Genomic DNA, 576716 nt, shown 5'->3' on the forward strand with positions numbered 1-576716 from the left:
TGAGATGAAAAGAAAAGATAAAAATATATAAAGTGTTGATGGACTTAAATTTTATAACTGTATGAAGTACTTACATATATTATTATTATTATTCATTTTTTTTTCTTTATTAGATTATTTAAATAAAATTTAAAAATTTATCGGTATTTAATTTTCGTAGCCAAAGATTTATGGATGTTAATTTTATTTTAATTATTTATTTATTTAACTTTATTGGAATTCTTATTAGTAATTAAAATTTTAATGGACGATAATTCTTTAAAAAGAAAATTTAAAATGTGAGGTGACATTCATAATGTAAATATGTCCGTATTAATTATTTAAATTATTTATTTGAATTTAAATATTTTTAAAAATAAAAACTTAAATCTCTGACCCAGATTATTTTTATTAAAAATATAAATAGCGGGATAATTTATGATGATTAAAAAAAGGGTAAAAGTACCATTTGTGGCCACTGTTATATTTTTAGACTTGATACTTTATTTTAATTAATGAAAAAGTATAAAAAAAATGTCCTATTGTAATTAAAAAATTAATTGTCATCGTATATGTTACGAATTATTTTATTTTAATTTTTCTAGTGTCCAAAACTGACCCTAAAGTGGACAAAACGGTATCTCTTCCCTATCATAAGAATCTTTAAGTCGTTAGTTTTAATGACGAACAAAAATTATTTCATAATTTTGGTACAGCCTCAGATATTTTCAGAGCGAATTTAAAAAATTCCCGCCATTACTAAAGAAAAAAATTATGATACTGAAGTTCATCGACGTCTGATAGTTTTTTTATTTTTTTAAATATGAGAAATTATAAAAAAAAATATTAAAAAAATTATGATACTGAAGTTAGCCGACGTTTAATAATTTTTGGATTTTTTAAAAAACGATAAAAGAAAAAAAATATTTGAAAAAATTGCACTTATAGTCTGTTAAATTTTCTACATGTGCATAATTTTTTTTTTCTTTCATTCAAATTTACTTGTCGAAAAAAAATCCAAAAATTTTTAATTGTCTGCTGACTTCAGAATCATAAAAAATTCCACTTATAGTTTTTTTCATTTTCTATTTTTTTTTCTTTTTTTAATTGATTCGTTAAAAAAACATTTCAAAATTTGTTAATTGTTATGACTGTCAATGCAGTTGACATTTGGCAATAATTACAATTTTGAAATAAATGAAAAACAAAAAAAATGCATATTTAGAAAATTTGAAAATCATTACGTGAATTTTTTTTCATTATTAAATTTTTTAATTTTGAATTTAAAAATTGTCTCATATCTGCCACAATTATTAATTGTCTAGTAACTTAAGAATCATGAAAAATAAGTAAAGTTATTCCCAACAAGTTTAAATCAATAAGTATCATGTGGGTTGACATACTAATCCAGAACAGTTGATATATTAAAATTCCTAGGATCCTTAAATATATATAAAGTTTCGAATCTCTATCCCAATTAGTTTCCGGAACAAAAAAATATTTCTTCATAGTTCCCTAGCGAGTTCAAAGAACAGTTAACGTCAGTCTTTTAAAAAAAAATTATTAAAAATTGTTTTTTTTTTATCTACGTCCTCTTAAAGTTAACAACCCATTCATTTTTAAAATGTGACTTCCCTTTCAAGGACTTGAAGAGTAAAATAAAGAAAATTTATAAATAAAAAAGCTATTTAAATTATTAAATAATCTTTGTTTGAACTATAACTTAAACTGTAACAATGACAAATTCCATCTGGTGGCAATGGTACCAAGAAATAAAATAAATCCAAGTCCCGTTAAAGAAATAAAATATTAAAATATTGCTACGAAATTAATTGAAATTAAAGTTGACACATTTCAGAGTCACATCATTTTAATTTAATTTTTTTTATTATTTATTGTTTGACATAAAAATATATATTCAATATATATTCCATGCATTTGAATCAATACAGAATAAATAAATTAAAATAAGACGAGAATCATAAATCTTTAAGTGACTGGTACACGGAAAGAAAATTATGGAAAATGTTCCCATAATTTTGTGAAATTTTTTCCTATACCATCATAGGAATTACGACCATAAATTATGGGAGCAGTTCCTACAATTATAGGAATGTTTCCCATAATTATAGGAGTAGATCCTCTAATTCTAGGAATGGTCCCTATTATTTATAGGAATACTCTCTATAATATTATGGGAGTCATTCCCATAATATATTGGAACTATTCCTATAAATTATAGGAACCATTCCCATAAGTTATAGGAACCATTCTCATAACAGTATAGGAATGGTTCCCATAATGGTAAAGGAATAGTTCCTATACCATTGTGGGAATCATTCCCACAATATTATGGGAATAGTTCCCATACTATTATAGGAACCATTACTATAATATTATGGGAATGGTTCTCATACTATCATAAAAAAATAAATGTAAAGAAAAGTATGGTAATCACTTTTACAATACACAGAAATATTATCAAATATAAAAACAAAAACTCAAACATTGAAAAAAAATTTTTATTCATTAAAAACATCAAAATTTTTAAGAAAATTCTTGTTTTTTTAAACAAATTTAGCGTCGAAGAAGCTTCATTTGAATCTCTTCATATCATGAAATTTCTACACTATTTTGCAAAAAAAATTTTTATGATATTATGGGAATGGTTCCCATAACATTATGGGAATGGTTCCCATAACATTATGGGAAAAGTTCCCATAATATTATAGGAATAGTTTCCATACCATTATGGGAATAGTTCCCATGCCATTATGGGAATGGTTCCCATAATATTATGGGATTGGTTCCCGTATTGGTATAGAAACTATTCCCATACCATTACGGGAATGGTTCCCATAATGGTATAGAAATTGTACCCATACTATTATAGGGATGGTTCCCATAATATATGGGAACCATCCCTATAGTAGTATGGGTACAATCCCCATATCATTATGGGAACTATTCCCATAATGCATAGCAAAACTTCCCATAATTTTCTTTTCGTGTACACAAAAAATTTTTACTTGCCAATAAAAATTTTCTTGAGGTCAGAAAAAATTTTTTGGGGTAAAAAAAAATTTCTTGTGCCAAGAAATTTTTTTTTTCCGTGTAGGAAACACTTTAAAACAGTAATTACTTAATAATAAAGCATTAAAGTGTTTTTTTTATTTTTATTTCTCACTCAGAAGACGACGTTTAGTTTGTACTCAAAAGCAGAGGACTGGTAGTATTGTCAAATAAAAAATCTTTTTGTTTCTTAAATAATAATAGCAGTAGTTTTCTCTTGACAGTGAGTAATATCTGATTATCAAAAAGTCTTTGTCTGTTATTTTATATCCACATAAATTAAATAACAACACCAAACTAAAAGTATAGTAGATGTACATACACCAAAGTCCTATATAATATTCTTCCTGACATGCCGTAGTTCTTTTAAATAAAAATAAACCGTTAAGTTTTAAAAGTTGTGAAAGACAAATTAAAGTTGAGGACACGAATCATCTAATGACTTGTAATCATAGTCGAATAATCTTTCATATTATTTTTTATTTTTCATTCAACTGAACTTAAATTTAAAGTTAACTCAGATCTTTACTCACCTCAACCCAACTCAATTTAACTCTTCTCTTCTTTTTATTAAAATAAAAAAAATATATAGATGTATATATGTATATATAATATAATAATATCAAGTATGAGGACATTGTACGATTCAGTGTACCGAAAATACCGTACGTTTCCGTCTTCAAGAGGTCATTAGCGATTTACCAATTTATATTAACTCGAGACAACGTAAACGTACTGAGTCTGTACCAGCCAAAGGATAAATAGATTTTATCATAAATGTATTCAAAAATTCATAAAAAAATTAAATTTCTTTTAATGTTATACAATTACGTATGGATACTTGCTAATTTTAATATTATTTTATTATAAATTAATATATATATGCTTGCATTTATACTTACAAATGTATCTTATAAGTTAGATAAACACGCATGGATGTGGCTGGATGACCTGTTAGCCTGAATTTCATATCATTCTGGAATCATTTGCATGATATAATTCCCCAGAGGCATCTCAGCATCCGCGGCACTTAAAAACCCAATGTCATTTGCATTAAAACCTAATGATGACCATTTTTATTTTATTTCTTTCCTTTATTTTATCTTTGCGGTAATAAAAATTATTTAATTTCTTATTACTTTTTTTTTTTTTTTTTTTTTATTCATCCAAAACTGTCAAACTCGACCTGTAAATTAAAGGAAAATAAATTTAGTACTCGTGAAAAAATTTCAGTAAAAAAAAAATTTATATAAATGCGTGAGTATAAATTTATTTATTTATTTATAAATTTTATTGAGAGTTTATTCTGACGTTTAAATTTATTTTTATTAATTTAATTTATTGAAATTAAAACAAATAATATTTAGTATAATGATGATAATAATAATAATTACTGTGAGCTTTAGTCTTGAGCAGGAGATTCCCTTTTTTTGACGTTTCCAATCGTCGGTCGGATTTCCCGTACCGATCGGCGGTCGCTGAAGAAACACAAAGTCCGATCCGGTGATCCGACGAATGTCGGTCTCTTCTCTTCCTTACGAAAGAGAAACTCGTGCCAATTAAAAACGTCACCATGCGTCAACATCTCGCTGAGCCAGAAGCCAAACCCAGTAGCTGCAGAAGCATCAGTCTGCCTTTAACTGTCTCGTATTTTATTTACTGCACGCACATAAACACACATATATTTATACATACATACATGTAGTGTACTCTTATTACTTATTCGTAACAATCCATTATTTTTTAACATTTATAGTTTAATGATCTTGTCTCTTACTCCTCATTTTAAAACTAGAAATGATCCTGAAGTTAACGATTTTCGGATTTTTTTTTCTAACAAATCAATTACAAAAAAACAAAACTGAAAATATGCACATGTAGAAAATTTTAAAAACTACAGGTGCATTTCTTCCAAATATTTTTTTTTTTATTTATTGTTTGAAAAAAAATTCAAAAATTATCAGACGTCGGCTAACTCCAGTGTCATACTTAAAAAATATATTTCTTATATTTTCTAACAAATTAATTAAAAAAAAAAAATAAAAATATGCACATGTAGAAAATTTTAAAAACTGCAAGTGCAATTTAAAAAAAATTTTTTTTTTCATAATTTATTGTTTGAAAAACAATCCCAAAGTTATCAGACGTCTGCTAACTTTAGTATCATACTTAAAAAATATATTTCTTATATTTTCTAACAAATCAATTACAAAAAAAAAAAAAATAAAAGTATGCACATATAGAAAATTTAAAAAACTACAGGTGCATTTTTTTTAAATATTTTTTTTTTTAACTTCAGTGTCATACTTTAAAAATATATTTCTTATATATATATAAAAAAAAAAACTCCGTATCATTGGCAATACAAGTAGGCGTACTCCAAATCCAGTAATTATACATTTACTTTGAGGAATAAATAATAATATTTATAAAAGACCAGTACGTGGTTGTAAAAGTGCCGCGAAAAAGTTAATCATGCGCGAGTATGGCTCCGCCCGACTGACCATTATTTTTACGCTTTTATAATTCAACTTGAGTAAAGTCTAACATGATAATATTATCTCTATAAATTCATTAATTTATATATACATACACACGTTATACATTATCCATATATTTATTATATATGCTTACATATAAATATGATGCGTTATATACAACAAACTATATACATAAATATTTAAATATATAACTAGCTGCTTATACTAATTCGTCATGGTTATTTCGTAATTGATTTGCATACTTGCACCAGGACCCAACGCCGCTAACATATGTGCACTCTGATAGCCATATACTATATATCATTTAATTAATTTTTAAATTACCAAGTTATTATGTATATAAAATATAACGTAATTGTAAGGTGATTCACCTTGGTACTTTTTTTTAAACCTGCACCGAGAAAAAGTTACTTTTTAAAATATTGTCTTCCTACAATAAATTTAATTATCATTTTAAATTTTAAATCTCATATATTTTTATAAAAACTTCATCTCATTTAAAATTTTCTTAATCGAAAAAACTACATTTAAGACATTTTTTTTTAAATGTGTAAATAAATTATGATATGATCCTGAAGTTAGCAGACATTTAAAAATTTTTGAATTTTCGTATTTCAACAAATTAATTGCGAAAAAATAAAATAAAAATATGCACATGTAGAAAATTTAAAAAACTACAGGTGCAATTTTTTCAAATATTTTATTTTTATGTTTTATCGTCTTAAAATAAAATCCAAAAATTATTAGACGTCTGCTAACTTCAGTATCATAATTATGATTCTGATGTTAGCCGACGTCCAATAATTTTTGGATTGTTTTTTTTACAATAAATTATAAAAAAAAAATACTTGAAAAAATTGCACCTATAGTTTATTAAATTTTCTACATGTGCATATTTTTATTTTTTTGTTAAATTAAGTCGTTGAAAAAAAAATTCAAAAATTTGTAACTGTCTGCTAACTTCAGGATCATAAATAAATTTCGATTTTCTTTGTCGAGAAAAATATTCTTCTTTTTTTTGAGTGTGAAACTAAAAAAAAAATTGTAACTTATAATTATAATCATAATAATATACATTTTCGAATCTTGTTACACTCAGAGAAGGTCAGTGACCTTTTTGAGGTAAAAAAAAATTCATGTCACGTGTATGGGGTTTAGGTTTTTTTTAGTTAACGCGGCTACTTGTTGCATTAACGAAACGCATGACACCACAACTTTATTGTATGTAAGTAAGTAAGTATATGTATAATATATATATATATATATATTTGTAATGTAGTAAAACTTGGCTCATGATTAAATCTAGACGGCCTTCAAAGGATCGAGGGATATTTTACACTGCTTTTGCATACTTCTTGTGGCCAGAAAATGTTCTTGTAATGTTTCATATATATATATTATGGTTTATAGTGAAGCGTGTAGTAATATATCGAAACTTAGCGAATGCGAAAGTATTTGCTTATATATACGTACATATATTTTCAACCGTTACTTGATAATCGTAAATATAATAACCCGCAATTACATGCAACCTATAATTGCTCATCAGCTATATTTTCTTATATATGTTTATAAATTTATAGACATGTGAGAAAACGTTTTGATGAAAATGTTTGGGAAATAAAAGCTTGATAAAATGAGTTAAAAATATTTTATAAAATATGTAACTTTTTGTTACATAAAAAAAATTACGCAACCTTTAGAAACTTCTTAAATAAATTTTATCTAATATAAATTTTTAAATTATTTAAATGCATTTTCTATTCTGACCTACTAAATATTTAAAACTTAAATATTTTTATACTGCATGCTATTCTTTAATGTCACTTTATTAATTGCTACATCGAATAATTAATTATTGGTATTACTTAAATTACTACTGTACAATATTATTTCGAAAAATATGTACTCAATGTAATCGAAACAACGTAAGGTATTCAAATGTCAAAAGTTATTTTATTTAAATAGTCATGAAAATAAACTTGTTTTTAGTGTGCAAGTAATGGACACACAAAATCACTCGGATGTTTATTATTTCAAGTATATATATATACTATATATACAAATATAAATTTTGCCAGATTAATAAAATTTATTTTTCAAAAGTCGGGAAGTTTAATTTTTATAGATCAATTTTTTTTTTTAAATTGCAGATCGAGTTTTCAAATCGAAAATTACGATCGATAAATTTTCAAATGAATTTTTAATAAAAAAAATCTATACTTTGAATCTGAACGATATTGAAGTTAGCAAACAATTAAAAATTTTAGGATTTTATTTTGAACAATTAAATTTGAAGAAAAAAAGAAACTAAAAAAATGCACATGTAGAAAATTACAGAGACTATAAGTGCAATTTTTTTAAATATTTTTTTTTTTATAATTTTTCACTTAAAAAAAAATCAAAAAATTATTAGACGTCGGCTAACCAGTATCATGAATCTTGCGGGTCGAAAAATTAGAAAAATTCAAGATTTTGTAAAAATGATAAAAATAAAAATTTTTATCTAAACGACTGAAGATATTGATGACTCATGATTATTACAAGTGACGAAAGGTTAAATAAAATAAATTGATAAATAAATAAATAAATATAGTCACACTTGGATTATGTCAGCTCATATTTCACGACTTTATAAAATAAATAAAAATAATATAGAAGGTAATAAAATTAAAACAGTGGGTTCGAAAATATAATTTAAGATAGTAGATAGTTAATTTAAATAATTCATATTATTAAAAAAAGATAGGGTAGAAAAAAGGAGTTAATAAAAGTCGTAACGGTACAATGCCCAGAATCTCTTGGCAAAGTAGCTCGAACGCAAGAGAACCCGCAAGTCCCGTGTGCTAAAGATAAGAAAGAAGAGTATACACTATACCATACATACAAAAATACCACATATATGTATATGTACATATAAGAAAAGTGGGGAAAAGATGTACTCATCTGGACACTGATGATGCACTTAGATAGCAATAAATAAATGGACTTTCGAGTATGGGGTGTAGTGCGCGCGTGTACAATCAATTATAGTCAGCAACGTCAGCAAACTAAAGAGAGATAGTAATAAATAAATATAAAAAAAACTAAATAAAAAAAAGGATAAAGACTAAAGACCACGAGAAGATACCAACACGTATCGCGGAGCAGGTACAAGGGAGTTGTGGTCCTTTCTGTACTCTTCATACTCAACGGATATATATGTATATATATATACAATATAATATATCTATATAGAGAGGCAAAGGCTTCCCAACAAGAGGAGCGGCACTCGGATCAAGCCGATCTCAAAAGTAGGTCTCGGGAACGACGGGAAAAAAAAATACCACACCCGTACGCGCAAAGGTGAGTCGGGCTCGGATACTCAGGTAGAGACATACACGTGCTCGACACCCTCAAGCACCAACCACTCTCTTGTCCTCCAGTTCTATTCATTATTATTAACCTGTATTAATTTCAATTTACAATAACTCAAGTTACAGGACCCGGTAACGAGTTGCCAGTAGACTAAAACGTCAAAACCCCGGGAAAATATTTTTTAAAATTCGGAGACACCGAACCGTGACGAAGGCTCCATGCTCAATGCACTAATATTATTTTAAATTAATGTTTCTTGTCTGCTCGGTTAATGGACTGGAGTATTTTATACATAAACTTGTAGGCTAACTATATATATATGTATAAGCTTATGAATGTTATCTCGCTAATAGCAATATAAAGGTATCTAAGCAAAATGACGATGCAAAGCTGTCTGACTGCATTCAATTTACAATAGGTTATCGGTACATCTGCTGAATGATCGAGGAAAACGATTGTCATTAAAGAAAAGATGTAGACAAGCCTTGATAAAAATAAATAAAATATATATCTATAGATATATTTACAATATAAAAAATTTATATTTACAGGCTTTAAGAATGAAACGTTGATTACAATTGGAGTTAAAAGACATCGATTGCATGGATCACTAGTCAATGGGCTAATTCTCAGATGCCTTTATGATATCCGGCGATCAATCTCCTGAAGCCATTGTCCGTATACTTTTAAATAAAACTCTTATTCAGCTCTCTTCACCTGCAATTCAATCGCTCCGTAAAGTGTCTTCTGTATGCTCATTTGAACATTAATTAACCAACAAATACCCAGTTAGAATTACTGCGGCATTGTGAAATGTTATAATATATTTTAAATGATTTTTGTTATTGCCGAGCACTCGCTGGGATTTTTACAATAAAAAGGACTAAATTTCCTGGTTCGTTTTAGCAGATATCCTTTCTAGTGGAGCGAGAGAATGGTAACCACACCTGAAAGTACCTGAAAGTACCAGCACTGGCAGCATCCAACAGTTTTATCTCACTATTATATAGACTACGGAGTGCATGCACTAGGCGAATAACGAATAGAACTAAACTTAGAGACTAATAACGATCTAGGGTATTATAGCGAGTCCTGAGTTGTAGAGATACTCTCTGTTCCAATGCGCTTCTAATTGTGTCGAGCGATGGGGTCGTGATCGTCGTATAACGTGTTCTCAACGGCATGACGATAGACTTAAATGGTAAACTGCCGGTCATAGATTACAACAATAGCAAAAAACCACTCGACGATAGCGAGAAATCTACTATAATACAACTTGCATTGTATTAGCTGTAGCTATTTAGTATTTAGTACTCAGTATTTAGCTGTTGCCTTTTTAGTTATTTCAAATTAATATTTTTTCCCGCGGTTTTTATTGTACACAGAAAAAAAGGATTTCTTGGCATAAGAAAAATTAATGATCCTGAAATTAGCAGACATTTAAAAATTTTTGAATTTTCGTATTTCAACAAATCAATTGTAAAAAAATAAAATAAAAATATGCACATGTAGAAAATTTAAAAAACAACAGGTGCAATTTTTTCAAATATTTTTTTTTTTATGTTTTATCGTCTAAAAAAAAATCAAAAAATTATTAGACGTTTGCTAACTTCAGTATCATGAAAAATTAAGATGAAGTTAACAGACGATTTATAATTTTCGGATTTTTTTTCAAAGAATTGATTAAAAAAAAAAAAAAACTAAAAATATGCACATGTGGAAAATTCAAAAAACTGGAGGTGCAATTTTTCAAAATATTTTTTTTTGTTATAATTTATTGATTTGAAAAAACTTAAAAACTGTTTAGATGTTGGTAACTTCAAAAATTTTATGATCCTGAAGTTAGCAAACAATTTCAAATTTTCGGATTTTTTTTCAAAGAATTGATTGAAAAAAAAAAAATCTGTCTATCGGTTGACCCTGCGGGCCAGCCCTAAAACTTCCCGCTGGTTCCGAGCTCCTTGAGCTCGAAAATTTAGTAGTAGATACATTATCGAGCTCTTCGAAAGATATAATATCGCCAGTAAAATTCTCTGGAAATCCCAGAGAAATTCCATAGAAAATATAGACCCAGCACTCGGTGTTGTAAGAAAAAAATAGAATTATCGCCAGTTGAATTCTCTGGAAATCCCAGAGAAATCCCAGAGAAATCCCATAGAAAATATAGACCCAGCACTCAGTGTTGTAAGAAAAAAATAGAATTATCGTCAGTTGAATTCTCTGGAAATCCCAGAGAAATCCCATAGAAAATATAGACCCAGCACTCGGTGTTGAAAGAAAAAAATAGAATTATCGCCAGTTGAATTCTCTGGAAATCCCAGAGAAATCCCATAGAAATCCCATAGAAAATATAGACCCAGCACTCGGTGTTGAAAGAAAAAAATAGAATTATCGCCAGTTGAATTCTCTGGAAATCCCAGAGAAATCCCATAGAAAATATAGACCCAGCACTCGGTGTTGTAAGAAAAAAATAGAATTATCGCCAGTTGAATTCTCTGGAAATCCCAGAGAAATCCCATAGAAAATATAGACCCAGCACTCGGTGTTGAAAGAAAAAAATAGAATTATCGTCAGTTGAATTCTCTGGAAATCCCAGAGAAATCCCATAGAAAATATAGACCCAGCACTCGGTGTTGTAAGAAAAAAATAGAATTATCGTCAGTTGAATTCTCTGGAAATCCCAGAGAAATCCCATAGAAAATATAGACCCAGCACTCGGTGTTGTAAGAAAAAAATAGAATTATCGCCAGTTGAATTCTCTGGAAATCCCGGAGAAATCCCATAGAAAATATAGACCCAGCACTCGGTGTTGAAAGAAAAAAATAGAATTATCGCCAGTTGAATTCTCTGGAAATCCCAGAGAAATCCCATAGAAATCCCATAGAAATCCCATAGAAAATATAGACCCAGCACTCGGTGTTTAAAGAAAAAAATAGAATTATCGCCAGTTGAATTCTCTGAAAATCCCAGAGAAATCCTATAGAAATCCCATAGAAAATATAGACCCAGCACTCGGTGTTGAAAGAAAAAAATAGAATTATCGCCAGTTGAATTCTCTGGAAATCCCAGAGAAATCCCATAGAAAATATAGACCCAGCACTCGGTGTTTAAAGAAAAAAATAGAATTATCGTCAGTTGAATTCTCTGGAAATCCCAGAGAAATCCCATAGAAAATATAGACCTAGCACTCGGTGTTGAAAGAAAAAAATAGAATTATCGCCAGTTGAATTCTCTGGAAATCCCAGAGAAATCCCATAGAAAATATAGACCCAGCACTCGGTGTTGTAAGAAAAAAATAGAATTATCGCCAGTTGAATTCTCTGGAAATCCCGGAGAAATCCCATAGAAAATATAGACCCAGCACTCGGTGTTGAAAGAAAAAAATAGAATTATCGCCAGTTGAATTCTCTGGAAATCCCAGAGAAATCCCATAGAAAATATAGACCCAGCACTCGGTGTTGAAAGAAAAAAATAGAATTATCGCCAGTTGAATTCTCTGGAAATCCCGGAGAAATCCCATAGAAAATATAGACCCAGCACTCGGTGTTGAAAGAAAAAAATAGAATTATCGCCAGTTGAATTCTCTGGAAATCCCAGAGAAATCCCATAGAAATCCCATAGAAAATATAGACCCAGCACTCGGTGTTGAAAGAAAAAAATAGAATTATCGTCAGTTGAATTCTCTGGAAATCCCAGAGAAATCCCAGAGAAATCCCAGAGAAATCCCATAGAAAATATAGACCCAGCACTCGGTGTTGTAAGAAAAAAATAGAATTATCGTCAGTTGAATTCTCTGGAAATCCCAGAGAAATCCCATAGAAAATATAGACCCAGCACTCGGTGTCGTAAGAAAAAAATATAATTATCGCCAGTTGAATTCTCTGGAAATCCCAGAGAAATCCCATAGAAATCCCATAGAAAATATAGACCCAGCACTCGGTGTTGTAAGAAAAAAATAGAATTATCGCCAGTTGAATTCTCTGGAAATCCCGGAGAAATCCCATAGAAAATATAGACCCAGCACTCGGTGTTGTAAGAAAAAAATAGAATTATCGCCAGTTGAATTCTCTGGAAATCCCGGAGAAATCCCATAGAAAATATAGACCCAGCACTCGGTGTTGAAAGAAAAAAATAGAATTATCGCCAGTTGAATTCTCTGAAAATCCCAGAGAAATCCCATAGAAATCCCATAGAAAATATAGACCCAGCACTCGGTGTTGAAAGAAAAAAATAGAATTATCGCCAGTTGAATTCTCTGGAAATCCCAGAGAAATCCCATAGAAAATATAGACCCAGCACTCGGTGTTGAAAGAAAAAAATAGAATTATCGTCAGTTGAATTCTCTGGAAATCCCAGAGAAATCCCATAGAAAATATAGACCCAGCACTCGGTGTTGTAAGAAAAAAATAGAATTATCGTCAGTTGAATTCTCTGGAAATCCCAGAGAAATCCCATAGAGAATATAGACCCAGTACTCGGTGTTGTAAGAAAAAAATAGAATTATCGCCAGTTGAATTCTCTGGAAATCCCAGAGAAATCCCATAGAAAATATAGACCCAGCACTCGGTGTTGTAAGAAAAAAATAGAATTATCGTCAGTTGAATTCTCTGGAAATCCCAGAGAAATCCCATAGAAAATATAGACCCAGCACTCGGTGTTGTAAGAAAAAAATAGAATTATCGTCAGTTGAATTCTCTGGAAATCCCAGAGAAATTCCATAGAAAATATAGACCCAGCACTCGGTGTTGTAAGAAAAAAATAGAATTATCGCCAGTTGAATTCTCTGGAAATCCCGGAGAAATCCCATAGAAAATATAGACCCAGCACTCGGTGTTGAAAGAAAAAAATAGAATTATCGTCAGTTGAATTCTCTGGAAATCCCAGAGAAATCCCATAGAAAATATAGACCCAGCACTCGGTGTTGTAAGAAAAAAATAGAATTATCGTCAGTTGAATTCTCTGGAAATCCCAGAGAAATCCCATAGAGAATATAGACCCAGTACTCGGTGTTGTAAGAAAAAAATAGAATTATCGCCAGTTGAATTCTCTGGAAATCCCAGAGAAATCCCATAGAAATCCCATAGAAATCCCATAGAAAATATAGACCCAGCACTCGGTGTTGTAAGAAAAAAATAGAATTATCGTCAGTTGAATTCTCTGGAAATCCCAGAGAAATCCCATAGAAAATATAGACCCAGCACTCGGTGTTGTAAGAAAAAAATAGATTTATCGTCAGTTGAATTCTCTGGAAATCCCAGAGAAATCCCATAGAAAATATAGACCCAGCACTCGGTGTTGTAAGAAAAAAATAGAATTATCGCCAGTTGAATTCTCTGGAAATCCCGGAGAAATCCCATAGAAAATATAGACCCAGCACTCGGTGTTGAAAGAAAAAAATAGAATTATCGCCAGTTGAATTCTCTGGAAATCCCAGAGAAATCCCATAGAAATCCCATAGAAATCCCATAGAAATCCCATAGAAAATATAGACCCAGCACTCGGTGTTTAAAGAAAAAAATAGAATTATCGCCAGTTGAATTCTCTGAAAATCCCAGAGAAATCCTATAGAAATCCCATAGAAAATATAGACCCAGCACTCGGTGTTGAAAGAAAAAAATAGAATTATCGCCAGTTGAATTCTCTGGAAATCCCAGAGAAATCCCATAGAAAATATAGACCCAGCACTCGGTGTTTAAAGAAAAAAATAGAATTATCGTCAGTTGAATTCTCTGGAAATCCCAGAGAAATCCCATAGAAAATATAGACCTAGCACTCGGTGTTGAAAGAAAAAAATAGAATTATCGCCAGTTGAATTCTCTGGAAATCCCAGAGAAATCCCATAGAAAATATAGACCCAGCACTCGGTGTTGTAAGAAAAAAATAGAATTATCGCCAGTTGAATTCTCTGGAAATCCCGGAGAAATCCCATAGAAAATATAGACCCAGCACTCGGTGTTGAAAGAAAAAAATAGAATTATCGCCAGTTGAATTCTCTGGAAATCCCAGAGAAATCCCATAGAAAATATAGACCCAGCACTCGGTGTTGAAAGAAAAAAATAGAATTATCGCCAGTTGAATTCTCTGGAAATCCCGGAGAAATCCCATAGAAAATATAGACCCAGCACTCGGTGTTGAAAGAAAAAAATAGAATTATCGCCAGTTGAATTCTCTGGAAATCCCAGAGAAATCCCATAGAAATCCCATAGAAAATATAGACCCAGCACTCGGTGTTGAAAGAAAAAAATAGAATTATCGTCAGTTGAATTCTCTGGAAATCCCAGAGAAATCCCAGAGAAATCCCAGAGAAATCCCATAGAAAATATAGACCCAGCACTCGGTGTTGTAAGAAAAAAATAGAATTATCGTCAGTTGAATTCTCTGGAAATCCCAGAGAAATCCCATAGAAAATATAGACCCAGCACTCGGTGTCGTAAGAAAAAAATATAATTATCGCCAGTTGAATTCTCTGGAAATCCCAGAGAAATCCCATAGAAATCCCATAGAAAATATAGACCCAGCACTCGGTGTTGTAAGAAAAAAATAGAATTATCGCCAGTTGAATTCTCTGGAAATCCCGGAGAAATCCCATAGAAAATATAGACCTAGCACTCGGTGTTGTAAGAAAAAAATAGAATTATCGCCAGTTGAATTCTCTGGAAATCCCGGAGAAATCCCATAGAAAATATAGACCCAGCACTCGGTGTTGAAAGAAAAAAATAGAATTATCGCCAGTTGAATTCTCTGAAAATCCCAGAGAAATCCCATAGAAATCCCATAGAAAATATAGACCCAGCACTCGGTGTTGAAAGAAAAAAATAGAATTATCGTCAGTTGAATTCTCTGGAAATCCCAGAGAAATCCCAGAGAAATCCCATAGAAAATATAGACCCAGCACTCGGTGTTGTAAGAAAAAAATAGAATTATCGTCAGTTGAATTCTCTGGAAATCCCAGAGAAATCCCATAGAAAATATAGACCCAGCACTCGGTGTTGTAAGAAAAAAATATAATTATCGCCAGTTGAATTCTCTGGAAATCCCAGAGAAATCCCATAGAAATCCCATAGAAAATATAGACCCAGCACTCGGTGTTGTAAGAAAAAAATAGAATTATCGCCAGTTGAATTCTCTGGAAATCCCGGAGAAATCCCATAGAAAATATAGACCCAGCACTCGGTGTTGTAAGAAAAAAATAGAATTATCGCCAGTTGAATTCTCTGGAAATCCCGGAGAAATCCCATAGAAAATATAGACCCAGCACTCGGTGTTGAAAGAAAAAAATAGAATTATCGCCAGTTGAATTCTCTGAAAATCCCAGAGAAATCCCATAGAAATCCCATAGAAAATATAGACCCAGCACTCGGTGTTGAAAGAAAAAAATAGAATTATCGTCAGTTGAATTCTCTGGAAATCCCAGAGAAATCCCATAGAAAATATAGACCCAGCACTCGGTGTTGTAAGAAAAAAATAGAATTATCGTCAGTTGAATTCTCTGGAAATCCCAGAGAAATCCTATAGAAAATATAGACCCAGCACTCGGTGTTGTAAGAAAAAAATAGAATTATCGTCAGTTGAATTCTCTGGAAATCCCAGAGAAATCCCATAGAAAATATAGACCCAGCACTCGGTGTCGTAAGAAAAAAATATAATTATCGCCAGTTGAATTCTCTGGAAATCCCAGAGAAATCCCATAGAAATCCCATAGAAAATATAGACCCAGCACTCGGTGTTGTAAGAAAAAAATAGAATTATCGCCAGTTGAATTCTCTGGAAATCCCGGAGAAATCCCATAGAAAATATAGACCCAGCACTCGGTGTTGTAAGAAAAAAATAGAATTATCGCCAGTTGAATTCTCTGGAAATCCCGGAGAAATCCCATAGAAAATATAGACCCAGCACTCGGTGTTGAAAGAAAAAAATAGAATTATCGCCAGTTGAATTCTCTGAAAATCCCAGAGAAATCCCATAGAAATCCCATAGAAAATATAGACCCAGCACTCGGTGTTGAAAGAAAAAAATAGAATTATCGTCAGTTGAATTCTCTGGAAATCCCAGAGAAATCCCAGAGAAATCCCATAGAAAATATAGACCCAGCACTCGGTGTTGTAAGAAAAAAATAGAATTATCGTCAGTTGAATTCTCTGGAAATCCCAGAGAAATCCCATAGAAAATATAGACCCAGCACTCGGTGTTGTAAGAAAAAAATATAATTATCGCCAGTTGAATTCTCTGGAAATCCCAGAGAAATCCCATAGAAATCCCATAGAAAATATAGACCCAGCACTCGGTGTTGTAAGAAAAAAATAGAATTATCGCCAGTTGAATTCTCTGGAAATCCCGGAGAAATCCCATAGAAAATATAGACCCAGCACTCGGTGTTGTAAGAAAAAAATAGAATTATCGCCAGTTGAATTCTCTGGAAATCCCGGAGAAATCCCATAGAAAATATAGACCCAGCACTCGGTGTTGAAAGAAAAAAATAGAATTATCGCCAGTTGAATTCTCTGAAAATCCCAGAGAAATCCCATAGAAATCCCATAGAAAATATAGACCCAGCACTCGGTGTTGAAAGAAAAAAATAGAATTATCGTCAGTTGAATTCTCTGGAAATCCCAGAGAAATCCCATAGAAAATATAGACCCAGCACTCGGTGTTGTAAGAAAAAAATAGAATTATCGTCAGTTGAATTCTCTGGAAATCCGAGAGAAATCCTATAGAAAATATAGACCCAGCACTCGGTGTTGAAAGAAAAAAATAGAATTATCGCCAGTTGAATTCTCTGAAAATCCCAGAGAAATCCTATAGAAATCCCATAGAAAATATAGACCCAGCACTCGGTGTTGAAAGAAAAAAATAGAATTATCGTCAGTTGAATTCTCTGGAAATCCCAGAGAAATCCCAGAGAAATCCCATAGAAAATATAGACCCAGCACTCGGTGTTGTAAGAAAAAAATAGAATTATCGTCAGTTGAATTCTCTGGAAATCCCAGAGAAATCCCATAGAAAATATAGACCCAGCACTCGGTGTTGAAAGAAAAAAATAGAATTATCGCCAGTTGAATTCTCTGAAAATCCCAGAGAAATCCCATAGAAATCCCATAGAAAATATAGACCCAGCACTCGGTGTTGAAAGAAAAAAATAGAATTATCGTCAGTTGAATTCTCTGGAAATCCCAGAGAAATCCCATAGAAAATATAGACCCAGCACTCGGTGTTGAAAGAAAAAAATAGAATTATCGTCAGTTGAATTCTCTGGAAATCCCAGAGAAATCCCAGAGAAATCCCATAGAAAATATAGACCCAGCACTCGGTGTTGTAAGAAAAAAATAGAATTATCGTCAGTTGAATTCTCTGGAAATCCCAGAGAAATCCCATAGAAAATATAGACCCAGCACTCGGTGTCGTAAGAAAAAAATATAATTATCGCCAGTTGAATTCTCTGGAAATCCCAGAGAAATCCCATAGAAATCCCATAGAAAATATAGACCCAGCACTCGGTGTTGTAAGAAAAAAATAGAATTATCGCCAGTTGAATTCTCTGGAAATCCCGGAGAAATCCCATAGAAAATATAGACCCAGCACTCGGTGTTGTAAGAAAAAAATAGAATTATCGCCAGTTGAATTCTCTGGAAATCCCGGAGAAATCCCATAGAAAATATAGACCCAGCACTCGGTGTTGAAAGAAAAAAATAGAATTATCGCCAGTTGAATTCTCTGAAAATCCCAGAGAAATCCCATAGAAATCCCATAGAAAATATAGACCCAGCACTCGGTGTTGAAAGAAAAAAATAGAATTATCGTCAGTTGAATTCTCTGGAAATCCCAGAGAAATCCCAGAGAAATCCCATAGAAAATATAGACCCAGCACTCGGTGTTGTAAGAAAAAAATAGAATTATCGTCAGTTGAATTCTCTGGAAATCCCAGAGAAATCCCATAGAAAATATAGACCCAGCACTCGGTGTTGTAAGAAAAAAATATAATTATCGCCAGTTGAATTCTCTGGAAATCCCAGAGAAATCCCATAGAAATCCCATAGAAAATATAGACCCAGCACTCGGTGTTGTAAGAAAAAAATAGAATTATCGCCAGTTGAATTCTCTGGAAATCCCGGAGAAATCCCATAGAAAATATAGACCCAGCACTCGGTGTTGTAAGAAAAAAATAGAATTATCGCCAGTTGAATTCTCTGGAAATCCCGGAGAAATCCCATAGAAAATATAGACCCAGCACTCGGTGTTGAAAGAAAAAAATAGAATTATCGCCAGTTGAATTCTCTGAAAATCCCAGAGAAATCCCATAGAAATCCCATAGAAAATATAGACCCAGCACTCGGTGTTGAAAGAAAAAAATAGAATTATCGTCAGTTGAATTCTCTGGAAATCCCAGAGAAATCCCATAGAAAATATAGACCCAGCACTCGGTGTTGTAAGAAAAAAATAGAATTATCGTCAGTTGAATTCTCTGGAAATCCCAGAGAAATCCTATAGAAAATATAGACCCAGCACTCGGTGTTGTAAGAAAAAAATAGAATTATCGTCAGTTGAATTCTCTGGAAATCCCAGAGAAATCCCATAGAAAATATAGACCCAGCACTCGGTGTCGTAAGAAAAAAATATAATTATCGCCAGTTGAATTCTCTGGAAATCCCAGAGAAATCCCATAGAAATCCCATAGAAAATATAGACCCAGCACTCGGTGTTGTAAGAAAAAAATAGAATTATCGCCAGTTGAATTCTCTGGAAATCCCGGAGAAATCCCATAGAAAATATAGACCCAGCACTCGGTGTTGTAAGATAAAAATAGAATTATCGCCAGTTGAATTCTCTGGAAATCCCGGAGAAATCCCATAGAAAATATAGACCCAGCACTCGGTGTTGAAAGAAAAAAATAGAATTATCGCCAGTTGAATTCTCTGAAAATCCCAGAGAAATCCCATAGAAATCCCATAGAAAATATAGACCCAGCACTCGGTGTTGAAAGAAAAAAATAGAATTATCGTCAGTTGAATTCTCTGGAAATCCCAGAGAAATCCCAGAGAAATCCCATAGAAAATATAGACCCAGCACTCGGTGTTGTAAGAAAAAAATAGAATTATCGTCAGTTGAATTCTCTGGAAATCCCAGAGAAATCCCATAGAAAATATAGACCCAGCACTCGGTGTTGTAAGAAAAAAATATAATTATCGCCAGTTGAATTCTCTGGAAATCCCAGAGAAATCCCATAGAAATCCCATAGAAAATATAGACCCAGCACTCGGTGTTGTAAGAAAAAAATAGAATTATCGCCAGTTGAATTCTCTGGAAATCCCGGAGAAATCCCATAGAAAATATAGACCCAGCACTCGGTGTTGTAAGAAAAAAATAGAATTATCGCCAGTTGAATTCTCTGGAAATCCCGGAGAAATCCCATAGAAAATATAGACCCAGCACTCGGTGTTGAAAGAAAAAAATAGAATTATCGCCAGTTGAATTCTCTGAAAATCCCAGAGAAATCCCATAGAAATCCCATAGAAAATATAGACCCAGCACTCGGTGTTGAAAGAAAAAAATAGAATTATCGTCAGTTGAATTCTCTGGAAATCCCAGAGAAATCCCATAGAAAATATAGACCCAGCACTCGGTGTTGTAAGAAAAAAATAGAATTATCGTCAGTTGAATTCTCTGGAAATCCCAGAGAAATCCTATAGAAAATATAGACCCAGCACTCGGTGTTGAAAGAAAAAAATAGAATTATCGCCAGTTGAATTCTCTGAAAATCCCAGAGAAATCCTATAGAAATCCCATAGAAAATATAGACCCAGCACTCGGTGTTGAAAGAAAAAAATAGAATTATCGTCAGTTGAATTCTCTGGAAATCCCAGAGAAATCCCAGAGAAATCCCATAGAAAATATAGACCCAGCACTCGGTGTTGTAAGAAAAAAATAGAATTATCGTCAGTTGAATTCTCTGGAAATCCCAGAGAAATCCCATAGAAAATATAGACCCAGCACTCGGTGTTGAAAGAAAAAAATAGAATTATCGCCAGTTGAATTCTCTGAAAATCCCAGAGAAATCCCATAGAAATCCCATAGAAAATATAGACCCAGCACTCGGTGTTGAAAGAAAAAAATAGAATTATCGTCAGTTGAATTCTCTGGAAATCCCAGAGAAATCCCAGAGAAATCCCATAGAAAATATAGACCCAGCACTCGGTGTTGTAAGAAAAAAATAGAATTATCGTCAGTTGAATTCTCTGGAAATCCCAGAGAAATCCCGTAGAAAATATAGACCCAGCACTCGGTGTTGTAAGAAAAAAATAGAATTATCGCCAGATGAATTCTCTGGAAATCCCAATTTCAGTATTATAAAATTTTCCATTATAAATTTATAAATGAAAAAAAAAATTTTATTCGGACTAGAAAAAATTTATTGGAGTGAGTAAAAATTTTTTCCACCAAGAAATATTTTTTTTCTGTGTATGACGTGGTCCAGAAACCCAGGATAGCACCATCATCATCATTATCATTGTTTTTACGGAATGACGTTAAAGTAATTGTCTGCCGTTGGTTAGTTTGTTAACTGAACATCGATGAAAACTCGATCAAGATTTATTAAAAGATGAAGTTGTTATTAAAAGCCTCGCCTATTGTCATTAAAAGTAACTATACTCTCTATCTACAGTTAGTATTTTTTATTTTAATCAGATATTAATCTCCTGACGGGCTATATAGATGATTCTCACTATACACTGGCTTTCTCGTTAGAGTTTGCTTTACTAATACTCCAGTTATGCACATCCAAGTGCTCTGATGATCTGGTAAAAGCTGGCTACGCGTCTTTATGACCATCTCAGACGGGATATATATTTAAAAGTCTCCTTGCTATCTACCCATTTATAAATATATCTGTCTATACATTCAACCATACATACATATATACACGACATTCCACGTTATGTTCCACTACCTTCTTCTTATTAGATTACAATGTACAACTTGGCTGCGTTTCCTCATTGAATCCAGCTGCACCAACGCTCCAATAACCATATCGTCATGGTCTTAACTGCTTTCGTAAGAGAAATACTATTCAATATATATGTTGTCTTAAAACAATGATGCTTTTTTTTATCATCGTTAAATGTATGGATTATTTTAACAATCAGCAGTAAAAAAATCTAAATATTTCGAATAACTGTCGGTAGATAAAAATTTTTTAATACCAAATACCAAATGTCGCTTAGACAATTTAATCCTCTAGAGTATAGTATAAATAATAATAATAATAATAATAATAATAATAATAATATTACCCGAGTCGAAATATTAGACGTAAATTAAACGTTTTGAACGTAAATTGAACGTTTTGGAAATTAAAAACTCAATTTGACAGCGTAACTTATTCAAAACGTAGATTGGAGTATCATAAATCGAAAACGTAATTAAAACCTATTCAGACTTACAATAAGAAAACATACACAGAAAAAAAAAAATTCTCGACTGAAATATTCTTGATTCAAGAAAATTTTTTTGGAGACCTAGATTTTCTCGTATAAAGTAGAAATCTTCTCCGACCAAGACGAATTTTTTTTAACTAAGACAAATTCTCTTGGCTCAAGAAAATCTTGACTTGGTTCTCAAAAACGTTTGTCTTCAAAAATATTTTCTTAACTTAAGGTAACTTTTTTTTCTGTGTAAGCATACCAAAAAATTTTTTTTATCGATTTTGTACTCCTGGATTATAATCACGCAAATTCCCTAAAATTTTGTCCTCCGCCTTTCTGGCTCTTAAATAAAAAAATTCGTATTTTGAAAAGAACATTTTTTCAGTTTCATACTTCTATCTAACACTATTATATCTTTTCATATATTATGATATCAAGGTTATGAAAATTGTGATTACAAATATTGAAATAAATTAATTAGTGTTATCATTAAACTAAAATTATAACTCATGAAATTACCAATTTTTTACGAACCAAAATACAAAAAAATCGTTCTATTTACTTTCAAAATTTTCAATTTACGTTTAATATTTTGACTCGAATACTATTTAATATTTAAATAAATATACAGACAATGGTTTGTTTTTCTCAAATAAATAAATCTATGTATGTATTTTTTAAAATATTTATCAGAAGAAAGTTTGCTAAGCGGGTACTGGGTAAATCTAAATATACAGAGAAGAATATATGTAAATATATAAATAGTTGAATAAAAAGGAAGTAAAAAAATAAAGATAGGCAGACACTTTCGTGCATGATCTTCGGCGAAGCGTGTCTCCGGTGCATTTGTCCAGCTGTCGAGCCCGGCTGGCCAGGAATCTAGCAAGTGAAGCTCCATGTATGCATGCGTGAATTGTCTACGGTATGAGTATCCCGAGCTGGAGTTTAAACAGAATCGGCGACAGCATACGGTACCCGCGGGGACAGTTAAAAGTTGAATAAGTGATGGAAATTGAATTTATACCAACTCCAGTGGCACAGTGAGAGTCAGAGCTGTTGTTTATGTGGATGCATTTTTAGATAAGAAATAAGATGAGGTGATTGTAGAAACGGCAATGTGTCAGTTGTAGTTAACTCTGGAGAGCAAGAACGAGAGTTGTTGGGTCGCCCACGCTCTATAAAACGCGATCTTGCGATCATCTTGTCTCCTGCAGTTCTCAGTGTCAGAGATATGAAGAAGGTGCGATTATGATACTCTGTGTTATGTTGCCTGGTGCTGTCGTACTGGTTAGTCCGCTCGTTGATGTTCTCTCGTGTTTTCTTATGATCGTAAGAACCATCGCAGCCAGATCTCTCCGGCTGATGGATCTTTAGTGTCAGAATTATTGTGGTCGTTGTCGAGTTTGCAGCTTTTATATATATTTGGAAAACTGTTATATTTGTCGTGATGGGAGCCTGTAGCGTCAGTGACATTTAAAATGATATTTTTCATACGGCCATTTAAGACACAAGACGCATCTTTAAAAGTTTTATTCGCTTATATGGTACCGCTGTGTGGTAACCGGGTTCTAGGTTAATGTGGGCTTGGAATTAGATACAGATTAACTTGAGTTGCTGCTGCTGATGCTCGAGATGATGATAATGATGGTGATGATGATGAACATTCCGTATGTAAAGACCGAAAGAGAGCAAATCATTTGCGGTTCATCTCCGGCACGTGCCTCACACTCTTCCTACTTTGTACTTTATTATTTAAAATAACGTTTTTTTTTATTTATTTTAAACCGTCTACTTGTAATGACGACATTAAATAAACTTCATCAAATATTTTTATCTTTATTTTTAAAACTCTCTATAAATTATTAGCATCATTGCAATTTTAAATTACGTATCAAGTTTTATATTGAGAAGATTGAATATGAAACCTGATCTAGCATTTTTATTAACTTCAAAACTCTCTACAGATTATGAGAACCTTTTTTAGTAATATTATTTTATGGTTTTATTTAATTTATTCATGTGAAAATCTGCGCGTTTTTTTTAAATCCACAGTCAAAAAAAAGTGGATAAAAAAAAAATGAGCTTTAGAATTTTTTTTCATTTGAGGGTCGAATTTTTCTTCAAAATTTTTATGACTTTTTTACGCGGTCCATTTTGGCCAAATTTTTTTACGGTTATATTAAAATTGAATAATTATTTAATGCGTTAACGGAAGTAAAAAAAGTGAAAAAAATAAAAATGACGGAATTTTTTCTCAGATCATTTTGCCCCTTTATCTTTATTTTTCGAGTACGTGATTTGTTAATTAAATAAATAAATATTTTTACCGTCAAAAATTAAACAGCCGCAATATTTTTATAACTTTCTAGCCGTTAATTATAATTCCTAAAAAAAAATGTAGTAAAGTAATTTTATTATTTTAAAAATTACAATAGAAAGTAAAATTCTAAAAACAACAATTTACGTCTGTATACATTACAATTGATGGTTTTATTTACCCACATTAACTTAATATAGAACACACTGTCCATTTAATAACAGCAATAATTATAATAATAATAATAATAAAGTAAAAAATTTTGATCATAAGAATTTTAAATTGGTAATTTTTAGTGATTTATAACCAAAATGATTGGATTTAGCTGACCAATAAATCCTATGAATTGCTTTATTAAGAAATAAAGACTGCGGAGAATAAGAAGAGGAGCAGATAAGAGAGTAAAATACAAACCACCGTAGGTCAGAGTAAATATAATTGATGAACGACCAAACAGACATATATTTTGCTTCATCACCATGATATTTATGTTGGCACTGGGTTTAAATAAAAAAGTTATTTAACGAACGGTAGCGTGAGGTCATGAAGAAACTTTAAACTACATACCCATACAGGCCCATACCCATACAAATATATATAAATAAATATGTATATATAAAATGCTGAAGAAAGTTTACAAGTAATTTTTATCTTTGAAGAATATCGCAACCAGTTACATGACAGCTATTAGACCAAGCCAAAGAACCATTACCATTACCTGCTTCAAGATATTTATATATATTTGCTTTTTATATTTTTTACAATATATTAAACGAATACCGTCACTTGTACTGGGTATAGTGATCCAGTAGATAAAACTCAAACGACCTTGCCGCACCCTTGAAACAATGTCAACTCTGTCCAATCAACATCCATTAATCCCGCCATTAATCGTCACGCATATTTTAATTTACAATCTCGATAAACGTGAAAGTAAATTTTATTATCCCGCAAGACATTAAGACAAAGAAGAAAAAATTTAATCATTTAATTATAAAAACTATTAACGTTAATTTTCTCGCACTTATGATTTATTTATTTTTCCTGACAAACTTGCGCACACTATCAATTAGATGATATATCGAAAATATATAAATATATAGACGTGTGTGTATGTGTGTAAGTATATGTAGGATAGGATATATAAGAAGTTGGACATTTATTACGTAGTCAAGCTAGAAGCGTTTCGCAATTGCTGTATAGACCGACGTCGCTCTCAATTTATGGGCTTGAACACGCGGATCGAGTTCTCGAACATGGAATTATCCATTGACCATCTCGAATTGCAAATGATTAAGATGCAACTATTATATTTATCTATATATATACAGATAAATTTATTAAGCAAAAAGTAATTAATCAGCAAACAAATAAAATTAGACCCGATTTCTTTACCAGGAAGAAGAGGAAGAAGAAAACGAGATATTGGCCGTAATAATTTCATACTTTGGGTTTGATTAATTAAAATACAGTGGTAAAAAAATCAGTAGTATAAATGGCTACAAATTTCACACGTGTAAAAGCACGTGTCCCGTTTTGCTATCCGGGGTTTAGTGAGCTCTGGTATATATATGGATGGACGAGGTCTGGTATAATATTATAATGATGATAAAATGTTGCGAATGGCCCCCGGCAAAATAAACTCAGCTCTTTTACATACGCCCTCGCAACGAAACAGAGTGCCAATAAATCTAAGCATCGAGACTAAGCTACACGAAGGTGTGTAAACCCCGATGTCGTGTTATTACCACACACGTATCTCGTATACTTGAATACTAGTAAACTCCGTGCATCAGCATCAGTCGATCCATGCTAGGCAACTCCATCACACACCAATAATAACTATAATATAATATAATATAATATTAAGAGCCTGCGTAGGCTCTAAACCAAGGAGTGTTGATGCACATAAAAAAAGTAACGTACTATTAAATACATAATAACAATAATAATAATAGTGTCTAAAAAACGTTAAATAAAAAATACATTAAATAGTTAAAAAAAGCCAGTCATTTTAATCGATGGCTAAGACAAAGGTAGAGGTGAAAAAAATGTTTGGTAGAAAAAGACGTCGATAGCCAGCCAACGAAACGATTATTCTGGGATAGCAACCCACCTATCTACTGCCTACTCTTATGATGTCTTGGGTCGTATCGAGTTGCTCCTGCGAGCGCTGCCGCGTGTGCATACACCAGCAGCAGTCACCAGCAACCGTCAGACAGCCTTAGTATAGCGTAGCCTTAACTCGCCCCGAGTTCCTAGCGCGAGGGAATTGAGTGCAGACTAACGGTACTGGAACTCTGATGGTGAGTTAGTAACTTACATAGACCTCTATGTACTTGTACTCATGTGATAATGTATTAAATATATATATATGTATGTATGTATAAATGTATCTATATGATGATGGTAGTGGGGTGCATTAAGAAGAGAGCCCAGGGTGTATGTAGGTCTCGCATGCTCATTGGCTATGGTACCCGGGCTGTGGTTCCAGTGTTGTACGTATTCACTGTACCGATGATACTGTACATATATATATATATATATATATATATATATGTAGCATAGCGGACTGACTACTCTCTTACTCTCTTTACTTGTAAGTTCTCTTACATACTCAGTTCACAACATGAAACTACACCATACCAGTACAGCAAGAAGTATAAGTAACGAGACTTTGAGTTAAGTTAACTTCACCTGTTATATTAATGTTAGTACGGACGAATGCGCGCGCGCATATTATATATGTATGTATGTACAACCGCGAGTACCGGAACCCCATTCGTCCGTCTCGCCCCTCTGGTGTACCAGACCACTAAGCTCCCCTACTAAGAGGGGCACCCACGGAATTTCTCGCTTCGCTGACCCCCGACGAGTTTTGGCTACCACAAGTGTCGATGGACTCGCTTAGCTCGACTCACCCTCCGAAATCTCCATCACACCGGTACAACTTTAATACGCCTTTTTCCTTTTCCTTTTTCTTTTTCTTCTCCTTTTATTTTTATTATACTTTTATCATCACGCTAATGTAACGTCAACTTGAACGGTTCACACTTTCCACTTGAAATAAAATATTTCCCAAGGATTCATTATTGTTATTACTATATATATATATTGTTTCATTATTGTATATTATAATATAGTTTTTAAGGAAACAAGTAATTAGAGTCTTGAGTGAGTTCAGTTACCTAGAGAAAATACAATATATATGTATATATATATTAGATTGCCGTAAAAAAATAATATTACCAATTTAGCGGCTGTTGGAGCTATTAATTTACCAGAGGAATGTTGACAAAAGAAATCTATGCAAGTGCACACCCAATCCTGCTCTTCTTAATAACCTCAGCCAGGCCATTTAGCTCGATGGTGAATTTCTTTATACCGCGTGCTGCTCCCTACATCCACGTGATTTTTATACTAGTGCAGTGCAGAAATTTCGCTGTCTCGTTTGCACTCGGTTACCCGTACAGTACCCGTACAACTTTACTGCAACTGCTAGTGGAAAAAGAAAGCGAAGTTGGCCAAGTAGTTACGGCCGCGCTATTCCAGATTCGCGATACGTTTTAAATTTTCCATTTTTTAAATTTATACCCGCCATATTTCAATGGATATTTTCTTATTCTTTTACATGCATACATATATATAACTCCATTAATCATATGATAATTTCCCTCGCATTCAAAGTTTAGCGCTTAGTTTGCCGATCACGTCGTTGTCTGTCTCCTCGTCGATGTCTCCGCTTGCTCACCGTATGTTTAGATAAATTGAAACCAACTCCGGCATCGAATTCTCTCATTTTCAATATTATATTTTTCTCTCTTACTCTCAACGTCCTTGATGTATCCTGCAGCTCCACAGACCCGTTGAAAATAATATCCCCTGCATATCAATGTGTGTTTACTACCACCACTGTACCATACAAAATCAAATATTATTACCTGTACAGTCAAGTGTGTGTGTGTGTGTGTGTGTGTATTTTCACTGGCTTTGTCAGAAGTAGCAGCAGCAGCAGCAACAGTCATGGTACCAAAGTAGTGGGTGGTGGGGCTACAGGCTTATTGCCATCACCATCATCAGAACATTTATATATATTATCCACATCACAGTGGGGCGAATGCTGGAGAAGGAGCCACGGCGCTAGAGAGTGGGGAATAGAAGTACCGCTATGCTAAAAGTTGCCTGAGGCAAAATACATACCTACCTACCTACCTACCTAGCCGATACGATGTGATGCCGGACTTGTCGTTCTGACTCTCACCAACACACAGGTAATACCCGGCATCCACACAAATACCCTCAGAATATTCACCCACACATGCGAGCACACGCTCACCGACACTGACATCTACAGTACACGTTTAAAGCCAAGTCGTGTGCTGCCATCCTACCACCTTGGTACCCGGCTATACCGTAATCGAGGCGGCCGGTGCACGCCATAGGCCGGCACTCTAGGCAGCTCCTCGGGGACCATTGCGGCAGTGGCCTGGGCCGCCTCCTCACGAGCAGACTCTTGCGCTCAGGCTCGGCGATATTTTATTATTTAATGCTTAACTATATTCTGTGTGTTGACGTTAAAATTACCAAGCAACTTGCTCTACCATGTATATTATTGTTATTTTTAAGTGAAAAATACTTGAGCTGACTGGATTTTAGCATAAGCTTGGATTTAAAACCGATTGTGAAAATATATAACGTGGATTTTTAAACGCAAACGCGGTTTCGCAGTCAATGATACGGATCGTTGCGTCTTTATCCCACTACTACCAGAGGCATATACGGGTTGCGTGAAAACCCGAGTCTGGAAACGAGTTGAGAGCAAGCACGTTGGAGAACTTGGTGTCGTTTGCCTCGGCTAAATGTCAAGCGGATTGAAGAAGGTGAAGTGAGGTGGACAGTGAATTCAGCTGTTTAGTCTCATGTTTACAGTGATACAGACACAGTGAAGTAGTACCAGTACCAGTACCACTACCGGTACCAGTTGTTACAGTTCATTTTAAAATAGTAAATCATAAAATTATGATTAATTGATTGTTTTTAAAATAATTTATTGTGCAGAAAATATTGTGAGCTGAGTCGCTGAACTGTTTAACAGCACAAGTCAGCAGTTAACTTGATATTTGACACATGAGAGTCAGCGGTGGACAGTCGCGAGTGCCTCGATCGCGTCAACATCTGGTAGCGATCGAGCGCGTGTGCGCATTCTCGGTACCGAGTACGTGGCGCCTCGATTTCTTCCTGGAGTACACGAAGATCATGTGTCTGGTTTAGAGTTCGTTGTATCCCTGACGTTTTTTTTTTCTGGATTTTTTTACTTATCCTCATTCTTATTTTTCTCCGTCATCTTTATTCTTGTTCTTATTCTCATTCCTCGGTCTCTTATTCATTTTAAATTTACCTTTTTAGTAACTCGCTCGTCTTTCTTTTGGTTCCGCGTCGTGCTTTCCGGGTTCAACGGTGTGCATCCTACTGGACAAGTCTGTATACAGATGTGACGACGATTATCAAGAAGAAACAGCACCGAAACCAAAACTTAAAGTTAAACTTTTGAATCAGGAACGAGGAGAGACGAGGATGACAATCATAAGGATAATAATGATACAGATTGTGTTTCCACTGGATGATAACTGTTATGGTGGCAATAGTGATGATCAGTGTCGACGCGAAAACCCATCGATAAACCTTTGATATTTAATAAATATATATATAGATATTTAATACATATATATATACTTACACCCATACTTATTATACAAGTGCGTGTATTACCACTTTCCCTTCGATGATTTTACTTGTTTACTCGTTAACTACCATTTTTACTTTTTACAACAACTTGTAACGCGAGTTAGTTTTTTTTTTATAAATTAATCATCAATTAAACTAATGCGTTTGTGATTACTCAAGTGATTGTTTATGAAACGATCTAATAAATTTAAACAACTGTGGACACTAGTGACTCTGGGCTTAAGAACTCGTCTTCATCCGTACAAGCACAGGTTTGTATATATGTCTATTCATATATATGTATATTTTTTTTTACCTTACATACGTTTCTTTTATGTGCAAAATACAATCGAATGTTGGAACCAAACACCAGATTTATGCCTGGTATTATTTAAAGAAGGGCGTAAACTCGTATGTGCTCGGCGTAACAACATTAACCGTTAGAGAAACGTGACACACGTGGCATTACTCTAGTACTCTCAGTAACCCCTTGTATTATTACTTTTTTACTCCAGATTGAGTGTCTAAAAATAAAGTTTTAAAAAAACGGTTTTTTTACACACAGTAAAAAGAGATTTTTTGATAAACGAAATTTCTTGGGGTAGAAAAAAATTTGATGATCCTGAAGTTAGCCGACGATTAATCATTTTTTTTAAAACTGTAAATTATAAAAAAAAAAAAAAAACAATCTTTAGAAAATTGCACTTATAGTTTTTTTAATTTTTTACATGCGCATTTTTTGTTTTTTTTTTTAATTGATTTGTTGAAAAAAACTTCAGAAAATTTTTAATTGCTTGCTAACTTAAAGATCATCAAATTTTTTGAACACAGAAAAAAAAGATTTCTTGACTCAAAAAATATTTTGCACAACGAATTGAAGAGAAAAATTTTCTTGAGGAGTAAAACTTTTTGCGCCAAGAAATCATTTTTTTCTGTGTAGTCCTAAGAACATTTTCGTTTAATTTCATAGTGAAAAATATTTCTTGCGCCAAGAAATGAAATTAAAAGAAAATTTTCTTAGGACTACACAGAAAAAAAAGGATTTCTTGTCGCAAAAAGTTTTACTCCTCAAGAAAATTTTTCTCTTCAATTCGTTGTGCAAAATATTTCTTGAGTCAAGAAATCTTTTTTTTCTGTGTTCAAAAAAGTGAAAAATATTTCTTGCGCCAAGAAATAATTTTTTTCTGCGCACAATAAAATATAGAAAAATAACTTGGACGGATAGATGTGGGTATACTATATATATATATGAGTATGTAGATGTGTATATAGCTTTAGCAATATTACAACATGGTACGATGAACACCGTAGATCTCAGATCGTTAGTTTTGATTTTTCCCTTATGAAAACGCACGAGCACTGTGCCACTTTCACGATCTTTGCTCCTCTACTTGTAGATAATCTACGTGTACATTAACGTTAGCACAGTGCAAGTATATATGTATATAAAATCCTGAGCCGCAATTTCTTTGAGGATAAATCACAAGCGTGATATAATGTATCAACAATGTAAAAAATATATATATTTATATATGCAGCTTTATTACAATATATTATAAGTTTCGAATTTAAAAAATGGATACAACTAAATCTATGATAATTAATCGTCTCGATGTATTTACTTGGCATTAATTAATGTTATTTATAATGAATAAGATAAGCGACTAGTTGTGTGCAGGACATTATAGAGAGACAGGTGCACGTCTATTTATCGAAGACTAAACACGACTTAGTATCGGGGATCGCGGATCTAGGAAACTGTTTTATTCTATTCTACTTTATTTTTTCGCTCTTATTTTAATTATTGTTGTGTAACAGCAAGGACCCGTGGCCGTAATAAATAACAATAGGAGGCTGGTTAAATTCTCTCGAGTTTATTTTACTTGGAATATATATCCATATAAATTTTTTATATATTTAATAGTATAAAAAATATATATATATTTATTATCTTGTGAAAAGTTTTGAGAAAATATCTGATTGTGGAACATGGGTCGTGATTAAGATGTGGTTTGTTTCACAGCATGGGTTTTAAAAAGATTAATTTAATATAAAAAAATATATGTGTGTATGTGGATATAAAAGATACGTGGCCATTATGGACGTATACAAAAATAACACAAAGCTATTTAATGAATAAATAATTCTCGGAGAGAAAGATTTATAAATAGGTAGCTGGCATAAAGAATTTACCAGTTGGATTCATCAACATCAACATCATCATCATTATCATTATCATCATCAAGCCCCTTAAGAGATCTGGTTTCTCTGATGATTGCACAATGTATCCAGCGATATAAAACAACATCTAAACGTGAGATCGATCCGCCGATCGATAATTGACACAGTTGATTTCACTGGAAGTATCTAAAATTTTAATTCTGTTTTTTTATTATTATTTAAATTTTATTTTTATGTTAACAGATTTATTAAGGACACTGTAAAAAATTAGCGGAGTAAATCCGGAGTGGATTACTTTTTATTTATTTAATCCCCTGAGAGTGAAATTTACACTAAAAAATCGGGAGTAAATTCGGAGTGATTACGGATTTTATTTCAATCCGAATTCACTCCATCATTCGGAGTTTCGGAGTTTTTTTTTTAAATTACTCCGCACACAGAGTAAATAGAGAGTTTGTATTTTCAGCGAAGTGATTTCGGAGTGATCTAGTTTTTAATTCAATCGGAGTAAATTTTACTCTGCGGGGATTAAGTAAATAAACAGTCATCTACTCCTTATTAACTGCGGATTTAATTCGCGTTTACTCCCCAAATTTTTTATAGTTTACTCCGAAGAGAAGTTAATTTTAACATTAAAACTCCGAATCGAAGTGAATGCGAATTTAAATAAAATCCAGTTCATTCCGAATTCACTCCGAATTTTTTACAGTGCAACAATAAATAAATAAATATAAATAATACGTATAAAATATAACCAGTATTAATTGCGTGAGCTTTCGCAGGTAAAAAAAAATGTAATTAGTTAAAAATTCCTTGTGTCCACAATCCGCGACCGCGTGATACTGAATTAATTATAATCGGCACCAGTGTATAGAGAATAATAAAATTAAAAAAAAATAAAATAAACCAATGAGAGCCCAGGATGGCGTTACACTTTATTGTTATCGACATACAGATATAATACAGAGCACGCGGGCACGATTTTTGTGAGCAATAACACGGCAACACTCATCTCTGTACACATTACACCAGGTATGAGTGTAATTATTATTATCCTATGGCTCTGCACGTAACAGGGTCACTCAGGCCCGCATCCAGCTCTCTTATTTCTTACCAATATACACCTAGAGTGCATTCTGTATATAATGCAGATATATATATAAAATAGATGTGGACGTAATCCTCATTATTATTATTATTCCGAGTACGTGAATCTCACCAGCACTTACGGAGATTAGAAAATCGGCGCATCAAAAGACTCTATACATAAAAAAACTAAAACCGGCATCAGGAAATTGGCTTAACCTTCCTGAAATATATAATAAAATATATATACCGTTATAGCTTTTATGGTGGTGTAAAAATCTTTTCCATCATATACTTTTTAGGATAAATCGAATTTCAAGTATAAATACTTGGTAGTTTTTGCTGGTGATGGTGGGGATGATGGTGGTGCTGGTGCATGGACTGGTCTATCTGAAACTCAAGGAAACAATACAATAGAAATGATAAAGACTCTATGGATTGTATTAGTGTCAGGGTTGGCCGACTGCACCGATCCCACGGTTACAAGATGGGTATCTCCGTCGTTTGGTAGTTTCCTTTGTTTTGGCCACGGTATCGGTCGACTTCCTGCTATTTTATACTTCCCTGGGCGACGTTTTGTGCCGGGAGTATAAAAAAAAATTTTAAAAACAAGAAGCGAGGATCCCATCGGTTTCTTGTTGTCTCGTTACAAGTACTGATGTAGTATTTACTCGGTTGTTCTATGGTGTACTGAGTACTCGTGCCGCCACGCTCTTGTCCGCTATTCAAAAGACCGGCTGAAGACACACATCCAGACAGACGTACATGAGTTAACGCTGGAATGAGTTAAAATAAAATAAAAATAATAAAATTGATGAGGAAAAAAGGCAGATTGAAAAAGTATAAAAAAAATAAACAAAGAGATAAAGAATGAGTTAACCGTTAAACTCTAGTTTTAAAGCTAAAGAGAATTCCATGAACGTCGAAACACTAAACCCGCGAGGCGATTTCGTGTGCGATCTAGTTCACGATTCACGACACTCCCATTTACTTATTTAAATCCATTGATCACGGACGCGATTTTTTCACTCCCACTTCCTTCTATCGCTACCTCTTGCTAAATCCTTCAAATCACGTTTTTTTTTAGTCATTTTTCAGTCCGTATTAGTTTTAAATATTAATTATTTACGTCTGTTGCGCAAAATAATAACCCTGGGCCGTTAAATATTATTAAATAAATTGAAATAATAAAAAAAAAAATATAAAACGCGTTGCTTTCGAAATACTGGTGACTATTTAAAGTGACCTATACTTGTGTACCGATACTTTGTGTCAGTAACTTAAATTATTGATGTTAATCTTTTTTTTCTGCTTCATTGCCCCAAGATAACATTTCATTTGCCTCACAACAGACGCTGAAAAATAATTCTAAACAATTTCCCTTTCTGCTCCACAGCTTACTGTAATTTCGTACACGTCTATAATACTCCAAAGAAGTACTTAAAAAAAAATATATTAATAAAAAAAGATAAAAAAAAATTCAATTGCAACTCTCAGGCTGTTTATAAAAGTCAAAGTATAATTTCCCAGTACACCAACACCACAATACTCTACAGTACACTACACCAGAGAAATTGGCTAAGCTAAGGCATATAATGTAATGGAACATGTTGATCATATTGAGAACGTTGAATATAAGTTAACTATAAAAATTTAATGCCTCTAAAGAGTATAGATGAGTTGGCAAAGGGAAAACGTGGTCGTGGTTCATGGGGTTAGCTCTTTCGACCATCAACTCTCGTGTACCGGTGGTATGGCTTAAAATGCGTTGGCGGCAAAGAGAAATTTTGCGGTTTTATCTACACTACATAGACAGTACGCACAGTCATCAAGACATGATATGATACCAGTGTGTATGTTTAGCTCTTGTGCGTTTACTATACAAGGGGTTGTAATATACGAGTACTTGTCTCTGTTACAACGCAACTTATCCTATCTCCTATTTAATTTCTCTGTATACACAATATTGTATCTTATATAAATATTTTATAATGTCTAAGGTCTTGCAGATGGTTTAAGGCCGCGTGCCTTTTTCCTAACACGTTACACGCACCTTTTATATATAAATAATATATGCAGACCAAAATTTATATACATACATTTAGCCATTAAAACGGGATTTATCATTTATGATAACGCATACTGAATGATATATATTCCAGGTTATTGCTACATCCTTTAAATCTACTTAACTCAAAGTTATATTCTTAAGAATGAGAAGACTACGACCTAGTGTAGTAATCCGTGTTTTTAAACCTACGCTTTTAACAGTATTATACTTTAATAGCTGTCTTATATAATTTAGTTTTTTTTACAGTGTGCATTTAATGTTATGTAGATGATTTAACATTTAAATTTTGTTTATTGTTTATTATTGTTGTTATTTAATTTAGAAACACTAATGACAATGGCTAAGCTAATAAATAATAAATGTATATATATATGTGTGCAAGTACATTGTTCGGTAAATTTAATTGACTTATTTGAGAATTTAAATGACGATGACGATGACGAATGTGATAGGTAGAGAGGAGGAAGAATAGAATAACGAGACATGAGCAACGAGCGTGACTCGAACCGATGCATGCTCGTTGTCATCGGTATGTCAATTTCGCAAGCTCTTGGTTGTTTCTGTTGCTGTTGTTGTTGTTGTTGCTGGGTATACAGAACAGCCTCTGACGCCAATTGTACTGATACACTCGTGCTGTCGGTTTTATTATTATATGTATATATATTGTAGCTGCACAGAAAAAAAGGCTTTCTCGGCGCGAGAAATATTTTGCATTATGAAATGAAAACGAACGTTTTCGGGAATCAAGTCATATCAAGATTTTTTTGAGCCAAGAGAACTTGTCGTGGTCAGAGGAGATTTCTACTTCATCCGAGAAAATTGAGGTTTTCAAAAATACTTTCTTGATCGAATCGATAATATTTACTTTCAGTTGAGAATTTTTTAATTTCCCGCTGAGAAAATTTAAAATTTAAAAAAAAAGGGAAGTTATTGGATGTACTTAAAGATCAGAACGTTTTTTCGCAGGACGAAATTTAAAAAACGCAATGAAAAGTAAAAAATCTACTGGATCTAAATTTCTGAAATATTTCGTATAGGTGCTTGGATGTCAGCCGAAATTTGCAGCCTCCCCCAATTACCCCCTAAGTCTTTTAAGAAGTCAAATTACACTGTTAAAAAAAATTTGAAAATTACACAGAAAATAAAAATTCTCGACTGAAGGTAAATATTCTTGATTCAAGAAAATTTTTTTGGAAACTTAAATTTTCTCAGATAAAGTAGGAATCTTCTCCGACCAAGACAAATTCTCTTGGCTCAAGAAAATCTTGACTTGGTTCCCGAAAACGTTCGTTTTCCAAAATATTTTCTTGACTCAAGATAACTTTATTTTCTGTATACAATACAAAAGGAATTGAATTTTCATAACTAGATATTTGAATTGAATTTTCAATGAAAAAAGCTTTGAATTTAATATTCAAGCCGGTATTCAAAATTGAGAAAAAAATATGAATTTTAATAAACGTACTTAAAATTTATACTTGATTTTTAAATTTTCAAAGCAAGTATTGAAAATTCTATAACATTGAATTTTAAAAATTCTATTTGAAATTTCATAAGACTTATTTGAAAATCCAAAGTGTTAATTTGAAAATTCAAAAACGTGTATTTTAAATTCTATATGAAATTATTAATGAAATTTCAAGCTATGTGTTTATTGCGTTATATACAATCTTTGAAAATTCAAACAATTTTTTTTACAGTGTACATCAATTTTCCATTTTCGTGGCGTAAAAAACGTTCCGATCGTTAGGTACATGTTAGTGGTTTCAATCCGATTTTCGAAAATCGTTTTTTGAGCTCGAAGAGAAGAAATTTTTTTTCATTCACTTCAATGTGCCAGTGTTCTTCCAGAAGACTTGTCTGATACTCCCGAGGCCTCGAAACATCTCATAGACGCTTTCATTTTGATCAGGATCGCCGCCTAAGAAAATTGTATAGAAAATCTAGACCCAGCTCTTTGAGTTCGAAAACATCGGGAAGTTTTAGGGTTTTCCCGCAGGGTTAACCGTTTTTCTGTGTAGTAAAAAATTATTTTCTCGTGCCAAGAAAAATTTTTTGTGCAAAGAAATCCTCTTTTTCTGTGCGAGTAAAGTCAGTCAGAGTTTAGATCCATGCAAGTATACAAGAGAATTTACTGGTGATTTGAATGGAGACACAAGCGAGATCGCTGGCTACTGAGTGTACCAATGTTGAGTTACATCAATCAGTAGTGTGGTTTTTAAATTATTTATGTTTATTAATCATTATATATTAGTAATAATACGATGAATATGCTCGGCGTTTATTCATAAATGCTAAACAGCTAACGAGGATTTTATGAATTGCGCAACGACAGACATGATTGAGAGTCATAAAAGTGGAGTAGAAAATACCCGGACGCGAAATATTGTATGTGTTTAGATTTATATGTATGTGTGTGTATGTGGATGTGGATAGTAATAATAATAATGGTAATAATAAAAATAGTAATTTCTACTTATTATATTAACACAAAGACTAACGTGAGTGGTTATAATTCTTAACATCATATTATACAATATACTTTTCAATGCTTATTAACTATTGCATTAATAAATTTTAATCTATTTTTGGGCCGTAAAAAATTTTATTTTCAGTTTTTTTTTAAATCAACGTAGTTAAATATTAATGAAAAAAATTATTAGCTAAACTCGTAATTTACTCGAAAAATAATGAGGTTTATTTAAAAATTATTGCTTAAAATAAAATTTTTTTTACAATAATTACTTATTAAGTAAATTTTCTACTCCGTATACTGTTGAAAAAAATTATTAGAAACCTATTTAACAAATTATCAAATAATTAAAAATATTTAAATGAGCGGGAAATTTAAGTTTCAATTTTTTAGAGTAAAAAAAAAATTATTGTTTCATTATTTTTTACACGATAATTAACAACAGTAAATTCCGTAAATATGAAATAAATTTTATTTATTCATGTAAAAAATTGAAAAACATAATTTTTTTTTTTTCAATTTGTTCTTGAAAAGAATCGTAATTATTCCTAATAATTTTTCATTAAAGTTGATAACATTTTCACGGCTAAAATAATTTTCTTTCTATAATCCATCGTAAAATAAAACATAAAAAAAAGACTAATACCTCAATTAAAAAATTTTTTACATTTAAAAATAAATAAAGCCATACTTGTGCCTAATTACCTGAATTCCAATAATTTTTTCATTAATCTACTTATGAGTAATCAACAAACTCATGCTTCCAAACCCATTACATATTTTTTCTCTAAATATCCGAATGACAACCAAGCAAATAAACAAATAAATATTCATATTAAATATCTATTGTTCCCGTACTTAACCCAAGCCAACAAGAATTATTTTCCACAAATTTTTGAATCACAAAAATTGATCAGCTTAGCTATGGAATTTAAAAACTCTGAACATAATCTACCATAACAAAATAAATATTTTAAAAGGGATTACGATATAAAACGGATTATATAGAAGTGTTTGTAGTTGATAAATTACACAAGACAGGATTTGTGCACGTTCATGCTCTTATAGATAAAACCCAAGAACGATCATTGGGCCACAACATATATATATTATTATATTCCACAGCATTGTTGCAGGGAAACTATATATAATAATATAAGTATGGCATCTAGCAAGTACTGGTGCCGTGCTAGAACAAACGTAGCCTGGTGTATTTACCAGTACTGGATAGAAGTACAGACATCTCGAGGCAACATTGTATTGCTGGTACTGGTACTGGTACTGGCGCTGGTGATGCTGGATTGCGCAACCCTCTAGATCTAACTCTTGTCCCTACATACAACACGCATAGAGCCACATAGCTCGAGACTGGACTTGTTTAACGGATGTATCATATATAGTTACATTAGGCTATATAAATATACACGTATATATATATAGGTAAACCCGCAATCACAGATCCCACGTCAACAAATGTCAGACTCAAAGTCTTGTCGTTAAACCGTTCGTACAATGATTGACGATCCCACTGTTATTGTACATTGTATGTAGCATATAACATATATATACGATATACCTCCAGTACAAACTCAGTAACTGTAAAAATTTATGAAAATATATATACAAATAAGTCCTTATTTATTTAACGTCAATCAAAAAATTCTTATAACACTTATCGATTAATATAACGTTTAAAAATATTTGAATAAAAAAGTCATTAAAGAAATAAAAAAAATAATAATAATAATAAATTATAAAAAATATGATATTAAATTGTCTGTAGATTACGATACAGCTTGTGTCTGAGCGCATTGCATAATAACTACTTTGAGAAAATAAATCGGTCGACGAGGCGTGGTCGATCCCAAAAGACTGCGTACTGCCCCGGATTTCCTTTTTTACTTTATGTGTCTCATACATTTACAAATTCATTTTTTTTTATTTTATTATTACACATATTTTTTAATTCATATCCAAACCCCGCGGTGAATTTATACCTTGTTAATTGTCAATTAGTTGATTAAACGATTATTATTGAAAGAGATATACGTGGTATGATGATATATATCGGCAGTGTGATATTAAATCAAGGTGTGAGTGAAAAAATTTATGAATTATAATATAGAGAATTTAAGATGAGAGAAGGAGAGACAGAAGGGAAGAAAGAAAGTTTTATATCATAAGTATATACGCGATAAATAATTCTCATGTGAAAATAGAAAAGAGAACGGCCTTCACGTGGGCGTTCGATACATATGCACATGTATATGTATATATATTTATTTATATATATATGTACATATGTAAGGCTGCTGACCGAGTAGTATTATAGATATACAGCCGGGAATAAGTATATAACGACAAAGAAGAACATACACACAACTCACACAGCAAGTAGTCTCGGTACTCTTGTACGTCCTACTTGTGGGACAAATAAACCATTTTAAATACCCACCGTTATAGCGTTCCGTTAATTCGTTAATTAATTAATGAATAACAAGTCAAGTACTTTTAAAGAATTACATCCTTGATCCTCATCCTCTTCATCTTATTTTTTTTCTTCTCATTTTAATTCTTATTCATCTGCATTCATACATTCATGTGCGCATATATTTATAGTATATGTGCACATTAATGTATGTAGTGGGGCTGTTTCCGCAACAGTATTTCCACGTCAAAGATTCACCGGTGAATGAGTCATTGGCGGTGACAGCGGGTAAAAAAAAGTAATGACGATAAATCTCCCCACTTAAAAATGTAAACACGCAAAGTAAAGATAAAAAGAAGAGAAGTATAGACGCGTCTCGGATCTCGCGATATTTGTTTCCTCGGTCTCGTGGATTGGTCGTGGTAGCCAGCATCTACACGCACACTTATAATAAACTTATATTAAATTTATAAGTCAAATTTTTTTTTCGTGATTGTCTGTTGTGTGACACGAGCGTTAAACTCTCGATTCAAAGGCCACGTACTTTTTATTTTATATTTTATATAAAAGATACGGCTATAAATTGTTATACATTATGTACCGTATCTGAGGAAAATAACTGAGAAAGTATTGAAAAAAAAACTAAATAACAAGAGAGAAAATAAAAACACTAATCGACTTTATATATCCCGATACAACTGACGTTTTTTTTTTCCGTGTGTACATGAACGTGTCGAATGTGTAACACTTTCCACACACATCGCATTAGTTCGCGCACTTTTATTTTCACAGACGTCTCTTTTGTGGTCGATACGCGTTATTATTATCATTATCATCACCATCATCATCATCATCATTTTATTATTATTATTATTATTATTATTAATATTATTATTATAATGTTGGTCGTGATTTAGCCCACTCGCTTCTTGCCAATTAACGAGCATGACTCTGCGACTCTCACTCTTTTATTTATTAAATATCAGCTTCTTCTAATACTTTTTCTACTCCTCCTCCTTTTCCTTTTCCTCTTTTTCCTTCTTATTCCCCTCATTTTCTTATTAATATATTTCAAATCCAATATCGATGTTTTACAGCCTCCGTTCTCATACCCACTAACCGTTAAATATTTAATTTAACAAAAAAAAATAACATAGACCTTTATTATTTAACGGTGAGCTCGAAATTATAATTAAAATATACCGGGATGGCTTTAAGTGTTCGTGACTGATTTAAGTTTATTATAATCACGACACATGTAATTACATCCACCGGTAATTAAACCTTCAATAATATTTTGATGCAAAAAATAAGTTTATTTTTTTTAGTAAATAATTCGTGTTAACGTACGTGGAAACAATGACCATGCTCCTTGACTATTAGAGGTTTATAACAAGGATATAAATTATATATATATGTATATATGTATCTAGCGATCGACAGGTAGGGTATACTAGAGTAAGATAAGCTGCACTTGCTGCAGTGGATAAAATTGCATAATAATTCTTGTTAATGTCGCAAGTACCGCGGCAAGATTTTCTGCGGGTAATATATATACATATATATATAAACATAATCATAAATATATGCAAAAAATATGTGTACACATCCTGCCTTGAAAAAAAAGGTATTCCGCAATAATTTAAAAAGTTTAAATCTGGAGTACACATATACTTATTCATTAACTCGTTATTCTGACGCGTTCCCGTATATTAATTGTAGAGTACGTATGGTAACCAAATAAACTTGTACGGAGTCAGATATAATGCCTGAGGTGAATCGTCGACGACCGCAGAGTTTCTGCGGAGCCGAGTACGTCAGAAAAGACGTTTAATTACCCGTAGCAAGTGGGTTAGGGGGACTATGTTGCTCGGGCGTGCTTCAATTACGATCCCAAGAATTTCATAATTTTTTAATTGTACCTCCTTCTTCTTCTTCTTCATCATCATCATCTCGGCTCTTTGTTCGGCCTCCTTTAATTCTTTACCCAGCTACCGCTACTCCAACTGTAGCATTTTAAGTTAACTTTTTTTTGGTTTTCTTATTTCATTAAACTACAAAGAAATGATCGCATTTAACTCTGTAGCCTTTTTTATTATTATTATATTCTTTCAATGAGTCACGTTCATTATAAATATCTATACACTTAAAAAAAATAATTATAATTTGTGTAATTAAAGGCCTATCTGACCCATATAAAAAAATTTGTTTATTGGTAATATTTTTTCACAAATTGGACTAATTTTTATTTTTTAGAAATTATAGAAATTTTTTTTTTCAATTTAAAAATTTTAAGTAAAATGTCTAGAAGGTAGAAGCTCCTATATCCGCTCACTTTTCATTGGAGAGATTTAATTACTCAATATAAATTATTAAATAAAATGAAAAACCATATTTTTTTTTTTTAGTTATTTTTTGTAGTTTCGAGTATTAGAATAAAATTTAAGTTTGAAGAATAATGTTGATAATTAATTATTATTAATTTTTTCAATAAGATCCTTGAAAAACCCATAGTCGCTCACTAAAAGTTGTCATGTCCCATTACTCGACCAACACATGGCCCTATAGTCGCTCAAAGACAATATCAGTTAAACTATGATAAGTTTATTGATTTGGACAAATAATTTATAAATTATACTACTTTATTCTTTCATAATATAAAATTTCATGAATTTTAAAAATGTATTTAATAAGATATAGTTATCACAATTCTTAAAAAATTTGACGTCTAAATTTAATCTAACGAATGAACGTCAAAGTAAAAAATGCCCGGCTGAGCGCGATTTTGAAAATAGTCACTTAATTTAAATTTATAATCTATTATAAAAGAATTTGATACATCATATTTTAATATATTTAGATGCACAAATAATTATTTATCAATAATAATTTTTTTAGTTGAAATTTGTCTTTATAAAAATTACAAAAAATGCATTAAACAGTTAAAGTAAGCGACTAATGGTACTGAGCAGGTATAGGGGCTTTCAATCTGAATTCACTTTGATTCGAAGTTTTAATATCAAAATAAACTCCCCTTCGGAGTGAATTTTACTCCGAAATTAAATAAATAAACAGTCATCCATTTTGCAATCACTCCGGATTTAATCCACGTTCACTCCGCAAATTTTTTACAGTGTAACTGTCATTACAACCAATTAATTGGGATTAATTTTAAAAGATGCTGGTGTATGAAACCAGTGAAATATTACCAATAAATTAATTTTATTTCATATAAACCGGATATGTTTTTGACTGTAAAAAATTTGCGGAATGAATTCGGAGCGGATGGCTATTTATTTAGTCCTTCGGAGTGAAATTTACTCTGAAGAGAACTTTATTGTGACAAACTGCACGGAAAGAAAAAAATAGTTCTGATTCCTATGCTAGAATGGTAACCATTACTATTTACATTGTAACGAAGATTTTTGTAAAAATCCTGTGTGAATTTCTTATAAAAAATCTTTAGAAAGATCTTCAAAGAGGAGAAAATTTCTGAAAAAAAGTCTCGACTCTCCGAACTTTAGCTCCATAAACAATAATTTTTAGTTAATGTTGAAAATTGCATTCCGCGAGGCTGCTGTCACATTGGCGCGTTGAGGTCAGAGTAAGACAGCAGCCTCGCGGAATGCAATTTTCAACATTAAATAAAAATTATTGTTTATGGAGCTAAAGTTCAGAGACTCGATACTTTTTTTCAGAAATTTCCTCCTCTTTAAAGATCTTTTTTTAGATTTTCAATATCGCTTACAGTTATTGAGTTATTAACAACAATCTAAGATTCTTTATTTTATTTATATTTTTTGTTAATAAAAAATTGAAATTTTGATAAATAAAAAAAATAAAAAACACATCTTGCTCAAAATTTGATTCCGCATCGAATGAGCTATCACTCATATTTTTGTTACAATTCTATAAAGATTTTTTACAGCAAATTCACACAGGATTTTCACAAAAATCTTCGTTACAATGTAACATAGTAATGGATACCATTCTAACATTGGAATTAGAACTATTTTTTTCTCTCCGTGTGTATTTACTCCGTATGCGGAGTGATTTTTTTTTAAGCTCCGAAACTCCGAGTGAATTCGGATTGAAATAAAATCCGTAATCACTCCGAACTCACTCGATATTTTTTACAGTGCATATATATCGAAACTATTAACAATAAAAAAATAATAATAATAATCAGTGTGCTGGTAAAGTTTGATTGAGATAAACCAATCGAGCGTCTCGCGTGCAATGTCTCTATGGAGAAAGTATAACGCCGCAGTGTTCTACGTTGATTCCATTGGGTCAAGGCAAGGTCGTAGTCAGCACGATCGATTGTTTCCCATCGATATTACTATTGATAATAAATCCTATCATGATAATAAACTTTATTTCATTAAGTATTAACTATTATTTATTACTTATTATTGTTGTTTAATGTCCGTTTAGAAAAATATCTAAAAAAAAAATTAAAATTATTATTATTTAAGAGATCTGTCTTTACTATACCATTTTTTGTTGACCTATTGATACGATAAATCACTTTACAATTTAAATTAGCATTTAAATGTATATATATAAATAATATATATGTGTAATTAATTATTGGACATTTAGTATGTAAAGAAAATTTATAATTAATTGAGAAATAATTTAAACTTCAGAGCATGAGTTGATGCTTTTTTTTGTTTATTATTTTTATTGATAATAAGGTCAGCTTTTACTTAAAATATTTTTATGATGAAGATGTATCTCTGCAATAATTTTTTCTTGGACATTATTTTTTACGGTAATATTTATTTTTTTTCATTAAATTGGTGTGTACAAGCTGCCAACGAGGTTTATACGAAAGAGACATCGCGTGCGCGGTAGCTCGAGGGCAAAAGAAGAGATCTTCCAGAAAACAACAAGAGTGGCAAAAAAATAATCCCCGAGAAAAATATTTATAAAAATGAAATAAAAGAGAGACGGAAAACGTGATTGTAAATAAGAAAAAAAAAAACGTAAATAAGCGGTTGATATTCGTGCAAATGAAGCGATAATACTGCGCGCAACTCATCATTAAGGTTTATAAAGACGATCGTAAAAGTTTGCCAATTTTCGTTTTGAGATGAACATTTTTAATGCCCTTGCTCTTTCACTCTGAAAGTAAACCACTGACGGTGAATTTTATTCATTTCCTCTCTTCATCTTTCTTACTCTCGGTCTTTTGTTTGAATAATTCATCACTTCCATAGCAACATTAACATCAATCATTAAATATATCAACAATCAATAAATGTAGTAACAGAAATTTAAATTTACAGTATAAAAATTCGTTGTACCGATCCATAAATCACCATCTCTTGTTTAATATTTTATTTTATTAAACTCTTTATTATTATTAACGTTCTTAAAGGTCCAGAGTACAAGACTTAAAAGCACACGTGTGTGACCTTTTCATCATACCGTACCCATATATATAAATATATTTTATTTTTTAAAACATAAACATCACAGATCACCATAATGTTTTTCTCCTTTTCTTGTTCTTGTCCTCCTCCTCCTTCTTCTTCTTCTTCTTCTTCTTCTTAAAGTATTTTCTTTATCTTCTTGTCGGCCGAAAAAACCAATTTTCATAAATATTTCGATCCGCGTGTTTTTGTAAAACCCGTGAAAAATAGTTACATTAGTTATCGTCTTATATGTATACATATAATAAAATATATACGTTTTAAAAGATACATATATATGTATAAGTTTTTCTCATGATGGTTTATATACCTGGGGAACGGAGATCTCATTAAATTTCGACTGACCGTAACCGGACGTGAGTATTTTAGTACGTTGGCAAGGTTTTTTTAGTGAGTACGGACGTTCATTAAATGATACCCCAGGCCAATAAGTCTGATGGTTATTCTGTTGTGTACAGTACAAACCCAAAGTTAAGTGAGTAAGTAACCATCTCCGATGATTATTTTTCGACAAGACCATTTCTTCATGTCATGCCGATCAAGCCTTCATACGTAAGCTTTCATACGTATTTATTTATACACATCTATATTCATACATACATATATACATATATATACAAGTAGTATTTCAACCGGTAGTCTTATTAACAATGCCAATCACACATAACTTTTTGCTCCAATATCCATCCCATTCAAGACACCATACAAGTAATTGACCAGCCTCATTAATGTTTATCTCCTCGACGTTTTTACTTCCTCTCCTTTTTAAAAAAATTAAATTTGTTATATAAATATACATCGAGTGATAATAATGGGGAGCATATGTCCCGTTAATTCTATCATCCTTCAGCACCTCAGCCGAAACCGTATAAAAAAATAAAACCCTATTGCCAAGGCATTGCATTGAGAAACCGGGCTCGGACATCCGGGTATCCGGGCGGGGGCTTGCTTACACTTACACTCATGCTCAATACGAGCAAAGAGATCTCTTGGCAATACAGGTAAGACAAGACAAGACAAGAACCAAGAGCCAATACACGCCAAGAAATAACCAGGTAGGCAAGGCTGTGGCATTTACCGTCGTCCTCTACCTTTCTCTCTTTTCCTCGTGTTAAAACCTACCTTACCAATACTTAAGCTCATACTCACACTTACATTCATGCCTACATTATATTATATTATATTATATTATATTATATATTGCAGCTCGGTATACTCTCATACTTACCTGAGAAAATGAGTGTGGGACATTTACATGTACACATAAATACCTACGCTGCCACAGGTTAATACAGTGTATGTACCTCGGTGTTTAAATATGCTACAGTAAGTTATAGAGAATCGGTTGTTTAGTTGTTGTATCTTGTAGGAAACAAAAGTTGCGCAAGTAAACTCTATGCAGCGGCAATACACCACGAGAGATCGAAAGATCTGTTGAGCCACCAGGCATTGCTCGGTAAACTGATACAGCGGGTGTCCTATTTTTACCGACACTTTTAAATCATCCTCGATATTTTTACCTGTCGAAAAAACACATCTCGTATTAGTTGGTCAATTGGAGCATAAATAGCTGACAGTTCCTGGGTGAGTTAAAGGCACATGGGGAATAGATACTCTAGTTTATTGTTTATTGTTGTGCTCCAAGTGTAAAGTAGAAATGGAAAGCATATTTCTCATTAGTTAATAGACACCCAGTATAGATATAGACACATATATTTATATTTATATATATACAACTCCATGGTACATAGTGCACCGTAGTTGTAGTCGTTGCGAATTTATACGCGGATACAGTGCGTTCCCACGAGTTAACTGCGTCAGCACTCGGTGGCATAGCGTTAAAATGTATGCGAATCTGGTCCTCGAGGTCTCCATTTAGTTTGTACATTTATATTTATATATAATATGGTATTTTCGCATTATGTACTACAAGCTACGAGAAACAACAGCAACGTGTATCGTGAATATAAAATATAGAACGAGAGCTAAGTCCAGCAGACAACAAAACCAATCCACAGGCTACTAGCAAAGCCTTACACACGTGCTTTCTACATTGCTGGAAGCATCGCACGTTGTATAAATAATGTACAAGATATTACTGAGAGTGACGAGGCACATTAAAAAAAAATATGTATATATATAAGATGCCGGAATAATTATAAATAATAGTCGAAAAAGCATAGCACACTACATATATACAGTGTCTGCATATCAGACAGCAGTGGACCAATAACGGTTTCACGAGGTTATACTCCAAACCGGTTTTTTTTTCTTATATATATATATATATATATATATATATATATATATATATATATATATATACCTTCTTGTGATGTTGAGAAGAAATGCCGAAGCATTTCACAATGTATATAACCCACTATTGCTATTGGCTCCTACAATTTTGTTCTATAAATCTTTCTGACATGACGGATCAAAGTTTTCTCAATTTCAAAAAATTATAATAAATCTATGTACCCTAGAGCTGTTGTATTATCGTAGATATTAAATATTGTAGAGTAACTGTATGGATAAATTTATTTGATCCTTGAAAAATAATATAATATATGAGTGATGGAAGTATAATTTCCTTCTTTTGTTAATTTATTTAAAAATAATTATTTATTTATAATTGTAATTGTAATGATTCACCGAACGTTTCGTCTGGTTGCAGATAAAGTAATAACAGCGCTGGCGATTCAAGGATGCCGTGGGCGATCGGCCGCGAAGATTCCCGACACGGTTGAGGGCCCAGGACCTGCGATCACTGGACTAGTACAAGGAAGCAAACACCAGTCCGATAACAATAACAGTAACGGTTATAAAAAAAATAATAATAAGAGTAAAAATAAGAAAGAAGAGAGGTGACGTTACGCCAGGTGCGACGATCGACAAAGGCAAGGCCGGTCCCAAGGATATGGACCTTACGGAGGCGTTTCCAGGCGGAAGCGACACCGCCGATGAACTCGGTAAGACCGACTTCTTCGACTTTGTCGTTTCTCCACTCTCAGCAGCTCCTTCCCACTGCAGTTCGGCGACCATTGATGACGACACTGTTAATTACCTGCAGCAGCATCGTACGACACGTCGCGGTTTATATCTACAAGATACGAGACGTGACGATCACGATGGACGGGAAATTCACACAACCTCAACTTCCTTCATAAAACAGGAGACAAATAATAATACTCTCACTGCCCTACCTCCAGTATCAACGATAACTGGCTCGCTAAATCATCATGTACGTAATCACTGCATCCAGAGCAACGATCAGATCCCCATGGAGGCTGATTGTGATTACTGGGGCACCACCGATGACGGCAAAGATGGACAACAAACGTGTAATATTTTACTAGAGGATCTTAATAAATATTGCTGGTCTACGCATTCAAATCCTCAGTGTCGTGATGATGTTACGGAAAATGATCCTCATCACCACAATCCACATCATCGGGTCAGTGGAGGCAATGATCGGCATCAGAATACGGATGGCGCCATTTACACGCTCACCGTACTAAATAATGAAACAAATTCAATGGATGGTTTAGATTGTTGCAAGAGTCCTGTCGCACCGACAAATGATTCTTGGACATTACGACCAAATTTAGATTTAGACGCGATATTAAATCTTGAATCAAGTCATAACGACGCTGATTCAGTACACGATGTACAAAATTCTGCTGAAATTGCGAGGAATAACGATAGGTATCATATTATATCGAGTACGCCATCATCACAGTACGCTACTGATGACAGTGGTTTTGTCGAGAGCAAAGAACTATGTCGGCAAAATAATAATAATAATAACAATAATAATAATAATAACAATAATAATAACAATAACAATAATAATAACAATAACAATAATAATAACAACAACAACGCGGGAGATAATAACAACGATTGGAAATTATCGGATCAAAATCATTTGCAAGAAGTGAGCGGTGATTCAGCAGAGAGTCTATTGAGAAATGCGCTACAGGGTAAATTGTACACAGGACCGACACAAATAACACTGCCATCATCGACCAAGTCTACTGGTATATCAGTATCACTATCAACAGCCGGTTGTACAGCAACTGGGGCAGTTGCTCAAATAAAACAAGAGCCGCAAGATGAGTCGATGCACGGGTGTACCGAGGAAGATTTATTGCTATCACAATTGGATACCACGACATATCGTCCTGGTGATTATGAAAAACTTAAAAGTATTGCCAATGAAGTTGTTGAGTCTTACTGCAATTTAGAACCCGTTTGCAATGTGTCGGGTACTACAACGCTCATGTACACATTGGATCCAACAAGCGGTAGTCTTGGTACAATAACATTACCCGCAGAACTTGGTCAAGTGGGAACAGTTACTGTCGTGACAGCAGCTCCCCAGGATTTAATCGACCAGACTTCTGTCAGACAAGAAGATTCTGGTAATCAGATCCAAGTCGTCACTGCCAGGGCTATTGTTAGCAACACCACCGGCACTCCAGGTACGACGACGACGGCCAAGCCGGCAAAGAAATATTCGAGGAAAAATAACCGCAACAACACGAGCAATGCGAATGGTGCGAGTGCGGGTGCTGCCAATGGTAATGCTGATGGTGGGAATCAAAATGCGTCTGGTAGTTCACCTAGTGCCACGGTGCAGCGTAAGGAACGTTCTCTTCACTACTGCAACATTTGCCATAAGGGTTTCAAAGATAAATACAGCGTCAATGTCCACATCAGAACTCACACTGGAGAGAAACCGTTTGCTTGCTCACTCTGCGGCAAAAGCTTCAGACAAAAAGCTCATTTGGCAAAACATTACCAGACACACGTGACACAGAAGCCGAATGTTGGTAACGGAAGTTGCAGCTCTTCAGCTTCTGCATCTAATTCTTCAAATTCAACGAGAGGAAGTCATGCTACGGATACTGCAGTATGCAGCCCTTCTAGCTAGTTATATTTTTTTTTAAATAATTCATAAAATTAATTATATTTGCGACTTAATAGACGAATTTTGTTGTTAAGAATTTTAAAAAAAATTTACTTTAAAATAAACTGTCATGACTCAGTGTCAATGCTCTCTACTTTGTGATGATCGAGATTTACTTTTATCATTTTTCTCTCTCAATTGTATAAAACGCACACGTTCATCAAACACACTAGTGGTCTCAAATATGTATTTTTTTTTTCAGTACTTTATTACTTTAAATTATCATTATTATTAATATTATTAATTATTTTGTTTAAGATAAGAATTAAATTTAAGAAATTTTTATTTCGCTTGTTATCTACTAGAAAATTTTTTTTTATTATTATAAATGTCTAATCACAGGTTTGGAGTGTAAATTTAGTTTAAAAAAAATTGTTACCGGGACTTGAAATTTGATCATGTTTTTTGTTTTTCTTGTTTTTTTTTTAATTATATAAACGAATGATTTATATTGTTATTTAAGTAATTAGTAGCATGATCTGTGATTTAGTTACATACTCACGAATAGTTTGATTGTAAAAATACGTATAATTTCCCGCTCATTTTTGCAACACGGATTTTATAGGGTATTATTGGCCACTTAAAATTCCTTAAAAAATTTGAATTTTCCGAGCTACAAATTTATCAAAATTTCGTTCAATTTTTTTCTATTTACGGAAAGTTTACAGTAATTTTTTTCCAAACTTTTCATTGTGTTACGTTTTGAAGTTTAAAAGTTAGCACTTTTTTTGCGCGGTCTTTGAATATTTAATTATTTAAAAATTAACTTCTAATTTCCAATAAAAATTAGATATAAAATCTTGAATTTCGCCATTTTCTTCTGGATTTTTTTCAAAACGATAAATTATAAAAAAAAAAGTTTGAAAAAATTACACCTATAATTTATTTGATTCTCTACATGTGCATTTTTTTAGTTTTTGAATTTTTAGTAAATAAATTGTCAAAAAAAAAAATTCGAAAATTGTCAATTCTAGAAAATTAAAATCCATTCAAAGCTTTTGGATGTAAATATTTGAAAAACAATAACTTCCCGAATTTTTTGAAAATCATCGATTTTCTTAGCGGGAAGTTTAAAAATGTCTCAATTGTACACTGTAAAAAGAGCGGTGTTAAAAATGGACTCGTTTTAACTCCGCCCGGTGTAAAAATAAAATTACACCGTTGTAAGAGGAGTAATACACCGCTGTTAAAAATACCAGTGTTATTTTAACACCGGTCTAGAATATTTACACCGGTGGCGGCGTTAATTTCACACCGCTTTCGGGGGTAAATTTAACACCGATAATTTTAACACTTACACCGCTTGGACTTACCCCGGTGATTTTTTACAGTGTATTTAAATAAATTTCTATCGCTCAATCTGTGTACGTATGTGAATAAAAATAGTAATAGTAAGAAGATATAAATAATTGAATGTAAAATGTTAAATTGAATATTTAAATCCTGAGATAATATTCAATTTTTCAATGTTCTTTGTAAAATGTCCTTGGAGATCCACAATACTCATTGCATCTTATGTTAATAAGGTCACACAACCGTGAACAAAATTAGACCCTAACACAATTATCTGCTTCTTCAATAATAAATAAAATAATAATTACAACTTTATTTCTTACTTTATAAGCATACTTGTATTTTATTATTACTATTATTATTATTACTTTTAATTACCTGAAGTGTGTGTTTGTAAACGTGTGTAATTGTTCATATGTCATGCGAACAACAATTAATCGGATCTCGAAATTGTTTTATTTATTTCATTAATTTTATCTTTAATACTTCTATTATTATTATTATTATTATTATTATTATTATTATTAACTATTAATTATTAGTAATAAATTAAATTTAAATAAGCATTTAAACGATTGACGTGGAAATTCCAAAAGAATTCGACCAATTAAAAATACTCATTATGGCTTTTTATATTTTTTTATATCATGTATTAAATATAAATAATTTACCCTTTGATTTTAAAAGTATATTTATAAATAAATATATATATTAAATATTATAAATATATAAAAATAAATAACTAATGAAAAAAAAATATAAGTGATAATTATATTGAAATGTACATTTGATAGGAAATTTTTTTTTTTTATACAAGTTACCATACACGATTTCGTTTTGTTTTATTTTTTATTAAAGTATAAATTAATTAACTAATTACGATTAATTATTAATTATTAATATACGTATATAATATTTTTTTTTTTGTTTCAATTACAAAAGACAATAATACTCAAAGGCCCGAACAAAACCAGTATGGAATGATATTAACAAAACAATTAAACGAATTAATTATTAATGACTGAATGATGATATTAATGTTAATTAACTAAATAAATTATATGAAATTAAAATTTTTTACTTTACTGTATTGCGTCGGCCGATTACAGTACAAAAAATACTGGAATTATTTTAAATTATTTTTAAAAAATATTTGAATTAATTAATTATTATATTAAATAAAATTTATACTGTTGTGAATACGCAATGTTGCTTAACGAGTTCGTAATATATATATATATATATATTTATATAAATGATTAAATGTATTAGTTATATAAATCAATGGTTGAACAAACGAATTAACGTACGTGCACAAATAATAAATTATTTAAAAAATTATAAATTTAATAAAGTAGACAAGTAGTAAGTAGTTTTTTTTTTTAATTAACAAGTAGCTCGGGTGTACAGTGTTCATGATAATTATAATTACGATAATTAATCATTTTTTTTCAAATTGCCCTGGTTAAGAAAAGCGATTGGAAAAAATTAAGAAAAAAATTTTTAATACTTTTTAATTCTTCCATATCCTCATAATTTTTTAGCATTAAATTTAAATCATTTTAGAAAGTTCAAAATCACCCGCTAGTTAATAATTTTGAGAAATTTTAAGTTATTTAATTTTCTAGATACTTCACAATAATTAATCACTAAATAATAGGGAAATTTTCTATGATACTGAAGTTAGGCGACGTCTAATAATTTTTGGAGTTTATTTTAGACAGTAAATTATAAAAAAAAAAAATGAAAAAATTGCACTTGTAGTTTTTTGAATTATCTACAATTGCATATTTTTATTTTTATTTTTTTTTGTAATTTATTTGTTGAAAAAAAAATCCGAAAATTTTTAATTGTCTGCTAACGTCAGGGTCATAATTTTCTAATTGTTGAAAGACGGGACAATTTGAAAATATATAATTTTTTGAATCCTCTTAGATACTTTTCAATGATTGAATTCATTTTATACAGAGATTCAGAATTTAAAAATAATAAAATTTTAAAATACTTCAAAATTTTTTCAACAGCTAAATGATAACAAAATTTTGATTCTTAAAAAGATTTAGAGAAATTTAAAAATTTTTGAATGCTTCCAAATTCTTTCCAATCACAAAAATTTTATCCCTTCAAATACTTTTTAATTTTTATTGAGAATTAAGAAAAATTAAAAAACATTCAAATTTTTTAAATCACTTTTCTTAATCAGGGTTTTAATTTTAAAATTTAAGTTGCACATTTTGTGCACAATTGTTATTAAAGCCATCGCTTTATTTACTAACGTATATATGTAATTTGTTTTAATTATAATTATTTTTTTTTCTCAGTTACTATTATTATTATGTTAGTTATTATTATTATTACGATTGATATTGAAATAGTTATTTTGTAGATAGCTGAAAAAAAAAGTATTTATGTGTAAAGTCGTTATGGTGAGCACGTCGAAAGTTCATCGGATTGTGATTCGTATTACGAGACGATATCAAATATGATCGTGAAGCCATTGGTGAGAGTTTACTGTTTTTTTCTTTTTTTTTATTAATATATTATTATTATTATTACTTTTATTATTATTAATTACCATTTTTAATACTTTTTAATCAGTAATTTAAACTTAATCACTATTAAATTTTTATTGAGAGTTTTTTTAAATAAACAATTTATCATTTTTTATTTTTTAGTTGTAATCGCATATCTATTTATTATATAGAAAATGTGATATTTCTCTGTAATGTTTAAAAAAAAAAAAATAAATGTGTAATTATGATTTTTGAGCTTTTAGTTGACGAAAAAATAAATAAATGATTTGTTGGAATTTTTCTTTATTAAATAGTAGATCATAATAATTTTTATTACCACGCAAACTTTCGGCAAAATACAAAAATTTAATATTTTAAAGCAAAAATACTCAAAATTATTTAAAAAAAAAAATTAATTTTATTATTTTTCACTCAATAATTTATGATCTATAAATTTTAATATTTTTTTTATCATTCCAGTCACGTGCGTTATTAAAAAGAAAAAAAATTAGAGACTAATTTTTGTAACCAAAAGTAGTCTGACAAGTAATTATTTAAAAATTCAAATAAATTAAATATTTTATCACCTTTTTAAAATAAACCGCGAAATTTTTCTTACTATCAAATTTATGACTCACAAGTCACAATAAAACTCAATGATTATTAAATAAAAAAATAAAATTCTAACAAATCATTTATTTATTTTTAAATTCAGACAAAGCTCTAAAGCCTTTTTAAACAGTAGGTAAATTTTTTTTCATAAAATAATTTCCACGTCGATGTCTTTCGACGTGATCATCAGTAGTAAAAAAAAGTAATTTATAATTAAAGAAAATGTACCTACTATTTTTGTACTTAGAATTAATAAAAGTTTGTATGCTTTTAAAAATAAAAAACGTCATTATTCAATGAAATAATTTATTTAACCATTTTTTCCACATAGGTTTAATGACAAAGCAAACAATATCAGAATATACAGTTATATATAAATTTTAAATATAATTTAATTATATATCATTTTTTTTTTCATTCATATATTCACGCAAAAAATAAATCAATCAACATTTCCACAATTTTTAATATTTCTTTGTCGTATACCAGCAGCAAAGGATCAAAATCTGGTGCAAAAAAAATTACAGATATAGTACACTGTCGCGAGTAGTCGCATATATAAATATCTATTTTGTTTTAAATGTTTAGATTTTTTTAAAAGGCTCAACAGTGCAAGAAGTGTATGATCATCCTTGCTAAGTTAAATAGACAGCAGATTATTGTGTATATATAGTATATAAGTCTCGTGTAAGAAGAATATTGTCAGAGGACGAGCTGATTTATATTTCATTTATTTATTTATTATTAAAATGTATCATTTGTTCCCTAATTTATGCTTACGATAAAATGCATTGATACATTTTCTATTTGTTGTAAGTTATAACACAACATTTAATTACCATTTGTTTGTCATATTTAATTTATAACACGCTTGTTCATTTTTACTCCAATAACTTTATTCGTTCGACCTTTGTCTTGTTTCTGATGCGTGCATTTACGTGCAGTGTAACAGTGAGGACACTGATACTGATTTATTGTAGGACAAGTGATCCAATCTCCCAAGATCATCGATGATAAATAAGAATAAGAGGAACTATTATTGTTATTATTATTATTGTTTATATCACACTGCTGATTGAAAGGCCGACGATAATTTGAGCTCTATGATAAAAGTTTTTCCTCGGGAATAGTCGGGCTGGTAGCGACCGATGGTATTCCTGATGCTCGTCTTGCCTCGGATTCTCGTAAGGCTTCATCAAAGCTTTGAGTGGAATTTGATCTTGATGGTGTTACTTTAGTCTATTTATTTAAAATTTAATTAATATATGTTATATATTTTTTATGATACTGAAGTCAGCCGATATCTAATAATTTTTTGAGCAATAAATTATGAAAAAAAAAATATTTCAAAAAATTACACTTGTAGTTTTCAAAATTTTCTGCATGTGCATTTTTTTTTTCAAATTTAATTATTAAAAAAAAAGTCCAAAAAATTTTAGTTGTCTGCTGACTTCAGTATCATATATTTTTTTGACCCTGAAATTAGCAGACAACAATTTTCCGATTTTTTTTTTGATACTTTAATTTTGGAAAAATGCATATGTAGAAAATTTAAAAAACTATAAGTGCAATTTTTCTAAATATTTTTTTTTTAATTTGTCGTTTTTAAAAAAATTCAAAAATTATTAGACGTCAGCTATCTTCAGTATCATAATTGTTTGTTTATTATTTAAAATAAAAATACCTTGACATTTTCATATGCGCTACCGACACGTTCTTCAAGTGAACGAAAACTATCAGAATTACGCATCTGTCCCAATTTCATGGAAATTCCGCTGCCGAAACCTCCCAAGAAACTTTGGGTCATACCAGCAGCTTGTTTGCATACTGATTCCGTTTTCTGAAATCTAATTTTAATTGTAAATATTAATTATTTATTTATTTTTAATTAATACACAGATCCATTTATATAAAATTTATTTTTTTTTTCTCAATAAAATCGTAATAACATAAAGTACAAGTTAGTGATTAAGACGCGAATAATTCTTCTCTTGTACTTACAAACTGTTCTCGGAGACGGCCCTCTTGACATGACCAAGTTTCTCACCAATGTTCTGATAACTAAATGACACCCAACCAAAAGTGATAGAAAATAAAAAAAAATACCAACAAAACATATTTGTTTATGAATGTGACAGTGGTTATTACAGTTACAATGACTTTCTAATGAATTACCAAATAAATATAAATAATACTTATCATGTATTTAGTATGTAGTTAAATAAAAAGTATGTACATATGAATAAAAAAATAAATCAATAGAACCTTTGGACCCAACTAAGTAACTAGCTGACCAGATTACTCTGGACAATAATTATTAACAATATTTAAATTTATACATACACATTACTCTCCTTGACATTACGGAGACCTTGATTAACATCTTCAGTAATGTCTTTCCATACGCTGATACCGAGTTTGCGTTTTAATTCTTGGGATACTCGTACTTTACTTGCTAATACATGTCTTAAGGTCTGGATCTCTTCTTCAACCTGTAAACGAAAAATTAAATAACTAATACTCTATATTTAATTTTTTTTCGCCATACCCGCCGCGGAAGTTTAAATTCCTGCCCTATTTAGAGGGAAGAAAGTCGTACTTTTTTATTATGGGAACCCAAGTTGCACACTTGGCTTAACATCTATAAGATTGAAGGCACCGGATGTTGACAGCGACAGTTAAAAGACGCGACGACAAAAATTAAATTACAAATAATTGTCAAATAAGTCCTGATTGACTTGTCAATTGAAATTAATTTTTTGGGACGGAAAAAGAAAACAAATTTCCTATGACTCCAAGAACCAACATCTGTATGTTTTCTTTATATACACGGAAAAAAATGAACTATATAAATTGAGAACGACAAGTAATATAATGATAAAGTGATCAGTAAAAACTATCATCCTAAATAGTAATTTTTTCATTTATGATTAAAATGTTAATAATTACAGAATAATCATGAAAATTTATTGTTTGTGCAAGAAAATTATTATTTGCACTTTAGAAATCGTAACTGATACTTAGAAAATTGACGACACGTATTTTAACATTTATTATTTTGAATCCCTCGCAGATTTGAATCACGGTGGAAACACGGTGGGTTTGTTCCATTTTACCACTGTGATTACGCGGTGTATCCACCGTGATTCCACGGTGGCTTGACCACTGTGTATTCACGGTGTTTCCACTGTGATTACGCGGTGGACACACCATGGAACCACAGTGGTGAAATAGCACAAAGCCACCGTGGAATCACGGTGGATACACCGTGATTCAAATTTGCGAGGGACGTTAATATTCCCCATATTGACACCCGGGTTCCGGGTTATAATTTCAAACACTAATTTTTAAAGTTTATTTTTTTCCGTCTAAAAAAACTTGGCTTTGACAAAAAAATTGATTTATTGTACTTTTAGAAGACATTTTAAAATTGTCTCTGCGCCATTTTTCCCGTGATCAGAAGCAAAATTTAAAACTTTCAGGTACAGGTCTAGAGAAAAATTTTATACACGTCACGGAGGAAGGCAGGACTTCCAATCCACGTGTTTGCCACCCTCGCCTCTGACTGGGGTAAGCAATTCCCCATGCGTGTTGTAATGTCCTACTTTTCTCCCTTAGTATGTAATTTACTATTAATTATTATTGATCAGATTTAGCTCGATGATAAATACGTCAGCTAATATTAATAAAAAAAAAATTTAATTGGATCGGGACTTGGTCTAATTTTCTACTTGAATTATTACTACGGTTATTATTATTATATACCTTAGCTAATTCAGTTCTCCACTCTTCCTTCTGACGTTCTTGTTCCTCAAATGATAGTCCAGCTAACTCATTTGCCACATTGTCAGCCGATGGAGAAAGAGAACCAGAATGTAGGGCATCCTCACCTAAAAAATACAAAAGGAAATAATTAAAACTCGTATTCTCAACAAAAGGTCATTAAAACCTAAAAAATAATAAACAAAAGATGAGAGATAAATAAAACAATAGATAATTATAAATATTAATTAATAATAGTGATTAAATTCACCGAAACACCTCGACCTTTTAAACGATTAAACAACTGTCCTTTTCCCTGGAATTTTTCAATATAAGACTTAGTCATCTCTTTGAATATAACTCGTACTGATCTCAATTTACGTAACTTATTTCTAGTCACTCCACTATTATCACTATTGTCATAATTAACGTCAAGGTCTTGCGACAAATCAATATCATTAACTAGTATTTCGTCTAAATAAATATTGTCATCCTTCCAGCAGTGGACGACTATTTCTTCATTCCCATCGTTAAATAAATCGTTATCGATGTCATCAAAGCTCGGAGTCTCGGCAATACTTGAATAATAAACGTCTTCTTCGTATTCTAATGAATCAAACTCACGTTCATTTTCACTCGGACAATCATCTCCATGTTCATTGCATACTTTACTTCTCCGCTGCTGCTGCTGCTGATGATGATGACTATCTTTAGCACCAGAATTTATTAATCCAGAATCCGATTCGCGATTTTTATCACCTTCTTTAGTATCGTCTTTCATTGTCTATTCTAACGGGTTATTAAATGCTTGTTAACGCTCATTAAATTTTTAAAAACCGAGTACAGTTATCTTATTCCTTATACTAACAGTATCACATTAATCATAATTTCATTGCTACCATTACAAATAATAAATAATTTTAAATTAACAATTAATTATTTTTAAATGAAAAACCAACTACCGATTATTTAAACTACCGCGCTATTGGTATTTATTGTCCGCAGTAATAGTTTGAATCGGTATCGATATTTTGAATCGGTGGTGGTATTTTAAATAAATTAACACTCACGATAGATTCACAACATGCAACAGCTGTACACGATTGTCGATTTCTCTTTTGTACTGGCGATGTTGCGATCGTATTTAGTTTCCGATTTAAAATAACGATGGCGTAAGATTCGTTTACCTGCGGATACCTGCTCGCTACCTGTATAACTTCAGTATAAAATAAAAAAAAATAAAAAATAATAATAATAATAACAATGAAAAATACGATATACAAAACGGTAAAATTATACTCTGTAAAATAAGAGCGGATAAAATTAATGAAATAAAAAAAAAAAAAAGTGAAAGGCGTAAACGACAATATATAAAAAAAATGTATATAATTTAAAAAAAATATTTGCGGTTTATGATTCATCAGCACTAAAAGTCAAAGCGTAATTTTTTATAACGATTTCTCTGTATTATAATATAATTTATCCATAAATATTTATGATTATAATTATAATTATAATTATAAATGTAATTATAATTAAGATAAAATAATAAATTACTGAGAGTAAATTTTCTAGATTAAAAAAAACACTGATACGATCCCGGAAACTGCAGATAAAATAAAATATTAAATTTTTTGAATTAAAAATAATTGTAATTTATTATGTAAATAAATATATGTTGATATGAGCAATAAAGATTTTAAAAAATAATTGAATGTGATAAGAGATGTGAATAAATAGTACAGGTTATATAGAGCATACGTTGAAGAGTATTAGTGTAATTTAAATTGTAGTTTAATTGTTATTGACAATTAGATGTTTTAAAATTTTTAGCGGTTTGTAAATAAGAGTTTGTAAAAAAATATTTACTCAAGCAATCATTAATATATTAAATGTTATCTCACCTGTTGGTACAGTGTTCATTTTGCTGGTTTATTTTTCAGCTGGTGCGCTGGTAATTTTTAATTATCAAATAAAATATCGTTGAGTTGTTGATGCTATAATTTATAATTCAATTGCACGTTATTTTCTTGACCATACACTACTATTTTTTGACGGTATTATCAATAAACACGAGTGAGAAATGACGTGTTCTTTACAAACTGTCAACTCTAGGTACTTTACTACTGAATTTAATCGATGTCTATACTCTTTGTATATATATAGTTATAGGTATATATTATATCTTGCTCTTGAGCTTAGAGTACTTGAAATTATAATATGTATGTATGTATATTAATAAATATGTGTGTGTGTGAGTGTATTTTAGTGTAACGTGTGCTATCTCACAGTTTAATTCAAACCTTTGGCGCCATCTTATAGCTAAGCGTGGAATTCAAAAGCGGCGCGAATGTATGAATTTTTAAAATTTCAAATTGGATATTAATTATTTATAAGTTGTTAGTATTTATTAATAATTCATGGGATAAATAATTTAGGAATAATCGATCGCAAACTTTATATGGAACGAATTAACACGGATTTAAATATTTAATTGCTGGATTAATTTTCTAATATTTTTCTACTCGTACTAAGTATAAATAAATTAAAAATAGTTTGCTTAACTTTTATAAATAGGTTACAAAATTAATATTAGTAGGAGATTTAATTTTTTTAATTGCCTTTTAATTAAAGTTCATTACTAATTAAATGAATATTTTAAAAATATGAGTGTTAATGTAGCAGTCATTAGACAAATTTAAAATTATAAATAAATAGAGTAAATAATTTTTAAAAAAATATTTATAAAAAATGCACTTATTAATTTTTAAATTTTTTAAATGCGCATTCTTTTATCAATTGTTTACTCTATTTTTTAATAATTTTAAATTTGTCTGATACCTGCTACATTCATGAAACTGAAATTAGCCGACGTCTAATAATTATTGGATTTTTTAAAAAACGATAAATTATAAAAAAAATATTTTAAAAAATTGCACCGGTAGTTTTTTAAATATTCTACATGTGCATATTTTTAGTTATATTTTTTTTTTGTAATTCTCCGGTGAAAAAAAAATCCGAAAATTTTCGATTGTCTGCCAACTTCTGGATCATGCTCACTTCAGGATCGTCTACATCCACACATAAAAAAATCATAGAGAAATTTAAACGACTGATAATTTTTTAAGGATCTTTGGATTTAATAAAAAAAATTAAAAAATGCATGAATTAATTTTTTATTGCGATGTACAAGCTGTTGTTTTTGTTGATTTATTTTCTATTACAGGACATTTATTTATCAACTATTTTCATTTTTATTTCAACTAATGTTGCATTATTACTACATATTGCTACTGTTTATTTTTAGTTTCCAGTTTGCTTAGAATGGTAATGAAGCCCAGGAACACACAATGGCTAATTTTTATCTAAACTGGGTCAAGCTTTTTTTTATATTTATTCAGTTTTTTCTACTCCAGCTAATGGTGAATTGATAAATAAAAAAAAAAGACTATATTAAATAATAGCTCTATTTAAATTTACTCGTTTATTAAACAAGCTTTGTTCTAAAAATAATCCATTGAAAAGCGATAAAAACTTTACATTTTTTCCGCTATCCAAAATCGATTCAAATTAATCATTTACGCCTCTCATAAATCAAATTCAAAGTTATAAACAAACTTCTATATAATCACCTCTACATTTTCGCGCTTAAAATTCAAATAAATATTTAAACTTAAACTTTAAATTCACAAAATCTTTTTCTTTTGCATTCTGACTCTAAACAGTCGGTTGGCACATTAAGCATCGAATACAAATTTGTTTTTTATAAGAAATAAATGTCATTTTTTTTTTAATTTTTATTTGGAAGCTGTCTAGTATAAATAGTCAAAAAATTCATCAGACTAAACATCGCATCTATTAATTTTTATAATAATCACACACATTACTGCAAATATTTAATTGTATACTTTTGTTTTAAATATTCATCGTTAAATAAAATATACAATTTTTAAATATATTTTTTTTCATCAGTTTTATAATTTTTTAAATACTTTGTTTGTTTTTAGATACAATTTTTACGTATAGACACCATTTTTACGTATCTAAATATAGCGCTTTAAGTGTACAAGAAAAAAATTATTGTTGTATATATATATTATATTTATATATGTATATATTTTTTTTTATTTTTAGATTAATCATATATTTGAGTGTCAGGTATCATATATAGGCATCACAACTATACATCGCGTGTGGACGAATATATATATATATATATATTTATATATATATTATCAATCTAATGACACTACGATTGTGATACCGCAGTGATCAAAATCACGCAATAAACAGTCAATGACTTAACTTAAATATCCAATATAATTTATCATAATAAATAATATATATTATTATCATTTATCATTTACTCTTCACTCTTTCTTATCGCCCGTACTTGTTTATTAATACTCATTACTCAACATAAATAGAGTACTCTGCAACAATAATTACTCATTTCATAAAAATGTACATTTAGTTTAATTAATTAATTAATTAAATCACTTCTCACATAAATTTACACAATTTAATTTCATTGAAATATACTTTCTACATATAGATATACATATACATATACATATACATATACATTTATGTAATAACTTTTTTTTTTTTAAACTAATTGAATACAAGTCTCCTAATGATACGACAGTTTGAAGGTACAAGTCACACACAAGCGAATTTATTTGACAAATAATCATCTTTAGAATCGTGTGTGGAAATATCTAAAAAATATCTTCGATGTCTGAAAAATTTCTGTCCCAGTATCCGCCGCGATACAGCCAATCTTCCAATCCAGTGTATGGGTTCTCACCTGATTGGAACCATCGAGGTAAAGTTTCTACAGTTTTTTTGTGCTTTTTAGATCGTCGGCTGTCACGTTGTTTTTCTTCTAATCTTATTTTTTCAGCAGCCGCACCGTCCTGGTCGCCGTTCTCGAGTTTACGGATGTCCGGCCTCAATCTTGAATCAGTTGGACATATCTTTTGACTTATACTCGCGTCCATTTCATTTAAAGCCATGGCGAATTGTGTAAACTGATAATACTGCAATTAATAAATAACAATAATTAAAATTTTTCTAATTAAATTATATATCAATAGAAACATAATTACGTCTGCACTGTTGGCAGGTCTGGGAGCAACTTCCCACAATGTTGTAGAACCGGGAATTTCTTCTACTGGAAGACAGTCTTCGCCGTCGGTTGACTCGTCAATAGCGTCTTGATGTGACGGCTTGAAAGCGCCTATTGTCAAACTATTGAGCTTCGCAAGTACTTTTTTATGACCTGGACTACCTATTGGACTTTTGGCATCACGCTTTATCCTTTCAAGTGTCTCGTCGTACAAACCCGGTTCACATGCGAGTAATTTTTCTGTCCACTTTCCATACAAAAAAATTAGACGTTTTTTCCTAAAGAAAATTATATTTCATTATTGAAAATTTTATTACAATTAATTACTGAAATTTTTTTTTTTTGTAAGTAAATTTACTCGGAATCGGTAATAAAACCCTCGACGCGATGCAAATCTTTTCCACTAGACCCGGCGCTCTTGAATGACAATGTCGCTCTAAGATTAGCACCCCCGTGTTGCTTTATCTCCAATGCACCCAATTGCTCCATCCACAATTGTCCAACAAGTACATTGTGTAATATGCAGTTGACATTCTGCCAAGTGTAAGCCTCCTTCCATTTAGGCAATTCAACGGTCACAGTACCCTTTGGATGAACTTCTATATTTTTACCCCAAAATTTAAGTTTCGGGTGTATGCTGCCATGAAAAATAAAATCTTCACTGTCGGCATGAAATGCCGATACCGGTGGATGGTGTGATACTTGTTCACATAAAATTCTATAAACCAATAATTTAATTAAATCAATAAATACTGCAAAGTTTAATTTAAATATGAGAAAAAAATTTTTGAATTTTAAAACTTTTTTTTCTGTAAATGTTTGACGTCATATCGGATATATATTAAAAGTTATAATGATTATAAAAGATATAAATATTTTGAAATTAAAGAAATCCAAAATATTACTGCTCGTTATTTTAAAAATAAATTTAAAAAAAAAAGTGATAATAATTATTTTTTTATTCATTCTGCCAAAAAAATCGGTGACCGTAAAATAAGTAAACAATTACCCTAATTAGATAAACAAATTGAAATTGAGTTAATTCTAGTAATCACTTAATTTGATAACAAGCACACTCGTGTTCAATTGATTAGATAATTAAAACCCAGTGATTGAAATTAACTAAGAGGAAAATATCAAATTAATTTTATGAAAGATTAGAAGCAGCGAATATCCAATTAAAATTATTTAGTTCATTTAAACGGATTTAATTTCATTTTAAATTTAAAGTTTATATTTTCATTCACTAGTAAATCCTTCGGATTTTCATACTGATTATAATTTTATGCTTTTTAAACTTTAAAAAAAAAATGTCACTTTATAAATAATTTGTCTTCTGAATTGAAATAAAAAATAAAAAAGTGTCACTTGATTAAATAAATTGTCATCAAGTGTTCATTCTAAATAAAACTAAAAAAAAAACTATTAAATATTTACCGGAAATCTTGACGTTCTAGTTCATAAGTTTCGCCGAGCAGTGGATTAAAAGGTTTTCCAAGACGTTCCCAATTAGACGCAAGTGCACTCACAGCAAAAGCAGCAACGTACTTGTAAAAAATAATAAAATTATTAAGTATACACCTAACAGCAAAATATAAGATGAAAGACCTAGTATACCCGATCAGGAAACTAGTACACGATCAGGGAACTAGTACCCAATCACTCTTTATATATAAATATACAAATATATGAAATGATCGGGTACTAGTTCCCTGATCAGGTACTGGATCTTTTGCCTTAATTTCATTACTTTTCTAAAATTGAATCATAATTTCTAAGGTAAAAGACCTAGTGCCCGATCAGGGAACTAGTACCTGATCACTCATGTATTTTCATATCTATATTTTATTATATATAAATATACAAATAAATAAAGTGATCGGGTACTAGTTCTCTAATCGGGTACTGGGTCTTTTATCTTAATTTCATTTTTTTTTCTAAAATTGAATCATAATTTATAAGGTAAAAGACCTAGTACCCGATCAGGGAACTAGTACCCAATCACTCTTTATATATAGATATACAAATATATGAAGTGATCGGGTACTCGTTCCCTGATCAGGTACTGGATCTTTTACCTTAATTTCATTACTTTTTCTAAAATTGAATCATATTTTATAAAATAAAAGACCTAGTACCCGATCAGGGAACTAGTATCTGATCACTCATGTATTTATATATCTATATTTTACTATATATAGATATACAAACATACAAAGTGATCGGGTACTGGGTCTTTTACCTTAATTTCATTATTGTTTCTAAAATTGTATCATAATTTATAAGGTAAGAGACCTAGTACCCGATCACTTTATATATTTGAATATCTATATTTAATATACAAATATATGAGTAATCGGGTACAAGTTCCCTGATCGGGTATTGAGTCCCTTGCCTTAACAGTATAAATATATTTAAAATTTTCAGTAATTAATCTCTTACTTGAAGTCTTTTAACCGGAGTCTCTTCAGCAGCAGCTAATTTAAGAAGCTTAGCGTACTCCATATACTCAGCAACTCGTTGAAGAAATGAAAGCGGCTCATTGAAGGTGACTGGCATCACGATCTTGCTGAGATCCTTGCCCAGCGATAATACCGAGCAAAGATTCACCTCCGCGTGTCCACGCACTGGCAGCGTTGTTCTTCAGATTTCACATTGTTACGCATTGTTTGTTATTTTTTAACGCATTGTTTGTTCATTTATTTTGTTTATCGATACCACAGTCAATTCAAGTTAATAACAATCATATTAATTATTCATTAATTTAATTAATATTAATAATAACAATAATAATAAATCAGTCTAGTGAAGGTGATTTGCAACGACCTACGTGTGCAAATTAATTGCATAAGAAAAAATACATACGTGGCCCCGATAATATATATACATACACATCTATATATTTCTAAGCTGACTCTTATGCAGTCTCCAAAGTCGTGAACAAATTTAATTTTCACAGCAATACTTTTATTTATTCATGCACACACTTCAATAAACTAAATATCTATACATATTTATACACTTATATATACACATACATGTATGCATATATATATATATATATATATATAAAATCTTTTTTAAGCTTTTTTTTATACTCTCAATAAATTCAAATTCTAGCATCAGCGATTAAATAAAATAACTTTTTTTTTCTGTTCTTTTTTTCAAAAATAAATAATAATAAATAAACATTCCAACTATATATAAAAAGCAGCTAAATAAATAATCTAATTAGTGGGACCAACCTGTACGAATGATTTTCTTTGGCCATGATTTATTGAAATAATTAATATTCTTAATTACCACCGCTTCAGATCTGTTTAAAATATCATCAATATCATTATCATTATTAATATAATTTATAATATAAACTATTTTTAAAACAAACTCTTCAACATCAATACAAACGATCCAATTCACTCTTTTGAATCCTTTATCATAAATATTTATTTCAGATGCTCCAATACCGGGCAACATTTAAAAATCGATTCCAATTCACCATTTCGTAAATTATTTATTTATTACTCGTAAAACTTTTTTTTACAATAAAATTAATAATTTGAATGAAGAATTAAAAATAGACACTATCACCGTGCCACGTAAATCACCATGTTGCAAAAAAACGCTTAAAAAAAATGAAATAAAAAAAAATTAATTAATCAAATATCAGTACCACTTCATAATTAGAATGATTTCATGTCAGCTGTCAGTGAACGTTGAACTTTTATTGAATGAAATAGGTACCACGTCATTTTTATTTTTGAAAATAATTGATGATGATAATGGCAATAATGAAATTTTTAGTCAATCTGTAGGCGGCAACTGAGTGATGACTAGTTCTGTTTACGGAATCAGCTCTGTTACCCTGCGTCTCATCGATCTTCGACATTAAATTCTAGATCTCGCGCACATTTGAACGCGAGCTTTCCATCAGTTCGAGGTAGAGCTTTGTTGCCTTGATTTCCGCTCAACTAGTACCCAAAGAATATCAATAAATTCGAGCATGGGTATAAGACTGAACCATCCACTAGAATCAGAAACATTTGCTGGAGATGCGCGTTAATCGTTACCTAGATCAAGCATGCGCGAGTCAAAAAATATAAACATACATATGCAAAAACATATATATTGTTATTTAATATACTACCAGACTCTCGATAGTTGCTCACTTTTATTTCAAATTATATTGTATTAATGTACACACAGATAATTCTACTGTCTACATTCTATATAAATATATATGTATATGTGTATATACTTATATATATATGAAAATACATATAGAACAAGGGATGTCACGACTTGGAAAATATTATTCTTATTATACTTGAAATCAATGTAACGACAGATGTTGAACATTAAATGTATGCACGCGAAGAATACGTTTGGTCGATGACCAAAAATCGTTTTTTAAATTTTTTATAATTTTATTTTACATGAAAAAGTTGTAAAATAAAATGTTATTATGATTGTTGAGTTGATTGACGGTAAAATGATTTTTTTTAGATTGTTTGTAAAGTTGGGCAGCAGCAATTTGAATTTGGGGATTGGGTTGGATATAATTTTTCGGTAGCTAGGTCAAATAAGAAATAAAGTCAATAATTGTACGTGACATAGCAGCTTACTTCGTTTTATAATATCGTAAAACTTTTTGTTGTATTAAAGGGTAGACATAGATCGAAAAACAGTAGACAGTAGATGGTTGACGTGGTACCATGAATCCGATTCGCGAGCGCGGTACCACGAGCATTTCAAATTAACCGCTTTTAGTTACGCGCTTCTTGCTGTACTTCCTCGTCGATCTATCACTTTGTGACACTCAAAGATGATTTTATATTATTTTCTTCTTTACTTTCGTCTATTTTTTAATCACAATCAGTAAATTTATATGTAAGTTATTTTTGAATTTTTATCTGACAAATTTATTTTTTTTCAATTTTTTTGGTTCATAGTCTGCGCGGTTTTCGATGGCGAGGAAAAATGGCAAAGGGAAATTGTCGACAGATGCTGAGGAATTTTGTTTGAGAAGTAATTCGAAAGGGGGTATAATTAATGAGGGTAAAGACAGAGATGTAAATGATAAATTAAATAAGAGATATATGAATAATTTTATGAAGCAATTTCCGGAATTATATCGAAGCGATGTGTCAATTAATCCGAGTTATAGTGCTCTCAATAATTTACCATAGTAAGTATATTAAGTTTAATTGAATACATAATTAATTATATATATTTACATTTAATTAATTAATTAATTTTTTAGTTACATCAAATGTAGAAGACGCGTTCAAAAAACAAAAAAACAAATTACTAGACAAATAAACCGTGAAATTCATCATATTGCGATGATGCAACCATACGCATTAGCAAGTGTTAGAATTGACCGAGTATTTAGCGTCGGATTTCATCCAGAAGCTTTAATTGTACCAGATTTCGCGACTGATAAAGAAAGAAGACGAATTAATAAACTTATGAGTGAAAAATGACATTTTTTTTTATTTCATTACATTGAGGGCCAGTTTTTCAAACCGAGTTTAGTTTTAATCAGGGTTTTAATTATTATTACTGGTATATCTTTATATTATAAACGTATAGATATACTAGCAATAAACTAAAACCCCGGATAAAAATAAACCTGGTTTGAAAAACTGGGCCTTAATTTTTTTAAATTATACAATGAAGTATACAATGTATTTATATGTAAAAAATAATAAATAAAACAATTGAAAATATTTAATTAACCTTTTTATTGATAACATATTTCATTTAAATAATTAATCAATAATGTTTCGTAATAAATATCAAAAAGGACCTTTATCTATTTTATACAGTTGTGGAAAATCGCCACTCGAACTGTGGGATATGCATGTCAGATATTTTTTAAACTCATTATTTATAATTTAAAATAAAAAATAAATAAATCAATTAACTGTCAAAAAATTAATTAATTAGGTAAGAAATGGATTTATCAGAAGAGTTATGGATAACGAAATAAATTCACTGGTATTAGAAATCGCAGGGACAAATGTATCAACTGCGTATATATTTACTCCAAAAAATCAATCAGCCTCTTTAGGAATAACGCTTCCATTTATTGTAATAATTATGAAGAATATGAAAAAATATTTTACAATGGAAATAACAGTAAAATAAATAAATAAAATTGTTTAATATATTTATTTATTCAAATATTTAATACTTTATTTAGATTTTAGATGAAGATGGCATGCACAGAAGATTAAAACTGAGTAATTTTCAAAGTAAAACCAAAATAAGACCATTTAGCACGACAATGCCAATGGGATTAGGGTGTGGGTGGAATCAAATTCAACTAAATATTGTTGAATTAGTGAGGATAGCCTACGGGACAATTTACAAAGAAACAACGAGAATGCAAATCCATGCCAATTGTAGAATTCGTCGTATATATTTTGCTGATAGGTCGTTTTATTGTTTTATTTTATCAAGTTTAGTTTATTGTTACTTGTAATGAAAATTTTAAATGATAGATTGTATATGGAGGATGAATTGCCAGAGGAATATAGAATATCTTTTGTGAAGGGGAAGCCAATGAATAAAGAAGACAAAAAGGAACGTGGGAGCATAAATTCAAGGACTTCAGTAAATCGATCGTCGAATCTGTCACAAGCTTCTCAGGAAGGGTCTTCGTTTATTGGGTCAAATGAATCAATGGAAGAAAACCCACGGTTGGAAATTCGACTTCCTGTTACGGAGTATGACGAAGATATGAGCGAGCAAACTAATCAGGATGAGGAAATTAATGAAGAATTAACGGAGACGGAATTAAGTGAAGCTGGGTTTGAAGATAAAATAGAGGAAGTAGAAATGGATAAAGATGAAATTGAAGAAGTATTAGATCAAGGGAAAAAAGAAACTGATCAGGCGGAAGTGGATCAAGAGAAAGAAGAAACTGATCAGGTCGAAGTGAATCAAAAATTAGATCAAGAGAAAGAAGAAACTGATCAGGTGGAAGTGGATAAAAAATTAGAAGAAATAGATCCGAGGAAAGAAATGGATCAAAGATTAGAAGAAATAGATCCGAGTAAAGAAATAGATCAAAGATTCGAAGAAATAGATCGAGAAGAAAATAAAATAGATAAAGAAGAAACTGCCCGAAAAGAAAATTTGAATGAAGAGAAAGATGATTCAAAAGAAGAAAAGGAAGAGATGAATGAACAGATGGATGAAAATAAATCAATGAGAAAAACAGAATCAAGTGAAGAAGAAAAAAAATCCGATGAAGAAGAAGAGGAAGAAAAAAAACGATCAAGTGAATCAGAAAATGAAAATGAATTTGAAAAGTTGGATAAAAATGAATTAAATAAAAATTATGAATATCAACAAACGTATTAATAAAAACTGAAGTTTATATTATAAATTTTATTATTTATTCCTTAACATTACAAATATATATATATAAGTATTATCTTTAATAGAACAAAGAATACTTTTAAAAAATGTAACCAAACCCTGTTTATGATGTACATTTTTTACATTATTTATTTAATTATAACGAAAAGATTTTATTAATTATACATCTACTTTTTAAATAATTCATTCCTTATTGCTACACCACCCAATAATTTACATATGCATAGAAAAATGTCTATATTAATTGAATAATTTATTTTAACAGTCAAAATTATATTTATTAACAAAACAATTTCCCGTAAAATTCAAAATTATTAATTAAGATTAATTAATTTACCTTAAGAATAAATTTATTGAATTTCGTGCTCATCATCTTCTCGTTTTCTTTTCAAACTCTCATCAACGTCCATTGAAGAGGAAGACAGAGGTTGGCTGGTAGCGTTTTGGATTTTAGGTTTTACTGTCGAACTTTGTCCACTTGGTAAACTCGTACCAGCTGTAAATATTTAAATGTTATTATTAATATTTTTAAAAAATAATTATTAACAACAATAATTCACTGATGTAATCTTACAAATACGGATTATAGGAGTGTAGGAATGAGGAACAATTTTTATCTTTGGAGTAGTCGGAAAATCTGAATGGAAAAGAACAAGGTGGCAATTAAAAATTATAAAATGATATTAAATAAATACTTACGTGTCGAAAATTTGAAAACAGGCTTTGGAACTGATATAGTCTGGGTTCTAGATATCGTAGAAAGTGTTCCCGGCCTCTTGACAACCGACAGTCCCGATTTATTGGCATCAACTCTCACCCGGGATTGACCACCGAGCAAATTATTACCAACTATCGTGTGAATTGGTTTACTAGCGGGTTTTTTAATCACAGGCTTCAATTTATAATTAGCCGCAATCAAGCAGTAACGATCTGGCGGCAATCTTAGCCCGTTGTTAGGCTTAACAAACGGTAGAGCGATATTATTCTTAGCTCTGGCGACTTCCAGCAAAACGTCTCTTGGAGGTGGGTTGGTAAATGTCTTCTCCAGCTGCATTTTTACTGCCAATCTTACATCATCTAGATCAATGAACTTCTTTTTTGCATGGCTCGCGTAAATTCTACTGTCATCTAGGGTACAAGTGATGTAACCTAAAAACCAAAACAACTTATTTTATATACCATGGAAAAAAAATATAAAAGTATGATCCTGATAATTGCGGACAATTGATAACTTTCAGATGTTTTTTTTTTTTTCAATAATTCAATTTGAAGGAAAAAAATTAAACTGTGGACATGTAGAAAATTTAAAAAATGATAGGTGCAATTTTATGAAAATTATTAGATGTCGGGTAATTTCAGTATCATAATAAAAGTAATATAAGTTGAATAAATAAATACATACGATAAGTAAATTCCAGTAGTTGATTAATAACTTTTGGCTCATATTGTTCAATTCCCATGTCTTTGATTATTGACATTATAACCTGTGCATCCTTAGGAACATGCTTGACATGACTAGATGTCTTTACTTTTTCGGCCATTTTATAACTTACTTTTACTTATAGTAATAAATAACTTTATTATTAAATAATAAACGATACTTGTAATAATTAATTGTTATACCAAAAACTACTTTTAAATTATACTTATTATTTACTTGATTATTTATTTACGCGTCTGTATGTTGTCTTCATCTATGTCTAACCCTAACCCTAAGCTCTACCAACACTGAGAGAAGTCTTCTCTCTGACTGTCTCTGACCAACGAAACGAAAACGAAAAACGAACGAATGGGTGCCGGTGCCAATCACTTCCCGCCAGGCTGTCATTGGTTCAAATTTGTTCGAGTTTCAATAGGCCAGTAAAAATAGACAATATGACCAGACCAATAGCTAATTTTTTTTACGTCGTACTCCAAACTGTTCTAAAAGTAATTAGGTAATTATAAAATAATTAAGTAATTATACAAGTTTTATAATTATAAAGTAATTATAAAACAATAAAGTAATTGGTTCTTTTGTACTGAATTTTACTGCTTTTATGAGAATTCAAATTTTAATGATTTGAATGTAGCAGACATTAGAGAAATTTAAATTATTAATAAATAGAATAAATAATTAATAAAACAAAATTTAAAAAAATGCGCATTTAGAAAATTTTGAAATTTATAAATGCATTTTTTATGAATTTGATTTTATTTGTTTATAATTTAAAAATTGTCTAGTCTGCTACACTCTTATTCAAAATTTTTATTGTTTTTAGAGAACTCTAATTTTTTCCCGCCAGTATTTTCTAATAATTTAAACTATGACAGGTCTGGAGATATCCGGCAATAATCAAACAAAATTTTAACAAATTAACAATCGACATACACCAAAATACCCATCGACTTTACACCGAGACAATAAATAAAAACTTTTTTCAAAAACATCCCACACTTTTTATGATTTCAAAACACGATACTGAAGTTAGCCGACGTCTAATAATTTTTTGACTTCTTTTTAAAAAAATATACTTCAAAAAATTGCACATCTAGTTTTGTAAATTTTCTACACATGCATATTTTTAGTTTTTTTTTTTTTTGTATTTTATCTGTAGAAAAAAAATCCGAAAATTTTTCAATAGTCTGTTAACTTCAGGATCATTTTCAAAACTTCTATTTTTGGTTATCGACTGAGCAATTTCAGTTGAAATGAAACTGTGTTTTACATATGTTCAAAATAACAACAAATATTTAAAATTTTACATCATCTTGCAGTTTAATGACAAGAAACGATATCCAATAAGACTAAAAAATTTTTAATAAATTTACGAAATAAAATTTTAGTTAATTTTTAATTTAATTAAATTAAACTGATATAATTTGACTTCCGGTGGCACGACAAGCCCATGTGGTCGCAGCTCAGGCGCAGCCATCTTTACTTGTGTCTCTCACATTCTCAAGTTAATTCATCGTTAAAATTTCATCCGTATTTATTTATTTAAACAAATAATTTACTGTATTATATTTTAAAATAATAAACAAATAATCTAGTGTAAAGTGTGACAGTTAAAATGGCGGACCTTGATGATTTTTTTGCAAAGAAAGACCGTAAGAAATCCAAAGGAAAAAAATTCACGACCACTGACGAGATTGCCAAGAAACTTGAGGAAACAGGAAAACGTATGGAAAAGTTAAAACTCAAAGAAAAACCATCAAATATTGAAGAAGAGGATCCATTGGCACCCGAGGTAATTTTTTTTCACGTATTTTTTTTCCTTTCAATTTTATTATTACAATTTTTTTTATTTTATTTTCCTTATTTTTTTTTTTAAATTCTTGGAGATGAAAAAAAATTTAGGCTATGGCAAATAAATGGTGCCATGTTACATCTCTTCATAAACGTCATAAATTTAGAGTAAAAAATAAATTAACCATCGCAACTAGCAGATGATGACAAATCATCAGTATTTACAATAATTGTTATTGTAATTTCTGTAACTATATTGAGTCATCGACATATTATATAATCAATAAGATCAATTATTTTCTCATTAATGCAACTAATTAATTACTTCATTGATATTCAATAACTTTATTTTTAATTACTGGCATAATATTGATAAGTTATTGACAGTTTAATTTAAATGACTCGAACATTCTAGTAGACTTGTAAAAAAAAAAAAAATTTGATGATAATAATAATAATAATTATCACGACGATTGATTTGTCAGTTTAAATTAATTTATTTATTTAAAATTACAGCAAGAAGATGAAGAATGGCGTGAATTTACGGAAGAAAGGAAAGATTACACGGGTTTGAAGCTAGGTAATTTACAAGCTAGTGACAAATTATCAAATGGCAGTGATGATGAGAGAGGCGGTGGCGATAATAGCTCCGATGGAGAATCTGGCGAGGCTAGCTCAAAACAAAGTGGTCCTTGGAAAAAAGCCGACGCCGCACCAGTCAAAGAGGTCGTTGAGAGTACGCCGGCACCTGCTGTACAACCAGCTAGTAATAATGTCGTGGGTATGGTCTACAGATCTCCACATCTTAGAAATCAATCAACAACTGCGCCACAGAGTAATAGATCGCGTATGAAAAACGTTGCTCCTGATATACGTAGTGAAGAATATTTCCCAACATTGAATGCTAAACAACCACAAAGTGGTGGTGATTCTACTGGTGTTTGGGGCAGACGGTAAATTTATTATTCATTAAACTTAACTCTGCGTATGTATACTGAGTCTTTGGACAAACAGTCAATTTAAAAAAAATTTTTTTAATTTTTTATGACAATAATTTTAAACTTTTGACTTTGGCAACTTCTGGGCCAGGTATTAGACACTTCAAGAAGTGACCCAGAATTTTTTTCGAAAGTCTAGAAACTTTGAAAACTTGACTGTTCCCTAAAGGACCTAGATCCTGAAGTTTGAAGACAATTCAAAATTTTCAGATTTTTTTTTCAACAAGTAAATTACAAAAATAGAAAAACTAAAAATATGTACATGTTGGAAATTAAATAAACTATAGGTGCAATTTTTTTAAATATTTTTTTTTTTTATAATTTATCGTTTTGAAAAAATTATTAGACGTCGGCTGACTTCAGTATCATTAAACACGCAGGGTAAAATATAAATAATTTATTATCTATTATTATAAATTACAGGAAACGAGACGAAGGTACATTTGAAGAAGTACGTAATCGTGGCGGTAATAGATCATACGGTGTACCAGACTCACAAGCACAAGCACCAAAATTATCACTCGACAACAAATACGGTGCATTACCGCAAGACCAGAGCTGAAACCTTGATTACAAATCAGACATTAAATCATCATCAGTTAATCGTCGCTTAGCTCTGTTTCGTAGCCCAGTCACGCTGTTATTATCATTATCAAATATTATTATAATTATTACAGTAATAACAATTAATTGCAGACTAGAACACTCGGTGCGTATTGTTCTTAAACTTATAATAATTAAATTTAATAAACTAAATAATTATCGACACAATAATAGTGTCTTAGAAAAAAATTTAAGTAACGTACTTCAATCAATTATTTTATTTTCATTGCATTTACTAAAGACAGACATATAATCTACGATATGCTTTCAATGTTTTATTAAAAAAAAAAAAATAAAAAAAGTAAAATACACGAACAATATGATCATTCTGTCGTGATACGACGATTCTTTCATCTCTAGGATCTCATGAACTTGATGTGTAATAAAAATTAATATAACATAACGTTTATAATAATTAATAAATAATAAATAATAATAATAATTAAAAAATTAATAATAGTAGTAATTGTACACAAATTGCAATTGGGAAATGAGAGATAAACAGTCATGCGTTAGTTACATGATATAATTAATTAAAAGTTTAAGTAATTAAATAAAAAAGTAAAAATTTTTAGGTAAATTATTGTTATTACGCGTTATAGAAAAAAGAGATTGTAGAGAATGAGAAGCGAGTCACCGGGGCTGGGCTTCGGGACGATTGAACGATTTTAAACTAAAAAAAAATTATTATTTGTAAATGGTGCGCGATATACGATGAATGCAATTACTCTTAATGAGTTAACATATATCATTTAGGTGTGCTGAGATGTTTAAAACTATAAATAATAATATGATAAATGATAATTATAAATTTGAGCGAGAGTTTAATCAATGCGACAGACAACCGTGATTTTTAGTCACGACTTTTTTTTTAATTATGCAATTCTTATGTCTGTTATTATTATTTTTGTTGACGTATCTTTTACTATTTTCGTTAGGTTAATAATTTTTTAAAATCGTAAATTAGGGACATTTGTGTGACCATAGGAAATTTTCTCGAGAGATGAACGATAAAATTAATAAATAATTTAATATTATAATCGTAATTTTTTTTTTAATTTTTATATAAATATAAAATGATAACAGGAAGTGAGCAAATAATCTTGGGCTTTAAATTTTTTTTGTAAATCTAATAATCTGCTAAAAATGCATTTAATTTTATTTATGTAATGCTGCAAACAATAAATTTATTTATTAACAACAGAGGCTTTGATACCAATATTTTTTTTACATCTTTATTAAAGAATAAGTGTATAAATATATGTGAACTTTAGACACATATTTATACATTACGATATTAAATATATGTTATAGTATATCTACAAGACGGCATTAATTTAAAAAATATTTAAAAGCCCAAGATAAATAGCCGAGAATAAATCTGATAAATTGTATTTATTATTAATAGAAAAAAAATAATTATCATTTTATATTTTTATTCTTATTCTTGTATGTAATAAATATTTAAAAACGTTCATGAACTCTTGGTTATTTTTTTTAAACAATTAAAAATTAAAATAATTATAAATTAAACCGTAAAATTTCATCAGACATTTGTTAATATCTTCACAGCTACTGCCTAAATAATTTTTATTTTAAACTATAAAAGTTATTGTTCCTGTGGTCTTATTTTTTAATTACATCACATTGTAATCAATTGACTATTTTGTTAATTACCATACATGCAGATTTATTTGTACAGAAAAAAGGTATACTATTTAATAACTTTTATTATCATGCATTTTTTTTTCTCAACGAAAATATAAACGACGTCTCTAATTATAACTTTTATTATTAATTATAAAATTAATTAAGTAAAAATTATGTTTTAGTAATTTGTAAACAAGTTTTTTTTACAGTTTGTAAGCCATTTAAATAAATATTATTATTGTTGCGCCAGGGAAAAAAACATTAATTGCAAATACGGTACATGTGTGGCGGAAAATTGAATAATAAATAAAATAAAATAAAATACTGTTCATAAATTAAGTTCCTAAATTAATTTTTTAAAATAATCTATGATAAATATATATTTATTAAATAAGTGATGATTATAATTTATATAAATTCAAGTGCTTCGATTATTTTTTATCTACAATAAATAAAGTTGGGATTAAAAGTCCCGACTATCCATTTCTTCAGTGACGTTTATTGTACTTTACTTAGGATTAATTATACATTTTATTTGGATTCTTGTTCTTACGTTTAATCTTGCGACAGTCCATAAGTTAAGCGTTTATTAATTTTTTTAAATATTCAATTGTTCCTCCTCGCTTCTTACCCACGTCAGTAATAAACGGCCAAGGCGCAACGAAGTTGACTCTGCATTATTGCGTATACAAAAAAAAAAAAAAACACGGACAAAAAATATATGTACATTAACAAACTTCATGACGATAATCATCAGATTTATCTCGATCTATTCTTTCAGTATACTTAAGTCCGTGATTTCCCTCGTTGCTGTAACTTGAGTACATCGGTTTGTCAAGTAATGAACTTTTAAATTTAGGAAGGAAATATATGTTCGCTCTTGTTGCACATGAAATACCCTAATAACAAAAAAAAGTAAATTATTGTGATGACTCAATTATTTTTATTAATTTTAATTTATATCTCTATTTATACCCTAATAGCCATTTTATCCGAACCTTGATGGCAACTTGAAAATTTATTTTACCCGAAATCTGTTGCTGGAATTTTATGACAAATTTACAGCAAAAGTTGTAAAGAAAAATTTTCGGTTAATTTTTCGACAATTAGTACAGTATTTTACCTTTACATTGTAGTCAAAAAAAATATTTACAAAAGTTAACGAATGCTTGCTGTCAAATTTAATGGCAATTTGTTCAGCAATTTGGAATTTCATTTGCTTGAAACTTACTTGCGGAATTTGACGGAAAATTGAAAAGCAACTTTTGCCAAGCACCCTGACTATTAGGGTAATTATAATTCAAGTCATTCATGATGATTAATTTGTTGATAAATAATTAACATTAATTACGGGAGATAGTTATTAAGAGATCAATAAAGACATCTGATTGATACTATTATTACTTTTATGGAGAATAGATAATCATTAGGGTGGTCGTTAAAAATTAAATTTTCTCAGGCGCCCCATAAAATGCTCAATTGATAAGATCTAAAAAATTATTTTTAAAATATCTTCATAAATACACATTTTATTAAAAAAACGAATACGACCTTTTTTGTTAAAAATTTAATTTTCTATAAAATTCTTTCTATAATTTTTTCCTTTAAACTGCATATTTCATGAGATATTTAAAAAAAACCGCGATTGTATCGAAAAATAAACTTTGATCGTCCTGCGACACGTGTTCTTTTTACTTAAAAAGAAACAAACAAATTCCCCACGTATTTTTTCACTAAAAAGAAACTTTTTATGGGGCGCCTGAGAAAATTTAATTTTTAAGGACCACCCTAATAATCATTAGTACAAATTGCTTGTCTATGTATTAAATTATAAAAATCTTGAAATAATTATAAATTATTATATATAATTACTTGATCAAAATTAAAATCTGGTTTATCTGGAGCCAATAGAACATCATCTTCTATCCGTGTATAAAAAGTTGGATGATCTTCCAATTGATCCATTTTTTCCAGCATTTTTGTGTCAACATCATAAACTTCTCCAAGGACTTGCTGCAGTAGAAAATTTTTTAAAAAATCAATACTCCTAACAAATATATAAAAAGTTAAAATTCAAAAGTATACAGGATCGAAATTACATTTTTTTCAGGTCTATGACACACAGAAAAAATAATACTTTTGCAGATAAATATTTTTTGATTGAAGTTAATTTTTAAATAATTATAGAGAATACTCTTGTCAATAATTTGTCGTCAATTCTTGTCTCAGTGAAGTCAACAAAAGTCAATTATAAAAATTCATGGCATCAATACAATTCTTATACATTTATCTACTCTAATAAATCTGCGCAATTTATTCACAGTTAGGAGTTTAATCCTTCAAGCTTAGAATTCTTTTATATTTAAAAAAATAAATAAAAATCATTTCCTCATTTTTAAATCAATCAATCCAGTCTCTGACATGAAATTTTGATCCTGTACCTCCAGAACTTTAAATTGATTACTGTAATTAAATTAAAAATATTAAAAACAAATAAATATTTTAAAACCTTTATCTAAAAGATTAGATAATAAAAATTTTAAAACTTTTATCTTTCAAGGTCACATAATATTTAAATATCAAACGGACTGTAAACATATCAGACGAGTGTGAATGTAGCAGACATGCGACAATTTATAAATTTCAAATAAATAAATTAAAAATTTGTAAGCCTGTACCCTGTCATCAATTGGAGCTCGGTCAATATTTTATTTATTTATTCAAAAATTAAAAAATTTCCAATTGTCAGTTACACTCACACTCATACAAGTTTATTTAAAAAATAAAATATGAATTATGACAACAATATAAATAAATTACTTACATGTCCAACACCAGGTTTATGCAACAAAAACGGAATGTTAAAACGTGTAGCAATAACCAGAGGATATTTATTTTTAGTTTTACCGATTCCTAAAAACTTTGCATAACCATTAGCAGTATCACGAATCAATTCATGATTTGGCTCACCACGTTTCAATGTACCATAGAGAAATACACGGTGCAGTGGACTCTTGAATAAGTTCTCATACATTTTACTATTACTTATTTATATTAATAAATATTTATATATTTTTATTCATCTATCACATCCAAATTAACACCCAGTTCTACATGTATATAAATGGAATTATAAATATAGATTTAGATTAAAAAATATTATGTCTACGACTCAGTATCACTAGACATAGACACTAATTATTTGTAATGTAACTATAGTTTTAATTTGAAATTTTTTACCTTATCATTTTTATGAAGATACTGTATTTATTATTGTTATTTATATTAATAATAATAATAATAATTATTATTATTAATTAATTGTTATTACAGAGAATTCGTGAAAATGATTTTTTTTAATTTGTACTTCGCACTTGTATTTATTTTTATTTAATTGAGGGCGCTATCGTTTCTTAAAAATACACATGACTAAAATATATGTAACCAACAAAATAACAAATATATTTATTTATTTGTAATGTAATTATTAAACGTCTACACTAGAAATTAGAGTAAAGTGACAGGACAAAGTTTATCAAATTTAAATTATGAAATTTAATTTTCTAAAATTCAAATAAAAAATCGCGCCAATTTAATGCATAATTATTTATTTAAATTTAAATAAAATATAAATATTTAATTTATAAATTATTTATTACATTTATAACTTATATAAATAAATATATTTATGTATAAGTATCAGTGCACATATAGTCATATATTTATATAAATATTTTTATTGTGTTGGTATAAGACAGCGGTTTTTTATTGGTCGTTGGTTGGAAAATTTGGTTATCCAGTTTACATTTAGGCAACAAAAATTTTCTTGACCGTTTGAAAAGAGATAAAAAAAAAACGTGGTTTGTAAAGATTAAAATCTCGGTAAACTCAATACACTACAGACTACAATAGACAATTATTTGTGTTCATATTTATTGTGTGCGCAGTTTTGCCAGTACCATAAATGATAGTAAATAATATTTCATTTTATGGGGATCGAATTTATGGATAACAATAAAGCAATGAACTGTAAAAATAAATTTAATGCATTAGGTAAATAATTACGTTTTTTTTTTTTATATAAATATATAACCTTATTTTATTTACGCTGTAATTTATTTAATTGATAGATTAATTACTTTGTTTGTTTAGATGGAATAGAACACTTTTCAGACCTGCCAAGTTCATCAGAAGAAAAAAAACCAATCAGAAAATTATATATCAGTAATTTTTGGGGAAAGGTTGTTATAAATAATGTTCATATTTGTTCTTTTATAGAATTTAAACATTATTTTATTTTTATATTACAATTACTAATATAATTACAGTATTATGAGCGAGAATTCGACTGACAATTGACAGTTTTTTAAATTTTTTAATTAATAAATAAAATTTACGAACCCAAGTAGCACAGAGACAACTTTAAAATGTCTTTTAAAAGGATAAGGCAAATTTTTTTTTTGTCTCAGTCACCTTTTTTGGTATAAATACGACATGCAAATGTTGGTTCCGGAGACAGAGACGAGTTGTGTTGTTTTTCTTGTCTTATTTCAATTAGGGAGTCATTTAGATGACTGATTTTACCACTATTTGTAATTTACTTTTTGTCTTTACTTGTGTTAAGTCTTTTCAGTAGATATTTTTTCGGTGACATAAATTTCTCATCGTTTTGTCAACATATTGGTGCCTTATCTCAAAAAGTAGCCTAAAAACTGATATCTTATAGATGTCTCAAAGGCAAGTGTGCTACTTGGGAAGAATGAAAATTAAAAAATGCGTACCTAGAGTCAATTTTTCAAACCGGGTTTAAATTATTATTGCTGGTATATCTATATGTATACTAGCAATATTAATTAAAACTCGGTTTGAAAAACCTCTTAGATAATTGAAATACCAGTACGCGCATTGTTTCCAATAATAAGTGTGAATGTAGCAGACATCAGACAAATTTAAAATTGTAAATAAATAGAGTAAATAATTAAAAAAATAAAATTTAAAAAAAATGCACTTATTAATTTCAAAATTTTTTTAATGAGCATTTTTTTAAATTTTTGTTTTTTTAATTACTTACTCTATTTATTAATAATTGTAAATTTGTCTGATGTCTGCTACTTTCACACTCATTTCCAATATTATTGTTTTAATTAATTTATTTGTTTATTTAAAATTTAAAAATTGTCTCATGTATGCCACATTGAGACTCATTACAGTATTTATTAAATTTAGTTATTTATTTATTTTAATTGTTTTAGGTTAATCCAACAATTCTGAAAGACCTATTTTCACAGTACGGTGAAATAATTGAATGTCGAGGTCCATTTGTCAATATCAGAGGACATCATTTTGCTTTCATTACATTTAGTAAACCCGAGGAAGCTCACAAGTAATTAATATTCCATATAATTATTACTTTAATTATGCAAATTTATCTGATATTGCCTAAGACTCACTCCGACTCCACGTCGTTACAAAACTTATTTTTGATAGTCGATATTAAATCTAAGGCTAAATAAAATATGATACTAAATTCAGCCGTTTGATAAATTATTGATTTTTTTAAAAACGAGTAATTAAAAAAAAATATTTCAATTAATTGCACCTACAGTTTTAATTTTCTACATGTGCATATTTTTTTTTGTAATTAATTATTTAAAAAAAATTCAAAAATTGTTAATTGTCTGCTAACTTCAGGATCAAAAAATAATTAATCAAAAATAAATCAAGCGGATTTTATTGAAGCCTTGGGACGGGTTCAGAAATACACTCTGGAGGTGAAAAATTAACTATCCAGGTGTGATTAGTACCTTTGTAATGTTAAATCTCACCTCTGGTTTGACTAGAGGATATTTCTGAACGCAGGAGTTGAATATTTCTCTTTCAGAGTGTGTTTCTGAACATGCCCTTGATAGTGTAATAAATAATAATTAATAAAATTTAAATATTTGCAGAGCTTTAGAGGCTGGCCGTCGTAAAGAAGTTATTTTATTCAAGAACAAACCATTAAATATAATGCCTTCATTTCCACATACGCAACCTACTGAAAGTCAGATTAAAAAATTATTATCAAAAAAAACTAAGAAGAAACGTAAGAAGACTAAGCCAGAAAATCAAAATAAAAATAAAAATAAGAAAAAGACTAAGAATATAAAAACACCTAAAATTGATTACATCAACAAGATTGATGATGACTGTTTAATTAATATTTTTGTTCTGTTACCAATGAATGACCGTATGAGAATTGAACGAGGTAATTAACTAATTTATTGATTATTTTATTAATTAATTTATTTAACAATTAAAAAAAATTATTACAGTTTGTAAACGGTGGCAAGATGTCAGTGCACGTGCCTGGCATGACATCAAAGAACTCGACTTAACACAACCCTTCCAGTTTTCAAATTCAAATAGTAAAGCTCAGATTAAAAATCGTACTGTAGAAAAAATTCTTGAGAGATGCGGACGTTTTTTATCAACTTTACAATTTTCTACATGTAATTTAGGCTATAATGCTGAAACATTGCCAGTAATTGGCGAGCATTGTAAAAATCTCACTAGGCTAACTCTTCAATTACGTAAACACCCAAACAAAGAGTTGAACAAACTATTTGCACAATTTAAAAAAATTCAGTATCTAGAAATCAAAGACATAGGGAAAGATTTTAAATGTAATAGTTTGGCATCTTTACCTCATGATACTATTGAGGAAATACATTTGTCAACAAAAGTAACTTACGAATCATTCGACCCTCACTTGAGAAGCTTTGGACGTTCTGGGCCAAATGTAAGTATTTTAAAATTTATAATTATTTTATTTAAGCAATTAGATCAATTTTTTATTAATTATTTACAATTATTAATAGACGTTCCGTAAATTTAGTAACATACGGTCGCTAACTATGACTGGATTTATCTTAAAACCAGATCTAATTAAAGTTATTGCTGAAAAAACACATTTAACGTACCTGTCGCTTGCAAACTGCAGCATCAAACAAAAAAATATTATTAAATTAGCGTGCTTGCGAAAATTGGAGTACTTGAATCTTTCTAAGGTTTTAGAAGTAACGAGTGATTTTCTTATCGCTCTGGCATCGAATTGTACTGAACTCAAATACTTAAATATTACTGGTGAGTAATCATTTTTATTTTATTTTATTTTATTTTATTACTATATAGTAATTTTGTACTTCTTAAATTATTTATTTTTAACAAAAAAAATTCTTCAGTATTTTTTTAAAATCGAATTACTTGAAAAATTACTGAGCTTATAAATATATATGCACTGCAAAAAATCGGAGTGATTACGGATTTTATTTAAATCTGAATTCACTCGGAATTTTGGAGTTTGAAAAAAAAAATTACTCCGCATACGGAGTTAATAGAGAGTTAGTCTTTTCAGTGGAGTAATTTTGGAGTAATCTGGATTTTATTTCACTCCATTCGAAGTTTTAATATTAAAATAAACTCCCCTTTGGATTAAATTTTGGGGATTGCATGCGCGTTCACTCCGTAAACTTTTTACAGATTAATTTCCATATTAATAATATAAAATAAATTTTACAGATTGTTCATCAGTATCAAACTCCGGGATAGCAGCACTGTCAATGTTACCTCAGTTAGAAACATTAATAATTAATGAACTGTATGATATAACAGATGTGACTGTCAGTAATTTTGTTAGTCTACAAGAATTACACTGCGAAAATTGTGAACAAATTCAAGACGCAGGAATTATGATATTACTTCAGACTGCCCCTAATTTAAAGATTCTTAATTTATTTAACACTTCTATATCAACAGCAGTGCTGGATACTGCCGAAGTTATTACGAGAAAACGTACCAACAATTTACTACTCCGTATTAAAGTAAATACAATGGTACTGGACGAGTGGGAAGATAGAACTAATCCATCACCACTTCTGGACGTCGAAGGCAAAGACGAGACTGTCTCAGACGTATCTGATGAGTTTCTGTATGACCATGACGATGATGACGATTTATGGGACCTCGGCATCGATGATGAATTCGATGATTACGACGCCGATGAGTACGATTTCGATGAATTCGATTACAATGGCGTCAATCCTTTCTTTCTATTCTAAATGCTGTTAATATTATTATTATTATTATTTAATAATAATATATTTCATATATAAGACCATTAAAATAATTTAACTTTTCATTTTCCAATAAATTTGAATTGTTTTTTATTTATAAAGCAAATTCCATTTAATATTAATTAATTTTAATGTATTATTTATTACTATTAAAATAATAAACCTTAAATTGAAAAAAACTAAAAATATGCACTTATAGAAAATGAAAAAAACTATAAGTGCAATTTTAAAAAAATTTTTTTTTTACAATTTATCGTTTTTGAAAAAATTCAAAAATTATTAGACGGCTAATTTATGATACTGAAGTTAACCGACGTCTAATAATTTTTTGACTTCTTTTTAAAACGATAAATTATTAAAAAAAAAATATTTTAAAAAATTGTACTTATAGTTTTTTTAATTCTCTACATGTGCATATTTTTAGTTTTTTTATTTTTGTAATTGATGTATTGAAAAAAAATCTGAAAATTGTTAATTGTCCATTAACTTAAGGACCATGGCTAATTTCAGTATCATCTGACACGTGGCCCAATTGGGACGATAGTCAAAAGAATAAAAAAAAAATTTCAGTATCATATAAACCCTAGATTGAGTTTGATAGTGAATTTAATTATGAGCGCAAATGTAGCAGACATACGACAATTTTTTAATTACATATAAAAACATGTAAATAATTAAAACAATAACATTTAAAAAAATGCATGTACTGAATTTCAAATTTTCTAAACATGCATTTTTTTATTTTTACTTTATAACCATTTTTATTTATTATTTCAAAGTTTTAAAAATTGTCAGATCACCGCTAACTTTACTATCATAATTTAATTTATAGTTTTAAGTTTTAGTATAAAACGGAAGTTGCCCGACATCGGATAATTTTTGGATTTTTTACAAAACGATAAAATATAAAAAAAAAATATTTTAAAAAATTACACCTGTAGTTTTTTAAATTTTTTACATGTGCATATTTATAGTTTTTTTTTTTTTTTGTAATTCATTTGGTGAAAAAGAAATCAAAAATTTTCGATAGTCTGCCAACTTCTGGATCATGTTTTAGTCTACAATTTAAATATTCCCGCCATTTAAATAAGAGCGCGCCACAAGCGCTCACTAGAGGGTGGGGTGGACTGACGCGGCCATTTTGTTCAGTTGGAAAGTCGGTTCTCGTCAAAGACGCATCATCGTACAGTTAATTTAATAATCAGACGCTAGAAAAGTTATATTCCCTGAAATATATACCCGTATATATATATTAATTATATTTTCATATTTAAAAAAAATTATATTTTTAGTAATACGTGTATTTGTCAGCGTTGATGATTGGGATTCCGCGTGACGACCGGCACAAAATAACGGTTAAGATTCACAACACAATGAAGCGAAGCTCTAGTCGCGATACTCCGCCTCGCGTCAAGAGAAGTAGATCCTCCATGGGACGGTATGTACATCATTTTCATTATTTTACACCATTCATATTCTCCATCTTTATATTTATCTCGAAAATCCACTACAATTAAACAATACTCGCAATTTATTAACAATAAATTCAACAATTTGTTTTATTTTATTTAAATCAATAGATTTCAAGTGCTTTCATGCTCCCTTAGTCATAAGCATTTATCGGGTGTCATTTAAACGCTTCACCAGTTACCAATAAACGGAGCCATGGATAATTATTTTATTTAAATTATCATTTCTCAAACTCATTGTTATTAAAATTACTTTCATGTGTTAGCATTTTTTAATTATTGATAAAACAATTTTTTGTTTACAAATTTTAAATTTAAATTCTCATATTCAAAGAAGGTTTAAATATTTACACAATTATATAATGAAAGAACAATTTGTATGTAATTACTTAATTTACTTGAAGTAATTACTGATACTTGGATCAGATAAAAATTTAAAAAAAAAATGGAGCAAGTGTTTTTACAGTAAAATAAATTTAAATAAATTGTTTGACATGAAATTATAAATTTATTAGGTACGACGAATCGAGTGACGAGCGTATCACGCCCGAAAGAATCCGTCGACGCAGCAGAGGAGCACGGAGTCCAAGTCCACCACCACGAGCATCATCGCACGCTCGATTTGTGGAATCTGGTTCACATCGTGATGAGTATCTACGAGCACCACCACCACGTGAATTACCACCAGAGCGTCCTTACAGCAGCTACAAAGCTCTCTGTGTCAGTGCTATCCATCCTAAAGCCAGCGATGAAATAATAAAAGACACTTTGTACCGTGAGTTTAAAAAGTTTGGTGAATTTTCAATCAGGATAGCCCACGAGTTGGACGAACGAGTGGCGTTTATTTGCTTCAGGAGCTCTGAGGATGCACGAGATGCAAAACACGCGAAGCCACGGATAATAATATACGACAAAGTGGCTATTGTTGAACCGGTATATGAAAGACCGGAGACTTATCGTCGTCCACGTTCAATTACACCACCAGAGTATGATCGTTACTATGCACGTTCACCAGGTCCCGAGAGACACCGGCCAATAGAACGCTATGAAAGAGTCTATGTTCCACCAGTTGGGATACCACCGCACCGTGAAATGCGACGTGAAGCAATACCTCCTCCTCATCATGAGTTTGTACGGCCACCACTTCATCACGGTCCGCCGCATGTTCATCATCCAGGGCCGCCACATCATTACGGGCCACCTAGACACATGATGATCCGTCATCCAGTTCATGGTTTCGAGCGCGTGGAAAATAAAAAAGACAAATTTCCAAACTATCTTCATCATGTTTCACCTGAAGATGACCCACTGGCTACACGGACACTGTTCGCTGGTAATCTTGAGATAAATATAACTGAAGAAGAGTTACGGCGCATATTCAGCAAGTATGGAATTGTCGATGACATTGACATCAAACGACCACCACCTGGTACTGGTAATGCATACGCGTTTGTACGTTTCCAGACTCTGGATATGGCCCATCGTTGCAAAGTTGAGTTGTCTGGTCAGTACATTGGTAAGTTCCAATGTAAAATAGGGTACGGTAAAGCAACACCAACAACACGTATTTGGGTCGGCGGTCTAGGGCCCTGGACATCGGTACCACAGCTGGAACGTGAATTTGACAGATTTGGTGCAATTAAAAAAATTGATTACATAAAAGGTGACAGCAATGGTTACATTTTGTATGATTCAATAGACGCAGCTCAAGCGGCAGTAAAAGAAATGCGAGGATTTCCACTAGGTGGACCTGACAGACGACTCCGGGTTGACTTTGCCGATGTGACTCCCGGCTTTGGTTTTAAACCACGGCCATATCCGGAAGAGGGTGGAGAATTTAGACCGCGTGTACCTGTCGAGTATGATCCACCTTACGAAGCATACGGTCCTGAGGGAGAATTTACTTATCCACCACGAGGATTCCGTGGTCGAGGAGGCGCACACTGGCACGATCGTCGAGGCGGCGCAAGTCGTGGAGGTGGCGCTTACCGCGGAACTTATCCAGAAGGTTACATACGGGATGAACCTGATTGGCCAACCAGAAGACCACCACCTGAAATGGAATACGAACCACCTCGTGGTATCCGAAGATCAATTTCCAGAGAACCAGGAGTTGATCGTTCACGCTCAAGATCACCACGAAGAAGACCCATGGACTCAGACTCGGATTCCGAGAATGCACGAACTGGAATGCTTTCTACCTCACGCACTCTTGCTGAAGTTGCACGAAAATCAATAGCTGTCTGGCAGGGCGCTCTTATTTTAAAGAATTCACTATTTCCAGCAAAGTTCCATCTTACTGACGGTGACACAGAAATTATTGACGCTCTTATGAAAGACGAAGAAGGCAAACACATGTTGCGAATCACCCAAAGATTGCGTCTCGATCAACCTAAACTCGATGATGTGTCAAAACGTATCCAAACCTCAAGTTCTCATGCTATTTTCTTGGGTCTCGCTGGATCCAGCACCGCTGTAACTAACGATGACGCAAATGTACAGACACGGCCACTGAGAAATCTAGTGTCTTATCTTAAGCAAAAAGAAGCCGCGGGTGTTATATCTCTCCTTAACAAGGACACTGAGGGCACTGGAGTGCTCTACGCTTTTCCACCTTGTGCATTCTCCACAGAATTACTAAAACGAACGTGTCCTAGTCTCAGCGAAGAAGGACTCAAGGAAGATCATTTGGTAATCGTTGTTGTCAAAGGCGGCAGTGCCTAGACAACAATTCATTATATTTTATCATTAATATCAATACCTTCTTTTTTAATATTAATTCTAAAAAAAAATATTCAACTACTCGGATTTAATTTTTAATGATCAATATTAATTATTAATCATTACTATTATATACATGCATATATAAATATTTTTTTTTTTATATTTAGTATTCGAGTCGGGATTTTCTTTTAATCCATTTTCTTACTCAAATTAAATTATACATATATATTTTTTTTTATTCGTTTTTACGAGTAAAAAAAATTTTTTAATTTTATTACGAGTAAGAGATAATTATTTTTTGTATTATATATAACTAATGGATTTATACGAAGTAACTGCCTCGAGTTTTTAAGATTTTTTTTTCTTTTCATTAAAGAATTTAAAAATAATAATTATAATCCAAATCCGTGACAAGGCAGACAATTTTTTTTTTAGACCAACGGACAAATTAATATCTCGACGTGACTGATAAATTTTTTCTTCCATTATATATTCATTAATAATTTTACAAAAAAAAAAATGATTAACTAATGAAGTAAAGTAATTAATTATAGAATTAATATCATGTAAGTGTAAAAAAAAATGTTTAAAATCTGCAGATCATGTTAACACTTTTTGTCTCGGCACAAATCATACACATACATCTTCATACATCTATATATATATTTAAATATATATAAATATTAAAACTATTATTATTACACTTATAAAAAAAAATTTATACATGTATATTATCAATTAACTCGCTAAGGAATTAATTAACATTTTAATTGTTAAAAGAAAAAAAAATATCTGCAGAGTCTGGCACTCATCGATCTCGAGAAAACGGATGTCCATGAAAAAATAATTCATTTGTGTAGTAAATTTAAAAAAATGTCAATGATTTACCAGAGCGATGAGCGAGTGAGAGGGTAATTAATTAATTAAGACAACAGGAAACAAAAATTCACCGTAAATATTTAATTAATTAATCACTTGTATCAATGGTTTAGAAAAAAAAAACAAATGTTTTACTGTGCAAGTGGTTGTGTTGAAAAGTAAAAAAAAAAAGAAAGAAAGAAAAAAAACAGAGTAATTGTTACAAAAAAAACTAGAAGAAACTCGTGATTAAATTAATGTTAGCAACATTGTGGCCGTAGTGCTGGTGTTTTAAATGTTAGTTTAAAAAAAACAACGAAATAATTATTGTTTAAATTCATTAAAAGATATGATAAATATTGTGACGATCAAGCGATACGTTAAACACCTAGTGACAGTTATTACTTTTATTTAAATTGTTTTTTTTTCTTTTGGTTGCGTCCATTGGATATTTTGTACGTTTTAATAATTTGAATATCATCATAGTTTTAATGATAATACGTAATAAGATATTGACAAAACAAAATAATGACAAAAACAATAGATGATTATCAAAATTATCAATTAATTGATGATAATAACAACAACAATAATTAACTTTAATAATAATAATTAAATTACAGTTCTGAAAAATTTTATATTGTGAACAAAATATTTTGTTTTGGTGGCTAAAGTGCAGCTTGATGATGATAATATGCGATATGTTTTGTGTAAATTAATTATTTATTTTTTTTTTTTTTATCAATTACTACTGACAGATATAAACAATAATGGTATTAAGTATTTACAAAAAAAAAAATTAATTAATGAGTCAAAAAAAAAAAATGAAAGAAAAAATAATTGTGTACAGTGATGTAAAAAAAAAAAGAAATGTTTAAATAACCAAAAGTGATTGTTAGTGTGTACTCGTCGATGTCTCTTATTAATTAACGATCATATTATGTTTAATTATTTTATTTTATTTTTTTTATCGATTAATTATTAAATTACTTTGAGGCTTGTGTATTTATTAACGCGGTAAAAAATAATAATTTGAATTGGTAATAAAGTATACTAAATTTTTAATAAAAAGTAATGATAATTAAACAGAATAATGATTAAAGAGAATCGACGAGAAGAGGTGCAGTGGATCAAGTGTATTAGGTGTGTTTGAAAAAAAAAAAAATTATTATTGATAAAATAGATGCCGATATGCAGATAAAAAAATAAAAATGTGTGTTTATTATAAAACCGAGGCCCAAGTTCCTACTGTTGATGTTTTAATGTTTAATGCTGATGATGTTGATAAGTTAATGATAAGTTCTATAAGTTCATTAATATATTGATTGAGTTATTATGAAAATTGGTTTTAAAGTTAAAGTTAACGATTGAGTTTAAAGTTTTTTCGTTTGTTCGTGACTTGAGTGTTTAAAAAATTTTAAATTATTAACTTTTAAATATCGTTTTATTACAAATCGAGTCATTGATTTGAACTATCAATTATGGATTTATAAAATCATTTATTATTTTATTTAAATTCATTATTTTATGGTAAAATTTTTTTTAGTTAAAGTTTGTTCGTTTTAAGTGAGAAAATTTTAAATAATTATTTTTAAAAATCAAGAAAAGTGATTTTAAAAAATGGTGCTGTGTCAATGCATTTGTTTTTACAAATTTATTATTATTTTGCTCAATTAATTTATTTATTTTATTAATTAATTAATTAACTATTAGTTTATCGATGTCAATTGTGCACCAGTGATTTTTTATTAGCAACGCGTGATTTAAAATAAACTGTTAGTGTATTTATTTTTCTTTTATCAAAATAGTTATCAATTGCTCGTGAATGGGTGATTAAGTGAGTCGGTGTTCTTTAGATCTTTAAAAAATTATTATTTTAATTACAGATATATTATTATTACAATAATAAGTATCTTGTTTATTAATGGGTAAGTTAATAAACGGAAACGGAAATAGAGACTGAGGATTAGACCGGAGAATAGACTTTCTGTTTCAGATTTCCTGTTCATTTTCCAGTGAGTCCATCAAGAATTAATATTTTAATTGCAGGCAATTATTTTCAATTATTTCTATTTACTTTAATTTTTTCATATTTCAAAAATAAATATCAAGAAAAAATTTTAAATATTCAAATAAATTTAATTCAAAATAATAAATTCAAACGTCAAGAATGAGGATCAAGATAAAAATTTAAATTCAAAAATTGTACCTGACAAAAATGAATAAAATATAAAACAAGTATATATTCATATATCATTATTGTTTTTTTTAATTAAAAATTAATTAATTTTAAGATGTTAATATTTTTACTCGAGCGCGCAGTGGAATGCACAGCACCTAGAATTAATTAACAAGTATTAGTTGCACTTGTAATTATTATTATTATTTATATTAGACATCTCAAAACAAATAATAATAATTTAAACCAACAGCGCGGTTAAAATGAGTTGTTTTGCGCATGCGTTAAATATTTAATGCTCGAGTCACCTTCGCGGGCGTTAACCCATGATTTTCCAAGAAATAACGCCGTAATACCGACAATCAATCGTACGCCCATCATTATCTTCAATAATACTATCGATTTAATTAGTAATACAGCTGCCTTAAATAACCATCAGCTAAATCCTCCTTGAAGCCATAAAATTTCATGAAATGTCAAATTAATTAAAACAAATTGTCCATAAAAACTGATCGCCAGTCAATATGCTGAGGGATAATGTAAGTGTGAGTAAGTACGGATTTAAAAGCCTTGTACTGAGTATTGATAATAATAATAAATAATAAAAAAAAAATATCACAGCATGTTGGAGTAGAAGTCCAAAGTCACGGCGCAGGTCTGGTGAAAACATCACACGGCCACCAGGTCTGTTAGTATCTGGTGGTTCTGATGTATGGATGTATAAATATATATATAAATAGCGGTGTCTACAGTCAACATAAGTGTGCAGAAGACAACACAGGCAAGAGAGAGCATGAGTGAGCATGAGCACTCGTAGAGAGTGTGTATCATCATCATCATCACACAGAACGGGCGGTGTCCAATAGCCAAGAGTAAGACAGAAAATTATCAAAGAGAAATAGTATAGTAGGTATAGATATAGATGTGTTTTATATCTAGTGATCTCAATGTCTACTCCGTACTCTACTCGGCAGTCAACGGCATCGTCTCGTTAAAGGAGTATCAAGTTTAAGAGCACCACTACACGGTAAAAATAATAATAAAAAAAAATTTTTATAGTATAGTTTCGTAACTGAGTACTGGAGTGGGTTTTAAAATTAAACAGGATCCTTTTGTGTTGTTTTTTATTGTTTAGTGTTGGGTAGCCAGGAGCACAAGCACCTGGCACACCTGATTTGACGGCTAAAAAGCGAGGGAAAAAGTGTACACCTTGAGGCAGTTGTGCTGGAGACGAGGTTTTGTATTTATTTTGTGGTGTACAACAGTGCGGTCATGAGCTTGATGATTTTTAGGTCTAGAGGCCAGATAAGTACTTGATTGTTTAGGTTTTTAGTTTGGAGCTGGAGTTGGGAGGTATTTTTATTTGAATGGGTTGAGCTGGAGATTGTCGAGAGTGTGGAGTTTAAAAAGTGAATTCCAGTGAGGAAGATACAGTTTTTTAATTGTAAATGAGTTAAGAGTGAAAAATATAATTAAAATATGCTTCAGACCGAGTACGGTCTTATAAATAGAGTCACTTGGGTCGTGTCGACGACGAGGATCTTCGTGCGGAAGCGGAAACATTTTTATGAGACACTACATTTTTATTAAGTACGTTTTGATTTTGATTTTTTTTTTCTATTAATCAGCGGCTGTATCAATAATTAGTTTTTATATTGGTGTTGATTGTAGCTTCTGTGGGTCCGCTTTGTTGAAATTTTTTATGCTAGTGATGATGATGATGATGATGATGATGACCTGTAGGATTTAACTCGACGTAGGTGTTTGATCTATAAAGTTTAATTGAATATTTTAAAAAATGTCAAGAGAGTAAAATAAGGTCTCTGGCTTTTGTCAAGCAAGTAATCAACTCAAGTGCATCTTTATTATTTTTCTTTTGTCTAAATTTTCTTTCTTTGGGGTAAAAAACTTTTAGCAGAATTCAAGAGGCAAAATAAAAATGTATATATTTTTTTTTTGAACGTGGAAATTTAAATTAGAAGATATGAGACAACACGAGCCCGTAAAACGGGCCGTATTTATCAGGTAGTTTATTTAATATTGTAGTAAACGATCCGTAATAAATTAATTATCTGATGGAAAAATTTTATTTTTATATGTAGGATAAAGGTGATGACAAAGCTGATGAATGAACGGTTGAAATAATTTATCGACAAACAAAATACCGGTCACTAGGTTTTTTCTTTCATCTTTTATTTATTATTCGGGTACCGGGTAGTTGACACAATTTAACTTTCTAATTTTAATTAAATCAATAACTTTCCAATTATAATTAAACATTTAACTAGACTCAAGTATAATTAAACTTTAAATATTTAAAAAAATTATCCAGCATAAATGTTCATGCATTGACCAGGTCAACCCACATTCAATGCAAATTCTCATTGCTGCAGCTCGTATTCATACTCAGCAATGCATTATTTTTCCATCAGGTACTTTAGTAAGAATAGAAAACATCGCGTCAAAGCTTTAAACTTCACAGCAGAGCCTAGCAAACAAAAAATACAAAGGAATAATTAAAAAAAAAAAAAATGCAGCTTATTGTTTTGTCGCCGCGAGCTTCGCAACCAGGCTTCGCATAAAAGCATTGAAATGCAGCAGCATAAAAAATAAGGACACAAAATAATGTCATATGTAACAACAATAATTTAGGAGGCCATAACTCCTAGTGCTAGTGCGCTTCATATGCAATTAAAAATTAGTGCAGTAGACCCGTTACGTGGTAACGTGAGCTGTAAAAAATGTCATTTTAAATACTCACACACGTTACTGTGTTATTGTATCATAAAGTGTATCATGATCATGAATGAGACACAACACTACACTAATATAGTCTTCAATGCTCACGCAATCCAAGTATCTCATACATTTAATACACATATATATAATACTAATTGTATAGTTGGCAAGGACGCATATTATATCAAGACTTAGACTTTCATGTGTCGCAATAATTCTGAGATACGACCTAAAAATACTCCTCATAAGTCTTTAATCGCAATAATTATTTAACTCTATTTTTGTATATATTATCATCATTATATTTAATATTCATTGATATAAATAATTAAGATAATAAATCAATCATCTATTGATTTGACTAATTATGATAAATTCAAACGCTGGTATTAATATTGCTATTGAATAATAGTGTAGACAAATCGTAAGGTCATGATAAAAACATGTAATAGTATTTATAATTATTATATCTATATTCACACATATATATAAGCAATCTTATCGGAGAGTATTTATACAATATACAACTTAAATATATCAGTAAATATTTATCTTAGTTTGTGACACTTGAGTGTGTATTGACGGGAGATTACATATATTAGACGTTATATGTCGAGCACGTGTTACAGAACCAAAGGTCTGGGGCTTGTATATATTATACATACTTTATATTTATGTATATATATATATATATATACATATATTTTTTTATGTACTGCATATAATAGTTAAAGCTGTACGGTGCTCGTCGAAGCGTAACATCACAAAGCCATCACTCGAGCACACGCTTAATTATAAATTATTTTTTCTTTGCTACTATTTACGATAAAATCCTCTAGCTCTTACGATCTTTTGTTCTTTTTATTTATTATTATTTATAAAAGTCAATATTTTATCAATTTATCTATAAATCTGTCCATTATATTTATCATCAATCCCCGACTTTTGCCGCTCTATAAATTTATTGACGTGTTATTTATTATGAATGATAAAAAAAAAAGTAAGCTCTTTATCTGGTGTATCTATACCTGGACAATTAAATATTTGACGTGTCTATTGTGGGTCGTATTTACACGGGAGTGAAAATTATTGAGTTTGATTTTTCATCACAAATAATAGGTGTCGATAATTGGTCGCGTGTTTTCTGTCCGTTTACTCTGGAGGATCTAATCTGATTACGTTTAAATTTTATCGATGATATTTTAATTTATTTATTTATTTGTTTTTTTACTGTTATTATTTTTTAGTTTGTTGTTTTTTATTATTTAAGGAGGATGGCCTCACACGCTTTGGCAAACTTGTATTGATATTTACACTGTTGCAATAATTTGTTGTTATTAAACCAATTGATGAGTAATGCATGAGTAAATAAGTTGATAAATGAAAAGTAGTATGAGAGAAAGAGAGGAGATAAATTAATTTGAGAATGGAAAATCGTCCGAAGATTGAAATAGTACGAGTGTCATCTACGGAACGTGGAAATTTTCGTCCTCTTGATGGTGTCCAACTGAGGGCTGCTTATAGTCACGTGAGAATTGGTACATACTGTCCGGAACCGGAAATTGAAATGACCTCTTGTGAAAATAAACCACCGAGTCATGCTAAAAAATTTAAAAAGTTAGTAGTATTATTAGTCAAAATTTAAATTACAGTTTTTTATATTTTATTTATATTATTTTTTTTTTTAGAAATTTGGGACCAGTATCAAGACTGCTGAGGCGTCGTCAAGGAACGTGCCTTGCCACTAAATCCTGTGATAACATTTATAATGTCAATAGAAATAGTTCATCTCTAGATTGGAGAATGGGTCAACGTCCTTCAGATCCACGTAATTAAATTAATTATTTTTTATTATTATCAATTAATATTATCATAGTTTATTAAATCAATCTATTAATAAATAACATAAATAAATTATTTTATTTTATTTAATTAAAGTCAACCCAGGTCGCCAAAGTAGTAGCCTTGATTGGCGAATGGGCAGAAGGGTCAACTCTGACTGGCAAGACACGAGTCGTAGTGCTGAGCATTTATTATCACGTAGTCCAAGATTTGGTGGTCATCGTACGCCCACAGCAAAGTTATTATTATTATTATTATTGATATATGACATAGAAAAATAAATAATTAACGGAGTAATTTATCTGCAGATCAAAATTAGTTTCGTTACTTCGACGATTGTCCCCAAGACTTCCCCGACCGGGAAGTAAAAATTCTTTACCCTCATCGCCGATGGTATGCCCATGGATCCGGGTCGAGTATTCAACAGAGTCCGTGGACGATCCACGTCACGCGGAATCCCAAGACAGTGACGTCAGTTACCAGCAGGAGTTACAGTTGAACGAGCTCAGAAAGAGAATGCTCAGTGCCTCACCCTCGTCCTCGGCTTCTCAGGTGCGTCTTAAATTATCAAATCGTCCCTCGTTCCTCATCATCTGGCTATCTAACGTTATTATCGTCATCATCATCACAAATAACAGCAACATAAACAACTCCATCTTCATCTCCACCTTCCTTTGATCCTATACTCGATCTTGATCAACTGGAACGATTGTCTCCTACACGATATAAATCCATGGGCGAGGCTCTGTCCAATCAATTGACTTAATATTAACTTAGTACACACACTTAACTTCAACTCAATCGATTTTTATAAATTACTCAGTATATTTTATATAAATAAAACCTTCATCTATAATCTGACGGTACTTAATTATTGCAGATGCCAAATAATGAAATTATTATCAGCATTACCAGTGACGAAAATCAAAATATTCAAGGAAATGATATTAAATTGGCGGAAGATCCGCTAGATAAATCGTAAGCTCTATTATCTATATTTATATATTTTAATTAATTTTTTTTCACTACTAACAGTATTCAATTTATGATAGATTATTATCTTTACCAACCATCTTGTGCTTCTGTTTTAATAATATTAATAATTAATAATAATAATAAATTATATAGTTATTTATTTATTTATTATTTTTTTTGCTAAGCGAGTAATGAAGCAAAGAACTTGTGACAAAAAATATCAATGATAAAATAAATAAAAAATTTGCTAATTAATTTATCAAATACACCTTCAGCAATGTATTTAATTAATTAATAAGTGCGCATGGTTTATCAAGTTTGTCGTATTAGTTTAATTTTTTTTTACAAATATATCTCTAACTACTATCGCGTGTATATATATTTATGTATGCACTTGAATACATGTTAATTAGCGTATGAATGGATTTTTAAATCTGCATTTTCGAGTCGTAAGTCCCTATTTTTTTTTTTTTGTTACACTTATAAGTGATTAGCTAATTACTCATTAATTAATTTTTTCTAATTATTAATTATACGCACATTGATGTATTTTTTTTTAGTTTAAATATTTTTCAAAATTTAGGAAAAAAAATTATTTAGTACAAATTTTAAAATTAAAAAATACTCAGGTAAATTATTTTATTAAATAAAAATAAAAATAAAAATAATAGCTTGACATCAATACTGATAATTTTATTAATACAAATACTATATTACATGCAATTACGAAGGATTAAATCCTAAGAATTTTAATTTATAAAAAAAATTTTGATTGAACCTGATTGTATAAAATTCATCAGTAATTTTATTCTTAATTACATGACAGTCATTATTATGATGATTCTATTTTTTTTTTCAATAATTTTCAGTATTAATTCCCTTACTACTGGTAAACTATATTACACATTTATATTTAGTGGATTTATATATTTATTTATTTATTATATATTATTATTAATTGGATTTGATGTGATATAAATTTTTCTTCATCTTACTCCGTTTATTGTTTATTCCCATATACACAATTTTATTCACGGTACGTGCAAATAAGGTTGTAATAATATCCCTCGAAGTAGTGATTGACATATTTATGGAGTCTGCAGGTACTTAATTCTTTGTAAACTAAGCAGAGATGATTGTCTTGAGGAGCGATATGAATAAGAGCGCTGTCTTGTTCCTTAGGATCCAAGTAATCAATGGTCTCTGATTCCGACAGATGCATGGTATTGAACTGCATGATAACATCCAATGTTCCCGGTTCAATATTACTGTCATCGTAATCGTCTATTTCATCTCCATTGTCTTCATTGTCATCAGAGCATCGTGAAGATCCAGAAAGATAATCCCCGATGTCTGAGACATCGGGATCCTCGGAATCAGGATGCAGCGGTGGGCTTCTTTTGGAAAAGTCTTCAGACTTTGAGCAGGACGCTTCTTCAGACTCATCTTGCTTGTCAACCTTAGGCTTTTTATACTTCAAAATACTGCGCAGCACTTTGTCATCGTCAAAACCATCATCGTCGTTTTCATTATCAGCATCGTTATCGTCGCTGATCAACTTGTTGTCTTTTTTATCATTCTTTGTCTTGGTACCGCGATCAATTTTCATTATTTTAAAAAAATTACATTGTCTTTGTAATTTGTCATCGCCTCGACTACTATTGACGTTGGTTTTGTCATCATCAGCTTCATCATTCTCATGATTTTCATCAGCTGTATCTTCATCACCAGCAACTCCATCAGCATCATCGCCGTCCCCATCAGCAGTCTCAACACCGGCACCATTTATTTGTTCTTCGTCTACATCTTCATCACAATAATTATCACAGATAAGTGTGTAGCAGCCTTTAGACCATCGCTGTAGTTCAATAGTCATTCTCGGTTTCATATTTTCCCCATCAGGCATTAAATCCAATTCAGTATAATTTTTCAGTAACTGAAAGAACGACAGCGAACGGAATAATTTATATAATTTTTTCAATGTTCCTGGTAAACTTGTTTCATCAGCAACTTCATAATTGCGCAAGTTTGCCGGTCCAAGTTTCTTCCACTTGATTGAATCGTCAGCTATTTCTTTAGACAATTTTTCATAAACTTCAGCTTTTAAAAATTGCGCAATATAAGCGTACGATTGTTTCTCAACGTCTTCTTTTATACCAGCAACGATACCAGGACACAAATAAGTATCAGTGATCCAAGCAGTCAAGTCTTGGTCATTATCTATTGGGATTAACCATTTGTATTCGATTTGAGGTCTAGGTGGTAAATTTTCGACTTTCGGACCGTGAAACCAACCGTTTATGGACCATCTTGATAAATTTGATGTTATTTCAGCCACTTGATGGTACGAGTGGTTTGAAACCTCAAAAAAAACAAGTGAATTATATTCTGGCACCAGTGAACGAACGATTTTTCGCGGTAGTCCTCTTTCATCAGTATCAAATAAATCCAAAGTACCACCGTCAGACTCGGTCCAATTTGACATCAGATAAAATATGAATGCTATTTTACGGTCGCCCATGTTGTCATCATGACAGAGCAGATAATCAGTGTCGTAATAACAGGAGCCAGTCATTGATATTGTAGAGTTCAATTGAATTTCCGTATTTTTTTCCATCCAACTCACCATGTCGGTGCGAAATGTACGATGAAATACTTCAATACTGTCAACCAAATGATTTCCCAGGTCACTTGTCTGCTCAAGTTGATACAAATCCAGGAGTATTCTTTTACTCTGTACTTCTGATAACTCGCTCTTCAATTCTTCCATGAACTGTTCGCTCTTAATAAAATTTGATATTTTGCAAACACGAAATGGCTCAGCGACTATTTCCAAATTATCAGCTTTGAAACTCACGTGGTTAGACCAGTGTTTGCGAAATATTTCCTGTAGTTCAACACTTTCAACATGATTTGATAGAATTGATTGTCTTGGTTTCTTCAGAACTGGTTCTTCGTTCTCCATAATTACTCACTCAGTTAATTTATTCCAGTCCTTTTGTTCAAATAATATCTTATCTTCTTCCTTAGGATTATCAATTACCTCAAGTCACAGCATCATAATAACAATAATTATCAACCAAATGATTTATTTATTCATAAATTTATCTTAATTATTATTGACGTATCATAAATAAATTCATGTTAGCAGAAGTTACCTCGACTAAAAAAATGATTTCTTCTTAAAAAACGAGGTCACGTTAAATAATGATAAACTTCAATGAGTTAAATATAATCACACGTTTAAAATAAATTATACGGCGATTATCTTGGGTTTAATAATCAATATTATCAATAAAAAATATATAAAAAATTTAATTTCACATAAAATCAGTCTAAAAATCTCTCGTTTTATGTTACGTGATATAAATTAATAATTAAAATAACTTTCGGCACTTGTTTTCAAAAACGTGGGGCCCACGTGGTCGACGTTTTATACCACATGTAATTTTATCTATAATAAAATATAAATATATTTAAACTTATTCATTTAAATAAGAATTTAAAATATAAATTATTTATATTTATTACCTTTTACTGATAGTAATTTTAAATTATCTATACACCTGGTGACCTCGTGTAGTTAAAAATTTTTTTGCAAATAGAATTCACTATATCTCTTCTTGTCACTCTGCTCCATACTGTGTTCTTTATAAACTTTATTATTACACTCTGAAAACATTGACCCGATCGAACATACACTGACGTATTAACCCAACAACGGCGCCCTCTTTAAATAAATTTTTTTTTCGCTTTATTAATTTAATTAAATGCAAAAAATATTAATTCACTCACTAGTTACTTAATTAAGATAAATAACAATCAATTAATTTGTAAATTAACTAAAATCAGTAAATGTCAAAAAATTCGAATTTAAATTTCCGCGCGCAAAAGATTTTAAGTGATTCGGCGCCCGCGCGCGGCGCTACCGCCGCAGTCGGTATCAAGATGGCGTCCGCGTTTCCCACGTTTGACGGTTCGCGTTTAGCAGTGACGGGTTTGATGTAAAAAAAATAAATTTTAGTGAGGCACACCCTCAAATAAATCTATCGTCTGTCAATAATAATAAAATAATAAATATTTAATAAATAAATTTATAAATTATCAATAAATAATAATTAACTGTCACGCGAAATAGTTTAAAAATAAATCACACATCAGCCGTTCAGTTGACGGGCGGCAAATAAAATCAACTAGCTGAATATGTAAGTAATTATTAATTAAAAAACAAAATTTTTGGATCAATAATTTAAAAAAAAAGTATGTAAAAAATTTTAATTATTTTTAGTTAATTTCGGTCATGAGTTTTGGGTCCGTTATATTGTGACAAGGGAGCCGAAAAAAAAATATTTAATAAATAGAACGAAGTAAAGGTCGTGCTCGTGTTGTATAGTAGTAGATGTAGACATACAACACGAGCTAAGTAAAATATAAAGCGGTGGTAGTGGTTAGTGGTTATTCATTGGCATTACTTTTACCACCACTACACATCAGCATCATTTCTTCTTTACTTGTGTGTTGTTTCCCCTGCGGGAAAAACACCGTTGCTCTTTACCGCTGTGTGTTACGACGTGAACGTTCGGTGTCTCGTTCCTTGTATTCGGATTTCATCATCTCATCCTGTGAGACTTCCTTCAAGTGTCTGTATCAACTTCCTTGAACGATATCCTTTTGTTAGAACATTAAATAACCACTAGTTCAACAAAATCTCCATCAGTTTCACATAAAAAATTGTGCTTCGTTCTATTTTATTTATCACTAAACAATTTGGATGTTAAATGTGCACTTGTCTCATATCAAGGACCAGTTTTTAAATTCAAATTGACCTTTTATTTATTTAAAAAAAAAAAAAAAAGTGTCGCAATTGTGTATCATTAGTTTTTTTGTCCATCAAATTAGACTAGATTATTAAACGTCACCTGTTTAGTATCACCGCATGCAGGAAATTATCGCAGTGAGTTTAATTAATTATATATATATATATATATATATATATATATATATATATATATATATATATCTATATATAATACAATGATTTTTTTATTATCTTTTAATTACATACTCACACAAATACACGCAAACTATTTTTCAAATGAGTTTGAATGTCTTAGACATGGGACAAATTTAAAATTATTAATGAATCGAGTAAATAATAAATAAAATAAAATTCAAAAAATGTTCAAATTAATAAGTGCATTTTTTTTAAATTTAATTTTTTTAATTATCTACTCCATTTATTTATAATTTTAAATTTGTCTGATGGCTGCTACATTCCCACTCATATTTTTCAATAGAAGTTTAAAAGTTATGTATGACATTTGTAATGAATCAGCTTACGTTCAATGAAAAAGTTATCTAGGATAAAATAAAACAATAATCCACCAACTAAATACATTACGAACAAAATCTATTGTTTACTTTATCAAAATATTTATTATTTCAATTTTATAATCCGGAGCAACGACTTAATATGAGGAGGAAAATAAAATTTAATTACCCCAGCAGTAGATTGTAAAGTTTATCGATAAAAATATATATATAAATGATGACTATTAATTTAGCAATCAGGTAAAAATTATAACGGCAATATTACGAGATGCAAGATGACGATGTTGTGTATCGACCGGTATCGTGTCGACCTTGAACGGTACTTTCTTAACACTAGTTTAAGATTTCTCAGCATACACCGGTGACTTGTACTAGTTTTTTAAAAAAACTTGGTCATTAAATTTTACATACATATATTTACATACGACATAAATATTATGAATGAAAAATTTAAATGGCGACAAATAACCAACCAGCCGGGGAAATTTAATTTTATCGAGGGAGAGATTGATGTATAATTATCTTCCGGTACTCTCAGTAAATCCATTCGTGGTTAATTAAATAACGTTGCTATATTGTGATCACGCCTCTGCTTATACACTAGTCCCGATTAATCAGATTTACTGAATAACTTGTTACTAGTGATAAATGTATACATATATGTTGTATATAAGCAATCTTGGTGTCTTCTATGGGCAATACAACGTCAATATAATAAGCTGTCTCCAGATAATTGAGCTTGTTGAGAGTTGGTTCAATTACCCAAGCCTCTTTCAAGCCTACTTATCAATGGAGAAGGTGAATAATAATAATTATGATTATTATAAACTATTAAATAGAAATAATGTTAGGTACACTTATGACTAATCAACGTTGACCCTGTTAATGTTTCGTTAAATTCCGTTATTCATTGTTTGACTATTTGTTTCCTTGTCTTACTTATTTAATTTGTCAATCTTTTATTTCAATTGCGCGCACATAAATATTATATTCAGTTATGTTGTTTTTTTTTTTTTTTTTTTTATTACATACTTTCTATCTCTCATCATGTGTACATTAAATTCCTGAGTATGTTTAAAAGTTTATCCGGAACATAACAGGTTCTTTAGATGAGATTCTCCCTCTACAGAAAGATGGATCCTCTCTCTTTTTTTATCCACATTTGATATTCACACCTTTTTGTGATTGCAGTTATTTTTGGGTCTTATCGTAGACTATTGCAATCAAAATACACATTACTGATAGTAAAGTATCACACGATGTGGTGTTACTCCTTTACTATTTAGATATTTAATTGCATACATTAAATGATGTGTGGGCGTTTTGTCGATATTGTGACGTAGCTAAACCTGCATTGGAGTTTTTCCTTTTTCGGAAATCCGGTTCCTCTTGTTAGTTAGTTTATAGACTGACATACATGTTATGTATTAAAAGTTTTTCCGTAAAAAAAAAAAAGGAAATATTCACTTACATACTTTCTGTTATTTTTATTTTTATTTAAATCCAATAATCAGATGAATTTTAAATCACCTCATCGCTCTATTTATTTTTAAGTATTTAAATTTTATTTAATATTCAATTATATTGATAAAAACATCGACATTAAACTGTCAGTTTTTTTATTTTTATTATTAACAACGTAGTTAGTAATTTAAATATTTAAATATTTTTTTTTATGAAACTGAAGTTAGCGGACGTGTGATAATTTTTGGTTTTTTTTTAAATGACAAATTATAAAAAAAAAATTTCAAAAATTGCGCCTACAGCCTTTTTAATTTTCTACATGTGTATATTTTTAGTTTAGTTTTTTTTTTGTTTGTTGAAAAAATGATCCTGAAGTTAGCAGACAATTGGTAATTTTTGGATTTTTTTTTTCAACAAATTAATTACAAAAAAACAAAAAATAAAAATATGCACTCATAGAAAATTTAACAAACGACAGGTGCAATTTTTTCAAATATTTATTTTTTTACAGTTTATCGTCTAAATTAAAATCAAAAATTTATTAGACGTCGGCTAACTTCAGTATCATGTTGAAAAAAGAATCAAAAAATTGTTAATTGTCTACTAACTTCAGGATTTTTTTTTATTTTTACACAGAAAAAAGGGATTTCTTGGCGCAAAAAATTTTTACTTGTCCCAATAAATTTTTTGTATTTGTAATTTGTAAATTAAAATTAAAAATTTACTTAGGGTGAGAAAAAATTTTTTGAAGCGAGAAATTGTTTCTAATCTTGAGAAAATTTTATGATCCTGAAGTTAGCAGACATTTAAAAATTTTTGAATTATCGTATTTCAACAAATCAATTGCAAAAAAATAAAATAAAAATATGCACACGTAGAAAATTTTAAAAACTACAGGTGCAATTTTTTCAAATATTTTTTTTTTCATGGTTTATCTTCTAAAAAAAAGTCCAAAAATTATTAGACGTCTGCTAACTTTAGTATCATGAAAATTTTTCATGATCCTGAAGTTAACTGACAGTTGACAATTTTTGGATTATTTTTTTTAACCAAATCAATTCCAAAAAAAAAAAGTGCACATATAGAAAATTAAAAAAAAATATCAGTGCAATTTTTTAAAATACTTTTTTTTTATAATTTTTCGTTCTGAAAAAATTTCAAAAATTATTAGATGCCTGCTAACTTCAGTATTATAATTTTTCTCTACAATTCATAATCCAAAATGTCTTTAGCATCAAAAAATGCTTTTTTTTTCTGTATAAGTTGATACATTTTTTTATATTAATATTGACTTTATAAAAAAAAAACAATAAATTTTTAAAATAAATTTATAAGATATTATTTATAATTACATAAAATTTTCAGCGGTTCATATCTTCAAACTTGTTAGCACCACATATTATATATATATATTTATATATTAATTGTAATATACGTTCATTACTATTAACCCTTTCATTCTTTCGTGTATTACTCCATGCTTGAGATGTTGTACTATTCCAAGCAATTTGTATTAATTGAATGCACTTTTCTTGCCTTAGAAAACTCGTAAGTCCATAATAATTATTATTATTAATATTATATAAGTAATTAATTATATAAATAATAATAATAATAATAATAATAATAATAATTAGACATGATATAAGACAAGAATTCAAAGGATGTTAAGTGAAATATATTTAAATAAAAAATATTTATTAAAAAATATATAAAAATAAATGAGCAATTTTGAGTTTAAAAGAAGAAATCCCACGCATTAAATTTCGAGCGACCGTGATACTGGTTGTGTTAACAGTTGAATAATAAAAAGAGAGACCAGGACATAAATTCAAGTAGGCGGTTTTAATGACACGACCCACCTCTATCCTCTCTCAGACAAACAGAAGTACAATTACAAGCTCTTATTTGTGTAATAATATAATTTTAAATAAAATATTAATGGTAAAAATTCAATTACTAGAATTACGTTTTTTAAGAATGAAGACAAAATATAAATTTTTTATTTTTTGTGCGCATCTTCATGCATCGGGAATCAAAAAGAATAAGTTGTATATATTTATTTATAAAAAAAAAATATACAAAATATTCAAAATAATAAAAAGATGAATAATTTTGACGGAGGTACTTGTAGAGAATTATTATGATAATTTTGTTTCCTTTCGTGTAATGCAGCGAAGCATTTCACAAGTGTATCGGTTACTCCATTTCCGGCTGCGTCACGCATTTTTACTCAAGCCTTTCCCGCTATTTCAAATCAACTATATATTTTTTAAATAAATATATATTCTATTGATGATAAATTATTTATTATCCGCTTCTTTGTGCGCAGTACTAAAATATATTTAAATCTTAAATAAATCAATGATCAAATAATATTTAAAAATAAATATATAGAGAGTAATGTAATATTAATATGAGTTGAGTAGAAAAATAAATGAAAGAATAGTAAAAATAAATAGTATAAGATGAAAAAAAAATTTAACAAAGTTACAAGTTTAAGATCTAAGAAAAAGCCTACAAGAGTATACGCTACGGTTCAAAAGTCTTATTGGTTTATTTAAAGTTTATAAATAGAGATAGAAGAGACCAAAAGTTCGTGCGGTGTCACTTACCCCTTGCGATGATGATCACAGTGGAGAGAGTCAAGAGCGAGGGAGAGTAAGAAGACAGTAGGCATGACGAATATCACCAGCTTTTCCGGATCATCATCCGCACAGTGTAATTATAAACCAGACAGGAAGAGGAAGCAAAAAAAACCTGGACAAAAAAATATTAATTGGTAAAATTTTTTTTTTTTCTATTCTATAAATTTATTTTTACGGTAGAAAAATCTTGTAAATCAGCTGAGTCAACTAAATTAATAAACGTTAAAATGGATGGACGGATAAAGAAGAGTAATGGAAGAAATTGTCAGATTATAAAGATGAGGAAATGAAGAAGAGAATAGAAAAAAATATAAAAGTGTTAATAATGGCTTGTAACGGATGGATAGTACGAGAACAAGAGATTGGCCGCCGTCTGGGAATGCAGAATAGCATACGATGGATGCTATATTATATGAATTCAAATGCTGCTACTGTTGCTGCTGCTGCTGCACAATGTAGTGCTCGAGTCATCATGTCGTGTCATTACATGACTATCTATATATATATAAATATATATGAAATTAAACGAAACCATCATCCTGTTGTCTGGTGCCAGGGTCTGTCTATGTCTCTACATATGCACGTATATGTGAGTAATATATGATTTGCATCACGCGAGGTCATTTAACTATTATCGACGAGCAGGGAGAATCGATGAAACAACGAGCGTTGCCAGGGGCAAGGACGGTGTCATTAAATATTCAATATCCAACAGGAAAGCTTTACTTAAAAGCTGTAACGTTCATCACTCCAAGTTACCGGAATATATATTAATATATTTAATGGCAGTAAAAAATTATAATATTTTTTTGACTTAACTTTATTTTAGAATTTTATTTAAAACTCCGACTGATTTATATCTGAATAAAACGCAACGTTGAATAAGCAAATAAAAATATATAAAATATGATGCATAAAAGGGATAATGTACAAGTTGGAGTAATTAAAACTGACGACGAGTAATATACGCACGGAGGTTGTAGGTTTAAAAAATCTTATGGTCGTCGACAAGTTTCTGGTTCGTTTAATGCGACACTTGATGCAAGACGCGAAGAACCCACTCGAGATGCCTAACGATCTCTACTATACTACTGCTGCTGATGCTGATGCTGGTTTACAACCCGGGAATAAGAGTGGAGATGAGAGATTCATATGAAATGTCAATGGTTTTTAAAAAATAATATAATAATCACAAGCGGTATCATGGATACTTGAGTGAAGACAGACAATTTTCTTTTACTCATCATTAATTTAAAAAATAACTTTTAGTAAAATGTTACACTGATGATGGAATAAATTGAATAGCTTCAGTTAAAAGTTGTCTGTGACTTGGAATAAGTAATTAATCTTAGGGGTTTTTTAACGTACAAAGAAGACTAGAAAGTGTGATGCTTGAAAGATAAATAAAAAAAAATATATTTAATGCTGGTGTTAATATGATAGTAAGTGATGTCGACGTACATATGTAGACCAGACATTTTAGACACGTGTGTAGACACTTAATACCTGATGGCTCTCCCCCAATACACTTGAGTATACTCACTATGAAACATGAGTTCTCAATTTTACTTATCAACAAACTCATAAAGAGTTATTATGTTAACTCGTACTGGCTTTTCGCGCTCGTGTGGATGTTAAATCGTCATGATAAAAGACATGTTTATAAAAGAAAATAATAAATGTCAACAATAAAAAAAATCATGCGTATATTTTAGTCGAAGAAAAATAAATAAATGGAAGAAAAAAAAAGAATAAGTAGAAAAAAATATCTAAGTACATGAGAAAGAAAAAAGGAAGTGATATTATCTGTCACATTGAAACTGTTTTGAGTTGAAGAGCAGCGCGTGCCACGACAACTACTCGGGGACTCGCGTCTTCCTCTTCTTCTTCATCACCATCATCTTCTTATTCTTCTTCTTCTTCTTCTTTTGTACCAGTAGGGGTTCCAAAAATACTTGGCTCCGTCTCATCTACATCAGGAAGGGAACAAATAACTACGTGGAAGATGAGGTAGGAGAAGACCAAGACCGAAATCTAATAGAAGTGGTAGTAGTATAAGATGTAGATGTAGATGTAGATTTCGACAAAGACAAAGACACTGATGATGATAAAGTGTAAAAGCTCTGAATGTAAGAGAGACAAACTGAGGATGAGTACGTGAAAGTCCGCGGTATCTTGCAGTCACTCTTTGGCTGGCGTTAACTCCAATGAGTCGGTCGTTTCGTCGTCAAGCTCACCATCAAATTTAATATAAAAGCTAACAGCCAGTTTTAATAAATCACCTTTAATATTATTCACTATCTTATTATTCGTTTATCGATTAAATTTTTTTTTATCATTATTATTATTACCATTATAAATTTAAATTCACATGAATCTCGTCTCTGATATCTCAGTGGTTGTCTATATTTTTTATTTATTACTATTATTATTATTCAGTGAGGAAGAAAATAATAATGCCGTTGAAAATTGAAAGTGGTACGTACACAGTAAACCCTGCGGGAACTAAAAAAGGCCCTTCACGATTCTTCATATGGAAACATTGGCGGTGCAGGTACTTTTTTACAAACGGGTATTAGATAATTATTGAGCGCCTGGACTAGTCGCTTTTAATATCATTATTAAATAATAAATAAATAAGTAAATAATTAATTTAATAAGGGCTCTTAAATTACAGAAAACCCTGCGTTTAATTAACTGTGTGAGTTTTTTTTTGTTTTTCATAATTATATCTTATAGATCATTTTTATTTTACATCAAAGTCAATATTTTTATATATTTTAAAATTTTTTAATTACAGTTACAAACTTTGTAATTATTAATATTAATGAAAATTGATAATTTAAGTATTTAAAATTTAAAAAATAATTTATCAGCATGTAAATAATTTATGCACACGCCTAATTCATACACTGTAAAAATTTAGCGGAGTAAATGCGGAGCGGGTGACTGTTTTTTTATTTTATTAAAAAAAACTCTGAATCGGAGTGAATGCAGATTCAAATAAAATCTAGATCACTCCAAAATTACTCCGCTGAAAAAATAAACTTCTTATTTACTCCGTATTCGGAGTGATTTTTTTTTAAACTCCGGAACTCCGAGTGATGGAGTGAATTCGGATTTAAATAAAATCCAAATTCACTCTCGTTTTTTTACAGTGTAATAGCTAATGCACATAAATAAGTATATATTTATTTATTTATTAGTAATAAATAAATATGAAATGTATTGAGAATTAAATTAAGCGATCGATGTTCGAACTGCACAGCACGATTTTAATATCAAGCACCAGAGACTCTCAGCTTTGCCCTCCATTAACACATGCACGCACGTTTTAACATATTAATAAAACAATAAACGAATAAATATGTGTATAAATGTGTCTATATATATTTATATATTTAAGTAGTAGCGAAAAAAAATAAATAAAATGGATTGAAATGAAATGAATTGAATGAAAAAAAAAATCGCATCGACAGTGTCCACGAGGATCGCACTCCAGAGGAAAGACGTAGTCGTGGTGGCCACAGTGAGGTGGCGGGTCTGGAAGAGGACGACAGGAAAGACACAACGGTGACGGTGACAGGACTACCGGGTAGTGGTGGTGGCGGTGGGCCCGGTGGCAGGCCTAATCGTCGCACCAGGCCACTGTCTTTGGCAGTCCAACCGCTACATTATCAGCGACTTGACTCTGTGGAGAACGTCAATATCAGCAGCGGTGTTGGAAGTGCTGGAGATACAACTGCAGCTTCTGCAGCTGCAGTTAAACATCCCAATATGACCAGTCAAGAGAGCATCGGTAGCTGCAGCCTCGACGTCGATCGCTCTGCATCCGACCGATCAGGTTGGATTTATTATTATCCTAGATCAATTTATTTATAATAATGATTATTTGTAGCTTGTAACTGCACGTTTACATTTAATTAATAAGTCAGTTGACAGTAAATATTAGTTATTGAGTGTAAATATAAATAAATATCTAGAGTATCTTGTTGATTATCTAGAGTTTAGAATAAATTAGTAGCATTAGTTCTTCAAGGTTACGATATTGGCCGAGGATGTACGGTCGGTGATCCCTCGTGTAACTCATGTTCGCATTTCTGTACATCACTGAGACGACAGAAAAAGATTAAGAGATTGAGAGAGAAAGAGAGAAAGATAATTTAGTGAGCTTTTCTATTCTATTCTGACTGCACCTAAGATCAAAATTAGCTCGTGGGTATGCACATTTAGTTGTAGGACAAGACTTTTGTCCGTCTGTTGACTCGTGTCCAACAGAATTTAAAGACACCAAAATGCTTAATACACTTTCTTAGTATTTGCATACATTTCCTATACTTGTACGTAGACTTTGTACGCGAGCTGTTGTATTCTAACTCATATAAATATATATAACTTTAATAGTGTAGTAGTAATAGTTATAGACATAGTCATAGTCATAGTTATAGTACATATATATATATATATATATATATATATATATATATATATATATATATATATATATATATATATATATATATATATATATAATACGTTATACAAGCATAGAAGCTATTCCTGTTGTAAAATGTTTTATCAGTTGTTCTCTCTAGTCTTGATCCAATCTTACAGTAGCTAAATAGTTGAGTTTTATATATTTTTTATATTTTTTTAAAATTAAAATATAGACTTGATGTACTTCTCGTTTAGGCGAGACAGGATTTATATCTCTGGCCTATTTTATACTCACTTAGAATTTTATTTTCCTGGGAATAAAACTTGTTTGTGATGTGTGTGATTTTTTTATATTTTTTCTGTTACTCTAGCTCATAAAATACACATGCAATTAAATGCGATTTAATAATAATAATAATTATGATTAATAAATATTTTTTTTATTTTAATTTTAATGCTGGCAATATTTTTTTTTTACAGAACCGACAGTTGATTCTGTGTCGGAGCGAACATTGCACAGTTTAAATCTGTCGACTAACGGAGACACAACACCTGCTGGTGGTGATAGCAGTGAAACAATAAAAAAGCATCATCAGCATACGCTGGATAAAACAACGGAACAAATAATCCCTGATAATTGTGATAGTATTATAAATGGTGAGAATGAAACAGCAGCTGACCAGCTGACGGCTAAGAAGCCGAGTTACTTGGGGTTGGCTTGCAGTATCAGTGGGTACTCGGGTATTACGAGGTACGATAGTAAACTCAGGGAAGGATTCAGATCTAGAGACAGCAGTCCTGGCTCAAGATTAATTACACGTGAAACGAGTCCTGCAGGTTTCCGGTAATTTATTATTTATTTTTTAGTGGATTATTGATTTACCTGAAGATCGGAACGTTTTTCGCGCAACGAAAATAAAAAAAATTTATATAATTTAACTTAAGGGATAGTTAGGGGAGGCCTGCAATTTTCGGCTGACGTACAAAACATTTCAGAAATCTAAATCCAGTGGGTTTTTTACTTTTCGTTTCGCGAAAAACGTTCTGATCTTCAGGTACATGATAATTGGGGTAAAAGTACACAGAAAAAAACGTTATCTTGATTCAAGAAAATATTTTGGAAGACAAACGTTTTCAGGAAGTCTAGATTTTCTTGCTCAGAGATTTATAATTTTTCACCAGATCTGGACCTGAAAGTTTAAATTTCTGCCTCTGTTTGTAGAAAAAATGGCGCAGGCGCAAACTTTTATCATTTTTTTTACTCATAAAAGGAAAGAACGACTTTCTTCCCTCTAAATAGGGCAGAATTTAAACTTTCGGGGCAGGAATGGTGGAAAAATGTACACACACCCCGGAGGAAGGTACGACGTCCCGATTATACACGCGGGTTGAAATGTCCTATCCTCCCTAGGTGTGTAATTTACTAATATCAAAAAGATTGAGGTTTTCAAAAAATTCTCTTGAGTCAACAAGATTTACTTTCAGTCGAGAATTTTTTTCTGTGTACCATTTGTGGCCACTGTTTCATTTTTGGACATTTAATACTTCATTTTAATTAATTAAAAAATAAAAAAAAACTTGTATTGTAATAGACTGACAAAAATATCTTGGAAGACAGACAAAATTAATCATGACTGCGTATTTTACAAATTATTTTATTAAAATTTTTCACGTGTCCAGAACTGGCCCATTGCTGAATAATTTTTTTAGTTTTAAATATTATTTATTGTGATTTTAGGTCTAACGAAAATTTAGGAGTACCATCGCACAATTATCCAACAAAAAGTCAATCAATATCACCATTAGCAATGGATCGTCAAAACGGATTTACAAATGGCAATAAAGAGTGTAAAATAGAGACATTTGTTGAGTCACGAAGTACTTTAAATGTCTTCCAGGGCTATTCGGAAGTGGATCGTGGAATTTCAGTGCATCAAAATTATCCGGACATCAGTCCGATTCGCAGTGGCAATAACGGTTCGGTGAATAAAAAAATAACCATGACATCAACGGTAATAAATAATAAAACAAATAAATCGTTTTCTCCAAACTCTTCATTTGCGTCATCACCGCGAGGATTAAACAGCACGAATTTGTCAAATATATCGTCTTGCGGCGATGACAGTTTCTTGAATGGATCCTCTATAGAGATTGAGAATCAGACGATAAATTTGTCATCCAGCAGCGAAAAATCTTTCATTCAGCAGCGCGTTGAGAGACTCTACGGACCTGGTGCTTTGGCTCAGGGTTTTTTTAAGCGTGCTAATCAATCTCAAAATAGCGACAGCAGTTTTAGTAACAAATCATCACTCAATAACAGCCGCAGTAGTAATAAAAATGATTTGAGTATCGATAATGCCAACAATGAAGAGTCATTAAAAAATTTACCAGTTCTACGTCACTTGAGACCGGAGTTTCGTGCACAATTGCCGGTTGTAAGTCCACGTAGACCTACTGATGGAAGTGAGCAGATTGTGAAGCCTATGCATAGGATATCTGTTTCATCAAGGAAAAATGATGTTACGGTTGTAGTGAAAGTACCTGCTGCTACAATAACTTCAACTGCTGCTGCTGCTGGCGCTGATACTCTTTCTAATAATACTACTCATATTATTACAACTGCGCAATTACTTGGGGCAAATAAAAATCATGAAAATGATTCGTTGAAATTGAGTCCTAGTATGACAAGTATTACGGATCAACAGCCAGCGGCGCCGGAAGTTGTGTTACCTGTTCTTGAGACAAGCGTTAGTTCAACTAGTCTTGTTGAATTGCCAAAAGCGACACAGGAAAATAATGCCGTTGAAGTAAAAGACGGTCATTATTTTATGAAAGTAAGAATAAAATTAAACAAATATTAATTATTTATTATTTTTAATACTTTATTTATTTATAATTTTTTTTTTTTAGTTATTGAAAGCTGAAACTGATAGACTTTTTAAATTGGCTGCGTCCGCTGAAGCTCAATTAGCAAGTGGTGAATCATTACCAGAAGAAGCTGCGGGTAAATTACGATCTGCTGCTGGTAAAGCTCGATTACTTGCGACCCAAAAAATGCAACAATTTGAAGGACTTTGTCAAAAAAATATTGTAAGTTTTTATTTATTTACATTACGGAGAGAAAAATAAATTTTACATCTAGCCGGTTGTGACTGACAAAATTCTTGACTAAACGTTAATTTGTGACCAAAAATTTAATGACGGACTCTGACCGAAAAATTTGTGACGGTAATTTCGCTTTTAAACAGGACCGTCGGTCACCAGACCGTCATCGGATTATCTTGTGACCGAATTTCAAAATTACGGACATTCCGCAATACTAGTAATAATTAAAAAAATTTTTTTCGTTTTAATGCAGACTCAAATACCTGGTGAAGTTTTCCCGACGACGGATGAAGACTTAGCTGGCTTCTGGGATATGGTAATGCTTCAAGTTGTCCAAGTCAATGATATATTTGATCATCTAGAGAAATTACGAAATTCTCAGTGGCAAGAGGTACGTTCACGTTCACCTGCAACTGCTCCTGCTCCTGTTCCTGTACCTACTTCTCATCGTATCCAATCAAGTCATCAAATTCATGATCCTACATTACTTCCAAGTACTCAGAAACCTGTCCAGTCAATTCCTAAATCTTCGCAATCAGTTCGAAAACCCACTCGAGCAATTTTTCGACCCCAAAGTGGTATTCCACGTGCAATAAATACCATAAAACATGGAAAAATAATTCCAAAACATCAAAAAGTCTTTGAAAATTCTGTTAAAAAATCTCAAGATATAAAAAAAATTTCTTTTGATAATAAAAAATCGGAAATAAATTCGGAAAAATCATTTTTAAGTGAAGAAATTGTTAACTCTATTATTTTGTCTGAATCTGATGAATTAAATAAAGTAAAAAAAAATAATATTAATAATGATAATAAACCAGAAGTGTCTAAAAATAAATATAAAAATACTCCATCTTTAAAATTAACGTGCGACAGTGTTTTAAAATTAAAGCAAACGTCTAAAATGTGTAATAAAAAAGTAATTGGCCGAGAAGTAAAAAAAACCACAACAAATTTAATGAAAAAAAAAGTTGAAGACACTAAAGTATCAGACGTTGCGACAAAGAAAGAAGATAGTAAACGAATAAGAGAATCTTTTGTTGGAATGAAGAGAATTTTCGAAGATAAATCTCTATTATCGTCAGAAGAAGCCACCAATTATCCGCTACGGGCATCAATTGAAGAAAATAAAAGTCTATTTGATGATGATCAGTGTCTCTTTTGGTCGCAAAGTGACTCGCAACCTTTTATTCCATTTTCAAAAGAAATTATTGACAGTATCGATTTTATTGGTCGTGAAAAAATAACAGCTTTTGAGAAAAATACTGCAGAGAAAAATACTTTGGACAGCAAATTGGATCGCATGAAGAGGTACGACCAGCAGCGAAAAGAGTCACTTTGTAGACGAAAAAAAAGCTCGATTAAAAGTCAAAATGAATCGAGAGACCTTGGAAATATTAATAATAATGTCGTTGAACGTGAGAAATTAATTGGTAGAAAAATTAAACGTGTTTTTGCTGTGGAATATCTCATTTACTCACGTCCTTTTCATCCTAATCATCTCCATCATAAAATTAAAAATAAAAATGATGAAATTTATTTAATTGATATCTGGGAAATTATTAATCAGTATAAAAAATTACAGTTTTTAGTAACAAATTCAAATAATTTAATTTATAAAAAAATTCAAGTCAGTTCAAACGATCCGGGAAATGAACGTAAATTTAATTTACTATTAAAGCAATTAAATAAATTTATTTTGAATTTATTTAATAAATTTTTCAATCAGTGTAATAAATTTAAAAATAGTATTCTAATTATTAGAATTATTGGTAATAATTATTTGGTAATAAATAGTTTACTAAATTATTTTAAAATTAAAAAAAAAAGTCTTTTAAAACCAAAGAAAATTTATTGTCAATTGTCATTGTATTTATATATTTATATCGTACTGAGTTTTATTCTCATTATTCTTAAATTCATATTATGGATATTTTTTATTTAAAATAAAATACTGATTATTATTTGATAACAATAAAAATTAATTTATGTACAATTTTTCAACTTAAGAAAATTATTTTAATTATAATAAGTATGTATTTATTTGTAATTGTAAGTTACTATAATCTTTAAGCTTTCTGTAACAAAAAATTTTCATATGGGCGAATATGTAAAAATATTTACCTGCCCAATACCTGCACGGGTGAAAAAAAATTCCTTCCAAAAAAGTTCGAGATGTAGAACTTCTAAACTTGAGACAGATTAGAACTTTTTTGATCGTAATTTTGATCGTAAAAAACAAAAGTTTATCTAGGACTTTATGTTTAAACTTTTATGAACGTTTTTTTTATAGATAAACTTTTTTTTCTATTATCAAAATTACAAAAGTTCTAATCTGCCTGAAATTTAGAAGTTCTACATCTCCAACTTTTTTGGAATCTTTTTGGAACGAATTTCCTTTACATGCGTGCAGTAGGAGTTAATTTATCTCCTGTATGCAGTGAACGTATAAAAAAAAAAAATAATAATCAGTCTAGAGATGATTAATTAATTTATGGATTTTTTTTTCAGGTTGCCGTTGAAAAATCAGCAGCAACGCGAACCCAAAACGGCAATAATACAAAACGTCGTGTTGTCATAAATCAAAAACCAAAATCAACAGTAACGAGTGAGGCTAATCGTAAAGCACGTGAAGCACGTGAACAAGCACGTCGTCAAATGCTTGAGGATCGTAGAAAATCAATGAAAAATCAGAATCAACAATCTGTTGAAATCTTTGCTCCGAAAACATAACAGCAGGCTGTTTGTTTTAGTGAACATTGGAATAATGAGCAACATAGTCAAATATCCTCGATAGATGTTGCTGCGTAAAATATAATAATTTAAAATAATTCGTTCAACTGGTTCGTAAATAAAAAAATAAATCTATTAATTAATAGTATGAAAAATAATAAAAATTTTATCAATTTAATAAGCGTACACAAAAGAAAGTCATAAATTAATAAATAGTCGCGTTATTGTATCGTTAAATCAAAGATTCCGATGAATATATTTATTAAGATTTATTTTATTTTATTTTTTTTCAAGCCATCGGTTGCTCCTGAGACTTGATAATTTTTTTTTTATATATTAAATAGTAATAAATAATAGTGAGTTAATAAATTGATTAGTTATTAATTAAGTTGTTTATATTATTGATAAGAAAGTCATTTAAATTTATTGAATCGTTTTTATTGCTTAGACTTAATGGACCTAAACGACCGATGATTTGAAAAAAAAGAAAAAAAATTCGCCTTCTTGATTTATACATATATATATTGATAAATTTACAATCGACTTATTGAATAATCTCGGCATTACTATTAAATATATATATATTACAATAAAAAAAAATTAAAAAATTAAAATTGAATATAAAAAAAAAATATTGCATGTAAATAATTATTTGCGGTTTTAAAAACCGTAATTTTTTGCTTGTTGCACTGATGAGTTAAAGCTTATTATCACTTTTATATGAAAAAAAAAAATAATAAAAGTCAAAAACGATCACAAATTATTTATTTTATAGAAAAGAAATAAAAAAAATCCCCTTTTTTTACTTACAGTTAATGACAAGAAAAAAAAAGTGTGTCTTTGTGGTCGGTTTCTTTTTTATTAATTAAAATATAATAATCAGTGATAATAGATTAAGTGAAATGAATTAAAATAGAATGTTGAATTTATAAAAAAAAAAAATTGATGAGTGAGTGCTTGATATATTTAATAATTTTGTATATTTTTTTTAATTATTTGAGTTTTAATAAAACTCGTGAGCTGCCTATCGATTATATTTACCTAATAAATACTCATAAAATTTTTAAGACGCAATACTTTTTTTTTTACTGTGTAAACAATTTGTAATAGGAGTAGATAAATATTTTATTTGTAAATTACAATTCACGATGATGGGTAACAGCGAATTTTTAAAAAATTAATTAAATTACTGGTTATGCTAAACGATATGTCGGTAGTAAGAGCTCTACATGACATTTTATTAAATCTGTATATACAATAAATTTGTGCAGATATATTATTGTATGAGTTTTATTTGTATGCGTGAGTAATTAAATAGAAATAGAAATAAAATATTAAAAGTGGAAAAAATAAAAAAAAGTTACGTTATAAAATTATGTAAATTTACATTTATTTTATTTATATAATATAATATCAAATTCAATGACTATTTCTAATTATTAATGTATTGTATAATTAATTCGAGTAGTAATTTATATTCTGAAAAAAATAAACGCGAATCTTCGAATTTTTTTTCACGTCTTTTATTATTATTAATTTATTTTAGCCACAACTGACGCATTTAAAAACACTTAGAAACTTCATATGGGCTAAATGGAACATTATGTGGAGGAACTCCAAATCTATACTACATCGTGTAAGAAATAATGTATGGGAAGAACCTCCATCATCTAACAACCGTACGAATCAAGTAATTTTTACACGATTAAAAATTGGTCACACTAATATGACACACAATCATCTCATGACACGAGCACCCACCAGTAAATGCCCAAAATGTAAATCAACTCTAACAATCCAACATCTTCTAGTAGAATGTCCAGGCACCACAGACAGAACCATCAAGCTACCAACGAAAACAACAGAATTTTTAAATGATAAAAACAATTTAATTACAGTTCTAAACCTGCTAAGAAACTTAAACTTGCTCCATAAAATCTAATTCTCCTTATGTAAACTGTACCATACATATACGACTGCAGTCGCTCATGACCTTTGTTGTTTACGCGACTTTAAAATAAATAAAAAAATTTATTTATTTAAATTTTTCGCGCGCTTCATTATTCAAGTAACACAAAATGATTGAAAATTTGTCACCTCAAGATCTGCTTAGAAGACTCGACACGTGACACCAAAAAGTTAATTACAAATATGTCATCTTAAGGATTTTTTTAATTGAAATTACTTTTTTAAGACGGGAATAAGGACACAAATTTGGTATGACTCCTAGGGCCAACGTCTGTACGTCTTATTTATTTTAAAAAACTTGGCTCGAGAAAATTAAATTTGTCTTGGTCTTTTAAAAAACATCCTTATTATATGACACCTCAGTGTTTCTGTGCTACTTGGGTAGCACACTTGGGCTCGTGACATCGATAAGGTACCACGTGTTGAAAAATTTTACATCGAAAGAGTCTCAAAAATGATGTCGGATGACAATCAGAAGATAAATTTTTAAAAAATTATTAAATGGACAGACAGTTGACATCGACATGGTTCTGTCGAGAGTCTAGGACCCAAATCATTTTTTTCCTCCAGTATTTTCTATTATTTTACATTGAGAGAGCCTCAAAAATGATGTAAGATGATAATCAGAAGGTAGAATGAGAAAAAAAAAATATCCGGACAGACAGAGCAGATGCCCAGACAGAACCCAGACACATGGGTCTAGGATTGTCCTAGGTCTAAAAATTTTTTTCCTTCAGTATTTTCTATTATTTTACACTGAAAGAGTTCTAAGGCTGATCTAGGAAAATTTTCCTAGAAGATCTGAGCTTTGATCTCTGACTATACCCCAGGTAAAAATGACAACTAAAATATATATTTACACAACATATATATGAATATATTTATTAAAATCTTATATAAATTATTATAAATTTTTTTGTTCCAGTAACTTTAAGATTTCTTACAATTAATAAATACAAAATATAATTAATATTGTTAAGTAACAGAATTAAGTAATTCAGAGAAATAAGATCAATGTTTGTATCTTGATTAAGTCAAATATTTCAATTGATGAACAGCTGGTAAGTCTTTTAAATCCGGCGTAACATCAACATGAATAATAAAATGCAACGATTACAGTCTACCTTTTTTTAAAAAAAGGCTATTAGGCAGCGACAAGCTTCTCATTGATATTCAGCGACACAATGGAATTACAGCTCCTGGATTCTCTTTGTCATTATAATCATAATAATAATGATAATGATGCAATCTATTGTGTATTACAGATATTTACTCTCTTGACATCATCACAATGGTATTTATTTTTTTTTCGGGCACTTATTTTTATCTTGACCATTTATCATCTAGTTTATTTGATCTACAAATGGATATTTACGCGAGACAAATTAATGTCTTGCCTTCATTCATCTTATCCTGGACCTTGTCACTGGCTGTTGATTTTTCAGCTTGCGCACTTAGTACTGCACAAACAAATGTCAAAGCGACTCCGATTGCTGCGCTATAAAATGCCCAACCTTTAGACAATTAAATTTTATAATTAAATATATAAATAAAGAAAATCATTCAAGATTATAATTATAATTAATTACCTAAGCTACAATCACACAGATAAAAAGGTGAAGCATCATGACCACAAATACGTCTAACTCTCTCTGCACCCCAGCCAGCGGGGTACAAAATCATACCCATCAAGTAGAAAATTCCTATTTTTAATTTTAATTATTTAGTAAAATTATTTACGTCAGAAAATTATAAGGCGGCAATTAATTTGGACATTTTAGTTTCAGTCGGAAAAATTATTATTTTTTTTCATAATTACCCGTGTAAAAAAAAGTTCGTTCCAAAATGATTCCAAAAAAATCCCGCATGTGGAACTTCTAAACATGAGACAGATTAGAATTTTGAATGGAACTTTTTTGGAACGTTAGTAATTTTGATCGTAAAAAAAAAATTTTTATGAGCGAATTTAGAGTCAAGAAAAAACGTCTTTATTCCACAAAAGATGCAAAAGGAGTGATTTTGGAAAGTTTTTGGAACGCCTTTTTTAGTCCATAAAAAAGTAATAAGTGGTGATTCTGGAACTTTTTGGGAATTTCCATATAAAATTCCAAAAACGTCCTTTTTTGACTCTAAATTTGCTCATAAAAACTTTTTTTTTACCGTCAAAATTACTAACCTTCCCCTGATTAAACAACTGAATTCGATCGAATTAAACAGAATTAAATTTTTAATTCTATTTAATTCAGATAAATTCTGTTAATTCAGTACCTAACTTAAAAATGAATTCTGTCTAATTCAGCAGGAAAACCAGAATTTGTCCAAATTAAAACGAATTTAAATAATTCTATTCGGTTTAATTCTGATTAATTAGAAAATAATTCTCCAATTTCTGGTTCTGAATCCGAATTAAACTGAATTAAAACGAATTTGAAATTTTTAAATCGGTTTTATTCTGTTTAATTCAAATTCAAATTTTCAATTCAGTTGAATTCTGTTTTGCAGAATTCGACAGAATATAACAGAATTAAAATTTTTAATTCGGCCAAATTCAGTTGTTTAATCAGGGTCCAAAAAAGTTCCATTCGAAGTTCTAATCCGTCTCATGTTTAGAAGTTCCACATACGGAACTTTTTTGGAATCTTTTTAGAAAGAATTTTTTTTTGCACGGGTACGGGACTTGAAAAATTGCTAGGAAATTTTGACTGCGGTCAGAGAATTTTTAAATTCCATTTTAATCGCCACCAATAACAATAAATAATTTTCATTAAATTACCAGCAATAGCTTGTGCTACTCCAGCGAGATTAAAAATACTTTTGCGACCAATACTCTGGACACAGCACCCTATCACAGCCGCAAATACTGTAAGTGCCATTACTGATAGTCCTAGAGCAAGGAAAAATAGTGAAGCTTTCCAGCAGCCTGGAAAGACATTTGAATCTGTTGCAAGACCATCGATGTTGAAATTAGCACAGTGGACTCTACCAAAGAGCATCGTACACCGGTTGAAAATCCCCGCTGTCGGTGTGTACAGTTCAGTGCCATTTTCTGCGATAATAATTGTAAATATAATTAATTAATTAATTAATTAATTAATTTAAATTTATATATTTTTTAGACACAACTTACGAGTATCTTTAGTCTTCGGAGGTCCAACAATCCACTTGGGAGTAATGAGAGCCGAAAATACGGCCATCAAAGCAACAAGAGACAGCAAAGACCACAGAAGACTGCGGCCGGTAACAATCACATAGCACATTGTCCCTATTTTATTCTCCTCACTATCTCATTCTCAGCCTCTTCCTTTCATTCCCACGAACTGAAAAAAAAGCATTTAAAATTTAAATTATTTAATTACTCAAATTAAGCGATTCATTTAAATTTACGAGAAACTCTTGTTCGTCTCATTAATGTTCATTTTATTTCAATAGCCGCCTTGTGAATTTTTTTGTTAGCTCGTTTCCTAAAATCTTCAGCCCAATGCCCGACTGAAGATTTGCTCTCAACATTGCCAAGTTAAGTTAAAAATATCTCGTTTAAATTGGAGTGCATAAAAAATAAAAAAATATCGCGTTACAATGTGTATCAATTCGTCTCCAGTTTCAAGTCACAGAGGATCTAAATCTAATTTAATATTAAATAAGAATTCTGTCCAGTTTGACACTCGTTCGCCCTTAAGATTTATTATTTTTTTTTTTTTTAAATAAAATAAATTAAAAATCTAGACTAATTATACGGCTGGGGTTTTTGCTGGAATTCAATACAAATGTCACGTCGCTGGTATTCTTTAATAGGATCTCCGATGATTATATCCGCAACACTTGAAGCAGAGTGTGTCTATATGCAGCGAAGAATTTAAGCGACAGGATAAAGAATAGGGAGTAAAAAGTAACAGAGAAAGGTAAGAGTATTATCCTAAATAAAAGGATCCACATGATAGAGGATACACAAGTGTTGAAGTCTGTACAAGAGCTCCGTTTCTTTGTTCTCCCGCAGAATTCCAGGAAGTCCTGGGAATAAAAGGAAGGATCGTGTCTCACTTAGACGTACACGGGGCTCGTAACCAGGGCCTAGTGTTAAGACCAAGGAAGGATACTCTGATCTTTAATTCTATACGATCAAACACAAGACATGAGACGGCGATCTCGTCAGCTTAATCACCCTCACATGCTTCGCGCTTCCTTCCCGTACATCTTAAGCGCTCGAATCCAATGTTAAGATGCTGCTTTTGATCCCGCGCTAACATGTAACGAATTGTGTCCGTGAGACTTGGATTCTATTCTTCTCTCCTCACTTACGGTTGGTCAACTCCGGAATCTCAAATATTCCCGGCTCTTATTTTTTTTACTTCTCTTCCTTTTATTTTAAGTTAATATTTTTTTTGCTCCACCCCGCAAACTCTGGGGACTGGACCGCGCGGGAGAGATCTACCGATTGCTTGGGGATCGAACCCACTCGTATCGTGTTTACTCGAGAGATCAGCTTTAGTTAATCTCTGTTTGTAGTTTTTAGTTAGTGGTTAGTCTCTTGGATATTATCGTATCGAGAGCAAAAATAAATTTTCATTTCTCTTGCTCATTTTTTGACCTCTCTCTATTATATTAAGGCCTGCGTAATTTCTCATTCGGTGATGAGGAGGCGGTCTTATCAATTCGTCTGTTCCTTTGCCTAAGGCCACATACGTTGCAAATATATGTATATACATAAATATAAATATAAATATAAATATATGTACAAGAGAGATGAGAACCAGAGAATGCATTGAGAACACGGATAAAGTAGTACTGGATACTGGAGACTGCCCACCCAGAAGTGAAACATCGATTCGCTCATCTCTGATCACTCAGAGTCTGAAAGTGTAGGGAGATGCATAAGCTATTAGTCATCACCACATCCCCTCTCTTTCACTCTTACTTTTGGTATCATATATAAATACATATATTTCATTGGGTTTTGCTTTCAAAACTGACGTAATATAAGAGGTGAAATGTCAAGCCTTAAATTTAGGGACACTAAAAAATCCCAAGTATATTTATAATTCAAAAAATTTTTTTATTCCCGGTCTAAACCCGACCCGACATTTCGATCTTCTTAAATACCGATTTGCTGTGATATAAATTTAGACTTAATTTAGGTCAGCATATTAAATAAATGGATGTTATCATCAATAAATCTTAAAAAAATAACCGAAAATTTTTTACTCCTCCATATGTAGTTAAAATATTTTTTTCTAATGATGGAAATAAAAAGTAAAAACAAAGAGAAATGTGAATTTGTTGCATAATCGAGGCATCTGGATGCCAGCTGGCCAGCAGGTGCTCTCGTCTCTCACCTCTTCTTTATCTTAACTTCTTTATACTCATATAAATTTATCTCCCTCGCAATTTTCTCTTTCATTCCGGCATCCACCAACATCAAAACCACCACCACTTGTTATTTATATATTTATATACTCATACTTTTCCATCTTCTTAGGAGTTTTCTCAGAGAACACAGTCCACACTTTAACCGTAACTCTTTAGTCACACGTGCCTTTATGTTACATAGCCATTTCTTCGCTCGAATTTATACTATAATATGCTCTACGCTCTATGCTCTATGCTCTGCTCATATTTATATTCCCATACTCATATAATAGTCATGATAAATAAAAGTTACCGGTGATTTTATCAGCAATGATTTATTGGGACTCCGTGGTTACGAGCCAGTCGCCAGCCAAACCCATAGACCGAATTAATGACCCAAACAATTTGCATCTATATTTAAATTTTAAAAAACACTAATAGAAAAATGTTAATTAAATCTAAATTCCTTATGAACAAAAAGTCCACGTAAATAATTAAAACCAAGTCACTGCTAATTAAAATTCAAATTTTATTACTCCAATAAAAATAATTAAAATTATACTTGAACGAATCATCCATCTCAAAATGACTACTAACTTCTAGAAAGTTATATATATATATATATATGTATATATATATATATATATGTATATATATAAATATATATATATATATATATATGTATATATTAAACACAATTCCCAGTAGTTGCATCTGCTTGTCGACTTGAACGACTGCAATCCCCGACATATATCAGGGTTTTAACTTGGCTCAGCCCCGAGTGTAATGGTAATGTACGTAAGTAAACTAATATATAATGCAAGAAGTATATTTTTCTCAGCAGAGTAGAGCTAAGGATACACAATCTCGTTACTTTTGATTTTATTTTTCGACTTATTTGTTGTATCGACAAGCGATAGCAAGTCTCGGACTTGGTAACCTGGTACCCAGTACCCAGTACTTAAATACTTTTCCCATGAATAAAAAGAGACAGCGAGTTAACGCAATTTTCAATCCACGCTCAAGTTGCTGCCTCTAGGCGATCGTTGTTCTTTGACTTGAGTTTTGTTTTTTTATTTGTTTATTTAAACTCTACTCCTGTTGGAGCTAAATAATAATAAGAGAACTAACATTATGTTATTCTGTATCACATATAGATATACTGAGTAGTCATGTGCTCAGCAGCCTTGGAGTATTGGAGCTAAAGTTCCCTGAGAGGAAAAGTAACCCGGTACCAGTTCATCCCATCGGAGACGTTGATCGTTGCGATAATTAGGGAATACGAGAAGCGAGAAAATGTTTAACTGGATGGTAAACTAACGGTACAAATAATGAAGATAAACGATGATAACTTGATAGGTATAATTTTTAAACTCATCTCACATCAATTGTCATTGTTATCAAAAAATTTTTAATCATACGTAATATCACGTTTCCTTTCATAAATAATCTTACATCATTTACTCATTCATTTTTTTTATTTCTTCTCGAATAACCCGATCTCTATTCCAATACAATACAGTACTGTTACTCTATTACTCTATTATAATTTTATTACTATTACTATTATTGTTATATATATTTTTTTGAGTAATTTTTCTCGTTACAGCGGACTCATTGTCAGCTGGTCTATTATTAGCGATGAGCGTTGGCGTTCTTGTTTATTCTTTCTCGTATTTTTTTCGAGTAATATATTATAATAGCAACATCACACTGCCCAGCCGGAAGTCCCGACACGACGTCTGGTACTGCCGGTATACCAAATGATAAACTCACGCATTTAACATCTCATATTTATATTTCATTATATTATAAATATTTTTAATTGTAAATTTAATACCGACGTAAATATTTTATTTTTTATCTCATTTCTTCCTTCCTTCTTCTTCTTCTATCATTTATTTATTTTCATTTCAAAGCCCTAATCTAACAGAGTAGACTCCGGACACTTTAACTAACTGCTGTATCATCCAAGACCGATACATCATAATCATAAATATTCATTTTGAGGATTTTATTTTCACGTTTTAAATTTTTTAAACAATTATAGTTTAATTTTTTATTTATCAGATAAAATCTGATCAGTAGATGTCTAGTCCTAGTACTAGACCTAAGAAATAATTAAATTTTATACTGTAAAAAATTTTTAGAGTAAACGCAGATTAAATCTGGAGTAAATGCAGACCGGGTGACTGTATTTATTTAATCTCCTTGGAGTAAAATTCACTCCAAGGAGAGTGCGGATTTAAATAAAATCTAAATCGCGGGAAAAAGAAACTCCCTATTTACTCCATACGCGGAATAATTTTTTTTGACTTCAGAACTCCTAGTGATGGAGTAAATTCAAATTTAAATAAAATCCATAATCGCTCCCGATTTTGTACAGAGTAGATCTAGTACTAAATAAATATTTTCTATCAATAAAAAATATTGAGCGTAAAAATAAACGTCCGGCCTATCCTTTGGCTCGTGAAAAAAAAAAGTCATCATCATCCAAGAGGAAGTCTCGAAGCGTGACTGGTGCGTGCACACGCATCATTTAACGGCAAAAAAAATTTAGTCTCTGCTCTGTCTTAACTTTTCTTCTCGTGCAATTAGAATGCGTCGCGTGTTAAGATGTCGGTAGAAGAATCTAATAGCCTGTTTATGTACAACCTTTGCGTTGGTGTTCATATATCCATATACATATTTACAACATATATATATCCATATATACATATATACCCATACATTAACACCATAATACGCATTTATCTTGGCGGGATTCCTCATTCTTATCCTCATAGCCATATAGCTCAACACAACTCAACCCTATAATCCCATATATCTATATCCTATACATTATAATAGTACGGGTACGGGTACAACATAAATGTTAAATTCATATGAACAAGTGTTAGTTACTCTGTGTACTATACAACATACTGTTAAGATAAATGCGTAGGCTGATGATGGTAATACTTAAGTCGGAGAAGACGATGTCCGTATGAAGAAATAAGGAGTAAGTAGAGAGGATAAAGAGCGATGACACGAACTCTGATGGACAAAAGAACATGAAAGATAAAAAAAATTAAATCTACTTAATGAAGAAAATTAACAAAGACATAAATTACGACAGACTTGAAATTTTCGTCCAAGGATCAGCTCCAGAATTAATGACAGTTCAGTTGGGGTCCTTTTATTGATTATTTATTTAAGCTTTGTATTGCGATAGATGTTTATATAAGAACATTTGTCGTTCAAGTCACGGCTTACCAGCTCAATCGACTATAATGCAAGTAAATAGTCTTATTAGTCATAACATTATGGTAATATTTTTTATATATTTTGACATACGTTTTTATTGTCTTGTAGGTCTTGTGTACGTTTAGTTATGCGGCTGAAGATATAATATTTAAAAATGTATATTATTTATTCGAGAAATCATTTGAAGAAATAAAGAGACAAGAGACACTGAGGTGAAGAGAGGTACGGAAAGTAAGAAGACAGCTTGAGGGAATTCAGCCGCCCTCTTTAATGAATTATTCATATAAAACGCGGAGTTAAACTTTAAATCGTACGACGTTCATCGCTTATTCTTGCTTCTGGTCAGACCCGTATTTTTATAAACACTTTTTGAGGACGCAATCGATGACTAATGTCTTTAAACACCCACATGCTAGATAAAGTTTAAAAAAAAAAAACAAATTTACGGACTAGAATTTGGAGTACTTGTTATACTTAAAATTAATTGTAAAAAATTTTAACTTACGGTCTTGATTGTTTTTTCTTCTTTGTATGTCTGGTAGCGCGGGAATTTTCGGCTGATTGTTTATGGAGAAGACACTTGTAGTTAATATTTTTGAGCAAAAGTAGTAAGCCGGTGCGTGGAGAACCAGCGCGGACAGAGTGCCGAGCGAAACTGAATACTGAATAGAATAAACGAGGAAGCGAAGGGAAAAGAACAGAAGCGTAAGTGTGAGTACAGAGCAATACAAGGAGATATATGAGGGCCACCGATCCTACGAATGGATGAATGTGCTGAGAAAATGAGACTTTAATAGTGGTGGTTATTATTATATTATATATAATGGCGAGTGGAAGTAAATAAAAGTACAAGTAAACTTAATCCTGACTTGGGAAAATATTCCCTGTAATTGAGAGTAAAGAGGAATAATGCGAGCTTTTTTTTATTACACCATAAAATACATCAGGTCGTTTACATGCTGGGTTTGAAGTATCAAAGGATGCCATTGTGTTCTATCTCATATATCTTTTACGTTGACGTGATTTCTAATGATACTGAAGTTACCGAACGTCTGATAAGTTTTTGACTTCTTTTTCAAAACGATGAATTACACAAAAATATATTTTCAAAAATTGCACCTTTAGTTTTTTTAATTTTCTACCTGTGCATTTTTTTTTTTTTTGTAATTAATGTTACAAAAAAAAAATCCGAAAATTTTTGTCTAACTTCAGGATCTAATTTATCTAGAATAGTTACGATAATTTTTAAGCGTTAGATTAAGTGGAGAAAATATTTTATATAGTTTTAATTTATCTTTTAAACTATGAACTGTGGGTAAGACTGTTATGCTATTGGTTAAAAAATTTATCGAAGTTTAAATTCAAAAGTTAAACTAATATTTAAAAAATATTTCTTTTAATGTCTCGTCCCGCCGTAAATTTAAGTGGTCTATTTCAACAGGCTATAAAATTCCCTTGCTTATATATGTTTGTATATATACATATATAAATTGTGCGCGGTGCATTATGATCTATAATAAAAAAATTCTTTAATACTTGGACGGTAAAATATATTTAGAGATAAATAAAAGATCACATTATGGTAGAAACACATTTTGATTACTGGTTTTTTTTTTTTTAAATTATAAATCATTTGTAATTAATCTGCAAATAAAAAAATTATAAACGTATTTTTAAAAATTATCGTGAAAATAATTAACGAACCAAGAGAAAGTTATGGTTAGATATTTGTTGATTATAGTGATATAAATATAATTTATATGTAATGAAATCACATTGATGACTAATTTTTGCAGCTGTGTTCAAAGAACATTCACTCGCTACCGTGATATAATAACTAAATTGAATGTTCCGGAGCTCAAAAGTATAAGACGTAAAAAATAATAAAACGTTTAAAAAATTTATCTAAAAATACCACAAGTAAAATAACTGAAGTAACATTTAAATTAACAATAATACTTTATTTGTACTTTCCGTCCTGCATTCCCGTCAAAAAAATAACATTATTTTTCTTACAGTATTTAAAATGTATATTTATTATTAACAATAATTACTCAGCCTCCATTGGATCTTCGCCATTAAAAAAATCAACATCCTCTAAACCTTGTGGTAAATAACTCAAGCCGGAATCTTCATGATGTTTCATATTGTAACCTTTTCCATATCCTATAAAATAAATTTGTTTAATTAAGCAGCGGACTGACTAACTAACAAATTAATTAATTAATAAAATTTTTAAATGTAAAAAAAATTACCAAGCTCTCCCATAAGTTTTGTTGGAGCATTTCTTAGATGTAAAGGTACACTAGGCTGCGGACCTTTATGATCAGCAACAACTCGCTGCGCTGCTCTAAGAGCATCCTCCATTAATCGTGATTTAGGAGCTCTTGCTAAATATATAGCGCATTGAGCGAGTAAGACATCGCACTCAGGCATTCCCATCATTTTACAAGCATGCATAGTATGTACAGCAATACCTAGAGCTTTAGGATCCTTGAGACCAATGTCCTCAGAAGACATTCGTACTAATCTACGAGCAATGTAGACAGGATCTTCTCCACCAGACAGCATCCTCGTCAGCCAGTATAACGCAGCGTTTTCATCGCTAGCACGCACAGATTTATGTAATGCCGAAATCATGTCATAGTGCTGGTCTCCTTTCTTGTCATACAACATGTGAGTCTTTTTCAAACTCTCCTGGATGTCCTCGAGCGTTATCAGACCAGGACCTTTTACCAGAAAGTCTTTTTCACTGGGCACTATCGATTGAATAGCCAACTCCAAACCGCCTAGAGCTATACGCGCATCTCCGTCACAAGTATCTGCCAAAAATTCAATCGTCTTTTCGTCTATCAAAAATCGCGGTACTTCCGGCAAACTATTAACGTCAATAGCGTCTTTGAATATTACGCCTTTCATTGATTCTACCGCGCGATTTAAAATATTTAACAAATTTTTTACTGTTAATTTTTCTAGAACAATTACGCGGCAGCGGCTGAGCAACGCTGAGTTCAAACTAAATGACGGATTTTCAGTTGTCGCTCCAATTAATGTTATTCTTCCAGACTCAACGTGGGGTAAAAATATATCCTGCTGTAATTTATTAAACCTATGGATTTCGTCCATAAATATAACAGTACGGCGGCCAAATTTTAAATCATTACCGGCAATTGTTGTTGCTTCTTTAACTTCAGCTACTCCACACATTGCGGCTGATAGTTTAACATAACGTGTTTTTCCAGTAGGATCTTTTTTACATATATTTGATATTACATTTGCTAGTGAAGTCTGTAAGCAAATAAATTTAATTTTAATGTAATATACAGGTCAATTTTTGTTTATGTTTAAAAAACGGCAGTGTTACAATTATACTCACAACATCTCTACTCAAGGGAAGCCGCTACAACTCTACTCACTCATAACTTTACTTAGCCTTAACTCTACTCACAGTTTTTTTTACTCAGGTTTAACTCAACTCTGTTATATTTTTACTAAGCTACAACTCTACTTACTCACAACTTTACTCAGCCTCAACTCTACTCACAGTTCTTTTTACTCAGGTTTAACTCAACTCTGCTATATTTTTACTCAGCTACAACTCTACTCAGTCACAACTTTACTCACGTATTTTAGCGTATCGATGAAACAGCAATTCTTTGAGAGTAGAGTTGTAGCTGAGTAAAGATATAACTGCGTAGAGTTAAACCTGAGTAAAAAAAAACTGTGAATAGAGTTAAGGCTGAGTAAACTTGTGAGTAGAGTTGTAGCTACTTCCCTTGAGTAGAGATGTGAGTAGAATTTTAACACTGCCTTTAAAGACAATTAAATAATTCGGACATACTTTACCACATCCCGGTGGTCCCCAAAGAATAATATTAGGAATCTCTCCTTTATTTAATAATTGCAATAACATACTTTGTCCTCCAAGAATGTGAGATTGTCCAACATAATCTGTCAGAGATGTCGGTCTCATTCTTTCAGCCAGAGGTACATTATTTTCCTTTTTCGCAGGTTTTGTGGTAACATTAATTTCCTAAATAAAAAATAAATATTAATATCAATATAAATTACTATTTTAATTGATTGTCAAATTCAATATTATTACAATAAATAAAATATGAATACCTCAGTCTCAGGAATGGGAAGATCATCAACAACATTTTCAACGCTACGTTTTTCAGTAGTCGATGACGACAAAAAAATTTGCGTTTGACTTAAATTAGTATTTACATTTTTTTTTAATTTTTTAACAACATTGGGGCTCTTGGCCTTGGATTGATTATCAATTCGCGGTCTTTTAAGAAACGCCTGTGGTTCTGAAGTCGATTCATTTAAAAATAAACACTTGGAAGCATGAGTTTCAATAATTGATTGCGGAAATTTTTTTGAACAAATCGGACACTCGACTTCACTCTCCATTATTTATAAATATGAATAATAATTACTGATACAATCATCAATAACTCTGCAATACAATACGATAATTATCATCATTGTTATGAAATATAATTGTTGATGTCCATTGATATTTTCTATTGTTTATTTACCTGTCAACTGTCACTCGTTTTTTGTGTGATTAAAAAAAATTTTTAAGAATAATCTGAGCATCGGCTAGTGTTGTAATTACGTTGGTTTAAATTAAATTAACAAAATTTAATTAAAAGAGTTGACTTTTTATCATTACAAGCAAACCCAAGAGTTTACGATCAAAACAAAGCCAAGCCTGAATCTTACGCTCAAGGTTATAAAATATATAAAGCTGGACTTTCAATAATAAATTTACTTACCAGTACCAATCACAGGACACGTAAAGTCGTATATTCAAATGTAAACACACGAAAGAAAAACCGCGGGAAGACCAATCAAAAAAATTTATTCAAACTGTAAATATTCATCCGATATTTTTTTTTAAATGAATGAAATGTTGAACTTGAGGACATGTTGGAGTATTAATACACGTGGTGGAAGAAAATAAGAACAATCATTATATTTATTAATTAATTGTTATTACAGAAATTTGTATAGTTTCTGAAAAAATTTGTAAGACAAATTTTTTAATGACACCGAAGTTAGCAGACGCCTGACAGTTTTTGAATTTTTTTAAAAACGATTAACTATAAAAATAAAATATTTTGAAACATTGCACCTATAGTTTATTAAATTTTCTACGTGTGTATATTTTTATTGTTTTTTTTTTTTTTTTGTAATTTATTTGTTGAAAAAAAAATCCGAAAATTTTTTACTGTCTGCTAACTTTAGGGTCGTAATTTTTTAAGACAGTAAAGTTGGTGTACATCTGACAATTTTTAAAACTTTGAAATAATAAAATAAAATTTTTGTAAAATAAAAATAAAAAAATGCAGGATTAGAAAATTCAAAAATCAGTAGATGCAATTTTTTCAAATTCTATAATTTAATTATTTTATATGTAATTAAAGAATTGTCTTATGTCTGCTACATTTACACTCATATTTTTTTTCAGAAGATTCCATCGTGGATTTAAATTTTCCGGGAACTCTGATATCGACATAAAGGATTGAGTTTTACGTGACAGCCAATTTTTAGCTCAATAGATTAATTATTGAACATTTTATAGAAATTCTATAAAAACCCATGAGTGCGAATGTACCAGACATCAGACAAATTTAAAACTATAAATAAATAGAGTAAATAATTAATAAAATTAAATTTTTAAAAAATGATCCTGAAGTTAGCAGACAATTAAAAATTTTTTGATTTTTTTTTCAGCAAATAAATTATTTAAAAAAATAAAACTAAAAATATGCACATGTAGAGAATTTAAAAAACTACAGCTGCAATTTTTTCAAATATTTTTTTCTTAATAATTTACCGTCTAAAATGAAATCCAAAAATTATTAGACGCCGGCTAACTTCAGTATAAAAAAAATGCGCATTTAAAAAATTTTGAAATTAATAAGTGCATTTTTTATAAACATTATTTTTTAAATTATTTACTCTATTTATTTATAATTTTAAATTTGTCTGATATCTACTACATTCACACTCATAAAAAAAAATTCTTAGAAGTTTTTGAATTTAACTTTTTTTTTATTCAAAATTTACGGTCAGTAAAAAAAAGTCAATCTTTGCCATTGAGATCTGGGTGATTAATTATCTGTATCATCAGGAAACTGGATGACATCTGAATCTGGATCAACATTTCATCTGTTTAATTATTAAATAGACATCCACTTAAATTTTTCAAGTACTCGCGCTTAAAATAATTGCGCATTTCCATCTGCGCACATGAAAAATTTTTTTTTTTTTCAAAGAAAGCACCCATTAATAACCTCGTGTACTCCAAAGTCGGTTTCAATTGTTATTAAAATTAATTATTTATGACCATTAATGAGGTAAGTTGGTACTAATTATCGTATAAAACTGTAATCAAATATTTAAAAAGGAATAATCATAAATTTATATTAATTGACATCTTTTATTGACAGGCATTAAAAATTATTGAATAGATGAATTTGTTGTAAACTTTTACAAGTCAATTATAAACAATGGCATTACGTGGGTTGACATTTACCCGTAATATTCATATGACAGCAGTAAATAATGAAATACGTAAATTAACACGATTAAGAGTTGTAGACAACAGTGAAATCGGTAAGAGAGCTATGCTTGAAGGTAAACCACCAAAATGTATACATATTTACAATAAAAAAGGCGTTGGATTTATAGGTATGTTTTTAGTAATTAAATAAAATGAATCATAATTAATTATATTGTAAAATTAATATTTATTGTACAGGTGATCGTGTCTTGGTAGCAATTAGAGGTGAAATGAAGAAAGGAATTCTAGTTGGATTGAGACAGATACAAAATCCAAAAGTGCCTAAATTTGATAGTAATAACATAGTGTTGATTGATGATAATGGAACCCCACTTGGTACACGCATTCATGTACCAATACCACATATTTTAAGAACAATTCTTAAACAAAAAACTCATTCGAAAGGAGCTGACTACACTAAATTAATAGCCATTGCATCGCGATTTGTGTAGAGATAAACAAATTATTCAAAGACTTACAATTAATCGTTAAAAAAAATTTGTACTCTTCTGTTTACTAGGATATTAAATGTAAAAATGAAATGATCCACTAGACGTTTATTTTTAATTAGCAAACAATTTATCTCTCTCGTAATTTAATTTTAAAATACAGGGAGTTAATTTAAGATTGATTCACAATTTATTGTTTTTTTAATCAGCCGTCAATATTTATATGAATATATAATGGATTTTTGAAAGTATATAAGTTGCAAAAGGGGTACAAAAGGATTTATAATAGAGTAGATAAAAAAATTATTCAAAATTACCTCTGAGTTTTCTATTCAAAAATTATCATTTTTAATTTAACATTAAGTACTTGAATTTTTTCTCTCTTTTTTTATCCTGTTAAGTATCAATATAATCTATGATATTTTATCAGAAGTTTTGAGGGTCGAATCAACTGACAGTTGAATTTAATTTCGACAAAATCTTAATTGTCTTAATGACATATTATTATGTATCTGAAGATCCGGACGTTCTTTGCGCAACGAAAAAAAAAAATTGGAAAGTAAAAAATCTACTGGATGACTAGATTTTTGAAATGTTTCGCATTTCAATGCTAGTATGTCAGCCAAAAATCTTAAGCCACCCCCGATTTTCGGAACTACCCCTTGAGCAGTCAAATTACGTAACTTTTTTTATTTTCGTTGCCCGAAAAACGTTCGGATCTTCAGGTGCATATATTATTATATGGCATTGACATAATAATTGTAAAAATTTATCGTTGCTGTCATAGAAATGTCAAATTAATTAAAAACTCCGTTTCTACAAACACTTGACCTGACAGCAGACAATTCAAGTTCATCAATGAAACATATTCTGTAAGTATGTAAAATATCTGCTGCATATTTATGATAACAAAAATAATGATAATAATAAAAAAATAGATGTTACAAACTCACATCCTCCCATAATTTTTATTTAAATTTATAAAATAAGTTCTACATCATCATAAACATCACTAAGAGTTGTTATTATTAAATTTATAGCTTTTTAATTAATTAATTATTTATTAATATTATGTATAGGAAGTGGGATTAATATCAAAGACCATCATTACATCAGTATTAAATAACGAAATAAAATTTATCTCTTCTTATTATTTTTGATCCTCCAAATCTCGTCAGACGCACTAGCGCACTAAAAAATTCTACACGATATAACGCGTGAGATCGGATTCAGTCCCGAAGAGTTAAGTGTATATAAAAAATTAATTGTTTATCAGGATACCTGATATCTCAACTATTACTTAATTATAAATACACGTGACACTTCAGTTCCACCAACTCAGGCACGCCTGGCTGTTGATAATAAATACACATTGTCGCTGCTGGTATAACTATTTTAAGTCTTATGTTTCATCATTACCTCGGAGACTGGAAAACTACACAGAAAAAAATTTTTTATTCGCCCCAATAAGTTCTTTGTATTATTAATTGAAGACGAAAATTTTCTTAGGATGAGAAAAAATTTTTTAGAGGCAAGAAAAATTTTTGTTTTCATTTCATAATGAAAATTTTTGATACTCAAGTTAGCAGACGTTTAATAATTTTTGGATTTGTTTCAAAATGATAAATTAAAAAAAAAAAATACTTTAAAAAATTGCACCTGTAGTTTTTTAAATTTTCTACATGTGCGTATTTTTAATTTTTAAAAAATTGATTTATAGAAAAAGAAATCCGAAAATTGTTAATTGTCTGTTGACTCCAGTCATAAATTTTTCTTGCGCCAAAAAATCCATTTTTTCTGTGTAGTCTAGTCTCCATTACTATGTACCATTTTATTTTTTTCTCATTATTATAATTACTTTGCTTTTGTAAATCGTGTATTAATTTACAGATTCATGTCATCACATTTTTATATGGACTAAAAAATTTACTCGTTTAAAAAATACTATTTGAATAATAAGTTAAAACAAAAAACACTTCAAATAAACATTTGCTCGATTTACGCAAAAATATTTACTTGATTAGTTTTTAAAAATCTCAACTATCAATCTCAAATAACAATTACTTTATTAATTAATCGTGTGTACTTATTTTTTTTTTTTAATTTATTATCACTCATATCTAGACCGATTAATTTATCCCACAATGTTTATATATTTTATTAAATAGTACTGGACAAATATATTTATTATCAATTATCGCACTATAAACTAGTGTTTACGATAAATAAAAATATTTTGAGTCATAAATTTTTTTTTTTTCATACACTCAAAAAATAGTTTTCTCACAATGACACTGAAGTTAACCGACGTCTTATAATTTTTAGATTTTTTTTAAAAACGACAAATTATAAAAAAAAAAAAAATTTTTTAAATTGCACATGTAGTTTTCGAAATTTTCTACATGTGCATATTTTCAGTTTTTTTATTGACTTGTTGAAAAAAAGTCCGAAGATTGCTAATCATCTGTCTTCAGGATCATTTCTCACGACTGAGTCTCTTGATAAATTAAGATCTTTATATATCAATCACGCAATTTATGAAAAAAAAAAGTATGAGTGTGAATGCAGCAGATGAGACAAATTTTTAATTTCAAATAAACGAATTAAACAATTTAAAAAATGCACACTAATTTTCAAATTCTATAAACGCGCATTTTTTAAATTTTATTCGATTCAAATTTAACTTGCTTATTTCAAAATTTAAAAAATGACAATTGTCAGCTACATTGACACTTATAAAAAAATATATTAATGATTATTGAATTATTAGATTCATTTTAAATTTATGTATACAATTAATATGTCCGCGATGTACAAATAATATCGTTTAAATTAGTCACCAGCAACGACCAGAGTATACTTAGCTTTTTACAGTACAAAATACAGCTCCTGTTGACATGCATGTGTACATATATGTATATACGTACACAGTATTATATATACATATATCTAGTAACGTATTAACTCAATGTATGAGGACTCATATTTTTATAGATATATTTGTTTTTTAAATTTAAATTTCAGTTGTCGATTCTAATTATCAATTTAATTAATAGATACAAATAGTTGTACGATATAATTGTGGTTCTTGTAACCGTTTATCGATAGATTACGTAAAAAAATATTTATCAAAATGTTAAAATTATTGATCAGTAAAGCAATTAAAAAATATTACTAAATAAAATTAATATCCTCACGCATTGTGCGTACGAACGCTACTAATTTCCCCTTGTATGCATTCAGGGCTGAAATTCTCTCGACTTTATTACTCAATTAAATTTTTTTTCTTCGTAATTTGTTAATTATTACTTGGGCATAAAAATTATAATTATTATTAATATTAATTAATTAATAAACTTTGATTAAATTAGGGAGAGCTCGAAAGGGAGGACCAGATACAAGATGTGTGGATATCGGAAAGAGAAACAAATCATCAATAACAACAACTATTTACCCATTTGTAACTCTCATTTACTTAAGAAAAAGAAAATTAAAAGCCTGTTCAATTCAGTCTTCATTTTATACAAGAAAAAATTTTTATGTTCCAACCATATAATCACCATTAAATTAAAACAAAAAATATTCATGATCGACCGTGAACAAAATGTTCTCAGTTTACAATAAAAAAAAACCTTTTTATGATATTATAATAATAATAATAATAATTAATGTACAATACAATTATCAGTAATTTTTTTTTTTATCTCATCAATTTTTCATTCGTTTTCTTCAACTTTTCACTTTGCAATTGTGGTCAACACGAAAAAAAAAAAAAAATCCATACACCTTGCATCGCAACTATATGCGATTACGAGACAGGCTTAAGGTAAAAATAGGAGCTGAGGATTCATACCTACGCGTTATTTGATCAATCAAATGTTCTTATTCTTTCATTCTTATTTTTTTTGTATGTTATAATTATTATTACATTTCATTAGTAGTGTTGTGTGTCTGTATGTTGTTAGTTTTAGTTAAATATTTTATCTCTCGTCTCGTGTACCATAATCTTCAGTATCATCATCATCATTATCATCATCATCATCATCAAACTTTCTTCATCCTCACAAGTATATAATTATAATATTAATAATAATAAGTGTCCATGTCGTTGCGCAGGCGCAAGTGATCGGTGTAACAATTAAAAAACTTAGAAGCATCATTGTCGAAAAAAAAATGTTAAGCCTCTTTTTATTTTTTTTACGAAGAGAACAACTCCGGGTATAATTTATAAAAGGGAATAAATCGAATTTTAATAAAAAAGGAAACAGAGAGGAATATTTATTGAGGAGTCAAGGAATTATTTTAGGAGTGGGATTATAATAGGAGATTATTGTGGTGTAATGGACAACCGAGACTTGACGCATCAGTAGAGATTAATTGCTACGAAACAATGTGTATATATATAAAAAAAAGACTTATTATTTACGCATAATCAAATCGCTTTAACTGTAGCTGACATTATAAAATTGTTTCAACAGAATTATCCTCTACCTAGATACAATTCTCGATGTAGGCGTTGTGCACCACGCTAAACGGCTAATCGCAATCGTTAAGCGAGCGCCAGTGATTACTGTTGTCTCCTACTTTCTGTCATCTTGGTCACATTCACGGCTTATGTGACCGCTTTTGCCACAAATGTAGCAAATTTTTCCGCCTCCTTCGGTACAATTACGTGCAATGTGTCCTACTTTATTGCAGTTGTAGCAATTCTGAGCAAAACGTCCGGAATCATTGCCACCCTCTGGGCAACTACGGGCCATGTGACCTTGTTTGTTGCAGATGTAACAGTTTAGATCGGGTCCCTGAATAATTTAAAAAAAAAAGTAAATAATTATTCGCTGATATTTTTTATGTTGGTGCTAATTACTGTTGGAACAGATCCAAGTATCAGTAGTGTGTTGTCTGAGTATTTGTGGAAGATGATATTTTTTATTGTTATTTATTTTTTTACCTGTTGGCAATCTTTTGCGATGTGTCCTACACCACTGCAGCGGTAACAGAGTTCTTGATCTTCTTTACAATCACGGGCAAAGTGTCCAAATTGGTTACACTTGAAGCACTTTTCGCGGCCTCGTACAAATCCGCCGTCTCTGTCACCGCGTCCACCACGATCTCCTCGAGGTCCGCCGGTATTACCCTGGGGGCATTCCCGCGCGAAGTGACCCATTCGGTGGCATTTATAACAAGTACTCGAACTCATCTTTCGTCGATTGTTAATCTCTATAAATAAAAAAAAATAAAAATTAGTAATTAAGCACAAAGTTTAGTTAGATTTAAAAACTTGACATTATTAATTCACTAAAAAAATAAACAGTAAATTAAAATTTATAAAAACAAAAGAAAATAAAAAAAAATGGAGCTGTAATTCACAATGAAATGACACTACGAGTAAAATGACTACGCGTTTGGATAATTTACTTAATTGATAAGGATGCCAGGACTGCGACGAACGAATTGACGGTTGATTATACATATTTTTTTTAATTTTCATGGCATTTAAAAAGTCTACTCCATTCTTAAAATATATCACTCGCGAGGGGAGAGCTCCGGGAGTGAAAGACGAAGGGAGAGTGTTCTCGGCACCACCAACACCGCCATCGCTGCTACACAAATGGGGAGGTCCGATTCAGTCCTTCTCTCTCGCTCTTTTTTTCACGTTTCTTTCTTTCTTTATTTTTTCTCTTTACTTCTTTACGCGTATTCTATTCTTTCTCCTCTCGATTCCGTTGCGCCACCGTTGGACTTTTGCGAGAACACGTACAATAATTACCAAAACTTTCTCTCGTTACAGTTTTATTTTCTTTCTCTCATGAATCGAAACCTGTGAGTCGGTAACGTTATCGAGGTAAATAAAATGGCATCTTTACTAAGCAAGGATATGTCCGGGGTATGAAGGGTACACGTGTTTAGTAGGGCGTCTTATTGTGAACTGCGCATCGTTCTACACATTGAATAGAACATGGTGTCGCGTTTGCGATATAGAAAAAAAAAAAAAAAAAAAAAACTAATAGTACTACAAATAAAAAAAAAAAGCCAAGTACTCATTGTATAAAAATATTAAAAAACCATAAAAAATATACCCCAATAATATTGAATTTAAAATTAAACAATGAAAATATTGTTTGTAATTTATAATAATTATTTAAATAACTGTTAAACTTTTAAGCAACGTGGCTTGCGCCCCCACTTTGCAAATAACCACGCACATACGCCACGGCGCGAAAATGGCAACCGAGTGACGCCGTAGTTAGAACTTTTTTTTTTGACTTCGGCCGTTGATATTTAGTGTCACCGCACATTTATAAATAATTAATAATTAAATAAAATACACATCTGAAATTTAAAATTATTACCGACAATTAATGGAATAGTTAAAGTTTAACACTATTTATAATATTACATACATCTGGTAACGACCTTTCGTAGACCACGTGTGGAGTTACACAGAGCGGGCCATGATTATCCGGTAATAGGAAGCTCTCCGCGTATATTTTATATTAAACACATATGTATGTATAGATTTACGCATATATATATGTATATATCTACATCCAGATAGAAATGTATATATATATATATATAGATATAGATATGTATGCACGGTATATATGGTATATATGTTGCCGCTGGACGATTGTTAATTTAATTGTTAGTTAGTTAGTAGTAAAATATTTAAAAAAAATTACCTGGTAATAAAGGTGAATAAACGTGGTATGTTTCCTCGTGAGTTACAACAGACGACACAACTTGTGGCAAAGAGGACGAAATTAACAATGTTTTCGTGTAAAAATACAACCGATGCTAGACCGGACGACTACGGCTACCATCGACTATGGGAACGAGACCGGCCAATCGGCGCGCTGGCTACCCGCCAAACCTCTTACTAGAGACACGAACGCCACCAATTTCCCTTCTTCATCACTACAAAATTCAAATTATCAACCATTTACTCACGTCTTTTAATTTATTTTACAGCAAAAAACTTCAATTGCCCCTAGCAATTAATTTATTTGAATTTAAAATTCGGGTGTTTTGAGGGTAAGGAGTTTTGTAACGAGAATTTATTTGTTTTTAAGTTTCAAGATTTTTGGAACTTGACTTTTGTAATTTTTTCATTGGCTGATAGAAATACCGGGTGAGTTGAAGTGTCGGTGTACCGGCCTCGGGGGTCACGAGGTTGCCAAATAGATGCGCAGTTGGTGACAAGTTGTGCGCAGGATCACTTGGCAACATTGCGGATGGCTATTGGAGTATGAAATTTATTTGAATTTATAATTAAACATATTTTTGGATATTATTATTTTACTTTTTAATGATTTATTTGTCTGTTATTATTCTAAAGATGAGAGTAAGAATAAATGGATTAATAATTTTTTAATTGGGTATTAAATTAATTTGGGGTGGCAGCAATTTTTTGAGAGAAACTAAATGGTGGGAAACTTCCGTCGTTGGTAATTTGACATGAGAATTCGACAGAATTACATTTACATGAGAAAATATATTACGGAAGTAGAGCGACAATTTTTTTTAGCTTTGCGGTAAACTTTGGAAACAGTTCTTTCAAAACAAGAATTTATTTACGACAGGAAATTAAAATTTTTTTAAATATTTTATTATTTTTTATTATTGAAGATTATTTTTATTTTTAAATTTAAAATGTCGGAAAAAAGAGAACTGGAAGACAATAATAGTGACAATGAATGGGTTGGTCCGACACCTAGTGAAGCTGCTCCTGTGAAAAAACAAAAAGGTATTTTGTAACCTCGTTTATTTGTGTTTTTTATACTTATATTTATTTTATAAATTAAAATTTTTAAATATTTGAATTTTAATCGTTTTCTTCTTTTTAGTTTTGGAGTACGAACAAGTTTACATCAATAATTTACCTTCATGCGAATGTTATGAAAAATCTTACATGCATAAAGATGTAGTAACTCATATATTAGTTACAAAGTAAGTTAATAAATTTAAATTTTTTATTATTTAACTTAAACTACTTACTGATTTTTTAAATTAATTAAAATCTTTTTTTTCTTAAATTACAATAGAACGAATTTTCTGATGACTGCGAGCAGTGACGGTGCTGTGAAATTTTGGAAAAAGCAGGATGAGTCGATAGAGTTTGTTAAAAATTATAAAAGCCATACGAAAGCTATCAAAGGTTTAGCGACGAGCTATGATGGAGTTTTTGCTGCTACTGTTGGTCTTGATAAAGTATTAAAAATTTATGATGTCACTAATTTTGGTGAGAGATATTTGATTATTACTAAATTTTATTTTTTTGCGCGAAAAATTTTTACTCGTCCCAAGAACATTTTTGAATTATAAATTGAAAACAAAATTTTAATGACAGTAAAGTTAGCGGACATCTGACAATTTTAAAAATTTTGAAATAATAAATTAAAATGTTTATAAAATTAAAAAAAAATGCATGTTTAGAAAATTCAAAATTTAGTATATGCATTTTTTTTAATTTTATTGTTTTAATTATTTAATTTTTTGTGATCCTGAAGTTAGCAGACAATTAAAAATTTTCGGATTGTTTTTTCAACAAGCAATTACAAAAAAATAAAAACTAAAAATATGCACATGTAGAAAATTTAAAAAACTACAGGTGCAATTTTTTCAAATTTTTTTTTTTTATAATTTACCGTCTAAAATAAAATCCAAAAATTATTAGACGTCGGCTAACTTCAGTATCATAATTTTTTTTATATGTAATAAAAAAATTGTGTGTCTGCTACATTTGCACTCATAAAATTTTCTTGGGGCTAGAAAAAAATTCTTATGATGGTGGAAATTTTAAAATAAATAATTAATTAATTTTTTTTTTATAGATATGAATAATATAATTGATTTACTGTACGAACCATCATGTGTTGAATGGGTGTATTCATCTGGTGACGCAATACCAGCAATAGCTGTCGCCGATCAAAATTCACCAAAAATATATGTTTACAATGGACAAGAAACCAGCCAAATTCTTCATGTATTTGAATCATTACATCTTAAGCCGGTCATTGTTATGAAGGTATTGTAAATATGTAGAAAATTAATTTTTAAATTTACTCATTTTAATAATTAAATAAGTAAACACATCTAATATGTTTAGTATTACAGTTTAATGTAGCTTACGATACTTGTATATCAATTGATCAAGCTGGAATATTGGAGTACTGGACCGGACCAAAAACGCAGTATAGATTTCCAAAGAAAGTGTCTTTTGAATCAAAACTAGACACTGACTTATTTGAATTTGCTAAGAATAAAACTTATCCGTGTGGCTTAGCCATTTCTATGGATGGTAAACGTTTTGCGACACTGAGTGGCGATCGTAAAATAAGAATATTCAATTTCATTACTGGTAAATTGTATCGAGTGTTTGATGAGTCTTTGCAAAAATTCAGTGAACTTCATCAAATGACACAACAACTTCCAAATATGGAGTTCGGTCGAAGGTAATATATAACATTTATTATTAAATAATTAAATTGGTAAATAGAATCATAAATTTTAAATTACAATTTTTATTATTTTATTCAAACTTTATCGGGCTTATAATTTTTTTAAAAGTTTTCTGGTAATCATCAACTTCCCAAGTTGCACAGAGACAACTTTAAGATGTCATTTAAAAGGACAAGACAAATTTTTTTTTTTTTTAAATAAGACAGAGATGTAGGTCTTAGGAATTATAGGAAATTTGTCTTCTTTTTTCCATCCTAAAAAAGTCATTTAAGTTGAAAAATAGTTTTGATGACTTGTTTGACAATTATTTGTAATTTACTTTTTTGTCATCGCTTGTGTCGTCTTTTAACAAGATATTTTTTTGGTAACAAATTTCTGATCTTTTTGTCATCATTTTGGTGCCTCATTGAAATGTCACAAAACTAGAATCTTATAGATGTCACAGAGTCAAGTCTGCTACTTCGGTTACTCCGATGTTTTTTTTCTTTAGTCAAAATTTAATTTTTTAAAAACAGAAAATAAATTTAATCACTACAAATTATTATACAACGTAATCTATATTATTAAGAGAATAAGGAAAATTTTGTTCCCGCCATATCTATATGATAGAATTAGTTAATGTTATTGAAATTGGTATCATTAGATAGGTCTTGACTTGAATTTGTGCCTTTTCATACTTTAAACTCTTTTTAATTGTGAAGTATTGAGATAAATAGATTTATCTATATCATTCGAATTACATTTAAATTACGCGAGAAAAAAGATGATCGTATTTATTTTCTTTAAATAAATTAATACTTTAATTATTCTGTCACTAAATATGACTGAATATATAGCTATATTATTTATATCGCGTTACTTATTCCAAAATGACAGATTTTTATACTCCCTTTTGGTTTTAGAAAGCTTCTCAAAGCCAAAAAAGTGTGCATAAAAAAAAAAAAGGATTCATTGACACAAAAAATCTTTACTCGCCTAAAGAAAATTTTTACTTACCCCAATAAATTTTTTGCATTGTGAATTGAAAACAAAAAATTATTTAGAACTAGAAAAAATTACTTGGTAAAAGAAATTATTTCTTGACCAAAGAAATCTTTTCTCGCTCCAAGACAATTTTTGTATTTAATTGATAATGCATAAAATTTCTTGGTGCAAATTAAAATTTTTTGCGGCAAGAAATCCTTTTTTCTGTGTACTTTATAAATTTAGTAGCGATATTTGGGCAGTCACGTAGTGCAGGTTGTTCGTATCTTTAATAATTTATAAAATTAATTAGATGTAGTTAATAATTATTTTAGTTCGTGTATATCCTTTGAAATTTTTATTAATTTTAATTACTTTCATTATCAACTTCAATCAAAGCAGTGAATATTTAATTAGTTTACTGATCATTTTATTAATTTATGCAATATTAATTAACTATACAAAGAGTAAAGGCATTAGAGATCAACTTGCTATTAATTTTCTACCTCAAATGAAATTTCAATCAACTGTTTAATAATTTTATATATTTAAAATATTAATTTATACTTTTTTTTTTTTCAGAATGGCAGTTGAACGTGAATTAGATAAAACGAAAACTAATTTAGGAAATATAATTTTCGACGAATCAGGTTATATAATAATGTATAGTACAATGTTGGGAATAAAATTAGTAAATATATATACAAATCGTTGCATTAGAATATTAGGAAAACCAGAAAATATCCGTCCAATGCAATTAGCATTATTTCAGGTAATTAATTATCTATCAACATAAATATATATGAATGAATGAATAATTGTTCCAGTGTATAGCCGCATGTACGACCTTTTACACTTTTTGCCTTTACATCGCAACTGCTTCCTTTCTTTATCTGCTTTTCATTGTGCGGCTGTGGCCCGACTTGTGCTTATACTGTACTGTACCATTACGGTGATACCCTATCCTCCACCTTGGCTGTGGGGGTATAGGGGCAAGGAAAACCACAGAGAAAACCATTGCCAGTACAGTTCGGTTTGGGTGAAGCTCCAGTGGTCGATAAAATTCCCATTTTACCGATCACTGGATCTTCATCCCGCGCCTAACGGTCAGAGACCTTCGTTCGAACCCATCGCGTGGCTAAACGGTCACCCAGCCAAGTAGTGGCCATGCTCAATGCTACTTAACTTCGGTGATCGCCCGAGCCACGCGTGTGCCGAACGGCTGCCTCAGCCGCTCTCAACATAAATATATATTTTTACTATCGTCACTACAGTGCAATTTCTCACACTAATTATTTTTTAAAATTTTTTTAAAGGGTAAGTCACGACAAACAGGAGCAGCTGTGACCGTTGAAATGCAAGCCGCAGACAATCCAACCCTAGATTTAATAAAACCCGACCCGACACTTTTCTGCACAGCGCATAAGAAAAATCGATTTTATTTATTTTCACGGCGAGAACCTCAAGAAATAGAAGGCCAAGAGAGTGACAGAGATGTCTTTAATGAAAAACCGTCTAAAGAAGATATCATATCTTCAACAGAAGCAAGCATAATGCAAAAGATTTATGATACGGCTATTATTCACACAGCACTTGGTGATATTCACATATCGTTATTTGGAAAAGACGTTCCCAAGACGGTTGAAAATTTTTGTGTACATTCGAAAAATGGATACTACAATAGTCATATATTTCATCGTGTTATAAAAGGATTCATGATTCAGACGGGAGATCCCACTGGAACAGGAACGGGTGGTGAATCTATATGGGGTGGAGAATTTGAAGACGAATTCAGACCTCATTTAAAACATGACAGGCCTTACACATTGAGTATGGCTAATGCTGGTGCTAACACCAACGGCAGTCAATTCTTCATTACTTTGACTCCAACGGTAAATAATACTTTATTTTTTTATGTCAATTAAACATTATTTATTTTCATTAATTGTATTAAATATATATAGTATATAGCAGGAACGTGGGCAATATCTAAAACACTAGTTCATTGATTCAATCGGTAGACAGTAGCTTGTAGCTCTACTACTAGATTTATATTTGACTTAATGAAAATTTAATTAATCATTCCCGAGGTGGAGATCGTTGGAAAATCGATAGTCTGCTGATCGACTCTCACTATTTTTAAGTTTTATTTGAAGGGTTTTAAATTGAAATACAAAATAAAAATATATTTTTTAAATGAAACATTAAAATTAAAGTTAGTCGGTCACCGGACAGAAGTTCGGGGCCGCAGATCTAGTACAAAAAAACACAAAATTATGAATCGTTTGATGTCATCTCAGGTTACCCTAGCGAACGGCGGTCTCTTGTCATGAGTTTAGACACGGGCCCGACGATGTTTCCGGAAATCGCTTATTTGCACTTACTCTTTTGAAAAATTTTTCTTCATCAGTGTAAGAAGTGCACTTTAATATATTTCACTAGCTAGTAAATTAAACTAAATATTTATTTAACAATTAATCATTATTACACCCGACAACTAATCGTATAATACGGACAGTTAATAATAATTGATATAATAAAAAGAAGGGAGAGAATGGCTAGATGACGTCACGTTGGGTCCTGTTGGAATGCCTCTTCTTCCGCCTCAGTGTTCTTCTTTAGTAGGGACGAATTTTCACAAACTGGGGGTAGTTCCTGACCTCAGAGGCTACGGGCCTCAAGATGTCTAACGAGCAAAAGACTCGGTATTGAGGACAGTGACTTACATCAGTGACTAAAGTTTCATTATTTGTCATTAGAAAATTAATTTTAATTAGAAACTTGACGGAAACGTCGAATGATATTTTCCAAATTCCTGCTATATAATATATATAAATTTTCTTTATATTTAATATTCTTCTTTTATTATTTTAGCCTTGGTTGGACAACAAACATACGGTATTTGGTCGAGTGATAAAAGGAATGGAAGTTGTACAAAATATAAGCCAAGTTAAAACCAATCCGAAGACGGATAAACCTTATGACGACATAAGAATAATTAGCATTACAGTTAAATAGATGTAACTAAACTCTTTTCTATGTTTGTATGTCAAGGAAAATTTTATTATAAATTAAATAAACTTGAATTTTTATAATACAAATAACTAAGTCGCTTTATTTTATAAATTCACCAACTCAAGTTGAGGGTTTTCTTTAATTTAATTCTCACATAACGGCTTCCATTAAATTACATGCAGTTACTTGCTACTTATAAATACATTAAACACAAAATTTAAATTTCTTTGAATAATTTATAAAAATGCATACAATTAAAATTCAACATTATTCTTAATAGTTATTTAATTACGTGCAATTAATTGCTGCCAAGACACGGAATTTAAACGCGAGTAGACCAGATGTGTTCTGTAATTACGAAATTTGTCTTGTAATTTTAAACGGAAAGATTTTTGTCTGGACAATTAATAAAAGTGATTGCATTAAGTACTGGATAAAAAAATTAATAAATAAAATAATCTCTGCCTTTGTAAATTCGATTTCGATAGAAAAAAAAATTAATTGCTGAGTTAAAAAAAACGTCACGCCAATAATTAAAATATATTGATTTGATCATCTTTTTATTAATTTAATTATCATTGTAGAGTGAATATAGTCGAGATAAATTTTTTTTATCGTCATTCTGGAAATTCAATTTTTTTTTTACAATTTTAATATCATAAATTATCCAGTTAATTGACAAAGGATTCAACTTAAAATAATTTTTAATATAAAAAGAACTTATTTATTATAAATTAAAAATTTTGAAATTATCAAGACATTTGACGTCACAAAAAAATGTGTCACGTAAATAATTGTGATAAGAATAAAAAAAAAGGCAACTCATGCTGGAATGATATGGAAGAATTAAAATATCTAATCAAGTCTATTGATTACTCGTACGGTTATTTTATAAAATCACCAGTAATTAATAGTTACTTTAATTGAAAATAAATAAACGAAAAAATATATTTTATTTACAGCAAGTGTCCTTACATGTCTTCAACTTTGCTATCGCCCTTGATCAAATTACCTCCTCGAGTCAGAGAGCTTCCAATAGCAGCAGTGCCACCGCCATTTCCATGTCCATGTCCTTCGATATCTCCACAACGCACTTGTTTAACAAGTATACCAAGACCTTGTTGTCCTCATGATCATCAATATCCCTAAAGACAAATGGATTTTCCAATACACGAAACCTATCTCTTGGAATACAGAAAATAAATCTACCTCTAGTCGTCGTACCATTAATTCTTGAAGCTGATAATAAAATTATGATCTAGTATTTAAATTATTAAAAAGATTTATCAAGTAAATGGATACAATATTTTTTTATTTTTATTTTGGTATTCAAAAATATTTTCTAAAATTACATATAATAATTGATATATATTTACGAGCAGTCAATTCAAATAAATTTTTTATTCTATTGAATTATAGGGATAAGTTGGATGTTAGTTTATAGATTAATAATTTTTTTTTTTTTGAAAAATGATTACTGTTTCGTTTGAAAAATGCAGTCCACAGTAGTATACGAGGGTGTTTAATAAAAAATTTTTTTTTTCAGCCTTCTAGTCTTGAATATTAGTCTCAGGTATAAAAAAAATCCTAAAAGATCAACTCGAAATGTCTATTCTCCTAAGAGCTCAATAAATGTTCATTTATGACCATGAAGTTCGCTGACAATTAAGGAGGGGGTAGGCGAAAAAAAAGCATATTTTTGTGATTTTTTCCCGCCGAGATGAGTAATATAATTTCATTAAACTTAATCACATATTATTGTACAACTTTCAAAGAATATCAGAAACAATTTTCAACGAAAAATATTGATTAATAAGTCGGTGACGTTGAATCTCTGGAGGTGCCTCGAAAAAAAGTCGTTTTGCGGTGAACATCATAACTCGTTACCGGATCATCGGAAAAAAAAAATTGATATGCATTTTAAAGTTGATGTATTTCTCGAGGTAACCACGAAGAGTTTTTTTTTTTCGATTTTTTGCAGCACTTGGAAGTGAAAAACGCGATTTTAGCTCAAAAAATCGCGGTTAATTTGTTATTAAAAAATAGAAAAAAATGAAAAACAAAAAAAAACTCTTCGTGGTTACCTGTTGATTTATGTGAAGAAGTAATGTTCAAATTTTCAAAAGGATCGGTTCAGTACATTTTGAGTTATGATGTTCACGGACTTTAAAAATAACGTTTTCGGGAGAATCCATTTAAAGTTTTTTATTCGTGAAAATTTGAAATAAACTATCAATAAAAGAATATGAATTTTTATACTTATATTGAGTCATCAGTTTACATCCTTTGAAAGACACACAGCCGGAGAAAGGGATTCGGAAGAACAAAGAAAATTGCAGCTGATTTCTACTAGGGACAGGTCGGGCAGGTATAAAAATCAGGTATAACGGCCGGTCATTTGAAACGCTGTAACTCCGTTAGTTTTACCCGGATTGATTTAAAATTTGTACACAATATTCTCGAAATATTGTTCATTCAGATAAAAAATTTAAAAAAAATAATTTTAAAACCCTACCCCCCTTAACAATTTTTGGATTTTTTTTTCAATAATTTAATTAAAAAAATAAAAATATGCACATGTAGAAAATTAAAAAAGCTATAGGTGAAATTTTCTGAAATATTTTTTTTTTATACTTTATCATTTTGAAAGCAATCAAAAAATTCATATCCATTTTCCCATTTGAATTACATGTGGAATTTTTTTTTTTGTTTTTTAAAACGAAAAAAAATTTTTTCACGTGCAATTTAAATGGGAAAATGAATATTCGTTGAGCTCTTAGTAGGACTAAGATTTCTAGCCGCTCTTATGGGAGGATTTTTTTTTATACTTAAACCAGCTTTTGAGACCATAAGAAAAAATATTTTTTTTTAAACACCCTAATATATATATATATATATTTAAAAGGGGTGTTACAGCCTTAAGGGTATGAACAAGTAAAAGGACAGGAATGATGAGGAGGAAAAACTAAGAGGTCAAGTGGACTGTAGACAAAAGCCTCTTCGGAAGCGATGACGCGGTTCACTGGCCACACACAATAGGAAGAAAATCTCAAGATAATGGTAACAAAGGTTCAACTTGTAAACTTTGGCATGTAGACTATACTAGTTTTCTTACAATTAAAATATTTCAGACATTCTCACTCCTTGATACATATTTCCATTATACCATATACTTATTAATTATTACTTTATGCTGTTATCTATTTTTAAAACTATTTTTCTTATTTTCAAATTACAAATTTTAAACCAATAGCTCGCGGTTTACTTAAACAAAAAATAGTAAATAAACTTGGTGTTTAAAAATAAATTTAGCTTTCAAATGCTAAAAAATTTATTAAACAATATATTAATGACTAATTATTTAAATTAATTTGTCTTTTGATTTACCGCTAAACTATACGTTTATTAATTAACGAAAGTAATATAATAGTTATCAGTTTTTTCTTATTAATTTAATATAAAGTCAATACTACGAATCGTTATTTATTTAAATGAATTTGATCCTTTTACGGAAAGGCAGTATAATTTAACTCTGTAGTATTGAGTTTGTTTGCTTTTATGTTCGTTAGTGGTTTTATTTTATTTTTCTTTGTTATTAATATTAATATTATTATTATTATTATTTGATATAATAAATCGATACGATATTTTAGTTGTACCTTTAAAAGAATTTATTATTTATTTATTTTTATGGAAATTTTATTGGTAAATTTACACTTTTAATTTTTTTTTTATATTAACTTTGTATATATATAGTATATATGAATATAAACTAATTTTTTAAGTCGAATACACACATACATAAAGATGAAAATTTAACTATCTATAAATTTCCGATCAATATTATAATTAAAATTCGCTTTTTCATTTACTCAATATAATTACGATGCAAAAAAAGTAATTTTATTTTTCTCATCACTCATCCCAAAATAAAAAATAAATAAATCAATAAGTGTGATAATAATGACTGACATCAGCAAAAAATGAAAATGATAAAATACTTCAATAAAAAAAAATCATAAAGTAAACAAATTTTCGCAGCTTTTAGTTTTTCTTTTGAAACCTAATAGATGTTTGAGAATTCTCCTTCGATGTTTACTTCTTCTGCGTCTGGTAACTTGATCTCTATCCCGCTGGGGATTCAATTTGATTTGAGCCAATATTCCAACAAGCAACTCATCGACATGATGAGCGAGCCCGGAAGACGTTTCGATAAACTTGCAACCGCAGCTATTGGCAAGTCTTCTCCCTACTGTATTTAACTTAAATTATTAATCAATGGTTTTATGACAGAGTAGAATAGCATTGAATAGGAGAAGATAAATGATAAGAACCGAGTTGTTAAATGATATATCAATAGTATGTTCAGTGTCCAATCAACCGAACTATTATGCGACAAATTAATTTCATTCCAAGTCAATAACAAAATTAATGGTAATAATCGATTATCAAAACAAAGTATATGTATAGTGAATACATAGAATATATGTATATATATATATTTGATTAAATTCTTACCAAGAGTTGTCACTTCACGTTTTCTTTCGAGGTCGACCTTGTTACCGACAAGAATAACACCGTGGGTAGCCATGTAGTCACTTTCCCACAAATAAAGAAGAATTTCTTCAGCTACTTTGAAGCTCGGTCGATCTACTACTGAGTACACGACGACATAAACATCGGGGTTGTATGTTGCACAAAAGCTTTCAACCTTTAACAAAAATATTAGTTTCGTTGTAAAAAAGAAAGAAAAAAAATAAAATGAAAATAAAAAAAATTCAGTTAAATTAAATTTTCTATTCCGAACGTTTGACTAGAGTAAACTGTATGTCATTGGCAGCTAACAACAATTACAGAGGATGTTCGCATTACTTTGCGTGGGCTTTCGGCCAATGTTGATCCAATAGACACAAATGCCCTTTTGACGTGATATATTAAAGCTGTTGTTCGTGTACAGTATGTACTTTCCACCGAAATATATACATAGAAATTTGTACTTAAAATAGTCAATGATATTTAGCCCGGGAAAATTTATTATTTAAATTTTATGAGCAACTAAAAATTTAATAAACTTACTGCCATTTCTGATGCTGGATGATCAACGATTTCTAGCTCAGCTTCTTGACCATCAATCATCACTGATACACTTTTCTGTCCGTATTCGTCGTCTTGAATTAAAAGTAAGAGACAAGTATTATAGGGACTGATAAAAGGTAATAGAGATAATGGAGAATAAATAATTCAAGGGGAAAAAACATTTATTTTTCGAAAGCAGTCAGATCGGAAAAATTCCAAGTACTGTTAATTACTTTAGAGAATAATTTCAAGTTCTGGCAGAGGATTTATAAGTTATCATTGATATATATGACGTGGATGAGCAAGTAAATCAATTATTACACACATGCGGATAAATAATTGACTGGGTCAAATAAAATAATATATTCTAAACCAAGGAAGGAAATTAGGACATTCAAACCGTCGTAATTGCCTAGCCGAGCCGAGGAACGAGGGTGGCCAACACGCAGGTTGGGACGCCCTACCTTTCTCCGTGGTGTGTATATTATTTTTCACTAAACCTGCACCTGAAAGTTTAAATTTTTTCCTCTGCTTGTGGGAAGAATGGAGTCTGCGCTAGTTTTCATCATTCGTCTTCTCAAAAAACGGTCCCAGAAATACAATTTTTAAATAGATGACCACTCAAAATCGGTAAATCTTTTTAATGGGTCTCTAAATGCATTCAAGAATTAAATTCGAGTGGAAATGAAAAATAGAGTGAAAACTGAGTCCAATAATTAAACTGTATGACTGTTCATGTTTATTTCTTTTTTTATAATTCGCACATAACGCGAAGAAATATTGAAAAATTTTGTAAATTGCAGAAGTTAAGTAAATAAATAAATAAAAGAAGAGAAAGAATTTTATTTGCTCTAAACAAAGTAGGCATTTAAACTTTCGATGCAGGGATAGTGAAAAAATAATTACCGTAGGATTAATAGTATATTACACACCTAGTAAGGAAAGCAGGATATTCCAATCCGTGTAATTGCCGAAGGCGACGGTAGCAAACACGCGGATTAGGACTTCGTACCTTCCTACGTGGTGTGTAAACGATTTTTTATCAGATCTACACCTTAAAGTTTTAATTTTTGCTTCTGTTAATGGGAAGAATGACGCATGCGTTCATTTTTCATTTGTCTTCTCGTAGCAAAAAAGAACGACTTTTTTGCTCTAAACAAAGCAGGAATTTAAGCTTTCAGGTGAAAAATTAATTTCATTTATTCATCTATGGAGGATAAATATTTAAAAATATTATTTTTCTATAGCAAATTTAAACTTCGCGTTCTATTTTATGCAAATTCAATAGAAATGAAATGACAATAAGTTAAATAAAAAATTTAATACGTCGTATAGGAAGTGGGTGCCTGGAAAGATAAGTTTGAATATTTAAATCTGCCACGTGGCACAAAGTATTGAAGAAGTATAAAAGTGGGTGAAAAATTCACTACTTTAATGCAGGTATTTTTCTTTTACAGACATACAATATTTTATTACTTGGCATAGTTCTTTTGTTTATGTTCAGAATATAAAAATTTTAATATGATTTTATTTGACTGCAAGTTTTTTATTTATTTTTATTTTAAATAAAACTTTGGTATGATATTAATTTCCGATGTGTTTTGATTTTTTATAATAGAGATTTAAAAAAGATTAATAAAAAATAAATAGTTTATTAACTTCAGCGAGATAATAATAATAGTGATGAAGAAATAAAAATAAAAGATGAAAGGAAATAAATAATGTAATAAAATAACGAATATGAATCTCCCCGATATATTTATATTTATATTTAGGGGAGGGTCGCGTAAGAATGGGGATGATAAGGAACTGAAGTATTTTTGTAAGCGTGAATACCCTGGATTTCATACTTTTCATTTATATTTAAAGAAAACTCAATTTTTTATTTTTTTTTTTTAATTTTTTGCTCACTCCCTTGATAAAAAATTTTTTTAAATATTTTTTTTTAAATGTACAGAGCAAAGTGATTTGAAAAAAAAAATAATAAAAAAAAAACGTCACAGAAAATTTTACAAGAAAAAATTTATTGAAAAACTGCAAAAAAAAAATTTTCAAACCAATTTTTTGGTACCTGAATTTAAAAAAATAATTTTGAATGTAATAAATAATGAAATAAAAATTGACACAAGATAAAGTCCCTGATTATTTTATTGGGTGAAAGAAAACTAGTAGTAAAATTTTATTACAATCAGTCTAAAAATATGTTTCCTAAAATTCTTCAACTCGTAATCATTTTTAAAAGAAAGATATATAAAAATTTTGAAAATATTTTTTGAAAAGGAGTTTTGGTTTATTTTTTTAAAATGAAGCTCTGAAAAATTCAAAATTTTTCATGGGAGTTTTAGTTTTTTATGCGACCTGCTTCCAATAATTTTTTAAAATAAATATTTACACTCAAATGATAATAAAATTTATGTCTATTGATTTTCAACTGAAAAAATAAATGAGAATTAACATTTTTGTACAAAACGTTCTCTCCATTAAGCCTCAAAGTTTCAAATAGATAAAAATAAAAAACTTGAGCTGTCAGAATTGAAAAATTAAAGTTGGGAATTATTCTTGTCCAAGTGTTTCTTTCAAACAAAAAGTTTAATCGTAAAATTAAGAATCAGGTTCGATGCACTACTCGATAATCTAGCAATCTACGTTTTAATTTTTTTTTATTTTTCATTTTTCGAGGGAAAAACGTGAACAGTTTCCATTTACTGTTTAAGTGCAACAGGGATAGAATCGTTCATCCACTTGAAAGTGATCGAGAAAAGAGACCCGATTCTTCTTTAGAAAAATAAAAAAATAGTCTGTCAGGTGATAAAGCTAATCAATGAAATTTAGCAGTTACCTAAAGAAGCGTCGTAGGCGCAAATGTATTCACTGGTAGTGAATTGCGCCGTGAGTGCTGTCTTGCCAACTCCTGCGGCGCCAAGCATTCCTACTTTATAAGTGGCCACTTGTCCTGAGTTCTCAGCATCCTCGCTCTCAATACAAGAGTGTTGCGACGCAGAGCTGCAAGAAAAAAAATTACAATAATAATGATAAGAAAAAAAAATATATTTTTTAAATTATAAAATAAAATATCAAACTATTTTACAATAAATAAAAAAATACCCAAGTGAAAAATAAATCAAGTAAATAGCGGGATTATTTTTTAGCTGAAGACAGAGAAGAGAATGAAAAATTTAACGAACAACGCAATGGTATAAATTACGAGAAAATAGCACGTTGCGTTGAAATGATCCAGAAAATTAAGCGATTCCAGTCTATGGCATGACATTTTTATTTTATTTTTTTTTTTAGCTTTGTTTTATTTGTTTGACGTACAAGCAAAGATATTTTGCTTAGACAATCTCTCACGTAAATTTATCTCAAGTCATTTAACTGAAAGAGATAAATGCTTTTGCTATAAACCAACACGTATATTGTAGTGGATGGTCTAAAGGGAAATACAAAAAAAAGGTTGAAGAAAATCGAGGAGAAATAATAATTCTAATACATGTAGAATCCATTTTATCCTTGAATGGTCGATCATCTTGTATTCAGACGAAAATTTTGAGTACAGGTAAAGTAAAAAATAGAAAAATAAAACATTAAAATAAGCGCTATAAAATATATAGGGTAAGAGTACCAGTACCCAGCCCCTGACCAGTAGCCAGCCGGTCATATACTTTAACATTGGCTCAAAATATACATAGATATAATTTAACATGAGGTGGCTGGTTACTGGTTTGTAGCTGGGTACTGGTGCTCTTACCCTACATATATATTTTTAAATATATACTTAAAAAAAAAACGTGTTCTGACCGATTTCAAGAACTTGACATTGAAATGAAAATAACTAGAAAACAATGCGGAATATCGAAAACTTTGTAGACAATAATTTGTAGGGAATAAAATTGTCTACAGAAAAGTTTCTACAACATTTTGTGGTCACTCTGATAGTTTCGCTAAAAAAGTAAAGATAACTTGAAATTTACTGAAAATTCGACTTCAAACTGAAATAACTTTTGAACAGATGGATTTATCAAAAAATGATAAGAGATTTTTTTGGTAGAGCATTCAATTTCCTACAAAAAAAAATACACTCTGAGCTCATCTGTACAATGAGCCATGGCTGAGGTATAAAATTCCAAACAAAATTTTTTTTTTCCCATGTTATTTTAATGGAAAATAAAAAATTACGATTCGCGACCTCTAAATATCAATATTAAGAGCTCATATTTTATGTACCTGAAGATCGGAACGTTTTTTGCACCACGAAAATGAAAAAATTTATGTAATTTGACTGCTTAAAAGTGACTTCAGGAGTGATTGGCGGTGGCTGTAATTGACATGCGAAACATTTTAGAAATCTAGATCCAGTAAATTTTTTACTATTCACGTTGATTTTTTATTTTCGTTCCACGAAAAACGTTCCGATTTTCAGGTACACCATATTTTTACAGGAGCTTGATTTTATTTTTTTGTAAAGCAGAGATGGGCAGAATCGCTATATATTATATATATACTGGTTTCATGATTTATAAACTAAATGACGTCTGTTGTTTAAAAAATAAACGACTTGATTATCAATTATTTAAATAATTTAAAATTATAATAGAAACCAACAACCAAAGTATTATATAGGGGAAGGGGGGGCAAAAGGGGGTAGGGTAGGCAAAACGGGGTACCCCCAAAATTTGATAAAAAAAAATTTTATATTTTAAATGGTTTTTAAACATTCCAAAATCACTTCTGTAAATATAATTAAGCGTTACTTTGAATTTTTTTTGATAAACTTTTTCAAAAATCAATTGTCAGTTAAAAAATATCAATGACGTTTGTTTTATGATAAAAACTATGAAAAATTTTTTTTTTCTTTTGTATCCAATAAATATGTAAAATATAATTTTTCTTCATGTAAATTACTTTAAAAAAAATTCAACTTAATCAAATTCGTTTAAAATCCAGAAATTTTTTTTTTTACCATTTTTAGGGGGTACCCCACTTTGCCCGCAGAAATGAAAAATTTTTTTTTTCAACGGTAACTGAAAATTTCTTCTATTGACTTTGAATATCATTAAAAAAAAAAAACATTTAGCGTATTTGAGTCCTCGAAAACTTGGTATTTCCTTAAGTACCTCCTTTTGCCCCTCCCTCCCCTATATCTAATATTAATATACTAATATCAGTGTTTGTTGAAAAAAAAAAAATAAATAATTCAAATAATTATTAGTATAAATTGCTGGCATATTTATATTTTTTGCGTAAGTTAAATGTTAAATTACGCAGATGAAAGGCAAGGATTCCTGAGAGTTCTATGGCTTCAGACATGTATACACTCCGTGATTTGCTAGCGAACGAAATTCCGTTAAATTATTCAAAGTCATCCCAATGTCAATGGCTTATTTAACTTGTATAATTTAATTATAAAAAATAATTATTACCCATTGAAATGTAATCAAAATATTTCAAACGTACTATTTAACTAAAAATATAACAATAATGACGATAAATTAACGAGTATCAGGGACTTTAATTCCCACGCAAGAGTATATAATTTTATTTACGAGCTTGCGCATAATTTTGTTCACGTACTAAACTTTTTAGTTCTGATCGATAATTTTCATTCGTATTTATATTTATATTATTTTTATTTCACGTCCTTACATACATGGGACTATAAAAAGAAACTCTGGTGGGATTTAATCGTATGAATTTTCTGTACGTATTCAAATAAAAATAATGGATTCTAGTATAAGCTCAATATACAGATATATATATATATATATATAGAGCTCAGGAAAGATATAAAAACATATGATTTTTTTTTTAGGATTCTCATCATAACACACCTGAGTAGTCGCGCATCTCTGGTACTGCTGCAGCTCGTTCCAGAGGACGTGACGCTGTTGATACTACGACTACGACGGCTTTTAAGCGAGTCTCCAAGATTGAACACACCATTCGCTGTTATAGAGAAGGATCTTAGTCGGTAGTACTCGACCCCGTCTTCAGTTTCACCGTCTTCACATCCGGTTATTCCACTTCGTTTAGTTTCCGCTAACATTGGCTGTCAAAAATTTTTAAATTAACTCATTATTTTGTTATTCATTCAAAATATTTTTATAAATAAAAGTATATATACATATTTATATATATAAATACTAAAGTTGCTAAAATAATGGAGACACCGGAAGAAAGAAGAAGTTTAAATCATTTGCTTTATGATGTATATTGATGAGTTTCAATAGTTGACGGATCTTCATGCAGTGGTAAAAAAAAATAGAAGTACTATTTATGGCCACTACTCCATTTTTGGATCGTTAATACTTTATTTTAATTAATGAAAAGTAGAAAATAAAATTTCCACTGTACACTTGAAAAAATCAGGAGTGAATTTGGAGTCACAGATTTTATTCAAATCCGAATTCACTCAAAATTCTGGGGTAAAAAAAATCACTGAGCGTATGAAGTAATTATGAAGTTCGTTTTTTCAGAGGAGTAATTTCGGAGTGACCTGGATTTTATTTCAATCCGCGGTCACTCCGATTCGGAGTTTTAACATCAAAATAAACTCTCCTTCGGAGTGAATGTGGAGCAGATGACTGTGTATTTATTTAATCCCCTCGGAGTGAAATTTACTCCGAAGACGAGTGTATTTTAATATTCAAATTCCGAATCGGATTGAAATAAAATCCAGATCACTCCGAAATCACTCCGTTGAAAAAAAACTCCCTATTTACTCCATATGCAGAGTGATTTTTTTAAAACTTCGGAACTTCGAGTGACGGAGTGAGTTCGACTTTAAAAAGGATCAGTATCTACTCCCAATTTTTTACAGAGTATATATATATTTATATCTTTTAATGTACATTTTAAATACACATTCTCACAATATTGTGTGCTCTGCACGTAATATTGCGTGTTATTATTATATTTATACATGTGTATATATATACTTTTTTTTGACCTAGGAAAGAAAAAGCAAGATACATGTTTGGAAGAATCCTCTTGTGGATATCAACTTTAACTGTGTCAAGTGGTAGTATCTAACTTTTATATTAATGGATCGCTACGTAGTAATGAGTTTTATACTTATTATATTATATATACATTTAACAAGTAGAAATGTTATTGTAAAACTTTTTACTATTTTTTATCAAAGTTTTTCTTTAATATGTACACTAAATACATTCTTGAAAAAAATTTTTTATTTGCTCATGTCTGTATATATTATTTTTATTAAATAAAACTCTCCCTACATACTTACTATAATATATAAATATAAATATATCTATGTATTCATTTATTGTTTTAACTACTGGGACATTTAATTTCAAGCAATTCATTCAAAGTTTTAATTCTAAGTACACGCTTATGGTTTACGGAATGCAATTAAATGTAATAAAAGTAAATTTTAAGTACTCGGTATTTAATTGTCATAGAAAATATCTCGCACGTTTAAATTATAATGTTTTTTTTAAGCTCAAGTAATAAAAACTAACTTTTTCAAGTGCCAAAGTATGTAATTTACAAGTTAACAACAGATGTTAAATAAACATAAAACACGAGCAACTTGCAGTCACTACGTGACTGTCCAAATATTACTACTAAATTTATAAACTACGCAAAAAAAGGATTTCTTGCCGCAAAAAAATTTAATTTGCACCAAGAAATTTTATGCATTATCAATTAAATACAAAAATTGTTTTGGGGGGAGAAAAGATTTTGTTGGTCATGAAATAATTTCTTGCACTAAGTAATTTTTTCTAGTTCTAAATAATTTTTTGTTCTCAATTCACAATGCAAAAAATTTATTGGGGTAAGTAAAAATTTTCTTTAGGCGAGTAAAGATTTTTTGTGTCAATGAATCCTTTTTTTTTTCTATCCACACTTTTTTGGCTTTGAGAAGCTTCCTAAAACCAAAAGGGAGTATAAAAATTTGTCATTTTGAAATAAGTAACGCGATATAAATAATATAGCTATATATTCAGTGACATTCAGTCATATTTAGTGACAGAATAATTAAAGTATTAATTTATTTAAAGAAAATATATACGATCGTCTTTTCTCTCGCGTAATTTAAATGTAATTCGAATGATATAGATAAATCTATTTATCTCAATATTTGGCATTTAAAAAGAGTTTAAAATATGAAAAGGCACAAATTCAAGTCAAGACCTATCTAATGATACCAATTTAAATAATATCAACTAATTCTATCATATAGATATGGCGGGAACAATATTTTCCTTATTTTCTTAATAATATAGATATAGATTACACGGAAAGAAAATTATAGCAGCGGTTCCCATAATTTTGTGAAATTTTTTCCTATACCATCATAGGAATTACGACCATAAATTATGGGAGCGGTTCCTATAATTATAGGAACATTTCCCATAATTATAGGAATAGTTCCTATAATTATGGGAATGATACCCATAACACTATAGGAATGGTTCCTATAATTATAGGAATGGTTCCTATAATTTATAGGAATACTTTCTATAATATTATGGGAATCATTCCTATAATTTATGGGAATGGTTCCTATAATTTATAGGAACTATTCCCATAAATTATAGGAACCATTCCCATAATATTATGGGAATGGTTCCTATAATAGTATGGGAACTATTCCCATAATATTATGGGAATGATTCCCATAATGCAATTGGAATGGTTCCCATACCATTATGGAAACGGTTCTCATAATATTATGGGAACCATTCCCATATCATTATGGGAACCATTCCTATAATATTATGGGAATGGTTCCCATATTATCATGAAAAAATTAATTTAAAGAAAAGTGTGGTAATCACTTCTACAATACACAGAAATACTATTAAACATAAAAACAAAAATTCAAACATTGAAAAAAAAATCGTATTTGGCAAAAAACATTAAAATTTTTAACAAGAATTTTTTGTCAGCACAAAACATTCAAGAAAATTCAAATTTTGGGAAATTTCTACACTGTTGTGCAAAAAAAAAATTTAATGATATTATAGGGATGGTTCCCATAACATTATGGGAATAGTTCCCATAATATTATAGGAATAGTTCCTATACCAATATGGGAACCATTCCCATAATAGTATGGGAATGATTCCCATACCATTATGGTAATGGTTCCCATAATGATATGGGAATGGTCCCCATAATATTATGGGAATGGTTCCCATAATGGTATGGGAACCATTCCCATATCATTATGGGAACCATTCCCATAATGGTATGGGAATCATTCCCATACTATTATGGGAATGGTTCCCATAATATATGGGAACCATCCCTATAGTAGTATAGGTACTGTTCTCATACCATTATGGGAACCATTCCCATAATGCATCGGAAAATTTCCCATAATTTTCTTTCCGTGTACAGTAATAAAAACAGTAATTTTTTTTTTCAAAAATTTTTTTTAGGAATGTCGTTGCCTGTTGAAAGTTTTAGGTCATTTGAAGTAATAAATGTGTGGTAAAAGAGGGACATTATTTAAGATGATAGAGTTGAATTTGAAGCTAAAGAAAAAGTCCTTAGTGAGAAATAAGATAGCTATGAAAGAATTACCTTTCATAGCCATAAATTATGGTCAGGTCGCAAATTACAAGGTGTCAGAGACATCGTGTTACATTTATGACACCCATATGTGATAAATTAATGATTAAATATTTAATAAACGTCATAATATTGGATCAAGTAACTGGCAATTTATATACACGAAATAAAATGAATATATTCTGTAAATTAAAGGGTAAATTATGTTTGAAATTCTGGCTGATGTAATTACTCATGAAAAATAAATATTTCAAATTTAAACATGAGGATTAATACAAACACCGAGACAATAATTCATTTCAGTTAAAATAACAGAACATAATAATTATATCATGACTGTATTTAAATTTTAATATTAATACGTTTACATTTAAATTCACCGGCGTTTTGCTGGGGTTCACTATTTGTACAAGATTTTATTATAGACTCGACAAATATGAGCTGACCCGTGAGTTCGTTTTACTTTTTTATGATTAAAGTAAGTACTCAATTATTTATATTTATTCATAGAAGTAAAAAAAATTCCGTGCTGTGTATTTAGAATGAAGTTTTTTGTTGACTTTTATGTATGTTCTTGTGGTATTAGAATAAATATAACGACTAAATAATGAGATAATTTTTTTTTCAATACGAAAGCAAACACAATTATAATTAAAAAAATTCTCTGATAAATTATGATACGCAAGATAATAAGAATTTTAATGACTACACATTTCGTATTCCCGGTTCTGGATTCAATGCACGCGAAAGTTAACATTTATAATTCATTATAATTTTTTTTTACTCAAAAGAAATTTACTGTAGAAAATGTATTTAAAATTTTTATTTCACATTTTGAGATGAAAAATAAATAAATAAAGAGAAACCTCGGGATAGATTTTTTGTTTATATTTTTGAAAAAAAAATATATATATTTTTTTTTATAGTTCGTGGACTGTAACATTTAAAAGCGACTCTATTGAGCACTTTGACAGCTTAAATCCCTTTTACCACATGGAAAATTTATAAATATATTTTTTATCAGAGACAAACAACATTTTCAATATTTTTTGTGGCTGTTTTCAATTTAAATATTCGCTCAAAATTTACAAAAGACAGTAAATTTTTCATAAGAACTAAATTTTTAAATTCCAGTAAATATTTAATACAGAAATTTTAAACTTTGCGAATAATGACTTGTACAATTTTTTTTGTTTCTTTTTACTCTATCACATTTATTCAATAGTCAAGACGGTTATAATTTTCGTCCAAAATGGATTCAATTCTGGCGAAATTACTGTAAAATACGGCAGTTTACACTAAGTACCGTCTGCTTTTTTATTTTTACAGTGCAATACATTACTTTACTTTTAAATACCGCAGAATTGCCGCAATTTTACGGTAAATTTCCGTCCTTTTACCGCAAATTTGCCGTAATCTATTGTAATTCGGATCCACCAGAGAAATAGTCAATTACTTTTCAGTTTTCGCGAGGCAAAATACGTCTATAGAAATTTTTTTTTTTATGTTTAGTGAATAAAAATCTTGAGCTTTCTGTCGACGGTTGTCAAAAAATTTAAATGCAGTATAAAATAAATTAAAAAAATTTAACTGACAGCAACAGATGGTGTTAAAGATTGAACAGGATGAAAATTTATTGAAGACGGAGAATTTGCGAGACTTAAATGTCCAAAGCAGGTTGACAAAGAGTCGCAATAGAGTATGAGCTCTCAATAAGCCATTTATTGTACATCCCGTACACGAAATTACACGGTAACTGAGGAAGGTGTCGGTGTAGGTGTAGAAGATTTAACTTTGCAACTATGAGAAACTTGTGGTCCTGGGAATTGATCTGTAGCCATGTATACATATATGCATATATGTATACATATATACATATATGTTCATCTATACACAGCTATATAAAGTCAGCTTGTCTACTATCCTGTCGTAGCTATTGTGCAAACTCAACTACAACTAGTTGACATTAACACGTGATGGTGATAATAACAGCGATAACATTAATTATCTTTATGCAAAAAAAAAAAACACGATAAGCACAAAGTATTTTTTTTTAAATTTAATCTTGTGGCCTGATTTCTTTTCTACTTTTTCTTTAGAGTTCAAGAAGCTGTTGAAATTTAAAAAACGTGAGAAAAAAAAGTGAACAAAGAGATTAAGATCATGATTGTTTATGAAAGATTGTTGAAACGTCTGCAGTTTTTTTTAACCAATCAGACAGCTCCTTGAACAAGAATAATAAATAAAAAAAATTATCGATAAGTCATTCAGATAATTAATTCCATGAATTTACTTAACTAACTTTTTATTGCTGCTTTTATTTTTAGAACGTCGTTGTCTTTTATCCTCTCGACTTCTTGAGTGAAAAAGAAGTAGAAAAGTTAAACTCACTCAATGGATTTTCATCGAGACATTCAATTTATCCCTTTCTACTGTTCATCTGTTATTTTTTTTAGATTGATTTTTTTTATTACCATTTGACAATTCGTTCGCTACTTTATTTTATTACACAGTAGGCCCATTGGCTTCATTATCTCGTTTCAAACTTATTTTTTATTGTCACTTTACGGTCATTAATTTATACACGTGCGGATATTTATATTTTATGTCACGCAAACGATTTATCAGAATTATCAATAAAGTTCCAGACATTGTTCTTATTTCGTATGAATAAAAAAAATTTATATCACTGATACAAATATAGGGGAACCATGAGCGAAATTAGACACCACCTTTGAGATAAAAAAAACAACTTTTTGTTTATTTCAAAATCCTTAGTCGCAATTTGTAATAAATAAGAGCGCAAATTGATCAGCCCGGGTGGCGGGCAATTTAAAATTTTTGAATAAATTTTTTTTGCGAGTTTGTTAAAAATTGTTTTATTGGGAACTAGAAAAAGCTGGCGTAGAATCGACTGATTGTAAAAAAAATTTTGTTTACTAAAAGTCTTAATTGCCCCTCCCCACCCTTGTAAAGTTATCAATTTGCCTCAGCCTTCTCTGCTAATCGTAACAAATTTTATGATTTTCAAGCAAACAAATTTTTTTTTACCTTAAAAATGGTGTCTTATTCTACACGGGCTCCCTCTATAAGGGGATAAAATTTATAGTGTTAATAAATTTAAATATTTTATTCATTTTATGACAATATGTAAGTCCGAAAGTTGAGCGTTATAAAATTTAGTACCTTATGGCACGTCGATCTAAAATGAATAACAAGTTTGTCACTATAAGATTGTCGACCTCCTTTCTTTCGTATCCTCTTTATACTACTTTTTTATCATCCACTCTGTCTTTCTCGCTTGTGTCAGCATATATATTACTCTTAACTCAAGTAGAGCCTTAATTTATATATAGATATTTGAATTCTTGTTCAATAAAATCTATCCGTCTATACCATTAGAGGTCTCGTTAAATTATTCTGTCTTTTTGTTTTTGTTCGTAACACTGGTACAGTAAATATATACTTGTATGTAATATGTATATTTAAATGGAATAAAACAATTGTCGATTTCCATTTCGTTCAATCGTTTAAATTGACTCTGTTTATTATTCTCCATTCAATATATATTTGTCTGTAGTAAACAGGAATAAAAAAAAAAGTAAATAAATAAATTGTATTGTTGTCACCAGAGGGAAAATTTCTTCAGCGCGTACTTTGCCGTGTAATTTTTTTACGATCGACGCAAACGTAAAACAGAAATAGATAAAAATAAATTATTTTACAGAATTAGCTAATTTTGAAAATCTGCCCTAAAACCTGTCGCTAAATTTTTTTTTGTGTTTCTGTAAACATCCGATACGACCGAGGTCTGAAAAAAGGTCGTGAATAAAAAAATTTTTTAAACTTTTTTAAGCTTTCAGGTTCAGTAAGTGCACATTTTTATCTTTACGGAAAGAAGTTAACTTTGAAAATTACTGTTCAGAATAATAATGAGCCAGAACCCAGGGGTTTATTTTAAACATTCTGATATTTGGAATAGCAATTTTTATAATTCATTAAAATTATTAGTACAGTTTAGAATTAAAATTTAAATTTTACCATTTGACTTTATGACGAAGTATTAAAAATTATAATAATAGAATTACTTAAAATCGTATTTATTACATGACTTTGTCCATAAGTCACTTTTTATGCGATAGTTATTATATACTTCATTACTTTTTTTTATCTGAGAGTTTCTTAAGTAAAAAAACGCATGCAATCTCACTAGTCTCTCCCTTAAGATTTCATCTTTCTAACACGACAACCAAATTTGAATTACGACTTTTTTTTAAGTATCAGACCAAAAACAGAAACAAAATTTCGTAATATTTTTGCCGTCATACTTTTTTTTTTGTCATTTTTGTTTCTTTGCTAAACTACTTAAGACTTCAAGACCACTAAAATTTCAAATTGAGTTACAGCCTTTCCATACTTTAAAATTTTTATAGTAAAAAAAAAGATCCTTCAATTTTTTTCGACGAATTTTCTATACATTCTACATCTAATGACATCGCTAATTATCATACCGTTAAATTAAAAAAAAGTCCATGTCAATGTACGACCTTTTACTTTTAAAAATGAAACTAAATCATAATTAAATTATAAATATTTATCGATTAAATTTACAAATTGAAAAATAAAATTAACATGATGACTGATGACATTTATGATTTTAAGCGGAATATTTAATTGTAATACGCCCTAATGACATTAATAAATCAAATAGAAAGAAAGAAAAGAAAAAAAAAAAAAACAATCAAGCTTGAAATTGAATTTACCCGATGTCGTGGAACTGCTGGCATGCTACTTGTCCTCCCACGATGCTGCTGTCGATCAGTTCGTTGAGTTCGTGAAATCGTTCCCGGCCCAGCGGGACTTGTAGGACTTGGACTGAGATGTTGAGATGTCGATGACGTACCACCAGGACTTAGTGCACTTGTCGGACGTGTCGGACTACGTGGTGACGGTGATAAATGGCCCCAGGGACCAGCTTCTGTCTGCAGAAATCTGAAATTAACACAAACGTCAGTTAAAAGTTATCGTCCAGCACTTGCAATATTGCGTCTAGTCTACTCGTTAAAGTGAATCCACTGTGACGCATAAAACGCGTACTTCTATGAGCTTGATGGTTTGGACTTTATTACTATACAGTACATAACACCGTGCTTTACTTCCTCTGCGAATACGATATACCTTTAAACTCAACTCAGTGATATAACGCATCGTTAAAAGCTACGGCTTTCCGCGAGTATACTCTTTATGATCATTTATTACTCCTTTTATAGTCGGTTGTGATAATAATCTATACGAAAATTTATACTTCTCAAATATTTTCATTAAAAAAATAAAAAAATAATAATTAGTTTTATATTTTCATTAGTCGAGTAAATATTTAATATTTTTAATAAATTTTATACAAGAAAAAAATTGTTTGTCTAACAAACTATGGAATAACTTTTTGCTTAGATAAGAAATGAGGTAAAACTTCTAACAAAATTTAAAAAAATATTTATTAAATAAAACAAATATAAAATACTCATAAATAAAAGTTGGCCTGTGCCAAAAGTCGGCCACCTGAGCATTTTTTTTTCTGTAAACTTAAAGGCCACGTTTTATCTTCCTAAATTTTTTATATTTAATCTTCAGCTAAAGAATATGTTCGCTGAAAATATGAAAAAGGTGACTGACTTAAGGACATTTTTTTCCTTTTAAATAATAAATATTTATTTACTTATTTACGCGTTTCTTTAGTTTACAAAAATTAATATATAGATACATTGGCTGATTGTGGGATAAACTTAAGAAAGTAACGGAAAAAATTATACTATAGTATTAATAACTGGGTTGACATCTTTATTATGACAGGAGAGATTTAACCAATGATTTAAAGCCATCAAAAGTACCAAAAAAATAATTTAGATTTTCAGGTCTAAATTTAGGATAAGAAAAAATAATTTCTTTCCGCAAGAAATATTTTGCATTATAAATTGAAGAGGAAAATTTTCTTAGGACTGAAAAAATTTTTTTCGCACCAAGAAAATTTTTATTTAATTTATAATGCAAAAAATTTATTGGGGCAAAAAAGTTTTTTTTTGGACGAGTAAAAATTTTTTGCTCTAAGAAATTTTTTTTTTCTCTGCATACATTTGTCTAAGACTTTGTTCAGGTAAATTAGAGTTTAGAGGTTTTGAATAACTGGAGAAACAATCGCATTATTAACTAATTTAAAGAAAAAAAAAATAGTTTCCAAAATTCTAATCCAGTTGTTAATTTGCTAATTTTCAAATCTTTATCCTGATCACCCGCACTGATTATGATTCCTCTTCTTTTTAATTTACACCCAACATTATGCGCAAAAATAAAAAAACAACAAACAAGTAAAGCCTTGAAAAATGAATATCCAATTAGTTGTTAAAATTTCTATTTTTAATCGTCAGACACTTAATGTTTTCGTAGTGCCACAAAAATTTTTTATTTTTAAAATTTAACGCGGACATTCATATGATATTTTAATATATGTATTTATAAATATTCCAAAAATAATTTCAGATGATTTATTTCCTTATTGAAAAAATCTTTTCCATTCAAATAATTTTAATGACAACCAAATTTTGCTGATAGTAAAATTTTTTTTTTCTAGGATCATTATCATGGGAAGTAATTAGAAATAGATTACCTGTGTAAATCAGGTGTAGGTCGGGCAACAGCAATGCTAGAGCTTCGTCTTCTTGACGGAGTTGGTGACTTGGGACCAGTTTCAATACCCATTCTGTCTGATTGTCCATTAGTGGAAACCGAGGTTCGGTGTAGCCGTACCTCTATTTCACTACTGCGGCGTTGAAATGTACGTTTTGTCCATCGTCTACTGTTACCTTTTGTCTCGGTATTATCCGTCTTTCTGCAAAATTAAATTATTTGATAAATTGATACTGTTGGTACGTAAATACACTATATATATTATATATATATATAAACTGCCATTAATTTCAATTTTCATATATGATAAAGATAAAGTAAACTATAATCATTTATGCGCTTCTGTTTTCTCAGTTATATTTTGTTACATAAAAAAAAACTCATTAAAAATTTTGTTAAAATTAATCTTTTATTTTTTATTCAATTTATACATTTATTTTATCAATGGAAAATACTAACAGTTTAGTGAACTAAATTTCAAAAATCATTTATCAAAGATAGAAAAATTATCAATAATCCTGAAGTTAACAGACAATTTTCGGATTTTTTTTTCAACAAATCGATTAAAAAAAAATAAAAATATGCGCATGTAAAAAAATAAAAAAACTATAGGTGCAATTTTGAAAAAAATCAAAATTATCAGACGTCAGCTAACAGTATCATGAATAATTTATAAAAAAAAAAGATTTATATGTATTTTATATTTATATTTAACGATATATTTACAACGTCCTCGCGGGGAATCAAGACACCAAGAAAAATAAAACGTTTGTTAAAAATTACCTGGGGATAAGTTTGTCTTCCAACATGTTGGATAAATCATCAGCGTCCTCGTTAAGTGTAGCAAAAAAATCTTGAAATTTGTCGGGAAAACTGCTTGGTGGGCATGTGGTGGTCAAGGACGATTGTACGACATTCGGACGTGTATTACATGGACGGGATGATCGTTCATTACCCTGATGGTATCTCGTTACCGTAGACGTTGCCATAATGACATAAAAATCCTCGTAATGTTCATTATATACGACTAATTATTTAAATTACACTTCATATGACGTCTGTTCACCAAAACATATACTGCGATAATTTAACTATTTTTTTTCTGCACTTCGAAATAGAGTAACTGTATCAAGTAAATAGTGTACATATGATATATATATGTGTATAAAAATCTACTAAGAGTAGTATTTTCTGATAACAAAATAATCCTCTGGGTATAAACCACTCAGCGACCCACGCTCGGTGCGTTTCTAAGCGACCAAGACGCGGAAAAAGGATTTTATTATTTTTAAGTCATGAGTATAAAACTGAAATACATAAATTTTATGTATAATTATTTTTTATACTCCAACTAGTATATAAATTTAAAGTGTGACGTTATTAATTTTTAAATAAAAATGAAAAATTTCAAATAAATATAAATAGTTATGCTATTAATATTGTAATAATTAATTAGTTTAAGCTAATTATAAAAATTTATTATGATGAATATATAAACGGATACGTCGCGCAACACTTCCAGCGGAAAACTGAATCTCGAGCTCGCGTGGTTGTTGATACTCGTTACTCACTCTCTTTTCCAAGCCCTCTCTCTCTTTCTCTCGCTTTTAGTTTCTGTCTTTTTCCCTTCTCATTGGGGGTTGAAAATACAGAGGGTTCAGTTTGTAGATAGGTGAGTTCTGTATACATATGGACATATACCAATGTACCTTGTGGATTCGCGCACGCGTGTCTGTCTCAATCTTACTCGCTGATTCCTGGTATAAGGGATGAAAAGTACAAAGAACCAGAGGGAAATATAGACAGACATACCTGTCAAATTATATCATTGATATATTTACAATTAATATATGTAGGCATAAAGGTGTCTATTAATATTTATGATATGTGTTACTTAAGGAACATTTTATTTTTTAGTTTTATGGAAAAAAAAGTAATAAAAGTATATAGAGTTTAGATTACCAGTAAAGATCGGTGGAAATAAATGGATGACCATATGTGAGCGAGCTTTTATCAGCTCACTGCAAAAAGCTCAGACCACACGTTACGTTCTTATATAAATTATTACTATAAATACTTTTGATACCGGGAAATAGATAAAATGATAGATTATACACTCGTATGTGTTATATATACACGGCTTTGAGGGGTTTGTTAAAATTTCATGAGCTGTATTAATCATTTATTATATTATATTAATGGAAATTTTTTTTTTTAATTATTTAATGATTACCGGTCATTAATTTTTTTTTTTTTTTCAAAGAATAATTTTAAATATTCAAATGTCATAAAATTTTTATAAAATTTGATAATAAATTATCGGGAAAAATTTAATTCACGTAAAAATTGATAATTTTTTAAGTGACTAGTAATTGAAAAAATTAATTTTTATAAAATTTCAAATTTATATTTATTTGATATCGATACAATTATTTAAGTAAAAGTATGATGGTCTGTGAATGACTTTTTTTTTTTATTCTCATTATAATCCTCGAGGAAATTTTGATATTATGTAATTAAGGTCAAGGTGATTTTACTATAATTTGAATTTATATAAAAATAAAATTATATTATATAAAAAAAAAGTTTTATTTAAAAATTTTATAGATAATTTTTCAGCAATTTATTGTATTAGTAAGTGAATGTGTGGTAAATTAATAATGATGATAATTTTTTACGTTATTTAATTTTTTTATTATTTATTATTTAATTATATTTTGATGCGTTCAATTAGTGGTCACGCGTTTAGCTGACAAACAGATTATAATCAACTTATAGGGCTCCCATGTGGCGATCAATGAGTCCGCATCACCTTCATGTAATTCGATTATGGTATTGATGCGACAACGACATCAAGAGAAGGAGGAAACAAGAACATAAACAAGTTATGTAATTAGGATTAGTATATTTTGAATTGCAATAACTAAATAAATCTATTTACGGACAGTCGACCAATAAATGTATGACTAATAATTTGATGAAAAATATTATGATTAATTTTATTGCGGATATCACATAAATTATTTTGAAAATGTAATGAATTACCGGTGCTAATTTCTGATTAATTCGAATAAAAAACTTGAAACCAAATTTGAAACGTTTTAAATTATTCATCTTTTTGAATTATTCGTCAATTTCCGAAAGATTTCAAATAATTTGCACTTCTTTTAATATTCGATTCGAATCCGAAAATTCGAGTCAGCTTTCAAAAACTCTATTTTCATTTAATGGTGACTTTAATTTATTAAAGTAACCAGAGTAATTATCTCGTAGATTCATATCTTAGTTCTATTTACCTCCGGCAAAAATTTGAATTATTGGAAAAAATATTATAATCTTGTCATTTAAAAACTTATGATCCTGAAGTTAGCAGACAATTAACAATTTTCGGATTTTTTTTTTTAAAAATCAATTACAAAAAAATGAAAACTAAAAATATGCACATGTAGAAAATTTAAAAAACTACAGGTGCAATTTTTTCAAATTTGTTTTTTTTTTTTATAATTTACCGTCTAAAAGAAAATCCAAAAATTATTAGATGGCGGCTAACTTCAGTTTCATTGAAAACTTATGAATAATTCGCCAAATTCGCAAGTTTGAATTATTCGACTCGAAGTTCCAATTGAATAATTCGATACACTGTAAAAAATTTCAGTGTGAAAATTTTCCCCGAGGACTTTCACGGTCTGCTCGGTGTAAAGTGTCAAACGGTGTACTTTTAAAACGGTGTGAGTGTCTTCTTTCACACCGTTCGATGTTATTACTCCAAATATTGTCCAATAATACAGTCTGTAGTAAAAAACTATCAAATAATGTACAGGTTGTAACCTTAGAATATCATTATTATTATTGATGTAGATTTTAAAATAAAATTCAATGCCTAGTGTCGAAAGTTTTAAATAAAAAACTTATACATTTACACCATTAGGGGTGTGAACCTTCTTATTCACACTGCAAAATTTAACACCCTACAACAGGTAACTTTCACTCCGGTAGTGCTGAAAATTTTCACACCAAATCATTGACACCACACCGCGAATTAAAATTTATTACGGCCTATGATTCGATACGAATAATTCGTAAATTCAAACTATTCCCGCGCCCCTTTTTATTTAAAAAAAAAACACGAAAAATAGCCTGACTATCCATTTACTGATTGACTTACCCTATACTATTTTTAACAATCATTTTTGACAATCTCAGGGTAAAAAAAAATGAGTGAATTCACAAAAACCATTTTACATGATAAATATTTTAAAAATCGTTCACCATAAAAATAAATATAAATAAAATCAATGCCGATAGTTTATTTGTTTTCACCATTACGCCGGTTGAGCTGAAAAACTGGTGATAGTAAAAGGGTGGAAATAGCCGGGAGGATGTCATAAATATAAGATTACTTGCGTGAAAGCTCGCGTGACGTTCGACATAACTACCACTTTCTACAATATGTATATAGTTACCATCGGGGCATATACTTATTAAGAGTACACTGCTCTCAATCGATCCTCAAGTTTCCCACTAATTATTATTATTATTATCATTATTATTTTGTAGCGTGTTACTCATCGGAGTATAAAATGCGCTAACTGATTAAAATATACCGGGTCATTGACACTAATGTGTGCTATTACAATATTTTATGAGTACGAATTAGTTGTACGAAAGTATTTATTAACATTGATATAATAAGTGTTTTTTTTTTTTTTTTTTTTTTTATAAAAGTTATCAATAGATTTGAGATTTCAAATTTTTTCCGGTATTCAAAATTCAAATGTGTCCGTATTAACCAGTAAATTTTTTATCTTTTAATTATAAAACTCAATTAAATATTTAAGAAAACAAATTTATCTCTATTGAAAATGAATCGTTTATTTGAGAAACCCCATAAGTCATGTTTTTTACGAAATTGGGTTTTTTGCATGTTTGGGTTCTTGATAGAAATTAATCCTCTCCCTCCATAGAAATTAATCAAAATATGCATCAAATCAGCGTTTAAAAAAAAATTAACCAGGTGACATCAATTTCATTTAATTGAGAAACCCCATAAGTCAATGACTCAAATAAACATGTGCAGTTTTAGTTTTACAGAAATAATTTTTTTTTTTTTTATTTAAAATTCGCGCTTTTTTGGGAAATTAATTTCAAATGTTGTTTTATTGTTGACTGTTATATGACTAATTAAAATGTTTAAATTAATTATAATTTTTTGTAATTTCTGAGTTTCAGAGTTCAAATACATATTTAATACTTCATTTTATCAGTGTAATAAATGATTTGAGTGGAAACATTTAAAAAAACAATGATTTTATAACTTTTTTTCCGTTTGGTTGAGAAACCCCATAAGTCAATCAACTTTAAATAATTTTTTTAAGTAGTTTCAGTTAAAAAATTTAATTTTTCTTGTTTGAATCTTTTTCAGAGACGCTAACACTATTGTATTCAATTATTTATTTATTATTTTAATGTCAAGCTTTTCCAAAAAAATGTTTTTTGTGTTTCCTAAAAAATTTTGTTTTCTTGACTAATGGGGTTTCTCAAATAAACGATTCAAATAAGAAACAAATTTACAAGGGAATTTATAAGTGTTCGATTACGGACACTAAAATGACGATATTTTTCTTAATTATTCCTGTTTAAATTTTTTGGCGCAAAAATTTAAATAATAAATATTTGAATTCAAATGCTTTTTAAATTTGAAAATTATCTTTAGTTTTCAGTATAAAAATTACAAAGTTCAGAGGATAATTGAATTTTTTTTTTTTATAAATTGAATTCATGATTCAAATATAAAAAGAATAATAATAATAATGAAAGTTTGTTCATTTATAAAAGGATATCTCGGCTATCAAGGTTAAACGGGTAGATAAAAATATCGACACATTCATGTTCTTTTTTTTTTTTTTTCTTATTAATCGAACTAATAAATTTAAATTTTATCTCATCGAGATTGAAATATTTATTTTCAATTCGCGAAGCCAATTATTTTATTCATCAACGTATATATAAATATGACTATACATATATATACATTTATATACATTGTTAGTCAACGAGTAGTACAACTACACGATTGACCAGCCATCTTTTATTTAAATGATCCCTACTGTTAAAAATTAGAGGTATAATTAAAGACTCAGTCGTCAATTTAAAAAAATAAAAATAATGATAATAAAAAAAATAAAAACCAAAGAAATGTAATGGAAACTTTGACAATTTAAAAATCAAAAAGCTTAACGAGTCCTTTTAAATTAAACGTAATCGATAAATAACTCTTTTTCTTTTTTTTAAATGCCGTCAGAAAATGGCTTTTTCTCCAATGAATAACTAATGAATGACATAAAAAAAGTTTTATAATGATCGAAGGTTAATTTGTGTAAAAGGGACAAGTTTTAAATTTATTTATTGATCGAAGATGATTAAAAAAGTTTTTAAATAACTTTGATTTAAGATTTAACGCATATTGAGTTTGCGATAATTAGTTTATCGCTTTCGATATCACAGGATATATATATATATACGTTATCATTATCAGAAACTTATATGTGACATGTTGATTTTATTTAAGCGTTTTAAAGTAAAACTAAAATGACGTCATATCTCAATGATTATTTTTTTTATCAATCGCTGAAAATTTATAATCAATATCAGCTTATTAATTTTCTATAAATTTATAAAATATAAAATTATTATTCTTATAATAATTACAATTATAAGAAATTTTTTTTTTTTATTAAATTTAAAATTCAATAAAAAATAAATATAATCTATTCTATATTATTGAGAGAATAAGGAAAATTTTGTTCCCGCCATATCTATATAATAGAATTAGTTAATGTTATTGAAATTGGTATCATTAGATAAGTCTTGACTTGAATTTGTGCCTTTTCATAGTTTAATCTCTTTTTAATTGTCAAGTATTGAGATAAATAGATTTATCTATATCATACGAACTACATTTAAATTACGCGAGAGAAAAGACGATCGTATATATTTTCTTTAAATAAATTAATACTTTAATTATTCTATCACTAAATATGACTGAATGTCACTGAATATATAGCTATATTATTTGTATCGCGTTACTTATTCCGAAATGACAGATTTTTATACTCCCTTTTGGTTTTAGGAAGCTTCTCAAAGCCAAAAAAGTGTGCATAGAAAAAGAAAGGATTCATTGACACAAAAAATCTTTACTCGCCTAAAGAAAATTTTTACTTACCCCAAGAAATTTTTTGCATTGTGAATTGGAAACAAAATTTATTTAGAACTAAAAAAAATTAGTTGGTGCAAGGAATTATTTCTTGAACAAAAAAATCTTTTCTCGCTCCAAGACAATTTTTGTATTTAATTGATACTGCATAAAATTTCTTGGAGAAAATTAAAATTTTTTGCGGTAAGAAATCCTTTTTTTTCTGCGTATTTTATAAATTTAGTGATATTTGGGCAGTCACATAATGACTGCAAGTTGCTCGTTTTTTTAAATGTGTGTGAATGTAGCAGATATCAAATTTAATATTATAAATAAATAGAGTAAATAATAAAAAAAAAAAAATATTTATAAAAAATGCACTGATTAATTTTTTAATTTTTCAAGTGCGCATTTTTTTTTTAAATTTAATTTTATTAATTATTAATTATTTAGTGTTTATTAATAATTTTAAATTTATCTGTCTGCTACATTGACAATCTTTTGAATTAAAAATGTGTTTGATAAAAAAATATGATTTTGATGATGAAGATGAAAGTGATAATGATGATAATGATGATGGAAACATTGTCATGAGGGTGAAATTTAAAAATTGCTTGGGTAGAAGCAATTGTGGAGTTTAATCAAATAAATTAAATATCTTTATTATTCTTTTATCATTTATGTGACAGTCCAACCGAGATAATTAATGAAACTCTCGTATTAAATATTTTTTTTATCACGACTCAGTAAATAATTAACTTTTTTTATAAACTATCGGAAGCTAATCTGGATAATCAGATTATATTTTCATTTCATTATCGAGTTATAAAATAAATAATCATGTTATTTCATAGTTATAATCATATAATATGATTAGTATTGATTAGGTAAATTTTATTTTATAATTTATAAAAGTTATTTTAATTCAAATTTCATAAGTTTATAATTTACGTAATTATCAACTTTAAATAAAAAAATAAATGAGATTCAATTTTTAAAAATTTCTAACTACCGCAAAATTAATAATAATTTTTAAAAACTAAATTAAATATTATTTAAAATTTTACTTACTTTGTACGGCATTCAGCTGAGTCGCTTCATTAAAAAGTTTTGAGAAAAAGAAACCATAGAAGTAGAATTTTTTATTATTTTTACTTTTCAATCCCCACAAAATTTATAAAAGTTATCGCAAACTAAAATTCAAATAAATTACTCCGAAATTCAGCTTAATTTTCCTTCTACATAATCAAGTCTCTTCATTAGAAAGCTATGAGAGAAGCCATGATAGTAAAATTTCTAGGTTATTTTTTTGAATTTTAAATGCCCGCCATTTTGAACTGAATTTATTTATTTGAAATTTAATCAAAATAATTACCAAAAAAAGTGGAAACACTTTCCTTAAAACTTAAAACAGATAAAAATCGTCGGCACACTTGGTGATGACGCGTAATTTCTCTACAAGATCCTTGTCAACAAATCAAGAAAAAATTTTTCAAAATTGCATCATTAAAGCGCAGTTGCTATACGTACATTTACTCCTTAATGAATGATATTGGAGTTAGAGCCCTCATCTAATAATTTTTGGATTTTTTCCAACACGATCAATTATAACGAAAAAAAAGATTTTGAAAATTGCACCAATAGTTTGTTTTATTTCCCACATGTGCATATTTTTAGTTTTTTTTTTCTTTGGAATCGATTTTTCGAAAAAAAAATCCGAAAACTTTCAATTGTCTGTCAACTTCAAAATCATAGTTAATGATAAGATCCTCAAGTTAGCAGACAATTAAAAATTTTTGAATTTTTTTTTGAACAATTAAATTTGAAGAAAAAAAAAACTAAACAAATGCACATGGAGAAAATTAAAAAAACTTTAGGTGCAATTTGTCAAAATATTTTATTTCTTAAATGTAACGTTTTTAAAAAAATCCAACAATTATTAGACGTCGGCTAACTTTAGTATCGTGTTAATGATACCAAAGTTAGCTGACGTCTAATAAGTTTTGAATTTTTTTAGAAACGACAAATTATAAAAAAAAAATATTTAAAAAAATTGCACTTATAGTTTTTTTCATTTTCTACATGTGCATATTTTTAGTTTTTTTTTTTTCGTAATCGATCTTTTGAAAAAAAATCCGAAAATTCTTAATTGTCTGTTAACTTTAGATCATTAATATTTAAATTTACATGAAATTTACTAATTGCACATTAAAAAAAAAAATAATTTTTTTTAAACAGGATAATCACGTAAAATGTGACACCAAGTACTTGGAAACTTAACGTCCGTAGTTGGCAAAATTCCAACTCATTTGGCATGTACTGCAAGTGCACTATCAATTATCTCCCCCCATAAATTATTTTCACTGGACATTTGTTTCATGACAAAAAAAAAGAATAGTCGACTTTAAATTTCTAAAAAAAATAACTGCAATAAAATAAAGATCAAGGTAAAAAAAGTTTTCTCCTTCATAAACTCAGTCTCCTTTAAAAGTAAGAAGACTACTCAGTCTTCTACGGCATTTATTCCTGAGAAAAATTTCGATTCCACGGGATGCTGAGCATAATATGAAGCCCCAGAAAGGTTTTGTTGTAACCTCGTGCTGAGTCTGCAATCTCAGTCGTATCTCAAAAGCCTTATTATCAAACGTACCGTAAAAAAGATGAAAAGAAATTCCACGATGCTGTCGATCTCTCCCTATTACGCAGGACAGTAGGCTGAACTTTAACAAAAGGTACTTTTTTTTTTTCGTTAATTACTTGACACTTATTCAATTTTTTTTACATTTTTTGTACTAGACTTTATTCATGACAAATAAGTAATCATTACAAATAATATAATTTTATGTAAACGTCAAAACGTACAACATTTGCAAGTGTATATATTTTTTATTTCGTCCAATTTATTACAATTGTATATTTTTAATTATTTGCTTATTAACTGTTTTAATTAACAACATTTTTATTAACTTTTTTTTTACACTTACAAATAATTGTACGAATATTTTTACATTGTTTACAAAATCATTCACACTTTTTATTATTTCGTGTCTCGCATATCAAGTAATTACTTAATTACGTAAACACATTACATTAATTATTTTAAATAAATGATAATAGTAAAAAAAAAAAATTAGGTGATAAAATGCACGAGTCTATTGACCGATAGATGCGTTTGAATAAATTTAATCATTGATTAATGTACGACTTAACAACTACAAGCTCTACTAGAGAAAAATTTCGATGATTTGTACGACAGTACATTTATTTTTTTTTTCGATAAATTCAGCTGTTGATTTACAAATGCCCTTGTAAAATTTTCCTGAGGATAAAAAATTAAAGCTGAATTTATTGGATACAATTAACAGTATTTATTAATATATTGATGACAAATATGATATTTTAAATTTAAATATTCATAGGCTTTAATTATTATTCCGTTTTGATTTAAAGTCGTACTCAATTTTTAAGACACACATAAGAAATTCAAAATACCACATAATTCTACAGTAAAAAAAGTTTGAGAGTTACGATTACTTATGACCATACGTCATTTTTTTATGTTATAATTCGATTGTAATTTATGTCAATCGATACACAAGAATCTTAATGACAATGACTCTGAAATTAGCAGACAATTTTTGGATTTTTTTTCCGAATCAAATGCAAAAAAAAAAAACTAAAAATTGTACATGTAGAAAATTAAAAAAACTACAAGTGCAATTTTTTTAAATATTTTTTTTTTTATAATTTATCATAAAAAAAAATCCAAAAATTATTAAACGTCGGCTGACTTCAGTATCACGAATCGGAACTCTCAAGCTTAACGATCGATGATTTATTTTTAAAAATCAACATTATTGATATATATTTTCTTTATAAATGTTATATATTGTAATAATAATGATAATTATTATTAATAAGAGAGATGCTAAGCGTCAGTTGCAGCTCAAAGATCCATAACTATTTAAATTTAATAAAATTAATCCAAAATGAATGAATAATTTCTAAATTTTTTTTTATCTATTGATTGACGTTTTTAAATTTTCAATGTTGAGAAAAAAATGTTAATTATGTACATGATTTTTCTCCAAACGCGTCACTATTTTACTTGATATATTTTATTTAAATTAATATTATGTAAGAAAAATTGTTATATTTTGTGTCGTATGATGATAATTATTTTTTTTTGTTATCGATTATTCAAAAACTTTAGGCCAATAAAAATAACTATTGTATCAATAATAGCGATTAATTTTTTGATTTATCATTATTGTTTTTGGATTTTTATTTCTCATACAATTTGTGTGTCTGTAATTATTAATTGTCATTATTTTAATAATTATTATTATTATCATGACAAACTTCAAGAGTTCGTACTTTTTAACGGTGCTCAAATCAGCCTGAAGACTGTCATTTATAGAAAAAAAAATTATTTAAAAAAAAAAAATTAAAGATACATTGTAATTAATATATGTAAATATGATAATGATAATTATATTAATTATAATATTTATTATAATAATAATAATAATGATTTTTTAAATTAAACGATAGCAAATTCTATAATAATTTTATAGAATATTTAAGTTATTATTTATTTACATTAAATGATAAACAAATAAATTCAAAAAAAAAAAATATACATTAGAAAAATGTTGTCACATATGCGAAAAAGTTTTATAAAAATGAAAACTGTTTAAGTCGAACTTACTTTAGTCTTCGGAGAGAAAAAAAATAATTATAAAATCAAACTTTCATAGATGTTCATATATTATTATTATTATTAATATTATTATTATTATTATTAATTATTAAAGAGCCCCAATAAAAATTAAAAGGCATTAGTTTAAATATTCTACATATTATTGAATATTATAATGAAAATAATTATTGGAAAAATATCTAAGTGAAAAAGTATCAACACTCCATCATGTTATTACTTAATAAATTTTCTTAATATATTTTTCTCACATGCGATTGATTGTTATCGTGTATTTACTCCGGAGTACATCAGTATTGCGATGTGCTGTTACTATATGGAAATATTCTAATTAATGCATTTTCTACGTAAATATATACTCGTTTTTTTTTATTTATCAATAATTATTATTATTATTAATTGAAAATGTTGTTGATGTTGATGCATTTTTTATAATAAAATAAAAAAAAAAAAAAAATGAATGAAAGAAAAACGTTCAGACGCATCTTTGGCTCCCCGTTAGCGTATCAGTCCATGTAATTTAATAATGATCCGCATTCTCTTGTACACTGGAACATAAATTAAAATGACAATAAATATATATATATATAAAATTAGTAATTCAAAATTTAATATCTACAGATACATGACATGTTTGATGATCAATAAATAAATTTAATATTTTATTTAATAAATAATAGCAATAAAAACTTAAATATAAAAGCGATGGTTAATGATTTAACGACAGCAGGATTGGTGTTAGTTCCAAAGCACACAGGAGTCGACGATTATGAGCACCTTTGTAGGATGATTAGTGATTCCTTGTTACCTATACAGTAGAACAACAAAATCACTAGTCTTCCATACAACAGAGCTCCATTCATTCACGACGGATGACTTAAATATTTTCCTTCTCTTCAAGTTGATTCCAAGTTTTCTCATATTTTTTATTTAAATAAATAAATATGTACACTGTATTTTTTTTTCTTTTTACTTATTACAATATTAATCTCACCTTTATTTATTATTACTTCCATTCGCACGGATAATTGATGCGTATGTTAGTTACAAGCGATGATTTTATATTAGTAAATTATATGTAATTAATAGTAAAGTATAAATATATTAACAATATGCCTTTTAAAGCTTAAGAAATGGTTATTATTTATTTTAATTATTTGCTAGGTAATTAATTAGTTTTATAATTGATGAATTAAATGACGAAGCATAAAAAATTTTTTTAAGTAAATTACCTCTGTTGCAGCAGATACTGGGCCATCTGTATTTGATTTGGTACTCCGGATATTGTTATTATGCGATCGTTGCTTCCGGGTAGTGGTAAATCTATTGTGATAGAGGCTCCACTGTCAGATCGAATTTTTCTGATTCTTGCACCGCCTTTGCCAATAATTGCTCCCGCAAGCTGTAAATTAAATTAATTGTGGTAAGAAAAAATTTTCATTCAAAACAAAAAAAATTTATTTGATTCAGTAACGTAGAAATGATTATAAAATTTACAATTAGTTTGATAATGGAGACTATTTATGACCTGTCATTAAAAATTACTTTAGATAAAAAAATTTAATTATCAATAAAATTATCAGGCTGTCGATGTAAGAATTCAATTTCAAAGTTCATACAGGAAATTGTTAAAAATTAATATTGTATGGAATTTTATTCCCTATTAAAAAGATAAAAAAATTTATAAGTCTAAAGTCAACAGACAATGTCAAAAATTTTAGAGCTACATAGTGACGTATTTAAAAATAATATCATATGACGTTAATTAAATTTTTTAATTTAAATTCCTAGTAACATGATATTAAATTTTTCTGGTTGGAATTTAATACTATATTGTGTGCTTACATCTTTTGGAATGGTAACTTGAGTGCTGGTTTTATTTCCACCCATATTTCCACCCTGGTTACCCTGATTATTTCCTCCCATCGGTGGGCCACCCATACCAGAATTACCACCGCCGCCACCGCCACCTCCGCCTCCACCACCACCACCGCCGCCGCCAAGTCCGTTCGGAGCATTTCCTTGCATTCCCCATCCATTATCTGTAAACAATAAATCAATTTAAAACAAAACCAGTAAAAGAACTCGAATCAACAGAAAGCAAAAAAAAATTAAGAATAAAATTGTCCAAATAAGCTTTTCGCTTACGGCGAAATAACTCAGTTGGCAAACAGATCAATAGTTAATCTCGAAAGATGCGAGGTACTTTTTTTTTTTTATATAAAAAGCATGAGTTTGCTTACCGTTGTAATTTCCTCCACCGAAAGGCGGAGGGCCGCCCCTGTTTCCAGCGTAGCCTCCACCTCCGCCTCCACCACCACCGCCGCCTCCTCTGCCTCCCTCGTAGCCGCCACCTCGGGCATTGCCACCGTATCCACGGTCAGGTGGACCTGACATACTACCCCCGCCCCCTCGGGGACCTCCGCGAGGTGGTGGAGGGAATCCTCGATTCATATCTGGCGGGCCGCCGCCTCGGTTGTCACGACGGGGTGGCATTCCACCACCGCCACCACCACCACCACCCCCGCCGCCTCCACGTCCTCCTGGGAATCCGGGTTTACCTTGACCGTCTCCGCTTCCATAACCACCATACTCATCGGCATAGTAATCATCGTAGTTGTGAGGATCGTACGGGTTATTTATACCCTTCAGTGGTGACTGAAAAATATTAAAATTCCGTAAATAAATTTATTCTACACACTCGCTCTTAAACTCCCACACAGACACATTTTTTTTCAATGCATAAATATTTATTAAACTTTTTTTTATCTCACTAGTTTGTTGTTTGAATAAATAAATATATTTTTAAAAAATATAATAAATAAATGTAATGACTTACTGTCTTTATGGTGGCAACCAATTCTCTAATGCAGTCCATACATGTCGCAGACTTGCCGCAAATGCTGATGACACGATCAGTACTGTGGGGACAACAGTTTGAGTAAATCTTGATCCTCGCACCAGTTTTCTGCAATGCAAACACAAACATTTCCATTAGACCTCGCAAGTATTCTGGCAACTGTTATTGTACTAGACTTTTACGAGTTGAGGTAACAAGCATTCAAAGTAGATTTTTTTTTTATTCCTTTGGCCTTTTTTTATTTAAAATTTTTTTAAAAACTATTTTTACTTTTTACGGACGACTATCATGTTCTACAATCTTAGCTTTATGTTTCTCATTTTTAGTTGGTTTTTTTTATCGTATTACAGTTTATCCATGTTTATCAGAGTTGACGCGACAACCAGCGAAAAGTGACCGCGGCTACGTAATTTTTTAGACGCCAATCGGTAGATCGCGTGAGGACAATCGCTTACAATGTATAAGAGACCAGTAATTTTTTTTTTTTTGTAACATAGCTATCTAGATAAAACAGGTGAATAGTAACTAACAAGCACACGTAATTATTTTCATTCGTGCAAAGAATGAATATTAATAACAACTAAAATAGCTTGATCTTATAATCAAGTATAAAGTTTAAATAATTTTTTTTTATTTTACTGTTAATTAATTCACATTTTTATAATATTCAGACTTTCCCATGTTATTTAACGGATGTATTTTTTATTAAAAATTAATTTATGTTGAAAAGTTGCGCTTACAGTAAGTCCGGAGCTCATTCACTAATTTTAATATAAATAAAAATATATGACAATATACAATGTAAAAAAGAACGGAGTAAATTTAGAGTAATGCAGTGAAATTAACTTCGAAGCTGAGTTTAATTTAATATTAAAACTCCGAAAGAGTAAATGCGAATTTAAATGAAATACAAATCACTTCGAAGTTCGCTGCACTGTAAAAAATTGGGAGTGAATCGGAGAGATTACAGATTTAAATTCAATCCGAATTCACTCAATCACTAGGAGTAAATAGGGAGTTTTTTTCAGCGGAGTAATCTGGATTTTTTCTAAATCCGCATTCACTCCGATTCGGAATTTCAAAATTAAAATGAACTTTTTTTTGGAAGTGAATTTCATCATATAAATAAACAGTCATCCGCTTCAAATTTACTCCAGAGTTATTCCGCGATATGATACTGAAGTTAGCCGGCGTCTAATAGTTTTTGGATTTTTTTTAAAACGACAAATTATAAAAAAAATAATATTTAAAAAAATTGCATCTATAGTTTTTTTAATTTCCTACATGTGCATATTTTTAGATTTTATATTTTGTCATTGATTTGGCGATAAAAAAACTCCTAAAATTGTCTGTTAACTTCATGATCATTTCACTTTTTATTTTTTAAATCTCGAAGTGAAATAAACTCCGTTGAAAAAAATTATTTTAATATCGAAACTTCGAATCGGAGTGAATGCGGATTTAAATAAAATCCAGATCACTCCGGTGAAAAAAAACTCTGTATGCAAAGTGATTTTTTGACTCCGAAACTCCGAGTGACAGAGAATTCATTTTAAATTAAAATCCTTATTGATTCCCTATTTTTTTACAGTGCGATAACAGTGACTATGAATCATCAATCGGGTCATATGTTACAATTATTAAAAATTCAAGTTAATTAATTATAAATAAAAATTTCTATTAATATTTTCAATCCATATCCATAAGAAATCTAATAAATAGATAAATTTTCTCACATTAATTTATAATTCCCGCTAATGTCGTCATGCCTATTCAATGGTAATGAGGAATTAGTGAATTTTAAATACATATAAATCTGACCAATACTCAATAATGATTTTTTTTTTTTATTGTTCAAGACTGAATTATCAAACCGTGAGAGTCAGTCAAGTTAAATCTGTTTGACGAGTGGGATTGTACTGTTGTGTATAAACTGAAAAGTGAAAATAAATATAAAACCAGTTGTAAGACTGGCATGTGACAGCACATTAATTCATTTCACTTTCACTCAAGTTCAATTTCTTGCTTTAAAAGTAATATATATTTTCAGTATTCGTACTATAAATACATAACTTTATTACTCTTATCAATAGTATCGGTTTTTGAATTAATTGAGTTTGAATATTAACGAGATAGTAAATATTAAATATAAATGTGCTGTATTATCTAGTAGGAAAATTATAAATTATTTGATAGTCATTACAGTAACGTGTAGTACGGGTATGCTGTTGTGTTGTTGTTGTTTATAGTAGTGTCGATTAAATTTCTGCTTGTAATTGTCCCTCGATACCGCGTGGTTATAGAATAATAATCAGTATCCATAGTTTTAAATACGTAGATTATCATTTAAATTTGAATCCGCGATTCTCATTCATAGTCGTCACATATAGTCGTCTATTAATATGGTAACGATATTATCGGGTTAAATGTTAGCATATAGACATTAATATTATTATGTATTTATTTTAATATTATTAGTCTTAAATAAAGTAAATATACAGGGGAGGGGAGGGGCAAAACGGGGTACTTAAGGACATGCTAAATTTTCAATGACTCAAATACGATAGATTTTTTTTTTAATGATTTTCAAAGTAAATAGAGAAATTTTTGGTTGCCGTAAAAAAAATCATTTTTGCGGGTAAAATGGGTACCCTTTAAAAAAGGTGAAAAAAAAATTTTTGATATTAAGTAAATTTTTGATACTCAGTAAATTTTTTTTGGGAATAATTTACATGAAAAAAAAATTTTTTTGATAGTTTTTATATCATAATACAAAAATCATTAATATTTTTTGACTAACACTCGATTTTTAAAAAAGTTTAATAAAAAAAAATTCAAAATAATGCTCAGTTATATTTACAAAAAAAATTTTGGAAAATTTGAAAAATATTTAAGAATAAAAATTTTTTTTTATACGATTTTGAGGGTACCCCGTTTTGCCTCTTCCCCCTGTTCCCAATAAATAATAAATTTATTTTTATCATTTCAGATCTTGGGAGAAAATAAAAAAAAAAAATCAATTAAAGTGATACAAGAACAAGTGGTAAAATAATAATAGTTATTGTTAATAATGACGACAGTATATTCAGCTGATGAAGTTGCAAGTCATGACAATGAAAAAGATCTATGGATGATAATACACGGTGGAGTTTATAACCTGACAAAATTTTTGCAAGAACATCCTGGAGGCGAGGAAGTTTTGCTAAATCTCGCTGGACAAGATGGCACCGAGTGCTTTGATGAAATGGGACACACAGCAGAAGCTGTGCAGTTAAGAGAGACTTTAAAAATAGGAGTAGTTGCCGAAGGCGGTAGTGGAGCATCAAAATCATCAATCGGGTCAAATAAAAAATCACCGACTGTCGATGATGATGATTGGGAGTATCAGGAACCAAAAAAAGAGTCATCTACTACTGCTTATATTTTCATCGGTATACTCGTACTTGTTTATGCATTTATATATAATTATATTTTATAAATAATTATCACTATCAAATTTACTTATGAATTTTTTAAAATAACAAATATTAAATTTTATTATATACTGCATTGTTTCAAATAATATATATGTATAAATATTTATGTTTTGTGGAAAATATTGTGGATATTGAATTGTAAAATAATTGATAAATAAAATAATGATAAATAACATTACTCGTAATTTATCAGCGTTTTTTTTTATAAATTAGACAATAAGTTGATTTAAATGACTCGTATATTAAATTGACGAATAAATTATAAATTTATATTATTTAAGTTAGTGGGCAATTGATGTAATAAAAGTAAGTCTTTAAATAAAGTGAGTAGATATAAATATAAATGATTAAATGATATCACAAATTATCTTATCATTATTGTTATATATTTGCAAAAAGTATGAAGCAAAAAAACAGCCTTCAATTGCGTAAATGACAGAGTGACTAAGGTATTTTTAGAGGTACTGAGTTACAATATGAAAAATATATGATAAATATAATGACGATTTATGTCAGTAGATTGATTTTGCGATGATATAAGTATAAAAATTGATTGCCATGAAAGAAGTCGCGGCAAAATTTTCATTTTATTTTTTTTATCTCATCTATTTCACATCTGAACGGGGACTACTCGTTTCTGTGATATTAAATACGTCTGTGATAGGAAGCGAGCTCTTCTACCAGCAGTGATAGCTAGAGAAAGATACAAGAGTAAATTGAAAGTGCATTCACTGATAAATTTAATCTTTATATATATTTTTTAGTTTAAAAATAAAATAAATTTTTTCTCAAACTCATTAAAATTTTATTTATTTATATCATTATTTTAAATAAATAACTTTTAAAACTTATCATCCATTTTGAATGGATATTAAAACACTTTTTTTTTCTTTTATTATCAGAGTGGATCAAAGTTCAACTACTAGAATAAAAGAAATACATACATAGTGTACGTATTTTATTTTCAAATTTCATTTCTCGTGTCTTCTCCACAAAGATATATATATATATATATATATATATATATATATATATATATATATATATATATTTTTTTTTTGTTTAAAATAGCAAATCACATTTTAGCATCTAGAGTTTTACCATTTCGATTTTATTCAGGCCGTTTTTACCTACTATACGATTTATAAAAGATAGATAAGGTCAACTGTCGAGTACATTCATAAGAATAAGAATAAAAAATATACGAAAAAAAAAAATAATAATAATAATGAAATAAAAAAAAGAGAATACGATGTCATGAGAGTGGGGACACGTGAGTTGTTAAAGTAGAGAGGGAATGAATAAATATTGTGGTGATTGTAACAAGTACGACAGTTGATCGTTAAAGTAACGTCATCCAGTGTAATAATTTATATTATTTTATTTTTTCCTTTAACTTGAATTAATTGTGTTTTTTTTTTTATTATTTTTGTTGTAAATAAATATATTTGTAGACTACTTTTATTGTTATCGTAATTAAAAATAATAATAATTATTATAATTATTATTATAAATTCATTTTTAACTAACGCTGACGTCTCGTCTCGGTAATCATTGGTGAGTGAACAGATTAACGGGGATAGAAATAAAGAGGCAGTGAGATCAGGGTTGATGTTAATGAATATTCATAAAACGTAAATTTGCGTGAAAAATAAAAAATAAAAAAAAAATCACGTGGTTTAATACACAAGTAAAGAGAAAGAGAGAAATAGTTTAAGACAAGACTCTTGAAACTGAGGTGAGTCGACAAATTTTTCTCTCTTCCTCTTCCTCTTCTTTTTTCCTTTAATTTTTTACATCAAACGAATAAAATTTTTAGTAATTAATATTTTTTATTTAATTATTTGAATTTTTATGATTATAAATTGTTTATTTAAATGGAGTATATAAATAAATTAAAGTTTTACTATTTATCTTAGAAGTGGATGACGTCCATACTATTTATTCCTTCGCGAATATTCTCAACGCCATGTTGTTACGAAATAGTGCGATCGGAAAAAGAATCATCGTATTAATTATTATTTAAGTAGAATTATAAATAAAAAAATTAATGTCAATTATATTCATAATTCAATGACGGATGATAATAAAAAATTTAATAGAAAAGAAAATGAAAATTTATAAATTTAAATACATGATTACTTATTAATTATTTGTAATAAATTTTTAAAATTGCGGAGTAATAAATTTTGAAAATGAGGAATTTTTGAAGCCTTTGAAATGTGAAAAGTAAATTATGTATGACAGCTTAAAATGAATATTTAGAATTATTAATATGTAATAAATACGGAAGTTAATAAAAAAAATTTTAATTTGTTGTTAGAATTTAATTTACGGCTGGAAAAATAGTTATGCAATTGATGTACGCATCAATTGTGATTTATATTTATTTTTAGTTGACGATAAAACCACTCGAGTGCGCTAATATCTTGACAATTTAAATTAATCCCGGGAAATAAAAAAATTTAACTAACTTAGTAAGGCCTAGGACTATTGGAAAATTCCGAAAAAGGTTTAAAAAAAAAAAGGGTTTAAGAAAAAAAATTTTATGTTTTTCGAATCATAAAATTTTTGTCTGATAGTTGGTAAGTTACAAGTGAAGAAATGAAAATAATAATAAATATAATTTCAGATCGAAAAATTTTTGGAGTTGGTTAGAAGAAATGACGGAATTAAAGCAATTTACAAGAGCTGAAATTTCAGGGACAGACCGCAAATTGACGAGGATTATAATTCATGATAAAGTTTATGATGTCACGCAGTTTCTCAATGAACATCCGGGTGGTGAAGAAGTTCTACTTGATCACAAAGGTGTAGATGCATCTGAGGACTTTGATGATGTCGGTCACTCAGCCGATGCTCAAGAATTAATGAAAAAATATATGATTGGAGAACTAGTTAAAGAAGAACGGAAAAATAGTGCGCCGAAAAAAGGCTGGACTACTGGACAAAATAAAACAAAACAAGAAGTTGAAGGACCGCCACTTCTTTTTTATATGATTGTGGGAGGTTTCTTATCTTTCTTAATCGCTACTTGGTATTTCCAACTCGGTGAATGATTTTTTAAATAATAATAATAATAATAATAATAATAATAATAAGAATAATAATAATAATAATAGTAATAAGATGTATTAATTTGCCATTGCCAAAAAAATACGCCGACTTCTTACACCCGCGAATGAGCAGAACCAAAAATTGACAAATAAAAAAAATCCGTTCTATTAGAACATGAATTTTCAACATAAAATACTGAAAATAATTATTTGAATTTAATTTATAATTAATCTTTGTAAAAAATATAACTAATTAGTTTCAATTACTAAATAAAATTAAGGGAAAAATTTTATTGTAAGCAGAAAAAATAAAAATGAATTTGTAAAAATAATTATTTCTGTACTTAAATAATAATTGAGGATAAAATAATAATATTTAAGTTTTATCCATTTAAATAAAAATTTTAAAAACTGTTGAATTAGTCCGGGCACTAATTACTGATATGAGTCGTCGGCCAGGGTAGAAACTTGGGTTGGTGACGATTTGCGTCAGACAACTGGAGCGAGAGAATTTAACAATCCACACACTAGTTGGTACTTTAACTGAGTAGGGGGTGAAATTCATAAAAAAAATATTGAAATGTAGAATAAGAGAGCGAAAAAAAAATCTAGTATACTTTCAAAATATTAATAATGATGATAATAATCATGGAATATCTTTACTATCAGATGTCAATTGATAATTTGAAAGTAAAAAAAAATGTGTAATAATAATGATGAAAATCCAACTATACGAAATTTATATATATATATATATATATATATGATATATATATTTGTAATAAAAAGTTTTCAAGACTCATGAGTTGTCAGATATTCAAACTCTACGATTATTTGTGAATTTTTATCAAGTATTACGGAATCCCTTCGACATCATCCAATTCCCATTTGAATATTTATTTCCAATAGGGAATTCGATCTTCGTGACTCATCTGTATACACACCCTGTAGTTATTTTTAAATAATCAACACTCGCGTGTTTTACCTCAGTATAATTTCACGAGCAAATAAATATGATAAAAAAATAATAAAAAAAATATTTACTACCATTATTATACAGAAGCAAAAAAAAAACTAAATAAATTATAAACGATCCCAAAATGGCATAAACGACGACCTAAATGACGTAAATAATTTAATTAAAACCACTCACCTCGCAATTAAATACATGGCCACTAAATAAAATTATTTATCTCACTCGATATATTTAACGAAATTATTAAATATTAAATACGAGAGTTTAATTGACGGAATGTACGACATATTTAATAAATAAATAAATACATAATAAATAAAAAAATATAATAATCCGCGGGTGGACCGTTCGCTCGAATGGTTCAGTATCAACTGACTGGATGTCTCGTGCGCGCCCTGAATGCACCCTTGGGACCTTTTTTTTACATGTTCTGTCTCTCCCTCTTTTCCTCTCTAGCTCGTATTTCCGGTTATATGGAGGGGATGAAAAAAAGGAGGAAAAATACTAAATGGACGGACATCAGCTGTGCGTTTAAAAATTTCGTAATAATTCAAATATTTCATTTTTTTTTCTTATTGTTAATAAAGAAAAGAAAAAAAAATGATTATTATCGGCGGGTAGTATCAACCTTTTATTTTTTTATTTAAATGGAATAAAAGTAAAAGTCATAAAAAGTCTGTAGCTGTGAAAAGGTGAAGGAATAAAACCTCGAGAAGAAGTAATGGTAAAGCCAAAGGTTCTCATTTTACTTAAAAGAAGACTTTGCCTGAGCCAAAGAGAGCAGACATTAATGCACCTGGTGTAGCAGCTGTTTATGGACGTCCGTTACCTGGTCTAGCACCTGTTTGAGGTTGCGTGTCTTACAACTCGAACCCCCATAGCAACACATGTCACCAAAGAGAAATTCAGTGGCCTCCCTCGCCTCCATACTCCACTGAGAGAATTATACAAACTTTAATATACTTTTTTACGTTATTTCTTTATCTTCATATTTATCCCGACATACTGATGTACAGAAGACTACATTACATTACACTACACTATCCAGCTTTTGACTTTACACTCCCATCTACATCATCTACCATCATACATCTTTCGTCTTCCTTCTTTTCATTACTATATAAATTTTTATACGAGGCAAAGAAAACGGCCGCGGCTACCCCACTCGCGAGTAACATCAAGGGAAAAATAAAAAATAGACAAAGAAAAAAATATACATATTTTTTAGTAAATCGTCGAGAGAAAAATATGAGTTAAATAGACGTAAATGATTCTTTTATGAATACAAAAAAATGAACGCGGGCTTTGATGTTAGCTTATGAAAAAAAAAATTTTAAAAAACCATTAACGTAATTTTAATTTAATCATTTTTTAAAATTGTTTTTGTGTTGTTGAGTTAAAGGGAAAGAAATTAATAATTGAGGAAATTTTTAAAAAATAATTACGTAAAAATAAAAATAAAAAGAGTAGTAAAAAATTAAGAACAGGGTGTACGTGGTGAGATTTAAAATTTTTTATCGAACAAACTTTTAAGAAAATTTAACTGAGTAAGAAGGGAAGTTAGCTCGCCGATCCGGAGAGTAAAGTTCAAGAAAAATAAAATCCCATGAGATTGCAGTGGTTTTATCTCGGTAAATCTATGTATATATACGTATATACAAGTGGGATCAATTTTACAATCATTCACAATATATCCTACAAAGCAATTTCAACAAATCTATTTCATACTTTTTTATTTATTTATCAAATAAAATTGAATTAAATTAATTTATTGTTATTATTCGTATTTTATTGTGTAAGATATATCGTTATAAAGGTAATAGATCTAAAATATAAATATGTGGAGTTATGACAACGCAATGGCGAATATTTGGAATGGGTTGTGCGCGCAAGTTGCGGTATTAGTTATGGCTGTCGATATTGATCCAACCCACGACCTATTCCCTTCATCTTATCTCGGCTGCATAAACTTGATACACATATTCACAGCTATGGTTTAGATACCGAATCCGCTTCATTTAATAATGACAGGATTTAAATTTGAGGTCAAATTATCGCTCGAAATTTGTTACATTTTCCACTACGTATTTAAAACATTTATTTTTTTGACTTGCACGTTACCTTGGACGATAAAGTAATTGGATGAGAGTGAGAGAGAGAGATGGTATGACCGAAGAACATTCTGCAGTCACCTAACCGGATTTTACGGCCGACCGGAAGCCGGAGGTTTCGTTCCCTTTATGCCTCCCGGGTTATAAGCTCGAACGGCTTCCCTTCGCCAAGTTTTAGAGTTTAAATTTTCGAGGATGCCGAGGATCGTCTGTATGTAGTACACACATATATATACATAGTTGTATATGTACCACATATTGTGTATGTATGAAAGACTACATTACATTCAACACTTGTCTAGTACATTAGGTACATTTTTTCCGATCTCACCGACGAGTTTGTCCCCGTGTCCGAGAGGTTTCAACACTGCGCTTGTGAAACTCCACTCTTACTAATTGAAATATAATGAAGCTTGGGTTATTTGCGAGTTCTGTGACTGTCTTTCTTTGTTTATTATTTTTTTTATTTTTACTTTGTGTGAAAAAAAAAAAAATGTTAAGTTTTAATAACATTTTAAATGAAATTCGCGTTCCCGCTGTTTACTAAATTTTTTTAAACGTTACTCGTTTCCCATTGAGGGAAAAATAATTAATAAGTTACAATTAAAGATAAAAGTTTACGTATGAAAACGTTAAATAAAAATATTAAAATGTAAACGTGTTGTAGTTAATTTTATATTGCGTGTATGGATTATAATTGAGGGTGATGCATATGTCAGTGATCGGACCTTAGGGGCGTATATGGGAACAATACACGAATACAAAAATGAACATGACATGTGTCTTGTCAATGGACAACAGAAGATCGTTATTTTTTTTTTCCCATGAGTGACGAATCAAATTATTGGCAGATGCAAATTTTAAGTCAACGCCACAGGAAGTTAATTTATATTTCATTATTGTTTTTTTTTCCTTTATTTTCTTTTTTATTAAAAACTTCTCTTAGAAATTTTAAATAAAAATTTCTACTTTAAAACTCGGAATATTTTTAACGAATTGTTTATATTTTTTAATTTTTTATTTTTATATGTATTCTGTTTTAATATATTTAGTACTTAATTTAAATTATCTTGTGTCGCAATTATCTATACCGAAGCAATAAACTTTATAATTCAAAACAAATTTAGGAAATTCATTACGCTGACCGCGAAAAGCTTAATTGGAATGTAGCTTCTAAATGACTTATTATACATTTTATGATGAGGATTAAAATGAAATTAATTCATTTTGATAATTTCGATATACAAATAAAATAAAAAATAAAACAATCATCGTCACTGACACTTGAACTGTAAATTTTTAATTAAATTTAAAACAAATTCTTGTTATAGAGCTCAATATAACTTCAATGAATACCGAAGCTGGAATTCCTGGTAAATCTGCTTGAAATGAAATAAATTTATTTGAAATCTCTTTGTAAAATGTAAATTAAATTCGAAATTTATAAATGTGTGTACATTTGCATTGTTAATTAATAACGTTTGTTTAATAGTTATTATATTACTCTAGTAATTAACTGAAATACGTTTAATCAGCGTATATATGTATACATATGTACAACATGTGCTATAATTGAGACGGATAGAGAAGATCAATCAAACTTGGTGGAAGTTAAGGTGAAACTCAAAGTTCTACAGCTCCAGGCATTCATGAATTTCAAATACTTAAATAATTGTTCATGTGCAAACTCAAGGGTACATAATTAGCTGAGAAATTTAAAGACAAAACTCTGTCGGCGAGCAATATCATGATGATGATGATGATAATTTTAAAAAAACAAATTGAATATTCAACAGCGACATGTTAACTTAAAATATCTCCAACAATGACATACGGCTGTCAACAAGACAGATGAGTGAGTCCTCGTATGTCGTTGGTGTCGGCTCACGAATCTCGATCATGCCGGAAAATGGAATCCGATTTCGCGGGAGGACAGGGAGTATAGGGAATAAAAATAGTGAAAGAAACGACAGTATCGTGAGGGGAATCAATAAAGTCTTGGAGACGCGACCTCGAATCGAAATAAAGCGGTTCGGCGACGTCGCTGAGTGGTGGTGCCACGTCTTTACATTTTAAAGCTCTCCCTTTACTTGGCTGACGTGCCTGCTCAGCTACTCTCTACTCGTGCAATTGGGATTCACTGGTAACAAAAAGCTCGATAGGATAGACAAGTACCATCCCAACCTCAACGTTATCTTACAACATGACCATGTCACTGGAATTATTGTCTTCCCTTTAATGAATCCACCTCACAAGACATTCGTGTGAAAAATATCACACGGTTTTATTTATACAGAGGATGGCGTTTTTGTGAGATAAAGAAATTTTACGAGCTGGAAAACTTGAAAAATAATTTTTTAAAATAATTTTGATGAAAGAATGAAACAATGGGGGCATGTAAAGATGAATAATAAAAGAGTAGAGTAACGTAACCTGAAGAGACTGTTCTCGCGTTCGGTTTTGTCTCTTGCTAGTGAACTGTAACGAGCCACTTGGCTACGTTGCATATTTCCAAGTACCGAGAATACATAGATAAAGAGAGTAACGTCAATGAGTTAATATATATATATGTGTACATATGTGCACATATATCACTGAAAGTTTGTAAGCTCAACTACAGTTGAATTTTATTGGTGACGTGTAAATGGCAGCAGAGGTTTAATAAAATCTAACTATAGATTAACTACTCGTAATTGAAGGGTTTACGAGAAAACTTGCGTACTCGTATATTTGATTAAAAAAGAAAATAGAGTAAAAATAATATAAAATGTGAACATGATTGAAAGCACTTTGAATTTGTATACAACAGCACAATTTGTAAAAAACTTTCTGACTACTGTACCATCTTTCATTATATTTCAATCAATAAATCTACGTATTATTTTTCAGCAGATATTACGCGATTTATCAATCAGTTTGTAGGAAATTTATCTTTTAAAAGTCAAATACAAGTTTTTAAAATGTTTAAAAAATAAAAAACAAAAGTAAGTAATGACGAATAGTTTCCAGGTCCTGGATCTTTTTCATTGCCTTAACTTGTCGCGTGTCTGCGAAACCGCGAGTCATAATGAATTATTAGCTTCCTAAAGTTTGGATAAACCCTAGTGTACAACCAATAAAAAATACCCGAGACATTGGCATGATGCCATGACGTAACTGCTGAGATAGAATCTCAAAGAAGTAAATGAAAAATGTATGCTTTTATTGTTATTTTTTTTTCATTGGGATTTTTTGTGAATCTTCGGTTGGAATTACGATTAATTATTTTATATGATAACTTTATTGAGATAAATAACACTCACCTCACGAAGCTCTTTTATCTTGAGTCCACCCTTGCCGATGACACAACCGGCTTGGCTTTGATGGACAAGCATACGAATATCGATTTCATCACTTCCGTGTTTTGTTCCATTCTGAAATAAATATTTATTCAATTAGTTTCTGTTATTTCAATAATCAATTACACGGAAAATATATTTTCATTGTTATTACATAATAAATAATTCATTTTTTATTTGTGTTTTCCATTAAAGAAAATAACGACACTGAAGTTGGCTGACGTCTAATAATTTTTGTATTTTTTTTTAAATAATAAATTGTAAAAAAAAAAGTATTTAAAAAAATTGCACCTATAGTTTTTTTAATTTTCTACATGTGCATATTTTTTTTTTTTTTTTTTTTTTTTTCAATTGATTTGTTGAAAAAAAAATCCAAAAATTTTTTATGGTCTGTTAACTTCAGGATCATAAAAAATGATACTGATTAATCGAAGTTTAATAATTTTTGGATTTTTTTTAAAGCGATAAATTGTAAAAAAAAAATTTCGAAAAAAATTGCACTTATAGTTTTTAAAATTTTCTACATGTGCATTTTTTTAGTTTTTTTTTTGCAATTTATTTGTTAAAAAAAAAATCAAAAAATTTTTAATTGTCTGTTAACTTCAGGATCATAGAAAATATTGTTTTTTTTTTTAATAATAATAATAAATAAATTGAATTTACCTCTTCAAGATTGGGTACAACTTTATTCAGAACCTGGAGTACTGTATCCAAATCCGAACTGATAGTCAGGACTCTATAATCAAAGAGTAATGAGTTATTAAAATTTTTAATGGCAAGTTAAATAAAAAAATATAAATAAGTACAAGACATTACAATTACATTCATTAAATATTCTTAATTAATATTTCTAGACAGCCATCCCCAACATTTCTGTTATTTTAATTATAAATTTAAAACCTTTCCATATTAGAAGGGAATGCATCAGACAGTCGTGGAAAAAATATTAAATAAAAAAAAGTAAATGATAATAATAAAAATAAAAATAAAAAAAATAAGCCAGGCTCTACCTCTGCTTGTGAAAACTAGCCATTGCTTTTAACTTTAACGGTCTTTGTGCTCATACCGACTGAGAGGAAAATGCAAATGAAAAATAATATTCAACAAAATCAACAAGTCCACCGATTATTATTATCTTTATTTTTACTTTTTACTTATCTTTATTTTTTATACAGTTTAAGGTCTATGTAATATATACTATCAAAGTGGACTGTAGGAATTTACCTCAACAAATTACTAATATATAATACCTATCAATTACAAATACTAAAATTCAAATACGACAAAAAAAAATCCTACATTACTTTTTCTACATCCGTACCTTCTTCTTGTTAATCTCATGATGAAAAATAAAAATAATTTTCGCGGGTTTTTTTAAAATTCAGAATATAAATAATTTTTCCGATAAATATAAATAAATTATTTGACATAAAATTAAAATGAGTTTAATTTAATTGCGAAAGTGAAAATTAACTGTAGCAGACTGCTACAGCATGTTCATTGAATAATGGTTCAAAATTAGAAACGAGGTCGCTCGTTCTCAAGCAATAAAGCAAGGAAATATATGAGCATCGTGGCGAAATGAATGACAAACTCGTCATTGCTCATCTCGACTATCTAGAACAGAAGTGGAAATACTTTTTCTTAAATGAATTTAAATTATACTGTAGTCTTATCTCGAACAAAGGGCATCTACTGTAAGAAACTTTTTTTTTTTTTAAATAATAATTCAAGTAAAAAAATAAATATTGGTGATGAAACTCCTGGGTGTCTCTCCCTTTCTGTCACTCAGTTCAACAATCCGCTGAAACGACAAATTGTTAAATTTTAAACTCTGTCGAGGAGTTTTCAGTCTCGTTACAGCTGAAGATGTATAAAGACACCAGTCTAATTAATAATGATTAATCCATTCCTGGAGTCTTGATCGAGATTTGGTTTTTTTTTCTGTATTAATTTTTTGTGTGTTAGTAATTGGTGTATTTTAGCTGGGTCCTGTTGTGGTTGGACGATGTCGTTTCTGCTTAAGAATCTGAAAAAAAATTTTTTCTCTACGCGATATTTTTTTTTCTTTTCAAATTAATTTTATAAAAAAAAAATAATGACAAATAATTAAATTAATAATGGTGAGATGACTTGATTACTGGTATTATTTAATCTTGAAACGGGGAATTAAGATGTAAAAAAAATAAAAAAATTAATAAATAAATAATAAAGCAGAGTAATAAACAAAAAAAAATATTTAACAGATCATAGCGATAGAGACAGTGAAAAAGAATGCAGGAATTATGAAATAATATTTATGAATAGCAAACAGTTTTAATGAAAAAATTCAAAGGCAATTGAATAAATAGAAAAAAAGATATTAAAAAAAAAATCACTTCAATTAATTAAAATCCAACGGATGAATTGAATAAAAAATAAAATAAAAAAAAAATATTTACGACTTTAGTTTACGATAACCAGGAAATCCGGGCGTAATTAAATAAAAATAAATGACTTGAAACTTTATAAATCATAAACTCAATAAACATCTCAGAGAGCATTCAAAATCCGTCTGTCATAAGTTTATATAATTATAATTATTATTATTACTATTATTAATATTAATATTAATATTACAAGTATTACTTATGTTGTTATTAAAAGCTATGATAGGGATGTTAATAAAACAAATAATGGAGATGATGAAAGACATTAACGAGCATGAAAGATAATTTAAATAATAGATTAAGTACAAATAAAAAAACCAAAAGAAATGGACAGAATTGTTATTGACAAGTAAAGAAATGATAATAAAAAATAGATGATTAAAAATAAGTAGGATGAATGAATGAGTTAGAAAACCCTGATATTGTATGGTATCGTATATTAATTAGAGACAAAGAAGAGAGAATTAAGACATTAAGTAGTTGGTGTTTGGCATTACCGTTCGGGTCCGGGGCAATCGGGTACAATGATTGAGGCTTTGTACTGTTGGGCCATGGTAGTTGGTGGTTCATTGGTGGTTGATTGTTGTCGATTGTTGGTGGGGTTGGTGGTCCACACAATTGCCGATCGCGCGTCGGGGTCCGTCGTTCCGGGCAGGGCAACCGGCAGGGCAACGACGCACAGGATAACGCCGGGGCAACACCAAAGGGGCAACGCCGGGGTCGGGGCGGGGCCAGGGCACAAACCATCAACCAAGTTAGACCTCATATGTTTTTTTTTTTTTTTTAAATATATTTTAATATCGAGACGAGTCTCGATATTTATATTTACATTTATAAATATATATTTTTTTTTTATTTATTATTTTTCTCTACAATATTTAAAATACCCTTATTCTCTAGGGCCACGACGTCGCGACGACGATGATGACAACGACGGCGACGACGACGACCACCATATATACGTATCGCCTCGTATTTTTATTTCATTTTTTAAAATTAACGTTGAAAAAATTATTTAATATTTCATATGATAGAAAATTATAATTGTATTTAGAATAATTAAATTTTTTATTAAAGAAATAAAATATCGAGGCGATTGCTTTTTTAAATTATCTTATACCCCATTTTCTCCTATACAGCTTTTGTATATATTTATGATATACATGGATATCAATATTTTTTGCTTGACTGCTATTATGATTCTACTGTGCTGTATATAATTATATATTTTTTATTTTATTTTTAAATATAAATAACAACATCGGCTATAGGGTATACACCGAGTAATAACGGAGTTATTCTCTATTATTTGTGTAGCCTAGTTGACACACGAGCAAGTAACTTTTTTTTTTTTTTGTAATATAAATATAAAAAGAAAAAAAAAATGAGCTTTCAATATTTAATTATAAATATTACTTATTTTTCAAGGCTCTATCCATTCTAATTTACTTTTTTTTCAAATTATTCTATAAATATTTACTAGTAAACTCTGATTACAAATAATTTTAATTCATCATTAATTCAAGTTATCAAAATTTCAATAAAAAAATTAATTGGAGCTCGACTTTGAATTAAAAATATAAATAAATTTTAAAAAATAAATTTAAAATCTTTAATATTCATTATAAAAATTCCAAAGACTAGAAGTTTTGAATTAAAAAAAAAATATATATATTTATATCCTTAATTACTAAAATAAATTTTAAAAGCGTGAAAAACTCACCTGACTACGGAGTTTCGTGATATTCTGTCCGCCCTTTCCAATTATAGAGCCAGCAACCTACGGGTAAAAAAAAATCACAATTACTCAAACAATTTTGTTTAAAAAAAAAAAAAAAAAAAAAAAACCGGATGGCTGTTTTTTGTTGTATCAACAACACAATGACCCAAAGAAGGAGGAAGAAGAGCTTGGTGGCTCATTGAACACGCAATTTGCTGTGGAGACATCCGACTCACATAACTCTTTATCCCACAACTCTTCTACTCACAACAACTATTAAACTATTAATACAAAATACAATACCTCGATAATTTACAATAACTTATTCCTTAACAAACCTAATGCCGACTCTTTATTTGAGCCCCGTACAATTTTTCATAAAAAAAATTATAAAAATTTAAACAATAGCCGTTATATAAAAATTTAATTGATGACTCGATTAGCAGCATTACGAAACAAACGAGGCATTGTACTATCGCTTGTTTCATCGGATGGTTCTTGCATCAAAACAAGCCACTCCTCATCTTCCTAAACAATATATATATCAGAGATAGCATTTATATTGTAGAGGTGGTTCGAAAGGTCTCTGTAGCAAGTGAAGGGCTAAAATTTCTCTCACGATTTAAATCCAAGTGATCTTCATTGATCGTATCAAGCATGCAGACATTATCTGTTATGTATACAAATAGGTATCTATTAAATAAAAGCATCAATAGCAAAAGTCAGTAGACTCTCATCACACTAAAGATATGCTGATATAAGTGTATATATGTTTGTATATATATACATGTAAATTACATGTGCATTGGAATGTCGTGTCCCTGTTTAGCTGGTGCCTAAAGCTATTGCTAATATAACTCAATATCTACGAGGTTACAAAAGTGTTGTTGCAAGAAATATTCATCGGCTCATTTAAATTAACTATTTTCCTCCTTCTTTTGATACGTCCTACGAGTACTCTGCAGGTAGATCTGCGTTATTGTGATTCTATGTATTTATGTGTAAATATACTGCACTAGGTGGATATATAAAAGTGACGTGTCACTTTACACGATCTCACGTCAGGCTCTCGGGTGATCTACGATCAACCTTGAGCATCGAGAACGCTGAGTGAACCAGAGCAAATCATTCTAAGTTACAGCTCGTGATTTTTTTTGTTGGATGATTAACTTCAAATGACGCACCTTGCTTGGAATAAGGAGTCGTAACTCGTCATCTCCTTGACGGTATCGCTTGTGAGGGGTCATCGGACCCCCTTGACCGCCCATCGTGTCTGCCTCCCTCTTCATTATGTCTGTAACAATTAATTATTATATCACAATTAATAACTTGACAATTAGCATTATGTATTTTTTACTTGATAATTTTTAAATTAATAGATTTTGCGAAAAAAAATTTAATTTTTTGAATACTGATAAAAATAATTTAAGTCTGTTTAAAAAAATTTGCGGAGTCAATGATTTTTTATTTATTTAATTCCCTGGGAGTGAATTTCACTCCAAAGGGGAGTTTCGGAAAAAATTATAAAAAAAATTACTAATATATAGTGAACTTAGGTCTGATATTGAGACATTGAGTATGGAAATAATTACGAACTCTCTTTCCATATATTCACGTGAAATGATTTTTAAAAATTATAAGCAGCTGATAATAAAATTTGAACAAATATATCCACTGAGTCACAAACTGTCATATGATTTATATCAATCATACCACGAGATAACATTATGAGCGTGAATGTACCAGACATCAGACAAATTTAAAATTATTAATAAATAGGTTAAATAATTCATAAAATTAAATTTTTAAAAAATGCGCGTTTAAAAAATTAAAAAATTAATGAGTGCATTTTTTACAAATATTTTTTTTTTAATTATTTACTCTATTTATTTATAATTTCAAATTTGTCTAATGTCTGGTACATTCACACTCATATAACATTTCATATTGTACCGAAATATAAAATATTCCCATAAAAACTATGTCCCTATAGCTATTCAATAATTTTATGTATCTGAAAATCGGAACGTTTTTTGCGGAACGAAAATAATAAAACAAAATGAAAAGTAAAAAATTTACTGGATCTAGACTTCTGAAATGTTTCGCTCAAGTCAGCCGAAAATTGCAGTTACCCCCAATTATCCCTAAAGTCATCTTTTAGCAGTCAAATTACACAAATTTTATTTTCGTTGCGTGAAAAACGTTCCGATCGTCAGGTACATAATAATTTAATATTTTCACTATGTATCATATATATGAAATTATAATTTAGTGAGTTACTAAAACATTTTATAAATTAAAAACATAATATTTTAAGTTTAATTATTAATATCTTAATGAATTATTTATTTAAACAATTATGTTTCTAATTAACAGATGTTTCTATTAAATATAAATTTATTTAAGTATTAAAACTCCAGACCAGAGTGAATGCGGATTTAAATAAAACCCGCGTTACTCCGAAATTACTCCACCCATAAAAAAATCCCTTTTCACTCCTTATGCGAAGTGATTTTTTTTTAAACTCCGAAGCTTTGAATGACGGAGTGAATTCGGATTGAAATAAAATCCGCATTCACTCCCGATTTTTGAGTGTAAGCGCATAATTATAAAGTTATATTGACAGAGTGATTTTTGTTGAGTGTCCCGAAGTAATAATTAAGAGATGAAACACCATGAATGGCTGTCGATATAAGAGAAGAGTATACACTCCGTTAATGAGGGTAATTGCATACTTAATCTGTGTGATGCTTGAGAGTACCGAGGCTAGGAGGTGAAGAAGAGCCAGAAGAAGAAGACGAGAAAGACAAGTGGGTATTTGAATAAACGGAAGCATTGATCGCGTAACGAGCGCGCGCCTTCTCGTCTATTATACAAGTCACTGTGCGATTTATTGCAATAAGATATACCTTAACTCGAGTAATCTCTCTACTCTATACTTTTCTGCTTCGCATCGGTATGAACAAGAATACGAAACGTTGAGTCTTCGAAAGTTTAAAAAGTACCTTGCAATCATTTAGGATATTTCATTTTATTTTTTTATACTTTACTTTACTATTTTTTTTATATTTTTTTCACTCGTCTTATCGCAGTACATTCTTACTTCTTCCTTTCTCACTACTTACAACCGAGTGGTCTTTTACGAGCGCAGAAAGACGCTATTCAACGTTCTTTTCCAGACCAATTTCTCAATGGATCATGAAAAACTACTATTTCCTACGGAATTCGTGTCATTCGATATTTTAAGTATTTTTTTAATGTAAAAAAAAATTTGCGAGGATTTTTTTTTATTTTTACATCCATGAATTCAATAATAAAAATATAAATAAAATTTAATGCAGGGAATTATCATATATAAAAGAATTAATACGCTATTTTATATTTATGACTATTTCAACGTTCACCGGAAAAGCTATCAGTTCTCACGATTTCCTAAGGAAATATTAGCAAACATATCATTTTAAAAACATAAAACTAAATAATTGATTAATTTACTCGTGAGAAAATTAACTTTAATTGAAATCTATCCGTCAATTTTAAATTTATCTGAATGCATTCATGAAATATATATATAATCGTAATGCGTTTTATGTTTGCATTGAAAAATACCGTGAATAATTTTCTGAGCATGGATGTTAATTTAAATATAATTTGCGCACTGGCAGAAATAAATCATTGCTCAGTACAGGCGCGATAATTTTTAAAATAAACTACATATGCTGTTAAAAAATACAAGTGATTGTTGATTGATTTGATTCACTACTAAAAGAAGTTTATTTTAATATTGAAACTCAAAATAAATTCCAGATCACTCCAAAATTACTCCGCTGAAAAAAAACTCCTTATTTATTTTCTTTGCAAAGTGAATTTTTTTTTCAACCCCAGAACTCCAAGTGACGGATTGAATTCAGATTGAAATAAAATTCTTAATCACTCCAAATTTTGGACGGTATACTTTAAAAAATTTGGGGAGTAAACGTCGATGAAATCCGGAGTGAATGTGAGGTCGGTGACAGTTTATTTATTTAATCCCCTCGAAGTGAATGCGAATTTAGAAAAAATCCAGATCACTCCACTGATAAACAAACTCCGAATTGACTCCGTATGAGAAATGATTTTTTTTTACCCCGGAAGTGGCCAAGAGAATTCGGATGGAAAAAAATTCTTAATCACTCCGAAGTAACTCCGAATTTTGTACAGTATAAAATTTATACTTAATTTTTAAAAAATTTAATGTCTAATGTCAATTAATTTTTTATAATTATCATTAAATATTTTTTTTTATTAAAAACATTAATTTTACCCGTGTAATGTATGAGAAAATAAATAAATTAACGATCATTAAATTAAAATAATGTATATAGATAATTAAAATGCGTGAAACGGCTTAATGAACTGTTAAATGTATAATTTAAAAATATTTAACACCGGATAACGAATGAAGATAATGGAGTATATAAAACGGAAATTGATGCATGTACTTGGATATATAGTATAGTTGGTAGAATAGAGTATCAATTCGTGTTTAGCATAGAAATCAGAACAGCACGAGTAGCATACGCAATTTTGTATCGGGAAATCTAGTCAGCTATAGTAGTTCAGTGTACAGTAGATCGCAACCCAATAGAACCCAACCAACGATAGACGGTAAATTTATGTACAAATGAGAAGACAATGTATGGATATGTTTATGCACGAGGACAATTGCATTCTGTACGCGTCATCATCTACTGTATAAATAATTGTTTCGGTGTATAGAATCAAGTATTTACTAGTGTGGTATTGTATGGCATTATCGAGCATCAGAGAATCGTGAACTGGATTTGCTTAAAGACTAAATTATCCAGGAGTCTCGTCATCACTCAGTCACGTGGTCTTTTATTATTTAGTTATTTTTTTTTTTGCTGTACTGAATAAACTACTGTCTGCATTGCAAGTATGTTATCATGCACATTTCTCTTATTCATTTTATTTTTCAATATTTAATACTGACTGGCTCATAAATTTTACATGATTCATTATTATTAATTATGAAGCATTCATTTGCAATTAAAAAAATTATTAATTGACTCTTTTATTTAAATGAGGATAAATTTTTTAAATGAAATATAATTAGTTATCTTTTTTTTAGCTTAACAAATAAGTAATTTTTTTTTTTATTTATATTAAATAAAATAAACTAGGTCAGCTCATTAAGAATGTCAACGACATTATGGCAATGAGTAAAAAAAAAAATTAAATACGCATGTGGGTACAGCAATTAGTTTTAATTGACCGCTCTAAAGGTCATGATTCCACACAAGGAGTAAATAAAAAATATAATTTTTTTCCTTTTACTGGAATTTTAAGAAAAATACCGCGTAAAGAGAAATGATTTTAATTTTTTTTGTTATCAGCTCGGCGCACAAAAATATGTAATTAAATGTAATTTTAGGTTGTGACAAAGTAATTAAACATGAAAAATAAAATATTTTTTTAATGCATGCGCAATTGTTATCGTGCGTGATATGAAGGTGGCGTGTCTACGATGAGTGTATTAAGGGAGATTGGGGGTGAGCTTGGACAACGAATTGCGACAGCCAATGAGTTAAAAACAGAAAAAAATAATAATAATAATAACGATAATGATAATGGGTAAATGCAGAGCAATAGAAAGAGAAGAAAAGGCGAAAATAGTACGAGAGAATGAAAAGAGGAAAGGGGTTGCCAACAAGTCTCGGGGAAAAAGCGTGAGGCGCCATCAAGTCCGCCATGACTACAGGAAAAAAGACAGGGTATGTGGCGGCACATGCAATGCATACCTATAGTGCAATTATTAATCAATCGATATTTAATTTTTTATAATTTTTGTCAATACTGTTTTTGTTAAGTAACTGCTGAATCAACTTTTTCGTATTTGTTTTTTTTAAATTTATTGCGTTCATATTTCAACGATTTGTAAAAATGAAATAAGATAAATATGGAATTTTGATAAAATATGTAATGTTTAAAATTAATACTAAATATTTTCTTTAAAAGGTCAAGTGTTATGCAAATAATTAAGTAAATTTCGTGTGTTAAAGATGAATTTAAATTTAGTTTTAAAAAAAATTCTGATAAATATTTATGGGAATTTTTAATTTGAAATTTTGAAATGAAAAATGTAAATATATTAATTTGAATATATGAGTACACTGTAAAAAAATAGTGGAGTAAATCTGCAGTGGATGTTTATTTATTTGATTCCCTCGGGGTGAAATTTACTCCGGGGTTTAATTTAATTTTAAAATTCCGGGTCGGAGTAAATGCGGATTTAAATGAAATCCAGATCACTCCCTTGAAAAAACAAAGTTTCTATTTACTCCACATGCGAAGTGATTTTTTATGAAACTCGGGTGACGGAATGAATTAAAATCCGTAATTACTCCGAATTTTTTCCAGTATATAATTAAAAGTTTAATATAAATGAATTTATTTATATTTGAACGATGAAAAAAAATGACTAAAAAATATTTAGATACGAGGAATTCATTTATGTACTGAGCAATATTTATTTAACAATTTATTTATAAAAGCAATGGGTAAACATCGTTATCAAGTTACCGCGAATATAATGTATACAGTACCCTTTTGAGTCACGCAAACCTGTAAACTATCTTCTCTTATTTTCCTCCACTACTCTAACTCTGTCCGCATGTTATGTAGTATAACTAGGAAAAATGTTTCCGTCAAGTGAGAATAAAAATTATATAAATAAAAAGTACTTTAAGAAACAAGAAATTTAATACGTCACGTTTGCTATGAAAAATGACCAGATTTTTTAACGCGAATTTATTTGTTTTTTAAAAACAGAATTTCCTTCGAGCCAATAAAAATAAAAATAAAAAAAATAAATTAAATGTTTTATGTTCCTGTCAGGTATTGAATTGTCAGTTATTTGTATTTATTAATTTAGCAATTGAATAAAACGAATGTCTAAAAAAATTTTTTAAATAATTCATCTTGAGTACTTATGAATAAAAAAGGGAAGTAGATTATATAATATTTACGCTTAGTTTAATGCCAGAACTAGTGGGTTCTGTTCTTTAAATAGAATCGATAACAGACTCGAAAAGCCTGGATAAAACCAGTTCTATGAATATCCGACAAGTTGCTTCGATGTCCGATGATTGAACAGGTGTACATACCAGTCGATTATTGATCAAATAATAAAATTAAATCCAGATAAAAATAACTAATATAAATATATAAAATTATCAAGAATAATTGAGAATTTCAAACGTTTCATTTTTATTTTCTACGTCAAAAGTTTTAATATTACGGTATAAATAGTTGAGAACTATTAGCATTTGAAGCTTGAAGATTGATGCAATTAAGTCAAGATACCTTGGAGTAAATAAATGAATAAAGTAAAATAAAAAATTGGCTAGATTGCTGTAAGCAAAATGGAGATTTATTATCCCTCGAGAAGTGAATGGCCGAGTGAAGGTATCTCGATGTTTTGAGATGATCATAAAGGTAAATTACATTATTATTAAGTTGAGGAAGATAAAAAATAAAAGGTGGATTGATAAATAGTCAAAGTTTTGATATTTTAAATAATTTTTATCGGAATTCTGAATGTAAATATTTTAATCAGCGACTGCGTGAGATTAAATTCGGGCGCATTTAAGTGTAAGATTAAGTAAATCTTTCAAGCAACATGGGAATAATAATAAAATAAATGTTAAATTTATTTGGCACAGAGTTTACACGCGAGTCGTTAAAGTAAATTCATTCATTGAAATTTTCTCAGTTACTCTGTATTTTAAACTTGGCAATAATACACCGGTCGTAGCTTCTATTTGGATTTCATTCTTAGAATATTTGCAATATCCGCCCAGCTTTGCTAGTTTCATTTTATTAATAGACAAAGAATCAATGGGCCTGATTATTTTACTTAAATGTCTAATAATTAAACTTATGTTTTATTGAGTTCCACTTTTAAATCGACACTTTTTTTTTTAATTATAAATTACTATTGACATGATATAAATTATAATATTAATTTAGTTTTTTAAATATTTCACAATTTAATTTATTTCACCAAAATTTGATTTATGAAATAATAAATTCCCTCTTATATTTTTTTAAATTCATTATTTTTAAACATTGATAAATAATTTTTATTGCAAAATTAAAGACACGAAAGTTACTAAATGACAAAAATATTAAACCGTACGATAAATAAATTATAAGTCTTCACTTAATTAAACGAATGATAAAAATGTTTTTGAATAATAACTAAAAATAAATTTATCTATTAAATATACATTCTTATCATTTTTTTCCAAGCATAATATAAATATTTATGAGACATTAAACTCTCAATATTTATTGAGGAAATAACATAGATGTTAAATTTCATGATTTGTGAAAATAATCTTTTCTGACATATTTATATATATGAATTTATACCAAAGTGAAAATAATTTATAAAAAAAAAAGTGTAGACAACTCTCCATCTCTTCTGCCTCGTTTTTACGTCTACTCTACTCTCATGATACAACAAACGAGTAAATACAGTCGGAGGAAATTTGTCGGAAGAGAAAACTCACACATTCCCGACAAGTACATTATTCTTATTTGGAGTGTTTTCAACAAGGGGGCTTTTACTTACCAGTAATGGTGCTCGCGTTTCTCTAACCTCCGGGATGGACTGCACACCCTGTAAAAAAAAAAATTAAGTTTACAATTATTTTAATTATTCAGTAATTAAATTATAAATTGCATTGACATGAAATTGTGAGTACAATAAAAAATTAAATTTAAATTTAAGTAAATGAGTAAAAAAAATATTTAAAAATCCAGATGTTTACTAATGTAAAGCCGTTCTAGAGAAACACGTTTTTCAAGACCGGTTTCAGTGTCATAATAATTATTTAATTGTCTTTTTTAATAGTAATAATAAATAAAAATGTTAACTAATAACAATAAAGTTGAATTATTATATATTGTATTAAATAATATTTAAATTCTTGTTATTTTAATTAAATTCCATACGATTTTCTCACTACTATATTTTAATGGTCTAACATTAATACTACAAGATTATTATTATTATTATTATTCAGAGATATATCAAATGACATTATACACAAGCGCACGAATATAATTTTCACTATTGAATTGGCAAAAGGAGTCACTTGGAGTCTACTAGACAAGTGAGGTCACGAGGTCGTATAAGTTCACACGAGTCATCAAAAACCAGCTTGACGCAACACTAAAAGTCGTGTAATAAAAATATTTTCTTTTTGTATAAAAAATTATTCGTTAAAATAAAAAAAGAGAGAGAGAGAGAGAGAGGGAGAGAGTGCGTGTAAAAACTGTAAAACTGTACACTACACAGAATATTATTGAGCATTACTTTCGTTTACGCGTCGTAAAGTTGTACTGTTACATCAAGATGATTCGGAATTTAAAGAAGCAACAAACTGTGACCAGGTGTTTACCCTATGAATTTAGACGGTGTAATAAATTATACACCTACAGGTTCGTAATACCCACGTTAAAAAATTTAAAAAAACTAGATAACGATTTGGTTATTTATTTTTAAAAACAACACACATCACATGTAAGTATCGCGATGCGCACACTGAGAAAAGAGATCATATACACGTGTAATGTTTGTGCGGTAGGTCACTGCGCATCCGAATGGAACTCAAATGAAACTTGTACATAAACTCAAGAGCAAGAATATCGTCATCATTCGTCGTGGGAGTATCTACATACACAATTTACTATATTTCCTGTAAAACTTCCTGAACATATAGTTCGTGCAGTCGACGACACGAGTATAATCTTTAAAATTTTAAATTAAATGAAGAAACGCGCCGTAAATTTAAACTAAAAATACATTTGTAAAAAACGCAGCGTAGAAATGCTGATGGAATAAAAAAAAGAGTTTACGGTATAATACATTAAGTAGATGAAATTACACAATGAGATTACGGAATGTAATTATAATTAAGTTAGTATTACTATCGATAAAACTGTAAATACACACGGAGCGTGAAAAGTTTAAGAAGAACTGAACTTGACTCGAGTCGAGCGGCAAGACAGAGTAAAGTCACTTTACTTGGGTTGCCTTCATCCAGCTCGAGGCACTCTCTTCTCTTCCTCAACTCAACTCAAGTCAACTCAACTCAGCTAAACTTTCCTCCTTCTTATCCGACGCGGTCTCTGTTTATTCCGCGCTCCCTCCGCCGAGCTCTAACATAACTCGCGTTGTATCGCGGCCCCGCGAGATCGACGCGACGAGCTTCAGCACAACATGCTATGGATAGAGCTGAAACTAATGCAATGTAATGTAAGCGACATGGAAGGAGTGTAGTTGTAGTATGTAATGGTAGAGAAATATGTACGGAGATGAGGGGAACAACCAAGACTGAGAAACAGAGGGGGCAATAAAAGAGTTCAAGCGTAAGCACGTATGTTTGTGAACTGGGAACAAACCGAGTGCGTGCTTATTTCGCGTTATACTATCATACAAATCTTTTTTTTTTTATCATTTTTATTATATTTTCTGATATATTTATACTTCAAATTTCAGTGGGTATTGAGTTTATCAGCACGAAATTAATGTTTCGCACCATATTTCTTTATTTAAAAGTATTCACTCGTCACTAATTAATTTATATATTTTAAATATTTAAACAAAAAGAAAAAAAATAAGAGACGTCAAAGCACTCGGCTTAAAATTATTCAATTGTAACAAATGTTAATTTATTTTATTTAAATATTCAAATATATATTTTTAAAAAAACTAAATATAAAAAGGAATTACATAATTTGTTCTAGAAATAATTTTTTAACTCAACAACTTTGACCACTCCCAGAAAAAAAGGATAAATAAATAAAAAAAATTATTTAGAAGATAAAAATTAAAAAGACTCGTAAAAAATAAGAAAAAGTAATAAAAAGAAAAATAAATAGCTGTGAATCACACCGAGAGTGATGAATAAAGATTTAATGTTTAACACATTTTTACATAGGATTCTCGGTTAATGGTAAAAAATAAAAAAAATTTAAAAACGAGTGAGAATATTCGCTGCGATAAAACCTCGTGGTCGGATTACCGCAGTGCGGTGACAATGGTACGACCAAGTATCAGTCTACCTGAGGGATCTCATCTCTAATTTGCTGACATGACGAATTATTTTTTTTGACATCAACTAAATTACTAAAATATTAATGTACTTTTTTTCCATTTAATTACTATGTGTCACTATCATACGTATCATTACACTAAAAAATCGGGAGTCAATTCGGAGTGATTACGAATTTTATTTTCCGAATTCGGAGCTCTGGGTTTTTTAAAAATTTCCTCCGCATACGGAGTAAATTCGAAGTGATCTGGATTTTATTTTACTCCATTCGGAGTTTAAATATTAAAATAAACTTCCCTTGGGAGTAAATTTCACTTCGAGGGGATTAAATAAATAAAAAATCATCTGCTCCAGATTTAATCCGCGTTCACTCCCCAAATTTTTTGAAGTCTATGGTTAAAACAACAGGAATTTATTTAAAATAGAGCGTTTTCAATGAAATTTGTAACATACCTGAAATGTTGCACCGACGAGACAGATGAATTTATAGATTATAATTAAAAAAAAAACTCCTGTTTCTACAATTGTTTGACAGACCAACAAAAAAAAATAATAACGCAAAGAGAAATAATAAAGTGAACACGACTTTAATCTCAACACAATCGGTAATGCGTGACAATATGTGACGCGCGCGTGTCGTGCCGGCGGGTATATTGATCAGCTGATGGTCGGGTGGATACTGAACCACTTCGTGGAATTCACCCCTTATTGTTATATAAAAGCGCGTGCGCGTCACTTCTTTACCCGATATTTCCCGACCTCGTTGTAAAATGCTCACTCGTCTTGTCAGTTTTTTTTTATTTTTCCTTTATTTTATTTTTTCTTACTTTACTTCCACAGTCTACTGTACTCTTTCATGCACATGCACTTACTCAATCGCTCTCTCTCTCTCTCTCTCTTACTCACTTGCTTACTCCAATCGTAAGATTTTAAAAAAAAAATTAAAGAAGTTCTGGCAAAAAAAAAAGAGAGAATAAAGATTGAGAAAATTTCTTTTCTTACTCTAGGGGTTTCGGGGTTATATATAACCAAATTTTACTGAGGATACAGAGATCCCTTGAGTAAACGAAATTTTCAGGAGATTCACTTGGATGTTACGGTCTATACTTTACCAATAGACAAGGATATTAAAGGATGAAAGATTAAATCGATTTGATAGCTACAATGTACTTATAAACTTGTTTCATTAATTTATAGATTCAATTTAATATACTTTCTTAAAAACTTATATCTGATATACGAAAATATTTTTGGAGTAAGTTATTTTATTTGATAGTAAACTCTTGTAAAAATATTTAAAATAAAATTGTTTGCTTAGCTTACTTTTAAAAATGATAATTTTAAAAATAAAATGTTCAAGTATTGGGAAATAGTCAAAAGAGTAAATTAGTATTCGAGAGATTAATATTTAGATAACGGTGTACACCGAGCAAAGTTCTTATTGTGTGTATGGTATTTGAACGAAAGAATTGTCTTTTAGTTATTACAATATTAAATAAGAATGACGACTTGTAACAGGCCATGAATACGAGCTGAGATAGATAAGAATATTTATATTTGTGGTTTTGTGGATGAATGCAACGTGAGAGCGGTAGATAATTTTTTTTTTCTACGCACTTTTTTAAAAAGCGATGATAAATAAATAAATAAATAAATTTATATTAATTTTTGGAATTTTTGCAGAATGATAAATTATTATAAAAAAAATCTTTTAAAAAATTGCACTTATAGTTCTTTGAACTTTCTATATGTGCATATTTTTAGTTTATTTTTTCTTTGTAATTGATTTGTTTAAAAAAACTAATCCAAAATTTTTAATTTTCTGTTAATACTGAAGTTACCCGACATCTAATAATTTTTGAAATTTTTTCAGAACGATAAATTATAAAAAAAAAATCTTTTGAAAAAATGCACCTATAGTTTTATAAATTTTCTACGTGTGTATATTTTTAGTTGATTTTTTTTTGTAATTAAATTGTTTAAAAAAAAATAATCAAAAATTTAAAATTTTCTGTTAATACTGAAGTTACCCGACATCTAATAATTTTTGGAATTTTTTGAGAACGATAAATTATAAAAAAAAATCTTTTAAAAAAATGCACTTATAGTTCTTAAAATTTTCTATATGTGCATATTTTTAGTTAATTTTTTTTGTAATTGATTTGTTTAAAAAAAATAATCCAAAATTTTTAATTGTCTGTTATTACTGAAGTTAGCCGACTTCTAATAATTTTTTGATTAGTTTCAAAACGATAAATTATAAAAAAAAAAGTATTTAAAAAAATTACACTTGTAGTTTTTTAAATTTTCTACATGTGCATATTTTTAGTTTCTTTTTTTTTCTTGTAATTGATCTATCGAAAATAAAATTAAAAAATTGTTAATTGTCTGCTAACTTCAGGATCATAAGTTACCCGACATCAATAATTTTTTAAATTAATTGAAAACGATAAATTATTAAAAAAATAAATATTTTTAAAAAATGCACTTATAGTTACAAAAATTATTAATTGTCTGTTAACTTCAGGATCTTAAATAAATAAATGTGTAAAAACAAATTATTGGATTACTGTAAAATAAATTTTTGCAATGTCAGATAAAAATGAATAATTTGTCGGCGACTGCAAGATTTCATTTATAGATAATTATGCAAACACGCGAATAATAAAAGAAAATATCTAAATGTAATACTTGGCATAAATGTATTTTTGCGTTTATCGAAATATATGCACACTTGAGCCGATGCATAACGAAAATTCAGTATGAATTGAGTGAGGCGTTTAACTCGAAACGGATGTAAAGATGAAAAAATACAAAAATTTCGTAAAAGAATAAGAAGGGAAAGCAGGTAAAATGGAATTTATGTGCATCAACTTACCAACTCGGAAGGAAGTGTAATTGTTGAGTCGAAGGATAACCTCTACTCTGTTCTTGTTGGTTTGTTGATCTTCTTTTTTATTTTATTCAATGGTTGTTTTCTTCTTTCGAAGCAGACGCGTTCTCCTCCACCTCTTCAGTATCACGCGTGTTTTCAGCAAATTTTACTCCTGCAAACAAACGACCCGCAAAATCCGTTAGAAATGTTTTTTTCGTTGCACTTTCTAACCAACTATTACACCTTCCGCATTTAAGTACTGCATAATTCGTGATAATACTGATAATTAAAAGAAAATTTTTTTTTTTAATTACCAACAAAAAATATTTCAAGTATTTTTAATAAAATAAATAATTCATAAATATTTTTTATTTTATATAATTTATCTATTTATTTTTTAATTAATAATGATAATTTTTTATCGTTATAAATTAGTGTGTATAAACTTTTTCATCTTTCTAAAATACCTTTGCAATTTAAATATATATATATTTTTTTTCAATGAAAAAAAAAATGTAATTTATGGTTTAAAGTGAATGTAAGTCAGAAGCACTTTTTGCATGTGTTGAATTTTTTTAAAAAGTTACCGTCACAAATAGCCGCGACAACGGAATAAATTAACCTCGTTACTATTGCATGTCGTAAAGAATACAAAAGTAAATAAGTAAGTAAAAGAGTAAATTATAGTACGCGAGTATTGTCATCTCTTACATTACCCGAGTGTGAGAAATTTAAATGTTTTGTTGGCAAGTGTAAGTAGAAATTTTACTATAATTGAACTTGGATCTTGACATCATTCACTTTATTTTATTTTAGTTTTACGAGTAAAAAAAAAAATATTTTTCTTTCTAGTCAAGTACAGAGTAACGTTTAAATGTCTCGTAATAGGGAGTAAAAAATAGTGCACTCGATGTAATAAAAAAATAAAAATTTTCTTACAGGAAGAAAGTTTGTACACGAGGTAACACGCCGGTCACCAAAGCTGAGTACTCAGATTTGTACAAGAAGTACAAGAAGAAGAACAGCAGATAGAGTATAAGACCAAGTCGCGAGTAAAGTGAGTACTTTGCCTCGAGTTGTTCACTTGGCGTGATCCGCGGCCCGTTTGTGGGTCTTGGTGGCCTCGAACTCGTCTCTTATCCCTTAGATCGCCCAATCAAAAAACCGGCAGCAGAATGAACGCCTATTGGTCAGGTTACGGCCACCCCAAGGGTTTTGATTGGACGAACTTACTATCACCCTGGGTTACCATTTGCATCAACAATCTAACAGGGTCGATATTATTGTACTTGTTACTCAACATTAGCTGTGTTTTTATGCTATACTTTGTGCCCCGGTAAAACCCCGGTGGGGGGTAGGCTATTTTCCTTGTCTTTTAAATTTCAAATGTTAAATACTTTTCAAAATTCAAAAACTCAAATCCAAAAAGATCCAAGCGTAAGTATACAGACTTGACTTAAGTCAATGAAATGACAGATAATAGAAAACCAAAAGGATGTTACAGAAAAGGGTGAACGAACGGATCACCAGAAGGAAGAAAGAAAAAATAAAATACGTCCTGTGGTTTGAACGCCCTCGTGAGAAGATCCAGCTCTTGTTTATCTCCTTCTTTACTTCTTTTCTCTTTTACTCTCTCCTTTCACTTGGTACATACTTCTATTCTCGATCACGTTTCCATGCGTAATCTTCCTTCTTTGTTTTCCGCGGATCTACTCTCTCTTTCTATCTCTCTCTCCCACTCTATAGTAACCCTTTATTCTTTATTGTATGATACCACAACACTCTGTACTATACTACTCTACTCTTACTTACATTAGACCGGCCCTAACACACGCGGTTTATATTTTTTCCGCGGCAGCAAAACCGGCTGGCTGTTAAGATGCCGCGCAACCGGACAATGGTCTCTTGCGGTGTCTTCCGATTCTTAGAAGGGAAATGACCTTTATTGCTCTGTACTGCATAATAAAATGGCAATAAAATTTTCAAATTTTCTAAAAATATAACGACCGCTTTGGAATGAAAAGTCAAAATAAAATACATCCGTTTTTTTACAATGTAAAAAATGATATATGTCAAAGCAATTTGTATCAAGATATATATATAGAGGACTGTAAATTGTGTGGTACTATCAATATTTCACGAAGATTCATTCGACCATACATCGATCGTGGTATTAGTTGCATAATTAATGCTTTTGGTCGGTATACGTGGTTTAGCACAGCGAGTAACATCTCTTTGACCGCGATTAAAATAAAATGTTATTTATATATTTGTCTGAAAAAATATTAGACGAAGATAAAAAATTTTTATTGGGAGCGAGGGACTAAAAATGGGTTCCCTGAGGAAATTTCCTGATTGATGTTTTTTTTTTTCACTATTTTACTTCTTTCTAGTCGGCAAATAACGATTTCATATTTATATGACCTCGTCATTGAAAAGAAAAAAAGCAAAACGTGGGGCAAAAAGGAACTTGAAGAAAAAAAATTAAATTTGTATTTTTTGTACGGAAAATACAAAAAAAAGAACCGATACTTGTCATTACAAATACTTAGAATATGAGTAAATAATTTTTTTATCAAAAACTAATTTCTCCAATAAATATATAAATAAAATTATATAATTAGTAGAATAATGTATGAAAATTGATTTTATTTTTACAAATTTAATATTGAAAAAATTTTAGGATGCCTATTCTGCCCCATTTTCCTTTTATACTATTCGGATTATTAACTAAATAATTTTTTCCTTCCCGCTATGAAAATTGAAAATTTTCAAAAAAACAAGTTATTGATTTCGATTCGATTTTTTTTTCTGAAGATTTTATGATACTGTACCTATTAACTTTTAGAGCCTTTGATTGCTCGAAAGATATAAAAATTTTAGACAAATCGATCAAGTCAACTTTGAAAAAAAATTTCATTTTATTTAAAATTTTTTTTACTCAGATACTAATAAAAATAAAACTACAAAATATCAACATCTACCTCAATATTAAAATTTTTAAGTTACTCCCTTTACTTTATTTGATCCTACTCTACATATATCTCCATATGTATATATATATATTTGTTTTTAATATAATATTACTCAATCAGCATTTATTAAAAAATCCAAGTACTTTATTATTAAAAAAAAAATGTATAATTTAAAAAAATTGTTGAAATTTTACACCTCATCTTTTTTAGACTGAAGTAAAAAAGCTTGAGGGCAAAAAAAGGAATTGAAAGGACAAAGCACCTCGCCGGTGATGAAAGCGCTTGGAGTACTTGTATAAGTAGTAACCACAGACATATGGAAAAATAAAATAAAAAAAAAAAAAATACGGAAAAAAGAAAAAAGGGGAAGAAAAAGAGAAAGCTTGACAGTTGTTGAGGGTGGAAACTTTGCGCGGGGGTTGCTCTCTACAATTACGTGGCGACCGGCGCGAAGAAGGACGCCGGTTGAGACAAGAGGAGAGCCATAGGTAGTATGTAGAGACCGGTAAACCAGCATATATAAGACCAAGGGGGAAAAACGTAAGAGGAAACACCGTTTCGCGAGAGAATAGCAAACTACTGTGGGGACGACGCATCTGTCCGAGCATATTTGATTGCTGGTGTAGCGAAACCTGAAGTCGTTGCTCGGGTCTATAAACCCACCTAGAGTCTCTAGCTTCTATTGTTCTTCATTCCTTATTTCACTTTACGGAATATTATTTTATAATTTTAAATAAGACCTCGACATGAAAAAAAACTTTTTTTTTATTCATTTATTTAAGCCCGCAACTGAAACTTTTAAATTTACTTATGAATTTTAAATAATTGATATTTATAAATAAAAATTTTTCATTGAAAAAAAAATCTTAATGGAAAAATTGAAGAAAAATAAAATTAAAGAGTAAAAATTAAATTTAAAATCCGACTTTGTAACTATATTACGAATTGATTAACATATTGTTGATACATGTCGGAAGTTTTTAAATTTATTAAAAACTTTTTCCAATTAAAATACCTGTCAAAATCCCGACGCAATACTTATTTACATTATAATTAAAGTTATTATCCTAAGCAACTTCAAGTTTATTAAATTTCTTGTAAGTAAATTAAGATAAAAAATTTATAATTGACACCCAGCAATGGAAAAATTATTTAATGCCTATTTTTGTCATCATTTAATTTAATAAAAAAAAAAGTCATAATAATTTCTCGCTTTCTGAAATAATTTTCCCGCAATTTAATTAAATATTTAAAACGTCTCATGTTAAATGAACTAAAAAAATGATAGCATTTGTAAATAAATAATGAGTTTCTTTATAGTCGGGATAAAAAAAGCATTAAATAATAGCCTCGACTTACGATATACTTCAAATGATATGTTGAGAATAACATTTAGTTTTTTTTTTTAAAAGAAAAAAAAATTGGGCTTAGCAATGTTTTAAAATTAAATGAGTTGCATTGAATCGATTGTACTTGATAATAATTTAACGTCTTGCAACTACGTCTTAGCCTTGTGAAGCAAAACTTTCAGACGTATAACATAATTATTAAAAAAAAAATTGATATGACAGCCTCAATTAAATATCCCGCATTAGACAACAATGGAAACTAAAAAAAAAAAAAAAAACAATTTATTATTTAAAGGGTGTAAAGAAAAAGCGTTATAAAATGGACAAAAGTTTTGAGCGTCCCGCGTAAAATTGCAGGTTTATAAACTTAGGGGAAACACATGAACACACACAGTGACAGACATGTGGAAATGGCAGACGTAGTGGCGCTGCTTTCAAATCGTGCTGTCGCCGATGCGACATCATCCCTTCTCACTGGAAACTTGAATTTTATTATACCCTATCGTGTATTATTGTATTCTTATGCCTCGCGAGCATATTCTCTATACAGCTGTACATTAAACTATATGCTATACAGCACATATAGCCTTTATACCGCACGCTATACTCAATAATTCATTCATGGATCTATCTTATAGACCCTGTATTTATATATATATATATATATATATATATATACGTATACTGTACGTACGGCTAGGTCACAGCAAGACTGTTATTATATTTCCCGATAAAGGTAAAGGGAAAAATTGAAACGCTGTTTCCTTGCATATGCTTTTAAACTTTTCTCTATATAATATAACAGTAATTGTCTATAGAATATCACCTACGCATTGACGTTACTGGCAATATTCTTTGTCTTTATTTTACATGTTTTCTATATAAACGACAAATGTCAATAACCTTTGGTGTATCGAAACACGATAGGACGATACCTAAAAAGACATGGTACAAAGGTTTTTATAAAAGACAGTCACGATGAAAAGGAAAAAAAAAATAAGAAAGAAAAAATTCGAGCCGAAGAAAAGAAGACATGAAAAGTCTGGTATTTTGGTGATGTTACAGGAAATGAATATGAGAAAATGTGTGGGAGAGAATTTTCAATAGAAAGAAATGTCGCTGGATATTTTTTTGTGTATGAAAAAAAATAATTAATTAAATTTAAGGGTAAAATCAATTGACGTGGTCAATGTGCCAAGATCGCGTGTGTCGATTGGAATCCAACCCTCACAACCCCAGCATGTCGTCTTCACCACGAATTATTCACAGGTGGTCGTTGTGGTTTCAGGGCATCGGCTTCTAACCTTTATCTTCTACGTACTTGGATATTTTTTTATTGATGTATTTATAACTCGAGATTCTTTATTGATTTGTCTTTTGGAATCTGCGATTAGATACTTAGATTGATGCTTGATGTTGATATAGAGAGCAAGGTTATATAGAACAATTATCCTCAATTGCTTCGGACGTTTAATGTCAAAAAAATAACCGATCAATTGGAATTGTAATAAAGCTGATGAAATAATCAGTACTCGTTGTTACACAATATTATTAATTAAAATATATATTTTTGTTTAATTTTTTAATTGCTTTAATTTATCATAGTAATCCATTGCGGCAACACGAAAGTTTTTCAGGCAAATTATTTTCAGGTTGAATTATTTTTTTAATTAAAATTTTTTGAAGCTCAAATGAATAATTGGATGTTATGTTATTGGAGAGAAAAAATTTTCTGTATATCAAAGGTAATTAATGCAGTACAAAATATTTAAAAATAAAATTTGGCGCGAAAAAAAAAATTAATGTTTTTAATTTAATTAATAAAAAATCCAACCGAGTATTGACGTAAAAATTATATGATTTTACTTTACTTTTAAAATTTATTACTCCCCCCCCCTCCATTATATACAAAACCAATTGATTTTCTACAAGACATTTTTTAATTAAAAAACATTTATTAATTAAGATTTTTAAAAAATGTTCATGCTAATAATTTATAAAAATTACTGACTTTAAAAAGTCTAGTAGACTTAAATAAAATAACTAGGATTTTTAAGCAGTATTTGATTTACTGGTAATTATTTTTATTAATTAAAGGTGTATAAATTGATTGAGTTTTAAGAAAAATCTAAACTTCCCACAGTCAACAATAAAAAATAAATAAATGATGAATTAATGAGAATATCAAAAAATCAGAAGTAAGCAAGAAAACAAAAATTTTTTCATCTGACTTTTTATGATAAGTCTTGAATTAATTAAGCGATTTGAATAAATCATACAGCAATGGAAATGGCTCATAAAAAACTATTAAATCGCTTGGGTTTCGAGGTCGATCATAGTAAAAATTCACGAGTTATTAAAAAAGAAATAGAACTTCAATGAGATCTAAATAATAAACTATTAACAAAAATTGATTTATACTTAGCAGTAATTTCTGAAAACAATCACAGGCATCATAGATAAAAAACAAACTAATTAATCAATTGATATTCAAATAGAACCAGATTACCCTCCCCCTCCTAAAAAAAACTCCAGTTCAGCCAATTGATTTAAAAGATATTAGGAGACTAAATTTCGTTTGCATATTCATATATTTTATTCTGAATATCGACATTTGTTATGAATAAAAACCTAAAAATATGATACTGAAATTAGCTGTAATAACTTTTTGATTTTTTAAAAATCAATAAATTATAAGAAAAAAAATATTTAAAAAAATTGCACTTATAGTTTTTTAAATTTTCTACACGTGCATATTTTCAGTTTTTTTTTTTTTTATTAAATTCTAGAAAATAAATCCGAAAATTGTTAATTGTCTTCAAATTTCAAGATCATCTAAACATCAAATTGATATGATACTAAAGTTAGCCGACGTCTAATAATTTTTGGATTTTATTTTAGACAGTAAATTATAAAAAAAACAAAATTTGAAAAAATTGCACCTGTAGTTTTTTAAATTTTTTACATGTGCATATTTTTAGTTTTTTTTTTTCTTCAAATCTAATTGTTAAAAAAAAAATCAAAAAATTTTTAATTGTCTGCTAACTTCAGAATCGTCAAATTGATTTAAAATAATTTTGAATTCAAAAATAAATTTAATTTTCACCATAAAAAATATAAACTGGATTTGTTATGAAATTATGTGTAATTATATCAGAGATTCGTAATTAACAAAAAAAGAAACTCAATCAAGTTATTAGAAAAAGTATTACTATGCAAATTAAAGATAACTGGTTAAATTAAACTTAGCTAATTTAAAGCATGCATCTATCAATAATGCATTTACCCTAACAGGATTTCGTAAATTGTTTGCTTAGTATGCATCAAGTATAATACACCCGGAGATTGGAATGTATCTATTACGTAAACAAAAACGTTGATAGCCTCTCTGAAATATTTTTCTACGCGTAACGCGAAAAAAAAGTCCGTACATTTATATCCACTACAATCAAGTCTCAGTTTAGGTCACCATCAGCATATCTCTTCGTTCAATCGTCTACTTGACTGCGCACACCAATAAATTTGTCTCTTATTTTAGGTTTTTCAAAAGTAGTAACGTCTACTTCTAATGACTGCCAAGAAGATAAAGAATGTTGGTTTGGAAAAGTGGTTTTACGCTTACGTGACTCGAAGATTAATTTCTCAAGCAGGTGGACGAGTTCTATGTACGCGGATGAACCGCGAATTGCATTACATTTCTACTTCTTGAATTCTGTATCACCCAAAGACGTTCTCGCGGTGTCATACCAAGGACTGCTATCATAAAGGCGGTAAAATAATAATTAAATGTATCAAGTAAATTAATAAACACGCAGTCGAGACAATAAAATAGAGCAATAATTTAAAAAAAAAATTACGGTGGATATATCTGTGGAATGAAGCAAAAGAGACCACAGCTGTTGCAATTACCTTGTGCAATAGCATTAATGATTTCTTATATGACCTTGCGAGTTCTTAAGGATTTCTCGATCTCCTTTTCAATTATAAGTGCGACATACTCCGACTGTCGCTTAAGATCTTAACTGACTTATGTTACATTAGAGGTATGATTATTTATTTTTTTACTCACTATACTTTTCTACCGTACGCATATGTAAATATACATGTGTACATATATAGAGATATATTAATGTGAGTATGTGGTTATTTAAAATTATGTGGGTTGGGAAAATGAAAGAAGCGATTGCACACACGTGCTCAAAGTCACTAATGTAATATAAGTGTATGACAAAAAAGGTAAAGTTATGTGCATATTATCCACGTGCTGCTGCTACCAACACAAACTACTGACATAAATTTCAATTGTAAACAATTTACAACATCTTTAATTATTATTTATTAACTTTCATTTTGCTGATAAATCAGATAATTAATTATTTAACAGCCAATAAATATGACATCGTTTTCAATTTTATTGATATTTAAATATGAATGAATTATATACCTGAAGATCGAAGATCGAAACGTTTTTTATGCAACGAAAATGAAAAAATTCGTGTAATTTGACTGCTTAAAGGTGACTTAAGGGGCAATTGGGGGTGGCTGTAATTTTCGACTGCCATACAAGCACTTGAGCGAAACACTTCATAAATCTAGATCGAGTATGTTTTTTTACTTTTTAATTTGTTTTTTTATTTTTTTTCCACGAAAAACGTTTCGATCTTCAAGTACATAATGAATTCGTTTTCTTGTCAATAGCAAATGATACTGAGATATCAATTAGAAAAAAGAGATAATTTTTTTTGGAGTTTTTTTGACAATTCAAAGATGGAGATTTGGAGGATAAAGAAAAAGTCGAGGACCAGGTCGCGTGTTCAATGGGCGTAATATAACGTCACTTAGCTCCTTACATAGATGCAATGCCCAGTAGTATGTGTTGGTTTTAGCACAAGTTCAAAGTTTTGTGATGGCAACCGCGTGCTATTTTGTCGTCCTGGCAACGCTTTGTTGTGCCGTCGCGACGTAAAACGTCGAACAAAGAGAAATATATGAAAAGAGATAGAAGAGAAGGAAAGAGGTGGAGAATCAAAAGAGGTGGAGTAATAGCTAAGTGCAGTTGTCAGGATAATTGTCTCAACGTTTCCCTCATCTTTTAATTCAATATATTTAATTTATTTAAATCCACAAACAATAACAGAAGATTTAATTTCAAAGATTTATTAGGATTGAGTTGAATGAGAAATTGTAATTTTTTTTTTTTTTTTTTTTAATTAGAATTCGGGTTTAATTAGTAAACAAATAATGAAATTACCAAGTACGTGAGATAGTTTACCGCTAAAATAATCAGCTTATTGAGGTGTAACTTCTAAACTGTCATTAAAGCTTCGTGTTGACTCATGATTAATTGTCGCTTACTAGAGGATGTTTATACAAGCTAACAATCAATTTAATACTTCCGTTATTTCTTATTTAGCTTAGTCTGATAAAAATTCCTCAAAAATAAGCTTAAAATAAATAACAGTTTGAGAAAAAACAAGTTATTAAAGTATAATCTTGAAATTTACAATCAACAATTCGGATTTTTTTTTTTCAAAAAATAAAAAAAAAATAATAAAAATATGCACATGTGGAAAATTAAAAAAACTACAGGTGCAATTTTTTCGAATTTTTTTTTTTATAATTTACTGTTTTGAAATAAAATCCAAAGATTATTAGGCGACTAACGTCAATATCGCTAAAATATGATCCTGAAATTCAAAATCAACAATATTCGGATTTTTTCTTCAACACATCAATTTAAAAAAAAAAAAACTAAAAAAATGCACATGTAGAAAATTAAAAAAACTATATGTGCAATTTTTCAAATGTATTTTTTTTTTACAATTTACTGTTTTGAAAAAAAATCAAAAAATTATTAGGCGGCTAACTTCAATATCATTAAAATATGATGAGTATAAATGTAGCAGACATCAGATAAATTTAAAGTATAAAGAAATAGAGTAAATAATTAAAAAAATAATGTTTATAAAAAATGCACTTATTAATTTTAAAATTTTTTGAGTGCCAATTTTTTTTACATTGTATTTTATTAATTATTTACTCCATTAATAATAATTTTAAATTTGTCTGATGTCTGCTACATTCACACTCATAAAATATGATCCAGAAATTTACAGACAATCAACAATTTTCGTTTTTTTTTTCTTTTCAACAAATCAATTAAAAAAAAAAAACTAAAAAAATGCAGATGTAGAGAATTAAAAAAACTATAGCTGCAATTTTTTCAAATATTTTTTTTTTATAATTTATTGCTTTGAAAAAAATCCAAAAATTATTGGACGGCTAACTCCAGTCTCATAAAAATATGATCCCGAAATTTATAGACTATCAACAATTGTTTATTTTTTTTTTTCCAACAAATCAATTTAAAAAAAAAAAAAAGAAGAAACTAAAAAAATGCACATGTAAGAGATTGAAAAAACTATCAGTAGAACTTTTTCATGATGCTGAAATTAGCCGAGGTCTAATAATTTTTGGATTTTTTTTAAGCCATAAATTAAAAAAAAAAAAAATATTTCAGAAAATTGCACCTGTAGTTTTTTTAATTTTCTACATGTGCATGTTTTTAGTTTTTTTTTTTTTAAATTTAATTGTTGAAAAAAAATCCGAAAATTTTTAATTGTCTGCTGATTTCAGGATCATAATTTTTTCAAATATTTATTTTTTTATTTGTTTTGAAAAAAATTTATTAGACGTCGACTAGCTTCAGAATCATATTAAAATAACTGAGTTTATGTTGTAACCACATCCATTTTTTTCCTTCAGAATCTAAATATAAATAATAAATAAAATAAATGCTGATTGGTAAATGAGCGTAAGTAAATTGCCGTTATCTAACAAAGCTTATCTCGGATAATCCATAGTGATTCGCCCAACGCTTTGCGTCTGTGAACAAACGGAGCGTTATCGGTTCGATAACGCGTCGAACGACATTGTTATGTAGTGCTGCAAAATAAAGCGTCTCTATTCCCCAGATTTTAGCGAACCGAAGAGCGAATATTAACGAACAGTAATTTCTGCTCCACTCAGTTATACACTGAGTTGCTCAGAAGAGTGCCAACGACATTACAGAGATTGATATTTCCAGGCTTCCATTTGAAGCCAACACTATGCCCGGCAATTGGAGGATGAAAATACCAGAAAATTTTATTGCGTACAAGAAATAAAATATTTATTTCATTACCAAAAAGGCGACTCATTTAAAATTTTAAAAATGTCGCGATAAAAAATATGGCAAACAGGTTGATGTGGAAATTTTAACTCAGTCTCTAGAGGACAATGTATAGAGAAAAAAGTAAAAGAAAAAAAAAAAAAAGCAATAATAAATGAAACGAGAATAGCTGCAAGGGCAGTGGCATCTAAATAGCAATTTTACCACGCGTACGAAAGAGGGCCGGTCAAGCGCGATAAAACTAACCCCTAAACACATTAACATTAAATTGCGCAGTAAATTTATCGTTACTTTTTAAATATTTGAATAAATTTTAATCGTTTTATTATATTATCAATAATCAATAAATCAATTAATACTTACGTCTGATATTCGTTGAAAGTTGAAGCTCAGTGATTTCGGGATAATTCTCACTCACAAAAACACGAAAACTTCAACGACAGCAACGACGGCGCAATGGCGAGTCATTTAATGCGTTGTATTACTGCGCCACTACGGACACACTGAGGCCATCTACCGGTTTTTTTTTTCGTTATATTTGTATCGAGAGTTTCATTGGTTTTTTTTTAACCAATCAGATAATTTGCTCGTTTGCGCGGGATTCATTATTCGACTTCAGAGCCCTCTTTTTAAAATGTGCGCGATAAATTTTTGAATTTTTTTGACACTGACGTTAGCCGACGTCTAATAATTTTTGTATTTTTTTTAGAAACGACAAATTTAAAAAAAAAATATTTTAAAAAATTGCGCTTATAGATTTTTTAATTTTCTACACATGTATATTTTTAGTTTTATTTTATTTGGAATTGAATTGTTGAAAAAAGAAAATCAAAAAATTGTCAATTGTCTTTTAATTTATGATACTGAAGTTGGCAGACGTCTGACAGTTTTTGAATTTTTTTAAAAACGATTAACTCTAAAAAAAAATATTTTGAAAAATTGCACCTATAGTTTATTAAATTTTCTTCATGTGTATACTTTTAGTTTTTTTTTTTTGCAATTTATTTGTTAAAAAAAAATCCGAAAATTTGTAACTGTCTGCTAACTTCAGGATCGTTTTAATTTCCGGATCGATGATACTGAAGTTAGCGACGGCTAATAATTTTTGTATTTTTTTTTTAAGACGACAAATTAAAAAAAAAACAATATTTAAAAAAATTACACTTATAGATTTTTTAATTTTCTACATGTGCATATTTTTAGTTTTTTTTTTTTTTTTTTTTTTTAATTAAATTATTAAAAAAAAGTCGATAATTGTCAATTGTCTGCTAACTTCAGGATATTTTATTTAAAAATCAAACATGGACGACAAAAATCTAGATTTTAAAAAAGCTATCGAATCAATGGATAAAGATATTGATTTATATAATTTAAAAATACAAGAAAATCAAAGAAAACGTTTGGAAATCGAACAATCGATTTGTGAAATCGATATGTTGATTGAGAAAGCAAAAAGAATTATTGAAAGCAATAACAAAAAAAACGAAGACTACTGGATACGAACTCGTGATATTGATAATCATTATAAAATTATGAGTAAATTTCTATCTGATGCTAAAGTTAATGAATCTGTTGACAATTTACTTTCGAAAGTTGGGAATTTAATGGCAGATAAAATTAATTACGAAAGTGAATTTAATAAAATAAAATATTCAGTCTCTGACTTAGTAAGTGAAGTAAGTGAATTTTTTTTACAACTGTAGTTAAAATGTAATTTACTTTTAGCAAAAGAAAAAAGAAGCTCTCTGGCAACTCAAGAATAAATTCAATAGATTAGAAGAATGTAGTAAAGAAATATTATCTCAGCTCGAAGAATTTAAATCTGCGTGAGTGGGATTCAAAATGATTTAAACAAACATCAAAAATTTATGTAACGAAACAAATATCGTAATTTAAAATCTTGTAATACTGTACAAAAAAATCTCACTAATGGATAGAATACAATAAATTAATTAAATATTTATGATACAATTAAAGACTAGTATCTATATTTTAAAAATAAAAATAAGTTTATTAGTTTCCAAGCATTTGTAAATAATTTTGCATGGACTCGGATGTTTTTTCCATATGTGAAAGTGAAAGAGAACCGGACTTGAATGCTCGAGTCACTCGGTCTTCAACTTTATGAGCTAAACTTCTTTTTTCTTCAACTCGTTCAAGCAGTAAAGTATTTTCAGCTTCTAAATTACTCAATATCTTTTCCAGTCTCTCCTGCTCTGCTTTGATTTTCATTGCATCAGGAGTTCTTAAATGTTCCATTACATTTCCAGGAGGTCTCCTATAAAAATGAACAGTTTAAATAAAAGTACACAACACAACCGGAAAATAAATTCTGCTATAGGTTGCAATAAAAAAAATAACTACCATGCAATTTCATCTGGACTTCGTGATGTCTCTGCTACCAACTCCTTCACTTTTCCAAGTCCCTCAGCTAAGTTTGCCTCGGCTAATATTTCCTCCAAGTCGTAATCCATGCTCTCGTATAAATCTTTCACCATCGCTTTGTGTAATTTTCTTACTGTCAGGGGTTTTGAGTTTAAGTACGTGAGACATTGCGCGAATTCTTCTTCACTTAAACATAAAAAAATTTCAAAAAATTAAATACATTTACAGACAAACAAATAAATAAATAAATAATTTAGTAAAGTAAATAATAAATAATAAAACTTATATATAAATCAATATTACAAAGTAATAAAATATTTTTCTGTAATCAAATCCGGATACTTATCACCGTTATTAAGAATGCAATCAATCTGTGTTCATTATAGAGCAAAAAATATATATATATATTTCATAGAATTTATTTACTATCGAAGGAATAAAATAAAATAAATAAAAGGTCGCAGATTGTATCGTGATATTCTTTGTTATTCATTCTTCTCTTATATATTGAGTTGAATATGTCTGTTCTGTAACACAATCGCCGGGATCGAATTTTTCTTTGTCCCAAATACAAACAAAGAACGTCGGTTTCGACTACTACTCTCAACCAACAAAACTCAGCATGGCTTCAAGCTTCAAAGCAGCAGCTTTTTTTTTATCTGCATTTCATTCCTTTTCCTTTTTTCCGATCTACAAAATAGTTACTCTGCATTGTAATGCATCTGGATGTTGATTTAAACAAATCGTTGACGAAGCCATTCTCGAATAAAAAAAATCTACATATATATAAAGATTTTAGATGAATGTGTGCGCACGGTCAGGCCGGGACAGGTGCAATGTGATATAAAACAACACTATTGCATATATCCAGACCTAATCGAGCACGTTTACACGGTCGAAGGAGGCCGAAGACCTCGTATGTATATATGTTTTTCCGATATATATGTATACATGTGTGTATATTGTAATAAAACCACCTCAAGTGTCTTCTCTTCTCTCTTTCTCTTTCTCTTACAGATTCACATTTACCGTTCCTCGATCCATTCTAATGTAATGTAACATAACATAATGTAACGTAATGTAAGCAGACATGGACGATTATAAATCAATTGATTGCGTAGGAAGAGTACAGTTCAAGTTAAAAAATATATAATAAATGTATATATTTAATTTCCGGGCATCCAAGTAACGGAGCAAGTTCAAACCCGTTTGATAACCACCGATGAGTCTTCTTGGCTCCGCTTCTTTTATTTCTTCACTTATTATTTCCACATCTCTCCCATTATATTGTAGCAGCATCCAGCATCACCCGCTTCAACATTTAACGAACCAGCTTCTGTACCATATCCAACTAACCGACTCTTCTGTTGATGATCGTGAGACCAGAGCTAAAATTTAAAACCACGAACGTGCTTGAGAGCCTCTACTCTGGCCAACTGGATTCTTTGTCCTGAGTCCCCGACACAGTAGTCAAAAGATCCGTCCGTGTACCAGTGGCATGTAATGGGGAGAGTGAAGGTTTTAGGTTGGTTGGTTCTTGGTTTGTATATCTATATATATATATACGATATATACTAACACAATACATAAGAACCAACGGACGAACCAAGTAATGTAAAGGTTCGCGTGTCCCTTGAGATTGGACAATGGGCCAAACTTAAACCGAGCGGAAGAATAAGAATGCGGTGAGGCGTGAACGACGGAAACGCGGTAGCCTCAACCCAGACAAATTACGATATACATTTACACATATATATAAAACAATTTATACAACTACATATTAATTCTTCCGTCAGAAACTCATATGTGGAATTTAATGATGATGCTGCGTATGAAAAAAAAAATATAATAATTAATAGTAAATTGTTTTTATTTTAAAATTCTGATGCCGGCCACGTGAGTGAACGAGCGTTAACTTATAGGACACATTAGTATGCAAACCACGAAGGCCAATGACATCAAATGACACTACGCGTCCCGTTGGATTTATCTCGACAAAAGCTCACGTCAAGATACATAAAAATGATACAACTTAAATTAACAATGAATATAAATTTTATTTAAAATAAAATTTAAAAAAGTTAATTACTCACCTAACAGACTCGCTGATGTTTTCTATGATACTTTTAATTGTCGCACGAAATGCCAGTGCGTTGTCTGATTGATGCGTAGTTGAAACTGTCTTTGTGTCGGTGTCTTCCATAGCACGAATTAATTAATTGATAAATAAGATGTTATTTTAGTGATACTGGTGTGAGTTTAAATAAATTTATTGGTAGTACAGAAGAATAAGATGATGTGTCTTAGCGTGTGTACGTTGATAAAATGAATCGAAACTGGGTTTGACTGAAATCTCGCCGGCGATTCCTTTGTTGTCACAAACCCAACCACGCCGCAACTTGTAACGGTCCTTTAAACACGCTCTCATTCGCTCATTTTGAAATGGAATTTTTTTCCCGCCAGGGAGAGCTGCTTGGTCGTTTTTAAAAATGGCGGGCGTTTAAATGCGTAATTGGTATGATTATTAAATAAAACAAAAACGATACAGGTAGTGCAGACAACATTAAGATGTCAGAGATGTCTTTTAAAAAGACAAGACAAAATTTATTTTATTTCAAACCCGTCTCCATCATGATGATGGAGTGTCAATACCATTCTGCAAATAAATGGTAAAAAAAAAACGTAAGAAATTATTTTTACTTGATATGACTAAAAAAATTAATAAACATTTGATTTTATATTATTGAATTTTAATTTTAAATAGAACTAACACGAGATTTACTGCGACACCAATCACAGAAGTTATCAACATCATTTCAGCATCCAATTTAAAGTCTTTATTGATAATTCTTTCAACAGCGAGGTAAAAAAGTATTCCAGTTACTACCCAGATCAACAAGACCGAGGTAAGTGCTCCGATAATCTAAAAAAAAATTATATTTTTTAATTTCATTACTACACTGAGCGAAAAAATTTTCAACAAGATAATATTTTTTGACCCAAGAATTTACTTTCTTGATGATCGTCAATAAAACATATTTTTGTCTCGCTATTTTTTTTTATATTCAAAAAATTATTTTACAGTTAAAAATAATCGAATACTAAAATTTGAAATCATCATTATTTTGTTTTTTTAAATTTGCATCAATTTTGTTCTGAGGAGAGAATATTTTTTTGAATGTCCCAAGTAGCACAGAGACAACTTTAAGATGTCATAAAGATGACTTTTAAAAGGACAAGACTAATTTTTTTTTGTCTCAAAGCCAAGTTTTGTTAAATAAATAAGACGTAGAGGTGTTGGTCCTAGGAGTCATAGAAAATTTGTCTTCTTTTTCCCGTTTTAAAAAAGTCATTTCAATTAAAAAATCCTTTAAATGACTTATTTGACAATTATTTGTAATTTACTTTTTGACGTCACTTGTGTCAAGTCTTTTAACCAGATATTTTTTCGCTGACAAATTTCTGATTGTTTTGTCATCATTTTGCTGCTTTATCGATGTCAAAAAACAGCCTCAAAACTGCTGTCTTATAAATGTCTCAAATCCAAGTGTGCTACTTGGGTAATTATATTTCATAAAATAACAAACAAATAAAAGTCTGACATTTCCTTAGACATAAAACTAGAAGTGCATAAAACAAAAAAAAAAATATGTACTCGTTTTAACGAACATTTATTTTTATCTTAATTTACTTTGTACATCATAAAATTAATTACGCTAATACGATTGATCAATCATTTTCTTATATACAGAGGAAGTGTACTATTTAAATATATATGTATATATTTTACATACAATATACGCGGTATTTAATTTATAAAAAAATATGCGGCTGTAAAAATTGTTTTGTCATTTTAAATACAAGAGAAAAAGTTTTTTTTGGTTTTTCAACCAATTAAAATAAAAGTATCGAGTTAAACTCAAGCATGGCAATAAAGAAAAAATTATAATTAATCTTTTACATTTCAACGGACAATAATGTCATTTAAATTTTAAACTTTACGGAAAACTCAATAATAATTTACATCGCACGATACTCTAAGAAAGTTCTGTTTCTTGTAACCGGATAATTATTTATTATTTTATTTTTAAAAACAAATAAACGATAAATTAATTTTTGCTAGACAAATTGTTCGCTACTATTTGCACTCAGTTCAAGTAATCGCCAAGCTGATGATGGATTAATTTCACTCGGATCACGACACAGAACCCAAATATAATTAACTCGCATAACTTTTTCAGGATCTCCTTCCACTACGTTATTATTAGCGTCTCTTATACACATTATTTGCTGTGTCTGAAAGCTTATCACTAGTACCGGGCCTTGTTCCATCATTTTTCCCATCACGAGATCCACATTATCGATATCTAATAATAAAAAATAAAATTTTTTAAATTAATTGCGAATATAAATTAATAATCTATAATTAATTTAATATACTAATTGAATTACCAAGAATTTTATTGTCCATTCGATAGCCCAATTTTTTAGCCTGAGTCAAAGGCTGGGACATTAAATTATACGGAGCTTCGTGACACCAGTCTTTTAGTATCTCCAAGTCTCCGCGAATCATAGCTTCTAATATATTGGGTATGATATCAGTTTCGCACTCTCTTATAAATTTTATTTTATCAAAACTCGGATCTAGTTTACAGAGTTCCGTTAGTGTCTCCGAAAGTTCGGTTTTTTGAAACAAACCGCCCATCATATCCGTTACTTTGTCTGTTAGTAACCTCGACGCACGAATTACTGGATTATCTGACTCGTCGTATTTTATTTTCCAGTCCAATACTTTATTGACGTACGGATTGTTGTCCTAAAAAATAGATAAATTATTTATAAAATTTGAAAAACATTTAATTTGAATAGTAAATAAATTTAAATACCTTAAAGTTTTGCCATGACTGATAAAACTTTGAGTCTTTGTGTAACTCAACACCAGTTGCTTCAAAATTAGCTTCGACTTCTCTATCTTCTCTGTCTAAGACTTGCTTGCGTTTCCTCAACTGTTTCGGCGGCTCGTAGACATGATCATGAATAGTATTATTATCTAATTCTTTGCGCACAACTTCAGCAGTCTGCGATATTGTTTGAAAAGCGCTGCTCTTACCGATGGCTTGACTTTTTTCTGATATAGACTCAGCGGCACCTTTTGCTGATCTTGTTATCTCTTCGCCCAACTGTCCTGCTTTTTTACCCAGTTCTGTTTTGCTGGCCTCGTCCAGCACTCCTTGAACTTTTTCCTTAAGTACGTCTAGTTTTTCTTTCAACACTTCCGAACCCTTAGTAGCTTCTGACTCGACAGACTGAAATTTTTGTCGCGCTGATCTGAGCGCCTCTGACTGCTCCAATTTATCAGCTTCTTCGCGAAATTTTTTAAGTGACTCTTTCATTTCTTTATTTTTCTGCATTTCTTGTTTTATGTTATCGATAAAGTGAGAAAAAAAATTCGGTTTTCTTCCCTGATTCGAGTAATGTCGTAATTGAAAATTTGCATCTACTACACATGGCATTTTTTCTTCAGGTCGTCCTATCAATGAACATTCTTTGAAACCGTAATAAATTTTTTTTCTTCTTTGTGTTGCATTTGCAAGACCTGCTAAACTGGATCTGCATGCTGTGAGATTCCGGAACTGTAATAAATTTATATTTATTATCATTATTACCAAGACATTACGTGGGAAGTCGCCAAATTACTGCGAATTCTTGTAGAAAACGAAATAAGATTTTTTTTCAAATAGTTTTAACTTCTTCAAAAATAGACTAATTCAGACAGTTTTTTTTTCAAAACGTTTGTCTTTAAATTGATTTTCCGGAAAAAAATACAAAAAAAATTAAAGATATTGATTTCCATGAAATTTTTCACTTTTTTAAAAAAATCGCGTTTGTCGCTCCATTTTTCTCGAATACTAAGCGAAATATCGAAAAATTTTATTCTTAAAAAAAGTCTTATTTCGTCGAATCCTGCAAGAATTCGCGGTCATTTTGCGGCGCAACAGAAACCATAGAATCTTTCATTACAATAAATTTCAATGACACTAATAAGTTAATAAGTTAGATGACGTCTAATAATTTTTGAATTTTTCTAAAAACGATGAATTATTAATGGCCAGTTTTTCAAACCAGGTTCATTTTTAATCCGGGTTTAATTATCATTGCTGGTATATCTTTATATTATTAATTTATATATTGACAGGCAATATTAATTAAAACCCGGATAAAAATAAACTCGGTTTGAAAAACTGGCCCTAAAAAAACATTTCAAATAATTGCACCCAGTTATTTTAATTTTCTACATGTGCATGTTATCAATTTTTTGTTTTGTAATTAATTAGTTTAAAAAAATTCAAAAATGATTGATTGCCTGTCAGTTTCAGGATCATATTTTAATGATACTAAAGTTAGCCGACGTCTAATTATTAAATTTTTGAATTTTTTTTTAAACAAGAAATTACTAAAAAAAATATTTCAAATAATTTCACCCATAGTTTTTTAAATTTTCTACACGTGCATATTTTTAGTTTTTTGTAATCAATGAGTTGAAAAAATTCAAAAATTTTTAATTGTCTGCTAACTTTAGGATCATAAAATTTCATCATATTTTTTTTGTAAATTGAATAAAAAAAATACTTATAATATAAATCAATAATTACTTTGAAAAATAAATTATTTTTATAAAAATATTATTATGTGAATTTAAAATTACTAGATAAGTATTTTCTAATATTAAATAAAAAAGTGAAGTAAATTAAAAAAATAAAAAATGCTTAACCATGAGGATAAATTTACGGGAACATAACCTAGTTTTCTACATGATAATTTAAATAAACATGTATTTAAATAAATAAATACTCTTTTAGTGCATTTAAATCTTTAAAAAATAAGTAACAATCATTAGTAAAATAAATAAAAAGTATGTCTTCATTTATTAATCAATAATATTTACCATTTTATCGGAATTATTTCTATAAGTTTATTAAATAATTCACAAGATGAGCCGGCAACTGTCTGGTAAAAAATATTAAGTCACTAGTAAATTTTTAAAAAAAGTTTTGTAACCTGCAATAAGTTACTAGATCATATGATTGATGGGAATGCACACTTTCACCACGTGCATGTTCTAATATTTTTTTTTGAGTTAAATAATAAATATTGTAAGAAAAAATGACAGAAGATTTTGAAATTATTGTTGGGACTTACGAGCAATTTTTGCTGGGTTATAAAATTCTCAAGGAGGAAAAGGTAAGTTTTATTTTATAAAAGTAATTAAGTACTAGGTTAAGTTTATTAATTATTTATGGCAGTGATATTGAGTAAATAAAATTTAAAAAATTGTTTTTATTGACAGAAATATAAACTAGAACGTAGTTTTGCTACGAAAGATCACACTGCCAGTATCAGGACAGTATCATCTAGAAAAAATTATTTGGCATCAGGAGCTGCTGATGATTGTATAAATCTTTATGATATGAAAAGTCGTACAGAATCTGGAAGATTGATCCATCACAATGGTAACTAGTCAATTTATTTACGAGAGTGAATGTAGCAGACATCAGAATTCAAAATCATAAATAAATAAAGTAAAGAATTTAAAAAATAATATTCATAAAAAATGCCCTTAGTAATTTTAAAATTTTTAAATGCGCATATTATTAATTATTTACTCTACTTATTAATATTTTTAAATTCTGATGTCTGCTACATTCACACTCATATTTATTTATTTATATATATTATTATGAGCGCGAATGTCTGATAAGTGGCAATTATTTAAATTTTTGAATAAATAAACAAAATGTAAGAAGAATAAAAATTAAAAAATGCGTATTTACATCAATGAAAAATCAGTACGCGCATTATTTTAAATTTATTTTTTTTTTAATTCATAAATTGTCTCATGTCTGCTACGTTTAAATTCAGACAGAATGAAATTATCCGACGTCTTATAATTTTTTGATTTTTGAAAAATGATAAATTAAAAGAAAAATATTTAAAAAAATTGCACCGTTAGTTTTCTTAATTTTCTACATGTGCATTTGTTTATTTTATTTTTTTTAATTCAGGCCATTCTCAGTACCCCCCACTTATAGAATCCCCTCATTATACAATCGCCAAAATCAGTAAATTTTCGAATTAATGATAAGCTTTCTCTTAGTAGAGATTTTAATAAATTCAAATCATATTGCAAAATTTTGCAGTACTTAGTGACTGTAAGTTGCTAATAACTTATTAATCACATTGACTAATTAATATTTATTTAAACTCCGTTTGTAGGTACTGTAAATTCTGTAACATTTACACCAGACGCAACTCATCTCCTCAGTTGTAGCAGCGATGGCAGCATCGGAGTAGTAAGATGTGGAAATTGGCAGTTAGAAAAACATTGGACGTCAGCTCACAAAAATTCAGAGGTTAATACCTTAGCAGTTCATCCCACTGGTAAACTAGCACTATCAGTTGGTACTGACGGAGTATTAAGGACATGGAACCTGGTGAAAGGACGACAAGCTTACGCGACAAATTTAGTGCCCAGGTTGAAACTTAACGCTAAAAATATAACTGTCTTACGGTGGAGTCCAGACGGTATGAAATATTTGATGGCGGCAAACAATCAGCTGGACGCTTACACGGTGGAAAATGCTGGTCTTTGTGCTGAAATTACACTCGATTCTAAAATTGTTTGTGTTGAATTCATCAGCGATAATGTTATCGTCATTGGACAGGAAAACGGTACACTGAAAATTTGGGACATAGAGCAAGTGACTGAACTTCTGTCAACTGTTGGTCACGACACACGTGTCAAGTGTCTTGGCCATAGAGGGAAATATATTGTCTCAGCTTCGAGTTCTGGAGAAGTAAAACTTTGGAAATACGTAAAGCAAAAGTTGAAGTTTTTAACAAAGGCAACGTGTGATGCGAGAATAACTTGTATGACACTAACACATTTATAATAATTACTTTATTTGATAATAATTTTTCATCGTAAATGTACGATATTATTTATATAATACAAATTTTTATCTAAAAATTTCTATCTACATTATTTATTAATCATAAAATATTTACAGTTTAAATAATTTTACGTTTATGTACAATTGGTCCTTATGATCAATAATTTATAGAGCAAAATTACCACAGTATGCACTTGTGTGGAGGATTCATTGGGCTTCCTAGAGGACATTTCCATGCTTTTGAAAAGTCTAAATTATTCGACAGAGTTCCAATCACACGAAAATGATTGGGCGCATGTGCCCCCTCAATAAGCTTAGACTTCAAAGCGCCGTTCGTATAATTTCCGCACCAAACTTGAGCGAATCCAAGAAAGAATAACTGATCTTGCGTGTACTCAGCAAGTCCTGGCAGAGCTTGCGGGCTTGAATTTCTGGCTTTCAATCTCTGGTAAGCTCGATAGGCTTCGCGAATCCCTCCATTGTCAGCAATGTTCTCACTCTGAGTGTTTATCCCATTGACCTTAGAAAATAAATAAACAATAAAATTATTTATACTCTTGACATCTTAAATCAAGGCTTTTATCAAATGACAGTAGTGTCTTGTTACCGTAAAATTATTACTGAGCTCCGGTAAATGATAGTTACTATATTGTTTAATGATACACTCAACTTTCTCGTGGTAATGTTGTAATGTCTCATCACTCCACCATTGACGTAGATTGCCGTTCTCGTCGTATCTGCGGCCTGGTGTATTAACGCAAAGTATATTATTAGCATTTACGATAATTTACTCACTAAAATAGTCAGTAGTATATACATATGTATATATATTTTAATATTATTATTAGAGTAAAACCTTGATCGTCGAACCCGTGCGTTAGTTCGTGACCCATTATCGCCCCCATCGCTCCGTAATTGATAGATCTGGTAAAAAAGAAAAAAAACATATATTTATGTGTAAATAACATTGAAATATTGTTATATAAATATTTATTACTCTAATCCGTTTCCGTAAAAAGGTGGATGCAGGATACCCGCTGGGAACGCTATAAAAATATTATTTTTAGTTAGTAAAATATTTATTATTATGAATTAGGGTCAGAACTTTTGCCTTAATTTAAAAATAATAATTAATGGTGTAAAATTTTTGATATTGCGGCGAAAATATTGGTCTTATAAAAAAATTTTTCCAACAAAAGTTGTAGGAAATTTAATTTTACCAAAAAAATGTCTCTTATAATATTTTCTTAGGACTAAAAACAAACCCGTAATTTGAAAATTAAGATTTTCATAATTAACGAAAATTTGAATTATTCATTATGAATTTTAAGTTTGTAATTACGGTGAAAATATTGATCGTATAAGAAAACCATAAGAGACATTTTTTTTATAAAATTAAATTTCCTACAACTTTTGTTTCAATACATTTTTCATAAGACCAATATTTTCGCCATAATATCCAAAATTTTACACCATTCATTTTGAAATTAAGGCAAAAGCTTCTCCTAGTTATGACTAAAAAATAGATATGTTTAAAAAACAATAAATACTTACTGACGGAATTTAAAATAGCGCTATAAAATGCATTAACAGTTGTCCCAGTAGATATCCAACGGTCTTTATCAGGTTTTTCTCTTAAACTATTGAGCGTTTTATTGGTTCCCACGTCCGTGAGTTTTAAGAACGTGTCAAATAATTGTCCTTCAATAACTTCAGCCTGAAAAAAATGAAATGTGCTGTTAATTAAACATGATATTTACTTTATTTTACGTAAGCTGACTCAATTACCCCATCGTAAAATTCATCTAATTTCTTCGGGTCCATTATCCACTCGGGAAATCCTACGAAAGGTCTCATTGCATTTAATTTTTTATGAGCTCTTTGTCGCGTTCCAATATCCATCCACTCTAATTCTGTGACCATTTCGTCAAACGCCGCTCGGATGTCTAATAACATCTCTAATGCCTGGTAAAAAATTTGTAAATTTTTTAAACTCATTTCATAATTGATTATTTATTTATTTAAGTGAATAGGAAACCTTTTCTTTAGCCTGTTCATTGAAATGTCTTTGAACATATAAATAAGTGAGAGCCATTCCAAAATTAGAATTAACGTTTCCCGTACATCCTTTCCATCTAGACGTTTTTTCTTTCAATCCGAATACTTTTTGTGAAAATTGAAATCCGAGATCACGAAATTTTTGTAATGTCAGTGGAGCGACTGTTGAGTAAACGGTCCACCAAACAAAACGAGCTGGATTATTTGAAAAAAAGAAAAAGAAATTAACTCGGTCGGAAACATAACAATAACAAAATTAATATTAATATTAAATATACGCAGCGAAAATTAATGTTAGATAGCTTTCGATGACCCATGTGACCTCTTGATTGTAGCACAATATTTTTAAAACTTACTAATGATAGTGATAGACAAATAAAGAGAAATTTAGTCTTGTGTTCTATTATTTCTCTTTATCTTTGTTATTTTATATGAATTTATGATACATAAATAAAATTTCCATTGATATTAACCAATAGTCGAAGGAGGTGTGTCTGCTAAAAGCTGCGGGAGCTGCTGCAAGTAGAGAAGATCCATTACGATAACACGATCCTCCTTGGGGTCAATAACAACATCTGTGTTCTCAAAAACTGCGTCAACATATCTCGTCCAGTTCCACTTGAATAGAAAAAAATATAAATTACGCAATGAAACTCTTAAGTATATGGAGAAAAAAATATAATTATTTTTTTTATGACCATAAAGGGGAATTTTCTATGCTGTCATAGTGAAAATTCTTAACACAGGAATAATTCACGTGTAAAAATGGGAAAAATACATATATTTTATAGGTAATTCTTCTATATTATTTAGAAATTTTCCCTATTTTGGCATAGGAATTTTCCCTATTTTGACATAGAAATTTTTCCTATACTGCCGTGCTTAGGAAAAGGGCAGCAAGTTTACTTATTGCCTTTCTATCTTACCAATGTTAATTCAACATTAGTTAGATAGAAAAGCAGTAAACGAAGTTACTGTCCTTTTCCTAAAGACAGCAGTTCAATGTCATAGTAAAAATTTCCATAATAACAGAGGCATTTTCCCTATTTTTACATGGAAATTATTCTCATAGTGACATACTAAAAATTCCTATAATAACATAAGAGATTTTCCTATGTTACATGATTATTTTCACAAAGTCAGCATAAGAACAATCATTATGTCAGCACTGAAATAATTCCTATGTGAACAAAAGGAATTTTCCTATGGAACATAGGAATATTTACGATTCTGAAGTTAGCAGACAATTAAAAATTTTTGGATTTTTTTTCGAATAATTAAACTTGAAGAAAGAGAAAAACTAAAAGTATGCACATGTAGAAAATTTAAAAGACTACAAGTGCAATTTTTTTAAATATTTTTTTTTTCATAATTTATCATTTTTAAAAAAATCAAAAAATTATTAGACGTCGGCTAATTTCAGTACCATGAATATTTCCTATTATAACGTAGTGAAAATATCCTATGTCAACATCGAAAAAATACCTATGCAAACATAGGAAAAATATCCAGTTTTTCCGTGTATGCAGCCCGGTTATTTAGATAAAATTTAAAATTACATAAAACACTAAGTAATTAATAGAGCAGAGGTCCGTTTTTGGCCAGTTTTAGACACGAAAAATTTAAATAAGAAAATTACAAAATACGTATTGACATAATTTATTTTTTAAATGTGTTCGAAGAAATTTTGATCACTCAATTACAATAGAAGTTTTTTTTACACTTCCATTAATTAAAATAAAGTATTCAATGTCCGAAAATAGACCAGTGGCCACAAATGTCACTTCTACCCTATTTTTGTTTACCTTCACTGCATGAAGATCCGTCAACTGTTGAAGCTCATCAATATTTACATCATGGAGCAAATGATTTGAACTTCTTCTTTCTTCCGGTGTCTCCATTATTTTAGCGATCTTAGTACTTATGTTCAGTATTTCATCAGCAAACTCAGCACTTTTATCACCGACTCCTGCTAACTCGACCATAGACTTAACGTAGTGTTTATATTCAGTCAATTCTGAGTTAAATCTGACTGGGTCCAGCAAATAACGTTCACTAAATCCTGGAGATACTTGTTCCATCATCATACGATTCTGCGATGTATTTCTTACATCCTCACTGATGTAAAAGTTTAAAAATATATTAAGACCCAAGTGTCGTTGTGCTGAACCAGCGATTGTCGATAAATCAAGGTCAATTAATTCATCATCAAATATTGGCTCTTTAGGAAGACCTAGTTTTTTTAGAACTTTATAAATTGGTGTTAATCCTAGACTCTCGACCTTTGCTAAAATTAAATAGTTCAAATAATTTATTCAATACATATCTGTATATCTTTTAAATATAAACTCTACATTATTGAGTTTTCATCAATAAAATATATATACACTGTAAAAAATTATGAGTGATTACGGATTTTATTTAAATCCGAATTCACTTGGAGTTCCGAAGTTTTTAAAAAATTCACTCCGCTTACCCGTGTAAAAAAAATTATTAAAAAAAAGGTTAAAAAAGTGTTGACTATTCTAATCTTTAAAACTTGACACAATGACGAACTTTTTTTAAACCATTTTCAAACTTCTAAAAATGCACAGCAAAAAACAATTGACTTAAGGCTCGGCCGTACATAACGAAATCTCGAATTTGAGAATTCTAATTACTTTTTGAATATTAATGGGACTCAGATGATGAATATCTTCTGAGGAAGTTCGTCTTCTGCTTTGAGTCGGAACCTGAGAAAATCGCTATTATGATAATTATTTAATAAATAATTAGAATTCTTAAATTCGAGATTTCGTTAGGTGCGGTCCAGCCTTAATACTACAAATTGACATTTTTCAGTGTAAAATACGTTCAGAAAAAACGGATTTCGAACTATTTCTGACCATTTTTCGTTTTAGCATATCTTAATAATATTTTAGGATATTGATTGATTTTTCCCTTGAATTTTCAAAAGTTTACAAAACGTTCAAAAAAAGTTCGTCGTTGTGTCACGTCTTCAAGTTTAGAATAGTCAACACTTTTTTTAACAATTTTTTGTACACTGGTACGATGTAAATTCGGAGTTTTGTTTTTCAGCGGAGAGATTTCGGAGTATCTCGATTTTATTTCACTTCGATTCGAGTTTTAATATTAAAATAAACTCCCCTTGGAATAAATTTCACTCCGAGGGCGTTAAATAACTAAAAAATCATCTGCTCCGGATTTAATCCGTGTTCACTCCGCAAATTTTTGACAGTATGAGAGACATTATTTTAAAAATAAAAATACCAGTATCCATGCAGGTTTTATAAAGTGATCTTGCAAGTTTAATTGGCCTCAAATCACTGTCCTGATCAGGCTCTTCTAGAAGTACCCTCAAGTTTTCAAGCAAATCTTCTCGAAGAAGACTCAACTGATCCCAAGAAGTTTGACTTTGCGGAATAGGATTACGTGAAATCCATCCCCCGCAAGCAAATTTATAAAAATCATCACACGGATCTATTGTTTTGTTTATTGACTCAATTATCCTTGCGGCTGTTAAATAAAGTGATCATAAAATTCAAGGATTTGTTTTATAATAAAATTATAATTTATTTCCTACAGTTCAATTTAAAAAAAAAAAAATCACCTGTCTTAAGGATTTCGTTACTTAACAAGTCTAAGATTATATGCATACTAAGACAAGATTACATGATAACGGTAGTTAATTCTTAACACGTCGATTAAATTAAGTTAATGAATCGTTACCTGTTTTTATGCACTCATCACTCTGACACATCTCTTTATATTCTTCTTTACGGAAAACAGCCATTTGCAAGGTCAGTGTGGCAACTAATGCAATCACAGCAACAGCCAACAAGCCTACAACGATTACAAGCCGGGTTTCTTTTCTCGTTTTTTTTTCATCCCACGTGTACCTGAAAAAAAAAAAACTGATTAATTTTCGTGTAATCAGTTAAATAAATATATTTATTTATTCGGTCGTCAAATAAATTACAGTTATAAATTTTATCAGGCAGACATACCAAGGAACATCCGACTGTTTGACTTCCTCGGGACTCCTTTCATTGTTCTCTGGGTCATTTACCTATCGGTACATCACATGAATATTTAAATTAACATTCGGCAATTGGTATACAAGTGAAGCGATAGAAAAAATTCAATAGATATTATAATTAAAATAAATGTAAGTAATTATTAATTTGGTAACAACAGTAGACTGTAAAAAATTTGGAGTGAATTACGGATTTTATTGAAATCCGAATTCACTCGTAGTTCCGGAGTTTTAAAAAAATTTATTCCGCATACAGAGTAAATTCGGAGTTCGTTTTTCCGCGGAGAGATTTGGATTTTTTTTCAAATCCGCATTCACTTCGATTTGGAATTTCCTTCTTAAAATAAACTCTACTTCGGAGTAAATTTCACTCCGAGAGGATTAAGGGGGATAGCCACTGAAATTTCAAAAAAAAAAATTTTTTTTTTTTTTATTAAATTAAAGTGTATAAGTTCAAAAATATGTATCTGAAGTTTTATATGAAAATTCCAAATATTTTTCAAGTTATAGTCATTTTTGTGACAGCGCGTCAACTGACCGTTGCATCAACTAAAAACTTTGAACGCATTTTTCTCAAAACTACTTTTTTTGAACTGGTGGCATCTGTAATTTGCATAAATATGAACCGATTCGCAACTTTTTTTTTTTGCCGTATTCTTCTATTCAGTAGCTAAAGTTGCACGTAGAAGATTTTGAAAATTTTGATTTTTAAGATTTTTTAGGGCTGTTTGAATACAAAAAAATGAGAAAAAATAACGAAAAAATTTTTAATACGTCGCCATTTTTTTTCAAATCCAAATTTTCAAAATCCCCTATGTGCAATGATAACCACATGCATACAGATTACAACGCCGTTTGGTTTTTTTGTTTCTGATAATCCGTTTTTGAGTTAGAGATGACACCGTAGTGGGGGAAATTTTTTTGTTGCTCCACAAAAATGCTTATAACTTTGTAACAACATGATATTTTTTAATGAAAATTTAGGAGAATTATTTTCAATGTATACTTTAGAAAACAAAAAAAACCGATCCCCCAATTCCTTTATTATTCCAGTCAGAAAAATTCCCGAAAATCACCTATTTTTTCGATCCTCACAGTGGCTATCCCCCTTAAATAAATAAACAGTAATCCGCTTCACATTCACTCCGAATTTGAGCCACGTTCACTCCGCAAATTTTTTACAGCGTAACGACAAATGAAATGGGCAATACATTAATTAATTGTCGCTGAATAATCATTGCAATTATATAATTGTAGGTGCAGTGTATCAATTTCCTGTGTGTGTATGAGTAAGAAAAAAAAAATAATAAATAAAATATGTAGACCAGGGTCAAAGTGTATTTAGAACGATGATCGAAGGCTTCACCTCGCCCTGGAATCATCACGATGTCATCAACTACAACTAACCATTGCCCTCAATATCCTGTACTAGTCCCTAGACAATAATTCCATTGTGATAGAAGATGATGATGGGTAAGTGTACGTAAGAGAGAAAGAAAATTAGAATAGAGAAAAGACAAGTAATGATAAAATTATCTCTACGTTGAAGATGATGATGATGATGATGATAATAAAGTGAAGGATCATGTCAATGAGCCACTACTAAATTATAAATCTTTCAATATAGTGTCTTCATTAAGAAAACATTAAATATATGAGTTATCAATGCCAACTACCCAAGGCAATTTATTTTCTTTATAAATTAAAACGTAAACCTTGGAGTCATATTTTATATATATGGAAATAAATATTGATTATTATTTTTCTAATTTAGTCTCTTCTCTAAATACCACCAGCTTGCCGAGACTTCACTTCTGACAAGTGCCCAGATATCTCATATTTTATCTCAATAGTTTTGTTTTTTTTTGACGTTGCCTTAACGGAAGAACTTCTTGCTGATGAACTCATCCAAAAGTGGAGGTCTAAAAAAATCTACTAAAGATATTTTTTATGCGCCGTCTGTTTTTCTTGTTCGTGAGAAAGAATTTTAATGATTTTTCATATTTTCTTTTTTATCATCAATCTCTGACGTTTTTGTTACTTATTAAATAAAATTATTTTTAATTATTTACAATGTATATAATCATGATTTATAATTAATATTTATTGTTGTAGGATAATTGGAGTCTATTGTTGATAATTATTTGCTATCAATTACTAATAAATATAATCTTACTATCGGAGCATTCAGTTCCTGTCGAGACTTCACTAGTCAAGGTGAATTATATATAAATATATATATAAATATATATCTATGTATATACGTGACTGACAAACTAAAATGAATAATTCAATCGCTGATTTATTTCCGTGTGGCGACGTATCATCCGTGTATTGATTGGTTTATCTTAACTCTAAAAATACGTGCAGTTTTTAAATTAAAATATATTTTTTAAACATACATGTAATTTAATTATCTGTCAAAAATTATAACTTATCAACGTAGATATTTTTTATTTATTTTTTTCCCCTTAATTAAATTAATTTATATACATTAACTCTGTTTTTATTTACTTATGCGTGAATTAAAGTGTAGACATTCAAATTAATTTTTTTTCTTCTTTCAATTGCAGGGTAAAATAAATTATTCAAATAAAAAAAAAAATGCGGGAATTTTAAAAACACCGGTTATAATTTTAGTTCAAAAATATTTTATAGAAGTTGAAAAAAACAAAATAAAAAATGTAGGAAATGAAAAATGAATAATTTAAAATTAGTTGTAGAATTTGTGAGAGACAGAGATGAATTGTACTCTTTTCCTCTAGAGAAGTGCTGCCTAGATGACTTCCTGTGAATTACCGAGGCGAGATGATAATATTAGGCGGAGGTTTTAAGTATCAAGAACACGAGATTGGGAGAGATAAAATAAAATTTAGTTAAAAGAGTAAGACTGATGAAATAAAATGAAAAATATAAAAAAAGTTAAATATATACGTATGTATGCTGATATATATCTACACAAAAGCAAGAACGTGAGACGAAAGACAAAATATTGTTTGCTTGAAGTTCAGTTTGTGTGTTAATTTTAAAATGATAAACTTTTAACATATCAGTAGAATGACAATCAGAGTCAATGCCTCTGATAACGTAATTCTCGTTAGATGAACCCTTGGATCGAGGTGTTGCGTGCATATCTGCACAACTGCATCTCTCATTGTCTCATCTCTCTTTACTATACTAATCATAAACCTCTTCTCTGATACATCTACTCTACTTCCTACTCGTCACTCATATATCGGGGTAGACGTACCAGTTTAGTTGTACGTTGTACTAAACATAACAACTGGTCAATTTCAATTTATACATTAAACGCATATAAAATGATTCACACTTATAACGATATTTTAATCAAATTTTATCAAGGGTAAAAGGATCATATTTTCGGATAAGCCAAAGTACAACTTTTTCGTACTTAATCATTTATATTTCATTTCATTATTTTTATATTTTATAATTTATTGCACAGTAAAAAATTTATCGCACTTAGTTGAAGAAAAGAGTCTGTTTTAAAAATTGTATGTTAAATATTTAACATTTTTGTGTTAATTTAACATACTGCTACTGTGTTATTTGATCAGTTCATTTTTAACACAAAAAATTTCAATTGAAACAAACGTAACATTTACTTGGTGTTACTCTCCAAACAAGTGTTAAACTAACACTTTTAAAATGTAAAAATAACACAAACAAAAGTGTTAAATCAACACTTTACATGTGTTGCAGTTGCAGATAACATTTGAATGTGTGAAAATTTTAAAACCGGTAACAGAGAATAGGAACATTTTTGTGTTATTTTTTTTTACACAAATGATTAATGTTAAAACAACATAAAAATTTGTGTAAAATGCTTTAACACACAGTTTTGGGTTAATTTTTACAAAATTTTTTTTTTACTGTGCACAGTAAAAAATTTATGGCATTTGTGTAAAGAAAAGAGTCTGTTTTAAAAATTTTATGTTAAATATTTAACATTTTGTGTGTTAATTTAACATACTGTTACTATATTGTTTCACAACTTAATTTTGAACACAAGAAAATTTGAATTGAAACAAACGTAACATTTACTCAGCGTTACTGCCCGAACAAGTGTTAACACTTTTAAAATGTAACTTTAACATACATCGCGTGTTAATTCATTAAAGTAACACAAAGAATGTGTTGAATTAACTATTAAATCAACACTTTACCTGTGTTGTAGATAAAATTCAAATGTGTTAAAGTCTTAGAACCAGTAACAGAGAATACCAACGTTTTTTCGTGTTATTTTTTTACACAAATCAATGTTAAAACAATATAAAAATTTGTGTAAAATGTCGCTCTAACACAGTATCATGTTAATTTTTACAAAATTTTAAATCTACGTGTAGATCTGCACGTAAATATGTCGTAAGATGTGAGATGACTTAGACATTAAGGTACGAGGTCTATAAAAAAATTTAAAAAAAAAGTCCATAATTCGCGTTATTACAAAGGCCACGTGGTGATGACACAAGAAAAATTAATATTGTTTTCTCAATGTTAAACGTATGCCTGTATAATTTAATTGTAGAGATGACTAGGATTATATGGATTCCAGTTACCTGAGAGTATTGACACATAGAACTGATCTAATTTTTAAAATCATATTCAAGATCCTAAGAAGATATTACACATGAAACATGAATAAAATAATAACAGCGTATTACTCACCTTGTATCGCATCTTTGTGTGTTAATGCTGTCTCTCAATCTCGATTTAAATTCAAACGTACTCGCTGTTGTGTATTATCTGCAACTAGTAATGTGCAAATCACTTGTCTAGAACAAAAGCAAGTACACATCTATTAGCTAGCATCTATTAGACTGCACACCGCTAAACTTTACCAAGTACAATTGCATTTAATGTGTACACACAAGCCTTTAATTTTATTATATTACTATACATTGGGTTCTCTTACGCTGATTCACGCATTAATTTATTTAGCGTCTAATGTCATTAAAATACGAGCAACAGATATACGATTAAGAAGCTCGAGGTTTTTCAATTTTTATTTTATTCTTCTATCCATTCGTTCATTCATCAATCCATTGATTAATTAATTAAATTAATAACCAATAGTAAATAATTATTTTATTTATTCTATTTGATTACCTGTCATTATTATTAATTTTTCTATTATATATTATTGCAGGTGATAAATTTAATGAGGACAAATTAGCCGGTTTAATTATCAAAGGTTTTATGGAGAAATTTATACGGAAGCTATTAATTATTTTATATGAAAATATTATTACTAAAAAAAAATATAATTTGCTACGTCATTAATATGTTTAATCAGTGTGTCTATTCAATTTTAAATGGTTGTACTTTTGAAAATAAATAACAACAGTAGTCTATAGGATTTCACTTTGCTGATGGGCATGAGGATCATAATCAACGACGCGCGTCCCGATGAGTTTTGCTCTCGAAAGCATCAACACGCTGGACTTTTAAATGCTAATAATAATGCCGACTTATAATAGACATATTTATGTACATATACATGTGCAAATAAATATAAAATATGTTATGTACACACATGTATATAAATATATTTATGTATATGATTTTATTTTGTAAAAAACATACATTTAGTGTTGATTATAAGTGTGTCAGTAAGATCGAGTGATAGGACAGAAATAATAAATTGCAATGCATGGAAAAACCGGCTGATATAAATTTATTTATCGGTAGTATCTACAAAACTGCTGTGTTACTTTGAATTAACTTTTATTTTTTTATTAATAACAATTAAATAAATTAATAAAACTAAATCAAGTGATGTGATATATAGTTTATCATATACACTTTCCACGGAGACTTCGTCGGTGCATGAAATAAAATACAAAAGTGCAAATAAGATCAAGTTATATCGTGATTAAAGAAGAGAAACTATCGACTTACATTTTCAGCACTAGCTGCGAAACAAATTTTTAATTTTAAATTTTAAATTACAATTACAATGTCTGGTTTTAACGATTTATTTGTTTTCAATTAACAGTCAAAAAATATTTAGTATACGATAAATTAATAAACTTTCACTTAAAAATTTTTACTGGAAAAATTAAAGTAAAAAGTCAACATGTGAAAAATAAACGATCACATTTCTTTTGGTTGTTAACTTTACTTATTTTTACCATCGCGAAAAAAGTTGTGAGCTGACGAGTGATTAGTACATGTTGCTGTAATAAGAAAGAAGATTAATATTGTTTTTAAAAAATAAACGCGGATTTAAAAATGAGATTGAGACTACAACGCGCACGTGTAGACCGCGGTCCGATGGACCGGTTGTCAACTGCAATAAAGTTCGTGTGTGCAGAGGAATAAAGAGTCTGTAATCTTAAAAAGCCCCCACTTTGTTACACTCCCGCCTCAACTTTCGCACCCCCTTCTGACACTCAAATAACGCGCGAGGTTCTGCGCAGCTTTTAATTTCATCCCGGGATTATAACAATCGAAAATTACCCACTAATAGCACAGGTAAATAATATATAATAATACTATATATATATATTAGGGTGATCTGAAGAAACGGACCCATCTAATTTATGGCTTAAAAAGGATGTACCGAAAAAAAATTCCCGTTGAAATTTCCCGTTTGAATAACCCGCAAAATTTTTTTTCATTAAAAATATTGTAACTTTTGAACCGTTTGAAATAAAAATTTGACTCTAGAATATTCTTGTAGAACATTAAATTTCCTAAAAAAAAGTTTTGGTAGTCAAATTTCAAAACTCGTTACTTCGTATACTTACAGGCCATCAAAGTCTCGAATGAACGAAATTACACAGTTTTAGGCTCTATTATTAAAAATGTCTACGAAAATTTTTGGACTAAAATTTAATGTCCTACAAGAATATTTTAAAGCCAAATCTTTATCTCAGGTCAGAAGTTACAATATTTTGAATAAAAATAAATTTTTGGCGCGTTATTTAAATGTGAAAATTCAAATCGCTACCGAAGCCTTTTGAAATTGAGGTAAAAATTTTTCCCAACAGTAGAATTTTTTTCTCGATATATAGGTCATTTTTAAGCTATAAATTCGATAGGTTGTTTTTTTTATCACCCTAACACATATATATTAGAGAAAATCATTGATTCCCATTACCCTCGCTAATAATTTTTTTTTACAATAAAAAAAACCGACCATTATTTTTCTTTGTCCAATATATATATTAATAATGTGTGGGTTTTCGGCTTTCATCTCTCAAACTTATTAACTGCCAGAGACTACCAAGAAACAATTCGTCCAAGTACTTGATTAATTTAATAATTCGTGTTAACATTACCCGATTTAACATCGTCTATATAAATCTTTCAATCATCGTTACGAGCTTTTATACAAAAAATTACCCAACTAAATTAATTAACTAATTAACTAAAAACGCCACATAATAATTACACATAATTTCATTACTTAACAAGGAGTTAAAGCTGTAACACTTGTGACTAAACATCAATTTATTGTCGACTTTTAAATTTGACCAAATTTTTTTACAACCATTAGATAAAGATTTATTTACTATACGCGTGTACTTTAACATCAATTATTAAATTCAATGATACGGTTGGGGCTTTCTCGAACGTTCACGAGTCACGCGTAAATTAAGTCGAAGAAAGTAGACTGTTTTAAACTGGAGTTATGCCAAAATATCTAAGGATATTTAATACAGCGGGAGATAAAAGATGTAAAATAATGTAATTTAAATTTAAAAAATAAAATAACAAATACTGATATTTTACAGTCGTTACCAATCGACTAAAACAAACTCATCAGCTCATTATTCCGAGTCTAGTTTGCAAGTTTAATACTCTATTTATAAGATCGATTCAATTCACTAGAGCGTACCCGAGTCGCTTGAATGTTTAAATTGATACCGATTATATTGTATAGAAGATTTATCGAGAGTATCTCAATAATCGGGGTATGTAAAAATATATGGGGTATGTAAGGAAATAATTAAAATTTTAATTATTATTATTAGTATTTTTTTTTTAATGTAAATAATTTTTTTATTTTTTTATAAAATAGTAAACAGTTTAACTAGTCTAATTTTTTTACATAGCAATTGATGAGTAATTATTTTTAAAAAATTATTCATCGTGATAACGACAATAAGACGTGTCCTCGATAAGTTCTTGAGGTATCCATTCCTCATTTGGTGACTGATTGGACAAAGAAGCGGCATGATTTTCAACTTCTTTCATTATTCTAATCAAATTTCCACCCACGAGTTTCTTTATGTCTGATGCAGACCATTGACGATCTCGCGTTAATTCAGCCAATAATAAAGGATAACCCGAGACATCAGGAAGTTCTGTTGGTGGACTGTGGAGGGCATATTTAAATATCAAATAGATATGAAATCTCCTTTGTTTTACTAATTTTTAAGAATATAAAATAAAAATATGGATAAAGAAAAGCTGCTACTTGAATACAAATTGCCTATGATAATTTAAAAGAAAAAATAAATGATAAATAAATATATTGCAATACTTGAAACGAACATTTGTTTGTGGTTTCTTTGTTTCATTGAATTTAACTGACCTCATTATACCGTCGTATCCAGCACCAAGACCTACATGATTAACCCCTGCGGTTTTTCGTATATGATTTATGTGCGCTAAAAAAGGATGAAAAAATAAATTGGAAATAATTTTAAAAAGTATTGTCTAGTTATTTTTTTTTTTAGGTAAAAAATTTCTTTCTCTCACCGATTACGTCATACATAGAAGCTGCATCTCCACAGCTAAGATGAGCGCTGTCGAAGCTGATCATCACCAGGCCACCGTTCAATGACTAAAAAATTAAAATTTAATTGAGTATAGAAAACTAATGATTATTTTTAGACTGTAAAAAATTTGCGGAGTGAACGTGGATTAAATGAATCGTTTATTTGAGAAACCCCATGTCATGTTTTTTACGAAATTGGGTTTTTTGGATTTTTGGGTTCTTTGGATGTCCCTCCATAGAAACCAATCAAAATATGCATCAAATCAGCGTTTAAAAAAAAATTAACCGGATGACAGCAATTTCATTTAATTGAGAAATCCCATAAGTAAGAATTTTATTTAAAATTCGCGCTTTTTTCGGAAATTAATTTCAAATATTGTTTTATTGTTGACTGTTATATGACTAATTAAAATGTTTAAATTAATTATAGTTTTTTGTAATTTCTGAGTTTCAGAGTTCAAATACATATTTAATACTTCATTTTATCAGTGTAATAAATGATTTGAGTGGAAACATTTAAAAAAACAATGATTTTATAAATTTTTTTTCCGTTTGGTTGAGAAACCTCATAAGTCAATCAACTTTAAATAATTTTTTTAAGTAGTTTCAGTTGAAAAATTAAATTTTTCTTGTTGGAATCTTTTTCAGAGACGCTAGCACTATTGTATTCAATTATTTATTTATTATTTTAATGTCAAGCTTTTCCAAAAAAATGTTTTTTGTCTTTCCTAAAAAATTTAGTTTTCTTGACTTATGGGGTTTCTCAAATAAACGATTCAAATATGGAGTGAATGCAAATTTTTAAAAAATCCAGATCACTCCGAAATCTCTCCGCTGAAAAACCAACTCCGAATTTACTCCATATACGAAGTGAATTTTTTCGAAACTCCGGAACTTCGAATGAATTCAGATTTAAATAAAATCCGTAATCACTCCCAATTTTTTACAGTGGATTACATTTTTTTAAGTATTTAAATTTTACCAAGTATCTGAGTATATCGTCAGGAACGTTACTAGATGAATTGCAAAGTGCACGAGCAGCACTGTGAGAAAATATTACCGGGGCTTTAGTCATCGACAGCGTATCTTTCATCGTACGAATAGAAACATGAGAAAGATCTACAAGCATTCCTAATCGATTTAATTCTTTCACAACTGATTTACCAAAAGTTGATAGACCGTCACTGTGAAAGTCTAGCGGTGCGTCTTCATTTGGATCTTCTACTGAAGAAGAATCAGCCCTTAAATTTAAATATTTAATTTTTTATCATAAGTAAATCTTGATGCCCAGCCCGTGAATTTTTTTTACACAAAAGTAATAATCTACGTAATCAAAAGCTAATAATTTTTATTGTTCAAAACATTGCGACCATATTTTGCGGTTGAATTTTAGCTATTCTACTAAATTACTTACTTCCATATCATCATCAATTATCTAAGAGACCCTAACCCACATTTAAAAAATTTTACAACAGGCGCTGATTTTAAAGTAGATAATTTTTAATTAAATTTTATACATAATATTTGAATACATCTTGGAAATTGTGCTAAAGATTTAACTTTTAAAAAAGTCGTTTTGAAAATTTGTGGGTTACATTTTATAATACTGGTGACAATGTTGGAAGTTTTTCTTGTTTGAAACTTTAAAAACTGTCTTACTATTTTTTCTTTCATATTATCATATTTTAACGGATCTCTAGTATATTTTTAAATCTTCATTCCATTTAATAGACCCGCTTTTTTGCCGCCTTATTAATATTTCAAACAGTAAAAAAGTTATGAAAACCTCATTACTTTTTTACAGTTCACTTTTTTCTGTGTATTGAGCCAAAATTTTTTAACAAAACGAAATTTATAGAGTAGAAGAACCAGTTTCCGACATTTGAATTTTTATTTTCATGTACAAAGAATACAAAAAATTCCTACGACAATAAGTGTAATTGAAGTATCCTTGATTATGTGAGAAAGACTTGTGACATTTTTGCCTATTGTATAAATTATCTTATCAAAATTATCAAAGTGTCAAAAACAGGTACTTAGTGTCCAGAAACTAGTAGTTCTACCCCGAAGTAAAAGAAGAAAAAGAAGGCCAGTAAAGAGTAAATTATAATTTAAATGAAACCTTGTAGATAATAGTAAAATATAAGTATATTTTTCTTACCACGGTGTGTTACATTTATGTGTCAATGTCATATATCGCGCGCCAAGTAAATGGAAGCTCCGTAATACAGCCATTGATGCTCCAATGCTGTGGCCACCTTCAATACCAACAAGACTTGCAAGCACACCATCTTTGTGAGCTTTTTCCAATTCTTTACTCGAAGTAACGAGTCTCATTCTCGATGGATACTTAGCTGTCAGTCTTCTCACAATGTCTATTTGTTCCAAAGTTAATTGAACAGCATCCAGAAATTGTGATTCGCATGGAACATAAGCTGACCAAAATTGCGCGCCCATGTTGCCATGATCGAGTCTCACTAGATCAGTCTGCCAATAGTTATCGAAACTAGCATTCAATGACAAATCTTTATCAAATGGGAAATCCCGTAAATGAGTACCGCGGTGCTTTCGAAGATTCCAAGCGAAATCATTCCGTCCATCTATCAGAGGAGTTTCGCTGAGTATTCTTTTGACGACTTGAAGTCTCGCTTCAAGTAAATGAGAGCTACGTAATTCTAAGGCTAAAGGTAAACCTACTCCAGCTACTAAAGCACAGCCTAGAAAAAATACTCCGCACATTACGAGCCACCGTCTTCCTGTACTACGGCCTGAAAAATAATTAGAGCATCTTATTAATAGTCAAATAACAATTATTTTTAAATTGTTAATAGATTTAGTGTAACTAAAGGAAATAACTTTGGTATCAATGACAGTTCTACCGGAATAAATTACAAGTTAATCATCCGTGAAAAGAAATCCATGTAAATCTTAAGTTCATCGCGGTGTCACGCTTTACTTTATGTAAGTTAGTGGTCAATAAACATAATGCAAAATCGCGGAAAATTTTGTCTTCAACAATTTAATAAATTATTTTTTTGCTAATCTCGAAAGTAAATTTTATTTATTGCATAAATAAAAAGTGGAAAGTAAATGGAATATTGTGTGATGTAAGTTACAAAAAAGATAGTAAATAATTTAATTATTGATTTAAATTTTCAAATTTTATTTTTTTAAATTACATTGAAATTACCTCGTTCTCGCGCTGGTTCTTTGTCTTTCTCAGCAACTAACGTAGAGACTCGTGAATTATTTTTGAGGTGATGCAAAGCGTCACCGTTTGGCAATTTTCTCATTAATTCCGGTGAAGATAATTGAAGACATGTCTGCAATATAAATTTTATTTAAATACTTTTTTTGCTTTACAACACAACTGGATAATTTTTAATCTTATAAGCAGAACAAAACAAATTTTTTTTATTCTTAATGATTTACAAATTCAAATTTTGCATACTCGGGCCCAATTTAAAAACACAGTAAGGGAAAAATTTTCAAAATTATTTTTTTAGTATTTTTAGTTTCAGTGGAGTCTTGTGAATTTGATTCCCTGGTGGAAATTTTTCGGACTTTTCTCTGAAAAAGTCTTTAGAATTTTAGAACTGAGTTTTTCAGATAAAATTCCGAAAAATTTCTACCAGGGTTCACTACATATTTAAAAAATTTATTTTTTTCAGTTACTGTATTTTGAACTTGGACAGCCGCACTTACCTCAAGTATGTCAACGTCTTTTCGTCTAGGAGGTGGGGAGTGAAAAACCATACCATCTCTGCTCACCCCATACAGTTCAAACATTGTCTTATGGCTTTGCTATTTTAAAAGTGAAATTGCTTTTAACTTTCTCTCTTATTCTATTTATCTCACTCTCCTCCCCTGTCCTTACTCTCTCCCCTTTCTTTCACTTTATCTCCTCTTCCTCTAGTGTCGATCTTCCAACAACCCTCTAAATACTGAAACCGCGTTTATTATGTCCTGCAAGAATGTATTATCCACGCAAGCGCTTGGCCCATGTATATATTGATCATTTAACAAAAAAAAGAAAAAAAAATAATTATCAATTAAAAAGTTTTTAAATTCATCTTCTAATCCACTGCAAATTTCTGTCAAATTATTTAAATTTTAACTTCAAAATTCAAAATTAACTCCTACTTACAATAATAATTATTGACCTTCCACTCAATTAATTTATTTGTCTCGTAAAAATATTTTTTTAATAAAAAAAAGTATCAAATATTAAACCGAAAAATTTTCAAATCTTCTGTTCAAATAAAAATTTATTTGTAGTAAAAAACTAAACCAACAATTAAAATTAATTAGTTTTTAATTTAAACAAAAGTAATTTATTAAAAAATATGATTTTTAAAAAAATTCAAAACTCCCGGTTTTAAAAATTGAAAAATTTCCCCGCGCATGCGCGATCAATGCGCAGTAACTGTTGCGCGCTGGGAAGATCACGAGCCGCGGCGTTCGGCGCCTTCTGACCGCCATATTGTTTGCAGTGATTAACGCACGTCGTGTTTTTTTTTACACAGCAAAGCATCAATAATATAAATATAAATATCCTCATATTGTTTATTAAAAAGCCGCAAAAATTTCGCGCAAAGGCAATAATATGAAGAAAAACAAAGAAGTGTCCGACGACGACGAATATTCAGCGGACGATCCTGAGGAAATGGGTGAAGAAGCATCCGATGAAGAGTTAGAAGGGGCAGAGGTACTGACGCTTTTATTAAAATTATTATGTCACTTACTTATCATTGTTATCAATAATTTAAAAAAAATTAATATCATTTTTAAATTTAAAAATTTTTTAAATTTGAATTTTATTTAGAAGCAGAAGTTTTCTGATTTAAAAAATTCATGGTCGCTTGGGGTACTGAAATTTTCAAATACTTTATACTAGCATCGATATTTATGATAGTATCAATAAATACGCACTTGTATTGTCTCTCTGACAGTTATTGATTATTTGTTTAAATTATTAGTCAGGTTATTGGTTGGAATATCGAGTAAAAATAAAGTAATTTGTGAAAAAATATGGGGCTGCTATCAATGAGAATGGAACCAACGTTTTAAATAAATAAATTTATTATTCATAAGTTTGAAGTCTGGTGATAAATGGCGAAGGCTTCGTTGCTAGATGTATTGATAGATTATAAAGGCAGGAATGCTTGGTATCTTGTGTTAGTTAATGCATATTTTGTAGTATAGAGCGATTATTACTTTTCTTTGGACAACTGAAGTTGAGCGGCAAGATGGGGTTGCCGGCAGCACAGTAGCGCCACTGATACATTTAAATTTATTTACTTGATATATTAATTTTACTAAGTTTTATTAATTCATTTAATGGTAATCGATAAAATTAATTAACATATTTTATTTGTTATGACTAAAATTTAAGAATAATTGATAACTTATGCGATAAGTGATAATCTAAATGCGTGTCACCCATTGGCGTAAATTTCATTAATTGTTATTGAGCTATTACTTGATGTATATATATAATATATATAGATGTGTGAGTACTTATAAAAAATATAAATTACTTAAGGGTGGAGCTAAAAAGAGGCCAAGAAGAGCTGCTGCTAACAAGAAGAGACAACACTCGGAAGATGAAGAAGAAGAAGAGGAAGATGATGAGGATAATGAAGGCGAAGAAGATGAAGAAGAAGATTCTGACTCCGATTCACCGACAAAATCTAAAAAGAAACGACGGTCCAAAAAAGAGGAGGATGAAGATGAGGACTCTGATGACAACAGTTTTCATGAGTCGTCTGGGATACCACCAAAGGACTACACAGTATGTTTATTACATGTGTATTATTTAGGGATGAACTTGAGAATTATTTGTATTGAATCGAATAATTGGAACTTTTGAATAGTTTTAATTTTTTGAATGACCCAAGTAACACAAAGACAACTTTACTATGTCATTTTAAAGGACGACAAATTTTTTTTGTCTCAAAGTCCAGTTTTTTTTATGTAAATAAGACGTACAGATGTTGGTCTTAGAGTCATAGAAAATTTGTCTTCTTTTTTCCGTCATAAAAAAGTCATTTCAATTAAAAAATCATTTCGATGACTTATTTTTTGTCGTCACTCGTGTCAAGTCTTTTAACCAGATATTTTTTCGCTAACAAATTTCTGATTGTTTTGTCACCATTTTGGTGCCTTATCGATGTATCAAAAAAGTCTAGAATCTGACATCTTATAGATGTCACAAAGTCAAGTCTGCTACTTGGGGACTCGTAAGTTGTGGAAATATTTCGAATAATTACAAAATTTTATTTTCAATGACTTAAAATTGTGATAATTTTTCCATTGATTCAAATTTTAGTCAGAGGTAGAGCTCGACACGAATTTAGAAAAAAATAATTTTGGTTACTTTAAAAACTAAGCTTTCCTCAAGAGAAAAATTGTATATTTGAAAGATTCGAAAAGTTACGAATAGTTTGAAAATTTTCAAATCGAAGCCAGTTTTTATTTGAATCCAATTTGCACAGCCCTATTATTATAATTATTTATTTTTAATTATAGTCAGGGGCATTTGTTGTTGCTAAAGCTGATGTCGGTGGTAGCAACGATCCAACTTTATGGAGGATAGACGGCAAAGCTTTGTTGCAAAAATATTTACCATTTAAAGAAGAAGGCAAAACTTTATACAAAAGCACATCCACGGTAAGAAAATTTAAATCTTTGAAAAAGATTTAAAGTTTTTCATTCATTTTTCACGCCGTTCTTTTTTTTATAATTTATTTTGTGCCCGTAATAATTTTTTTTCTTTTTCAGTACTCGGGATGGTCAGCAAGTAATAAAGACAAATACTTGGCTGCTCAGGTTACCTTCAAGGTGCAAAACAGAAATGAAGTAATCGTCGAGCTTCATCTCGACGAGCAACAACAGCAAGAAGTTGTAAAGTAAGCCCTATAATTAATAATTATCATCATCAACAGTCCTCTGTCTCTCTGTCTTAATAATTATAATGGCAAACAATAACATTTTTTTTTTATTTATTACTATTTTATATTTTTCGCGATTATTTTTTTCGACCGCCAATACATCAAAGGATTTAATATTTCCAGATCGTAGACTGGTATTTTTTTTTTTTAAGTTTTACCAATGCAACAATTACCATATTTATAACGATTTTAATTTATGAGAGAACATGAGGCTCGTAATTAATAAAATAATCATAATTATCGATATGTCTATTAAATAATTTAAACTTACTTATACTTTTTCCGGTTATAATTCTTTTTTTCTAGATTTAAATTTAAATTATCGATTAAAAAATTTTAACTGGTCAAAACTCTACAGTAAAAATTTCTTTTTTAGTTATCAAAAAAAAAAAAAAAAAAAAAACGGATTTAATGTTAAATAGTTAATTGAAGTTTAATTAAAAAATTAAAGTTTTCATGCATTTATCGACCCGGTCTTTGCTATTCTATCAATCTATCAAAATGTCTGTCGTAAAATTCAGTTTTAAAATCGTTATTATTTTAATAAAATAAAATGTAAACATGAAGACCATGCTGACGAGTCATTAATTTAGTGGATAAAAAAATTTCAAATTATTAATTAAAAAAAAAAATACTTGCAAAATTATAAGTAAAAATTTTTTTAAACATTAACTTAACATATTAATAAATAAATAAATATATACATATACTATTTATCATTAAAAAAAAAATGAAATCGATAATTATAATTCTGTAATGCAACGTGTTCTAATGTATAATTATAAAACAAAATTACGTTAATTAACTGTAATTAAATCCTGATAAAATTTTGTAATTATAATGTGTAAGTGCAAAAAGATAAAAAAAAAAATTAAAAAAAGTATGGTCTTCAAATTTTTTTGTCGTTCATTATGATAATGGTTATTTAAATAAAATTATGGCGACTTAACATGCATTTATTTATGATTTAATTATATATAAGTAACCTTGAATTGCGATACTAAAAACAACAATTGATACGTATATATTTTATTTCACAATTAATATATTAAAGTTTAAATTTTAATCCTATTAGGAAATATCAGTACGATATTTTTAATTATTTATTGAGGAGAATTATCAGCTATTATTTATATCAGAGAAATAAAACTTATATATTTTTTTTTTTAATTATATTTTATTGTGACAAAGTTTTTGGTAAAATTCCAGTAAGTTTTTGATTTATTATTTTGTAAGATAAATTTGTGGTCGAAGTTTTAAACTCTAAGTATAATATTAGGAATTACGATAATTTAATTTTGTAAATTTAAATCTATAAAAGGTAAGTAACAAATTAAATTAAATTTTAAAATGTATATAGATTATTGTAAGTATCTATGGTAAGTAGAATAAGATATATGATATGTATTTAACTGGATAATTTTTTTTTTATAAATTATTCCAAGAGATTCAACAAACTTGATCGTTATATATATGATGTTTATATTCATTCAAGAACAATTACTAGTCCCATAGTCCAATAATATGATCCTGAAGCTAGCAGACAATAAACAATTTTTGGATTTTTTTTCAACAATTAAAAGGCATTCTCAAACAGTGCCCCCCCCCTCTCCACTTTTTAAAAATATTCAATAACAATTGTAATGGTCGTTTTGAAATTTTATTAATTAATTTTTAAAAAATTAAAGCGTTGGCTGAAAAAAGGACAAAGTTACAATTTCGCCGAGATATAGAATTTTAAAAAAATGACTTACAATTGTCATCGATTAGGAGTTAGACAAAATTTTTTGTTTTGAATATACTGTAGGCTACAAATTTAAGAAATCGACATCAAATTCTTCGACAGACAAATTTAAAATTATCAATAAATAGAGTAAATAATTAATAAAATAAAATTTTGAAAAAATGCGCGTTTAAAAAGTGTTAAAAGTAACAAGTGCATTTTTTCAAAATTTTATTTTTTTAATTATTTACTCTATTTATTTATAATTTTAAATTTGTCTGATGTCTGCTATATTCACACTCGTATTGATGTCAACTAAATAATTTTTTTAAAAATTCATATCTTAGTGAAAATGCAGATACGTTGTCCTTTTTTCAATTAAGGACATTCTCAAACAGTGCCCCCACTTTTTGAAAATATTCAATGACTGAACTGTCATAAGCGTATTGAAATTTTATTAATTAATTTCAAGAAAATTAAAGCATTGATTGAAAAAAGATACGCAGCTACAATTTCACCGAGATATTGATTTTTGAAAAAATTACTGACAGTTGTCATCAATTTGGAGTTGAACGAAATTTAGTAAATAAATTTTAGCCTGGAAATTTTCCAATTTTGTTTACCTCCTAATTGATGTCAACTGTAAATAATTTTTTAAATTAATTATCAAAATTTGAATACGATCATTACGATGAGTCACTGAATATTTTTAAAAAGTGCGGGCTGTCTAAAATTGGCCTTAATTTAAAAAACTAAAAATATGCACATGTAGAAAATTTTAAAAACTACAGATGCATTTTTCCAAAATATTTTTTTTTTTGTTTTATCATTAAAAAAAAAAATCCAAAAATTATCAGACGTCTAATTTCAGTATCGTATTTTTTTCTTTCTATTATTAAATTCAATAAAAAATATTTTTGAATTTCTAATAAAATAAATATATTCCATTATTTTTTCTTAGGCACTATTTTAATTTTCTGTCATAACAAAAAATAAAAAACAGAATCAAAAAAATGCTTTTAAATTATTGGAAGACTATCAATTAATAAATTAATTTTTTCTTTCCATTTACTCTACTATCAAACTTTTCCCTTGTTATTTTACTGATATCAGTGTCTTCAACCAGACGATAACGAGTTTATTTAAAACAGTGACGTCTTCATAAGTAAACTTTGTAAAAAGTAACAAGATTATTTATAAACAGCCAAATATTTTAGGCAAATGAGGTCTTTGTAATATTAATTATGTATTAGGCTTCAAATTAAACTTAATTACGTATGTAGATACTTAAATAATTGGCGTTATAATTAAGAACTCTTGGCACTTGATTAAATAATTATTTTTTTGATTATCTGAGCAATCAAAATCCAGGTTCCATTCTCACAGATAAAACGCTGCTGAGCATCCCTCGGATCTCAGCCATTTCCTCTCTACTTTTTACCACCATATTCTCCAGTTTTTGATTCTTCTTAATTATTTTACGCATCTTTCTCCAGCAACTAGTGCTGCTGGCATGATAACAACAGTCTGGAGAATCAGCATCATGTCTGCACAACTGTTCCGACTGGTCGCTTTTACAGCAAAGCTCACGACGTTCTGAATTACAAGAAGTTTCAGAGTTAAGCTCTGGTTCTAAACGTTCACTCGAACTGATAGTAATCGATGGTAATTTAATATTTTCTTGGTCAACTGGAACATCATCATTCTCATAAGACGCAGCTTCGACGTCATTAATTCTTGCTTGACGTCGAAAACTCCGTCTTCTATCAGATGCCTGTTTTATAACTCCGTCACTGAACCGCCGACCTTCCTCGCTACTGTAACTCGAATGCTTATCATCAAAATTATATGAACCATCACTGGCTCTTCGAAAGCTGCTTGACGTCACATCATATTCTTGTTGATTTCTGTTATCTCGTGTAAGTTTACGTGATTGTCTTGAATTTAAACTACAATTCTTTCCATTATTTTCTACTGATTCATTTTTATTACTACTTGTATTTAAATCATCTGCAGTTGATTCAGATTCAATTGTACTTAGATCAGATCCAGATAATGAATCAAAAGTATCATCAATAAATTTTTGTTTTATTATTTTTCTTTTTAATTTTTCTGATGATTTATTATCATGCGTCTGACAAATAAAGTCTTTATTATCAGTAATTGAGCTTGATCTATAGGAATTTTTTAGGTCAGTTTTAGAGTCAGTCGAGTTGTTACTTGGTACACAATTCTGGTGATTTTCAGGTTTTATTATTTCTATAAGTTCACCGTCTCCATTAAAAGCAAATGATTTTTGTCCTGAAATATTTAAAACTCGTTTATTTATTTATTATTTTTTATATTTTTTTAAAAATTTATTTTCAAGTGACCTTTCAATAATAAAAAGTCGCTACAGAACCTCTCTATACACAGACAACTCCATTACAATTCTCTACCGAAAATGAGGTAAAAGACCTAGTACCTGATCAGGGAACTAGTACTCGATCACTTCATGTATTTAGTAAATATAGAGATATACAAATATATGAGTGATCAGGTATTAGTTCCTGGATCGGGTACTAGTTCCTGGATTGGGTACTAGTTCCGGGATTGGGTACTAGTTCCCTGATCAGGTACTGGGTTTCTTATCTTATGACTATCATAAACTTATGTTTATTCTGAGACTTCTCTATTAAATGACAAGACTCAACCAGTCACCATGACCAAGGGGTAAGTAGGCTTACTGCTCGAACTTGGTAACTGGCCAGACGTGGGATTTAATCCCAGTGTTAGTCGAAAAATCAGTTCTCTGAGATTTGGCTTAACGTCGACCTTAAAAAAATCCCCAAGTCTCAACAGTTTATAGTCGCTAATGGCTCCGGCAGTTAAAAAGAGACTTTGAATAAAAAAAAAAAAAAAAAAAAATGACAAGATTACCAAAATAATACTATCCAGTCTTATCATTGAATAGAATTTTCGGAGTAGAGCTTGAGCTTGAAAATTGTTCTGGGTAAAAATGCTAGAGAAATACTATGGAGTCTGTACATATAAAGGTTTTGTAGCGACGTCATAATGCAATCTGACGGGGATGAGAATAATTTAAATAAAATTTTTCCGTCATATTATTGCATGTATATAAATATATATAAAGTTATCATTCATTTGAATTAAAATAATAGGAATAGTTTAAAAACTTTTATCAAACTTGTTATTCTATTTGAATTTCATTGTTTTAAATTAAACTTTACCTATGATCATACGTTTGTTTCGCATGTCAGGACTTCGTGAACGTTCTCGATCAAGAAATTGTCTATTGTTGGGTGACAGTACAGAGAGTCGAACTTCCGGCATTGCATGAGAATTGTGTGCCTCTGCACTGCTATCATTATTTTGATTGTTACTATTATTATTATTATAAATTGTTTGTAGATCCAATTCATGACTCTCGTGTTCCCGCAAACGTTCCATGATTTTCTGAACTATTTCTGATGGCGCTACATATGGTGATCCTAAATTAAAATAATAATTAAATTAAAATTTATACCACATAAAATTATTGAAGGAAAATTCCATTTATGTTTATAAATAAATTAAAAATCACATGCTAAAGCCAAAGCACACAACAGAATAAATTTAACAGAAAAAAAATTTATCAATAGTCAAAGCAAAATAAAATAAATAAAAAATAATCTGACGTTTTTAAAACTAGAAATCGATAGCTAAATAAAATAAAGATTATAGTTTATCTCTCATATGTTGGGCGTAAAAAAAAATATTAATAAATAAATGTAAGGTCAAAAAATTAAGTGATTTAAAAATAAATAATGATGATGAGATTTTCATCAATCATAAAGCGAAATAAAAAATAAATAAAATAGAAATAAAAAAAAAAAGATAATAAAATTGAAAGAGAATAAAATATTTATTTTATAAATATTGTGACGTCCAACATCATTAAAGAGACTTACTAAATCATTAGGTCCAGAGTACCTACGACGTTGCACGCGTTTTGGCACGCTCAGCGTGTCGTTGCTACCTACAAAATCACCATAAGCTTACAAATACAGACCAATAGCCCAAAGCCTATTCGTCACTTCCGTTCAAAATTTATTAATCGTATATTTATTTTTAGACCTACACTTAATTATTTTTTATTGCATCTCAAGGCTATATTTAATTTAACTTTTAAGTCTACGCGGTAAATTATTTTGATATTCACAAAATAAAATTACCAGTAAGTCCGCGGTATCCCAACGATGCAGTATCGATTGATTCATTGGCCTCTTGCTGCTGTCTTACGAACTCATCTATAACAATACCCCGAAGTTTAGAAGGTTGCAAAAATCTTTTTGGAATTCGCGAAAGTGGTCCATCAGGTTGGGCATTATTGTAATAGCCACCGAATCCTAGACCCAGAAGAATAGCTTCTGGATCCGGTTTACGTAACTCCAGAAGACTTTCCACGCTGCTGCAGTGACTGCTGTCAGATTGCAGACTTGGATCTCGTACTAATCTACTGCGTGAAAAACTAAAATTTATTTACTGTACTAAACTTTAATTATAATTTGTCATGAATTACTTCTTAATGAGTAACGATTTGAAATATTTGTGTATTGTAATAACAAACCTTGGAATGCCTGACATTGTAATTGCTGGTGAGCTTGGTGCTGATAAAGTCATGATTGGATTTTTAAGTGATGATACTTTTTTCGAGTGATGTTCCTCAGGTACTAATGACGATGAACTTTCATGAGACTCAACGTGGATGTCAATTGAAGATTTAGTAGGAGATGGAATGGAGTCAACCCATTGCTGCACTGGTCCGCCGTTCCTTCTCATCTCCCAGATTCCTCTTAACCAGTCTGTTACTCTTATTATTGCCTCCTTACCAACGTTTTCTAAAAAACAAATTAATAATTATTATAATAATTATTTTTAAAAAATTTTAAACAGTACATAAAAAAATCTAAACATAAAATCAAGACAACACACATTTATATTTTTAATCATTAAAATTTTTTTTATCCCGTAAATGAAATTTGAATTTTTAAAAATTTGTTTAAAACATTTCAGTCATGATATAAATTAAATTTGAAAGAAAAAAATGATCCGTAAGTTAGCACGAGTGTGAATGTAGCATCCACCAGACAAATTTAAAATTATAAATAAGTAGAGTAAATAATTTAAAAAAAAATGCACTTATTAACTTTGAAATTTTTTAAATGCGCATTTTTTAAAAATTTAATTTTATTAATTATTTACTCTGTTTATTATTAATTTAAAATTTAATGTCTGCTACATTCTCACTCATAAATTAGCAGACAATTTAAAATTTTCGAATTTTTTTTCGACAGTTTAATTTTTAAAAAAATGCACATGTAGAAAATTAAAAAACTACAAGTACAATTTTCTGAAACATTTCTTTTATCATTTTTAAAAAATTAAAAAAATTACTAGACGGCTAATTTCAGTATCGCAAAAAAATGAAAAATAGTTTTATTATATATTCAAATTAAATGAATATTTATAACTACAGTATAAATGCTCACAAATACGGTATAGATTTTTCTTTTCTAATAGGATAGTAAAGATATTTATCGGATTACGAATATTGTGCAGTGCAAAAGTATAATAGTCTTCTGAAAAATAATAAATAATAAATAATTGACATTGTGATCAGTTGAAGTAAAAGTAAAAGTGACAGGAGTAAACATTTATGTCCTAAAAGTTTAGTTTAATATCCTTTCATTAGTAATATTGTACCTGGATCTATCATATCCTGAGCCGCATAAACATTTGAATTTCGTAGAAAAAAAGAAAAAAAAAAGTTTATTTAAAAATTACACGATATTAACACATAGAAGTCACGTAGGACAAACAATTGTCTTACTTAATATTCATATTGCCTTGGTAAGAAAAAAAAATTTTAATTTACTTCAATCAATAAATTAATTAATATTATTTATACAACGAGTATTTAATTGTCTTACCTTAATATTAATAATAATTGATTGTTACCAATAAAATTGTCTGGCTGATGATTGAAAAATTGTTTATTTATTAGTTAATAAATGGTAAAAAAAAACAATATGTATATGATGTGATCCAAATGACTTGTATGTGCGCAAAGTTATTGAGAGACTGGAACAGCCACTTGTTAAATTTCCCCCACATTGATGAAGGTTTTGACACACGCGTAATTTTTCAGTGACATTTGTAAAATTATTTACATATATATTTTTAGTTATCCTCGGGCAAAGAAAAAAACTGGGTCTATTATTATTGATAAGAATTTATGTCAAAGTCCTGTCAAATTATTTAAGTCACTTGGATAATTCAAATAATGACGAGTGATGAATTAATTACTAACGGGGGTATGATAAAATAAATATACGTTACTGGTTTAATACATATATGAAAAACATGTTCTACAAGTGGTTTTTCACTTACACACATTCGATAAATGTCACACGTGTTACACAATTATAATAAAACACATGCGCTTTGCGCGCCTTTTTTTAAATTCTGGAAAATTCAAAATTCATGTAAAATATAACAACTGTCAGTTTAAAAGTTTTAATAAAAATTAATTTTTCATAAATTTTAAATTTTATTTAATTTATGAAAATTTAAATACTCGTTTTTTAATTTGAATGTAAAACTTAATAATTCTTTTAATTTTTATTTGAATTTAAAATTTTTGACAGCTGGACATTTAGGATCCTGGCGTTAGCAGACAATTAAAAATTTTTTTTTCAACAATTTAATTTAAAAAAAAAATCTAAAAATATACACATGTAGAAAATTTTAAAAACTACAGGTACAATTTTTTGAAATATTTTTTTTTAAATTTATCGTTTTTAAAAAAATTCAAAAATTATTAAACGTCAAATTTATAATTTTTTTCTTATAGAAAAAATATTTATATCATCTTATATATATATAAATTCATTTTGTAGCAATAAGTAACATTTATAAAAAAAACTGTAATTATAATATTAAATAATAACACGTGATCTGTTATTGTGATTATTACTAATTGTTGAAGTTTCATAACCTTCAATTTAACTCAAAGTGAGAGTGAGTTCTTAGTCATCAATTCGAAAATATATCAATAGTACTGTAACAACTAGATTTATTTATTTTATATATATTTATTTATTGACAATGTCGAGTAAAAAAAAAAATCGGGATAAAATTCTTGAGAAACGTAAACGACATGTCGTTGGAAAAGAAGAGAGATATAGACAGGAAAGAGATAAATCTGATCATGAAGATGAACAGACAGGTTAGTTTTATCAATTATCTATTCTATTATATATATATATATATATATATATATATATTTACATAGGTACATATACAATTTATGTACCCATTATATAAAAACATTTGTTGACATAACATGTTTATTTTATTTTTTAAAGAAAGTCGAAATGAAATAAAAAATGGAGCTGTACTTTTAATCTATGAATATTGTCGTCATTTCAGTGATAAAAAAAAATTAGACAGCTGTAGTCTGTTTCAAAAGTTAATGCAATAGTTTGAAAAGAAATTGATAAATAATAAATAATTATTTTATAATGGAGTTCAATTTAAAATTTAAAATTTCTATAAAAATTTATAGAATAAAATGAATCATTAATAAATTTTCTGTGATATATATTTTAGTAAATGACAAAATATCTGTTGGATAAAATAATTAATCATCTGATAGATATTTAATTAAAGACCAATCGATTAAATTAAAATTTCATTAGTATTTTGCATTAAAAAAATATGAGAGAAAAATTTTTGAAAGTTGCGCCATGAGGATGAACACAATAATTTGATTTATATAAAATCTATTAATAAATTATAATTGATGACTAGTAAATATTATTAAGTTTTGTTTAGTTACGATAAGAATTATTTTTAAAATAATAGCAGACATTCTCGCTATTTATAGATAAACATATTTATTTATTTTCTATTATCTATATTATTATCTATATCATTAAGAGAATAAGGAAAATTTTGTTCCCGCCATATCTATATGATAGAATTAGTTGATATTATTTAAATTGGCATCATTAGATAGGTCTTGACTTGAATTTGTGCCTTTTCATAGTTTAAACTCTTTTTAATTGCAAAGTATTGAGATAAATAGATTGATCTATATCATTCGAATTACATTTAAATTACGCGAGAAAAAAGACGATCGTATTTATTTTCTTTAAATAAATTAATACTTTAATTATTCTGTCACTAAATATGACTGAATGTCACTGAATATATAGCTATATTATTTATATCGCGTTACTTATTCCAAAATGACAGATTTTTATGCTCCCTTTTGGTTTTAGAAAGCTTCTCAAAGCCAAAAAAGTGTGCATAGAAAAAAAAAGGATTCATTGACACAAAAAATCTTTACTCGCCTAAAGAAAATTTTTTCTTACCCCAATAAATTTTTTGCATTGTGAATTGAAAACAAAAATTTATTTAGAACTAGAAAAAATTACTTAGTGCAAGGAATTATTTCTTGACCAAAAAAATCTTTTCTCGCCCCAAGACAATTTTTGTATTTAATTGATAATGCATAAAATTTCTTGGTGCAAATTCAAATTTTTTGCGGCAAGAAATCCTTTTTTTCTGCGTATTTTATAAATTTAGTAGTGATATTTGGGCAATCGCGTAGTGACTGCAGGTTGCTCGTTTTTAATAATCGAGATTAGAAGCGAGAGCCTGCCTGAAATTTTATAGTAAAAAATTGTATTGATAATTTATTTTCAGAAGCTGAAGTTGAATCACCAATACCTTTTCCTGTTGCAATGTGGGATTTAGAACATTGCGATCCAAAAAAATGTTCTGGAAGAAAATTATCTCGACACGGTCTTATTAAAACTTTAAAACTCAATGCTAGATTTCCAGGATTAGTTTTAACTCCAGTTGGAAAAAAAGTACGTATACATAAATGTAATTAATAATTAATAATTAATTACATATATATTTATGTAATAAAAAAAAAGTATTAAGTATTGCTTAATTTAAAACAATTGTAATTTTTTTTCTCAAGTGTGTTTCACCTACGGATCGAGAAATAGTTAAAGACAATGGGTGTGCAGTCGTGGATTGTAGTTGGGCAAAATTAGACGATACGCCTTTTAGTAGAATGAAAAGTCCAAACCCACGATTACTGCCCTTTTTAGTAGCAGCGAATCCTATTAATTATGGAAAACCATGTCAGCTGAGTTGTGTAGAAGCTATTGCAGCAACATTAATAATAACCGGTTTCCCTGAAGAAGCTGATTTTTATCTCGGAAAATTTTCATGGGGTCACGCATTTAGAGAACTTAACTCAGAATTACTTACTGCTTACGCCGCGTGTAAAAACAGTGAAGAAATAATTGCTGCCCAGGATAAATTTTTAGCTGATGCGAGACAAGAACGACTTGATCGTTTAGGTAAATTTTTTTTTTAATTTATAATATACGGTAAAAGCCCCTACACCCGCTCACTTTTCATTGGAGTGAGATTAAATCACTCAATATAAATAATCAAATCAAATGAGAAACCAAAATTTTTTTTTTTTAGTTATTTTTTGAAGTTTCGAGTACTAGAATAAAATTTTAGTTTGAAGAATAATGTTGATGATTAATTATTATTAATATTTTAAATGAGGTCCTTGAGTGTACCCATAGTCGCTCACTAAAAGTTGTGATGTCCCATTACTCGATCAGCACATGGCCCTATAGTCGCTCAAAGACAATATCAATTAAACTATGATAAGTTTATTGATTTGGACAAATAATTTATAAATTATGCTACTTTATTCTTTCATAATATAAAATTTCATGAATTTTAAAAATATATTTAATAAGATATAGTTATAACTAGGGACAAGATTTTTGCCTTAACTTCGAAATGAATAATTCAAAGGTTTAATATTACGGCGAAAATATTGATCTTATAAAAAAACTTTTCAAACAAAAGTTGTAGGAAATTATATTTTCTAGAGAAAATGTCTCTTATGATTTTTTTATACGACCAATATTTTCACCGTAATTCCAAAATTGAGATTCATAATGAAATATTCAAATTTTTGTTAATTATTAAAATCTTAATTTTTAAATTACGGTGAAAATATTGGTCGTATAAAAAAATCATAAGAGATATTTTCTCTAGAAAATCAAATTTCCTACAACTTTTATTTGACAAATTTTTTTATACGTCAAATATTTCCACTGTAATTCTAAAATTTGACACCATTAATTATTAATTGTTATTTTTTAATAAAAGCAAAAATCCTGGTCCTAGTTGTAACAATTCTTAAAAAATTTGACGTACTCTAAATTTAATCTAACGAATGAACGTCAAAGTAAAAAATGCCCGGCTGAGTGCGATTTTGAAAACAGTCATTTAATTTAAATTTATAATCTACTATAAAATAATTTGATACATCATATTTTAATATATTTAGATTCACAAATAATTATTTATCAATAATAACATTTTTTGTTGTAATTTTTTTTTAATAAAAATTATAAAAAACGCATTTAACAGTTAAAGTGAGCGACTAATGGTACTGAGCGGATATAGGGGCTTTTACTTTAATGAGTTATTGATAAAAATTAATTTATATTTTTTAATTAAGCGATGCCCGATTTTCCGCCGAGTGAAGAAAGCAGTGAATCTGATGAAGAAGAAGAAGAAAAAGAAAAAAAAGATGAAATTAATGAAATAAGTGAATTAAAAATAGACGATAAAGAAAGTGGGAGTTCTGGAAAAGATAAAAATTAACAGTGTGGTAATTTGAGTTTATTTAAAATATAATTATATTTAATAAGACCAAAAATACTGCAAGTTTACTGTATCATACATATATTGTATAACATACAGTAAATATAATTATAAATTGTATAAATTTTATTTAATAATTAAATAATTAATTATTTTAAATCAAGTGTATTATATTTATTACACTTATCAATTATCGTAATCGTAAGTATAGAAGAAATTGATCTATCTTATATTTATATAAATATATCTATTTGTAAATATCGCCCAAATTTAAATTGGGCATTGAGCAAAGGACATTTATATGTAAATCCAAACTTAAGATTAAATATCATCACATATTTATCTTACACTCATACGTTACATTCATTAAATTTTTTTAGCGCTTTAATATATCAATTATTAATTAAATTATTTATATTACAATTGTAGGGATTTAACGATTACCAAAAATAACAAAAAATTTACAATTATTTTTATAATTTACAGTAAAATAATGATACTAGTGGGGTAGAGACTTACACTGCTTACAATTTTCCATTTTTTCATTGAACTCTTCAATTTGCAACGTCATCTCGAAGAAATTATACCGGTTGTGAATATTTCTTGTGGCTGTACGAAGAATTTGTTGCGGACTAGCACCAGGATCTTTTGAAAGAAAAAAAAATTTTTATTTTTATTTTCCTAATTATTATTATTATAAATTTATGAAACTATTTGTGTAAAAAGTTTAAAGAATAGTTTAATTTGATGGCATTTTTAGCCCGTCCCCTTTTTTAAAAAATCTCCAATGACCTTGAACTGTCATAGCATCAAAATTTTATTAATTAATTTTAAAAAAACTGGAACCTTAATTGAAAAAAGGACAATTTCGCCCAGATGTAGAATTAAAAAAAATTACTGACAGTTGTTATCAATTAGTTCAACAAAATTTGTCAAATAAATTTTAGCTTGAAAAATTTGACATTTAGAATCATAATATTGACATGAAGATTTTACTAAAATTTATTTTCCAAATTTCGTTTAACTCCTAATTGATGTCAACTGTAAATAATTTTTTTTAAAATCTATATCCGGTGAAATTGTAACTGCATTGCTCCTTTTTCAATTAATAGGTCAACTTCTTTTTAAGTAATTATCAAAATTTTAATTCGGTCATTACGATTGATAATTGAATATTTTAAAAAAGTGGGGGAAGAGGCAGACAGGACACTGTCTGAGAATGGATTTAATTAAAAATAATAACTTACTTATGGCAAGATGAGCTGACAGTGCGGTTTTGTCAAGCGACAAAGCCCAAATTCTGAGATTATGAACTTTGACAACCCCTTCAATTTGCATAAAAATATTTTCAACTTCAGAATATTCAAACCCTTTGGGTATTCCCTCCATCAATACATTCATAACATCTTTTATAATAGCAATTGTGGTAAATAATACGAGTACAGAAAATAAAAATGTACAAATGGGATCAACAATACTCCAACTTGGCTAAAAAAAAAAAAAATTAATAATTAATCAATTTTAATATTGATAATTATAAATTATTATTATTTTATTCAGTAAAAAAAAGGTTTACCTTGAAATAAATAATCATAGCAGCAATAAAAACACCAGTACTTTGAATAAAGTCGCCAACAACATGAATATAAGCAGCTCTGACATTAATATTCTGATCTTTTTCATGGTTGTGGCCATGTCCGTGCTCGTGTCCATGGCCGTGTCCATGACTGTGGCCATGTTGATGGAGTGTCAATCCCATTCTACAAAAAAATAGTAAAAAAAAAACATAAGAAATTGTTTTTACTTGATATGACTAAAAAAATTAATAAACATTTGATTGTATATTATTGAATTTAAATTTTAAATAGAACTAACACGAGATTTACTGCGACACCAATCACAGAAGTTATCAACATCATTTCAGCATCCAATTTAAAGTCTTTATTGATAATTCTTTCAACAGCGAGGTAAAAAAGTATTCCAGTTACTACCCAGATCAACAAGACCGAGGTAAGTGCTCCGATAATCTAAAAAAAAATATATTTTTTAATTTCATTACTACACTGAGCGAAAAAATTTTCAACAAGATAATATTTTTTGACCCAAGAATTTACTTTCTTGATGATCGTCAATAAAACATATTTTTGTCTCGCTATTTTTTTTTATATTCAAAAAATTATTTTACAGTTAAAAATAATCGAATATTAAAATTTGAAACCATCATTATTTTGTTTATTTAAATTTGCATCAACTTTGATCTGAGGAGAAAATATTTTTTTGAATGTCCCAAGTAGCACAGAGACAACTTAAAAATGTCATAAAGATGACTTTTAAAAGGACAAGACTAATTTTATTTTGTCTCAAAGCCAAGTTTTGTTAAATAAATAAGACGTACAGATGTTGGTCCTAGGAGTCATAGAAAAGTTGTCTTCTTTTTCCCTTTTTAAAAAAGTCAGTTCAATTAAAAAATCCTTTAGATGACTTATTTGACAATTATTTGTAATTTACTTTTTGTCGTCACTTGTGTCAAGTCTTTTAATCAGATATTTTTTCGCTGACAAATTTCTGATTGTTCTGTCATCATTTTGCTGCTTTATCGATGTCAAAAAACAGCCTCAAAACTGCTATCTTATAAATGTCTCAAACCCAAGTGTGCTACTTGGGAAGCCAAGTATGTTACTTGGATAATTATTTTTAAAAATTCTCTAGTCAAGACAATATTTACTTCCAAAAACTTTTTTTATGCTCAGATAATTTAATTACTCATAAGTACTACTTACTTCAGCTCTGTACCAGCCAAATGGCATTTTCCTCGTTGGAGGTCGACTTGCGATCCATAGCGACAATAATGATATCAAAAATGACGCAAAGTCAGTGAGTAAATGAGCAGCGTCAGTTGCTATTGCTAAACTGTTTGACAATATTCCACCAACAATTTCAGTAATCATAAATATAACACACAATACACATGCAATTATTAATTTACGTCTAGCTTTTTTGTCAATCGCTTCGTCTCTTTCTCTGTGACAATGATCTTCCACTGAAAATATTTAATCAAATGAATATTTTAATCATACCTTGATTGAAAAAAAAAACAAATAGGGTAGAGGTACCGTTTTTGGCCACTTCAGGGCTAGTTTTGGACACTTGAAAACTTTAAATAAAATATTTTGTAAAATACGCAATACCATAATTATTTTTTAAAATTTCTACAGATACTTCTATCCCACTATTAAAATGAAAATTTTATTTTAAACTTTTTCATTAATTAAAATAAAGGATTGAATGTCCAAAAATGGAGCAGTGGCCACAAATGGTACCTCTACCCTATAAATGTATTGAGTTAATTATTTTTCTTACCTTGGCCGTGGTTTTGGTAGTCAATTGACGATACTTGATCATCGGCGTTTTTTATTACTGTACAGCATCCAGATAATTTTCCATGGACGCAAAAAATGACTCTTTTACTTGACGCATCTGTCGAAATTGATTCATTATTAGGTGGGATACTTGTTCCATATCCGAAGACTGCTTGGTCCCTGAATCTGTACCAAATAAAAATATATATAATTCATTTTTTTATCATGATCATTTTTTACTATTGATTGATAGAAATAAATAAGGAAATTATTAAATAATAATCTCTAGGATAACGAGACCAATAGTGGGACAAAAAAAATTTCTTTTGATAAAAAAAAAAAATAGGAAGTTACATTATAATTTTTTTTGAAAATTCCGTGTAATCAAATCCATATAAAAATTATTTATTTACTGTTGGCTTAACTGACTTGCTACTGATTTTTTTTTTTTAAATCATCATTACTAATTTTTGTATACTTTTAATTATTTTTTTATAAATTTCTCATGAATTTTTATGCTTATTAAATTTGAAATTTAATATTTCATGAGTGTGAATGTACCAGACATCAGACAAATTTAAAATTGTAAATAAAGAGAGTAAATCAGGTGCCAAATGTCAAAAGGGCGTATAATTTTTTTTTGGTGCCAATCGTTTTGTAAACATGTTCTAAGCCTAAAAATTAAAAAAAAATTTCCAAAGCCAAAAGGATGTACGTCTCAAATACTAGTTCTCCACCATACGCTTTTCGTGGCGTTGAAGAAAGGAACGAATATTAAACTTTATTATCTCTAGCTTATAATTATTAATTATTTGGGAATTTCCTAGTTGATTAAAAATTAAAGTTAATGATTATTTTAATTCAAGATGATGAAAAATTAAAATTACTACCATCGAAAATGTTGACTTTTTCAAAATTTTTTTCATACAAACCTCCGGATAATTTTGAAGACTGTTTTTCGAAATTTTGAAAAATCCTGATTTTTTTTTATACGCCCTTTTGGCGTTAGTACGTCAAAAATTTTTTTCTGCAGATCTTTACATTTCGAGCGATTCTAAAAAGAATGGCAAAAAAAAATTTTTTTATACGCCTTTTTGGCATGGAACCATCTAACTGCTGTAGTTCGCCCTTTTGGCATTTGGGGCGCGAAAAAATTTAAAAAAATAATATTTTGAAAAAATGTACTTATTGATTTTTTAAATGCGCATTTTTAAAAAAATTTTTTTTTTTAATTATTTACTCTACTTATTAATAATTTAAAATTTATCAGATGTCTGCTTCATTCCCGCTCATATTTACCTATTTTGCAATTAAATTATTTTTTGAAAATTTAAAATTCCTTTAGCTCTCTCGCTATTAGTCTCGTTACTCTGAACATAAAAAATTACAATTGTCCTCAATAAAAAAAATATAAAATTTAATTAGCGCTATGTAATTTCTAATTATTCATTGTTATCAGTAGAAAAAAGTTATCGCATGTAGTTTTAAAAAATGACAATAAATGTTTTTATCGTCGATATGTAACAAGAAATTTATAAAATTTTTCAATAAAAAAATAATTTAAATAATAATTATTTAAGTTTCATTTAAAATATCGATATTGATTTTGCAGTTATGTAATTTAACTAAAGTTTTTATGTTAAATTAAAATAATTCAAAGCTGCACATTAACATACAGTCATTGTAATTGATCAATTACCATTCACGATACTCTATAATTATAAATAATCAATTGTCTGAGTATTAATCCATAATAAATCATTTCAAATAAAACGTATATACAGGAAATGAAATATTTTAAATATTTATGTTTTAATTAATTAATTAAAGAAAAATATAAACAACAGACGGGAATATTTTATGTTTACAAATGAATTTGAGTAACAAACACTAAATTATACTCGTCTGTTTTCATTATTTATTTATTTTAATTTTTTTTCTTCATCTTACGATAAAGATAACGGTAGCGAATACTGCGGCCTTGGCTTTAATTTGTTAAAGATTTTTTTCTTTAATTACTTAATTCTAGTAGACAACTACAAAACATTTTTTAAAAATATATATATATTATTATATGTTAATTTATGAGGAGAGACAGTTAAAAAAAATAACAGCAGAGGAAATGGATAATAGATTTAATTCAAATGAGTTTAAAAAATGGGAGTTAATTCCGTCCAAGTTTATCATTTTTTTTTCTTCTTTTACCTGAGAGTTTTAAGTATATTTACGTAATAATATAAATATGTAGAATCAAAGCCAGAACGTCGTGATAATAAAATATGAGTAAGTTGTTTTAGCTCTGACAATTTAAATAATTATAATAATAAAAAAAAATAATTCTAACAACTTAATGATTTAAAATCAACAGATCATCGCGGGATTTAAATATATACTTAAAATAAATCAGCATTACGGTCTAATAGCTACAGTTTCAAGGACAGGTATCAAGGCTGCCAAGAAATTAGAGGTAAAAAAAAAGTTATCATAAGTTTTATGAAATAAAAATAATAATAATAATTGTTAGTATTTAAAATAATTGTCACGCATGTCTTTGAATTTTTTATTACGAGATCGTTATTGATATTAAAATGTCTTTGATGTAATAAAATTTTTAGTATTCTTCAGATACAAAGTCTGCAAGCGACGTACGAATTTTAAAATATAAAATAATATTAAGAAAATACCAACGCCATATGGATCGGTTTTTCTTGATTTTTCACACTATCCAGTTTGTTGATCTTCCGCGATCTCGATTCATTTTCATTAACGTCCACATCAAGTCTTGAGTACCCAGGCATTTTATATTACGTAAGTAAACACACGTCTTGATAATTATATTTATTTATCTACTAATTACTTGTTTTTTTTTTCTAATTTTTCAGACACACATCACACTAGTATCATTTAAAACTCGTCTATACGCCTCCTCTTAGTGGTCTTCCCTTTCTTCCGAGGCTTTTATCTTTCTATAGCTTCCTGTGTCATCAGACCGAGTTAATTATCTCCGTTAGCACAGATTTATAATTAAAACAATTATATATCACGTTAAATTATATGTAAGTATTTTACATTAAAAAAATGACTAGTAAATATTTATTTTATTTATTTAATTGTAATTAAGTTGATTTAAATAATTTATTAACCCGAGAAAGTTTAACAGTCTAGCTACAGCACATCACGATATGGAAAGTTTTAAACTCAGCTATTGCATGCGGACTTACCAGTTGGCATTCACTTACAATACTCAGTTAGAAGGGGTCAGGAGGACAGAGAGGACCCGAGAGGACTTGCCTCAAATCCCCACAATTTTTTTTTCAACATGAAAACTAGTCAACTCCCACGCGAGCCATCACTTCACCTTGTAAATTTTTTCTGTGTACCGGCTATCAAACTCAACTTCTACAGATTTGCCGATGAAAAAAAAAGAGTGATAATTTTTTTTATTGTACGTCAAATAAAATTACAGGTGAATAATTTAAAACGATGGAGCGAATTAACGAAATTGATAAGAAATTAATTTTATAAATAAATTGCAAGAAGATAATGAAGACATTACAGGTATAAAATACTGATATTACTTGTAGTAAATTATTTAAATAATTATTTGATAACTCACAGGCTAATTTTTTCAGTATCCATAGTATCGGTTATTTTTCTAAAATAAGGAATCAACACAATACCTAAAGGTGACCGTTCTTTCTCAAGTGATTCAATACAATCGTTTTGAATTGTTAGGTGAGGATGAGTGCACACGTCACTTAAATGATAAATAAAATCCAACGAAGACATAGTCTCGTCTTTTTCTTCAATGAATGACCAATGATTTGTTGTAATAAGATTAAAAAAATAAATAAATAATAATAATAATTGTAAAGTCAGTCACCTAAGCGCGTACTCAAGTCAAATATAACGTACAGTAGATATAAATTTTGGTGCTAAGTTGACACTTTTTATTTTATACTATTTCCCCTCATTGTTTTCTTTACATCATAATCTTTATTCTCGACCAATCTAATTCTTTGGAGTTATCATTTGCCAGAACTGATCGTCGATATTTAATCAGTAAGGATGATAGTACTCATCCGTCACTCAAAAAATAAATATCATATTTTTCCTGTTTTATTTTGTTTATTTTACTCCTTGGGTTTAGTCATAAAAGTAAATAAAATCCAAAACAAATAGTTGAATTTTATCTTCTCATTGAAAGTAAATTTAAAAAGGCCAGTCGGCATCCAAAATCGATGTATAGATTTTTCATTTAATTATTTTCAAGCTTTCAAAAAATAAAAGTTGATTATTGAAGAAATTTTTAAACTTCCCGCTAAGAAAATTTAAAATTAAAAAAAAAGGGAAGTCTTGGTTTTGGTCCGATTTTTAAAAAGCGAGTTTCCAAATCTCGAAATTTTGAGGTCCTGGGAAGATCTGACTATTTTCAAAATGATGTCCAAGTTTACGTACGTACGTTTGTATGTAAATATTCTGTAACGTTTAAGCTCAAGAACTTGAAAATAGCGGGAAGTTTTGGGGCTGCAGGGTTAGACGGTTTTCAAATTTTCTTTTACATTCTCAAAAATTTTGAAGGCTATAAAACTACATAATTGTACACGTGGAATATTTGGTACAGTTCTGTAATTAAACTCTACAAAAAACTATTTATTAGATATTCTAGTAAAATTGATAGTTTAGTAAAAATTTATATCAATAGTTTGAGTTTTTTAATATGACCCTGAAGTAGAATGATCATGAAGTTAGCAAACGTCTAATAATTTTTAGATTTTATTTGAGAGAGTAAATTGAAAAAAAAAAAAAAATATTTAAAAAAATTGCACTTGTAGTTTTTAAAATTTTCTACATGTGCATATTTTTAGTTTTTTTTTCTTCAAATTTAATTGTTAAAAAAAAAAAGTCCAAAAAATTTAATTGTCTGCTGACTTCAGTGTCATGAAGTAGAAGACAATTAAAAATTTTCAAATTTTTTTTCAACAAACCAATTACAAGAAAACAAAAACTAAAAATATGCACATGTAGAAAATTTAAAAAACTATAGATGCAATTTTTTCAAATATTTTTTTAAATCATTTATCGTTTTGAAAAAAGATCCAAAAATTATTAGACATCTGCTAACTTCAGTATCATTTTTAAATACATCCTAGGATTTAAAGTATAAATTGTACTGTTGCTTAAAGTCATAATCTATTTCTATGGATAAATAAACAAATAACTTTTTTTTTTATATATATATAAATAGATATAAAAACTTCTGAACCAATGGTATTTTTGAAACCTACTCGACTGAGACAAACGATAAAAATTTTGGAGATTTATGAGGACAAATACCACAGTTATATTTTAATGAAATCTAAAAATTTATGTTACAACTGTTTAATTAATTATAAAACTACATATTTATTTATAATTATTATTTAAATTAATTTATATTATTCAGTAGGTCTTTGAATAATCGACATTAGAATAATCTATTGTAGTTTTTAAATCAATCAATCAATCAATTTATTCAAAGCAAACGTTTTTTTATCGGATAATTAATAATATACATACCCATTATTATTTTCCATGTTTATTTACTATATAAATAAATATATAAAATATATAAAACACTATGACATTATTTATTTATTAATAGCATTAATTGCAGTTAATTATTATTTAGTTTTTTCCCATAAAATAATGATTTTAAATATTTCCAAAATTAAATTATTTATAAAAACGTAATAATTAATTTGATTTATATAAGTTTTATGTTATAAAATATATAGATGTTAATTAAATAGATAAAAGTTGTTATTAAAACCGCGCGCAACGTCTTGATGGAAAGCGTTTGCTTAACTGACTTGAGAAAATTTAATCACTGAGTATAAATACCGCGATTTGAATTGCGTGTATACAATATTGTCGTCGAATAAACTTGATTATGGAAATATCATCGATATACTGCAATAATTGTACTGGATAGTATCAGAATGTTAACTACCAAGTCTTTTAAATATTTTTATGTTTCCCATGACCTATACATTTAATTACTGCCGCGATAAGTGGGATAGTATTTTTGATAACTTTTTTTTTTCATTATTCTATAAAAATATCCATATGTTTTTATTTATCAAAGACCTTAACTCCATTATCACGGTGTGAGCAAAGGATTTTTTTAAAAATTTTTTACAATTTTAATTTTTGTCCATAAGAACAACAATCTGCGTTTTAAGTAAACTGATAACAATCACGTTTATTGTCTTTTTTTAATTGTGTTATAGCGATAAAATTGGAATGTATTATAGACATAATAATGAAAGATGATAATATAACTCCGATAGTACAAAAATTTATGCGGACAATATTTTAATGCCTATGGACAAAAAAAATTAACAGGCAGAAAAAAATATATTGATTAGTGGCGTTGATTGATGATAAAAAAAGTTTAAACAAACAGACGCATAGAAGATAAATAAATATGATGATAATATGATTATACGCATGGTCAATTAATCGCAATTAAAGTAAATTATTTTGATAATAAATAAGACTATTAATTATTTCTTACGATGCTCTAGGACTGTCTTCAAGCGACTCCAGATCTGAGGACGAAGTATCCATGATAATTAGTGACACTGATGATAAATTATTTTATCTAATATAATATCAATTGTACGCTGATAGAATATAGTAAATTCACACACGTGAATCACACGATGTCTAGATTAACAATGACACGAACTAAGTTTATATTTTATTTCCGGTTTATACTATCAATAGCAAAATAAATCCGTTGTTTGGTGAAAACAACTCATTAGCATTAAATATAGAGATTACTTGTAATTATTGTAAGTTGATGAGAACAAACAAATTGAGTATAAGTTTTTTTTTTTGGTAAGAATCGTGTTTTTTTATTTTAATTATTATAAAACTAAAGCGTATATTGTACAATGCGATGTGACGAAAATAAAAGATCGTCAAAATTAACAATGATTTTTTATCTAAATTCATTAAAATTACAAAAAATTAGAACAGAGTATTTTCATTGATTTATGAACATTTTTTTATTTTTTTTTTTAATACTCTTATTACCTTGAATCACACTCGCTGCGGTCTATAAATGCTGCTGTTTAAATCAGTCAATGACAATTCCCGACCCACTGTAGTAAACTTTTTAAATCGGGATGTAAAAATTTTTAGTTTGTACAACTTTTTATGGCTTCTATTATATTCTTTTAATTGGATTTAAATTCTTATAATTTACAACTCTTCATGTTTAGAATTATCTTCTGAAACTGAAAAAAAAATAATTAATCAATCAATCAATAAACTATTGTACGAAATATTAATATCGACGTCAGTAAAAAATCTTGCGATTCCATTTTTAAAAATTCTGCGGAAGCAAAAGTTTTAAAATAATTTTCTTCAACTTCAAATATTTATTCAAGTGTTTTAATATTTTATATAAATATTTAAACATGGGTAACAGTTATGTATAAAAATTTTTTTTATTTTTAATGTCAATTATGATAAAAAATTCGCGCGAACATTTTTATCAATTAAAAATTAAAAGTAAACATTTAGCAAGCAAAGTCATACAATTGATTCTTGCGACGATTGATCCGCCGATATACTCACACACATATAAATGTGAAAAATTTGTGTGTGAGTATATTTTTTATGTTACACGCACACAAAAGTAGTGAAAAAAGGGCGTAATTTTTCACATATATGTGTGTGAGTATATTTTATCGGTGGATCAATTATCGTAAGGATCAATTGTCGGGGATCAAGCGTCTTTGGATCAACGGTCAGGTAACCCTGAAGAAGTTATTTTTTTTTAATGTTAATTTGAAAGCAAGTTTTTTTTTTATGACAACGTAATTTAAATCCAACAAATAATTATTTTACTTCAATAAAATAATTGATAATAAAAATAATTATCATCTAACAGATAAGAAAAAAAATTACTTACCATGTTCATCTTTTTCTTCTTTCTCAAGTTGTTTATTTTCATTTTCTACCCTCAGTTGCAAAGCTTTTATTTCTTCATCATATCCAACCCATTCGGGCAAAATGCGCATCGCCGCTTGTAGTTTAGCTTCTTTAGTCATTGGATTATTACACTAAATTTCAAAAAATGAATTAAAATCACAATAAATAAACAAAGATAATAAGCAAATAAATAAATACTCACTAAATCAATAGTCTTAGCACTTTTTTTCGAGCCATCACTGCACCAGGTTTCGCACCAAAGCCATTCTTGAGGTAGGGTTTTAATAGCAACTTGATGGATCATATTGTTGGGTAAATCCTGATCCAAATTTGACAGACTGTTGGGATCTGAACTGAGAGCTTGATATTGACCTCTCAGTCTATCACCAGCAGCAATGCGTCTGAAGCGTTTCAAATCAACGACATACAGCGCACTAATATGATAAGAACGTCCTTGCAAATGATTTCTCCAGTATCCCTGTTTCCAAAATCTGAATCCTTCCATTTCTTTTCTGCTATCACAGAATGGCGTGTAAGCGTACGGAGCTCCTTCGAGATCTAAATTAACTAGTTCTTTTAAATCTGCTCTGACAACTTGATCAGCATCAACGAATATTATTTTCTTAACATCCAGTGGAAACAGTACGTCCAAAAATAAAATTTTGTATCCCCAAATGGTCCTTTGTTTTTCTGTTTGCTGATGCAGCCATCGTGGCCATTTGTACTGCACTAGTTCATATTCAAAACCGTATTCCTTGGCCATGTGCGGCAAGAAGTCTTTCAATGTCGGCGATAGATAATTTTTCAAGAACCAAAATTTAACGGGTGACTTTGTGTGCTTTATTACACTCACCATCATTATTTTTAAAAATCTTTCATAGAGATGACCGGAAGCTAGAGAAAATATATTTATTTTCTCATCTTTATCTTCAGTGTCATCTGAGCCAAATGTCCTAGACAACATAAAAAAATATTCATAAGTACTTTTTTATTTTAAAATAAATATTTAAAGCAAATTTTATATTTTTTACACTGTAAAAAAACGGGGTATGTCCAACCGGTGTATTTAAATTTTCGGTGGTAAATTTCAATACCGCGCCGGTGTTAAAATATTTTTAGGTGTTGAAAATATTTCACTTTGAATATTTTTACTTATTCGATCGCTAATTAATTAAATTATTGGTGATTAAAATGGTGGCCGTAAAATTGTGTAACTTTTAAATAAATTACGTATAACATAAATAATTATTTAAATGTCCATAGCTAAATTGACATTTTCTCCAGATAATATTCATTAAATTTTTATATTTTTTTATATGTAGTAAATTTTTTTTTCTAATTTCTATACGTGGAATTTTTTCAACACCGCCTACACCGGTTTTATTTAATTTTAACACCGCTCTTTTTACAGTGTATTCCTAATATAAATTATGGCAGTGTTACAATTCTATTCACAACACCTCTACTCAAAGGAAAACAACTTTACTCAGCCTCAACTCTCCTCACAGTTTTTTTTTACTCAGGTTTAATTCTACTCAGTTATATCTTTACTCAGCTACAACTGAATCGTTTATTTGAGAAACCCCATAAGTCATGTTTTTTACGAAACTGGGTTTTTTGCATTTTTGGGTTCTTTGGATGTCTCTTCATATAAATCAATCAAAATATACTCCAAATCAGCGTTTAAAAAAAAATTAACCGGGTGACAGCAATTTCATTTAATTGAGAAATCCCATAAGTCAATGATTCAAATGAACATATGCAGTTTTAGTTTTACAGAAATAATTTTTTGTTTTTTTTATTTAAAATTCGCGCTTTTTTGAGAAATTAATTTCAAATGTTGTTTTATTGTTGACTGTTATATGAATAATTAAAATGTTTAAATTAATTATAATTTTTTGTAATTTCTGAGTTTCAGAGTTCAAATACATATTTAATACTTCATTTTATCAGTGTAATAAATGATTTGAGTGGAAACATTTAAAAAAACAATGATTTTATAACTTTTTTTCCCGTTTGGTTGAGAAACCCCATAAGTCAATCAACTTTAAATAATTTTTTCAAGTAGTTTCAGTTAAAAAATTAAATTTTTCTTGTTGGAATCTTTTTTAGAGACGCTAATATTATTGTATTCAATTATTTATTTATTATTTTAATGTCAAGCTTTTTCCAAAAAAATGTTTTTTGTGTTTCCTAAAAAATTTTGTTTTCTTGACTTATGGGGTTTCTCAAATAAACGATTCAACTCTACTCAAAGAATTGCTATTTTATCGATAGACTAAAATATGTGAGTAGAGGAAGCTGAGTAAAAATATAACTGAGTAGAGTTAAAGCTGAGTAAAAAAAACTGTGAGTAGAGTTGAGGCTGAGTAAAGTTGTGAGTGAGTAGAATTGTAGCTGAGTAAAAATATAACTGAATAGAGTTAAAGTTGAGTGAAAAAAAACTGTGCGTAGAGTTGAGGCTGAGTAAAGTTGTGAGTAGAGTTTTAGCTACTTCCCTTGAGTAGAGATGTTGTGAGTATAATTGTAACACTGCCTAAATTATTATTATTAATATCAAACAACTAATTGCTATAATTTATACCTAGATACGCGTAAAAAGCTTACCAATAATCGGAAAAGCTAGAACAAATTTTAAATATCAACATAAATTTCCTATAAAATATTATTGAGTCGTCGCTAAACTATCTGGTACAAAAAATACTAAATTAAAAAAAAAATACCAATAAATAAATTTACCTAGAAATAGAATTCCAAATGCCCGACTGTGTATCGTCATCAGCAAGTAGATCTGTGTGCAATTTATCAGGTTTCTTTGAGACTTTAAGTTTCAGCACGTGGCTCTTCAATGAGCTGACAAGAACCTTAACTTCGTTGTTGTCTTGGATAACATCCTGACCAGTGACCGAGTGAATGTCATAAATATCAGCAGATCTTCCTTGACGTAATCGAAGTAACCATTCTCCAGGATTAGCTTTCAGTTGGAAGTATCCCAGGTTAGCCATCACGATGGTGTCGACCATAACTGGTTGTTTTTCAGTACCAAGAGTTATTTGCAATCCTCTTGGTGGATTTCCCATTGAAGCTTCAAAGCAATGACCCTCTAGTAGTAAATGTTCCAGTTCAAATTCGCTGTGAACTCCCATCGCGACATTGTCCAGCTTTATGTTGTCCAGATCATAAACACTTTTGACGACTTCGACGAGCCAGTTCTCGGGTGTGTGCATATACTGGGTCAGCAAAGACGACGTTGGTAATTTTGTAAATCTGGCTTGCGCACCCATCAGTTGTCCATCAGCGTTAAATTGCAATTCTGGTTCAAAAACGAACCTGTAGAAACTCTTCAGAGGCATATCGCTATTTTTATCAACACAATTTAAAAATATTTTGATATTACAGTTCAATGATTGCTGCAATGTACTCAGAATTGCACCGAGTTTTTGGGCGCCGCGGGAAACTGGATCGACAATTGCAATTAAATTGAATGCAGCTTCATTAGGTTTTGCTGCTGGCACTTTAATGGCACTGTGCTCATCTCCACTGTACGGAATGTCATAGCGGTTTAACGTTTGTGGACGCAGTACAAGTAGTGACGTTATTTGCATGATAACGTCATCAGAAATTTCGGTATCATCATCATCGTCGTCAACTGACTGAAGTGCTTGTAAATTTTTTATCAATTTCTCACCATAAGTATTGTGGCTGAAACGTTCGAGCAGAGAAAAATCATCGCGTGTAAAATCTTCGTCTTTGTCAAGAGGACCAAGAACACGGCCATTGCAAACCACTGCCCGGTCTCCAGGGACTAATTTCAATGCAGTCTTGGCATAATGTCTGTGTACTTTTAGTTTAAATTCTTGGCTATTTAATTTTTCCTTTAAGCTGTCGTCATTTAGATCAAACTTACGGTCTTTTATCAACGCGACATTGTCTTCTTGCAAAATGTTGTCAATGTATTTAACGACTTTTTGTTGAGCCAGTGCTTCCATTGCCGCTAAAACAATCGTATTAATACTGACATCTGAATCTGTACCAACCGATTCATCAGCGCTGTTAACGATAACTGTTATCCTGACATCAGCATTTGAGTCTAAATATTTAAGAGCATCGCGTAATAATTCCCGTCCTTTTTTATCCTCGAGATCTACCGCAATCCAATAAGAATAGAGATGTTGCTTAGCAACTCGTCGCGGCATGACCAAATAATTTGAATTTTTCATCAACCAGGTGGCAGTATCCTGCTGGTTCCAGCTCGAGACTTCATCATTTTTCGGCAAATCACCAATCAAATTAAGCCACTTACTATTTTCTGGCTGGAGAATCCTGTCGTTTAATCTTGACATGACATTGGGCTGACTCATCATAAAGTCAACGATATCATCAGACTCTACAACCTCGCCCTTGTAAACAGCCTTCTGCAACATCGGAGTCTGGGTCATTATCGTCGTAAGAACAGTCTCTTCAAAAGCATCCGCATCATCGATATTTCCCAGTGGCGCTCCGTTCAAAAGAACTTGGGGAAAACTTTTGAATCCAGTTCGCCGGACAAAATCCATGGCTAGATGACGTCCCACATCATACTGAGATTCTTCACCAAATATGTCATCAATATCTGCCGAAGGGTCGCGTATACGCAGAGCTTTTTTAACGTCCGACACATCAATGCTGTCCCCGCTTATATAATTCTGCAGCGTCAACAAAAATTTGAATGCTTCCATTGAATTTTTTTCTTCCATCAAATAGTGGAACGCGTTATTGACAGCAACACCTGGATCAGTAAATCCAGTTACTGATGTGTTAAAATTCGTCACAAAAACGAAACCCACACGTATTGGGGCCGTGTGTTTATTCAATGTATCAACTGTATTTAATAAATGTTTTATTTTATCACTTAGCGGGTCTATTATCAGTACTAAGTTATAAAAATTACGACGTATTTGACGTAATGTACCAGGATACATTGGTTTTATTAATAATGTTAGTGCTGATGACCATTTCTGGTAACGTTTGTCTGTCTCTAAATCATTTATCCACATGATTGCTGAGTCTCTAATATCGATTGCAAAGTCTTGATTATCTAAATTACTGGACAAATCTAACGCTACAAGTTTATCCATCTTTTTATTGCTAAATCCTATTTTTAGTAATGCCTCCATTACTCGTAATTCGGCTCGTAGAGCTTCAAGTAATGCTAAGATATCGATTACATCGATATCGAAATATAAACCGTTTATAAATAATACTGTTTCTGTTGGTTGAATATGGAGATTACCAAAAAATATTTCTTGATTACGTTTCATTTCTTTCTTCATTTCGTTGCTTACTTTGGTTCTTATCAATGATTTAGCCTGCATTGGAAAATTCTGAGCGATGTCTGTAAATACTTTGACAGCTTCTGACGGGGGTGATTTCATTATTCTTTCAGCAGCTTGATGACTCAGTTCTTGGAACTGCCAAACTTTTAATGCACTGACTTCGTCACTGGTGTCCAGTAAGTGAGTCAACAATTCATCGAGCTGTGACTTTTTGTCGGGATATAATTTTTTTAATACACCGAAATTAATTCCGTCAATTTCTTCAACTCCTTCATTACTTTCTTCTGATTCTTTGCCAGAACTATCTTTGATATCAGCGTCGTCGGTTGCTTTATATTCCGTTGACTTCATTTGCAACTCAACTCCATAACCCGACAGTCGCAAATTATGATCCGGTCTGTCTCTTACGTAATGACGGAGGACGTAAGTTATTTTACCGGAATCGGCAATAGATTTAAGTTTGTTATGGAGGTCATTGAACCCAGACGATCCCATCTGCCCGTAGAGTATTACATTTTTATTAACTTTTGAAGATCCAGGATACTGGTGATCTACTGAGTAAGTGTCTAAGTTTCCTTTTGAATTTTTAATTAATTCTTCGACTTCATCAGCAGAGCACGTAAATTTGCTACCACCGACGTCAATAAAATTATTGCAGGCTGGAATGTTTTCTTTGTTCTCAGCCATTTGGGAAAACATTTCAACGCGAGCTGAGTAAATTCTCAAAGACAGAGACAACTTGAGAACCGCTAGACCAGTTGGTGTTACAAAATTTTCGGCTAAAGTCAATACTTTGTCGTAAATTTCTTTGTCAGTACCTACACATTGAAAAACAATTTATTTTATTAGAAATTATAAAATAAATAGGACATTGTGTGACAAGGGATGAAACAACGCGATTTTAGACCAGGGTGAAGTTGGCTGACATCACCCGCAGTCTGAAATCGTCTTTCATCCTGAGTTAGACAGTAGATTTTTATGATAGCCTATATTGGAACTTAAAGTTTCAGTGTCAGCAGCCAGTCAGTAACAAGTTAATTTAAGACCAATAGTGTGATCAATCATTAGCGTAAGCTTTAATTGTCATTTGCAATTTATAATTAAGCAGAAACTATAAATACTATTTATTATTGACATTAATTTTTTTTAAATTTAATCACAGTCAGAGCTGTCATATAGGGTAGAGGTACCGTTTTTGGCCACTTTAGGGCCAATTTTGGACACATGGAAGATTTAAATAAAATAATTTTTAACCCGCTATTAAACGGGAAATTTTATTTGATACTTTTTCATTAATTATCAGTATCAAATGTCCAGAAATGGAGCAGTGGCCACAAATGGTACCTCTACCCTATATGTACGTAAATAAAATTAATGGTCTGAAATTACTATTGAATAAATGACAAGTATCAGAGTTTAAATTGCGAAAGCTTTCTGTCAAGGGGTAGAAACATGTCGGCTTCGCCCGGCTAACAATTACATGTGATCTGAGACTTTTCTTATTTTATTGGCCTAGGTAAATATACTGTAATATACTAATTCGTGGCATGAGACTGAAACTTCAAGTTTCGACCCTGGTATCATAAAAAAAATATGATCCTGAAGTTAGCAGATGATACTGAAATTATCCGACGTCTAATAATCTTTGAATTTTTTAGAAAACGATAAATTATAGGAAAAAAAAACACTTTAAAAAATTGCACTTATAGATTTTTTAATTTTCTACATGTGCATATTTTTAGTTTTTTTTTTTTTTTCTTAATTCGAATTGTTGAAGAAAAATCCAAAAATTGTTAATTGTCTTCTAGCTTCAAGATCAATAATTTATCGTTAATAAAAAAATTTAATGTCTTGTTTTTTGTTATAAAAATAATAATTCTTACCCTTGGTGATAAAATCATCATCTTGCTTAGAAATTAAGTCAACAAAACTCCAAAACAAATTTGAATTTTCATCATTGAGATACTCAGCGACTTCTAAAACAATCGGAGTATCTTTCCATTTTCCATTAATTAATGTCGTGACATATTTATTGTGTTTTTTATCAACAATTGCTATGCAAGATGATATTAATAGCAAACAAATGATACGAAAGTACCACATCTGTAATTTAAAAAAAAATAAAATTAATGAGATTTATAAACAATCAAACCACAACCGTCATTCAGGATATAATTAATTACTGTCTAAGTAATTGTGACTGTTATTTTAACTTATTATATATTTCAATGAATTATAAAACACTTAGTAAGTAGTAATAATAATTGTTATAAATATTTTATTTACGTTTTTTTATAATGTTGATCAAATGGTGAGCAATTATTAAATGTTCATTGATGACAATGACCAATCCAAGTACCGCACGTGCCGGTTGCCACACAATCAACTCCAGATGATGCTACGAAACATTTTTTCATGCCCTCGTATGTCAAAATTAAATACTAAAGTTTATTTATCACAAATTATCATTGTATGGATTTTATTTTTTATGGAAAAAAGATTTACATCCTACCTTTTTTTCCAGGTGTAGGTATAAATATTCTAATAAATTTATGAAGAAAACTTGATTATCAACCGCAGCTAGATCCTTTTTTCAAATTACCGCGCCGTCATCAAGTTGGAGTTTTTTTTTTTAAAACTTCGAAAATCTAAAGGACGGAGTCAATCGGGATTCAAATTCACTCCAAACTTACTCCCAATTTTTTATCGAGTGTATTTATATACATTGTAAAAAATCACCGGGGTAAGTCCAAGAGGTGTAGGTGTTAAAATTATCGGTGTTAAATTTACCCCCGAAAGTGGTGTGAAAATAACGCCGCCATCGGTGTAAATATTCTGTACCGGTGTTAAAATAACGCCGCCATCGGTGTAAATATTCTAGACCGGTGTTAAAATAACGCCGCCGCCGGTGTAGATATTCTTTACCGGTGTTAAAATATTTTACTTTGTGAATATTTTTACTTACTCGATCACTATAATACTAGCTGATAAATGTTTGATAAATGAGTTAATACTCTAAGCGGACGCAATTTACCCCGCTTTTACTCCGCTTTTACTCCGGTTACCCTGCTTTAACACCGGTATTTTCAACACCGGTGTATTACTCCTCCTACACCGGTGTAATTTCATTTTTACACCGGGCGGAGTTAAAACGAGTCCATTTTTAACACCGCTCTTTTTACAGTGTATATTTGTATGTATATGGAAATTTAAAAAATTATTCACGAAAATGAGTTTTGTATTTTTAATTGTTGATACTTAATTACATATTAATTTTATAACTGATGTACGGTACGTCATCTTGGGCGTCCATGTAATATCTACTAAAAGATTCTTATGTGATCAGCGTCGATCAGCAACTTGTAATGAAAATTGTTATATGGGACTATCATTTCCAATATAGGAAACTTTGATGATAATTTTTTCATTATTCAATCCTTAACTGGTCACTGTACATTTTATTTCAATCAGATATCGATTCAATACTCTTCCATAAGGATTATAACAAACTCAATTGAATCATTTTTTACTTTAAATTAATTTTTTAAATCAATTGCATTTATTGGTTTTATATTAATTACAATGTTTGCTTTACAGAATTTCATGTGACATCCAACCCTGTTGAAACAATCTCATAGATTCTCATAAAAAAATACTTACCCTAGAAAATTAATGAGAAATGGCAGTGTATTTGGCACTGAAATTCCTCATAGTTTCTCATAGAACGATTGTATGAGAAAAAACGCAAAACTTTTATTTTTTATTCAGTTCTCATAAAATCTGATAAAATTTTTATGAGAAATTTATAATATTTCTTATGTTTATGAAATCATAAATAGAGCAGTCTATAATGGAATAATTTTATAAATTATATTTTATTGAACTAGATATTTAAATTGAACATTATGTCACTTGACTCCTTTTGTTGTCAAACGACACAGCAGCTCCGTGATACTCGAATATAATGTAGTAGGTAAAGTACCTGACAATAATGAGACAGACAGATATTATTACATCAAAATTCTTGAGCAGAAATCTGGCACAAGATATTGTGTTATATCTACAAGTAATTTCACGATCTTGAAGATAGAAAATGATAATTTATATAAATAAAATATACTTCCGGGCACTTTCATTCATGATAAAACGTGCTTGATAAACACCACAACGTACAACGTATTTAAAAGAATTTTTTGTTCTTAAATCAAGTGTTTAGTTTTCCTTGAAAAAGTGGATTTTTCAAAAAACTTTTTTACCAATTTTTTTAAACGTGCACATTTACTAAAAAGTATGAAGTAAAACAAAAATTTTTTTTTTCACCTAAAATAAACTTTTTATCTTAGTATATATCGAGAATAAAAATTCAACAAAACATTGACGTCTTAACGTAATACAAGATATATTACCATCAAACAAGACTGTAGTCAGTCTGTTGAATAATAAAGGTATACCTGCCCCATGAATGCTTCAAGTTAGGAATATAAAAACTCTGAAATAAGTTTCTTACCAGGAACACTATAAGCTGTGGTCGCGATCTAGTGGCGAGCACCGAACTACTTCCGCTGCTGTTGGCTTGCATCAAAACTAAGAGAAAAATTTTTTGGGAGAAAAGATAAATATGATGGAGAGGAAGTTACGGTGCTAGGCAGCAGTACCGGAAGTAGTTCGATGCTCGGAGTTATCTTTACTAAATATTTTATAAATGATTGGCAATAGGCAATCAAATCATTTTGTTGCTATAACTAAAATTTAGTCAGAAGAAAATTTTTTTCTCAGTATGACATTTATTTATTTGATCTATAGATCAACGTATCCATTGTAAATTAATTATTGTTATTTCTCAAGATATAATAGAAATATCAACTCTCATATATTATTTTTCTTCCTTCTTTTTGTCCAATCCATCGCAACGTTTACTATCACAATTTATCCACAATTTGCTCGCGGCCGTTTATGGATTACTACATATATAAATACAATCATAGATCTTAGCCAGTGACTCGGACATAAACACGATCATAATTCAGTTGGATGGATAGCAGTCTTGGATATAGCGATTGTTACGTTTATCACGTAGCCTCAGGCCTCGGAAATCTCCAGTGCAATACAACTATGACGTATTTTGATCTAAATCAAATAAATATAAACTTTTTTTTTATCTCTACTCTCATATTTATTTACATTTAATTTTTTTTATTTACATTGCATTTACTATGCACTGAATTTTACTCAATGCAAAATAACGCCCTCGGGATCAGAGATCTCGTATCAAATGACACTTCTTTTTAGCGTAATTGGCACACATGACAAGACACTCACCAGTAATAGTTTTGTTTGGTCATTAATGATTAGACTGGTATTGTAGGTCCTTACATATCTAACAGCTCGTCAGTTTAATCACAAAGAATGAAAGATATGTCATGTAATGAAAGGAAGTAATGCCGCAAGATTGTATAGAACTATAAGGATTTACTGGATACATTATACCTGATAAAAAAAAAATTTCATCAAGCATATATATATATATTTTTTTTATGATGTTTACGTAACTGTCCAATGATATTTGTAACAGTGAAAGTACATGTATAAATTTTATTTGGAGACATGTGAAATTCAAGATGCGTACAAGGAAATTATTGTTCCAGTGTAGTACGGATTAAATTTTACCGTAGATAACTTATATCATTTTTATATTATTTTTTTACCTTTCATTTTTAATATCACTTATAATTTGAGAATTTACTATGAATAAAACGCAGCAAAACTATAACGGGTCACGGAAAAAAATGAACTTTAAAAATTAGTGGTCTAAGGAGGGTCTGTAGAATTTTTTTGCTCAAGTTTTGCTCTTAATCAAAATCTATAAACGCGAAATTGAGAACGAGGCTCGATGCATTACTCTATAATCTAGCGATCTGCATTTTCATTTTTTAAAAATTTTTATTTGTTCAAGAGAAAAACGCGGACAAAGTTTCCATTTTTTGTGCAAGGGCAATAAAAATGTACCTCTCGTCGACTTGAGTGTAGCAGAGAAAAAAGTTCCGACTTTTCTTAAATTATGACCCGGAGTTATGGTGTAGATACAAGGAATTTTAAAATTGCAAACAAGAAATTTTATAAGTACAATATATCAATTACAAAAAAAAATTAAAAATATGCACATGTAGAAAAGTAAAAAATCTATGTGCAATTTTTTTAAATGTTTATTTTTTGGGATTTATCGTTTGGAAAAAAAATCAAAAAATTATTAGACGTCGGCTAACTTCAGTAACATAGAAAATAAATTTGAAAATTAGTGTTTTAAATTATAAACCGAAACCTGGGTGTCAATATAGGGAATTTTAAAATTCCAAACAATAAATTTCATAAATTTTTTAAGTTTAAGTTACGACTTTTAAAGTTCAAATATTAATTTTTCCTGCATAGACATTAAATTTAAATATTTATTCTATAATTATTTAAATTTTAATTACAAATTAAAGAATTACTATTTAGAATGATAGTATTTACTGATCACTTTATCATTATATCACTTGTCGTTTCTCAATTTTTATAGTTCATTTTTTTCCATGTAATAAAGAATAAGAGTTTATCTTACCCAATATAATTGATCCCCTTCTATTATCTATTGAAAGACAATTGATCATCGATTGATCGATCCCAAATAAAGGTTTTTTCGTGACGAATGAGTTTTTAAAAAATATTAATTTAGAAAGGCTCATAAAATGAGAGTAAATATAAATATTACATTATTACATTTTATACTATTAGTAACAGTGCAATAATCTCTAGTGTTATTGACAATTGCGCGGTATGTATGTGCATTTTGTTTCTCTCACGATTCACTACAAACTCGATTTCGTCACATAATCTATCCCCCGCATGAAAAGTCTAGACAACTTTAGTATAAAAGGGGTGTGTCTGGACTATTTCTGCATCAGTTTAAACCCAGCTATCATTTGTGTAAGCATCGTTTGATAAAATCAATCTTTATCTCTCATACCATGAATATCCTGGTAAGTAAATTTCTAATTAATAAAATTGTATAAAAAATTTGAAGTTAATTATTTGATTGGTAACAGGCAATCATCATGCTCTTCGCTCTGGCTTCGCCTATTTTTGGTGAGGATGCTGTAGAGCCGAAAAAACAAGAAAAACGTGGAGTTATTGGTCTAGGATATCCGGGATACTCTGGACATTATGTTGGTGGTCATTCTTATGGATACAACGGTAATTAAAAATTTTTTTATCTTCAAATCCTAAATGAATTTATTAAAATTTTCGCTATTAAAATTATAATTTTTAAAAATATAAAATTTAAAATAATTATATACAGAAAAAAATTTATGTTTTAAATTATTATCCGGAACCTGGGTGCAAATATAAGGAATTCCAAAATTCCAAACAATAAATTTTATAATAAGTGCACACAGATAAATTTTTGAGTAAAAATTACCCATAGGGTTTGGTGCTGTAGGGACGTCTAGCCAGTAATTAAATTTTTAAAATATGTTGTTAGTAGAAATTGTACTTCATTTACATGCTATCGAGTAGTATATGTTACAATGTGCATGGGAAAAATATAGATGTTCACTACATGTCCTCACAGTACCAAACTTTTTGGGTAATTTTTACTAAAAATTTATCTGCGTGTGTTATAAATTTTTAATGTTTAAGTTACGATTTCTAAAATCCAAATATTAATTTTTCCTGCAGAGACATAAAATCTTAATATTTTTTCTACAATTATTTACGTTTTAATTGTAAATTATTTTACTTTTTCATTTTTAAATAAATTGTTCATTCTATAATATACTCAAAATTTCGAACTTATTATTTACTATTATATGAGTAACTAATTAATTATCAAGATCAATTAGATTTTTTTACTGAACCACACATTAAAAAAAAAAAAAGTGACCAATTAATGAATTTGTATTGTTGTAGGACTTGGACATGGTTACGTACATTCTCCTTACTACCCAGCGTTGAGTCACGGAGCAGTGTCACCATTATTAAGTCACTCAGCTTATACAGCTCCTGTAGCACCCGTTGCACCTGTAGCTCCCGTTCACGGCTACAACGGCTACCATTCACCTTTGTACACTTCTCCTCTTCGTCTTGGTTACCACGGCTTAGGGCACGGTTTGGGATACTACAACAACTGGTAATTGGTTCCACGTTCTTTTGGTCAGAAGACAAATCTTCTGCTGGCTCTTGGTCTACTAAAGGCCAGGTGTCACTAGTTTTCGAATGATTATAATTTAATGAAAATCTATGAAAAAAGAATTCATTATTAATTTTTATTTTTTCTTATAATAAATTAACAAATTTGGAATTGTAATTTTTTATTCGTTAATAATTTACTTTAAATTAATGATTTCTTTGAATAAATTTTTTTTTGATACTTCAAAATGAAATACTGTCTGTATATTTTTTGTTCTCCTGCTCCTATTTTTATTATCATTAAAATTTAATGAGACAAATCTCATCATCAACTTGCAAATTTATTGATTTCGATGATTGTATAATCATGGGATTCTTGAAAAAAAAATTACACACACGGTCAGATTTTTTTTATTATTAGTCGTCTAATATTTTTTTTCACTAATACCAAATTAAATTTTTTTAATTTTTATTATTATAGAAGACATGACATCGACGACTTTATTTCGATTTTCCAAATACTTTTCTTTTATTGTAATTGATAACAAAATATTATTTGTAACAACGTGGATATTGTTGGTGATTTCATTGCACTACATGTAGAACAAATTTTCTCGTAGTATTGATATTGTTAATAATAAAGCCTTAAATTTGTATGGTTCTGTTTACTCTAGACTTTGATGGCCTGTTAGTAGACGAAATATCAAGTTTACAAATTCGACTCCCAGGACTTTTTTTAAAGAAATTTAATGCCATACAAGAATATTCTAGGGCCGATTTTTTATCTCAAACGGTTCAAAAGTTATAATATTTTTATCAAAAAATTCAAGCTGCACTTGAATCGTCTAAATAAATATAGATTCTAGTGAACAGTTTGGTGATGCGTGAATTGTGTGATTAAATCCAATGCCCATTCAGGTTGATCAGTGGGTACCAGGTGCCCCGCATTCCTAACAAGTACTTCAATTAGATTGTGTACAATTTTAACGTAACCAGCAACTTGACCATTAACTCTCCAAATATTACGTTGGGCTTTTTTATAATCATCGGCTCCAGGCCACTGTAATTTTTGTATGAAATTTACCAGAAATGGATAAGGAACAATGATATCAACTTGCCCATTGTAAAGAAGAACTTTATAGTGCGGAAGTAAAGCGGCAACTGTATGAGCATGTGATTCTGTAAACTCGTGCCTCAAATAATTTCCTACTGTTTTATTCGCATATTCAAACGGGACACTGCCAACATGTATGGCACGATGGAGATCAGTTTTTCGCATCCACTCGGTCAGTATATCCTTTAAGTCAGGACCTTTTTCGATTAAGTAATTAAAAATAAAGCTTGATCCGGTTAAATTCATTAGCAAAGATGGCGACTTTATAAAAAGCTCGTCAAATATATCGACAGAATTGTTATGTTCATTTTTGTTCATAAAAGCTACTGCTTTTTTTTCGTACTCGTCGAATTTTTCTCTGCCATTAAAGTCTACGACCCCTATTTGATATAAATAGTCACCATAATTGAATTGATTTATTGGATCAAGATACCCATTCCCAATAGCTAGACCTTTTAGATTTATTTTAATTTCTGCTGTTGGATTTTTTTTGTGAATCGTGTATGAAAATCCTGGTATGGATTTACCGGAATAAGATTCACCAGCTATGTATAAATCATTACTCTGAAGCTCGGAGAATAATTTAAAAAATTGTACTAATCCTGCATACAGATCCTCATATACTTGAGTTTCGTTTTTTGAAAAACCTTCTTCGTTATCAGTGAAACTGTATCCTGTGCCAACTGGGCTGTCAATGTATATAACATTATGTGAAATACTCCATCTGTACGGATTGATCTTGAGAGTTTTATTTTTACCAAATATAAAGGGTCCATTTTCAAAGAAGGCACCAGCGAGAGAACTTATTCCGGGACCTCCTTGAAGCCATAGTATTGTAGGCGCATCGCGTGGATTAATCTAAAAAAAATGTACTTTTTATTTTTTTATCATAGCAATTATTTAGGGACATCCTCAGACAGAGTGATCCTCACTTTTTAAAAATATTAAATGACTTGTAACTGACATGGCCGTATTGAAATTTTAATAATTAATTTTAAAAAAATTAAAGGATTAATTGAAAAAAAAGACACCGTAGTTACAATTTCGCTTAGATGTAGATTTGCAAAAAAATTACTTATCTACAGTTGTTGTCAAAAAGAAGTCAAACGAAATTTCGTTTTTCTCCTATAATTGATAACAATTTGTAAGTAATTGTTTTTATAAAACTGTATCTCGGAGAAATTATAACTACGTCCTTTGTTCAATTCATTCTTTCACTTTTTTTAAAATAATTGATAAAATTTTAACAGGGTGGCCACAAAGAAATGATTTCAAAATTCTCTGATATTTTCCGGTTTTCCAGTAAATTTTTTAAAATTTTTCCTGATTTAGAAATTTCATTCGTATCATTTAGATATTCAAAGTTTTTATTATATTTTCATTTTTTATAATTAAATCATGCGAGAAACCAGAAAAAAAGGGCAATAAAATAAATTGACATTGTCTCCTTTTGATTATTCGATGTTAAAAATGTATAAGTTAAAATATTTAATAAGAAATTTTATGATTTAAATAAATTCAAAATACACTGGTTACAAAAATTAAGGGATATTAAAAAAATTTCAAATTTTTTAGTAATTTTCAACTTGAAGGAAAATAGTCGTACAATAAAAACAAAAAGTCAAACTGTAGCTTCAAGTGTCTAGTTTTCTGATCTGGGTCTTTAAATTTTTTTATTATGCACGGTTCCGGAGCAATAAAAAATAAATCATAATTATCGAAAAAAATTTATTGAAGCTCGAAGACTGTTTTTAAGACGAGCAAAAATTTGGTAAATTTCTTTTTTGATAATTTTCTTAGAATTACTCCGGAACCGCACATAATAAAAAAATTTAAAGACCAGATCAGAAAACTAGACACTTGAAGTACAATTTGCCCTTTTTGTTTTTGTCGTATGACATTTTTCCTTCGAGTTACAACCTGTTGAAAATCATTTTAAAATTTGAAATATTTTTAATATTCCTTAATTTTTATAACTAGTGTATAATTGAAAATTTTTTTAATTATTAACTGTTACAATTTAATTCCCGGATACTTTTCGAAATTCCCTGATATTTCCATGATATTTCCCGGTTGCATTAAATTCCCTGATAATTCCCGATATTCCCGTTTAATACAGTTCCCCCCTGATTAAACAAAACGATTTGTGACGATCAAAAACGATTAAAAATATAGTCATCATTAATCGTCTTTAATCGTCAAAAGACGACTAAAATTTCAAATCGCCAAAATTGTTTTTAATCCTCATGCGGAACCAGAAATTGCAATATTATTTTACGATTAAAGACGATTCATGACGATTATAATTTCCCAATCGGATTTAATCAGGGTCATGACAGTTCAAGGTTATTGAATATTTAAAAAAATTGTGGGGGTATTGCCTGAGAATGCCCTGAAATTAACTAATTAATTTATGATATTACCTCAGCTGAAAATAACCAGAAGAACAAGTTTGAGTTATATTTTTTATTAACTGTTAAATATCCAGCATAACTTTCAATATCTGGCATTTTTTCATAATTAACTGCTGCCAGCTTTTTGGCTTCATCAAATCTTCCATCGTCGATATAAGGTGTCAAAAATAATGGCTCTATATCTCCACTGTCATTGGAAGTATAAACAAAAAATCTAATACCACAAGGAAAAATTATTGTGATAATCAAAATAACACCAGATATCGTAATTATTTTATTAAAAGTCATAGTTTTTAAATAATATTACTAAAACTTAATAAAATTACACAGAATATTTTAACTTCTTCACTGATAAACAGATAAATCTAACGCATAATAATATAAGTAATATATGAAAAATCATTAGTTATATAAGTAATATATTATTGAACCAAGAAAACTTAGTTCGTAATTATTTATAATAATTTTTTTCACAATAACCCTTGACCTTTTCAGATAATAAATATATGATGAACTCTATTTTCTGCTTTAGATTATGATTTAAACTGAGAGAATAAATATTTCAATTGATTATTCTATATATATTAGGCCGTGCCGTTTTAGGGCAACTTTTTTTTCAACGCACTAACAGCTTCTATACTTGCAAGAAGGTAAAATTGTAGCCCTTAATATTGATATTAACAGGTGTCTCATTGCGATTTTCTATTTCCCATTTAAATAACATGGGAAAAAAAAATTTTATCTTTTGAATTTTATACCTCGACAATGGCTCGTTGTACAGATAAGTTCAGGACATAATTTTGTAGGAAATCAAACGCTCTACAAAAAAAGTCTCGTATAATTTTTTGATAAATTCATCTGTTCAAAAATTATTAGAGCTTGAACTAAAACTTATCGTAAATTTCTAGATTTTTTTACTTTTTCGGTCAATAAAGAAACTCGTGGGAGTTTAAAAACTTAATGTCTACTGTAGATACTGTAGAAGAACCCTTTTGAAAATCGCTCAAAAAAACTTCAAGCTGGCACCTTTGAATATTCTAACTTTTTGTTTTATTTATTACCAAATATATAGACATAGGAAATTAATAATTGTTAAATTAAGATAATTAATTATACGTAATAGTTTTATGATGAGTAAATTGTGTAATTAAATTCAATACCCATTTAGGTTCGTCCGCAGGTACCATGTGTCCTGCTTTACGTACAAGTACTTCAGTTAAATTATGAGCAACTTTAATGTACCCAGCAAGCTCATCATCAACTCTCCATAAATTACGTTTAGCTTTTTTGTAATCATCAACTCCAGACCATTGTAAATTTATTATAACACCAGGTATAAGTGAATATGGAGTAAAAGTATCAAGCTGTCCATTGTATAGAAGAACTTTGTACTGCGAAAGTACAGCAGCAAGTTTATTAGCTTGCGATTTCATGAACTCATGCTTCAAATTATTTTTAACTTTGCTACTGAATTCATTAAAAGAATTATTACCAACATGAAGAGCACGTTTGGTATCAGGGCGTTGAAGCCACTCGGTCATTGAATCCAGTTCGTCATTTATGTCTTCATTCCGTACAAGATTTAGGGGAAGATTTAAACCAGTTAAGTTTTTAAACAGACAAGGGGGATTCGAATCACGACTAAAAAGTATGTTGTATATTTCGAGCACATCCTCATATTTATTTTCACTGAAAAATCCAAGTGCTTTTTTTTCGTACTCACGGAATTCATCCCTACCATGAAAATCTACTAAACCTGTTTGATAAAAGTAATTACTATGATTGAATTGATTCACTGGATCAATGTAACCACTGCCGATAATTAAACCTTTAAGATTTATTTTAATTTCTGCTGTTGGATTTTTTTTGTGAATTTCGTATGAAAATCCTGGTACATATTTACCGGCGTAAGATTCACCGGTTACGTAAAAATCATTACCCTGGAGTTCGGAGAATAATTTAAAAAATTGTACTAATCCTGCATACAGATCCTCGTATATTTGAGTTTCATTTTTTGAAAAACCTTCTTCGTCATCAGTGAAACTGTATCCTGTGCCAACTGGGCTGTCAATGTATAGAACATTATGATTTTTGTTCCAGTTGTATTCACGCATCTCAAGGACTTTATTTCTTCCCACTCTAAACGCTCCAATTTCTAAGAAAAGTCCTGAAAGTGCGCTTGTCCCGGGATCTCCTGGAAGCCACAATATCACAGGCGCACTTTGTGACTCGATCTAATTTTTAAAAAAATTTATTTGTAATTTTAAAAATATTTATTACGATTTTTATGCAACACTTTTTTTATTTACTTGACTAGGAAAAAACCAGAAGAATAAATTTGAATTATGTTGCTCATTAACTGTCAAATATCCAGAAAAACTTTCAATGCCCAACATTTCTTCATGATTAACTGCTGCTAATTTTTTGGCCTCGTTGAATTTTCCATTCTTGATGTAAGGCGTTAAAAGTAATTTGTCTCTCTCTTTAAAGTTATTGTTTACTGGATAAATTTTCAAAAGCCCTTGAATATTATCGAAAATATTCACAGTGATGAGTAAAATAAAAGTTAAAGAATTAAATGTTTTGCAAGTCATGATAATTAAGATATCGCGCACCACTAGTTAAATTATTAATCACATTATTTTAAACTAAGATATTAACTTTGAAAGGAATGATTAACGATAAGCAAACAATATTTATTGCTCTCTATGACTGATAATTATGTGATTACTTTTTCAAAGATTAATCATTGACCTTCCTTTCGCGCAATCGATAAACAATTGAGTACTCTGATATGAGATCTCAAATCTTTGATCTTTAATACTCATAAATTTAGTATATAAAATATTAACTTATCTTAATTTCGTTGTAAAGTGAACTACCCACTCTCTGACATCAAAATTTTAAATAGTTTATTTTAATGACCCTGAAGATAGCAGACAATTAACAATTTCCAAATTTTTTTTTCAACAGTTTAATTTAAAAAAAAAAATATGCACATGTAGAAAATTTTAAAAACTATTGGTGCAATTTGTTCAAATATTTTTTTTTTTATAATTTATTGTTTAAAAAAAAACTCCGAAAATTACTAGACGTCGGCTTATTTCAATATCATTTATTTTAAGGCCGTTCTCAGGCAGTGTCTCCACTTTTTTAAAATATTTAATGATTTTCAATTTTAATGACCGCCCTGGTGGAAATTTTTCGGACTTTTCTCTGAATAACTCTGAAAAAGTCTTAGAACTTTGAAAAAGTCTTTAGTACTGAGTTTTTCAGAGAAAATTCCGAAAAATTTCCACCAGGGCGTATTAAAATTTTGATAATCAATTAAAAAGAGTTAAAGCATTAATTGAAAACAGGGCAATGCAGTTACAATTCTACCGAGACATAGATTTAAAAAAAAATTATTTACAGTTGACGTCAATTAGGAGTTAAAGGAAATTGTAAAATCTTCATGTAAATTTTATAATTTGGAATGAGTGTGAATGTAACAGACATCAGGCAAATTTAAAATTATAAATAAATCGAGTAAGTAATTAAAAAAATAATATTTACAAAAAATGCACTCATTAATTTTTTAATTTTTTAAATGCGCATTTTTTAAAAATTTAATTTTATTAATTATTTACTCCATTTTTTTATAATTTTAAATTTGTCTGTCTGCTACAATCACACTCATTAATTTGGAATATCAAATTTTCTAGGCTAAAATTTACTTACCAAATTTTGTTTAACTCCTAATTGATAACAACTGTCAGTCTTTTTTTAAAAATCTATATCTCCGCGACGATTGTAACTGCGTTGTCTTTTTTTTAATTAATACTTTAATTTTTTCTAAATTAATTAATAAAACTTTAATACTCTTATGACAGTTCAAGACCATTTAATGTTATAAAAAAATTGAGGGGGGACTGTCTGAGAATGCCCCTTAATACGTAATTTGTCTAGTTAAAATTTTCCCGCGTAAAAATTTAAATTTTGACAGCGCGCACCCTATGAACATTTTTCTGTAAGCTGTTCGTTAAAAATAAACCGCAATTTTGTATTTTTAATTTTTATTACATATTTTTGTTTTTACATATTATCTAATCGATCTTAATCAATCTAAATAATTTTTAATCAACAAATCAACCGATGATTAAAATTTACCACCAAATATTAAAATAATTTGATTTGATTACTTTTTTTTTTTTATAACCAACAAAAACGGTAAGTTTTTTTAACAAATGTCAAAATATATTAAATTTTTACTCATAAATTTTATTTTCATTTGAAATTATAAAATTAATTTTAATAATTAGTAATTCTATATATTTTATTGACATCGTTTTTTTTATTTACAAGACGAAAAAATAAACCACCTGTTTATTGTTAATAAATAAATAATTAATTTTTCTGTTAATTAATTTATTTACAATCATAATTATAAACGATATTGAATTTATGATCCCAAAGTTTGTAAACAAAAATTTATGAGTGTGAATGCAGTATGATAGTAAAGTAAGCGGACATCTGACAATTTTTAAACTTTTGAAATAATAAATAAAAATGTTTATAAAATAAAAATAAAAATATACATGTGTAGAAAATTCAAAATTCCGTACATACATTTTTTTAAAAATTATTTACTCTATTTATTTATAATTTTAAATTTGTCTGATGTCTGCTACATTTACACTCATGAATGCAGACATCAGACAAATTTAAAATTATAAATAAATAGAGTAAATAAAAAAAATAAAAATATCTATAAAAAATGCACTTATTAATTTTTGAATTTTTCTAATGTGCATTTTTTTTAAATTTAATTTTATTAATTACTTACTCTATTTATTAATAATTTAAAATTTGTTTAATGTCTGCTACATTCATTCATAAAAATTTTCGGTTTTTTTTTTAAAACAAATCAATAAAAAAAAAGAAAATTGAAAATGTGCACAAGTAGAAAATTTTAAAAACTCTAGGTGCAATTTTTGAAAATAATTTAGAGTTTTGATAAAAATTATTAAACGTCGGCTAACATCAGTACCATTTTAAATTTATATTTATTTATCAATTTAATCCGTCAGAGTCTAAATTCTGCGGCCAAGTAAATTAAATAATAAATAACAAATTCAAATTTATTACAGAATAAAAATGCAAGACGATTCATTTTTAGAAGAAATGAATTTAGTGCCCGCAGCAGCACACAATTCCGGAGCTATGGTTCATCATGCAGAGAAATATAACAATATAACAACACGTATTTTGCAATCACCAACTATTACCGTTTGTTCAGAAAGAGAAGATCTCGAAGCGATTCTTCGGCAGCAAAGACAGTCAACAGTTTCTCCATCAGTGACTGTGAAAGCATCAAGCAGAAGATCCATCGAAACCTTATCGCCAATTCTGCCTGTTTCTGATTCACATTTAAAACGCAAAGATGATTTGAGAGAAAAAATATCTCCGAGTATAAAAAAACAACTTAAAGATAAAGAAAAAGATTTTAAAAACTCGTCATTTATAAAGACGACTAAAACTACTGATAAAAAAACAAAAGATGATAAATTGAAGCCGGTGGAAAACATCGAGCGTTCGATGGATACACTAAAGGTTAATTCAGTATCAAAAACTCGTACGAAAGCAACTGGATCCAAGGACAGCAGATTATCTGACGGTTCCTACAAAGAAAATAGCAAACCAGATTTGTCTGAAGATCTGAGTACTGACGGAGGAAAAGAGTGGCGACGTATAACAACAGATTCGATTAAAAATAAGGAACTTTCTGATGATTATGAGGCCCTGGCAATGCTGCCAGCTATCAAAGATATTGTTAGTCAGTATACTAAAATAGAAAGCGCTAAAGTTATGACGGCAATGCAGATTCAAAGTTCGAAAATAATGAAAATGATGGAAGATTTGTATATTAACTCACAGTCTACTCTTATAAAACAATTAATACTTTTGTCTGATGATATATGTGACGCAAAACCGGTCAGTGATAATTCACGGCTGCATTATTTAGTTCAAGAAAACAATCGTTTGCTTGAAACCATTGAGGTCTTAAATGCTCGCATTGATGAGTTGAAAAAAAAAGCTGATACTGTTGATGATATTCGTAGAGAAAATAAAGCGCTTAGATTTAAAATAAAAGAGCTTGAAAAATAATGTACCGGAAAATTGGAAGATTTTTCACGCAACGAAAAAAAAATTGGAAAGTAAAATTCTACTGAAGATTTCAGAAATTTTTCGCATATCGATGCTGGGTCATCAATTTTTTTCATTCTCGTTGCGGAAAAAATTTTTCGATTCTCAGGTACGTGAAAATATTTATTTTTATTTATTTTATAAGCATTCAAATTTTCTTAATACGCACGTGTAATTTTACTCTCATTAAATAATTAATTTTAAAAAATAATGTGATAATGAACTTTTTTTTTAATAATAATATATTATTTTATATAAAAATTTATATGTAAGATGAAAATAAATTTAAAAGTTATTAAATTTAAAAATTTTTATTTATTTAACACTTGATATATTTAATTGATTTACGTTAGCAAATGTAAAAACGCCAGCATTCATAATATAATATGTATACATACATACATACATACATACATATATATATGCTATGAAATAACCATACATCTATATTGAAAAATATAAACTACTAATGATATATAATGAGTTTATTTATATATAATTGACAATAATTAATAAAATAAGTTCACACATACGGTAATAAATATAAATATACTTTATAAAAGAAATTATTTTGGCAGTTAGTATGCAATACCACTTTATATTGATGAATAATTAACAATTAAAATACCAGTAATCAATAAATTTATAATAATTCATTTTATGAATTAATTACCTGTGTAAAAAAAAATTCGTTCCCAAAAATATTTAAAAAAAATTCAATCTGTGAAACTTTTAAACTTGAGACAGATTAGAACTTTTGTAATTTTGATAGTAAAAAAAAAGTTATTTAAGATTTCCTGAGCGAATTTTAAGTAAAAAAAAAAAAAAAAACGTTTTTAAAACATAATTTTGAAAAAGTATTTTTACTAAATTTTACCCTCGTTACGAAAAAATTCAAAACCTCTAACTTGGAAATTTTTATGGACGTTTTAAATTTTTATCGGACTATTGGTTTCTAATGGGAAATTTTTCAAAACGTTCATTTTTTTTTACTCAAAATTCGCTTATAAAATTCTAAATAAACTTTTCTTTTACCACCAAAATTACAAAAGTTCTAATCTGTATCAAATTTAGAAATTCCACATGTCGAATTTTTTTCTAACGAATTTTTTCTACACAGAATCTACGTATTAATTTGAATTACGTTTCAATTATAAAATATGAGAAAAAAATTCATTTATTAATCAAAATAAAAAATCAATTAAATTGAATCTGCATAAAAAAAAATGTCAATTGTCATTTCATATTTCTTTGGCCACGTATAAAAAAATGCATCAGAGTCTTAGAATCTCAAACTGACCTATTAATTAAATTCGTAAAACTTATTCTATTTTATTATTTACTTTCAAGAAGTTATAGTTTATTTTAAAAAAAAATATCGCTGCCTTCTAAATAAATAATAAAATTCATTAACCTACGCCTCACTCTGTCCTTCATTATTTCTCCTCCTCACTCTAACATCATCATCATCATCCGGTTCATTGAACCCGTTTCCGTTGTCGACGTCATCGTCGCCGTTTTCCTCAGGTGGCCTCGTCCACCTGATCAGTGTCTCAGGAGACCGATACAAAAATATAAGTTTAGCAAACAAGTCTTCCTCTAAACTCAACTCTTTGCTCTCGCGTACCAAATAAATGTCCAAACATAACTTCAATATTCTATCAACATACGGCATGTCATCGAACATAATTTTTGGCGCCATGTCACTGACAACTCGTCTCATTATTTGGCTGACGACAATTACAGCAGTGGTGTATAGACCAAGAATGCCCATGCCGCTGAAGAAACTCAGCCCTTCCGGAAATGCTTTTTCATTGAACAAAAACATGACAACATTGTTGCTGCAGTCATTGAGTGGGACATTTTTCAGTATCTTATTGTACAAATCATCGTTGCACTGTTCCTGGACCATCCACCATTGCTGGCCAACCTCAGATACTAACTGCAATGTGACATTCCGGTACATATTATTGACCCCGTATTCAACTTCATCATCTTGCAAATAATTTTGCGATGGAATATGCAGCAGTTGTTCAACTACACTCGTATTCCGGCTGGTAACTTTCAAAAATTTTGGAAATACGCTCGGCAATGATAGAGTTACGTTGGGATTATCGTTATCAGACGATAGTAATATCGACAGATTTGTTCTCAATGGATTAAATTCGCCGTCGACGTATGCCGGCAGCGGAATAATATTCGGTGTCGTTGAAATACCAGAAAAATCTTTGACGTCTGTCTTTCTTGATACCGTCCATTCGATGTGGATACTCATGGTTATATTTGACTTCAATTCATTTCTCAATTGCTCCTTCTCCAGTGGGGTAATGCCCCATATTCTCTGAGTTGATTTACTCAATTTGACAGTCGCTACGTCACTGGGTCCATAATTGTAGAGGAAAGTAAGCGCAGGTCTGTCGGAAGTATAAATTCCTCTTAGAGATTTAAATTCTTCGTCGGTGTAGGAAAATATCGACGCGTCTTGGGCTGACGCTGTGTAAATCGGCTCGTGTGAACCGATTTGAATTCTCAGAGACACTTCTGAGGGTATATTTGACATACCGACGGTGCCGCTGAGAGCAAACAGCAGCAATGGGAACCAAATAAGTCCGATAATCAGCAAAAGTAACCCGCCGCCGACTAAATATTTGCTCAGTTGTTTTTTCTTCTCACCACGTGCTTGGGGAAAATCTGTTTCCAGTCCGCGCATGCATTTTATCTGGTATATACTGGCGAATATGTCTTCCATTTTGAACCAGTCCATCACGGTCATTGATGTGTCGGTCCAGATCCAGTCCATCACGGCGCGCAATTCAAACAAAAATGGCACGAACATAAACCCTTTGAATAGACAGTAATTTATTATACTGTATTTTTTGCACAGGAAATTACCGAGTATGCGAGTCGGATACCCGAGTCGCAGTTGATAGGCCGCGAGTAATAAATAGAAACATTTGATCATGTACCAAATTTGTGGGGGTAAATTATCATTGAATGCGCGGCCTGATATTCCGGGTAAGAAGAAAAACATCCAGATATGGATACCAACAACTAGACAGTACTGGAAAATTAATTTTCCCAGAATTGATTTTCGCAGATAAAGCGCGCGGTCGATGACAATCAAAGCGAACTGTATCAGCATCATCACGAGAAATGGCATTGGCACGCGATTTTCTTGAAGGTAAGCAGCGACACCACCGTCACCCTGCTGAGTACCGAATGAAGAAAATCTAAATATTATTAATAGAAAATTGAAAAAGTCGCATAGAAACATGTAGGCGTAGACGTTTGATTTTTCTTTGCCCTCGGGATTCAAAATGTTGGCGAAAAAATTTTTCGTTGGCTCGAGATATTTTTTAAATGTCATACTTATTGCTGTTGTGAGTTTTGCGTCGCATACATTCGTCTCTTCGTTTCTCATTTCAACCAAACGCTCGTCGTCGCTGTCTGTATTATGATAGTCCGAGGCCTCGTCTGATGTACCGGCAGCTTTTGGTGGATCTTTTGATGTTGATACAGACAAGTCTTGGTTAGATTGAGACTGGTCTTCATTTTGCCATTGAAGGCGAGCTGATCCAGCTTGACTGGTACCGCTGACTGGTGACGAACGTTCTGGTCCAATTACTAATTTCGAAGGAATTATTTTTCTAGTTGCGTATGGAGTTGTCCACTGGCCCAGAGATTTCAGCATGAATCGGTGGAAAAATACCATCAGAAGAAGCAGCAAATCCCAGAGCGCGTAATTTGGTTTGCGTTCGACTCCGATTATTGCTGTCGTTGCCAAGGGATTTCGCGACGGCACATCCTGGTTCCAGACGATCAAGTCCCACTGGAAGATACATTTTATAATGACGATAGCTTCTGTATAAGCGATTACTGTCACCCAAAATGTTTTAGACGGACGCGGAATCGTCAGTGAGCCCCAGAAAAATACCATCAGCGGCAAAGGAGTTGACAGAACTGATGCGTTTTTTATTTGATGCAAAAATATTATGAAGTAGCACATGAATGTGGAGTGAGCGAGAATTCCAAACCATATGGAAGCTAGTAGTTGAATTATTGTTGGCTGGTCCACTTCTGACAGTTCCGGTTCGTCATCGTCCGCTTGGGATATTGGCTGCGTTCGCGTCAGCATTGAACTGTCAATAAATAATTTATGAATTTAAATATTTTTATTACTTGTCTTTACACCCACAAATATCAAGGATGCACTTTTAATTCCAGCATCCTTTTTTTATGTACAATAAGCGTTTTATTTAATTAATAAATAAGTTCTTTCATTATTTTAAGGGCATTCTCAGACAGTGCCCCGCACTTTTTAAAAATATGCGATGACTCTCAACTGTCATAACGGTATTAAAATTTTATTAATTAATTAAAAAAAAATTAAAACCTCAATTGAAAAAAGGACAACGAATTTTAAAAAAATTACTTACAATTCACATCAATTGGGAGTTAAACGAAATTTGTTGAATAAATTTTAGCCAACAAAATTTTAAAATTCGAATTATAAAATTGACATGACGATTTTACTGAAATTTATTTAACGAATTTTGTTCAACTTCTCATTGATATCAAGTGTAAATAATTTTTTTTTCAATCTATATATCGGCGAAATTACGACTACGTTGTCCTTTTTTCAATTAATGTTCTAATTTTTTTTAAATTAATTGATAAAAATTTGATACGCTTATGACAGTTGAAAATCATTGAAAATTTTTAAAAAGTGGGGGCATTGCCTGAGAATGCCCTTAATTTAATAATTAAAAATGAATAAATTAATTTTGAAAAAAAAAATTATGGTATAAAAATTATGAGAACTTTTTTTTATTAATTAATTGATTAATTATTAAAATTTGAGTAATTAGTGAAATAAAATTAGTAAACATGCGAAGGATTAAATATAATAAAAGGATGCAGTAGCATGCAAAAATGTAATTTGTGGGATAATTAAATAAGAGAATATAATTTTTTTATGTGTCATGAAACCGATACCTGGAGGAGGACACGTCCAATCCTCGCTCCAAACTCGGCGCCAGGATTCGGATGTGTGGCACAGTCAGCAAGCTCTCCTTCCTATTAAAAATAACCACCGTTTCTCTAATAGCTATTACTCATTTAAATTACAATTAATTAATTTGGGATGACAATTAAAAAAATGATAAATTAAAAATTTTAATAATAAATACTTTTTGATATTGTGATAATTTAGTCTTGAAGCCAATGGATTTAAACTTACTGGAGGATTTTCATTGGGATTTTGAAGGAGCGCTGCAGACGTTCTTGCAACCAGGAAGGGATTTGATGCCTTGGTGAAAAATTATTGGATTTAATCATGCGTTTATTTATGAGTGGATTAATAGAAAGTAGGGCTGTGCGAATCGGGTTCGAATTATTCGTTAATTTTATAATTACTTGTAACTTTAAAATCACTCGATTCAAATCGAGAAGATTCTGATCAATGGTCAAATATACAATTTTTATTTAAGAGAATTCTTATACATGGTAGCACGACTTGTAGTTTGCGAATAAAATATCCCTGACAAAATATCCCCGGACTAAATATTCAAGAGACAAAAATTCGTGACAAAATATCCTGTCGATAAATCTTATTCAGAAAAATATGTTTTAAATAAAAAAATAATTGATGGTTTTCGATAATCGAGTACCGTACTCTTCCAAGCATATGTTGACCTATTTTCAAAATAATACTCACCCAAAATCTGTAAAAAAAAAGGGCACAGTACGATTTCAAGCATACGTCTTGATCTATTTTTAATATCACACACTCAAATTTTATGTGAAAATATATTAAACATTTCTGATAAAATGGTACCGTACTATTTATATTATATTTTGTCTATCTATCGAGTATTTAATCCGGGGATATTTTGTCTATCGGATAAAATGTATTCGGATATTTTATCGCGGATATTTTGTCGCAGATATTTTGTCTTCGGATAATAAGTGACGGTACCCTTAGACATTACCCTCCTCCACTTTTTAAAAATATTCAAAGACCTTGAACTGTCATACAGTATCAAAATTTTCTTAATTAATTTAAAAATAAATAGAAACCGTAATTGAAAAAGGTCAATTTCGCCGAGGTATAGAATTTTTAAGGCTAAAATTTATTTACTAAATTTCGTTTCTCTTAATTGATAATAACAGTCAATCATTTTTCTGCCCTCCGGCCGGAAAGTAGCAACTTTTGGGCCACTGCCCTGAACGAAGTTGCAATTTTCCGGCTCCGTCGAGCAGAAAAATAGTATACGCACCTTGGTCAGTAAAAAATAAAGCCTCAGACCACATGTTTGTCAGCCTCGGCTTCGCCCTAGCCAACAATTACATGTGATCTGAGACTTTTCTTATTTTACTGACCTAGGTATGTAATATACTATTTTTAAAAATCTATACCTCGGCGAAATTGTAACTACGTTGTTCTTTTTTTCAATTAATGTTTTAACTTTTTTTGAAATTAATTCATGAAATTTTAATACGGTCATTGCGATTTAAAGGCATCGAATATTTTTAAAAAGTGGCGGCACTATCTGAGAATGTCCTCAAGTCGAAGAGAAAATTTATGAATAATTCGAATTATTTGCAGAGCCCTAATAGAAAAGTAAATAGTACATAGTGCGAGTAATATAATAATAAGAATTATTTATTTTCTAATCTAATAATTAATAAGATTTTTTTTTAATATCATAGAATACTGTTGTGATTAAATAGTAAAAATGTGGAGTAAAAATACTAAATGTAATGCGAAAAATTTGTTAAAACCAAGCTACCAACACCAGGATCACACGCCAAGACTATTGATGTCACTTCAAAAATGCTACAAATACAAGATGACTGATAAAAAAAACGAATTTTATTTTACGAGCCCTACCTTTCGCTTTTTGTTTCTAGTTGATCCTGGTCCTCAATAGCAATCGTTTCTCGTGAACTTGCTTCCGTCTCTGATCTGTCGGCGAGCAAATTTACATACTAATTTTCTAGCAATACTGTTATTTAGCAACCCGTTAAATAATTTGTAAAATCAAATTGAAAAGCTGTTTATAATTACGAGTTATCTTAAATTAATATTTTTATATGAAGCCTACAGTCTAATCTAAAACTACCGAAAAATATTCAAAATATAAATCTAGTTCATGTAGTTTTTAATTACACATTAATTATAATAGTAATTGTAATTAATTTTTAATTTACCTTTCTTTCATTAAAGGTATTGGCTGCCATATTTGATTGATACCCAATCTCATACCCATTCGGAAATCAGGTTTGGACTAGAAAAAAAAAAATCTGTTAATAAATTTCCTATTAAATTTACTAAGTATGACTTAAGTCTAATTATTTATTAAAGCCTTGTATTGTAAATTTACGCTGAGATATTTTGTTTATTTTTATTATCACTGAAATTTAATAAAAAAAAATCTTGTAAAATATCTTGACTACGAAAGATACAAAAAACAAATTTCGAGAGTTTGCCAAAAGACTATTGCCTTTCATTGATACAAAAAAATTCAGTATCCAGTCTCAAAATATTTAAAAATTTTTGTCAGTAATTTTATAAAATCATACCAGGATCTTTTAGCGGTAAATTTATTAAACTAAAGTCAAGACTTTTCCACTGATACCAAATTAAATTTGATTACTGTTACTAAGGACAAGACTTTTGCCTTAACTTTGAAATGAAAAGTTCAAATGTTTAATATTATGGCGAAAATATTGGTCTGATAAAAAACCATTTTAAACAAAAGTTGTAGGAAATTTTATTTTCTAGAGAAAATGTCTCTTATGATTTTTTTATACGACTAATATTTTCACTGTAATTCCAAAATAGAGATTCATAATGAATTATTCAAATTTTTGTTAATTATGAAAATCTGAATTTTGAAATTACGGTGCAAAAATTGGTCGTATAAAAAAATCATAAGAGACATTTTCTCTAGAAAATATAATTTCCTACAACTTTTATTTGGAAAATTTTTTTTTACAGCCAATATTTCCACTGTAATTCCAAAATTTGACACCATTAATTATTAATTGTTACTTTTAAATAAAAGAATAATTAGAATATTAATTCATACAAAGAAAATAAATACGACCGTTTTTTTCCCGCGCAATTTAAATTTATTTTGAATGACCTAAATTTATTATCTCGATACCTGGCAATAAACTAGAGTTGAAACCATGAAAAGGCACAAATTCAAGTCAAAATTTTAACAACGGTACCAAATTTAATAAAATTGACTAATTTAATCATATAGATATGACTGGAACTAAATTTTCCTTATTCTCTTAATATATATATACATATATAATAATAAATATTCAACTGACCTTTAAAATTAATTTTTCTTTGCTCAAAACTTTACGAATGTATCGATAGTCCCTTGAGAATTTATTCAAATATTTCGTAGCAGAAATTATAAAACTATTGATAAGTTCAAACAAAAATTTAAAGTAAGTGAAGAAAGAAACTTTCTTCTTGGCCTGATCATCTTCTTGAGAAGTATCACTACTGTCCTTTTCATCAACGATTTCTTCCGAGTCCGATGGACTCTTACGCGTATCATCTTTTTTACTTTTTTGTGTCTGTCGTCTCGCTTGCGCTTCCGCCGATGCATCACTCGTAGGGTCCACATCCTGCTAAACAAATATTTTATAAAATGAAATAATTATCTAAAGTTATTTAAAGCAACAAATAAATAATGCGGTTCAAATTTAGCTGAAGAGTTGTATGTTACAGTAGTCCAAGCTAAAACAAATTTTTAAATTTAAATAATTTTTTTTTTATGAACATAAAAAAAAATAATTAAAAGCTCGAGTTTTGTTATTTTTAATGATTGTAATTATAACAAATATATGATTGAATTAAAAAAATTTAATGACAATTAATGACTGGCGTATTATCTTGGACACAAAATATAAAATTAAATGTACAAGCGAGATAATTGTTTATATTTTTATGTAATTAATGAATTTAAAAAAAATTAAGAGACTACGATAGCGAGGCAAAAGGATTTATATTTAATTTACAGGTTTAGTAAATAAATTAAAGTTAATAAATATGTTGTTAGAGTATGCTAAGTTGTTAGATTTTTTTTTAAGGATCATGGGAAAGGCTCACATCGGTTGTCGCGGCAGTCTCTGTTTCTGAACGTGCACTTAGATAGGACATGGATGATTTCTTGCGGGATAGCGGCATACTTTGACGTCTCAATCTCAGTGCATCCTTGGGTGTTCCTCCGTACATGGCAACGTGTGTCGCGATCTCTATGTCTGTCTTAAACAGCGTCGACATCAGCTGCAACCATCACTCAGCGAATCAAAACCCATAGATTTGTTTGTGCATATATTATATATATATATATATATATATATATATATATATATATGTATTTTCAATTTAAAAAAAAAAAGTTTATGAATAAATAAGTAAATATTCAAATGAAACAATCATGGGAATTATGTTATTAATTATAATGATAAGTTAATTTGTGCGGTGGTGAAAAAATAAAATGTGCAGAACGAAAAATCGGTATTAGTTTTTATTGGGTCCATCCTTGAAATTAATAAAATAAAGAATATTATTATTATTTGTAATTAAAAGTAGAATGAGTATACTAGATATTTCAATTGATGACGGTAAATAAATGATTGATGATATTGATTGATAAATTTTTTATGGAGATTAAAATATTAAAGTATTTTAAAATGAGGTGACTTGGAATTATTTTCGAAAATTGATATGTAACTCTCGGATAAGGATTTATTACTTTTCTTTATAAGAGTTTTATGATTTGATGATTAATTTTTTTTTCTTAATTTAAATGTAAAAAAAAAGTAATCTGATGAAGTCATTCACTCATGAATAAACGAGGGGCTTTTAGTTGACTTTCGTTTTTTCCGATAAGTGATATTAAATAACAGATATCGAAAAAACTACGATAAATCTGTAGAGAGTTTTAGCTTTAATTCTATTATTTACATTTCATTGGCATTTTCTGCTGTTTTAATAAAAAAATGTTATAAATTTTTCCAGTCATTTTTCTCGAAATTCGATCGTTTTGAATACTGCAAGTGTTGGTAAAAATTACATTCTATATTAGACAGTAAAACAGAAATAATAAATGATTTAATAAATTAAAATCATGGTCTAGACTTTGGTAGATCCATGAAGTTAATATTTTTAAAATTTTTAAATATTATTAAATATCTCATGTACAGTTGGCATTATGGTGATAAAGATTTTATCGTACTTGACAAATATTATAGTCTTCAATAAAACAATTTACTAATTTTTGTCGCATGTTAAATAATTTTCGCGATCACAAGTTCCTTGGAATTAATACTTGTTTGAAGTCTAAATTGTTTTATTTATTTAAAATTAATTGTTGCAATAGAATAAATAGAAATAATTTATTGATATTCATTGTTTGAGCATTACTCTGTTTACTGTTCGTTGTTTTTCATTGTAAAAATAATCAACACTCAAAGCTCCAAATAATACATGAACCGAAACCACATGAAAATACCGAAAAGTTTCATGAGTTAACTTTAGCTTTTATTTTTTTCTGGTTTTAAACCTCGCGAAAAAATGCCAGAGCTTTGAAAAAATCCAAAAACGGCATACGGATCGTAAAATATAAACTCGATTATATTAAAATTTATAAAAATAGTACAGCAATTAAAAGTGTTCGAGTTACTTACAAATTCAAAGAATGGATCAATAATCATCGTAACTTCATTACAAAATCATCAGCATAAATTTTAAATGTCTGCATACTCAGTAAAACAACTCGATATTCATTTAAAAAAAATAAACTCGTTATAAAAATAATATTCTCAATAATAAATAAAACCTCAATCTTTTTTCATGTAGAGACAAAGTTATTTTGCGAAATAAAGTCACCTCAACTTACAAGGATACGAAAGAGTATCTGATGACCAATTGATAATTAATCTACTTTTGATTTAATTATAAATAATAAAAATATTTAACCAACAAAAAACAAAATGTGAAGAATATTAAAAAATAATAAAACAAAAATTACTGACCTCTGATACGGTCATTCTACGACCTTTATGTCGCTGTTGCTGGCGTTGCTCGTCTTCATCTATTTCCATTTCTGAATCCGGCAAAGCTTCAGTCACATCTTCATCGTCCACGTCATCAAACATGTAGTAATCTCCAGATCTCACAGCTAATTAAAAGAATAAAAAACCAAATTATAAACATACCTTCTTTGCTTATTATAATTTGGACAATTCACAAGGACACCCATGCACAGAAACAAACGTCTACTTAAAAATAAAACAAAATTATTTACAGGATAATTTACAGAGGAGCAGGAAAATTTTTTACAATAATTATGGAGGTGATTATTGTACAAGGAAATTTACAAGTGTCTGAAAAAATGTAGATAAGGATTAATCTGCTGGATGGATAATTATTTGCAGGATAAAAATTTTAGTGTCTGTAAGAAAGAAATAATTTTCTCAATTACCCTCTCGATTAGTTTTTGGAGCACGACGTCTGTACAATGGCCGATCTCTCGGATAGAGCGAATCTAATAGAGAACACATAGAGAAATAATATTTAAAATGTAAAAAAAAATAAATAATAATTAAAGTATATATAAATATAAAGATATAAAGGAATTTCTGAAATTAAAAAATCGTAAGTCATTAAGGGGGACCACTAGTGTAAAATTTTGAAAAAATCAATTTTTCTTTGCATATTCCGAGTCTAAAGCTTCAAAAATAACATAGTAAAATTTGAAGGCATATTTCAAATAGTTTTTTGAGTTAGTCATCTGAAGTGCAGCCGCTCATCGGTTCTCGAAACTAAAGTTTTCAAATTTGCTTATCATCACATGGGATTTCTCTGAATATCCCAGAGAAATCCCATACATGGTTTTTCTCTGAATATCCCAGAGAAATCCCATTCATGGTTTTTCTCTGAATATTCCGTAAGGAAACACATCACTGAACACTTAGTGCTTATAGAAATCATTGTTTCTTAAACATTCAATAACTTTATATTAAATGAAGATATCACAATAATTTTTTCTCCCCTCCGGGCGAAAAGCGTCAACTTTTCTCCATTTTGTTAAATTTCAATTTTTATTTTCGATCGAGGGTCATGGTACGAACAATACCTTCTAGTTTAATAAACTTTTTATTTCATCCACTCGGTGAATTTTCAATTTTTTGGTCCAAAAATTTTATCATATATTTATTATATATCCACAAATATATCCTTAAAACACCAAAACATTCCATGCAATAGTTTTCTTTAAAAAAATTCCCAAAAATAATCTTTTTTTCAGGCGGTCACACTAGTGGTTCCCCTCAATTATAAAAAAAAACTTATTAATAAACAATAATTTCAATGATAAAAAATTATTCACTCAAATAAATATCATAGATGTTGTAAAATAATGAAATTATTTGACTGTATTTATAAAACGAAACAGTAAAAAAAAATGATATGACAGAAAATGAGAAGTGCAGGTGCTATAGTCGCATTCTAAATCACAGCCGTGTAAGCGTATGTACATTATACGATGACCTAGGCTGGATGTTTCTTGATATGATCGGTTACATGTATGATGAGATCGCTGAGACCGTGAAGTGACAGATATTATAGATTGCCGTGGAGTTGTCGGTCTTTCTGGGTTCCAACTGACGCCAGCAAGACTTGATTGACGATGATGTATGCTCCTTAATAAAGAGTGACAAGACCGATCACTGTTCGGCGGTGGGTCGTAAGGCGGCGGCGAAAATACTGGAAATGTTTCGTCAGGTGACACACCACGTGGGTTTAATTCGCTACTCGGCGGCGAGCCGAATGATATTCTAGTGGGTTCTAGATAACCCTCAAGGCTCACTGTCAAAATAGCCGAGTTCGGTGACGGCGCTTGCAGTAATGACGAAGCACGTGGTGTCAAAGGCGGTGGGTCGTCTCGTTGCTTGTCATGTTGAAGATCTTCACTACTGTTATCACTATCGTCATCGTCTATTGGCGTTTGATAACCTTGCGGCGGTGTACGTCCTGAAGAAACGTAAGAACTTGCGCTACAAGTTCTTGCCAGTGGTGCCATTCCTTTGGCACAGTCATTAATTCATTGATTGTGTAAATTAAAATTTTATTTCAAAGTAACATGAATATTAATGAATTGATTATCGTAAATAAATAATAAAAAACCCAACTGCAATGTGTAGATTTATTTAAAATTAAAAGAATAAAAATAATTAAATGAATTTTTATTTTCTTACCAACTTTATGATGCCCTGGCTCGTAACTCGGACCCCGAATTTTCTGTTGGTCAGCTTTTATTTTGTCCATTTTTAATTTAATATTCTGCAGAACAGCATTCTCGACACTCTCTTGAAATTCGATGCGTTTACGATGAAGATTTTCGAGCAGCTCAGCGCCCCGGGACGCGAGGATACTCATCGCTTTGGTTTCATCAACGATATGAAAGAAGTAATAACTTTTGAACAAACGTTTCTGTATTATAAGAAACGCGAAGCAGAATCCATCCCACATCAGACCGCTGTCATCTCTCGGCATCGGGCATTTCAAGTCATCAGTCGTGTCTATTTTATACTGAGAATTTTTGTACTGGTAGCAGGATATTCCCAGCAACTGGACTAACCAGCATGCGGATTCTTGGAACTGGGTCATGAGTACGCAGCCGAACCCCTGGAACAGGACTTTCAAAAAAATAACGACGACGTTGTAGCCAATCAAAAGATTCCACCATCTGAGAATGACTCTCAGTGGTCGCAAATAAAAGTCACTTCCTTGCCATAGAAAAATGAACGCCCCGATTAAGTAACCGAGTGAAAAGAGATTTGTTCTGTTGGTGCCAGCGAGGAACATCATCGACAGCGTAATCCACATGAAACTCATCATCACTCCTCTCTTTATGACATCTAACCAGCTGTGGATGTGCGACACGTAATCTTTGACTGGATTGACGAAGTTCGGCTTGTCCATATCTCGGAAGACTGAGTAATTGTGTCCTGCTGGATGGTCAATGTTGTTAGCAACGGAATTAGCTTCGGTATTGAACACCAAACTCTGTCGAATGATCATATAAAGCAGGAAGAAATCGCATATCAGTTTCCTGGGATTCGGTGTATTGTCCGGGTCCGGAAGGTACATCCACTCTTGAAGTCTTCGGTAAATATTAACCCAAGGGTAGTTGATGCACAGCCACGTTGGCGGCGCTACCACGAAAAAATACTGCAGTGGCAGCAAAATGATGGCAAATATTCTGAAGAATGGCCAAATTCTGGCTGTCCTACGCCGCGATTGGGCGAATAAAATTAATAACCAGATTCCATAGACGACTGAGTAAAAATCTAAGCGTGTGCCGATCAGGATCACGAGACCGATCAAACAAAATTCGACTCCGAATTTATAGAAGCCGTAGTTCAGGAGAAATTTAAGACACTCTGCGATTCCTCTGTCCGCGTCAGCTCTTTTTATTTTCGGAAACATTACTTCCGGTGTTTCTGATGACTCTCCACGTCCATGGCGATAGAAAGTTTGACGCACGGTAATAATCGCTCGGAGTGTCGTCACAAGAACGATACCAATGTAACCTTTGAGTAAATACGCCAGCATTTCTTGCTCAGAAGGTTTATCGTTATTCGGTAGTTTGTTGGCATTGACCTCAGAAGTATCCCATGCAGCGGAGGCTTTTTTCAACCCAATCCACTCGGCGATATTATAAGTCTTGAGCGTTTGGTTGCCGTTATCTGGATTTTCTCGGGTGCAATTGACGTTGAAATTTGTGGGGTCGATATACTGGATCTGGTAGAGCATTTTTGTTACCATCAACAAGGCGATTGCTACAGACATGCTATTGATGCCTATTATTTGGATTGAACGTTTGAAGTTAATGATAATGACAATCGCTGTGACAAAAATTAAATTAATTGCGCACACGTCATTGATGCAGAGTATTATCAAAGATGTAAAAATTATTTTTTGGATATGAATTTCCAGAATTAGCCAGATGTAATTGTAAAAATCAATGAGCTGCTTAATAGTACGACGTAAAAATGCAGCTCTTTCTAACTTCGACATGTGTTTTAGTTGTCTGAGTGTGAATATTGTTGATGATTCTTGATCCGGGCCCAAGAGAACATCCAGTGTTGACGTCGGTGGTAATGTTGAAGCATCCGAATTATTGCGCTGTGATTCTGGCAGCACCTGGACCTTTTCAATGTCCGTTGCTTCGAGAAAATTTTCATGAAAATAATGGATTTGGATTACGGTTATTATTACAAAGAACGTCGGTGTCAGAAGACGGACGAATAAGTCCTTTGTTTTGTACACTTCCAGACCTATGTCATTTTGCAACCGTTCGTTGATACCCAAATGCTCCCAGTATTTAATAAAGTCGCGAAACTGATATGTATATACGAGAATTAACATGATAACTGAGTATGCGATGACAGTTATCCAGAATCCGTACATCATTTTTCTCCATGCGACCCATGAAATTTGAAAGGATATTACGAAGAAGAGAAACAATGACATATACATGATACGGAAGAGTGTCATTCGTTCCCCGGTTATCCCGCTGGTGAAAAGCATTATCGCGACGACGACAATCCAGAATTTTGTCAGTAATTTTTTGACAACAGTTCCGACGTCCTTCATAAATTTACTTTTTATTTCCGGTGTCTGGTGATGCATCGCGGTGGCTGCTGATAACGAGACGCGAAGGGGAGCGATCATGTCTCTGAGCGCTGATGTCTGTCGGGCTTGATGCCGCTCGGACATGTATTGGCGCATTGTTATCCAGAACATTACCATGAATCCACACTTCACCATCAAGTGCCAGCTCTTTAATTCCGTTGAGTTCGGAAAACCCACTTCGGACATCGGGACACCATCAACTATCGTACTCGGTAACTCATCGGTCGTTAAGTTCATGCTGTAAACATAACAAACTAGGAGAAGTATTGTTCCGTACATGACGACAAATGGTGAGCATTTCATCATTGCTGAGCGCTTGCTTGGCGCCATCCATATTATCAGTGCCCATAGGAGAAAGACGAAAGTAGTCCAGCTGTGGTACATGATGGACCAAGTCTTCAAAGTAAATTTAAAATTATGAGTTTTTAAATAGTGAATGGAATTGTGTGAATTTTGGTAACTTACCATCATTAAGATGTTTGTTGCTAAGTAAGATGAGTGGACGAACAATTGTAGGATTGAATAAATGGCCATTATAATTTGTTCGATTGGCCCGGGGTGATCTTCTTGTGTATCTGTTGTAAAATAAATAAATTATTGAATAAAACTGAGTTATTTTATATAAACTGTGAAAAAAATTTGAAAACCGCCTGATCTTGCGGGCCAGAAACTTCCCGGCAAGTTTTCTGGGAGAACGCTAGCACACAGAAGTGAAGGGAACAAATTTTTTTTCTCAAAACCGAGTACTGAGTTTAGATTTTCGATCGATTTTCTATAGAATTTCTTAGACGACGATCCCGAGCAAAATTAAGACGTCCGTTGAATGTGTGGAGGTCTCGGGGTATCAGAGACGTCTTCTGGAAAAACGCTAGCTCATAGAAGTGAGGGAAAAAATTTTTTTTCTTAGCAACGCGCCCTGAGTTTTCAAGCTCAAGAGCTCGGAAATAGCGGGAAGTTTTGGGTCAGGCGGTTTTCAGATTTTTCTTTGTTTTTACGGGAAATTTACCTTCAACAATAGACTGCATTTGTATATTATCATCATTATGTCCATCTTGAACTATTACACTTCCTGTTGAATCTTGTAAAAGTCCAGCTCGCCCAGATCCAAAGCGCATCAACTATCAAAATCATTGGAAAATCTTATTACGTTTTTCACTTCTCTTTATTATTCATCAAGATAAAAAGTGACTGAGATAAAAAAACCGGTGTACCGTCAACTGATCCCACCGACATCTGATCCCATCAACAATTGATCGTCAATTGATTTTTATCAACAACTAATTTATATTATTTAACTTTTCATATTTACAACAGTGAATTTTTATTACTCATGTGATAGTAATTAATTAATAATTAATTATTTTATGAAGTTGTCTATGGGATCAATTATCGTGTGATTACTTGTCGGGGATCAATTGTCTGGGATCAGTTGTCGTGGAACCAAAAAAACCCAATACTAGAAATCAATTTATAGAAGTTTAAAAATAGAAATCTCTTATTTTCCCCAAGTATCTAAGATAATTTTTTACATTAATTAAATAAGTTTTAATTATAATTATATCTAAATAGTCAGTTACTATAAAAAATTTTTTTTAACTACGTAGTAAATTTAAGTTGAATAATTATGCACAGAAAAAAGGATTTCTTGACGCAAAAAATTTTTATTCTCCCAAAGAAATTTTTTCTATTGTGAAGTGAAGACAAAAATTTTCTTGAGACGAGAAATATTTTTTTTCTGTATACAAATAATAATTTTTTATAGAATTAAACATCAGGTATTAGACCGTGATTGGGTATTGGGTCTACTATTCAGTGATAATTAAAAGTATCAGTGCATTTACAATTTAAATATTATTATACGGGTGCTTATCACGATTTAAAAGTGTTAGTACAATAGTATTTAGCAAAAGCTCTCACCGTATCAGTAATGTTTGTAGCACTATGCGCATTATTATTCTGCAGCAGAATGCATATACGTAAAATAAATAAATAAATACATTAAATATGTGTATATTACTTTAATAATAAAACTATTTTTATAAACTATACTACAAAACCTATAATCAACTATTTAAATTTAAAAAATAATAAATAAAGCATCGCTACTTGTATACGTACGGGCGTTCTTTCATCTGGTTGAGTTGTAGTATTTGTAGTAGGTGTCTAAAACACAGCAAACCAAAAAAAAACCATAGAAGACATTCCCGAAGAGCAGTAAAAAGATATGAAATAAAAAAAAAAGCACATAAGAAATTAATTTATAAACTTAAGAATAAATTAGCAGTTAAGTTACGAAGAAGCGAAGCTTAATATTTAAATTATAATTAATCATTCATAGATAAACATTTATTATTATTATTGAATTGTTTTGATTATTATTATTAATTTGTAATAGTGATTCTCACGTAAGCCTTTCGACGTGCGGATTGCCATCTTTGCGAAGGCGTTTTACGTCTCATAGACACATGACGCGTGATTTGAGTGTCCAGACTTTTTAATTTCTGGCTTAGCCTTATTGGTTTATCATCAGACAAATTCTGATTCATCGAGGTAAGCCGCGTCACAAGATAAATAAAATATTAATTTTATTAACAGTTAGTATTAATAGAATATACTGTAAAAAATTTTCAGTCCGCGGTGCGGTGTGAATTATTTGGTGTTCATTTTTTAACACTGCGGTGTGAGTTACCTGTTGCAGAGTGTTAAATTTTGCAATGTTAATTAGAACGTTCACACCACTGGTGTAAATGCATAAGTTCTTTATTTAAAACTCTTAATTACTTTGACGCCCAGTTCATTTATTTTATAGTTTTTTACTACAGGCTGTATTATTGGACAATATTTAAGGTAAGAAACCGAAGAGTGTTAAAGAAAACACTTACACCGTGTTAAAAGAACACCGCTCGATATTTCACACCACGAAAATTCACATCGAGCAGACGGTGAAGTCCTCGGGGACCATTTGCACACCAAAAGTTTTTCACAGCGCACTGTAAAAAATTTTTAAACCGCGGTGTGGTGTGAATCATTTGGTGTTAATTTTTTAACACTGCTGGTGTGAGTTACCTGTTGCAGAGTGTTAATTTTGCAGTGTTAATTAGAACGTTCACACCACTGGTGTAAATGCATAAGTTCTTTATTCAAAACTCTTGATTACTTTGACGCCAAATTCATTTATTTTATAGTTTTTTACTACAGGCTGTATTATTGGACAATATTTAAGGTAAGAAACCGAAGAGTGTTAAAGAAAACACTTACACCGTGTTAAAAGAACACCGCTCGATATTTCACACCACGAAAATTCACACCGAGCAGACGGTGAAAGTCCTTGGGGACAATTTGCACACCAAAATTTTTTCACAGTATGCACTGTAAAAATTTTTAGACCGCGGTGTGGTGTGAATTATTTGGTGTTAATTTTTTAACACTGCGGTGTGAGTTACCTGTTGCAGGGTGTTAAATTTTACAGTGTTAATTAGAACGTTCACACCACTGGTGTAAATGCATAAGTTCTTTATTTGAAACTCTCGATTACTTCGACATTAAGTATTCAATTTTTATTTCAAAATCTACACCAATAATGTAGTAATGTACACCGTGTTAAAAGAACATCGCTTAATATTTCACACCGAGCAGACTGTGAAAGTCCTCGGGGACTATTTTCACACCAAAAATTTTTTACAGTGTAATTAATATTAATTTATATTTAGTATTTAATTGATTAATTTATTAGAACAGTTAATTTTTTCTTACCGGAGCTTTAAACAGAAACTGTGATTGAAGAGCAAGAATGTAGTAGAGCCAAAAAAGTCTCAGAGCATATGCGTATCCATTTTGAATCCATTCTTCATTTTCTCGAGTGAATATCGTGTGTCTTGGATCAGTACAATTAGTTCTATAATAAGCTTCAAGTGAAAAGTATCGTGACCAACGACTGTCAACTGGAATGTATTCTTGCGGCCATTGATTCTGATAAGACATCAAGACAACTATGTGACATACCACGACGACCATCACAATCCTGCATACTATCGCAAAGTTTCGTACAAGTTCCCGATTGCATGCCCACCAGGTTGCGGCTCCTAAGAACACTAGGAAGTAAAATCCTCCTTCGACAGAAGGTGATAAGGTTGCAGTGTAACATAGAGATGCCAGAACTATGTAAGTTCCTATTCTTCCGAGGAAGTTTATTATTTTAGTATTGCGTTCTTCGGCAAATTTAGTCAATGATGATTGCAAATGTTGATCTTGGATTGACGAATTTTCGGGATCTTGCTGATAACTTTCCGATGTAAATCGACGGCACAGACAGTACAGAGTTATCATTATTGGTAATGTAACTATTTCCGGAAGTAACCAGTAAAATACTTCGAATACTGTCGCGCGGTCCATGTGAACTAGACCAATATGTCGGAATAATTCTTCCAGGAAGCTGCAGTTTTCTGTGAATTTTTCCCAAATCGATGGCGCTGATAAGAGAATTATTTGGAAAATAAATTGTATGATGCCGGTTATAAACGTCAGAGCTATACATGATTTCAAGTAATGCCCGGTTGCTTTTTTCATCGATTCGGAAGTTGGTATCGGAATAAATGGTGATATCAACATCATAATTAAGTAGATCAGCGAAAGTGCTGTCGGCCGCCATATTGTACCTGGCAGAAAATAATTCATAGTTTAATATAATTAATAAAAAAAAATTATTGATATAAAGTGAAAAATTAATCTAACAAATTTCGTTAATTACTCGATAAATTGTCTTGCATACATTTAAGTAGATTATTTTTTTATTTAAATTATCATTTATTAAATATTTAAACTTTTCATTACTAAATTGCTATAGCGTAGGATGTTAAGTAAAAAATAATTTAAATTACTTAGAAAATTAAATCGATATTGAAGATAAATGCGCTTGACTTATTATATTAATAATGAATGAATTAATAATTGATTGGATGTAAATTATAAATGATTTATTTGTGGTTCACTGGGTTGATTGCTAAGAGGTTTATAGAACGGAATTTGTGAGAGAATTAACTTCGCTTGTTTTGAAAAAATATTACAATAATGATAATTTAAAAAATTATCTCATATTATCTTACATCTATTATTATATTATTCTATTTACATAAAATTCCAAATTCAAAAGTATATTGCTATGAACAAGTTATAAATAATTCTCCAGCTGCATGTATTGCTATTATTACACGTCAATTATATGCCGCTGTTAAATATAACTTATATGTAGCCGGAAATAAAATTTATAATAGTTATGTTTCTTTTTGGATTCGAAAATTGGATATTAAAAAATAAAGCTGATCAAATAGCATTAAAATATAGATTATTGGGATAAACAAGATTTATATTATCCTTTGGATAAATTAAAAGCGAAGGACTTCTTGAGACATCTGCCCAATATCGACAACTAGTTTACGAAGATTTGCATTATGCTTTTATATTCTTGGCACTTGGTTTGGCTTTTTCGATAACTATATTTATGTCCAAGACGTTAAGAAAATGGTCTAAGTAAAAACGTTCAAGTCATAAGGAAATTACTTGGCTAAATATCTTGCGATAAATTATTTCTACACTTGTTTTTTTCTTAAAAGAAATTTGTGTATACATTTAGAGTATAAAGATCACTTTTGAAAGGTTGAGTAGTATGCACTATATGTAGAAATTTAAATGAATTATGAGAGACAAATATATCTGGAAATGTATACTATGGCAAAACTTTTGACTAAAGGTCACGATATTTAAGAAGGAGATATTATAAATGATAAAAAATTATTTCTTCAAGTATACGAATTTGAAATTAAATAAGAAAAAAGTTTTCTTTCCAGTAAAAATAATGGATAAATTGTAAAAATAAATGAACTGGTATTTAAAATTATATATATATTAAGGAGGACCACTAGTGTGAAATTTTGAAAAAATCAATTTTTTTTTTGCATATTCCGATAGTCTATGGTTTCAAAAATAACAATACAATTCAAAGGCATATCTCAAATAGTTTTTTTTGAGTTACAGTCATCTGAAGTGCAGCCGCTTATCGGTTCTCGGAACTAAAGTTTTCAAAAATGCTGCAGTTATAACTCGAAGACAAATCATCTGATCGATTTGATTCTTATTGCAACTTCTTTTATATGTTTCTTCATACCACGAACCTCCAGTTTTCCGATCGAATAGAAAATGTAATTTTGCCAGGCCAAAAATCATCAAATTTTCGCGCGAAATTTGAAACTTTTTTTAAAAACCCCGCCATTTTGTTAAATTTCAGTTTTTCTTTTCGATCGAGGGTCATGGTACGGGCAATACCTTCTAGTTTAATAAACTTTTTAGTTTTTTTTTATTCCATTCACCGGAAGGTCACTGCAGTGGGGAGACTTGTTTTTGAGCCATGAGAGATTGCGAATAACTCGGTGAATTTTCAATTTTTTAGTCCGAAAATTTTATCATATATTTATTATATATCCACAAATATATCCTTAAAACACCAAAATATTCCATACAATAGTTTTCTTTAAAAAAATTCCCAAAAATAATATTTTTTTCAGGCGGTCACACTAGTTGTACCCTTAATTATAAAAAAATAAAAGTAATTAAGTATGTATACATATATCTATTACATGTCAAATGATATCTATAAAGCAAACATAATATTTTTATATATCACGTGATTTAAATTATCTCTACAGTCAATCAAATTAGTATAGATATAGATAATAACTCCCTAAAATTATTATCTTAAAATTAAAAATATAAATGTAAAAGCTATCCTTAGTCACTTATTTCACTTTTAATTAAGTACTTAATTAAACTAACTGTAAGTGTATAGCTTTACGAAATAATTAAATTATTTCAAACAAATGCTGTTTAAATTAAATTAAATTAAATTATAATGTCATCACTAATCAGCAAAGTGCTACTGAAATTTTAAGGCGATACTGACACACTAATTAACTTTATTTAATTATCATTATTAAGAATATCTGTTAATTATTCAAACTCTTCATACCACAGAAATGTAATAAATTTAGATGATATCTCATCTAAAATTTTTTCTTTCCCGCCTGACATATTTTTTTTATTCTCTTTATTTAAAAATGTGACACTGACCTTTTAATTTACATAATTTTAATGTTACTCATAATCACTCAAGATATTATGGAATATCACCAAAAATAAATAATATCTAAATATAACGTAAGTGATTATATTTTGTCTCCGTTATTTTATTTATTTTTACAGTCGGCATATCGTTTCCATACTTTCCGCTTGACGGGTCGTAACAGTCTATTAATATTTAGATACAATTGCTTATTTATTTTTTGCTTTAATTATAAGTACCGGTATTGATATTTTATTTGAAATATTTATTTTAGTAATAAAAATAGAATTATAACTATTTGCAGCAATAATAAATAATTATAATGATGTCTGTTTGCCATTTAAACAGAGCTCTAATTTTGGATTCCCCCACAAAACAATTTACTACTTTACTATTCCTACTCTTATAACCAGTCCTACATTTCTCGGCAATAATTTCAACAAGAATTTACTGTATAAATAAATTATGTTACGTTACAGTAATTTTAGCGTTGAATTAAAACAATTTTACTATGCAGTAAATTAATTAATTAATAAGCTTTTTATCCGTAAGAATTTATAATTCAACGACATAAATATCAGAGCAATTTTAAAATAAATGGACGTACTAATTTTGATAATGTCAAATTTTAAATTTTATATTTGCGGTACTTAAATTTATTATTTAATTAATTAATTAATTAAATAATTATATTGTCTATTTTTAAACAATGACATCTTTTAGTGATAGAAAAAAAATTCTGACTCACTGATAGTCATTTAATATTTTAATAATCTTACTTATGAAGCTGATGATAAAGAAAAAGTTCATTAATTATGCGTAGGTATATTTTTTATATATTACTCACATGCTGTAAATGTTCCAGGTACGACGATTCTTAGAATCGCGACATTAAGCCAATATTGACCCATTGTAATTTTTTTTTAAATCCTTCTTTATTTGTGGATTTTTTTTTTCAAGGTCTGTAAATAAAAATAAATATATATGAAAAAAATATTGAAGAATTTTAATGTATGCAGTATTCAAATTTATTATAAATGATTACGTAAAAAGGTCGATAGGATTTCGTTACTGCGGGTAAGAATTTATATCAATACATGAATTAATAAAGTTAATAAGGTACAAAAATTAATAGTGTAATTTAATTTTATCTGTTCATATTACTCATTTTAACTCGGTTTAATTGAAGGGATTAATATTAAATATGATTATAATTGCAGCAATTTAAATTAATTTTACAAACATATTTATTAAGAATTGAATGATGGGAAAGTACAATTCTATACTCCGATAAGTCATTTATACAAGACGATCCCAGAAATATAATTTTTGAATTAATTAATGAACATCCCGCGTAAAAAAATTCGTTCCAATAATTAAAAAAAAATTTCAATATGCGGAACTTTTAAACTTGCGATGGATTAGAATTTTGAGTGGAACTTTTTTTGAACTTTTGTAATTTTTATAGTAAAAAAAAAAAGTTTTTTCAGGACTTTATATGAGCGAATTACCCTCGTTTCGAAAAAGTTCAAAAACCTCTAAGTTGAAATTTGTTATGAACTTTTTTTTATTTTTATGGGGCTATTGGTTTCGAGTGGGAACTTTTTTGGAACGAGAGTAAAATGTAGTAAAACAGTTTTCAAAACGTTCTTGTTTTACTCAAAATTCGCTCATAAGAAATCCTAGATATTTTTTTTTTTACTATGGAAATTAAAAAAGTTCCATTCGAAGTTCTAATCTTTCTAAAGTTTATAAGTTCCACATGTCAAAACTTTTTGAAATCTTTTTGGAACTGATTTTATCTACATGACTACTCAAAAACCTTAAATTTTTTGGTGGATCTCTAAATGCATTCAAGAATGAAATTCGAGCGGAAATAGAAAATAGAGTAAACTGAGTCCAATAATTAAACTGTATGATTGTTCATGTTTATTTTTTGTTTTTTTTGTTGTTATTTGCATTGATAACGCGAATGAATATTATAAAATTTTGTAAATTGTGAAAAGCGTTAAATAAATAAAAATAAAGTATTTAAATTTATTTATAAATATATTTTTTTTTCAACAGTTGGACTTGTAAGATTAGAAATCATGACGGAATGAATTTAAATGAGATATAAGTAAAGTTGGATGAAAAGAAAAGAGTATTGTCTTACTAAGGGGACACTTGGACAATTGTACTAGACTCTCTTAAGTTTAAATACGAGGTATCGGAATGCAAGATGAGTTTAAATAAAACAGTATACATTTGAATGTATTAATAACAAGTAAACAAGTTTTGAAAAAATTAATTAATTAATAAATTTAATTCGCTATGTAAAAAAAATTTGTAGGTCATATTGAGTATCACTTATTTATGTCAAATATTAATTTTTGTATACTTTATAATTTTTTACAATTAATAGTAAAATTTTTAAATTTACGATCTATGGATTAAAAAATTCTATTAGAATTTTGTAAAGAGTAATTAGAACTGTAGCGGTTATGAATATAAAAAAATGATTGTTCAAAATTTTTATTGTTGATCATTTATTTAGTTTCGTGTAATAAAAATATATTTTCTCAGTGTAACAAAATATATTTTAAATTAAACTGTAAAAGAGCATTTACGATTGATTTGATTGTTTGAAAGTGATTAATTTTGATTATGGCAAAGGAAACTTGTTTGACCAACAGGATCATGTGTCGGATGGGTGGAATATAAACAATGATATGTAGGATACGATCGATCGTCCGAAATTCCTGTCTATACATATGTATACAGTTACATTTAAACCACTGCAAGTCAGGAACAAAACCGCAGTGGAATGACATCGATAAATTTAATAACTTAAAAGAAAAAATTTATTTTTGAATTATTATTATTAAAAATAAATAAATAAAAAGAAAGTCGAGTGAAAACAATTTTAATCTCTTGACTTTCGATCTATTGTTGATGAACTCATGATACTGAAGTTAGCCGACATCTAATAATTTTTGGAGTTTTTCAAAACGATAAATTGTAATAAAAAAAATATTTAAAAAAATTGCACTTACAGTTTTTTAAATTTTCTACATGTGTATATTTTTATTTTTTTTATTCTGTTTTTTTTGTAATTGATTTGTTGAAAAATAAAATCCAGGAATTGTTAATTGTCTGTAATCTTCAGGATCATGATAAACTCTTGTATTTATTTGAACGTAAATTATTTATATTTTACTGACAATTATCTCATAAGAGATTTGTTAATAATTTAATGGCGTCACACCCATTAACTTAGTGAAGAAGGCCGCACCAGTGTCTGCAAGATAATAATATTAAAAAAAAAAAAAAACAACAGTAACAACAAATTAAAAAAAACGTATGTCTGCATTGCGTGAGACACGCGAGGGATGAAGTACTGACTTAATTTAAAAGTGCGTGAATCTCGTCCCTCTCTGCGTTGTATGACACAATTAACTTGTGTTATAAGCTTATAATAAATAATATTAATTATCTTTATCTTATGACAACAAATAATATTAGTTCATCATTTAATTTAAAAGTTACTCATATTTGTGTGAATTATTTTTATGACCCTGTTTCTTTAGCAGTTTTATTTTTTATCAGTTTATTACTAATTTTATGTTCTTTTACAGTTAATTATCTTTCATTGCATGTTTATATGCGCTGCATTTAATCACTCATGCAGGAAGTATCTGCATACTTTACTTGGTGACTATTGAAAAGAATAATATAAGTATATGCACGATATATATATATATATATATATATATATATATATGTATACGTGTTTGATTAGTCTTGTGTGAACACTATCGCTATGACAGGGAAATAAAATATAAGTTGATACAATATCGATGATATATCAAAAATAACAATTGGAAAATGATAAGAATTATTTTTTACTGTGTACGCTAATGATTTATTTTATTTTTCAATATTGTATATATATAGATATATATGTATATATATGTTATGTTGAATGGAATTAAAATTAGAGTAATAAATGCAACAAAAAACTTAAAATTTTTTCAAATTTTTAAATAATAAATTTATTATTAATAAAAAAAATATAATACCGAAATTAGACGACGTCTAATAATTTTTGAATTTTTATAAAAATGATAAATTTAGAGAAAAAAAATATTTAAAAAAATTGCAGCTGTGGTTTTTTAAATTTTCTACATGTGCATATTTTTAATTTTCTATTTTTTTTTTTAAATTAAATTGTTGAAAAAAAATACGGAAATTGTCAGATGTCTGCTAACTGCAGGATCATGAAAAATTTACACCAAGTTTTTAAAATCTTAATGTTCGTATTTTTAATTTAAATAATTAAATTGTGAATGTAATTATTTAAATTATTAATAATGATATTGAATGCAGTGTAAATTCGATAGTTCATTAATTTTTTGAAAAACACATTCAGTCAAAATAAAAAATCTAAATTTAAATTTTTTAAAGTTTGATATTTAAAATAGTGAATAATTTGTTTACAATAAAAAATTGTCAGGTGTACTTTTTTTGGTGTAAAATAAATTTTTGTATTAATTAATTAAAAATAAATAAATAATTATCCTAAAAGTAATAGACATCTGAAATCTTTTGTGTTTATAAACAAGTAACTCATAAATAAATTTTTTAAATATTCAAATAAAAATTTTTGTCATTCGCATTAATTTTGAAATGTTTTTCTAATGACAGTAAAGTTAGCAGACATTTGAAATTTAAATAAATTTTTTTTAATAGATAAATGATAAAAAAAATATATTTCTAAAGAAGTGCACATGTAGAAAATTTACTAAACTATACGTGCAATTTTTCAAAATATTTTTTTTTTTGTTAAAAAAAATCCAAATATTGTTAAATGTCTTCTAACTTTATTGGCATGATTTTTTAGTATTTAAAAATCGATTTACTTAAATATAAAAAGTTTGAGTTTCCTGATGTCACTGTCACCATAATAAAAATTTAAATATCAATTTATTCAAATATTTTTCTGACATTTCAAAATAATATATACCAAAATTAATTTTAAATTTAAATACTCATCAAAAAAAATTTTGTGCAGCCAAGAAAAAATTTTTAATTTTAAAATCCATAAATTTAAAAACAAACAAATTTTGTCAACTCTTTTGTTGGATCGATTACTTATACACGAGTCAGCTGACATAATATAAATATATATACTATTAAATATCAGGTTTGCACATTGAACATCATAAACAATCAATATTTACCTTATTAAATATAATTATCACCTTCAAACATATTTTAACTTCCCGTCCTCTCAACCAAAACTAATTTTCAAAAAATGTTGACTTAAAAAATAAAATCACTTGATTATCATTAATTATTTTTAATTAGTCAGTTCACTATTTATCAACTTATTTTTTCACATTTTTTAAGATTTTAATATTGCGTATTATTATTTTAAGTCACAAGTAAAAGTCACTGATAATAAGACGTGTAAGTATTTAAACCCGGCATCATATTGGTTATGAATCCGCGTTTAAAAATCGTTTTAAATTATCGACTATACAGTAAACAAATTCAATAATTTGTATATATTTAATATTGTGTAATATTTATAAATTATGTAAGACCACTTTTCTAGATAAATAAATATCTATATACATATATATGTAACTTTAATAATTATGATAATTACGCGACCAGCCACTCACGGTCAACCGGTGACAACTGAAAACTAAAACATTTTAACATTTAATGAATACACGCGTAGGCTTTACGAATGACAGTGAAAAATAAAACAATAATAATAATAATGATAATAATTAATAGTTGACAAAGAAGAAATTAAAGTTTTTAATATTTAAAGTCAGCAACTTTACCGTCACGCAACAAGTCATATTTTTTAAAATTTAAATTTTCGTACGATTGATTTTGATAAAGTCAATATAAAAACCTGTGGCTCATACATTTTTTAAATAAAATTTTATATAAATTATATATATGACTTTTATATAATATTAGTTAATTAAATTAAAATATATATGTAATTGTGAATTAATCATTTTTCATAAATTTACGTAGATTTCTAACTTGTTATCAATTGATAACGACAAGGACGGCCCTGGCTGCCAAGTTGGCAGCAAGCTGGTGAGTTTCTGCAGCAACTTGACGTCAAGTTATTGGCATCTCCATAAATTGATGGCAATTTTCTCAAAAAGTTGGCGGCAGGTTGCGGCAGTTGATTGGCGCCAACTTTGCGAGAAAGTTGGCAACAAATTGTGGTCAAGAGTTACAAAAGCTGAAAGTTGTCGCCAAGTTGACTGCAAAAAATTGTCATTTCCATAAGTTGATGGTAACCTTCAGAGAAGGTTGATGACACAAAAGTTGGCATTGAACTTGACATCTGACAAAATTTATGGAGAATTGATAAAATTAGAGCAGATATTTCACGTACACGTGAGATTAAAAAAAAATGAAGGAGCAAGAATTGACTCTGATGAGAAATGAAACATTTGACATCCGATAAGTTGTAGTCCACATAAAAAATTTCACTTCAATCTTTCGCTCTTTCATCGTAAAATTACATATAAACTTGACGTCAAATAGCAGCTTCAATTTTACGTCATATTTATATGATGTTTTACATATCAGAGCTAAAAAGTTGAGCTCAAATTTTTTATATCTACTGTACGTGATCGGGATGTCAAAAGTTTAATTTAAATTTCCGAGCTGAAACTCTGGTTTCCTGGGAAAAATGAAAAAATATTAAACATTTATTTTTATTTAAATGATTGTCAATACGTTTTTATTTTTACAATGAGTTAAAGATGATTGTATAAATATTATCAATTAATTGTTTGTGACAAATGTAATTATAATTAATCTTGTTTATACATTTTCTCAGCTTCTTGTAATGAGATGCAAGACGAGTCTAATTGTTTCATTACCCAGTGGAAAAATCCAAGAATTGAAAAACTGAATGATAATGGAATGAAAGTCGCTTTGATCCATGCCCAAGCACTATAAAATTTCAAATTAATTTTAATAAATTTTCTTTACCTTATTGTTAAAATTAACTCCTCATTAAAAACCACAATCGAAGTTTTTAATGAGGGAAATAAAAATAAATTACTTACGGTGGTGCATTAAAAAATTTCTACTCTAAAAGGATTAAAGAGTACGGTGGTGTCTAGAGCTCATCAATTACTGTTACATTTTTACTTAAAAAAAAAAAAAAATTCTGTATAATAAATTTACCCCATAAATAATTACTAATATTTTTAATTGATTATATTTTATTTTAAAAATACTTTTTAATCTTTCATATTAAAATTTATAAAATCATTAATACTTATTATTTTTATTATTATAATTCTGAAAAATTAAATAAATATATTTGTATTAATTTAATTTTCAGGTGGCTTTCAAGTAGACCTAAGTGTTAATATTAACTCTATTAATTAACCCTGATTAAACAACTGAATTCGATCGCATTAAGCAGAATTGAATTTTTAATTCTATATAATTCAGATAAATTCTGTTAATTCGGTACCTAACTTAAAAAAGAATTCTGTTTTTTTAGCGGGAAAACCAAATTGGAACGAATTTAAATAATTCTATTCCGTTTAATTCGAAAACAAATCAAATTTTTGGTTCTGACTCCGAATTAAACTGAATAAAAACATTCAAAATTTTTATTCTGTTTAATTCGAAAACAATTATCAAATTTTTGGTTCTGACTCCGAATTAAACTGAATAAAAACAGATTCAAAATTTTTATTCTGTTCAATTCGAAAATAATCCTTAAATTTTTTTAAATTCTGTCTTACCGAATTTAACAGAATTAAAATTTTTAATTCAGTCGAATTCAGTTTTTTAAACAGGGAAATAAAAAAAAAAAAAATCAGCGTTACAATAATAACTGAGACGACATAAAATAGATAATAAAGAGCAATGATAATAAATTTTTAATGTGATTGGGAGTGAAAAATTTTCGTAAATTGATACCTCTATCTATAGATCAACTTAAAATAAATTGTAAATAATAATTTAATATAATTTATAAATTATGATTGATCAATTTAAATGACCTACAGTAATAGTAGTAGTTGTTGTTGCAGTAGTAGTGTACGTGTGTTATCTGTTGAACCAACCGGTTCTAATTCGTCGCCATTGAAATATTATTCGGATAGTCTAATTTACAAGTGACCTAGTGGCTTTAAATCGTAACCGATTTTACAATTTACGGATGCTAATAGATCTATAAACGTATTTTGAAGTACAATAGTAATGTTAATGTCACTTAGCTGTTACTTGCTCACGTAATAAAAATAATTTACATGGATGAAGACCATCATGTTGTCTAGGGATTTAAATATCTAGGTCAACCAACATATAATGATATAAGTAATCCACTAACAAGTACTACACGTAGTCCTTGACATTCATTGTTTTTTTTTTTATCTTTTTTTTACAACTTTCTCCAAGTCTTTTCAATTGATTTATATAAAATTATAGCAAAATCATTTTTTTTACAAGCATCAATTACAGCGTCAAATTTTTAACTATTTCTACACTGGCTACTACTTTACTTATAATTATACTTTATTTATTAATTGTAATTTTAGATAAAAATTATATTAGTGAGTTATAGTATTGTATTGTAATGTAATTTTTTTTTACTCGTAGGGATCATCGGAGATGAAAAATGGAGCAGTTACGGGAAGTTTTCCGCTCTTGAGAATAACGACTGGTGATACTGGCGCATCATTCACGTCTGTTTTGGTCTGCTCTATTTTAAAAAGTACATCTTGACCCTCAATAACCTGCGGGTTGGTTAATAAATTTTTTTAGTTATTAGATTAGTTGTTTAGTTTAGGAGTGAGTAAGTAAATGGAGTGAGTATACCTTTCCGAAAACAGTATGAACACCGTCAAGCCATGGCGTTGCGACGGTTGTAATGAAAAATTGACAGCCGTTTGTATTCTTTCCTGCGTTGGCCATGCTGACGAAACCTGGTCCGTTGTGATTGTAACCAGAATCTTCATCTTCGAAGTATTTTCCGTAGATACTTATTGATCCTGACCCGTCACCTTTATCAATATCTCCACCTTAAATCGTATGAGAAGATGTTAATAATTAAAGGCACGATTAAATATATAATCTATTGAGATAAATTTTTTATTTACTGATTGAAAGTGTCTTTAAATTTAAACGATTGAGGTTTTGGATGGATCAAAAATTTATACAAAATAATTTAGGGGAATTTGATTGGTTGTGGATTTTAGATTAAAAACTATTGGAGATAACAAGGAAATGAAATAGAAAAATTAATGATTGATATTGAGATATAAAATGAGGTGACTGGAAATCATTTTTGAAAATTGATATGTAACTCTCCGACAAGGATTTATTATTTTTTTTATGAGAGTTTTATGATTTGATGATTAATTTTTTTTTCTTAATTTAAATGTAAAAAAAAAAGTAATCTGATGAAGTCATTCACTCATGAATAAACGAGGGGCTTTTAGTTGACTTTCGTTTTTTCCGATAAGTGATATTAAATAACAGATATCGAAAAAACTACGATAAATCTGTAGAGAGTTTTAGCTTTAATTCTATTATTTACATTTTATTGGAATTTTCTGCTGTTTTAATAAAAAAATGTTATAAATTTTTCCAGTATTTTTTCTCGAAATTCGATCGTTTTGAATACTGCAAGTGTTGGTAAAAATTACATTCTATATCAGACAGTAAAACAGAAATAATAAATGATTTAATAAATTAAAATCATGGTCTAGACTTTGGTAGATCCATGAAGTTAATATTTTTAAAATTTTTAAATATTATTAAATATCTTATGTACAGTTGACATTATGGTGATAAAGATTTTATCGTACTTGACAAATATTATAGTCTTCAATAAAACTATTTTCCTAATTTTTGTCGCGTGTTAAATAATTTCCGCGATCACAAGTTCCTTGGAATTAATACTTGTTTGAAGTCTAAATTGTTTTATTTATTTAAAATTAATTGTTGTAATAGAATAAATAGAAATCATTTATTGATATTCATTGTTTGAGCATTACTCTGTTTACTGTTCGATGTTTTTCATTGTAAAAATAATCAACACTCAAAGCTCCAAATAATACATGAACCGAAACCACATGAAAATACCGAAAAGTTTCATGAGTTAACTTTAGCTTTTATTTTTTTCTGGTTTTAAACCTCGCGAAAAAATGCCGAGCTTTGAAAAAATTCAAAAACGGCCTACGGATCGTAAAATATAAACTCGATTATATTAAAATTTATAAAAATAGTACAGCAATTAAAAGTGGTCGAATTACTTATAAATTCAAATAATGGATCAATAATCATCGTAACTTCATTACAAAATCATCAGCATAAATTTTAAATGCCTGCATACTCAGTAAAAAAACTCGATATTCATTTAAAAAAAATAAACTCGTTATAAAAATAATATTCTCAATAATAAATAAAACCTCAATCTTTTTTCATGTAACGGCAAAGTTAATCCTTAAAAAGTCACCCCTTTTATAGCAATAAAATTGACACTAATTCAATTAAAATTACCTTGTATCATAAATTTCTTGATCACACGATGAAACTTTGATCCTGCATAAGTTCTTCCATTGATTCCTTCCGTCGCAATTGTCAAGAAATTTCTAACAGTCTTTGGAGCAGCATCTCCGAATAACCCAATTACTATTCTGCCAATTGGATAATCGTCAATCATAATGTCTAGGAAAACTTGGTCAGTGATTTTGTACGTCGACGCCTGTAACAAATTTCAATTTTTTTTTTATTAATCTTTTAATTTTTTTTTATTTGCACATACAAGGAAACCTTATAAACACATAGAATATATCAACAAATAATTCGTTTTGTTCCCCCTAATTTACACGACAACTTAAGGGACTTCAACTTCGCTAATCTAATCAATTAATTTCACAAAAATCAATAAGTTGTAACAAAAAAAGTCAACTATTCAAAATCAAAAGCGCGCACCCATTTAAATATAAAAACCCCAGACTAATTATGATAATCCATAAAAAAAATTTAATTAAATAAAAAGAAAAATACTTTACCTGAACATTAGAACAAGCAAAAATAGTTGAAACTATTATAAATAATAGCTTCATGTTGAATATTAATTTGTTGTGCGGGGAATATAAATAGTGATGCTCGTTCTTTGAGAAATACTTAGATTTAAATGTAATACTTAGTGACGGTGAAAGCAGGACCACTCCACGTCGACGTGTTAAATATCACCCACGTTATATATTAATCCGCCTGAATGAGAAACGTCGACGTATAAGAAGTATACTCGACAAAAATGTGGTCGTCAGGCACCAGCAGCGTATATATCAATCCGCGGCTGGAATCGTCGACAACCAAACTCGGCACAACAAGTATATGTTATATACATACTTTGCTATGTTAACTTAGTGAACGTGCGGGGGCTGCAATATTACGCTGTTGCCCTCGTATCGTCTCAATCGTCTTTAAATGATTTAACTATGTCGCACAATATACTATACTAGGAGAAATATTGCTCATAGCAGTTTCTACTAGATTATTTTATATCATCTTCATTGTCATATCTTATTTAAATAATAATATTAATATATGATACTGAAGTTAGCAGACGTCTGACAGTTTTTGAATTTTTTTAAAAACGATTAAATATTAAAAAAAAAATATTTTGAAAAATTGCACCTATAGTTTATTCAATTTTCTACATGTGTATATTTTTAGTTTTTTTTTTTTGTAATTTATTTATTGAAAAAAAAGTCCGAAAATTTGCAACTGTCTGCTAACTTCAGGATCGTTATTAATGTAAATATTATTGTGATACTGAAGTTAGCCGACGTCCAATAATTTTTGGATTTTTTTTTAAATCAGTAAATCATAAAAAAAAAAAATATTTAAAAAAATTGCACCTGTAGTTTATTGAATTTTCTACATGTGCATATTTTTATATTTATTGTTTTTTAAAATTAAGTCGTTGAAACAAAAATTGAAAAATTTTTAACTCTGCTAACTTCGGAATCATATATTATTGATATTGTTATTAATTTTTTTTTTATTATTAATATTATTAATTAATATTTATTATGAGATGACAAACTTGTTATCTCATTCATTCATGATTATTTTTTTATTTTTCATTTCTTAAATAAGTTCTTTGTGTGAGTTCTAAAAATAGTTTACATATCGTGAACTTATCGGAAAACGAGCTGTAGACCTAACAATTTAATAGCTGTGGAGGTTGAAAGTTAACTTTTGTGTATTCAAGTTCCGACATATTTACTCTGGTTTTAATATTAGATGGAAAATTTCAATTTATAAAGAGATTGTTTATATTACGAAGATGTTATTGCATAAATTGATCAGTTAGAATTTTTATGATCCTGGAGTAGCAGACAACAATTTTTTTTTTTTCATCTGATTAATTACAAAAAAAAAAAAAACTAAAAATATACACATGTATTTATCGTTTTGAAATAAATCAAAAAATTATTAGACGGCTTAATTCATGTTACTGAAGTTAGCAAACGTCAAATAATTTTTGGAATTTAAAAAAATGATAAATTATAAGAAAAAAATATTTTGAAAAATTGCACTTGTAGATTTTTTTACTTTCTACATGTGCATTTTTTAGTTTTTTTTTTTTGCAATTGATTTGGTGAAAAAAAAATCCAAAAATTGTCTGCTAACTTCTGGATCATCTAAATTCAGTATATTAATTTTTCTATTACCGTTCTTGGGAAGAAATAATTTAATTTACGGCAACCGAAATTATGCTTTTATTTAGACTTATGTGATCTAATTTTAAATTGCTATGATCTATACAAAAAAATCAAATTTTACTGAGAATTAAAAATTTTGATTTTAAAAGAAATTACGGGATTTTTAAAAAAAAATAAAAAATTTTAGATCCAAGGATCTAAATTATTTTAGATCTTAATTATTTTTTCTGAGTAAAAATATTGATAAATTAAATAAATAACAAAACATGAAATTTATAGCGATACTCAAAAAATTTTCTTTAAAAATTATGAGTGGCTATAAAAAAAAAGTTTTGCTGAAAACTAAAATTATACAGTGTATACTATACACGGAGAAAAATTCTTGATAAAATTTACCCTGCAATTTAGAGTAATCCTGGGCCAAAAACGAAACAAATAAGGAAATAATAAAAACTGATTCTTTTTGTTTTATTTTTTACTCTTTTTCATTTAAGAGCTACTCAAAATTACGATGCTGAAGTTAGCCGACGTCTATTAAATTTTGAATTTAAAAAAAATTCATAAATTAAAAAAAAAATTGCACCTATAGTTTTTTAAATTTTCTACATGTAAATATTTTTAGATTTTTTTTTTTTAAATTAAATCGTTGAATATAAAATTTGAAAATATTCAATTGTCTGCTAACTTCAGGATCATATCAAAATTGGGTTTTTCTACCCGATAATTGAACAGTATCATGAAGCGGAAGAGTAATTATTCATCGAGGCCCAATTTTACTCACAACTGACGAGTAAAATTTATTAGATAATTTTTTCCGTGTAATGAAGAAAAGTAAATAAAAATATTTTTCTTAATATTAAATATACTCAGTACATAATACAGATATAAAACCATTGTTTGTTTGTTGTATTACAGTTCACCATAAGCCTCAATTTAAAAATCCAAAGACATAACAAAAAGTTTGTACCGTTGGAAAAGAAGATGATGATGATGATAATGATACTAATTTTTTTCATACGATCATTATCCGTTAATCGTTTCGCTTGTTTTTTAATCCTTCCTACTTCTTTCTCCCTTTTTCATATAAACATTTGACAACATTTATCTTGTTTGTACTGTTTCTCATATTTTTTTCAGCGGCAGTCCAACGGTTCCATAACACCCGCAGTGTAGGTCTTACACGATAGAAAATAAATAACAACCATAAGTTTATAAGACACATCGAAGAAAGGTAATCGGTTGTTTGCGGCACATCCCGTTATTTAACTCGAGTGAATATTATAAAAGGCCGCTCAACTCGCTCACAAGGTCAGTTTGGGTCCGAGGTTCGCCTATTTTTCGTATGAAATGAACTTCAAAAGTTTGTGTTTTATTATTTATTTACTTACTGTCATTTATTCAGTACAGTCGCTGGTAATTCCTGAGAAAATAAAACCCGATGCTGTTAATTTTACGGGATTACGTGAATTTGATGGTGTTCCTATCGAAGCCAGTAGTGATGTCGTTGACGCTGTCATTGTCAAGGCTGTTGAAATACCCGAGGAAAAAGTAACTTATGAAGGGTCACAATTATGGCGAGTTCTCGCCGACAATGAACAGGCCGATTTTGTGTCTTTTCTTCAAGATACTGGAGGTATAATTTTATTTTATTTAACAAATAATTTAAAAATTTCTATAATTTATTATTTATGATAACAGAAGTTGTAAAGTGGACTGGAAATGATTCAACGGTTGATGTCCTTGTCCGCCCGGATATGATTCCACGTGTGTCGCGATTCTTACGCGAACGTCAGGTTAAATATGATGTCGTTATACCTGACATCCAACAAGCTATAGATCAAGAAAACCCGCTGCCGTCAGCTGAAGAAATCGAAGAACTTGAAGGAAGAAAAGGTACATCTTTATACTAAATATTAGTAACCGGTCACGACATCCGAGACAATGAAATCCTGGAAATTTTGTCTTTACAAAAATATTCCAAAGAAAAAATTTTGATAAACTGTCGATATTAGTCACGGATTTTTTTAGGAGATCCAAAAAATTTTAAGAAGTCTTGATAATTCCTGATGACTCCCGATGTTTCATCAATATTTGTTTTGATTTTTTTGTCCTGGATTTTTATGTCAAGGATTATGATGATGGTATTTTATGACGGAATCACTAATTATAATATAGCGATATTTTATTTTAGATTAACCCTTTAAATAATTATTTCTGTAATGGTTAATTTATTCCTTAGAGAATTTATTAATTTATACGCTAAAGTAGTCTGTAATTTTGAAAGGATTAATCAATGCCATGATAAATGCATAGACTTATAATAAATGCCTGGGTATTGGATTTGATAATTAAAAAATAAATTAGTTTATAAAATAATAAGTCAAGTGTGATTTTATTAAATGGGGTTATCAACCTCAGTTGGAGACGAAAGGATAACCCAGTTTCATGCTCGATCGACAATACTTATTAACATAACAGTTACCCAGTCTATATGTCGACTTTTCACACGTGTTTTGATTATCACTTACTTACATCTGCAATTTCTTTTCATTTTTATTCTATACTTGGCTTTGATTTTCAAATAAAAAGAAAACAAATCGTCAATCGGAATTAATTATAATAATAATGAGACCCATTATTATTATTATTATTATTATTATTATGATTGATAAAACTTTGCTTACTTCCTATACTCTCTGGGGGAAGTCTACGGTTTCCGTGGTGCCGTCAAATGACCGCGAATTCTTGTAGAACTTGACGAAATAAGACGTTTTTTCAAATAGCTGTAACTTTTTCAAAAATGCACTAATTCGGACGTTTTTTTGTTTTAATTTTTATCTTTAAACTTAGTTTTGGGAAAAAAATACAAAAAAAATGAAGATATTAAAATCTATGAAATTTTTCACTTTTTTAAAAAAATCACATTTTTCCCAAAATCTATTTTTCTCGAAAACTAAGCGAGATATCGAAAAATTTTATTCTTTAAAAAAATCTCATTTTGCGGCGCCACGGAAACCGTAGAATCCCCCTCTCTGGGTTTAAAAAAAAAAGGTGTAAAATTTTCTAGCTCGTTATTCTTGGTGGAAGGAAGTCAAATTACGGCGTAATTTTATTTTACGTCCTCATACTCCTCTTCGTTATCCTGTAGCTAGTGTACATGGTGATGGAAAAGGCCTTTGGCAATACAAGGGTGAGCTTTGTGCTTCTTGTGTCCCATTCAAATCAAACCCGCTACTATTTATTTCATCAAATTTTTTCCTACTATAATTCAAATATCACAAATATACTAATGACATCTTTCAGATAATTATTTTTATTATGAATATTAAAAAAAAAAAATTTGAATTAATCTCGCGGTTAATACTTCGAATGTATTTGAATAATCGCGATTCAAATAATTTATTTTGAATTGATTTTCATTTCAATTAACTTTCATTACATGTCAAACGGAATTATTAAGTATGAAAATAAATTACTGATGTTTATTATTTTTATTTATATTTATAATTACACATGTTTTATATATTTATATTACTCGGATGAATTTATATTTATTTTAATATTGATATTTGCAGTATTCATTATTTTTAATTTTATACAGAGGGCGAAACGGGGTACCCTCGTAAAAGGGAAAGAAAATTTATGGAAATTAAATAATTTTCAGTAAATTAAATTTTCTTCACGTAATTATTGGATGAGGAAAAGAAATTTTGAGTTTTTATCATAAAACAAAAATTATTATAATTTTTTGACTCATTTTCGAAAAAGTTTAACTACTTACTTTAAATTTTGAATTTTTTATTTGTTGTAAGTAGAAGTTAATTAAATTAAAAAATTCTAAATATTTTAAAGTTGATTATTAAAATACATCTGAAGTAATTTGACCCTGAGAGTTCTCTTACTGTAAATTGATAAGAAAAGAAATCAAATCCCGGGTCAAAATATCTAGTTTCAATCTAGCCTCATCGAACCCAAGTAAGTCTCAATCCAGCCTCAATGAGTAAAAAAAGTATTTTGAGATTCAAATAATGTTCAAAAAGCCTCAAATGAACCTACTACTCGACTGTGTAATTTTACAATTCGATTAGTATTAGGGTAGAGGTACCATTTTTAGTCACTTTAGAGCCAGTTTTGGACACTTGAAAAATTATAAAAAAAAATTTGTAAAAGACCCAATAACATAATCAATTTTTGAAATATGTTTAAAGATACTTCTATCCCACTACTAAAATGAAAATTTTATTTTACACTTTTTCATTAATTAAAATAAAGGATTAAATGTCCAAAAATGGAGCAGTGGCCACAAATGGTATCTCTACCCTATTTGAGGCTCTTTGATCACCATTTGAGGCTCATTGATGCTTTTTGAACATCATTTGAGGCTCAAAATGCTTTTTCTACTCAGTGAGGCTGGATTGAGGCTTACCTGGATTCGATGAGGCTAGATATTTTGACCCGGGATAACGGTATAAAAAAAAAAATTCAAAATAATACTCAATTATATTTACTAAAGCAATTTTTGAATCTTTAAAAAAAACAATTTTTTTTATAAAATTTTGAGGGTACCCTTTTTGCCCCTCTCCCCTTATAAAAATTTGAAATCTATATTTTTACTTACAAATCTTATTAAAATTATTATATATTTAAAATACAATATAATAAAAGTAAAAAGATGTCTTACTTGTACGTGTGATGGTTGAAAATAATTAATAAGCTTTTACCAAAAGTTATTTCGATAAAACAAAGTTTCGATCAGGTCATCGTATGGAGTGGTCAAGTTATCACCGCCTGGAAGACATTCACGGTTTTCTGGACTACCTTGCTGACACATTTCCTGATTTATGTTCTGTAATGACGATCGGAAATTCTGTCGAAGGCAGAGCTCTTAAGGTATCTAGTAGATATATATTATATATTATATCCATAAAACAACTTTGCTAATTTATTAAATAATTAAGGTCTTGCGCATAAGTAAAGGCGATCCAAACGTACCTGCGATTTGGATAGACGGTGGTATTCATGCTCGTGAATGGATTTCCCCTGCATCTGTGACATATATTATAAATTATTTGGTCGAAAACAGCGATGAGCTTCAAGCTGACTATTATATTTTGCCTGTTGTCAATCCCGACGGGTAAGTTAATTTATTAATTTATAAATTTAATTTAATTTGAAAAATTAAATATTTATTCCATTGTAGTTACGAGTATAGCTTCCGAGGGGACAGATTGTGGCGTAAAAATCGTAGCAGTCCCGAAAAAGGTGGCGTCTGTATTGGTGTAGATTTGAATAGAAATTTCGGGTACCGGTGGGGAGGTCTCGGTACCAGTAAACAACCATGTAGAGAAATTTTTGCTGGTACTGGGCCATTTTCGGAGCCTGAAACAGCAGCAATGAAAAATTTCTTCGAAGCTAGTGCTGCTAATTTCAAGGTAGTAATCATAATATTCTAGTCAAATTCCATTAACTCGGACAGTTAGTCTACGAAGGAGCGGAAATTTATTTAAATTCCGAGTTAACGGATGCCCTTTCTCCCTTAAAACGTAAACTATGACGCATGCGCTCTTACATCTCTATGAATGATACATAGAAAAATATACAGACATAGTATCGGGTGGGAGACAGCGTAGTTCGAAGTGGGGGTAAAGATTCAGGGGAAGTTCCGAGTTAATGGAGTTCGGCTGTACTTAATGTTCTTTTCAGAAAAATATTTAAAAAATAAATTTTTTTCGTAGGCATATTTATCATTCCATAGCTACGGTCAATATATTTTGTATCCTTGGGGTTATGACAGAAGAGTGCCACCAGATTACGCAGATTTAGAACGTGTGGGACAACAATCGGCCGCAGCAATGAAATCTGCTGGTGGATCTGGTAGCGTTTACACAGTAGGCAATAGTGCAACGACACTTTATGCAGCTGCTGGTGGTTCTGATGACTGGGCCAAGGCGATACTCAAGATCAAGTATGCATACACGATCGAATTGCGTGACAAGGGTAAAAGTGGCTTCATATTACCAGCTCGGTACATAATTCCCACTGCTAAAGAAGCACTTGCTGCTGTTTTAACGATTACTGAAGCTTGCAAATCTGTATAAATTTATATTTACACTAATATTTATGTCTATTTATATAATTATGGTTGGGGAGTTTGTGATAATTTATTATAAATATTTTTTAACCGTTATTTAAATTATAAGTCTAATTATAATTATTTATTAATAAATTTTTAATTAAAAAAGAAAACCTATTTCGCATTTTATTTTAAAATAAAAATGGTCTGGTATTTGAACACTATTTTTAATAAGCAATTAAGTTCTCGATCATAATTATGAGAGTGAATGTGACTGACAAGGAATTTTTAAAATTTTCTAATAAATAAATAAAATGTAAAGAGAATAAAAATAAAAAAATGCGTATTAATATAAATGAAAAATTAGTAAGCGCATTTTTTTAAATTTTATTATTTTAGTTCATTTATTTATTTTTTTTTAAATTTATAAAATGTCACACACACTCATATCATAATTACAAATAATTGTCAAATGTCATCTAATAGATTTTTCAACTGAAATGACTCTTTTGGGACTGAAAAAAAAACACAAATTTCTTGATGATACTGAAGTTAGCAGACGTCAAATAATTTTTGAATTTTTTTTAGATGATAAATTATAAAGAAAAAATATTTGAAAAAATTGCACCTGTAGTTTTTAAAATTTTCTACATCTGCATATTTTTAGTTTTTGTTTTTTTGCAATTTATTTGTTGAAAAAAAAATCTGAAAATTACTAATTGTCTGCTAACTTCAGGATCATAATTTCCTGTGACTCCTAAGACTAACATCTGTATTTTTTATTTAAATAAAAATAAATTTGTCTTGTCTTTTAAAAAGATGATACTGAAGTTAGCTGATGTTTAATAAATTTTTGATTTTTTTTAAAAACAATTTAAAAAAAAAAAAAAAAACATTTAAAAATATTGCACTTATAGTTTTTTCGATTTTCTATCTGTGTATTTTTTAAGTTTTTTTTTTTACTCAAATTGAATTTTTGAAAAAAAAATCCGAAAATTTTCAATTGTCGCTTAATTTCATCATTTTAAAAGAATCTTAAAGTTGTCTCTGCTGGTTAACAACAACAACAATTTAAATAAACCGCGTTTTGACTTTTCCCGCCAACAGGTTAAAAAATTTAAAAAAGCGCGGGAACCAACAATACTTTCATGCGATACAACCACAAGTATAGTAGTTGGCACGCAGGCTCCATTTGCCGGCAACGCCGCGTCGTCCCGCGTATGTTTTTTCATCATCCCCTTGCTCTTCTTACGTTTCCTCAACAAATATTGCGAGGTTTATTGTGCAAATGGTCGCTCGTTCAATAAACTCAAGTGTTTTTTATACACTAATTTACTTTAACATCAAATTTATATCGTAATATTCGTTCACCGATTGTGACCATCGCTAACACCACTTAGTAATTACATATTATTTCAATTATATCGTAATTAAAAATGGTTAAATTAATGAAAAAATTTGTTGTCGGTGACAAAGTATTCGCTAAAGTTCGAGGTTACCCGCCTTGGCCAGCTAAAGTGAGTTTATTATTTACAATAATTACTACTAATTATTATTATTATGTCTATTGTTTAATAATAATAATTAATTATCATTGTTTTTTATTGTCACCTTTACAAAAGTCAATTGTAAAGTAATTTTTTTTTAAATCTTTTAAGATTTCGTCAGATCAAGCGACGAAAAATAAAATGGATTTTTAATTTGAATGAGTGAATTTAAAAATGATATTTGAATTTCAGATACGAAAGTTACCGGATTCAAATAAAAAGAACGGGAAATACGAGGTGTATTTTTATGGAACTGGTGAAAAGTACGATCTCCATTTTGTGTTTACATTTAAAATTATAATAATGTGGTAATTCATTTGTTTAAATTATTTCTTTTGTTTTATAAATTCCAGGGGTGAATGTACTATTGATAGAATATATGAGTATCATGACAATAAAGATAAATATGGCAAGCCTAGCAAAGCTAAAAAATTTCTCGAAGGCATGCAGGAGCTTGAACAAGACCTTGATAAAGACGAAGATAAAACTCCATCTATTACTGAAACTAAAGGTAATTTGTAATTAATACTTAAGTAACTGACTCATTACCCGTCACTTTTCATTGGGGAGAGATTTAACCACTCGATAAAAATTTGTAGACCTAATGAAAAATTATTTTTTTTTTTTTTATTTGTTTTTTGTAGTTTTAAATATTTGAATATAAATATGAGTGTAAATGTCGCAGACATGAGACAAATTTAAAATTATTGAGAAATAGAGTAAATGATTGATAAAATAAAATTTTAAAAAATGCGTATTTAAAAAATTTAAAAATTAATAAGTGCATTTTTTAATTATTTACTCTATTTATGTATAATTTTAAATTTGTTTGATGTCTGCTACAATCACACTCATATTCAAAATAAACAAATTAATCAATTAAAATAATGAAATTTTTAGAAAATCCGCGTACTGATCTTTTATTTTTCTAAACATTTTTTTTTAATTTTTACTCTATTTACATTTTATTACTTTACTATAAAATTTGAAAAGTTACAAGTGTCGGGTACATTCACACTCACATATAAAATGATACTGAAATTAGCCGACGTCTTATTATTTTTGGATTTCTTAAAAAACGATAAATTATAAAAAAAAAAATAATAAAAAAAATTGCACTTATAATTTTTTAAATTTTCTACATGTGCAAATTTTTAGTTTTTTTTTCTTCAAATTTAAGTGTTCAAAAAAAAAGATCAAAAAAATTTGAATTATCTGCTAACTTCAGTATTATCATATAAATGATCCTGAAATTAAGGCGTAATAACTTGGATTTTTTTTAAATCAATGAATTATAAAAAAAAATATTGTGAAAAATTGCACTTAAGTTTTTTTAATTTTCTACATGTGCATATTTTTTTTTTTTTTTTTTATTGCAATAGATTTGTTGAAAAAAAAATCCGAAAATTATTAATTGTCTTAACTTTAGGATCATTAAGTTCAGCGATTTGTAGAATAATTATTATATTTAAATATATGAATTTACTTTTTCAAAGTATCAATTTCTACAAATTTTTAAAATATATTTAGTAAAATAGTAATCACAATAATTAAAAAATTCAACGTAACCTAAACTTGGTGTTGAATTATTAAAACGATTATTAAAACAGTCGTTTGATTTAAATTATTAATGAAATATAAAATACTTCGATAGTCATATTCTACTCTATTAAGGTTCAGAAATTATTCCTTTATCAATGATAATTTTTTAAAGTGAGCGGCTAATGACTGATTGGGCTCAGAATCTTTTACTTTAATTAAAAATTATTAAAATGAATTTTATATTCATATTTTATAATTTATAGAAACTGCTGCTGCTGATGAATCAGAACCAGAAAATAATCAAACGACAACTGAGCCCTCTGCAGGTGTCCAATTAGACAGTGATTTAGAAACGGGAGCTTTGGTAATTGATGAAAGTGATAAAAAGAAGTCTTTAAAACGTAAATCTATACTTAATATATCAAATACTTCCGTAAGTTTACTTATTATTATTTATAATTATCAATAAAAAATATATCATTGCAATAATTATTAAGATTTAATTAACAAAAAAGGGATTATTTATCTAAAGATAATATTTAAGTTTGTATATCATGATAAATAATCCCGATATTAATTACAAGGAATTGCCGACAAGTTCAACTTGAGACTAATGAGTTTGTGCGATTATTCCTTACATTTATTTTTTTTTATTTTAAATATCAGTTTTTGAATTCATTCTTAATTCCATGGGATTTAATTTTGTATGCCTGTGTTTATAAAATAATTACATGAATTAATTAATTACAGGATGCACCAGAAACAAAAAAAAAGCGTGGTCGAGGTAAAACATTAATGACACCAGTGACAGAAGCAGGAAATGATTCTCAAGGTGAAGAAACAACTGGAAAAGAAGTTGTAAGTCGCAGTGGTAGAAAAATAAAACCTAAACGTTTTGCTGATTTTTCTGCTGATGATGAATATGATTTAGGTATAAATTTATGAATAATTATTTTTTAATATTTTTTCATAAGATTTAATATTTACTGCAAACTGAGCAAAAAAAAAAAATATTTAATAATTTATCCTCTTTATTAAAAAATTATAAGTAATTATTTTAAAAGGGTCTGAGCTTTTTTCTCTATCACACTCAAGTCGACGAACGGTACTATCTTTGTTGCACTTGCGCAGTAAATAGAAACTGTCCACGTTTTTTCTCTTGAACAAATGAACATTTTTTAAGAATAAAAACGTAGACTGCTAGATCGCAGAGGCCTGGTTCTTAACTTTGCGTTTAAAGGTTTTGTTTGAGAGAAAAGTTTGGACAAACATTACTATAGACCCTCCTTAATTAATTAGATATTTTACTGAAAAAAATTAATTTATTTTTATAAAATGGTCGATATTTAGTTTTTCGTTTTGATGAAAGGTTTGAATTGATAAAAAAATTGAGATGAGAAAATATTTTATTGTCAGTAAATTCTTATGACCCTGAAGTTAGCAGACAATTGACAATTTTCAAAATTTTTTTTCAACAATTAAATTTAAAAGAAAAAAAAATGCACATGTAGAAAATTAAAAAAACTATAGGTGCAATTTTTTGAAAAATTTTTTTGCTCAGTGCATTAGTTGATTAATTTATTCTATTAATTATTTAAGTCTTAATTTAATAAAATATAAATTTATTTAATAAAGAAACTACTGGACGTGCGAGAGGGCGAGTTAACAAACACGAAGAGTCTAATGAAAATATATCGACACCGTCAAATGCTAAAAAAAGAATGAGTATAGAAAGTAAGTATATATTTAAATATGTAATTAAATGATTTTTAAAATAATAATTATTTAATTATTTTAGAAGACGACAAAAAGCTCATGAACAAGGAGAACACAAATCATAATTTAAAAGTCAAACATTATACTATGGAGAAACGGTTATTAGAATTAGATGCTCAAATAAAGTCATGTTTGTCTTTAGATCAGGCAGATACTGATAAGTGTTTACGAGCAATGGACGACATACTCGTTCTTTCAGTAGATTCGCTGGCGCTAAAAAAACATTCTCATATTGTTGAAACAGTTAAAAGGGTAAGTAGAGATATTTATTGAATGTTGGTTCTTATGATTAATTATTAGCTATGGAATTTAATTTTTTATTATTTTTTTATTTATAGTTAAGAAGATATGTTGGTAATTTATCGGAGTGGTCTTTGTCTGACGAAGCTATTAAAACGTTTAAACAAAAAGCTGAACAAATAAGACAAAAAGCTGAAGGAATATACAATAAATTTAAAGAATTGTTTACTATTCCGGATGGTCAATCGTTTTGGCAAACATTTTCAGAACAAGTTAATCAGTTTAAAGAAACTACGAAAAATATGTCAGATGAAAAAATATTTTCACTTATGGCTGATCCAACGAATTCTGGTAAATAATAGTATATTTTGTGACGAGGGATGAAACAGACGATTTCAGACCAGGGTGAAATTCGCTGACATCACCCGCAGTCTGAAATTGTCTTTCATCCTGAGTTACACACAATATTTTTCATGATTACCTGCATTGAAACCTGAAGTTTCAGTATCAGCAGCCAGTCAGTAACAAGTTAATTTAAGACCATCCCTGATAGCCAAACTAACAGCCGCAACTAGATGCCAAGTTGGCCGCAAAAGTTGCTATTTCCAAAGGTGATAGACACTTTCTGAGAAAGTTGGTGGCAAAAAGTTGCAATCTATAAGTTGACGGAATGTTGCCTTCAATTTTCTCAGAAACCTGCCTTCGAATTGCGGCTCTTCTCAGAAAGTTGGCGGTAACCTGTAGCCAAAAGTTGCAAAAGCTAGAGTTGGTCGCCAACTAATGAATACCAACTTTTTGACGAGCAACTCATGCTATCAGGGGTGTGATCAATTATTAGCGTAAGCGTAAATTGTGTTTGCAATTTATACTCAAGCAAAAATTATAAATACTATTTATTATTGACACTAATTTTTATAAAATCTAATCACAGTCAGAACTGTCATTTACGTAAATAAAATTAATGGCCTGAAATTATTGTTAAACAAATGACAAGTATTAGAGTTTAAATCGCAAATTCCTTCAATTAGCGGGCAGAAACTTTATTTTCTGCCTGCTGGTTAAAGGCATTCGCAATTGACACATTTGCTAATATTTATTTGCGGCATTAGACTGAAGTTCGCTTGTTTTGACTGATTGTAGAGATACTGAAACTTTAAGTTTCGATGCTGGTAAGATAAGAGACCCAGTATCCGATCAACGAACTCGTACCCGATCACTCATGTATTTGTATATCTATATTTAGTAGATTTTACTAAATATAGATATACAAATAAATGGAGTGATCGAGTACTAGTTCCCTGATCGGATGCTAGATCTTTTACTTTATCTTGAAAATGAAATTAATTATTTAGATATTAAATTTATAAAAAATTTTATTAGAAGCTGGAAATGTCAATGATGTGTCAGGTGATGAAACAATCACCCAAAATGATGCTGCAGCTGAAGGAGATTCATCAATTGAAGAGACATCATCTCCAAACTCCAAGTAACATTCACCAATTAAATAACGATAAATAAATAAATAAATAAATAATTAATAATAATAAATAAAAATAAAAATACACCATCTCTGCCGTTAGCAAATCGTTATTCGAATGAATGGTCTTGAAGTTTTCCAAGATAAATAATATTCATATATTATGAATATATTTATATTTACATGAACATTAAACAAAAGATATTCGAGCTACTTCTTTAAATCGTAATAATCAATCTAATTATTTTAAAATAAATATAATATTTATTTATCTTCGATAACTGAGTGACGTTTGTTCCAAGGACAATTTACGGCAACACCATTAGCTGAGCGATATAACGCACAATTAAATTGGTGAAATAATTAAATTTAAATAACTTGATAAATGATTTAAAAATCCCGCGATTTTTATTTAATAATTATAATTATAATAATTGTAATTATTCTATAAAAATTTTATTACCGCAAGTTCATTTTTTTTTTTAACAACAAGTCTTAGTTACAAATGACTTTTGTTTAAAATAACTATATATATTTAATATAATGTCTGAATTTAGCACGAAATTTTAGTTCTTCATATTTACTGAAGTTATTTCTTATATATTTAAATACTAGATAATAAAATATTCATATTTCGTTCATGCGACTCAATTAAAGCTTCATGTTGTTTTATATCCGTCATTACATATAATTATTTTGTTTGTTTATTTTATTTTATTTTTTTTTGTTTTGTTTTTCGTAATATTCGTAAGTGAACGTACATACATTTAAAATAATAATTAATTAACTAGATATTTTATATATTCACTATTTTGTATTGAGTCATTGACTGCTAGTGAATTATATATGATAAATATGAAAAAAAAAAAATCATTACATTGTAAGAATTCACTTTATACTAGACCATTACGTGTAAATAAATATTAATATTCATTTTTTTTTAATTTTCATATGCAAGCAATAAAATCATTTTTTTCTTCGATTTTTCTGATCATTTAATAAATTTTACTTTGTAAAAATAACAAGTAATTAAAGTTTAAATGATTTTTTAAAGTAAATAAAAACATTTAAAAGTTGTCGATATAAATATTTAAAAAATATTAAGACTTTTGATCAAAATTATAGATATTAAATTTTGTAAAATGCGTATGGTAATAAACAAAAGATGAAAAAAAAATTCATTATATTTTTGGTATAAAAAAAAATTACTTTGTATTAAAAAAAAAAATAATTATAATAAATATTGTAATGAAATAAATTAAGCTTCAATAAAATAGTTTATAACTTGACATTAATTTATGTCTGTTAATTTATAGAAAAATTTTTATTTATTATTATTAATCATTAATTACAATTACAATTAAATAAATAAATCACTACTGTTACATTCTGGGGTATTATCCCAGATTAATTAAAAATATAAATAAATTTATTTTATTAACTTAAATGGTCAGGTTTGACATCATTAGGGTGTCTATCGATCCCAGGCGTATTCGTCGTCGATTATTAGTGATTAAGAATTTTTTTAAATATTTGATTAGGGTTATATAATAAATGGTACACCAAATTTAATAAATTTAGGTATGTTTAATTAATAAAATTAAGAGTTGAGTCAGTTCGTCGGCTGACTGCCTGTTTTGTCTCGACAGATCCAGTACAAAAAAATAATAAAATCATAAATCGTCCAACGTCTGATCTCAGGTTACCCTAGAGAACTTTGTCGAGACCCGGGTCTCATGCCTCGTCATGAGTTTAGACTACGGGCCACGACGGTGTTCAAGGAAATCGCTTATCTGCTGTAGTTACTCTGTTGAAGAATTTTTCTTCATCAGAGTGACCAAAGTTTTATTATATAGGGTAGAAGTACCATTTGTGGCCACTGCTCCAATTTTGGATATTTAATACTTTATTTTAAATAATGAAAACGTATTTAAAAAAAATTTCATTGCAATAGTGTGATAAAAATATCTTCAAACACATTTTAAAAAATTAATTATGTTGTTGCGTATTTTACAAATTATTTTATTCAAAATTTCTAAGTGGCCAAAAACGGTACTTCTACCCTATTACCAAAAGAAATTTAAAAATTTTTATTCAAATATAATTAAAGCCAGAACGTAACACTACATTTAAAAATTCATATTTTTTAAAATTAATTCGATTATAAATTCAAAAAAAATATTTTATTACTGAGACCGATTCAATTATTTTATCGAAAGTTTTTTTTTAAAATAAATTTTAATTAAAACTCCAATTTAATTTAATTAAAAAAAAAAAAAAAATTATGAATATATAAAATGGATGTTCTGACATTGTTTATATGTAGGTATTGAAATATAAGACATACATGATATGTAGATACACAAGACAAGACAGTACATCCAGAAAAAGTTTTGTGTGTCGTAGCCCATGTAAGCGAGTCACCGTTTCAGTTTTTTAAAACTGTAATGTAAACTCTACATAGAACAATGCATATCACATATGTCTGTCGTATCATAGCCGTTGAGCAACAAGCATGTTTATTCCCTCGGTATCTTCCACCCCTGTCATGTTTTTACCCCCTCATCTCCTTACCGCTCTTTATAGATCTACGCGTTTTCTTCATCTCTTTCCTTCTTTTTACCTTATCCTCCATCACTTCCACCTTCATCTCATCCATCGACACCCCTGGGGTTTGCGTATCCCTTATTCATAATCCCAATTCAATGCGCTTTGCAAGCTTTTAAGATTTTAGACTGTCCTGTAAATTCGTACGGGGGTCAGAAAAAAAAAGTAGTAAAGGTTTAGTTTAAAAAAAAATGTATTGTTCTGTACTTAGTCCATATATATATGTATATATTAGACAGATTCAAAAAAATCGACTATTTTTTTTTCGAAAAATATACGGAAAATCGTACGCCTCATTGCAATTTTCTATTTCCCATCCAACTGGCGGGAACTTTTTTTTTAAATTTGGAATTTTATCGCGAACCAGTATCGGAAAAATCGATAGACATTTTTGTTGGAAATTGAACCCTTAATAAAAAAGATCTCTTATTAATTTTCGATAAATTTTATTTTTCAAGTCATTCAAAATCAAAGTCGAATTCATAGCAAATTTTAGTATTATTTGACTTTTCCGGCGAAACTATCAAACTTATCGTAAAATATCAGAGGACCTTTTTTGTAGATCACTTTATTTCCTACAAATTATCTGTGACAAATTTTCCGAAATTCTCGACAGTTTTCTAGATATTTGCATCTAAAAGAAAGTTCGTCATCTTCAACAATATTCTCCATGTAATTTTTGAAAAAAAATTATCGATTTTTTTGAATCAGGCTAAGTCATACGTATATTTATTTTATATGTAGACAACACCTATATTTAGGTAATTTAAACTATAAACTTACTTGTATTTTATTACTTAAACTTTTTATACTTACTCATATATTTCGTAAAAACTTTAACTCATTAATGTAATTATGCAGCTTTTTATTTAACCTTGATATTATTTTATATTTTAAAAGCCTTGAAAATTTTTATTACAAATGTATATTTAGTCCCCTGTATATTTATTTTTCTTTTATGTACCGATCATGATTTTTACGCGGATGTTTATAATATTATTGAGAAAAAAAATACTACCTAAGGGAGTGCTGTAAGCAAAATATCAAGTTATAAAATGCATATAAATTCAAATATTTAGTTTTCAAGTGTGATTTTATATGCGTTTTGCGCGCTTTTTTTTTCGTGTTATAGTATGAGAGCTTGTTGTACATTACTAGATAGACAAGACGATACAAGATAAGAGTAATAGAGAAAAATATATATTGAGTGAAGAAAAATAAAGATAGAACTTGTATGTGTGCTCTCGACTCGTGTCGGTGCTATGGCTCGTAAATATTATGAGGGTCGATATAACCGCCTGGGATTTCAAAACCCGCGGGAATAAAAAAACGAGAAGAGGTCTATCTCCCCTTTGCGTGTGTTCTGTGCCTATTGCTGCCTTTTTTTATTTTATTATTATTTTTTTTATTTTTACGTGATCTGATGTGTTGTTGTTGTTGCTGTGTAAAATGTTTCGTTACATTTTTTCATACTCACACAGAAAAAAAAATTTTTATTCACTCTCAGAAATTTTTCGTATTACGGATTGAAAAAATTTTCTTGGGGTAAAAATAAATTTTTTTCTACACATCTGGATTTTATTTAAATCCGCATTTACTCCGATTCGGAGTTTTAATATTCAAATAAACTTTTTCGGAGTAAATTTCACTCCGGGGATTAAATCAATAGTCATTTGCTCCGCATCCACTCCATATTTAATCCGCATTCACTCCGCAAATTTTTTACAGTGTAGGGATAAAAAATTCTAATATTTAAAAAATATCTCTGCTAAGTTTTAATAAATTTTCGCAAGAGCTTCGATAAATTTTTCCATACATAATTTTTCTATTCCTTACCTCAAACTATCAAATTATCAGTATAAAATTAAATGATACTGAAGTTAGCAGACGTCTAATAATTTTTTGATTTTTTTTAGACGATAAAAAAAATATTTGAAAAAATTGCACCTGTAGTTTTTTAAATTTTCTACATGTGCATGTTTTTAGTTTTTTTTTCTTCAAATTTAATTGTTCAAAAAAAAATTCAAAAATTTTGAATTGTCTGCTAACTTCAGGATCATAAAATTTATGATACTGAAGTTAGCAGACGTCTAATAATTTTTTGATTTTTTTTTAGACGACAAACCAGAAGAAAAAAAATATTGGAAAAAATTGCACCTGTAGTTTTTCAAATTTTCTACATGTGCATGTTTTAGTTTTTTTTTTCTTCAAATTTAATTGTTCAAAAAAAAATCCAAAAATTTTGAATTGTCTGCTAACTTCAGAATCATAAAATTTAAGTATCAAATATTACAAGTAATTAATTAAATAATTATTAGCATAGAGATTTAATCTCATAAAAATATGACAGGGATAAAAAGTAAGAGTCGTAAAATCCCCTAGACAGACAAGCGGACCCATACGAAGATTTAACAGAAATGACTGACAGGGTCGAGTCCCGCTACCATATATCTCAACAATATGTTTATATTAGCCGTATAATGAATTCACGCTGTGCATATTCTCGATAAACAGACACCAGTACCTAGCATGTGTATAGACAGGCTATTCCCCTCTGGCGAACTATGATAAGTAATACCCCCACTTTTGAGTTGGTGCGAACAGGTTGCGGCATTGCCAGGGTGAATCAATCGGTGGTAGATCGGATCGCTTGGAAGTAATCCAAAGAGCGTCATAGAGCGCAGTAAGTAAATCTGTCTATCTCTCAACCTCCAGCATATTATATTATATCTTGTCTGTAGTTTAGCAGTATATGGACAGACACAGAGACTCGCAGATGCTCTTTTGTCAGCAGATGAGCTCCTGAGTGCCCCAAGGGGGACCACAAGCTCACGATGAGCGGCGACGAAAATCGAAGGGGAACAATCGCTACGTTCTTCAATGACTGCACGGCTCTCAATATTAGGGAGTGATCCCACAGGTCTTGATCCCTTTACTCCATCTAACTTACATACATATATATGTATTATGTATACATATTTATATTTATACTCCCGGGTCCATATAGTTCTCTATTCTAGTCCAGGCTTTTTCTGCAGGTCTTGACATCGGGGCCGCCCTTGTACTTTACCCCGACAATACCAAACTATTTTATATCGCTCAAACGCTCGTTTGCACTTGTTTGTATAGATTATTATCGCTCGCACTTATGTCCACGGGGTATATTGTATATATACATATATATTTACCAACAGTACCTCGGGCTAATGAGATCGGGGGATAAACAAATGTTACGACATAAAATCATTTTTACATTATGTTTCTTTTCTATCAAAAGATTTTTCTCTCCTCTTCATAACTTGTTCCCATCAATAATTATTAACTGTATTCATTTATAATTCATATCAATACTTTGACAGTTTTGTAATTTATTGTAAAATGTTCGCTTCCTCGATAACAATTGATTTTACTTTAATCAATATTTAAGTCCTGAGGATTTTATTGGGAATAAATAATAATTATCGTAAAACTGAAGAGTTTGAACTTAAAAGTTCACGTTATTGTCAATAATAAATTTGATAGCTTTGAAAAAAGTGGTGACAATAAAAAGTTACAGGTACTTAATATGTGTACTAGCTAAGTTACTTTATAAAGTCAAAGGTGATTAATTGTAAATAATAAATGGTTTAAATTTCAAAGATTTTTCGATAAATTCTATGAAAAAATCTAGTGCGCAGAAAAAAATAATTTCTTGGCGCAAAATAAATTAATAAAGTAAATTCGGAGTGAATGCGGAGCGGGTTAATGTTTATTTATTTATTCTCGGAGTGAAATTTATTCTGAAGGGGAGTTCAATTTAATGATGAAAATCTGGTTTGTAGTGAAATTCACTCCTAAAAGTTTATTTTTATATAAGGCTCCAAATCGGAGTGAATGCGAATTGAAAAAAATCCACCCGGGTCAAAAAATTAGATGTTTTAAAATAAATGATAAATTCAAATATTTTTTCTTTAATTCAAGTTTATAAATCGTATTCATTTTATATAGGAATTTAATCTGTTTTTGTCTGTACTAGTCATTATCCAGGCCAATATCAGACTTATTTTCGTATGATATTTAGTCTGTTTTAAATCGGGTTTAGACTAAAAACAGACTTTTTTATTATAATTATTGGTCTGTGTTCAATTGTTTTTAAGGACAAAAACAGGACTTTTTATAAATAATAATAATAATAATAATAATAATAATAATAATAATAATAATAATAATAATAATAATAATAATAATAATAATAATAATAATAATAATAATAATAATAATAATAATAATAATAATAATAATAATAATAATAATAATAATAATAATAATAATAATAATAATAATAATAATAATAATAATAATCTAGATTTTTAAATTTATTTTAATTTTCTTGGTATTTGAAACATGCTAATGCGCTTCCGTAATGCACTAGAATTTTGATGTTTTCTATTGCCAAAATATTTTCGATTTTATCCAGTAAATGAGAAAAATTTCTTGACATTTTAAGAGTTATTTTATCACTTTTATTCAATGCTATAAATATTCAGTCAAGACAACTAAAAATTAAGCTGTCAAACTTTCATTAACTGCCGACATTTTTAAACTAAAGATACTAAATAAATAGTAAGTAAAATATAATCAATTCTGTAACTTAATATTTTTTTATAAATATTGCCCATAAATAAAAATTTTATAAGTCCATGATTTAATCTAGTTTTGTCCTTGCAAATTTTCAGAACTAAAATTTTTTAAAGTTCAAGAATTAATCTAGTTTTGTCTGCCCGTAACGCAATTGTTTTTAAAACAACAGGTCGAAAACAGCTTAAAATTTTTGTAAAAGATCAAAAACAGATCAAATACTCCAATTTTAGACTAAAATCAGATCAAATTTTTAGACCCGGAACAGTGAAACAAAAAAATTCTTATGCTCCAATTAAAAATCACAATGACAAAAAATGAAAACTTTTATTATTTTGGAATCTCGTTATTTTTGAAGTTGTTTTGACTTGCGGTAACTGTGTAGTTAACCAGAAAATTAAAAAAGTCTATAATTGTTACGTATTTTCAACTTTGCATTTCATTATGACGAAAACCCAAAAAATTATAAAAAAACTCAACGACTTCTGAGTTTTTATTCTCAGTATCTTGTGGTGAACTAAAAAAAGTATCGTCTATTGGGCGGTTCAGCCGTTCTCCTAAACTTTATACAAAAAATAAACATAAAATCAAGATCATTTTTCCACTTCAGTTCTATAAAAAAAATACATTCCATTATTTATCATGAAAATATATTTTGAAGTTCTCCCTTCCAAAATTACATCCACCTAAGAAAAAAAAAAAAATTTATCTCGTTCATCTAAATCGCAATCTCACGTATCAGTAAATAAAAAAAAAATAACAATAATAGACTAGATATAAAGTGGCAGTAAAAATAGTAAGCACAGCCTTGAAGCCTACAGCATCCCACAGCAAACTCAACTCATCTGTATCTGTAAACTGCGCGAGCAATCCTCCATTTTGTCTTAGCGCTGCGCACGCGGTTGCCAGGCAACAGCCCTTACGCTCCATTCATTTATAATTCAGCAGCCAATGCGGGCCACGCGGCGGCGGCAGCAGCCACCCCCGCGCTCTCATCGCAACTCGCATCGCGCTTATTCGGGACTCCAGTCTCTACTATACTAAACTCCCTCGCTTCAAACCCAAAGACCAACGATCACGCACTCACGCACGCATGTCTCCCATCACTTCTATATAATATATACATTAACCCTCTATCTCTATGTACACATACAGACCTTACACTCTATAGACTTCATACAACTCATCCTCTACTATATCTAAGAATCTTCTCTTATTCTTCTATTCCATTTCATTCTGTAACACCCTTATCACTCTTTCTCTCCTCTCTCTCTCTTTTTACTTCTCTTTGTCTTCTATACTTTGCTCCCAAAGTAGTAGTAGTAAACCGTTATCTCTCCTCTCCACTTGTTACACATATTCTATACTCTCTTCTTATACTTGCCTTGACTTATCAACGCGTCTCTTCGATTCTCTTCATATATATATACTATGAAACTTTACTAAGTTACTCTGAGCTTTGTAAAATCCCACGAAAGCTTTGTCCTTTTACTTATACACGAAAAAAAAGATTTCTTCGCGCAAGAAAAATTTTGTACTAGGAATTAAAAACAGAAATTTTTTGTCGTCCTAAGAAAATTTTTTTTTTCAATTCATAATGCAAAAAATTTATTGGGGCAAGTAGAAATTTTCTTAGGGTGAGTACTGTAAAAAATTAGCGGAGTGAACGCGGATTAAATCCGGAGTAAATGGAGACCGGATGACTGTTTGTTTAATCCCACGGAGTAAAATTCACTTTGAAGGGGAGTTTATTTTAATATTAAAACTCTGAATCGTGAAATAAAAACTAGATCACTCCGAAATCTTTCCGCTGAAAGACAAACTCCCTATTTACCCCGTAAGCGGAGTGATTTTTCCCGAAACTTCGAAACTCTGATTGTCGGAGTGGATTCGGATTTAAATAAAATTCAAATTCACTGCCGATTTTTCAGTGTGGAAATTTTTGGCGCCAAAAAATAATTTTCTGTGTGCGCATAAAAAAATCTACCGTAAGATTTTACACAGCAACAACACCAGATCACGTAAAAATAAAAAAAATACTATACAAATATACTAGGGGTGTGCGAATATCATTCGAAATTGGAATAGTTCAAATAATTGTCTTGTGCTCTTAAATTAATCGATTTCGATGGAAAAGTTGTCTTGTTCGGGTGTATTTGACTCAATTTGAATATTTTTTTCATAGAACTCATTACTAAAATAATAAAAATTTTATTGTAAGAAAAGTGTCATCCGGAATGAAAAGGTAAATTTCGTATTTTGATTCGAAAATTCTACATAAATTACCTAAAACATGCTACACAGCAAAATTTTTTTTAATTTTCCATGTCAGACAGTCTGCAAGATCTCTTAGAAATTCAATTTTCAAAAATCGGACCAAAACCAATAACTTCCCAAATTTTTGAAAATTTAGAATTTTCTTAGCGGGAAGTCAAAAATGTTGATAATTACGACGAATACGAATTCTTTTTTAATTTAATAATTAGTTTATTATTTGGTTTGAATTCAGATTATTCGAAAAATTCGAACTATTTGATTCAAAATTCGAATCGAATAATTCGAATATTCGCACACCCCTAAAATATACCAATAGATAAAAAATTAATATTTATTTTTAATAAATATATAAACTGTTCAGCTTTTTTTTTTTTTTTTTTCAAGAGGATAAAGGATGTATTGTAGACTTTTAACTTTAGATAATAACGGATATAACGGGCGTGGCGAATGATTTGCGGGACGTCAGAGAGCCATGAGCGAAGCGAGGAGTTGGAGTCCCCAGTCTCGCTCTCATCTCATGATAAATTCATGGTTCATTATCATAGCGAATCATGGCCCATCAGGTTTTGATTGTCCTGTACACCGTTGTTACTTCATACTAATGCGACTGCGCTGATGCGACCGCTAGATGACCTTATACTAAACCCACAAAGCTATTCTTCATGGTTATATATAACTTATATATTATTGTGGTATATAATTATACTGATGATGAGTTACATTAAAAAAATGACAGATATATCAACAACACAAATATTTATTTTTGTTGTAATTAAATATATTTTTAAAATTCGCAGAGTCGTGCGCTAAAAGTCGAGGGAAATGAAGAGATTTATGTGCACGTACGCATTAGTGTTTACTGAAAGATAATCGGATTCCCCACTCGATTAAGCATCGTTCTAATTCGCCATTCAAATGCACTGGGAGATTATGGATGAGTACTGGACATGTATTGTTCTCTATATAGTATAGTGGAAATAGAGTTGGAGCTTTATTGCGTCCATCAGTGGTAAAGGTACACGTTAAATCTGACAGATTTTAAATTCTGAAAATTCCAAAGCTTATAATATTCAATCTACATCTGTCTGTCTAGAACTATTGTGAATAATATATCACATTATTTAAGCTGTTTAAAATGAGATTTTGATGATAGATACATTTTGGAAAGGGATTATTACAGATGTAGAATTTATTAGTAGTAAATGTCCATTCAATTTTTCAAAATTTTATTATTTACACTAGAAAAAAACCGGGAGTGATTTCGAAGTGGTTATGGATTTTATTGAAATCCTAATTTACTCCATCAATCAGAGTTTCGGAGTTTCAGAAAAAATCACTTCGCTTCGGAGTTGCGATATTAAAAAAAACTCTCTTCGGAGTAAATTTCAGAGTAGTAATTAATTAAATTCTGAAATTTTACTACCGAGGGTACAGTAAAAAAATTTTCACATTTTTGCAGAAAATGGAAAAAAAAATTTTCCGTCAGAAAATTATTTCTGCATGGAAAAAAAGTATAACTCCTTGAACGATCTAAAGTATAGTAAGTCGTAGATCGTCACCACAACAATATACGTATACTTATGGTAACAATACCGTATCGTTCCTGTAACTATCTATTAGATAGCTGTGAGCCCTATATGACTTTCCGTAGTCGTCACCTCACACACCACCGTCTAACTTATTTGAACATCCATTTTCGCGCCTATTTTGTGTATCGGGTATAATTGTTGCAATTGCAATCAAAATTATTTATTTATTAATGATAAAGATTTTTAAACTTCTCATATCATTTGCAACGCGCGTGACGTCAGATAGGGCTCAGAACGATACGGTTTAGCTCTCAAAACGATACGGTATAAGATAGAGCTATCTACCGTATTGTTGTTAGAATGCTACAGTAGATCGTTGCAGTAACAATCTAGTAGACAACTATTGCGTATTGTTACTGTAACTATACAATATACTTCTGAGAACAATATTTTTTTCTCCGTGTGGGTATTGAAGAAAATACTAAGCTTTTCTGAATGATATTTGGTCCGTGAAATATTTATTAGCAAAGTCAATATTTTGATTTGCTTTTGACAACTCAGTCGCGTAAATCGTCGTTTCATCGTAAAACTCAACAGTTTGAATTAGAAAAGAAAAATCAATTAAAAATTAACTTATAGAAAAATAGATCAAAAATTTTTTCTTACTCCATCGAGTTACTGACGGTCCGAAATTTTTCACTTTTTTCCTATTTCTTATTAATGCAACTAAAATAAAATGAAGAAAGAAAAAAAAAACAGAAATTTGACAAATAGAAAACTTTGAAAATAAATTATTATTTATTTAATTTTTGTGATCGAAGTAAAGCTTAAAGTATCCGCTAATGGTCCATTATCCATTGAGTTTTCTATCCTACATTAAATCCCAGGTCATTAATGAGTCGAATTTCCAAATAATCGAATGTAATATTCGCTAATACTAATCTCCTGTACAGTAAATTATTTATCTAAAATTATCTGAGCGTAATAGATTTTTGATGACCGTAATCTTTTGAATAATTAACTCACAGTTTTCAGCCATCAATCACCAGCAATAAGAAAAAAAATGTTCCGATAGTAATAAAAACAAGAAAAAACATGATAATGATGATAAGTTATAATGTAAGTCATAAGTTTGATAGTAATTGAGCAGACATCGACTTACTGGAGTTATAAATAACAATAAATTATATAAATCTCGATAGTAAAGTGACCGCGGAAGTCGTTTACGGGGAACTGAAGCATATCCAGTACGTCGCACGACCATAGTTCCAGTTACCGCGACGGGGCATTAAAAATTTATGTTGAACCTAATTTGCGTGCAAAGAGGCGTAGAGTCGTGAGTAAAGGTCATAAGGAAAATTCAAAGATACTTTTTCTTTTTATTTTATTATTCACAAGACCAACATACACGTTGTATGTTTATTTGTTTTTTACATGCTATATCCACCTCATAAATATCCATAAATATCTGTAACACTTTTCGATGGTTTACAATAAAAATAAAATTCATTTCAAATGCACCCTCGCTGGGGTTAAAATATTAATTTTAAATTTATTTAGGAATAAAAGTTACTGTCAGGTGTCGATATTTTTACTGTATTTTTTTTTTAAAGAATATTTATATATTTAAAATCGTGATCCTTATAGAGTTTAAACCACTTGAGAACCCTAATGGTAATGGACAATGTCCCCCGTTCTTCGTCTGCCTGACTAAAGTGAAAAGAGGGCTGGCTGGCTGCGAGCTTGACAATCCTCTAATTACTTTAAAGTAGTTTTCAATTCCCCAACTTGAGTCGCGACTGTTCCAAGAGCATGGGAATTTTACCGTATGTTTAAACACAGCGTTAGAGATCCCAGAGATTCAAGAGTATTATAATTTTACTATCGGAAAATATTTCTTTTTTATCATAATAATAAATTTATTATAAAATGGTAAAATCATAAGGAGGTGGACAATAATACAAAATTATAATTTAATTTTGACCATAAATTGGACGTTTCGTCCCTTTATTGGGACTTCTTCAGCAACTAAAACAAGTCTATAAAAAAATTTTTATTACAAAAATTATGTAAGTAAACAAAACAAATTAATTATATAATCACATGGTACAACATAACCAATCACAAATATGATCACATCCTACCTTCATCATATAAATTCTATCGTCTACTAGATGTTTTTGAGACATACGTCATTTTGTTTAATGATATAGAATTAATTAGCATTTTTTTTTTTTTTGTATTTTAGTTACAATAAATTTAGTTACTGAAGAAGTCCCAATAAAGGGATGAAACGTCCAATTTATGGTCAAAATTAAATTATAATTTTGTATTATTGTCCACTTCCTTATGATTTTACCATTTTATTAAGTTGATCTGGACACGATTTTAAATTAATATATAAATTTATTATTTATTTACTCTAAAAAATTTTCGGAGTGAATGCGGATTTAAATAAAATCTAGATCACTCCCCTGAAAAAACAAACTCCCTGTTTACTCCGGATTGATTTTTTTTACTCCGGAACTCCAAGTAACAGAGTGAATTCGGATTTAAATAAAATCCATAATTACTTCGAATTCACTCCCAATTTTTTGCAGTGTAAAGTATTACAAGTGTAATAATGACATGGATTTTGAGGATCGAGGGGATCAAAGAACAAGAGTAAATTTGGGATGGGATGGATTGTGTGGTATGGCAGCCAGATGACGGCGTGTTGTGAGTTGCATAATGAATTATGCCGAAGCTGGAACCACAAGCCATTCCTGTCTTTCTACTTGGCTGACTGAATGACAGGTTGGTCTAGGAAAAACCGCTGATTGGCTGTACATGCTCGTGGTTCACATTGCTGATGCCGTGTCTAGCGTGTCTATGTTTTATCTAACTCGACGTTGACCGAGCTGAATTTCCGGTACGCTTGGCCAGAAGAATAAAAAAAAACTCTAATGCTTTGATAGTCAATGACAGCTCACCGTTTAATTGCTTTACAAAATTAATGCTCTGTTTTAATTGGAGAAATTTTTTTTAGTTTTATTATTTTATAAAAGTTCATTATTCATTTAAATATCCTGTTAATTACTGATATGATTTTCATATTTATTGGCAATATTTCACACTGACGTTTCTTCTTAAAATCGATTTTCAAATTAATTTCCAGTGAAAAGTGAAGTGAATTTATTTCATTTAATTTGTAGTCCGAAAATTTCTGTAGAGAATTTCCGGGTAAAATGAGCCAACTTTAAATCTTGGAGACTGGGGTAAAATGAGTCACAAGAAAAATTTTTTTTTGCTCAAAATTTATGTCCTTGATCTCTGATAATTGAACGTAATTTTGATAATTCGATTAATTAATTAAATCGAGTTATTTTAATGATTATATTTAATGATAAATTATTACTCTGATTGTTGGTAAAAAAAAAAATTTTTTTAGGAAGAGTTTTAGCTCATGCGCAATATCAGGGTTGCCTTTCTTGCCCCATCTATTTAAAATTTTAAAAATGAACTTTTTTGTACGAAAAAAAAAAAATTTCAAAAATGATGTCTTCATATAATTCGATACTGAAATTGCAGTTATTTATATTCAACGAGCAAATAAATTTTAAGATTCAAAAAATACATAGAAAGCATTTAGGTTTAACTGCAATAAAAGAGAATACTAAAAGTAATAAATATAATTTGTAAAATAATAAAAGAGTTCGTTTCATATCTTTACATCAACTATTAAATTTTGAGTCAACCTTAATATTATATATGTATATAATCTTTTCGAAAGTTATATTTGTATATACAGATATATTTAAAGAATAGGTCTGCTTTATATATTACAAAAAACGATAAAGGAATCTCGTGACGCACTTACCGAACGTTGAATCCTTGCTGACTCTTAGACGTAACAGGATGAATAATAAATCGAAGGATGATATCCGTCTTGTGCTTCAAGAAAACTCACTTGGAAGAAGATGAGGATAACGGTATTGCGTGACAGGAGCTGATGAATATTAATCGTGGTGAGAAAGTGCATGGGCACATGAAAGATTGCGAGTGAGATGAAGAGAAGCACCCGAAAACTTGGCAGCTTTATCTCGGCATTACTCGAAAATTTATTCATATATAATGAACAAGTAAATAATGCAACGGGTTAACCCCTTGTTCCTCGCGGCTTCTATCCCAGCAAGGCCTATGGTCTTTCTCTGAACCCTATGTCAGTACCAGTGCCAGTACCAGTACCAGTACTACCACCACTACTACTAACGCCAGCATATCAAGCTCACGATGAGATCGGGGAATCTGGGAGTCAGCAGAGTTCTAGATGAGAGTCCGGAGCACTTGGAAAGTCCTTCTATGTAACCTTCAACTATAGTATAGACACTACTACTTTTATACTCTTCTTATCTTCAACTTCTTCTGTATTAGTCTTCTATAGTTTTTCTTTACCCTTTCATTTTATTCCACTATTTTTCGTATATTTATATACGTCATATCTATACAAGATATGACTGTCCATAGACTATGGGCTGAAAAAAAGCGACGATACCTCCCATCTTAACGAAGTAACTTTTTCCATCTTTACATTTGTAAGATTCTCATGCTTATGTCAACTTTTCCTATCGGAAATGGGAACCATTATGATCTGAGATGATAATCTTTACTATTTCAGATGGGAAAATTTATAAATTTTTCAGAAATAAAAAATATTGCACTGTAAAAAATTAGTGGACTGAACGTTCACAGAAAAAAAGAATTTCTTAGTGCAAAAAAAATTTTGCATCATGAAATGAAACCAAAAAATTTTCTTGGGGCGAGTAAAAATTTTTCGCGTCAAGAAATCCTTTTTTTCTGTGCATATTTGAACCGGAGTAAATTCATTCCGAAAGGGAGTTTGTTTTAATATTAAAATTCTGAATCAAAGTAAATGCGGATCGAAATAAAATCCAGATCACTCCGAAGTCACTCCGCTGAAAAAAAATTCCCTATTTACTCCGTATGCGAAGTGAATTTTTTTCAAAACTCCGGAATTCCGAGTAACAGAGTAAACTCGGATTTAAATAAAATCCGCAACCACTCATTCACTCCCGATTTTTTGCGTATAAAATCTGGATGTAAAAAAAAATATTACTGTTCGAGGAAAAAATGGTTACTATACAAGCCTGGTAATTATTACCTCAAATATGATAATTCTTCTCTATTGCAAGATGGTAATAGTTACAATTTTTTTTTAGTCTGTAGCGATAACCAGAGAAGCAGAGTAAGAAATAACAAACATCAAGCGATATTATATTTAACAGAGTTTCTGATGGTAGTGGTATCGGTGAAAAGCCAGCGAGGGAAAACCTGAGAGAAATGGAAGAGAATAAACCACCGAACACTACTGTCTGGTATATTTTCCGCGGAAATTATGTAGGGGGACGCGACGAGAATATTAAGTACCAAAACATTTGATTATTACCCTCTTAATCTAGCTGATTACAAACCTAGATAATTTATATACGGATGTATATCTATATATTGTGTATCCCTATTCTCTGATTCTCTTTTGTAATTTATTTAAATCTCCACGTTAAATTAATTTTGTTGATACACCCCCAACGGAATAATGAATGTATTTTTGTGGTTTTAAAAATGTTACAAATAGACACTTAAATTGGGATATGAAAGTTATAAATATTATAGTTTTATACGTATGTATGTATATAGTAATGGAGAACATCACAGAGAGAGTTTGAGTCAGATGGACACGTGTATATATGTACAGAGAATGTCGTCGTCGTCGTTGTTGCTTCTTTATTATTTATTCAATAGCGCATTACGGGACCGAGCTAATTATAATTTATATCACAAAAGCAACGACATCGCGAGAGCGTGGTACATACTACACTATACTCTATATATATACAGACATATAGACGTACATATATATATAGATATATATATGTACAGCTATATAGCTTTTCATGGCAACTACCAATTGCCATCATTTCAAACTCCGCTCCCTCTGTATCATAACGAATAATGACTCGTTTAACATAATATTTAATAATTTAAAATATTCAGGATATAATCATGTTCAATTAATACTTATTAGTATTACGGCAGTAAAATACGCACTTCTATTCGCCATGACAGCAGGCAAAAAATAAATATAAGGCATTTTTAATTATTTGAAAGTACGCGGTAAAAAATCGGGAGTTAGGATTTTATTTAAATTTGAATTCACTCCGTCACTTGTAGTTCCGGAGTTTTAAAAAGAAATCACTCTGCACTTAGAAAATTAAGTAATTGTGTTTATTATGCTAAATTTTTAATTCCAATCATTTAGAATGATTGGAACGTTTTTCAAACCAAAAAAAGTTGGTGTTATAATTTTTTTTAAAAGAATTAATAATTATTGGATGATAACTTCTGCAATAAATTTCGTAACAGTTACTATCAGGATGGTAACAGTTACCATCAGGATGATAACAATTACTATCAGGATGGTAATATTTACCATCAGGATGATAATATTTACTCCTGCAATAAATTTCGTAACAGTTACTATCAGGATGATAACAGTTACCATCAGGATGATAACAATTACTATCAGGATGGTCATATTTACCATCAGGATGATAATATTTACTTCTGCGATAAATTTCGTAATAGTTACTATCAGGATGATAACAGTTACCATCAGGATGATAACAATTACTATCAGGATGGTCATATTTACCATCAGGATGATAATATTTACTTCTGCGATAAATTTCGTAATAGTTACTATCAGGATGGTAACAATTATAATTTCTGATGGTAACTGTTACCATCTGGATTATAAATATAACTATTTAGAATAATAATAGTAATTAACTCTAGTTAACATACAGGACTGTAACAATTATTATAAATATGGTGAATATTACAATCTAGATGATTTATACAATCATCTAGATAATATTCACTACTATCGGACTGATGGTCACAAATTTTACCATAACTAGATAGTAATTCCTATTATTTAATTTTCTGACTGTGCATAAGGAGTAAATAGGGAGTTTGTTTTTTTAGAGAAGTAATTTTGGAGGGATCTGGATTTTATTTAAATCCACATTCACTCCAATTCGGAGTTTTAGTATTAAAATAAACTCCCTTTCGAAGTGAATGTCACTCCGAGGAAATTAAATAAATAAATAAATAGTAATCCGCTTTGTAATTACTCCGGATTTAATCTGCGTTCACTCCGCAAATTTTTTGCAGTGTAATTAAAAATTTAAAACCGTCTTAGACGGTTTCGTTTTTTAAAACGAAATGTTTTTTACTAAAAAATGATTTTATTTTTTTGCTTTGCCATTCCTTAAGTTTTTACATTAATTTCGGATAAAAAAATGTTTAAATTCTATTTTTTGTCTAGATGTCTCTCTCTCTCAATTTCCATTCAAAATTGGCACAACGTTCAAAATTCCCTAATTTTTTCTGATATCAAAATTTAAAAATTTTCAACTACTTGCGAAATTTGTTAACTAAAATTTCTGATGCTGCATTAACTCTCTAACAAACTATATCTGTAATACATAAAACTTTTCCTGTAAGTACAAGTAAAAGTAAAATACAAACATTGCTAACCAGATTGTATAGTATTTATATGAAAGGACATCTTTCATCAGTGGAGCTAGTATATAATCGTATAATGGAGTAAAGTAAAATGGTTTTCTTTTTTGTCCAAAGAAGAGCGTGGAAATAAATCCGTTTTCGATACCCTTTGTAATTTGAGATGATCGGCTTGTCGTGACCTAGGATTCAGTAAAAGAGTAGTAGAAAAAATACTGGATATTTTACTTTTTCTTTGTTTTTATCCCATTGAATTTCATGTCACATATACATTTATATATATATATACATATATATGTAGAATATTAGTATAGTGGACGTTAGTATTTCTACTGTATATAGTAGTAAAGATAAAAGTATCGGTTGGCACACTGAGAGAAAAGTGCTTAGTAACCTGAACTATTCAGCGACAGATATAAAAATATAGTCTCCCTAACCAATTTTTATTGTTACTGGAACTATATACTAGTGTGAATCAGCACGAAAAAATAGTTACATTAACTAAATTTAAGAAACTATTTTTGCCTCATTATGGTCACTACAAAACTTCAATCATTATAAATCAAGGCTTGGTAGTGAACACAATATTACCTTTATCATTGGGTCGATTAACATAATATAGATACAGTAACTATGTTAGCTTAGTGACTGTGTGATAGTTGGTAGAAATAATTTTAATAGTTGACTCAACTAAGAGTTTAGTCGTCGTCTCATAGAACTGCATTTATTTAGTTTCTTTTACTACTGATAAAAGTATCAACCGTACTATTTCATCTTAGTTGTCTAAACAATCAATTTCCAGTTAATTTAATAATTATAGAATATTTCTGCTGACTAATAATCAACTGTAAAAAAAAATTCAAGGGGAATATAGTTATGGATACCATTAATATTTAGTTTCCCTGGCTATAAATTCCGATCCTAATGCCAAAAGTGCGTACTGCAAAATATACGCCTTATTGGGTCTGCTGAGCCAAAGAAGCGTATCAAACATTTTTTTTGCTTATCAATTCCGAATTGTTAAAAATGTGAAGATCGATTAAAAAAGTGAAAAAAAATTTTTTTTTATACCAAAAGGGCGTGTAAAAATTTTTTGTTGTCAATCAATTCGGAATTATTTATTAAAATGAAAATCAATCAAGATGATATATATCTTTTCTCCCAATAAATTTTCCTTTTAGCTTAAACAACTTTTTTTTTTTTTTTTTTTTTGGCTGAAGCATACAAAAATTCTCGCGTTAAAAAAATAGTAATTATTCTGACAAAATTTATTTTCTTCAAACTAAAAAATGCAATTGTTACTAAAAACTAACATATCTTGCTACAAAAAATATCTCCTATATTGAGAAATTAAAACTCTTTAAATAAGTAAAAATTTTTCGATTTAAGCGTGGGAATATGTTGACTTGAAAAAAAATATTTCGATTCGAGATAAAAATTCAAGATAAATTTTTACTTGTTACAGAAGTTTTTATTTCTTAATATTAGATATTTTTTTGAAGTAAGATGTCTTAGTTTTTTGTAGCAATCTGCACTTTTTTGTTTAAAGAAAATAAAATTTCTCTCAATGAGTACTATTATTTAGCGGAAGAACTTTTCATGCTCCAACCAAAACAGAATAGTTGCTTAAACTAAGGGATAAATTTCTTGGGAGAAAAGATATATATGGAGGAGAGGGAAGTCATCAGAGCAAGGCAACAGCATTGGGAGTAGTTCGGTGCTCGCCACTAGATCGCGCCCACTTTTTGTAGTGTCCCGGGTAAGAAACTTATTTCAGAAGTATTATATTCCAAGCTTGAGAACAATTCTGGCATTAGTACTTCTCTGTTATTTGACAGAGTGACTAGTATCATTTTTGATTGTAATATAGTATGTGCTAAATTACATCATGACATTAATGTTTAACATTAATGTTTCCTAAAATAATTTTTGTAATAATCGAAAAACATCAAGTACATTTAATGTAATAGAAAAAAAATTTTCTGTATTTATCACATAAATGTTGGCTATTAAAGAAAAAAGAAATCAGTAACAATAAAACAAAATTTGCACTACAGATCGCTAAATAATTTTGTTTCTTGCAATACTAAATTATGGCAATGGTAACTATGAATGTTTAGTTACAATAAGTCAAATTAGTACATTCGCAGAAAGTTCGATTTTCTAGTGTGTACATCTAGACACAAATACTTATTGCTACTATTATAAATGATCTGAAGAACTAAGTGTACATTATTAACATCACAATAATCTTATTATTTATTAGACTAAGAATAAATTGCTTGCTACAATATAAATTATAGTTACGTTAACTTTAAACTGATAGTAATAAAAACTTTCCCTAAACTAGTTATGTTCATTATTGCTATCTTAGTATATGTAACTAAAAATAGTAAGAACGACTATGTAGTCGTAGAGCACTTTACTGTGGCGTATTAGTTACTGAAACTGACTTCAATAGCTGAGTCGTCTGTGAACTACGATTCCTTAGTTCAGAAAACCGTTTTTTTCTCTCAGTGCAATGTATTCATCTCTATATATGTACGTATATATGTATATATATATGCAGATCTTGTGAGTGTACAGAGCAAAAGCAAATGACGAGTAAACTCGAGTGGATTTTGAAGGTTACAAGGGGAAGACGAGAGTGCACGTTGATGGCTGTGAGCTTTCATTCTCTGCTTACTGTACTTGTGTCGCTTTTGGTATCATCTCTATCTTTGTTTCTACCCAGTCACTACTATCTCCGGTCGTTTTGAGATGAGAGAACGGAGATAGAAGATTAGGGATGTAGATTGAGCGGTAAAGGGCGGAATAAAGAGATGAGAGTGTGGGTGGATGATGAAGAGAAAGAGCTGGAGGATGAGGTATAGGAGATTCTGTAAAATGAGGAAGAGGAGGTGCTGCTGCTGCTGGTGGTGGAGGTGGTGATGGGGCCAGAGGAAAGGGAGAAAGAGGAGTAGCCGTCAGCTCGTGCTTGCCAGACCAGCACAAAGCCTGCTAATGGATGTCCACTCTCTGCGAAATGCTGCTAGAGATATAACTACATGCAATCTATTTCACGCATGGAATGAGCTCTCCCGAGTCACCACATCGTTTTAACATATTCCGACATAACACTACGCTATTATATCTCGACAATCCAACTACAACATTCATTCGATGCTTTTTTTTATTCAGTTATTTTATTTTTATTACATATTTTAAAATAGCCTCATTCTAATAAATGAAAATACTTTTTTGTTTACACTGCCCGCGAAAACTAAAAAATACTTTTATGCAAAAATGAAGTCGATAAATTTATTGTAAAGTTAATAAGAATAATTTATTTATTTATTGAATTTATATGCCAAGGCTTAAAGCCAGATGGCAAAAATATAAAATTTATATACATTGTCACATAGAGTACTATATAAACTGAACATATAATTGATATTAATGAGATTTGACAAGCTATACTGAAAAAAATAATCGCTAGCTGCTAGCGATTTTTTTCTTTAGCAGCTAGCGATTAAAAATCGTTAGCTGCAAGCGATTATTTCGCTAGCTGCTAGCGATTTTTTCTTTAGCAGGTAGCGATTAAAAATCGCTTGCTGAAAGCGATTTTTTCGCTAGCTAGAAGCGATTTTTTCTTTAGCAGCTAGCAATTATTTTTTTTAGTGTAGTAGGTACTATCAATTTCTAGATTTAAGAAGAATTCAAATGCTTTATTTTTAAAATTTTCAAGAGAATGGTTTATTACATCTGATGGTAGCTCCTGACATAACCGAATTGCAGACACAACAAACGAGTGCTCAAAGGTGGTAGTACTAAAATTTGATATTTTAAAGGCAAAATTGTTGTTTTTGGCTGCAAGTCTGTTAGACCGTCTTATATCAGCATCCTCATCTTTAAACATATCTTGTAGAATTTTCGGTTGACCAGTCTCCAATATTTTAAACAAATAACATGCCAGAAGATAGTGTGTGCGATTTCATATTTGAATAATTCTTTAAAACAAATAAATTATTTTGATGTAAAAAAAAATTGTACCGCGAAAATTCAAATTGACGTCCAGCAGCGACGGGGTATTGATACTGACCAATGAACGATACCCATGTAAAGAAGTTCATTCTAAAAATTTTCCAAAAAAATTTGTAAGAATGAACTGGAAAAAATTTCAAACTTCTACACCTTCTTGAAAAGTTTTTATGAAGAGTTAAAATAAATTTATAATTGAGTTTAAATTTAGAAAAACGCACCCGAAAAATACTCAGCTGAAATTTTTTTTGACTCTTGACTGGTCTAAAATTTCTAAAAATGATCAACCTCAAGTTCAGAATCGTCTGAAATTCGGAAGTTCACTTTGAACTTTTTCAGATCATTTTTGAAAACGATTTTTTTTCACGTGGGTAAAATTGTAATCCCATACGAAAAAAATATATATCCGGATATATCCGGGCAAATCTGGAATATGTCGCATATGTGCAACATATACATAAATATATGCCTCATATATGCAGATTTGCCCGGATATATCCGGATATATATTTTTTTCGTATGGGATAGCAGTATTTTTAAAGATATTTTACTTTTATCAAAAAAGTCAAACGTCCATCCGAGTGATCTTACAAGTGTTCAATTACACATTAAAAATTATATAACTTTTTTTTATTTGTGAATATTTATAGAATTGAAACTGATGCTTGTAATCTGAACTACTGTCCGAATTCAATTATAAAGTTTGAAACTCGTTTATTCAATTCATTTTGTTTTGATAAAATATATCCAGTAATGTATGCTGTTATTTATAGGTACGTTAAAATAATAAAGCTGCTAGACAGTAGTATATAAATTATAAGAACTCGTCTAGGAATGTAATATTTTTATGGAAATGTAAAAGTTCATTAGTGAGGCGTCGGTAAAAAATAGTGATAGTGAGTCTGTTAGAAATATAATCTGGTTTTCAGATAAGTAGAGCTTCATTCAATTTGCTGTACACAGCAATGTTGAAATTTAAATTAAATTCTCGTGTTCTCGAGTGTGATATCCGCGAGTGTCGCGTATGTTAAAATAATCAGAAATGCTGGATAAATTTAAGTCTAGAGTAAATTTATTTGCTGGAGACGAGAAATTATATATAAGTATGCATTTATTTTTTTGTTTAACAGCAGACATTTTTATTATTATTATTATTATTATTGTTATTGTAATAAAAATATACGTTAATAAATCAGAATTTACTATTCGTTCTTTTGAATTTTATAAGATTTTTTGGTTGTTGATAAAACGTTAATTTTTAATCCTACAATAGCAAGTCGAGTTTTTTGACAAAAGACTTTTGTTAAAACCATCAAGCCACGGATTGTTTGCGTCGTTGCTTCAAGTCAAGTCTTTTCTTTCGCTAGTTTTTTTTCCGATTTTTTTTATATACTTTTATTGGTCATATATAGGGGAGAGGGGGGTAAAATGGGTACGCTAAGAAAAAAGTTTACTTTTTTTGTCTTGAATACGTTAAATTTTTCATTGTTCGCTTACATGGACAGAAAGTAAAACAAATTTTCAATTGACATTAAAAAAAAATTTTTTTTTTTTTATTTTGAATTAAAGTGGAAAAAATTCTTTAAGTACAAGTGTGAGAGAAGACTGGAAAGAAAAAAAGCCGTGGAATATAAAATTGGTTATAAATATCAAATAGACTGTAAAAAATTGGGATTGCGGATTTCATTTAAATCCGCGAATTCATTCCGTCACTTAGAGTTTCGGAGTTTAAAAAAAATCACTCCGCATATGGAGTAAATAGGGAGTTTATTTTTGCAGCGAGTGATTTTGAAGTGATCATGATTTCATTTAAATCCGCATTCACTCCGACCCGGAATTTCAAAATTAATTTAAACTCCCCTTCGGAGTGAATTTTACTCCGAAAGAATTAAATAAATAAACAGTCGGATTACTCCGCTAATTTTCTATGATCCTGAAGTTAACAGACAATTGACAATTTTCAGATTTGTTTCCAACGAACTATGTACGAAAAAATAAAAAATAAAAATATGCACCTGTAGAAAATTTTAAAAACTACAGGAGCAATTTTTTAAATATTTTTTTTTCTACAATTCATCGTTTTAAAAAAACTCCAAAAATTATTAGACGTCGGCTAACTTCATTATCATAATTTTCTACCGTGTAAAGGTAATAAATTACAATTAAAAATAATTTCAAAATTAAAGATTTTGGTTTTCCTATTTGCCCGATTTTCCACAATATTTTTTCCTATATGTCATAATTCCAAAAGCAAAGTTATAAAGAGAAACATTCGTATTGTGTTATTGTGATCAACTTGGCTGACGTAGTTTCACCGTGAATCGATTATTTATTTTCGTTTAACCCGTCGCGGCAAAATCGAAAATACAGAATTAGATCAACCTTCGCCTCGTTATCTCTCGTCGTATTGGATATGTTTCTTTGTTGTCAGATGGAAATTTAATTATTTTACTTTTCCATATTTAAATTATTCCCAGACAGTGTTTTCAAATAAAAAAGACAATATATATAATATATCAGGTCATACAGAAAAATAAAGTATTTATAAATTTAATTTTGTATAAACTTTTAAAGAGTTTTCTGGTTGGTCAATAATATATAAATTTTAAATTTTCAGCAAAAAGTCAACAGTCGTCAGGTAAACATCCATATATTTATACATATATATATATAAAAATCGTTGTACTTTCAGTATTAACGGTATAAAAAATAGGACATGTAATTTAGCAAAAGAGAACCGTCAATAAAAATTTTCCATGTTTGCAGATGAAAATCAAAGAGCGACCCTCATCCTCATGGCCCCTGGCCAGGCCACTTATCCAAAGAAGACATACGAAAGGAACTCCGAACTGTCCAAGGAATGAAAGGGACACAGTTTAGTTTAGTTTCAGTCAATTGTGGCAACGAGACAGAGATACTCGACAGAGCAAAGGGAAGTTGGAGATACTCGTAGAGGTCATCAGAGAGATAAAATCGTGAATTTGAGGTAGATTTAAAAAAAGAAAGAAATAACCAAATAGAAAGTGAGAAAAAGAAACAGATTCTTGTATATATATAAGACAAGCTTTGCATTTAATATCCTTTTTATTTTTCTAGTCGTCATTTCATCGAGACTTAGTCACAGTACTAGTACGACTGGAGTGTTTTTAATGTCACGTCGATATAAAGAGGTCACTTTAATTATTCATCAATCGTCGTCTCAACGATTGGATTTACTAGTCTGTGAACTCTCTTTTATACCATATAATACCACAAACTCTTTTCTAGCTACACTATATATTGTATTATATACTTTATTTTAGACTTCCTGTCGTCCATATAAAATCAATAAAAGTTAATAATCAAATAGTAAATAGAGAATGTGGCCTATAGATACATATAATAGATATTTTTTAAATTTTTAATTCGTCACTTCAAGTGGCCATAGTTATCACGTTGAAGAGAGACCAGAATAGGACGAGATGAAACGACGATGAATGACTGGACAGGGGATGGAGCTCGTCACAAGTTTTTTTATAATACGGAGATTATGAACCTGCTCGGGTTCTGATCCGAGCATGAGAGGTCGAAGGGCTCGTCAAGCGCTACTAGGGTCGCGTTTGCGTTGTTGTTAATATAAAAGCGAAAGGGAGAAATGTATATGTATATATGTATAGAGAGTGATTTGGATGGGTTAGAAAGTGTCCCAAGTACGGAATACATGTGAGTGAGGCAGACAAACTGTACGCAGGATGCATACTCCTTCTCTATGTACCCCTGGGACGGGCGCGTTCTTTATGCTCGATATAATACCGCTCTAAAAACATACACACTTTCCAAGCACCCTCTTTCTCTTTCTTATAAGCCAACTCCCTTCTTCAAACAATAGTTTACGATTATGCAGGACTAGTCTGCGTTCGCCAAAGACCCACGTCTTCATTAATTGTCGCATTTTCATTTTTTTTCTTTTGTCTTTTGAGACTATGAAAAAAAAAAGATGGAAAATCCAGAAGTGCACGACACCTCAATCGCTCATTTCATTTTTATTTTAATCATTACTTTTATTTTTATTTCATATTAATTTTTTTTTAATTATGAATTTTTATTCAAATTTTAAATTATTAATTTTACGTTTTTTTATTTGTTATTGTCAGTTTAATTTTTAAAAAAAATTATTAGACATCAGGTAACTTCAGTGTCATTACCAGGACAACAGGATGTACTCTTATTGTTCGACTATTCGGAAACGAGCTTTTATTTTTTTGAAATTCAATTCAAATGGACTTATAATTACAGTGGATTATTTATTATTTAAATATAAATTACTTTTGGCGGCAAATTTTTTTTTTCAAATTGTTACGTAATGTAAATATATAATTACAAGTCATAAGTTAAATATATCATTTAAAGTTATAAATGATTGCTTAATTTTTAAAATATGATAAATTATTTTTGAATAAAAAAATTTAAAACTCACATTTTGCCGCTTTTCGATGACTTCATTGGGCTTAGACTTAAAAACGTAGTTGACAGAATCAAATAATCATTAACACTGATTTAAATTATTATCACAAACTTAACACTGACATCACTCACAAAATAAAACACTACTCACTCATGAACCACCATTTTTTATTTAAAAAAAAATTGCACAAGTATATTTTAAAAAATGATACAGTAGTTAGCCGACGTCTTATAATTTTTGGGTTTTTTTAAAAACGATAAATTAAAAAAAAAAAAAAAATTTTTTAAAATTGCATCTATAGCATTTTTAAATTCCTACATGTGTATATTTTTAGTTTTTATTTTTTTTATAATTTATCGTTTCTAAAACAATCCGAAAATTATTGATTGTCTGCAAACTTCAGGATGATTTTTAAAAAATGATACTGAAGTTAGCCGACGTCTAATAATTTTTTGATTATTTTCAAAACGATAAATTATGAAAAAAAAAATATTTAAAAAAATTGCACTTGTAGTTTTTTAAATTTTTTACATGTGCATATTTTTAGTTTTTTTTTCTGTAATTGATCTGTTGAAAAAAAAAATTCAAAAATTGTTAATTGTCTGCTAACTTCAGGATCATTTTGAAAATGGCGGCAAAAAATAATTTGAACAAAAAAAAAAAAAAAATTCACATCACTTGATAAAAATCACTTTCCACTGACACAAAAATACTCACTGATAAGTCTTCAATACTTTTCCATATAAATAATAACTGATAAAATTTATTTTCACTGATTTTAAATCAATAAAATGAACGACAACGAACACCGATAGCTTGACAATGAAAACATAGACACGATTTATTTAAATGAATTGTTTTGCTACTTGTATTTCACATACTGATTAAATTATTATCATAAAATGTTTAATGGCTGTCAAATAATATTTAAAGACACTTGTTTTAGTAAATATAATTGCAAAAATATATTATTTATTTATTAAATCACGGGCTAGACGAGACCGGCGTCATTACGATGGCGGCAGTATGAAGTTGGACCCAGAACACTTGCGCAGTTGTGAGAGCGGTTGGTACGACCTGTGCAGTAGATTTAAAATTGGAGTGCGCGTGCGTAGAAACATTCTGGGTCAGTTCGCTCCCTCCTGACGCTCTCTCATTGTCGTTGTCATTTTATTCGGTTAAAATAATTATTTTAATTATTGTGACACTCGATTATAAGTGTACTGTTAGTTTTAAATAATTTTTTATCAAATGATGAACATTTTGTGATATTAATTTATGTGTGTCCGTGAGTGTAAGTTAGTAAATAAATTAAATTCAGTGCCGGCTTAGCTCTCGGGGTTCTCGGGTTATATAGCGCCATGTTTGTTGTCGGAATTTTAAAACGGGAATAAAAATAATTAAATGTGTTTTCTTTTATTGTAAATAATATAATTGAGTGATTGTGATAATTTGGTGATTAATTAGTGGTGATAATTGAATTGTTTTAGTGAGTGCTTGTGTGTTTAATTTATTTATTTCTTGGTGGTAATGTACTAGCACAGGCAGTGGAAAATGAAAATGGCGGGAGAGTGAGTAAATTTAAAAAAAATTATTGATTAAATTTTTTTATTCACTGATTATAATTATGAATCAAAATTCTAACAAAAATAATATTGTTTTTTTTTTAATTTTTTAATTTTATTTGATATAAATATTTCATTCATTTATTGGCAAAATTAAATTTTAAATCGTCCCGCGTAATTTTAAAGAGGGCGCTCTATTTAAAATGCCGTCATTGTAAACAATTCTGACACGTTTGTTTTTTTTTTTACCGAAAGATAATCAATTTATTCGAAAATATGAATCAATGGAAATAATAAAATATGAATAATTGATAATATTTAAGTACGAGCATTAGTACTAATGATTTATGAGAAATTATGTGGAAAAATTATCGACAATTATTATTTATTTAATTACTGAGTAGTAAAAAAATTATTGATAAATTTTAAGTAAGTCATTATTTAATAATTTTATTAATTAATAACTGTCACATTTTTATAAAAACTTGGCAATCAATCGATTTCGAGCACCGAGATTCCTCGAAAATTCAATGCCCTTTAAAATACGCAACAACATGACACTTAATTTTCATTTTCTAAGAGATATATATTTTTATACAAGTAAAAATATATTTACATCTCCAAAATTTACAAAATCCTCATGTCGGTACTCATTTGACAGAGCTTTTAATTTTCTGTTAGAAAATAAATTTATTTCAATTTTAATAGTTTAAATAGTAGTTTATACATATATATATTTTTATAAATAATTTAAAAATAATAACTTTTCAACATGTAGTCTTACAGGAAATCAAAAGTCCTTCAAAACGAGTACCAACACGACATACTTATTTTTCATATTCTAAAAGATATACATATATTTTATTTAATGCAATTAAAAATATATGTGTATCTTTATTATTAAATTTCTATTCACCGAACTATAATGGCTGTGAAAAAAAGACTTTTTTCGTCATTTTTATTTATAATAAAAATTTAATCAGATATCAAAAGATCAATAATGCGGTGATCAAAAGATTTGTAACTGAAAATTGGGAAACAAATCATGGAAAAAATTTTTTAGTATTCTGATATTTAGTCGTAATTTGGATTAATTGTTGAGACAACTACTTTTGTTATGTACCTGAATCGGAACGTTTTTCGCGCAACGAAAATAAAAAAAATTCATGTAATTCGACTGCTTAAGGGCGAATGAAGGGGTAGTTCCGGAGGTTGGGGGTGGCCTAAGATTTTCGGCTGACATACCAGTATATATAAGCGAAACATTTCAAAAATTAGTAATCCACTTTACTTTCTAATTTTTTTTTCGTTGCGCGAAAAACGTTTCAATCTTCAGGAACATCTTTTGTTAGACTTTATAGTTCGGAGAATGAATATTTATTTTAAGTTGGGTAGCAAATTTTCGGGTTGAGCAGCGTTGTTTGATTGTCGTTTTTTTCTTATTATTTTCTATACGATGTTTTCTTTTATTTTATTATTCATAATATGCAAAATAAGCACAACATTATATATTTACAACTTATATTTATAGACTACACAGAATAAGGGAATAAGTTTTGTTTTCGAATTTTATGCATCTGTTGTTATACTTTAGTTGTTAAAGTATATAAAACATGATTCAATATATATTTATAGAAGAAGTGGTTTTGAATAGACTTATTTTTATTTATTGTAACGACTAGAAATAATCCATATTAAAATTATATCTACAAAGCCTCAATTTTATCGAATAGAGTAGAACCCTGATTAAACAACTGAATTCGATCGAATTAAACAGAATTAAATTTTTAATTCTATTTAATTCAGATAAATTCTGTTAATTCGGTACCTAACTTAAAAATGAATTCTGTCTAATTCGGCAGGAAAACCAGAATTGGTCCAAATTAAAACGAATTTAAATAATTCTATTCGGTTTAATTCTGATTAATTCGGAAATAATTCTCCAATTTCTGGTTCTGAATCTGAATTAAACTGAATTAAAACGAATTTGAAATTTTTAAATCGGTTTTATTCTGTTTAATTCAAATTCAAATTTTCAATTCAGTTGAATTCTGTTTTGCAGAATTCGACAGAATGTAACAGAATTAAAATTTTTAATTCGGTCGAATTCAGTTGTTTAATCAGGGAAATCTTCTCTGAACAAGACGAATTATCTTGGCTCAAGAAAATCTCCACTGGGTTCCCGACAACGTTTGTCTCCCAAAATATTTTTTTGACTCGAGATATAAAAAAAAAAAAATTAGCGTATTGGAGTCCTCGAAAACTTAGCATTCCCTAAGTTCCCTCCCTCCTCTCCCCTATATTATTAATTTAAAAATAAAAGACGTTTTGTAAATAAAACTAAGGAAATATTTAGCACGCCAAATATTATTAATTAATTATGCAAAAATTTATATTAATAACATAAATTTTTGAATTATAACTGGAAAATATATAACGAGTTTATAATAATAATAATAAATGTAAATGGAGAGAAAAAGAGAAATGAAAACGACGGAAATTTCCACGCCCATTTAGTAATCCTCTGACGATGGTTGAGAGTTTACAAGGAATATTTAAAGTCTCCGCTAAGCTGGGATTAAACTAAGGAGAGAACATCTTGATTAATGGAGACAGGCTTTTGTTTTTTCCGTCACCAAACTACTATTTACTTTTTTTTTTTTTTTTAATACTTACAAACTTATTTAAAAAATTATTAATATATGCAATTATGTCAAATCTTGAATAGTAAAAAATTGATATGTACGTAAAGTGATTCATTATTATTAATACTGGCGTAGTATTTATTAAGTCTATTATTGCACAGTTAGAAATTTTGTGTATTTGCGTTAAAAATTTAAATCTGTTAATTTAACACAAACCGTCTAATTGCTTTTGGACATTATTTATATTAAATGATCAGAAAGTCGGGAATGTAACACATTTATTGTTATTCCAAAATTACCACAAAATTTTTGTTGTTTACTTAAACGTTCCTGTGATTCTCACTCGTTTTTCCATTACTACACAGAAAAAAAAGTTTTTTTGGCACAAAAAGTTGTCACTCGCCCCAAGATAATTTTTACTCGTGCCAAGAAATTTATTGTATTAAGAATTTAGTTTTAGAGAGGAAAAATTTCTTGTGCCAAGAAATTCTTTTTTTCTGTGTACAACCAAGCAAAGTTTTGTAGCAGCATTGGCGGCAAGAAAACTTGGATTGTAATTTGTACACAGAAAAAAAAATGCATATATGCAATTGAATATAACTATATATAACGTATACATTTTTATGATCAGGCTAATCAATATTTTAATTCTCATTTCACGTGAGGATAATTCAAAGCTTTGTTTTTTATAAAAACTAAGTGTTTGCTAAATTGACATTAGTTGTATTGAGATTAGATTAATATACTAGGGTTCGTTAAGTTTATGTGCTTATATATTAATTTATTCGAACACTATATTAATCTCTTAAATTTACCCAGAAAAATGACAAAATAAAAATGTCGATGTATTCAATTACTTAACATAAAATTTATTTTGACGATCGATATAAACGCGATGTGTTGAATTAACACAAAAATTTATGCGCCCGTTTGGAACAGACGATTTTTGTTAAATTTACCTCAAAGTTAAAACTGCGTATGATGAAAATTTAAGACGAAATTACTGATGTAAATGCAGACTATCGGGGACAAGAAATAAAAGCGGGATGGAAGATGCGCATGGAAATCGCGTGTGAGTTTTTGCGTCTAACATTATATTGCATGGCTGATGGCCCCTTTTATCTACTTTTCTCATGTACTTCGTTGAATATGAATAAGATAGTTGGAATGCAAGGACAATGTGCACGGTCTACAATTGTTCCAGCTCTTTTTATATATATACTATTGTAATATATGGTGTATTTCCAGTTTTCCAAATGGCATGACACTAGAGGTTTTAAAAAATTGTTTGAAAATTTTATTTCTATCCCGTCTCTTTTAACTTCATTGCAATGTCACTTTTTTCTCGAAGAAAATGTTTTCTCTGAAACTCTTCAATTGATATGAAAAATTTATCCATTATAATTTTTTAGTAAAATTAAATTTTTAATAGGTTTTTTTTTTTCGGAGTAAACTCAGCCCTCTAGTCTTTTTTAAAAACTTACTCTTCCAATAATTTTTTTTCTCAAAATTTCCCAGGTACCCCATTATGCCCCAGGTATCTCATAGTATTGTGTAGGGGAGGGGGTGGGCAAAACGGGGTAGTTATGGAAATATTAAATTTTCTAGGACTCAAATACGTTAAATCTTTTTTTTTTTTTATGATATTCAAAGTAAATAGAAAAATTTTCAGTTGCCGTTAAAAAAAAAATTTTTTTTATAAAATTTTGAGGGTACCCCGTTTTGCCCCCGTCCCCTATATAAAAAAATAATTAAAAATGAATCTAAAATGTCAGAGTTGCAATAAAAAAAAAAAAAGAGAAATTGTTAATTAAAATTTTACAACGTGAATATTTAAGTTTTTTATAGCTTTTATAAGAGAATTCGTAGCATCTGGGCGATTCGTTATTGTATAATATCAAGTAGAGAAATAAGTCGGGCACCATTGTCGGCACGAGGCAAAGTACTCTCCGGTGACGACGACAACGCGAGTAGTATGGGTCGACAAGAGAAAAGGAACTTCATATTTTTTCAATTAAGACACCGTGAGTCGTGAGAGGGCAGAGAAAATTCTTGAGTGCCGAGGGTGTTTCCAGCGCCATTAATGTGACCGTAAAACATCCCACAAGAAAAAGAACCTATTTAATCGAAGGAGAAAATAATATAGACTACCGTTGTTTATCACGTAAATATAAATTTACGTCCTAATGTCTACGTTAAAACTTTTTGAGAAAGTTAATCAGCAATCACCCCCGTTACAACTCTGACATTAAAATTTTTTATTCGATTCAACTTTGAATTATTTACTCAGTCATCCCTATTTCATTCGTTTTTATTATTTTCATAATTCACTTAAAAAAGTGTAATTAAAAAAGTTTTTATTTCCTGATTATTCGACATATTTATTTTACTGACATAAATTTTTAGGAAAACAATTTATGATTATTAATATTAGAAAAAAATTTATTGGGTTATTGGGTGGGAAGTGGGGTAAAAAGGTACATATGCAAGTATGTAATTTTTTTGACTTTTAAGTTTAATATTCAATTCGTTTTCATATATTTTTAACTAACTCTTGATCAATTTTTATTAATTTTAATAAAAAAAAAAAAAAGCCGTTGACCCTGTGGGGGTTCCATTGCCACCAAGTATACGTTCAAATCGGTTGATTCGTTTCAAAAATATCCTACGACAAAAATTAGTTTCTCAAAACTTCGAGATCTGATGAAAACTCAATTTTCGAAAATCGGACCGATACCAATGACTCTTCTTTTTTTGAAAATTTTCAATTTTCATAGCGGGAAGTTAAAAATACTTTTTTCTGGGGTATGACAATACCATAAAAAACTTTTTTATTATATTGAATTTTTTGTGTCCCGTTTTACCCCAGATACTCCTTTTGATAAAAAATCTATAAGTTCATAATTCTGGAAAAAAATTTCGTTTTCACTAAATTTTCAAAACGCTCTTTCATGCCCGGGTACACTCAAAAAATTAAATGATAGGAATTATCATCTAGTGATGGTAAAATTTTTACTGTCAATCCGATAGTAGTCAATATTATCTAGATGATTGTATAAATCATCTAGATCGTAATAATATTAATTACAATCCCTGATAGTAACTGTTATCATCCTGATGGTAATTTTTACCATCCTGATATTATTATCTCTATTAAAAAAAATTATAACACCAACTATCTTTGCATTTAAAAACTTTCGAATAATTCTAGATGATTGGAATTAAAAATTTAGAATTATAAACACAATTACTTAATTTTCTGAGTGTATTTTATAGTGGCCCACTTTTCCCTAAAAATATGAAACCTTAAAAAAAAATCCAGAAAAGCTAAAAAAATAATTATACTAAATATTTATTTTTTCTATCACTAAAACCCCCATAATTATCAGTAATTTCCTCTGTCTTGTTCGTTCTGTAACCACAAAATTATCCAAAAGGGGATGATGTCACCCTTAGCCTCTTCGACGATACTTTGGATTATCTCGTAGTCGCTTGGACGAATGCTGGAAGTGGTCGGGATTAGACGAACAATAAGAGAGAAAGACAAGAGTACACGTATAATAAGTGAAAGAGTATGAAAGAGAATACCCTGTATACCATAGCACGTAGAATTCGCTCGTTCAGGATAATGTCGAGAGTGAGATAGAGAAAAGCGCGAACCGGCTGATAAAAGGGGATAGGGGTTAGAGAGGAAAAGTGGTTTTTGGGAGAGTCGGGTAGGCCATAGGGGGTGATTGTGTGCTGTTTCATGTATAATTCACCTATTCCATCGCTCGAGTATCGTGTCGGCAGCTTGTCTGTGTGTTCATATATATTCCTATGTATGTACATACACATCCATTTACATTCATACCTACATATATATAAATATATGTATGTGAAGATACTTTACCACCTCTCTTACCAGTTGCTGTCGCTCAAAACCGTAATATCTGTTCCACTGTACATTCTCTTCCCGCTTTTATCGCTAAAACAATCATCTATACAATTGTCACTGTATGACATTCCTTCAACTTGTACCTCTCTGCCTTTGTTAGTTTGCAAATGTTCATAATAAAATTTTCGTTTGAAAGAAATATTACCTCGAAATTTTTTTTAACACAAAAAAATTTTTTTTTCCATACCTACAATGTAGAGTAATTTTTCATGTAAACATATTCTTTAGCAAAAGCTACTGGTATTAAAAATACATTTTTTTTTGCATTCTGTTTTTACGACGTCGTATGCTCATGTTACAAAAGTATCAAAAATATGATATTACAAAGTTGGCATGGCGCCGGTGAACTACGACGGCAAACTTTATTTTACTTGATGTTTTCTGTCATACATAAGTTTTTTTTTTTTTTTTCTTTGCTAGACTAAATACGCATAATTCCTATAAGCTTACAATTTCGCGTGCCGAGGCTTATTTCTGATACAATAGCGTTCAGTATCTTTCCTGTGGTAAGCATGCTAGAGTTTCTGAACATGAGCATATACTTTTCTTTATGCATGCACATCTTTTTGAATTATTTATAACTCACTTGTAACAAGTTTTTATTGAAAATGCTCACTGACCAAACTGCCCTTATATATCCCCTTTTTCTGCAATAATAATAATTTTTTTTTTTTATCTCTATAATTTATGTAGCTCGTACACAATTTTATGTAGTTCTTTCTCATTTTTAATTCATATTATATATATTGTGTGCTTTGAATTATTTATTTTTTTTTTATTTATAAAAAAATATTCTTTGCTCACAACATTTTTTTATGTTTGTTGTCGTAAAAATAATTTTTAAGGGGAACCACTAGTGTGACCGCCTGAAAAAAAGATTATTTTTGGGAATTTTTTTAAAGAAAACTTCTGCATGGAATGTTTTGATGTTTTAAGGATATATTTGTGGATATATAATAAATATATGATAAAATTTTTGGACCAAAAAATTGAAAATTCACCGAGTTATTCGCAATCTCCCATGGCTCAAAAAAAAGTCCCCCACTGCTGAAAAGAAAAATTGAAATTTAACAAAATGGCGGGGTTTTTAAAAAAAGTTTCAATTTTCGCGCGAAAATTTGATGATTTTTGGCCTGCCAAAATTACATTATCTATTCGATCGGAAAACTGGAGGTTCGTGGAATGGAGAAACGTATAAAAGAATCTGCAATAAGAATCAAATCGATCGGATGGTTTGTCTTCGAGTTATAACTGCAGCAATTTTGAAAACTGTAATTTCGAGAACCGATGAGCGGCTGCTCTTCAGGTGGCTGTAACTCAAAAAAACTATTTAAGATGCACTTTAAATTTGAGTATGTTATTTTTGAAGCTATAGACTATCGAAGTATGCAAAAAAAATTTGATTTTTTCAAAATTTCACACTAGTGGTCCCCTTAAAAGACAAAAAAAAAATGTTCGCATCAAATTTAAAATTATTTGTTCCATTGTTTGCCCAGTTTTAATACTCTACAAAAATATTTACCCAAAGTAATTAATGAAAAAAAAAAATAAAACTTAAACCATAACATTGAAAAAAAAATAAAATATTGTAATTGAACCAATCAAGATTCATAATACAAAGTTTACGTTCAGCGGACAATTGTCCTGAGGCAATTGTGTAACACAGTATAAGAGAGCACCCGTCGAAAGTGGAACGATAAGGCAAACAAGATTTGTAACACAAAAGCAACCTCGTCGCTTGCCACATGTTCCCTCGTTTATGTCAAGCCAAGTATACACATTTGCTCCTTGTGCTTCACTCAAATGCTTGTGTCTTTGTGTTTGAAATACTCCCTTCTCTCCTCTAACACTGCCATCATCTCCACTTCTATCCGTTTCATGGTACATATATACACCAAGTATGTACATAAACGTGTCGTATATATATAAACGTCACGCATCCATGTATTGAACATGCTCATAGGACCTCGGTCCTTACGGGCCTCTCTGTACGAGCAAACAAACCCTCGAGTCTCGATCGTTGTTTACACGCTGTGCCAATTACCCGCGAGCTACTGATTGCCACTGCTTCTAGTTCAGTTATCGCTTGTTCTCTATACTCTATGCTGTGAATTGTTTCATATAACCTGATGGCATGCAGGATTTATATCAGAGACATTAAATCAAGAAATAGCTATCAACGAGAAAAAAAAAACAATGCTATGAAAAAACTGCACGGAAAAAAGACCAGTGGAAAAATTGCAGTTTTCAGTGCAGAAATAGGGCTCTCGTATGAAAAACTTCAAGTATTATAGTTTGTACTGTAATAATTGAGGATTCTTGTATATAAGAAAGTAATCGCAATTTTAGATACCAAATTTTACAGCTTCTAATGTATTTTTAGTTGAATGAAAGTTTATTATGAACCCGGGTCAAAAATAAAACTTGATTTAGACTTAGTTTACCAAATCGAAATTTGGAGCTGTTTTTCACAAGACAAACTCAACATTTTTTTACGGAGATATGAAGTACATTGAGTTTTCGCCTTGGTTTAGACTTAGCTAGCTTACTTAGTCACGATTTAAGACGAAAAAGTTTTAATCGAGTCGAAATTGACTTGGTTTAGACTTATTCGACTTAAATTATAAGGCGAAAAAGCCAAAACTAAAGTGAAATAATTTTTATATATTAAGGCGAAATTAAGGCAAATAAGTAACTTTTTTTCGACTTGATTCAGCAAGTCAAAAGTAAGGTGAATGACCATCGGGCTCGAAGTAAAGACGAATAAGTTCAACTTAAGATCAAAAAATACAAATAAGTTGAAACTAATATGAAAAAAGTTCAAAAACTTGACAAAAATTTAATTTCAGTCGAAAAAGTCGAGATTTTATCGAAAAATCGTCGGTAATTCGATAACTTCAAAAGAAAATAAGGTGAAGCGAGCCTGAATCAAGTTTTATTTTTGACCCGGGAATGAAACGCTATTGAGGTCTGAAAGAAAGTCTTATTTGAAACAGTAATAATTGCTAAATAGTTGCTACGTCTCAGAAATAATGTAATTTCTACGGTTTCGGAGAAGGTCTTTGCTAATATTAGAAACTGTAATTTTTCCATTATCTTTTTTTTCGTGTGTTTTTATATATACATTTTTTAATTTATCTAATTATTATACTGTAAAAAATTTGCGAAGTGAACCCGAAGTAAATGCGAAGCGGCTGACTGTTTATTTATTTAATTCCCTTGGAGTAAAATTCACTTCGAAGGGAAGTTTATTTTAATATTGAATCTCCGGTTCGGAGTGAAATTCATTCCTAAAAGGATATTATTTTAATATTAAAACTTAGAATCGGAGTAAATGCGGATTTGAATAAAATCCAGATCACTCCGTTGAAAAACCAAACTCTGTATTTACTCCATTTGCAGAGTGATTTTTTTAAACTCCAGAACTCTGAGTGAATTCGGACTTAAATCAAATTTGCAATCACTCCGAAATCACTTCCAATTTTTTACGGAGTAAATTTATATGAAAAGGAAAATTTAATGGAGGTGAAAATATTAAGCAATTTATTTATATTTATGATTTTTATGACTAGTTTTATTTTAATTTGAAAATCATTTTTTTTGCAATATCCGAGAAAAAAAAATTTTTTATTTTTAATTTTTATATGCAAACTATAAATTCTTATTTAAGAAACAATCAATAAGTAATATTTTGATTTAACTTGACCCACTTATTTATTCTCAAAATATACTTACCTCATTTTCTCAATATTTTTTTTTTTATTAATAAAATAATTGATTTTAAAAACATAACTAAAATAACTTCACTTTGATTAATTTTATTTAACGATATGTAAACCAAATTATCTCCTGGTGTGAAAGAATGGCATCCATTTAAAATAAAAATTTAATTTTTATTGCGATGCTTGAACTTTTTTTCTAATGTTTAATCAGTGGGTGTATTAGTGCAAACAGATGTAATCAGACAATTATATATAATGATGCTTTTTTTTTTGTTTCCATAAGAACAAACATTTTTTTTCTAGTTTTTTAAACTTGCAATATTTCAAGCCGATGGTCAATCCGAGTACTCCAGTATTCGTGACCGCTTCATAAATATATAATTCTGTGCAAAGAACGATAGTGAAACTGCACGCAATGTGATCACGTTTGAGTGGAGATTTTATTTGAACATAAAAATAAATAGTGTCTATACGAGAAATGATACTAATCTGATTTGCAATTAGAAGAGACAATATTGCTTTAGATTTTTTTTTTTTAAACAAAATGATGATAGGAAATAAGGACGTTGAAATAATCACAACAATCGTTTTTTTTAATTTTTTTTTATCAATAACATCAAGATTTATTTTATTATACTATATAATTATTTATAGTTGAGTAAAGTATCTGGAACAAAATTGGACATGAAGTTTATGTTAAAATGACTTATGGCACATGATATGTACAACAAAAGGGGATAAACTCACATACAATTTAAGTTTAATTCATCGGCATTTTTTTCTACCCCTTTTTGACATTGCGTGCAATTTTATTAACTTTATTTTAAACTGATTTATTGCCTGTTTTTTTAAATTTCATTATTCATACGGAAAGAAAATTAATTTAACGGTTCCAATAAATTACGGAAACTATTTCTGTAATGTACAGAAATTTTTTTCATGTGTATATGATAACCATTCCTAATTTTATGGGAAATATTACCGCCGTTTTTGAAAATCTTTACGGGTACATTTTACCAGAGGGCGAAATAACCGACGAAAAATTAACTGACTGACAAAATAACCGGAAAAATAACAGTTTCATAATTTTTTAGCTCATATGCGAATGTTAAATTTAAGATTCCATGGAAAAATTACAGCGTGAATAGTAAACTCGAGTTTCTTCGTCGGAAAAGTGTAAAAATTGAAAGCCTGCATTGATTTTTAAAAATTTCTTGTAAAAATTACAGTATTTGTTGCAAGTTTACACTTTTTTGTTCAAAGAATCTGTTCTACTGTTCACACTGTAATTTTTCATTTCTTTCCGTGTATAGTTAAAAATCGTATTTTTTTAACAATATCTGTCTACACCCGTACGAAAAAAGTATATATCCAGGATATATACGGGCAAAACTGCACTGTGAAAAATTCCCAACAAATTTTAGTATGGGTGCATAGTAACACCGGACTATAAGGAAACTGGTACAAAATTTACAAGTGTCTCATAGTAAACGTATGCGCATAGGCCACAATCGTGTAATCTGCGCATACGTTTACGATGGGACACTTGTAAATTTTGTACCAGTTTTCTTATAGTCCGGTGTTACTATGCACCCATAGTAAAATTTATTGGGAATTTTTCAGTGTGAATATATGTCTCATATATGCGGCATATATTCAAATTTGTCCGAAGATAAACGGATATATACTTTTTCCGTGCAGACACCTATTTCATAATTTACAAAATTATAGTTTGCATAGTTTTTTGATACTTGATATCTCTTCTATTTTTACGGTCATTACATAAATCGGTTATTTTTCCGAGGTGATTTGGCCGCGGATATGTCGTTGCGGCATTTCATATGGAAATGGTTCCCATATTTATTAGAACTTTTATCATTATTATAATCGTTTCCCATCATGCATAGACATTATTTTCACGTCTATCGGAACAATTTCGACAATAGCATGAAGTCTATTCTCGTATATGAGTACACGAAAACAGTTCTTATAATTTTCTCTCCGTGAATTTAAATCGAATATTTTAATTTATTGTTTAGTTTAATCATAAAAAAAATATATGCTCATGTGCAAATAATACTGAAGTACCGTTCAGCTGTAAAAAGAAAATGTAACAATTTCGAAAATGTTTTCTTTCAGCAACTGTATAGTTTTATTTTTCAAGAAAAGTTATTATCGGTAACATCGATATAAATATTTAAAGCCCAATCGAAAATTTCACTAGCGAAATAGCAATCACAAGATTGCTGACAAAATTACTTTATTTATTTATTTATTTATTTTTTTTTACACAACAATTTACAATAAGTACATTCACATCAGCCAAATATATACAAATCTGAGCAGTATTTTTTAAAAATTAATATTTCATATCTGAAACTCTGGGTTCAAAATTTTTCAAATTTACCTCTCTATCATTTTAGTTTTTATTTTGCACGCAACGTACTCGCACATAAATTTCTACATTGTCAGGCAATTAAACTAGTATTTTATTTATTTTTTAAATATGATATGTCTCCGATACATTCTTATACAACGTTTCATTAGTCCGAGATTTACTCGCCAACAATTTTTTAAATTAAATACATTTTTTTCATGGAATCATTATTATACATAATGATGATAATAATAAGAATAATTAATTTAAATCCCATTATATTTATGTTGTAAAAATGTTCGCGAGGAAGACTCGAACATTTAACAATTCGTTTGGCTTCTGTTTAAGTGTGTCCGTGTGTCTATGAATTATTATTTTTTTTTTTAATTAATTTATCAATAAATTTGTATAAACATTTCAATTAAATACATATATAGTAAAATGTTTATTATTATTATTATTTTTATTATTATTATAATTATAATTAGTACTGTTATAATTATTATTATGATTATAATGATTATTATTATTAATATTATTATAATTAATTCGATATAATTATTTCTCCTTTTCTTTATACAAAAATCAAAACTAATAAAACTCGCGCACAAATATTACTAATTTTAAATTTAATTATTTTTCATAAAACATTTAAAATTATTTATAAATCATTAATATATGAAATACATTATTTATATTACAAAACAATAATTTGTCTACGTGAGTGCACCATATATTTTAAATGGTTGCTATTTATTTAAAATAACATGATGATAAGAATAATAATAACAATAAGATTATTGTTACTATACTTAAAATAAAATATATGTAAGACATATTTATTGCTTTTATGACGCATTTCCGATTACTGATATTCAAATTTTAATTTTTGAATATTTATGGATATTTTATTTATATGTTTATACAAAATACATATGAGAAACTATTTAATAAAAGTGCGTGGGTTAATTATGGAAATTTAAAAGACCTGAGGAAAATAAATTGTGTTGGAAAAATTTGGTAGACTTATTTTAAGTATTTTTTTAACAGCAGAAACATCATTTTTGAAGTTCAATTTTTTAATTATTTCTAAAATAATTATTCGGGCTCAATTTCGTATTTTTTCATGGATATTTGGTGAGTAAATTTGAAATTTTTGAGTTTATTTTTCAAATATTTTTAGAATATGAATCCACTCCGTCAATCGTAGTTTCAAAAAAAATCCCTCCGCTTAAGAAGTAAATAGGGAGTTTGTCTGTTGATTTCGGAGTGATTTGGAATTTATTTCACTCGAATTCGGAGTTTCGATATTAAAATAAATTCCCCTTCGAAGTGAATTTTACTCCCAGGGAATTAAATAAATACTCCAAATTTAATCCGCGCAAAAAATCGAAAAAACATTTTCCCGCCGATTATTAAACCGATTTAGATAAAAATTTGAAATTTTTCCGTACTGTAAAATTAAGAAATGACAGAAATAAAATTTTTAAATTTTTAATTGCTTACCGAAAAAAAAATCGAATTATTGAAACTACTTTTTTTTCGATCACTTGTTATAATTTGGGCGCAAAAATAATTCAAAGAATGAACATTTAAATTAATATATATTAGTATTCATAACGTCAACTAAAGGTATGCGTTAAATTACCTAGATGAATTCACATGTTTCCAATTACTACGAAAATTGCAAATTCATACTATATGCAGTATAATAAAAAAATTTTGACAAATAATCCAATGCTAAAAAAACGCGTAAATAATTGAGCCCGCGAAAAATAAATTTTTGCAAAAAGCTGAATAATTTAGCACTTAAAAATTTTTGGAAGTAAAATTCGTGTGACCAATATTCAATGTATATATAAATTACTTACATAAACATTGCATACCAAAAGTGATTTACAAAAATTGTAAGTATAGTTTAAAATAAACATTAGGCTATTTAATTGAGCAGAAATCAGTTAGAAAAAAAAAATTAAGTGGTTAAAAAAATTATAAATTCAATAACTATAATTATGCACTTTATATACTCAGCTCCTCATATATACTTACATATATAATAATTATTAATTTAATTACTATAGAAACATATTGCAATGACTTGTTACCCTGTGTTTGATACCTACAGAATATTTGTCAAAAAAAAAATATTTTCAATTAAATTTTGAAATTATAATTATATTTTACACAATTAAATAAATATAACAACTGCTATACAGAAAAAGCCGCAAGAAAATTTTTACTTGCCCCAAAAAATTTTTTGAATTATAAATTGCACGGAGAGAAATGTCAAGTTAATATGCATATGTAGCATAGTAATAATTACATTACTCTATAGTTTGTATAAGCAGTCACACAAGAGCGGCGTGACAAAAACTATAGAGTAATGTAATTATTACTACACGGAGAGAAATTTATGGTAACCGCTCCTAGTACGTTTATGAAATATCATCCCATACCGTTATGGTAATGATTACTTGGAATTATGGGATATAGGCCCATACTTTCTGGTAAAAGTTCCCATAAGTATGGGAATAATTCCTATAATTATGGTAACAGTTCCCATATCGCATATGAAAGAATTATGGCAATGATTACCATAATATTATGGTAATCGTTCCCATAATACTATAGTAATCGTTACCATAATGTTATGGTAATGGTTACCATAATGATGTAGTAATGGTTACCATAATATTATGGTAACCATAACTATAATATATAGTCATAGTTACCATATATTATGGTAATGGTTACCATACGTCATGGTAATGGTTACCATAATAGTATAGTAACGATTACAATAATATTATGGTAATGGTTACCATGTATTATGGTAATCATTACCATAATATATAGTCATGGTTACCATATATTATAGTAACGATTACCATAATGTTATGGTAACGGTTACCATAATATTATGGTAACGATTACTATAATATTATAGTAATGATAACTACAATATATGGATGCCGTTCCCATAATCAACATTTCAAAAAAACCGGTTATCATGCATTATGGGAATCATTCCCATAATATATTGTAATTGTTACCATAAATTTCTCTCCGTGTATGCTGCATAGGTATATTTACTTGAAATTTCCTTCGTGTGAAACCAAAAATTTTTTTAAGACGAGAAAAAATTTATTGCGCCAAGAAATAATTTTTTCTGTATAAATAACATAATTTTGAGTAAATTAAAAAATATCTTTGATTTAAAATCAAATTTCTTATCATTTTGATTTGACCTATGTCAAATTATTTAATTTAATTACCAGACCAGTTCTTTATTGGGAAGAATAAAAAACTAAAACAAAAACAAAAACAAAAACAATAAATATTATATTTAAATTACACACTAAGTATTGCACTATTACTTCATCATTCATACACTCAGCTAATGAGAAAAAAAAAAGTTATTATTCAATAAGTCTATTTAATCTCTCTAAAAAATTACTTATCCACTACATTTGTACAACTTACAAATATATTCTGCATATTTTATATTTTAAATAAACAAATTTATATTTATTCATTACGTTTTATCTTAACTTCATTTGGTATTGCTGTAATTACGTACATATTAATAAATTAACTTCATTATTTTCTCCCTCTCTTTTTTTAAGATACATATATATATATAAAACAATAAAAATAAATAAAAATCATTTACTTCATCATTACATTTAAATATTTCAGTAAACAAATAAATGAAATAAAAATAATAAATAAACAATAGCTATTGTATTTGTCCTAATGACTTAATGGTATTGCTTGATCGATATTATTATAATACAGTCTTTTCACTGATTGTCCAATATCACTACATAACACTTGGCTTATATTTTAAATTCATCTCTCACTTTTCTCTAACTTTTTATTTTAAATCTGCGAAACTTTATCCATATCAATTATATATTTATGTGTATATTATAATTAATATCACTTTAACGTGCAAATAATAATCACGTTTCATTATAATATTATCATTTTAAATACCGATAATGTCATTTTTATTATTTCAATTTTTAAATTAATATTTAGCTTTTTTCGGTTTAATTCCTCCACTTTCGAACCTTTCGTCTTGTACTTTTCCAAGTGATTGTAAGTGTACATGTACGTATGTATTATATATATATATATATTTTATATATATATATATTAGGGTGCGTCATTTCAGAATAAATTTTTTTTTTCAAGTGCATGTGGAAAAAGTCATAGTTCAACATAAAAGAAAAATTTTCGCGCAAGAAAAAAATTCTATCCCGATTTCAGATCTAGCTCATGGAAAAATTTGATTTTCCCATTGAAATAACACAAGAAAATTTTTTTTTCAAACTTTGAGTTTTTTTAACTCACTAACAGATCAATATATCGAAGAAACTAATACATGATTTCGTAGAAAATTGAATGCTCTAGAAAAAAGATCTCATCATTTCTTGATAAATCTACCCGTTCATAAGTTAAAGTTTGAAGTACAATAAATTTCCATATTATTTGACTTTTTCGGCGAAACTATCAGACTTATAACAAAATGTCATAGGACCTTTTTTGAAGACCATTTCATTTCCTACAAATTATGTCTCAAAAATTTTTCGAAATTCCGATACACTCTATAGTTATTTGCATTTATATAGACATCAATTTATTCAAAAATAATCGCGTTCTGATTTTGATTAATTGTAAAAATGAAAATTGTATATTTTTTTACTTCAAGTTCTTTATTCATTTATTCAATATTTGACTGAACTTCTGTAAAAGTATTCTCGTTATTAAACAATTTTTTTTTTAGCGAAAGTAAATAATATCAGTCTGACATTTTTATTCTCGCGCGAAAATTTTTCTTTTGTGGTGAACTATGATTTTTTCCACAAGCACTTGAAACAAAAAAATGTTGCTCCGAAATGAAGCACCCTAATATATAATATATAAATATATATATGTATTGGTACATCCATGTTTTCAAAAGGTATATAAACTACCAAGTGAGCGTGGGAATTATGTTCAGTCCGTCCACGATGCATTTTACCCATTTATATATATGGATATATATGTATATATATTTTTTTTTTCTTTGATAGTTTTAAATAAAAAAAAATTTCCTTGTGTAATATAACATATCCATAAGTAAGAAAGAGACAGAATATAATTTTACACGTCTACTCTATAGACATCAAAGTGGGTTACGTTTGATCGATTTGACCGCAAGTATATTTTGCTTTACACAAGGACGCGAAGAAAACGAGAGGGAGAAAATTGTACGGAATGAAAATAAATTTAATAACAATAATAATAATAAGTAATAAAAAAAATAACGGGATTGTGAGAGAGGGAGAGAGAGAAAAAATAATGTGAGAAATTAAGGTAAGACAGTTGGAGGGAGGAAGCTGAAAGTTTCTCTCTCTCAGCGTAATGTATATCGATGAAATATATTTTTGTCTCTTTAAAATAGTCACTTTCTTTTCCGACCCTCTGTATAATAATCAATTTTCACAAATCAAGTGTTCAGATTAAATCGATTACACGCACGATAATTTTTAGTCTTTCCGTCACTTAAAATTTTATTTCTTCTCCGTAATCTCTTAAAGTTTATAAATTATTATATTTTTATTTATTTATTAAAACTATTTTTCACGACTGTAACAACAATGTCTGACATCCACCAGCAATTTAATTGATAGTATTATTATTACTATTATTATTATTAATTAAAAATCTACGGCCATCCTTGATACTCACTGAGTGGTTCGGGTTTTGGCTCAAGATTCGTAGGTGCTGGTGGCGGATACAGTCAGTTTTGTTGTCACAAACCACCCTCGGGTCAATGTTGAGCCGCGAATTTCATACGTTTCTGTTTTTGTCGTTGATTACAAAACCAAACTCTCACGACATTTTTTTTCAAGTCTAGTTTTTCAGCAATCGCGGCTATTTTTTCACCAGACGGACGCGGTTGCACGGCAAAAAACGCTTCCAGTGATCGTTTTTCAGGTGCAGCAATACTCGTACGCTTTCGTTTTTTTTCACCAGCTGGTAATACGGATGGTGCATCTGGATCACGCCTTTTATTTTTAGCCTGTGCCTCAGCTTCCTCTAACCATGCTTGCAAAATTGGCTTCAGTGCAATCATATTATTGTGTGATAGAGTAAGTGATTCGAAACGACATATCGTCGATTGTGACAGCGCACCGACACCAGGTAATTTTAAATTAGCGAGTGCTTTTCCTACATCCGCTTGGGTGACACCCAACTTGATGCGTCTCTGCTTGAATCTTTCGGCGAACGCTTCGAGTTCACGTGGATCTGTGTCGGCATCTGGATGAAGGCCTGCAGCCGCGGCCGCAGCTGCTGCTGCTGCCATTGCTGGGTGATGTGAGTGTGGAACGCCGCCTCCGATGTTCGCATGATGATGATGACTCATCATGCCATTCATCCCGCCATATACTGATGGTCCATGAATACCGCCGTGATGGCCAGGTCCACCGCCACCCCCTCCGCCGCCTTCGGACATTGGTGTCAGCGTTGTCATTGAATTCGCTGGATCCAACATGTCCAGACTCTCCATTCCAGGATGACTCATCTGCAAGCATCGAGCGATCAACTTTTAATTCGCGCAAGTTATAAATTTATTACATTTTAATAATATCGAGGGCCCAAGATTTTATTTGTTATGCATCTTAATAATCTTAAGACCCTCGATTCGGCTTTTATACAATTTATCGCTATAAAAAAAATGGAGAGCTGGGCAACGTGGAGTATTCAAAAATTTTTTCATGATACCAGCATCGAAACTTGCCGCGAATGAATAAACAAACGCGAAAATTGCGAATGTCTTCAATCAGCGGGCAGAAATATGAGTTTCGGACCTTGAAAAGAAACAAATAATGAAATCCAATGATGGTAATCATGAAAAATCTAGTCTGTGATAGAGGATAAAACTCGATTTCAGAATACGGGTAATTGCACTGAGAGAACAATTTATTTGAGCCAAATGAGTTTTGTTTCAGGTAAATAAATCCCATATTTGAATGGACCCAATCCGTATCTATTTGAGACAAAGATATGGTTCATTTGAATGAAATAATGATTTGTTTATAGTTAACAAATCTGTATTTGATAGCGCCACCAGCCGTAGTGGAATTTTTTTCAACCAAGATTTGTTAACTATAAACAAAATGATACTAAATTGCGCCGACGTCTACTAACTTTTAAATTCTTAAAAAATAATAAATTATAAAAAAAAAAATATTTAAAAAAATTGCACTTATAGATTTTTTAATTTCCTACATATGCATTTTTTTAGTTTTTATTTTTTTTTGTAATTAATAAGTTAGAAAAAAAATTCAAAAATTATTAATTGTCTGCCAACTTCAGGATCATATAAACAAATATATATTTGAATGAAATAAATGATTTTGTTCAATCAAATAAATTTATTTATTTGGCTCAATTAAATTGTTTTCTCAGTGTAGCCAACTTCACCCTGGTTTGAAATCGTTTCATTTCATTCCTTGTCACACAATATACTATTTTTTTCAAAATTAAATTGTCATTCCCTACTATTCCAATTTTATTCTTAAGGGGTTAGGGGTAGTCAGAATTTTCAAAAAATCGATTTTTTTTTTTTTGCATTTTCTTAAAGTATAATATTTTAAAAATATTGTGTGAAAATTTGAAGTGAATCCGACAAATTCTTTTCGAGTTATTTAACAATGACCAAAGGACGCTCGGGTGCTACGTGGCATTCGAGAGCAGGTAGCTAGAAACAGCTGCAAGCAACCGACCTTTCGGGTTTCATTGTCATGAATATCTCCCCATTTTAATGTATTTATTATTATATATATATATATATATATATATATATATATATATATATATATATATATATAGGATATATAAATATATATATCCTTCTATATATATATATATCCTTCTACATATATTCACAATTTGTAGGTAGTACAAGAACTGAAAAATAATTTTTGGTTGCCAGTATACCTGTAGTCGTTGCACTGATCAGTCGATAGTTTTGTGATAAATTATTTCTCAAGTGAATTAAATTATTAACCATGGGACGTGATTCTAGAAAGGTTTCAAGAGAACTTCGGAGTTCTGAAAAAATTAATAAGTCGCGTTCAGTCAAAAGAAAGAATGTTTTTAATCCGAAAACAGCCGAACGTGATGAAAGTATTCAGAGTACATCTTCTAAAAAATTAAAACAAAACACTGAAGATGATGTACCTGAAGACAGCAGTACTGAATTTCGAATAATAAATTTTATTCAGGTATTCACTGCAATTTCTGCTCTTATAAAATGTAAAAAATGTGATGGAAATGTAGTGTTTCAAACAGCAAGTACACGTGGGCTGGGATTCAAAATTGTAGTTGCATGTAATAACTGTGGAAATGAATATATTCCTTCCTGTTGAAAATATGAAATCTGCTATAATGGCAACCTTTTATCACTACGGCTCGAGTGATGAAAAACCGAATCATGATATGTGTCCAAAAGGCGAAGAATCTTGGTGCTCTTACCAGCGCGCTGAAGCAAGAGGAGAGCTTGATACCTTTTCTCACGATTATTCTCCTTTACCTTCTGATGTTTTAAAAGCTATCAAGCCTATATACGAAGATCTTAGTAATGAAAATTTACTTTCAAGATGTGTAGGTGGATTCAATCAGAATAATAATGAAAGCTTTAACCAACTAGTATGGAAAATATGCCCAAAAACGGTAAATACTAGTTTTACTATCGTACAAATAGCTGCATACGTTGCTATGTGTATATTTAATGAGGGTATAAATTCATTATTAGTCTTGATGAATACACTAGGACTTAATTGTGGGCCTAATTCTCATCGGTATGCAGAAAGAATGGATGCTGCACGTATCAAAGTAGCAGATAAGCGCGCTAATGATAACACCCGAGAAGGTCGATTGCAACGTAGGCACCAGCAAATCGATATTTTGGAAGCTGCTATGTCGGCTGAAGAGCTATTATATGGTCCAGGAATAGATGACTCAGTGTAAGTTATTAAATAATTCTTATAATTCGACATAAATCCATAGCAAAACTTTAAATGCGTTTTTCTCAAAACTATGTTTTCTGAACTGGTGATCACTGTAACTTAAAAACTGCTCGGTAGATTTCAATAAAATTTTTTGTACTTTTGAAATACATTAAAAACTCGTGCCTGATCGAAGGATTTTTTTTTTTTTCAAAAATTTCGATTTTTTTTTAACAATAAACTGTCGGTTTTTTTCTCGAAAATTTGAAAAAAATTTCCTGAGGCCGCCATTTTGTTAATTTCGAAAAAAAAAAAAAAAGCTTCGATCAGGCACAAGATTATCTATTAATAAAACTAATTTTTCTTGTCCGATTGATTTTAGATGAATCTCCAAGGACTTATGATGATCACCGCAAAGGACTTCGGGAGGAACGGGCTCTACAAAAACAGCGATAACTTTTTGAATTATTAATTTTTTTTTTTGAAATTTTCGTGAAGTCAAATCGAAACGTGTTCTAATAAAGCTATGTTTTTATTTTTGTCAAATAAAGTAATTAACTACAAAAAAAAAATTATTGAAAATCATCATTTTTTCATACCCCTGAGTACCCCTAACCCCTTAAACAATTTAATGAACCCGGGAATTATTTATGAAAAATTGTTTATTTCCACGCGTTTTCTCCCAAACCAAATTGCAAATTAAATTTATTATTTTCTGAAAAAACTTTTTTAATTTTTTCCAGTGCTCTATTTTTTTTGAAGTACAAAAAAAAATCTTTATTGATGCCAGTTGAAAAATGACTTTTATTTCCCGTAAATGATCAAACTGTGAAAAATATAACGTATTCTAGACCGGAAAATTATTTTTTGTGTTTTGCGTCCCTATTTTCCCGGCTCTATAGTTTATTTATTTATTTATTTATAGCAATGATATTGATGTTCGACCTTTATACATGAAAAATTTTATTTTACACGTGTCTAGTAGTACTAACTCCTATATTTGTTTGCATAATTTTCCGCTTTTGAAAGATATGTTGTTTTGTATTTTTTATAATGTCTTTATACAACTTATATACCAAAACTTTTCGACTTCTACAACCTATTCCGTTTGATCTTCCAACTCCTGATATTTGAAAAAAATATATATCCATAGATATATCCACGACACATAAATTATCAATAACAAAAATCAAATGAAAAATAAAAATAATGAGACATTTATTTTAAAATGAATTTAATTAAAAAGTAATGAATTTGAATGTAAATAAAATAATGCATTATTCATTATTAAATAACATGATGTGTGCTTTGACGTGGAAAATTTTTACAAATTGTTTCTGTATGTAAGATGAATTTGATGGTAATTTAATTATCACTCCCATCGGATTTAATAGGGTACTAAGGCCAGAAACATGTTATAGTTAGTGAAGTTGACTAGCCTTTTCTACTTCTGAATCCATGTGACCCTCGTTTCGAGCGACGGCACGCGCCGAATTTCATGCCAAGGGGAGAGTAATAGATATTAACGTGTTTAACAATCGCAAAGGGTTTATATTTAATTTGTATGTCTTACATTTTTATTACTTCCAATCTTTTATTTTTTTTTAATCAACTGATTTGCCCAAACTATACGATCCGAAAAATTCAAAATTTTGATTCAAAAAATGAATTAAAAAATTTGGATCTAGATCAAGGTGATTAGATTCCGTAAAATTTGAATTATTTTTCCCTGGGAATATTCTTTGAGAAAAATAAAATAATACGAGTAATTTGATAGTAGAAGTGGAATTTAAAAAAAAAGTATTGCAGTAGCTTGTATTTGAAGTTCAAATAGACATGAACATAAGTTTGTTGTGTATGTAAGTGCGTTATTGTCAATATATAACACGTACACTTGTACACAATTAAACATGAACGTGCGGCACGTGCCGTGACCGTAGGTAGTCAGTACTTACTCATACCCCCGACCCCCTTACAAATTATTTATGAGCTTTTCTAATATTTTTAAAACCTACCGTCCGGTGAAACTCGACACTGGTACTCTCTTATTTCAATAAAAAATATCTAATTACAATCTCAATTCAAATTGTAACTTCAATTTTTATAATTGAGATACAAATTTTTTAGCAAAAAGTATAATTACTTATTTTACTAATGTCAAAAACGTGGGAAAAAATATAGTTTTTACTATATCTGTGTTCAAAAAACGGTTGAAAAAGTGTTGACGATTCTAAACTTCAAAACGTGACCCGACCCTTTTTCTAAACAACTTTTATACTTCTGAAAATACGAAGAAAAATCCGGTTTTCACGACGAGTCGATTATAGAGCACAACCTCTCCCGCTATCGTGTCCGAGGCGTGCAAAATAAAATTGACTTGATACCAAAAATGAACGTTTTTGACTCGTTTGTAAGCGTTTTTTCAAAAGACGGCTGATACTTCCAAAACACCCCATGGACGCCTTAATTTTGATCAGGATGTCGCCCACGAAATACTATAAAAAATCTCGACTCTCTGAGTTCAAAAACAACGGAAAGTTTTGGGGTTTTCCCGCCAGGTCAAACATTTTTCAGATTTTTTTTTACACGGGTAATACTTAATTTTTTTTTTATAACTAAATTTTATTTTAATTATACTCATTTATTCATGATTCATTTATAAGTTTTTCTTATTATTATTCAATGAAAAAGTAAAAATTTTTAATCATAAAAGGACTTGCGTATAAAAAAACTCTAACAATACTGCTGTAACTGAAGGAAAGTAGAGTAAAAGACGGCTTTTAAAAAATTAATGAATTCATAAAATTCAAACTAAAAAAAATTTTAAGTACAAAGATTTTTTTTTATTTGAAAATAATTTTTTTTTTCCAACTATTTACTCAAAGTTTGAAAAATTTTATTAAAATATCTTGAAATATTGCGTTCCGACGATTTTATCTGTGTTTATATTTGCTAATAATATTTCATAGCCGACAAAGTGTAAAAACTTGTAAAGGAGGCAGAAAAAAAAAATTATAAACACGGAAATATTTTGTAGAACCCCTATTTTTTGGATATGCTTCGACAGCAGCCCAAATGGCACAGTTATATTCGAATCGAATTGCATTGGGGTGGGCGTCGCGGTGGAAAACACGAGTGGTCAAAGTGGCGGTTTCACATACGAGCGCAAACGTGAGAGTAAAAGAGAAACTAAAATTCATGTGCAATACACAAGGGAGAACCCACGCAATATTTCATCATTATTGTGACAACGCACGGTAGGGTTGTATTGGCTGTCTTTTTTTCACGCAACCATCTCTCTTCATATGGTATGTCGTCGATCTTTCATCGTGGCCCTGCATGGTTCTGTGAATCCAAGTATCAAAACTCGTTACCCTGGCTATCCCTTTCGTAACTCGTATCACATACAATATTACACCTAACGTGCAGTCATGTATCGTTCGTAATATTAATTTAATTCGTCAGAGTTTATAAATAAAATATGACTTTTATGCGACACTTAACTCTCTGGCCATCTGCGAAAAGATGCATTTAATATATATAAATATATATAGTATTGACTGGAACCCTTGAATTATATCTGTCCCGGCGGATTATATTTTACAGCATTAGAGTTCTGCATATATATGTATATATATACGGTTGTACTTATGTAGTAAGAGAGGGTTCTACCAAACTTGTACGGAGTCTTTCTCTCTTTCAAGGGTCGAAAATGGACTAGGGTAGTAATATCATGTGGAGAAAATTTAATGCACAGTTAACGCGTCTATGAGCTTGTTTACAAGTCAGACTGGTGGATAAACTTGGGGAGGTTACTATTTACATCTTATTAATTTTATTTACTTTAATTATAAAATTAAAAAAAAAAGCGGGAAAAATTTATCGTAAATTCCCGAGTCGAAAAATTTGATCTGATTTTAGTCTAACTGGACTGTATTTGGAGTACTTGATCTGTTATTGAACTTCTAAAAAAATTTTAATCTGTTTTTGATCTACCCGGACCGAAAAATTTGATCTGATTTTAGTCTTATTAGACTATTTCATCTGTTTTTGATCTTTTACAAAAATTTTAAGCTGTCTTCGACCTGTTGTTTCAAAAAACAATTGTGTTACGGGCAGACAAAACTAGATTAATTCTTGAACTTTAAAAAATTTTTGTTCTGAAAATTTGCAAAGACAAAACTAGATTAAATCATGGACTTATAAAATTTTTATTTATGGGCAATATTTATAAAAAATATTAAGTTACAGAATTGATTATGTTTTGCTTACTATTTATTTAGTATCTTTTGTTTAAAAATTTCGGCAGTTAATAAAAGTTTGACAGCTTAATTTTTAGTTGTCTTGACTGAATATTTATAGCATCGAATAAAAGTGATAAAATAACTCTTAAAATGTCAAGAAATTTTTCTTATTTACTGGATAAAATCGAAAATATTTTGGCATTAGAAAACATCAAAATTCTTGTGCATTACGAAAGCGCATTAGCATGTTTCAAATATCAAGAAAATTAAAATAAATTAATAAATCTAGATTATTATTATTGTTTATATTTCTAAAAAGTCCCGTTTTTGTCCTTAAAAACAATTGAACGCAGATCAATAATTATAATAAAAAAGTCTGTTTTTAGTCTAAACCCGATTTAAAACAGACTAAATATCATACGAAAATAAGTCTGATATTGGCCTGGATAATGACTAGTACGGACAAGAACAGATTAAATTCCTATATAAAATAAATACAATTCATAAACTTGAATTAAAGAAAAAATATTTGAATTTATCATTTATTTTAAAACAGATCTAATTTTTTGACCCGGATTTAAAGTGTTTTAAATAAAACATTTTAAGGAAATGAATTTGAATAAAAATTTTTCATTTAAATAAAATTGTTTCGGTCTATTTTTTTTAAACGGCGTACGATTATTTTTTAAATTAATTTTTATCGGTATTAATAATCGTGTTAAAATAATTAATGCATGAGAAAAATTTTATATTTTAATTTCTGATGCGAAACAGTCAGATAAAATTAAAATTTCGATTAGCATTTATTAATTTTAAAATAAATCCCACAATGTTGATAAATGACTACGAAATATTAACGATAATTATTAAAGCTAATTATAATATTAGTAAATTTTGATGAATTTAGACTCACAAATAGGTGTGATTGTACCTGATGGTGCGGCCGATTGTTTGGGTGTGGACTAGGCATGTGTGCCCCGTGATGATATACAGACACAGGATCATGTTTAAGTGGCATTGGCGTGCCTGCATTGTGCTTTCCTAAATCAGCAGCTAAAGCCTCTGCTCGAGAGAGCAGACCATCTTGTAGTCCACTATTCAAACCGCCGAATAAGTCACCCTAAAAAAATTTTTTAAAAATATTCATTGGTACTTTTTTCTCAAATTCTTATAACATCGCATTATTAATTCCAAATAGACATATTTTTATGTGCTCTTTTGACTTTAGGGAGTTTCCCAAAGCCAAGAGGGCGAATAATTTTTCTTTCTTTAGTACTAATCATTTAGAAAACATCTCATAGCTAAAAATAAAAAACGAAATTTTGAAAGCCAAAAGTTATAATTTGAATTACGCGCCCTTTTGGGTTTCAAAATTTTTAGCTTTAAAATGGACGTACAAAATAATTGACAATAAAAAAAAATTATACGCCCTTTTGGAATCAATAACGTGACATTTTTGACACTCAAAATTTTTCAATAATTCGAATAAAAAATTATTTAATACAGAAAAAATATATACCGTCATTGGTAAGCTGATATTTAATTGAGGTTAAAATTTCCAGGTTATCCGATCAATTATTTACCAATTTAATTATACATAAGTGGAATAAGTATAAATCTTTATACTTCGCACAATATTTACTGCAAACATATAAAAGTTAGACATAAATGCCTTTGGTATTGTAACTAGTTTTCTGTGATTTACACTTTACGATTTTAAAATCACTCTTATTAATAAAATATAATCTATAGCAGGTGTACATAAGTAACACATAAAATTTGTATGTGCACCAGATCGAGCTGTCAAAAATATTTTTTTTTTTCACTATATGCGATTTAAATCTTTTGAAATATGTACACAATAAATGCAGTTTAAATACCAGAATATACGTCTCTAGTTTGTATACTTTTGCATTGAATACCGTGCATATTGTAAATAAGTATGTTTATTGCTTTTACGTGCAATGATTCATGTCATATATTTTATTAGACAGGCAGAAAATTTTTAATTAAAATATCGTTACACTCTAAAAAAATGGGAGTGAATTCGGAGTTATCTGGATTTTATTTATATCCACATTCACTTCGATTCGGAGTCTCAATATTAAAATAAACTCCCCGTCGAAGCGAATTCTACTCCAAGGGAATTATATAAATACACACACTGTAAAAAATCCGGAGTGAATTCGGATTGAAATAAAATCCGAATTCACTCCGCATTCACTCCGCCACTCGGAGTTCCGGAGTTTTAAAAAAAATCACTCCGCATGCGGAGAGAATTGGGAGTTTTTTTTTAGCGGAGTGATCTCGGAGTGACGCGGATTTTATTTCACTCCCAATTCACTCCGGTTCGGAGTTTTAATACTTAAATAAATTTATATTAATTTATATTAAACTGTTAAACAATGTGTGTGTGTGCATGTGTGTGTCGGGTGCCGGAGGGATTAAATTAATAAAAAATTATCTACTCCGCGAAAACTCCTCTGCGGAGTGAATTTCACTCCGAGGGGAGTGAATAATTAAAAATTCATTCACTCCGCATTCACTCCGCGAATTTTTTACAGTGCAGTCATCCGCTCCGAATTCACTCCGGATTTAATCTGCGTTCACTCCACAAATTTTTTACAGTGCAGTGTAAATAAATTTTTAATAAATTAAATATCGTCTTCAAATCGAAAAAATAATCTGTGATATACGAAAAATATATTAATTACAGTCCATAATATCCGTGTAGACCGAGTCAATGTTTCATGAAAAAAATACTAGCGAACCCAAGAGGCTTCGATTATTTATGAATTCTTTTTTCATTCTCTTTTTTTCCGACGCTACCCTTTCACCTGTCTTTCATCCCTCATTTTACCCTTTTTGTTTCTTTACTTTGTATAACTCAACTGTCATTAATTATATAGTTACATTTGTTAGTAATCGATCGATGAAACTTTGTTGCAAATTTTATTTTCATTTATTGTTATTACTATAAGACTTATTATCAAATCAAACGGACACTGCTAAAAATGTTTTGTTAATTAATTTTTACAAAACTTTTTATTACTGTGCATCGTGCCGCCTTTACTTCCCCTGTCTTTCATTTAAAATTTTAAAGGTTTGAAATATAATTTTTAACCACATACTTAATTAGTGAGTTGTACAAAGATAAATAGACAAATAAGTGAGTGTTAATGAGGTGATAAATCTAAAGTGTAAGTTACATTGTAGTCGAAAATAAGCGTCTTGATGTGAAAAATAATGTAGTGAAGAAAAGGTAGAGGAAAATGTATTATTTTAGTTGGATACAAATAGCTCTTGTTAGAAGTTGTAGTTAACGGTTTGTTGTTGAGAAAACTTGTTGCTACCTTTGCTTTTTCTCAATTGCTCGTTTCATCAGTTCTTACCCTTGAAGCTTTCATCTTGATCTCTCCCCACGTGTTACGCTAATAGAGTCATTTTTCCTTGATGTATTTTTGTTTTAACATTTTATTTCCTCTTACTATTTACCCCACAGTATATTGTTAAAAATTAGCCAATTACAATTGAATTATTTACTGCTATTTGTTACAACTGTTTTATTACTCAATTAGTTCGTTGAAAGTTACTTTTTTTTACAGCTAATACACTGTAAAAAATTTGCAGAGAACGCAGAGTGGATGACTTTTTATTTATTTAATTTCCTCGGAGTGAATTTCACTCCGAAGGGGAGTTTCGGAAAAAATTATAAAAAAATTACTGATATATAGTAAGCTTAGGTCTGATATTTTGACATTTGTATTGAATACGGAAATAATTACGAGCTCTCTTTTCATATTTTAACGCGAAATGATTTTTAAAAATTATAAGCAGCTGATAATAAAATTTGATAAATATAATTCCACTGAGTCACAAACTGTCATATGATTTACATCAATCATACCACGAGATGACATTTCATATTGTAGCGAAATATCAAATATTCTCATAAAAACTATGTCCCTATAGCTATTCAATCATTTAATATTTTCACTATGTATCATCATATATATTTCTTTCGGGCAAAAATCTTTAAATATTAAAGCTTCAACTGTAATTTTAGAAATTTGTTATAGTAATAAAATTGATACAATTTTAAGCAGCGAATTTTACAGTTCAAATTGACAATATCGAGTTTGAAACTGTAATGTTTGTTATTTCTGTAAAATTTACTGATAAAAATGTAATTTTTACAGTTTCAGACTCGGAGCGCTTTACTACTATACGAAACTGTAATTTTTCAACCGCTCTTTTTTCCGTGTAATGTTTTAAGTTTAATTATTAATATCTCAATGAATTATTTATTGAAGTAATTATGTTTCTAATTAACAGCTGTTTCTATTAAATATGAATTTATTTAAGTATTTAAATAAAATCCGCTTCACTCCGAAATCACTTCGCCCATAAAAAATCCCTATTCACTCCTTATGCGGAGTGATTTTTTTTTAAACTCGTATTGATTCCCGATTTTTTACAGTGTAAGAAAAAGTTAAAATAAATATTATTTTAAATAAAATCAATAGTTTATTTAATACTTAAATTATTGACAGTAAAAATAAATCTAATAAAAGTTTATTTCATTGCGTTTGTTGAAAGCTGATTTATGAATATTTAATGAACGTCAAAAAATTGTAGTTATAGCTTATGGGTTGGAAAAAAGTTGTAGTGTATGAACACTTGCCAGGCTGATTTGTGAATAAATAATGAAATAATATAAAGAAAAAATGTGACAGGTGACAAGAAAACGAGTAGAGACTTTGCATGAGAAGTGTCTAGAGTCTAAAGCGCTAATATAAAGAATATGATAAAGATAAAAACAAAGTAAAAAACAATAAGATAAAAATAATGTAGTAAAGAGTAAGATAAAATGAATAAAATAAAGGTATATGTATATATTTATATAATGGAAGAGATTGACACAATTCCGAATATCAATCTAAATTTAATCTTTGTCGCAGACGACCCGACACGATCGAGTTATATTTTAGATAACGGAATATCGTGCATAAATTCAATAGAAATGTTTAAAAAAAGATCAGACTCAGACAACCGCTTTTATTCTAATTGTTACGAATTATTAATTTCTTCCTGAATATAATCAACTATAATTGTATTCATGAAATGCACAGACTGATTCAGTTTCTTTTTTGTTTTTTTGGAGTAATTGGGCTGTTGAACTTTTGGTTTACTTTATTTAGATAATAGAAATATCTAAAATAAACTAATCGATAATTTATCTGGTGAGAAAATTTTATAAAAGCTTATATACATCCGTATTTTTTTTATTAGAGTCAAAAATTGGTAATTGACGAAATTTCTCAGGGTAATTTCATAAAAGATTTATTTTAGGGGTAAGATGAGTTTTTTTACTGCTCGGTTTTACATAAGAAATTCATATATCTTTTAGATCCATAACAAAGTTATAATGATTCAAAAATTTTTGATACAAAATTTCTTCTTGCTGTTACCAAATTTTTCAAGGCATTCTATTGAGCTATGGGGATTTGGTATTCCGCAAAAATTTGATTATAAGTAAATTTTATGAAAACTTGAAAGAACTTATTTTGAATAATTTATTAGATATTTTGCTTTATTAACATTCTTTTGGTAAAGAAAAAAAGTATAATACCTATTTTTAAAAATTCAAGTAAATAAATAAAGTAATTCTGATTTTTGAAAATTTTGAAAAACATCTACAAATTCTCGGGACAAATATATCGCATTACTAATTCCAAAGGAACATATTTTTATACGTTCTTTTGGCTTTAGTTACTACTCTCTAAACTTGAAATAGTTGAATTTTCACTGTTTTTCCCAGTGATCAACTAATTCACTGGAAAAAAGTGAATTTTATGTATAAATAGTGAAAATTTTACTTTTTACACAGTAGATTTAAAACATTACTTTCTAGAATCACTGGGTAAATGAGTGTATATGCACTAATTCCAAATAGTGAATATACACTGTGAATTAGTGATAATTCACTATTTCAGGTTTAGAGAGTAAGTTTAAAACCGAAACGGCGTATAATTTTCTTTTTAAATGCAGATCATGTTGTAGACTTATTCTGGAGCTCAAAATTTTGAAAATAAATTTTGAGAGCCAAAAAGGCCTATAATTTGAACACTGCTCTCTAAACCTCAAATAGTGAATTATCACTAATTCACAGTGTATATTCACTATTTGGAATTAGTGCATATACACTCATTTACCCAGTGGTTTTAAAAAGTAATGTTATAAATCTACTGTGTAAAAAGTAAAATTTTCACTATTTATACATAAAATTCACTTTTTTCCAGTGAATTAGTTAATCACTGGGAAAAACAGTGAAAATTTAAGTATTTCAAGTTTAGAATGTCCTTTTGGTTTTCGAATTTTTTTTCCAAATTTTCAGCTCAAAAATAAGTTTACAAGACGATTGGCAATAAAAAGAAGTAATACGCGCTTTTGGCTATAGTAAATTTCCTAAAGCCAAAAAGGCGTATAAAAATATAAGCCCTTTTGGAATTAGTAATGCAATTTATTTTGAAAAACAATAACGATAAACTAAAATTATAAGTTTGCAAAGTTATAAAAAATTTAAGGACATAAGAGTTAATTGGACATACTCAATGTTTTAGGTTAAATTTAAAGAGGGATAGTGCAGTGAACTTTTCGTGCAGATGTGTTTGGAGAAAAGCCAAGCATATATGTATATATATCTATATATTATAGATGTATATAAAGGACGTAAATGACACAAGTAATATGTAGTTGAGTTGTTTTTATGACACAAAAGATATAGCCTATCCTCATAAGCCATCTCATCGTATATCTAAATAATCAATTTGCTTCTGACCATAATCGTAACCACGAGTTAGCCAGTTTATGTTGGCCACTGCAGTAACTACGTGCGGGTTTCATAAAACATAAACGTTATGGCTGAAAAGACATTTTGTGTACCAGCACTCGCAGTCCACTTTATACTATATCTTTTCTTTTTGCTCCTCTTGTCATTCTCTTCTATGTATTCAAACTTTTTTTATTTCTTACATTTCCTCTTTTACTTCGCCATTTCTTTTACCCCATCCCTCGGGTTTCCTCTCATCCACTCAGAAAACTCAGCTACTGTATACTGCTGCACGCAGGAAGCATTAAAAACCGCCTCTAGTTGGACTTGTCGACGTGGATACAAAAAATAAAATAAAAATTTATTTTAAATAAAACGGAAGTTACGAGCTACGAGTACTCTTTGCTTTGTTCTGTTTCAATTATTTTTTTAATATTAATTTTTTATTCGAAATATTACTGAAAAATTTTTTTTCCTTCATTTAATTAAATATTTATATGCATATATATTTATAAATACTTACATTGTGTCTCGGTGACCAAGAATTACACATTATCGAGGCGTCTTCTAATATCCGACTCTGAAAAATAAATTTTTTAAAAATTAATTTATAATTTATATCAAATAAAAATTTGAAAATTGATCAAAAATTTTTTTTCAAATTTTTTCCATCACTTTATTGGTCTGTAACTATTTCGTACACAGAAAAAAAAGATTTTTTGGCGCAAAAAATTTTTACCCGCCCCAAGAAACTTTTTTTAGCCCTAAGAAAATTTTTGTTTTCATTTCATAGAACAAAAAAAATAATAACTGATTTATCAAGTGTGCAACCATTAATGAGAATATTATTCGCTGCAATAATATCAAAAGTATATACAGGCTACAGTTAAATATAAACTGTATCATGACTGACAAATAGCTTTTTTGATAATATGACACCTAGACGACAGCTGGTAAACAACAACTGCATTGATCGAAGCGAGATAATTTTACAATCGCGGGCAAAAATAAAAGTATGCAAGTGAATCGTGTAATTCAATATTGGTCAATCATTCACAATTATTTTCACGTTACCAATAATGATTTCTTTTTTTAGCACCGACTCTCTAAAAATGAATTAGTAGATCACCGCGATCAGTGGATAATCACTATTTCTGCAGCACTAATTCAACCAATGGTAGACTTCTAGCTGGTTTCCGGTGTAAATTAACTAATTCGCAGTGAATTTCACTAATTCATTTTTAGAGAGAAGAACAAAAATATAAGAATATATGAATTTGATTTTTTTTAATTTTTCAAATATTCGCACTGAAAAAAAGAGTTAACATCTCTCATCTTAATGAAGTGTATTTCCGTCTTTACACACAAAAAAGGATTTCTTGGCGGAAGAAAATTTTTCTCGCCCCAAAAGATTTTTTCTTTGCTTAAGAAGAATGCAAAGAATTTTCAAGGCAAGTAAAAATTTTTCGCGGTAAGAAATTCTTTTTTTTTGTGTGCATGATACACAGTTAGAAATTTTGTGTTAAATTCAACACAAATCGTCTGTTGCAAACGGCCTACACAAATTTTTGTGTTAATTCAACACATTGCGTTTGTGTTGATCTTTAACACAAATTTTATGTTAAATAAAATTGAACACATAAAATCTGTTCTTTTGACAGAAAATTTGCGTACATTTAACAGAACATTTGTGTAAATTTAACACATTTTTCGTGTTAAAATCAACTAATAAACATAAGCACATAACCTAACCCACTCAAGTATACTGATCTACCCTTAGTAGAACTTATGTCAATTTAGTGAACAATTGAATCGGGTCAAAAAGATATGAAAGTTATCTAAATTCAATTGTAAAATGTATATATTTAATTGTAAATAAATTATAATCCAAATTTCCCTGCAGACAATGCTGCTACAATGCTTTGCTTGGTTATAGTAATGAAGAATTGCGCGGGAACGTTTAGTCAAACAACACAAATTTTGTGTTAATTTTCGAATAACACAAGAAATCTGTTACATTCTAGATTTTCTAATTATTTAACATAAAAAATCTGTTAAAGTAAAATAACACAAACGATTTGTGTTGAATTAACACATTTCTGTGTTACAAATCAACACAAAAAATTTAACCAAATAATTTTTTAACACAAATACACAAAATTTCTAATTGTGTAATTATAATGATTCCCTATTGCAAGATGGTAACAGTCATCATGTTTTTTCAACGCGTATAAAAATAACCATAATATTTATATTTTGTGTATTAATTATTCAAATTTAATGGTTGGTATGAATAATTATTAAATTTATAATAAATCGTCGAGACATAGTCATGTAATATACATAATGAAATTGATTTTATTCGTCGGCAAAGTCTACTACATTATAATATTCTCTTATGAATAATTAACGTAATTCAAATTTTAATGTATATATATATACATACATATACATGTAAATTTAAAGTGCAAGTAGTAATCGCAAAAATTGACAGAATCAGGGCATACCGACGTCGCGACAGTGTTGCCAATTAAACCAGTTACTTTAGGAATCACATTTATATTGGATTTGTTAATTTGATTCCGCTATCCCGACGTCTGACTGCACTTTTATATTACCTTAAACCTGTTTAAAATCATTCAATTTAAATTGACCTACTGTATGAAAAGCGATATTTGTATAACTATATTTTTTAATTCAATATTGTTTATTTTATAAATTATATTTTTTTTAAACTGTCTTACAAAATATATTTATATATTTTGACTATGTGGATACGTTAAAAAACAAACAGTGAAAGTAATGTCATATATATTTATGTGTCCATCACACAATAGAGGTAGCAATTTTATTTTAACTCTTTACTCAGTTTGTCTTTTTTTCCTTTTCATCATTTTTTCTTCTTTGTGTGACATACGTGTGACCGATTAACCAACCGTCGGGTGAACATTGATTGGATTCTATACTCGTACTCGATATTAAAAATTATATTGACTCGAGTTTATTTTATATATATGTAGTTCATTTATGTATACATGTATATATAAATTTTTTATAGCTAAAAGGTCGTTACATCCAATAGTAATTTTGGACAAGTCGGGGCAATTTGGACTTTCTCCCCCCCTTCAAAATAATATTTAGTTTTTTTCCTATCATAAAATTTGAGAAATTTAAATTTGACTGATGATTGCGTAGAAAAAAAAAATTTTTCATGTCCAAATATTTTTTTTGTGGCCCTGGTTACTTGCACTCTAATATATAAATTAAATATAAAAATATATACAAAATTTTTTATTTTCTTTCCCATTATTTATTGATTTTTTATATATTTAAAGTCATTATCGCATTTAATTGTGAAATTAAAGTTCAAATATTTATCAGACATATTTATGGTATATTTATAAATATTTAATAACCGTACCGCCTCATATACAGAAATCAATACCAATATAAAGTAATTTATTGTTAAAAGTTACGCTCTTAATTACTTATTAATAGGGGAAGGGGGGCAAAAGGGGGTAGGGTAGGCAAAACAGGGTACCCCCAAAATTTTATAAAAAAAAATTTTATATTTTAAATGGTTTTGAAACATTCCAAAATCACTTCTGTAAATATAATTGAGCGTTACTTTGAATTTTTTTTGGTAAACTTTTTCAAAAATCAATTGTCAGTAGAAAAATATTAATGACGTTTGTTTTATGATAAAAACTATTAAAAATTTTTTTTCTTCTTTTGTATCCAATAAACATGTAAAATATAATTTTTCTTCATGTAAATTACTTACAAAAAAATTCAACTTAATCAAATTCGTTTAAAATCCAGAAATTTTTTTTTTTACCTTTTTTAGGGGGTACCTGACTTTGCCCGCAGAAATGAAAAATTTTTTTTTTCAACGGTAACTGAAAATTTCTTCTATTTACTTTGAATATCATTAAAAAAAAAGATTTAGCGTATTTGAGTCCTCGAAAACTTGGTATTTCCTTAAGTACCCCCTTTTGCCCCTCCCTCCCCTAAATTTATTCAAGCAATTGACAGCTAATTTAAAATTTATGAATATTCAAAGAATTGTAGGTAGAAAAATTTTTTTTTAAACTTGTTTTCATTCTTTTACCTCATCTTGAGAATCTCATGAGAATTAGGTAAAAAAAGAAAGATAAGTGACTCGGGATAAGTTTCAGCAAGCGAGACGAGTGCAAACTTTCACTGATAATTACCTAGATTTACGGCGTTGTGCGAGTCAAAGTGTGAAGTCGTGTTCAAAGTCCCCAGCACTTTACACTTGTCTCTTTCTCTCTTATTTTTTATTTTTTTATTTCTTCGTCATCTTGTCTATCCTTTTTCTCACTTACACATGACCTATCGTACTACTTTCTCTCATTCTTTATTTTTACCTTTATCTTTATCCCTGTCTCTCTATTTCTCTCCTTTCTCATCGCTACCACGTTAATATAAAATGAAGACCCAGACTATGCTTCCGCGCGCTTTTGTTATAATCGAAGAAACTTCTCTTTATCGTCACTGTCAACCCATTTATATTATTCATCAGATTCGTTTAAAGAAGTTTGAACACCTGTCGAGTCTTGGTGTGCCACGGGATTTCCGACTGTCTGTCATACTATTTTTTATAACACCATCAAACAATCCTTTAACTTATCAGATAAAAATTTGATAATGTCCATAAAACAACTAAATATTTTGTTATTACATTTTTTTTTTATTTTTTATTTCAATAAAAGTACAAGCCAGTAATTTTTTAAAAATTCAAGTGGAAGACATTTTTTCGATCCGACGAAGATAAAAAATGACCATGATTCTGAAATTATCATGATACTGAAGTTAGCAGACGTCTAATAATTTTTTGATTTTTTTTTAGACGATAAACTATTAAAAAATTGCACCTGTAGTTTTTTTAATTTTCTACATACATGTGCGTATTTTTTTTTTTTTTTTCCAATGGATTTATTGAAAAACAAAAATTCAAAAATTTTTTAATGTCTGCTAACTTCATGATCCTGAAGTTAGCTGACGATTAATAATTTTCTGATTTTTTTTTTTCAACAAATCGAGTAAGAAAAAGAAAAAAATAAAAATATGCACATGTAGAAAAATAAAAAAGCTATAGGTGCAATTTTTTAAATAATTTTTTTTTTTTATTATTTATCCTTTTTAAAAAAATTCAAAAATTATTAGACGTCGATGAACCTGAAGTTAGCAGTTAAAATTTTTTGATTTTTTTTTTAACGAATTAATTACAAAAAAAAAAAAACAAAAACCAAAAATATGTACATGTAGAAAATTTAAAAAACTACAGGTGCAATTTTTTCAAATTGTTTTTTTTTTTAATTTACCGTCTAAAAAAAATCCAAAAATTATTAGACGTCGGTAAGCTTCAGCATTATAAAATTTAATGGTACAACTTTTTCTGAGTGAATGCAGAGCGGATGACCGTATAATTGTTTGCTCCCCTTGGAGTAAAATTCATTCTGAAGGAGAGTTTATTTTGATTTTGAATCTCCGGTTCGGAGTAAAATTCATTCCTAAAACAAGTTTTATTTTAATATTCAAACTCCGAATTGGAGTAATTGCGGATTTAAATAAAATCCAGACTACTCTGAAATTACTCTACACTGAAAAGACAAATTCCCTATTTATTCCGTATGCGGAGTGATTTTTTTAAAAACTCCGAATGACGGAGTGAGTCCAAATTTAATTATAATCCGTAGTCACTCCCGATTTTTTACAGACTAGTAAATTCCTTAAAAAAATGTTTATGAAAAAAAAAAATTGGAAACAAATAAAAAAACGTAACCAACAGATCCAAGTTGCCTTCAAGATGACGAAATAACATTGGAGTAACGCATTACTATTTCACGAGAAAAACACGAGTCACGACTAGAAGCGCGAGAAGTACCTAAGAGCCCAGCTAAAGGGAATTTATGAAATTTCGTAATGTAATATTCCGATTCGCAAATGCCACGCGCTACTGCTCAACTTATATATCTACGATTTTCAAACTTTCTTGCTCTATGTATATTTTATTTTTATTTTCATCTCTTTCTCTACCAAACATGCACATATATATTTAGTATTATAAATAATATTTAGCCGTTTCATCGCAGAAGCTCTAAAATAAAATAACCCTATTTTAAAATTTAAAATTTCCCGTAAGAATATGAATAAAAAATGAGAAAGATGAAATATTAAATGATATTTTTGAGCCTCGCGAATAATGGAGTACAAAAATCAGCGTTTCCTGGTCCGGAAAAAGGGATTGTAAAAAACAATGAACATTAAACAAGGATATTTAAAGAGAACGAGAGACAGAGGACGCGAGTAATAAATGTGTAAAAAATCAGTGATTTTGTAGCCGCTATTGAGACCACCGACGCTGATTGGCCACATTGCGTTCCGCCCCCGCAGCCCCGCCAATCAGATCCGACGCTCTCTCACATCGATCGTACACCATCCGCTATAGTCGGCCGCCATACTCAACTTGCTTGCATGTGTCTCTACGTACCTTTTACGCTATCCCGCTATCCTCTCAAGCAATACATCCATCTATGTTTATATATACATATGTACATACAAATGTACCTGAACATACATCCACACAAAACACCCACCCGCCCACCCACATCTACATACATTTATACATACCCATAAATACACAACAGATAGAAATGTATCTACATATCCTACATATATACATCGTTTTTCTCTTGAGAAAGATGTACCAGCCACTCTATAAAAAATAGCCATGAATAAATTACCTATAAAAATATATATAGAAAAAAAACACAATAAATCTTATGAGATCATATTTTCAGATTTATGTTTATATTTTTTTCATTTATTGTCATGGCTAATAATTATTAGATAAATTTTTATTTCGCGAGATTTTTGGTTTTTTTAATAATTTGCTGTAATAAAGACGCTGGTCATAATAAAGGAGAATTTAAAATACACACAAAAAAAAAAATTCTCGACTGAAGATGAATATTCTTGATTCAAGAAAATTTTTTTGGAGACCTAAATTTTCTCAGATAAAGTAGAAATCTTCTCCAACCAAGACGAATTCTCTTGGCTCAAGAAAATCTTGACTTGGTTCCCGAAAACGTTTGTCTTCAAAAATATTTTCTTGACTCAAGATATCTGTTTTTTCTGTGTATTGGTCTTAAAATTGAATTTCTTAAAATAATTAAATGTATACACTCTAAAAACCAAGTGTGTAGTCAAAATTAACACACTTGCCAAATAACATTGAAACGCCATAAGGAATCTATAGATCTATAGATATTCAATACACAGTGAAATGTGTTTTAAATGACTACAAAAAACCATAGTTTTACTTATCCCCGGTGGAAATTTTTCGGAATTTTTTCTGAAAAACTCAGTTCTAAAGTTCTAGAGATTTTTTTAAAGTTCTAAAGACTTTTTCAGAGTTTTTCAGAGAAAATTCCGAAAAATTTCCATCAGGGATGGCCTTAAACATAGAACACATTTAATGTGTTAAAATAATACACTTGTAACACACTTGGTTTTAGAGTGTACATGCAGAGAATTTTTTAGTAAAAATTACCCAAAAGTTTGGTGCTGTAAGAATATGTAGCCAGTAACTTAATTTTTACTGTTGTTAGTAAAAATTGCACTTCATTTACATGCTATCGAGTAGTATACTTTACAATATGCATGAGAAAAATTTATATATTTTCCACGTGTCCTCATAATATCATATTTTTTAGGTAATTTTTATTAAAAATTTCTCTGTGTGTAGTTTATACATTTAGGAAAAGTAAGGATTCCTTGGCGTGAGAATTTTTCTGCATTAAGAATTGAAAACCAAAAATTTCTTGATCCTAGAGATATTTTGTCGCCTAAAAAAATTTTTTTTCGCCCTGAGAAATTTTTGTTTCCAGTTTTCATGCAAAAAATTTACTGGGGCATGTCAAAATTTCTTGCGCAAGGCTTTTTTTCTGTGTAAAAAAAATCTAATGAAGAAGCATATATATATATGAATAGAGGTCACGGTGTGTCTTGTCAGTACGGCTATATCTACTTCCGTCCCACAATAATAACAAAAAAAATTGCCCTACACTATTCTTACTAACTGTATAGTTGGTTAACTCGATCGGTTATTTAATTCCTTTTCATTTCCGGAAATGAAAATTTTGAAACTCCATTAAATTTCAATTCTCGTTGATTTAAATGAGTTATTCAACTGGTAAATTAATTATTTGTGTAGATGGTTTGGATCTAATCTATTTAAATTTATAAAGAAAAGAAAATTCAAATAAAAGTACTGAAAATTATTGGAAAATGAAATTTATAGTTTTGTTAATGAGTAGCTCGGTGACAGGTAATTTTATTTTAAAAATCGTAGGAAAGTAAATAAAAAAATTGATAAAAAGTTATAAAAATGTGATCCAATATTTGATTTTTGAATCGATTTAAGCCAATATTCAATCGAAAATAAACAAAACTCACGCATCTGAGAGGCTGAGAAATTATTTGCGTAACGAATAAAAGCGCGATCGTCTCAGTTCATTTTAAAGTTTGTAAATTAATTATAAAAATTGCCGCGAGGTTATCGTGCAAAAATAAACGTATGTAATTTAAGCTAATTAGTAGATTCAATTAGAATATTACAACTGAGCTGAATTAAATGAATGTCAGGAAAAGCCGGAAAAATAAGATAAGGTCACAAAATAAGACTAATTTTGAGTTGACAGAAAATTATTTTTTTCATTTTTGGGCAAAATGCGATGGCCTCAAAAAAGAGCAAAATTTTGTTCTTTTAATACTTCTATTGAAACATAAAAAATATGTCGATTCACGTGTTAATTAAAGGATAAAATATAATTTGCAATTTAAATTGAGAGTAATAGGGTCGAAAAAAATTTGAAAAATTAAGTCCCGATTTAACCCACAAATTTTTACTAAAATTAAATACGCAAATTTTTTCCCAGTCTCTCCCTATACACAGAAAATAATTATCTACTCAAATCTGCTTAGGAGATGATATTTTTTCAATAATTAAATTTATTTGCAGCATTTACTACATAAATTGCTGAAAAAAAATATTTAATGATTTTAAAAATATCTGTCTGTTAATAACTTGATAATTTATTTAAAAATGTGATCAAATAAAATAGAAATAACTTTTATAATTATAAAAATGGTGATAAAAATAATTTAATCAATTATTTCATATCCACATTTAAATATAACTATGAAATAAAAATTATAACTATTAATATTTTTCACATCAATTAAAAAATTACTGTCTTCCCATAAATAAATTACAATTTATCTGTTATTCAATATATATTTAATTGTTAAAATATCTAACCACCAATAAAATTAGATGATTAAATCATCGTCAATTGATCAAAAGTCCATCGGGTTTCCAATCATGATCACCCTCATATATTTATGTTCTTCACGACCCATAAATCATTAGATATTCACGCAATAGAAATGACTGCATGCACTCCTAGTTGTATGAAATATCCTATAAAACCTAAGATTATTGAGTACTCAAGTATTATTACAATGTATATATACTCATATTATATATACACACAGTAATATTTGTCTACATAGAAGTACAACGACTTATAATCAATGCGCGCAGTGAATTGTTCGCCGTCAACTACTGGCTTTACTCCTATTTGTTCCCCGTGTAGTTGGTGTACTTCCGTCGCCGCACTGCTTAGTGCACATATATTTATATGACGTACAAATAAATTGCAATAATCGTCATGACCATGAACTCTAATTTTATTCATTCAGTAAAGGGTAAAAAGTATAAAGTAAACGCTCACTACATTTCGCGATTATAGATATAATGACTGTATATAATATTAAAATATTCGTACAATTAACTTATTTTGATTCTACACAAGAAATTTATATAAGTAATTTAGTAATAAATTATCTAATAACAAATATATAATTTAAATTAACGGTTTTGGTAAATTGATCTTAATTATTTTAAATAGTTTTAATGAATTAGTGAACTTCAATTCAATAGAAGTAATGAAAAATAATGGTTTTATTAATTAGTGTTACGAGATTTGAAATTTGTAATATTTTTGATAGAATAAAATTTGATTTTGTATAAAAGAAATACGGAAAATTTGAAAATTTACACCTGTACATGTGGGAAGGGGGGGGGGGGGCAAACCGGGGTACTTACTGTTTTTAGGTACTAATTTTATGGGACAAAATGTGGTACCCCCTTTTGGGGGTAAAAAATAAATAATTATATGGATGCAAATGGAGAAAAAATTTTTGAATAGTTTTTATCATTAAACGAAAGTTATTAACATTTTATATACGCGGAAAGAAAATTATGGAAACGGTTCCCATAATTCTATAAAATTTTTTCCTATACCAACTAGGAATTATCACCATAAATTATGGGAGCAGTTCCTATAATTATTGAAATGTTACTCATAATTATAGGAACATTTCCTATAATTATGGGAATGCTACCCATAACATTATGGGAATAGTTCCTATACCATTATGTAAATAGTTTCCATAATATTATGGGAATGGTTCCCATAATGGTATGGAAACTATTCCCATACTATTATTGGAACTATTCCCACATATTATGGGAACCATCCCTATAATAGTATGGATATAATTCCTCTATCATTATGGAAACTATTCTCATAATGCATAGCAAAAGTTCCCATAATTTTCTTTCCGTGTATAATTAGTTCTAAAATTCCTGAAATTCCCCACATTTATCAAAAACTAATTAAGGGTTTTTCTGAAAAAAATTAGTGGGTACTGTACTTAAAAAATTTTTTTTAATTCAAATTTAACTCAAATTATGTAAACAAATCCATCTTTAAAAAACTAGTAAATTTTATTAAATTCCCATGACAATTATTCTGGAAAGTCGAAAAAAATTTTTAACAGCAACATAATTTGTTTGAGAAAAAAATTTTGACACGTGTTCTGAATATAAGTAAATAAATAAAATTTTTCCATCGTGTCTACTAAAAATTGTTGTTTATGTTTGAAGTAATGTAAGATTTAAATCAAATAAAAAATATATATTTTTTATTTGTATTATTATGTACTCAATATAATAGATTGATGAGATATTGTCGATTTAAGTTTAAATTCAAAGTACAAGTGGAATGCATGCTTACTCATCCATCCGGAAGACAATGTAAATGTAAACTGTGTGACAGGTTAGTCGCGTGGCAAAAATAATACAATGAGTTTGTAGGGGACGTACAGCACGTGCCGGTAACACCCCAATTGTCGAAATTCGAGAGATAGACGACACTATCAGCAACCACATCTATACTAGCATGCGTATACATATTAAGGTTATGTGAATACACGCATCATCTATAGAAAGTATATATTATATTTATAGATGTATACATATATAGATATCTATGTAGAAGGTAAAAGGGAAAGGTTACATCCTTAGGATTGCCAGAGCTTTACTTTCTATCATCATGACAAAAAGGGCAGCTCACTCCAGCTCGACTTAACTCAACTCAACTCTCTTATACGAGATCCCTGCGGGATCCAAACGAGCATTAACAAAATTGAAACGTCGATTTGTCCGCGGTGATCGTAACCCGACATGACGATAATTTTATTAAGGGATCTCTCGTCGGGGAAACAGCTAGACGTCTCAGAGGACAAGATAAAGCCAATTTCTAACAATCTTTGATTCCTTCAAAGTCACTACTGTTTAATGATACTGTTATTTTAGATTTTTTGAGTTGTATACACTGTCAAAAATTTTCGGAGTGAATGCGGAACGGAAAATTGCTTCGAGTAAAATTTACTCCGAATCGGAGTGAATGCGGATGTAAATAAAATCCAGATTATTCTGCTGCAAAAAACCTCTATTTACTTCGTATGCAGAATGATTTTTTTTTAAATTCCAGAACTCTGTGACGAAGTGGATTCGGATTTAGATTAAATAGGTAATCACTCCGAATTCACTCACGATTTTTTACAGTGTTGGGGAGAGACAGGTAAAATTTGGTTTTACGAAAAAATTTATTTTTTTACCCTGATTACTTTGTATATTTGACTTTTTATTAAAAGAAAATAATATACATTTTCAACTGTCATGAAAAAATTTTTTTTCAATTTCGAGTGACATGGGGTAGCATTTAAAAAATTTACTTATTTTTTTTTTCAAACTATTAACTTTATTCAATCACTAAAAAATATGATTCGCACTACGAGTTGAAGTAAAAGCATAAAAAAAAATTTTCCATCAATGTTTATAATTATTATAATTTTCAAATCCACGGAAAAAAAATTGTAGTTGCTACAACAGCAGCTGTAGTTGAGGTTGCTACAAGTTTGAGTAAAGGCATGCCAACTCCAACTTGGAATAACCTCAACCACGTGTAGTAACGTCAATACTATTGATGTAGTATCCTTTACTACATATTGGAGTACTTGCTACTACAATACTGTGGTTAGAAGAACCACAATTTTTTTCCGTGTATTAATCAATAAAATAAATAAATTTATATAATAAACATATTTATCATCGAACCAACTGATTCGAAACTTAAAACAAGCACTTTCGCTGTTGTCAAATCGACCCATTATATACATACCAAGCTAGTGATATTTTGATATCGAGACTGCGCCGTTGATACGCTAGACTTCGATCGTTTAAACTCAGTACATACATACATATATACATGTTCATATTATGTAGTATAGCACAGAAGTAGACTTTACTTGACATATACCCGCTATCTATCTTTTTACTTTTCATATATATATAAATAAATATATTTACACATATATACATACATACATACATACATCTGTACATATACACATACATGTGTGTTTATGTACTTGTTATATATGTATATATAAATATATCTGATCTGGTTGTTATATACACGAATGACATAAACACAAACGGATTACCTCGGACGCGTGCCTATTTGAAGAGTGACACACATCCCGTAGGTTTGATGTGTTTGTCCAATGCCACCCTGTCCACCTCTGCACACGCACCAACCAAACAGGTGTACACACTACACATTACACACTACGCTCTATCTATCTATCTCTTTTTACACGTATATACATTTTTTTTAATCTTTTTAAGACCTACTACTAACCAACTAGCATGAGGGCCCACCATCACGATACTAATCGGAAGGACGAATAACATATGGTCATAATAATAGACTCTTGATTTTCACAAGGGCCACTTGTGTCTACTGCTACACACTTTACTGCATTACTTCAAAAACCTGTGATTGCTTACGAACCCTCACATTTTTTTTTACTTCGTCATACATTTTCCTTATGTTGTCTCTATAGTTAAATTTTTTTTTTTGTAATTATTTATAATAATAAATTTCCATTGATTAATTGACGTAATTAAATTTATTTTAATCGTTTTTAAACTTCCCGCTATGAAATTTTAAATTTAAAAAAAAAGAAAAGTTTGTCCGCGTGTGTGTGTGCATATGTGTGTGGGGGGAGGGGGGGGGGCAATCAAAAGGGCTCACCGAGAGTTGGAACTGATTAAATTTCGAAGTCGATCGGTCGAGTAGTTTACAATTTATACGAAAAATTAGAATAAAATAAAATTTTTTTTTGTTTTTGTTGCATAACTCGTAAATGGCTCGACTGATTTATTTTTTTTGTAAGTTGATCAAATCTAAGTCTTAACGATCCTCTTTTGATTGCCGCAGATATGCCCGAGTCCAAAAAAAAATTCTAGTTTAGTCCTCAAAAGCCTCAATTCCTTTGATGTTTTATTTGCCGCCCAGAAAGTAACTCTACTTTAGTACTCAAAATCTTCAATGAGAACTATGAGGTCTAAATACGAATAATTTATCGATTTTGAATTTAAAGTAAGACCTCAAAATCCTCAATGAATGAAAAGCTATAGTTCGGACTTTGAAAAATTTTAGATAGAAAAGGGAGGGGAGAGAATACGTCGAATGAGACTTTTGAGGTTCAAATAGGGATAAAATTATTCCTGTATGTTTTGAGTATTTTGAGGCTCTAATCCAGATTATGTTATTCTAGTTTAGTCCTCAAAGTAGTAAAATAGGTCGTAACTTATATTTTCAAGACTAAACTAGGATAACTTTCTGTACTGTTGTCAATCTTCAAATTCTAAATTAATCCTCAAAAACTTCATTGAGAACTTTGAGACGTAAATCCGAATTTGTTTTTTGACTCGGGTGCAGATTCCAAAGATATCGTAGCAAAAAAATGACTTTTTTTTGGTCCAGCTTTTTTTTGAGCTCCAAGAGCCCAAAAGTTTACCCAAAGCTCTCCAAGTTTGAAATCAGCGGGAAGTTTTGGGCCACAGAGTCAACCGTTTTTCAGATTTTTTTTTTTTTAGAAAATCTGCTCATTCTATCAATTAATAAATATTTGACGATAACTATAATATGTTTTACTGAGGCTAAAATTTATCAAATATTGGATTATAATTTAATTATAAAAATTTTCACTCCAGTTATTTTTAATTATAGAAAAAATAATTTTCCCGATGTTATTTATAAATTATTTATTGGAATTTTATTAAACCGAAATTGATTAACGTCATTTTAATTAACTGCTCATATTGCTGAGTAAAAAAAATTAATTTTTAAATGACAAATTAATAACCGGTTGTTAATAAAATAATAATTATTGGCACAAACAATAAATATGAATAAATAATAATGATGAACGGGTCAGAAATGAAGAAAAAGTATAATGAGAATAATAAAAAAATCAATAAACACTAAAAATATATTTATGAGATTATATTATACATCACTAATATATATTTTAAGTCATAATAATAACATATTAATTAATAAAAATAATATAAAAGTGTATGAATAAAATAGTTTGAATCTATTCAAATTATCATCGTTAATTATTAGATAAATTAAGCATCAAATAGGAAAATAAATTATTCACTGGTCGTAATTAATTTTCAATAAACAGTAACGTGATAATTATTAAAAGTAAATAACAAAATAATAGTTAAATATTAAATTTATTCGTGTAACTCAATAATGGTCCCTTTCTTGCTGGCTAAATATTCACAGGGACTTTTTTATAGGAGGGGCACTTGCACTGGCTGGTTTTACCACGTAGGTATGATGGAGTAGGGTCGCGTATTATAAGGGAAGATCGTAAGTATTATTGTAATTATACACTTGGGTTTATTTCCGGTGTAACTTACCCCTCGAGAATTAGTATGAAAGAGATATAAAAGCCAAGTGAAATGGTCAGGGACTTATAACTGATAAAGTATGAAAAAGATAACGAAAATTTTAAATATTTATAATTGTAAGAAGCATTAAATCAAGTTGGAGCCGGAACTCACGTTTATACGTTTCCTCACCCATTATTATTACTGACTATTTTTTGTTAATGAACTATTTTTTTATTTCATGTTTAAGAGAACTTGGGGCGAGATACGACTATTTTTAAGAAAATATTTTTTTTTTGTTTGAATTTTTAGCTGGGGCAAATTGAACACCATGCAAAAAAAAAATTGTTGCCTGAGTTAATTAATTCAAGAAATTTTTTTTGAAAATCTTAATTTTTTGAGATAAAGTAGAAATCTTTTCTGACCAAGACGAATTTTTTCAATGTGAGATTTTAAATATTTTTTGATTTAGTGGAAATTTGAACAAAACAAGACTCTGGTCTGCGATTCCGCGCGTTTTCATCCCCCGACAAAAGATCCTATGAGCAAAATTTCTCTTTTTTATTTAAATGGTTTATTTGTACGGTTCACAACTAATTTGGGCGCTTGTTTTTCAGGAAAATTGTGGAAATTTATAAATAAAAAATAACTACCTATTTAGAGTGCTAGTTTTTCAGAAAAATTGTGAAAATTATATCGAAAGATATTTTGTCGGGAATATTATGTCCGGAGATATTTTGTCGGGGGATGAAAACGCGCATTACCAAGGTCTGCACAGAAAAAGAGAATTTATTGGCGCAAAAAATTTTTACTTGCCCTAAGAAATTTTCTACATTCTAAATTGAAAATAAAAATTTCTCAGGTCGATAAATTTTTCCTACTAAGAAAATTTCGTCTTCAATTCATAATGCGAAATATTTCTTGCGTCAAGAAATCCTTTTTTTGTGTACTAAAAAAAATCGTAATTATTTTGTTCACTAGTTTATTTTATTCAAGTGTTGTTTTAAATTTCCTTGATTCAAAACATATCCCAAGGTGGCCAAAAAGTCTCACCCTTCCCTAATCATTGCGAATAGAAATTTTTGAATAAAATTGCTAATTAAAATAAATAAATTTTTTTATAAATTTATGGTCAATGAATAATTTTATTTTTTTAATTTAATTGTAAAAAAAAACATAAAAAAATAATCAGCAAATTTATAAGGTTACTCGAGGTTTAATTAATTAAAACTTGTAATTTTATTTCACTGTAAACTCATAAGTTTATATATTTTATATAAAAAACGGGTGGAAAAGAAAGTTTACGATTTAAAATTACCACAAAGGGAGGATTGAAAAAAAATTTAATTAATAGATTGGAGAAAGAAAAATAAGTAAATTTAAAAGCAACAAAAACTTATTGAGGAGTACTTAATATAAATGAAAAAAAAAAAAAAAAAAAAAAAAATTAGAATGTTACGAAAAAGTGTTGCGTGACTAAACTAATTTTACCCCTTCGTCCAAGTTTCCTTTACCACACACTTGTCATCATCATTTCAACCACTTTGTCTCAACATTTTTATTCCAACCACTTGTATACTCCCCTAAACCCTAAAGTAGTCCCTTCCTATTCCACTTAGTTCACAATTCTCAAATTAGTAGAGAATTCTCTAATAATATTTCCGAAATAAAACTCATTTGTCTCGATCGTGACACACGCAACGAGTGACAACCTTTTTTTTATATACCAATGCACATTAAATTATTTTTTTTTATTGCCACTGATTCTGCTCATCCGTGTTATTGTCTAATAACGTGAATTGTTATTACAAAAGTAACATATTGATTCAAATTTTGTATTTTTATACTCGAGTTATTTACTTAATTAAAAGTAGGTACTATATTTAAATATGCTGACATTGTGACATTAACATTAAAATTTATTTATATTATTAAATTTTAAATTCTGCTATAAAGGTTGGCTAGATAACACCGGAAACAATTTAATTACAATGACAAAGTTTATCTGTCGTTTGCTGAAAATGTCAAATTATTTAGTTTCATTCTAGTGGACTTCACTTTATATTCTTTTTCGCTCGTTCGATATTTCAGTATTCGGTTACTCACTTTTATCAATAGACAGAGTAAGAGTAAATTTGAATTTCAAAATAAATACACTGTAAAAAATCAGGAGTGAATTCGGATTTTATTTCCCCATTTACTCAGATTCAGAATTTTTATTTTAAAATAAACTTCTCTTCGGAGTCAATTTTACTCCAAAGGGATTAAATAAATAAATTGTCCATGGAAGTATACTTCGTAACTATTAGACTAATCCTACTCGTATTTAAATTCGACCAAGGTATTTGATCAGAAATTAAATGCAACTTAAAACCTATTACGGCTAAAATTTCCATGTGTGTTACGAGAACTACAAATTTTAATTTCACCGCCACGTAATTTAAAAGACATAATTAACTAAAATCGCGGAGTAAAAACACAGGCTTTTAGTGAGTTACTACACAGTTAGAAATTTTGTGTTAAATTCAACACAAATCGTGTGTTGTAAACGGTCTACACACATTTTTGTGTTAATTCAACACATTGCGTTTTTGTTGATCTTTAACACAAATTTTGTGTTAAATAAAATTGAACACATAAAATCTGTTTTTTTGACAGAAAATTTGTGTACATTTAACAGAACATTTGTGTAAATTTAACACATTTTTCGTGTTAAAATCAACTAATAAACATAAGCACATAACCTAAACAACTCAAGTATACTGATCTACCCGTAGTAGAACTTATGTCGATTTAGCGAACAATTGAACCGGGTAAAAAGATATGAAAGTTATCTAAATTCAATTGTAAATAAATTATAATCCAAATTTCCCTTCAGACAATACTGCTACAATGCTTTCCCTGATTAAACAACTGAATTCGATCGAATTAAACAGAATTAAATTTTTAATTCTATTTAATTCAGATAAATTCTGTTAATTCGGTACCTAACTTAAAAATGAATTCTGTCTAATTCGACAGGAAAACCAGAATTTGTCCAAATTAAAACGAATTTAAATAATTCTATTCGGTTTAATTCTGATTAATTCGAAAATAATTCTCCAATTTCTGGTTCTGAATTTGAATTGAACTGAATTAAAACGAATTTGAAATTTTTAAATCGGTTTTATTCTGTTTAAATCAAATTCAAATTTTCAATTCAGTTGAATTCTAATTTACAGAATTTGACAGAATATAACAGAATTAAAGTTTTTAATTCGGTCGAATTCAGTTGTTTAATCAGGGTTGCTTGGTTATAGTAATGAAGAATCGCGCGGAAACGTTTAGTCAAACAACACAAATTTTGTGTCAATTTTCGAATAACACAAGAAATATGTTACATTCCAGATTTTCTATTCATTTAACATAAAAAATCTGTTAAAGTAAAATAACACAAACGATTTGTGTTGAATTAACACATTTCTGTGTTACAAATCAACACAAAAAATTTAACCAAATAATTTTTTAACACAAATACACAAAATTCCTAACTGTGTAAAAAATTATCTCAGCCGCCCATATAAAAAAATACGACTGTAAAATTATTTAAAAAATCCCTCCATAAATAATGTGATGTTTCAAATATTTAGATTAGAAAAATTTTAATAATTATGACTCACAGATTTCAAAAATTTTTTTTAGTGTTGCATAGTTTGTTTCCAACCAGAAATTTGTTCTTGGTCTTGATCTTGACATTTCATCTCAATATTAGGTAACAAATTTTGAATATATATAAGAAAGTTGGTTGACAAAAATACTTAAACAAGGATACAGGCCATAGATCTTTTATTTGCGTGTACTGTCTTACCATTATTTTCAATTCGAGCAAATTAACGCTACTATTCTCGGCGTCTCCGTAAAGGACAATAAATAAGGGAAAAGCGAGTAGTAAATATAAATCAGGAGTGATTGGATGTAAGTGGGGAGCGTTATGTGTCCCCAGTGCCCCGTGTGCGGAGTCGATCCGTGGGTATTTCTATGCCCCCGAGTAGTATCTAATACTAGACAGTATAGAATAATACTAGAGTTGGTTGCCTTCGCTTAGTGATCGCTGTTGTTATGCTGCACGCTATACTCTTTCCCCTCAAAGTCTTTTACTCCGTCAATTCTATTATACTTCTATATATACACTCTGCCTATCTATCGACTGCCGAGTAGAGAACCCACTCAGCGGTCAGACAACTGAATTTTATTTAACATTTATCACTACTGCCATGTAAATTGCACTGTTATTTTATCTATTTATCATTTCAATTCTTACATTAGTTATGTAATAAATCTACTCGATAGTCGTACATTTTTAATTTTTATTTTTACTTTAAATTAGAAATTTATTTATTTCATTATTTTTAAAGACCTCGGAGATCAATACTGTGTAATAATTTTTTTTTACCCATATGGTGTATTGTAATCATTCAAACTAAAACACCTGTACAAGGGGTTTATACGAATGCTTTAGTAAGATATCGATTATGCAATCTTGCAACCACATATTCTCGTCATTTCCCAATGACACCCTCTTTTCAAACGCATGTGAAAACAAGAATATATATATATTTATACATATACATATTATTTTGGCATACTTAGGTATACCTACATATATATTATACTGACATTAATATAATTTTTTGTAGCTTATGATCGTGTATTAATATTAATATTATTGTTGTTTTTTTTTTTTACTGCATTACATATCGTCGTTCTGAGTAGAAAACTCCGAAACTCCATTTTTGTAAATTATACAGAAAAGCACACGGTAAAAAAAATCATTTTTTCAGCTCAAACAAAAAAAATTTTTAGTATGCGGAATATTCAAATATTTTCGATTGATATGTAATTTTTTTTACTAGTGTCCATGGAAAAAATATTTTTTATCTTGATTTTCTAAGTATCGGTTTCCTTTTAAATTTATTTTTTGGAGTCAGGCGGTTTTGTGCGAATTTAATAACTTAAAAATTTGAAAAAAAATGGAAATCAAGCTGAAAATGCAAAAATTTTTAAAATATTAAGAAGCGAGAAATGACTGGGTTCTTAAGGGGTTAGGGGTAGTCAGAATTTTCAAAAAATCGATTTTTTTTTTTTTGCATTTTCTTAAAGTATAATATTTTAAAAATATTGTGTGAAAATTTGAAGTGAATCCGACAAATTCTTTTCGAGTTATTTAACAATGACCAAAGGACGCTCGGGTGCTACGTGGCATTCGAGAGCAGGTAGCTAGAAACAGCTGCAAGCAACCGACCTTTCGGGTTTCATTGTCATGAATATCTCCCCATTTTAATGTATTTATTATTATATATATATATATATATATATATATATATATATATATATATATATATATATATAGGATATATAAATATATATATCCTTCTATATATATATATATCCTTCTACATATATTCACAATTTGTAGGTAGTACAAGAACTGAAAAATAATTTTTGGTTGCCAGTATACCTGTAGTCGTTGCACTGATCAGTCGATAGTTTTGTGATAAATTATTTCTCAAGTGAATTAAATTATTAACCATGGGACGTGATTCTAGAAAGGTTTCAAGAGAACTTCGGAGTTCTGAAAAAATTAATAAGTCGCGTTCAGTCAAAAGAAAGAATGTTTTTAATCCGAAAACAGCCGAACGTGATGAAAGTATTCAGAGTACATCTTCTAAAAAATTAAAACAAAACACTGAAGATGATGTACCTGAAGACAGCAGTACTGAATTTCGAATAATAAATTTTATTCAGGTATTCACTGCAATTTCTGCTCTTATAAAATGTAAAAAATGTGATGGAAATGTAGTGTTTCAAACAGCAAGTACACGTGGGCTGGGATTCAAAATTGTAGTTGCATGTAATAACTGTGGAAATGAATATATTCCTTCCTGTTGAAAATATGAAATCTGCTATAATGGCAACCTTTTATCACTACGGCTCGAGTGATGAAAAACCGAATCATGATATGTGTCCAAAAGGCGAAGAATCTTGGTGCTCTTACCAGCGCGCTGAAGCAAGAGGAGAGCTTGATACCTTTTCTCACGATTATTCTCCTTTACCTTCTGATGTTTTAAAAGCTATCAAGCCTATATACGAAGATCTTAGTAATGAAAATTTACTTTCAAGATGTGTAGGTGGATTCAATCAGAATAATAATGAAAGCTTTAACCAACTAGTATGGAAAATATGCCCAAAAACGGTAAATACTAGTTTTACTATCGTACAAATAGCTGCATACGTTGCTATGTGTATATTTAATGAGGGTATAAATTCATTATTAGTCTTGATGAATACACTAGGACTTAATTGTGGGCCTAATTCTCATCGGTATGCAGAAAGAATGGATGCTGCACGTATCAAAGTAGCAGATAAGCGCGCTAATGATAACACCCGAGAAGGTCGATTGCAACGTAGGCACCAGCAAATCGATATTTTGGAAGCTGCTATGTCGGCTGAAGAGCTATTATATGGTCCAGGAATAGATGACTCAGTGTAAGTTATTAAATAATTCTTATAATTCGACATAAATCCATAGCAAAACTTTAAATGCGTTTTTCTCAAAACTATGTTTTCTGAACTGGTGATCACTGTAACTTAAAAACTGCTCGGTAGATTTCAATAAAATTTTTTGTACTTTTGAAATACATTAAAAACTCGTGCCTGATCGAAGGATTTTTTTTTTTTTCAAAAATTTCGATTTTTTTTTAACAATAAACTGTCGGTTTTTTTCTCGAAAATTTGAAAAAAATTTCCTGAGGCCGCCATTTTGTTAATTTCGAAAAAAAAAAAAAAAGCTTCGATCAGGCACAAGATTATCTATTAATAAAACTAATTTTTCTTGTCCGATTGATTTTAGATGAATCTCCAAGGACTTATGATGATCACCGCAAAGGACTTCGGGAGGAACGGGCTCTACAAAAACAGCGATAACTTTTTGAATTATTAATTTTTTTTTTTGAAATTTTCGTGAAGTCAAATCGAAACGTGTTCTAATAAAGCTATGTTTTTATTTTTGTCAAATAAAGTAATTAACTACAAAAAAAAAATTATTGAAAATCATCATTTTTTCATACCCCTGAGTACCCCTAACCCCTTAAGCAAGTAATGAATTTTCGTAAATTTTGATTACTGATATAAATTTTTAGTTTTTTTTTTTACAAATTCATAATCACTTTTTTTTAATTATTTTAAAAAAATTTTTTTAAAGCGCGACTGGTGTCGAAATAAATTCAATATTTTATAATCAATTTTGCTTGTTTTAATTACCGTACAATTTTAGTTCATTTATATCAAACGAATCTGAGTATTCCCATACAAAAAAAAAGAATCAGCCCATTACTGGGTCATGAATGGCTGCCAATTTTCAAGCATCGGCTAAATATCGGATGATAACGGTATGCCAAGCATTGGCCAATCGTGGCAATCAATCATCGGCCAAAGCTTGGTATCAAGAGCACTCGATCAAACCATTGGTCAACGAACGGCGGTTAATTGTGCGCCGTTTTTATAAGCAAAAAGACGGCTGCCAATGATCCACCAAACACGGGCCAGTATAGTTAGCCATTTATTAGCCAATCATTGCAAACCAGGCATCGGCCGATCTATGGGAAAATTTCTAAGCTCGGCGACTTTGTATCGGTCCAATATTTAAAAAAAAATAATTTTTCATTCAAAATTTTTGGTGTCCCGTTTTACCCCTACTCCAGTTCAGTCTAAAAGTCGTAATAAACTAAAAATTGAAAATAAATTTCTTTCACAAAATTTTCTACCTGACCGTTATACCCCACCTACCCCTAAATTAAATAAATAATTGAATTAATAAAAAAATATTTGAAAATATTTTTCCACCAACAATAGAAATAAAAATAATGATGTTATTTTTTTAAAAATTATTTATATATCTAATATATTTGGCTGTCGATATTCAATGATTGTAAAATTGCGACAATAATTTCATCGAGTAAATGCATGAATAATTAATAGTGAATTTATAAATATTAAATGTGATAGCTGCATTAATTTTTATGAATAATTATAATAATATTGATAACAATAATAATAACAGTTCAGCCAGTCTTGTGCAGACGACATATTTCTATATTTATATCCCGTATAAGCCAATAAAGTTTTATGAAGTCGCACATATATATGTATGAGTAAATAAAATATTAGCAGTAGTGATAATATGTATGATTCATGGAACAATTAATTTATAATATGTAAATTAAATGTTGAAGTTTAAAACAGATATGAATTAATCATGGATTTGTGAAATATGTAGGCATAATATAAATATCTAAAAAAAGATAACTTTTACTCTCAATTCGATTTCCGATATTTTTCTATAACACTGTGTTTATCTTATTAATAAATTCTGGAAGCGAATTTAGTGTAACAGGTATCAGTTTGCAATAATGATGAAAGATGAGGGAGAAAGAAGAGACGATTAAGTCACAGATCGTGTCTTATTGAGTGAGTGCACACGGAATAGCTGCGTAATCTCATCTTGCGACTCGACGAGCTACCGACGGTTTTTATCCCATTACGACGCATGAATAAACTAAAGACTTTGTGGTTTAAACCACAACACTGGGGGAGGACCAACTGCTAAATCCATCACTATAGATACCTGCTATCGTCATTTTTAATTTTCATATTTATGCTTTTTCTTATGATATTTTTTGTTCATTTGAATTTTTAGTGATGATATTTTTATAAGTTGCGGTTTCGTTCATTTTCACTGGAAAAAAGGGAAAATTGATATTTTTTAAGTTTCCCGCCTCGGATTTGTAAAAAAATGATCGCGATCATCAAATATAAATATTTTAATTAATTTTATAGGTCGCGAAATTAATGATTTTTTTATTGAAAGTTTATAGAAAAATTTTTGTGATAATTCGAAATTTTTTTTTAAAAGTCCCTGGAAAAAATGAAATTTTTATGATACTGAAGTTAGCCGACGTCTAATAATTTTTTGATTATTTTCAAAACGATAAATTCTGAAAAAAAAAAATATTTTAAAAAATTGCACTTGTAGTATTTTTAGTTTTCTTCATGTGCATATTTTTAGTTTTTTTTTTTTTGTAATTGATCTGTTGAAAAAAAAAATTCAAAAATTGTTAATTGTCTGCTAACTTCAGGATCATAAATTTTTACTTTTGCACTGTAAAAAATTGGGAGTGATTTGAATTTCATTTAAATTCCCATTCTCTCCGAACCGGAGTTTTAATTCTAAAATAAACTTTCCTTCGGAGTAAATTTAACTCCGAGATCGAATAAATAAACAGTCATTCGCTTTGCATTCACTCCAAATTTAATCCGGGTTCACTCCGCTATTTTTTTTGTGTGATAGTCTGGAAATTTTTTTATCAATCTGCAGTGAAATAGAATATTTTCAAAATTTGATCTCAACTTTTTGATTTTTTGTATCCGAAAACAATTGATGACGTGCTACTGCATAAATACAAATTTTTTATTAATAATAATTTTTCTTAATATCTTTAATTACGTCATAATTTGATTAAAATTTTTTCTAACAAAAAATAAAAAATTTATCGTTGAAAATTCAGATGAATGTAAATACACATAAATAATAAATTTTTTAAATTATATTCCACTTAATGAAGGTGAGTCTGCAAACTTTTAAATATAGAACAAAAACGCGGTTAAATACCTACAGTAGTAGTTAACTTGATTTACGACTGTCCTAATTCTCATAAACAGTTTTAATAAATAAATACAAGTTTGAACGACATCAATATTAACCACCGATCTAATTATTTTTTCATACAAAAAGAAAAACTTTGATTTCAAATAAAACTACTCAGAAGAAGCCGAAAAATTTTTGCTTTAAATTCTTCTAATTGCGTATTGACAATAAGTTAATTAACCATCAACTAATTGACCAAACAATAACATGCACACTGATGTTTCTAATGAAGTTGTGTGGAAAAAAAAATTTGATCTCCTGTCATAAACAGGAAATAAAATTTAGCGTAGTTTAAAACTTTATCTTCTGATACCGACGGAATATTGTCTTTTAACTTCCACAGTTCATATTGTAGTGTAGTTGTTTTTAACTGACGATAAAAATAATTCAATTGTCTTCAATTATGAACTTCCATACTACTTGTTTTTTATTTTCTTCTATATATAACAAACTTCACAACCTATTATATATATTTTTATACTTCAACTTTTTAAAATCAATGCGAAAAATATCAATAAAATTACTAATTTATTTCCGACAACCCTAAAAAAAAAAAAAATCTGTCAACCAGACTGCGGTTATTTAAAAATACCCGGATATTATTAATAAACAAAATTTTGCCGGACAAAATATGAGAATTTATCAATCAAATGCACTAATTCCGGAAGTCGTACAGTGTAAAAAAAAACTGGGGTAAATCCAGGTGGTGTAGGTGTTAAAATTTTCAGTGTTACCGCCGCCAGTGTAAATATTCTTTAACAGTGTTAAAAAAATTTCCTGGTGTTAAAATATTTTTCTGTGCTGAAAATATTTAACTTTGTGAATATTTTTACTTACTCGATCACTACAGTCAGTTATTTTTTTAAATAAATTACGTATAACATAAATAATTATTTAAATAAGTCCATAGCAAAGTTCAAATTTCCTCCAGATAATATTCATTAAATTTTTATATTTTTTTGTATGCAATACATTTTTTTCTGATTTCTATACATGAAATTTTTTTTTACACCGATTTAACACCGCCAAATTACACCGCCTACACTGGTGTCATTTTATTTTAACAACGCGCGGTGTTGAATTGAGTCCATTTTTAATACCGCTTTTTTTACAGTGTACACTGTAAAATAATTTTGGTGTAAACACGGTCAGTTTGACTAGTTGACGGTGTAAAATATCAAGCGGTGTTATGACCTCACATTTTAAATGCCTAGTGTTAAAGTATTCAAGAGTTTCAAGTAAAGAACTCATACATTTACACCATTGGTGGTGTGACCGTTCTAATACACCGTCAAAAATTTAATACCGTGCGTCCTGTAACTTTTACACCAGCGTTGAAAATTTTAACACCAAATTTCCACCAGACCGTGGACTCAAAATTTTTTACAGTGTAATATTTGTGGCCTAATGGGTTACATTTAAAATAAGGATATTTTAATAACATTTTAAATCTTACCCCAGGATTTGGCATACATCGTCTCGGCGGCGGTGGAGGCGGCATATTATCTGGCCCCGAGCGATAAGACGGCGGCGAATATCTTCCAGATGGAAAACACCCAGGCGCGGAAATGGGTGTCCCATGAAGACCCTTACTTCCCATCATCTTGTCAGGTGAGTACATCATTTTCACAACTATCACTTGTCAACACTTGTCTCTTAAAACAATATTATATATTATACGTGTTATTAAATCTTAACAAATCACCGTTGGAATGTTCCAACTACAAATCATTCAACGCATACTCGTCTTTCACTTTTACTTTTTTGTTTATGTTTTATTTAATCCTGTGTTAAAAAAAAATCACAGTAACTTGTCATGAATATATATATACATATATATTCTTATTACACATACATATATAAATATATGTATTTTTTTATCAACACAAACTCAAAATTATGTCATTATTAAGCTGGTTAACCCAGCTACGAAAATTTATCTTCATTTTCATTTGATCGTTAACGCATGTGTTTATAATTAATAAATACATTATTGCTATTAATTACACATTTCATTGAAATTTTTTTTTTTTTTTTTTTACACTTAAACAGTTTAATTAATTCACTAATTTATTATTACACTTAATCATTTTTTTTATCCACAAAATTAACACCGTCTATTTAAAATATTTATACCAATAATAATATTAATAAAATAAAATAAAGTATTAACAACAATAATAATAATAAAAATAATAATAATAAAACAAATTAATCCAGGAAAAAATTTATCACAATTGAAAGATAAAAGATTCGTTGAATATTTCTGATCGACTGTTTAGCGGGAGTACGCGACATGTTCTGCGGATAAACCGGCTTCCACCACGCTTCTATCATCCAGCGGGGGGTTGGACACTCTGGGGGTTTGGTGCTTTCGATATAGACTACAACCGCCGTGTTTTAGCCCCATCAAGTTCCACTGGCAGTTGAATTGCGCGCACTCGCGAGGCCACCAGAGAGTGGCGGATACCGTCTATCACATCCCCCGCTATTTTATCTCGGTGTAAGTGGATCTGGTGTGTTGGTGTGTCCTCGCGGATTTAAGGAACTAACGCGCTTGCTCAGTGACGTCGGTAGAGACGTCAAGTCCCGAGTGTCTGACAGAGACAGCGATACTGCTACCGCGTACCGAGGGATTCTACAGGGTGTGTACATGCACAAGTGTGCTATCTCGCCGAGAGATAGAGGACAGACTGACGAGCACGAAGCTCGGGGGTGAGAGTGAGAGAGACGTCGGTATTGAGGGTGAAATGTGTACAGTGTGTTGTAGTGAGCAGAGTATAGGAGCAGTGGGGGATGAAATGTGAGCACAAAGGGGTGAAAGCACATCGCACTGGGGCGGAGCTTTGTATTATTTTACGCCTGCGCCCTTGTTTCCAATATCGGCCATCTTGGAACCCTCCCGCAATAACACACTATAACACACTTTTCTACATAGCTTTTCCGCCACTCTTGCTTTACTTGCAACACCACTTGCTATCTGTGTGCCCAACTTTTGCGTATATGCTTCTCGACCGCTACCCGCAACCACTGTCCGCTTGTTTTTATTCCTTCTCATCCTTTACATCCTCTTCGTTTTAGATTCTCAAACCGACGCACTTTTTAAAACTTTTAAACATTTTTTTTTGTTTTTACCTCTTCTTTTTATTTATTAACACACGCAAATTACGTAAACAAATATTTTTAAAAATTTTTAAGGTAAAATAATTTTTTTCGGTTGAAAATAAGAAAAAACAAAAACAAGAAATAGAAACGTGACAGGCAGAGATTTGTGTGACCGAATTCTCAGTGAATTATTAATTCGCTGAGGTACCCTTCTTTCCGGCTTTTTCCTTCTTTCGTATTTTTTATTTTTCTTTTTATACTTAGTTTTTTTTTATTTTTTGTTCGCTATCTCGAGTAAGTCGATGTGTGATTTTTTTCTGGACAAGGGTAGCCACAAATGTAATCGATCGACGACACGTTACTTTATTTATTTATTTATGTATATATTTTTTTTAAAAAGTAAATTATTCAGTATTTAGGTATTAAATTTAAAAAAAATAATTCTTGAAGGTCATGCGGGACAGTATTATATGGAGGTTATACAGCAAAGTGTAGAGAAAAAGGTATAAAGAGGAGGTGAAGAGAAGAAGGGTACAGTGGTTGGCTCGTTTTCCGAGGGATGTTGGCCGGAAGGTTCCCGCGAGGCCCGTGTTATCGCCTCGGCAGGATGACCAGCAACCCGCGTTATCAAATATTAAACCTACTTGCACCGGGCCGTCTCTATCCTCCTAACTATATCTCCAAGTCTCTTCCACATTTATATCCCCCCGGTACCCCGTTGGCCTTTGGACGTGCCTAGTTTATGTGCTCTTGCAATGTAATACTGGACTTTGCTGAGACTCCGCCATTGTGTTTTCCCAAATTAATAAAACTTAAAATATAAAATATTATTTATTTTTAAACAGAACAACTACACAGGTAGAAAGTAATCAATGGAATTAGCTTGCATTAAGCTAATTTTATCAGTTTTAGCCTAAAATTAGCTAACAAACTATGGTTAACACAAGGTTAGTTGGTAACGCTTTGGATCGCTAACATAAAGCTTGCAGTTTTAGCTTGCATAAACAGTGACAATTCAGCTTACTATAAGATTAAAAATATATCTTATTCTTAGCTAGAATAGATTTGGTAATTTAAGTTTGAAAACATGGTTACAGAGAAAAATTTTTTATTAATTTTTTTTTCTGTACACAAACATCAGATATTGGGCATTAAATGTATAGTGTTATATATATGTTAGAAATATAAAACAGTAAATGTTCTTTTATGGTTGTCATTCATCGTTTTAACAGTAATTTATAACGTAATCAGTTTTATGCTTGTAATGTAACGACGTTCTAAAAAATTCAAATTTTTTTATTGTGAGCATTAAAAACTTGTGATTCAATAATTTAAAAAATTGAAACTGCAAAACAGAATTCAACTGAATTGAGAATTTGAATTTGAATTGAACAGAATAAAACCGATTTAAAAATTTCAAATTCGTTTTAATTCAGAACAAGAAATTGGAAATTATTTTCGGATTAATCAGAATTAAACCGAATAGAATTATTTAAATTCGTTTTAATTTGGACAAATTCTGGTTTTCCTGCCGAATTTGACAGAATCCATTTTTAAGTTAGGTACCGATTTAACAGAATTTATCTGAATTAAATAGAATTGAAAATTTAATTCTGTTTAATTCGATCGAATTCAGTTGTTTAATCAGGGTTATCACTTATAAACAATAACACAAACTCCTAACTAATCTCAAACTTCAGTTTTCAATACGCTTGGAGTAATGTTAGCAGATAAGGTAGTTTTAAGTTTAGAATCCAAGCTTAGAACGAATCTTATCATACGCGTGGAAAAAAAGCTAACAGAAATGTATATTTGAAAGTTAGTTACACTCTAAAGACTTGTCATAGAATTCATTCTAATAACAACCTAGAATAAAGCATACAAAACAAGCCTTATTTTGACGACTTTGAAGTTTCAAACTTGTCCGACTAAGACAATTTTCTACCTAGGATAAAATAAAAAATAACTATTTTACTTTGTAATTTAAACATATATTTATCTTAATAAATAGCACAGACGCAAATTCATTTTTTGTATTAAAAAAAAAAATTTTAAATTAAATGAAAAAAGAAAAAAAATAAAGAGACGGAAATGAAAATGATAATGACATACTCCTCAATCAAGTAAATGAGTATAATCAAAAATACTGGTGGAAAAAATACTGTAGGATATAATATATACTCCCGTGGATTTAAATGAATAAGGGATTGTATGTGAGAGAGGGTAGAAAACTTGCCGGTTGGAAAAAAAAGAAAAACATGTGGGGAAGTTTATAGAATGCAAGTGAGAAAGAGTAAAAAATAGGGAGAGAGAAAGAGTGAGTAAATGAGCGAGATAGATAAAGGGGTGCAAAAACCCACCTGGCTTCAGTCGCGACGATCAACCCCCGTAGGTTGACATCCCTCTCTGGTTGCCGCGTGTGACGTAAACACGTGATACTTATTTCCGGGAAAATTAACTATACAGCCTTGTCTCTAATTAGAATTTTGTTTATGTCATATTGTCGTCTGCACAACTCAGCTATACTTTGTAATTCTTTATTAAATGCTTTTTTGTGTAACTCTTTTTCTATACCAGTTGACAATTAATAATCCATGCTAATAAGAAACATATATATTCTTAAATATAATGTCTAGCTTGCAAGTATTCAATTATTAACAGCTCTAGTAAAGAATATTCATTTAGTTCGCGGCTATTAATTAAAATTTCATTGTAAATAATTAATTATACTATTGAGTAAAATAATAAAAATATTTTTTTCGCATCACTTGCATGCTGTAAAAAATTTGCATAGTGAACGCGGATTAAATTCGGAGTGAATGCTAAGTAATTTTTTTCTGAAACTCCGGTTCTCGGCAGAGTGAATTCGAATTTGAATGAAATCCAAATTCACTCCCGATTGTTTACACTCTCTAAACATGAATAAGTGAAATAAGTGAATATTCACAAATTCTGAGTGCCTACCGAACCACTTTTTGAAATTAGTGGTTCGGTTTGTACTTGGAATTAGTGAATATTCACTTATTTTCACTAATTCATGTTTAGAGAGCAGTGCAATCAATTTTTATCCGATTGATTTTTTATAAATCAATAAATTGAAAGGAAAAAATTTTTTCCTAATTGATTTTTCTACTAATTAGAAGCGGCACATTTGAAAAACTACTTTGGTTTTAAAAAAACATATGAAAGCGAAAAGGTTAATTGTTAAATAAAAGAAAAATAAATAAGTTGTCAAAGAATTTAAGGATTTGTCAAATAATCTGCAGACTCTTAAATCTGCTAGAGCGTAGCAATGTGCCAGCACCCCAGTTTGACCACCCTGTCGTTGAATTTTTAACGCAACGTCACTCATTGTAACTGGTGATACGAGGGGCGAGCGTCTGTCACGTCGATTAGGTGAGACGACGGATCCTTCTCCTTTCCCTTTTCTCCTCCCTCAACCCTCAACCCTCTATATGATACTTTTATCTTTTACTCTTGCTTTATCTTATACTCCACAACCTAAATGAGATAAACATGTCAGGACGTAGCAGCATGTCTGCGAATTATATATTTGGCTCGACTATCACTTATACAAAGTGACTCTTTTATTGACATCTAAAGTATCTTTTCAAAAGTTTTATAATTACAGCTCAAAGTTTTTCATACTTCAATCTTTTTAATAATTTAATAAATATTATTGTTTTTCAATTTATGAAACACTTTTGAAGCATTCAACATTTTTGAGATATTTTATTTTTATATAAAATTTTTTTGTACGAAAATATATGTCTGCACAATATATTACAGTGAAATAACCCATTGTGAAACTGACAAAATATTTTACTGGAGTCAAATCTATGACATGATAAATTCGGACGAGTTATGGCAGTACGATATATTTGTTTTAATTTTTGAATTTTTGTTGCTATGACGTCAGATTGATTGAGTTCTACTATAGTGATATTTTGTACTTCAATAACAGCATGAAAATAATTTTTGAGAAATTACCGCATTTTAATTTTAATATTATCGTAATAAAAGATAAAAAAAATTCAGGCGAAATGAAATTGGATAATTTATCCTTATATTTAAGTAAAAATTGTGATTCGCCGTACACTTGGAAAGTTAAAAAGTATTGGAAAACACTTTGCGGGTCCAATTGTTGAGAAACAAGCCATGATACTGAAATTATTTTTGAAATAATAAAAGGCTGAACCTATCATTGTTACAAAATTTTTTTGAAAAAATTGGGTATTCCATTTAGCCCAGCCTTTGTGTAAATGAGTTCACGACATCTACATATAAAAACACAATTTTTGGCACTAGAAATTTGTGTTCGCCCCAAAAAATTTTTTCTCGCCCAAGAACATTTTTGTTTTTAATTCATAATGCAAAAAATTTCTTAGGGCATATAAAAATTTTCTAGGGGTGAGTAAAAATCTTTTTCATAGATTTTTTTCCAAAAGTATATCGCATGCCAAATGCCAAAAGGGCGTATAATATTTTTTTTTGGCGCCAATCGGTTTGTAAACATGTTCTAAACCTAAGAATGAAAAAAAAAATTTCCAAAGCCAAAAAGGCGAATATCTTCAAATGCGCCCTTTTGGCGTTAGTACGTTAAAAATTTTTTTTCTGTAGATCTTTATGTTTCGAGCGATTCTACACTGTTAAAAAAATTGTTTGATTTTCAAAACGCAATAAACACATACATTTGTGCTTGAAATTTCATTACTAATTTCATATAGCATTTAAAATATATGTTTTTGAATTTTCAAATGAACACTTTGGATTTTCAAATACTTCTTTATGAATTTTCAAATACAAGTTGTTTAATATTCAAATACTTTTTTTTAAATTTTCAAATATTTTCTTCTTAATTTTCAAATAGATGTATTTGAAAATTCAAACGCGTGTATTTCAAATTCTATACGATCGTTACAATGAAATTTCAAACACAATTGTATGTATTTATTGAGTTACATACAATGTTTTTAAAATTCAAAAAATTATTTTAACAGTGTATGATTATTGAATCCTTGATTACTGAACGCGCTGCACGTCACGCGCAGAAATTTCATATACAAACATTTGAATTTTCAAACAAATATTATAAAATTTCAAATGGAGTCATTAAAATTCAATATGTCTTAGGATTTTCAATACTTGGTTTGAAAATTTAAAAAACAAGTATAAATTTGAAGTACGTTTATTAAAATTCATATTTTGTATCTTAATTTTAAATACCAGCTTGAGTATTAAATTACGTATATTAAATTTGAAGCTTCTTTTGTTGAAAATACAATTCAAATATCTAGTTATGAAAATTCAATTCCTTTTGTATTGTAATTTTCAAATTATTTTTAACAGCGTAAAAAGAATGGCAAAAAAATTTTTTTTTATACGCCCTTTTGGCACGGAACCCTATCTAACTGCTGTAATACGCCCTTTTGGCATTTGGCACGCGATATATTTCGTTTTTTCACAATAAAAGAGTTCAAATTTCTTTTAAAAAAATTATATTACACCTGAGTTCGTAAAAATGGTAATTTGGAAAACCTTAATTATTTTTATTTCTAAAACAAATTAAACAATAATTATATATACATATAAATGTGTATGTGTAATACAATTACATGTGTGTAAATATTTCCCAAAGATCTTTTCCATCTCGTATAAATAACTAGAGGCAGAGTAATATGAAATGTGAGTTAATAGTATGTACATTAAACGCGCCTAGAGCAATAATGCTTGACTTGCTTCTGTTTTTACTTTCATCCACGGACCCCTTTCGGTAAGCATGTTCAATCAGTTGTCCCAACAGTTGTGTGTAGACGATCTATAATTTCCGTAAACGAACATCAGAGAGCCACATTTGCCCGTCTAATCACAGACTGTGCCGTCATAGCAACAAAGTTTCGAAATTTAAAAATCTTCTTTCTCCTTCATAAGTTTATTGCTCTTAGAATAAATTAATACCTCGCCTGTGATTTATAAATATAATATATATCATGTAATTAAGATCAAGAAGTCTAAATGAATTAAAATATTTAAAAGTATCATCAGCTAAGATGTCAATAATTTTTTTTGTCCACATTTTAAAAGATTAAAAAGAAATAACGACAGATTGAGGTTGGAGACCTCAACGTCGTCTGGATGTTACCATTATAATCTCAGACATTCATGCAAGATAATATTTAACAGAATCATTTTGATGGTTTTAATGCTTGATGACTTAAGTTTGAATTGGATATAAGAGATAGATGATGGGAAGTTATCTCTTTCTGTAGATTTATGTACAGGATCCAGCCAGTCGGTTGGACACGTTTAACTATATCTATAAGTTGACTACTGCAGCATTGCAAGATCAAAAATATAAAGGAGTAAATGGTGGAAACCCAAACTAGGTCAGACAGTCTCGGTTGGCTAAATTCATATACTACCAATCTCGAGCCAATCCGCCATTTGTTATTCAAACAGAGATAATATTATACTTTGCCTCTCTCACTTACTCCATTTGAATCCTTACTAAATTCCTTTATTGCACTTGTATTTGTGATCTGATACTTGTAATACCACTTTATCCAGTTAAATCGATTATAACTTTATCTCGATTATCGATTTTATAATTATTCATATTTAATAACTTTAATAAAACCAGACTTAATACTTTTTTATTACATTAATTATTAATTTTGAGTAATTTCATTTTTATACAGTTTTTTTATGTTGTCTTTAAATTAATTAGTAATGGAAAATTTTACATATGTGTAGATATTCCTGTTAAGGTTGCAAATATTAATTAGATAAACAAATTTTATTGAAAGCATTTTTCCAAAAGTTTACTTGCATTATAACCTGAAAAAATCGTTTCAAAGAATAGGTCACTCTGATGAATTTTCAAATTTGAGACTAGAATTTTGAGTTGAAAATTTTTGATCGCTTGAAACTGAAAATTTTAAAGTTAAATGTGAAATTTTTTGTTTATTTGGTTGTTAGAATGTACGCGCGAAAAAGAAAACACGAAATATTGCAGTTTCATTTAGAAATGCGGCATTTAAAATTGAAAAACTGGAAACATTTGAAAAAATTCTGTGAAAAGTACACGGAGAAATTATTCGAGTTTGAAATGCTATGGTGTCATAGTAAAGCTGGGCCATGTAGGCCATCTGCATGCAGAAATTGAAATGAAGACATGGAAAAATTATAATGATCATAGTCAAATTTCCAATAGTTACAGTATAATTTGTGATATAATCGTTATCAATTTTACTATGGCCAAAGTAATTTTCGCATTTGTTTGATTCAATTTTCATCAGGTGACCAACATGGTCCAGTTTTACTATGATGAATTCTTACAATTTAAAATTTATTTCTGACAAAAATTCAGCAAAAATCTGTAAATTTTTATTTAAAACTGTGATTTCGTAGTTTTTTATTCAAAATGCCACTACACTTAGAAAATTAAGTAATTGTGTTTATTATGCTAAATTTTTAATTCCAATCATCTAGAATGATTGGAACGTTTTTTAATCCAAAAATAGTCAGTGTTATAATTTTTTTTAATAGAATTAATAATTATTGGATGATAAATTCTGCAATAAATTTCGTAACAGTCACTATCAGGATGGTAACAATTACCATCAGGATGATAACAGTTACTATCAGGACGGTAATATTTACCATCAGGATGATAATATTTACTTCTGCAATAAATTTCGTAACAGTTACTATCAGGATAGTAACAATTATAATTTCTGATGGTAACTGTTACCATCTGGATTATAAATATAATTATTTAGAATAATAATAATAATTAATTTTAGTTAACATACAGGATTGTAACAATTATTATAAACATGGTGAATATTACAATCTAGATGATTTAATCAATCATCTAGATGATATTCACTACTATCGGATTTATGGTCAAAAATTTTACCATAACTAAATAGTAATTCCTATTATTTATTTTTCTGTGTATGCAAATATTTAATTTTTCCAATTTTCTTTTTTTCATGTAAGTTTCAAAAGTTTTTTTGACCGTTTGCGTAATTTTCAACTGTAATTAATTTTGAATTTCAAAACTGCGATCACTCGAGTTTCGATAAAAAGAGATTTCTGAGCATTGTAAAAAAAATCCACAAAAATTTTAGATCGACAAAGATCTACATGAGTTCAAAAAAATCTCAAATCTTTTCCCTGGAGCAAAAAAAAAAAATAAAGATCTACTAAAAGTATTTGCAATTTTCAAAAATATTAAAGACATAATGAAGTGTTAATAATTGTGTAATATAACTTTTTATTAAGATTCATATCATTCATCAAAACTAATGATATCATTAAATTTTTAAACACTATTAATAATTCATGGTGTTGATTTAATAAAAAGAAATGATAGTTGACATTAGATAACAAGATAATAAAGTATTAATATTTGTCGCGACATAACAGTACCAATATTTCAAAATAAAAAATAAAAATGATATTATAATAACAATATAATATTAATAATTAAAAAGATAAAAATAATAATATTATACTTTTAAGAACGGAAATTGAAGAAGATTCGAAAAATAAAGGGTCATAGTAAATTGTACAGAAGTACTTTGAACGATAAGACCAGATTAGCTGCACGCAAAATACTCACTGAAACACGCAATCTCTCTTTTTCTCTGTCTCTTATTCTTTCTTTCTATATATACACACTACCCCCGATTATAAATTAGTTTTTAAGGGTTCTTATTATCTTTTCACCATAATAATTAACAATTTACGGTTATATGAATGAATTAACCCAATTTAATTTCTACCAATGCATAATTACACGTCTAGTCGTACCTTCATTTATTAACCAATCAAAAATAACCGAGTAAAGTAAAAGGATCTATAAGTCGTGAATAAATTTTATCAAATAAATTCAATATTTATAAATTCATACATTATTTTTTTTGTTTTATTCAATGATTTTATCAATATCCCGATGCATATTCATGCATATGATATATAATTTTTGCTTATGCAAATTTTAATTCCCTGTCAATTATTTGACCCATTAAAATTCATATTAATTTAAACAAAAATATTTTATTCAAATACATGAAAAATATAATATCGTAGCGAATTTTTTAAAATGTTTATTAATATTTAAAATCAATAAAATTTTAAATAAATACCGATTCCAAAAAGCGACTGGCAACTAATTAGTAGAGAAATTAATAAAATATGAGTTTATTTAAATCAGAAAACAAAGTCTATTAATAAATTTTTGTTAAATGTTTGATAGTACAATCGTCTACCTAATTTTTTATTATAATTTAACTCGTTTTAAAATATTAAGTATCGTCTGGCTACTGGTGTTCTATTTCCTTATACAGAAATATAGTCACTGGAATGGATAAAAAATTTCTAGAAGTGATTACTATAATTTAGTGGGAACAATAGCTTTGAAATACTTAATTATTACACTGAGAGAAAAAAAAATTAAATTCAAGTAACCATGTTTACTTAACTCATAATACTAAAAACAAGAAAAAATTTACTACATCGAGATAAAATATTTATTATCTTTATAACAATTGTTTGAATCTACTCATAAATTTCTACAGACAATGCATTTTTACTAATATTAAGAAAATATTTACTTGGCACTATTGAAGTAAAATAATACTTAAATCAAGAAATTTTACTTGGAAATATACACTTTTTTCTCTCAGTGTATAAGACTAATACCCCGTACTCACACGGAAAGAAATTTTCTTTAAAAATAACCGTTAAATCCACTGTAATCGTGGGACATAATGCGGCGCTTTTATTTATTACCATTTTTGAAATAAAAATTTCGAAAATATTTATCTATTTTGTGGTAGACTTCATAAAATTTGTTGAAAAAAAGTTAAAAATGATCTCACTTACCGACAAATGATTAGGTCGTACCATTTGTCCCACGATTATCGTGAATATAACGGTAATTTTTAAAGAAAATTTCCTTCAGTGCAGTATGGAAACTATTCCTACACTCAGAAAATTAAGTAATTGTGTTTATTATCCTAAATTTTTAATTCCAATCATCTAGAATGATTTGAAAGTTTTTACATGTAAAGATAGTTAGTGTTATAAATTTTTTTATTAGAGATAATAATATCGGGATGGTAACAGTTATTATCAATATTCACTACTCTCGGATTGATAGTAAAAATTTTACCATGCAAAGATAGTGTTATAATTTTTTTTAATATAAATAATAATATCAGGATGGTAACAGTTATTATCAGGATGGTAAAAATTACCATCAGGATGATAACAGTTACTATCAGGGATTGTAATTAATATTATTACGATCTAGACGATTTATACAATCATCTAGATAATATTCACTACTATCGGATTAATAGTAAAAGTTTTACCGTCAATAGATGATAATTCCTATCATTTTATTTTCTGAGTGTATAGATTATGCATGGAGAAAAAAAACAGTAACCATTGCTGCGCGTAACAGTACTCCAATGAACGTGTTTGGGCGAAAAAAATAAATTTCTATTTTCGAATGGAATCCGATGAAAAATTTCAATTAGATTCAATCGGAAAATAATAAATATTTTTCCGATTGAAATTCTATCAATTAATCGGAACGTTCCCGAGTAGATTCCGATTGACTGATTAAATCCGATTGAGTTTCAATCATATTCAATTGGAATTTTTAATCAGGAATAATAAAACCATATTTTAAACTGATTAACTTGCCTCAACTTTTCCTACGAACAGAACTAAGCGTTTTTCATAAAAAATTTTCATAAAGAACGTCTCTTTTTACCCCACATTCTCGATTTGCCCTCCCTTCCCTATACTTATAAGAATCATTCCTACATCAAGTTCAAGTATTCTCCCAATAACGAAATATTCCAAAAATTATGTTCCCATGTATTTTATTCATTTCAGAAATTTTCACTCTGGATAGAAAAAAATCTTTCTATAAAAACTGGCCCCATAATAAATGGAAAAAGTTTACATGGTATCATAAAATTCATTTCCATAATATATAGGAACTTTCTCTATGTTAGTATAAGATTCATTCATAGTTATGTATAGGAACCATTCGTACAAAATATTTGAACCATTTTCATCACCCCAAGTATCCAATCTTATGAGTATAAAGCCACAATATTTCTCATAACCACTTAGGAACCATTGCCGTAATTTTCTCTTCATATACTTTTGCATCAGTTAAATTTACATCACAGTAACTATACTATTAACTAACAATAGTAACAAAGCTCTAAAATAAAAAAATAGTACCAACACACATATATATTAAATTTTTTGAAAGTAATTTTGTAAAAGTAATTGAATATTTTATTTACAAAGTTAATATATTCAGAAAAAATAAACAAAATAGAAAAAACGTGCAGCCTGAAATTTGAGAATACTAGACGCCATACATTTAAGTCAAAACAAATAAACGTTACGTAGATACATACATAGACATAAAAAAAGGAGCACACAAACACTTGAATAGTAGGCAAAAGCCTCACGAGTACGACGATACAAATAGAAGGAGCATAAACCTGCACAAGGAGATCGCATACTTATGCCGTCGGTGCGCACATAAAGTTGCCCAGACTCGGTATAGTAATAGTAAGAAAGAACCGAGGGTAAAGAAACATTGGGCTTACACTCATTCTTTCTTTTTCTATCTCTTCTTCTAGCTGGTGGTACAAGAATAAGAAACACCGGGGCATACATAAACAAGAAGGTTGGGGATGCAGCAATTTAAAACGTAGCCCGGAATTCCTCCCAACGGAGCTGTAGAGCGGCCCTCTATATTACGAATTCCCGGCCTCCTTGTGTGTCTTCTCTTGGCCCTCTTCCCTTCTTTACGTTTCTTCTTTACTCTTCCCTTACTATCGCACCTTATACTTTTATTCAGTCTCATAGGAATTTACACGGTTACTTCAAGTGAAATATAACTGTGCAGACTGTAAATTAGCTTTAAGCTACTTACAATTATGTAACGAAGAATTGTAATAAATACTCAATTATTACAGAGAAGCAGAGTTTTAAGTGCGATTATAAATTTCCATTTATCTTGTTTAAGTCAATCTTGATACAATTAATCACACCTAGAATAGTAGTATAATTCTAAAGTACAGATATAGTCATTTTTTCTATGGTGTTACAGGAAATATTGTCATAATTACATACGCATTTCTTCTAGATTGAGATTAGAAAAAATTAATTTGCATGGAGAGAAAATTATTGTAATAATTTGTATGCATGGATAGGATTGAATTCCATGTTAATACAGAAATGGTTCCTGCATTCACATGGAAATAGTCCCTATGCATTGTGGGAAGGATCACCCTCATAGGGACTACTTCCATAATGCATTGGAATCATTCCCACAAACCATGGGAACCATTCCTGTAATATTATGGAAAATATTACCACAATTTTACACAGAAGAAAAAGGTATTTTGGAGTGAGTAAAAATTTATTGTGTCTAAAAATTTTTTTTTTCTGGGTAAGAAATGTTCCTTTGAATGTAGAGACAGTACCCATCATTCATAGAAATAGTTCCTATATATTATACAGACGGTATTCATATTTATATGACCATTTGCCGTTATTATACACTGTAAAAAATCACCGGGGTAAGTCCAAGCGGTGTAGGTGTTAAAATCGGCGGTGTTAAATTTCAACACCGAAAACGGTATGAAAATAACGCCGCCACCGGTGTAAATATTCTGTACCGGTGTTAAAAAAAATTCCCCGGTGTTAAAATAACGCCACCGCCGGTGTAAAAATACTTTACTTTGTGAATATTTTTACTTACTCGATCACTATACTTGTTAATAAATGATATTTTTTATTAATTTTTATAAAGAACTGACATTTTTTGTGTTTTATAATCTTTAAAGTTAATACTCTCAAGCGGACGTAGTTTACCCCGCTTTTACACCGATATTACTTCGCTTTTACACCGGTTACCCTGCTTTAACACCGCCGAATTACGCCTCCTACACCGGTGTAATTTCATTTTAACACCGGACGTAGTTAAAATGACTCCATTTTTAACACCGCTCTTTTTACAGTGTAGTAGTTTTTTCCATAATGCATAAAAATACTTAATCCGTTAGTTTTATCAACATAGAAATTTTTTCCATGCACTCTGTAAATTAATTTTTTTTAAATTGGCAACTCAGGTCCAAAATATGATTTAAATTTAAGTCAACTAAGTCAAAATCAAGTCAAATCTTACTTTTTGGACTTAAATGGATACTAAGTAAGTCAAAAATGGATTCAAAATACGTTTGATTTTGACTTATACCTGGCTAACTTGACTTACTTAGTATCCGTTTAAGTCAAATTCGACTTGATTTTGGCTTAGTTGATTTAAATTTCAGTTATTTATTTGACCGGGAGCTTATTAATGAATGTCAATATAAAATTTAAATATTAAGAATGTAAATACGACAACTGAAAATCAATAATATATACACTTATCACTAGTTATATTTTATAGAAACAAACTTATGTCAATTATTATTATCAATAATTAATTATTAGTACAAGAACAATTCAAAACTATTTATTAAATAGTAGTTACGCTTGAATACTTAGTACTGGTTTTATTACTTAATGGAAATTACTTTCCAGTATAAAAAACTAACTGTACATTCGCAGTTACTACTTTATAACTATAGACAACTCTTCGACAGCTACTGCTAAAATTTAATTATTTATCAAGTACTAAGTATTATTTATTAACCATAAGTACTTTCAAATCTGTAACATGATTAATATTTTATTTCATTTATTTTTTTACTTTATTAGTTATTATTATTCTTTGGGATACTTCACCCAGTTTCCGACCCCATTGAAAATTTTGATGCTTATTCTATAAGTATTCACGTTTTAATTATAAATTAAAGAGTTAGGAGAAGGGGGGGGGGGGCAAAATGGGGCCCATTAAGAAAAAAATTTTCAAATCTTCAGTTTTTTTACTCCCTTGCCAAGTATTTGACCTTAATTTGTTGTCCATTAAAAATAAAAAATTTTTAAATATGGGGCAAAATGGGCCCCCTCAAAAAATTTTTATAATGTCAGTTTTTCAGCTTGTTTCACTTTTTGTTTTCCTTCTGCTGAGTTTTTGGTGTTAATGTGCTGTGTCTATCAAAATTAAAAAATCCTGAAAAGTTGGGTAAAACGGGCCCCCAACAAAACTCAACACAGAAAAAAAAGTTATCTTGAGTCAAAAAAATATTTTTGAAAACAAACGTTTTCGGGAACCTTGGTCGGAGAAGATTTCTACTTTATCTGAGAAAATTTACGTCTCCAAAAAAATATTCTTGAATCAAGAATATTTACCTTCAGTCGAGAATTTTTTTTTCTGTGAATGTATTTTTTTTGCTTGTTTTATGTTTTGAAACTTTTTGCTATGTATTTAGCATAAAAAAATTTTAGGAACCCGTTTGGCTAAAAAATATTCGTAGGTTTTCAAAGTCCAGGCAGTCCATTTTACCCCCCCCCCCTTCCCCCAACATTTTTCATGTTAAAAATTTGTAGGAGGCCATTTTGCCTCAATGTCCCATTTTGCGCCTCTCCCTGCCCCAAACAATTTTCATGTTAAAAATTTTAGGGGGCCCATTTTGCCCCCACTCCTTCCCCTATTATTTATTAAAATGACAGTATTTATTGATCACTTGATCATTATATTTTTGACGTTTCTCGATTTCTAAACTTCATTTTTTTCCGTGTAATGATCACGTGGTTGAACGCAAGTATATCGTTTGAGGCATAGTATTGGTTGCGGGGATAAATGAAATGTTACAAGAATAAAGTGAAATAGTTATAGAATGAGAGAGAAAGAGAGTTAGTGAGGAAAGAATAATATATATGAGAGTATTGGTGAGCAAGTGAGGACAGAGAATGCCAAGTTTGGCAAGAGGTCGACGCTCAGGGAGTTCAATTGGTGGCAGCAATCCTAGTAATGTACCCTCGGGGCACCGTCAAAGCACACTTTTGGTCATATAGGCTAAAACGTGCACCAAAACTTATTTTATTTTTTATACTAGACAATCAGGCTGACAAAATCATGATATTTTATTTTGGCTTTTATTCTTTTATTTCAAATATCTATCAATGCTCTATTTCACTCATACTTTTGTGCTGAAAATAATAGAAAAGTATGCAACAAAAACGATCTCTTAATAAGTATTTCAAAAAAATTTTTGTATAATATTCATTTATCAAAATAAATCATATTTATTGTTGTAAAGTAAATTTCTGAATGATTTAATGCTGATTTAAAATTTTTTTTAATTATTGAAAATCGATTGTTTTACTTAAATTTATTATTTATCAATTTTTTTTAACTTGGCTTTGTCAAAAATAAAATTTGAATTAATATTGCAATCTATAACTTTTTATTGTGCAACCTATAATTCAACTCTATAGTTTTATAAAACAAAGTTTTCTATGTTATAAAAAAAAAATTGAGCTGGTTATGATCAATGTTTCTGTGAAATTTTTTTTCCTGTTGCCAGAGGTTTTATTGATTGACAAAAAAATATTGGATGTATATTTTATGGTATTTAGTTTTTAAACATTATTTCTGGACATTGCTTGCAGGTACTTATGGAAAAATATGATCAAATAACCATCCTTCATTTTTAAATTAATTTTGACAAATTTTCAAAATCAGACTAAGTATCAACTATTTTATAAATCTTACGTATAATTCCCATAGAAATTTTTCTGAAGACATAAGTTATCGGGTCGTCCTTAACGCACCTGAGCAGTTGTCACCCTATAATTTCACTTTTTGATATTTTTTTCTAAGATTATTTCGCTGGAATCAGCATTCTGGCCCATTTTTGAGGCCAATAACTCTCCTGCTAAGACTCCATGGCTTCCCTTAATTGCTGTCATCATTTTTCTTGTGCAGGGGATAGCCCTGAACGCACCTGAGCAGTTTTCGCCTTGTAACTTCATATATATTATATCATTTCCTATGATTATGTTGCCGAAATCAGCATTTTTGCCAATTTTCGAGGGTAACAGGTTTCTTGCTTAGACTCCACGGCTTTCCATACTTGCTCAAATAATTTTTCTACCGCAGGGGGTTGTATTAAACTCACCTGAGCAGTTGTCGCCCTGTATCTTTATTTTCAATATTTTTTCCTTATCAGGGGTTCGCACTTTTCTCTCTATTACATTCAAGTCTACGAACGATACTATCTTTGTTGCGCTTGTACAGTAAGTGGAATCTTTGGCCGAGTTTTCCTCTTAAACAAACGAATATCATGAAACAATTAAAGCGCACTTCGCTAGATTAGACAGTAATGCATCAAAGAGCATTCTGTGTTTTGTATTGAGAGATTTTGTTTCCGAAAAAAACCCAGCCGAAAATATCTGATATCCCCTGTTATGACTAAATTGCCGGAATTATTTTCTGCTCTGAAGCAAGATGATCTTGTTATATCGAATATCCTCTGTTTTCGTCATCAATCGACTACTTAATTACGTCATAATTTTATTTTTCATCATAATAATTTAATTTGTTACCGTAAGCTCATCACGTTTGTCACTATTAAGAAATCGTTCGTTATGCTATCTTTTGTTATGAGGACGAAACTCTTTATTTCCATGTAATTTCGGATCTGGATTCTTTTTCAATCTGCACTTCCTCCGATTCGAAATTTAATTATTAAAATAAACTTCCTTTCGGATTAAATTTTACTCCAAGGGAATTAGATAAATACACAGTCGCGGGTTCATTCCGGTAACTTTTTACAGTTAATTAGTTTATTGCAGAAGTGTGACATTCGAAGTATAAAAAATTGTATTCTGTATATATCCTTAGAGCCTGAGAAATCTTTAGATTCTATAAAGAAAAAAAAATTAATGCTAAAAAGTAAATAGTTAAATAATTAAACTAAAATAAATCAATGTCTTTTACGCAGAGTGCATAAAAGTGAAGTAAAAAAGAGAGAATATGTAATGTAAAATTCTTCAGAAGTATTTTATACAGCATATCTGCCAATAATCATGAAGTAAATCTCTGCTGGGTTAGTTGAATCCTATACAGATAGTTTTCGCGTGCGCGGGACAGCCTACGAAGAGATATAACAGAGCGCTCGTGATCGTAAATTTTTTATCACCACTGCCCTTTGATGTATTTCTCGTGGAAATATGACCGTGGCTTCAGAGCTGGAACAATTGTTTTATTGCCCGATCCTCACCATTTCTCTCTCCATTCTCAAAATATATATGTATAATGTACAAAAGATATATTACATAGTACCCAAGTTATAGCACTTGCCGATTTAAACTTTTAAATACTCACTTGTCTATTTATTCATTCAATTAATAAATCAAAACAATACTTAACCCCCCCCCCCTGGACTGAACAACTTGTCCCTTTTTTTCTACAAATAATTACAGAACATTTTTGAAAAAAATAAAACAATACTTAACACAATACGAATTATTTCAAATATTGTCATATATTTTAGCGATAAAAAATATATACATATATATATACAAAATATAAAATTTAATTATACTAAGATGTTATAAAAAATATTATTTTTAAAAATGTTGTAAGAAAAAAATTATTAAACATATAAAAATAAATAATTTCAAGAAAATTTTTACAATCTAGGGTGAATTGTACGTTTAGCTGTTTCTCAGAGATGAGATTTTGAATAAGTAATAGTGGAATTGGTGGAAGAAGTTGAAATTCTCGACTTATGCATCGTTACATTCAATATTAAATTACTTAAACGTATAAAAAAATATTTTTGTACTTAAAAAAATATAAATTCTCATATTACTTTTTATGACATTTCAAATTTTCTTTTCATACAATTTATTATAAAGTAAATTTTTCAAAATTAAAATTTCGTTATTAAAGAAAAATTATTTTTGACACTCGATTAAATTTCATTTGTTACTTCAGATTAATTATGACAATTTCGATGAACGTGGTCAGGAATAATTGGGAAAAAAATTTTCCTAACACAACTGTAAAAACAGAAAAACAAATTGCGCGCAATGGTATCAAAGAATAAATGCCGGTGTAATTGATAAATAAGTAAATACATAAATCCGACGACAGCTGGGTTTGTTATTAATTTTTTAAGAATTCACCGAGGCCGTGCCTGGGCAATGGCACTTTTTTTCTATCTCTTCCTTTGTACCTTAACTCAGTATAGCTTTCTCTCAGTTTATTCGCACCTCGGCGCCTTGGGATTTAACTTTAAAAAAACGCCGGCTAAATTATACACAACGACGCCAACATTCGACGATAAAACAGTTATAAAAACACCGGTAACTATGTTACAATTAATTATTTACGATTAAAACTGTATAAGAGATAGAAAAGACGACGGAATAAAATTCACCTCGTTTTAGTCGTAAAGGTTTTTTTTTTCTTGAACTTTTTCTCAAATAAAAGAATTGTAAGTTACTTGCTTGGGTGAATTCAAAGTACCCTATTTTTTAAGAACTTATTTATGATTATTAAATTACACAAAATGACTATATTTTTAAATTTCATTTTCCTCTATTTCTATTTAATTGAATAATCTACACAAAAGTTAATTTATTCGAGTGTAGATTTTTTAAATGCCAGAAAACACCCGGGGCTGTAATTTTTTCTCAGAAAAAAAAATCGTTGATTGACTGATTGTAATTGAGTTTGAGTCTACATATTGTAGTTTTACTGGTCCGCAGGTTTTTTTTTTTTTTTTTTTTTTTCAATAGGCGAACTCAAGTGACCCACGGGGAAATCAGTTCGACTTCGGACTCTAACTCTCTGACTCAGTTTTTTTTTTTACTCATTTTCACTTACATCCTTGTTCTGTAGAGACAGACAAACTCCAATTGTTACTCACCGTCAAAAGATGAGAAAAAAAAAAAATAATAGAAGAGACCGAAGAAGTAGAAGATTTTCAGACCCGACTCTTTTGGGATTTCAAAATTTTTTATTTTTTATTCAACTCCACACATTTATCTTTACTGGAAAAAATTAGAGTATATAAAAATTTCAAGATTATGAAAAATAAATCGTAAATATTGAATTTTTTTTCTTTAACTCGGAATGGTGTAAAAAAGGTAGATTACACCGTGTTAAAATTATACAGATGGATAATTTACACCGAGGATTTTTTACACCGTTATTTTACATTAGGAAAAAATTGGGAGTGAATTCGGAGTGATTGCAGGTTTTATTTCAATCCGAATTCACTCCATCAATCGGAGTTTCAGAAAAAATCACTCCGCTTAGGGAGTAAATAGGGAGTATGTCTTTTCAGCGAAGTAATTTATCAGTGATCTGGATTTTATTTAAATCTCATTTGGAGTTTTAGTATCGAAATAAACTTCTTTCAGGAGTAAATTTTACTCCGAACCGAATTTTCAATATTAACTTGAACTCCCCTTCGGAGTTAATTTCACTCCGAGGGAATTAAATAAATAAACAGTTATCTGCTCCGCATTTACTCCGCTAATTTCTTACAGTATATAGTGTGAAAAATGTAGACAAAAAATGTACTAATTTTTTATTATGCTGTCTACCGAATTGTTAACAGGAAGTTGAGTCGTGAAAAAATTATTATCCTGCACTATAATTTTAATTGTGAGCCTCTAAAATCTTTTTATTTTCTACTACACAGTAAAGAATGATCCGTCAAAATCAACACATATCGTGTGTAAAACGAACGTTTTACACTTATTTAAACATATTGTGAGTGTTAAAAAAAGTTACATCCACATATTTTGAAAGTAAAAATTTTCCAAGAATTTTTTCGTGATGGTCGATATTATTTTTAACATATTTTGGGTGTCGATTTGACAGTAACATATAAAAAGTGTTAATTTCGAATAAAATAACATTTTTGGGTGTTAAAAAATCAATCGATTGCGACAGTTCAAACAAGATAAATACTGTGTGTTAAATTAACACACAAAAGTGTTAAAAATTCAACACACAGAATTTTAACATACGCTTTTTTTTACACTTTGACGATTCGTTTTTTACTGTATATAATTCCTAATTCAGACAAATAATATTCATTACAATCTATCAACAATTTTTAAGTGTATAATATTTTTTGTAGTGTAGCATAATAATTTTTTGGCAACTCAACTTCCTGTTTAAAATTTGGTCGACAGCATAACAAAAATTCGTAGATTTCTTAAGCCCATTTTTCTCGATCCGTATACACGGTCGTGTAAAATTCAGGGGCCAGTTTTACACAAAATTTTTGACGGTGTATGGAATTATTTATAAAAAAATATTAAATAATATCAATTGGATAAATATAATCGAGTAGCCAATAATATTATTGAATAGTAGTGTATTATAATTTCCTAATTCTAGTAACCACATTGCATGATATCACACGACATACATTTATATATATATAGATGTGTGTAAAAGCACGACTTGATTGTTTGCGGACGGTTGCCAAGACTACGACACCGACAGCCAGCCGACGAGGTAGCTTGTTGGTCTAGTTCTATGGGCTACCCTCTACAATTCCCTCATTCCCTCCCACAACCAACTCATCTTCGACCCCCTTTGCTTCGCTTCCAAGGCGAATTAATCGAGTTACGATCGAATTCGATGTCCAACTTCAACATAACATTCATAACTCCTCAATGCCACTTCCCTAATTCTCCTTACATTATATTATATATACATTCTTCTATAACTATATACTTTGACCTCTGGCTTGAAAACTCCTTTACACCAAATTTTATACAACTTAAATATTCTACCATTTCTATACGAATTTTTACAGTAATTTCATATAAATTATAATAATAAAAATAATTGTTTTGAAAATGAATGCGGAGAAAACGAGCCTAGAAAATATATCACTAATTACAATATATCAAAAAAAGTTATTATTTATACAGTAAAAAATTACAGTATATTAGCAGAATGAATGCGGAGTGAATTCGGAGTAAATGCGGAGCAAATGCATGTTTATTTATTTAATCCTCGGAGTGAAATTTACTCCGAATGGGAGTGACATTTACTCCGAACGGGAGTTTATTTTAGTACTAAAACTCTGAATCGGAGTAAATACGGATTTAAATAAAATCTAGATCACTTCGAAATCACTCACCTGAAAAAACAAACTCTCTATTTACTCCGTATGAGAGTAATTTTTTTTTAACTCCGTAACTCTGAGTGACTGAGTGAATCCGGATTGAAATAAAGTTCGTAATCACTGCGAATTTACTCCCGATTTTTTACAGTGCATAAATTATTATTTCTATTTATTACACAGTAAAAAATATTGTGTATCTGTGTTAAAAACGGTCCGTGTTAAATTTTTGTGTTGATTATTTTGTGTCAAATCAACACAATTTTTTGTGTTATTTTAAAATCTTTAATCGATTTACTCTTTAACACTTTAAAAGTGTTACTTAGTGTAAAAGTCGATATTATTAACATTTATTAAGTGTTACTTTAAAATCAACACAAAAAAAGTGTTGAAATTTTAACATAAATTTTGTGTTGAAATTCAACATAAATAGTCTGTGTTGAAAAATAACACAAATATTGTGTGGACCGTTTCTAACACACAGATTGTGTTTATTTTAACACAATATTTTTTACTGTGATTAGATGCCGTATAGTAAAAATAATTGCCTGCATAGTAAAAAACGAATCGTCAAAGTGTAAAAAAAAACGTGTGTTAGAATTCTGAGTGTTGAATTTTAACACTTTTGTGTGTCAATTTAACACACAGTATTTATCTTATTTGAACTGTCGCAATCGATTGATTTTTTAACACACAAAAATGTTATTTTATTCGAAATTAACACTTTTTATATGTTACTGTCAAATCGACACGCAAAATATGTTAAAAATAATGTCAACCATCACACAAGAATTCTTGGAAAATTTTTATTTTTAACATACACGTATGTAACTTTTTTTAACACTCACGTGTTAAAATAACATAAATAAGTGTAAAACGTTCGTTTTACACACGATATGTGTTGATTTTGACGAATCCTTTTTTACTGTGTGGAAATTAATATCATACCCTGATATTGTAATTTTAATATAGTACTGAATTTATTACTAACACGGTTTTATTTTATATCAATAGTAATTTTTATAGAGTACATATATTTTAAGAAACTAAAAAAAAGTATGGTAATTATTACAATAATTTTGAAAATTTTACTGTTGATTTATAAAATATTTAAAATTTTGTTTGTAAAAATAAAAACAAAAATAATATAAATGATGATGATAAAAAATAAGTCTGGTAAAATAAAGTTTATATTCACTCATATGTATATATATATATATTGTGTAACTATATATGTATATAGAATATACATATGTACATTTTAACTCTACTTGCCTCTACCCTCGCCGATGGTGTAGAGAAATACAAGGATGAGTTTAGTGTCTCAAGTCTGGAGATAGATATATATCTAGAGAGCATATTGTCTATGGCTGTACTATCTCACGTATTCGTTAATTATTCGAGATGTAAGGGTGTAAGGTTGGTTACTTGTACATATATATATATATATAGATATATGCAGATGCACAATAAAATAGAGACAAGTAAAATGATAACAATAAAGTTCTGTCAGACTTAAATGTGAATGACCAGACCTGTGAAGTAAAAATAACAAAAAGAAGTATCATTTAAAATTTATTCGAGAATTATACTTCTAGTTGACTTCATATTTAATTGTAGTATAAAGCACTTCACCATTGAAGTTGTTGATAGTTGAATTAGGCGATTGATTTTTTAGATAATACTTAACTTCATGGTAATAAATTATAGTGCATTAGTAGTTTTAAACTTTAGTACTGTAATTGCTCATTAATTTTTTCGTCCTAAAATAACTTATTTTTACACTGCGAAAGAAAACCAGGGTAAGTCCAAGCAGTGTAGGTGTTAAATTTCAGCACACGGAAAGAAATTTATGGTAACCGTTCCTAGTACGTTTATGAAATATCATCCCATACCGCTTTGGTAATGATTACTTGTAATTATGGGATATAGGCCCATCCTTTCTGGTAAAAGTTCCCATAAATATAGAAACAATTCCCATCATTATGGTAATAGTTCCCACATCGATTCTATTACCTGTGTAAAGCCTATTAAAACTAAGCCTTTAAGTCTTCACGCGTAATAATTTTAGCATAATTATAATTATAATCAACATGTAATGTAAACTCTTTACTATAAATTTATATCATTGTACCAAAAGTGACCCTGTTATTGGCCAATAGGCTGTTGGGTCCATGATAAATATCGCATGTGAAAGAATCATGGTAATGGTTGCCATAATATTATAGTAATCATCATAATATTATGGTAACCATTGCCATAATATATGGTAACCAATACCATAATATTGTAGTAACCATTAATATAACATTATGGTAACCATTACTATGATTCTTTCACATGCGATATTTATTTATTTATTTATTTATTTATTTATAATGGACCCAACAGGCTACTGGCCAATAACAGGGTCACTTTTGGTACAATGATATAAATTTATAGTAAAGAGTTTACATTACATGTTGATTATAATTATAATTATGCTATGGTAATGGTTACCATATAATTATGATGATTACTATAATATATATGGGTACCGTTCCTATAATCACCATTTCAAAAAAACCGGTTACCATGCATTATGGGAACCATTCCCATAATATATTGTAATTGTTACCATAAATTTCTCTCCGTGCACTGAAAGCGGTGTTAAAATCATACCGCCGAAGGTGTAAATATTCTTTATCGTTGTTAAAAAAATTTCCCGGTGTTAAAATATTTTTCGATGTGCAAAATATTTTACTTTGTGAAGTCCATAGCAAAATTACAATTTCCTCCAGATAATATTCATTAAATTTTTATAATTTTTTTATATGTAATATATTTATTTTTCTAATTTCTATAGTGGAATTTTTTTTACACCGATTTAACACCGTCTACACTGGTGTTATTTCATTATGACACCGCGCGGTGTTAAATTCTGTTCATTGATAACAAAAATTTTATGTATAAAAGCAAAGATAATTTTGAATTTATATTTTATTTAAAAAATATATAAGTATTACAATTTTCTTATCTTTATTTACTATATTTCGCTTGATATATTTATTGTCATTTATCATTATTTATGACCCCTTGAGATATCGGGGGATTTAACGAATTAATATATTTATAAATATCTAACTTAAAATAATTTATAATGTGCGTGTAATTATTATTTAACTTATATAAAATATAAAACTGATTTTGATAATTAAAAAAAAAATTCATTGACTTAATATGCAAATAAAATTTTGAAATGGTGTTTCATAAATAGTTTACTAAAAATATTATTTTTTAAATGAAAATCATCAGTGATTAATTTTTGTGATACTATCAGAAGGATTAAGATTTCAATAATCATGCGGATATATCGCTGAGTTAGATATCATTATATTTCTGTAGAAGAATCACGTCAGTTCTTGTGATCATTGGATAATTTTGTAAAGTAAGTTTTTGATTAATGATACTGAAGTTAGCAGACAATTAATAATTTTTGAATTTTTTTTCCACAATTTAAAGTAAAAAAAAAAAAAAAAAAATACACATGTAGAAAATTTAAAAAACCATAAGTGCAATTTTTCAAATTTTTTTTTTTTATAATCTATCATTTTTAAAAAAATTCAAAAATTATCAGACGTCAGTGTCATTTTGATTAATATTTCATTGCGTCAATTATCCTTTTTTTATTTTACAATAAATATTTATAAATTATTTTTGTAATCAAATTATATTTTCAGGTAACACATAAATTATCTTTGAAAAATGAATTTTCATTATATAATATTAGCGACTTTAATTATTGGATGTTTTGGTTTTTCTGAAGCACAAATTCCTCCTGGACAAAATTTCTTTCAATCTTTACCCGAAGAAGGTATTAAATATTTAAATATTTCTATACTGATATATGAGATTGTTATTGAAGGGATTTTCAGACAGTGTCCCCACCCACTTTTTCAAAATATTCAATGGTCTTCAATTTTTGATCACTTGAATTCTATAATGACTCAACTGTCATCCGTATTCAATTTTCTTAATGAATCGAAAAGAAATTGAGGATTAATTGGAAAAAAAGGACAACGCGGTCACAATTTCGCCGAGATATAGATTTTGAAAAAAATTTCTTACTGTTGTTGTTGTTGTAAATTGAGAGTTAATCGAAATTTCAAATTATGAATTTAACATAAAATTTTACTGAAATTTATTAACCAAATTTCGTTTGACTCCTGATTAATATCAACTGCAAGTAATTTTTTTTTTAAATCTATTGCGACTGCGTTGTCCTTTTTTCGATTAATGTCATAATTTTTTTGTCAATTGGTTGATAAAATTTGAATACGGATATGACAGTAAGATCATGGAATATTTTCAAAAAGTTGGGGGTATTGTTTGAAAATGTCCTTAAAAAAAAATTTTAAAAAAGGCGGCTGATTCAAAATTCGGAAACATCATCGCATTTTGCGGAAAAAATTTTGCAAGACTTTATAATGTAAAAATTGTTTTACAAATTTTTTGCTTTATAATGTTTAAAAATTGTATCAGAAAAGTGCGCAAATTGTATAATTTTTCAGATAAACTAAATTCTTTACAAAAGAAAAGTTTCAAGAGTTAGCTCGTTTAGGTCAGCTGTTTAAAAGTTACAGTCCTTCAAAGTTGATTTTGTATAAAATATTAAGTTTGAACGCTTGTCATGTCTTCACTATTGACTTTATGAAAAAAGTTTGTAGAAAATTTTACGCTATAACATTTTCCGCAAACCTATTGCGAGAGTATTATTTTTGTCGGCTGAGATTTATAAGAACTTATCGATTTTATTTATAAATTACTGGGGGTAAAATGGTCAAAATTTCAAATATTTTCTTTCCCGCAATTCTTAAATTTCACGATGAAATAACAAAAATTAATAAAAATATTTATTTTTAGAGAGAGAAGATTTTTTAGTTTACTGTCTTGGAAATATTATTCTTCAAAATTCATCTCTACCACTATCACGTAATCACGATTCTAAATTTCCCGAAGCTCTTGGAATAGAAACAAATTTATTAAAAAAATTTCAAGTAAGTATTCGAGGGCATTCTCAGACTATAAAAGTCATTGAATATTTTTAAAAAGTGGGGGCACTGTCTGAGAACGGCCTTAAAAATCATTTTATAAAAGTTCGTCGTGTCACGTTTTGAAGTTTAGAATAGTCGCCCTTTTTTTAACGATTTTTTTACACGGGTATGAAATTGTAAAATTCAAAAATTATTTTTCAAAAGATGACTTTTAAGTACAACAAAGTTTACTTAAAATTATCTTATCATTAAAATCGAAAGTTACTTTTATATTTTTTCCGAGCCAAGGTATAGGGTATCAATAAGATTTCTGAGGATGTCAACAAATATGACAACTTATAAAAATATCTGGAGGTTGGGAAGAGATACGTTCGTAAATTCTTTAACGCTCCGTTTACTTTTAAAAATTCTCTAAAAGTTATCTCATTGATATCCTGTGCCCTAGTTAGGCGATAATAAATTCAGTATTTAAATAGTAATAATCTACTGTCAATAATATATTTATTACATCAAACATCAGAACAAAGTCCAAAATTTTTTTACTGTTTTACAAATAAAAATTTATTTAAATTCGGGTAATATTGAACTATTTAAATAGAATACTTTAAATACTCTTGAACTTCTGTTATCATCTTATTTATTTCTTAGCATTTTGAACTTGGTTGACTTACTTGTAAATTTTAGTTCAAGTTTTAAGAAGTAAATCTATGGCAACTAAAGTTACTACATCAAACATCAGCCTTAAGGCCTTGATAAATTACATATCACCAGGGTACAGAAGTTTGTGTTCAACAATAAGAATAAAAGAAAAAAATTCCCGCAAATTTCTCTATATCAATACGACGATCGCGAGCAAATTCACGTAAATTAAATTAAAGGATATATTCAAATGTCGAGTGTCATTAAAGCCGTCGAAATAAAGGTTGTGAAAAAAATATATCAATAAAACAATCAGCAAGACAATTAGCAAGACCATCAGCAAAACAATTGTCTTGCTCGTTGTCTTACTGGCGGTCTTGCTAATTGTCTTGCTGGTGGTCTTGCTAATTGTCCTGCTCATTGTCTTGCTGATTGTCTAATTGGCATATTTTTTTTACAACCTCAATGTCAACATTCTTTTATGGCATTCGATATTTGAATATATCTTTTAATTTAATTCACGTGACTTTGCTCGCGATCGTAATTTTGATATAAAGAAATTTGGCCGAATTCTTTTTTTTTATTCTTATTCTAAAGCACAAACTTCTGTACTCTGCATATCACTTAATTTTATCAAAAGTAATTTTCATAAAAAATCAATATAAATCATTGCAGAATTTGAAAACTCCAGATAATTTTACCACAAATCTCTACGATTTGGTAAAATCCCAATACAATATGGATCAGCAGAGCTTGCGGAACTTGATCCTTCTTCGCATGGTTTGTTTATCAAACGGTACCTGCGTCGACATGTCTGACGTCGGTTCAATGTGCTGCCCATTCTAAATAAACAAGATATTGAAAGGTCTTATGGTAAAATAAAATCAAAAACTTGGAAAAAAATTTTTTATATTCGCAACATAAAAATCTACACAACACAATATGAAATGGTTTACAATTAATCGATAATAAATAATAACTAATACAATTAATAAATGTACTTTATATTCTATTGTCTACTTTTTTTTGTTTTCATCTATAGATTGTTATTATTAGACTTTTTTTTGTCATAAAAGACAATAGCCACATTCTGTACCATATACTCCAATGACGGAATAGTTAATAAAAAAATAAAGTGATTTGCATTATTTATTATTTTTTTTATATCAATTATTATTATACCTGCGTGTCTAAACTCGTGAGTACGCAATCAATTTACTTTAATTACAACGGATTTTTTTCTGATGTTAATTATTTAATTAGTTAATTAATCTGCGCAATCATTCTTACATTTTTTCAGATCGAATTCAAAAAAAATATAAATATTAACCTAAAAAAAAAATGTAATTTTTTTGTACGTAAAAAAAAGTTTGACAATAATTTTAATAATTTTAGTTAATAAAAAAATTTACAACAGGTTCGATATCACAACCACAGGAAATACAATCGGTTAATTCGGATTCCTATTGATTACAAACTTACAAGATGAAAATATATAAAATAAAAAAAATAAAGACTAAATTAATCTGTACAAGTAATTATTTAAATAATTAATTAACGAAGAAAAATAGAGCAACATTAATATATTTTTTGGCATCGTTACTAAAACAATAAACTAAATAATAGCACGTACACAAAAATATAATAACTCAACATATAGTTACAATTATTAAAAAAATTACAACTACTAGTGTAGAGATAAAGATAATTTTTAATTTATGATCGCTTGTTTTTTTTTGTTATCAATTTTGTAACCATTTTCACATCATTCAGTAAAAAAAGTATTATAATTTCATTTAATTGACGTTAGTTTAATCAGCCTCTTCCATTCATTCGAAACCTTTTTTTTTTGTTTAAAAAAAAGCGCGGCCTTATAAGTTATTAATTAGATTTATAATTTTTGTTTAGATTCCAAATTTTCGGTTAAGAAAATTTGCTAATTGATAAAGTTACCGAAGTTAAGTTTAAATTTGAGATAAATTTGAAATTTTCGCGGTTTGTTTGTTTCAAAATTCGGAATATTACTTTGTTCGTACCACGAAATTGTTCAATTAATCGAGAAAATGGTCAATGACAATAACAATTATAAGAAATAACCTATTGATTGAATATTGTCAGTTCTATTAATTTACTAATTTAATTTTTTTAATTATCATGTCAAATTTTGAGAAATTAAATTTATTAACCACAAAAGTTGGTTATGTTTATAAATGTATTATTGTTTGACCGCCTTCGGATTTATTCGGCAGTCGCCGACCCTACTCGACTGTCTTCGGATCTATTTGGTAGTTGCCGATTTTATACGACCGTCTTCGGTCATATTCGGCTGCTTTGCCAACCAATAAATTTTCTTAACCTCACGAATACGGTAATTTATTAATCACATCGCAAAAAAAAAATAATATGATATGTTTTGTTTATACAATGAAGCAAATGACACATAATTCTAATTATAATATTAATAAATTTTAAATTAGAGATATATAATTATAATTATTGCTTTAGATAAACCAATGCAGAAGTTTCGAAACAATAAGATTTTTTTCAGGCAAGATAATTTTATAAACTCCTAAAAAAAATTTTAACAGTACAAATATAAAATTGTTTTTTTTGGTCGAAAATATGACACTGACACATTAGATTTAATGATAGCAATAATATTTTAGTACAGCCAACAAATATTAATTTCAGTGGTTTAAAAGTACGATATTCATTGACAGTTATGATATTTCTTTTTTTTCACGCTTAATCAATTAATACAATTAAATCTAATGATATGCCGTTTAAAAAGGCAAGCTAATAGCAAAGATGAATATTTTTAGAATAATTATTATTAAATTCTTGTTTGAGTTTAAATATTATTTACCGCCAATACTGTAAAGAAGTTACCGAATTTACATATTTCAAAAATTACAACTTAATCCTTTGGTATTTAAAAAGTTTATAAATATTTTGTTATTACAATTTATAATTATAAATAAATTGTACACAGAAAAAAAATGATTTCTTGGCGGGAAAATTTTTGCCTGTCCTACACGGAAAGAAGTAGATTGTACTGATTACTGTTCTGCGCAGTAATCGACGAGAGATATAAAGAAAAATACACTTTAATATGACTGGTTCATATTAAAACATGATTGAGTCATTGCTTGACACGTACTATTACTTTTTAAACAGTAACCCGTGCTATGTTACACAGCTCATGAAACATATGACTGGTTACTGTTAAAATAGTCGTCGTTCATAGTTCAAAAGTATACAAACCTTTCAGCACAGTTCTTGTTGCTGTATGGAATACGAACACTTACTATTTAGTGACAGGAATGGTTACTTAGATCTCGTAGATCTCATTAACCTCCAGAACAGTATTCAGCCCTATTCTGACATAAACGGTTACTAACTTCATGTGTCTTTACTATTCTTGACACTATAGACACATATGAAGTGTTCATGTCAGAACAGGACTGAATACTGTTCTGGATGGGTTGTCCCAATGCCTTATTGAAGAACTAACTAACTAGTAAGTGTTCGTATTCTATACAGTAACAAAAGCTATGCTGAGAGGTTTGTTTACTCTTGAACTATGAACGACTATTTTAACAGTAACCAGTCTGTGTTTCATGTACTGTGTAGCACAGCACGGGTTACTGTTTTAAAAATAATAGTACGTGTTAAGCAACGACTCAATCATGTTTCAATACACGGAAAAAACAATATAGTACACGGAGAAAGATGTTGGCTCAAAACCTACCAATTTTTATTATGCTGTGGACCAAACTTAAAACAGGAAAGGAAGCATCCAAAAAATTATTATGCTCATACAAAAAATTATTGTGCTGTATCATAATACTTACTACGCGCGAAACACTTATCGATAAGATTTAATAACAATTACTTCTATACATTATAATAATTGTGATGCGGCATAATAATTTTTACACTGTATGCTATCTAGACTGTATCAACTACTGTCTAGACTATATTCAGTACTGTCAGGGATAGTACTCAGTACTATCTAGAGAGTAGTGAATACAGTCTAGATTGCATACAGTACTGTCTGGAATTTTTCTATTACAGAAAGTACTCAGTACTATCCCAGAGAGTTGCGCTGAAAAAAAAAATTTGCTACCGTAACAAAAGTCAAGATTACGCAGCTATTTGTTAAGATAACAAAACTATCTTGGTTAACGCAACTAAATGACATTTGTTGTGGTAAGTAAAGTGAAGTTGCTGTTTTAACAAATAATGTGTGTTGAGGAAAACTTTTCGGATACGCATAGAATTTTTTACATCTAATACATTGCTAAGGCTGATAGTCAGTATTGGTCATAGGTGTAAACGTGATACTTAGCTCAATTTGGACAGACAGTTATTTTCCAGATAACAATTGTGAACAAATAAATAATATTTTGCTCAACACATTCATTTGTTACAACGGCAACTTCACATTACTTGCCACAACAAATGTCATTTAGTTGCGTTGACCAAGACGGATTTGTTATCTTAATAAATAGCTGCGTAATCTTGACTTTTGTTACGGTAGCAAATTTTTTTTTTTCAGTGTGCCACTACTATATTATTCTTTCCGTGTATGAATCAGTCATGTTAAAATGTATACTTCCTTGATTACTACGCAGAACAGTAACCAGTACAATTTTTTTCCGTGTAGGAAAATTTTTTTTATTTAATAATTCAAAGTTTTTCTCGCTCCAAGAAATATTTTTTTTCTGTGTAATTTATTTTCACAAACACACTTAATAATTCATTCTTATCTCTCGTATAACGGTTTAATTTACAAGTACGATGATTTTTCTATGAATAAAATATTTAATGAAATTTTAATAAATTTAAATCGAAATATTTTTTTTAAAGTTACATGTAAATTTAGTCTCAAAAAATTTAGTTATCGATAGTTTTTATCATCTGGTTTACAGTCGCTTGTGTTATTAATATAATTGACAGTCTTAGATATATGCAAACAAGCAAAAATAAATTACAACCGGCTCAATTTATCTTAATTATCATTTAATTGAATTTCATAAATTTATAATTATAAAATTATTAAAGACAATAAATTACGTAATTACTTTCATTAAATAAAAAATATTGATACTAATTTATTAATTTATTAATTATTAATAAATAAATGTCTATTGTAATTGAGCATGTTAGTGATTATGTAGATAATAAAAAAAAAAAAAAATTTAGAGAGCATTTAAAAATTGAGCCGATTAATTACACCTAAGATCTAATAAAAAAGTTATTGCTCTACAAGTTATTGATTGCCAAAAAAGCAAAATTTATTCTACGAGAAAATATATATAATATTTAGTAAAATAAAATTCCTGACTATTAAATGATAAAAATAAATAAATAATAAATGAATTTTTTATCTCAATAAATCTGGCAGTGTTATCTATTAATTTATGATGTCAATTAAATTAAATTATATAAAGTATATGAATTTTTAAATTAAATACGAGAGAACATAAAAGTTACTAATATAAATTAATACGTAATAATTTAGGCTCTCGCAAAGCTATTAGCACACACATTGTGATACATAGCACTGCTTTTAATGTTTATAATAAGCAAATTATTTTATTTTCGTTATTAATTTTTAATTTAACTTTTTTACGGCGCACGCGTTGGCAATATCATGAAATATCAAGCATCAAGTATATTATTATTATTATTTGTATGAGCTGTATGTGAAAATTATGATAACTTAACAAAAAATAATAATTCACTCAAAAGACATGAGATTTGCGGGAATAGGTTTTTTATCAATCACTCCTCTTACAATCGCGCGAAGTTCTTTCACCCATTGCTCTGCGTATTCACTTGATCCAGCACGAAATTTATAGACATTGCCTGCAACAAATCATTTGTAACTCAAGTTAAATAAATTTCTTTAACTCTATGTAGGATCGTAGAATATTTTAAGTACGCGCGTATGTGTTTTTTTTTATAGATTCTAAGTATTGGTTTATTTTATTTTATTTTAGAAACTTTCACTAAAAGACACTTAAGTAATAAATGTAAGAGTATGATTTATGGGATTATACTTAGGGATTAAGATTTTAAAATTTGTGTTTATGAGTAAACTCTTAACATCTGTTGTTTTATTGCAGTGCAAGAAAAGAGCCAAGGGTCCCAAAGAAATAACAGTGTGAAAAAAGCGATTGCTGGGTCTTGGATCTTAACTAAATTTGAAATGTAGGTCTGTAAGTTGTAGTCAACTGAGAAGGTCGCATAAGTATTTTATGTATTTCATCTCTATGTCCAATTTAAATAAAATTAAGAATTAACAATATACACTCTCATAATTAATAAGACTACTATTCCCTACATGGTGCCGCGACTATTAAACTGAAGACAGTTCAACCGAGGACACTTCAACCGAACGACAGTTCAACCTAGCGACATTTCAACCGACAAAAAATCCCTGATAAGAGGGCACCTAAATAAGGGGGTCCAGGTTATTTTCAGTTGAAGTGTTACTAGGTTGAACTGTCGTTCGATTGAAGTGTCGTTTGGTTGAACTGTCTTTGGTTTAATTATTACAGAACTTCCCTACATCTATATATTTAGTATATATTTAAAAATAATATTAGTAATTATAAAATTTTTTTCTTTGAATATTCAGTCTCTTGTCTAGTCTCGAGAGTACAGAAGCCCGAGCTCTGGTTTAGATTTTCTATGGGATTTTCATAGAATTTCTTGGTATCAAAAAGTCTTCTGCAAGAACACTAGCACATAATACGGTCATGACGGAAGTCGTAGCATATTTAAAAAAAGTGGGGGTGGAGGCACTGTCTAAAAATGGCCTTAAGCATTAAATCAAAATATAAATTACCTTTATTAGGATCAGTCAATAGAAATGTGTCTCGATGAAATATACTGTCACCATACTCAACAATCCAACCTAATATAGATACCATTTTATATGGCTCACGTTTAAAATCTGATCTATCACATCTGAAAATAAAGATAAAAAAAATTATTTATTTATACATATAAATATATACATATACATATATATTTATATTATAATTTTATAAACTAATGTCAATGTACCCGCTACAGGTAATCTTTAAAATTGAAACAGTCACGCAGCTGTCTAAACTAACTCGTGACTTTTTAAAATCAATAATTAACTTACATTGTATGTATTTATACAAATAAAATTTTAATAATTTATACATTTTATTGATAATATCAATTGCCAAGCAAATGTAAAAATTAAATTTTACATTTTTTATTACATAATTTTTCAATTTTTTGGCATAAAAGTTCATTGAATTGATTTTTTAAAAATATCAATAATGAGACAAAATTTTACAAATATAAATTTTTAAAAGTAAATTTGAATATTTGATGGTTTTTTTTTATTAGTGACCGGATTATCTTAATACAAATATTCTGCTTGATACAAAAAAAAAAGTGTTTACTTTTGCTTTACTTTTAAAATTTAATTCGCAAAAGCTTAAATTCAAAAAGGAGATTAAATTTTTTTATTTCATAGAATTTCTACCAACCTACAAAAGATAATAAATTTTTATGATTTTTTAGAGGTGTAAAAAATTGTATCCTTTCAAATGAAAAAAAAAAAAAAAAAAAAAAAAAAAATTAACGAGTAGTTTCATAAATTTTTTTGTACACTCATCCGATTATCTGAAGCTTAACAAAAAAAAATTTAATACTAACAGAAAATCTTTAGTACTCGTGACTTTTGTAGGGTATTGAACATTTGTGTGCATGAAAAATATATATAGGAAAATAAAAAATTTAAATTTACCCTTTGAAACATTTCGGGGAAAAATATACGATCGACGTCGTCCACAATTGGATCCAATATCTCTGCCAGGTGGAGACGGCGGGTTTTTTACCATCTCTTAGAACAACTTTGCGTCTCAATGACCCTTGCATTGAACATCGTGGTTCCATTACACCATCAATTTCACAAGGTAAAATAGGAAGTGTACTAAAGTTTAAAAATAAAAATTAATAGATGACATTTTTTAAATATTCAAAATTTTTACTCAACACATTAATGTCTAAAATTACATCAGTGTAAAAAAAATTCGTTCAAAAAAAGTTCGACATGTGGAACTTCTTAACTTGAGACAGATTTCTAATCTACTTCGAGTGAAACTTTTGTGATTTTGATAGTAAACAAAAAAAAGTTTATCGAAGATTTTATATGAGCGAATTTTGAGTAAAAAAAAATTTTTTAAAAGACATTTGTAAAAACTTTTTACTCTCGTTCCGAAAAAGTTCTCGTAAGAATAAAAAAAAATTCTCAATTTGAGGTTTTTGAACTTTTTCGGAACCAGGGTAAAATTTACCCTAAAATCCTAGATAAACTTTTTATTTTTACTATCAAAATTAAAAAAGTTCTAGTCTATATCAAGTTTAAAAGTTCCACATATTGAGAAATCATTCCTGGTTTCGGTCATAAAGATGTGGGAGGAACTACAAAGTGGAATTGTAAATTCAAGCAGCTTGGAAGGGTTTAAAATCAAAGTCTTCGACTATTTGTTAAACGGACTATTAATATAAATTGTCTGATGGTGCTCAGCTTAAGATCATTAAGATTACTAAATTATTCTGTTATTTTTTTTTCTTTCTATTATAAAAGTGCTCAGGAATTTTGTTAATTATAATATTATTAATTTATTGAGGAATCGTGACAGTAAATATTTAGTTAGATCTTTTGTATAGTGAAAGGCGTTTTGAGTTGAATCTATCGTATATTTCATTCTATACTTTATAATTATGTTCATTATTATGTACTCTCATTTTTTACTTAGTATTAGGGGTGTGCGAATAGTTCGAATTATTCGAATCACTCGAATTTTTCGAATAATCTGAATTCAAACCAAATAATAAACTAATTATTAAATTAAAGAAGAATTCGTATTCGTCGTAATGATCAACATTTTTGACTTCCCGCTAAGAAAATTGTAAATTTTCAAAAATTTGGAAAGTTATTGGTTTCGGTCCGATTTTCGAAAATCGAATTTCTAAGAGATCTTGCAGACTGTCTGACATGCAAAAATTTAATAGTATATTAAATCGGCTTCGCCTCGGCCAACAATTACATGTGATCTGAGACATTTCTTACTTTACTTCTGTAGGTGTGTAATATACTATTGTCGTGTAGCATGTTTTATTTAATTTATGTAGAATTTTCGAATCAAAATACGAAATTTACCTTTTCATTCCGGATGACACTTTTCTTACAATAAAATTTTTATTATTTTAGTAATGAATTCTATGGAAAAAAATATTCAAATTGAGTCAAATACACTCGAACAAGATGATACTGAAGCTAGCAGACGTCTAATAATTTTTGGATTTTTTTTTTAGACGATAAACCATAAAAAAAAAAATATTTGAAAAAATTGCACCTGTAGTTTTTTAAATTTTCTACATGTGCATATTTTTATTTCATTTTTTTGCAATTGATTTGGTGAAGAACGAAAATTCAAAAATTTGTAAATGTCTGCTAACTTCAGGATCATCGAACAAGACAACTTTTCCATCGAAATCGATTAATTTAAGAGCACAAGACAATTATTTGAACTATTCGAATAATTTGAATTAGCCGAATTTCGAAGCGAATAATAAAATTCGATTCGATTCGATTCGAATGATATTCGCACACCCCTACTTAGTATTTAATTTAAAAATATTATATACTGTATTATGTACTTGAAATTTGTCATTTGGCCTGTGCCTTGGCATAATAAAACATCAATCTAATATTGAACTTTTTTTGAATTTTTTTTACACGGGTGAGGGCAAATACGATACTTAGATTTCTACAAATTATTAAAATCAAATTCGAATAAAATTACCTGACACGAGAAAGTAAGCTACAGTCGTCATTAAGTGAATCAACAGGAGTCTCTGGTGAATTCTGATCAATATCAACAGTCGGTGATACCAAATGAGGCTCTTCTAGTACTGAATCATCTAGTAGATGACGAACAGTCACTTGACTTGTTTCCACAGGTGTTACGTTTGATTTACCAAATATACTGAAAATACAAATATATAAATTTTAATAATATTTATTGTAGATTAGATATTATTTATCAATACAATTTAATGATTACTATAAATGATATTGTCATGCATTGGGATGACAAGCATTTAATAGATTTTATTTCGCTTCCACGTTCGATAATGGACGTTCAAGACAATACTTTCGTTATTTTATTTAGATAATTAATAACAAGCACTATTAATTAATAAAATAAATAAAATCCTATCATATATATTTTGTATTCTATTTAAAAATTTATAACATGCTAAATAATAATTTATTATAATGATCCTGATATTAGCGGATGAGTAACAATTTTTCAAGTTTTTTTCAACTAATTAAGGCCATTATCAGGCAACCCTCCCCCCCCCGCCTTTTTTAAAAATATTCAATGACTTTCAATTGTAATGACCGTATTCAAATTTTGATGATTAATTTTTAAAAAATTTTAAGCATTAATTGAAAAGAGGGATACGCAGTTACAAGTGTGGGGGAGGGGGGGGGGGGGGGGTAATGTCTGAGGCCTTTAATTAAAAAAAAAAAAACTGCATGTAGAAAATCAAAACAACTATACGTGTAATGAACTGAAAATTTTTTTTCTATAATTCGTCATTTCGAAAAAAATTCAAAAATTATTAGACGTCGGCTAAATTTAGTATCATTTATTGTAATTAACTTAAACGAAAATATTGTCAATTTTTACCTATGAAAAATTTTTACCTATTAAATAATAATTTAGAAATTATAAAATAACGAAAATAAATTACCCGAGTGAAAAAAATTTTCGTTCATAATGAATTTAGATTTGAATTTCATGACGAAACTCAGAACGTGACACAAATACGTACCTGACGATCGGAACGTTTTTCCCGGAATGAAATGAAAAGTAAAAACCTCTACTGGATCTAGATTTCTGAAATGTTTCGCACGTCAGCCAAAAATTTCAGGTCACTCCTAACTACTTCTTAAGTCACGTTTGAAGTCAAATTACATAAATTTTTTTTATTTTCGTTGCGCGAAAAACGTTCCGATCTTCAGGTACACACAAGTATGACTTTCATCATGAATTTACTCCAACTTTTCGTCTAGTAAATCAGTACCAATTATAAAACTAATTTATTACGTCTTTGAATTGGACTTGGGATGATTTCGATAGAAACTTGCCTGAATTAAACCTTTTGTAAAATTTATCGATTCAGAAATTACCAATAAACTTCTTTTATCAAATGCTTGATTTACGTAAATCAGTTTCGATTGAAAAATTAATTTAGTAAATGAACTTTGGATCACTTGGATTTAAATTTTACTGTCATAATTTTGACGTGATTAAAGTTCTTGATACAAATTCATGATGAAAGTCATATTTGTGTCACAATCTGAGTTTCGAGATTAAATTTATATTTAAATTCATTATGAACATTTTTTTACACGGGTATAAAATTAATCATCTTCGATACACAAAGTGTGTAGTAAATTATAATTAAAAATTAATCACATGCAGAGTCTACATAATCCACGATGCCTCGATCCAAGGTGCCATAGACATGATGATAATAATAATAATCTTATCATAAAGCCAATCACTAATAATAATAATAATAATAATAACAATAATAATAATAATAATTTGATTAACGATAATAATAAAAGTATAAATCGTTCACTAAAATAATGTTATTGAATCCCTAAAATTCATGATCCTGGTACGGGACTCACCCAGAAGTTCCAAAGCTAGTTCCATATCGGCCTCCTTGCTTATGGAAGTTGCGTGGAAGGCTCGTGCTACGAAATCTGACAGAGCCATAATAAAGCCATAAAAAATCACAGGATTTCTCTTTTTTTTTTAGTATTAAAATATTGCAATTAAACCAAACCCTTTTTAGTATTAATTATTAATCTAAACTGTCACCTTTTTTTTACTTGATCTATTACTTTTATGATTAAGAATAATCTTTACTTACTTTGTTCCTAAACTTCGACATTTACGATGACCAGGGACAAATTTATTCGCAGCTGAGGCTGCGTGTAATCTCAAAGATCCCGCGCAACCACGTGCTGGAGACAATGACAGTGCAGCTACACCTGTTACAACATCGCCCACGGACTCTTTACTGCTGCTTGATGAAGCGACCGGTGAGTTGGGCTCAAGTTTTATTGACAATCTTAAGAAATAAAATATAGAAATATTAATAATTATTATTGTTATTACAAAACATTTTTTTTTTTTAATGACAGTAAAATATTTAAAAATAAAGTCTAAGACCCAATTATTGACAGTTTATTATATAGTTTTTTTAAATATTTTTAAAAGTAAATAAAAAAAAAATCGCGGTCTTAAAATAGCGCAGAAACTGTCGATTCAATAGAAGTCATATGACGTGTCAATAATTAGTAAACGTGATTAATCATAAACAATATTTTAATCTTATCAAAATATTTTATTTATCAGCCGTAAAAATTATTTATTGAAATACGAGATGTATAAAATAAGATAATTTGACCGCAAAAATTGACATTTCCTTAATTAGCGGAAAGTCGCATTCAATTTTCTCAGAAATTTGGTAGCAAAAATTGACATTCTATTAGTTAACGGAAAGTCGTCTTTAATTTCCTCAAAAGGTTGCGGCAATAGATTGTCGCTAACTTTCAAGGAAAGTTGGTAACGACTTGTAGTCAACAGTACAAAAGCTGAAAGTTGCCGTCAACATGATCGCAACTTATTGACACCAACTTCCTGACAAGAAAGTCCTGCTATCGTGTGTATGTCTAACATATTTTTTAGCGTCAATAATTCGAGCTTTTACTTCAGTACTATAAATTAATAAATAATTAATTACTTGAAATGATCATCTTCTAAAAACTTTTGCAGTTCTTCAATATAACGGACATTATTTAAATATCTTTGGACATCAGGTAATGGAATTATCCCAGGATATTCACTTGCTTGAAAAACTGTCACTCTTGTTAATACAGTATTCATTTTTATGGCACGCTGATGATTTTCATTGTTCTGTAATTCAAATTAAATTTATTCATTTTATATATTCATATATTTATAATAATAATAATAATAATAACAAGGTCCAGGATTTTTGCTTTTATTTAAAAATAACAATTAATAATTAATGGTATCAAATTTTGAAATTACAGTGGCAATATTGGCCGTATAAAAAAATTTTTCAAATAAAAGTTGTAGGAAATTTTATTTTCTAGAGAAAATATCTCTTATGATTTTTTTATACGACCAATTTTTGCACCGTAATTTCAAAATTAAGATTATCATAATTAACAAAAATTTGAATTATTCATTATAAGTCAGAATTTTGGAATTACGATGAAAATATTGGTCGTATAAAAAAATCATAAGAGACATTTTCTCCAGAAAATAAAATTTTCTACAACTTTTATTTTAAAAATTTTTTTATACGACCAATATTTTCACCGTTATTTCAAAATTAAGATTATCATAATTAAAAACTTGAATTATTCATTATGAATCTAAATTTTGGAATTACGGTGAAAATATTGGTCGTATAAAAAAATCATAAGAGACATTTTCTCTAGAAAATAAAATTTCCTACAACTTTTGTTTGACAAGTTTTTTCATAAGACTAATATTTTCGCCGTAATATTAAACATTTGAACCATTCATCTCGAAGTTACGGCAAAAATCTTGTCCCTAATAATAACTATGACGTACTTTAGATGGTGGATGAGCCATATCAATGTATACAAGATCAGTAAGGAATAAACCGAGATAAGGAATGCATGGTAATTTAAGTGTCTCCATATGTTCACGTAAATTAGTCCAATTATTTTTATCACTAAATACTTCAGCAAGTTTATCAAATGTACATTTATCTTTTTTCGAAATACATGCCCAAGTTTTATTGAGCCTGAAAAAAATAAATAAAACAATTAAGTAAATAATTAATCAATTAGTAAAAGCAATCTAAAAATACCACATAATTACAATGAGTCATTCTACTTCGTTACCTATATATTGGAGCACTTTGTAGACCGGATATAATAGCAAATAATGAATGCATATTATTCAAGTCGTATAATTTCTTAGCGACCCGAATAAAGTGCGCAATCATTTCCGATCTCTGTTTGGGCGTTGAAAAATTAAGAATTTCCTGGACTGTCCAAAAACTGACATGATTAAATCGTCGAGTAAATGCCACGACATTTGGAGCAACAAGAAGTTTATTTTTTTTATTCCACGAGCAACTCGACAGCTCTTCAGGTCTTATTGCTTTGAAAACACTCAAGTCTAAGAGTGTTAACTGGGTTGCAAGATCTTCTGGTGGAATTCCAGTCGCCACAAGTGGTTCGGATCCATGCAATGTCGTATTACATCGTCCTGGTAATGAGTTTGACTTACTTGCCAACGAATTGCTGTTAATTAAAACGTTATTTCATTGTTACTGTTACTAAATTAATTATTGACTATCAATAGACAGAGAAAGTTAAGTGTACGTTATTGTCGACATATATTTCAGCTAAATTAGCCAATAATTAGTTTGAATAGTAATAAATTAATAATAAAAATAGTTGTTGCTTTATTGACCAACCCATAATTATCATAGGAATGTTGAGTTGGTGGTGTCAGCTCTGAGTATTTCCGGTACGGCCGATATTTTTCTTTGTGTTCTTTACGGTCCTTGTAATTTTTATCGCCTTGGTTCATGTCACCAGGTAACAAGTTACCACTGAAGGAGTTAGTATCATTGGCAAAATATTTATCCTGACAATTCAAAACAAAATAAAACTCACTAGTAACTAATTTATGCAAGCGGTTAATTACGACAATTAATTGTTATTTTAAATATAATAAATGCCTTGTTAATTTTTAATTTAATAACAGAGTTGCTTTTTTTTACAGTGAAAAATTAGCGGAGTGAATCCGGAGTAAATAAGGAGCGGATGACTGTTTCTTTATTTAATCTCCTCAGAGTGAAATTGACTCCGAAGGGGAGTTAAAACAAACTCACTATTTACTCCGCATACAGATTGATTTTTTTTTAAATCCAGAACTCGGAGTGACAGTCACGTAATCACTCCGAATTCACTCCTAATTTTTTACAGAGTAGTTATGTTTCTTTTAGAAGAAGATCTCATGTCGCAATTTTAAAAGAATTTTGCCCTAATATGATTTATTTTGTCAAAAAATGCCATATTCAAAAATTTGTATATGTATGTACAGTCCAGTCGCGTTATAAGTCCGCCGACTTATATTTCTTGGAAGACATTCCCCTTCTGTAACTACGAAAATAATCATGTACACACTTACACGGTTGCAAAGTAGGGGAAGTGAGTTACGACGTTCAACTGCTGAGCAGAAGTGGGGGTACAGAAATTCTTAGAATTATATTCCCCTACACCCCTGTAGGCGGACTTATAACGCGATTCGACTGTATATATGTGATATGGCGCGAGATATCAAATGGATGCTGGCTACAATTATTATCGGATCTTAATGAAACTCGGTACACTTTTTCTTGGGGAAATTACCTTGATCAAGTTCGAAGATGAGCAAAATCGATCGAATAGTTAAGAAGATGTGAGAGTTTGAATTTTTTTTTGCTTTTCGTAAAAATATCATTTTTTACTTTATTCTTAAATAACTTTTGAACCGGAAGCGATAACTTAATTTCGTAAAATGAATTTTGAAGTTCGTGAAATTTACTTTGATTTTCACTCCATAACTTTTGTTTTACAAGTTTCTTATAACAAATTAATAATCTCGAATTTTTACAAGAAATTAATAAGACAATTTCTTATAAAATAAGAAAAATTTCCGCAACTTTTAAAATAATCGATCGAATTGACTCATCTTTGAATCCAATTGAAATAATTACCCAAAAAATAAGTATGAAATTTCATAAATAAGAAATATACTTTTCCATTCCGGGTATGGTCGGATGACACATTTTTAAAATTATTATTTGTGTCTTTTTTTTGTATGTAAATATTAGTTTGTCCCTTTGGATTTAAAAGTTTGTTGATGTTCAGAATATTTAAGACATTAATAATTAAACATCAGCTTATTTTGTTAATAATAAAATATATGACATTTAAAAAAATGATTTAAAATAAAAAATATTTAAATGTGTTAATACGCAGCTTAAATAATATTAAAATAGAGGAATTATTTATCGAGCTTAATAAACTTTAGTTGCCATGGATTTACTTCTTAAAACTTGAACTAAAATTTACAAGTAAGTCAACCAAGTTCAAAATGCTGAGAAATAAATAAGATGATAACAGAAGTTCAAGAGTATTTAAAGTATTCTATTTAAATAGTTTAATATTACCCGAATTTAAATAAATTTTTATTTGTAAAACAGTAAAAAAATTTTGGACTTTGTTCTGATGTTTGATGTAATAAAAATATTATTGACAGTAGATTATTACTATTTAAATACTGAATTTATTATCGCCTAACTAGGGCACAGGATATCAATAAGATAACTTTTAGAGAATTTTTAAAAGTAAACGGAGCGTTAAAGAATTTACGAACGTATCTCAAGTCCAACCTCCAGATATTTTTATAAGTTGTCATATTTGTTGACAACCTCAGAAAATCTTATTGATACCCTATACCTTGGCTCGGAAAAAATATAAAAGTAACTTTCGATTTTAATGATAAGATAATTTTAAGTAAACTTTGTTGTACTTAAAAGTCATCTTTTGAAAAATAATTTTTGAATTTTACAATTTCATACGCCTGTAAAAAAATCGTTAAAAAAAGGGCGACTATTCTAAACTTCAAAACGTGACACGACGAACTTTTTTAAAATTATTTTAAGGCCGTTCTCAGACAGTGCCCCCATTTTTTTAAAATATTCAATGACTTTCAATTGTAATGACCGTATTCAAATTTTGATAATTAATTTAAAAAAGTTCAAGCATGAATTGAAAAAAGGGATACGCCGTTACAATTTCGCCGAGATGAATTAAAAAAAAATATTTACAGTTGATGTCAATTAGAAGTTAAATGAAATTAGAAAAAAAGTGGAATTTGCGAAATATTTAATTTACACCCATCAGTGAGTAAAAAAATTGTTGTTAGTTAATTGTAAACTAATAGACAATAAAATTATTTATCAATTTTATTATCAATTCTATCGACTAATTTAATATTCTTTGAAAGTTCATTTACTTGTTTATTCAAACAGCTTTCGCCAATTTCAAGGCCGTTGGAAAAATATAATTTCAAAAGAGACAATAATTGCAGTCTGGATAACAGATGTACAAATTATGTATAAAAAAAAATAAGACTCAAATTCGAAGATAAAAGTCTTTTAAAATAAAATTAATTAAAATACTTAGACAATTAGTGTTACAAAAATAAACAGCACTACATTTAATAGATAATTGAAGTGAATTAATATTTATTTAAACGATAAAATATCCTTGTAACACTTGTGTAAAAAAATAAACGTTTCTCAAGTAGCAACTCTGTATAAAATTTTTCCAAGCAATAAAGATTAAAACTCGAAGCAAAGTCACAATAAAATCAAACTAATATGAGTGAATGTAACTGACAGCAGTTTTTTAAATTTTTGAATACAAAAATATGAGTAGAAAAAATGCGTATTTAGAAAATTGAAAAATCAACGCGCGTATTTTTTTAAATTCTATTATTATTCAAAATTTATAAATTATCTCCTATCTACTACATTCACATGAGTGCGAATTCTATGTGACAGCTGTCAATTTTTTGAAAATTATACAATAAATAAATAAAAATAAAAAAATGCGTATTTAGAAAATTGAAAAATCAACGCGCGCATTTTTTTAAATTCCATTATTATTCAAAATTTATAAATTATCTCATGTCTGCGAATTCAATCTGACAACTGTCAATCTTTTAAAAATTATACAATAAATAAATAAAAATAAAAAAATGCGTATTTAGATAAATGAAAAATTAGTACGCGCATTTTTTTACTAAATTAATTTATTTATAAAAAATTCAAAAACTGTTTCACGTCTGCTACATTGACACTCATAAATAAATATTTAAAAAACAATAAACATAAAGAAAAAAATAATTACTTTTGATCCTTTGTGTGAAGAAAAAAATTCACCAGACAAATCGTGGGATATCGACGTATAATGCATCTCAACCATGCAATTCCGTTTCGTAAAAGTCGCATCACATGTTTTATTTCTTTGCCCACTTGTTTATATTTTTATTTATAATTTAATTATTTATTTTTATCACTATTATTGTGATTATTTAATCTAGTATTTATCTCTCTATCCTTTGATACCAAGCATAAATACCTGCAACACATTTTACACAAAACAAATATATTAATGCGACATATTTACATATATAAACAACAAAAATTTATGTTTACATCATAATTATATAATTATATTATTACTCATACAATTCTTTACTCCAGAAATAAATAAACAACCGCGTAAAAATATTTTTAACCTTGAAAATGTTTTTCTATTTTTAAAATCATTCAGCTTTTAACTAAAACTTAATCCTCCTCCAGAAATTTAAAAATTAAAAAAAATATTCATTCTTTTTAAATAAAACGTCATAGAATTAAAAATAAACTTCACGCATTAATTACGTTTTAAAAATAAATTAATAATTATCATATCAAAGCAAATTAAATAACACAAATAATAATTAATACCACAAAAAACTGTCATTAATAAATAAATATATAAATAATTATTACCAAATTTAAATAAACAAATTCAAATAATTTTTCTAGGTTAACAAACAAAAACACTGAGAAAACTGCACACTTGTTTTATATTTACCCGAAATACTTAGTCTTTATAAATTAACTGATGATTTTTAAATTAAAAAAACTTCAATTAACTGATAAATAAAAAAATATATATTAATTTAAGTCACATTTAATATTTATCCGGTTTAAATAACGTCACTCTTCCTTTCCGATATGCGTCTACGCTCGAAATAAATCCAAACAACTAAAATTTATGTATATATGTAATATATGTATAATGTAATAAATATATATGTATATATATGTGTAAACGAGTGTTGACTTGTGTTAATACTAAGTGACGACATTAAATAAGATAGAAAAAAAAACTCGCTGCTGATTGACGTACAACGGGAGTAAAACAGAGTCGCCAATAAAATTTCCCCTTCTACTGAAACTGATTATATTATTATGACAAAAGTCATGAACATTTGTATTGTTGTGCACTTGAGACTTTATGTGTATATATATAGGTATACATATGTATGTAAATGAATGACAATTAACTAAATATTGAATTTCGACAGTTGATTTAATTCTTGGTCTTGGTCTTTATTTGAATTTTTGAATTTAAAATGTCTAGATATTATTTTAGATGATGGAAATAAGCCTGGCAACTGCATGAATTTTAAATAAAATATAAAATCTGATGAAAGATTTAAGATAAGAGTAAATAAAAATAAATAAACAAGGAAAAGTAAATGATAAATTATTTAAATTGGTGCAATCCCTTGACTTTTGCATTTATTTCATTGAAGCAGCTGCGTCAATAATGTGTCCATGTGTGTGCATACATAATAACTTGGTTACAATATAAATCAAATAAAAAAATGTACAGTTTATGAACACGAGAGAAGATAATTATATTTTATTGTTTTTTTAATAGTGTTGGTAAAAAGACTGACGTTTTTGCCGTCCGTTGAAACTGGGTTGGATTTTTCAGTGAGAGGTGGCGCTAGAAGTGTCAAAGGATTTTCAAAAAATACTTTGAACACTGGCCAGGTGTGGGTTCGAATCCCGGTGAAGTCGAAATAATTTTTTGCATAGAAAGAGTGAGGTCTTTTGGACCTGAGATTCGTTCTGCCGCCGATTTTTGAATTCGATCGGGTTTCAAGTGAATTTGGTTTGGTTTAAAAATTTTAAATTTTAAATTTAAATGGAAGTTGAATTAGAATGTTGGCTGAATATGGGATTGCCCGAGGCCTAATAATATATACATGAAAAAAATATATGTATTTTTTTATTTATTTTGAATTATTTATAAATTTTATGGGATTTAAATTTATGTAAAAATAGGAAAATTTATTTGTGAAGAAGATAAGAATTATTTTTGTATGATAATTTTTTAACGAGTGTTTTTTTTTTGCTGAAACAAGTATTTGAATAAAAAATTAACGTGGGATGAATACGAAAAATGATTTTTTCTTTACTGTAAATCTTTTTTGTACAATAGTATGATATATATTTTTTTACTGTCTGGAATTTAAGAATTTAAGGAACGCGAATTTTAATTTGAATTTGTAATTTTATAAAAGCATTTGTATTCATTCGCGGTTTTTTTTTAAATTTGCCATAAACTATGATCCTGAAGTTTGTAAACAATAAACAATTTTCGGATTTTTTTTCAAGTAGATAAAAAAAAGATTAATTTCATATCTTAAATTTTGATTTTGATAAATTTCATGGCTGCCAAATGAAACTTTAATTATTTTGTGAACTAATGTCACTAAACTCGGCTTACATAATAAAAAATATTGAATTAAAATTTTTTCACAAGTGTTATATGAACCTCATTACCTTGTGTTTATATTATCTACATACATAAATTAACATTGTTAGCGAATCATTAATAAAATATAAAAAACTAAAGCAGTATCTATACGAGTGTATATTAGATAATACGAGTCAAATATTTCTTTAAGTGAATCACTGATTCAAATAAAAACATTTATAATTTATAACAATAGTGTTGATGATAAATAACATTTAGATTATCTATTTATTTTTAAATAATCATTTATTTGTATATTTTTTATTCAATAAAAAGATTTTAAAAATGCTCTCAGTATTTTAATCAAATGAGAAGATTTCGGAAAATTTATAAACTGATAGAAGAAAAAACTCAAATTTATTTCCAATTATTATCACTTGATAATTTTTTATCACACATTACTCTTAACACTATATTTGTTTTGAGTGTGTAATATATGACGTAATAGCACATTATAGGTCATACATTTTAGCAATGATTAGTGCATAGCAGTAACAATTTTACGCCTCACTTTTTACGACTTACCTATTTATGCTCATTTAATTAGTTTTAATTAGAATGATCATCTTATATGTCGCTCATAATTAATACAAAACAATTAACGACAATTATACTTTAGTACAAGGAAACTTTTTATAGTACACTGTGAAAAATTCCTAACAAATTTTACTATGGGTGCATGGTAACACCGGACTATAAGAAAACTGGTACAAAATCTACAAGTGTCCCATAGTAAAAATATGCGCATAGGCCACAATCGTGTAGTCTGCGCACGTTTACTATAAGACAATTGTAAATTTTGTACCAGTTTTCTTATAGTCCGGTGTAACTATGCACCCATAGTAAAATTTATTGGGAATTTTTCAGTGAACTCAAAAAAAATCTGAAAAATAATTGGCCCTGTGGGCAACCCAAAAACTTCCCGCTGTTTTCGAGCTCGAAAACTTTACTATTTGTAAATATTTTTGAGCTCTTCGATGTTGAACCGAAAAAAAAATTAATTTTTGTGATACGATATCTTTCGAATGAACTGACCGATTTAAACGTATTTGGCGGCAATCGAAAGCGCTTACCAAGACTTAGAACTGGATACATTTTGAGGTTAATCGGGCAAGTAGTTTATGAATTATACGAAAAAACCCGAAAAAACAAAAATTTTTAACTGTTATTTTTCTTATAACTCATGAACTTCGCCACTGATTTACTTCAAAATCTATCCAGATCTAAGTTCGATGAGCCCTTTCGATTGCCGCCAATCACGTTTAAATAGGTCAGTTTGTTCGAAAGATAAAATAATTTTAAAGATAAACTAATTTTCGTAACGCAAAAATTAGTTTCCGCACACAAACCCGCGAACGGAGGTCCGGAAATTGTCAAAAAATTTCCTCGGACCTGAAAAACGTCGAGGTCTCATAAAAACTCGATTTTCGAAAGTCGGACCGATTCAATAACTTCCCTTTTTTTTGAAAATTTTCAATTTTCATAGCAGAAAGTTAAAAAAATGAATTATTCTGGTTCAACAAAATAAATAAATACAAAAATATAATAAATTACTAAAATATTTTTTTTTTATAATTAATATCGACCCCCAAGATTTCTTGCGTGTCCTTAAGTATATTTCGTAACAAAAAGAAAAACCGCGAATAATTTAAATAAAATTATTTCCGGAATAACAAAAAGAAATATCACCAGTACTTGGAATTTAAAAATTTCTTGGATAATAATTACGAAAATTAAATTAAAAAATATATTTAATTGCAGACATTAAACGCTAATTTTAATTTAATTATTAAGTTTGTCATAATAAACATTAATTTAAGGAATTATTTGGGTTTGTTTAATGATTATAATAATAATATTAAATAATTGTTTACAAAGCAAAATAATGTACATAAATTTTGACGGAAGAATAGGCTTATATTCTTATCCACAATCGGCCTTGCTCGAAAACGATTTCAGCAGAGACAATATATGTTTGAATGAAACAGAATGGAAATGGAATGGAAGTAAAGTGAAGAGCCAGGAGAGCAGTTACGTTCCTACAGTTGAGTACTTTATTCAGGAAACAATTTGTCATTTGACTACACCGTTAGATCGTCTCTCGTTCTCTTATTTTATCTGACGTTTTATATGTACATACATATATGTAAGTGTGTATGAATATATTGATAGACGGCAGAAAAGTTTTAGGCGTGTCAAGTGTGATATACAAAAAGATACGCGACTTATCTGTGGGAAAAATAAAATATATTTAAGATCTTAAATTTCTTGGTAGAAACAGAGAAGTAAATGATAGAGGAAGAGTTTAAAGTTAAGGAGACGATAATGAAGATAAATAATATGAAGATGATGAAGAAGCTAGCAATAAGAGTATTAAGATAAACACGTGAGCATGCGTGGGTGAACTCGCGCAAAACTATTGCGTGGGTAAGAATAAGCAGAAAAGGAAGCTTGAGGATATTATGCGCGCCTTGACCTCACTCACAATTCATCTATTATATCAGTCTTTCCTTTATTCTGAAATACTGATAATCCAGAGCATTACCTCATTTTTTTATCTTCAAATAATGAGATAGTATGAGACTTTTTTTAAATCAAATTTATTTGAGTCAAAATTCGTTTTGTTTTCTCTAAATTTTATTAATTAAAATACTTTTTTTTTCGCTTAATGAATTCTTAATATTCTAATTACATTATAAAGAGTTTTATTTTTTAATGAATAAGATTGAAAAAAGGCCATTTGGCATCCAAACTGGAAGTAGATTTCTATATATATAGGGGAGGGAGGGGCAAAAGGGGGTACTTAAGGAAATACTAAGTTTTCGAGGACTCAAATACGCTAAATCTTTTTTTTTTTAATGATATTCAAAGTAAATAGAAGAAATTTTCAGTTACCGTTGAAAAAAAAAATTTTTCATTTTTGCGGGCAAAGTGGGGTACCCCCTAAAAAAGGTACAAAAAAAAAATTTCTGGGTTTTAAACGAACTTGATTAAGTTGAATTTTTTTGTAAGTAATTTACATGCACTCTAAAACCAAGTGTGTTACAAGTGTATTATTTTAACACACATTAAATGTATTCTATGTTTAATGGCCATAAACAAAACTATAGTTTTTTGTAGTCACTTAAAACACGCTTCACGGTGTGTTAAAAATCTATAGATTGCTTATGGCGTTTCAATGTTATTTTGCAAGTGTGTTAATTTTGACTACACACTTGGTTTTAGAGTGTGATGAAAAATTATATTTTACATGTTTATTGGCTACAAATGAAGAAAAAAAATTTGTAATAGTTTTTATCATTAAACAAACGTCATTAATATTTTTCAACTGACAATTGATTTTTGAAAAAGTTTACCAAAAAAAATTCAAAGTAACGCTTAATTATATTTACAGATGTGATTTTGGAATGTTTAAAAACCATTTAAAATATAAAATTTTTTTTTACAAAATTTTAGGGGTACCCCGTTTTGCCTACCCTACCCCCTTTTGTCCCCCCTTCCCCTATACATATATAAATTGATAAAAACCCATCAAAAATTTTCAAAGATATAAACAATGGCATTATCACTATAACACATGAGTCAATAAAGTGACTAGAACCCTTATTAAAAGTGGAACAATTATCGTAAAACAAAAAATAAAAAAAGGAAAATATAGCTTTTTTTATCGGCTATCAAGTTCTTTTTACACAATAAGGAAAGATATGCCCGTTAAAAAGTTATTTACAAAAAAAGCCGAAAAAGTAGGATTTTTCGTTATTTTTGGAATTTCAAATGTCCACCATTTCTAAACTAGTGGACCGATTTTGCTCATCTTTGAACTTAATCGAGGTTATCGTTCATAGAATAAGTGTGCCAAGTTTCATTAAGATCCGTCAAAAATCGTGGCCGCTATCGACGCAACATGGCGCGTTATATTACATATATATATAAACTTTTGAACCACTGCACAGAAAAAACAGATATCTTGAGTCAAGAAAATATTTTTGAAGACAAACGTTTTCGGGAACCAAGTCAAGATTTTCTTGAGCCAAGAGAATTCGTCTTGGTTGGAGAAGATTTCTACTTTATCTGAGAAAATTTAGGTCTCCAAAAAAATTTTCTTGAATCAAGAATATTTACCTTCAGTCGAGAATTTTTTTTTTTGCGTGTGGTATTTTTGGAACCTACTCGATGAATTATGATAGATTATGGCAAAATTCTTTGAAAATTCCACCATGAGGACAAATGCAAAAAATAAATTTCTATAAAATCTACTAAAAAGTAAATAATAAATAAATTATTATTTTTTTGATTAAATGTTTCGGAGCTGCCCAGTTTGCTCTACTAAACAACTCATTAATCAATAAAAAATTATATGACTCGTAGATAAAAACCCCGAAAAAAAAATTCAAAATTTGGAAGTGACCGTCTTACCCTGACTATATTATTTTTTAAAAATAATTTAGTTGTTTATTTATTTATTATCCAATTATTGACATCAAATGACAATATAAATTACTTCATCCTTGATAAAATAACGTACATATATGTTAGATAATAAATGTCTTATATATTAGATGAGATTTTAGCGTCGAGCGATTCTTTAACATTCGACCTTCCGACTCGAGTTCCCCGGGCTAACGAATGGGATGCATTTAAGGGTCAATTTGTTCATTATTTCATTGTCACGTTATTTATCATCACGAATACCATCTCCTCTGTATCATCTCCCCAAGAAATGTCTCGAGGGTTAGAATATCTTTTACACTTTTGTAGTCTAAACATTTTGATTTATTTTCGTAATATATTACTTATAAATCAACGTACAACTTCAGATAAAAAAATTTCAAGATTTATCTTTACTAATTACCGTACAATTATCCTCCGATCTCATTAACCACAAAAAATAAAGTAAAATTTTTTTCAATGTTCAAAAATTAGTAAAAAAAATTCTGTTTCCTTCATCGTAAACTCCATCCTTTTTTTTCCTTATCACCCTCGTCTCACTCTCTTATTCTCGCTTGTCGTTCTTTCGCTCTCACCAGTTGGTCCTTGCGTGGGTGGAGGGGAACCACCGTAACATTCAGTTGCACGATAGACGCAACGCTTCAAAGATGTGTCAGTCGTGAGCGCGATTTCGTCGCGCCGCGCACTTGCTTCGCGAGCTCTGATCAATCAATTTGTTATTACACTTTTTTTTAATTGTCTAATTGACAGTGAAAAGTTTCAATCGAACGTAATTTTAAATAAAAACTGAAAAATTTTTTGAATATAAATAAAATATTTTTGGAGCTGATCAATTAATTTTTTAAAAATAATTATTTACTTTACACTAGTGTTCGATAATTACGAGTATTAACATTTAAATTAAATTTTAAAATAGTGTTTAGTGTTATATACATATATATAAGTACAGATATATTTAAACAAAATTCATATAACTTAAGATATATTTTTAAAAAATAAATATATATATATAAACTATTTTTAAGTGTTAAAATTTTATGATATGAATTGTGAATGTGTCTATTTTTTCTGCTCCATCGATCTCCAGTGACTTTATTTAAAATTTATAATAATAAGAGACCAGGCTCATTGTATCGCATGACGTCGTAAGTAATTATTTTTAAAAATAATAATTAAAAAAAAAAGTATGCAAATTAAAATGAGATCAATAAAAATAAAACGGAAATAAAATAATTTTTTAAGATAATCCATTAAATTAAGAAAAAAAAAAGTTTTTAAATAAAAAAATTGTTTCGATTATTTTAATTAAATAATAAAGTAACTTAAAAGAATAAATAGTAATCAAAATGACCGTCAAAACTATGAATTATCTTGTACATCATATATAATTCGTGCAATCGAGTAGTTAAGCACGCAATAGACACATACAGTGGTTTATTAATCAACTCATCAGTGATTTAACATCCTAATTACGTGCGTTATTTAAAATATTTTCAGTACAAGTAATTTACAGTCGTCGTAATTAAGACAAACATTTATTTATTGATCGCATTAACAAGTTAATTAAAACAGTTAATTATTAATTGATTCAAAAAAAATTACACATCAATTATAAAATTATATTCTGCATGAGTTGAGTATAAGTAAACAATTTCACATAAGAAATTTAAAATTGTAGCCACTGAAAGCAAGAGAACACGTGCTCTAGCAACCGGTCACGCGACTTCATGTCGCGATTTATTTATCAAACTACTTTCATATTATTTTATTTTATAATTTATTGTAAATAAATAAATACACTTATGTGTACTTTTTTAAACAATTACGATAATAACAATCTTAAGAGTATAAAGAAAGTCTTAACATATGACTCTGAGTCACATGTTGATAATTTTACACGGAAAAAACAGAATATTAAAAATTAATAAATAATAGTAAAAAGTGGAATCTGTTATCAATAATTAGTACTATTATGTAGTTAATGCAAAGTAGTTTACTAATTTTTGTAGATTCCTAAAAACTACTATCAATTATTTTAAAAAGTAAGTAAATATTATTACTTTTAGGTATATAAATACGTGACTTGTTAGTGAAAATTAATTAATTTATGGCATACATCTATTAAAAAGTAATGACTGGTCAAATTAAGAATTGCTATCTTAGATACTGATTTTTCCAGCCAAAAATTGCAAAAGTTACTAACTTTTATTTTATAAATTCGATATCACTGATCAATTATTAGCTTAAAATATCATTTATTCATCATTATAAATTAATTTACAATATACATAAATCGGATAAGTGGTAAATAATAAAATGAAAAATTAGTATACTAGATACTGATTTTTTGCTCATAAAAATACTGAAAACTTTTAACTCTTATTTTATAAGTTCTATCCCATTGACTAATAATTAGTATAAAATGTTATTTATTTGTTATTATAAATTAATTTATTATATACATAAATCAAATAAGTGGTAAATTTTTTAAGTTTTTCTATGTTTATTTGAATAGTAATAAATAACTGTAGATACCAATTTATCCATTCTTTTTCATATTAATTTTAATATACGAAATTACAAATTTTGCTCTTCTATGTGTATCAAATTTTAATATAAATAATAGCCATTTTGTAATATATAATGATCCTGGTTTGATATTAGTATCGAATATACTAATTTTAAGTCAAAAATAAACTACAAACTATTAAAATTTTGAGCATCATTTTTTTCCGTGTAAATTTATGCTGTACACAGAAAAGAAGGATTTCTTTGCGCAAAAAATTTTTTGCATTATGAATTGAAAACAAAAATTTTCTTAAGTCAAGAAAAAATTTTATAAGACGAGAAAAAATTTTTCTTGTCCCAGGATATCCTGTTTTTCTGTGAAATAAAAAATTTGATTTTTTTTACCTCATGTGTCCGTATCATTATTTACCTTCTTTTTAATATTTATTTTTCTGTACACACAAAAAATTTTATTTCTTTAACAATTCGTCATCGTTTAAATTTTATCTATCAACAATCTACGGATGAAGTGTCGCGTGCCGTGATGTTATTGTCCTGGTGAACAAAAGATTGCCGCCTGGTCGTGATCCTTGTTAAAAGTACCGTCACGATCATTGAATGGACGATGCTAAGCTATAAGACATTTTAAAAAGAAGGCTTTGAGAACTCTTAAAGGCATACGCATCACGATTAAATTCATCTCACGTGTCGAGGATACTGTAGTCCGTAGTATAGAGTAATTGATGTAGTATATATACATATATACATAAATACATATATAGTTAAGTCGTTATTGATGGTAGTGTAGGTATGGTACTTGATGCTTACTCTTGTCTCTTTCAATTTGCACGGGCAACTTCCGCTGGACAAATGATCAGACTCGTCACTTTCTGTCGGTTCATTTGCTCCAGAGATTTTCTTAAATCAACTGGTTATGGCGATTTACTTTTTTATTTACATTTTATTTATTACTTCCTATTTATCAGGCACCAATGAACAGTGACAAATTTATTTTCTATTAAAAAAAAAAAATTTTTTAAATAAATACAATTTTTTAGAGGATAAAAATATCACTGATGAGCTTAAAATAAATAAAGTTTGATAACTTTAAAAAAAAAACTTTTGTTTGTTAATTTCTGTTGTATTAAAAATAGTAAATTATTTTAATTAATAAATAGTAAAATTGTTTATTATTAATATGTATAGACATCGGGTTGTGTCTATTCATGACACCGAAAGGTAGGAGCTGGTAACCAGGGCACTCGGGCTCGATATATTGATTCGGGTGGCGAAAGAAGGCCACAGCCTGGACTGGCACACTGAGCAAAACAAAGTAAAGGGAGCAAAGAGAGTACAAGGACTGTATGATTATATTTAATTGTACACTTGACCAGATTGTCATACAAGTCCTCGTATGTACAATGTATAATTTTTTATTAAAGTGTCAATAATTAGACGGACCGAAGATTGACACTTGGACTTTGACATTACACAGATGTACTGTGAACTAAATTTGTGTTTGTATGATCGGAGCAATGGGCAATGAGACCTATCAGTTTTGTCGATGATGATCGTATTAATAAATCAATAAAATAATACTGCTTGTAGTTGCAATAAAAATGGGGAAAAAAATACTTGGGTAACTTGCTGAGATCTCGCAATGAAAGTCAATAAACTGGGATGAATAACTTAGAGGTTGTTGTTGCTCGACAGAGAATGACATGGTACAGTCGGAGAGTAACATTAATAAATTACTGTCTGGTTTGCTGATGGACAAAGCATTCAGCCATCGACAGCGTGGATAACATTCGTGTGCACATGTACGTTGTAGATCGTATTCATCAATAATAATATAATATATGATATTGATAATTACATTATTAAGTTAAGTGTTCAAATTAATAGTTTGTCGGTATAATGAATAATTGGTTGGTCCCAATTGACCGTACACTGAAAGATAAAAAACTTTTGAAGTATTGTATATTTTTACCATAGAAATTATGCTATTTAATATATTTTTAGTTCAAAATTTGAAGATTTCATTCAGTCATTTTCTTAATCGAAGAAACCTCAGTTCATTTCAAAAAATGCTGATCTTATTTTTTTTCAAAATAGTGATTTTCTTCTGTCAAAAAAAATGATACGGAAGTTAGCAGACGTCTAATAATTTTTAAATTTTTTTTTAGACGATAAACTTAAAGAAAAAAATTTTTGAAAAAATTGCACTTGTAGTTTTTTAAATTTTCTACATGTGCATATTTTTAGTTTTTGTTTTTTTGTAATTGATTTGGTGAAAAAAAAATCCGAAAATTACTAATTATCTGCTAACTTCAGGATCATCAAAAAAATCATTCTTCGCGTTAAATATGAAATTAATAATACAATAATTTATATCAATTTATTACCCGAGAAAATATTGTTCTTACGAAAGTTTTTTTTCTCAAAGTATTATTAATTTACGGAAAAATGATCTCCTAATTTGAATTTCACGAAAAAAAAAATTCAAAAATTAGTCCGGCTGCCCAATTTAAAAACACAGTAACTGACAAAAATAAAATTTTTGAAATATGCATCGAATCATGTTCACAAGACTCTACTGGAACTAAAAATACTAAAAAAACGATTTCGAAAAATTTGTCACTTACTGTGTTTTGAAATTTGGCAGCCGAGTAAGTTACGGTCTTTTGAAACTAAGGTATATATTTATTAACTGATATTTTAAATAACAATATAACAATTGTCTTGGTCAGACAACTCTACCCTCTATATTAAATATTATGTACAAACGACTTCTTGACGTCACTTCCTGTCGACAAATCTATCATCATTTGGACCACGCACGTATTTTTCAAGGTTTTATTTACCCTTTTCAAAGTCGTTTTCCGATACTCGATACTTTTTCTTTTCTTATTGAATTTCTATAAATCCGAAAAAAAATAATATTTTTTTAGGGACATTTGATCTTTTTTTTTTTCTAATAATAATATTTGATTTTTAGATAAAACTTACATTTTAAATTTCCCGCTAAATATACAAAATTTCAAAAAAAGTAAATAATGATTCCGACGTTAGGGAAAATTTTTTCTTAGCAGATAAATGAATGTATAGATAAATATGTATGTATTATATGTCATAAGTATGTAAACAAAATTATCTCACGACTTAAAACTGATTAGATTTGAAGATCAATCAGTCTAATCGCGTCTAGGGCATTGAAATAATTAAAATTTGAAAAAATTAATTGTTTATTTGTTAATTAATTAATAAATTAATATTTAATAAATTAATATTTATATTTAATTAATTCTATTATTAAATGACGATAGTATATCGTTTATTTATGTCAAAGCAATAATTCATATTTTGATAACACCTGATCAAACAAACAAGGCCGCTTTACTTAAATGGAAATAATTAATTATGAAAATACAATAAATTTTTATTTATTTATTGATCAGTATTAAATAAATTAACAAAAGTTATTTGCTAAAACACATTAATATTCATTAGAAGAAATTAATATTAATTATCTACAATATATATAAAGAAAAGTTTCGCGAAACCAAATGCTCAATTACTGTAAAGAAAAAAAAAAAACATAATTTTATCGGACTTTAAATGAAAATTATTTTTAATGCGATTGAAAAAAATTTTCTTTGATCAGATTTTGGATTTTTTTTAAGCCGATGAATTATAAAAAAAAAAATATTAAAAAAAAGTCCACTTGTAGTCTTTTAAATTTTCTACATGTGCATATTTTTAGTTTTTTTTTTCTTCAAATTTTGTTAAAAAAAAATCCAAAAATTTTCAATTGTCTGCTAACTTCAGGATCATGAAAATTTTACATTTTTTTTTTTATTAAAACTAAAATTTAAATAAAAAATTTATTTTTATTTTATAGACGAATTTTGAAATTAATTTATTTGTTATAAATAAAAAAATAAAATTTTTTATTGACCAAATAAATTACAGTCATATGTCCTAGTTAAAAATGAAACCAATCTTATTAAATGATCAAAACAATAAAATAAATAAAAAGTTTAACGGAAGTAGTGGCAGTCAAAATTGATTCCTCGGAAGCAAAAGAGCTTGACAAAGCGATTAAAAGACACCGAGTCATAGTCTACATATAAAAAAGAGCAACAGACTATCTTGTAACCCATGTATGTAACCTCGGATTCAATTGACGGGCATCTGAGGAAGGGCCTGGCACGCCAAGAGAAAATTGACTCACATGACTCGTCGTGAGTAACCTATTAAGAGGCTGTCCATTCGTCCCGTGGACATCCTTCTTCTCCATTCCATTCTCTCCTCTACAGTCTGACATTTAAATTTTTACTTTACCCTCGCGATTTTATTCTCACACTATTTTTTATATTGTAATTTTTATCTATTACTTCTATTTCTTTATTTATCCCTCAACCATAACATCTCATACTCAATAATTTTTATCTAATCTTTAACTACCATACTCCCATCCCATACCTTAACTCTTAACTCGAGTCTTTACCGTACAAAGATTGGCCCATGTTTATTTCATGAGTAAGGAGCGGCAAGCAATACTTATTTAACAACTCAGAGTCCAGTAATTCCCCTGATGATTTTATCACAACAACACGTCCGTAGGGTATACACAGTAGTATAGTACCACAATATTTTTTTAAACTCCGAAGAATGGATACTAACCCATCCAACTATTTCTGAATAAATCTTAAACCGGCAATACAATGAAAAGAAAAATAAATAACAATTTCGTATAATCATTTATTATAATTTATCAGATGAATACACGAAGAAAATTTTATAGTAAGGTCATCATCTAGTTATAGTAAAATTTTGAAACTGCAATGGATAGTGAATATCGTTTAAATTATTAAATAATCGATCTGAATTGCAGTATCTACACTGAAAAAATTAAATGATAGGAATTACTATCTAGTTATGGTGAAATTTTTTACCATCAATCGGATAGTAGTGAATACCATCTAGATGATTGTATAAATCATCTAGATTGTAACAATTACTATAAATATGGTGAATGTTACAATCTAGATGATTTATACAATCATCTGATAGTATTCACTACTATCGGATTGATGGTCAAAAATTTTACCATAACTAGATAGTAATTCCTATTATTTAATTTTTTCAGTGTACCAACTATATGGCAAAATCTACAATTATTGATGGTAATCAAAAATTATAACTTTTATGATCTTAACTGATAATAACTATCACGTTGTAACTCTTAATAACCTGACGATAATAGTTACCATCAGCCTAAATAATAATTACTATCTAAACTAATAAAGAATTTAAATATCGGTGTTATAGTCTGAAGCCTGTCTAGATATAATTTTCTCTTTGTTTAACTGTGGATATGATGAATTTCACTTAATGCTGGAATGATTGTTGTTTTGATGATCATCAATTATTTTAAGTTATCAATAACAGCTCCAATATTTGGAAAATTTTATTATATTCGGACTTGAACGATTGCATTATTACACAGAAAAGAAGGACTTTTTGGAACAAGAAAAAATTTGCATTATGAAATGAAAATGAAATTTTCTCAGGACTAAAGATTTTTTCTTGCCCCAAAAATTTTTTCGCGCCCCAAGAAAATTTTCGTCTTCACTTCATAATGCGAAAAATTTCTTAGGACAAGTAAAAATTTTCTTGACGTGAGTAAAAGTTTTTTGCGCCAAGAAATCCTTTTTTTCTGTGTACTTATTTTAATTGTTTAAGGACAAAATGTACATAGCTAAAATATAGACTTAAATTTGGATAAATTTACCCTATTTTTTGTTTCAAAATTTTTACAATCTTGAATGGTAACAGTTACCATCTTCGATTGTAACAATTATAATTTGTGATAGGTACACTGTAAAAAATTAGAGGAGTGAACCTGGAGTAAATTCAGAGTGAATACGAAGCGGATGACTGTTTATTTATTTAATCCCCTCGGAGTGAAATTAATTTTAAAAAATTGCACTTATAGTTTTTTTAATTTTCTACATGTGCATATTTTTAGTTTTCTTTTTTTTTAATTGATTTGTTAAAAAACATCCGGAAATTGTTAAAGGTCTGTTAATTTCATGATCCTGAAGTTAGACGTCTAATAATTTTTGGATTTTTTAAAAAACGAAAAATTACCAAAAAAAAAATATTTAAAAAAGTTGCACTTATAGTCTTTTTAATTTTCTACATGTGCATTTTTTCAGTTTCTTTTTTTTTTCAAATTTAATTATTCAAAATAAAATCCTAAAATTTTTAATTGTCAGCTAACTTCAGGATCATTTTCAAATAATCGAAATTAAAAATTTAGTATCGTAGATAATAAAATTTTCTTCGTGTACTCACCCATCCAACTATTTCTGAATAAATTAAAACCGGCTATACAATAAAAAAAAAATAATAACAATGATAATAAATAACAATTCCGCATAATCATTTATTCTAATGCATTATGAATAGTAGTATAGTAGTATTTATACCTAAGAATGAATTTTATCCGTTATGGGAATAAATACTATATACACAATACACAACCCACAATATTTATAATCCCAGAGAGAGAATAATCGAATCGCTGCTGTGCCCTCGAGGCCAGGGATCCTTATCACCTCTTATCAATCCATGGTTACAGTAAATATAATATATGTGCCGAATGAACAACTGTCATTTAAAATTTTTAAAAAATATATATATGAAACATTGTGCGGGTCTTCTTGTCTTTCATAAATATATACCTTATTACTTATTTCTAACTCGATAACAATTTATCTGTGTGTATTATTTTATCTCGCCAGATAACGATTAATATTTACTTTATTATTATTTTTATCAATCCGTTCTATATTACGGTGTTGCATTAATAATAACAATAATACCGCGTATTATAAACAAAAATATCTAGAGTATTTAATCTATTATCTAAACGTGTTGTTAATTCTAAATACAAGCTTCCGATTACAATAAAGATAGCGATCGGTATTTTTGAAAAGTTGCATTACTATATATAAGGAAGTCATAAATTTATAACTGGCAATCGTAAATAAACATCTATGAGTTACTCATACTTATACAAATATATACATATATACCATTTAATCCTTAAATTGAATTAAGGAATTAAGAAACACCGGAAGCAACATGCTAACGAGTTAATCCTCTCTTAACTTTTGGGACTGTCCCTTCAGTACGTGGGTGTTGTTGTTTTATTTTCTATGTATTGTAAAATTTATGTGTGACAGGTCCAGAATACCAAAAAGATGTTAATATGTACAAGGAAAATTTAGTTTTTAAAATTCTTAAAAATAACTAAAGGCACAGATGTAGTTATTTCTTTAGACCCTTAGACACGTGCATGTCTTATCAATGATCAGTAAGAATGAACTTTGGAATTTATTTTTTTTCGTTTGGTTGCTGTACAACAGCAACGGATACGGCTACTCGAATCAGCCATTTGGAATTTCTAATGCATTGAGATTACCTGCACGACTCTAACTGCGAAGCTTTGGTTTTTTTTTAATGACTCAGCCTTTTTTGGTGACAATAAAAGGAAAAGAAAGTACTAGTAGAGACACTAAAATTCAGAGTTCAGAAGTCATGCGCATTATTTTTTAATTGTAATAATAAATGATGATGTATAAAAAAAATATATTGATGATAATTGATCGTTTGATTTTTTTTTTTTTGTTTGTTTTAAAGAATATCAACGAATGAAGAACGATGACGAAACAATCGAGGGGGGTCTTAATGATCCTGAGTCTGTTGAGCGTAATACTGAAAGTGGAGCCAAGTATTACAGACTCGTCAGAAATGGAATTGATCGACGAAACAGAAATAATAGCAACGACAACAAGACGTACATTACCCGATCGGTGCTTAGTAAAAACGGATACGGGTCCTTGCAAGTATTATATTCACAAATGGACATTCAACAAAGCGGAGAACAAATGCCGGACTTTTGTTTACGGAGGCTGTTTAGGAAACGAAAACAGATTCAATTCGCAACTCGAATGCCTTCATTACTGTATCGGTGGTCCAAATTGTAAGGACTTTTTTTATGATACTGAAGTTAGCAGACGTCTAATAACTTTTGGAATTTTTTTTTAGATGATAAAACATGAAAAAAAAATATTTGAAAAAATTGCGCCTGTAGTTTTTTAATTTTTCTACATGTGCATATTTTTATTTTATTTTTTTACAACTGATTTGTAATACGAAAATTAAAAAATTTTCAAATGTCTGCTAACTTCAGGATCATCTTTTTTTTTGCTAATTTTATTAGTCATTAAAAGCAAAATATCGCGTTGCTAATTCCAAGACTTATATTTGTATGCGCCCTTTTAACTTTAGTTACTAAGTTTAAAACCAATAGGGCGTATAATGTTTTTTTCATTGCCAATCGTTTTGTGAATTTAATTTATAGCTAAAAATTGAAAAAAAAAATTTTGAAAGCCAAAAGAGCATTGGTTTAAATTATACGCCCTTTTGGCTCTCAATTTTTTTTTAATTTTCAGCTTCAAAAGAACGATTTGCAATTTAAAAAAAAATTATACGCCCTATGGGTTTTAAACTAAGTGACCAAAGCCAAAAGGGCGTACAAAAATATAAGTCTTTTTGGAATTAGTGACGTGATATTATTTTAAACATAACTATGGTGTAGTAATTGCTTTTTTTTCTTATTATATAGATACCCTACCGTCTTATATGGTAACAAAAGGAAGTGTTTTTGTTACAACCAGCACTACAACGACAAGTACTCCTCCGACTACAACACCAAGTACTCCTCCACCTACATTTATACCTCCAGAGCCAACAAGACCACCGGTGCCAAAGCACAAAAGAGGAAAGGTATTATTATAATTATTTATTTAAATAACACACTGTTTCAAAATTGATTTTCTTTAAAGAAATCAGACTTTATTTGGCTACCTAAAATTCAAAAATGTGAAATCAGCTCCAAAAATGTTTTTGTAAAGATCTCCAATTAAAAACTTTTGTTTTTTATTAATTAATGAGTCATAAAAAAAAAAAGAATAAGTGAAAAAAAAAATTTAATCGGCATTTTTTCTTTTGAGGTCCGTTTTACCCATCCTGTATTTGAATTATTTAAAAATTTCTACTATTAATCTTCAAATTATTTTCATCATTGAAATCAATAATTTTTTAATAATTATTACCAAATAAAATATTTGATTTAGGAATTAACGTTCATGGAATCTGGTTACGAAAAAACATTCATGTTCGCCCAAAGCAACACATTCATTCAATTAGACGGAAGCGGTATAAAAACATTTCAACTCCGACTATGTCGCGAGATATCATTTCAATTTCGTACGAAGCTACCCCATGGGCTGTTAGTCTATCACAGCGTGAAGGATCGCCCAGAAAGTTTGGATCCTTATGCGCTGTATGTTATCGTAGAAAAAGGGCAACTTAAAGTTGTTCATGTGTTTGGCAAAGCCTCCACAAGCTTAACTGTCGGTGAAGGTCTCAACCGGGACGAATGGCACAGTGTCTTAGTGCGCATTGACGTCCACGGCGCTAAACTAATAGCCCGGGTCGATGATAAACAAGAAGAAACGACTCTTGAAGTACTTGAACGTGTAATTAATTACGGAGTATCTGAAGATCTTGCTTCCGTCGTTCTCATCGGAGGTAAATTTTCAGTCCAAATTTATATTTAAAATTTACTAATACATACACAGAAAAAAAAATTTTCGACCGAAGGTAAATATTCTTGATTCAAGAAAATTTTTTTGGAAACCTAAATTTTCTCAGATAAAGTAGAAATCTTCTCCGACTAAGACGAATTTTTTTTAACCAAGACAAATTCTCTTGGCTCAAGAAAATCTTGACTTGGTTCCCGAAAACGTTTGTCGTTCAGAATATTTTCTTGACTCAAAATGACTTTTTTTTCTGTGTACCCTGTAAAAAATTGGCGGAGTTAATGCAGATTAAATCTGGAGTGAATGCGGAGTAAATGTGAAGCGGATGACTGAATATTTATTTAATTCCCTCTGAGTGAAATTTATTCTGAACGGGATTTTATTTTAATACTGAAACTCCGAATCAGAGTAAATACGGATTGAGATAAAATCCAGATCCCTCCGCTTGCGGAGTAATTTTTTGTAAAAACTCCAAAACTCCGAGTAACGAAGTCAATTCGGATTGAATTAAAATCTGAATTCACTTCCGGTTTTTTACAGAGTAATAATAAATATTATTAGTTAATACTAAATAAATTTTTTTTCAGGATTGAGTTCAGAAGAAAGATTACACGGTGTTAAATATATAATTGAATCCTTTGTAGGATGTATTAAAGACATGGTATTAAGCTCAGGAAAATCAGCAAGTGATTTATTGCCAATAAGACCTTTAATTGCAACGAAACATGAGAATGTAAAGGAAGGCTGTATCAATAAGTAAATATTTAACTGAATAAAATAGATCATAGATATAAGTCTCTATAAATCATATTCCTCAATAAATTGAATCAATGTACAAGTATTTGAAATTTTATCCCTCAATGATTTTGCTCTAGATGTTGGACGAGAGAGAACTTGTGTTTTATAGGCAGTCAATGTGTCAATCATTACAACAGCTTGACATGTGATTGTTTTGGCACGAGATACGAAGGAGAACGTTGTGATGTTTACAGTAAATTTTTATCTCGCTCTTAATTAATAAGAAAAAACAATCACTGGTTATATAAATGGTAATAAATCAATTTTATAATTTAAATTTTAGCTGCGACAATTTTGACACTTCGTGGGTCGTCTTACGTGTCCTTCAGAGTTTACGATTGGAAAGACCGAGTTCATTCGTCTGTTAATCGTCTCAGTATGATGTTCAAAGTACGTTTAATAAAATATATCTATATACATTACAACGTGTCAAAAAAATCGATTATTTTTTCCAAAATTTCCCATGGGAAATTTTTTTAAAAGTTTGGGATTTTATCACCCATCAGGGAATCAGTGTATCGGAAAAATTGATAGATATTTTAGTCGAAAATTGAACGCTCTACAAAAAAGGTCTCTTATCATTTTTTGATAAATTTGATTTTTCAAAAGTTATTCGAGGTCAAAGTTCAATTTATAGTAAATTTTATGATACTGAAGTCAGCAGACAATTAAAAATTTTCGGATTTTTTTTTTCAACAAATCAATTACAAAAAAAAAAAACTAAAAATATGCACTTGTAGAGAATTTAAAATACTACAGGTGTAATTTTTTCAAATTTTTTTTTTCTTATAATTTACTGTCTAAAATAACATCCAAACATTATTAGACGTCTGCTAACTTCAGTATCATAAATTTTAGTATTATTTGACTTTTCCGGCGAAACTTTCAGACTTATTTTAAAATGTCACAGGACCTTTTTTGTAGATAATTTTATTTCCTACAACTTATCTGAAACAAAATTTTCAAAATTCCTGAAAGCTCTTTAGTTATTTTCATTTAAATGTCAATTTGTTTCAAAAAATAAAAAAAAAAAAAACTTTTCCCATGTTATTTAAATGGGAAATTGAAAATTGCGATGAGGTGGTTGTTAATATTAATATTAAGAGCCCAACCATTGACAGTATTTTTTTTTTCGTTCTGAAAAAAGAAATAGTCGATTTTTTGAATCAGTCTAATAAGTATATTATTTTTTAAAAAATTTTTTAGACACGTTGGGATGACTCTGTACTGTTTTATGCATCCGGTGAGATAGATGGTACGGCTCATTATGTATCAGCGAGTATAATTGACAAAAAAGTTCATATTTCCCTTGACTTTGGTCATGACTCCAAGATAACTACGACCTTAGGCGATTACGTAAATTCAAATCACTGGAATAATTTAACATTATTCCATAATGGCTCTCAAGTGACCGTAAGCCTTGACTATGAGAGTAAAGTACTTGAAATACCTGGTGATAATCATTACATGATTATTGATCCGGAAATTTACATCGGCGGAGGTCCTGAGCTCCATAAAAAAAGGGGTCTCATGTCTTACAATAATTTTGCGGGTATTTCAAATTTAAAATAAAATAATTTGTCATTTTTTATCATTATTTAATAACATATATATTTTAGGTGCACTGAAGTATGTATTTTATAACGACAAGTCAATTATATATGAACTCAAAAAGTCAAATCCGATGGTTCATTATATCGGAGTACTTCAGCCAGAGTATTACGAAGTAGATGTCGATGTAATTCCGATAACTTATCCATTCGCGGGAAGTCATATTTGGTGGCCGATTGCCAGAACTGATTCTCTGATGCTTAATTTTGATTTTCAAAGCTCGAAACCAGTGGCCGTAGTGGCTTCTGGTGACGTTAAAAGCGACCAAGGCCTCGGATACTGGGAGGTAAATTAGTTGAAGCAGTCGCTGTATTAAAATATCAAGCGTGTAATTTAAAATAATTAATAATTTTTTTAGCTGAGACTCGTAAATGATGAAATGAGATTCCAGTTAATTCCAGTTTTAATTGAAAATATAACTGTATCATCTTCCGTTAAATTTCCGCCGGATAACAAGACATCTTGGCATGCAGTTGAGCTGAATTACACCAAAGGGGAGCTGAATATCATTGTAGATTACAGACACAAACAGGGAAAAATGTTTGCTATGACATTTGAGCTCGGTGACAAAGTCATTATTGGCAGTGGCAAAAGTGACGCAGGTTAATGGCTTTCACATTTTATTTGCTGGGAAGTAAATGGGGTCAATTAGAAAACAGATAATTAAGTTTTTAATTGTTTTCTAACAGGTTTGGTTGGCTGTATGAGGAATATAAAAGTTAATGATGAAGTTATCGAGCCGCGATATGTTATAAATACTGAGAGAGTTGTAGGTGAAGTTGCTTTGGATAATTGTCAGTTTGTTGATCCTTGCAAGAGACCAAATACTTGTGAGCATGGAGGAAAATGTTCTGTTAAAGAAAACAAAATTACCTGTGACTGCAGCGACACTGGATACATTGGAAAAAATTGTCATTTTGGTATTGAATATTATACATATATATTTCACAGCAATATTGATTTTTCTGTACTCACTAATCAAAATTTGATCATAAAATAAAAAAGAATTTTTAAACTGAAGCCCGGGTCTAAAATTTTAAAAGCTCGATTTTCATTTTATGATCCAGAATGTTTTGAATTCATGTCTGTCTTTTTTTTATTTCATAAAAAATCGACAAATAAATATTGGAAAATTTTTTTCCTCGCGGCGAATTTATAAAAAAAATTAATTAAAATTGAAATAAATATATTTGAAAATTTTTTTGAGTAAAATTAAATTATTAGAAAACTTTGGCGAGCATTAAAATATTTTTTTTTGATAAATTGATAAATCTAAAAAAAATTTATTCACAATTTTATTCACGAACAAACACTAGAAACCTAAAATAGAGAGTCTTTGGCGTTTTTTAAAACCTTAAGGCCATTCTCAGGTAGTGCCTCTTACTTTTTAAATATTTTCAATGATTTTCAACTGTCATAAGCGTATCAAATTTTTATCAATTAATTAAAAAAAAATTAGAACACTAATTGAAAAAAGGACAACGTAGTCGTAATTTCGCCGATATATAGATTACAAAAAAAAATTATTTACACTTGAAATCAATTAAGAGTTAAACAAAAGTCGTTAAATAAATTTCAGTAAAATCGTCATGTCAATTTTATAATTCAAATTTTTAAATTTTGGCGGCTAAAATTTTTTCAACAAATTTTGTTTAACTCCCAATTGATATCAATTGTAAGTAATTTTTTTTAATTCTGTATCTCAACGAAATTACGACTACATTGTACTTTTTTCAATTAAGGTTTTAATTTTTTTTTTTTAATTAATTATTAAAATTTTCATACAGTTATGACAGTTGAAAGTCATGGCATATTTTTAAAAGGTGGGGGGGGGACATTGTCTAAGAATGCCCTTAACAGAGGGCTAGAAATTTCGTATTTTCAAAAATTCTAATTCGTCTCCGAGAAAAATTGTTTTAAAATTCTCATTTATTCGACGAGTGCAACAAAGATCCCGTTTATTTGTCTGAGAAAGAGGTCCGGTAACGTATCCCCTTAAATCACTCTTTAAAAATTCATACCACAAAATTTTGAATAGTGAGTCAGAAAAAAAAATTATTGCAACATATGTAAAATTTATTTGATAAAAATTAATAAATTTTTTTTTTAGCCCAATACCGTAAAACCTGTGAAGAATTAGCCCTTTTAGGATACACCCAAGACGATGTTTATAAGATCGATATAGATGGGAACGGTAGATTCCCACCGGCGCTAGTTAAATGTGAGTTTCAATCGATTGAAGACGCGACTAAAACAATTGTCGAGCACAATTTACCTTCTCAAGTCGACGTAAGATCAATAGCAGAGGACGATTTTTCATTCAACATAACTTACCGACAATTTACTGCTGAAATGCTTCAAGAATTGATTTCGCATTCGCTGTACTGCAGTCAGTACGTCAAGTACGACTGCTACAAAGCGCCTTTGGATCTTCATAGCGCCACGTGGTTCCTCGGTTCCAAGGAAACGATCGTTGATCACATCGGCAACGTCAATCGCGGCTCCTGTCCATGCGGAAGTGAGTAGCATCGACCATCAGCCTTCAATACCAGAGCAATTAATAATAAATAATTAATTACTAATCACTATTTAGCGAACCGAACCTGCGTAAATCCCGAATTGAGTTGCAACTGCGATGTTTCTGCGGGTAAATGGCTTTCAGACGAAGGCTACTATGAAAGTCCTGACTCTTTAGGTATAATGGGGATGGTTTTCATTCAACAAAAAGACCTAGAAGAAGACGCGCAAGGCAGAATAACACTCGGGCCACTAGAATGCGTTGAAACGAGTATGAATTTTTTTTATTTAATAAAAAATATGAAAAACTTTTTAAACAAATATTTAAAAATATTTTTTAGATACGCAAAAATATGTCGTTACTTTCACTACATCTCAGTCATACATCGAAGTGCCAGGATGGCGTAAAGGTGACATAGCATTCAGTTTTCGTACAACTGGAGAAAAAGCAATTCTTTTGTATCAGCCGCCTATACGTAGCAACTACCCGTCATTTATGGTCGTACTGACTTCTGAATATCGTCTTACGTTTAATTTCACTCTCAATACCGGAGCAAATCGTGAAATGGAAGTTAAGAGCCGGAGAAAATTAAACAACGGCGAGTGGCAGAAAATTTGGATTGATTACAATGACTACCACGTTCGCTTTATGATAAATACCGACTTCCAAATGGTTGAGCTCCTGCCTGAAGAAGAATTCGGGCCTTTCGAGGGGTCGATGTTCATTGGCGGCGCTACTGCGTAAGAAATTATTTAACAGTAGAATAAATATTTTATCTTGAGTTACTTATTTTTAATTATTAAAGGGAGCATTTGAAAACATCGGAAGTAAGACAAGGACTGATTGGATGCTTCCGCGGTCTGGTTGTCAATGGAGAAATTTTAGATATCCACAGTTACATGTCAGTCCACTTGTCAGAAATAATAAAAGATTGTAAGCCGTCATGTCAACCCAACAAATGTCAGAATGGCGCGAGATGCGTCGAACTCTGGAGCAACTTTGAGTGCGTTTGTGAAAATAAGTGGGCGCATCAAGGAACATTTTGCGAAACAAGTAAATATTTTATTGATAATTATTTACTTTTATTAAATTTAATAAATGAAATTAATTAATTAATTGCAGACATCAACAGCAAAGCGCTAACGTTTTCATCACCGGGTGCATTTCTGAAGAAAAACTACTTCGGCTCGGGGGCTGACGAAGAGAAATTACTGCTGAAGAGTATGCTGCTGGAGAACATCCTGATAAATCTGAGGACTTACGACACCCACTCACTCATCCTGTATGCCAACGACCATCTCAACAACTTTGCTCATCTCTACATTTCCAATGGGACCAGCATTGTCTACTTATTTAACACCGGGAACGAGATTAAGAACATCACCGTCCAGTATCCAGGTGGGCAACCGTTTTCTTCTACGAAGGAACTACTTCTACTACCTACTACTACACTACTACTACTACTTCACTACTACTACCTAGACGAATTCCAAGAGACGCGAAGAGTTTGACTGACGTAAGATCCAAACCCATCGACATTACTATCATGTCAATTACTCAAATAGTTTTTTCTTTTAATTATTGTTACAGGAGTCAACACCGGGATTTCTGTTCAAATTGCGATCATCAGAGGCGCGACTTCAACTACTCTGCACGTCAATAATCACAACATTACCCTGGATGCTGTGCCACTGCTGCTGGACACTTACTCCAATAAGCCCTGGATCAATCCAGAGAAAGAAGTTTTGGCGCCACAACGACCACCTGCACCACCAACTGATTACTTTCAAGTAATTATTGGATTTCTTTTCTATGCTTTAAAAAATTAGGAGTGATTGCGGATTTTATTTAAACTCAGAGCTCCGGAGTTTAAAAAAAAATTAATCTGCATGTGAAGTAAATCAGGAATTTGTTTTTACAGCTGAGTGATCTGGATTTTATTTCAATCCGCATTCACTCTGATTCGGAGTCTCAATATTAAAATAAACTCTTCTTCGAGTGAATTTCACTCCGGATTTACTCCGCGTTAACTCCGCTAATTTTTTACAATGTCAGCAAATAAAATTCTTAGTAAATTTCCAGATTAATTAAATAAATAAATGACACGTGTTTAGGTAAATCTAGGAGGATTTGATCCCGACAATCTTCTGCGGGTTGGAAAAGAAGGGAATCTTATTCAAGGATACGTTGGTTGTCTTCGAGGTCTCATGATTGGCGAATATCTTGTAGATCTTCCAAATCTCGCAAGTGAAGCCAACCACGAAGGAAGCAAAGGAGTGTTGCCAAACTGTCAAATGAAATGTGACGCCGTGCCGTGTAAAAATCTCGGAATATGTACCGAAGATTTTGGCAAACAAGAGTCTTCTTGCAATTGCGAGTTGACTTCTTATTTTGGAGAAAACTGCGCTGACGGTATTCATTTTATTTTACTTCGGTATATTCATCATTACAATTTTTTTTATCTAAAAAAATTGATGTTACAGAAAAAGGCGCGGATTTCAGCGGAGAAAGTGTTTTGCAAAGAGGTTTTGAATTAGAAGGCGAAGTTAAACAAGTTAAGGTCCAATTAGCGTTTTCGACAAACGATTTACGTCAACGGACATCCGCGCTATTGTTATTACAAACAGAAAATAAGTATGTCATTAAATTCACTGGTAATTTATTTAATATTCAGCCTTTATTTGCAATTATCGTTATCTTTTTAGGAGAACTTATTATCTGCTGGTAGCATTGACCTCAGAAGGTCAATTGATTTTTGAAGAGGACAGAGAAGGTTCTACTTTCGGAGTGAGATTAAATGACAGAAATTTTTTGAACGGTGCCAGACATAGTGTTTATTATGTACGAGACAATAACACCGCAACTTTACTGGTGCGTTTATTTAAAAAAGAAAATTATTTATATTGAAATAAAAATAAATAAGTAAATGTTAAACTAAATGTTTAAAATTATCTGTAGATTGATCGCGAACCCGTGCAATTATTACCGATTCCTGTGCTAAGTATCACTGATGATGATAACGGCAATCATCAGGAAGAAGATGAAAGTCCTGGAGCTACAGAAATTCAACTAGGGGGACTTAATACCACTGACCATAGATTTAGCGCTTATAAAGGCTACACTGGGTGTCTTAGTAGTGAGTTAAATATTTAAATATTTTATTTAATTATTGATAATGAAAAAATTTATTCATTTTTAATTTTTTTATAGACGTTGTGGTCTCAATTAATGGGGGCGCGATAATGAAACCATTGGAAGAGTATATGTTATTTACTAAAAAAGGAAGTGAAACAGTGAGAGCATCTATTCCAGCGGGGGTCAGAAGTGCGCAGTGCGCTGTTTTTCATGCTCAGCCGCGAGGGCTTGAACCTCCGAGAAATGACAGTGTTGTAAGTATTCAAAGAAAATTGAATATTTGATAATAGCCTAGTCTTTAAGGGACACCACTAGTGTGACCGCTTGAAAAAAAGTGGTTTTTGGGAATTTTTTAAAAGAAAACTACTGCATGGAATGTTTCAATGTTTTAAAAATATATAAGAAATACATGATAAAATTTTTAGACCAAAAAATTGAAAATTCACTGATTTATTTGCAATCTCCCAAGGCTACAAAAAAAAGTGCCACCACTACTGCAGTGATAGCGACCGTCAGTGCATAAAATAAAAAAAAAGCAAAAAGTTTATTAAACTAGAAGGTATTGTTCCTATCATGACCCTCTATCGAAAAGAAAAATTGAAATAAAATAAAATAGAGGAGTTTTTAAAAAAATTTTCAAATTTCGCGCGAAAATTTGATGATTTTCGGACTGCTAAATTAAATTTTCTATTCGATCGGAAAACTGGAGGTTCAGGGTATGGAGAAATATTTAAAAGAAGCTGCAATAAGAATCAAATCGATCGGATGATTTGTCTTCGAGTTATAACTGCAGCAAATTTTAAAAATGGATAGGAAAATCCATGATTATCCTCATCCATCTCCACCCATCTTCGGATCCATGACAACTTATCCCCGATAAATAATCACACGATAATTGATCCCACGGACAACTGATCCCACTGACAAATTTATAAAATAATTAATTATTAATTAATTACTATGACATGAGTAATTAAAACTCACTGATGTAAATATAAAAAGTTAAATTATGTAAATTAGTTGTTGATAAAAATCAATTGACGATCAATTATTGATGGGATCAGATGTCGGTGGGATCAATTTGTAGGGATCACTTGTCGTGGTATAAAATTGTTGAGATCAGTTGACGGCACACCCCCATCTTCATCCATCCTGATTTATCCCAATTTATCCTCATACATTCTCAGTAAATGGTTCAAGTTTCGTACTTGAAAGTAGTAAATTTCTTATCCATTAATTCAAATATTAATTTTTTTTTTTTTTTTTTTCAAATTAATATTTGAAACAATGAATAAGAAATTTACTATTTTCAAGTACAAAACTTGAACCATTTACTGAGAATGTATGAGGATAAATTGGGATCATTTAGCATGGATGAAGATGTGTGGAGATCGATAAGGATAATCATGGATTTTCCTATCCATTTCCACGATTATTCCTCGCTTTCCAACCTCGGAAATCGCAAATCGCAAATCTCAAATTCGACTCCACCGTCCATCTTACGGCATTAAATAGTTTCGAGAACCGATGAGCGGCTGCTCTTCAAACGGCTGTAATTCAAAAACTATTTGAGATACGCCTGAAATTTCAGTACGTTATTTTTGAAGACAGAGTATTGAAATGTGCAAAAAAAATTGATTTTTTCAAAATTACTACTAGTGGTACCCCTCAATGTCTGTATTGATGTATTTAATGATTATAATTCATTTGTATTTAGGGTCGCGACAGAGCCTGGGTAGAAGATCCACCGGCACGAATTCCGTACAAATCGTTATACAACAACGAAACTAAAGAAGAACAAGGCGCAGGCACTTATATTTTTATAGTACTTGTTTGTGTATTTGTTTTGGCGGTAGTTGGATGCATTTATGAAGTACTAAGAAGCGCGAGACGTGATCGAAAACGGAGACGAGCTCTAGCGGCAGCTGCTGTTTCGGGCAGTGGATCTCCTGGTGGTTCGAAACGATGGCAGCCGGCTTATGCTACTACTGTTGTCGGTACATCTGGTGTCAAAACAGTTGGATTCAAAACCATCATCGATGATGAAAAGAGACCTAATGGAACTAAGGACTACAAATCAGTCCCTAATTCAGAATCAAAAAATGATGTTGCCAATGATAAAAAAGTTTTTATAAAAGGTCTGTTATTGTAATTAATTTTTGTCAATTTTCAAAATTTATTGACTTTTTTTTCTGTTTTACAGACGAAGAATCAGAGAAGAAAGAATTACTTGGGGTAAATACTGGCACCGGTCCGAAACCTGCGAAACCGAATCCATTTGTAAAGATTTTTTTTTTATTTTGTTTAAAAATAAACTCGTATGAGTTTAATGCTTTGCATGTTTTAAGCTTTTAAATTATTAACTAAAGCATGAAAAATAAGTTTTCGACTTCGCATGTTTTTACTATTCTGAGAGCTATTTTTAATTTTAATTTATTCAATTATTCAATAAATTAATGACGCATTTTTTTTATTTCCTTCGTAAATTTTTAGTCAATGGAAGATTTAACTGAAGAGCCAGAGCTCGAAGAACGGGAGCAAGAAGAAGAAGAAGACGAAGACGATGAAGAAATGGGAAAAAATTCAAGCCCGGAAACAGAAGCCGAAGTACTCGTCAAACCGGTTCCGGTAAGAAATCAAGCATTAAAACGTCTTCCGCCAAGTATTCCAAGCGCACCCGGAAAACGTTTATTGGAGACAAACTTTTCCATAACTGGTCTCAATGAAATAAAGACAAATGAGTTTGTCGTCGGCGGTAATGAGACAACAAACGGCACCGTCCAGAGACCTCTGAGTTTGGATTTCGGTGAACCGACCCTCGAAATAATAAACAAAACACGTCCAGAAAGTTTGTATCTCGAAAAAGTAACAGCTAAAATGTTCGATGTGCCAAAGATGGAATCATAATTTAAAAATAATAATCAATTAATTAAATATTAATTGTACTTATAAATACGACTATTACGTTAAATTTAATATTTTAATTTTAATAACTAATTTATTATTTAAATAATATTTTGTCCTTTTAATTAGCATCACACTGTAAAAAATCGGGAGTGAATTCGGAGTAATTACGGATTTTATTTGAATCCGAGTTCACTCCGTCACTCGGAGTTCTGAAGTTTGATGAAAAATCACTCCGCGTACGGAGTAAATAAGGAGTTTGTTGTTACAGCAAAGTGATTTTGGAGTGAACCGGATTTTTTTCACTCCGATTCAGAGTTTAATATTAAAATACAGTCGACTAACCGTTATAAGCTTGCCGTTCATAATTTCGTACGAGAGCTCGTTATGAGCCTCCGTTAAAATTGTCAAAATTATAAAATAAGAATAGGAACAAATATCCAAATTAATAATGGAAGTTTTACAATCTATGTATCGCGGAGAGTAATTTAATCATTATTAAGTAAAATATAATTTATTGTTCATAATTGTAATAATGAATTATATTCAAAGCTTTTGTTACAATTGAAAAATTTTATTGAGTATTAAGTTCATCAATAAAATTATTATTTTTATTATTACTGTAATCAATACCGTTATCATTATAATTATAATTAGTCTAAAAAGATTAGTATTTATTTTAGCACTATAAGCACCAGGAAAATCGATTTAGTCGCGTACGTAAAAAAATTTTAATATGACGTTTAAAATGATATAAAATAGCAGGTTTATAACGGGTCATTGAGAACAAAACTAAGTGTACGCCAGTGGGAAGACTAAAATTCCAAAAAAAATTTCCCCTACGTCCCCTAGACCAGGCTTGTAACCGGCAGTCGACTGTAAACTCCCTTTCGGAGTGAATTTTACTCCGAACCAGAGTTTCAATATTAAAATAAACTTCCCTTTGGAGTAAATTTCACTCCAAGAGGATTAAATAAAAAGTCATCTGCTCCGCATTCACTCCAGATATACGAAAATTTTTTACAGTACATAAATCCAATAGATAAAGCGAAAATAAGGCTGAGTTAAATGAAAAAAACAAAAAAAAATTGTTAATGATTTTTAATTTTCAGAATTTTGTTTTATCATCCGATTATTTATTTTATTTGGACTCACCCACCGAAAGCACTAAACACAATTATCTTTTATGTTAATTCATTCAATTGCTTTATTACCACTTAGTATCAGTACATCACAAAAAAAAAGAAATCAACACATTGTTATTATTAATTAATGCGCTTATGATTTTATTAATTAAATAAAAAAAATTTTATGTGGACATGAGCTTTAGTGGTGAAAAAAATTTTACAAGCGAAGGCAACATCACAATCATAAAAATTTAAAATTTTAAAATGAAACTAATGAGGGGAAAATATTTAAAATAATTACAACTAAGGGAAAGATGATCAATTAACTAAAAGTATTATTTTATATCGGGATATAAAAATTTTTCAGATAATAACTTGGTCTAAGACGACTAATGAAGAGAATGTGATACCATTAAACTCCATTACCAAAACGGATGAAACGCAAGAGACGTTTTAATTGTAATTAAAAAGGTATCACAGAGTATTTTTTTTTTTTTTTTAGTAATATTTACAAAGAAAGAAAAAAATAATTGACTGAAAAAATTTACAAATTAATAAATAAATATTTTAACACAGTATACATAAGTATAAAGTTTGATAAACTAATTATACAATATAACTTTTTAGAAATTTAAGACGATATTTTGTGAATGATATATAAATAAATATTTTATAGCATGTTTTATTGGAGCTTATAGATAAATATATACAAATGAATCAAAAAAAGCTTGTTACTATAAATTATTCATAATCATTCATACCATCATTATATAGGACAGAGGTACCGTTTTTGGCTTCTTTAGGCCCTGTTTTGGACCCCTGAAAAATTTGATAACCCGCATAGAATCTATGATACTGAAGTTAGCAGACAATTACTAATTTTTGAATTTTTTTTCCACAATTTGATTGAATAAAAAAAAAAAATAAAAATATGCTCATGTAGAAAATTTTAAAAACTATAGGTGCAATTTTTTAAATACTTTTTTTTTTACAATCTGTCATTTTTTAAAAAAATTAAAAAATTATCAGACGGCGGCGAACTTCAGTGTCATATAGAATCTCATAGACTTGTATTCGTTTCTATGCGATTTTTGACCCATTTGAGTGGATTCTATGGCAACTTTTGGATAGAGAAGATACTTTTATCACACTATTACAATGCGAGTTTATTTTCATACATAGGGAAATTATTCTTGTATAAAATACTAGTGTCTTAGTAAAGCCGGACACTGTTGACCACCTAATGGAAATTGAAATAAACCCATACAAAAATTGCTATGACCATAGTAAAATTTTCCAAGGTTACAGTAATTTGTTATATAATCGCTGTAGATTTCAATATGGCCATAGTAATTTTTGCAAGTGTATTTAAATTTCTGCAAGAAGCAAACATGGTCCAGCTTTACTAAGACACCATAGCATTTCAAACAAAAATAGTTCTTTCGTGTACTTATTAATGAATTAAAACAAAGTATTAAATGTCTAAAAATGGGACATAGTCACAAATGGTACTTCTATCTATTTAATTAATTATACTCAGTGTTTTCTATCATGTCATCGCATGTTTGAGCTTTTTGGGCTGCTGAAATGCTGATCACCAGTCACATCGCAGCTTTTTTTATCAAAGGGTGATCGGTCCAGTAAATGAACATTACTTTATTTTTACTTACATAATTTAGATTTTAATCACAATTACATAAAGAAAATACTCTCTGCTGTTTGATTGACGACTTTAAGACCTTCGTCTAATTTTGTCGCATCTTCTGTATTCAAATATTTAAAAAAACGACCGTTCATTTACTGGTACAGTCACCCTATTTCATGTTTTTTTTTTTTTTATTATTACTATTATTAATTATTTATAAAAATGTGACACAGTGGCATTAAATCAAAACATACCATACTGTTTATTTAATAATTCGTGCGTTAATGTGCAATGTTTAATTTACCGAAGTAAGTGAGCTTTTATTGATACTAACGCAAAATGTAACACTATTATTTAATCATCATAACTTTTTATTTATTTCTTATCTTAAACTTTCGTCAGATAACTATCAACTGATAAATTCTCCTTATTCTCGCTATATTACTCTACTTATTTTTCTTCATGTATTGAAAATAAATAATATTTTATAAATTTGAATATAAATAATTTTTTTATTTTTAGATAATTCGCATTTTCGGAGTTAGACAACCATCGAAATCTCAAGCAACGAGTCCAGGTATTCTAATAATTTTATTTTGAGTAAAAACTATTGAGCTAAAGGTCCCAATTACTGTCAATGCCAGGACTATATTAGACATTATATTTAATTTTAGTAATAAATTATTTTTTTAATTAAAATTTATCAGCTTTTTTGACTTATGATTTATGACAATTAAAAAAAAAATTACAATGAAATATTTTGTCATAAATAATTACAGTAAACTTTGATTTTAATTTCACTCGACTATCTATAAAAAAAAAAAAACTTTAATTGATTTTTTAGAATGGTAAGAAAATTAAATCTGCATATATGCGACATATATAAAAATATGTCTCATATACGCAGATTTGTCCGGATATAAATTTTTTTCGCATGGGAATAAAATTAAATATCAATAATTGGTACCCTGTCAATAATTGGGTCTTCCACGTCATCATATAGAGATGAAAAAAAAATATTTTAATAAATATATGAATGAATTGATTGTTTGCAGATGGAAAATTTAAAATGCTCAATACCACCCCGATATTTTTGGGAGAAGATATGCGGACTTTTGAAAATCCACTGAGTTATTTGGGTGGACCTAAATTACATTCGAAGAGCCGAACGTCTATTGAATCTATTTTGTCTCTCGATTAATTAAATTTAATTAAATAATGTATAATAAGTTAAATTAAATGTGTAACAGTGAATTTTGTGTGATCAATTAATTGGTTATATATATACATATATATATATAGTTATAATTGTATATTGTAATTTTATGTTGAACAAAAATACCAACTAGTCAAGTTTAAGTTCATCTAATTTTTTTTTTTTTTTTTTTGACATCGATATAATTCTGTATAAAAATTGTTCATCTGTAAAAATAATTTTGTTGTTCATACGTAAAAATAATAAAATAATAGAACGTTCTCTATGAAATCCTATTAGTTTTTATTTCCTTATTTATATTTTATTTTTATCTGCTAAAGAGAAACTTAAATTTTTTAATAGCAATTATTTGAATAGCACCTGAGTTCAATTAATTATTTTTTTGATCATAACAAAATATATCTAAAGATCAATCAGGATGATTTTGATTAAACTATTTTTTTTTATCAGCTAATTTTGATGTTTATAAGATAATTGTTTTCATGAGCCAATCAAATTCATTTCGTAAAGTAGTTATAGATAATTCTTTTAAAAATATTATTATTTAGTTATCATTTAAAGTGGATTTTTAAAACAATAACAAGATTACAGTTCTTTAGTCGAATATATAAACGACAATTTCTACAAAGTTATTAGTAACCAAGTACTACTTTAAAACACGATGTTCAAAATTGCCGCCTTGTTCATTTTTGCTGCTGCAGCAACAGGTAATTTTTCTTATACATTTTTTTCAAAGAATAACCCTGATTAAACAACTGAATTCGACCGAATTAAAAATTTTAATTCTGTTATATTCTGTCGAATTCTGCAAAACAGAATTCAACTGAATTGAAAATTTGAATTTAAATTAAACAGAATAAAACCGATTTAAAAATTTAAAATTCGTTTTAATTCAGTTTAATTCGGATTCAGAACCAGAAATTGGAGAATTATTTTCGAATTAATCAGAATTAAACCGAATAGAATTATTTAAATTCGTTTTAATTTGGACAAATTCTGGTTCTCCTGCCGAATTAGACAGAATTCATTTTTAAGTTAGGTACCGAATTAACAGAATTTATCTGAATTAAATAGAATTAAAAATTTAATTCTGTTTAATTCGATCGAATTCAGTTGTTTAATCGGGGAAATTTCATTTTTGAACCCAATTGCCCCGTTTTAAAAATATTTTATGCCTGAATTCGATTGACATAAAATAATTATGGTACTAAAGTTAGCAGACGTCTGACAGTTTTTGAATTTTTTTAAAAACAATTAACTATAGAAAAAAAATATTTTGAAAAATTGCACCTATAGTTTGTCAAATTTTCTACATGTGTATACTTTTAGTTTTTTTTTTTTGTAATTTATTTGTTGAAAAAAAAATCCGAAAATTTGTAACTGTCTGCTAACTTCAGGATCGTAAATAATTTGTGAGTCAAAATAAATTATTTAATGACAAACAATAAAATGATAATTTTTTTCAGCTGATCCAATAAGAAATTTTGAAAATTTCGGTGGTAAAAATGCGTCAATTACAGAATTTCCGTACCAAGTAAGCATTCAACGTTTTGGCGAAAGTTACTGTGGAGGGGTAATCATTTCTGAAAAAATGATCTTGACAGCAGCGACCTGCGAAGCTGCAGTTGGACGAAAAATTCGGGCAGGCAGTACTTTTGACAACGTAAATGGCTCTCTGCACTCAATAGTTGAAATTATTCGACATGAACAATTCGAAATAGATCAATTCAAAAATCAAGTTCCGGTTCATAACATCATGTTACTAAAAGTAAATGAACCATTTAAATTTGACGAAACTCGTCAACCAATATCACTTTCAGAACCCGATTATCAAGTATCAGAATACGATGTAGGCTACCTGACAGCGTGGGGAATAATTAAGAATGAAGATGATACTCCTCATAGTTTGAAGAAAATTCCGGTGTCAATTATTTCCGATGAAATCTGTAACGAAAGTTACTTTTCCTATGGTGGAATTCAGGAGAATCAATTTTGCGCGAGTTCACCAGAGACCAGAGGAGAAGATTCTTGTTTCCAATACTTAGGCAGTCCTTTAACTTTTAATGGACAAGTTTTCGGAGTTTCAGCATGGAAACATGGTTGCGAAAAATCAGAAAATTATCAAGTCTATACTAAAATTGCTCCTTATTTATCTTGGATTGAAGAAAAATTGCAACTTTAATTTTCACGACGTATTTTTGCTTAACTAATTTACATGATTTGCTGAACTAATAAATATTTCCATTATGTACTACTTTACTTTTAATAAACAAATTTGTTATTATAAGTATTCGAAATAAAGTTTATGAAAAATAAAAGTATTCAATTTTCGAATTCATATATTTTTTTTTTTATTTAAATATAGTGGAAACCTAAACATGCAAACCTCTCAATAAGAAAATTTATAGATAAATTGAGATGAAATGAAAATTTAATTATTCTTTTTTTCTATTTGATGATTCTACTTTTACTTTACTTATTTTATTTTGAAAAACTTAGGGAACGAAAAAAAAATTTCAAAAAACAATTGCGAAAATTCGAATTAAATAAATAAATGAATAATAGTAACTAAAATTATAAATAATTAAATATTAAAATAAATTGTGACAATTACACAAATTTAAAAATACAAAGTAATTTATTTTTGATGTATACAATGTTTATATATTTAATATAAATAAATGAATCAAATTAATAATTACATTTTTAAATTACGACTTATGAACTACGAGTTTATTAAAAACAACTTATGTATTAAATATTGATTTTTCAAACTGAACTAGAATTAATTTTTTTTTTAATTTTACAATGACTTTACTTCTTTTGTGTCAAAGAACTTAAAAACCAATGTAAATAATAAAAATACAACTTAATCGATTTAATTACATACTTTTAAGATAAGTGAAACATTTATGTCATCTACATAATATATGAATTAAAAATAAAAAAAATAAATTACCAATTATTTTACATTACTACTAATGAACATCCCAAATTTGTTAATTATACTTATAAACTCTACACCCATAAAAATGTTTCAAAACGTACAAACTTTATAATATTAATTAAAAATATTCCTATAAATATTTAATTGTAATTTTTTCCAAATCTCTATTAGTTAATAATTTTAAAATACCCCTCGTAAAAGTACTTGGAAGTTGGATGTCATCGAAAATATCTTGAATTACACCAATAGCATTGGATAACAATCTTTTCCGTCTTAATACTTTCCTTAAACGATGAGTAATCATTCCACTGTATAGTGGAAAAAGAGATGGAATGTTCAAACTTAAAATTGCAGTTTTACTAACATACTTTAATCCTAAAGCTAATTTGTGTTCACAATTATTATATAAAACATTATAAAATGTAACATTACTCGTGCCAATAAATGTTTGCTTCATTTTTTCAACTTCGTTTATGCACTGGCCGCGCAATTCACAAAATTTTTTACTGCTAATATAGACGACTGCTGAATTTTGTTTATCAACATAAAAATTCACCGCACTGAGTTTAGCAATATGTTCAGCAATTGTGTCTTTAACTTTTTGTGAATAAATAAGTCTTGAAGCAAATGCTGTTTGACACTTTTTGTTTTTTATATTGATATCAACACCAGCATCAAGAAGTTGTCTTATGATATTATCGTCGGGCGCAATAAATGCGTAATGAAGTGCTGACTGGTTAAACACGTTCACTATATTTACATTAACCATATTATCGTTTAAAATCAATTCTACTGCTTCTCGGTTTCCGGACTTGACAGCATTATGTAGAGGACTTTCTTCTAAATCACTTCCAATTGCACTATTAACATCCACGCCGTATGCCAGAAGAAGCTTTATTATTGGTAAGTTTCTGTTAGTAATAGCAGAGATTAATGGTGATATAGTACCATCAATATACAGGTTCGGATCAGCATTATTTATCAAAAGTAGCTCTACCATTTTTTCATTTCTTCGATCAACAGCGATTTGTAACAGTGATTTTCCAAAACCAAAATTATAAGTTTTCAACATCTCATTCACAACATCTTTTTCTTTTAATAAAAACTTAGGAACTTCATGATATTGCCAATCACGTAATTGACGTATGGTACCATACTGGAAATGGATCAAAGCAAGGTCAGCAATTAGTTGAGTATTAACGTCTGCTCCATAGTTGGTTAGACTTTGAACTATCCCCAGGTTCTCCGATAAAACAGCAATGTGAAGAGCTGTACCCCAGTATTTACTTCTTGAATTCACATCAGCTTTCTTGCGGAGCAGATCATCCACCAATTTTTGATCGTTATTCAAAGCTGCTATATGAAGCAGCGTAAAACCACCCATGATTGGATACACTGTATTAATATTTTCGACAACTGCATGTTTGATGAGGTAGTCAATGTATTGGCGGTTCAACTTAATACGGCAGAATTCCATTATAATGAGTAATTTAATTAATAATTGTCGACTTTTAAATAATGAACTTTTAAGTTAGAGTACTTCAACACTGTACTGTTAGAGTCACTGTTCACTTTGTAATAATTTCAAGTTAAATTATTAACGATCACTTATTTTACGTTTGTAGTTTTAAGATGAGATTGACTGTGCGACTGATCGTCTCAAAATCAAAAACGGTTTTGAATGATGGTGTCTATGGAACCTTCGACCCTAACGCTCCAAATAATTACTATTTTCCCCCACTCTTAAATATCCATGGTCATAATTCGGGGAGGAAGGGGCAAGAGAGAGTTTTTAAAGAAATACTGAGGTATTGGGGGCTCCAAGAGGGGAGGGGGGATCCTTGATTTTGGTTTCAATAGCCACGTTTGTTGAAAATTAAAAATCCGTAAATTTGGAGTGAAATGGGCCCTGAAAAAAAGTTATAATATTAACTTTTTTTACCCCTTTTACTTATTCTAGTTTCTGCCATATGTTCGTCATCAATATGCTCCAAAAATAAGAAATTTTAATTTGGGGCAAAAAGGGCCCTTTAAGATATCTACTAAACTTCGGTTTTTATTTTATTTTATCTGAAAATCTACTAATCAATAAATTTTTGAGAATATTGATTTTTCGCGCTTAATTATTTTATTGCTTGTATACAGATACATTGAACGGACTATGGCATACACGGACTGTAAAAAAAAGCTGTATGGCGTTAAAAAAAAATTTCATTTTTAACTTCCCGCTAAAAAAATTTGAAATTTTCAAAATTTCGGGAAGTTATTGGTTTCAGTCCGATTTTTGAAAATCGAATTTCTAAGAGTTTTGGGGCTGGCCCGCAGGGTCAACCGATAGACCGGTTTGTCGGGGGAGAAATGGAGCACCCTCTAAAAAAGTACTGAAAATTGAATGAATTTGATGAAATTACATTTTCTTATAAATAATTTACATTTAAAACAAATTTTATTTCACATAATTATTAGATTTAGAGGAAAAAAAAAAAATTAAGTAGTTTTGCTATAAAACCAGTTCTTAACATTTTTCGACTGAAACTCTGAATTTTTTAAAAAGTTTAATAAAAAAAAATAAAAATAATGTTCAATTGTAATTACAAAAGTAATTTTGGAAAAATTATCCTACAATAAAGATAAAATTATGAAAAATTCAGCCCATACTCGACATTCAAAGTTCTTAAGTTACCTTTAAAATTGTTTCCTTTCTACTATAATTGATTGTCCACTTAACAATACGGAATTCCCAATGGGATTATTGTCTCGACTATGGAGACTATATACTCGCCATAGTCTCGACTACTATAATTATCCTGTCTATCTCTCTTTAACTTTCTATAACTATCTAATTATCTTTCTACTCTCAAAATTTAAATAGTTTATGACCCATTCTTGACGATTCTTTGTTATAGAAAAGCATAAATAAAATTATTTACTAATGACTTCTATGAAAATGCAGGTCATTTAATATAATTGCACTATGGTACAATTGTATATAACTATCATTACGATAATCCATATTCAAAACATGAAGGTATTCTAGAAACAATTTCAATGGTAAATTTCTACCTGGGCCCTAATGAGTGCCGCCAATAATGAACTTGACATTAAAATGAATCACATCAAATTCAAAGGGATGGTAATCCCCGACTGCTTAGTGTGCTTCCTCGTAGCGGCAATTCCTTAAATTTAAATCAGTATAAACAATTTAATAACCTCAAGATCTTTAAAAAATAAACAATCTATTGTTAATAAAAACTTTAATCCAATTTATTTTCCTCATAAAATTGAACCCTCGTTTTCTTGAATTACATTAAATATCTCGCAAAATGTATTCGTTTTGTAAAATAAAACATTGATATTTTTATTACGAGTAAGTAAAGTACATCCACGTAGTTACGCTTAATTTATTATAATTTTTTAAATATAAATATGTATAAAATTAAAAATTTACGATACTGGAAGTAGCAGACGTCAAACGTTTCTTTAATTTTTATCAAATAATTAGTTGTCACTAAAATACAATTTTTATAATTTGCACGTAAAGATTTTTCAAAGTTAAAATGATGACTTTGTCCACGTGATTCGTCGTAGAATCTATAATTTTGATTCGATTTGGCTGAAAATTGGTTTGAAAGTAGAAATTAATCCCCTCTATCGAAATCAGGCAGAGGACAATTAAAAATTTTCTGTTTTTTTTATCAACAAATAAATTATTATTTTTATAATTTATCGTTTTTGAAAAAAAATTCAAAAATATTTGACGTCAGCAAACTTTAGTATCATTATTATCTACTACTTTTAGTAATGATTGTAAATGTAGCAAACATTTAGTAATTTTTATGATTTTTAAATAAATGAAAAAAATGTAGGGGAAGGGGGGGCAAAACGAGGTAGGGTGGGCAAAACGGGGTACCCCCAAAATTTTATGAAAAAAAAAATTTTTTTTTTTCGTCTAATTAGTATAAATCCGATATATTTGCGCACTTTTAGCCCTACGCATGACACCTGGGGCAAAATGAACCAGCCGAAAATCCTGAAAAAATGATTCTTTCAAATTTTTATCGTTAAATTAAAAGAAATTTGATATATTTCCGTATTTTTAGCCCTACCCATAACACCTAGGGCAAAATGGACCAGCCGAAAATTTTTAAAAAATGATTCTTTCATATTTTTATCGTCAAATTGAAAAAAATATAATACATTAATCCATTTTTCGGCTGATTTGTTATAGCTGGGGCAAATTTGGCCACTAAAAATATTCGAAAATAATATTTTTTTTTTTTATTGATAAAATATTTTAAATAATGCAAAATAATCTGCAATCTAAAAAATCAAAAAACACGTTTTTTGGGTTCAAAATAATGACAAATAAGAAATACAGAATTGTTTTCTTTTATTAAATAGCAATTAGTAATTAAGCTAATCGATGGGAAACGATTTATTACATTAAAAAAAATTTTTCTTGAGTATTATAAAACCAAAAATAGTTGTCGAGAGAAAGAAATACATTCTTAACAATAAAAACAATTTAAAAAAAAAAAAAAAAAAATATCATTTTTTGGAGGGAGGCCTCTCTGCCCCACAAAAATTTTTTCTTTTGCCTTCGTGTCCACCAATGATGTGAAATGTAATTTTTCTTTATGTATATTACATATAAAAGATTCAAGTAATAAAGTTTGATCAATTTTCAGAAATTTTTTTTTTTCAACTTTTTTTAAGGGTACCCCGTTTTGCCCGCCAAAAATAAAAATTTTATTTTTTAACGGCAGCTAAAAATTTTGTCTATTTACCTCGAATATCACTAAAAACAAAAAGATTTAGCGTATTTTAGTCCTCGAAAACTTAGTATTTCCTTAGGTACCCCCTTTTGCCCCCCCCCCTCCCCTAAATCGAGTAAAAATGGGCATTCATAAAATTTCAAAATCGGTATGCGCATTTTTTTATTTATTCAAAAATTATAAAAATTACTAAATGTCTGCTACATTTACAATCATTACTAAAAGTAGTAGATAATAATGATACTAAAGTTTGCTGACGTCAAATATTTTTGAATATATTAATTAATATTTTTCACATAATTATTAGATTTAAAGGAAAAAAATATTTCGTAGTTTTTGTTATAAAACCAAAGTCATTAACATTTTTCGACTGAAACTCTGAATTTTTTAAAAAGTTGAACAAAAACGATTCAAAATAATGCTCAATTGTAATTACAAAAGTAATTTTGGAAAAATTACCCTACAATAAAGATAAAATTATGAAAAATTCAGCCCATACTCGACATTCAAAGTTCTTAAGTTACCTTTAAAATTGTTTCCTTTCTACTATAATTGATTGTCCACTTAACAATACGGAATTCCCAATGGGATTATTGTCTCGATTATGGAGACTATATACTCGCCATAGTCTCGACTATTATAATTATCCTGTCTATCTCTCTTTAACTTTCTATAACTATTTAATTATCTTTCTACTCTTAAGATTTTAATAGTTTATGACCCATTCTTGACGATTCTTTGTTATAGAAAAGCATAAACAAAATTAATTATTAATGACTGTAATGAAAATGCATGTCATTAAATATTTACACATGAAAATTAGGTTTCCACTATATTTAAATTGTGTATTACCGTACGATGGACGGTGTGGCTCAATAAGTTATAGATCAAATTTAATGGAATATAGTATAGTGCCGGATGGCTCAACTGGTAGAGCACTCGGCGCCGTTTAAATATAGTGGAAACCTAAACATGCAAACCTCTCAATAAGACAATTTATAGACAAATTGAGATAAATATAGATAGCCCGAACTGGGAATCGAACCCAGACCAATTCGGTATCGCGCCGAGTGCTCTACCAGTTGAGCTCTCCGGCACTGTACTATATTCCGTTCAATTTGATTTATAAGCTATTGAGCCACACTATAACCCAATAAGTTTTTTATTTCTTCCTTAATTGAAGAATTATATGGAAGCTTTTAATTAAAATGATGGATATTTCATGAACTAACAGTTATACAGATATTTTAAATGTTGATCTGGAGAATTAAAGTATTTTTTTATAAGAGTCAACAGTAGTTGAGAAAAAAAAATGTATTTAAAATTTATATTCTATCTGATAAATCAGAATAGTGAGTCCGATTTTAATTTAAAAAATTGGTCAAGGGCCAGCCCCAAAACTTCCCGCTGTCTTCGAGCTCCTTGAGCCACTTTTTGGTTGTGATCTGCTGTGAGATGCTGTAGTGGGTCTAGGGCTCTTCCTAAAAATTTTTTTTTACCGCAAATTGATTTTATTTCTCTTATTTTCGCGCCCACGAATGATATAGAATTAATCTTAAGTTAATTGATCTCCGAAAAAAAAAGTTCGTGGTGGGTCGACCCCTCAGAGGGCCACTTTTGTGTTGTGAGCTGCTGTGAGATGCTGTAGTGGATCTGGGGCTGAGTAAAAATTTTATTTGATCACGAATCGAATTTATTTTACTCATTTTCGTGCCCACGTATATTTAATTAAAAATAAATTATGTAAGTAAATTAAATTATAGTAATATATATATATTACATATATGACTAATCTTAACTTGTTAATGATTTTAAGTAATTTGCTTTTAATTTCAAAGAAAATTTTTAACAGTAAGGTAAGAGACCCAGTAACCGATCAAGGAACTAGTACCCGATCACTCATGTATTATTACATCTATATTTATTAAGTTTTACTAAATATAGATATACAAAGACATGAAGTGTTCAAGTACTAGTTTCCTGACCAAGTACGAGTTCCCTGATGGTACTAGATTTTTTATCTTAATATTATTAATTAAAACTTGTTTAAGTATAGATCGTTTTATTTTACTTGTTATCGAGCAATATGTATCTCAAGATTCCATCAGAAATATTTTACATAAATTGTTTTTTTTATTAAATTTTATCTAATGAATTTTATTAATTTTGTAAGATTGACATATCATAACCACGTTATCAAATAGTTATCCATAATTTTAATCTAAAACGGCTTATTGGATTAATATTCGCTTCGAAAATAAAAAATAATATTAGTTTTGACAAAAATCAAATCAATTATCCTTATTTCTGACCTCCTTGATGGAGTGAAAACTATCTGAGGTAAATTTATTTTTAAAAAAAATCCAGTAATCGGACCCTCACATGCCGGATTTTCTGCTACGAGATGCTGAGTATATTTCCCCAGCCCAGATAACTCTTGAAAATTTTAAGAAAAATTTTTTTTTTATTTTAAGTTATTTTCTAGGGGGTGCATTTTGCCTCTCTTACCAAAAGTATTAGATTCGTGAAATACGAATTATTAAAACCTGTTTAGAATTAACTATTTATTTTACTTGCTGTCGAAGATATATTATATTTGATGAGATATGTCAATCATATCCACGTTATCGGACAGTTATTCATAATGGTGTCTGATACCATCTAAAGCAGATTTACTGATTAATATCCATTTCGAAGACAAAAAACAAACTTATGCAACAACAAATCAAAAACGATTTTCATTGAAGATAAGTTGATATCAACTGAATATATATATATATGAGGATTGCCAATAGTAAAGCTAAGAATTGTCAGTGAAGTCAAAATCAAAGGCAAGATGCTCAAACTTTTCGTTTTATTCATTGTTTCTGCCGTAGCAACGGGTAAGTTTTTTCTGTAGTTCATTTTTTTTACGAATTAGTTACATCGATTTCAAGTAAATTTTCAATAAAATATGGAATTGGATTAAAACAATAATTTGCATGTATAATTTTTAAAAATTAATTTCAGCTGATCCATTAAGAAACCATTTCCGATTGGATCACAACGCCAGAATTGTTGGCGGTAGAAATGCATCTATTGAAGAATTTCCTTACCTAGTAAGTATTCAAACGTTCGGTTATCACTACTGTGGAGGAGGAATTATTTCTGAAAAGTGGGCACTAACTGCTAGAACCTGTTACGTTTCTATCAGAGATTTAATTCGTGCAGGTAGTACTTATTCTAATGAAGGTGGTTCTCTGCACACCGTCGCTCAGATTATTAGACACGAAAAATTTCACTACATTGACAGCATCAACGATGCTTCAGTAAATAATATCCAGTTATTACGAGTCCTTGAACCATTTAAATTTGACAAAACTCGTCAACCAATGGCTCTTTTTAATGCTAATGAAGTAGTTCCAGCAAATACATTAGGTGAATTGGCGGGATGGGGCTTCACTGAGAATGGTCAATTGTCACAAAACCTGAAAGCGATTGATTTGAATACTCTGACTCCACAAAAATGCAAAAATAGTTACGATTTGTTTGGTGGACTTCAGGAGGATCAATTTTGTGCCGGTCATCCAGCATTTAAACAAGATGTTTGTTTTAGTGACGCAGGCAGTCCTTTTGCCATCAATGGACGAATTGCTGGGTTTGTATCTTGGGCTAATGGGTGTGGAGAACCTGGATATTATGGAGTTTATACTAAAATTTCTTCTTACATACCATGGATTAAAGAAAAATTGGGAGTGTACTAAACTACTGTCATGTTTCATTAATAATTAATTTGATATACTTTTGTTTGATAAATGAATGACTTTATGATATATTATACTTTAAAATAACTTTTTTATTATAATTCGTTTCAATAAATTTTGGCATATACAGCAAAAAATGAATACATTGATATATTATGTCCTCTCCTCAAATTTTTGTTTATAATTAAAGAGAAAAAATAAGTTTTAAAAATTGATTCAGAATCGAGCTTTTAATTAAAAATTTTCGTACTCTATTATATTCAACTTTTATCGGTTTTATATTATACTAGTCTGCTAAAATTGATTTTTAATAAAAATGATTCTAAATATCAAAAAAAAAATTCTAATTGATTTAATATAATAAATAAATAAATAAAACATACACTGTAAAAATTTTCTGGAGTGAACGCAGATTAAATCCGAAGTGAATACGGAGTGTATTCGAAGTGGATGACTGTTTATTTATTTAATCACCTTGGAGTGAGATTAACTCCGAAGGGGAGTTTAATTTTGAAGGTTTCGGTGGTAAAAATGCGTCAATTGAAGAATTTCCTTACCAAGTAAGCATTCAGCGTTTTGGCGAAAGTTACTGTGGAGGGGTAATCATTTCTGATAAAATGATCTTGACAGCAGCGACCTGTAAAGCTGCGGTTGGACGAAAAATTCGAGCAAGCAGCGTCCGAAATTTCTCGTATTTAAAAACTAATTACATGTGAAAAAAAAATTTTAATTAAAATTCAGTTTTTTTAAATGACTATTAGTTTTCAAATTTATATTATTTGAAATTAATTGACTTAATGGACGATAAAAAAAGCGATTATTTACATGAAATAGAATAAAATTAACTATGATTTTAATTTTTATGATAATTCTGACTAGAAATTTGAAGTTATGTAACAATAAAGTATGTAAATAAGTTAATTTATAATAATATTTATATTTATGACTGATCTTAACTTGTTAATAATTTCAAGTAATTTGCTTTTAATTTCAAAGAAAATTTTCAACAGTAAGATAAGAGACCCAGTACCCGTTAAGGTAAATAGTTCCCGATCACATGTATTTTTATATCTATATTTACTAAATTGTACTGAATATATATATACAAATTAGGGTGCTTAAAAAAAAAACTTTAATTTTTTTTTTTGCTCTTACCCCCTAAAACGTTAGTGGTTGCCAAGAAAAAAATCCTCCCAAAAGATGGGCTCTCTGGCTCAACTCTAAGAGGTCGCTATTTTAATTTTAATTTCCCATATGATTAACATGTAAAAATTTATTTTTTCATTCAAAGTGTAATTACTCGTACGCTGCTCAATATTTTTCAAATTTATACATAGACCTTTAAAGCTGAGTCCTCAAGCTTTCCAAAACCCTATGACAAGTCATAATTATCCCCAATTGAAGCTAGCAAAAAAAAAAATCGAAAATTAACAATTTCATTTTGAAATACAAAATCGATACTTTTCAGATAGCTTCAATTGACTTTTGAATAATGGTAATTATGACTTATCATAGGGTTTTGGAAAGCTTGAGGACTCAGCTTTAAAGGTCTATGTATAAATTTGAAAAATATTGAGCAGCGTACGAGTAATTACACTTTGAATGAAAAAATAAATTTTTACATGTTAATCATATGGGAAATCCTCTTCTAAAAAGTTGATGGCCGGATGTCGTATCGTTTCACGTCACTTCTGTGACTATTTTATTCGCTTGTCGATTGGTCGACTGAGATAGTGGCGGGATTTTTGAAAGAATGAAGGCGAGCGAAGCGAGCATGTTGTGTCTAGTTAAAATTAAAATAGCGACCTCTTAGAGTTGAGCTAGAGAGCCCATCTTTTGGGAGGATTTTTTTCTTGGCAACCACTAGCGTTTTGGGGGGGTAAGAGCAAAAAAAAAAAATTAAAGTTTTTTTTTTAAGCACCCTAATACAAATACATGAAGTGATCGAGAACTAGTTCCCTGATCGTGTAACAGTTTCCTGATCGTGTACTAGTTCCCTGATTATGTACTAGTTCCCTGATCGAGTACTAAGGCTTCTACCTCAATATTATTAATTAAAACTTATCTAGTATAGATCGTTTTATTTTACTTGTTATCTGATCGTGTACTAGTTCCCTGATTATGTACTAGTTCCCTGATCGAGTACTAAGGCTTCTACCTCAATATTATTAATTAAAACTTATCTAGTATAGATCGTTTTATTTAACTTGTTATCGAGCAATATGTATCTCACGATTCCATCAGAAATATTTTACATAAATTGTTTTTTCATTAAATTTTATCTAATGAATTTTATTAATTTTATAAGATTGATATATCATAACCACGTTATCAAATAGTTATCCATAACTTTAATCTAAAACGGCTTATTGGATTAATATTCGCTTCGAAAATATAAAATAAAATTAGTTTTGAGAAAAATCAAATTAATTATCCTTATTTCTGACCTCCTCGATGGAGTAAAAACTATCTGAGGTAAATTTATTAAAAAAAAAAAAAAATCCAGTAATTGAATCCTCACATGCCGGATTTTCTGCTATGAGATACTGAGTATCACTTCCCAGTTCAGATAACTCTTAAAAGTTTTAAGAAAAATTTTTTTTTTTCAAAATTATTTTCTAATGAGTGCATTTTGACTCTCTTACCAAAAGTATAAAATTCGTGCAATACTAATTATTAAAACCTGTTTAGTATCAACTATTTATTTTATTTACTGTCGAAGTTATATTAGGGGAAGGAGGGGAAAAAGGGGGTACTTAAGGAAATACCAAGTTTTCGAGGACTCAAATACGCTGAATCTTTTTTTTTTTTTAATGATATTCAAAGTAAATAGAAGAATTTTTCAGTTACCGTTGAAAAAAAAAATTTTTCATTTTTGCGGGCAAAGTGGAGTACCCCCTAAAAAAGGTAAAAAAAAAAAAATTTCTGGATTTTAAACGAATTTGATTAAGCTGAATTTTTTTTTAAGTAATTTGCATGAAGAAAAATTATATTTTACATGTTTATTGGCTACAAAAGAAGAAAAAAAATTTTTAATAGTTTTAATCATAAAACAAACGTCATTAATATTTTTCAACTGACAATTGATTTTTGAAAAAGTTTACCAAAAAAAATTCAAAGTAACGCTTAATTATATTCACAGAAGTGATTTTGGAATGTTTAAAAACCATTTAAAATATAAAATTTTTTTTTATCAAATTTTGGGGGTACCCCGTTTTGCCTACCCTACCCCCCCCCCTTTTGCCCCCCTTCCCCTATATTTGATGAGATGTCAATCATATCTACGTTATCGAATAGTTATTCATAATTGCGTCTGATCCCATCTAAAGCAGATTTTCTGATCAATATTCATTTCAAAGACAAAAAATAAACTTATGTAACAATAAATCAAAAATAATTTTTATTGAAGATAAGTTGATATCACTTGAATATATATATGAGGATTGCCAATAGTAAAGCTAAGAATTGTCAGTGAAGTCAAAATCAAAGGCAAGATGCTCAAACTTTTCGTTTTATTCATTGTTTCTGCCGTAGCAACGGGTAAGTTTTTTCTGTAGTTCATTTTTTTTACGAATTAGTTACATCGATTTCAAGTAAATTTTCAATAAAATATGGAATTGGATTAAAACAATAATTTGCATGTATAATTCTTTGAAATTCCTTTCAGCTGATTCATTGGGAAACTATTTACGGTTGGATCACAACGCCCGAATTGTAGGCGGTAGGAATGCATCTATTGAAGAATTTCCTTACCTAGTAAGTATCCAATTGGTCGGTGATCACATGTGTGGAGGAGGAATTATTTCTGAGCAGTGGGTACTAACTGCTAGAACCTGTGTTGTTTATAATGGAGATTTCATTCGTGCAGGTAGTACTTATTTTAACAAAGGTGGTTCTCTGCACATGGTCACACAGATTATTAAACACGAAAAATATAACTTCATTGATTACAAAAATCGAGTTGCTGTAAATAATATCCAGTTATTACGAGTCCTTGAACCATTTAAATTTGACAAAACTCGTCAACCAATGGTACTTTTTAATGCTAATGAAGAAGTTTCAGCACATAAAATAGGTGAATTGGCAGGATGGGGCTTCACTGAGAATCTTCAATTTTCGCAAAATCTGAAAGCGGCTCGTTTGTGGACTATAACAGCACAAGACTGTAAAAATAGTTACAATTTATCTAGTGGACTTCAGGAGAATCAATTTTGTGTCAGCTGGCCGGGATATGCCGACGATGCTGGTTCTTTCGATGTAGGCAGTCCTTTTGCCATCGATGGACGAATTGCTGGGCTTGTATCTTGGGGTAATGGAGGTGGAGCAGCTGAATGTTATGGAGTTTATACTAAGATTTCTTCTTACATCCCATGGATTCAAGAAAAATTAAGAGTATACTAATACACTATCATGTTTTACTTAAAATTAATTTATATGATTTTGTTTGATAAATGAATGATTTTATAATATATTACTTCAAAATAACTTTTAAATTATAATTCGTTTTAATAAATTTTGACATACAGCAAAAACTAAGTGCGTTAATACATGATGCCCTCTCCTAAAATTATTCTTTATAATTAAAACAAAAAAAAAAATATTAAAAGTTGATTCAAAATAGAGTTTTTGATTAAAAATTTTCGTATTCTATCATATTCAATTTTTATTGATTTGAAATTATACTGGTCTAGTAAAATTTATTTTGAATAAAAATTATTCCGAATATAAAAAAAAAATTTAATTAATTTTATATAATAAATAAATAAAACATACACTGTAAAAATTTTGCGGAGCGAACGCGGATTAAATCCGGAATGAATTCGTAGCGGATGACTGGTTATTTATTCAATTCCCTTGGAGTGAGATTAACTCCGAAGGGGAGTTTAATTTAATATTAAAATTCTAAACGGGAGTAAATGTCGATTGAAATAAAATCCGTATCAACTCCGAATTAACTCCCGATTTTTTGCGGTGCACTTATTTTGAAATTTAAATTTACTCTTACTCTGTCTACACTGTAAAAAATTAGCGAAATGCGGAATAAACCTGGAGTGAATCCGGAGTAATTGCGGAGCGGATGACTGCGAATTCCCCCGAAGTAAAATTCACTCAATATCAGTTTATTTAAATATTAAAACTTCGAATCAGAGTGAATGCAAATTGAAATAAAATCCAGAGCACTCCGCTGAGAAAACCAACTCCCTCTTACCCCGCATACAGATTAATTTTCTGTAATATATAATATATAAAATAAAAAATTATTTCTGGAAAAAAAAAATGTATCGTTCTTAATTATCCAAAAGTATGATTTTAAAAAACTCAAATTAGTTACAGCTTCTTAATTAATTATCTAGAAGAGATCCACGTTAAAGATATTGAAAAGTCAATATAATAATTTATTTATCTTTCAAAATTTCTCGATAAAATCAATAGTTAAATTTTATTTTTTAAATTAAAAAAATGTAAACATCTCTCAGTCGATATTAGATGATAATTTATGACAATTTGATTAATTTTTAGATCGCACACGATAAATTATTATTATCTCCAAAAAACGATACTTGAGATTTCTAAAATTTATCTTCATTTATTGTAACTATTAATCGTTTATGACCTTATCTATTTCGATTATAAAAAATTCCTGTTTATAAAATTCCTCTGATCATATCAGAATTGAACTTTGTCTAAAATGATGATTGATTATTAAAAGCTAATAAAATCTCTACGATAACGAGCGGGATGACAAACTATATAAATACGAAATGTGAAAAAATAATCAGTACTAAAGTTGCTAGACATCACGATGCTGAAACTTATTGTCCTGTTCATTTTTTCAGCGGTCGCAGGTATGATTTTCTCAAACAAATTTTTTATTCTCTATTCTATAAATCTATAATTAAATATGAGTATGATCATTTAATAAAAATTCAAACTTCTAGATATAAGTTTTGTAAAATTCAAAGTTTCACGTCTATTATTTTTATTGAATGGCTTCGTTCGCAGCTTTTTCATTTCATAAGAGCTTTTAATAATGCAATTATTATTAAAATTAATTTATTCATTTTTCAAACTAAAGCAACTCATTATAATTCAAAATCATGTAATTCTTTAAGACAATTACATGAGTACACAGAGAGAATTTGTTGATAAAATTGATCCTCAAATTTCGAGTAAACCAGGGCCAAAAACGAAATAAATACAGACGGAATAAAAATAAATAGCTTTTGTTTTATTTTTTACTCTTTTTTGTTTAAAAATTACTCGAAATTTAGTATTTTTTACCCCATAACTGAACAATATTTAGAAACAAGTGTAATTATTTATTCTGTCTCAGTTTTACTCACAATTAACAAGTAAAATTTATTAGATAATTTTCCTCGTCTATTAAAAAAAAAATATAAGAACTTTTGAAATTTCATTTCAGCTGATCCGCTCAGAAATAATTTACTCTTGAAACAAAACGCAAGAATAATCGGCGGTCAAGATGCAGCAATTGAAGATTTTCCATACCAAGTTAACTTCTTACGCAATGGATTTAATAGATGTGGGGGTGCGATTATCGCAAAGAACTGGGTCCTAACAACTGCAAGCTGTCCCGTTGAATATGGAATGATAGTTCATGCGGGAAGTAATTTCACCAACGCAGGCGGATCTTATCATACAGTTGCCCGAGTTATTAAACACGAAGCTTTTGAAGTCAATGTCAATCAAATTCCATCGAATAATATTGCTCTAGTCGAAGTCTATCAACCATTTGTGTTCGATAAAACTCGACAACCTATACCACTTTTTAACGTCAATGAAGAAATTGAAGCCGGTACAATAGCAACCGTAGCCGGATGGGGCCAAATTTATAGCGTTCTACCTGGACTGTATTCATATAATTTGAAAAGTGTTTCCGTACCAATTGTTCCCAACGATAAATGCAGTGAGCTTTATAATGAATTCGGTGGAATTCCACAAGGTCAACTATGCGCGGGCTATTTAGAAGGTGGGAAAAATGTTTGTGTGGGTGATGGTGGCAGTCCTTTGGTTGTCAACGGACGAGTTGCTGGTTTGGTTTCCTGGGGAAAAGGTTGTGCGCAGCCAAATTACCCTGGGACTTATACTAGTATTGCTGCTTATCGCTCTTGGGTTGACGAAAAACTACAAGCGAATTCTGAAAACTGACTAAATTTTGATACCTGATTTATTTTATAAAATAAATCTAACCGGCAAAAAAAAATCTACATGTATAACGTTGATGATTGTAATGACCACAAGGTGAAACAATAAATACTATGATAACTTTTAAAAAAAACTGTTGTTTTTATGAACTCCATAAATAACTGATAATTACTTTAATTTATAGATGTAATGAAATTATTATCTATTGTCATATTTCTCTGATATATTTAATTAAACAAAATTGTCTTCAACACATTATTTACTGTCGTATGTCCAGTGGTTACAAAAATATTAAAACTTCATTAAAAGTAAATATTTAAATAATTTATTTACGTAGAAAAATGAAGCTATAAATTTAATATAGATATCGCAACAAATAACTTTTTAATGTTCAAATAAAAAAATTTATCGTGATGTTATAAATTAAATATGATTATGATGTAGAAAAGTATGAATTACCGCCTTGTTGAATAATATATGGAAAAAAATGTAAATGCTTGATTATAAATTCTAAATAATAAAAAAAATATTTACAGCTTTAGTATCGAGATTTTGGTAATATAAAAGCAAGTTTTTCTTTTTGAAAACATAAATGGTTCGAGTTTTCAGCCGAGCAAATATTATTTTGAAATAAGAGTTCTGAAAATTTTTAGTTTATTCTACTATCATGTTTTTGCTGATATTTTTTTTATCATTACAAATATTTTCATCAATTTCCGTTGAACCGGTAAGTATATCAATTATTTACTCCACAAATTTTTTCGATATCAAAAATTTTTTAAATATTTTCTCGAGTTCAAATCTAAAATTTTTTTTTCATACAAAAAATTATAAAATAAAAAAAAATAATTTTCTTTTGATTCATAGATCGATTCTTTTCAACCTGATGGCTCCTTAGAAATAAATATTATTAGTGGTGACCAAACTCGTTCTCGAAAAGTATTTGATATTGATTTGGACCACAATCGTTATTACAAAGGATACAACATTGATAGGAACCGAGCAGATTCACGAAGAGTAACCGGCAGTAATAGAAGTCAATCTAATTCTCGAAGAATAATCACTAGTGATAGAAATCAAAGTGATTATCAAAGAGTGTATGGTACTGATAGAAATCAAGGAGGTTCTCGAACAGTAAACGCCATTGATAGATATCTCTATGGTTCTCAGCGAGCTGACGGAAATAATTGGGATTTTCTCAGAGGAAGAAACTTTGAAAGAGATGGAAATTCGGGAAGTAGAAGTGATTATCGAAGAGTGTATGGTACTGATAGAAATCCAGCAGATTCTCGAAGAGTAACCGGCAATAATGGAATTCAATCTAATTTTCAAAGAACAAACGCCAGTAATTGGAATCTTCGAAATCAACCTGATTATCGAAGAGTGTATAGTACTGATAGAAATCAAGGGGATTCTCGAACAGTAAACGCCATTAATAGATATCTCTATGGTTCTCAGCGAGTTGACGGTAATAATTGGGATTTTCTCAGAGGAAGAAACTTTGAAAGATATGTAAATTCGAGAAGTCAGAGTGGAATTAATAAGAGCGAAGCAGATGTTCAAGATGAAATCACTATTGGCATCAAGGCCGAAATTAATATTCCAGAGATTTTATAACTGGGATCATTATTTAAATTTTTCTGTTAATTATAATTTTCCATGTAATTATTTGACACTAAATCTTAATGAATCTACCGAAGATAAAAATTTGAATCTCCGAACAAAATTCAAAATCAATAATTATTTTATAAAAATAAATCTACGATATAAAAAGTTTATTTTTTATTATTCTAATTGTTGAGTAAATGGATGATATTAAAAAATAATTAAATTCAATTCAATACTACAATTTTTTTAAAAATATGTTTTTTTTATTTACAGTTTTTTACAAAAGAAAACTTATTGTCATAAGTTAAATCAAGTCTTTACTCTACTCAAAAAATAATGAAATAGTATATTACATACCTAGGCCCGTAAAATAAGAAAAGTCTCAGAGCACGTGTAATTGTTGGCCGAGGCTGACAAACATGAGGTCTGAGGCTTTCTTTTTTACTGGCTAAGGTGCGTATACTATATTTCTGCTCGACGAAGCCGGAAAGTTGCAACTTCGATCAGGGCAGCGGCCCGAAAGTTGCCACTTTTCGGCCGAAGGGTAGAAACTTTAATTTTCATCTGGAGTTTCGTCAGCGAGCTTTCTCCAGTTCTTCGCAAAGCTCAGTAATTTTATTGTAGTTTTGTGAGTCTCGTCCTCCGGGAACTCAAAGTCGAATACCTCCTGCCATCCCTCCATGCCATCGTCACCCATCACTTTTTGTGTCTTCTTAATTCTTCGCGGCATTTTATCCTTGACCTTCTTCTGACTCTCCTCATCCCCTTTCTCCATCTCAAAGTCTCTCCAAGCTTCCAACAAAATCGCTCGGCTCTCTCGGTCTCCATTCAGTTTCAATGCATTATTCGCCCGCTCAAAAACTCTCCTGGCGACTTCTACTTGGTCTATATCCTCATGCTCATTGAACAGCTCAAACTTGGCATAAGCGATCCAAATTTTGACGTGAATCGATCGCTCAAGCAGGCGCTCGAACAACTCCCGCGCTCTCTGAGGCTCTTCTTGAGATATTTCAAAGTCAATGTACGACTTCCACAGCAACTCCGGCATATCGAGCCGCGGCTGCTTTAATCCAAGCTCATAAATAGCCCGCGCACGAGCAATGTCACCCAGCAGAGTCTCCAACTCGCAGTATTTCATCCACGTCGTGCAGTTTACCGGCTCATATTCTAACCACTTTTCATAAAGTTTCCTGCAGCGGTCAAATTCGCGTAACTGGATCTCCAGATCAATGTACCCACGGAATAGTTTATTTTTTGGACACACACCCAAACTTCTACCCAGAGTTTTACGCGCGAGAGTTAGATTTTTTCGTCTAATCTCAAACTTCGCATACATGAGCCAGATCTTCGCGAACGTAAATATTTTGTGCGGAATCAGCTCGAGGCATACTGTGTAGATTTGTTGACATCGACTCAGGTCCTTGGTCTCGAGCTCTTCAAACAGAGCATAGTTGATCCACAAATAAATATAGCGCCGCCAATATTCTTTTTCTTTCTTAGGTGGGACGTAAGTGATGGCCCGTTCATAGACTTCCCTAGTTTCCTCGTGGTTGCCTTCCGATTCCATTAGTTTTAAATAATCGAACCATGTGTCATAGTTGTAGGGATCGTTTTTCACGGACTGCTCATATTTATTTTTACGCTTACTAACAATCACCGATTCAATGTCTGAACGGTCGCCATATTTCTTTTCATGAATCGTGTACGCTTTATAAATTTCCTCAGCGCGCTCCTTCGGAATGTTATCTATCGAATTCTTGTAGATTCTCCGGGCGCGCTCATGTTCACGCTGAGATTCTTCAAAACGAGCAAACGCAAGATAGAGTTTTTCGTCAATCCCTTCATCGCCATAGAATTCGACTGCGCGTTCGTAAACTATACGAGCGCTTTCTATAAATCCGTTGCTGGCCTCAAAGCGCGCGTACTTTATCCAGTTCTTAACATCTGGATGAACCATCACAAAACGTTCGTAAATCATACGAGCCCGGTCTAGTTCTTTGTATCGAAGCTCAAAATTGATGTAAGTCTGCCATGCCTGCTCATCAGGTTCCCACTTCATCCAGCGCTCAAACACTTCCCGGGCTGCCGCTATGTTCTCCAACATCTCCTCCATGTACGTATACTTGTACCAAAATTGGCTGACACGCGGAAGAATAGTGACCGCAAGATCCCACAAATTTCGCGCGTGATTGACTTGACGATTCCGCATTTCCATCTCGACATACTTCAACTAGTCTAGTCAACAAGTTCAAAAAGACGAAAAATAGAGATAAAGCTCTTAAAAATATGAGCGATAGCTCATTCGATTCGGAATGACGTCTAGAAAAATGTATCTCGAGGGTTTATTAGCACATAAAAAATTGCGATTGTTATTAACAAATTAAGAGAAAAAAAAAATGTCATTTGGTTTTTTGTTAATAACTTAAAAACTATAAACATTTTTGAAATTTAAAAAAAAGATCCTTAAAGAGAAGGAAATTTCCAATAAAAAAGTCCCAACTCCCCGAACTGTACCTCTATTATTTATAATTTTAATTTAACGCCGAAAACAGGGCTTCGCGCGGCCGTTACGGCTTGGGCGCACTGCCGCTAAAGAGAGCGTACCACATAAAATAATTTTTTTATAGTAACAAATATAAATTTAAAAATTTAAATAAATTATGGTATCATCTAGACACTTGAAAGAATAAATCCCCGTTGGAAAAAAGTTATTTAGTTAATTTTTCAAAAAGTTGTACTTTTGTTAACTAACTAATTTTTTTCTAATCTCCGTTCTTATAAATAACGACATAAAAGTTTAAATAATACACCTATAAATTTTTGGCTTCGTGAAGCCCTTCTTATATATATACTTAACAAGATCATGCCATAAAAATTTATTAAAGCTTATTATTTTGTTTATAATAATTTTTTAAAGTTAACAAAAAATGAAAAATCCAAAAAATGTTGTTAAAAAATTTTTTTTCGACATATTTTATGTTATTGCTGTTTTTGCATCTAACAACAGCATTAAATTACGGTCGAAAAAAATTTTTAACATTATTTGTTAAGATATTTTTTATAAACAAATAGACAAGTTTAATATTTTTAAAAAATTTTTTTTTACCATTTCATTGTCTTGGCAAAATAATGATTTTTAAAACTAAAATTTTTTCTTAAATAACTTTTTTAATTGTTTATAATCGTTTTTTTTACATTTCGATAGTTTAAATAATTAGTTAAGAAATTATTTTTTCTTTAAAAATCATAATTTATTGTTTATCTTAAAAAAAATAGTTTCTTTGATGAAATTATTGAGTTATCTTCGAAATAAACAATAGAAGTAGCTCGAATTAGAAGCTATAATAACTTAATATAATATATAGAAATTAAAAATATTGGTAAGTGATGCAATAAAGAAACAAAAAATTATACATAAAAGAAAACAAGTTCAATAAATATCAATAACACACGTATATAATTTTAACTATATGAGATACAGATATGATGTAAAGGTTCATTGGTACATATTTTATCACTAAATGAAATTGTTTCGAGGTTCAAAGCTGTAATTTCATTATTTAACAAGTTAAAAGTCATAAAAGATACGAAAAAGTAAAAAAAATCTCAAATTTTTATAAACAAATGCATATAATGGCTGATAAACAATAGTTAGAAACTTGGTCATTCGCTTATTTGAAAGATAAATTAATCCTTTATAAAAACCACCTGAATGTTCATTATCGTATCTCTCATAGTTTATAAGTTATATCAATTTGTTAGTTGACAAATCAAGAGGGCGATTCAACTTCGGTCTCGTATAATATTTAAAAGTGTTTTAAAAAATAGAAAAAAATTTTTTTTATTACTGTCATATATATGTCTGTTTTTGTTTTTTTTTTTTGCTCAACAAAAAAAATATAACAGTTTATGGAATTTGTTTATAACAAATTGTTAAGTTAACAAACGATGAAATTATTTATAAAAAAAATTTTTTTTTTTCCTAACTTATAAAGAAACACCAATTATGATTTTTAAAGAAAAAATAATTTCTTAACTAATTATTTAAACTATCGAAATGTAAAAAAAACGATTATAAACAATTAAAAAAGTTATTTAAGAAAAAATTTTAGTTTTAAAAATCATTATTTTGCCAAGACAATGAAATGGTAAAAAAAAATTTTTTAAAAATATTAAACTTGTCTATTTGTTTATAAAAAATATCTTAACAAATAATGTTAAAAATTTTTTTCGACCGTAATTTAATGCTGTTGTTAGATGCAAAAACAGCAATAACATAAAATATGTCGAAAAAAAATTTTTTAACAACATTTTTTGGATTTTTCATTTTTTGTTAACTTTAAAAAATTATTATAAACAAAATAATAAGCTTTAATAAATTTTTATGGCATGATCTTGTTAAGTATATATATAAGAAGGGCTTCACGAAGCCAAAAATTTATAGGTGTATTATTTAAACTTTTATGTCGTTATTTATAAGAACGGAGATTAGAAAAAAATTAGTTAGTTAACAAAAGTACAACTTTTTGAAAAATTAACTAAATAACTTTTTTCCAACGGGGATTTATTCTTTCAAGTGTCTAGATGATACCATAATTTATTTAAATTTTTAAATTTATATTTGTTACTATAAAAAAATTATTTTATGTGGTACGCTCTCTTTAGCGGCAGTGCGCCCAAGCCGTAACGGCCGCGCGAAGCCCTGTTTTCGGCGTTAAATTAAAATTATAAATAATAGAGGTACAGTTCGGGGAGTTGGGACTTTTTTATTGGAAATTTCCTTCTCTTTAAGGATCTTTTTTTTAAATTTCAAAAATGTTTATAGTTTTTAAGTTATTAACAAAAAACCAAATGACATTTTTTTTTTCTCTTAATTTGTTAATAACAATCGCAATTTTTTATGTGCTAATAAACCCTCGAGATACATTTTTCTAGACGTCATTCCGAATCGAATGAGCTATCGCTCATATTTTTAAGAGCTTTATCTCTATTTTTCGTCTTTTTGAACTTGTTGACTGGACTAAACCACAGACTTATGTTTCGATGGTCGACGACCAATGCACGCTCGTAGATAGAACGCGCCCGGCGAATTTGTTTCTGTGTTTCCTCCCATTGTGCGTATTTTATCCAATTCGATATCACCATACGATTTTTACAAATATTGACTTCAAACGCTTTTCTTTTACGGTGTTGGTAGTCAGCGAGTTCATGGGGGTCTGAAATTTTTTGCTTTGGTGGTGGGGGCAGGATCTCCAAATCACGTTCTTTGGCTTCTCGTAGGAGCTGCTCAGCCGTTATTTGAATTTCTGCTGGTGCTTTATTTTTAACCTGAAATATATTCATCTTTAGTATCATTGTTCTATAAATTGTAATCAATTTTGACAAAATATATTTTAAATATTAAAATAAATAAGTTTTTAGAAAAATGTCAGTAGTTAGCCCTTTTAAGTTTTTAATTAAACAATGATTTAATGAGTTTCAAATAACTGGTTTAATAATAAATCCAGTGTATTAAATAATTAATGATTGTCTTTGAATGATTTTATTTATAAAATATATATAAGCGCTGGCAATCGAATATCTCACCTTAATTTAAAAATTTTATGCTTTCTAATTAAAAAAAAAAAAAAATAATAATAATTGAGAATAATAGTATATTACACACCTAGGGAAGTAAAGTAAGAAATGTCTCAGATCACATGTAATTGTTGGCCGAGGCGAAGCCGAGGTCAACAAACATGTGGTCTGAGGCTTTCTTATTTACTTCCCGAGGAGTGTATACTATTTTTCTCCTCGACGGAGGCGGGAAGCGGCAACTTCGTTTTGCACAGCGGGACGAAAGTTGACGCTTTCCGCCCGGAGGTGAGAAAAATAATTTTTCTCACCTCCGGGCGGAAAGCGTCAACTTTCGTCCCGCTGTGCAAAACGAAGTTGCCGCTTCCCGCCTCCGTCGAGGAGAAAAATAGTATACACTCCTCGGGAAGTAAATAAGAAAGCCTCAGACCACATGTTTGTTGACCTCGGCTTCGCCTCGGCCAACAATTACATGTGATCTGAGACATTTCTTACTTTACTTCCCTAGGTGTGTAATATACTATTTCGTCTTGTAGAAAATTGACAATGTAATAAATATTAATATGTAAAGAAATACTTTTTGAACTTGCACAATGTATGATAAATACACAATTAGGAAACAAAAAAAAAAACACGGAGTTAAAAATTCAAACTACTCATGGAATAAAAAATATGAAAGATCGAAAAATTAAATATAATGATAAATAATATTTATATTTAATGAACTTTCAATCAAGTAATAGGTTTAAAAAATAATTAAATATTAATTTGAAACAAAATTAAAAAGGTTATGTACTTACTTTAGCCACCTTAGGCATTTTCTGAGATTTTTCCATCTTGGTGTAAATTATTGACAAGTTACGTTTAAAAATTTATTACTGTGCAATTATTATTCTAAAATAATAAATGTTAAGAAATTATATATCAACTTGTCTTCACTTTCAAAACGTTTTTAAACGTTCGTATACTCTATCACTCTTGTGGCTGTGATCTGTAACTGTAACGGCTGCCAGAAAAAGCGGGTAGAAAATTTCACGACTCATTGTACGCATGCGCGGTCGCCATTTAAAAAAAGCGGCAATTTAAATATTTTGGACAGGACTTACAGTAATAGCTGGTGAATTTCCTCGCACAATTATTTTTAAAATTAACCCACTCAGAATGCATTCGAAAATTGCTCTAGCTCTAGCTCTAGCCAAGTGTTGCCATATAGCAATAGCTAGAGCTAGAGCATTTTTGAATGTACCCAAAGTAATTAATTTATTAATTATTATTATTACTTGCGCGGTAAATTTAAATATTTGGAAAATAAAATCATTAAAAATTGGAGACAAATTAATATTCGTACATTGAAATAAAATGGCGGCAGAATACAATAGAAAAATATTTAAAATGAAAAAAAAACACGCAAGTGTTTGAACAAACCTTGGTGGGGAAATAATATGCAGAAGGGTGTCCTAATACACTTGGAAATTTAATTTAAATTGCTCCAAGTGTATTGCAGCCAAAAAACGTCACTTAACTGCTATTTCCCACCAGACGATGCCAGATGATTTTGCTCAGGAACTAGGAAGACATCAGCATCAGTCATCAACAACACTTTACACTAGCACTGAACACTTAACGCTTAACTGCACCACAGACACTTTGCACAATTTAAATTTTACAAACACAGAACATTTAAATTAAACAATAACTATGAGCAAAAAATTTTGTGAATAATTACACGACGCTACTGCAATACTGGGTTTTAATTCAAACGTAAAGAAGGATCTGGACTACTACTGAAGTTGTCGATGATACTGACTGCCGCTATCGAACCGTCAGTTGATACAAAGCAATCGATTTTGCGATTCTTCGACCGCCCCCCACTTTAGCAAAAATTTGAGCGTCGAATACAGCGACGCGCAATAGCGCCAAATTTGAAAATCAAAATTTAATATTTTTATTAAAATCTGTTTTTATGGGTGCATTCGGAAATCCTCTAGCTCTAGCCAAGTGTTGCCAAATAGCGAAAGATAGAGCTAGAGCATTTCCGAACGCACCCTAAATTGTCCGTCAGTGGCGCTGCTGCAGATCAATGGACACCAATAGAATTAAAGTTCGCAAGTGCATTTTTTTTTTCACTACTGTGATTGGTCGTAACGAACTAGCAAGAGAAATAAAAACAAACGCAGGTTGATCATTGAAAACAAAAATACAAATATGGCTGCCCATGTGTAATTTCCGGAAGCATCGCAAATCACAATTGCAATGCTGCATGCAAATTAGTTGTGTGCTTATATATTTACATCGCACTTCGTCAACTGTTGGTTGAAATTTAAACGAGTTTATTATTTAAAGTAAAGTATAAAATGGCTCAAGCTAAACTAGAAACTATAGATTTAACAGACACTGACAAAGATGAAAAGCAAGGTAATATTTTTGTTTAAATTACGACTTAGTAATTATAGCACAGACGCTACTTTATTTTTGCTAACCAATAAAATTTATCCCACGTGTATAATAAAAATATTTCATTTTAACAGCGCAATTACTTGAACGATTATTAATTAGTGTTATTATGGGAATTATTTTAATAGTTGTAGATATATTTATGTATATAAATAATAAATCGTTTGTATTTGTTCATCAGGTACCTCATTAGAATGCGCAGTGTGCCTTCAAACATGTGTTCACCCAGCAAGATTACCATGCAGTCATGTATTTTGTTACTTATGCGTTAAAGGTGTCGCTAATCAGAGCAAAAAATGTCCCATGTGCAGACAAGAAATTCCACCAGATTTTGTTGAGAAACCAAATCTAATTGAAGTAGAAGAATCTAAACAATCTGCTGCTGCTGAAGAAGAGTATCAGTGGTTTTATGAAGGACGAAATGGTAAATCTTCAAATCCTTTTCTTTACTGTTGATACTATCAATTAATTCAGATATCAACAACAAAAAAAATATAAGGGTCTATTAATTTAAAATTTATTTTAAATCTTTCCAGAAAAATATTTTATTTTTAAGTATTAGAGGTTTTTGATATTTTTTTTATATGATTCTGGAGATACCAGACATTTTTTAAATTTAATTTAAAAAAAAAAATTTAAATATCCATCTGTAGAAAATTTCAAAAACCATGGGTGCAATTTTCTGTAATGTATTTTTGTGAATTCATCGTTTTTAAAAAAATCTAAAAATTTACAGACGTCGGCTAATTTCAATATCACTTTTTTTATTTAAATTGTCGACAAAAAAAAACCTATAAAAATTAAATGAGTGATTTTTAGATTTATGGCGATGAGAAAATATTATTTAAGAAATTTGATATATTTTTATTAAAAGTTAAACAATAAATAATTATAGTATTTAAAATGTCGATTAACAATAAAAATTTAATGTAAATTGTTATGATATGAAATTTAGGTTGGTGGAAGTATGATCCTAGAACAAGCAGTGACCTGGAGGCCTTTTTCAATCTCGGACACACAGAATGCGAACTTTTAATATGTGGAGATATTTACCATATAGATTTTCAAAATTTATGTCAATATAAAAAGAACCTAACAGCACGCAAACGCAATATTAAACGTGATTTAAAAACTGCTTCGTGCAAAGGCGTTGCCGGTGTTCGTTAAATAAAATAATTATTTTATTTGAATAAATCCCTTAATCCCGTCAATCTGAATTTTTTCACCAATTATAAAATTGTTTCACTCATTCATTGAGTAAAAAATCAAAATTATTTACAAACTGATTTATTTGTTGCATCGGTCATTAAAAAATAAATTTTTTCCACCAAAAATATTTATATTTTATAGCAAATAATTGTTTGTTAGTATTGATGTGATTTAATTATATTTTGTTATAATAAAAATAATAATAATATAACCGAACGAAAATATTTTATTTTTTATTTATTGTTTATTGTTATCTTTTCTCGGCCTCAACTGAACAGCAAATTGTTGCAGGTTGGTGGCAATATGATCAGCGAACAAGTCAGGAACTTGAAACAGCTTACAAACAAGGAACACGAAAATATGATTTGTTGATTGCGGGTTTTCTTTATACCGCAGACTTTGGATCGATGTTACAAATACGCCGTAACGATCCAGCACGTCACCGTCGTATCAAACGCGATTTATCAAATGTACCTAAAAAAGGTATTGCTGGTTTACGTCTTAATCAGCAACAAGAAGAAGAACCAGTCTTTCGTGAAATACGTGGAGCTGAAAGACCCGCTAGTCCCGCTAGTGATACTACCGGTGAATATAAATAATTTAATTCTATAAAATTTGATTTTATTGAGGCCTTTCTCGGATAGTATCTCCTACTTTTTAAAAATTTCGTTGACTTTTAAGTGTCGTTAGCGTATCAAAATTTTATCAATTAATTAAAAAAAAATTGAAGTATTAATTGAAAAAAAAGACGTCGTCGTAATTTTGCCTGGATATAGAATTTAAAAAAAATTACTTACAGTTTTCATCAACTAGGAGTTGAACGAAATTTGGAAAATAAATTTTAGTAAAGTCATGTCAATTTTTTAATTTCAATTTTAAAATTTTGTAGGATAAAATTTATTTACTAAATTTCGTTTAACTTCCAATTGATATCAACTGTAAGTAAATTTTTTTAAAATCTATATCTCAGCGAAATTGTCATTTTTTTCGCTAATACCATTAACGTATCTTATTAACATTTATTGTAAATATTTTTCTAAAAAGGAACAGGAGATGGATCAAGCACACCAGTACCACCAAGTAACACTCCGCAGACCCCAGCAGGACATTCCAGTGGAGATGCTACACCTCTAACCGACAGGACGGATCAACGAGCGGACTCTTTACATCAGGTTTTAGAACAAATGCGTTCATTAATGCTTACAGGGCATTTGCCGTTTAATAGTGATAATGAACTTGAAGAATCAACCCACGATGGATCATTTTCAGATCATCATAATTCATCATCCATCCTGTGGCTCCAACCGAATGCGTCGTACTCGTCCGATGAAGATAATCATTAAATATGCAAACCAGTTTCATCCATTTTCCAGGCCGCCGAGGGGATAGGGCATCTTGAGTTACTTCCATTATCACTTCACATCATTTGGTATTTTTATTTTATTTTTTTTATTATAAATTATTTATTTTATCATGACCTCATTGTTGCTTTAGATCCAATTCGGCCGAAGTTTTATATTTAATATTTAAATGTTATGAAGAAATTGTGATCAAAACAAAATTTTATATTTATATGAAGATTTTAAATCTTTAAATTGTTAAGTTTAAAATAATACATTTTTTTTTTATTTAGATTATTTAAAGTAAATAGCGATTCGATGGGCAGTTACTTTACAGAATTATTCAATTGCTCAATAATGGCTACAAGACTTCATTTGAGGATCTAAATTATTAGCATGGATGAAAAAGAGAGAAAGTATTTTTTTTTTATTTTATAGGTTCCGATATCAATAAATCTGATAATGTGAATTTATTTATTACTTAATTACTCGCTTTGTTTATTCTTTCTACTTAAAAATTATCAGTAATTACAGTAATTATTTATGTTTATGCATTGAGCTTATTATGATTATATTTTTATAATTATTTTAGTTTTTATAGTCATATTCATATAAATTATTCTTTAATAAAAATACGATTATTTAATCAAAAATGAAGGATTACTTTTTATTACTTCCTGTATAATTATTTTTAAACGAAAATTTTATTAATATTTATATACAATGTATACTTATATCATCGATATTTTAATAGACAATTAATCTTTTTTTTTATAACTTCAAAAGTATTTCGGATAGAAATTTAGTCCTTTTAAAAAAGAAGAAATATACAAATTAATTTCGATTAATTATAAATTGTCTTGAACTTTACTGGTAATTAAACTTTGTATAATAAAGTAAAAATTTTGAAATTTAAAAAAAATGATAAATTTAGAAAAAAACAAAATATATAAAAAATTCCACCTGTAGCTTTTTTAATATTCTACATGTGAATATTTTTATTTTATTTTTTAGCAATTGATTTATTGAAAAACAAAAATTCAAAAATTATTAATTGTCTACTAACTTCAGGATCATAAAATTATTTGATGAAATTTTGGTATTGAAATTCTTAATTAAAGAATTGTTAATAGATAATTAATACTGATGGAGTGTAAGTTAATTTGAGAAATTGTTTTTATTAATAAACAAAATTATTTAATTTTAATGAATTACTTATAAAATATTTAAAAAAAAAACAATTAACAGTTTTATGATAGGAGACAAATCATAGGAAGTTCTTCCAAAAAAATTCTTATTTTTTTTTTTAAGTTTTAAATGCTCGAATGTATTGCCGAGGAACCAGATTTTTGGGATTAAAAAAAAAATTTGGTTTAAAATTACTTTAAAAACTACAAAAGAGCAATAAAGTACCTTTATATTGCTTGGCACATTTTCTTTTAGGTTTGTAAATGTAATCCTTAAGGGTTCGCTGACCCAAAATGTGTGAAAAATCTTGGGAAAACCCCGAAAAGTATTTTCCCTTTAATTTCGAAGTCTTCAATATGTTACAGAAGCTCCAGACTTTTCGGATTTAAAAAATTATGCTTTAGAAATATTTTAAAAATTTAAAGAAAGTTATAAAACTTATTATACTGTTCGGAAATTTTTTTTGATATATTTATAGACTTAATCCTAAACAGAAGTGGCACAAATGTGTTCCGAGTTTTGGGAAAATCCAAAGGGTTCTTTTTTTTTTTAATTATTTACTTGCAATAAACTTATTTTAAACCTTTAACAATAACTGGATTAAAAAATAATCCTATTGCGGTGTACAAACTTTTATTACCCAAGATAAAGGACCAGTCGTAAATGATCTTGCTTCAAAATATTCCAGAGTTCTCATGTCAGTGAAAAAGTTTTTCTCTGTGGAATTACTAAACCTACTAAATAAAAAAAAAAACCTATCGCGTCATAAAAATTAACAATATTCAATTCTTCATATCTTTTCTCAAGTATGTAGAAAATATTTGTATTTGTACTCTTTTTCTAAACATAAGACAAATGTTTAGTTCTCATAATCAATCAGAAAATTGTTTAAATAAACAAAGCTATTAAAATATATCAACAGTGAGAATTTTTACATGATTGGCTGACAAATATAATAGTGGATTCACTAGTAATGATGAATATTCATATTGAAAATTTTAATTTTAACTATTTTTTATTTTAACTATTCACGGTCTAGCTTTAAATTAAAACCGATAGACGTTATTTTTATATGACAAATAAATTAAAGATAGTTTACTATCAGTTAATTTCTAGAAATAAGTAACATGACTTTTATTAATAATCTGTAATCTCCCTTATCGTTAATTCGTTCCTGTTTGGTAATTTAATACTGAAATACAGATTTATAAACTAAAATTAAATTAATCAGCATATATGAAGTTACTGATATGTATTATATATATACATACAGTTTATTGCCTTAAATATTCATAATATTAATTTATTATTTACACAAAGAAAGGACAAATTATTTTAAAATAAACCAAAAAAATGTAAACCTAATAAAAAATCCAAAGTTATAGAATTTCAAAATCGGTATGCGCATTTTTTATTTTTCAAATTGTTCAATTTATTTGTTTATAATTTTAAATTTGTTGAATTTTTGCCGCTTTTACGCTCACATTTGTATCGATACTAAAACTTTTTATTAATAAATTCAAATTACTGAAAAAAAAACATTTTTGAATTCAAAAATATGCACAAATATTTAGAAAAATCTTTGCTGTGCATTTTTTAAATCATTTTCATAATAATAATAATAATAATAAATGAGTTTGAATGCAGCTAACAGTTGGCAATTTTTTAATTTTTGAATAAATAAATAAATAAATAAAAAGTAAGTCCAGTAAAAATTAAAAAAAACGTCTAAATAATTAAAAAATCATTACGCGAATTTTTTTAAATTTCACTATTTGAATTTATTTATTTATTCACTCAAAATTTATAAACTGTCACATGTCTGCTACATTCACACTCATTAATAATAAATGTTTATTTAAAAATTTGAATAATTTTCGTCTTCTGTTTTTCTACTGTCATAAATTTTCTACAATAAATAAAATGTAAGAATAAAAATTTTAAAATGCGTATTTAAATATTTCAAAATTGCGCGCATTTTTTGAATTTCATTTTTTTACTTATTTATTTATTTAAAATTCATAAATTCTCTGTCTACTACATTCACACTCATAATATTTTTGCTAATTATTTAATTACTAATTTTTCCAGCATCGTAATTTAATTATAAAATAAATTACGCATTCATTATTATCATTATCGTGTTTTTCTTTTGTTTACCCATACATACACATGTACACACACATACTTCTATGGGAAAAGAATTAAGAACCTAAAAAAAAAGCGGTAGAAATTTCTAAGAAATGCCGCACCGAGTAATATATAAAAACATATCAAAATATTTAGTTTAGTTGCACAGTACATATATAGTACCCGTACATGTCATCTTTCTGTATGTATGTGTCGTACATTTATTTTCCCCCCTCCTAAAATCGAGCGCAAAAATGCGGCGCCACATTCGACTCGTGTTCTCTCTCTTTGGGTATCGGCACCAGTAAGTCAGAGTGAACTGTCAAATATTTGTCATCCTCTTCTAGACTAGAACTCAACTCGGTTGAGTCTTGATCTTACACACCTCGACATTCCTCCGTTAATTCTCGTTGAACAATGGACGCCTTAACATCGTGCTCGAGCAACAACCAGCTCAGTTGAGATCGACATCGTTCATATAAGGAGACAGTGTTCAAATGTTAAGATAATAGTGCGATAACAGTGACGTTGATTTAAAATAATTAAAAAAAAAAACAACAGCGAAAAATAAATATCGAATTGTTTTTTTCTGAGAATTGAACAAGAGCCGCTCTTGTGTATGTGAATTTATATTACAGTAGTTGAAGAAAAAAAAAAATAATAAAGGATAGAATATATTTGGATGAAAGACCTACATATTTACGAAAGTACTGCGTGGCTATTACGTTGCGGAATATTAATCAGAGGTTGCTACTGACGAGAGGTAATTGTTAATAATTATTATTAAAACTATTTTTTAATTACTGTTATAAATAACAAAATTTCAATTGTTATTTCTCAGCAACTCATGCAGTATAAGCTCACTGTTAACCTACGGTAAAAAAAAAAAAAAATGACGAACGTTAATCAAATAAGGGATCGAATGAACTTTTTTGTCACACATGTACGTACCAGTGGACAGTGGCTACAAATTTGCGGTCAAATAGACCGTAACAGTGCACGTGAGGTAGAGAGACTTATATCCTTTTTGAAAGAAGGCTTCGATCGCGGTATCGGCGTGATAACGTCGAAAACTTTTCAACTGGGCATATGTTGCGCTTATCATGAAGATAATTATTACCGCGCTAAAGTATTGAAAATTGAACCGGATTCAAGAATTTATGTGGAGTTTATCGACTACGGTAATACCGAATACGTCCATGTAGGGCAAATGCGACTACTCGATGGAACCGCTGAGGGATTAAAATTGCAATCTATTCCGCCGCTGATGTTGGACTTTCCTGTAACCACAGTTATGCCTTTCAATAACATGTGGAATCGAACTGTTATTGATCACATCAACAACTTGCTGAGATATAATGAGTTTCCGGTTGATATAATTGATTGTGGTAATCATCGTATATTCACTTTGTATTACAACGGTCAAGATTTCACAGAGTTTTTGGTAAATAATCAAATGGCTTTATTGGTGCCGTCAAATCAGCCACTTAGGTAAGACTTTTATTTATTTTTTTATTGTCAATAGTTTAAAAATATATAAGGTAAAAGACCCGATCAGGGAACTAGTACTCGATTATTATAATATTGAAAGTAGCCGACGTCTACTAATTTTTCAATTTTTGAAAGACGATAAATTACAAAAAAAAAAAAAAATATTTAAAAAAATTGCGCCTACAGTTTTTTCAATTTTCTACATGTGCATATTTTTTTTTTAAATTAAATTGTTGGAAAAAAAAAGTCAAAAAATTTTTAATTGTCTGCCAACTTCAGGATCATCTATCATTCCATATATTTGTATATCTATATTTAGTAAAAGTTTAGTATATATAGACATAAACATACATGAGTGATCGGGTACTGGGTCTTTTACCTTATGTTTGTTAAAACATATATTTTTTTTGACCAGTATATATAATTTGGGTATTTAATTTGGTAATTAATTTACTGGTTTGAAGACGCTGGTTCCATATCACTAGTAAATTAATTACTGATAAAGATTGAATGTGACTTGAATTATACCCAAATAATATTTACATTTAATATGTTACAATTGAATTAATAACTACTTTATTAATTGATTCCAGGCCTCCTCATGATGCTCCTATAGTTAAGCAACACCAGCAACCACTTCAACAGCCGGGCGTAATGTATCGACCAGCACCTGCACCTACACCAGCACCGGCACCGGTACCATGCGAACCACATCCAATGATTAATAACAATAACGATAATTATCCAATGAAATTGCGACAGCCGCGAACAATCGTGAACAATAAACCGGTCCAAGAAAATTGGCGACGACCGTATCCAACTACCATTCAACAAATGCGACCACCATCATCAACATCACCTCGTACCCAAGATTCAGCGGCCTTCAAGTCGCGTAACTTGGAACGTGACACAAAACATCAAGTGCTTGTGTCAGATGTTGAAGACGGCCCGTTGAAATTTAACGTGCAGCTGCAGAGCTGCGCTCAAGAGCTAGAGACTTTGATGAGAAATATAAATACTCTTCCGTTGAAATCACTGCAGGATCCACCGATTCACGGCGCTGCTTGTCTTGCTCTCAACACAAAAACACAGCTTATACGTCGCGCAGTTGTCTCAACTGTTATTGATACTCTTAAGCTTAAAGTTTGGTACTGCGATTTCGGTGATCAAGAAATTTTACCGCACTCAAGTATTTTCGAAATACCGCCAAATTATGCAAATCCGCAGGCATTGTCTATAATTTTTACTTTGAGCGGCGTACGTGAGCTGACCGTAACAAAAGAAATGAAAAATTATTTCAAAGAATTGGTACTGGGAAAAATATTAACGTTGGTGGTGATGCCGCGTGAAGATTCACCGTTAATGCATTACGGTAATCTGTTTATCGATGGCAAAAGTGTCTTGCAGTTATTGCTCGAAGCTTTTCCGGACTCTGCAATTAAATTTCCCGAAGCTCCTCGCTTGACAGCCGGCACACGCGAAAATGTCCACGTGTCTTACGTTCACGCTTGCAGTAAATTTTTTGTCCAACTCGCTAAAAATGTATTAGATATGGAGGCCTTGTCTAATCATTTGATAGAATGCGTTAAAATTGCGCCGCCAATTAAAGCGTCGACAATCAGACCTGGCTTGAAATGTTTAGCCCACAGTAGCGCTGACTCTGAGTGGTAATTTTACATTAATTATTTATATTAATTTGTTATTTTCTTTATTTAAAATTTATTAATTAATTAATTGTATCATTAGGTATCGAGCGGAAGTTATAAGTGTTGCTGACAATCAAGTGACAGTACATTACGTTGATTATGGTAATGATGAAACGATTCCCTGCAACGCCATCCGCTCAATACGTAGCGATGATATTACAAAAATACCGATTCAAGCTGTTCAGTGCGTTCTGAATGGCTTTGAGTCGGTACCTTACAAACCAGAAGTTGACGATAAATTTGAAGCTTACGTCCTGGATAAGCCACTGGTGATGACCGTTCTTGATGTCAAGTCATCAGGAATTGTTGTTGATCTCTATGATTCAAACGTCAAACCAATTGCAAATATATCTGCTAAATTGAGAAATGGTACACTTGATCTACCCAGTATGCCTCCAGCTGTCCAACCTCAGCCTCCAGTCCAGCCTGCAACTCAGTATCAAAAAGAAGTAACTGACAATTCGAAAAAAAGTTACCGGGAAAAAAGGTAATTTTTTTTATTTTTTATTTAAAAATTTTTATAAAGAAACATTTAATTAGAGACTTCAACTGATTACTTTTTTACTTTTTTATATTATTTTATGCACTTCAATTATTGATTTTTATCGAACTCATTGTAGGGTCAAGTACACATACAATATAGAATTAATTTGATTTTTTTTTTTAATTTTAATTATCGATGCTTGAACTTTTTGAAATTTTGATTGGCCGTACAAAAAAATTCCATTTTTTTTTTTAATTCTAAATGCTCGATTGTATTGCTGAGGAACCAGATTTTTTGGATTAGAAAAAAATTTGGTTTAAAAGAATTTTAAAGACTACAAAAGAGCAATAAAGTATCTTTATGTTGCTTGGCACATTTTCTTTTAGGTTTGTAAATGTAATCCTTAAGGGTTCGCTGACCCAAAATGTGTGAAAAATCTTGGGAAAACCCCGAAAAGTATTTTCCCTTTAATTTCAAAGTCTTCAATATGTCATAGAAGCTCCAGACTTTTCGGATTTAAAAAATTATGTTTTAGAAATATTTTAAAAATTTAAAGAAAGTTATAAAACTTATTATACTGTTCGGAAATTTTTTTTGATATATTTATAGACGTAATTCTAAACAGAAGTGGCACAAATGTGTTCAGAGTCTTGGGAAAATCCAAAGGGTTCTTTTTTTTTTAATTATTTACATGCAGTAAACTTATTTTAAACCTTTAACAATAACTGGATTAAAAAATAATCCTATCGCTGTGTACAAACTTTTATTACCCAAGATAAAGGACCAGTCGTAAATGATCTTGCTTCAAAATATTCCAGAGTTCTCATGTCAGTGAAAAAGTTTTTCTTTGTGGAATTACTAAACCTACTAAATAAAAAAAAACCTATCGCTCTATAAAAAGGAACAAAACTATTTATAATTAAACATAAGTCTAAACGATTCATTAGATCAATATTTATCTATCGCACCTTTTTCTAAAGCTCAAAGAGATTTGAGAGCATTATGAATGGTAGATACCTGGCACGTGGCCCGGTCCGCACGATAGCCAATGTACACAAAAAAATTGTAGTTAACAATACGGGTCATTGGTTTGTAGGTGACTCTCTACAGATTAGTTCCGGTTATTTGTACCTGGTGCTGCTATTGACATTTACTCAGACCTCAATACAATTTAAAATTTAAATTGCATTGTATCGTTTACCTCCGTAAAATTACTTACTACTCAAAAAAATAATTTCTTGGCGCGAGAAAAATTTCGCTTTATGAAATAAAAACTAAAATTTTCTCACACTAAAAAATTACCTTGATATTTAATTACAAAATTTTAAATTTTATTTTAAAACTTTCAACTAAACAAATAAAATTTTTTGTCAACAGTGAAGAGAGTGACAGCTGGTCATCGAAAAATCACAACGACTCTTACCCGCAGTCTCACGAGAATTCGTCATTCGAAAATGCCAGAGCGAAAAATTGGAAGAATGCCGACAATGAAGACAAACGTTACAATAATCGAGAACAAAAATCAAACAGTCGCGACTGGTCAGGTCATTGTGACAGAAGTAATCGAGATTATTCACGAAACGAACGATTCAACAAGGAGTCATCTGCTCCTCGTTATGACAGAAACGATACAAACGACCGATTCGACAATGACGGCAACGTGAACAATCGCAGAGATCGTAGCGGCGGACGCGGGAGAATTCATTCGTCCGGAAGTCGAGATAGATTCGACCGCGATCGCAATAATGCCGGAGATACTTCATGGAGTGATAAAGATTCAAACGCATCATCAAGAGGCAGCGGCAGACGTGGTCGCAGACCCGACAGAGGTGGACCACGTGGTGGCTCTTCCCACAGTAGAGGTGGCAGAGGAGGTAATAGCGGAGTCAACAGCGGAAGTCGCCGAGATCGGGCTCGAAGTACCAGCAACGAGAATGAAAATGAATCAGACAGAAATTTCAAGTACAACAATCGATCAAATGATTATAATAATCACAATTCATCAGATAACACCCGATTTAAACCAAATAATCAAAGATTCAATGATCAACGCAATGACAGGAATAAAAAAAGTGAAATTGATACTTGGGATCCAGTTTCTGCAGCCGTTGGTTCAAATGAATATTCATCACCATCATCATCAGTGCAAATTACCCCACCCAATATTACTCTTGGTGCTATAAAACACTGCGAAGTTGTTTTCATAAATAGTCCTACAGATTTTCACGTGCAATTGAAACCAGATAATCTAGAATTAGATCCTGTTATGGATAAAATTGCCCAACTTTACGAGACTGGTGGCAATAATTTGCCTCAATCCAATGCTAAAGTTGGTGTCAGCTGCATTGCACAGTACTCTGAAGATTTTAAATGGTACCGTGCTGTAATTCAGTCAGTAGAATCAACTGGAGTGACTGTAAGATTCGTAGACTACGGGAATATTGAGATTGTAAGCTTTGATAAGATAAAAGAGCTTGAAGCAGATCTAGCTAAGCTACCGGTTCAAGCAATAAACTGTAAATTGCTTGGCGCATCAAAAACCACATGGGACACCAATGAAATTAATGAATTTACCTCGCTCACAGATATGAAATTACTTGAAGCTGAATTTATTGCTCAAGAAAATGATGTCTACGAAGTACTTATCCGTGAAGTTGTCAATAATGAACCTGTTGGGCCGTATATTAACGAGACTTATTGCAATCCTGCTGATTTAAGTCAAGCCAAAGAAGTAGCTAAGAATAAAAATCGATCTAGTCGTGGTAGCAAGCCAGCAACTCACGTGTCGTCAACAAATTATGCGCCACTTGACCGGAAGTGGAGCGAACCCGTTATCAATTTATCTGTTGAAGAAGATGTTATTGTCACATGGTTAACAAATCCAGATAATTTTTACTGCCAGCTTCTTCGTACGTCGAAGGACTTCCGGACGATGATGAATGAAATACAAAAAATTTACGCTCGACGTCAGCCTGCTCAAGATAATATTGCCGTTGGGTCATCAGTCATTGCTATTTTCGCTGATGATGGTGCATTTTATCGCGCTGAAGTTATTAAAGTAAAGTCCGGTAATTATGAGGTTCGTTATGTCGATTTTGGAAACACCGCGACAGTTAAATCCCGGGAAATATTTCGCGTGGATGAAAAATTTATGGATCTGCCAAAGCAAGCTGTGCTCTGTTGCTTGAAAAATGTCGTACCTCGTGGTGGAACCGGTTGGTCTAATGCTGATCACAATGAAATTGATCGTCTCTTTAACGTCGACCAGCTTCGATGCTGCTTCAATGAAGTAACCGACGGCAAGTACTTGGTTTCTATGACGAACAACGGAATAGATTTAGCTGATACTCTAGTGAAGAAAGGACTGGCGGAATTCCCTAGTGCACCGAGTGCTGACATTCCGTTAACCAAAGAAATCCATGGTAAGATTTAAATCTTTTAATATTTAAATTTAAATTAATAGTCATAATTACTGATGTAGCTATCGTGGATTCCATTAATTTGGAAACTATTGATGAAGTAGGTACGTTTTAAACAAACAAATTTTCATTCATCGGTTTTTGAATTTAAATTTATTTTACAATTGATATTTTTTGTTTAATATTTTTTAAAAATTACAAATCATTTTTATTGATGGGAATTTTTTTTTTTTTATAGAACCAGAAGAGAATGCGGACAGTGGTCATCATTTGTCGCAAATAGACATCAGCTATTTACGCGGGCAAGTACTGAGGGTTAAAGTATCGAAAGTGGAAAATGTAAACAAATTTTACATTCAGTTGCCATCTGCCGAAGCGAGTGAGAAAATAATAAATGATTATATGGCTAATCAGAATCAAGAGGTAAGACATTTGTCAAATAAATATTTTATTTTTAATTTATGTTGATATTTTAGATTAATATTTTAATTTATCGAGTGCAAGTTTTATGGCGATTGGTTTTAATTTATTTGTGTAAACATTTACTTACATACCTGAATGATTTGCATGGAATTTTAATTAAATACTCTTCAAGTCACTGTTTAAAAAAAAACTCTGTTAAATAATTTTAATTAATAAGTAACAAAATTATGATACTGAAATTAGCTGACGTCTAACAATTATTGGATTTTTCTAAAAACGATTAAAAAAAAAAATTACACTTATAATTTTTAAAATTTTCTACATGTGCATATTTTTGGTTTTTTTTTTGCACTTGATTTGTTGAAGGAAAAAAATCCTAAAATTGTTAATTGTCTGTTGACTTCAGGATCATAAAAAATTTTCGTGTTAATGATTAATAAAATTTAATTTAGTGTTAATGACGCGTATCAATAATAATAATATTAAGCTCGTTGATCTGATGTTGCATCGCACGATGTATGGTAATTAATAGACTATTAAACCTGATTAATTAACAACAGCTTGCAATCGTAAGAATACAATTAATTAATTAAACAAAATTTTCACCTCAAATATTCATAATTAATTATTCACTCATTTATTTATTAACTTTCGATTTAAAAATTTTAATGTCAAATTCACAACTTTTTGACAAACTAATTGATGATAATTTTCTGATTGTTAATTAAAAAAAAATAATAATAATGACTATGCGAGATTAGTGGCCCAGTTTTTGCCATTTTTTAAATTGCGGATGTTTTATATAAATTTTGCAATTAATTTCTACTTAGTTTTATTTGTTAAAAATAAATAAACAATTTTAATTTGTTGTTACAAAAAAGTCTCCCTCGAACCCAATCACTTCTATAATTTTTAATGCTAATTATTTCTGTACTGAAAGAGAGTAAAATATTTTGAATAAAATGGGACCCTTTCTTTAGGACAGTCGAATTCCATTAACTCGGATTCCATTATCTCGGAACTTCTCCTCAATCTTGACCCTCACTACGAATTACTGTCTTCTACCGGATGCTATACATTTGTATGTGTCTGTATATTTATCTATTTATCATTCATGTAGATGTAAGAGCGCATGCGAGTAGTTTACTTTTTAAAAAAGAAAGGACATTTGTTAACTCGTCAATTCCAATAAATTTCCGCTCTTCCGTAAACCCACTGTCCGAATTAATGGAGTTCGATGTAATTGTAATGAAAAGTTATTGATTATTTACAATAATTGTCGATATCTACTAGAGTAACGTTCATTTTTTTAATTTTAAAAAAATTTGTAAAAGGTCTGAAACCGGGCACGGAAAATTACTGGGTCATTTATCTCTGTGTAAATAAAAAAAAAAAAAAATATGTGTCTAATATTCACTGAAATCACTAGAGGTGGTAGCAGAATCTTCACAGTCTTGTTAACTATAATCTACTAGAGACTGTAAAGAATGAAAAATAATAATACAAGTATAAAAAAAAATATGGCAATGTTAGGTGATGCCAAAACTGTTGCCACGCGAGGTGTGCCTTGGAGCGGGTTGTCTTGTTTATACAGACAAAGGATGGAGACGAGCTGTTGTTGTAAACTTAATTACACAAACAACAAATTATGACGTGAGGTTCATTGATACTGGAGAAATCGATGTGGTCCCACTGAATTGCGTGAGTTTTTTCGTAACCGGTTGTTGTTATTGCCATGAAAAATCATTTAGTGAATGATTAAATAAATAATAGAATCCAGTCTTGCTATGAATTATATATATGTATAAAATAGATTCAAAAAAATCAAGTAGTTCTTTTTTTTTCAAAATCCCTATTAAATATTTGCAGAGATGTGACATAAGATGCCTGTTAAAAGATGAGCTCTTAATATTAATATTAGCAGGTGGCTCATCGCAATTTTTTATTTCCTATTTAAATAACATGGGTAAAAAAATTTGAAGTTTGGAATTTTATGGCTCGGCAATGGCTCATTGTACAGATAAACCCAAGATATAATTTCGTAGGGAATTAAACGCTCTACAAAAAAAGTATCATTTTTTTATGAAGTCATCTGTTGAAAAGTTATTGGAGCTTAAAGTCAATTTTATAGTAAATTTCGAGATCTTTTCACTTTTCCGGCGAAACTATTAGACTTATCACAAAATGCCACAGGATCTTTTTTGTAGACAATTTTATTTTTTACAAATTATCTCTGATAAAGTTTTTCTAAATTCCGCGTTGTTTTCTAGTTATTTACATTTGAATGTCAAGCTCTTTAAATCGATCAGAACACCATTTTTTTTTAGAGCTTGACATAAAAATAAAAAATCACTAGAAAACACTGCGGAATTTCCAATAACTTTATCAGAGATAATTTGTAAGGAATAAAATCGTCTACAAAAAAGATCTTATGGTATTTTATGATAAGTCTAATAGTTTCGGCGGAAAAGTAAAAAGATCTCGAAATTCGCTATAAATTTGACTTCGAGCTCCAACAACTTTACAACTGATGACTCCATAAAAAATGATAGATTTTTTTGGTAGAGCGTTTACTTCCCTACGAAATTATATCCTGAGCTTATCTGTACAATGAGCCATTGCCGAGCCATAAAATTCCAAACTTAAAATTTTTTTTCCCATCTTATTTAAATAGGAAATAAAAAATTGCGGTAAGCCACCTGCTGATATAAATATTAAAAGCTCATTTTTTAACAGGCATCTTATCTGACATCCTTGGGAATATTTAATAAGGGTTTCGAGAAAAAAAAATTCGATTTTTTTGAATCAGTCTAATAGATATATACATATATATATTTTTCTTTTATAACAACATTGTGTACTACTAATACCATACATTATGTGATCAACTAATATAACGAGAAATATAGACTTGCCGTAGATTAATCGCAAATAAAAATCAGTCATTAAAACATCACATATTTTAAAAATAATTAACTAACTAATTAAATTTAATCTTTAATTTTTTCATCTTATAAAGATGCTGACATTGCCCGGAGAACTCTCAGCCATGCAAAAGCAATCAGTAGAGTGTAGTTTGAAAAATGTCGTTTCCTCTCCAACTGATGACGAAAATCTCAGAAATTTAATCGAGAACTCCGAAGTAATTATCCGTGTCGACAGCGTTAATGATAACAGGTAATTATTCGCAATATTTAATTTTTTAAATTATTTTCCACATGTAGTAACTTATTTTTTATTTTTGCAGGCTTGTTGTTGAAGTATTCAACGACAGTGGCAAAAAAATAAGTCTGCAGAATGAAGCAGAAGAAAGCATCAGTCCATTGTGCCCAATGCCAATATTTTTCCACCAGCATCGAGTTATCGTTTCTCATGTAAATAATTCAAAAAGTCTTTGGTTAAAGAGACTTAACGCAGACACCGATGCCGTACTTCTCGATGAACTTTACGAATACTACTCAAGGTCTGGACAATTACTGAATATCGAAATTGATAAATTGTGCGCCGCCCAGAGTGTAGACATGAATTGGTATCGGGCTAAAATTGTCAGCAAAACAGATTCCGGTGCATTGGTACGTTACGTAGACTATGGAAATACTGAAGCAATTCCTTACAATCGTTTGAAAGAGTTAGAACCAAAATTCTTTAAGCCTTCTCAGCTGGCTCTTGAAGTGAGATTGAAGTTCAATGTCGTCGGAGGAATAAAAGAACAAGAAATTTTGAAATGTCATTTATTAAACAAATCGTTCATCGCAACACTGCAATTGAATGCGAACAACAAGTGGACTGTGTCATTGAGCTCACAGTCAGGTGAACAACTGGAGGATCAATTACGTGAATTAGGTTTCATAGATCAAGACAATTCACAAGCAGCAGTAGTCAGCAACGAAATCCCGGTATCAGATGTCGCTGATGAACCAGAAGATCTAATTGTTGGAGGCAGGTACAAAGTTGTTGTCGCGCATGTAGAAAATCCAACGCAGTTTTGGATTCAAAGAGCAAACGATTTGCCTGCTATTGAGCAGCTGGAAAAAAAATTACAAGAAGATGCTCCAAATTATCTACCAATAGAGGGCGTTCCTGAAGACAATCTCATTTGCGCTGCTCTCGATACTGAAAATTCTCTGTGGAACCGAGCGGAAGTGATTGTAGCTGACGCGGAGATGGTTACTGTTCGGTACATCGACTACGGCAACACAGATATACTACTCGACATGACAAGAATAAAACAGCTTCCGGATTCAATGTTGTCAATAAAATGCTACGCCACCAAATGCCGGTTGGATTTAATTCCCATCGATTGCGAGGACTGGAATGAAAGCGCAATAGCTTCTTTCGCAGACAAGACTTTAGAAAACAATAATTTAACTGCAGTTGTAATTGCCGATGGTAATTCAAAGCGCGTTGATCTTATTGATGATCATGGCAGCATTACCAAGATGCTGGTTGATGAAAATTTAGCGAAACAGATCCAAGCCCACGAAGATGTCATCGATGAATTGGTTGAAAATGTACTCGATCCACGGTCAACTTTCATCTGTCACATCAATTCTCCTGATGAATTTTGGATACAAGAAGAGAAGTCTGTCGCTGACTTAGAATGCATCGCAGATCGTTTTATCGTAGCCGACATGTTTCCTAAAATAACTCAAGTAAAACCAGGAGAACTTTGCGTTGCTAAATTTCCCGATGACAATTCTTGGTATCGCGCACGAATTATTTCTCATGGCAAAATGGGAACAAATGTTTTCTATATTGACTATGGTAACTCTGCAGTGTCAACTGAAATTCGTGAAATTCCTGATGATGTCAGCGCAATACCACCGTTGTCACGCAAGTGCCGCTTACCGCTACCACAAGGAGTTGAAAAATGGTCTGATGCTGCCTGCCAGGAGTTTACTAAACTGGCTGATGATGGAGCGACAATATTTTTCTTGGATGTACTCGAAGAAGGTGAAACTTCGACAGTAAAACTTACACTAGATGGAGAAGATATTATCAACTCACTTGAAAAACTTTGTGAAAAAAGTTCCCCGGTAGAAAAATTGACTGAATCTGGACCTCAAACAGACAGTACAGAAAATAGAGTATTTGTCAGCCATGCTAACGCTCCGTATGATTTTTATATTCAAGAGCAAAAACACACGACAGATTTAGATGTAATGGCAGAGAGATTGAAGACTGCTGATGAATATTCACCGATCGAAAATATTGATGAAGGATTGCTGTGCGCCGCTCAGTTTCCTGAAGATTCTGCTTGGTATCGTGCCCGAGTTTTGTCACACGGCAGTTCAGGAACCCAAGTTATTTATATCGACTATGGAAACACTGCGGTGACAGCAGAACTCCGTGATCTACCTGATGATTTAAAAACTCTAGCACCGTTATCACGACACTGTCGTCTAGCTTCACCAGGAAATGTTGAACAGTGGCCTTGTGAAGCTTATCAAGAGTTCATAAAACTCGTTGATAATGGACTGACTGAATTTAAAATGAATATTATCGATGAAGCTGATGATATATCAACAGTGCAGCTTCTTCTGGGTGACGAAGACGTTGCTGAAAAATTGAATCAGTATTGTAATAAATCAGTACCTGTGATTGAAGAAAGACTGTCTCCACTAGGTGAAGAAACTACTCCAAATGTTATGATAAGTCACGTTATTTCGCCTTCGGAATTTTGGATCCAAGCGGAAAATAAAATAACTGAGCTTGAATCAATGGCCATACGTCTCAGTGACGCAGATAATTATTTACCTCTGGGTTCGCTTAATGAAATAGGAGTAATTTGTGCTGCTAAATTTCCAGAAGATGATCAGTGGTACCGAGCTAAAGTTCAGACTCATCAAGATCCTGCTACAGAGACCGAAGTTATTTTTATTGATTACGGTAACTCGTCTTTGACAACTGAAGTTCGTGTGCTGCCAGAAGACTTGGCTGTCATTCCTCCACTAGCTAAATATTGTGCATTGGAAATCCCAGATGGTGTTGAATGCTGGTCTCTGGAAGCCTGCGAAAAGTTCATTGAGCTGACAGCAGAAGGACAGACGATGTTTGAATGTAAAGAACTCGATGGTCAAGATCCAACCTACGTAAGTTTGAAACTTGACGGGCAAGATGTTGTGGAAATTCTAGCTCCGCTGTGTGCGAGCAAAGAGGCCGACAAAACTGAAGACCAAAAACCTATTCCAGTATCAGTGCCAGTATCAGAACCTACTGTTGAAAAAGTAGTAAACGAAAATGTTGAAAGTGTTGATTGCAAATTGAATGAAAATGAAAATGAAAAGCAATCAATGCATGTAAATATTAAAATTGAAAAAGAATTCGACTCACACACGTATGAAAAATCCCATGAAGAAACTATGTCAAGTAATACGTCTGGTGTTGATGTGCTTACGAATTCAGACAATTCAAATGATGACAATCCATTTGGAAATAATAAAGTATCAGAAATAGTCAACAGTACACTGAAACACTCTGTGGAATCTGATGCAGCTGATTACTTTTCTGCTACCAGCGATACTCTGATCACTGAAAACACTTGGATAGTAACAGAAAATATATCGAAGTTCCCAACAGCCAGTAATGAGTCCGTAGACATCACTACCGGAGAAGAAACAATAATAGAAGTCGTGCGTAATTTATCTGAGTTGACAGTCGATGATAAATTGAATAAAATTTCCCAAATTGTTACTCCACCTGTTCTACCAGATAAATCAATAATCGAGTCAGTAAATGCACCTATTGATATATCATCTTCTGAAGTCACTGTGGAGGAACAGTCAACTATCACCGAAGATGAAATTCCTCAAGCTGAACTCACGTCTGATGCTTTTGTCGACAAGCAAGATTCGATTATTATTGAAGATGAAATCACTCCAGCTGATGTAGCTTCCGGTGCGATTGTTGAGAAAGAAGTGTCAGTAATTACTGAAGAAAAAAATGTTCCAAGTGATTTGACTGATGCTGTGATTGTCGAACAAGACTCGGTTATTATTGAAGACAAAGTTGCCTCGCCTGAAATAGTTGAAGTTTTAGTTATAGAACAGGAAGTTACTGGAGAGAAATTAACTCCAGCTGAAGAGGCAACTGATGATGTAGTCGACAGACAAGAGACCATTAATGCTGAAGAAACAATAACTCCTACTGATACGGCGACTGATACTTTTGTTGTAGAACAGGACTCAGTTATTATTGTGGAAAAAATATCTCCGGCTGAAATCACAACTGATGCTGTGGTTGAAGAGCAAGACTGTGTTATAATTGAACATGAAATTCTGCGAGTCGGTTCAGAGTCACAGCCGATGAACAAATCGATTGTCAATGAGGAACTAACGCCGCAACATGACGCAGTAATTGAGTCGTCTGATTGTTTAGTCAAAGAGAAAGAGGCGAATGATAAAGAACAAGTCTCTCCTTCTTATTCAGTACCGCCATCACCAATGAGAGAACTGCCCAGATATGGACGGCGCAGCTCGACGCCACACGAAGACAAAATAGTGCCAGGATGCATCAACAAAGGGATTGATCTTGATCCAGAAGCTGATCAAGTTCTTTAAGTTTAAAATATTTAGAAATGTTCTTAAAATTTTTTAAAAGGCGATTAGTAATATCGTAATAATTTACACTCATAGTAATAAATATTTATAGATATTTAAATTCAGTACCACTTCAATCAGTCATTAGTCGTTTCTATATCCAGAAACTTTGGACGATAATCGATAATTAATTATATTTTAATTAACATTTCTGTTCGTTTTTTTCTCAATTTTAAGAGGAAATTAATAATTATTATTATGTGCCACGTTATTAATTTTCCAAAGATACTGAATTAATATATTAATTACTTTTTGTATTTTTATTATTGTTTATTTAAATACTTTTCTTTATTTATTTTTTTTTTTGCAAAAGTGCCTGGAGCAAATAACTTTATTTCATTAAATTATCAAGAGATTATTTATTTCCGTTGATAAGAAGAAATTTGATAGAATAAAAATCTCAAATTTAATTTAATAATTAAGATGGATAATTGATTTTTCTTTTTTAATTATTATTTAAATTAAATATTATTTCTTTTGGTTACTCAGATTTATAATATTTAATGTTAGTTTATGTAAAGTATATTTTTTATTAAATTAATTATTAATAATTTCATATATTATCGTGATATGGTTAAAATAAAATATTTAAAAATGTAAGCATTAGACTATGACCTAGAATGGTTCTATTTGATAATTGAATACACGATAAATTTGATAAGGATCTAAAGCAAGAAAAAAAATTAATTGTTAAATAACAATTATAAGTAAATAAAAAAATATAGTTACTAAAAATTTATAAATTTATAATGTTAATAATTTAAAATTAAGCTTTTTTTGAACTTCCGATTTGATGTATAGTTACGCAGCTCAAATATAATTTTTATAATAAAAAAAATTTGATAAAATAATTTGATTATTTATTTATTAACCATTCCAATTTTACTTAATTATAATTTTATTCTTTCAGGCTCGGGATTTATCATTCGTCTTTTTAACTCTCAAGTATAAGTTATTTTATAGCTAATTTTTGTTATTGATATTTGATATGTATCATGGATTCTAATAATTTATATCGTGGCAGAAAAAATTTGAGATAAAAATTCTTCTATTTTAATTGCAGTTGAATCGTAAGACTAATAAATAATTTAATTTTATGAAAATAATTATATTTCATGCTCGATATTTTGTTTTGAATTTTATAAAATTAAATTATTTAAAATACTGTTCATGATAACAGCATCGAAATTCAAAGTTTCAAGATCTACAGTCAGTCGAGAGAAGTTGGAATAATAAATAGTATTTATAGTTTCTGCTTAATTATAAATTGCAAATGACAATTAACGCTTACGCTAAATGTTGGTCTTAAATTTACTTATTTCTGACTGACGCTGACACTAAAACTTTAAGTTCCAATGCAGGCAATAAAAGCGGATGTAGCTGAATGCTGGATTGTTAATATGACTTCGCACATACCTGTCTTAGAATCTTCTTTGTGATCAGCAAGCTCGTTCTTAATTGTTATTTTAAAAAAAAATCAATCGTCAATGGAGACTTTAATTAATAAATAATTGTTATAAATGAAACTTTAAACTTATGATTACTTTCTATCGCTAATTACTAATTATTAACTTGAAATGAAAATTTAATTATTCTTTGTTTCTTTTTAATGACTTTACTTTTACTTTACTTATTTTATTTTAAAATACTTAGAGAACGAAAAAAAAATTTTTAAAAACAATTGCAAAAATTCGAATTAAATAAATAAATAAATAATAGTGATTAAAATTATAAATAATTAAGTATTAAAATAAATTGTGACAATTACGCAAAATTAAAAATACAAAGTAATTTATTTTTGATCTATACAATATTCATATATTTAATATACATAAATAAATTAAATTAATAATTACAATTAAAAATTACGACTTATGAACTACGAGTTTATTAAAAATAACTGATGTATTAAATATTGATTTTTCATACCAAACAAGAATTTTTTTTTTAATTTACAATGACTTTACTTCTTTTGTATCGAAGAACTTAAAAAAAATATAATTAATAAAAATACAACTTAATCGATTTAATTACATACTTATAAGATGAGTAAAACATTTATGTCATGTACATAATATATGTATTAAAAATGAAAAAAATAAATAAGTAATTATTTTACATTACTACTAATGAACATCACAA

The 576716-nt window shown here is 29.4% G+C and overlaps 54 protein-coding genes and 5 long non-coding RNA genes across 121 annotated transcripts; 33 read left to right on the forward strand and 26 right to left on the reverse strand.

Annotated features, from left to right (window-relative positions):
• The first annotated feature begins 29097 nt into the window (after nt 1-29097).
• LOC130670610 (putative uncharacterized protein DDB_G0291812) lies at nt 29098-55884 on the forward strand. Of its 2 annotated transcripts, none has more exons than XM_057474028.1 (2): nt 29098-30640; nt 48723-55884. In XM_057474028.1, exon 2 carries the CDS (start codon nt 48966-48968, stop codon nt 50982-50984), a length of 2019 nt encoding a protein of 672 aa, XP_057330011.1. In that variant the 5' UTR covers nt 29098-30640; nt 48723-48965; the 3' UTR covers nt 50985-55884. The 2 variants fall into 2 exon arrangements, with proteins under 2 accessions (XP_057330011.1, XP_057330012.1); XM_057474029.1 differs by lacking the exon at nt 29098-30640 and adding an exon at nt 47300-47632.
• On the reverse strand, nt 55728-60311 carry LOC130670613 (uncharacterized). 2 transcript variants are annotated; one of them, XM_057474036.1, is made up of 6 exons: nt 59486-60311; nt 59204-59328; nt 57782-57930; nt 57440-57499; nt 57123-57285; nt 55728-56677 (listed from the first exon to the last, which is right to left on the reverse strand). In XM_057474036.1, the coding sequence occupies exons 1-6, from the start codon at nt 59979-59981 to the stop codon at nt 56540-56542; spliced, it is 1131 nt and encodes a 376-aa protein (XP_057330019.1). In that variant the 5' UTR covers nt 59982-60311; the 3' UTR covers nt 55728-56539. The 2 variants fall into 2 exon arrangements, with proteins under 2 accessions (XP_057330019.1, XP_057330020.1); XM_057474037.1 differs by lacking the exon at nt 57440-57499 and having other exon boundaries at nt 59486-60302.
• Nucleotides 60312-62360: 2049 nt separating this feature from the next.
• LOC130670612 (oxysterol-binding protein-related protein 2) lies at nt 62361-68313 on the reverse strand. 4 transcript variants are annotated; one of them, XM_057474032.1, is made up of 7 exons: nt 68005-68313; nt 67577-67647; nt 66774-66972; nt 65769-65878; nt 64690-65049; nt 64312-64609; nt 62361-64242 (listed from the first exon to the last, which is right to left on the reverse strand). In XM_057474032.1, exons 2-7 carry the CDS (start codon nt 67600-67602, stop codon nt 63922-63924), a joined length of 1314 nt encoding a protein of 437 aa, XP_057330015.1. In that variant the 5' UTR covers nt 67603-67647; nt 68005-68313; the 3' UTR covers nt 62361-63921. The 4 variants fall into 4 exon arrangements, with proteins under 4 accessions (XP_057330015.1, XP_057330017.1, XP_057330016.1 ...); XM_057474034.1 differs by having other exon boundaries at nt 67740-68313; XM_057474033.1 differs by having other exon boundaries at nt 67720-68313.
• A 1802-nt stretch (nt 68314-70115) lies between these two features.
• LOC130670611 (myb-like protein X) lies at nt 70116-71864 on the forward strand. Its single transcript, XM_057474030.1, has 4 exons — nt 70116-70199; nt 70284-70475; nt 70540-70772; nt 70841-71864. Exons 1-4 carry the CDS (start codon nt 70116-70118, stop codon nt 71703-71705), a joined length of 1374 nt encoding a protein of 457 aa, XP_057330013.1. The 3' UTR covers nt 71706-71864.
• LOC130670614 (transcription initiation factor TFIID subunit 9) lies at nt 71791-73492 on the reverse strand. The gene is made up of 3 exons (XM_057474038.1): nt 73126-73492; nt 72423-72872; nt 71791-72219 (listed from the first exon to the last, which is right to left on the reverse strand). Exons 1-3 carry the CDS (start codon nt 73262-73264, stop codon nt 72074-72076), a joined length of 735 nt encoding a protein of 244 aa, XP_057330021.1. The 5' UTR covers nt 73265-73492; the 3' UTR covers nt 71791-72073.
• A 1128-nt stretch (nt 73493-74620) lies between these two features.
• On the forward strand, nt 74621-77114 carry LOC130669364 (protein CDV3 homolog). The gene is made up of 3 exons (XM_057472206.1): nt 74621-74953; nt 75469-75905; nt 76374-77114. Exons 1-3 carry the CDS (start codon nt 74777-74779, stop codon nt 76510-76512), a joined length of 753 nt encoding a protein of 250 aa, XP_057328189.1. The 5' UTR covers nt 74621-74776; the 3' UTR covers nt 76513-77114.
• Nucleotides 77115-78686: 1572 nt separating this feature from the next.
• LOC130669365 (putative gamma-glutamylcyclotransferase CG2811) lies at nt 78687-81611 on the reverse strand. Of its 2 annotated transcripts, XM_057472207.1 has the most exons (5): nt 81444-81608; nt 81028-81313; nt 80076-80216; nt 78990-79102; nt 78687-78875 (listed from the first exon to the last, which is right to left on the reverse strand). In XM_057472207.1, the coding sequence occupies exons 2-5, from the start codon at nt 81235-81237 to the stop codon at nt 78782-78784; spliced, it is 558 nt and encodes a 185-aa protein (XP_057328190.1). In that variant the 5' UTR covers nt 81238-81313; nt 81444-81608; the 3' UTR covers nt 78687-78781. The 2 variants fall into 2 exon arrangements, with proteins under 2 accessions (XP_057328190.1, XP_057328191.1); XM_057472208.1 differs by having other exon boundaries at nt 78687-79102; nt 81444-81611.
• Nucleotides 81612-81728: 117 nt separating this feature from the next.
• On the forward strand, nt 81729-86390 carry LOC130669363 (F-box/LRR-repeat protein 7-like). Its single transcript, XM_057472205.1, has 7 exons — nt 81729-82256; nt 82356-82444; nt 83456-83586; nt 84152-84450; nt 84518-84984; nt 85064-85328; nt 85764-86390. The coding sequence occupies exons 1-7, from the start codon at nt 82193-82195 to the stop codon at nt 86300-86302; spliced, it is 1854 nt and encodes a 617-aa protein (XP_057328188.1). The 5' UTR covers nt 81729-82192; the 3' UTR covers nt 86303-86390.
• Nucleotides 86391-87456: 1066 nt separating this feature from the next.
• On the forward strand, nt 87457-91906 carry LOC130669687 (RNA-binding protein spenito). Its single transcript, XM_057472707.1, has 2 exons — nt 87457-87755; nt 88302-91906. Exons 1-2 carry the CDS (start codon nt 87634-87636, stop codon nt 90508-90510), a joined length of 2331 nt encoding a protein of 776 aa, XP_057328690.1. The 5' UTR covers nt 87457-87633; the 3' UTR covers nt 90511-91906.
• A 5806-nt stretch (nt 91907-97712) lies between these two features.
• LOC130669686 (uncharacterized) lies at nt 97713-120245 on the forward strand. Of its 2 annotated transcripts, none has more exons than XM_057472704.1 (11): nt 97713-97903; nt 97975-98114; nt 98225-98366; nt 98437-98680; nt 99009-99106; nt 112026-112390; nt 113464-113827; nt 114722-115817; nt 115894-116073; nt 116342-116479; nt 118600-120245. In XM_057472704.1, the coding sequence occupies exons 1-11, from the start codon at nt 97713-97715 to the stop codon at nt 118819-118821; spliced, it is 3180 nt and encodes a 1059-aa protein (XP_057328687.1). In that variant the 3' UTR covers nt 118822-120245. The 2 variants fall into 2 exon arrangements, with proteins under 2 accessions (XP_057328687.1, XP_057328688.1); XM_057472705.1 differs by having other exon boundaries at nt 98234-98366.
• Nucleotides 97747-109612, reverse strand: LOC130669691 (uncharacterized). The gene is made up of 3 exons (XR_008990232.1): nt 109366-109612; nt 108514-108658; nt 97747-97887 (listed from the first exon to the last, which is right to left on the reverse strand). It is a non-coding gene; the product is annotated as an uncharacterized LOC130669691 (long non-coding RNA).
• On the reverse strand, nt 99776-102832 carry LOC130669688 (prolyl 3-hydroxylase OGFOD1). Its single transcript, XM_057472708.1, has 2 exons — nt 102635-102832; nt 99776-102557 (listed from the first exon to the last, which is right to left on the reverse strand). Exon 2 carries the CDS (start codon nt 102066-102068, stop codon nt 100131-100133), a length of 1938 nt encoding a protein of 645 aa, XP_057328691.1. The 5' UTR covers nt 102069-102557; nt 102635-102832; the 3' UTR covers nt 99776-100130.
• Nucleotides 108666-111243, forward strand: LOC130669692 (uncharacterized). The gene is made up of 3 exons (XR_008990233.1): nt 108666-108680; nt 110986-111100; nt 111224-111243. It is a non-coding gene; the product is annotated as an uncharacterized LOC130669692 (long non-coding RNA).
• Nucleotides 120246-121685: 1440 nt separating the features above from the next.
• On the reverse strand, nt 121686-130115 carry LOC130669690 (LHFPL tetraspan subfamily member 2 protein). Of its 2 annotated transcripts, none has more exons than XM_057472710.1 (5): nt 129884-130109; nt 123917-124106; nt 123563-123835; nt 122379-122492; nt 121686-122303 (listed from the first exon to the last, which is right to left on the reverse strand). In XM_057472710.1, exons 2-5 carry the CDS (start codon nt 124044-124046, stop codon nt 122161-122163), a joined length of 660 nt encoding a protein of 219 aa, XP_057328693.1. In that variant the 5' UTR covers nt 124047-124106; nt 129884-130109; the 3' UTR covers nt 121686-122160. The 2 variants fall into 2 exon arrangements, with proteins under 2 accessions (XP_057328693.1, XP_057328694.1); XM_057472711.1 differs by having other exon boundaries at nt 122227-122287; nt 129884-130115.
• Nucleotides 130116-131055: 940 nt separating this feature from the next.
• LOC130669689 (ATPase WRNIP1-like) lies at nt 131056-134085 on the reverse strand. Its single transcript, XM_057472709.1, has 5 exons — nt 133926-134085; nt 133504-133843; nt 133220-133411; nt 131634-132666; nt 131056-131544 (listed from the first exon to the last, which is right to left on the reverse strand). The coding sequence occupies exons 2-5, from the start codon at nt 133795-133797 to the stop codon at nt 131429-131431; spliced, it is 1635 nt and encodes a 544-aa protein (XP_057328692.1). The 5' UTR covers nt 133798-133843; nt 133926-134085; the 3' UTR covers nt 131056-131428.
• Nucleotides 134086-135629: 1544 nt separating this feature from the next.
• On the forward strand, nt 135630-136507 carry LOC130670605 (39S ribosomal protein L14, mitochondrial). Its single transcript, XM_057474021.1, has 3 exons — nt 135630-135752; nt 135846-136086; nt 136157-136507. The coding sequence occupies exons 2-3, from the start codon at nt 135906-135908 to the stop codon at nt 136408-136410; spliced, it is 435 nt and encodes a 144-aa protein (XP_057330004.1). The 5' UTR covers nt 135630-135752; nt 135846-135905; the 3' UTR covers nt 136411-136507.
• A 3349-nt stretch (nt 136508-139856) lies between these two features.
• LOC130670604 (CCHC-type zinc finger nucleic acid binding protein) lies at nt 139857-143262 on the reverse strand. Of its 3 annotated transcripts, none has more exons than XM_057474019.1 (3): nt 143094-143262; nt 141359-141627; nt 139857-141209 (listed from the first exon to the last, which is right to left on the reverse strand). In XM_057474019.1, the coding sequence occupies exons 2-3, from the start codon at nt 141605-141607 to the stop codon at nt 140988-140990; spliced, it is 471 nt and encodes a 156-aa protein (XP_057330002.1). In that variant the 5' UTR covers nt 141608-141627; nt 143094-143262; the 3' UTR covers nt 139857-140987. The 3 variants fall into 3 exon arrangements, with proteins under 3 accessions (XP_057330002.1, XP_057330003.1, XP_057330000.1); XM_057474020.1 differs by lacking the exon at nt 143094-143262 and adding an exon at nt 142812-142933; XM_057474017.1 differs by lacking the exon at nt 143094-143262 and adding an exon at nt 141826-142217.
• Nucleotides 143263-143630: 368 nt separating this feature from the next.
• Nucleotides 143631-149918, forward strand: LOC130670601 (peptidylprolyl isomerase domain and WD repeat-containing protein 1). Its single transcript, XM_057474014.1, has 9 exons — nt 143631-143657; nt 144040-144157; nt 144258-144360; nt 144456-144652; nt 145245-145438; nt 145528-145865; nt 147418-147607; nt 148152-148727; nt 149710-149918. Exons 1-9 carry the CDS (start codon nt 143646-143648, stop codon nt 149851-149853), a joined length of 1872 nt encoding a protein of 623 aa, XP_057329997.1. The 5' UTR covers nt 143631-143645; the 3' UTR covers nt 149854-149918.
• A 1160-nt stretch (nt 149919-151078) lies between these two features.
• On the reverse strand, nt 151079-172924 carry LOC130670603 (GTP-binding protein RAD-like). Of its 2 annotated transcripts, none has more exons than XM_057474015.1 (8): nt 171934-172922; nt 171131-171352; nt 169233-169461; nt 160755-160972; nt 157766-157929; nt 154927-155018; nt 154369-154561; nt 151079-154102 (listed from the first exon to the last, which is right to left on the reverse strand). In XM_057474015.1, exons 1-8 carry the CDS (start codon nt 172137-172139, stop codon nt 153867-153869), a joined length of 1560 nt encoding a protein of 519 aa, XP_057329998.1. In that variant the 5' UTR covers nt 172140-172922; the 3' UTR covers nt 151079-153866. The 2 variants fall into 2 exon arrangements, with proteins under 2 accessions (XP_057329998.1, XP_057329999.1); XM_057474016.1 differs by having other exon boundaries at nt 153932-154112; nt 171934-172924.
• An 8678-nt stretch (nt 172925-181602) lies between these two features.
• LOC130670317 (heterogeneous nuclear ribonucleoprotein K) lies at nt 181603-229042 on the reverse strand. Of its 5 annotated transcripts, none has more exons than XM_057473671.1 (13): nt 228888-229042; nt 217033-217201; nt 211667-211714; nt 204213-204322; nt 203032-203088; nt 201806-201849; nt 199543-199615; nt 198844-198954; nt 185902-186030; nt 185306-185720; nt 184908-185104; nt 184295-184464; nt 181603-183610 (listed from the first exon to the last, which is right to left on the reverse strand). In XM_057473671.1, the coding sequence occupies exons 4-13, from the start codon at nt 204315-204317 to the stop codon at nt 183583-183585; spliced, it is 1329 nt and encodes a 442-aa protein (XP_057329654.1). In that variant the 5' UTR covers nt 204318-204322; nt 211667-211714; nt 217033-217201; nt 228888-229042; the 3' UTR covers nt 181603-183582. The 5 variants fall into 5 exon arrangements, with proteins under 5 accessions (XP_057329654.1, XP_057329655.1, XP_057329658.1 ...); XM_057473672.1 differs by lacking the exon at nt 228888-229042 and adding an exon at nt 217969-218152; XM_057473675.1 differs by lacking the exons at nt 217033-217201; nt 228888-229042 and adding an exon at nt 214608-214784.
• LOC130670319 (cytochrome b5-like) lies at nt 187782-189574 on the forward strand. Of its 4 annotated transcripts, none has more exons than XM_057473677.1 (2): nt 187782-187955; nt 188912-189574. In XM_057473677.1, exon 2 carries the CDS (start codon nt 188993-188995, stop codon nt 189398-189400), a length of 408 nt encoding a protein of 135 aa, XP_057329660.1. In that variant the 5' UTR covers nt 187782-187955; nt 188912-188992; the 3' UTR covers nt 189401-189574. The 4 variants fall into 4 exon arrangements, with proteins under 4 accessions (XP_057329660.1, XP_057329663.1, XP_057329662.1 ...); XM_057473680.1 differs by lacking the exon at nt 187782-187955 and adding an exon at nt 188054-188327; XM_057473679.1 differs by lacking the exon at nt 187782-187955 and adding an exon at nt 188431-188513.
• LOC130670320 (cytochrome b5-like) lies at nt 190767-192827 on the forward strand. Of its 2 annotated transcripts, none has more exons than XM_057473681.1 (2): nt 190767-190955; nt 192031-192827. In XM_057473681.1, exon 2 carries the CDS (start codon nt 192062-192064, stop codon nt 192455-192457), a length of 396 nt encoding a protein of 131 aa, XP_057329664.1. In that variant the 5' UTR covers nt 190767-190955; nt 192031-192061; the 3' UTR covers nt 192458-192827. The 2 variants fall into 2 exon arrangements, with proteins under 2 accessions (XP_057329664.1, XP_057329665.1); XM_057473682.1 differs by lacking the exon at nt 190767-190955 and adding an exon at nt 190962-191136.
• A 443-nt stretch (nt 229043-229485) lies between the features above and the next one.
• LOC130669725 (uncharacterized) lies at nt 229486-230381 on the forward strand. The gene is made up of 2 exons (XM_057472759.1): nt 229486-230191; nt 230250-230381. The coding sequence occupies exons 1-2, from the start codon at nt 229826-229828 to the stop codon at nt 230352-230354; spliced, it is 471 nt and encodes a 156-aa protein (XP_057328742.1). The 5' UTR covers nt 229486-229825; the 3' UTR covers nt 230355-230381.
• A 14-nt stretch (nt 230382-230395) lies between these two features.
• Nucleotides 230396-233285, reverse strand: LOC130669724 (uncharacterized). The gene is made up of 3 exons (XM_057472757.1): nt 233003-233285; nt 230889-231095; nt 230396-230802 (listed from the first exon to the last, which is right to left on the reverse strand). Exons 1-3 carry the CDS (start codon nt 233110-233112, stop codon nt 230538-230540), a joined length of 582 nt encoding a protein of 193 aa, XP_057328740.1. The 5' UTR covers nt 233113-233285; the 3' UTR covers nt 230396-230537.
• A 1276-nt stretch (nt 233286-234561) lies between these two features.
• On the reverse strand, nt 234562-237929 carry LOC130669721 (mitochondrial import inner membrane translocase subunit TIM44). Its single transcript, XM_057472754.1, has 4 exons — nt 237856-237929; nt 235796-236542; nt 235362-235725; nt 234562-235276 (listed from the first exon to the last, which is right to left on the reverse strand). Exons 1-4 carry the CDS (start codon nt 237856-237858, stop codon nt 235029-235031), a joined length of 1362 nt encoding a protein of 453 aa, XP_057328737.1. The 5' UTR covers nt 237859-237929; the 3' UTR covers nt 234562-235028.
• A 40-nt stretch (nt 237930-237969) lies between these two features.
• On the forward strand, nt 237970-239863 carry LOC130669722 (p21-activated protein kinase-interacting protein 1-like). The gene is made up of 3 exons (XM_057472755.1): nt 237970-238151; nt 238258-238420; nt 239184-239863. Exons 1-3 carry the CDS (start codon nt 238074-238076, stop codon nt 239858-239860), a joined length of 918 nt encoding a protein of 305 aa, XP_057328738.1. The 5' UTR covers nt 237970-238073; the 3' UTR covers nt 239861-239863.
• LOC130669719 (neprilysin-4-like) lies at nt 239857-252289 on the reverse strand. Its single transcript, XM_057472752.1, has 14 exons — nt 251877-252289; nt 250644-250750; nt 245926-245987; nt 245648-245817; nt 245189-245434; nt 243724-244205; nt 242392-242536; nt 241899-242113; nt 241649-241825; nt 241415-241577; nt 240858-240906; nt 240717-240784; nt 240468-240604; nt 239857-240380 (listed from the first exon to the last, which is right to left on the reverse strand). Exons 2-14 carry the CDS (start codon nt 250653-250655, stop codon nt 240039-240041), a joined length of 2268 nt encoding a protein of 755 aa, XP_057328735.1. The 5' UTR covers nt 250656-250750; nt 251877-252289; the 3' UTR covers nt 239857-240038.
• LOC130669726 (uncharacterized) lies at nt 245812-251689 on the forward strand. Of its 4 annotated transcripts, XR_008990241.1 has the most exons (7): nt 245812-246086; nt 247212-247427; nt 247504-247928; nt 248070-248171; nt 248528-248838; nt 250322-251050; nt 251125-251689. It is a non-coding gene; the product is annotated as an uncharacterized LOC130669726 (long non-coding RNA). The 4 variants fall into 4 exon arrangements; XR_008990243.1 differs by lacking the exon at nt 250322-251050 and having other exon boundaries at nt 247212-247928; nt 251125-251685; XR_008990242.1 differs by lacking the exons at nt 248528-248838; nt 250322-251050 and having other exon boundaries at nt 247212-247928; nt 251125-251680.
• Nucleotides 252290-253985: 1696 nt separating the features above from the next.
• LOC130669720 (dipeptidase 1-like) lies at nt 253986-258677 on the reverse strand. Its single transcript, XM_057472753.1, has 7 exons — nt 258412-258677; nt 257897-258029; nt 256868-257474; nt 255689-255947; nt 254688-254772; nt 254521-254596; nt 253986-254301 (listed from the first exon to the last, which is right to left on the reverse strand). The coding sequence occupies exons 1-7, from the start codon at nt 258493-258495 to the stop codon at nt 254067-254069; spliced, it is 1479 nt and encodes a 492-aa protein (XP_057328736.1). The 5' UTR covers nt 258496-258677; the 3' UTR covers nt 253986-254066.
• A 483-nt stretch (nt 258678-259160) lies between these two features.
• Nucleotides 259161-262582, forward strand: LOC130669723 (nucleolin-like). The gene is made up of 4 exons (XM_057472756.1): nt 259161-259414; nt 260252-260500; nt 261238-261378; nt 261490-262582. Exons 1-4 carry the CDS (start codon nt 259313-259315, stop codon nt 261619-261621), a joined length of 624 nt encoding a protein of 207 aa, XP_057328739.1. The 5' UTR covers nt 259161-259312; the 3' UTR covers nt 261622-262582.
• Nucleotides 262583-262845: 263 nt separating this feature from the next.
• Nucleotides 262846-269619, reverse strand: LOC130669728 (putative uncharacterized protein DDB_G0274535). 4 transcript variants are annotated; one of them, XM_057472764.1, is made up of 5 exons: nt 269355-269619; nt 267992-268262; nt 267597-267892; nt 266613-266873; nt 262846-265683 (listed from the first exon to the last, which is right to left on the reverse strand). In XM_057472764.1, exons 2-5 carry the CDS (start codon nt 268201-268203, stop codon nt 264743-264745), a joined length of 1710 nt encoding a protein of 569 aa, XP_057328747.1. In that variant the 5' UTR covers nt 268204-268262; nt 269355-269619; the 3' UTR covers nt 262846-264742. The 4 variants fall into 4 exon arrangements, with proteins under 4 accessions (XP_057328747.1, XP_057328746.1, XP_057328744.1 ...); XM_057472763.1 differs by lacking the exon at nt 269355-269619 and adding an exon at nt 269128-269265 and having other exon boundaries at nt 267597-267877; XM_057472761.1 differs by lacking the exon at nt 269355-269619 and adding an exon at nt 269128-269265.
• Nucleotides 269620-270413: 794 nt separating this feature from the next.
• Nucleotides 270414-274306, forward strand: LOC130669730 (18S rRNA aminocarboxypropyltransferase). Of its 2 annotated transcripts, none has more exons than XM_057472770.1 (4): nt 270414-270652; nt 272137-272303; nt 272420-272807; nt 273998-274306. In XM_057472770.1, the coding sequence occupies exons 1-4, from the start codon at nt 270532-270534 to the stop codon at nt 274141-274143; spliced, it is 822 nt and encodes a 273-aa protein (XP_057328753.1). In that variant the 5' UTR covers nt 270414-270531; the 3' UTR covers nt 274144-274306. The 2 variants fall into 2 exon arrangements, with proteins under 2 accessions (XP_057328753.1, XP_057328754.1); XM_057472771.1 differs by lacking the exon at nt 270414-270652 and adding an exon at nt 271214-271235.
• A 40-nt stretch (nt 274307-274346) lies between these two features.
• Nucleotides 274347-284222, reverse strand: LOC130669729 (proton-coupled zinc antiporter SLC30A2-like). 4 transcript variants are annotated; one of them, XM_057472768.1, is made up of 7 exons: nt 284062-284222; nt 277504-277688; nt 276924-277183; nt 276019-276170; nt 275720-275903; nt 275391-275631; nt 274347-274788 (listed from the first exon to the last, which is right to left on the reverse strand). In XM_057472768.1, exons 1-7 carry the CDS (start codon nt 284112-284114, stop codon nt 274643-274645), a joined length of 1221 nt encoding a protein of 406 aa, XP_057328751.1. In that variant the 5' UTR covers nt 284115-284222; the 3' UTR covers nt 274347-274642. The 4 variants fall into 4 exon arrangements, with proteins under 4 accessions (XP_057328751.1, XP_057328752.1, XP_057328749.1 ...); XM_057472769.1 differs by lacking the exon at nt 284062-284222 and adding an exon at nt 283062-283566; XM_057472766.1 differs by lacking the exon at nt 284062-284222 and adding an exon at nt 281119-281306.
• On the forward strand, nt 279556-281272 carry LOC130669731 (uncharacterized). Its single transcript, XR_008990245.1, has 6 exons — nt 279556-279785; nt 279871-279969; nt 280118-280310; nt 280385-280558; nt 280663-281060; nt 281135-281272. It is a non-coding gene; the product is annotated as an uncharacterized LOC130669731 (long non-coding RNA).
• A 153-nt stretch (nt 284223-284375) lies between the features above and the next one.
• Nucleotides 284376-293244, reverse strand: LOC130669727 (UDP-glucose:glycoprotein glucosyltransferase). Its single transcript, XM_057472760.1, has 6 exons — nt 293090-293244; nt 292687-292906; nt 288228-291621; nt 285691-286441; nt 285469-285619; nt 284376-284788 (listed from the first exon to the last, which is right to left on the reverse strand). Exons 2-6 carry the CDS (start codon nt 292904-292906, stop codon nt 284754-284756), a joined length of 4551 nt encoding a protein of 1516 aa, XP_057328743.1. The 5' UTR covers nt 293090-293244; the 3' UTR covers nt 284376-284753.
• A 4423-nt stretch (nt 293245-297667) lies between these two features.
• On the forward strand, nt 297668-299002 carry LOC130670299 (cuticle protein 64-like). Its single transcript, XM_057473641.1, has 3 exons — nt 297668-297819; nt 297886-298033; nt 298751-299002. Exons 1-3 carry the CDS (start codon nt 297808-297810, stop codon nt 298972-298974), a joined length of 384 nt encoding a protein of 127 aa, XP_057329624.1. The 5' UTR covers nt 297668-297807; the 3' UTR covers nt 298975-299002.
• Nucleotides 299003-299326: 324 nt separating this feature from the next.
• LOC130670296 (venom serine carboxypeptidase-like) lies at nt 299327-302794 on the reverse strand. The gene is made up of 2 exons (XM_057473638.1): nt 302507-302794; nt 299327-300941 (listed from the first exon to the last, which is right to left on the reverse strand). Exons 1-2 carry the CDS (start codon nt 302783-302785, stop codon nt 299832-299834), a joined length of 1389 nt encoding a protein of 462 aa, XP_057329621.1. The 5' UTR covers nt 302786-302794; the 3' UTR covers nt 299327-299831.
• Nucleotides 302795-302925: 131 nt separating this feature from the next.
• LOC130670295 (venom serine carboxypeptidase-like) lies at nt 302926-305280 on the reverse strand. The gene is made up of 2 exons (XM_057473637.1): nt 304807-305280; nt 302926-304731 (listed from the first exon to the last, which is right to left on the reverse strand). Exons 1-2 carry the CDS (start codon nt 305089-305091, stop codon nt 303604-303606), a joined length of 1413 nt encoding a protein of 470 aa, XP_057329620.1. The 5' UTR covers nt 305092-305280; the 3' UTR covers nt 302926-303603.
• Nucleotides 305281-305415: 135 nt separating this feature from the next.
• On the forward strand, nt 305416-308702 carry LOC130670297 (uncharacterized). 2 transcript variants are annotated; one of them, XM_057473640.1, is made up of 2 exons: nt 305416-306025; nt 307627-308702. In XM_057473640.1, exon 2 carries the CDS (start codon nt 307634-307636, stop codon nt 308642-308644), a length of 1011 nt encoding a protein of 336 aa, XP_057329623.1. In that variant the 5' UTR covers nt 305416-306025; nt 307627-307633; the 3' UTR covers nt 308645-308702. The 2 variants fall into 2 exon arrangements, with proteins under 2 accessions (XP_057329623.1, XP_057329622.1); XM_057473639.1 differs by lacking the exon at nt 305416-306025 and adding an exon at nt 306227-306706.
• A 436-nt stretch (nt 308703-309138) lies between these two features.
• On the reverse strand, nt 309139-337224 carry LOC130670293 (piezo-type mechanosensitive ion channel component). 13 transcript variants are annotated; one of them, XM_057473624.1, is made up of 18 exons: nt 336750-337224; nt 334563-334807; nt 332375-332489; nt 328170-329071; nt 326822-326953; nt 326535-326579; nt 326334-326372; nt 325423-325534; nt 324882-324991; nt 321974-324812; nt 320200-320262; nt 319751-319896; nt 317820-317996; nt 317030-317338; nt 315896-315972; nt 315576-315650; nt 313679-313759; nt 309139-312822 (listed from the first exon to the last, which is right to left on the reverse strand). In XM_057473624.1, the coding sequence occupies exons 3-18, from the start codon at nt 332436-332438 to the stop codon at nt 310098-310100; spliced, it is 7896 nt and encodes a 2631-aa protein (XP_057329607.1). In that variant the 5' UTR covers nt 332439-332489; nt 334563-334807; nt 336750-337224; the 3' UTR covers nt 309139-310097. The 13 variants fall into 13 exon arrangements, with proteins under 13 accessions (XP_057329607.1, XP_057329606.1, XP_057329618.1 ...); XM_057473623.1 differs by lacking the exon at nt 334563-334807; XM_057473625.1 differs by lacking the exon at nt 334563-334807 and having other exon boundaries at nt 309140-312822; nt 317030-317335.
• Nucleotides 337225-338271: 1047 nt separating this feature from the next.
• LOC130669488 (peptidyl-prolyl cis-trans isomerase 6-like) lies at nt 338272-342928 on the reverse strand. Of its 2 annotated transcripts, XR_008990198.1 has the most exons (6): nt 342594-342921; nt 342079-342283; nt 340393-340595; nt 340168-340310; nt 338622-338705; nt 338365-338505 (listed from the first exon to the last, which is right to left on the reverse strand). XR_008990198.1 is itself a non-coding variant. In XM_057472425.1 (5 exons), exons 1-5 carry the CDS (start codon nt 342645-342647, stop codon nt 338364-338366), a joined length of 747 nt encoding a protein of 248 aa, XP_057328408.1. In that variant the 5' UTR covers nt 342648-342928; the 3' UTR covers nt 338272-338363. The 2 variants fall into 2 exon arrangements, 1 of the variants encoding a protein (XP_057328408.1); XM_057472425.1 differs by lacking the exon at nt 338622-338705 and having other exon boundaries at nt 338272-338505; nt 342594-342928.
• Nucleotides 342929-345555: 2627 nt separating this feature from the next.
• On the forward strand, nt 345556-350504 carry LOC130669486 (carboxypeptidase B-like). The gene is made up of 6 exons (XM_057472424.1): nt 345556-345891; nt 345957-346151; nt 349015-349148; nt 349217-349392; nt 349459-349690; nt 349994-350504. The coding sequence occupies exons 1-6, from the start codon at nt 345606-345608 to the stop codon at nt 350354-350356; spliced, it is 1386 nt and encodes a 461-aa protein (XP_057328407.1). The 5' UTR covers nt 345556-345605; the 3' UTR covers nt 350357-350504.
• Nucleotides 350505-351551: 1047 nt separating this feature from the next.
• Nucleotides 351552-357396, forward strand: LOC130669940 (PC4 and SFRS1-interacting protein). The gene is made up of 9 exons (XM_057473102.1): nt 351552-351848; nt 352071-352141; nt 352232-352389; nt 353684-353853; nt 354171-354351; nt 355056-355154; nt 355219-355448; nt 355535-355787; nt 356817-357396. Exons 1-9 carry the CDS (start codon nt 351768-351770, stop codon nt 356924-356926), a joined length of 1353 nt encoding a protein of 450 aa, XP_057329085.1. The 5' UTR covers nt 351552-351767; the 3' UTR covers nt 356927-357396.
• Nucleotides 357397-385849: 28453 nt separating this feature from the next.
• LOC130670225 (uncharacterized) lies at nt 385850-480357 on the forward strand. Of its 2 annotated transcripts, XR_008990331.1 has the most exons (4): nt 385850-385985; nt 444715-444864; nt 479266-479350; nt 479781-480357. It is a non-coding gene; the product is annotated as an uncharacterized LOC130670225 (long non-coding RNA). The 2 variants fall into 2 exon arrangements; XR_008990330.1 differs by lacking the exon at nt 479781-480357 and having other exon boundaries at nt 479266-479560.
• On the reverse strand, nt 401194-445298 carry LOC130670219 (inhibitory POU protein). Of its 5 annotated transcripts, none has more exons than XM_057473512.1 (4): nt 444710-445298; nt 418842-418898; nt 412418-412606; nt 401195-404814 (listed from the first exon to the last, which is right to left on the reverse strand). In XM_057473512.1, exons 1-4 carry the CDS (start codon nt 444875-444877, stop codon nt 404059-404061), a joined length of 1170 nt encoding a protein of 389 aa, XP_057329495.1. In that variant the 5' UTR covers nt 444878-445298; the 3' UTR covers nt 401195-404058. The 5 variants fall into 5 exon arrangements, with proteins under 5 accessions (XP_057329496.1, XP_057329495.1, XP_057329492.1 ...); XM_057473509.1 differs by having other exon boundaries at nt 401195-404835; XM_057473511.1 differs by having other exon boundaries at nt 412400-412606.
• On the forward strand, nt 406160-407848 carry LOC130670221 (uncharacterized). Of its 2 annotated transcripts, XM_057473516.1 has the most exons (3): nt 406162-406967; nt 407050-407260; nt 407625-407848. In XM_057473516.1, exons 1-3 carry the CDS (start codon nt 406946-406948, stop codon nt 407626-407628), a joined length of 237 nt encoding a protein of 78 aa, XP_057329499.1. In that variant the 5' UTR covers nt 406162-406945; the 3' UTR covers nt 407629-407848. The 2 variants fall into 2 exon arrangements, with proteins under 2 accessions (XP_057329498.1, XP_057329499.1); XM_057473515.1 differs by having other exon boundaries at nt 406160-407260.
• LOC130670222 (uncharacterized) lies at nt 438936-440624 on the forward strand. Of its 2 annotated transcripts, XM_057473518.1 has the most exons (3): nt 438938-439743; nt 439826-440036; nt 440401-440624. In XM_057473518.1, exons 1-3 carry the CDS (start codon nt 439722-439724, stop codon nt 440402-440404), a joined length of 237 nt encoding a protein of 78 aa, XP_057329501.1. In that variant the 5' UTR covers nt 438938-439721; the 3' UTR covers nt 440405-440624. The 2 variants fall into 2 exon arrangements, with proteins under 2 accessions (XP_057329500.1, XP_057329501.1); XM_057473517.1 differs by having other exon boundaries at nt 438936-440036.
• Nucleotides 470668-474276, forward strand: LOC130670223 (uncharacterized). Its single transcript, XM_057473519.1, has 4 exons — nt 470668-470886; nt 471179-471312; nt 472362-472495; nt 473807-474276. Exons 2-4 carry the CDS (start codon nt 471204-471206, stop codon nt 473975-473977), a joined length of 414 nt encoding a protein of 137 aa, XP_057329502.1. The 5' UTR covers nt 470668-470886; nt 471179-471203; the 3' UTR covers nt 473978-474276.
• On the reverse strand, nt 474225-492314 carry LOC130670218 (ras-specific guanine nucleotide-releasing factor RalGPS2-like). 4 transcript variants are annotated; one of them, XM_057473505.1, is made up of 12 exons: nt 491988-492306; nt 491256-491486; nt 487766-487938; nt 487185-487589; nt 486889-487084; nt 486026-486198; nt 485150-485350; nt 484905-484979; nt 482998-483180; nt 480933-481118; nt 479991-480112; nt 474225-479005 (listed from the first exon to the last, which is right to left on the reverse strand). In XM_057473505.1, exons 2-12 carry the CDS (start codon nt 491328-491330, stop codon nt 478878-478880), a joined length of 1917 nt encoding a protein of 638 aa, XP_057329488.1. In that variant the 5' UTR covers nt 491331-491486; nt 491988-492306; the 3' UTR covers nt 474225-478877. The 4 variants fall into 4 exon arrangements, with proteins under 4 accessions (XP_057329488.1, XP_057329487.1, XP_057329490.1 ...); XM_057473504.1 differs by having other exon boundaries at nt 491903-492306; XM_057473507.1 differs by lacking the exon at nt 487766-487938 and having other exon boundaries at nt 491903-492314.
• A 6490-nt stretch (nt 492315-498804) lies between these two features.
• LOC130670217 (axotactin) lies at nt 498805-525551 on the forward strand. 4 transcript variants are annotated; one of them, XR_008990329.1, is made up of 28 exons: nt 498806-499321; nt 508398-508740; nt 509386-509546; nt 509897-510353; nt 510952-511120; nt 511240-511355; nt 511446-511552; nt 512369-512714; nt 512782-513059; nt 513132-513375; nt 513463-513693; nt 514884-515291; nt 515367-515561; nt 515632-516031; nt 516097-516344; nt 516414-516689; nt 516882-517081; nt 517406-517703; nt 517775-517925; nt 517997-518162; nt 518250-518427; nt 518502-518680; nt 520144-520564; nt 520630-520706; nt 520920-521054; nt 522825-522928; nt 524625-524679; nt 525158-525239. XR_008990329.1 is itself a non-coding variant. In XM_057473503.1 (27 exons), the coding sequence occupies exons 2-27, from the start codon at nt 508419-508421 to the stop codon at nt 525301-525303; spliced, it is 5964 nt and encodes a 1987-aa protein (XP_057329486.1). In that variant the 5' UTR covers nt 498806-499321; nt 508398-508418; the 3' UTR covers nt 525304-525551. The 4 variants fall into 4 exon arrangements, 3 of the variants coding, with proteins under 3 accessions (XP_057329485.1, XP_057329486.1, XP_057329483.1); XM_057473503.1 differs by lacking the exon at nt 522825-522928 and having other exon boundaries at nt 525158-525551; XM_057473502.1 differs by lacking the exons at nt 522825-522928; nt 524625-524679; nt 525158-525239 and having other exon boundaries at nt 498805-499321; nt 520630-520661; nt 520920-521441.
• A 341-nt stretch (nt 525552-525892) lies between these two features.
• Nucleotides 525893-527611, forward strand: LOC130670220 (vitellin-degrading protease-like). Its single transcript, XM_057473514.1, has 2 exons — nt 525893-526025; nt 526785-527611. Exons 1-2 carry the CDS (start codon nt 525980-525982, stop codon nt 527498-527500), a joined length of 762 nt encoding a protein of 253 aa, XP_057329497.1. The 5' UTR covers nt 525893-525979; the 3' UTR covers nt 527501-527611.
• Nucleotides 527612-528228: 617 nt separating this feature from the next.
• Nucleotides 528229-529649, reverse strand: LOC130670562 (putative ankyrin repeat protein RF_0381). Its single transcript, XM_057473979.1, has 2 exons — nt 528507-529649; nt 528229-528237 (listed from the first exon to the last, which is right to left on the reverse strand). The coding sequence occupies exons 1-2, from the start codon at nt 529647-529649 to the stop codon at nt 528229-528231; spliced, it is 1152 nt and encodes a 383-aa protein (XP_057329962.1).
• A 6142-nt stretch (nt 529650-535791) lies between these two features.
• On the forward strand, nt 535792-536910 carry LOC130669615 (trypsin-3-like). Its single transcript, XM_057472602.1, has 2 exons — nt 535792-535922; nt 536050-536910. Exons 1-2 carry the CDS (start codon nt 535877-535879, stop codon nt 536781-536783), a joined length of 780 nt encoding a protein of 259 aa, XP_057328585.1. The 5' UTR covers nt 535792-535876; the 3' UTR covers nt 536784-536910.
• Nucleotides 536911-540277: 3367 nt separating this feature from the next.
• On the forward strand, nt 540278-541184 carry LOC130670564 (trypsin epsilon-like). Its single transcript, XM_057473980.1, has 2 exons — nt 540278-540323; nt 540451-541184. Exons 1-2 carry the CDS (start codon nt 540278-540280, stop codon nt 541182-541184), a joined length of 780 nt encoding a protein of 259 aa, XP_057329963.1.
• Nucleotides 541185-542524: 1340 nt separating this feature from the next.
• Nucleotides 542525-544083, forward strand: LOC130669422 (trypsin-1-like). The gene is made up of 2 exons (XM_057472329.1): nt 542525-542629; nt 543208-544083. Exons 1-2 carry the CDS (start codon nt 542587-542589, stop codon nt 543951-543953), a joined length of 789 nt encoding a protein of 262 aa, XP_057328312.1. The 5' UTR covers nt 542525-542586; the 3' UTR covers nt 543954-544083.
• Nucleotides 544084-544534: 451 nt separating this feature from the next.
• LOC130669895 (uncharacterized) lies at nt 544535-545785 on the forward strand. Its single transcript, XM_057473039.1, has 2 exons — nt 544535-544677; nt 544818-545785. The coding sequence occupies exons 1-2, from the start codon at nt 544618-544620 to the stop codon at nt 545565-545567; spliced, it is 810 nt and encodes a 269-aa protein (XP_057329022.1). The 5' UTR covers nt 544535-544617; the 3' UTR covers nt 545568-545785.
• A 35-nt stretch (nt 545786-545820) lies between these two features.
• On the reverse strand, nt 545821-552138 carry LOC130669896 (protein crooked neck-like). Its single transcript, XM_057473040.1, is given in 3 exon segments — nt 545821-547793; nt 550580-550886; nt 551933-552138. Coding segments are annotated over 3 exon segments (2025 nt in total). The 5' UTR covers nt 551969-552138; the 3' UTR covers nt 545821-546111.
• A 1168-nt stretch (nt 552139-553306) lies between these two features.
• LOC130669974 (E3 ubiquitin-protein ligase RNF146-like) lies at nt 553307-556543 on the forward strand. Of its 5 annotated transcripts, none has more exons than XM_057473142.1 (6): nt 553308-553547; nt 553768-554010; nt 555087-555380; nt 555846-555967; nt 556065-556224; nt 556429-556543. In XM_057473142.1, exons 1-5 carry the CDS (start codon nt 553487-553489, stop codon nt 556182-556184), a joined length of 840 nt encoding a protein of 279 aa, XP_057329125.1. In that variant the 5' UTR covers nt 553308-553486; the 3' UTR covers nt 556185-556224; nt 556429-556543. The 5 variants fall into 5 exon arrangements, 3 of the variants coding, with proteins under 3 accessions (XP_057329125.1, XP_057329123.1, XP_057329124.1); XM_057473141.1 differs by having other exon boundaries at nt 553311-553547; nt 555840-555967; XR_008990295.1 differs by having other exon boundaries at nt 553307-553547; nt 555846-556224.
• Nucleotides 556544-559809: 3266 nt separating this feature from the next.
• LOC130669235 (maternal protein tudor-like) lies at nt 559810-575389 on the forward strand. Of its 3 annotated transcripts, XM_057471978.1 has the most exons (10): nt 559810-560216; nt 560295-560944; nt 561538-562611; nt 562691-563137; nt 564512-566556; nt 566616-566657; nt 566792-566976; nt 568510-568677; nt 569996-570153; nt 570224-575389. In XM_057471978.1, the coding sequence occupies exons 2-10, from the start codon at nt 560346-560348 to the stop codon at nt 574533-574535; spliced, it is 9030 nt and encodes a 3009-aa protein (XP_057327961.1). In that variant the 5' UTR covers nt 559810-560216; nt 560295-560345; the 3' UTR covers nt 574536-575389. The 3 variants fall into 3 exon arrangements, with proteins under 3 accessions (XP_057327961.1, XP_057327963.1, XP_057327962.1); XM_057471980.1 differs by lacking the exon at nt 568510-568677; XM_057471979.1 differs by lacking the exon at nt 566616-566657.
• Nucleotides 575390-576716: the final 1327 nt, after the last annotated feature.

The sequence above is a fragment of the Microplitis mediator genome, chromosome 6 (assembly GCF_029852145.1).
Source record: "Microplitis mediator isolate UGA2020A chromosome 6, iyMicMedi2.1, whole genome shotgun sequence".
NCBI classification, from domain to species: Eukaryota; Metazoa; Arthropoda; class Insecta; order Hymenoptera; family Braconidae; genus Microplitis; species Microplitis mediator.

Bases quoted from the DNA above. Each gene is read 5' to 3' on its own strand.
- LOC130670610 (XM_057474028.1), top strand. From the start codon at position 48,966: ATGGACCTTACGGAGGCGTTTCCAGGCGGAAGCGACACCGCCGATGAA.
- LOC130670613 (XM_057474036.1), bottom strand. From the start codon at position 59,981: ATGAAAGACGATACTAAAGAAGGTGATAAAAATCGCGAATCGGATTCT. The intron at 57,931-59,203 runs GTATATAATAAT...TTTCGTTTACAG, and splicing joins GGAGAACTGAATTAGCTAAG to GTTGAAGAAGAGATCCAGAC. The intron at 56,678-57,122 runs GTATTTTTATTT...TTAAATAAATAG, and splicing joins GCGCATATGAAAATGTCAAG to ACTAAAGTAACACCATCAAG.
- LOC130670612 (XM_057474032.1), bottom strand. From the start codon at position 67,602: ATGGCCAAAGAAAATCATTCGTACAG. The intron at 66,973-67,576 runs GTTGGTCCCACT...TGAAATCTGAAG, and splicing joins AAAGAAAATCATTCGTACAG to AACAACGCTGCCAGTGCGTG. The intron at 65,050-65,768 runs GTAAATATTTAA...ATTGGTTTATAG, and splicing joins CTAGAACGTCAAGATTTCCG to AATTTTATGTGAACAAGTAT.
- LOC130670611 (XM_057474030.1), top strand. From the start codon at position 70,116: ATGTTTCGTAATAAATATCAAAAAGGACCTTTATCTATTTTATACAGT. The intron at 70,476-70,539 runs GTAAAATAAATA...TACTTTATTTAG, and splicing joins ATTTTACAATGGAAATAACA to ATTTTAGATGAAGATGGCAT. The intron at 70,773-70,840 runs GTCGTTTTATTG...TTTAAATGATAG, and splicing joins CGTATATATTTTGCTGATAG to ATTGTATATGGAGGATGAAT.
- LOC130670614 (XM_057474038.1), bottom strand. From the start codon at position 73,264: ATGGCCGAAAAAGTAAAGACATCTAGTCATGTCAAGCATGTTCCTAAG. The intron at 72,873-73,125 runs GTATGTATTTAT...TTTGGTTTTTAG, and splicing joins ACTACTGGAATTTACTTATC to GTTACATCACTTGTACCCTA. The intron at 72,220-72,422 runs GTAAGTATTTAT...AAATATTTACAG, and splicing joins TGTTTTCAAATTTTCGACAC to CTGGTACGAGTTTACCAAGT.
- LOC130669364 (XM_057472206.1), top strand. From the start codon at position 74,777: ATGGCGGACCTTGATGATTTTTTTGCAAAGAAAGACCGTAAGAAATCC. The intron at 74,954-75,468 runs GTAATTTTTTTT...TTAAAATTACAG, and splicing joins AGGATCCATTGGCACCCGAG to CAAGAAGATGAAGAATGGCG. The intron at 75,906-76,373 runs GTAAATTTATTA...TATAAATTACAG, and splicing joins ACTGGTGTTTGGGGCAGACG to GAAACGAGACGAAGGTACAT.
- LOC130669365 (XM_057472207.1), bottom strand. From the start codon at position 81,237: ATGTATGAGAACTTATTCAAGAGTCCACTGCACCGTGTATTTCTCTAT. The intron at 80,217-81,027 runs GTAAGTAATTTA...TTTCTACTGCAG, and splicing joins ATAAACCTGGTGTTGGACAT to CAAGTCCTTGGAGAAGTTTA. The intron at 78,876-78,989 runs GTATACTGAAAG...GCAATAATGCAG, and splicing joins GAGGGAAATCACGGACTTAA to AGTCAACTTCGTTGCGCCTT.
- LOC130669363 (XM_057472205.1), top strand. From the start codon at position 82,193: ATGGGGATCGAATTTATGGATAACAATAAAGCAATGAACTGTAAAAAT. The intron at 84,985-85,063 runs GTAAGTATTTTA...AATTATTAATAG, and splicing joins TTGGACGTTCTGGGCCAAAT to ACGTTCCGTAAATTTAGTAA. The intron at 85,329-85,763 runs GTGAGTAATCAT...TAAATTTTACAG, and splicing joins CAAATACTTAAATATTACTG to ATTGTTCATCAGTATCAAAC.
- LOC130669687 (XM_057472707.1), top strand. From the start codon at position 87,634: ATGATTGGGATTCCGCGTGACGACCGGCACAAAATAACGGTTAAGATT. The intron at 87,756-88,301 runs GTATGTACATCA...TAAATTTATTAG, and splicing joins AGTAGATCCTCCATGGGACG to GTACGACGAATCGAGTGACG.
- LOC130669686 (XM_057472704.1), top strand. From the start codon at position 97,713: ATGGAAAATCGTCCGAAGATTGAAATAGTACGAGTGTCATCTACGGAA. The intron at 99,107-112,025 runs GTAAGCTCTATT...TCGCATCGACAG, and splicing joins GAAGATCCGCTAGATAAATC to TGTCCACGAGGATCGCACTC. The intron at 112,391-113,463 runs GTTGGATTTATT...TTTTTTTTACAG, and splicing joins CTCTGCATCCGACCGATCAG to AACCGACAGTTGATTCTGTG.
- LOC130669688 (XM_057472708.1), bottom strand. From the start codon at position 102,068: ATGGAGAACGAAGAACCAGTTCTGAAGAAACCAAGACAATCAATTCTA.
- LOC130669690 (XM_057472710.1), bottom strand. From the start codon at position 124,046: ATGTGCTATGTGATTGTTACCGGCCGCAGTCTTCTGTGGTCTTTGCTG. The intron at 123,836-123,916 runs GTAAGTTGTGTC...TTATTATCGCAG, and splicing joins TCCGAAGACTAAAGATACTC to AAAATGGCACTGAACTGTAC. The intron at 122,304-122,378 runs GTAATTAATTAT...AATTGTCTAAAG, and splicing joins TCTGTGTGATTGTAGCTTAG to GTTGGGCATTTTATAGCGCA.
- LOC130669689 (XM_057472709.1), bottom strand. From the start codon at position 133,797: ATGGAGAGTGAAGTCGAGTGTCCGATTTGTTCAAAAAAATTTCCGCAA. The intron at 132,667-133,219 runs GTATGTCCGAAT...ATTTGCTTACAG, and splicing joins GACCACCGGGATGTGGTAAA to ACTTCACTAGCAAATGTAAT. The intron at 131,545-131,633 runs GTAATTTTTTTT...TTTATTTTATAG, and splicing joins AAAACTTATGGGAGAGCTTG to GATATGGAAAAGGTTACAAT.
- LOC130670605 (XM_057474021.1), top strand. From the start codon at position 135,906: ATGGCATTACGTGGGTTGACATTTACCCGTAATATTCATATGACAGCA. The intron at 136,087-136,156 runs GTATGTTTTTAG...TTTATTGTACAG, and splicing joins AAAAGGCGTTGGATTTATAG to GTGATCGTGTCTTGGTAGCA.
- LOC130670604 (XM_057474017.1), bottom strand. From the start codon at position 141,898: ATGAAAATTAAAAAAAATATGTATAATCAACCGTCAATTCGTTCGTCG. The intron at 141,628-141,825 runs GTAAATTATCCA...TTTTATTTATAG, and splicing joins CTGGCATCCTTATCAATTAA to AGATTAACAATCGACGAAAG. The intron at 141,210-141,358 runs GTAAAAAAATAA...TAAATTATTCAG, and splicing joins TCGCAAAAGATTGCCAACAG to GGACCCGATCTAAACTGTTA.
- LOC130670601 (XM_057474014.1), top strand. The intron at 145,439-145,527 runs GTATTGTAAATA...TTAGTATTACAG, and splicing joins AGCCGGTCATTGTTATGAAG to TTTAATGTAGCTTACGATAC. The intron at 148,728-149,709 runs GTAAATAATACT...TTATTATTTTAG, and splicing joins TCATTACTTTGACTCCAACG to CCTTGGTTGGACAACAAACA.
- LOC130670603 (XM_057474015.1), bottom strand. From the start codon at position 172,139: ATGGCAACGTCTACGGTAACGAGATACCATCAGGGTAATGAACGATCA. The intron at 171,353-171,933 runs GTAATTTTTAAC...TTAATTTTGCAG, and splicing joins GAAGACAAACTTATCCCCAG to AAAGACGGATAATACCGAGA. The intron at 154,562-154,926 runs GTAAGTTTATTA...TTTTTGTTAAAG, and splicing joins ATCCAGCATCAGAAATGGCA to GTTGAAAGCTTTTGTGCAAC.
- LOC130670319 (XM_057473677.1), top strand. From the start codon at position 188,993: ATGACGACAGTATATTCAGCTGATGAAGTTGCAAGTCATGACAATGAA.
- LOC130670320 (XM_057473681.1), top strand. From the start codon at position 192,062: ATGACGGAATTAAAGCAATTTACAAGAGCTGAAATTTCAGGGACAGAC.
- LOC130670317 (XM_057473671.1), bottom strand. From the start codon at position 204,317: ATGAAGAGGGAGGCAGACACGATGGGCGGTCAAGGGGGTCCGATGACC. The intron at 186,031-198,843 runs GTGAGTGTTATT...TTTGCATTGCAG, and splicing joins AGATAAAAGAGCTTCGTGAG to AAAACTGGTGCGAGGATCAA. The intron at 184,465-184,907 runs GTAAGCACACAA...TTTAATTTACAG, and splicing joins AAGTTACCATTCCAAAAGAT to CTTGCGGGAGCAATTATTGG.
- LOC130669725 (XM_057472759.1), top strand. From the start codon at position 229,826: ATGGACGACAAAAATCTAGATTTTAAAAAAGCTATCGAATCAATGGAT. The intron at 230,192-230,249 runs GTAAGTGAAGTA...ATTTACTTTTAG, and splicing joins AATATTCAGTCTCTGACTTA to CAAAAGAAAAAAGAAGCTCT.
- LOC130669724 (XM_057472757.1), bottom strand. From the start codon at position 233,112: ATGGAAGACACCGACACAAAGACAGTTTCAACTACGCATCAATCAGAC. The intron at 231,096-233,002 runs GTGAGTAATTAA...TTTATGTTTAAG, and splicing joins AACATCAGCGAGTCTGTTAG to TGAAGAAGAATTCGCGCAAT. The intron at 230,803-230,888 runs GTAGTTATTTTT...TCATTTTTATAG, and splicing joins AGTCCAGATGAAATTGCATG to GAGACCTCCTGGAAATGTAA.
- LOC130669721 (XM_057472754.1), bottom strand. The intron at 235,726-235,795 runs GTATTTAAATTT...TCTATTTTTTAG, and splicing joins AGTCATGGCAAAACTTTAAG to GACAACAATCCGTACGTCAA. The intron at 235,277-235,361 runs GTAATTCAATTA...TTTTATTATTAG, and splicing joins AATGGACAATAAAATTCTTG to ATATCGATAATGTGGATCTC.
- LOC130669722 (XM_057472755.1), top strand. From the start codon at position 238,074: ATGACAGAAGATTTTGAAATTATTGTTGGGACTTACGAGCAATTTTTG. The intron at 238,152-238,257 runs GTAAGTTTTATT...TTTTATTGACAG, and splicing joins AAATTCTCAAGGAGGAAAAG to AAATATAAACTAGAACGTAG. The intron at 238,421-239,183 runs GTAACTAGTCAA...CTCCGTTTGTAG, and splicing joins AAGATTGATCCATCACAATG to GTACTGTAAATTCTGTAACA.
- LOC130669719 (XM_057472752.1), bottom strand. The intron at 245,435-245,647 runs GTAACGATTCAT...TTTATTTAACAG, and splicing joins TGATGAGTGCATAAAAACAG to CCGCAAGGATAATTGAGTCA. The intron at 240,605-240,716 runs GTTTTACTCTAA...TTAATACACCAG, and splicing joins GCACGGGTTCGACGATCAAG to GCCGCAGATACGACGAGAAC.
- LOC130669720 (XM_057472753.1), bottom strand. From the start codon at position 258,495: ATGTTTGAACTGTATGGGGTGAGCAGAGATGGTATGGTTTTTCACTCC. The intron at 258,030-258,411 runs GTAAGTGCGGCT...TTTATATTGCAG, and splicing joins AAGACGTTGACATACTTGAG to ACATGTCTTCAATTATCTTC. The intron at 255,948-256,867 runs GTAAGAAAAATA...TTTAAATTTAAG, and splicing joins CATAAATGTAACACACCGTG to GGCTGATTCTTCTTCAGTAG.
- LOC130669723 (XM_057472756.1), top strand. From the start codon at position 259,313: ATGAAGAAAAACAAAGAAGTGTCCGACGACGACGAATATTCAGCGGAC. The intron at 259,415-260,251 runs GTACTGACGCTT...AAATTACTTAAG, and splicing joins AAGAGTTAGAAGGGGCAGAG to GGTGGAGCTAAAAAGAGGCC. The intron at 261,379-261,489 runs GTAAGAAAATTT...TTTCTTTTTCAG, and splicing joins TATACAAAAGCACATCCACG to TACTCGGGATGGTCAGCAAG.
- LOC130669728 (XM_057472761.1), bottom strand. The intron at 267,893-267,991 runs GTTTGTTATTAC...AATAAATTTTAG, and splicing joins ACAATGTCAGGCATTCCAAG to TTTTTCACGCAGTAGATTAG. The intron at 266,874-267,596 runs GTAATTTTATTT...ATTTTAATTTAG, and splicing joins GGGATACCGCGGACTTACTG to GATCACCATATGTAGCGCCA.
- LOC130669730 (XM_057472770.1), top strand. From the start codon at position 270,532: ATGTCGAGTAAAAAAAAAAATCGGGATAAAATTCTTGAGAAACGTAAA. The intron at 270,653-272,136 runs GTTAGTTTTATC...ATTTATTTTCAG, and splicing joins TCATGAAGATGAACAGACAG to AAGCTGAAGTTGAATCACCA. The intron at 272,304-272,419 runs GTACGTATACAT...TTTTTTCTCAAG, and splicing joins TAACTCCAGTTGGAAAAAAA to TGTGTTTCACCTACGGATCG.
- LOC130669729 (XM_057472766.1), bottom strand. From the start codon at position 281,291: ATGTCTTCGTTGGATTTTATTTATCATTTAAGTGACGTGTGCACTCAT. The intron at 277,689-281,118 runs GTGAGTTATCAA...TATTTGGTACAG, and splicing joins GATACTGAAAAAATTAGCCT to ATTCAGGGACCAAGCAGTCT. The intron at 275,632-275,719 runs GTAAACCTTTTT...TTTTTTTTTTAG, and splicing joins CTATGATTATTTATTTCAAG to CCAAGTTGGAGTATTGTTGA.
- LOC130669727 (XM_057472760.1), bottom strand. From the start codon at position 292,906: ATGTGGTACTTTCGTATCATTTGTTTGCTATTAATATCATCTTGCATA. The intron at 286,442-288,227 runs GTAAATTTATTT...TATGTTGTCTAG, and splicing joins ATTTGGAATTCTATTTCTAG to GACATTTGGCTCAGATGACA. The intron at 284,789-285,468 runs GTAAGTAATTTT...TTTTTTTTTCAG, and splicing joins AGAAGAAAAAGATGAACATG to TTTCAGAAGATAATTCTAAA.
- LOC130670299 (XM_057473641.1), top strand. The intron at 298,034-298,750 runs GTAATTAAAAAT...GTATTGTTGTAG, and splicing joins TCATTCTTATGGATACAACG to GACTTGGACATGGTTACGTA.
- LOC130670296 (XM_057473638.1), bottom strand. From the start codon at position 302,785: ATGACTTTTAATAAAATAATTACGATATCTGGTGTTATTTTGATTATC. The intron at 300,942-302,506 runs GTAATATCATAA...CATTTTTTTTAG, and splicing joins TCTGGTTATTTTCAGCTGAG to ATTAATCCACGCGATGCGCC.
- LOC130670295 (XM_057473637.1), bottom strand. From the start codon at position 305,091: ATGACTTGCAAAACATTTAATTCTTTAACTTTTATTTTACTCATCACT. The intron at 304,732-304,806 runs GTAAATAAAAAA...TTTAAAAATTAG, and splicing joins TCTGGTTTTTTCCTAGTCAA to ATCGAGTCACAAAGTGCGCC.
- LOC130670297 (XM_057473640.1), top strand. From the start codon at position 307,634: ATGCAAGACGATTCATTTTTAGAAGAAATGAATTTAGTGCCCGCAGCA.
- LOC130670293 (XM_057473623.1), bottom strand. From the start codon at position 332,438: ATGGGTCAATATTGGCTTAATGTCGCGATTCTAAGAATCGTCGTACCT. The intron at 326,373-326,534 runs GTACGTATACAA...ATTCTGCTGCAG, and splicing joins AACCAGATGAAAGAACGCCC to AATAATAATGCGCATAGTGC. The intron at 324,992-325,422 runs GTAAATTTCCCG...ATTTTACAACAG, and splicing joins AATGCAGTCTATTGTTGAAG to ATACACAAGAAGATCACCCC.
- LOC130669488 (XM_057472425.1), bottom strand. From the start codon at position 342,647: ATGAAGCTATTATTTATAATAGTTTCAACTATTTTTGCTTGTTCTAAT. The intron at 340,596-342,078 runs GTAATTTTAATT...ATACGATTTAAG, and splicing joins CAAGAAATTTATGATACAAG to GTGGAGATATTGATAAAGGT. The intron at 340,311-340,392 runs GTATACTCACTC...ACCAACCCGCAG, and splicing joins TTCATACTGTTTTCGGAAAG to GTTATTGAGGGTCAAGATGT.
- LOC130669486 (XM_057472424.1), top strand. From the start codon at position 345,606: ATGAACTTCAAAAGTTTGTGTTTTATTATTTATTTACTTACTGTCATT. The intron at 346,152-349,014 runs GTACATCTTTAT...AGTTTCGATCAG, and splicing joins AGAACTTGAAGGAAGAAAAG to GTCATCGTATGGAGTGGTCA. The intron at 349,393-349,458 runs GTAAGTTAATTT...ATTCCATTGTAG, and splicing joins CCTGTTGTCAATCCCGACGG to TTACGAGTATAGCTTCCGAG.
- LOC130669940 (XM_057473102.1), top strand. From the start codon at position 351,768: ATGGTTAAATTAATGAAAAAATTTGTTGTCGGTGACAAAGTATTCGCT. The intron at 352,142-352,231 runs GTACGATCTCCA...TATAAATTCCAG, and splicing joins TTTTATGGAACTGGTGAAAA to GGGTGAATGTACTATTGATA. The intron at 355,788-356,816 runs GTAAATAATAGT...AAATTTTATTAG, and splicing joins GGCTGATCCAACGAATTCTG to AAGCTGGAAATGTCAATGAT.
- LOC130670221 (XM_057473515.1), top strand. From the start codon at position 406,641: ATGAATATATTCCTTCCTGTTGAAAATATGAAATCTGCTATAATGGCA.
- LOC130670222 (XM_057473517.1), top strand. From the start codon at position 439,417: ATGAATATATTCCTTCCTGTTGAAAATATGAAATCTGCTATAATGGCA.
- LOC130670219 (XM_057473508.1), bottom strand. From the start codon at position 444,877: ATGATGTACTCACCTGACAAGATGATGGGAAGTAAGGGTCTTCATGGG. The intron at 418,899-444,709 runs GTAAGATTTAAA...TTTATTTTTCAG, and splicing joins GATGTATGCCAAATCCTGGG to AGTCGGATATTAGAAGACGC. The intron at 412,607-418,841 runs GTAAGTATTTAT...AAATTTTTTTAG, and splicing joins CTTGGTCACCGAGACACAAT to GGTGACTTATTCGGCGGTTT.
- LOC130670223 (XM_057473519.1), top strand. From the start codon at position 471,204: ATGAATTTTCATTATATAATATTAGCGACTTTAATTATTGGATGTTTT. The intron at 471,313-472,361 runs GTATTAAATATT...ATTTATTTTTAG, and splicing joins TCAATCTTTACCCGAAGAAG to AGAGAGAAGATTTTTTAGTT. The intron at 472,496-473,806 runs GTAAGTATTCGA...AAATCATTGCAG, and splicing joins ATTTATTAAAAAAATTTCAA to AATTTGAAAACTCCAGATAA.
- LOC130670218 (XM_057473505.1), bottom strand. From the start codon at position 491,330: ATGGTTGAGATGCATTATACGTCGATATCCCACGATTTGTCTGGTGAA. The intron at 484,980-485,149 runs GTAAGTAAAGAT...TGGCTCTGTCAG, and splicing joins TGTCGAAGTTTAGGAACAAA to ATTTCGTAGCACGAGCCTTC. The intron at 479,006-479,990 runs GTAATTTATATT...GATTTGTTGCAG, and splicing joins ATTGACTGATCCTAATAAAG to GCAATGTCTATAAATTTCGT.
- LOC130670217 (XM_057473500.1), top strand. From the start codon at position 508,419: ATGACGAAACAATCGAGGGGGGTCTTAATGATCCTGAGTCTGTTGAGC. The intron at 517,926-517,996 runs GTATGTCATTAA...TTATCTTTTTAG, and splicing joins TTATTACAAACAGAAAATAA to GAGAACTTATTATCTGCTGG. The intron at 518,163-518,249 runs GTGCGTTTATTT...AATTATCTGTAG, and splicing joins ATAACACCGCAACTTTACTG to ATTGATCGCGAACCCGTGCA.
- LOC130670220 (XM_057473514.1), top strand. From the start codon at position 525,980: ATGTTCAAAATTGCCGCCTTGTTCATTTTTGCTGCTGCAGCAACAG. The intron at 526,026-526,784 runs GTAATTTTTCTT...AATTTTTTTCAG, and splicing joins TTTTGCTGCTGCAGCAACAG to CTGATCCAATAAGAAATTTT.
- LOC130670562 (XM_057473979.1), bottom strand. From the start codon at position 529,649: ATGGGTGGTTTTACGCTGCTTCATATAGCAGCTTTGAATAACGATCAA.
- LOC130669615 (XM_057472602.1), top strand. From the start codon at position 535,877: ATGCTCAAACTTTTCGTTTTATTCATTGTTTCTGCCGTAGCAACGG. The intron at 535,923-536,049 runs GTAAGTTTTTTC...AATTAATTTCAG, and splicing joins TGTTTCTGCCGTAGCAACGG to CTGATCCATTAAGAAACCAT.
- LOC130670564 (XM_057473980.1), top strand. From the start codon at position 540,278: ATGCTCAAACTTTTCGTTTTATTCATTGTTTCTGCCGTAGCAACGG. The intron at 540,324-540,450 runs GTAAGTTTTTTC...AATTCCTTTCAG, and splicing joins TGTTTCTGCCGTAGCAACGG to CTGATTCATTGGGAAACTAT.
- LOC130669422 (XM_057472329.1), top strand. From the start codon at position 542,587: ATGCTGAAACTTATTGTCCTGTTCATTTTTTCAGCGGTCGCAG. The intron at 542,630-543,207 runs GTATGATTTTCT...ATTTCATTTCAG, and splicing joins CATTTTTTCAGCGGTCGCAG to CTGATCCGCTCAGAAATAAT.
- LOC130669895 (XM_057473039.1), top strand. From the start codon at position 544,618: ATGTTTTTGCTGATATTTTTTTTATCATTACAAATATTTTCATCAATT. The intron at 544,678-544,817 runs GTAAGTATATCA...TTTGATTCATAG, and splicing joins CATCAATTTCCGTTGAACCG to ATCGATTCTTTTCAACCTGA.
- LOC130669974 (XM_057473140.1), top strand. From the start codon at position 553,487: ATGGCTCAAGCTAAACTAGAAACTATAGATTTAACAGACACTGACAAA. The intron at 553,548-553,767 runs GTAATATTTTTG...TTTGTTCATCAG, and splicing joins TGACAAAGATGAAAAGCAAG to GTACCTCATTAGAATGCGCA. The intron at 555,381-555,839 runs GTGAATATAAAT...TTTTCTAAAAAG, and splicing joins TCCCGCTAGTGATACTACCG to GAACAGGAGATGGATCAAGC.
- LOC130669235 (XM_057471978.1), top strand. From the start codon at position 560,346: ATGACGAACGTTAATCAAATAAGGGATCGAATGAACTTTTTTGTCACA. The intron at 560,945-561,537 runs GTAAGACTTTTA...AATTGATTCCAG, and splicing joins CCGTCAAATCAGCCACTTAG to GCCTCCTCATGATGCTCCTA. The intron at 566,658-566,791 runs GTACGTTTTAAA...TTTTTTTTATAG, and splicing joins GGAAACTATTGATGAAGTAG to AACCAGAAGAGAATGCGGAC.